Below are 576,716 nucleotides of genomic sequence, written 5' to 3' on the forward strand. Positions count from 1 at the left end.
CATGAAACCACGATTTGTTTTTTTTTATTACATCCGTTGTTGGCCTCTACGTGTGGGTACATCGCACTGTAGAATATCATTACAGATGCATCATGAAATGAGGAGACAGGGTGCACATCAAACGTGGGGGGCCGAGGGTGGGGGGGGAGGGGGAGGGGGTGTTAGAGAGACGCTGTGGAGACATCCTGCGTAGGTTCGTCGGTACTGGGAGAACTGAGAAAGCGTGCTGTGTGCCGCCAGAATCAGATATCACAAGTCAAGGACTGTATGTGGACCATTATAAAAGAGGTACTACGTTTATACCTGCAGAATCATGACAGCAACTTAAAAAAAAAAAAAAAGAAAAAAGAAAAACTCGAACACTGGAACGAAACGCTTCTTCTGTGACATTATTCGAAAGGATCTTTCAAGAGGCCAAAACACCACGAAGATGACGTACTACAGACGCGAAATTTATCCTACAGGAAGAAGATGCTGTGATCCGCAAATTATTAGCTTTTCAGAGCATTCACACAACGTTAGCCCCGGTGCCGACACCTATAACGAGCTGACATGAGGAAAGTTTCCAACCGATTTCTCATACACAAACAGCAGTTGACCGGCGTTGCCTGGTGAAACGTTGTTGTTATGCATCGTGTAAGGAGGAGAAATGCGTACCATCGCGTTTCAAACTTTGATGAAGGTCGGATTCTAGCCTAACGCGATTGCGGTTTATCGTATCGCGACATTGCTGCTCGCGTTGGTCGAGATCCAATGAGTGTTGGCAGAATATGGAATCGGTGGGTTCAGGAGGGTAATACGGAACGCCGTTCTGGATCCCAACAGCCTCGTATCACTAGCAGTGTAGATGACAGGCATCTTATCTGCTTGGCTGTAACGGATCGTGCAGCCACGTCTCGATCCCTGAGTCAACAGATGGGGGCGTATGCAAGACAACAACCATCTGCACGAACAGTTCGACGACGTTTGCAGCAGCATCGACTATCAGCTCGGAGACCGTTGCTGCGGTTACCCTTGACGCTGCATCACAGACAGGAGCGCCTGCGGTGGTGTACTCAACGACGAACCTGGGTGCACGAATGGCAAAACGTCATTTTTTTCGGATGAATCCAGGTTCTGTTTACAGCATCATCAAGACAACATCGCGGTGAACGCACATTAGAAGCGTGTATTCGACATCGCCATAATGCCGTATCACTCAGCGTGATGGTATGGGGTGCCATTGGTTACACGTCTCGGTCACCTCTTGTTCGCATTGACGGCACTTTGAACAGTGGACGTTGTATTTCAGATGTGTTACGACCCGTGGCTCTACCCTTCATTCGATCCCTGCGAAACCCTACATTTCAGCAAGATAAAGCACGACCGCGTGTTGCAGGTCCTGTACGGGCCTTTCTGGATACAGAAAATGTTCGACTGCTGCCCTGGCCATCACATTCTCCAGATCTCTCACCAATTGAAAACGTCTGATCAATGGGGGCCGAGCAACTGGTTCGTCACAATACGCCAGTCGCTACTCTTGATGAACTGTGGTATCGTGTTGAAGCTGCATGGGCAGTTGTAACTGTACACGCCATCCAAGCTCTGTTTCACTGAACGCCCAGGCGAATCAAGGCCGTTATTATGGCCAGAGGTGGTTGTTCTGGGTACTGATTTCTCAGGATCTATGCACCCAAATTGCGGGAAAATGTAATCACATGTCAGTTCTTGTTAATATATTTGTCCAATGAATACCCGTTTATCATCTGCATTTCTTCTTGATGTAGCAATTTTAATGGCCAGTAGTGTATAAAGCTCATCCTCGAAACCATATAAGTGTGTGGTGTTTCACAAGAATGTAGTGAAAAGTGTGGGGTAACAGAAGAACTCCAGGGTACCCGTCGTTGCTAGGCACCCAGGTAACAGCCTACGACGTGTTGGATGAGGAGCCAAACGTCCCGTTTCAGGGCACACGTAAGACGATTCTCGTCGGCGTCGTCGAGATGGTAATCAGAGCCGGTCTTATATGATAAAGTCGACGATTAACTGTTGACGACACTTATCGGAGAGCAGATACATTTGCTGGTAAAAAGGGTGCGTGGATTCACCCGCAAACCGTCCCAAAGTTAACGTACGGGTGTTGTACCTCCATGAGGTTGCGAGGAGTGGTCAATGTAAACAATGTATAGAATTCCTTCTCATGGGGAGGGCGGGTAATAGGGAAATCGTTCCGATCGTAGCTACGGTCGACAACATAAGTTACGATATGGCACAAAAACGGGGAGACGTGTGCTATATCTATCAGTGGTTGATGACAAGCTGGTCTGAGGATATCCAAGAGACTTGTAACGCCGGAAATGCATATCCTCCTATTTCCATCTATTGTACTATAAATTTGTTTTCCTTATTTTTGTTACCTGAATATATGACATTTCTGTGTCTTTACATATTGTAATTGTTTTACTATTTGTATATATATATATATATATATATATATATATATTTATGCATTTATGTCGATGTATAATTGGTTCGTTTCGTAAATATTATTTGTATTTTTACGCTGGGTCTTGCCTAGGGAAAACTGCTATCGAACGATTACATCGATAGGTCGTGTGAAGAATCGAAGTGTGTAGGATCTTTGGTAGTGTTAACTCTGCCGCGTGGAGCGCGGGCAGAGCAGTCGGGGTCTGGCTGGAGTAGCGAGTGGAGCAGGTGTGTTGTGTGACGCTCCCGCGAGTTGCCGCGCTTTCGGGGTTTGGCAGCATGTAATTGCGCTCGACTCGCGATGATAGTTTCTGACATGGTGTCGCGGACGGGAAGCATTAGCTGGCGCACATCAAGAGCCCGTTTCGCCTGGTGTCCGTGTCGAGAAGAAGGCGCGCCAACATCCAGCTTCTGCAACAGCGACGACCGACAATGAGTGACCTCCTGGATCGACGGCTTCAAACCTTCAATCAACCAACAAGGAAGACTAAAAGCACGTAAAGTATCAGAACCGTATGGCAGACCTCAGCTTTTCAAATTGTTCCATTTGCCTCGCAAAATTACAGCAACTTAGCATGAACCTTTGTTGCTCATTGTCCCAATTGCATTGCCAAGCAGGGTCCCTTCCTTTTCCGAAATGAACCCGAGTGTCGTTGAAATTCAAACGCCAGCATAATTCCATTTCACTGCTTTAATTTCAAAGTTCACTTTAAGTATTCATAGCTGGCTACAATAGTTAGATTACACAAGCACAAATTAAGAGTGCGAGTTTTGTTACCGTATTTTAGCTTACCTGTGACTGCAGCTCAGCTTGGTATGTACTAAATTTTACTATTGTTAATTGTTCAGAATCGTTTAATTCAAGTTCAAAGTTAAATCTCTTATTTCTAAATTGCGTAGATTCAAGTAGCTTTAGAAATGATTGTTGAGGTAGTCCAAGACTAACTGTATTTCGATGTGCTTCAGAAAGAAAGCTCACTATTAACTTCAGTCACTAAATTAACTTTCGATTTTCCGGTTTCATTAATTCTTTTGCTAAATTAAGTGCAGCGAAATTTATTACTTCTGACAAACTTTCAGTTTTCACACTACACGTGTCAACCTTCAGTTGCCACGCTTCTAGTGCTAATTATATGTGTAATAACCTTTCTTTTTCAGTTATTATAGTAATTGTCCATAGGACTGGCGACCATAATTTCCCCCAAATCTCAAATATCTAATTACCGCTAGTTGATTGTTAACGTAACGGCCGCACATTTACTTTCTTTATTAATTTTATCCCTATTTCAAAACTAATTTCCACCAGTTTCACTTGCATTTTTCCTTTCATTTAGATGTAACCCTTTCCTCCCTCTTTACCGACAGGTTAACTTCGGTGACGATTGCTTTTCCAAAATTCCCATTAGGTACACGCGGTTTCATTTTTCACTGTCATTAAGGTCGATAAGTGAGGGGGAGGTTACAGACTGCGTGTTAAAGACGGGGAAGATACGCGCCAGTGCTGCAGCACGGTATACACAAAGAGTGTGGAGGATTGCGCTCACACGTTGGAGAATCCGATGCCACCTTTCATAAGGGGGCCGTGTTAGTGTTCTAACGGGCCTTCAAAAGGAGTCTTGCAGACACTAAGTATCCGAGGGACGACTAAAGTTAGCGACCAAGGCGTCACAGCATCGGGAAGAGCTGGGCAACATATAACTGTTTAGGCCCCACACACGTATTGACACAGCAGACATGTTGTAGTTGTTTCAAGCTACAGTAGACGTAGTGGGGATCATGTGTGGTTCGTCTAGATACAGGCTGGGGTAGGAAAAGAATCACGTGTAGGTGTGGGTCCACAATTCTTCCATCATTTGCCCTCTGAATGATCAAATTTATTTATAACGCAAATGATAACACGAAAAATACAATGATCACCAAATATCTCTCAACATAAGAGGCTGTTAAATGGTAATAAGCCTCTTTTAAGATTTTAATCACAGATTGACATAACAAAACTTTCAGTTCTTGCTACCCCAAGAAATCAGAACCAGCAACAAATAAAACATAAATCATAATAAAACCTCTCTTAAACAATAAACAAGTCAAAAATAACTCTTGCACAATCTTCTAAAAAGTCTTCTTAAAAATCTAAATTTTCTTACATTCATGGAGCGGATACAATGACAAATTAAGCTCAAGCAAAGAACACCGTGTTATAATTATAATAACAGAAATCTAAGGATATGGCAGTCAGGACGGAAATTACATTAAAATTTTCTTCAGCACACCAAGTACATGCACAAATATTTGAGTAGGTAAAGGAACTACCTTAAAATTTAATTACAGCATCGGTCACATAAAGGCCCTTAGGCAGAATATTTAGAAGTTAAGGCAAGTAAGTCAGAGACTTAAGAAGGAAAAGGCGAAACTTGACTTAAAGAAGGCAAGCCGCCAAGGTGAACAGTTGCACAACAGCATCGCGGAATTCAGCGGGAATGCATATGCACGGGTGCAGCAGCTAACCGCCTCCCGCCCGGCAGTCAGCTCACGCATTACAAGGCTAAGAGGCGCTGCTAACACACACGACATAGGTGAGATATAGGCTACACAAAAACAAATTACACGAACAACAATCGCCATCTTCTTGAGGGATCACGCCTATAAGATGCAAAACTCAATCACAAAATACGGTAGCAAATATTACTCCCAAAAAAATTGCCTAAAGGAGAGAGATATTAAATCACTGGTAAGGGAGCATAAAATACAGTATAATACGTAGGTTGGAACTCAAATAGTGGCAACACTGCTGTGGAGGCTGAACCGTGGTATTACGCAATTCTTTAGAAAATAAAATATTACAATCTCACCACAGTTATTTAAAGTAAATAGGAAGCCGGGGATCACTGGTGATGGACAAGCTTGTGATTGTTTTACAATTTTAATTTGAGTCAAAACAGACTTTACTATAAACTTCAATTCGGACATTTGCCCGCTTACTGATGCAAACTACAAACCTTCACTTTAATTTAATTACACAAAGACGAATAAGAATCATATTTTGCGTTTGCAACCAAAACCATAGATAGCAGGCACGGTGAATAATCAATCATAAACAACTATTCTTGTTTAACCATATATCAAAAGACTAGTAACTCTATACACTTCCAACCCAAAATTACACAGCCACATAATACCACAACTTCATTAAAAAAACAAAGATCATAAAGCTTAATAAAACCGAACTGCCCACCTAAAGGTCCACAGTGAAACATGCTTATACTAAAAATGCAAAGTGCGCCAACCAAGGTCGCAAAACTGGCACACAGAAAAAATAACAAGTTGCACTTTCATTAAAGATACACAAATGATTAACATAAGTGTTAAATAAGAACGGCTAGTAATAACTCAACCAGTAGAATAACTTACAGAAACGCTAATATTAAGAAAGTGGCCTCACTTAACTTTAGAGAACAGCGTTAAGGCCCACAGCAGTATCTGGAAGCAATGACGCTACGGCCGGCAGGCAATACGAGCGTTCACTCCCCACGTCTTGTGCACAGGTTCAGAAGCAGACGGTATATATTTATATATAGCCCGACCGGCCTCACAATGAGTGGCCCTGACAAGAATCCTTAACCGACCGACGCCAGGAAACAAGCAGACTTAACAAATGGCCTGCAGCACAAATAGATTACAATGAAAACAAATTCAAATCACAGCAACACTGGAATATATAATAAGCACGCCCCCAAATTCTTATGGAGCAATACTCTAACATTAACCGTCTCCCAGTAAATTAGCGGGAAACTTAGAGATCACTTCTAGTTGCCTTAAGGCACTTTCAACATTAAATAAACATACCAAATCCTGCTGTGACAAATGATTAAACCATTAACTCTACGGCTGCCTGGCGCGTACACTACGGCAACCAGTCCCCAGGCGGTCAATATGTCCTAAAACAAGTTACAACTTGCATGAAAACCACTTAAAACACACACTCCACAGATGGTGAGAAACGAAACGAGGAACATCAGAACCATCTCCGGCAGCTACCCATGCCACAATAAATTTCGACAATATTCTTAGTTAAACACAGAATAAGAGTCATATGTAACTTGGAGCTTGCAAATTACGAGCTGGGAAGCTGTTCAGCGTGAGACGACGAACCCACCGCACTTTTGCACGTCAAGGTGCCCAATGATCGGAACCGTACATCCGGCTCGATAAAAGACAAGGGCGGCGAGCACGGCGAGGCCCATGCACCACGGTTAGGGACGCCAGCTTGTTTTCATCACAAGTTGGCTCGTTGAACGCCGACCGGAGACTCTCCCGTCACACGTTCGCCAGGAAAATCGCCGGGGGGAGTAGTCAAAGATAGAGCAAGACAGCCGAATATCGATATCAGCGATGCAAATAGAACACCCTGGCGCCAGCCGCCACGGCTAAGAGACACTATGCAATGGAATCTACTATTGTCGCGGATAGCACATATTGTTGACATACCTACCTTACCTCCGACCAAATGGACTCGCCAGTCCCACGTCACCGGCGTGCGCACAATCAAGGGAAACGCAGTCACTTGTGAGCGAGCGGTCTGACGTATCGGTGTCACTATGTTTTCGAAATAGGAACAACGGCGTTGGATCAAGATTGAATGTGCCAGAGGTCGTGCAGCACGACAGTGTCATCGAGGTCTTCAAGAGGCGTGCGAGGAATCGGCATTGTCGTACAGAACAGTGGCACGTTGGGTAAAAGCCTTCAACGAAGGTCGGCAAACTGTGGCAGACATGCGTCGGGCAGGTGATCGTAGCGTCTCTGAAGAAGAAGTGCATGCTGTTGCCGCGTCAGTGGACAGTGATCGACACTAAGAGTCCTGCATGACCGAGTAAAAGCGAGCACAAAGTACGAGATGGGGCGAGCACACCCTAACTGGATAGGCTGCCCGCACTAGTTCTTGTGACCGAGCACAGAAGCCGTGACCGAATACGTAGCACGCAACTTCAAACACATTACACGTGTCATTATCCGTGTGAGACTGCAGCCAGTACGGGCTTCTCATTTGTGGTCTCTCTCTCTCTCTCTCTCTCTCTCTCTCTCTCTCTCTGCAATCATGCAGTGCGAGGAAACCAGTGCAGTAAGACGTAGGATTGAAATCAATGTTTACACGTTGAAGAGACGGGAAGGTCTAAAAAGCCAAGTACGAAGCATATTTTTGGTGGTTGTAGACGAAAACAGTGCGTCTACTGGGTACGTATCGTGCATAAACTGCTCCACATTACTGTGTTTCGAATCGCGAACAACTCTTTTAAAGAAACACAGTTGCAAGAAACCTCACAAAGATACAGCTCCTTCAGGAATACCGGCAGTAATAAAAAATAGTATTACAGCAAAGTGTGTTGCAATGTGTGCTAAAGATATGAGACCTTTTAATGCTGTTTGCGGTGAAGGTTTCAGAGAAGTAGGGCAAGAATTAATACATCTAGGTGCGCATTATGGAAAAGTTAACGTGGCAGATGCCATGCCACATCCCTCTACTATAAGCAGACATGTCAAAGAACAAGCTGATGCAATACGAAACAGTATAATGCCTTCTGTTATTGCGGAAGTTATTAATAAAACATGTGCTGCGGCAGTTGATATGTGGACTGATTCGCATAATCAGGTGCACTATTTGACGCTTACATTTCATTACATTAACACAGATTGGTCTCTTGTGATCAATGTTTTATTTACAACAAAATTCCTGGACGTTAGGAAGACGGGAGTAAATATTATAAAAGAAAGTGCTCTATGAATTTAGCTGTGTAACGTACCCGTTATTGGAAACGTTACTTTTGTATTAAAAGAGAGAGAGAGGCGCTTGGTTTGTACAGTACAGTGCAGCGAGCCGGGGCGAGGCGAGGTGAGACGTCAGCGGTGACCGGTCGTGCTCGGTTATCCGCGTGTCCGGAATCCGGACATCAGACATGGGGCGAGTACGTGGCCGAGCCGAGTCATATGGGGCCGGACACGAGCTGCTCGGTCCCCCCGTCAACAGGCGAGCCGTGACCGGTCAAACATGGAGCGTTGCAGCACTCTAATCGACACCATACGATTCGTGAGCTCGCCCACGAAACCGGATTAGCGCATAGACTGTGCTTCGCATCCTGAAGGAACGCCTGAGCATGCGAAAAACTACATCACCATGGGATCCGCATGACTTGACGGAAATGTAGAAATGGATACGTTACGACGCTACTCAGACGCCCTTTGAGCGCTATGAGCGTGAAGGAGGGGCTTTCTTACGCCGTATCGTAACACTGGATGAGAAATGGGCCACATCGTAGGAGCCAAAACTGAAACGCCAATCCAACGAATGGCGTCATTATGGGACGCAGCGAACGTCGAAAGTGCGTCAGAGCCCCAGTATGGTGAAAGTTATGGGGATTCTCGCGTACGACTCTGATGGTGTTATCCTAACGATTTTGTTCCTCCACGGCAGACAGTCGATGCACAGTATTACTGTTCGTTTTTGGAGCATCGCCTGCGACCAGCAATGCGAAAGAAGCGGTGGCACTTTCTGCGCAGCCCACCCATCATTTTTCACGACAATGTGCGGGCGCATACAGCGTAAGCTGTGGCTGCTCCGTTCGGTCGATGGGACTGGGAAGTACATCTACATCTACATCCATACTCCGCAAGCCACCTGATGGTGTGTGGCGGAGGGTACCCTGAGTACCTCTATCGGTTCTCCCTTCTATTCCAGTCCCGTATCGTTCGTGGAAAGAAGGATTGTCGGTATGCTTCTCTGTGGGCTCTAATCTCTCTGATTTTATCCTCATGGTCTCTTCGCGAGCTATACGTAGGAGGGAGCAATATACTGCTTGACTCTTCGGTGAAGGTATGTTATCGAAACTTTAACAAAAGCCCGTGGATAAACAAAGAAGAAATTAAATAAATACATTGTTTATCCAGACGTACATTAACGCACGAGCGAGTCCAGTGCCACGCTCGAAAGTCGTCCACTTCCTTCAACGTAAACACATGGATGCATCAATAGTGACAGTGAAGTGGATAGCATATACTGAAAGATATGATCTTCTGTACCAGGAAACAGGCACTAGTTTAGCGCCACACTTATTAACACAAGTAGATTTAAATCATTTAGTGCGTGACGCACAACTAAGAAAGTGAGAGGCAAAACTGCTTCGTTCGAGATTACTGTATCTTCTCCACCATCGTGCTAACATAAGCGAATTTTGAGAGAGAGAACGTATTTTTACTTCCTACTTCGCAATCGAGAGGGCACTGACGTTTTGCAACGATGTTGCAGGCTTAACGAAACCATTCGACTTCAAATACAATCCACAGGAGTGGTGACTATAGATGGTTCGAAAATAAGTTCCAAGAGTTTTTTGTACCTCAGTGCAAATAAAATGCCCTCTGTCCCAATCGCGTATTCAGTTTGTTCAAGCAGTATTCAAGCAGTGGGCGAACAAGTGTACTGTGACCTACTTCCTTTGTTTTCGGATTGCATTTCCTTAGGATTCTTCCAATGAATCTCTGTCTGGCATCTGCTTTACCGACGATTAATTTTATATGGTCATTCCATTTTAAATCACTCCTAATGCCTACTCCCAGATAATTTATGGAATTAACTGCTTCCAGTTGCTGACCTGCTATATTGTAGCTAAATGATAAAGGATCTTTCTTTGTATGTATTCGCAGTACATTACACTTGTCTACATTGAGATTCCATTGCCATTCCCTGCACCAAGCGTCAATTCGTTGCAGGTCCTCCTGCATTTCAGTACAATTTTCCATTGTTACAACCTCTCGATACGCCATAGCATCATCTGCAAAAAGCCTCAGTGAACTTCCGATGTCATCCACAAGGTCATTTATGTATATTGTGAATAGAAACGGTCCTATGACACTACCCTGCGGCACACCTGAAATCACTCTTACTTCGGAAGACTTTTCTCCATTGAGAATGACATGCTGCGTTCTGTTATCTAGGAACTCTTCAATCCAATCACACAATTGGTCTGATAGTCCATATGCTCTTACTTTGTTCATTAAATGACTGTGGGGAACTGTACCGAACGCCTTGCGGAAGTCAAGAAACACAGCATCTACCTGTGAACCCGTGTCAATGGCCCTCTGAGTCTCGTGGACGAATAGCGCGAGCTGGGTTTCGCACGACCGTATTTTTCGAAACCCACGCTGATTCCTACAGAGTAGATTTCTAGTCTCCAGAAAAGTCATTATACTCGGACATAATACGTGTTCCAAAATTCTGGCCGGCCGCGGTGGTCTCGCGGTTCTAGGCGCGCAGTCCGGAACCGTGCGACTGCTACGGTCGCAGGTTCGAATCCTGCCTCGGGCATGGATGTGTGTGATGTCCTTAGGTTAGTTAGGTTTAAGTAGTTCTAAGTTCTAGGGGACTTATGACCACAGCAGTTGAGTCCCATAGTGCTCAGAGCCATTTGAACCATTTTTGAACCAAAATTCTGCAACTGATCGACGTTAGAGATATAGGTCTATAGTTCTGCACATCTGTTCGACTTCCCTTCTTGAAAACGGGGATGACCTGTGCCCTTTTCCAATCCTTTGGAACGCTACGCTCTTCTAGAGACCTACGGTACACCGCTGCAAGAAGGGGGGCAAGTACTGTACCACCCACCATACTCACCGGACTTACGTCCTTGTGACTTTGATTTGATTCCGAAGATGAAGGAACCACTACGTTGCAATCGCTTTAAAAGTCTTCCAGAGATAGTACAGGCAGTAGACCGCTCCTTTCGCACCATCAACAGAACAGGTTCTGCTAACGGTATACTACGCCGTCCATGTCGGTGGCAACGGGTTCTGCATGTTTGCACAGTAACAGGTGTAAACATGTAACTCTTGTATCGGTTGTGAATAAATAGTTGGTTCTGCATGTTTGCACAGTAACAGGTGTAAACACGTAACTCTTGTATCGGTTGTGAATAAATAGTTGCCACTCTTTAAGTTCCAACCATTGTAATTGACATCTCCCCAAACAATTTAAATTAACTTTACATCAAAATTGCACGACCAGACGTCTATTTGAATCAAACAGATAGAACAGGTAAATGATTAAGCTTTTCCCTCCAAGGGAGTCCGCAGCTCGTGGTCTAGTGGCTAGGGTGCTTCTGATTCATGGGGTCCCTGGTTCGATTCTCAGCCGGATCGGGGACTTTTTTCCGCCTGGGTACCGGGTGTTTGTGTTGTCCTCATAATCTTATCATAATCTCATGATCATTCGAGACATGGCGAGACTGGAAATGGAAAGATTTGGAACGTGTACGGACGCTGATGTCCACGATGTTGAGCCCCCCAGAAACCATCATCATCATCATCCCCTCTAAGGGAATACTTAGTGACTAGGCATTAGAGACACTGTTGCCTTGTATCAGTCCTTAGGTTTGATGGTGCAAATGGCTCTGAGCACTATGGGACGTAACTCCTGAGGTCATCAGTCCCCTAGAACTTAGAACTACTTAAACCTAACTAACCTAAGGACATCACACACATCCATGCCCGAGGCAGGATTCGAACCTGCGACCATAGCGGTTGCACGGTTCCAGACTGTAGTGCCTAGAACCGCTCGGCCACAGCGGCCGGCTTCTTAGGTTTGACAGCCATCCGGAACCTAGCTTCAAAACACACATATTAGTACAGGGAATTACCCTTAAAATAATTGAAAGGTAAAATTACATACCTTGCAAAACGTAGAAAATTCTCAAACTCGGTGAACAGGAATTATGTTACACGGGTCATGACCAAGTTAATAAAACTGAGTAAAGAACATTACACACTATAGCTATATCGCCATACACATGAGGCGAAAGTTAAGTTTCACAAGTAAACTACTGAATTTGAAAGTGCTGCATGGCTCACGGCCTTGGTAGTCCACAGCAAGTAAGGGTCTCAGTGGTACACTTTATCGCCAGCGCAGGGACAGTCACCAATTTACACTCAAAATTTCCACCAATGACAGAAATGGAAACGTACAACAAGGTTGCAGCCACGATTAATCACAATAAAATTAAATATCCCAGTGATCCATAAGGTAACAACGGCACAGGCACAGATATTAGATCGCGAGCAATACTGACTGCAAAATTTTCCATTAACGGTCTTCGCACAGAAGGAAACGATGAGGGCAATACTGCAAGCGACAATTTCTGTTCATTATGGATAAAAAGGGAAGTGCAACTCCACTGAAGGCCGTATGAGGACACCGTTGATATGGCGCTGTGATTGCCACCACACAACGGAGCTACGAGTCGAACTCGGCACAAACCGAACTAACGGCCGAAAGAACCGTTGCGCGCAGAGACCTAAGTGTGACACCCTTACACAGTGCCCCTCCCGCCTGATCTCGTTTAACAACCAACTATCGTCCTATTTCAAATTCTGTAAGTCATCGGTCATCTACGAAAACTGCAAGTTAAATTCGAGCCACCTATTGGGGCACCAGTGAAAGAAGGCCACCTTGACTCGGCGTTGACTGTAAAACCCGGCGGTAAGCCAGTTCTACGATGCGGTGTGTGGCGCCCGTAAAGTCAATCCCTACGTTACGAAGATCGGTACCGAAGGGGAGCGAGACGCGCGGAGTGGCCGCACGGTTAGAGGCATCATGTTCCCCCTCCCCCCCTCCCCTCCCCCCGCCCCCGCCGGAGATTCGAGTCCTCCCTCGGGCATGGGTGGTGTTCTTAGCATAAGTTAGTTTAAGTAGCGTGTAAGTCTAGGAACCGATGACCTCAGCAGTTTGGTCCCTTAGGGATTCTACACATTTGAACATTTGAAGGGGAGCGAGGGTGGTGTCCACGCCCAATATGAATCATTATCGGCTTGCGGACGTTTATGATGATGCTACCCAAAATATGTACGACCTGCCGGATCCAGTGGATGGACCACTCAGCTATGGAGACGGACTTTTGTTACGAAGATTGACAGTTATCTGTGAGGAATAAGCGGTACATCCGTTTTGTTGGTACCATAATGGTTGCCTCATATCCAGTGAGATTTCTTGCAATAACTGCGGCAGCATTCCTGGTACGACCTGTAGCTACTTCTGGTTGTTAGATTGTTATCAATTGAATAGCGACAAATGCTATTCTTGAAAGGCCCGCAACAAACGTTGATGAAACAGGATCGTCAACTCCTCTCAGTCAGCGTCGATCCACCGAATTAGCTTACAACGCGAATATTTATTCTCTCATTATTTGAAAACCATTATTCATCTGCAGCTTTGCAGTTTTCGGAGACTTCACTGAGAGAACTGAAACGTGTCCCGAACGTCACTACCATGAAAGTGATAATGGAGTAATACACTACCGGCCATTAAAATTGCTACACCACGAAGATGACGTGCTACAGGCGCGAAATTTAACCGACAGGAAGAAGATGCTGTGATATGCAAATGATTGGCTTTACAGAGCATTCACACAAGGTTGGCGCCATTGGCGACACCTACAACGTGCTGACATGAGGAAAGTTTACAACCCATTTCTCATACACAAACAACAGTTTCACCGGCGTTCCCTGGTGAAACGTTGTTGTGATGCCTCGTGTAACGAGGAGAAATGCGTAGCATCACGTTTCCGATTTTGATAAAGGTCGGATTCTAGCCTATCGCGATTGCGGTTTATCATATCGCGAATTTTGCTGCTCGCGTTGGTCGAGATCCAATGACTGTTAGCACAATATGGAATCAGTGGGTTCAGGAGGGTAATACGGAACGCCGTGCTGGATCCCAACGGCCTCGTATCACTAGCAGTCGAGATGACATTATTTGCATGGCTGTAACGGGTCGTGCAGCCACGTCTCGATCCCTGAGTCAACAGATGGGGACGTTTGCAAGTCAACAACCATCTGCACGAATAGTTCGACGACGTTTGCAGCAGCATGGACTATCATCTCGGAGACCATGGCTGCGGTTACCCTTGACGCTGCATCACAGACAGGAGCGCCTGTGATGGTGTACTCAACGACGAACCTGGATGCACGAATGGCAAAACGTCATTTTTTAGGATGAATCCAGTTTCTGTTTACAGCATCATGATGGTCGCATCCGTGTTTGGCGACATCGCACATTGGAAGCGTGTATTCGTCATCGGAATACTGGTGTATCACCAGCTGTGATGGTATGGGGTGCCATACGTCTCGGTCACCTCTTGTTCGCATTGACGGCAATTTGAACAGTGGACGTTACATTTCAGATGTGTTACGACCCGTGGCTCTACCCTTCATGCCGGCCGGAGTGGCCGTGCGGTTCTAGGCGCTACAGTCTGGAACCGAGCGACCGCTACGGTCACAGGTTGGAATCCTGCCTCGGGCATGGATGTGTGTGTTGTCCTTAGGCTAGTTAGGTTTAGTTAGTTCTAAGTTCTAGGCGACTGATAAGCGACTTGGAAGCGTGTATTCGTCATTCCCATACTGGCGTATCACCCGGCGTGATGGTATGGGGTGCCATTGGTTACACGTCTCGGCCACCTCTTGTTCGCATTGACGGCACTTTGAACAGTGGACGTTACACTTCAGATGTGTAACGGCCCGTGGCTCTACCCTTCATTCGATCCCTGCGAATCAGCTGGAAAATGTACAACCGCATGTTGCAGGTCCTGTACAGGCCATTCTAGATACAGAAAATGTTCGACTGCTGCCCTGGTCAGCACATTCTCCAGATTTCTCACCAATTGAAAACGTCTGGTCAATGGTTGCTGAGCAGCTGGCTCGTCACAATACCCCAGTCACTACTCTTGATGAACTGTGGTATCGTGTTGAAGCTGCATGGGCAGCTGTACCTGTACACGCCATCCAAGCTCTGTTTGACTCAATGCCCAGGCGTACCAAGGCCGTTATTACGGCCAGAGGTGGTAGTTCTGGGTACTGATTTATCACGATCTATGCACCCAAATTACGTGAAAATGTAACCACATGTCAGTTCTAGTATAATATATTTGTCCAATGAATACCCGTTTATCATCTGCGTTCCTTCTTGGTGTAGCAATTTTAATGGTCAGTAGTGTATGTGGAAAGGATTAAATGCGTTAGAATCTAGCATTCGTAGAATACTCCTTCAGCTGATACCTCTCGCTCATTCACGCTGACTTTCAGTGGTATGTGGGGTATGTACTACCGCTACTAAAATGTTAGATTTTTTTCGTTGGCTTCTCTTAATTTTATAATAACATATGCAAATAAAGGTCGTGATTCATCTGCGCTATCAGCATACTTTCCACCAGATGTTCAGGATATGATATTGCAGTAACTGTGTTATTCTGATTACGATACAAAGTTCCTTGGTACATGCATGCATTTTTCTAAGAAAAAAGTGCGTCTTATATAGTCCCTAAAATACTGTAAGTACTAGAGGCATGGAACAGTCACACGCCCGTCTAGTTTTAGACGTTCAGTGTCACGCGTCTCTTATAGCTCCTGAGACGCTTGAAAATCGCTATGACGGCGTTATTTCAGTGCTATACGAGTAAAATAGAGACGTGGAGCATTTATATCTAGACTAAGGGTAGCTTACTCACTTATCGTCACCTATCAGGAGAAAACTCCTGATATACGAGCGCAGTCGCATGTACCACCTAGTTTCAAATAAAACTACACATGGTATAGTCAACTTCTTGGTCTCTCTTTTTGCATACGAACTTCATGTCTGACATAGTAGTGCACCTAACTACAATGATCATAAGAAAGTGTTATCAAAGACGCTCTCGTGTGTTATTTTCCCCCACACAGAAGGTGCTGTATGATTACAGTTTTTCACTAACAAGGGAACCTCCCCATCGCACCCCCCTCATATTTGGTTATAAGTTGGCACAGTGGATAGGCTTTGAAAAACTGAACACAGATCAATCGAGAAAACAGGAAGAAGTTGTGTGGAACTATGAAAAAAATAAGCAAAATATACAAACTGAGTAGTCCATGTGCAAGATAGGCAACATCAAGGATAGTGTGAACTCAGGAGCGCCGTGGTCCCGTGGTTAGCGTGAGCAGCTGCGCAGTGGGAGGTCCATGGTTCAAGTCTTCCCTCGAGTGAAAAGTTTACTTTCTTTATCTTCGCAAAGTTATGATCTGTCCGTTCGTTCATTGACGTCTCTCTTCACTGTAATAAGTTTAGTGTCTGTGTTTTGCGACCGCACCGGAAACTTACAATTCGGAAAATATTCATCGACCTTGTTATTGAAGTGGCCAGCTATATTTGCTGGATTCCTATTGCCCACGGAATACATCTCACGTATTTAATGCACTCTCGTCTAAAGTAGCGAACAGTCAACTGCCAGCCAGGGAGCCTCGTTAGCAGGAATACTCTCTCTCCCGTGCGCTGTAGTCGACTGACGTCGTGTGTTTAGATGTTTGTTTAGGTGTAGCGTCTCCATACTACGGCGCAGTTACCTCGCATCGGACGGACGGACGGACAGATAATAATTGTCTGAAAATAAAAAATTAAACTTTTCACTCGAGGGAAGACTTGAACCTAGAACCTCTCGTTCCACAGCTGCTCACGCTAACCACGGGACCACGGCGCTCCTGAGCTCAAAAAATGGTTCAAATGGCTCTGGAACTTAACATCTATGGTCATCAGTCCCCTAGAACTTAGAACTACTTAAACCTAACTAGCCTAAGGACATCACACAACACCCAGTCATGACGAGGCAGAGAAAATCCCTGACCCCGCCAGGAATCGAACCCGGCAACACGGGCGCGGGAAGCGAGAACGCTACCGCATGACCTGAGCTCATATTATCCTTGATGTTGCTTATCTTGCACATGGACTACTCAGTTTGTATATTTTGCTTATTTTTTTCATAGTTCCACACAACTTCTTCCTGTTTTCTCGATTGATCTCTGTTCAGTTTTTTAAGGCCTATCCAGTGTGCCAACTTATAACTAAATCTGACGGGGTTGCGATGGGGAGGTTCCCTTGTGAGAAGCAAGTAGAATAAGTCTGAGAGAATTGAAACACCTTTCTTCTTCAAGACAAAATTTGTGTGTGTATGTGTATGTTTTTTAATTTCTGGCGGCATGTTCGTACAGAGTGTCATACAAACTTAAGTACAATATATTATTGTGCTGATACCACTTAAAGTACAAGAGATATGATAAGATGAAAGTAGGTACGTGGGTGAGATGGGCCAGTGCACTGGGAGAGATATACCGTATAGAAATGGCTATATGTGAAAATAAGAATAAATTAAAATTTGATATTTTTGTTTGGAATATGTTGTAACGAACACAGAACTATACTATTAAATATTTTAGTCTAAAACAATTTTATCAGTTTATTATAAAACTTGACTGAAGATTTGCTTTTCTAATGAGTTGTTGGTTTTGTTCTAGGATTTGTCTTTCTCTCATCACAGCAGTTAGTCTTAGTACCAAATGTTCACCATCGTGAACAAGCTACACACTGAATCCGATCGTAATTTTTCTCAGTTTCGTAACAGATTTCACCACAGCCAACACATTCGTCCCCATTTCATTCATCAAAGTTATTTTCGTTACTTTCTGCAATGTCTGTACCTGATGAACATTTTTATTATTGAGCCTATTCAGCCTGATCTCTCTTCACTACTATTTCCCTTTGGCGGCCCTTTGTGTCTTTCTTCCACTTCCTTTCTTTTCCTGTCCTTCTTTTTCTTTAGGGTTTCAATATTTTCAGAAGAGTTTAGCCTTTGGATACAGCTATTGCCTTCCTCATAAAACTCTTTTTTTCTTCTTCTTCTATTTTTACCGTAGAAGGAAGAAGTGAAGTTTTGTCTCTTTTGGCTTAGGAGTACACAGTTTTGAGATGGTAATCTTGAAAGTTTTAGTTTTAGTAGGTGTGGAGTCCGAAGTTGTATCAGTGAACGAATAGAGTTGTACTTTTCATGTGCTTGGGATAAGTAGGTCTTTCGATAAGCTTTGAACTGGTTGGTTGGCCTCTGTATAAGATTCTGCTCTTCCTTTTGTTGAGGCAGACATATATTCCGACAGACAAGTATAGTCTGAGACTGCAGCTATCTTCAGAGGATTATTGCACGCGCTTTGAAGCTAAATTTAATTGTGCTCCGTCTCCCTCACATTAAACAAGTGGCCCATCTCTCCCAAGTAGCAATGGCCACTCTCTCCCGATAGACTGGGACAGATGGGCCACACAGTCTTATGTTTCTAGGCTACGAACTCGGTGGCCATTTTAGGTTAGTTTCATGCCTACACATTTTTCAAGCTCTCAGTAACAAACACTGCATCTGTATCGTGCGAACTAAGAATTAATACTAAAATTATTTAACTATGCGAGAAAACTTTTTTGCTTAACAGAACGGAGAATGTGATTTTTCTCCAGAACTAACACGACTATGGCAGCAACATTTCTGCACCACGTTTGTTCACAAAAGAGCTACCTCGCAAATAGCGGGAGCTGCTTTGTGAAATATGCCATTGGTACACCTCACTCACTGGTCCAGCTCCCAACGGGACAAAATTAGCTAATAGCTAATTATGAAATGAAATGATTATTCCCAAAATAAAAGCAGCCTACGCATAAAAATGACTTCCGTCAAGAAACTTACAGCGGCTGTGCACCCATATATACAAAAGACTGCTAATTACATATAAAGTATGATGTGTTACTAAGCAATCAAAATCATGTCATTCACTGCGGCCCATAGGTGGTACACCGAAGGTCAGTAAGTGCGCCAGGCCATGCCTGGTGCGTCGATGCCGTCGAGCGCGAGTTGTGACGAAACAGGAAGGACTAAAGCCGTCGGCACACGGGCCGTGCTGTCGAACGTCAACGTTGACCGTGATAACTTCAACGTGCTGTTGAACGTTCAGAAATGATGCCACTTGTGCACACGGTACGTGGGCCCCAACGTGGTATACGCGATCACAACGCACTCCAGCGGCAGTTGCGGGATGTTTCTAGTTCGTAAATCACGCTGTTTACTTAACGGGTGCGCGTAAAATTCCCACGTTAGCTCTATTAAAACGCGCATTTCCTCCATCGCTCACGAAAAGGAAAGTACCATGTCCAATCAATAAGTACACAAGCTTATAAAAGTTCAATTACAAACCGTGCGATACAAATTTGCAGCGAGCGAGGTGGCGCAGTGTTTAGACACTGGACTCGCATTCGGGAGGACGACGGTTCAATCCCGCGTCCGGCCATCCTGATTTAGGTTTTCCGTGATTTCCCTAAATCACTCCAGGCAAATGCCGGGATGGTTACTCTGAAAGGGCACGGCCGACTTCATTCCCCATCCTAACCTAATCCGATGAGACCGATAACCACGCTGTCTGGTCTCCTTCCCCAAACCAACCAACCAACAAATTTGCAATACTTCTCCGCATAAGATTAACATTATTCCATCATTCCCACTTTTTAGTAAAACCCCAAGTTCAGCCTTACTTGATCACTGTTCCTACCCAGTAGCAGAATCTTCGCAACATATGAATTACAAAGCGTAAAAGAAAAAGGAGCAAAATATCTTTATACAAGTAGCGCAAGCTGTCCTGTAGATTAAGCCAATCGAACAAAGTCACCCCTTAAAAAAACGGGAACTTATATTTACATAACATCAAATATCATAATATATACCTATATTAAACTAATAATAAAGTATCAGAACCTAATAAAAATGCAAATGTTAGGAAAGAAATTTGAAAGTGTCGATTCGCGAACCACCGCCCAAACACGCTACTTCAGGCGGATCAGTGACACTACTCACTTCGCTAAACCAATAACAGACTACTGACACTCAATCATTGCATGTCAGCACTTGCTGAAAAACTTAATCGTAGTTATGTTACTAATTAAAATTTAATTATAACAAATTGTACCAAGAACAATGCGTTTTGGGTGGATCTTCAGTGTGCCACTGCCTTCAAATAGCATACTCTCATAATAATTCTTTTGCCACGAATATGATGTTTCTCATTATTTTATTGGGACGAATCACACAGTTATCAACAGGTTTTCCAGTGATTCTCAATTTGCTGGTGCCCAGAAACGGCATATTTACGTATAGGCTTGAAATGAATGCCAATATGGCGCCTCACAACTCTGTACTGAAGGGAGACGGCGTGCGTGTGACGTAGGTGGCGTTGTGCCATCTCATTGGTCAACGCTCAGATGTACGCTCAGAATATCTACATCTACATCTACATACATACTCCGAAATCCACCATAAGATGCTTGGCGGGGGGTACCTCGTACCACAACTAGCATCTTCTCTACCTGTTCCACTCCCAAGCAGAACGAGGGAAAAATGACTGCCTGCGTGCCTCTGTACGAGCCCTAATCTCTCTTATCTTATCTTTGTGGTCTTCCCGCGAAATATAAGTTGGCGCCAGTAAAATTGTACTGCAGTCAGCCTCAAATGCTGGTTCTCTAAATCTCCTCAGTAGCGATTCACCAAAAGAACGCCTCCTTTCCTCCAGAGACTCCCACCCGAGTTCCTGAAGCATTTCCGTAACACTCGCGTGATGATCAAACCTACCAGCAACAAATCTAGCAGCCCGCCTTTGAATTGCTTCTATGTCCTCCCTCAATCCGACCTGATAGGGATCCCAAACGCTCGAGCAGTACTCAAGAGTAGGTCGTATTAGTGTTTTATAAGCGACCTCCTTTACAGATGAACCACATCTTCCCAAAATTCTACCAATGTACCGAAGACGACTATCCGCCTTCCCCACAACTGCCATTACATGCTTGCCCCACGTCATATCGCTCTGCAATGTTACGCCCACAAATTTAATCGACTTGACTGTGTCAAGCGCTACACTACTAATGGAGTATTCAAACATTACGGGATTCTTTTTCTTATTCATCTGCATTAATTTACATTCATCTATATTTAGAGTTAGCTGCCATTCTTTACACGCATCACAAATACTGCATCTGACATGCCAGATATTGCTCTGCACGTTCGGAAAGACTCCCGAACGTGCTGTTCCACGCTATGACGTCAGAAACTCGGCACGCTCAACGCTCAACGTTCGGTTGCACGGTCCGTGTGCCGACGGCTTAACAGGCGCAGATCGTCACTCCCCTAAGTTCCTTGCGTGACGCAGCATTCCCGCCTGATCGCCGACGGTGCTGGATGGCGAGGCGAAAGCGCCGTGTTTCTGGACAGGGCGCACGCATCAGCTCGGAGAACCTGTGTGTCTGCAATGTCACTGGACGCGCTGCATACTGCTGTCAGCGAGGCTCGGATGGCGGGTGCGTGGCTTTGCGCCGTCTGCTGCAGCTTACCACAGCACGATGCACAGTGGCTGTGCTTCCGTCCTCCAGCGTAGACGCCGGTTCGTAGACGGCAGTTACTGTTAAGTCGCCAGATGCTCAGCCGTGCAGCACTAGGAAATTGCCTCTACCTAGTGATGGGAACAATTAAATGAAACCAACTGTTCCAGTCGTTTGTCGAAAAACGACCGACTCATTCGGTTGTAGTTTTATGTATCGTTTGAATTATTCATTCCTTCTTTTCAGTGAAACCAGTCTGTGGGAACACCGAATGAAAGAAATTATTTCAGTCGTTTCTAGCTTTACGTATCGACTGGACTGTTCATTCACTCTTTTCAATGAAACCAGTCTGTCTCAGAAAACGAATGAAAGAAGTCGACGCAGTCCTGCGCATTCAGTTCTGAGCGAAAACGTACAATCGTTTTGCCATAGCCAAATCAATATTGTTGGCTCTGCTCTGTTACCGTCTGTCGAGAGCGTTATTATCGTTCCGATATTTTCTTTTATACTGAGTGCCAATAAGTAACTTCTAGTTCAGGTTCAAACGTCCCCTTAGAAAAATTAAGAATGACAGTGCTGGTAAACCTCTTATGTTATTTGATTTCAAACAGCTGGGCAAAACTGAACGTACTCTGACCTTTCCCTCTTTACTTATTCTGATCAAAAGCAAACTGACATACAATATTTTGTTTTTAGCGCAACTCAATCTGACTTTCAATAATCCCTACAAAAGAATGGCCCTGACTAACCTATACCTCACAAAAATGTTCGTTACTCAAGCTACTGCAATACAGCGTGCGCCAATACTGCCAGCTAAATAAAAGATTCTAACTACTGAAGGCACTAGCTACTGATAGGCATATAGTTAGCAAATGAAAGATTTTGATAAGGAACAAACAATGTATTTGCCTTAATAGTGTTCAAAAGTCTTAATGTATATGTATAGTTTGTGACATCCAGTTTGGCAAATTTCCTTTTTCTGATGGATGCTGGTGGCTCACCTCCAACTCCGCAACGCTAAGCGCTGTTCACGTGCAACTGCCCAACACTACAATAGCAAATATTCCAACAATGCAAACCAGCCAGAGACTGCACACAGCACAGTCAGTGATTTTCATACAGAGCGCTACGTGGCGTTACCAACATAAAAACGTAAACAGCCTACTTACAAGGTTTTCGTTCATTTTTGTGAATAAGCGTTTTGTTAATAGTTAACTGCGTGAATGGATCAGCAAGTCGAAAGTGCCAGTGGTGTGGGAATGGATGAAACCATTTGACCCATTTGACTGTATAAGAAGTGCTTCTTGAGATCCGTCAAGTGACAGTATATGCTTAGAAAGCACGTAATAAAGTCACCAAACATTAAAACAAACATTGGAGGGACATTTCATAAATTGGGTGACTGAGAAAAAAGCACGTATTCTTGATTTTTTCGCTGCGTAGAAATGGACCCTGCAAGGGTCTGGGCTACTGGGACTGTTCCAGAGCACAAGTCGAACGTGAAGATTGAAACTTTACGCGGCAAAAACTCGACAGAAATCCACAGTGCGTCAAGTGAAGTTTCTGGTGAGTTCACAGTGCACTACAGGACAGTTTCACGTTGGGTTAATCGTTTTCGTGGTGGTCGTGCGAGCATAGACGATTATCCAAGACCCGGAAGGCCAAAAACGTCAACAGATGAACGACGTGTGAAACTTGTGGCAGATGCTCTAGAAGAAGATCGCATAGCAATGTGTGAGGAACTCTCTGAGGTTCGAGTCCTCCCTCGGGCATGGGTGTGTGTGTTTGTCATTAGGATAATTTAGGGTAAGTAGTGTGTAAGCTTAGGGACTGATGACCTTAGCAGTTAAGTCCCATAAGATTTCACACACATTTGAACATTTTTTTGAACTCTCTGATGCCACGGAAATTCCCCCAACATCAGTATTGCATATTTCAGTGTTCCATATTCTGAAAAACGATTTGAAGAATAGAAAACGCCTGGACATTGCAAACTTGTTCAAACAACGATTCGACCGTGAACGTCAAGGACTCCTCTGTCAAATTGTCGCAGCTAATTAAACGTGGATTAGAGACTTTGAACCGGAGTTGAAATCAGATTCCAGTCGGTAGAGAGCGTCAGATCCTCCAAGTCCAAAAATATTCCGACGCGCTCAACCAAAGCTAGACCGAGCGAGGTGGCGCAGTGGTTAGCATACTGGACTCTCATTCGGGAGGACGACGGTTCAAACCCGCGTCCAGCCATCCTGATTTAGGTTTTCCGTGATTTCCCTAAATCGCTTCAGCCAAATTCCGGGATGGTTCCTTTGAAAGGGCACGGTCGATTTCCCTCCCCATCCTTCCCTAATCCGAGCTTGTGCTCCGCCTCTAATGACCTCGTTGTCGACGGGGCGTTAACCACTGATCAACAGCTCAGTCTTTGCTTATGATCACCAAGGAATCGTCATGACAATTGCACTCCCATGTGGGACTAGTGCCACAGCAGTATGTTATCGTAACTTTATTTAAAACCTGCGCAGAAAAATTCATAGAACAGATCTCAGTTGTTCGAGGCTCAGTCGCTCATTCTCCACGCTCGCCCGCATATCGCCAATGTTGTAGTCCAAAAACTGCGCAAATACGAATGGGAAATGTTGCTGCATCCTCCCTACGGCCCGCACGTGAGTCCACCAGACATCGACTTGTTCCCGAAGTTGAAAAAACCTATGCGTGGAAGTCGTTATCTTTCTCTGGAAAGGCCTACTATCGCCATTACCCGAACAGTTCAATAGATAAGCGGAAGTGGTGTCCTGGATGGAATAATAACGCTTCCGAGACGTTAGGATTTTAGGATTCCGTCATAGATAAGCAAGGAGACTATACTGAAGGACTGTAAAGTGATATTGGAAAACAATTTTGAAAAAAAATCTTTTTAGAAATTTATTTTTTGTTCAGCTCTCCTCGAAATCACATACGCTATCTCTGTCTAAAAAGTTTGGCAACCTCTGGCATAGGTCATTTATAACCGAAGAGGCTGAAAAAGTATCTAAATGAAAACGCTGACTGAAAAAATTCATAACTGCCGTAACTGTCAAAGAATTGTATCAAGTTGTTGTCTCACATAAACTGAAACCACTCAAACCCGAAGTTGAGCGCAAATATACATATAGCTGACGTGGCCACAGAGACTAGTTTCTTTCGGCTGGTTCATTTGACTGAAAAAAAAAAGACTGAATGAAAAAAAAAACAATCTACTGGCCAATCGGTTGTTAAAACCAGTTGTAACTGTAGTTACGACAGTACTGGTGGGCAAAATGTTCCGTCTCAGCTTTCTCAGGGCTATGACGCTGTCAAAGATTTCTGTGATGACATCATACAGTTTGTTAAGGAGGAACTGCGGAAACAAAAGAAGGCTCCACGTGATTCCTAACTGGACCTTAGACACAAGATTTCAAAATGGGCAACGTTTCAAGCAAAATGGACAGGGCGAGTAGAGGAACTAAAACTGCGCTACTGACAGATGTAGATTCAGAATTCGAACAGTTCAGCTGCGCAATAGCGCATCTCAGTATTCGTAAGTGAAAATACCAAACTAAAGGCAGATCCCAGCACAAATGCTCATTCCTTTGTGCCGGTCTCTCTACAGACATACGGAAACCGAGCATGGCCGCTGAAGTTCAGAAAATGATGCTTAAGGACGTAAACGCTATCTGTGTTAAATGATATACAACAAAGGCGCTGAAATGAGTAAAAAGCGTCTAACAGATGCTTTTAATCTTAGGACAGACTTGGAACTATTTTTATAAGGACAGCGAACGTGTTGTCATAATATAATTCGAATCCCGAAAAGACTGGGAGTTCCTGCAAAACGAGGCAGTAAAATTCCACACATTAGGTGTGAACCTCCTCAAAAAGACACAGAACATGCCCAATGACGAGTCGCTAGACTATCCATCTGCAGAATTTGGTGAAGTACCTTGAATAGGTTGGTTCAAATGGCTCTGAGCACTATGGGACTCAACTGCTGAGGTCATTAGTCCCCTAGAACTTAGAACTAGTTAAACCTAACCAACCGAAGGACAGCACAAACAACCATGCCCGAGGCAGGATTCGAACCTGCGACCGCAGCGGTCTTGCGGTTTCAGACTGCAGCGCCTTTAACCGCACGGCCACTTCGGCCGGCTACCTTGAATAGGCAGACTTCCAAAAAGGTCACATTTCGCTTTAAAACTGGTCCTATATATAAGGCCGCTGTACATCATCTAATGGAGGCGTGTCCCCCAGTACACAATTTCTTATTAAGTAAACAAAAATTGTACATTGGCGTCAGGCTACTGAATGTTGTAGTTTTTAGTGGGGCGATAGGATAAGAAAGGGTGGCAACGACTGACTGAGTCAAAGCTACACTAACACATCAAAAATTCATAATTTTCTCACAGTTTTAACAAATCTGCAACCTGTGCTCTATACAACGATTTCTCTTAAAATGCACACAAAATTAAAATTATTAGCAAATTAATAAAGTTGAACTACGGTAATTATTCAATACAGGAAGCCAGAAGTAAGAAAACTTTCAACATTGCTCAGATAACTAAATCTGACACTTACTTTGGAACGTAGCAGATATGACGGAATTAAAATTTACTTAAATTACTTAAGGAGCACAAGAATTCAATATATACTCTCAGCAACACCACTACAAGTATAACAGTAAGTTGTACAAAGCTCTTCAGACTTACCTTACAAATAAACTTTCGAAATGGCTTAGCATAGGATCCACTAGTGAACTTAGATTAGAAGAAATATTTGGAACGATTCCTTCCCTTTTTGCGTAGTTTACTTAGATTCGAGTACGGAGAGTTGAAAAACAGAGAAAAAGAGAGAGGGTGTTATATACGTCTGTATGATAAACCCCTTCCCTCAAAAACATTTCTCTTCTTTATACCTCCTCTGCGTTACAACAGAAGACGTGTCACTGATCTCATTTGTACTGAGATTGCAGTACGCGCGAGGTTCCTATTTGCTTCCACCGCCCTGAGTGGAATGCGTAAGTTCTACTAGATGTATACCAACCTGCAATCTTCTATAGTTGTTCTCCCATGCTCAGAAAACAGGATGTAGGCCGTGAATCCGTAATCCTGAGGCTGTAAGAAACTCTTAACGAGGAGGTGCTGTTTTAGAAACGATAAAATTTCCAATCAGTTTGTATATACGGGCTGCCACTCGCTTTTTACTGGCAGAACACGAGAATCTGCACAATTACATTCCACTTCAGAGTCACAAAGATCTCTATTTTTCAACACATTAATGAACTGCGTTTTTTTACAAACATACCTTACTAATAAAGTCTTACCAACCCTGATTTACACACTAGCGTTGCTAACTAAGTAGCTAACGCCGCGGCGGACATGTCCTTCCTCGGAGACTGCCAAACCACTTCGCCCGCCATCCAAGTTAGGTGCTGTCCGAATATCACCGAAGTGCTTCGTCTGTCTTTCCGTTTTGGAGTTGTATATTATTTTGCTGGTTATTAATACTTGTAAAATAATGGAATGGCAGCTATTGAGAGATGTTTTAAATATGAAATACAAGTAAATACGCTGTTTACTTTGTCTAATATTAATAACGGAAAATTGTCATTGTGGCGTGCATCTTCCAAATGCAGCAGCCAACCGCTTAGAAGGGCCACAATTTAGACAGTCTTTCTCACGATACCCGTACCGAACAAACCATCTGTCATCGGTAACTCACACCGCATTACGTTATCTTGTCACAGCTGTCTTCTTAACGCCGGCCTCTGTGACCGAGCGGTTCTGGGCGCTTCCGTCCGGAACCGCGGGACTGCTACGGTCGCAAGTGCGAATACTGCGTCGGGCATGGATGTGTGTGGTGTTATTAGGTTACTTAGATTTAAGTAGTTCTAAGTTCTAGGGGACTGAAGACCTCAGATGTTAAGTCCCATAGTGCTCAGAGCCATTTGAACCATTTGAACGAGGTCTTCTTAACTGCTCTAAAAAGAGCTTCTCGTAACCGAATATGACGGCTGCACAGCCAAAAACAACCTTCAAGTTCCTTCATATGACAGTCAGATTATCTCATAGTGACACGAAACAGGCTAGTGTTCAAACAAGCACTACAGAGTTTTATTAACGCATGCCCCCCGCACAAGCTTGTAATGAACTAAGAAATAAGCAAGCATAAACTGCACACGTTTCAATGAAATATCTCTAATACTACACACAGAGGCGGAAACCACTCAGTATTTTAAATCAGGCAAATGAGTCTGTTATAAAGTGCGTACACGAAAGTGTTGAATCTCTACATCTCACGTAGCACATGAAATATACAGGGTGTTACAAAAAGGTACGGCCAAACTTTTAGGAAACATTCCTCACACACAAAGAAAGAAAATATGTTATGGGGACATGTGTCCGGAAACGCTTACTTTCCATGTGAGAGCTCATTTTATTACTTCTCTTCAAATCACATTAATCATGGAATGGAAACACACAGCAACAGAACGTAACAGCGTGACTTCAAACACTTTGTTACAGGAAATGTTCAAAATGTCCTCCGTTAGCGAGGATACACGCATCCACCCTCCGTCGCATGGAATGCCTGATGCGCTGATGCAGCCCTGGAGAATGGCGTATTGTATCACAGCCCTCCACAATACGAGCACGAAGAGTCTCTACATTTTGTACCGGGGTTGCGTAGACAAGAGCTTTCAAATGTCCCCATAAATGAAAGTCAAGAGGGTTGAGGTCAGGAGAGCGTGAAGGCCATGGAATTGGTCCGCGTCTACCAATCCATCGGTCACCGAATCTGTTGTTGAAAAGCGTACAAACACTTCGACTGAAATGTGCTGGAACTCCATCGTGCATGAACCACATGTTGTGTCGTACTTGTAAAGGCACATGTTCTAGCAGCACAGGTAGAGTATCCCGTATGAAATCATGATAACGTGCTCCATTGAGCGTAAGTGGAAGAACGAAACTAAAATTAGCTGTAACAAGGAAATTAAGCGTTTCCGGACACATGTCCACATAACATCTTTTCTTTCTTTGTGTGTGAGGAATGTTTCCTGAAAGTTTGGCCGTACCTTTTTGTAACACCCTGTATACGAACGATTTCGTGGGCAAATAACAGTGCACCATAAGAATGGAAAACCATGAAACAGCGACACAGGCATCTGTACACAGTACCTAAAGCAACTAACGTCCGATACAGTGTACACACGATTTCTGTGCGTCCGACTTATTCACATGTTATAATGCGCTGTGCGTTCGTACCAAGTTACACAATGATAGTTCTCTGTGTGACAAACTACGGTCCATTCTGATCAGGCGTTCCTTCACAGTCAGCAACCACGCTGCTTATTATCCATTCCAAATTGCGTTTCCGTAGCTCGTGATCTAGTGGCTAGCGATGCTGCCTGTGGATCACGGCGTCCCAGGTTCGATTCCCAGCCGGGTTGGGGATTTTCTCTGCCCGGGGACTGGGTGTTCGTGTTGTACTCACCATTTCATCATCATCATTCGTCACAGTGGCTAGATTGGCTTGCGTAAAAAAAATCGGACTTTGTAAAAATTGTGTCTTTGTACGGGCGCTAATGACTCCGCAGTTGAGCACCCCACAAACCAAACATCATCATCATTCCAACTCGCCATTGCTGCCACCACACTTTCGCGCTGCACTCGAGCAGGTAATCCCTTCCGTCTGTCAGAGTGGTCAAAATTAGCGTCGATAGGGAGTATGGCCAACCTACAATAACAGTTCGGGTGTTACCACCCTACACCATAGTTCCAAAGATGGAACAATGTGAGAGAAATTGTAGCGAAAACAACAGGTTTGTTCCCATTGTGGGGACAGTGGTCACTATCGAAAGTAAGATTACAGTAAACGTGGTGAAAACCCGAAGGGCATTGTATGCCTTATAAAACTAAAGAAAAAGCGCTTCTGAAGTGAAAAAAGACTCACTCACCATTTCCTCTTAAAAGAGCAATAGCTCGGATTAAGTATGGAAGTGTTTAGTAACCAACATATTTGAATGTGGCACGATTTACTTTCGAAATCTGTATAGAAGAAACAGATTTCAAACCGCGCGCACTCGGAAGACACGCAAAGTGAAATAAAGGTATGGGCATTATTAGCCGTCCCCGTCTACTTGTCCAAACAGCCTGCTGCAAATCTTTCTGTTTGATGCCACTTTGGCGACTATCGCTTCGATGAAGATGAGATGAAATGATTAGGACATAACAAACACCAAGTCTCCGAGTGAAGGAGGTCGCAGACTCCGCTGGGATTCGAAACCGGAACCCCGGCATTTAGAGGCAGCGTTGCAAACCACTGGACCACTAGCTGCCAGACACAGAAGTCATCTTCCACGAAGGCAAGAAACTGGCGCCGAGTAATTGCGCTGGGCGCGCAACTTGGTATCCTGCATCCTTGGGACACTCAATGTCTGACACATGATACCACCTGCTATAAACGTCGAATCAGTTGAAAACAATTGCAACAAAGTTATTGGGTACATCGACAGGCTGCTGGAACAACAAACACTAAAACAACAGACGGCTCTGGAGCTGAAGCAGGAAGTTCTGAGATGATAAATATTTCATTTGCAAAAACAGACATAATGTCTGCAGGCATACAGCAATCACTTTTTATACACTGTTACTTATAATCCGTCTATTGCAAAAATGTTTATTCACATGACCGGTTTCGGTTCCTCTAGAACCATCTTCAGGTCTGCACTTTCGGTTACAGGAGTAACCCGTCCACACGGTCTATCAGCATTAGAGAGCAATGACCTTGCCGCGGGGGATTATCCGAGCGGTCTAAGGCGCTGCAGCCCTGGACTGTGTGGCTGGTACCGGCGGAGGTTCGAGTACTCCGTCAGGCATGGGTGTGTGTGTGTGTTTCTGCTTAGGATAATTTAGGTTAAGTAGTGTGTAAGCTTAGGGACTGATGACCTTAGCAGTTAAGTCCCATAAGATTTCACACACATTTGAACACTTGAGCGAGATTTTGATGCACATGATAGACGAAATCTCCCACCACAAGACCCAGAAATATCTTCATCGCTCCAGCTTTGTACATCATAGTACCCTCAATGATTACAAGCCTACGAGGACAAAATACGGCACTGGCATGCAGATCAGTGACACGGTAACACCTGATTAATCTGAAACACCGGAATCGACACCGATTACACAGAACCCTGTTTCTGAAAACGTGTGGGCGGATGTCACGCTTGAAAAAAAAAATGTGTGTGAAAACTTAACTGCTGAGGTCATCAGTCCCTAAGCTTACACACTACTTAACCTAAATTATCCTAAGAACACACACACACACACACACACACACATGCCCGAGGGAGGACTCGAACCTCCTCCAGGACCAGTCGCATAGTCCATGACTGCAGCGCCCGAGACCGCTCGGCTAATCCCGCGCGGCTGTCACGCTTGCAGTTCTTTGGTTGTGGAGTCAACAGCCAGTAATCGGGTAATCGAATTGGAAGTACTGGATGCCTCCGGTGGCTGTAGCAACAAAGCCTCCAAACAAATGGAGAACACATTGGGGGTTCACGATAGATTAACCCTTGGCGTACAGCGAGAGATACCTCGTACAACGCATCTTTTTTTTGAACATGCAAAATCCTAACGAAACAGCCTGCACGATATCAGAGAAGGCGAACCAGCAACATGAGGCTGAGTAGGCTGCAGGATTCTGTAGGGTGGTCAGAGACAGTCTGAAAAGCTTGCAAGGGTGTTGCAGGGTAGGCTGTGCAGAGAAATACAAGTAACTGTTAAGAAAACATTCGATACATTGTACCGTTTTCTAGTTAGTTAGTACTTAAGTTAGCCAATCAGACCGTTGCGCTCGCAAATTCAAGCGGCCCGCCAGATACAATAATTAGTAGTGTTCGTTGCAGTCATATCGTAGTAGATAGCGCACGAGACTGCTCAGTCTTTGAATCGTATTCGATCCTCACTACCGTCGCATGTCCAATTTTTGTATCACTTTTGCGCTCACTTTTAGGAAAATAAACGAACAACACGTTTGGCCACACCGTCTCTCGTCGGCCGCTTCAGTTTGCGTGCTCAAATGCCTGACTGGCTAACTTCGGTGCTAATTAATTCACAAACGACGCAGTGTATCGAATTTTTTTTCTTGACAATTATTTCTCAGCCCTACCTACTCTGCAACACCCTTACAAGCTTTTCACACTGTTTCTGACCCCCCTGTTCGATTTTTCAAGCAGCCGTGGGATTTGTAAAAACTGTTACACAGCCAAAACTATACAAATTAATTTTCCAACGCTACAGGCAGCTGATAATATTTTGCAAGCACAATAACCTCCTTACAGTTATTAAAGACCCTGCAATTTACTCAGACCAGTCTTTACATGCCGGTACGAAAGTTATGGTTTTGTACAGGCGTGATAATATTTTGTGAGGGCTCACGGACGAATCTATTTCGAGCCATATTTCGTTAATGTTTTGTCAGTACAAGATACGTTTAGCAGTGTTAGATTACTTCAGATTAACACTATGCACTGCGCGTCGGTTATTAGTGAATATCAAAAGATTGTAGAGGAGCTTGGCGTCGACATCGAGCTAGTCCAGAAACCATACGTGGGGAACGGGAACTGGCACAGTGGTCGGACACTAGAATTCCAAAGCAACGATCTTCTTTCTCAACTGTAGACATCTTGTCACGAAATACACACTGTTACCCAATGAGCATGCTCTAACTGTAGAGATGTGTACTCCTCAGAGCATATATAAACAGGCTTAAAAGCTTTAAGAGTGTTGCAGCGTGGGTTGTCCTTACAAAAAGAAAAAAAATTCGATACGTTGCCAACCCGGTCGTTGTGCGCACTAACTCACAAGCCGCCCGCTGGTGTAGATGTCAGCAAATATGTTTTCCGCTTGGTTTCCTAAAGCCGAACAAGAGAGCAATATAAAAACTGGAAATGGGTGGGTAGTAATAATCGAAGCCGAGCCAAAGGCTGCGTAGTCTCGTACGCTGCCATCTTCGCTACCAGATCAGCTGACATTTATCTTATCCTGCGGGCAGCTTGAATTTGCTGGCGCAACGGCCTGATTGGCTAATTTCAATGCTAATTAACTTGGGAACGGCTCAACGTACAGAATTTTGTTCTTAAGAATTATTTCTCATCACTAGCTTAACTGCAACACCCTTACAAGCCTTTCAGACTGCCTCTGACCACCCTGTACATGCAGTACTCCCATATGAGTTATCTGCACCTTGAGAAGTTAAAAGCTCCAGCAATGTAAAGACGTGATGCTGTTCATATAATAGGGGCCAACGCGAAAGCCAAGTAAGTTCTCTGACGTAACGGAGCAACAGATGAGTGCTGTATGCCTTTTGTTTCTCACCTTTTACATCACTTCACACAAAGCTAAACTTAAAATTTAATTTTGTAAATTTAGTGTTACAAGACTTCATTCAAAAATTAGACCTAGCTGTGATAAGTAAAAAAGGAAAGCCTAGCACATTTCCAAATATTAGTGGTGCGGAGACCAATATAAACATTGCCCTGGCAAATCGGGCAGTGGCTCATAATTTTATGCGAGGGCTATTCGGACAGTCAGATCCGATCGGGCGCGAAATGTACGCCCAGTGAAAACCCGATAAAGCTTTGCAGAGATATGTTGGAAAGTGTCTCTAGTATGCCTGTCGATCATGTCACGTCGCTCTCTTCGTTCTGAGCGCACAGTGAGCACTTAAAGATGTCTAAAAGATAGTGTCTCCAGCAAATCCTGTAGTGAGATTACGCCTGATTTCATGCAGGCCACATAACGCAGTTGTCATGCATTTCCTTCTTCTCGACAATTCTCGGCAGCACATTGCAGGGGCAGACGGTCCTGCAGCGTTTCCAGTGGTAAGTCTTTGTTTGCCCACCATACAGCCCGGACGCGGCTCCCTCTGACTTTCATCTCTCCTCGCATGAGCCGCTGGCAATGAAGACAACGTTGACGCATGCAACGAACTGCAGACCAGCGCAGAGAGCTGGTGGAATGCACAGGTGGCTGCTTTCTACGACAAGGGTGCTGGAAAGTTGTCAGAATGCTGCGACAAATGTCGAAGTCGAACCAGCGACTACGTAGAGAAGTAGCTGGAACGTGTAGCAAATAAAACATTTCTTATTTCTACAGTGGTTTCCATCTCGTGGCAAATCGAACCTTATTTTCCGAATAGCCCTCGTAACATCGGTTGTTAAACAAAACATGACCACTAGCGACCATACAGTAATTTTCGATATCAGAACAGTAACTGACAAGAGGTAGTGAAGGTGATATGGCAGTGGAAGGCTGAGATTGAAGAGAGCAAATTGGAATACACTTACTGCCGAAGTAGCTTCCTTATATCTGAATATATAGCTGAATACGGGCGTTGATATGTCAACGGGGACAGTTGAAAATGTGTGCCTCGATCTGGGCTCGAACCTGGGATCTCATGCTTACATGCCAGAACTCTATCCATCTTTTTCTTTTTTTCAAAAAAAAATCTCACGTTGTTCTCTTTCGGTCGTTGCATCTGCTCGGGGACGTCGTAAGACACCAGTTTAAGTTCCTTGTTGATTGATTAACTCAGTTTCTTATTACACAGTGCAGCTAACCTTCTTTTTTTTATTAAACTTTTCACTTTTTTTTCAATGTCATTTAGTTCGCTTTTGTTCGTTGCATCTGCTCGGGGCGGACGTCGCAAGACACCCGTTTCAGTCCGTAGTTGATCCATTATCTCAGTTTTTTTTTTTTTATTATTACAGAGGGCAGCTAACCCTCTGACCGAACACGCTGAGCTACCCTGCCGGCATCTGAGCCACCGAGGACACGGAGGATAGTGCGACTGCAGAGACTTATCTCTGGCACGTCTCCCATAACACCCACATTCCCAACTTATTGTCCCGCATTATATTCCTAGTGCCCCTGCCCATTATACTCATTACTCGCGGCTTTTTGCCGATTCCCGTAAGAGTTTGGGCACTGTTTGTGCATCCACACAGAAGATGGACAAATGGCCGGTGAGCCTTACATATATAGACCTATGGCAGCGCCATCTAGCGGGTCAACCATAGCGCCATCTGGCTTCCCCCTTCAAGCTAGACAAGTTTCGTTCTTTGTAGTATATATATATATATATATATATATATATATATATATATATATATATATATATATATATACGACCAATGGTCCATTGTTCGTAATCGGGCCAAATATCTCACGAATTAAGCGTCAAACGAAAAAACTACAAAGAACGAAACTTGTCTAGCTTGAAGGGGGAAACCAGATGGCGCTTTGGTTGACCCGCTAGATGGCGCTGCCGTAGGTCAAACGGCTATCAACTGCGTTTTTTAAAATAGGAACCCCCATTTTTATTACATATTCAAATGGTTCAAATGGCTCTAAGCACTATGTGACTTAACATCTGAGGTCATCAGTCTCCTAGAACTTAGAACTACTTAAACCTAACTAACCTAAGGACATCACACACATCCATGCCCGAGGCAGGATTCGAACCTGCGACCGTAGCGGTCACGCGGTTCCAGACTGGAGCGCCTAGAACCGCACGGCCACATCGGCCGGCGTAACGCTTTCAAGTCGATCTCGTGGTGTAAATAATTCCCGATACTTTGCCACATTTAGTACTTGGTTCGTTTTTAGGGTTCCGTACCTCAGTTGGTAAAAACGGAATCCTTATAGGATCACTCTGATGTCCATCTGTCCATCTGTCTGTCTGTCCGTCTTTCTGTCCAATTGTTCAAAACCGTTTTTCTCAGAAACGGGGAGACGCGTCAACTTGAAATTGATGTCACATAGTAAGGTCTATGGTCCCTTGGCACTATCTACAACTACACAGATACCATACGGTGCGTGCCATTATTAGTCATTTCCTTTCCTGTTCCGCTAGCAAATAGAGTGAGGGTAGAACGGCTGTCTATGTGCCTCCGTATGAGCCCTAACTTCTCCAATCTTATCTTCGTGGTCATAGCGCGCAATGTGTGTTGGCAGCAGTAGAATCGTTCGGCAGTCAGCATCACATTCCGTGTAGTAACCAAAACCAACTGTGGGAATGCCTTAGGCTGTGGATCGGAGCCGCCAGGCGAGGAAGCCGCCGGCGGTGGAGCACGCACCACCAGGTAAACACAGGACGAGTCGGACTACAGACCAACGACAACTGACAACAACCGACCACGACCGACTATGAGCGACACAACGAGGAAGAGATAAACAACGGAGGCTTGTGGAAACCACAACACCAAACACCAACAGTAAATCCACTCGGAACCAGAGCCAGGCAGATGTCAACAACGAGCAACGACCAGAACGCAGTACCGCCGAGATAGAAACGAAATCCAGAGTGAGTACCAGACTGACCGGACTAGGTTTTTTTTTCTTTATTGTTATTTTAAAACCTGTACAACAGGCAGGCTGTCAGCAGCATTCTACGCTGCTCTTCAGCCATAGAATAGACAATGAGAAAACAACAGAAAGATTCAAAAAAAAAATGGTTCAAATGGCTCTGAGCACTATGGGACTCAACTGCTGAGGTCATTAGTCCCCTAGAACTTAGAACTAGTTAAACCTAACTAACCTAAGGACATCACAAACATCCATGCCCGAGGCAGGATTCGAACCTGCGACCGTAGCGGTCTTGCGGTTCCAGACTGCAGCGCCTTTAACCGCACGGCCACTTCGGCCGGCGAACAGAAAGAATACACATAAGTTACATAACGGTGGGTAATAAAACAGTAGACACATAAATACAAACACGGAGCCGTACACACTCGACGATAATCCACACTGCAAACTGTTGACACGACGCACTAACACTGAAGATGTCGATGGCACAGGTGAACAATGGAGTGCGGCGGTGAACACTGAACACTAAACACGACGGCACACACGAGACACTAATAGCGACGATCTCCGGCGCGCGAATGTCCACGTAGCGTGTGCGAGTCTGGGGACCTGCCAAGAGGGGAAGAAGGGTGAGGGGGGGGGGAGAGGGGAGAACAAAGATGCCAATGGCTGAGGAGCTAGGAGGAGGAGTAGAGGGACAGGGGAGGGGAAGCCTGGGGGAGGAGTGGGGAGAAATGGAGGAGGGAGGGAAGGGGGAGAAGGGAGGGAGGGTGCCCAAAGGAACAAACACAGGAAGAGGGAGGGAGGATCAAAGTTAGTAGGAGGGGTAGGTGGAGGGGAGGATGGCATCATCATGGAGGGTGAGCGGGCGGAAGCCACCTTGGGAGAGGGTAAGGATGGTGGAGAGATGGAGAGCAGGTGGGACATGGGAATACAGGCGCAGCAGTGGGCGGGGGTGGGAGATGATGGGGGAGACAAGCAGGTGAGGAGGATCGAGTTTATGGGAGGTGTAGAGGATCTGTATCCTTTCAAGGAAAAGGAGGAGGTGGGGGAACGGAATGAGGTCATACAGGATCCGCATGGGGGAGGGGAGACGTATGCGATAGGCGAGGTGGAGAGCATGGCGTTCAAGGATCTGAAGGGATTTGTAACAGGTGGGGGGGGGGGGGGCGGAGATCCAGGCAGGATGGGCGTAACAGAGGATAGGGCGGATGAGGGATTTATAGGTGTGGAGGATGGTGGAGGGGTTCAGACCCCACATATGTAACAGAGGATAGGGCAGATGAGGGATTTATAGGTGTGGAGGATGGTGGAGGGGTCCAGACCCCATGTACGGCCGGAAAGGAGCTTGAGGAGACGGAGTCAGGAGTGTGCGTTGGCTTGGATTGTCCAGAGATGGGGATCCAAGAGAGCCGACGGTCGAGGGTGACGGCAAGGTACTTAAGGTTGGGGGTGAGGGCGATAGGACGACCATAGATGGTTAGATAGAAATCAAGGAGGTGGAAGGAAGGGGTGGTTTTGCCTACAATGATCACCTGCATTTTGGAGGGATTGACTTTGAGCAACCACTGGTTGCACCAAGCGGTGAACCGGTCAAGATGGGATTGGAGAAGACTGGACTAGGGCAGAGCGGGTCCCTATGTACGAATCCGGAGGGAGCAGCTATTGGCCACTGTCTGCACGAGGCGTGGCGGTGGCACCCCCGCTGCGCGAGAGCCACTGCGCAGAATAGCCGCTGCGGAGGCAGAGCCCTCTCTGGGCTGACCACGTCCATTTGTTCTGGCGCGTGTTCGACTTCCGCGACGGAAGGTACTAGATGCCGATTCCCTAAATTTTCTCAATAGTGTTTCTCGAAAAGAAAGTCGCCTTCCCGTTTGAGCTCCCAAAGTATCTCCGTAACACTTACGTGTTGTTCGAACCTACTGGTAACAAATCCAGCAGCCCGCCTCTGAATTTCTTCGATGTCTTTCTTTAACCTGACGTGGTAAGGATCCCAAAGACTCTAGCAGTGCTTAAGAATAGGTCGCACCAGCGTCCTGTATGCGGTCTCCCTTACAAATGAACTACACTTTCCTAAAATTCTCCCAATAAACCGAAGTCGACGATTCGCCTTTCCTACCGCAGTTCTCATATACACGTTCCATTTCATATCGCTTTGCAGCATTACGCCCAAATGTTTGAACAACTTCACCGTGTCAAGCAGTAATACTGTAATCAAACATTACAGTTTTGTTCTATTCATTCTTATTAACTTACATTTTTCCAGATTTAGAGCTAGCTGCCATCCATCACACCCACTAGAAATGTTGCCTATGTCGTCTTGTACCTTCCTACACTCACTCAACGTCGACACCTTACCATACACCACAGCATCATCAGCAGACAACTACAGATTGCTGCCCACCCGGTCCACCAAATCATTTATGCATGTAGAGAACAACAGCATTCCTATCACACTTCCTTGGGGCACTCCTGACGATATTCTTGGCCGTCAAGGGCAACATACTGGGTTCTATTACTTAAGAAGTCATCGAGCCACTCACATATCTGTGAACATATTCCATATGCCCGTACCTTCGTTAACAGCCTGAAATGGCGCACCGTGTCAAATGCTTTCCTGAATTCCAGAAATATGGGATCTGCCAGTTTCCCTACATCCATAGTTCGCAGTATATCATGTGAGAAAAGGGCAAGCTGAGTTTCGCACGAGCGATGCTTTGGTCTGTAATTTTCTGGGCCCTTTCTTTTATCCTTCTTATATACTGGAGTCACCTGCGCTTTCTTCCAGTCACTTGGGGCTTTTGTGCTGGGCGAAGGATTCATGATAAATGCAAGCTAGGTAGAGTACTCTTTGTAAAACCGAATTGGGATTCCACACTGACCTGGTGATCAGCTCATTTTCAAATCTTCAAGCTGTTTCTCCAAGCCAGGGATGCTTATTCTATGCTGTCCTTACGAGAGTCTGTCCAGTGGTCAAATGACGATATGTTTATACGATTCTCCTGCGTGAACGATTTCTTGAACGTCAAATTTAAAACTTCGGCTTTCGTTTGCTATATTCAACTGCCACACCAGTTTGGTCAATAAGGACTGAATGGAAGCCTTAGACCTGCTTAGCGAATTTACATAGGGCTAGAATTTTCTCGGGTTCTCTGCCATATCTTCTGCTGAGGTATGACGTGGTAATTGTTGTATGGTTCGCGTTAGATCTTTTTACAGACGCACGAATCTCTACTAACTTTTTTTGCGTCATTTGTGCGCTCTCTTTTGAACCGAGGGCGTTACAGCCTCCGAATTTCCTTATTAAACCATGATTGGTCTTTTCCATCACGTGAGATGCGTGAGCGTTGCAGCGGTCTGAAGATAATGTAATGCTGCTGATAGCAGACTGTATATGTCAGAGGAGTGCTCGTGAAGTCCAAGAGAACCGCAGCAGGTGCTCCCATGAGGCGGGAATGGAGCGAATAAGCTTTGAACGTGGGTCACTCCAAAAGAAATGCACACTATTTTTGTACAAATACAGTTTTCATTCTGCATGTGTGAAGGTTTTACAGTGTGTAGATACATCCTTCCCGCTTGTTTTCAAACTTAGTTCAACCTGTTCCCGTGAGTGGCGCCGTCACAGCATGTCTTCAAGATGGCTGCTACACTTGACGTACGTGAGAAGCGACGTGCTGTCATAGAATTCCTGTGCTGTGAAACGAGACAGTGGGAGAGATCCACAAGAGTTTGAAAAAGGTGTATGGAGATGCTGCTGTCGATCGCAGTACAATTAGTCGGTGGGCAAGCAGGTTACGTGATGAAAGCGGGGACGACAATATTGAAGATTGTCCTCTCAACGGCAGGCCTCGTACTGCACAAACTCCAGACAATGTGCAGAGAGTTAACGAATTGGAGACTGCTGACAGACACATCACAGTGAACGAATTGTCACGCTACGTTGGGATAGGGGAAGGAAGAGTGTGCACAATACTGAAAGTGTTAGCGTTAAAAAAGGTTTGTGCCAGGTGGGTTCCCAGGATGCTGACAGTGGCTCACAGAGAAATAAGAAAAACGGTATGCAGCGAACTTTTGGAACAGTACGAGAATGGTGGAGATGAATTTCTTGGAAGAATTGTGACAGGTGGTGAAACATGGCTCCATCATTTTTCACCAGAGACGAAGAGGCAATCAATGGAGTGGCATCATGCAAATGCACCCAAGAAAAAAAAAATTCAAAATCACACCTTTTGCTGGAAAAGTTATGGCTACGGTGTTTTTCGATTCCGAAGGACTCTTGCTCGTGGACATCATGCCTAGTGGAACCACCATAAATTCTGATGCATATGTGACGACAATGAAGAAACTTCAAGCTCGACTGAGTCGTGTTCGACCACATCGGCAAAAGCAGGATGTTTTGCTGTTGCACGACAATGCACGGCCACATGTCAGTCAAACAACCATGGAAACGATCACAAAACTCGGATTGACAACACTGAAACACCCGCCTTACAGTGCTGACCTGGCTCCGTGTGACTATCATCTCTTTGGGAAACTGAAAGACTCTTTTGTGGAACAAGGTTTGAAGATGATGACTCCCTTGTGCAAGCTGCCAAGCAGTGGCTGCAACAGGTTGGTCCAGAATTTTACCGTGCGGGTATACAGGCGCTGGTTCCAAGATGGCGTAAGGCAGATGAGAGGGCTGGAAATTATGTGGAGAAATGAAAATATTGTTCCTAAAGGATGTATCTACACACTGTAAAACTTTCAAACATGTACAATGAAAGATGAATTAAAAAAATAGCGTGCATTTCTTTCGGAGTGACCCTCGTAGTTACTTTTATTGAAAAGTGACACCACAGTTTACATCTTTGAAACTTAGCAAGTACGATTTTGTGTCTATTATTATAATTGATTAAATTTTGGCAACTAAAATTAAGAATATGCTAAAGACTTGATTACTCTCGTCGTTCACGTTCATTGTAGCTGTAATTACATGGCTGATATATCACGGTTACTTTTTATGTAATAACCGAATAAATAAAAATCTTTTTCGCACGGTCGCGCTATCTGCCCTCTAACAGAGTTTATGGCATATTTTATCAAGAATTTTATGTGCCAGATTTTATGTATTGTATTTACATTTAATTAATCTTACTTTATTGACATCGTGTGGGCATACTGTAGTAAAGCTGTATATCCCGCATGAAGATATCGATGGTCGCCGTCTGGCGAGCGCAGAGCGCAATTGTAAGGAATCGTGGCTTACCTTCCGTGGTGTGTGTGTGTGTGTGTGTGTGTGTGTGTGTGTGTGTGTGTGTGTGTGTGTGCGTGTGTTCCGTCTTGCAGTATCGGTGCCGCGGATTCAGAAAAAGGATGGAAAAAAAAAACGATACTGGTACTTTAGCTCCGAATAACCGGTATTTCTCGGTATTTGTTTGGTCTGTGTTTTTTTGGTACAAACCGGGTAAAAAACAAAATATCAATTAGCCATAAAACAGAGCTAAAATATTTCGTTTCTAAATAAATCTTTCTTAAAACAGAAGTAATTTTTATACGTAAAATTTGCGCTATTTTGAAATATTCAGTTATTAGAGAAAATACCAAAGGCGATTAGTGCTATTTTAATAACAGTATCGACGGAAACGAGTAAAATCACAACCGAAGAATTAGCACAGCATTGGTGAGAGAATAATATGTCCCTGTTGCCGCGTGTCGTGGTTTAAGTACAGTGTGCAACACATGCACTCACCAAGTCTACATGATAGTTTCTCGCTGTCCTCTCTGGTTGTTTTGAAGAATGCTACCCACTCTAATCTTCAACTATTTTTTACGAAGAGGTGTAACAATGAATTAAAATGCGTGATTTTCTTTAGAAGATTAAAGATTTGTCTGGCATTTCTATGAAATAACAAAAGGGGAAGGGAATTATATAACAGTAATAAATTAAAAACTTAATGCTACACATTCATAAAGTACAATAAAAACATAAAGTAGATGATCTGCTAACGGTGTATACATAACATCTCTTTATCTGTTCGTAGCCCTTGAAAACTGAAAAATTAACACGGGAAGCAGGCTTCTTCAGCCTCCTTTTTCACCCTTTAGCACGGACTATTATTGCCCTAATTCTGATATCATCCCTGATTACAACGTGATTTTTAAGCAGAGTTCCAAATAATTGAACGGTTATTAACAAAAGGTTATAAGTCCATAAAACATGGTTTTGAGATATTCAAAGAAAACTGTTTTATGTTTCAATGGTAGGAGATATGAAGTACTTGGATTTTTATACTCTGGTGTACCTGTAAACCATTAAATCTACATCTTCGAATAATCAATTTTTATTTTCACATTCTTCAAATTATTTTTTTTATCTTTATGACTTTTTTGAACCAAATTAAAATAAGTAACAGTACAACTATAGAATTTTGAGAATTTATTAATAAACACAAATTACAAATAGTATTTTAACATAATCATCATTACAGATAAGCATTGTTGCAACATTTTCTGTAGGTTTCATACATTTTCATCTTCTTCAGCTGTTATAGGCAAAGTGAATAAATCAATATAAAAATTTTTGTGCTCCTCTGGGATGTACTGTACCAGATTTTTTATATCGTTTATCTTAATTTTGTTTATAGGATATTTCACTCCGTGTGCTAAGGTTGTTGGGAGTCTGATATTTGCTAGGGATTTTAAAAGTCTGAAAGAGTTTTGAGTCAGTCCAGCAATGGATGATCGGGCTACTGGGCTGTGGCTGTCATACTCAAACATACTGTACTGTAAAACACTGACGTTGACATTCACTGGACTGTCTTTTCCCATTGTTTCTAAACTCTGGGTATTGCATTTAAAAAGATCTGGCCCCCAGTCCTCATAGTTCTTAACAATGTTGTTATCCTCAAGTTAGTTGACAATGAATGAGTTCTTTTTATTGGCAGAACGAAGAATAAGTTCAATATACTCGATCAGTTCGTCGTAACTTTCTTCTTATACCCCCAAACATACTCGGTTCAAATGGCTCTGAGCGCTATGGGACTTAACATCTGAGGTCATCAGTCCCCTAGAACTTAGAACTACTTAAACCTAACTAACCTAAGGACATTACACACATCCATGCCCGAGGCAGGATTCGAACCTGCGACCGTAGCGGTCACGCGGTTCCAGACTGTAGCGCCTAGAACCGCTCGGCCACACAGGCCGGCCCCAAACACACTATCACAAGGTAGGAAAGAGAGCCCCCGGATAGGAAAGAAAGCATTGAAAAACTTTTTCAAACATACCAGTTGCAGGAATGTTTTATCCTTTGTAGTTAATGAACGCTTCTCCTCGTAATCTAGCCTTGTTTATTATGACGTGTTTGTATTTATCATAATGTCGTATGCCTGTCGTCTTGTTATGGCTGTTACCTTCTTCATCTGAGTCCATGCTCTCTTTTCTGATTAAATTGCCACTACCGATGAAAAATTAGACAACGACCACACAAGATTTGTCTTACAATGTGGAGCCAACAATAGATCATGAAATCGGTAATGGTAAAATTTGATTGTTGTTAATGTAAGGACATAAACCATAGGCTACTTCTAGTGATTTAAAAAATACTACATAAAAAAATGAGAAGATGTAGCATGAAAACGTCATGAGTCCTGGACTCATGACGTTTTCATACCAACTAAAAATTTTGGCAACGATTTTCTTGGTTTTAAAGGCAGAAACTCATGACGTTCTCAACAAAGATACATGCATCTACAGATGGCGAATGCAAAAGTACTGAAATCTGAATTTGTGAAAAGTTGGACTCATGACCTTTTCATAATAACTGATTCAGTTATAACCACTACGAGAATATCGGTAATTTTTTCTAGTACCCAACCACTTACCACTTTTCTTTGTTCGATTTCTACTTTTGATACAGCAAATAATTGGAACAAAAAACCGAAAATCGGTTAATTCATAAACTGGCTATTTTCAGCGGTTTTAAGAGTCAGGCTTAACTGGCGTGGAAAAAAAACCGGTTGTTCCAGCGATAACCGTCATCCCTAGCAGAACGCAATTCACGGTGCATTGCGAAGTGATTAATGTTCATGCCACCGAACTTGCGTATTTCATATCAGTGTTGACGGTTCGGCACTGATGATTTATTTGAACATCTCAATTGTGAAACCGTGTATCGTGTCGAGAGAACAACTATCAACCGCGTCGGGTCGGAACGGGACAATTAATGTGTACTGAACAATTATTCGCGTGGACATGTGAAGTGAGACACATATAATCGCTTTTACCAAATATCACTAGCGTAAATACTTTCCGTTCGGACATCGCACAGTTAAATCATCGAACACCAGATTCGCGATCGGTTGCTTGTACGCTCGTCAGAATAACTAATTACGCCGCTAGAACTAATTAATGCCGATTACACTCGTCTAAATTTAGAACAGCCTGTTTGAACGGTGGATTTCATGTGTTCGTTCTCCAGGCATTTGTACTGAGTTATTTACTTTCAACAACTGACTTCGTTACATTCCAGCGGACTACGTCGACGATTACGTCTATCACTCGTATGTTAGTTGTAAACACTGCAGCCCAAAACTAAGTTTTGATTATCAGAATATATTTGGATCTTGCCAGTTAAATTGCATCTCATTCTGTGGGTGTCTCCCCATCCTGCCACAAATAATTTACATTTCAGGACCAATCTTTGGCTAGAAGTGGAAGATGCAAAAAGACAACGCCTGGGGAACCAGGTACATAGCATTTAAGCACGTGGTCGTAAAATGTGTAACCTTCATCCCTGTGTTTGTGTAACATGGTGCCGCGTATTTGAATTGAGATGGACCGTATATTAGCTGTTTTATCCCGGCGTCATACAATCATCTACCTTATATGTGCTTTAATAAATCTCATACGTGCTTCGCAGATGTCACTGCAGCAGATATTCAAAAGTGAAACAATTTTAACGTGAATGTCTCCAGGTGCTAATGACCAGAGTGTAAATCTAGCCTTCCTTCTGGTTATGTTGTTCATCCGTTATTAGTTTTCTGCTTGCAGATTTATCGCTCAATTTGCAACTTTTCTATAAAAAATTATCTGTGTACAAAAATATTGAATTTTCTTTTTTTTTTTCAAAAACTTCCTCTTCGTGTAACGTGTGCTTTAGGTATCGTGTTAAGCTACTGGGCAAATTGAGTGTTCATTGGCCTTATACTGCGCATGTGAACGGTGTCGTATGACACTTTAATCTTAATTAAATACTGAATTAGAAATAATGAATCTAATTAAATGCCAACAGAAACTAACTACGTGCTTAGTGAAAACTGTTTAACTAAAACTCAATACTGATTCACATTATGAAAGTTGCGTAACATGCTGAGCAACGTCTGACTTGAAATATCCACAAAAATAAAATACTGCTCAACTCAGAAGAAAATAATTGTTTGAGACTGCTTACACTGTTCACAGTAAATTAATCTGCTTATTTAGCACAGCGCCTGAAAATTTTGACTACGTACTGCTTCCTCATAAGAATGCAAAGTGAGATCTGCCCTGAAATAAAAGTAACATGGTGCTGCGTATTTGAAGTGAGAAGGACCGGTATATTATCTGTTTTATCCCGGCGTTTTGTAACTGGTATACTGACTTTCTCGAAAGCTAACAGAAATCAGCATATGCAGCAGCTGAAGAAAAAACAAACTACTCACAACAAAAAAATTTTTCTGCTTGTCAGAAACCATCTGCGGCTTCGTGTGGCCTAAGGTGCAAAGCACACACGACAGAATATTCAGAACTTCGCTAAGAATGATGGAGGAGGGTTTTACGTCAAAGAAAGTCGTTCTTGAAAAATTATACTCTGATTATTGTCAAAAACATTATGCAACATAAGAACACACTAATAATTACGAAATTCTCTGACTACAAAAGTTACAGACATTGTAGTCAATTGTGTTATTTGTGACATAATGAAAACAAAGAGTTAGTGACTTATTAGTTATCTGAGGGGCAAAGATTTCCTTCAGTTAATAGTTCTGACAAACAAACATTTCATTTCTTCTGGTAAACCTTCCGGGATGTAAGGTCGTGGTCCATGAAACTCTTCAGCTCCTAACGTTTCGTCCAGAGCTGCGCTGGACGTCTTCAGAGGGGTGTTTCTCCTCCGGTGAGTCTTGCCGACAAGTCCGTAAAACGATGGAAGAATACAGTCTCTCTCCCTTTTATAAAGAAAGTAACGGATCAGATTGGAAAGATTTTAAGTAAACATGATATTATACCTGTTTTTAGACCAACGAAGAAAATTTGTCATGTTCTGCGGTCTGTAAAAGATAAACGCGCTCCTCTATCAGCCAGTGGCGTATATAAAATTCCGTGTACACGTGGTAAAGTTTATGTTGGAACAACAAAAAGAAGCGTAAATACACGGTTAAAAGAACGCAGAAGTCTTTGCCGATTAGGAAAAACAGATAAATCGGCTGTAGCAGAACACGCTTTTCAGCCAGGAAATCATCAAGTGAAGTTTTCCGAAACAAAAATTTTATCTACGACGACGAACTATTACCCACGGCTTTGTAGAGAAGCAATTGAAATATATAAACATAGGGATAATTTTAATCGGAAAGAAGAGACAATGAAACTTAGTGATATTTGGACAGTAGCACTACAGAATTGCTAGACAGTTTTATCCGTGACGAGATTACGATCGAGAGTTAAGTTTTATCTCTGACAAAGATTATCTCTGCATATCACGTGTAACTCTGGTCACGCCCACTTTCTACGATATATAAGTCGCTCTCAGACGTCCGACCCGTCAGTCGGCAAGACTCACCGGAGGAGAAACACCCCTCTGAAGATGTCCAACGCAGCTCTGGACGAAACGTTAGGAGCTGAAGAGTTTCATGGACCACGACCTTACATCCCGGAAGGTTTACCAGAAGATACGTCATCCGGTCGTGAAAGCTTTCATACTATGAAACATTTCATTCTTGCGCATGCATAGGTTACTTTGAAAAATTCCTCCAAAAAATCATCTTCATCAATAGAATCAATAACATCTGTTTACAAATGCGTTTTCATCTCCATAGTAAATTATTCCAGATAATTTCCCTCATATTCACAAATGTCAAATCTCCTTCTCTAATAGCTCAACTGCTCGCTACTATGCCTCAAATAACAATGCCCCAATGCTACAAAACTGGCAGCCGAGCAAGCAAACCACAGATAAACACAAGGTCAAGGATCTGATTCACTACTCGTGCAGCGCGCTTATTCATCTTTGTCCCAGTACAGTAAATAAAGGCGAATTATTTACAGTGGCAGAAAACATATGAAAACCTTATACACTGCAACGCGAGACCTGAAAAAAGCGCCCACGAAGCTATGTGAAATGTTTTAGAATAATGCTACGCTGGAGCGTTAACGCGCGCTATCTACAAGCGCTTCCCGCTTGCGTATAAATTCAGATACCTAAGCACCTAAGCCTACATACTTGTTTTCCTGCATCATTTTGCTTGCTTAGTGAGAGTCAACGCGCTCGTAATGCAAACTAATCCTTAATGGATATCACAGTCGTGCATCCTGGCTATCAGTGATACAACGAGTGAAAGCTGTTTGGCGATTATTAGCGCCAAAACCCAACACAGTGCTCGCAGGGTTGGCACGGTATGCTAGCTCTCTTGTGCTGTCTTCTGTTCCCTCCACTGAAAACGCTTGTTTAGAGGTACAAGCGAGTGGTAGGGAGCAGTGAACAAAAAAATGGTGCAAATGGCTCTAAGCACTCTGGGACTTAACTTCTGAGGTCATCAGTCCCCTAGAACATAGAACTACTTAAACCTAACTAACCTAAGGACATCACACACATCCGTGCCCGTGGCAGGATTCGAACCTGCGACCGTAGCGCCTAGAACCGCTCGGCCACCCCGGCTGGCAGCAGTGAACACCGGAAGATTGTCTGCGAATGCTCGTTCGCTTCCATTCGCTACGTTGTAGTGGCATTTTATAGAAATAATGCATAGCATACGATGCGTAACTTCGCAATGATAAGCAGATCTCTGGAAGCGTATGTCTGGAAGCCTTACTGTACTGTGAGGATAAAACTGTCGTAGAACACTTATTTGATGGCGGGAGGGGGAGGGGGGGGGAGGGGGGATGGCAATGCGGAAGCGCTTAAATGTACCGAATACGACCAATGGTAGTGTGAAATCTTCAGTTTTAAGGGTCTGAACTATATAGACTCTTCTATAGGAAACTGAAATCGAAGAGTTTTTTGTCACCCCATTTTTTTCTGAAACATGGTTCATCTTCCTATTACACATACAACAATAGGTGAATATAATTAGGAATAACGGCCACCCAAAATCTTCGGATATTATCTTCAACTTGCCTAGAAATGCCTCAGATATTATCTTCAATTAGTCGAGTGAGAGTGACTACAGGATTTTACTGCAATTTATTGCATCTGAGTGACAGTACCCTTCACAACTTCGATGGCGTAATCGCGGTGCCCAGTGCAAACACTTTGTCTCGAAAGTATACATCCTTGCTCTAACTGCATAATGTGAAGCAAGTATAAGAGTGGATTGGTTCTCCATAACAGAGTTGTCGATTCCGTGAAGTTCTCGTTAGTGTCCATCTCTACTTCACACTGTTAACTCAAAACAATGCCTGTCCTCCGTACGAGCCGTACTCCATTTCAAAAAGAACTAACGGTGAAAGAACGAGTACGCCGCTCCTCTGTAAGGTGAGCGATACGTTTACGTAGCATACTAAAAATAGTACAATCCTCCCCCACCTAAACATATCCAACATCACGTTATAGTGATGAGACAGCTAACAACACGTCAGTAATGTCTAAAGGGGCCCTCACACGCTCAGTATATGTTGCAGTATAAACTGACTGTCTGAGAGTGGTATTGACTGTTTGTGCAATATATGATGGAGACTGCGGAACTTTGAAAAGTCTTTACTCTCGCTCAGTATATTGCAGCGTGTGAGCTACTCGGCACACGTCAGTTCCTGCCGAGACTTCCTGATCTGCAAACGTGTAAACAACTGATACACTTGCACAGCGACGCCACATGAATATGAATACATTAGGAAATCCAGATGAAAGGAATCATCTGTTGAACTGCGTTCTGGTTGGTAGTTTGATTACGTATTTAATACTTATTCAGTTCAAAATGGTTCAAATGGCTCTGAGCACTATGGGACTTAACGTCTGAGGTTATCAGTCCCCTAGAACTTAGAACTACTTAAACCTAACTAACCTTAGGACATCACACACAGCCATGCTCGAGGCAGGAGTCGAACCTGCGACCGTAGCAGTCGCGCGGCTCCAGACTGTAGCGCCTAGAACCGCTCGGCCACTCCGACCGGCACTTATTCAGTAATTAGTCATAGAAACAGATATTTGTGTTTAAGTGTGTGGAAAAAGCGTTGCAACTGCTTATATGTTCATTTCTGAAGTTTAAATTATTTATTGCCCAAATACACAAAAGCGCTGTTCTCTACAATAGCGTCCTTTACAGGTTTATGGATCGCTTCCAGTATTGTGGAAAGTGAAATCTGACGAGTACATGAACAGTATTTTTTTCTGTGTGCAAGAAGTAAAGATGTTCACCATTTCGTTGAAAGATTCCTCGAATATTCTTAAGCTATTCAGATATTCCGATAGTCATCCGGCTGGGCTGCAAGTACTGGAATGTTAGTATAGCCGTGTGAAGGCCGACTGCAAGCCACTTTTTCACCCACCGCCGCCTCCTCTTGTTTTTCTTTTTGCAGCCTGTAGCGATTGTAATAATAATACACGAGAGCTCCGACATCTTCGCTGTGAAGACGAGTTCTAACTGCCGCGTTCTGGGCATAAATATTGCTCAATAATATTCTGCCGTTGTTGGCGTCGCACTTTCACGCACTATATTGACACAATATTATTGCGCCATAAGTACTGAGCATGGGGGCTTCTTAACAATTGCTATCTCACGTGAGTGAAAACAGAAAATATTAAAATATTAAGATTCGGTTTTCCGCTGTTTAGTTAAATCACTCACAATGAATAATGGAATGAATTCTCTGAAGTCCCGCTGATAAATGACTGATAGAATTCGTATTTGGATTCAAACCTATGTAGGCTAATTGCTTGCAAACATTTTCTTGTGGTAGTTTTTTGGTACTCCTCCTGTACTTTTCCACACTGCATTCTTCCGAATACAAACTTAAAGAGCGAGCTGGATGCTAGTTGACGATTCTTCTCACACGCGATCCGACACAATCTTCTGGAATTCTACTGTTTGAACATCTCTTCGACGCGAGACTTTGTCAGCTGTCTGTGCATCGAGCAACATAGTTTCTCGTTGGCTCCCGTCTGCGGCGGTAATTTTTTCCAGGTAGCATGACGCCTACTGTGATGAAACTTTTCTCTGAGCGTTAGTTCCATTTTCCGGACAGTAGTTCCTTGTAAATCATACGTTAAGTGCAAACTCCTGTCAAGAGAACTGCTTCGATTAGTTATCATGAACCGCAGACACGCCACAGTCGTCGAGAAGTTTTGTTCTATAAAATGAACTGCTGGCTGCAGCTGGTCTCTGTATCCTAGCGAACACTGTATAAGAAAATTTAAAAAACGTGTCTTGTAATTAATGAAACTTGTTTTGAAATGTTTTCCATGGGAACTGTAGGTTACTTTACTAAACAAATTACATGTTTGACTGACGCCAAGTGGGTTGTACACATCTTCCCAGTGTACTAGTGCAGTTCGTTTTCATTTGTTAGTTCCTTTTTCATTCATTAGTCTTATAGTCTCTGAAGGTATTTACACAGTTTGTCTTGCAATGTCGATGTACCTATAGAAATATTGTCAGAAGCAACACTGCTTGTTCAAAATTTTATGAAAGGCAGTTAGGTTATATGAAATGACGACGGACTTGAGTATAGCTGTATAACAGATTTCCCATAAACGCTTCACATTACAGTACGTCATTCTGTTTAGAGGTTAAAAACTTTTATAATGTGTATAGTTATTTCAAATGCTACTCAAAACCATCAGATGCACACAAGTGTGTAGTGATTATTATTATGAACGTCCCATCAATTCCAATTCTACAGCATGCTCTTCAAGGTGTTAATCATTGCAAAATCGGAGGGTAACAATGTTTTCATCTTCGTATTTCCTCTTAATACAAATAGCGACTCCTGTCTTTATTCACTTCTCAGAGTAGTTCGTGGTCCCTGAATAGCTATAAACTCGAACTTAAGGCTTTTGCTCAGTGAAAACGAAATGAAACAATACTACACAACCAGGCTTAATAGCTAGCCAAATGAGATCCAACCAAGCAGCCATATTACCACACATCGGATGCGACTCATCATATTGCGTGAGTATTCCAAACGGTCAGCGATCGATCGCTGAATTTCTACGATTTTCCTACACACTTGCGATCTGCGGACGGATTAGAATACCTTGCGACAGATGACAGGCAACTGTTTGCTTTGAAACAAAAGCAAGCGCGACAAACGCATTGCTGATTCAAGATCAGGTACCAGCTGAAATAGTCATTAACGACAACTGGTTCCCTACATCAAAGTACTCATTTTAGGAACCTCTACTGTGACCACCTACTCTTGAGACACGCTTTCATAGTTTCGTAATTCCTTCTCCCATTCTCCATCTCCCTCACGTTAAACAGACAGCTCACCATCCAATACAGTCTGTATTCGCACTGTATTGGAAATGAAGACGGAAAACATGTCACTGTTACCTTGTACGGACAACAGTCTGTAAGAACTTCAGGTGACCACGTTGGGTTCCGCAAGAGAATAATTAAGCTAAGCTGGCAATATAGTGAGCTGGATGTTTGGAAACTACATCCAAGCTCCCACCGAAATAATGGGTAGTCTATAGGAAATGAAATTACTGTGTTAGACGTCATCGATGTTGAGGTCATTAATGGCGTAGCACAAGCTCGGCTTGCCACAAATGGGGTCAGAAATGGATCAAGACTCCTGCAAATGCAAAACGAATTGAAACATAACGAAAGTGACATTCAGCAAATGTGAAATTGTCAATTAGGCTATACAAATTATTAGCATTTCAGTGCATCCACGCAATGTAGGTAGGTGAAACACCATTTAGATCGTATACACACGGAAAGATTACACAACAGATTTCTCACTCAGAAACCGCATTTGAATAGCCGTTGTTTGTAAGAAGTCTGTGTTATGCCTTATGTAAAGAAACGTCTACCAGCAGATCTCGGAATCAGTGACAGGATGGTGACCTGCTAAGAGAATAGTTTATAATTGAGCAGTTTATGATTCCACATTATCGTTGCTCGCGTGAGTCGGTATTCAGTGACTGCCACGCGAATTTGGAATCGATGGTTTCAAGAGGGCAGTACTCAAGGCCACGCAACATCTGAACGGTCCCACCTGACTAGCGCCAAAGAGGACAGACATACTATTAACTCTATCGTCCAGAATTGTACACATGTCATTTTTCTCCAGTCAGGAAATGAGTCTGTTTGCAGCAAAAAATGTATCTACATGGACAGTGGGACGACTGCTGAAGCAGGACCCGTTGTCAGCGTGGTGACTGTTGTGGGGCTTCCCTCACGTAGCAGCAGAGAGGCGCATGTCAGTGGCCCACCCATCCGAAACATTAGACATTGAAGAAGTACCGTGTTGTCTTCCCAGAAAAACCCCAGTTCAGCGTACAAACGTACGAATCTGTGCGGAGAGGCTCCCAGAAGAACAGACGTTGTCGGCTACGTTCACCATCGTCATATAGGCCAAGCACCTAGCGTGGTGGTGTACAGTACCACTGCATGTACAATTTGATCACTTCCGGTTCGCATAGCCCATCCTCACACGAGCCGAGAAAGTGGAAGTGGACGTGGACGCAGAAGGGAAATGCAACCTCACGAGACACAGCGTCCGTATGAAATGGGACGTGCTGGTTAACGTGATTTGCGAACGTGGCTCTCTCCAGCGGCAGCTATCGGCTGCAACAGGCTCCCAAATCACACAATTTACTTACGAAATATGTCTAAAATTCCTGTTAGCTGTTTTAAAACACACATTCCCTCACATGTCTCACATTGTTCTACTTCAATATGCATGAAAATGTTGTAAGACCAAACGGAAATTTCCACGTGCAGTCAGCAAGGACATCAGCTTAAAAAACTTTAAAAAATCAGACAAAGTCACTCCTGAAGTATAGCCCAATTATATGTACATAACATCGAATATTACAGAAAACATTTCTGTTAATTTTATAAGAAGGTCCCACAACCAACGCGAAGTTAAAAAAAAGCTATTATACAACAAGATGTGAACTCAGCCAAGTGTGCTACACTTAACTTCTACAGTAACCGACACTGCGTTTTGTCTTCCGATATGTCACTAACTGACAAACCCTACCAAGATGCGTTCTTGGTGAATCTTCAGTGTGCCGTTCTCTTAAAATGACGTATTTTCATAACGCACAAATTATAACACGAGAAGAACTAAATACGAAAAATTCTTTAACCACCAATATGACGTTTCCCGTCGTCTTATTACAACAAGTAGTACCAATAACGACACGTCTTCCAAAGATCTTCAGTGTGCTGGTGCCTAGAAACAGCATATTCACAGCGAATAAATACTAATATAAAACCCACCAAATGTGGACTTCAGTTGAAAACAACAGATGCAATATGGCGTCTTGCAAGTTCTGCTTGTGACACAGAGAGCGTTCTTGCTTCTTATCGGTACTACTTTAAGTGGCACGTTGTCGAAATATCACAGAACGCATTTTGTGTTTCACGTGACGAAATGCTCCGTCTAACTGAAATAGTAGGAAGTGACGTCACAAAGTTCGTATAGCTCCATGTAAAATTTAGCTCACTCGTTCCATGCGAGTTCAGCTGTAGCCGTTACTTTGAACGGCAGGCGTCACATTTCTGACGTGTTAAGACTGATGGCTGTGCTCTTTCTTCGAGATCCCCGCAACACTATTTTTCAACAAGATAACGCAAGACTCACGTACGTTGATACAGATGATACTCGACTGTTGCCCCGACCTGCCGTTCTTCAGATCTCTCAGCCACTGAGAACATCTGATCATTGATTACCGAGAGACTGGAATGCCATTACTCATTACCGGTTGGTTAACTCTGGTACTTATTGTACACTTCGGCTCGGTTTCCAGCCGGGTTAGAGCTGCCAGGGATGGTAGCTTTGTGCACTAAACTTCGCGGCCTGTATGTCTCCTCACCTGTGGCTACCATATCATAGAATGCAAAAAAGAGGACACTTCCTATATTTTAGAATAAAAAAATAGGGACTCTCCATATTTTGAAATTAAAAAAGAGGACACTTTATTCAGTAGCCATACAATGACTTTTATATCATTTGACAATGGAAAGAAGATAAAATGAGCACAATTTAGCACGGCAAATGTTTTTCACGTAATAAGCTGTAGAACTCCTTTCTGTACGGACATTCGATAACTGTAGTAATGTAGAAAAGAAGGAAAAAAACTGATAAACTACATAAAAACATGGTTTCTCCAAACAGATCCAGAATACTAAAGTAGCAATATTTGTATTGAGAACCATTGACTGTTCATCAGTTGTCGACCCATCAACATAACAATCTTATTTATGCAACAGAAAACAAACAGTGGCTATAACTGAGAAAAGATCTAGTTTCTTGGCAGTTACCAAAGGAGTACAACAGGGCTCCGTACTTGGACCTTTTCTTTTTTGTGGTCTACATAAATGATTTTCCTTCTTCATTACCTCGTGGCACAGCGCTGTATGCAGATGATTCAACGCTGATCACTTAAGGAAACAACTTGGATGAATTACAGAATAATCTAACAATTGCAATGGACAGAGGCACCAGCTGGTTTCAGGCAAATTCATTACACATAAGAAATAATAAGACAGAAGATATTGTATTTAATTTGAATGCCCCAAAACATGAAAACAAATCTGTAAAACTACTAGGGTTCCATATCGACCAAAATCTTTACTGGGAAACTCACACAGGTATGCTGTGCAAAAGACTTTCACGTGTAATCTTCTTGTTACACAAACTGAGAGGTTGTGTTAGTAGAACACTCCTGCTATATGCATACTTTGACTTCTTGCCATGTGTGATAGCCGTACGGTCTTGGGCGTCTTGTCACGGTTCGCGCGGCCTTCCCCCCCCCCCCCCCCCTTCGTCGGAGGTTCGAGCGAGTCCTCCATCGGGCACAAGCCTAATTTCAAACAGTGTTTAAATGGCAAAAAAGCAAAAAATGTGTTCAATGTGTGTGAAATCTTATGGGACTTAACTGCTAAGGTCATCAGTCCCTAAGCTTACCCACTACTTAACCCAAATTATCCTAAGGACAAACACACACATCCACGCCCGAGGGAGGACTCGAACCTCCGCCGGGATCAGACGCACAGTCCATGACTGCTGCGCCTTAGACCGCTCGGCTAATCCTGCACGGCACAAAAAAAGCAATCAGATGCCTTATAGGACTACCACCCAGGCAGCATTTTAAAGAATATAAAGACAGTCCCTGGCTTGTATATTTATAGTTGCCTGAGTATGCCAAAGAAAATTAAAATGACTTTGGCCTTAGGATGGCAATGCATTCACATAATACAAGAAATTGACATACAATTGACATCCCGTTTGCCAGACTACCAAAGTTTCACTGCAGTTATTAGTATCTAGCATCCACATTTTTTAACAAATTACCCAGAAGTGCACATTCTATGCCCATGGATAAATTTTAAGTAGAAGTAGCAAAATTGATAAAAAGTAAATTATTTTATACAGTTCAAGAATTTCAAGAGAGTGCAATTAAAGATATTGAATTTTGAAGGTACATTTTGTGAAAGGAATATATATTACAAAATTAGACATACGATATAATACAAGCAATTTGTCTTGTCAAGTATATGTGTATATAGATGTATACAATGTATCTGTAACTTTTATTATATGACACTGATTACGTGTAAAATGTTTAAAGGTGAATAAATATGAAATATGAAAAATATAGATGGGCTCAGGGAGCGGAGCAAGAAGCACTAGGCTGCCTTAGGAAGAGGAGAGGAACGATTGAATACTTCTCACATCGTGGTCAGTGGTACCGATGATTCTCCTGTGGTAGAAAAGACACGAGGAAGTAACAAGGTTTCCAAAAAGTTCATTATAGACATGTTCATCTTCAAATACTTCCTCATTCCATATGTCATAGAAAGTCTCAATTAACTTATCAACACATAATCTGTGTGACTACGTGCAGTAGCAAATGAAAGAGAAGGAAATATAGCATGAGAATGTTTTAGGCAAGGTGAAAAAGCGCCAGCACAGCTCCAGCGAAAATTTGGCCGATCAATTTGTTACGCGTGGGATGCAGAGGGTAAGTTATCTGGTTTTGCTTGGAGCGGGAATGTGAGAGGGGAAAATGCTGACGCCGGCGCCAGCAACGTGCGGTTTCGCTTGCCTCGTACAGTCGTACCAGCCGGCAGCTATCGAATTAATTTCACGCAGATGTAACATGCATTCTGGAAACCGAATTATAAAATCCTTCATCTTGACATGCGGTACTTACCTGTAGAAAAGAAAAAGAAATTAAATTGAGAGTATTGTAATGCAATGCATCACAACAAAAATAACACTGATGCTGGCAGTAATCCGAGAAAAAAAACATTCGACAAGAAGCAGTTCTTTGGGGTTTATATCAGTTCGCGCGGTGACTCGCCATTGTTAACCTGCAATCTGCTTGTTTTATGTAGCCAATCCGCCGACTGCGAAAAAGTGCAGTTGTAAATTTACGCAAGACTTGCAAATAGAGTTCTCATGTTTAAAGAAGTGTTCAGCACCTTCTGAAGCACGGTTTAATATATGCAAAGGGATGTTTTCCCCGTTGTTCACAGCAGCCAATACGGTATACAGTACAACGGCATTTAACATCTGATAAGCGTAAAAACGCGATGATCGTTGCAAGTACATCGTCATCACTGTCTGCTTACTTCTGTCAAGAAATATACGGCGATCAAGAACTTGCAAGAGCCTATATTATCCCTTCCTTTCTGTCGTTATTAATTATTATTATTAAGTGAAACGCAAGAAAGGGATAATATAAGAAATATATATGTATTGATTCGTAGGTGGCCAAAGATAAATATTAAATGATGTTTCAAATGAGCGCCAGGCTCTCTACAAATTATTTCAAATGCTTTCGGTGAAACGTAATGCAGGCTAAGTTCATTGACCTAGAATAAATCGTATCTTTGAAAGTATGCATTTTTTTGACGAAATAAAATTGGTGAAGCTTTGCATTTTAGTTAATTGAATAACTTGAAATGATTCTTTCTGCTCCGGCTGCGGTGATATGTCACACAAAAAACTAAATTTAAATACCCCGCGTAATGGCGGCGAATTGCTGCCAGTCAAAGATCACCGCTGCTCGCTTCGCAAAGACTGAAAAAATGCTAAATAACTTCTTGCAATTATTAATTCAGGAATAAGTGTTTGCATGGGTTCTTTAAGTAACACAATGCACTCACTTTTTGTAAATATATTTCCACTAAGCACAGAATACAAACTTGAATGATCTGCCTCGAAGTGATTTTAAATATCTTTTTTCTCTTATATTTAATGACAATGATAAGAATGTTAGTTTCGAGAACGTTATGCACTACGATCTCATCTAACATAAACAGTGTCTTTTTATTACATTGCAATCGATATAGTCTTTCTTTGAAGCTAATTTAATGCATTTTCATAATTAATTTGTCGTTATGTCCATATAATATTACTCAGAGTCCTTTTATTATTTACTTCAAATATATCGGCTTGAATATTTCAAAAGGGACACTATAAGCCGAAGAAAGTTTGAGGGACATCCACGCGGTGAGTCACAGAGTTTTAGAACCACGGAGTGCACTTCTAAATTAATTCAAAAAGTATTTGAAAAGAAGTTTCGCTGCAGGAAAACTAAGTGAGAGGTAACTGCAAAGGGTGTATTGCGCTGTATTCTTTAGACGGCCTGAAGGCAGAACTTAATGACATTCCGTTCACCTGCATATGCGCAGATGTTTCAAATCATAAAGACGTCAACATATTTTCAATGGTAGTATGGTATTTCCATCCTACAACTGGAATTAAAGCAAGAATATTAGATATCCTGAATTTACCATGTGAAACTGCAGTCGTTGTCCTTGGAAAGCACGATCTTAAAGAGAAAGTGACTGGGATTTGTTGTGCTGATAATACCAACACAAATTCTGGTGGAATTTAACGTGAAGGACAATGTAACGTTTTCTTCAAACTTCCAGAGGGCTTAGGATGAAAAATAGTTGGTGTGGAATGCACACAACGCCATACCTACATCAGCGGATTTGTAGCCAGTGGACGTCGAATATATTGTTACGACGCTGTATCCATACTTCTGTACATACCCACTGCGTGTAGACGCTCTCAGAGATTTTTGCGAAGAGGCAGAGATGCAGTACAAAGAAATTTTGGGATATAGTAAACACGATGGCCTGCAATTTTGAATGCAACTGACAGAATCTCGCAAATACATGTACCATTGAAAGCTTACTTTTATCGCAAGAAAAATGTCCATCTGTACTGAATGCTGTGGCTAAAATTCGCAGGTTCCACGAAAGTGACGGAAGGAGACAAAATTAGCTTTACGGCTTTTGTGGCTCTGAAAAGCAGTTGCGCAAGTTGCTTAGAAAACAACTGTATTCCTCAACAACAGTTAATGGTGCATATGCCTACGATGGCAACGCCGACAACAGCAGAAGGTAACTTATTCGACGAAGTCACCTACGTCTCAAATTACGTGAACCACGATGATCTGAAGAGATGGGAAGAGATGAAGAGCAGTACGGAGTAACGGTGGTTAGAGGTGCTCGAAAAACTTAATGAATGCGAAAACCTAACAAAAACTGTCTTACCATCGTCCAGTACCTACTCTGTTTACTTGGGACGACCGCATCTACCGAACGAGTATTTTTGTTGATGAACGTCATTTGGACATCGTAAAAATCGCGACTTAAAGTTGAAAAGCCACGTGCAATGCTGAATGTAAAATTTAATATGGAAGCTTGTGAAAATTTTTATGAAATTCTATATCAAAACCCAGTTAATAACAAAAACGAATTTAAAAATAAATGAACACATTAGTAACTTGCGTTTCGTTTCTAAATTCAGCACAACACAGATACTCAGTCACTTATCCTCAATCCCCTCTCACATCTACAAAATGTCCCGAATTGAGTTTTTGTAAAGTCGGCCGTTTTACTCCTACTACATCAATCAGTTTTGCTAACGTCGGAGGCTGCGCTGTAAATCGTCGAATTATTTATCTCTCAATTGCGGCAAATCAAAATTCCGAACATTTTAACAAATTTTAAAATTTCTTCTATCTATATCCGAATCCCGCTCCAGCTACTTCCGGGTCTGGGTGCTGACGAGTCCTCTCCATTTGGCTCGGTCCTCCCACCACTTTTCTTCCTCCACTTGCTACCAGGTCACACCTCTCCTTTCAACAGATATTCTCACTCCCATTTTCCACCGTGTTCTTGGGCGCCCTCTAGGTCTTTTCCCATCCATCTTTAGTTCTTCCATAATTCTGGGGAGTCTCTGCCCATGCATCCTCTTAACATGCCCATACCATCTTAATCTCTTTGTTTCAATTTCTTCTCTCATAATTTCTTGTTTGAGGTCCTTTCTAATTTCTACATTCCTTATTCTGTCCATTCTTGTTTTTCCCTTAACTGCTCTGAGAAATTTCATTTCCCCTGCTTGTAGTCTGCTCCAGTCCCTTTCTGTCATTGTCCATGTTTCTCCACCATAGGTGACAATAGGGATGTAATAATTCTTATACATAAGGAGTTTTGCTCTTTCTGAAACTTCATTATTCCAAATCAGATGTTTTATTGTTTGGTAGAAATTGCCGCCCTTCTGTAACCTCCTATTAATTTAGTTAGTTATTCTTCCTAGATATTTCACTCCCTAAATAAGTGAAACTCTCTACCACTTTGAGGGGTTCTCCATTCAAGGTAATATTTCCGTTGATTCCTTTCTCTCTTCCAAATACTATTACCTCACTCTTATCTTTATTTATTTTTAATCCATACCTTTTCATTATTTCCTTCCACGCATCAAGCTGTAACTGTACATCTACCTCTTTATCACCCCATATTACGATATCATCTGCAAAAATCATCTTTTTGTCTTTTTCTTTTACTATATCTTTAACTACCCTATTCATTCCCTCCATCACAACATTAAAAAGCGCAGGAGATAGAATACTTCCTTGCTTAAGTCCTTGTCTTATTTCGAAGTATTCAGAGTTCCCCAATGGTGTTTTAATTCTACAATTGTGGCCTCTGTACATTGTCTTTATAACATTAATGTATCCATCTTCTATATCTATCTTCTTCAGTTCTTCCCAGAGTCTTTCCCTGTCAACTGAGTCATATGCCTTTTCTATGTCTATAAAAACCATTATCACCCTTTTGTTATACTCCCAACATGTTTCCATCAGTTGACGGATAGAAAATATCAGGTCGATCGTGCTCCTTCCTTTCCTAAACCCATGCTGTTCTTCACTCAGCTTCTTTTCTATCTTTTCACTTATTCGATTTAGTAAAATTTCTTACTGACGCAAATTTCAGAGCTCAAAAAGAGAACACTTCCAGAACCATGTGGACGTACGGTATATAGCCCTATCATGATCACCTACAAATACAGTGTATTGTTTCTACTACGGTACATGGTTTACGAGCAATAAGTAAAATTTAGTTATTCATATCCTTCCCTTTGTTGAAGTTTTAATGACCAGTAGTGCAACTAATCCCATCATCGGCCACAAGTGATTTAGTGCGATCGTGGAAAACAGAATCTCGATAGCCAAGCAGAAATTTGAAACTGATCCTCCAGTGCCATAACCACTGTTTGCATACTGTCTCAATTTATAAAGTGGATCGAAAAGACGAACGAATCGCAGAAAGTTTACAAATACCAAACAAATTAACCTCACATAGTAGAGGAACATTAGAGAAACATTACGAAGTGCTCAACAAATTAACATTCATTTTCTGAACAGGGTTGCCTGTTGAGAATCCTTTATGACTGTGTATTGTGTCTAAACATGCATGCATATAAATAGTTTGTTCATTAACAACAATGAGTTTTCTGAAGTATGCTGGTGCGAATGGTTTTTTCCACGAAGTGTAAGTACAATACGTCAACAGTCATTAGCGTACAAATATTTGTCTCTAAATAATCAGTTGATGTATATAAACATATGGATCCAGTCATTTGTGTTTTCCCGGTCCACGATGCACTTAATTGGATTTTACCTATATTATCTTGTGAGATCCTCAAATTTAATGTATTGCAATTTCAAACACTGATATTTTCTGTATAATTGCGAGTAGTACATGTGAGACTTGTCTTCACGGAGGTCACATGCTATTTTTCAAAATCGTTCTCACATCATACGCATTAGTTTCTGTAAAACTCGACAGTGAAGAGGAACGTTGAACTGACGTTTAATTGGCGTATGCTTCGAGTGTTTAATAACTGCTAAAAGCTAGGCTGCAAAATAAATGTTCTATTACTTTAGTTGCATCCTCTGCCTTTGTGTTCGCTACTGTTGAAGTAACGATAAATATCTTCTTTTATTCCGTATATTATTTGCAGAAGTTCTTGCATGAAAACTTTTTCAGCGTTACGGTTCTTTTTTTTTTTTCAGAGTGTCATTACTTCTTTGTGACTTTGCACTGAAATAATCGGTCTCCGCCGTACGGAAGTCGATGTTCTGCCAGTGGGAGTGTGTAAATTCTACCAGTGGTGGAGGCTCTCGCGCGCCATCTCTCGGCAACGTACTGCAACTTACAATGTCCGCGCAGAGGTATTGTCTGCTTGTGCTGCCAGCTATTGGCAGAAGGGATAACCTCAACCTCGTGTAGATAATTTAAAGAGAAAGAGTTCGTGACTCGAATCATAGCCAACGACGAATTCCGTTCGTTGTCGGAAAGTAGTATCAATGGGACATAAATATATATTTGCAGCGGTACGCACGGTAGTTGTATTTTCCAGTGTGGGGGATAATCTGTTACTTACACATACATTCTATACATACACATTTTGTTACATACACATACATACACTCTGTTACTTACACACTCAGTCGGGAAAGCAGTACCAATGGGACATAAATATATATTTGCAGCGGTAACCTATCAGACTTGTGTTTTCCAATGTGGGGTCTTATCTGTTACTTACACATAAGACAATCATTCTGGCTACATCTCGATTCGCCACGATAACTTAACGCTGTCACTAGTGCTGCCAGAAGCGGAGAAAATCGGCAGTATCTGAAATATGGTCGTTTGCCTTCGAGCTCTGCCAACGTCAAGCTGCCTCTACACACATAGTATTACGAAAAGCTTGTGTCCTCTAGGAAGTAACTTCTCTAGCACTTGCTGAGATGTTTACATTAGAACAAAAATTTCTCAAGTTTACTTCTTCAAGTCACTGGAGCAAGTTTCTGTCAGAAACTTCCTCCAAGTACCTGTAGCAGAAGTGTAGTAATTCTTAAAAACCAGAGCAGTCGTCACTATTATTGCATTATGAATAAAAATCGCGACAAAACACAAAAAGAATTAACTAAAATCAGAGGACTTCACTTAGATTAAAAACTTTGAGGATGTTTAATGCAAATTTCGAACTTCTCTTGTCTATTGTAATATCAAATATTCGATAACAGGAAAAAATGCGGTGCGGTATCTCATCAAAAGGCTGCCATTTTAATTACTCTACGATTTTTGCAAGCAGTATTTATAATTTTTGTCACAAATGTAACGCATTTACGTACACGGCAAAATCAAAAAAAAAATCAGCTAAAATAGTTTAAAGATATCTGTACTGCCACTCTACTTTCCGTTTTGGTGAAACAAACTGATGGCAAGGTGCAAGAAATTAGAATGAATTTTCAGCGTGCAGCGTGGTGTGTGCTGATTTGAAACTTCTTGACAAATTAAAACTGTGTGTCGAATGTGGACTCGAAACTAGGAACACGGTCTGGGATACAGTTTGTCAGGGAGTCTTGTGCAAGAAATTTTTTCCACTAACTTGCACACTTCTTGAAGTCGACGAAACTAGAGGATGTCAACGGGAAGAGGAGGAGGGGGGAGGGGAGGGGTATGCAGATATGTTGGTGCCTAATATTCCACCCAATCCTGTGATTGTATGGATAATGCGCCATACCACAGCAGGAAGTTAGACAGAAAGCCTAATAAATGTGATTTGAGGATTACTATGTTAGTGGTTGCGAGTCATCAGTGAAGAAGGCTTAAACGTTATCTAAAATACAGGAAAACAAACCAGCAGTTAAAGCATACTTCGTGGATAGAAACGCATAGACCACAAGTAGTCGGTTCACAATTGCAGTCTAAACCCGACAGCATTGGCGTGAGCCAAAATAAAACAATTTCAAGGGGAAAAATATCATTAGTGACATACATAAAAAAAGTATTGCAGAATCTTGTTAATGCTACTTTCCTTCCAGTTGCAGCAAAGGACTGGCAAGAAAGTGCGACAGCTGGGGCAAGCGTATTGGACACAAGACAGAATAATGGAAATGGCCGTCGATGAATACCACAGCCCCAAGCGATGATGATGGTGATCTTTAATCGAACAAAATGACATTGGTCTATAGTGAACAATTCTTTCAGGCACAATTAATTACACTCTGTAAACATTACTGCTGTGCTGTGTTTAATAAACTCAATGTGTAAACAGATTCCAAAAATCAGTTTTTGACTTTGGAGTCGTAGTGTCATAAGTTGTACATTCATCATTCATTTTTCACTGTTTTCGATAAATAATACGTTAAGTTTTAGGTAAAATTCTCGAGCAAGAATGTATCAACAAATTATGTGATTTCCCAACCGACTGAAGTGTCACATAGCGTGCAATATTTGTGAGTGTCGCCACGGATTTCGTGTAAGCACAAAACGCGGGTAGTTGTGTCAGCAGCCGACGCTGCCTTCCCCTTGGGGAGGGGGGGGGGGGATAGGGAGAGGGCCCTTCCCGACAGAAACCGCGCCAATAACTAACTTATCATGGACAAACAGTACCAACAGAATTAGTTTTAATAATTTGGTACAAAAAGAGGAATGCATCTGGTGGTAATAAAAGCCAACTAAAGTAGTTGCCTGTAGGAGTATAGTTGTCATTTTCAAACCAACAGCGAAGAAATTAGAAAGAATTCGTGTCGTTGGAAGATGCTACTTTCGAAAAGATAAAAGTAAACTATAAACCTTGATATGTATTTGACAAATGAAAAAATAGCAATCAGCAGGAAATTAAAAGTATGAAAATTCACTAATTATTAATTCACTGTGTTCTGTCAATTGCATCTGTAAGGAAATCTTTCAGGGATATGGATCAATTCAGTTTATACACTAACCATCTCATACGATTTAATCAATGCACTGTATTAACATTTAGCTGTTACTATAGTAGTTAATAACATTTTTAATCTTGTAAATTTGAAAGAAATGTGTTATTAAAAACTGCTATACACTCAGTTTGCATTTGCAGTGTAATTTTTATTTGAGAAACTGAAATTCTTCGAAAAAGATAGTTACCCACACACATATTAGATGTTAGCTGCTATCTTATTTTAATATTTATCTGATTATAGTGATATTTTTAAATGGAAATAGATACCTACATCTTAAAAAAGAATGAACACAGTTGCTTCTCATGCAGCTAACACAAATATTCACCACTGAATCTTGTAATCAATAGAGCCCGGAATTTCATGCACTATTAGTTGGTAAAACATGCATGCATTCATGATCATACCATTAAAGTTGCACAATGAGGCGGCAAAACAATAAAAACATGTGGTATCAAAGTTCAGTTCTATATTCATTGTTATTTTCTACTAAAAGAGGACACAACAACCAATTTCTCCAAATTTTCTTCACTTGGGTTTATACATTTGTCAGACAGAACATTAATGTACATAGAAAATTACCTTTCCACGTCAGAAGAAGTGACAAGAACATATTTACGTGAAAAAATATCGGACAATTGCAGAACAAGTAGGAAGTTCTTTACAAAATATTTTTTGCCTTCATAAGCCTTAGATCAAGATTTGATCCGATAATTTTATTTATCTTATGTTGCAGCACCACGGGATGAGTGCAAAGATTTTTCAACCTCTTCAGTAACTGCCAAAAATTCCATCAGTTACCTTTGGTTTCCAACTTTGTTATTGGCGCAGGCAAACTCGCAGACTGTTATTATGTAAATCACGTCATGTTACAAATGTGTTTACTTGAATTTCACCATAGTCGGGTAAAAAATACGTAAAAATGAATTTCTTGATTCGTTTTAAACATGAATTTAAACACTTTTAATAAAACCACACAGCCGCGCGGGGTCGCCGCGTTGTCTGAGGGGTTTTGTTACGGTCCGTGCGGCTCCCCCGGTCGGAGGTTCGAGTCCTCCCTCGGGCATGGGGGTGTGTGAGTCACCCTTAACCTAAGTTAGTTTAAGTTACAATAAGTAGTGTGTAAGCGTAGGGACCGATGACCTCAGCAGTTTGGTCCCATAAGACCCTACCACAAATTTCCAAATTTTTACTTCCGCACACGGGGCCGGTTTAACCCTCACAATACCGAAGAGCGGGAGGGAGGGGCTGTGCTTCGCACCCAACTTGTGAAACTATTGTGATTTAGTCATTTAGTCAGGTACGCTATATTTTAAAAAATTTGAAAAAAAATTATTTTCTACAATTAATCCTTCTCCCTGATTCCATAGATGTTTTAAATTTTTCTGTTAGACTGAATCCAAAATTTTAAATTTAGGTAGTAGTTAATCGTCATACTATTTTCTGGTTCAGGATCTTACTTCCACTTTAGTATCTGAAATAAAAGTTTCCAGCTATGTCGTATGTTCTTTGTAGCATGGTTTGGAAACGGATACAGGCGTCAAGAAATAAAAAAGATCCTTCTCTATACAACTTATAACGGAGCTACAGCCATTCATTTCAATTATAAAACAAGTTGCGGACTTATTTCCCAACTGCAGCATGCCGCAAGTTCATACATCAGTATCTCTTTAATAAGTATGTTGTGAGTAAAAGTCAACAACGGTTAATGAAATTTGCATTTTTAAATTTTTGTCAGTGTGGGCATAAAGTACCCTCCTTAGTAGTGGGAGTTACTGAAAGTGTGTTTATTATGCTGCTAACATTGCGCTAAGAGATATTTTCATGTTCTGAATCCTAATAACGTAACAATACCTCTCTAAAAATATTGTTCTTAACATACGTCAACAACAATTAACGAATTTATTTTTTTATTGTGTTTTGAGTGGGCATAAACTACACCCTCCCCCGCCCCCTCCCCCCTTGGTATTCCATGTTATGAACAATGCGTCGGTATCGCTTGGGTTAATGCTACCGCAAAAACCGCGGTCGACAGGGCCTTTAGTCTGACTAGGTCCTGGAATGATCCCTGTCAAATTTTGACCTTATTTGACGAACAGTCTGTTTTATTGCTGAAAGAAAAAAGTTCTTCAAATTTTAGGAGTTAATTGGTTGCATTCACACAAGCCCCGTACGCGAGAGCACCATCATTGATGATTCTACTTTTCCTTGAATCGGAGGGTTTTGATGAATACAGCCGCAGTTCTTCAGGTGAACCTCGACAATACAGATTTCCTATTCTCTCCCAGTCAGCCGCCAGCTTGAAGACGTCCATTAATGACGTGAGTGGTCTTCTTTAAAATCTGGATCCTCCTCGATGAAATTTGGTAAGATGTGGTCGGAACCTGAGGTTTACCCCATAGTCGGTTAGAAATACGTAAAAATGAATTTCTTTATTCGTTTTAAACATGAATTTATACAGTTTTAATAAAACCATGTTTTATTTATAATGTGTACTAAACAGTGTTTCTAACACTTGACTGAAAATACTTTATTTTAAGCACGGCAGCCCTACGTGGTATTCAGATGGCCAAAACAGAGTCAGATGGCCAAAACAGAGACAAGCGGACAATAAGGCTTCAAAGAAATCGTATTAACGGATCCCTAAGAAATTGTTCTTTTACTTTTGTATTACAAGGAATGCCCAGAAATGTTGCGATAAATTTTGAAAGTTTGTAGAGGACATCTTGAGGAACACATCAAGGATAGGAACTCACGTCTGGAAACGTCATCCACCAACGTTACAGAGTATATACTTGTACGGATATGGTGTCTGCTCTTTCGGACATGTCCGAAAGAACAGACACCATTTATGACCTGCAGCCGTCTAGAACGAAATTAGAATTATATATTAATACGTTCAGATGCTGATGGGCTTTGATATACAGGGTGAGTTACCTAACGTTACCGCTGGATGTATTTCGTAAACCACATCAAATACTGACGAACCGATTCCACAGACCGAACGTGAGGAGAGGGGCTAGTGCAATTGTTTAATACAAACCATTCAAAAATGCACGGAAGTATGTTTTTTAACAGAAACCTACGTTTTTTTTAATGGAACCACGTTTTGTTAGCACATCTGAACATATAAACAAATACGTAATCAGTGCCGTTTGTTGCATTGTAAAATGTTAATTACATCCGGAGATATTGTAACCTAAAGTTGACCCCTGAACCTCCGACGTTCAGTTGCGTGTTGTAACAAACACGGGCCACGGTCGGCGAGCAGCATCTGCAGGGACATGTTTACGATGATGACCGTGTATATGAGTGTGGCTGTAGTGCACTGTTGTGGTTTGGTCTAGCTGTCGCAGTGTCCGCATGTAGCGCTTGCTACTATTGTTATTCTGCATTCGTCTCCTCACGCAGACCAACTGTAGTACACCGTGTTACCAGACGTCTGTGATAGTGTAGTGTTGCAGGAACTGTGACCACGGTGTATTCGAACTCTGAAAAGTCGGAGATGATACTCATCTATGGCGAGTGTCGATGAAATGCAGCTGAAGCCTGCAGGGTGTATGCAGAACGGTACCCGGACAGAGAGCATCCAACGTGCCGCACATTGCAAAACATCTACCGCCAACTGTATGCAACAGGTATGGTCGTAGCACGCAAACGGGTCCGTAACAGGCCCGTCACAAGGGGAAGCGGGTGCAGTTGGTGTGTTAGCTGCTGTTGCCATGAACCCACACATGAGTACACGGGACACTGCGAGAGCCGGTGGACTGAGTCAAAGTAGTGTCATGCGCATATTTCATCGTCACGGCTTTCACCCGTATCATGTGTCGCTACATCAGCAATTACATGGTGATGACTTTAATCATCGAGTGCAATTCTGTCAATGGGCATTAACAGAGAATGCGTTGCAGTTCTACCTGTTTACCGATGAAGCGGGTTTCACAAACCACGGGGCAGTAAATCTACGGAACATGCATTACTGGTCCGTGGACAATCCTCGCTGGCTCAGACAGGTAGAGCGACAGCGACCGTGGACTGTAAATGTGTGGTGCGGAATCATTGGCGACCACCTCATTGGTCCTCATTTCATTCAGGGGCCCAAACAGCTGCAACATACATCGCGTTTCTACAGAATGATCTGCCAACGTTGCTCTAAAATGTCCCACTGGAAACGCGTCGATATATGTGGTATCAGCATGATGGTGCACCTGCACATTCCGCAATTAACACTAGGATGACCCTTGACAGGATGTTCGACGGGCGTTTCATAGGACGTGAAGGACGCATAAATTGGCCAGCCCGTTCTCCTGATCTTACACCTCTGGACATCTTTCTGTAGGGTACGTTAAAGGAGAATGTGTACCGTGATGTGCCTACAACCCCAGAGGACATGAAACAACGTATTGTGGCAGCCTGCGGCGACATTACACCAGATGTACTGCGGCGTTTACGACATTCATTACGCCAGATATTGCAATTGTGTGCAGCAAATGATGGCCACCACATTGAACATCTATTGGCCTGACATGGGACACACTCTATTCCACTCCGTAATTGAAAACGGAAACCACGTGTGTACGTGTACCTCACCCCACATCGTAATGTACATGTGCGTCAGTGAAAAAGACCAATAAAAAGGTGTTAGTATGTGGACGTAATGTGCTGTTCCAGTCTCTTCTGTACCTAAGGTCCATCACCGTTCCCTTTGGATCCCTACGTAATTCGGTGTTCTCCGATACACACGATCGAACAGAGGAGGAGTGGTACTCAAGCGTCAACTTTAGGTTACAATATCTCCGGATGTAATTAACATTTTACAATGCAACAAACGGCACTGATTACGTATTTGGTTATATGTTCAGATGTGCTAACAAAACTAACGGGGTTCCATTTAAAAAAAACGTAGGTTTGTGTTAAAAAACATACTTCCGTGCATTTTTTTATGGTTTGTATTAACCAGTTACACTAGCCCCTCTCCTCACGTTCGGTCTGTGGAATCAATTCGTCAGTATTTGATGTGGTTTACTAAATATATACAGCGGTAATGTTAGGTGACTCACCCTGCATATCAACGGGGCAGATGAAACTGCGGTCCCCGACTGGGACTCGAACCCGGGATCTCCTGCTTACATGGCAGACGCTCTATCCAAATGAGCCACCGAGGGCACAGAGGATGGCGCGACTGCGGGGACTATCTTGCGCACGCCTCCCGCGAGGCCCACAGTCTTACCTTATATGTCCACACACTACATTCGTAGTGTCAATACCCAACACACTCATTACTCGTGGAAGACATTCTTACCAAGTCCCGTAAGAGTTCGGGTAAATTGTGTGCATCCGCACAGAAGAGGAAGGTCATGGCCGAAAGAACAGCCTCCATATAAGTATATACACTCCTGGAAATGGAAAAAAGAACACATTGACACCGGTGTGTCAGACCCACCATACTTGCTCCGGACACTGCGAGAGGGCTGTACAAGCAATGATCACACGCACGGCACAGCGGACACACCAGGAACCGCGGTGTTGGCCGTCGAATGGCGCTAGCTGCGCAGCATTTGTGCACCGCCGCCGTCAGTGTCAGTCAGTTTGCCGTGGCATACGGAGCTCCATCGCAGTCTTTAACACTGGTAGCATGCCGCGACAGCGTGGACGTGAACCGTACGTGCTGTTGACGGACTTTGAGCGAGGGCGTATAGTGGGCATGCGGGAGGCCGGGTGGACGTACCGCCGAATTGCTCAACACGTGGGGCGTGAGGTCTCCACAGTACATCGATGTTGTCGCCAGTGGTCGGCGGAAGGTGACGTCCCCATCGACCTGGGACCGGACCGCAGCGACGCACGGATGCACGCCAAGACCGTAGGATCCTACGCAGTGCCGTAGGGGATCGCACCGCCACTTCCCAGCAAATTAGGGACACTGTTGCTCCTGGGGTATCGGCGAGGACCATTCGCAACCGTCTCCATGAAGCTGGGCTACGGTCCCGCACACCGTTAGGCCGTCTTCCGCTCACGCCCCAACATCGTGCAGCCCGCCTCCAGTGGTGTCGCGACAGGCGTGAATGGAGGGACGAATGGAGACGTGTCGTCTTCAGCGATGAGAGTCGCTTCTGCCTTGGTGCCAATGATGGTCGTATGCGTGTTTGGCGCCGTGCAGGTGAGCGCCACAATCAGGACTGCATACGACCGAGGCACACAGGGCCAACACCCGGCATCATGGTGTGGGGAGCGATCTCCTACACTGGCCGTACACCACTGGTGATCGTCGAGGGGACACTGAATAGTGCACGGTACATCCAAACCGTCATCGAACCCATCGTTCTACCATTCCTAGACCGGCAAGGGAACTTGCTGTTCCAACAGGACAATGCACGTCCGCATGTATCCCGTGCCACTCAACATGCTCTAGAAGGTGTAAGTCAACTACCCTGGCCAGCAAGATCTCCGGATCTGTCCCCCATTGAGCATGTTTGGGACTGGATGAAGCGTCGTCTCACACGGTCTGCACGTCCAGCACGAACGCTGGTCCAACTGAGGCGCCAGGTGGAAATGGCATGGCAAGCCGTTCCACAGGACTACATCCAGCATCTCTACGATCGTCTCCATGGGAGAATAGCAGCCTGCATTGCTGCGAAAGATGGATATACACTTACTAGTGCCGACATTGTGCATGCTCTGTTGCCTGTGTCTATGTGCCTGTGGTTCTGTCAGTGTGATCATGTGATGTATCTGACCCCAGGAATGTGTCAATAAAGTTTCCCCTTCCTGGGACAATGAATTCACGGTGTTCTTATTTCAATTTCCAGGAGTGTAGTTCTGGCAATACCAGCCATGACCTTCCTCCTCTGTGCAGATGCATACATATTACCCGAACTCTTAAGGGACTTGGAAAGAATGTCTTCCACGAGTAATGAGTGTGTTTGGTAAGGACACTACGAATGTAGTGTGTGGACATATAAGGTAAGACTGTGGGTCTCGCGGGAGGCGTGCGCTAGATAGTCCCCGCAGTCGCGCCATCCTCTGTGACCTCGGTGGCTCATTTGGATAGAGCGTCTGCCATGTAAGCAGGAGATCCCGAGTTCGAGTCCCGGTCGGGGCACACATTTGTGTCCCCGTTGATATCTATCAACGCCCGTCAGCAGCTGCACGTATTAATACATACTTCTAATAACGTTACAGAGGGTCGAGGTTATAGGAGCCAGCGCCTGCCACTAGTCCATCCCTTTAGCAGCAAACGTAACTTCGTACTCTGGCGGACTGTAGACAGAACGTTTCTCAATGTTGTTTGTTATTCAGTGATTGCTACTGATTGCCACAATCGGCAGTGGATGTGATGGAGCTAGTTACTGCCTAGAAAGCCCTTGACTCCTATGAATGCGACGCTCTGTTGCCTATGTGGATGATAGTTTTGGACACTGGTTTATATCCGCAGTTTACTTTTGTACTAGAACCTTCTGAAATCTCAAGTGTTTTCGATATATAGGAGAAAACTTAACTGCAGATGGAGACCCGTGTCCACAATCGTCATCAATCAAGGTAACACAGTATCCCAGTCATAGGAGACAAGGCCTGTCTACACGCAGCAGGCTCCATCTTCTTCACCGCCGATCGTAACAATCAGTTGCAATCACTGAAGAACAAACAACACTGCGAGACGGATCTCCCACGGTCGGTCAGCATACCAAGTCAGGTTCGCTGCCAGTGGCCGGTGCTGGTGCCAATAACATCGACGCTCTGTAGCGACTTGATGTTTCGGAACAAGGGTTCCTATCCTCAATTTGTTTTTCAAAATAATCTCTACAACCTCTCGAAGTTTTATGTAAGTCTGCAGGCTTTCGTGGCCGTTGTCACTGAAGTTAAAATCTTCTGGGTTATTAGGCCGCGTCATATTTCTTCTAAAATGATCGACGTTTCGACCCCTCTACTGGGATCTTCCTCAGGATCTTCTGTTATCCACTACTGCTCGAACACTGTCAGAGACGAGTGTCGCGTCCTCTTGTAAAGGGGGTTTTCTCGTGTTCGTGCTCGAGAAGTAATAGTATTGGTCAAAATTCATATGGCTACAATTGGTGGGCTATAGTCGTAGGCTAATATTCCCGCTCTGATGCAGAGGAAGGGACGTTGTGGATACCATTGGCGTCCCATCGTCATTGGATAGAAAGGTACTTTTCCACACTTACGCTGGAGAGGGGTTATTGGTTGAAATTCCTGCTACTGCTATTGGTTGGTCATCATCATTGGCTAGATTCGAAACGGACAGAGCAAGGGGAATGTTTACCCAAAATATTATTGCCCGCCGAGGTGACTTGCAGCGCGTTGTTTATATCGCTCGCACACCGCGGCCACGTATATTACTTCTTTGATGGCTGGGAGCCACGATGCCGGAAGCCTATAGCCGTCCTCTCTATTGAAAATAGATACATTCTTGGAAATTTCAACCGCTTCTCGGACCTTTCTGCTATAAATGTTTGCTTCCTTAGCCAGTACACGTACTGGAAAGAACACATAGAAAATGTTGTGGAGAAGGCTAACCAAAGGCTGCGTTTTATTGCCAGGACACTTAGAAAATGGCCGGCCGGAGTAGCCGTGCGGTTCTAGGCGCTACAGTCTGGAGCCGAGCGACCGCTACGGTCGCAGGTTCGAATCCTGCCTCGGGCATGGATGTGTGTGATGTCCTTAGGTTAGTTAGGTTTAATTAGTTCTAAGTTCTAGGCGACTGATGACCTCAGAAGTTAAGTCGCATAGTGCTCAGAGCCATTTGAACTTAGAAAATGTAACAGACGTACTAAGGAGACTGCCTACACTACGCTTGTCCGTCCTCTTTTAGAATACTACTGCTCGGTGTGGGATCCTTACCAGGTAGGACTGACGGAATACATCGAAAAAGTTCAAAGAAAGGCAGCAAGTTTTGTATTACCGCGAAATATGGAAGAGAGCGTCACAGAAATGATACGGCATTTGGGCTGGATGTCATTAGAAGAAAGGCTTTTTTCGTTGCGACGAAATCTTCTCACGAAATTCCAATCGCCAACTTTCTCCTCCGAATGCGAAAATATTTTGTTGACACCGACTTACATAGGGAGGAACGATCACAAAGATAAAATAAGGGAAATCAGAGCTCGTACGGAAAGATATAGGTGTTCATTGTTCCCGCGCGCTATACGAGATTGGAATAATAGAGAATTGTGAAGGTGGTTCGATGAACCCTCTGCCAGGCACTTAAATGTGATTTGCAGAGTATCCGTGTAGATGTTATGAAAATCGATGTCAGAGCCACAGTTCTCACGATGTTCCGCTACTGCCCATTTTGCACTTTGTTTTAGCCGCATGTGTCGTTCGTGTTCGTGCTCTTGAAGTTTGTCGCAACATTTGGACGACACCCTGCGTAAATTAAATGTCGTGGAACCTTTACTTACTTTGCAGATGAAAGACAAGATAGTTTGTACCTTCTTGTGAACTGCCCGATTACACAGCTTTTCATTCTCTTCATTGTCACTACGAGAATTCTTGCTGGTGAACTGCAGCTTAGTTTCCTTCCACAAACGTTTAACTTATTAATACCTATTTTGCAAATAAGACTGTCTTTTCCTGCTGCTAGTTGCTTTATTTATCCCATACGCGTTTCGCCTACTACTAACAAAACTGTATCGGTATAGATACCACCGATGATGCCTTAGAACAGCAGAAGGCGAAACGCGTATGGGATAAATAAAGTAACTGGCAGCAGGAAAAGGCAGTTTCATTTGCAAAACAAGTATTTATATGCTTGCTGCGGAGGATGGCCACACAAACAAACTTGTTTAACTTCTTGTTCGCAAGGGTGTTTTGACTTGTCACCATGCCACTTAACATATACGTTGTAACAGTTTCGATATTAATTCATGTTGAACACAATAATATCCGCTCTATATGTGTTGCAGAATACCACGAGTGACTCGCTGAAACGCAGTGATTTCAACTGGCGTAGCAGAGAACTCGTCAAATGAAATCAACACTTGTGCGGCAATTGTTTCAAATCGGGAAATCCTGGACATACACAAGTGTAAAACATTCATTTCAGTTCAGAGACGACATAGTGACTGATGGGCACTTTAATACCGTCTATGTTCTGGATTAAGTATATGAAACAAAATGGTATCCGTATTAGTAATAACTATTCACTGAATTAAAAAGTTTACGTGAGATTATCATTACCCAACTTGCCTCCCCCATCTTGAGGTCATGCATTTAATGGATGTCCCCTTGTGCAGAAATACTAGAAATGTTTGGTGTTGCCTGCGAGCTAACATCCCAAAGATGTTCGGGCTCACATGCGATTCCTCTTTGTCGAAATGTCTTGGCTCAAACTCGTCTAAGGGTTGAACCGCACGTGTCGCATTACAAATTCTAAATTAGACACTTGTCACTCTTTGGTTAAATTGTCTGGCTGATGACAAGTTTGCGCCATTGTATGAAACATATAACATTAATATATGATATAACAACAGTAATAATAATATTGGGAGCTAAATTAACGACCCTTAAATTATGTAGGCAATACAGTTGCGATTTGGTTGGAGTAAAGTTTATTCAGAAAGCAAACTAATTGCGAAAGTAGTCGTATTTAGAATTACTATTACACTCGAGCGCATGTCCATTTGACACAGTTTGATCATTCACAATCTCTTCACGAATTACAAGTCCAATACTCCACCTCGATAACTAGGCGAAAAGTTAAGAGAGTTCATACCAGGCGCGCGGCTGCTCACCGCTCAGAGACTAAGTCCCACGATACCACACAACGCGACATTTTCTAAGTCTTGTCACTTCCTAGCTGCCTAAAGACCGACCGTCTGCTTTCGCATCTCCACCAGCACTCCCTCTGTCCATCCCCTGCCGCATTTCCTGCGCGCCGAACGTCCTCGCTCAACTGACTAGCGCACTTCCCTTTCCTGAAGCTGTCCATCTGATTGGCTACAGCTCATTCTACATTGTTTTACATTTTAACGTATTTAAATAATCAAAGCTTGACCACTTTTAGATTCCAAATTAAGTACCTGTAAAACCCATTACATAATAAACGTTAAATTCTTTTAAATAAAACCAATACAATTTCCTTCTCAGATTTGAGTGCCACGATCCGTAGCCTTTCATCAATGTGCTTCCTGATAAATATATAAAGAACAAAAGTACCTATTATGCACTAAACTTGACAACAAATATTCTATTACCTGATGATTCAGTAAGGTGTCATGCTGTCATCGTTCAATATGTTTTGTGTGGAGGAAATGATGATCTGATGCTTAACTGAAAATACTGATAATTTAAATTTATATATCTTTTAAGCAAATAAAGTTACAGAGTTTATATTTACAACATTTGTGATTTTAATTGTGCGCTCCTATATGAAATGTCGATCGCTAAGATCGACCGAAGCGTTCAGTTTTTAGCATTCAGGTCTTTGTTACAAAACTTGTTAATTTCATTTTAACAGTAAATGTTAAACTATTATAGATACGATGAATATTCAAGTTTTATTGGGATCACCATGAAAATTTATGAAGGATAGTAGATTAAAATTACTGTGGCTTCATTCCCTGAATTACGGCAGAATTAAATAGTTTACATAAATGTTTCCCTTTATGGCCGATCTTAGGTCCATATTTAACACTGCTACGTTTTCCTGGCCACAAACAGTTTCTACGGGGTTTCCTTATGATGTAGGCTCTCGCCTGTCTCACTCGCACAATACCGCACTTAGGCCTCATTCAGCACAATAGACTCCTGTGAATTTCCCCATCTCTTGGCGAAGCTGCACTCCTTTTGGCACACCGTCTTGGACGGCAGGATTCGTTTGTCAGTTCCTGAAGGCTGACTCTTTCGTCCTTATACTTAAATGAGAGCGAATTTCTCCTTATCTCACATGCCGACCTGCGCGGTATGCATTTTTCCTATTGTGTACAAGCAAAACAAACTGCGGTGTGTAGGCGGACAATGACAGGTAGCCCGCGTATTCGGATGAAGGGTTCTAATGTTTTCGATCTAACGGTGTTTCTGTGAGTGTAGAGTGTGATGTGCAAGAATGTAGTGTTACTAAAGCTTCATCAGTTGATAACACTGAAAAAATACTATTTTGCGAGCAGGCAAGAAGTATTGGCTGATGACACTGTCCCAGTGGCGGAAATAGCTCCTCATAGTGTTACTATAGAGGAAACCAGAGCAGGCCAACATTACCAAGAACAGAGGAAATCGTCCAATGAAGGTAACGGCCTTCACACTGTCGACAATCGTAACGATCGGGGAACCTGTCCTGACATCATAAATGATAATTTTAGGATAAGAGCAATTATGGAAGGTCCACAAGACGTTAGTGAAAAAAAATATAAAAGTTCCTGTAGGAAGAGAATGTATTTTACTGTTTTTCAATTACTTCTGTCATCTTTCAAACGACGAAAAGTTAAGCGAACGTCGCTCGTATATTCTCGTACAAAAGATGCTGGAAACTGCTTTCGTCACAAGTTGTTCAGTTCCACTGCTACCTCTTTCACAAAAAGTGGGTTAACAGACTGTCAAAGCTTCTCAAAAATTCTCCTTAACCATGAATTGTCCAGCAACCATATTACTGAAATGTGCAAGTGGAAAGAGCTTTCGCACAGAATTCAAAACTTGAAATTAATCGATCAGGCAACTCATGATCAAATTGGTCAGAAAGAAAAGAGGTGGACATCGGCTTTCTCAAGCTTATTTTGCATTTCACCTACATATCTAATTCGAGTGTATCTGTGACAGCTCTCCTGGAGAGGGTTATTTCGGGGATATTGTAATGAACGCTTCGGAAAATCCCTGTTAAAATTTTGACATTCGAAATGTGTTTACTTCGTCCGAGATCTGATTTCGTTCTCTGCGTATCGACTGGAAGGTGCAGATATCTATGCACGAACCAGAATGGCTGCAACAGTTTCGCTAATATACTATTTTGAAAAAATTTCCGTAATATACATTTTATATCTGCTTTGGTTGTGTGCGTGATTCTACTCTCATCTTGTATGTTACCCGTGAGACAACACCGCACTCTGGGCAATTCCAGGAAGATACGGTGAATAGACGGCATTATTTAGACCGAACCACAAGAGGTCGGGTACGAACCTCAAACATTCAGTATGAAATCCACAATCCTGGAGAGGGAATACATTCAAAACACAGTCTAGATTAAACAAACCACTTTAGGCAACAGAACAAACTTGCTGATTGTATTTAATAATGCTCGGAATGCAGTGTAACCATTCACTAAAGATTTCGCCTCCTTGTAGTTCAGCTTTACTTGTATAGTACTGAAAGGTATCGCAAGTAATTACATTTCCTACTCATCCGGATTCCAATAAAAGTTACCCCAAGCAAAGTTCTGCAAAAAAACTTGGCCGAGAGTCACACCACTGCTATGGCACTACGTGTGTGTGAAATGAATGACAGAAGCGTGTAACGGCAAGAAAAGCATAGAATACTTGTATTGCTGTCTTGTCGAAGACTGACATTCTGAGCCCGGGTTGTATACAAAATGCAGGTTGACACTTACAGAGACGGTAACAGCACTTTTTTTATAACGCTATTTATTTACTTACCACCGTTACCGATTTCGAACCGACAGGTTCATCTTATGACGGTTCGTTCACGTTTAGATATTTTAGAGATTTTACATTGCCTGTAGCTTTTTTTTCCCAAATGATGAAATTTTCTTGGGGTGCTAGTGACCTCAATCTAGATAAACCTGAGAAACCGCTAACGACGCTATTTAAATAAATAAATAAATAGCACTATAAAACAGTGGGTGGTTGCTGTTATCTTCTCTGCAAGAGTCAACCAACCTTTTTATTCTTCAATTTAAAGGAACCGTGCGTAGAAGGTGATACGGTGCATGGACTGTGTTTCGTTAGGCCAAATTAAATTTTACGAGCACGGTCAACATTACAAACAAGTCAGAACTTTTTTTTGTGAGTGCATAATAAGCGTTTTGCTGGTGTAAACTGAAGTTTTCAAAAAATATGCTCTTTCCCTCTCCAGATGTATCATATCAGTACGAATCCTTATTGTTAGAAAAGGACTTTTGTCTTTTACCAACGTATATCCAAATCAATTCTGAATTTGTCCCTGACTATTCAAGCTGTTTAGTGATCATCAAACCGTCGGCTGGAGTGGAGTACTAATGCATTAATTTTCAATTTAGTTTTGGTAATTTGAACTAGAAACGCCGCCATTTTCGCAAACATCTCAAATTAGCAACAGCATTAAACAGAGTTCTGGTGACAGTAAACGCTCTAGAGCTAGAGGTAGTAGAATCTAAGGAGCTCACCTTAGGTGTCGGTGACAAACATGTAATGCAGCTTTTTTATTGCCATAAGAACGTTATAATTCTCACTGAGGCAGTTTCACCTAGTAGGCTGAAACATTTTGAAGAAATAGGATAAACTGAATACCCAAAAGCAATTCAGTTAACTTAGATTGTAAAATATTAAGTACTTTAATAGTAACAAATACGCTCACATGTTGCAGTGCAGACTGTAGTGCAGTGGGATTGATACAAATTCATTGCAAATTATTTAGTCGACTTCAAGATATTGAACGTTGTTATTGGACGAATTTTGTTTTATACTTACTGCTGTGTACTATTACGACAGTAATAATTAATGTTTTGTTGTTTTGCCATCACGATAGTTTTCTGTTAAGCCAACTATTTAAAATGATGATAAAAATGAAAACACAGCAAGCTGAAACGAAAAACGGTCAAACTGACCTGAAGAACGAATTGAAGGCGCGTCGCAGAGAATTAGTAACGTGTCAAGACAAGCCATCAGTAGAAACGACTGAAATGCGAACAGACCAGATGAGAGAAGGAAATCGAAACCCACCAGACCACGCTGGAGAGTGCCGTAATGGAAGCAGAGGCGGGACTGGAGACAGAACTGAAAAACCTACAACAGAATTCAACGGAAAAACCGAAGCTGTGAATGAGAAGACAGAACAGACCATCGAGAAAAGGGTGCTTACGAGCTAACATCCTTGGGATGTTCGGACTCACATTCGGTTCCTCTTCGTCGAAATGTCTCGTATAGGCGTTGAACAGCACGTGTTGCATTACACACCCTAAATTAGACACTTGTGGCCCTTTGATTAAATTGTCTGGCTGATGGCAAATTTCCGACATTGTATGAAATATGCAACTTCAATATAACATATAACAACAGTAATAATAATATTGGGAACTAAATTAACAACTCATAAATAATGTAGGCCGCACAGTTGCGATTTGGTTAAAGTTTATTCAGAAAACAAGTTAATAGCGAAAGCGGTCGTATTTAGAATTACTATTGCACTCGAGCGCATATCGATTTGACACAGTTTGATCATTCACAACCTCATCACGAATTACAAGTCCAATACTCCACCTCGTTAAGTACGCGAAAAGTTAGAGAGTTCACACCAGGCTCGTGGCTGCTCACCGCTCAGAGACTAAGTCCCGCGATACCACACAACGCGACATTTTCTAAGTCGTTTCACTTCCTAGCTGCCTAAAGACCGACCGTCTGCTTTCGCGTCTCCACCAGCACTGTCCCTCTGCCCATCCCCTACCGCATTTCCTGCGCGCCGAACGTCCTCGCTCAACTGACTAGCGCACTTCCCTTTCCTGAAGCTGTCCATCTGATTGGCTACAGCTCATTCTACATTGTTTTACATTTTAACGTATTTAAATAATCAAAGCTTGACCACTTTTAGATTCTAAATTAAGTACCTGTAAAACCCATTACATAATAAACGTTAAATTCTTTTACACAAAACCAGGCATGATCTGATGCCTAACTGAAAATACTGATAAATTTAAACAAATCAAGTTACAGAGTTGATATTTACAACATTTGTCATTTTAACGATGCGTTTCTACAGGGTGTTTCAAAAATGACCGGTATATTTGAAACGGCAATAAAAACTAAACGAGCAGCGATAGAAATACACCGTTTGTTGCAATATGCTTGGGACAACAGTACATTTTCAGGCGGACAAACTTTCGAAATTACAGTAGTTACAATTTTCAACAACAGATGGCGCTGCAAGTGATGTGAAAGATATAGAAGACAACGCAGTCTGTGGGTGCGCCATTCTGTACGTCGTCTTTCTGCTGTAAGCGTGTGCTGTTCACAACGTGCAAGTGTGCTGTGGACAACATGGTTTATTCCTTAGAACAGAGGATTTTTCTGGTGTTGGAATTCCACCGCCTAGAACACAGTGTTGTTGCAACAAGACGAAGTTTTCAACGGAGGTTTAATGTAACCAAAGGACCGAAAAGCGATACAATAAAGGATCTGTTTGAAAAATTTCAACGGACTGGGAACGTGACGGATGAACGTGCTGGAAAGGTAGGGCGACCGCGTACGGCAACCACAGAGGGCAACGCGCAGCTAGTGCAGCAGGTGATCCAACAGCGGCCTCGGGTTTCCGTTCGCCGTGTTGCAGCTGCAGTCCAAATGACGCCAACGTCCACGTATCGTCTCATGCGCCAGAGTTTACACCTCTATCCATACAAAATTCAAACGCGGCAACCCCTCAGCGCCGCTACCATTGCTGCACGAGAGACATTCGCTAACGATATAGTGCACAGGATTGATGACGGCGATATGCATGTGGGCAGCATTTGGTTTACTGACGAAGCTTATTTTTACCTGGACGGCTTCGTCAATAAACAGAACTGGCGCATATGGGGAACCGAAAAGCCCCATGTTGCAGTCCCATCGTCCCTGCATCCTCAAAAAGTACTGGTCTGGGCCGCCATTTCTTCCAGAGGAATCATTGGCCCATTTTTCAGATCCGAAACGATTACTGCATCTCGCTATCTGGACATTCTTCGTGAATTTGTGGCGGTACAAACTGCCTTAGACGACACTGCGAACACCTCGTGGTTTATGCAAGATGGTGCCCGGCCACATCGCATGGCCGAAGTCTTTAATTTCCTGAATGAATATTTCGATGATCGTGTGATTGCTTTGGGCTATCCGAAACATACAGGAGGCGGCGTGGATTGGCCTCCCTATTCGCCAGACATGAACCCCTGTGACTTCTTTCTGTGGGGACACGTGAAAGACCAGGTGTACCGCCAGAATCCAGAAACAATTGAACAGCTGAAGCAGTACATCTCATCTGCATGTGAAGCCATTCCGCCAGACACGTTGTCAAAGGTTTCGGGTGTTTTCATTCAGAGACTACGCCATATTATTGCTACGCATGGTGGATATGTGGAAAATATCGTACTATAGAGTTTCCCAGACCGCAGCGCCATCTGTTGTTGAAAATTGTAACTACTGTAATTTCGAAAGTTTGTCTGCCTGAAAATGTAATGTTGTCCCAAGCATATTGCAACAAACGGTGTATTTCTATCGCTGCTCGTTTAGTTTGTATTGCCGTTTCAAATATACCGGTCATTTTTGAAACACCCTGTATATGAAATATCGATCGTTAAGATCGACCAAAGTGTTCAGTTTTTAGCATTCAGGTCTATGTTACAAAACTTGTTAATTTCCCTTTAACAGTAAATCCTAAACTATTACAGATATGATCAATATTCAAGTTTTATTGGGATCACCATGAAAATTTATGAAGGATCGTACATTAAAATTACTGTGGCTTGATTTCCTGCACTACCACAGAATTAAATAGTTTTCATAAGTGTTTCCCTTTATGGCCGATCTTAGGTCCGCCATATTTAACACTGTTACGTCTCACAAAAGCCTTCTACTGGGTTTCCCTATGACGTAGGTTCTCGTCTGTGTCACCCGCACACTACAGGGCTTAGGCCTCAATAGACAATAGACGCTTGTGGGTTTCCCCATCTCGTGGTGAACCTGAGACCTTTGTGCCATGCGATCCTGGACGACAGCGTTCGTTTCACAATTCCTGCAGGCTGACTTTTTCGGTCATATATTTAAATCAGAGCGCAATACTCGTTAACTCACATGCTAAATGTTGCAGATCAAGTACAAGCACAAGCAGTAGATCAATAAAAAGACAAGAAGGTCCAGCAATTGCAAGAAGGGTCAAGGAGTGGTGTCACGTGTGGAGGCCACACGAAAGCTTTGAGTGGCACTGTAAAAGACCAAAATTCAGTAATTTAGAATGCACGAAAAGAGGGGAGCTATACATCCCACGGATTTCTTGCGAGCATTATGAAGAAATATACACTACTGGCCATTAAAATTGCTACACCAAGAAGAAATGCAGATGATAAATGGGTATTCATTGGACAAATATATTATACTAGAACTGACATGTGATTACATTTTCACGCAGTTTGGGTCCATAGGTCCTGAGAAATCGGTACCCAGAACAACCACCTCTGGCCGTAATAACGGCCTTGATACGCCTGAGCATTGAGTCAAACAGAGCTTGGATGGCATGTACAGCTGCCCATGCAGCTTCAACACGATACCACTGTTCATCAAGGGTAGTGACTGGCGTATTGTGACGAGCCAGTTGCTAGGCCTCCATTGACCAGAGTTTTTCAGATTGGGGAGAGATATGGAGAATGTGCTGGTCAGGACAGCAGTCGAACATTTTCTGTATCCAGAAAGGCCCGTACGGGACCTGCAACATGCGGTCGTGCACTATCCTGTTGAAATGTAGGGTTTCGCAGGGATCGAATGAAGGGTAGAACCACGGGTCGTAACACATCTGAAATGTAACGTCCGCTGTTCAGAGTGCAGTCAATGCGAACAAGAGGTGACCGAGACGTGTAACCAATGGAACCCCATACCATCACGAAGGGTGATACGCCAGTATAGCGATGACGAATACACGCTTCCGATGTGCGTTCACCGCGATGTCGCCAAACACGGATGCGACCATCATCATGCCGTAAACAGAACCTGGATTCATCCGAAAAAATGACGTTTTGACATTCGTTCACCCAGGTTCGTCGTTGAGTACACCATCGCATTCGGTCCTGTCTGTGATGCAACGTCAAGGGTAACCGCAGCCATGGTCTCCGAGCTGATAGTCCATGCTGCTTCAAACGTCGTCGAACTGTTCGTGCAGATGGTTGTTGTCTTGCAAACGTCCCCATCTGTTGAATCAGCGATCGAGACGTGGCTGCACGATCCGTTACAGCCACGCGGATAAGATACCTGTCATCTCGACTGCTAGTGATTCGAGGCCGTTGGGATCCAGCACGGCGTTCCGTATTACCCTCCTGACCCCACCGATTCCATATTCTGCCTACAGTCATTGGATCTCGACCAACGCGAGCAGCAATATCGCGATACGATAAACCGCAATCGTGATAGGCTACAATCCGTCCTTTATCAAAGTCGGAAACGTGATGGTACGCATTTCTCCTCCTTAAACGAGGCATCAAAACAACGTTTCAACAGGCAACGCCGGTCAACTGCTGTTTGTGTATGAGAAATCGGTTGGAAACTCTCCACATGTCAGCAGGTTGCAGGTGTCACCACTGGCGCCAACCCTGTGTGAATGCTCTGAAAAGCTAATGATTTGCATATCACAGCATCTTCTTCCTGTCGGTTGATTTTCGCGTCTGTAGCACGTCATCTTCGTGGTGTAGCAATTTTAATGGCCAGTAGTGTCCCTACTCATTCGAATGAGTTGAAGCAAACAGAAACAGCTTGTGTTCTAATAAAGCAAGATATCCGGCAATTGGAGTACAAAGTACAAAATAAATGTCAAACATTCGAGGAGTTTGTCCAGAAGTTTAACAGAAGTATTCGTTTTTTAAAGTCTGTATCGCCATTAGACTGTTGTTTATGTACAGTGTTACATTTGCACTTACACTATCATGATTTCGGCTTCAAAGTGCCATTATCAAGTGTTTTCTGAAAGTAAGTTAGACAATAATAGTGAAATACGTAACAAGTGATATAACCGTATAACAATCCATATTTGTAATGCTTACTTACAAGTTTTATAAATTGCCTAAGATGGCATACTGTCGTATTAAAATACACTATTAGACACATTGTCTAAGAGTCGTTATTTCTGGCAGAGCCTACAGCTTTGTTTCATTACTGAGTACACCATCTTGACCGAATGACAGTTGGCTAAGTGTCAAATTGTCTTGGTCAAAGACATTCCTGTTACAAGCAGTTGACCTTTTTTAGTCTTTGGACTGAGTGTCCGGTAGGATAGGAAAGGTTAGAAGCAGTTTATTTTCCTTGGTCATTGTTACATCTTTGCAGTAGCTGTTTATCTTAGTATACAATGAAGTTGCCTGCTGATAAACAAACAGTAACAAACCTCTCCATAATATTCGCTGCATCCATAAATATAAAAGTCCAGCTAATCATTGATGTTGTTTAAAGTACCTTTTAGTAGGTACATACACAACTTTGTACGTGAAATTAACACACGGCCAACTCTAAGTTGTGTGATTTTCCTCAATTCAGAATTAATACAATGCAGTGCAGTTACCTATTCTTTTCACTCATTAATTAACCAGTGAGGTTTGAAGCGATATTTATGACGTATGTTTCATCAGGCTTGTAAATCCTGTTATATGTGTTGGAACATTACTTAGGAATAAGTGCAAATAACACAGATATATGAAACATGTCATGTACATAAAAGCATTTAAGCAAATAAAAGAATCAAAAGTTTCATGTTAAACAGCACATTTAAATTTAACATAATATAAAGAGTAGGGATATCCTAGTATTTGTTAGTGGTTGATGAGATACAATTACAAACTTTGATTTGACTGAAGCTACCAACCTCACTCTCAGTAGCTTGAGGAGTTGCAGTGTGTTTCGCAGCAGTAAGTTGTGGAGAGCTCTTCAGAGTAGGAGGAGGAGGCGATAAGAGCAAAGTACCAATCTTCTGGTGCAATAAAAGAAATGTTGAAAGTATGGGAATCGGTTGCATCGTACAATAAAAATCAACACCTCAATAAAACAGTGGCTACGCACGATAGAAATGCATTTGACGATAATGCTGTGTCACATTTTCGCCAAGTGTTGAAGCGTCAGCAGAAACAAATTACTATAAACATCTTCTTAGTTTAAAAATAATTAGTTACGCATCGTGAATAATAAAGTACATAATACTGTACGTATAATAACATGAATATGATAAAACTTCTAGTACTTTTTCTGCCTGGAACGCATTACCGTATTTAGAACTAATTCATATCGGATAATTTTTTTCGCTTGGCGAGTGTTTCGCACTACGAGTAAGATTCTGAAACAAATTATATTCGCTATGCGAGGTACCACTGTATATTGTGACAGAAGGTGGTAGGAGAGAAGACAGTAACAGTGCTATTGTGTTGGTTGTTATGAAAGTGGAGAAGTTAGTATGAAAAGTACAGAGGATCTTGTAGATGTAAGCACAGTGTAAGACGATATAAGTGAAAGGCGAAGCATGTAGAAGGGTATGGTTCCGAGGTAGAAGAAGATTTCAGTAAAGAAGAAGTAGAGAAGAAAGAAGACGAAGGGAAGGAAGAGGAGCAAGAAGACTAAATGGAAAAAGAGAAGAAACTATAGGAGGAGGAGGAGAAGCAATGGGGCACAATAAAGCAGGAGGTGCAGTTGCAAATTTACTCAGTGTGGGCGTACATCTGAAAAGGTAGCATTTTATGGAAGTACGACAGACTAAGACAATTTATACTTACGAACTGAGAGTGAAAAGGAGTCTTACTAGCAAGCACAAAAACTATTTTGTTAGCCTTGCTGGAAAAGAGAGAAGGTGAACGCATTACAAAATGGTTCAAATGGTTCTGAGCACTATGGGACTTAACATCTGAGGTCATCAGTCGCCTAGAACTTAGAACTACTTAAACCTAACTAACCTAAGGACAGCACACACATCCATGCCCGAGGCAGGATTCGAACCTGCGACCATAGCAGTCGCGCAAGAAAATGGTTCAAATGGCTCTGAGCACTATGGGACTTAACTTCTGAGGTCATCAGTCCCCTAGAACTTAGAACTACTTAAACCTAACTAACCTAAGGACATCACACACATCCATGCCCGAGGCAGGATTCGAACCTGCGACCGTAGCAGTCTCGCGGTTCCAGACTGTAGCGCAGTTCCGGAGTGAAGCGCCTAGAACCGCTCGGCCACCCCGGCCGGCTGAACGCATTACTGACAAGACAGAGAATCACTATACGAACCGCGATAACGAACTAAGAAGCCACAGGATTTTTTAAGAGAAGATGCTAAGGAGAAAGGAATTTACAGCAATATTTTATTTGTTTCTATTCCATATTTTCGTCTGCTGATTCATCGTATCAATGCTCAAATACGAGAAAGACGTGTCCAGTAGGATTGGAGCCTACTTTGCATTTACTATTGTCGACTCAGCGTTCCTCACTACCAATTGTTGAACGTGATAGTCCAGTGGTCGTCAAACTCTTCTGCTCAAGGGCCAAAACACACAATACGAGGTGGCACCTCGAGCCGCAGATTTCCATGTCTTTTTATAAACTGGCAAACCACGTAAATGGTGTGTTATGAACCTCCAACAGACTAGCTATAGTAAGGAAACGAGAGGTTTATGAATCACTTTCTAGCACTTATCGTTAATGTCGATACCATTCGGACCACTACGTGTAGAATGTTCTCTGTTTCAGATTGTTACCACCCTCAATGACCCATAAATTGTAGCACTGTAATTGCCCGACGAAATGTTGCTGCGTTGTCTTTGTGAACAGATGGTTAATAACAGCAAATTGACTTATACTTAAATGTATTATGTAACATGAGACACGATCACAACTGTTTTCTGCATGTTTTGAGACATTTTTCTTCAACTCACTTGACTGAAGTACAACAGCCTTAATTTTATTTCATACTGTATGAGGTACCTGGCATTGGTTATTCCAATCTTATGTTATTCTGTCTCTTCCTTTCCTTACTTTCTGTCGTCCATCTCGAATTTCCCCTCACTCACCACCTCGTCACCCCTTTATCTGTCCACTCCCCCTGTATGTATCCATGACCTTCTCCCTCCACATTGCTATCCCCCGCCCCAATAACATGTTGCCTTTGCTTACCCCACAATATTTCTTTACAGATTGAAAATAGTATGTGTACAAGTGTGGTTGAAATCGATCCGAGGGTTTAGGAGAAGTGGAGCATAAACACACATACACACACAAAAACACACACACACATTTTAAGAGCTAATGACAAATTATTTCTTTTAACAAATATGTACCACATATGACCGTCTCTATAATGCGTATTCATGAATCCAACGCATTTTCATTTAAGACTGATACAATAGCAGATAACTGGTACGAGGCATTTGTTGTCAGCACTGAGAAACAAACAGGACATTTCCATTATTACGTCCCCTCCCACCGCAACGACAAACCTATCTGCCCCTGTACCAAGTGGCACCTGTAAAGGTGATAGAACGACTTTACGCGCTGCTACTTACAATTCTTCCAGTATATTTTTATTTGACGAAGGAGACAAGTACAACCGACAGCTGCAAACCACTTATTCTTTACTGGATTTGGATATATATCATTTATCGTTCTTCAGAAAGTGTAAACATTAGCACCTGTTAAAATGAAATAGTACTTTCGGAAACAAACCACTCGCAACTGTTGGATGTATGTGACTCCTCCGCAAAATAACATTGCTGTGCTGTTGCTGACAACAATAAGCCATGTTTATGACACTGAAATTCTCCAATACAGGGAAAAAGATTTTTAAATATCCGTCCGCCGGTTTGACAACTGTTAGATAATAAGGGATACATACGAGTAGTTGTGTCACGTTGTCAACAATTACATTTTTAGTCAGTCTTCATTGGAGTCGAGTGTTGATACCGACTGGAATAATCGTTGTGATAGCAAGAGTCAATGATGACATGTGCCACTCACAGACTTTCACAGAATGACTGTCACCATGTTTACGAGTGCTGAAAACTGCATAAAATGCTGCTGATCAAATTTCAATAAACTGGAAAAAAGCATACAGTGCATCTGACTAATTCATTCCAGTTTAATTATCGCTGTGAAAATAAAATTCACATGACTTGCATAATCTTACAATATTCATGTAGCTAGGCAGCAGCATATGAAGGGTGAAGGGAAGGAACGGAATTTTGAGCCACTATCAAAAACAAATCTGGGATTAGTGTATCTTGTTGTTCCTGAAATTTATTTTAAAGTACTTTCATGCAAGATGAGATAGACGTATTATTAAAATATTATATTACATTATTCAAATGGCCACAAAAACTATATTATAACTGCATTAATCTCAAAATTTCAAAAAATTTAGAAATAAATAAGAAATTTTAAAAATAAGAAAAGGACAGATGCACTGCTCATGCAACAGGCTATATAAGAAAGTTACAGGTCTCTTATTGAATCTGGTTTTTATTAATTATAATTGCAAAACAAATATATATACAAATATATAATTTTCCATTAATGTGACTTGTGATGTTGAACTTTTCTTGGCTATGTCGTCTATATCTGCGTCGTTTGGGATGCATGCAATCTTCGTTGCGTCTTTTAAATGAGTGGACAACCGATTACGATATTTATTTTTCAGGTACTTCATTTTTGAAAATGAGGCTTCACAAAGGTAAGTTGAAGGAAATAGTGTTAAAATGGGCTGTGCACAATCTCGTAAATTTTTATAATTGTTAGGCTCACATTTCCAAAATTCACTGTACCGTTGTGTTTCACGATGTTCTATAAACAGAGCTTTAAGCTGTGTGTCATGCTGAAGTTCGATTATTTCATTTAGCAAATTAGTTTTAGGAAATCCTGATTGGCAGAATAATTTGAGATCATCATGTCCAACATACCAAGGATTCTCTACGGGAACGAAACAGCTTCGAATATTTATAACATCTGCAAATCTGTTTTTTTATTTCTTCCAAATAGGTTTCCAAATATTCTTTCATGTTTTGGTAAATAGTTTCGGCCTGATCGGAGCACAGCAACAGTTGGAAAATTAGACAGATCTTTTACTTTGAGTTCATTTGTATATAATTGCAATTTGGCTTCAAATGCAAATATTTTGTTAGTTATTTGCCCAATTATCTTGTTTGGTCCCTGTAATTCCAAGTTAAGTGTGTTGAATTTTTGTGTAATATCAGTCAAAATAACTGTAAGTGTCCACCATTCATCATCAAGTCCAGGATAATTTTTGCCTCTTTGTTGCAAGAATAAAATAATTTCAGATTTCAAATTGACAAACCGTTCCAGCACTTTTCCTTTGCTTAGCCATCTGACAGCAGTATCTAAGAGGATATTCCTGTAACAAGCTTGCAATTCCTGCAGAAGTTCTTTAAATTTTCGGTGATTAAGTTCACGGGCACGAATGAAATTTATAACGCTTATAACCGTTTGCATAACATTCTTCAATTTGGTATTTGAAATTTGACATGCCAAACTTTCTTGATACAGTAAGCAGTGAATGGAGAGTAAATTCGGCAAATTCCATTCCTTCTTAATCAGTGCCATCAAACCATTGTTGATGCCCGTTATTGACGGACAACCATCTGTACATACTGATATTAATTTGCTCATAGATAAGTCATTTTCTTTACAAATTCTTTAATTGCATGCAGAAAGTCACATCCTTTTCTGTGACCTTTCATGGTTATGATTGCTAAAAAATCTTCCTCTATTACCCCATCATTTGTGCAGTAAAGCACAAATAATGAAAACTGAGCCTTCGAAGCTGAATCTGTATTGGAATCACATGCAAGACTGAAGTATTTGCATAGTTTGACTTTATTAATTACTGCCTCAAACATATATTTTGAAATATCTTCTATACGACGTCGACAGGGAGATTCTGAAAGTGTGAGCTTGTTTATTTCAACTGATATTTGTTTACTGTTGGAGAAATTTTGAAACAAAGTTTCAGAAACAGTCATCATACATTGCTTCACTAATTCAGCATCAGTGAAAGCTTTCATATTTTTTGCCAGAATATTACAGCCTCACTTTGCTCAACTGTTGCTAACATAATGTTTTGTTGTCGACGAATGGTAGATTTTAGATGAGCAAAATGGTTCAAATGGCTCTGAGGACAATGGGACTTAACTTCTGAGGTCATCAGTCACCTAGAACTTAGAACGACTTAAACCTAACTAATCTAAGGACATCACACACATCCATGCCCGAGGCAGGATTCGAACCTGCGACCGTAGCAGTCGCGCGGTTCCAGACTGTAGCGCCTAGAACCGCTCGGCCACATCGGCCGGCTTAGATGAGCAATTTTTTTCCTTTCTTTCATACGAATTCAAAGGAAAAGCTACTGTAAATGAATTGTGCTTACTTGTGTAGTGGCGAAATAAATTGTATCTCTTCAGTCCGACAGCCAACAATCGTATCCCGGCATATTAAGCAAGTAGCAGTACCTTCTTTGTGTCCACTTATAAAGCAAAACTCTTCTTCTCATATTTCTTAGAAACTTCTTTTCTCTTCACATATCTTCCTCTTAGTCACTGTTCTTGTGGGTACATCAGACATTATTTATTCCACTATTAATTATATCACCAAATATGAGCACAAATACACTCAATACGCGACGAACGCTCAGGGGCACCGAAACTTAGTTCACAACTGACACACTGACAAGACAAAGCTAACAATGAGACGGCTGCGGGACAAGCCCGCCGCCGACAAATAGGCGACCGTGGGCACGCGGCGCGTTTGTTGCACGGCTCACATTGTTGGCTAGCAGGCCGCTCACGCCTTTAGCGCTGCGGAAGACCGGCGAGTGGCGCGTTAAATGAAAGTGGTGGATGGTTTTCAGTTACCTAATTACTTCCCTGACTTTAATCACAATTCCACGAAGTTTCCGTAAACAAAACACAGCTACGCTAGAAAAATAGATAACTAGTGCTACCCGTGCGAAGCCGAGGAGGGTCGCGGGCGCACGAAAACATGACCTGGGCCGCATGCTGCCCGCCGACCGCAGTTTGACGACCACTGTAATAGACAGTTATGTTGACTCAAATAATGGTGGTTTATCTGTTCGAATTGATGCTGTCATATGCAGCAACCGACTGTCATAGTATGAAAAAAGTGTGGCGAACTGATCTCGTGCTCCGCAGCGAGCAAACGTGTCAATTGAAGCTAGATCAACACAGAGTGTTTACAAACACGAGAAGTGGGCGACGAACCGACAGAGTGGGCAGAGCACTGCTTCCACACGACTGCCTGAATGAATGCAGTGTGAATTGGGATATGAACGAGGATTATCTCGTATTGCTTTAAATAATGATTAATGTAATTAACTTCTGTAACAGATAGAATTTTTCATTAAGGTACTTATTGTTAGACTTTATGAAAAGTTCAGGTGCATTTGTGACACATATTTTGGTCTTTTCTTTAAGTCATAAGTATTCTGACTGTTTTGATGCGGCCTCCTGTGCCAACCTTTTTATCTCAGAGTTGTAACTGCAAAATACGTCCTCAATTATTTGCTCGTTCTATTCCAGTCTCTGTCTTTCGCTACAGTTTTTTTCCCTCTACAGCTCCCTCTAGTTACTCCCTAATGTCTTAACAGATGTCCTAACATCTGTCTCCTCTTGTTAGTGTTTTCCATACATTCCTTTCCCCTCCGATTCTGCGAACCTCCTCATTCCATACCTTATCATTCCACCTAATTTTCAACATTCCTATGTGGCGCCACACCTCAAATGCTTCGATTCTCTTCTGTTCCAGTTTTCCCACACTCCTTGCATCAGTACCATACAATGTTGTGCCTCAGACACTCATTTTCAGAAATTTCTCCCTCAAATTGAGGCGTATGTCTGATTCTACTAGACTTCTCTTGGAAAAGTGCTAGTGTACTTTTATGTCCTCCTTGCTCCGTCCGTCATTGGTTATTTTATTGCCTAGGTAGCAGAATTCCTTAACTTCGTCTACTTTGTGATCCCCAGTTCCGATGTTAAGCTTCTCACTATTCTCATTTCACCTACCTCTCATTACTTTCTTCCTTCTTTGACTTACTCTCAAACATTATTCTGTTAATTCCATGTAGTAGAACATATAATTCTTCTTCACTTTCACAGGGAATGGCAATGTCATCAGCAAGTTCAATTATTGTCATCTTTTTACCTTGAATCTTAAAACCACTCTTGAACCTTTATTTTCGTCATTGCTTTTACGATGTGTAGATTGAACAGTAGGAATGAAAGAGTACATCCCTGTGTTACATCGTTTTTAATCCGAGCATTTTGTTCTTGGTCTTCCGGTCCGGTGTTCCCGCTTGGTTCTTAAACATATTGTTTATTATCCGTCTTTTCCTATAGGTCACTCCTATTTCTCTTAGAATTTCAAACATCTTGCACCGTTTGACATCGCCGTAAGCTCTTTCGAAGTCGATATATCCTCTTCAAGTATCTTGATTTTTCTTCGGTCTGGCTTCCATACTGCGAGATGAATTAGACAGATCACTGAAAGGCCTAAGTCGAAACAAGGCAGCAGTAGTAGACGAGATTCGGTTAGAATGATTGGTAGTCTTGGGAGAGCCAGCCATGACAAAACTCTTCCATTGGGTGTGCAAGATTATGAGACAGGCGAAATACCACCAGACTTCAAAAAGAAAATAAAAATTCCAATTATAGAAAAGGCAGGTGCTGACAGGAGTCAATATTACCGAACTATCAGTTTAATAAGCATTGACTGCAAAATATTAATACGAAATCAGTACAGAAGAATGGAAAAACTAGTAGAAGCCGACTTCGAAGAAGATCAATTTGGGTTCCGGAGAGATGTACGAATACAAGGCAATACTGACCCAACGACTTCGGTTAGAAGACAAGTTAAGGAAAGGAAAAGCTACGTTTATAGCATTTCTAGACTTAGAGGAAGCTTCTGACAGTCCTGACTGGAATACTCTGAAACTTTGAAGGTAGTGGTGGTAAAATACAGGGAGCGAAAGGCTGTTTACAATGTGTACAGAAACCAAACGGCAGTTATAAAAGTCGAGGGGCACGAAAGGCAAGCAATGGTTGAGAACGGAGTGAGGCATGGTTGTAGCCTGTCTCCGATATTATTCAATCTCTACGTTGACCAAGCAGTAAAGGAAACATAAAGAAAATTCGAAGTGGGAAGTAAAGTTCAGGAAGAAGAAATAAAACCTTTGAGGTTTTGCCGATGACAGTGTAATTCTGTCAGAGACAGCAAAGGACTTGGAAGAGCAGTTGAACAGAATGCATAGCATCTTGAAATGAGGATATAAGATGAACATCAACAAAAGCAAAACGAGGGTAATGGAATGTAGTAAAATTAAAACAGGTGATGCTGACGGAATTAAATTAAGAACCTGTTAAAAAAAGTTTGTGAGTATAGACGTAAACTAAAGGAAATTAAGAAACGATACACTTAAAGTAGTAGGTGAGTATTTGGGCAGCAAAATAACTGATGATGGCCGAAGTAGAGAGGTTAGAAAATAGAGACTGGCAATATGAAGAAAAGCGTGTCTGAAGAAGAGAAATTTGTTAATATCGAGTATAGATTTATGTTTCAGGAAATCTTTTCTGACGGTATTTGTTGGGACTGCACTCATGTATTCAAACTAAGCGTGGGCGATAAACGGTTTAGAAAAGAAAAGAGTAGAAGCTTTTGAAATGTGGTGCTACAGAAGAATGCTGAAGATTATCTGTGTATGGCACGTACTGAACATAACGGGGGAGAAAAGAAGTTTGTGCCACAACCTGGCTAGAAGACGGTATCGATTGATCAAGAGTTCACCAATTTAGTACAAGAGGGAAGTGCGGTGAGTCTTTGGACTGAAGACTACAACACCAAATTGCTTCCATTACCAACCACTGCCAATAGTAAAGTGAGAAGTGCCTCCCTGGTGCCTTTAACTTTCCTAAAGCCTAACTGATCATCCTCTAATAGGTCCTCAATTTTCTTCTCCATTCTTCTGTATACTGTTCTTGTCAGCAATTTGGATGCATGAGCTGTTTTGCTGATTGTACCATAATTCTCCTACTTGTCGGCTCTTGCTATCTAACGAATTGTGTGGATGATATTTTTCTGAACGTCAGATTGTATATCGATAGTTCCTACCTTCTAAGCACCAACGTGAACAGTCGTTTTGTTCCACTTCCCCACTGATTTTAGGAATTCCGATGGAATGTCATCTATCCATTCTGCCTTATTCGATCTTAATTCGTCCAAAACTCTTTTACATTCTAATATAGAGCCCCTATCTATTCACTCTCGACCTCTTTTTTCTTCTGCCATGTCAACGGAGTCCTCTCCCTCATAGAGGCGTTCAATATACTCTTTCCACCTGAACCCCCCCCCCTCTGAATTTGCACTACTGGCCATTGAAATTGCTACACCAAGAAGAAATGCAAATGATTATCGGGTATTCATTGAACAAATATATTATACTAGAACTGACATGTGATTACATTTTCACGCAATTTGGGTGCATAGATCCTGAGAAATTAGTACCCAGAACAACCACCTCTGGCCGTAATAACGGCCTTGATACGCCTGAGCATTGAGTGAAACAGAACTTGGATGGCGTGTACAGGTACAGCTGCCCATGCAGCTTCAACACGATACTACAGTTCATCAAGAGTAGTGACTGGCGTATTGTGACGAGCCAGTTGCTCGGCCACCATTAACCAGACGCTTTCAATTGGTGAGAGATCTGGAGAATGCGCTGGCCAGGGCAGCAGTTGAACATTTTCTGTATCCAGAAAGGCCCGTACAGGACATTCAACATGCGGTCGTGCATTACCCTGCTGAAATGTAGGGCTTGGCAGTGATCGAACGAAGGGTGGAGCCACGGGTCGTAAAACATCTGAAATGTAACGTCCACTGTTCAAAGTACCGTCAATGCGAACAAGAGGTGACCGAGACGTGTAACCAGTGGCACCCCATACCATCACGAAGGGTGATACGCCAGTATGGGGATGACGAATACACGCTTCCAATTTGCGTTCACCGCGATGTCGCCAAACACGGATGCGACCATTATGATCCTGGAAACAGAACCTAGATTCATCCGAAAAAATGACGTTTTGCCATTCGTGCACCCAGGTTCGTCATTGAGTACATCATCGCAGGCGCTCCTGTCTGTGATGCAGCGTCAATGGTAACCGCAGCCATGGTCTCCGAGCTGATAGTCCATGCTGCTCCAAACGTTATCGAACTGTTCGTACAGATGGTTGTTGTCTTGCAAACGTCCCTATCTGTTGACTCAGGGATCGAGACGTGGCTGCACGATCCATTACAGCCATGCAGATAAGATGCCTATCATGCCGACTCCTAGTGATACGAGGCCGTTGGGATCCAGCACGGCGTTCCGTATTACCCTCCTGAACCCGCCGATTCCATATTCTGCTAACAGCCATTGGATCTCGACCAACGCGAGCAGCAATGTCGCGATACGATAAACTGCAATCGCGATAGGCTACAATCCGACCTTTATCAAAGTCTGAAACGTGATGGTACGCATTTCTGCTCCTTACACGAGGCATCACAACAACGTTTCACCAGAAAACGCCGGTCAACTGCTGTTTGTGTATGAGAAATCGGTTGGAAACTTTCCTCATGCCAGCACGTTGTAGGTTTCGCCACCGGCGCCAACCTTGTGTGAATGCTCTGAAAAGCTAATCATTTGCATATCACAGCATCTTCTTCCTGTCGGTTAAATTTCGCGCCTGTAGCACGTCTTCTTCGTGGTGTAGCAGTTTTAATGGCCAGTAGTGTAACAGTGGAATCCCATTGCGTTCTTAATGATACCGCCTCTGCTTTTAATTTCATTGAAAGCTGTTTTGATTTTTCTATCTCTGAATAAGTCCTTCCGAAGATTATATGTTTTTCGACTTCATCACATTTTCCATGCAGCAAATTCACCTTACCGTCCCTGCACTTCCTATTTGTTTCATTCCTAAGTAACTTATATTTAAAAATTATTCCATTCTACTGTGGCAGGGTGCTGCAGTTTCGAATTTGTCGAGAATAATATCACCGTTGGTTGCGAAATTATTTAAGTTTAGTGATGCGTTTCAACCTTTTGAGATAGATTTTTCAGAGACGTTCATTCCTCTTCAGCTGAACTGCTTACTGAGATATTAATTATCGCAGTATCTGAAGCCTGAGAGAAGTTCAAGCGTATCTCTCCATTCCTTAGTACGTCCGTATCCCACTTATCTGCGCACTTATTCTTCCTGACTAGCGTCTTGAACTTCAGCCTACTCTGCATCAGCTCTAAATTGTCGTCTGTGTCTATACCTGCTCCTGGGTAAGCCTTACAATCCAGTACTTGATTTCGGAATCTGTGTCTGACCGTGATGTAATCTAACTGAAATCTCTAGCTGAAATTTATTGCAGAACTCAGTAACTTTTCTCCTCTCTCATTCCTTCTACCAAGTCCATATTCTTTTGTAACTCTTTCTTCTACTCCTTCCCCTACAAACGAGTTCCAATCCTTCATGACCATTAGTATTTCATCTGCATGTACGCATCGAATTATCTGTTCAGTGTCCTCATATATTTTATGTATCTCTTCATCTTCTGCTTGTGACGCTGACATATGTGCCTAAACTATTGCTGTATTTTAGATTAGATTCAGTTTTCGTTCTATATATCCAATAAATGAGTGATTCTCGTGGGTGAGGAACAAGGCAGCAAGTATAACATAAAAAACATAAAACATTTGAATATAATAATTACTTACCCTGATCATTTGTCAGAAGATAGTCGAAATAGGTTAATACAATGCAGTAAACTGGAACAGGTAATATATACAGAATTAACACACTGTCAGAATGAAACACTGCTATGCCAAATTAATAAATTTATCATACACAAAATACCTAACCTTGATGTTGTACCCAAGTGTTGTCAAAACTGAAATCTAACAGATAATTTTACTTAAGGTGGCTTAACTGTCTCTGTTAAGATATTCACCTATGGAGCAGAAGGAGTTGTCTATCAAAAAGTCTTTCAAACTCTGTTTAAACTGTGCTTTATCTGAAACCAAGTTTGTAATGCTTGCTGGCAGTTTATTGAAAACGTGTGTTCCTGAATATTGGACCCATTTCTGGACGAAGGTAAGTGTTTTTTTAAGTCTTTCTGTAGATTGTTCTTGTTCTTAGTATTGATACTATGTATTCAGATATTGGTTGGAAATAGAGATGTTTTACTTGCAACAAATTTCATTAAGGAATAAATATACTGAGAAGCAGTGGTTAGAATTCAAAGTTGCTTTGAACAGATTTCTACATGATGTTCTTGAATTTACGCCAGAAATGATTCTTATCGCATGCTTTTGCACCATGACAACTTTTCCTCGGCTTGATGAGTTACCCCAGAATATGATCGCTTATAACTTAATAGAATTAAAGTAGTGACAGTATGCAAGTTCTTTTATATTTATGTCTCCTACATCTGACATCGTCCTCACTCCAAATACAGACTTGTTTAGGCGCTTAAACAATTTTGTGGTATTCCATTCCCAACTGAATTTATTATCGAGTTGTAATTCCAGAAATTTAACACTGTCAACCTCTAGGACCTGCATGTCTTCATATTCTATACACATGCTGGAAGAAAATCTCTTACAGGTTCACAGCTGCATATATAGGGACTTTTCAAAGTTTAATGAGAGTGAATTAGCTTTAAGCCATTTGTTAATGTCAGTGAAAATTTGATTAGTAGCTATTTCTAAATCTGTACTTGACCTGTTCTTTATTGCATAGTTTGTATCACCTGCAAACAAAACAAAATTAGCATCTGACAATGTAACAGACGAAAGGTAATTAAGGTACAAAAGGAAAAGCAATGGACCCAAGATGGAACCTTGAGGAACACCACATGTAATTAATTCCCAATCAGATGAAGACTGACTGCTTACTACGCAGGTATTTCGTAACGACACCCTTTGTTTCCTGTTAGTTAGATAAGACTCAAACCATTTCACACTGCCGGTGACACCATAATATTCTAATTTACTTAAGAGAATGGGGCGGTTCACACAGTCAAAGGCTTGTGACAGGTCACAGAAAATGCCAGTAGTCTATTACTATGTAATGAATTAAGTACCTTCTCATTGTAAGTGTAAATAGCTTTCTCTATATCAGAACCTTAAGAAATGCAAACTGTGACTTGAACATTATATTATTTCAGTCAGATGCTTAAGGAAACACTTGAACACAGATTTGTCAAATATTTTTGAGAAAGCCGATTAGCTGTCGATTCTGATGACAACTCTGTCACTAAACTATTGACAGTAACTCATTCTCCGCCCACTTTGCTATACATAACGAATCCAACTCCCATTATATTTTTATGTGCTGCTCTTGATATTACCCTATACTCATCTGACGAGAATTCCTTGTCTTCTTTTCATTTCTCTTCACTAATCCCCCCCCCCCCCCATATCTAGATTGAGACTTAGCATTTCCATTTTCAGTTTTTACTTCTATACCACGTTCAGCCTTCTGACACTCCACGCCTCAACTCGCCCTTTTCGTTGATCACTCAATCCTTTTCGTTGATCACTCAATCTTTTTCTCATGGTCATCTCCCCTTGGCAGTCCCCTCCTGGAGATCCGAATGGGGGACTAGTCCAGACTCTTTTGCCAATGGAGAGGTCATCATAACACTTTTTCAGATGCAATTCACGTGTCGTGTGGATACACTTTATGTGTCTTTAATGCAGTGGTTTCCATTGCCTTCTGCATCCTCGCGCTGTTGATCTTCGCTGATTTTTCCCACGTTAGGGACAGTTTCCCACCCCAAAGACAAGCGACTGCCATCACTTTTGTCTCACGTAATTTCTATGTGTTAATTTGACAGTACTTTATATATTGGTGATTATCTATTTTGTTTCCTACGGAAAGTTATTGCACAGCCACTTATCGATTTTTGTTCAGACAAACATAAAATGTTAAGGAATGTATCTTTTATATGAAACATTATTTGTAAATATATTACTTTCTTGTAAATTTAAGGACTGTAAGCATTATTTATAAATATATTATTTTCTCGTAAATTTAAGCACCGTAAGCATTTTAATATAGATGTGTAGCCAAAAATTAGGCCCATTGGGTGAAAATTAATACCCGTATTTTGTAATCGATGTAACATTCAATTGACAATGAGAAGAGAGAAGTTCGTTAATTCGATTTATCGTGTAATGTGACAAAGAAGTATTTTGAAGGCATGGTTAGAATGTGACGGCGCGGGATTAGCCGAGCGGTCTAAGGCGCTGCAGACATGGGCTGTGCGGCTGATCCCGGCGGAGGTTCGAGTCCTCCCTCTGGCATGGGTGTGTCCTTACACATTTGAACTTTTTTTGAGACTGTGACGTGATGATAAGGTACGGGTGGAAATACTGTGACAGGATATTGTTTTGAGAACTTGTCAGTGTAACAGAGTGTTGTTGGGGACTGTAATGGCGTTCTGGTAGAAAGAGTTGGCGTACTTTTAATCTAATCATTACAATTATTCAGAATTCTTCTATCAAAATTATTCATTTTGCACCTATTCTACACAGAGAGCATGGTGTATAGATATTTCCGCGCCAGGCAGTCGATCACTAAGGGCTTAGTTGTCTTCGATAATCTCAGGAGGTGTATCTGAAGCGAAGCATGTTGGCAAGTTGTAGGGCTAACCAACAGGACGCAAATGTACCGCTTGTTTCTCTGTGTGCAGGCCTTTTGAGCGGCACAAAGACAGACGGTAATTTCCAAGAAGCGTTTTCTATCGAACGCACGGGCTGCGAATGACATATACTGATAAGCCGAAACATTATGACCACTGCCCTCTGCCCGCCAGCTTTCGATCCTAACGAGAAACTTACGGAAACCGCACGGGTTCCCGCAAAACCCTAATGAATCAACCTTGGTGGCAAGACAGTGGCGATGAAGGACGCGGAGATGAACCTACCCCAACTGATGACTGACGGCCGAACTGACGGTGCTGCAGTCCCCATGAACAGGTGGCGTTTCCTCATGAGGAGACAAACCTCTAAAACTGATAACATACGTCGGTTAATTTAATGTTCGTAACCAGTAATGGACAGCGTCGCTCTATCATTCAATCAGCCACATTCGTTTCCATTTTCTCATGACCCCTGAGGTACCACCTTCTGTAGGTGACCGCATATTGCCGAACATGATGACCTTGCAATCATACAAAGCTGGAACTTTAACCGTAATAAAGCTTGTACTTTCACGCGTTTAAGTCGCTTGCGAGATCTGTTAGCCTCCTATTAAAACGCAATCTATGCCAGATTATAAAACTGCGACTCTCAATATAAATAGCATCCAATCAACTTTCACAATCCAAGCGTTGCAAGATTATCTTTTTGCTGCAGAAATCAATATTATTTTACTCCAAGAAGTCAAAACCTGTAAAATAAACCAAATAGGAAATTTTGAGGTCGTTATTATTAATGAAGGTTCCTGCGGCACTGCAAATACACTCATATTCAGAAAAAAAACAGAACATCTTCATCGTCTTGAGATAGTATTTCATGTTCACACGACATGTGCATTAGTATGTTCTGCAGAAATGATTAGCATTTGAAACATGCGGGCCAGGTAGTTCAGGGTCAACATCGATATCGCGGCGTAACACCATCTAACTGTAAAATGTTCCTGCAGCTCTCGATATCGCTATAAACCAAAGGTAACGGATCAGTGTGACTTGAGCAGGCGTGCAGAATATCTCGCAGACGTATGCGTGAGCCGTACCGTCAAATCAGTGAGTTTGAAAGAGGGCGCATTGCTGGTTTGAAAGAATTCAATGCATTCATCCGGGAAATTGCTGCTCGTGTGGGACAAAGTGTTTCGGCAGTGCAACGGGTGTGTGTAGAATGGTTCACGGATGGCCTAAGAGCACGATGAGATTGGTCACATTGAACCACTCAGACCACCCCATCGGAAGATCGATACGTCATCCGAATGGCATTGCAGGACAGATCTACGTCCTTCTCGGCTCTGTTGCACCGGTGAAACAGTGTAACACATCGTAATGCGAGGCGACAGTTCGTCGTCTTTTATTACGGCATGGATTAGTTGCGTGTCGTCCATTTCTCTACCTACCTTTGACGGAGGCGCCAGTGGTGTATAGAACGACGTCACTGGAAACACGAATGCTGTGTTCTCGGGCGAATTCAGGTTCTTTTTGTTTGAAAATGATGACCGCATTTTGATTCGCCGCAGAGAGGGCAAGCAGCATCACAGTGACTGCACAAGACATATAGCACCAGCTCGATGCCTTATCGGCTGCGGTGCTATTGGATACAACCACAAACCACAGTTGGTGCGTGACCAGGGCTCTGCGAGCAGTGTGATCTGCGTGAATGACATCCTGCGGCCAGTAGCCATACCCTTTCTGCACAACATCCGAGCCGCCATTTTTCAGCAAGACAATGCACGAACACATGTTGCTGCACGAACATGTGCCTTTTTGTTGTCACAGGATGTCAGCCTTTAGCCCTTGCCCGCCAGATCACCAGACCTTTTCGCCAGTCGAAAATGTGTGGGGTACAGTGAAACGACGGGTGCAGTGCTGTGACTACCACAGATACACTTTGGCACCATGAGAATGCAGCGTGTATGGCTCTACCACGGGACTCTATTCGCACCTTGTACGAGTCGATGTCATCACACGTGGACCAAGTTATCAGGGCAGACTCTGTGCCTACTAGGCAACAGGACACATGCTGAACTGAGGTGACTGTAATGCAAATCTTCTGCAGAACAACCGAATGTACATGTCCTGTGAATATGAACGTCCTATCTCTACTACTTCAAGGTGTTCTGTTTTTTTCTGAACATTGCATGGGGGATTAATTAAAAATATTAATTAATAAATGCACTAATTTTAGTAGCTGTGTGACCGGTTACGAAGTCTCGTAACCGGTTGGCCCTGACTAATATTAGCACGCAATCTGACTGCATAAAATAAAAAGTAAAAAATGACAAGGAATTTCCATTAACACAACTGATTAATTAAGTCCCCTGCAACTATAAAAGCTACGAAAGAACAAAGCACAAGTGTAACTGTTCTCTGTGTTAGGTAGTGTGACTCAGCGTACATGTATCTGGCTCGGTTCTTTCTCAACACGACAAAATATTTTAAACACCATTTACAATGAACTAATTGAAAAACCAGAAATACTATAATTGCACATAGAAACCAGAATTACAAGTCTGATAAATGAACACGAGCCAGATGCCTTGTTGACTGTACCTGTGAGCAAGAGGCATTGTCATTAAAGAAAACTACAATACCTTTTTACCTCATTATATATTGACGAACATTTTCCATTACACCAGCATCATAAATCAAAAGCCCATCTCCTCAAATACACACTGACAATTGCAACTTCTTCCATCTATACATTACACCAACCGAACAGCATCTACTCTCTCGCCCAACAGAACAACAACTGCACTCAACATCCTCTCAACAAGCACTGCCCACGGCAACCTCTGAACTACTACTGCCAGTGGAGGCGGCGGAATAATAATCTTTGGCGCAATCTCTGGCGCTGTGACTCAGTGTAGCTACCTTTCAACATGAGTGTATATTGAAGGAAGGTATTCATTCAACGATAAAGTCGCTTCTGGACAATGAAAGGGGTGTAGGTATCCAGCTGTTACATGTCAGTGTTTGCGCGCCACAAGGAATAAATAACAGAGCGCACAGAAGTCATTTCTTTAATGCGAGCTACAATTAACGAAGATAAAGCAGGGACGATAGACAGATTTCAAAGGATCGATTTTGTCGACGTATACGTCATTAGCAATATAGATTGCTTAGCAGCTGTTTTACCCATACCACCTACAATTGCCCAGAAGTTCCACAGTCTGTTGTGTTTGTACGTTTGGCAAGGTAAGATTTTTAATACTTCATCTAACACGACTAGCTTAATCCGGATTGACGGAGGCTAAGGGGTCAAGTGCGTTATGGCACAAGCAACAGCTCTTTTTCTCGAGAAAACACGTAAAACGCTTCATAACTACAATGCCGTAACAAAATGCATATTTACGCAGTTAGAACCTGCTCCCAAGCTATCTGCAATCAATGTGAGACAGATAAATGCGGAACCTGTTCATGTTCACCGATATTTCAAGAACTTAGTTATTTATAAAAAGTGCCAAATCGACATACCATGAAACTCTTGTACGCCAAATTAACTGAACAACTACCACGGAACCCAACAGAATAAAAATACCATACCGTTAATGGCTGAAGATATGGAAGAACATCAGAAAGCCGGCTCTCCAGTCCCACGTCACGGCCGCTTGATATGATGTCATTAACTACGCCATTCCTGCTAGGAAAAATTACGTAAAATCAGTTTAATGCCAAGTCCCTTACGTCCGCAAAGCTAACTCGTTTACTTCCATCCACTCATGTTTGTGTACACAGAAAGTGGCAACTATCACTAGATTGGTTCAAATGGCTCTGAGCACTATGGGACTCAACTGCTGAGGTCATTAGTCCCCTAGAACTTAGAACTAGTTAAACCTAACTAACCTAAGGACATCACAAACATCCATGCCCGAGGCAGGATTCGAACCCGCGACCGTAGCGGTCTTGCGGTTCCAGACTGCATCGCCTTTAACCGCACGGCCACTTCGGCCGGCTAACTATCACTAGAACCACCTAATCGAAGGCAGATATAAATTATATTATAAAACCTGACTGATACTGGTATCCCAACGCAAAAACTAACAGCATCACATGGCTGTCGGGACAATATGTTTACTACACGGTATCAGAAGAAGATGTTACATTGATAGATTTTTTCCAGTTCTGCACTGCCGAGCACTTTCGTTTGTCATCATAAACTAAATACAAAGAGAGAATTCAAAACTATCTGAGAGGTTCATTACATATTTAGTAAATATCGAGCTCCACGAGAGACATAATTCCATTTCAATATCGGATTAATTATATCTGAGTCATACTTGTTTGTTATGTCCATGTTGTTATGTTAGCTTTAGAAGATAAATTTTATTTATTTGACTTGACAACTTTTATTATCTCTCCATGCAATGTGAATCTATGTAACTGTAACTTATTCAGGTGAAGTTACCCTTCGTCGGAATCGAAAGCAGGTCAATGCAAGAAAACTTGTGAATCGGCTGGCTATTTCTATCATTCATTAAAACTTGAATGCGCTCAACCAGGTTCAAGATTGTAAAAAAAAAAAGATAAAATGGAGACCTTCCCGTTTCATCCCGTAGGGTCAAATTATGAGGGCAGTATCATAAGGGCAAGCACCGTCAACCACTGTGACTCCAGAGAAATACCGCCTTTCAGTTCCATATTCGCTTTAGGAAAACAGAGTGATTTAGCCTTTTATTTCTTCCGTTGATTTGTATATAGCTAAAGGTTTCACACTGGCTTTAGAACTTACAATAAAGATGACACTTCCGTCTTTCAACATGAGATATGATGTGGTACAAAAACAGAAGAAATATGGATTTACAAGGCGTGTCCAATAAGAAAATGAACGCTACCTTCAGAAAGTAAAATATTTTCCTTTTCTATGGGGTGTAATATATGAACCTCTCTTAATTTCATTCCTACAAGGAAACTATGAACGGACGTTACCCAAAAGAACCTTTATTGTCCAGTTCTTGTCTCTTCTTTATCTCATTAACTATCAGCAGGAGAAAAGGACAAGATCCTTAGAAGACAGTTTCTCTCTTGTTTAAAACTGATAAACTGAAAGCTAAGAGCCGGCCGGAGTGGCCGTGCGGTTCTAGGCACTACAGTCTGGAACCGAGCGACCGCTACGGTCGCAGGTTCGAATCCTGCCGCCGGCCGCGGTGGTCTCGCGGTTCTAGGCGCGTAGTCCGGAACCGTGCGACTGCTACGGTCGCAGGTTCGAATCCTACCTTGGGCATGGATGTGTGTGATGTCCTTAGGTTAGTTAGGTTTAAGTAGTTCTAAGTTCTAGGGGACTGATGACCACAGCAGTTGAGTCCCATAGTACTCAGAGCCATTTTTTTCGAATCCTGCCTCGGGCATGGATGCGTGTGATGTACTTAGGTTAGTTGGGTTTAATTAGTTCTAAGTTCTAGGCGACTGATGACCTCAGCAGTTAAGTCGTATAGTGCTCAGAGCCATTTCTTGAAAGCTAAGAAACTCACCAAAATAGGCAAATTGGAGAGTACGAAAAAGAAAGTGGTCTGTTGGAATGGTTGAGATCCGAGTTCGATTCATACTTCAAGCAACCATATTTAACAAGCATGAACGGATTGCCTTCACCTTTGACAGCTCCAATTGAACCACGTAGATTTGTACCTTGGCTCCAAACCCACGCCGGCCTCTGGTGGCCGAGCGGTTCTGGCGCTACAGTCTGGAACCGCGCGACCACTACGGTCGCAGGTTCGAATCCTGCCTCGGGCATGGATGTGTGTGTTGTCCTTAGGTTAGTTATGTTTAAGTAGTTCTAAGTTCTAGGGGACTTATGACCTCAGTAGTTGAGTCCCATAGTGCTCAGAGCCATTTGAACCATTTCCAAACCCACATTAAACATGACGTCCCTTCGCTACCGACTAGAGGAGTAGATTGGACCAGATCTTCGCTTTCGAGGGATTTAACCCTGTTGGTACGCTACAGTTCAATCATTTAGCTGTCTTTCCAAGATTCAAAACACTTCGAGGTCTCCACGAGAGGCGCGTATCTGGGTTCGAATCCTACTGCAGCACAACAATTTTCATCATGTCACTTGAAGCTGTAGCATGTGCACACCAAATTGTAAGGGAAAAATAATTATGATTTTTGTCTCCGTGTGTTGTCGACATTAACGATAGCTGCTGGTAGCGAGTACCAAACATACACAGATTTTCCATCACACGATTTCAGGTTCAAATATGCCAGTCCTAGATACCGAGGAAAAAGAATTGTATAGCTAACGTCTCTTCGTGTGTAGTCAACAACAATGATTATGTGGGTCCGACTCCTATAGTTCAATTCTTTTATCTTGGCGGCTCGCGCATGCCCGCCCAGACGCGGGAGATTGCTGCGTTGCCAGTTGCACACGACGCACGCGCCAATAGAAGCAGCGCCATAGTATAGCATAGTTCGCAAGCTTACGTTTAGGGGGGAGCGCGCAGTTTATGAAGTAAAGCCACCACGGCCGCATTAACCCTTTCGCTGCTACAAAGACGTGCTCCCTGCATTCCGCGCTGTGCGCGATTTTGTCACTGCACTGCTCGCCTGTGCAGACACATCGTGTTCCGACTGCTTTGTCACTCTTATCAATCGATTCCACAAAAACTATTTGGCCCAAAAATTAATTTTTACACATCTTCTTGACTGATACCTTCCCCCCATAAATGACTTAATTTTGTTTCGATGTTCAACGCAGTTATTATGCAGCATTAAATATAGTAAACCACTGCACGAAATTTTGAAGAGTTTGCAGAGGTAAAAGTCCATAGAGTGTACTTTCCATATGGTCGATTTTGGTTGCCACAATGTTGAGAATGAAATGTGGACAAGATACCTAAATTTCATATAAAATTTACTGTATAACAATAGCTCATTTAAGTACCACATAGGTGTCATATGTAATATTGAGAAATACGAGGTGTGGCTAGAAAAAAACCGGACTAGTACTGGTGAAACAATAAAACGAATGCAATGAGGCTGAAAGTCGCGTGGCCTGTCACGTGACTCTCGCTCCGCCTACTGCTCGAGTTTCATCTGCCTCCTGCACTCAGTCTGCCCGTGGCGTCTGTTTTAAGTAGTTGACGTTTTGTCTGTGCGTCGGAAAATGTTGAGTGTACAGAAAGAACAGCGTGTTAACATCAAATTTTGTTTCAAACTAGGAAAATCTGCAAGTGAAACGTTTGTAATGTTACAACAAGTGTACGGCGATGATTGTTTATCGCGAACACAAGTGTTTGAGTGGTTTAAACGATTTAAAGATGGCCGCGAAGACACCAGTGATGACAGTCGCACTGGCAGACCATTGTCAGCAAAAACTGATGCAAACATTGAAAAAATCGGTAAGCGTGTTCGACAAGATCGCCGTTTAACAATCAGAGCAGTGTCTGAGTTAACAGGAGTTGACAAGGAAAGTGTTAGGCAGATTCTTCATGAAAGTTTCAACATGAACAAAGTGTGTTCAAAAATGGTTCCAAAGTGTCTCACAATTGAACGGAAGGAACGCCGAAGAATGATTTATTCTGACATCCTGGAAAACATTGAAAGTGATCCCACCTTCTTACAAAATGTTATTACTTGCGATGAATCGTGGTTTTTTTACTTACGATCCCGAAACTAAACGCCAATCGATGCATTGGAAAACTCCTGGTTCTCCACGACAAAAAAAGCACGAATGTCAAAATCGAAATTCAAGGCAATGATGATTTTTTTTGACATCAAAGGGATTGTGCACATTGATTGGGTACCAGAGGGACAAACAGTGAATCAGCATTACTACATTAGCGTCCTGGCTACCCTACGTGAGGGAGTACGGAGGAAACGGAACGATTTGTGGAGAAAAAAGTCATGGATCCTTCACCAAGACAATGCCCCAGCTCACAGTGCGTTGTCAGTGAAGACGTTTTTGGCAAAACACAACATTCCCATCTTAGATCATCCACCCTACACACCTGATTTGGCCCCCTGTGACTTTTTTCTTTTCCCTAAAGTCAAGTCAGCTTTGAAAGGAACTAGATTTGAGACTGTTGAAGCAGTAAAAGAAAAAGCGACGGAAGTAATGTATGGACTTACCGAAAATGATCTGCAGCATTGCTATGAACAGTGGAAAATTCGTATGGAGCGGTGTAGAGGCCGAGGAGGAGAGTACATTGAAGGAGATAACATGAAATTGTAAATAATTGTAAATAAATGTTTTTTCCAGCATCAGTCCGGTTTTTTTCTAGCCGCACCTCGTATTCCGTCTTTCGCGGCTGTAACTAAAGTTTTATTTACACTGAGCACGTTTGGCTTTATTTTAAAGCACTTCAATCAATCAAAAGGAAGTACACAAAATACATTAAACAAAACTGTGGACTTACAAAAACATTAGGACTTCAATATACCGTCTATCAGTGAAGTGCTCTCAGCTATGTCAAATATAATTTTTGTGTGTGGCACACACAAACATCATTTATGTGCTAAAACACTGATCTGCCAACACAAATGCTGAATATTGTGTTACCGCAGCACAAAACTACGAAAGGTGACTTGGCAATGGAGGAGACAAAATACTGTCCACTGAAGATGCTTCAAAAGAGAGAAACACGTCTGGTTTAAATAAGCCCCTTATTACAGTTGCAGAAGAGGAATATATTTCAGTACCATTGGTGAAACTGCGACTGTGGAACAAAAACAAGAAAGAGAACATGAGTACCATTGTGTATGTGCCATACCGTTCGTTGACTGAAGTGCTTTAAAATAAAGCCAAACGCGTCCGGTGTAAATAAAACTTTTATAACAGTCGCGAAAGACGGAATATTTCTCAATATTACATACGACACCTATGTGGTACTTAAATTAAATGAGATATTGCTATACAGTAAATTTTATATGAAATTTAGGTATCTTGTCCACATTTCATTCTCAACATTGTGGCAACTAAAATCAACCATACGGAAAGTATATGCTATGGACTTCTACCTCTGCAAACTCTTCAAAATTTCGTGCAATGGTTTACTACATTTAATGCTGCATAATAACTACGTTGAACATCGAAACAAAATTAAGTCATTTATGGGGGGAAGGTATCAGTCAAGAAGATGTGTAAAAATCTAATTTTTGGGCCAAATAGTTTATGCGAAATCGAATGATAAGTGTGTCAAAGCAGTGGGAACACCATGTGTCTGCACAGGCGAGCAGTGCAGTGATGACAAACTCGCGCACAGCGCCGAATGCGGCGAGCACGTGTCTGCAGCAGCGAAAGGGATAATGAAGAGACAAAGCACTAGAAATTTCAAAACATTGCATTCAAACGGATATAATTCGTGAAGTAATGCACTTCGATATTGTTTTTAAATAATGAAAATATTAATCACCGTCCAAGTTTTGAACTTGTAACTTTTTGCATAGCAGTCCGACACCTTAGCTGTTACACTAACGCACCTCGCCCGACTATCTGATGCCATGAGGACTATAAGACGCCACGCAAAATACTGACAAGCACTGTTGGTATGACTATGAATTACTCACGTTTCGTCGAAGTACAATAGGAAATAAACAATTACCGCTGTTCTTTATTGCAAAAAAGAGTTTCGTGAGAGTGATACAAACACCTTTCCTTGCTATCGCCTGAATTAGGAGTCTTATTGCTTGTCTGGTTTAATTAATTAATAGAATATGAAGCAATTGGTACAAAGAATGCTTTTTCCAAACTTTCTATAAAAGAATGTCTGCTATCAAGACATTGCTTTTGTTCTATTACTTTATTTATGACTGAACGTTTCTAAAACTGAAGACACTCGTCCATGCTCTGCACTGCAGTCGAGATGTGGCAACGTTGTTCTCTGTTCATTGGCTGACTGTGTTTTGTGACGTCAGATGCGCAGAACGAACCTAAACTCGGCCGCCAACATAAGTGACGAACACTTTAGTCAGCACAGAAACTTTTTTTTTTTTTTTCTTAAGCTCATCTCGCTGCTGGTGAAACGCACCGGTATTTAACTTCTGTTCGTGACTATAAAACAACAACGATAGATACCAAGCTTGAATCCTAGTAAGTCAAATCTTTTTCATATTATCATTACAGTTTCACTTATCTTGTTAAAGCTGAAAAGTTTCGATATCTAACATTTTATGGTGCTTGGTTAAAAATCGATTAGGTGCTGGGATAGAATCAACGTCCAATTCGAAGCCTTACGCCACATCATTTCAACTTTAAAAATGTGGACAATTCGTTATTTTTTGACTGAAAATATATTTAAGATCTTACGTGGTTAGTTAGCAGGGAGAATGGTTGCTGGATAGGAGAGCTGGTTACCGGTCCAGCACAAAAATTTTAGTCATGTAATTTCAAATTTACAGTTTCTTTTCGAAATATCATTTCTTGTACTTAATTTGAGTCTACAAGCGTTAACGACTGCGTTATCTCTAATAACGTGCTTACCGATGTTTTCATTATCGTGATATTACATGGTCCAGTCACATTAAAGGGAGCACCACCTACGTTCCATGTCAAAGTGAAATAACCAGTGACAGACGGTAAGTGACAGCACAGGCGTTGAAGGATGTACAAAACGCGTCTGGGACGCGGTAACAATGTAGTCGTTGTCGTAATAGGAAAACTGAGCGATTTATCTGACCATATCGGCATGATCATTGGCTTTCGGGCGAAGGGTGGAAGCATTTCCGAAATTCGTAAACTGTTCCTGTGCCGTCGTCGTTAAAGTATGGCAAAATCGAACTATCCAAAACCAGCGCCGAGGTAACAGTTGTGTACCACGCTGTAACCTCCCAACAGAAAAATAGTTATAATATTCGCATTTAGTATAACCTCCCAACAGAAAAATCTCGTTTAAGTTACCAATAGAAAATTTCTTTCCAATAATAAAATTTCAAGGTTTAATGTGACATTCCATTAAAGACTGACTGCATATCGAGATTAATAAGTTTTGACGTCAGCTGTGCTGCGTCATGACCCTGTGAAATCATCCTGAATAAACTGAAAAATTCTTACCTCACAATGATGTCGCCGGATAACGCTATCTATATATCTGCTCCTATAAGAAATTTTCGGCACAGCCCAGTGCAATGCTGGCCCCTAGATTTTCATTTGTGGGAAAACAACTGATTTTCTTTTGCTTAATCAACGTGAGTATGCACAGGAAAAATTCGTAAAAATCTGTAAACTGAGATAAATGACTGGCAAAAGTTTTCTTCAGAACAAAAGTTATTATTGAAGCATTTCTGCAAGGAATTACATGGGACTTAAACATTACAATTGTGGTTAAATCAGTTGCGGCAATTAATATATGCGCGCGGCAACGAAGAACACTAATATTTTTTTCTTTCGCTCAGGCACGGCAACGAAGAACACTAATATTTTTTTTTCTTTCGCTCAGGCACCGCCTGCACGACCGGCCCAACACAGGTCAACCGCTGCACTTCCCTGTCCGAACTCCATAGCCCAAGTGTTCTGTGCGAGCTACAAGAGACGACTGCTGTCTGCGAGCTGCTAAACTTCACTTAATGCCAACACTGCTATGACCTGCGATTCTATTGTAGCACAGATATTCCATATCGCAGGCAGCGCGTGAGCAATCCATCGAAATTACATCTGCTCAAGTGCGCTAGCGAATAGTAATGAACCCCTTACAACATGTCATTAAAGACATCTACATTTATACTCCGCAAGCCACCCAACGGTGCGTGGCGGAGGGCACTTTACGTGCCACTGTCATTACTTCCCTTTCCTGTTCCAGTCGCGTACGGTTCGCGGGAAGAACGACTGTCTGAAAGCCTCCGTGCGCGCTCTAATCTGTCTAATTTTCCTTCGTGATCTCCTCGGGAGGTATAAGTAGGGCGAAGCAATATATTCGATACCTCATCCAGAAACGCACCCTCTCGAAACCTGGACAGCAAGCTACACCGCGATGCAGAGCGCCTCTCTTGCAGAGTCTGCCACTTGAGTTTGCTAAACATCTCCGTAACGCTATCACGGTTACCAAATAATCCTTTTACGAAACGCGCCGCTCATCTTTGGAGCTTCTCTATCTCCTCCGTCAACCCGATCTGGTACGGATCCCACACTGATGAGCAATACTCAAGTATAGGTCGAACGAGTGTTTTGTAAGCCACCTCCATTGTTGATGGACTACATTTTCTAAGCACTCTCCCAATGAATCTCAACCTGGTACCCGCCTTACCAACAATTAATTTTATATGATCATTCCACTTCAAATCGTTCCGCACGCATACTCCCAGATATTTTACAGAAGTAACTGCTACCAGTGTTTGATTCACTATCATATAATCATACAATAAAGGATCCTTCTTTCTATGTATTCGCAATACATTACATTTGCCTATGTTAAGAGTCAGTTGCCACTACCTGCACCAAGTGCCTATCGGCTGCAGATCTTCCTTCATTTCGCTACAATTTTCTAATGCTGCAACTTCTCTGTATACTACAGCTTCATCCGCGAAAAGCCGCATAGCACTTCCGACACTATCTACTAGGTCATTTATATATATTGTGAAAAGCAATGGTCCTATAACACTCCCCTGTGGCACGCCAGAGGTTACTTTAACGTCTGTAGACGTCTCTCCATTGATAACAACATGCTGTGTTCTGTTTGCTAAAAACTCTTCAATCCAGCCACGCAGCTGGTCTGATATTCCGTAGGCTCTTACTTTGTTTATCAGGCGACAGTGCGGAACTGTATCAAACGCCTTCCGGAAGTCAAGGAAAATAGCATCTACCTGGGAGCCTGTGTCTAATATTTTATTGGTCTCATGAACAAATAAAGCGAATTGGGTCTCACACGATCGCTGTTTCCGGAATACATGTTGATTCCTACAGAGTAGATTCTGGGTTTCCAAAAACGACATGATACGCGAGCAAAAAACATGTTCTAAAATTCTACAACAGATCGCCGTCAGAGATATAGGTCTATAGTTTTGCGCATCTGCTCGACGACCCTTCTTGAAGACTGGGACTATCTGTGCTCTTTTCCAATCATTTGGAACCTTCCGTTCCTCTAGAGACTTGCGGTACACGGCTGTTAGAATGGGGGCAAGTTCTTTCGCGTACTCTGTGTAGAATCGAATAGGTATCCCGTCAGGTCCAGTGGACTTTCCTCTGTTGAGTGATTCCAGTTGCTTTTCTATTCCTTGGACACTTATTTCGATGTTAGCCATTTTTTCGTTTGTACAAGGATTTAGAGAAGGAACTGCAGTGCGGTCTTCCTCTGTGAAACAGCTTTGGAAAAAGGTGTTTAGTATTTCAGCTTTACGCGTGTCATCCTCTGTTTCAATGCCATCATCAACCCGGAGTGTCTGGATAGGCTGTTTCGAGCCACTTACTGATTTAACGTAAGACCAGAACTTCCTAGGATTTTCTGTCAAGTCGGTACATAAAATTTTACTTTCGAATTCACCGAACGCTTCACCCATAGCCCTCCTTACGCTAACTTTGACATCGTTTAGCTTCTGTTTGTCTGAGAGGTTTTGGCTGCGTTTACACTTGGAATGAAGCTCTCTTTGCTTTCGCAGTAGTTTCCTAACTTTGTTGTTGAACCACGGTGGGTTTTTCCCGTCCCTCACTGTTTTACTCGGCACGTACCTGTCTAAAACGCATTTTACGATTGCCTTGAACTTTTTCCATAAATACTCAACATTGTCAGTGTCGGAACAGAAATTTTCGTTTTGATCTGTTAGGTAGTCTGAAATCTGCCTTCTATTACTCTTGCTAAACAGATAAACCTTCCTCCCTTTTTTTATATTCCTATTAACTTCCATATTCAGGGATGCTGCAACGGCCTTATGATCACTGATTCCCTGTTCTGCACCTACAGAGTCGAAAAGTTCGGATCTGTTTGTTACCAGTAGGTCCAAGATGTTATCTCCACGAGTCGGTTCTCTGTTTAATTGCTCGAGGTAATTTTCGGACACTGGTGATCGACGACTGCGGAGGCGTGTGGGGGCGAACAGATGTGCAACTGTTGAGCAATTGACCGCCCAGATGAACCGAGGGCAACCAACAGTGCCTCCCCAACGGCCGTGCAGCGAGCGTTGCTGCGTATGGGCTTCCGCAACTGGAGCCTGGTTCATGGACCCTTGCTGAGTGCTGTCCATCGGCGACGAACGCTGGAATTTGCACGCCAGTTGCGTAACTCGACAGCCACTGAGCGGCGACAGATGGGCTTTTGGGATGAATCACGTTTTATGCTCCATCGGACAGACGGCCGTTGGCGTATAAGGAGTGAAATGTCTGAAAGCAAACACCGTGGAACAGTGATCACAATGGTCCAAGCCGGAGGTGGCAGCGATATAGTCTGGAGAATGTTTGCCACTCTGGAGGGCACAGTGGATCACCACAACTAGGCATCTCTCTTCGGGGACCATGTCCAACCTAAATGTAGTTTAAAACTTTGAACATAGCTGCTAAGGTTCAGTGACCGTGTCAGAATTATATTAGGACCAATAAGCCCTCGGTCACAAATATTAAGTCAAAATACGCCTAACATAGTGGACGATATCCTAAAAAAAGAAAACTGCAAGAACTACTACGCTCAACACCTCATGCATTGAAATTAATCCAAAAAAACGTTTTTCTGTTCCTTTCATAGGACCCATTTCCTATCAGATTCAGCGCATGCTTCGCAACCAATACAACTACAATGTTGCCTTCTCTACTAATAATAATCTGAAGAGAAACTTCATTCATTTGAAATCCATTCGCTCCCCTACAGAAAGTTCTGGCGTTTATAAGATAATCTGTCATACCTGCTCCTCCTATTATATAGGGCAAATGGACGTGCTTTCTCCATCACATATAAAGAACATCTTTTGAGAAAGAACGGCACCAGTCCCTTAAATTCATCCTTTGCCGATCATCTATTAATTACTGGACACGTACCTAAAGCCACAGGCGATAGCAATATTCTGCATACCCAAAAGAAGGGGCGTAGGTTAGATGTTTTAGAGGAATTGGATATTTTGAAACATCTCTCTCGTCATGATGGCCTCATTCTAAACGAACAGCTGCAGCTGCGAAATAAAATTTTTTTCGACTGTATAAAGCCATTGCTTGATCTTTGATTCAGATTTCCTCATGCAGTTTGGTTCAAATGGCTCTGAGCACTATGCGACTTAACTTCTGAGGTCATCAGTCGCCTCGAACTTAGAACTAATTAAACCTAACTAACCTAAGGACATCACACACATCCATGCCCGAGGCAGGATTCGAACCCGCGACAGTAGCGGTCGCGCGGGTCCAGACTGAAGCGCCTAGAACCGCTCGGCCACACCGGCCGGCCTCATGCAGTTTACCGAAATGTTGTTTTCCTGTTACATGTTTTTTCGTATGTCATAACTGACTTTTTTTTACGTTAAAATGTATCTCTGTTTAATGCAGATAAATATGTAACTTCATCCTATTATTATTAGTGCTTACGTTATGCCTGAATCAGCTGCATCACAAATTCCATGTGTCTAATTTTGAATGTACAGCAGCCTAGTTGTTTCTGCGGCTACTAGATGGCGCTCGTAGCAACACCATGTTTACTTGCCCACACTTTCTAACGTGGACACCCCAGTCTTGTTGCAACCCTTGTCCATTCAAGTACGAGCAGCCCTTAGCGGCTCGCCATCTTATTTACAACTATTTATGACATCGCCTTTCCGGGTTAGATTTTTTTTAAATGTGACTTGTTAGTACTTGCATCTCTTTCCAGTCAGTACAAACTTTAATTTTATTAATGTGTTATATACCTAATATGTTTTAGAACAGTTAGTTTAATTCTGAAGACGGCGCTCATAGTAGCGTCGAAACCTGGTCAATTTCGACTTAATATTTGTGCCCGAAGGCTTATTTGTTCTAATATAAATGTAGTTTGTTTTTCCCTGGCACGATGTCATCCACTGTCAACTTGCACACAGCTCGCAGTATAGATGGATGGTTCTAAGACCACCAGCATGAGTTTACCGTACTCCCCTGGCCGCCAAACTCTCTGGATTTAAACCCAATCAAGAATGTGTGGAGCCACTTCAATTCTCAACCGGGACACCTATAGCAGCTGGCCACGGCAGAGGAGTCAGCATGGCCCCACACCCCTTTCCGTACCTTCCAGAACGTCATTGGCTCTCCTCTTGCAGGTCGCGCAGCTGTCCTCTCTGCAAAAGTTGGTTATTCGGGCTTTTGACAGATGGTCACATTAATGTGACTGGACACTGTAATTTGCATCTGGACTCATTGTCATACACAGCAAAGTTACACTACTGGCCATTCATATTGCTACACCAAGAAGAAATGCAGATGATAAACGGGTATGCATTGGACAAATACATTACACTAGAACTGACATGTGATTACATTTTCACGCAATTTGGGTGAGAAATCAGTACCCAGAACAACCACCTCTGACCGTAATAACGGCCTTGATACGCTTGGGCATTGAGTCCAACAGAGCTTGGATGGCGTGTACAGGTACAGCTGCCCATGCAGCTTCAACACGATACCACAGTTCATCAAGAATACTGACAGGCGTATTGTGACGAGCCAGTTGTTCGGCCACCGTTGACCAGACGTTTTCAATTGGTGAGAGATCTGGAGAATGTGCTGGCCAGGGCAGCAGTCGAACATTTTCTGTATCCAGAAAGGCCCGTACAGGACCTGCAACATGCGGTCGTGCATTATCCTGCTGAAATCTAGGGTTTCGCCGGGATCGAATGAAGGGTAAAGCCACACATCTGAAATGTAACGCCCACTAGTGAAAGTGCCGTCAATGCGAACAAGAGGTGACAGAGACGTGTAACCAATGGCACCCCATACCATCACGCCGGGTGATACGCCAGTATGACAAATACACGCTTCCAAGGTGCGTTCACCGCGATGTCGCCAAACACGGATGCGACCATCATGATGCTGTAAACAGAACCTGGATTCATCCGAAAAAATGACGTTTTGCCATTCGTGCACCCAGGTTCGTCGTTGAGTACACCATCGCAGGCGCTCCTGTCTATGATGCAGCGTCAAGGGTAACCGCAGCCATGGTCTCCGAGCTGATAGTCCATGCTGCTGCAAACGTCGTCGAACTGTTCGTGCAGATGGTTGTTGTCTTGCAAACGTCCCCATATGTTGTCTCTGGGATCGAGACGTGGCTGCACGATCCGTTACAGTCATGCGGATAAGATGCCTATCATCTCGACTCCTAGTCATACGAGGCCGTTGGGATCCAGCACGGCGACCCGTATTACCCTCCTGAACCCACCGATTCCATATTCTGCTAACAGTCACTGGATCTCGAGCAACGCGAGCAGACATGTTGCGATACGATAAACCGCAATCGTGATACGCTACAATCCGACCTTTATCAAAGTCAGAAACGTAATGGTACGCGTTTCTCCTCCTTACACGAGGCATCACAACAACGTTTCACCAGGCAACGCCGGTCAACTGCTGTTTGTGTATGAGAAATCGGTTGGAAACTTTCCTCATGTCAGCACGTTGTAGGTGTCGCCACCGGCGCCAACCTTGTGTGAATGCTCTGAAAAGCTAATCGTTTGCATATCACAGCATCTTCTTCCTGCCGGTTAAATTTCACGTCTGTAGCACGTCATCTTAGTGGTGTAGCAATTTTAATGGCCAGTTGTGTATTTAGTGGTCTCTTGTAGTAAACATTTTGTATAGTCTAGCGACTGCTCCGAAAAGAGATTAGAGGACATGCAAGGCAGTTACGTTATGTGAGTTGCATACAACTCAAGCGAAATGCAGTTTAGGTCGTTCAGATTGTATGTAGGCTCTTTCGGTTTTTATGTTGGTAACGCCACGTAGGGCTCTGTATGAAAATCGCTGACTGCGCTGTGTGCAGTCTGTGGCTGGTTGGACTCGTTGAAATATTCGCTTGTGTAGTGTTGGGCAGTTGGATGTGAACAGCGAGCAGCGTTGGCCAGTTGGAGGTTAGCTGCCAGCAGTGGTGGGTGTGGGGAGAGAGATGCCAGAGTTTTGAGCGGACGATCTCGACGTATGTCCGAGAGAGAAAGGAAATTTGTTTAATTGTATGTCATATATATAAAAAATGTCTTTTGAACGCAATTAAGGTAAATACATTGATTGTTCTCTAGCAAAATCTTTCATTTGCTAACTAGGCCTATCAGCAGTTAGTGCCTTCAGTAGTTAGAATCTTTCATTTAGCTGGCAGTATTGGCGCTCGCTGTATTGCGGTACTTCGAGTAACGAAGATTATTGTGAGGTAAGTGATTCATGAAAGGTGTACGTTATTGTTAGTTAGAGCCATTCTTTTTTAGGGATTATTGAAAGTCAGATTGCGTTGCGCTAAAAAATATTGTGTGTCAGTTTAGTGATGATCAGATTACGTAAAGAGAAAACTGAGTACGATGAGTTTATCTCAGCTGTGTGAAAATCAAATAACGTAACAGTTTTTCCAGCACTGTCATTCATAATTTTTCAAAGGGGACGTTTCATATTTCTTAATTTTTCAAAGTGGACATTTCAGGATACTTTAGGGCATAATAGTACATTTGAAGTACAGCATTGCCATGTAGTGAATCGTAAACTGTGTGGAAAAGAAGAGAAAGGAAACGTTCGAGATGTGGTGCTATAGAAGGATGTTGAAAATTAGATGGACTAATAATATGAGGAACGAGGAGGTTGTCGAAGAAAGGAACAAAGGGAAAAAATGACAAGAAGAAGAGAGAGAATGATAGTGTATGTGTTAAGACATTAGGGAATAACCTCCATAGTACTAGAGGGAGCTGCAGACGGTAAAAACTGTAGGGGCAGACAGAAATGGACTACGTCCAATAAATAATTAAGGACGCAGGGCTGAAGTCCTACTCTGACTGATTAGAAGTTGTTCCGTAGACCACGAATGCAAAACTTCGTACTGATGTGGAACAAGTCAATTTAAATAAAGGTTGCTTTTCATGAGATAATATTGTTTTAATAACTGTAAAATTTCTAATGTATAACTAAAAATTCATCTTTTGAGTAGAAGGAGTTGTCATTGAGAAATTCTTTTAATTTGCTTTTGAATGCTGATTGACTATCCGTCAGAATTTTGATGCTATTTGGAAAGTGACCAAATACTTTTGTGGCAGCATAATTCAAATTCCAAGCCAAAGTTAGATTTAAACCAGAAAAGTGAAGATCAGTTTTCCTCCTTTTCTTGTAGCTATGTACATTGCTATTAGTTTTGAACTGGGATGAGTTATTAATAATAAGTTTCGTAAGTGAATGAATATATTGTGAAGCTTGAAGCTACTGTGAATATCCGTAGTTCCTTAAATAAATGTCTGAAATGTCTGCACAATGATCTTGAGTGGAGACGATCTTGGGTGAAGAGGTTCGCACAAGACAGGAATTCGCTACGGGTCGCAAAAGAGTACATAATAAATAAACTGGCGAACTACAATGGCGTCAATACGATACGCTCAAGCCCGCTTTTTCCATACTCTCCCCCCTTCCATTAATACACCCTAAACAAGTCGCCCACAACAAAATGGGCGCCTTTGTGGCTTAATATACATCAGCACTGTCTACCCACCAACGTTTGGGAGAAACGGTATGACGATGTCAGTGACAAAGTGGTAGCACGAGAGAAGCTGTTTCGGCGCTGAAAGGCACTGGACACATATTGCGTGAAGTGTACTCTAGATGACATCCTACAGCACCGTCTCGTGTCCGCTGAAAAAAGTAAGCCAAGTTCATGGGTCCGTAAAATGCAAGCCCACGTCACCTGCACGTCAGCTTCAGAAACACCACTAGAAGAAATATCACTGCCAGACTGGCACTTCTAACACACTCCAAAAGAGAACAGCTGTGCGTCGTATGTGGCTCAGTTCGTCCCTTACACCCGGACGGCTTCAACATCAGACACAGAGGGCTATAAAGACTATTTGGTTCAGTTTAATTCGTTATTAAAAATTAAGTTACAATAGGAATATGACGCTTTTTTACAGGTCAATTTCTCGTGAAGATAATTTTGTCTATCCTCGAGAAGAGTAAAATGGTTGTTTCAACTTAAGATTTGATTTTTCATGAGGTGTCTTTGATATTTTTTTCCAGGTATTTTAAAAGTTTTTCTGAGGAATAGTAGCATTTGCTTTGTTTTCCAAGAAGTGTTTTTAATTCCTTTTCTTCTAGAGGAGTACCGCACACATTCTTTCTCCACGAGAAGATATTCGTAAGTATTCCAAGAATAATTTTACTTATTGTTTCCAAGAAGTATTTATTTGAGTCGTTTCCGTTAAAATATCCTTTTTTCTTCATGAAGAAGTTCATTTTTCCCAAGTAGATCTTTTAATGTTCAGAAGTCTTGCTTAAGCCGTATGAGAAAGGCTACAGTACAATGTAGGTGTGAAAAAAACCCATTGACTAAGCCAATCTTTTCACGGCAAGTGTAAGATTGGGCTGAAGGAGTGGAAAGAGGCCAAAAGAAGATACATTCATGCGCGTATTGCAGATACACTGTACATTATTCAAATCAGGTATAACCAGTATGAATTCACAGTGATATGCTTATGAATGTATCGATAAATAAATGTTCATTTCATATCGATTCCTTATCATAACTCGATTGTACCTCTACAGTTACATCTAAATCAACATGACTGCTCTGCTGTTCACACTTTAGTGCCTGGCAGAGACTTCACAGAACCAATTTCACACTATTTCTCTACCGTTACAGCCCGCGGGAAAAACGAACACTTAAGTCTTTCCGTGAGAGCTCAAACCTCTATTGTTTTATTACAATGTTCATTTCTCTCTATGTAGGTTGGCGTCAACAAAAGAACTTCGCATTCTGATAAAAAAGTTGGTGTTCGAAATTTCGCGAAAAGATCTCGCACCAACGAATAACGCCATCTTCCCCATTTCATCGGCATTGGTACTGCCTCTCATGCTGCCGCTCAACCACCTTCCTGCTTGTGGCGCGGTTCTGCTATCCCCTTCATTTTAAAAATATTCTGTCGCTTTTAGCGGGCTGTATGTTTACAACATGACGTGAATGGTGGGGAGTGGCTCTAAGGCACTTACCTTTCGGTCATGACTTCTTGAAAAGAATCTTTATCACCTGAGGACGCAACTACAAATGAGGCGAAACCGGTCGCGACTCTTAATAAAAAGTATTCTTCAACGAGTGCAGATCATTTCTTTCAAAATGATGCCTTTGTTTCAATAATTGCCGCCACAACTCGCATATCATATCCATGACACTCTCTCCTCTATTACGTGATAATGTGAATCGAGCTGCCCTTCTTTGAATTTTTACGATGTCCTCCACCAACACTATCTGGCAAAGATCCCGTACTCTAAAGCAGTATTCCAGAAGAGGACGGAGAAGTGTAGTGTAGGCGGTCTCTTTAGTAGACCTGTATTATGTATGAAGTATTTTGCCTTCGCCACATTATCTAATTTAAATTGTTGGTAACTCTAATCCCTAGGTATTCAGCTCAATAGAAAGCCTTTAGAGTTACGTGATTTTCGTATAACCGCAGTTTAAAGCATTTCTTTTAGTAGTAATGTGGATGACCTCACTCTTTTTATAGTTTATGTTCAATTGCCACTTTTAGCGTCATGCTATATATCTTCCCTAAATCATTTTGCAATTGGCTTTGATCTCCTGATGACTTTACTAGAGGATAAATGACAGCATCATCTGCAAACAATTAAGAGAGCTGGTCAAATCATCTCCTAAATCGTTGATGTAGATTAGGAACAGCATAGAACTTTTAACACTTCCTTTGGCAGCGCCAGATATCACTTCTGGTACACAATTTGTTTAGAAACTGCTTGAGAGGATATGAAGAGCCTTCTGGAAATCTAGAAATATGGAACCAATTTGACATCCTCTGTCGATAGCAGTCATTACTTCACGAGAATAGGGAGCTAGTTATATTTCACAAGAACAGCATTTTATGAATCTCCACAGTTTATGTGTCAATAAATCATTTTATTCCAGGTAATCCATAATGTTAGAACACAATATATGTTCCAAAATTCTCTTGCAAATCATCAGTGATAAGATCTGTAATTCAGCAGATTATTTCTATTTACGTTACTGAGTAATGGTGTGACCTCTGCAAGTTTCCAATCTTTAGGTACGGATCTTTCGACAAACGAACGCTTGTATACTACTGGAAACTATGAAGCTATGACATCAGCAAACTCTAAATTAAACGTTATTTGTTCACAATCTTGACTGTGTAACGCCGGAAATGCATATCCTCCTATTTCCATCTATTGTACTGTAAGTTTCTTCCTTATTTTGTTACCTGAATATATGACCTTTCTGTGCCTTTATATATTGTAATTGTTTTACTATTTGTATATATATATATATATATATATATATATATATATATATATATATATATATTTATGCATTTATGTCGATGTATAATTGGTTTGTTTCGTAAATATTATTTGTATTTTTACGCTGGGTCTTGCCTAGGGAAAGCTGCTATCGAACGATTACATCGATAGGTCGTGTGAAGAATCAAAGTGTGTAGGATCTTTGGTAGGGTTAACTCTGCCGCGTGGAGCGCGGGCAGGGCAGTTGGGGGTCTGGCGGGAGTAGCGAGTGGAGCAGGTGGGTGGTGTGACGCTCCCGCGAGTTGCCGCGCTTTCGGGGTTTAGCAGCATGTAATTGCGCTCGACTTGCTATGTTAGTTTCTGGCACGGTGTCGCGGACGGGAAGCATTAGCCGGCGCACATCAAGAGCCCGTTTCGTTTGGTGACCGTGTCGAGAAGAAGGCGCGCCAACATCCAGCTTCTGCAACAGCGACGGCCGGCAATGAGTGACCGTCGCCACCTCCTCGATCGACGGCTTCAAACCTTCAATCAACTGACAAGGAAGACTAAAAGCACGTAAAGTTTCAGAACTGTATGGCAGACCTCAGCTTTTCAAATTGTTCCATTTGCCTCGCAAAATTACAGCAACTTAGCATGAACCTTTGTTGCTCATTGTCCCAATTGCATTACCAAGCAGGGTCCCTTCCTTTTCCGAAATGAAACCGAGTGTCGTTGAAATTCAGACGCCAGCATTAAAGTACTATCATTGCATTTCATTACTTTAGTTTCAAAGTGCAGTTAAAGCATAGCTGGCTACAATAGTTAGATTACACAAGCACAAATTAAGAGTGCGAGTTTTGTTAGCATATTTTAGCTTACCTGTGACTGCAGCTCAGCTTGGTACGTACTAAATTTTACTATTGTTAATTATTCAGAATCATTTAATTCAAGTTCAAGGTTAAATCTCTTGTTTCTAAATTGCGTAGAGTCAAGTTGCTTTTGAAATGATTGTTGAGGTAGTCCAAGGCTAACCGTATTCTGCTGGATTTCGATGTGCTTCAGAAAGAAAGCTCACTATTAACTTCAGTCACTAAATTAACTTTCGATATTCCGGATTTATTAATTCTTTTGCTAAATTAAGTCAGAGTGTAGCGAAATTTATTACTTCTGACAAACTTTCAGTTTTCACACTACACGTGTCAACCTTCAGTTGCCACGCTTCTAGTGCTAATTATATGTGTAATAACCTTTCTTTTTCAGTTACTATAGTAATTGTCCTTAGGACAGGCGACCGTGATTTCCGCCAAATCTCAAATATCTAATTACCGCTAGTTAATTGTTGACGTAACGGCCGCACATTTACTTTCTTTATTAACTTTACCCCTTTTCAAAATTAATTTCCACCAGTTTCATTTGCATTTTTCCTTTCATTTAGATGTAACCCTTTCCTCCCTCTTTACCGACAGATTAACTTCGGTGACGATTGCTTTTCCAAAATTCCCCTTAGGTACACGCGGTTTAATTTTTCACTGTCATTAAGGTCGATAAGTGAGGGGGAGGTTACACGTGGCGACCTGGTGACAGGACAATCTTCAAATTTGAGGTTGTTCTGGACACGAATTTTGCATTGTGCAAATCTCGTAACAAAGTACTGGTTACGAAATGGTCGATACGTCAGCGAGAATATTAGTCTGAGGAATCCTAATTAGATTTGAGATTTGTTATTTATATTGAAAATTATTAAAATGAGTGAATGCAACAATTACCAAAATTTGGTAGACTTGGGTACGGAACAATCGGTCGAACAGTGGGAAACACGTACCGCGGTACCCATTGTTCAGGGGCAGGCGGCTAGCATGAAAGACGCGATCGCCGAGACGCAACAAAGAGCAGAAATGGAATTCCAAACATTAGAAAATGTTTCGGAATCGGAAGTGAAAATCAAATCGGAATCCCTTGATGACGAATACGGGGGGACAATTAAAGAGGAAGCCGCTACGGAAGTAAAACCGGTAGTTTCCGGGAATATAACTGATTTATTGAATGTTTTGATTAACGAAATCAAGGCTCAGTCTAGCAAGATAGAAACTCAATCGGCAGAAATTAAAGCTCAGTCTAAAAAAATTGACAGGAAGCTAGACAATCAGAACAAAGCTATTAATGCTGTTAACAACAATGTTGGAATTGTTAACACAAAAGTTGATAAAATCAAAGAAGATATTGTTGTGATTAATACCGAAATCGGTAATCTTAAACAGGAAATGATAGGCGTTCAGGCGGAAATTGCGAGCATAAATACGCGTTTTAATTCCGAAATTAGCAGAATCGAGAAAAGTGTAGGAGACGCAGTTGCTCCGATCATCGAGAATAAGGTGACGGAACAAATTCAATTAGTGAGAAAAGACGATCAACAGAAGGTGGAAACTTTAAAGGTTTTAGTATCCGAAGTAGATACCAAAGAGAGGAAGCAGGCTAATACCTGCGAAGAGAAAAAGAGGGAAGTGGAAACGCTTGCGACAACCACTTGCCAAGTGATTACGAGAGTGTCGGAATTAGAAAAGAAACTTGAAGAAAAACAGAGCTATGTGCCAATCTGTGCACATAGTTCGGAATTGTTGACGAAAGAGGAGCGGTTCGACCCCTTGAAAAAAGGCGGTATACACGCGACGGATTTCATTAAAAACTGTGAAAGAGTTTTACCCAGATCATGGACTAATGAGAGAAAAATTAATGCGGTTATTGATGTGTTGGCTGGTGATGCCAAGCGTTGGGGCTTAAACCTCAACATTACGAACCTGACCTTTGACGAGTTTAAAAATTTGTTTCTGGCTGAATACTGGTCAGAGCAAAAACAGCAAAGTGTCTGGCGCGAATTTGTCGTATCGAGGCCTTTCGATGCGAATTCGCGCGGCTCGATGAAGGAGTTTTGTGAGGGCTGGATCCGCAAGTTGGAATATTTGCGTGATCGCCGCACGGAATCCGAAATAGTCTGGGAACTCTACAAGAAGCTTCCAGATGATACAAAACGCTACGTAGGAAGCAATTACAGGACAATCAATCATTTCCTGGAAAGAGTTGAGGACGAGGACAATTGGCGCAATAATCGCGATACTGGTAGAGGCCGTGGTAACAACAACGGGTACCACAGCAACCACAACAATCATAACTATGGGAATAATGCATACCGCAATCTTGGCAGCAATAACAATAGTGGTTCGGGCCGTAATGACAATCGATACACTGCAAATAATAACAGGAATGACGGAAACCAGTATCATGCTAGCGTGATACGGGCTTCGCAGAATAGTAATAACGCCAGAGTGTGTGATCAGCCGCCTCAGCAGCATCCGGGGAGCGTATCTGCTGGGACGAGACAGGGAAACCATTAGCCGCGCCGGTGAGGGGCCGACCGGGCGTGGAGAAATTTTGGCGGCCCAATAACAGTAGAAAACCCAGGTGTCGTCGTTATGAAAATTCCGTGTGGAATAATCAACGGCGGGAGAGTGTGCCAGTGTTAGGAGAAAGGAGTGCGCCCACAGGTAGTAAATCAGCTGTATACACGGCAGTAGGAAGTACATTCACTGTCAGTGAGAACAATTTAAGTAGTGTTCCGGAAATCGATTACAAAGTGGTAGCTGTAATACCCACAGCGGAACTGGAGATTGAGTTTAAGAATGATTCGCAAGTGTTGAGAGAAGATCAGATGTCGGATAAAACGTCCGTCATCGAGCGAGGGGATGCAGAGAGGGATGAGGTCTGGTTAAGGCAGTTCGGTCGCTTATACGACGAACTAAGAGATTATAGGGGTCTGTATGGGAGAAGCGTTTATGGGGAGCGCGGGCAGGATTTGCCGCGTTTCGTCCCACAGGAAGATAGTATTTGTGAAGTGATAGGAAGTTCTGGCCCTAACCGGCAGACTTTACTAGAAATAGTTGATGTTAATGGGGAGCACGAGCAAGATTCGTCGTGTTTCGTCCCGCAGGAGTTGGCTGTTGAAGTAGTAACGGAAAGTTCTGGCCCTAACAGGCAGACTTTACCGAAAGTTACAGTGGTAGAAGTAGCCGACCCATCCGACGCAAAACTCCAGTTTAAACATTGCGAAAGTATTGAGGAGAAAGATTACGAAAATTTTAGTGATAGCCGGACACGATTGGTAGGAAAGCATGTGGATTACAGCGTGTATGAGGTTAGAGCTGACATTATACGGTCAGACGATAGCAGTGTGGGTTGCGCAGATCTAGCGGAAGTAATTGCAGAGACTACTGGGCACATTCCTCCAGGTAGATTGGCGGATGATATCAATCTGGCCAAAGTGGAATCAACGAAGGTGACAATTAGTGAAATGATAGCAGGGCAACACTCACTAGTTGACGAGTTAGAGGAAAATGTTTCGGTATTGGAGGCGAAGCTACAGACTAAGCCTCAGGACAAACGTGTTGAAATTAAAACTGTATGTGAACAGAGGATGAAAAAGCCACCAGATAAACCGGATTTAGGATCAAAGCCAGATGGTTTTTTCTGGAATGACCTGGATATAGACGAGGATTTATTGTGGGAAAATAAAGAAACAGTCGAGGACAAGTGTAGACAGATAGTAGTGTCTGTTAATATGCACGACCTACAACTAAACGTGTTAATTGACACCGGTGCAGAATTGAGTGCTGTATCTGGGAAAATATTTGAGTTACTGAAAGACAGACCTGGTATCGTAGTTATGCCAGTAACAGGAGTGAAAATTATCGGTGCTACTGGGAAGGCCAGTAAACCGGTCACAAAACAGATTTTTGTCAACTTCGAGATATGTGGGGCACGATTTGAGCAAGAGTTTGTCGTCGTGCCAGACTTAACTACGGAAGTAATTATCGGGTTAGATTGGCTATTAAAGTACCGTGCAGTGATTAACTGCGAAAGCAAAACTTTGACATGTACGTCACAAGATAAAACAAAAGTAGTTAGTTTTGACGAGGCAGGAGACGGTGTGCATAGGCAATACCAGCCTATACACATTGCTAACTGGCCGGATGACATTGACGTAGGAATGAATTTGAACTGCCGTAACGTGAGGAATTTCGGCATTGACAAAAGTGTAGAAAGTGAATTGGAAGAGATAATCAAATTCCCTCCACGGATTGACATTAGCATTGGTGTGAAAAAAGATCGTTTGCGAGAAGTAATGAAGCTAAAAGCTGATGCTCGCATACGTCGTCATGACGCTAAAGCGCGTTTTGCTAAGTTTGCAATCGGAGTCTTAATTCTTGTAAAAGCTCATGAGAAATCGAGCGAGATAGACAATGAAATCTCTAAATTTAAGTTTGTTTATAATGGACCATATAAAGTCATTGGTATACCTCACACAAATGCTTATTGCTTAGAGTATCCAAGCTCTGGAAAACAATTAGGTATACGCAATATTGTAGACTTGAAATTGTACCAACCTAGGATTGATTAATACCACAGAATGGGAAATTTGTACAGTATGTAATATAGAGTGTAAGATTTAAGGATGTGCCATGTTGCGATGCTTTTGCCTGACCTAGAGGTCATTAAAGAACTTGTAATTAACAAGTAATTAATTTTTGATTAGACGTTTTAACCAATTGAAAAATCCAAGCTGCTAGTTTAAGTTTTCAGCTGAGTCACAGTAGATTAAGGAATGTAAATATGCTTTTGTAACTAGCTGTCAGATTTCATGAATGTGTGTTTTACTAGTCATTGCCGATGTACTTAGACGCTGTTTTAAGTTTCAGGCTAGTACATGCGTGTGATGATGGACAGTGTTGGGTTATCCACTGTGATAGTATTAAGGGACTCCTTGAGATTACTCGGGAGTGAGTTTTCCTAAAGAATTCAGTGAAACGGACGTTCTGGAAATGCCGCTACACAGGCGAGTGAGATCAAGCGTGCCGCACAGGCGGGCGCAACAATACTGGCAAGGTGGAGCCGCTGTCGGCTCTCGGGTCGCTGTCGGCTCTTGTGCCGCTGTCGGCATTCTTTGTACTTGCGAGTACGGAAGGCGGAGTTGTTTTTCTTCCCGGACAGCTGATATGAAAGAATTCTGTTGTCAACATTTATGTTTTTGTCGATCTGCTGTATATTATTTTCTTGTTTAGCGTCAAGTGCACACTCATGACGAGAATATTAATTATGAAAAGTTTATACAAAATACGTATTCTATGTAATTAATTATTAATTTGCGTATTTTGATATACCTGTTTTCTATGACCATGTAATCTGATTAATTTTGTAAATAGTATTCCATTTCTTGATACTGCTAGGAATTTAGATTTTTAGAATAGCTAAACCATTTTCTATGCTTTCTATGAATTTTAATATGTCGTCAACCTGTTTTATTTTGTGCAAGATGACAGAGTGGAATAAGATTAGGACTGTCTCCACTCAAATTTTATGGTCTAAAAAATTGATTTATGCTTAATTAGACGAATGCTAAATTTTGATGATGTTTTGAGCATATGCATTTCCGCTGTTTATTTTTTGGGACATTTTCTGAGTCTGTTTAGGTTACACGAACATCCTCAGACAATGTGGGGCACGTGTAACGCCGGAAATGCATATCCTCCTATTTCCATCTATTGTACTGTAAGTTTTTTCCTTATTTTGTTACCTGAATATATGACCTTTCTGTGCCTTTATATATTGTAATTGTTTTACTATTTGTATATATATATATATATATATATATATATATATATATATATATATATATATATATATATATATTTATGCATTTATGTCGATGTATAATTGGTTTGTTTCGTAAATATTATTTGTATTTTTACGCTGGGTCTTGCCTAGGGAAAGCTGCTATCGAACGATTACATCGATAGGTCGTGTGAAGAATCAAAGTGTGTAGGATCTTTGGTAGGGTTAACTCTGCCGCGTGGAGCGCGGGCAGGGCAGTTGGGGTCTGGCGGGAGTAGCGAGTGGAGCAGGTGGGTGGTGTGACGCTCCCGCGAGTTGCCGCGCTTTCGGGGTTTAGCAGCATGTAATTGCGCTCGACTTGCTATGTTAGTTTCTGGCACAGTGTCGCGGACGGGAAGCATTAGCCGGCGCACATCAAGAGCCCGTTTCGTTTGGTGACCGTGTCGAGAAGAAGGCGCGCCAACATCCAGCTTCTGCAACAGCGACGGCCGACAATGAGTGACCGTCGCCACCTCCTCGATCGACGGCTTCAAACCTTCAATCAACTAACAAGGAAGACTAAAAGCACGTAAAGTTTCAGAACTGTATGGCAGACCTCAGCTTTTCAAATTGTTCCATTTGCCTCGCAAAATTACAGCAACTTAGCATGAACCTTTGTTGCTCATTGTCCCAATTGCATTACCAAGCAGGGTCCCTTCCTTTTCCGAAATGAAACCGAGTGTCGTTGAAATTCAGACGCCAGCATTAAAGTACTATCATTGCATTTCATTACTTTAGTTTCAAAGTGCAGTTAAAGCATAGCTGGCTACAATAGTTAGATTACACAAGCACAAATTAAGAGTGCGAGTTTTGTTAGCATATTTTAGCTTACCTGTGACTGCAGCTCAGCTTGGTACGTACTAAATTTTACTATTGTTAATTATTCAGAATCATTTAATTCAAGTTCAAGGTTAAATCTCTTGTTTCTAAATTGCGTAGAGTCAAGTTGCTTTTGAAATGATTGTTGAGGTAGTCCAAGGCTAACCGTCTTCTGCTGGATTTCGATGTGCTTCAGAAAGAAAGCTCACTATTAACTTCAGTCACTAAATTATCTTTCGATTTTCCGGATTTATTAATTCTTTTGCTAAATTAAGTCAGAGTGTAGCGAAATTTATTACTTCTGACAAACTTTCAGTTTTCACACTACACGTGTCAACCTTCAGTTGCCATGCTTCTAGTGCTAATTCTATGTGTAATAACCTTTCTTTTTCAGTTACTATAGTAATTGTCCTTAGGACAGGCGACCGTGATTTCCGCCAAATCTCAAATATCTAATTACCGCTAGTTAATTGTTGACGTAACGGCCGCACATTTACTTTCTTTATTAACTTTACCCCTTTTCAAAATTAATTTCCACCAGTTTCATTTGCATTTTTCCTTTCATTTAGATGTAACCCTTTCCTCCCTCTTTACCGACAGATTAACTTCGGTGACGATTGCTTTTCCAAAATTCCCCTTAGGTACACGCGGTTTAATTTTTCACTGTCATTAAGGTCGATAAGTGAGGGGGAGGTTACAACTGGAAGAATTGTCTGTATCAGGCTGTTTGAACTGCTTCACGAGACCGAAGATATCTACTTCTAAGTTACTCACGTTGGCAGTGGTTCTTGGTTCGAAGTCTGGAATATATACTTCGTCGTTTTTGGAGGAAGAATGCCGGAAAACAGTATTTAGTAACTTCCGTTTAGTGACACTGTCATCGGTATCTTTAACATCGCTATCGCGCATTTAAAGTATTGATTGTGTCTTGCCGCTGGTGAACTTTACATACGACCAGAATGTAATTTCAAAAATTTAGATGAAAATAAATTTCAGTTAGTGAGTAAAGCAAACTAAAGACGTTACAATCCCAACATAGGTGGCAGATAATTTTCATAGTCACAACCTATAAGCAAGTGCATTTATTGGACAGAGTTGCAAAATGGTTCAAATGGCTCTATAAGTACTTCGGGACTTAACATCTGAGGTCATCAGTCCCCTAGACGTAGAACTACGTAAACCTAACTAACCTAAGGACATCACACACATCCACGCCCGAGGCAGGTTTCGAACCTGCGAACGTAGCAGCCACGTGGTTCCGGACTGAAGCGCCTAGAACCGTTCGACCCCAGCGGCCTGCGGGCTGTGTATTTGAGTAAAACAGCAGGTGTAGTAGTTTCCATTTACACGTTTGTGTGTGGTTAGAATTAATAATAAAGTTGTACATCGTAGTAAGAATCACATGCTTATATTAATAGAAGGAATGTTTGTTTTGAGTGACATTTCATGAGTTATTCGAGAATGGAGTTAAGCAGAATTATTCTTCAAAGTAGAATACTAACAATCACTACTGTAGTGACGATAAAAGCTGTTTTTGTCCCAGCAGCAAAAATAAGACTCCTTTTCTTGTTTCAAGTCATTTGTCTCTACTAAATTGATAATATAACACAAACTTAATTCCTGACAACCTAATGGTAGTAAAGGGTAACAAAATGTCCTTTTAGACTGCCGATCATTTTTTCGTAACATGTACTCACAGGTTGATTTGCACAAGGTAAGATGAAGGACATCCTGTCCTAGTTGTGTGTATTGTCACAGTAATTCTACCAAGAAAAATGTTTGACGGAAATACTGAGCAGGTAAGCGGTGATAAATTTGTGTCAAAGTGCTTCGATGACGGCCACATGATCTTGTGTTAGTGTATTCGGAATTCCTACCGCCTTACTTTTGTCAATAGTAATATTTATGACTTACAAGGGGAGGCCACGACGTTTGGAACGCGGATTTACTGCAGACTTCGTACACTCGTAGTACTCCACGAGGACAACAAAATGTGTAACCAGTAGCGCGTACTTCTCAAGCGTTACTGAGAAAATCGCAAGATAATTTCGGTCGTCGAATATACACTCCTGGAAACTGAAATAAGAACATCGTGAATTCATTGTCCCAGGAAGGGGAAACTTTATTGACACATTCCTGGGGTCAGATACATCACATGATCACACTGACAGAACCACAGGCACATAGACACAGGCAACAGAGCATACACAATGTCGGCACTAGTACAGTGTATATCCACCTTTCGCAGCAATGCAGGCTGCTATTCTCCCATGGAGACGATCGTAGAGATGCTGGATGTAGTCCTGTGGAACGGCTTGCCATGCCATTTCCACCTGGCGCCTCAGTTGGACCAGCGTTCGTGCTGGACGTGCAGACCGCGTGGGACGACGCTTCATCCAGTCCCAAACATGCTCAATGGGGGACAGATCCGGAGATCTTGCTGGCCAGGGTAGTTGACTTACACCTTCTAGAGCACGTTGGGTGGCACGGGATACATGCGGACGTGCATTGTCCTGTTGGAACAGCAAGTTCCCTTGCCGGTCTAGGAATGGTAGAACGATGGGTTCGATGACGGTTTGGATGTACCGTGCACTATTCAGTGTCCCCTCGACGATCACCTGTGGTGTACGGCCAGTGTACGAGATCGCTCCCCACACCATGATGCCGGGTGTTGGCCCTGTGTGCCTCGGTCGTATGCAGTCCTGATTGTGGCGCTCACCTGCACGGCGCCAAACACGCATACGACCATCATTGGCACCAAGGCAGAAGCGACTCTCATCGCTGAAGACGACACGTCTCCATTCGTCCCTCCATTCACGCCTGTCGCGACACCACTGGAGGCGGGCTGCACGATGTTGGGGCGTGAGCGGAAGACGGCCTAACGGTGTGCGGGACCGTAGCCCAGCTTCATGGAGACGGTTGCGAATGGTCCTCGCCGATACCCCAGGAGCAACAGTGTCCCTAATTTGCTGGGAAGTGGCGGTGCGGTCCCCTACGGCACTGCGTACGATCCTACGGTCTTGGCGTGCATCCGTGCGTCGCTGCGGTCCGGTCCCAGGTCGACGGGCACGTGCACCTTCCGCCGACCACTGGCGACAACATCGATGTACTGTGGAGACCTCACGCCCCACGTGTTGAGCAATTCGGCGGTACGTCCACCCGGCCTCCCGCATGCCCACTATACGCCCTCGCTCAAAGTCCGTCAACTGCACATACGGTTCACGTCCACGCTGTCGCGGCATGCTACCAGTCTTAAAGACTGCTATGGAGCTCCGTATGCCACGGCAAACTGGCTGACACTGACGGCGGCGGTGCACAAATGCTGCGCAGCTAGCGCCATTCGACGGCCAACACCGCGGTTCCTGCTGTGTCCGCTGTGCCGTGCGTGTGATCATTGCTTGTACAGCCCTCTCGCAGTGTCCGGAGCAAGTATGGTGGGTCTGACACACCGGTGTCAATGTGTTCTTTTTTCCATTTCCAGGAGTGTATATCTGTGCATGGCCATTTTAACGATAAAGCGGCTGCAGCCGAATGGTGCCGGCACGGTAGCTCAGATAGTTCCGTTTCAGCCGCGCTCGCGAGTGGCCGCTGTTAACTGTTGCGCTGCACTTCAGTGCTTACATCGCTGTACTTGTGCTCCGCCGAGTGCCGTCCGTCCGTTGATCTCCGTGTTCGTTCCTGTTCCTTGTGATCTGATCGCTCTTTCTGGTCTTGCTGCTGCTACTTGGAATTTCGGTTGTTTAACCGAAATTGCTTCGCTGGATTAACCATGGGTACAAACCTCAGGAAGAATACTCTGGTATTTGCTTTTGACAAGGAATCCCGTCCTGTTCAGCCGACATCCCTGGAAATAGATGACTGGATTACACGGGTAATTGGTCTAAATTCTGAAACCGTTCATACCTGGCAACTGGATCAGGAAAAATACTGTGTTTTTGTCAAGTTAATCAGTGCTTCGACTATTGATAAAGTGTTACGAAAGTGGGGCTATGAAGTAGGTTTTGTGCATAGAAATGGTTATAAAAGTAAGGTTTCCATCTATAGAGCGGACATTCATTACAAAACCGTTCGTGTCTTGAATCCTCCCATTGAAATTGAAAATGATAAGATTAAGGAAGCTCTTTCACACTACGGAGACGTTAAATCAATTGCAAATGAAAGATGGCCGCCTCGCTTTAAACTGCAGTGTTTTAACGGGGTCCGCTGTGTAGAGATGGACGTTAAGACGAATAGTCCGTCTCACATAACTGTTTGTGGGTGTAAGGTACAAATTGTTTATACAGGTCAGGAAGCAACATGTCATATATGTAACGAAACCGGTCACTTCAGACAGGAATGTCCGCGGCGAACTGTTGTTCTTAAAAGTAATTTGATACAGCGTCAGGAGCTTACCTTAAATGATCTGTTACCAAAGAATAGCCCGGAACAACTGGTTGAGGATGTTAACGCAGCGGGCCAAGCTGATGTCTCCCTTCACGATAACAGTCAATTTCCCCCGTTAACAACAAAAGGAAACCCTGTTGCCACTACTCGTGAAACTGAAACGCAACCGAAAAAACGACCTCTGGAGATAACTGATAGTTGTTCAGAGGACGAGCTGTCTTGTCCCACTCCCTCACTTCGCAAGCAAAAACAGTGCGATGAGGAGGCAGAGGAACCTGAAGGCAAAATTCGAATGGAAACTAATGAACAGAAAGATAATACACATACCGTACCAGAAAATGAAGGAGGTGTAAGCAGCATTAATTTGCAAGAAACATCGGGTGCAGTAGCCGATTGCAAAGATCAGAATCTATCTGTTAATAAACAAATTCAGGGAAAGGTTGCAAAACTGCAGTCTCCACTTGTTTCCCTCGATCAGAAAGTGAGTGAAATTAATAAAGAACGAGGAAGTGGTGGCCAAACTGAAATCACGGTCAACACCTCAGGGCAGGCGCCGGCAACCGAAATTGCTAAAGCGTCTGCTGCTGCTCCAGATAAGCCGCGAAGTAAAATACCGACGCAACCAAATGAGAATGTAGCTCGTAACCAAGGGAAGGGAAAATCCAGTAAGGGCGACCCAAGCCCAAAGAATGTTCAGTCCGAAACGGTCGTACACGAATCACTGGAGGAAAAATCAGAACGTTTACCAGGAAATCAGTCTGCTTGCGGTACAAGAGAAAACATCAGAAGTAGAAAAAAAAACGGGACAGTAACTAATAAACTGATTGAAGTGTTATTCTATGTTCAGCCTTCCGAGAAAACTGTTACAGCTTAACTGAACCCTGAACCACAGTAAACTAAATTAGTTCATCAAAACAAGTACATAGTGACAGCACAATGACGCAATCTTATTCTGTCACCACTATCTACATCTACATCTACATCTATACTCCGCGAGCCACCTTACGGTGTGTGGCGGAGGGTACTTATTGTACCACTATCTGATCCCCCCTTCCCTGTTCCATTCACGAATTGTGCGTGGGAAGAACGACTGCTTGTAAGTCTCCGTATTTGCTCTAATTTCTCGGATCTTTTCGTTGTGATCATTACGCGAGATATATGTGGGCGGTAGTAATATGTTGCCCATCTCTTCCCGGAATGTGCTCTCTCGTAATTTCGATAATAAACCTCTCCGTATTGCGTAACGCCTTTCTTGAAGTGTCCGCCACTGGAGCTTGTTCAGCATCTCCGTAACGCTCTCGCGCTGACTAAATGTCCCCATGACATAAATAAAATCACGACCGGTTTGAAATTATCGGCCCCTAAGGAATTTTTGTACGAATCCGCGACTGATATTGCCCTGTTACAAGAAGTTCTAATTTCGGATTTGGTAATTCCCGGTTTTGTCAGTTACATAAATGTGTCTCCCGAAACAAGTGTTGGAACCGCTATTTTGGTGAGGGAAGGGATCACAGTAAGCGAGGTGGAACGACTCGAATTCGGAAGGGGAATAGGACTAAATATCTATGATGTGACTATCATCAATTTGTACGCCCCTTCAGGAAGTTCTCATCGAGCTGACAGGGCACGTTTCTTCAAAGATGACTTGATATACTTGCTAAGGAAATCGCCAAGACAGTTATTACTTGGAGGTGATTTTAATTGTGTTTTAAATCGAAAAGATCAGTTACCTAATTTTAATTTCTCAAGTGAACTAAAACAATTAGTTACTGGTTTAGAATTAAAGGATATATGGGAAATCAAATACCCCTCCACTGTTGAGTTCACTTATGTCACGGCAACATCACGTAGCAGGATTGATAGACTATATATTTCTAAAAATCTTATAACTTCCGTGACAAAAGTAGAAACCATTCCTACGTACTTTTCAGACCACTCAAGTGTCTTAGCTTGCATAAATCTAACAAGACAGCCGGTTCGACGATTCAAGAATCAGTGGAATTTGAACACTTCCTTGTTAGTAAATCATGATTTAGAAGATCTGATTAAAGAAACATGGGCAATATGCCTGCTAGCCCGTAGTAGATATGCCACTGCTATTGACTGGTGGGTTAAAACGGCAAAGCCAAAGTTGAGGAAAGTTCTTATTCAATACAGTGCCCAGAGCGCAAGGGAAATGAAATGCACTATAGAATACTACTATTCCGTTTTGAGAGATCTATATGATCAAGTTGCAGCAGGTTCCTCACTTCGGATAGCAGACATCAAAAAAGTCAAAGCCAAGTTACTTAATATCAAGAGAAGTCAAATGGAAGGGTTGAAAATAAAATCGAAGACAAATTCGGTGTCAGAATATGAAACTACTTCCCTATATCATTTAGTGAAGCATACGAAAAACGGGAGAAGGACTTTTATTGAAGAAATTCGAACAAAACATGGTACGATTCTCAGAACCCATCAGGATATCATGGACGAGATTTATCGCTATTATTGGGAGCTATATTCTGTACATCAAAGTAGTGATGCTTCCTTGGAAGAATTCCTTGACATCCTAGCCCCACAGCTGACAGAAGATGACAACGAAAATTTTCTCGAGGTTGTCAGTGAAGAAGACGTGTATGAGACTCTGTGCGCCTCACCGCCAAAAAAATCCCCAGGACCGGATGGTCTACCAGCAGAGTTTTACATCCGTTACTGGCCAATAGTAGGTGCGAAAATCACGGACATTGTAAATGAGGTTATTCAGGGTAAAATGATTCCGGCTGAGTTTAAGGAGAGTAAAATTGTTCTGGTGCCAAAAAATAATGGAAACAAAGATTTAAATAATATTCGTCCAATTTCACTGCTGAATTCTGATTATAAATTAATAGCTAGAATAATAAACAAGAGAATTTCATGCCTTACAGATAAAATTATTAGTCAACATCAGAACTGTGCGCAAGGCAGAACCATTTTTCAAAATCTAGCGGAATTCAGGGATATCATTGCAATAACTTCTGTAACAAACATAAAGTGTGCTTTATTGTTTTTAGATTTTTATAAAGCGTTCGATGTAGTAAACCATGAATATCTTCTACAGACATTGAAGAAAATAGGTTTCAACGATAGGGTCATACAGTTGAATAAGAACATAGCAACTGGAATATATGCTAAAATAGCCGTGAATTGTCAACAATCCAGGCCGATGCAAATACAACGAGAAGTTGCTCAAGGAAGTCCTCTGTCCATGTCGCTCTTCGCCATTTCGCTGGAACCTTTCCTCCGACATGTCCATGCTACATTAAAAGGCTTAACATTATCAGGAAATAAAACAGCTATAAGAGCCTATGCTGACGATATAGGGGTCATTATAAGGAATAATGACGAGGTAACCACGCTAGCAACAGTGATTGATTCGTACTGTAGGGCATCTGGAGCCAATGCAAACGGAAAAAAAGTAAGATGTTAAATCTCAGGGGTTTTGATAATATCAACGTCGAGTGGGCAAAATTAGTCCGACAACATAAAACACTTGGGATCACCCTGACAGCATGTCCTATGAAAATGACGGCTTTAAATTGGAAAGTTGCAGCAGATAAAGTGCAAGGAGCCATTGTAGAGAATTTAACTCGATATATGAACCAAGTTCAAAGAACACAGTATATCAACTCATGCATCCTTGCTAAGGTTTATGATACTGCCCAGCTGTTTCCAATACCGAGAATGATAGCGAGGAGAATAATGTCCAAAATCACAAACTTTTTGTGGAGAGGTGAAGTTTTCAGAGTACCTGCTAAAGTAGCCACTTTAGATCCTAAAAATGGTGGCCTAGGATTAACTGATATAACGGATAAAGCCTCTGCTCTTTTTATCAAAAGGCAAGTTAATTTAATAAGAGACTCGCGAGAAAGCATAACCAGCCAACTTTTCGAGATCATTAAACCTCCAAGCCTGCTTCCCCCGATTGACGTGCAGAATATCAACAGTCGCTTACAGCACGTGAGGATTTTATATGTTGAGTTTAGTTATGTCAATGTCGAACTCAGGCAGTCCCGACACTTAACATCGAGAGCCATAATGCAGGAACGAAAGAAAAGCGAAGGAAGAAACAAAATAGAACGAAAGTTTCCAAACATTGAGTGGACTGAGATTTGGAAAAACATTAGTTCTAATGTGCTCACGTCTAACATAAAAACGGCATGGTACAAGACAGTTAACAACATAGTTAGCACTAATGAAAGACTGCACGCAATCGGACTCTGTGAAACAAATTTATGTCAACAATGCCATCTAGTTGACACGGTAATTCATAGATATAATTGCAGTGGCCACATGAATTGTTGGAAGTGGATCCGCGAGCAAATAGCTCTGATTACAAGAACATCCCCTGAGTATATATCGCTGTCATTGATACACAGGCCTGAAGCACGCTGTTTTCCAGAAGCAAAAAATAACGCTGTGTACTGATTGCTGGGAAATTTTGTTAACTACGTCCTTAACAAATTAGGATCCGATAGCATCATAGAGTTCAAGGTACACATGCTGTGTGAGTTCCACAAAATTAGAAGCTATTCGAATCACAAGAAAAAGTTCGGTAATATGCTAAAAATTGTATTTGAAAGAATGGGCATTGGTTAATATAAAAAAGAAGACTGTGTTGACAGTAATGTATTGTAGTTACCTTAAGGATACTATTTACGATTTTACAGTATATTTATGATGTGTGCTTTTTCTACTTCAGAGAGTAGTTTTTTGAAATTTATAAGCTAATGTACAGAACTTATGTGGCATTGAGATTGTGTGTCTAATAGTGCCAAACACAAAACATTAAAGGTGCATTATTGGCTTATACTAGAAATTTGAAAAAAGACGGTTTTTATAGAAGTGTCCTTATCGATTGGTTAAAATCATAAGATTCTATCTGATAAATGTAATATTCAATGGCTGGCACAGTGCCCTGTTCACTTTTGCAGTGAAAGACTGATTATATAGATCTGATCACTTCAGATACTTAGATTCAATTAATGTCCGGAAAGTGTAGTTGGAAGGCTAGTCAACTTTATTCTTTATCTCTTTTCCGCCATTCTCAAGTATTTCAGAAATTGTCTAATATGATTATTAAACTGCTTTATATTTAAAATTATCCCACGAACTTGATGATATCCATCATAAAGAACTAATTATGCTTCTGTAAAGATTGCAGCTCATAATTCGAAGTGCTGAATTTACTTCTTCAGGTTGAAGTTTGAATGTCTTTAAAATTGTTTTCTTGATGTTTAATTTAATTCTTTCTGGTAATTTAGTCAGTAACACAATCTTCTGTTGTCTTTCCTTAACGTCAGCGTAGTTGAAATGATCAAATCGTTTAGTTTAAATAACTTCATGTATGTATAACTTAGTATGTATTTGGAATGTGTAACATTGTTTTTTTTTAATAAAGGTTTTTATAAAAAAAGCGTGTTCGGGCAGAGCCTTAGTTACCCATTACACTAAAAAAACTGAGCGAAGGGATCATCGAACAAACTGAACGGGTGTCATCGGACGCCCGCCCTGAACAAACTCAACGAACAATGTAGAAAAAAAGGTTTTTTTTTTCTTTTTTCCAAGTGTTTGGCGGTCAAGCCGCTGGATCGCTTGATCGAGTTCCGTTCGCCAGTTTTTTTTTTCTCTATTTTCAACACAGTAATTTTCTTTACTGTTTATATTACAATTGATATAATGGGAAAAATACGTGTAATCGGATGAACTTTTATTAAATTTTCAATGTTATTTGGCAGTCTACTAATTTTTACTATCACAAATAACACGATATTCATAACTATCGACTAGTAAACGACCAAACGTATAAAGTGATACTGAAAATGTATGCTTGCCCGTGATTTGAGAAACCCTTATACCTGGAAGGAGCCCGAAACGACTTGTTACCTGCAAGTCTTGACCGGAACAGACGGCTTTCGAAAGATGTACAATTAATCGTCGCTTTCGACATTACGAGTACAAGTTGCAGGACGGTATTTTTCGTAAAAACATGGGAAACAAAGTTAAACGGCGCCAGCTATGTTTCCGCATACGCAAGGTCTTGTCAGGTTTTCCGCGGAGAAACAAACCTCGATAACATTTTCAAAAACCTCTCTTTCAGACGATAGTTTGGAAGCAAACCATGCATAACGCAATGTTTCCTTAAATATCGGCGCTGACAATTGGTCATGCAGTATCGAGTGTATTTTAATTGCGTCTTCCGAGAAGCAACTTCTCGTTCTCTTTCGATTAAATACGAACAGTTTTGAAGACACGGACAAGCATACATTTTCAGTATCACTTTATGCGTTTGGTCGTTTACTAGTTGATAGTTATGAATATTATATAATTTGTGATAATAAAAATTAGTAGACTGCCAAATAACATTGTAAATTTAATATAAGTTCATCTGATTACACGTATTTTTCCCATTATATCAACTGTAATATAAACAGTAAAGGAAATGACTGTGTTGAAAATAGAAAAAAGAAAAAAGAAACTGGCGAACAGAACTCGATCCAGCGATCCAGCGGCTTGACCGCCAAACACGTGGAAAAAAAAAAAAAAACATTTTGTTCTACATTGTTCGTTGAGTTTGTTCAGGGCGGACGTCCGATAACACCCGTTCAGTTTGCTCGATGATCCGTTCGCTCAGTTTTTTTATTATAAAGGGTAACTAACGCTCTGACCGAACACGCTTCTTTTTTTTTTTCTTTTTTCGTTGTTGATCGTTGGGTTTGGTCGTTGCGGACGTCACATGACATCCGTTGAAGCTCTTTTATTGATTTTTCCACTCAGTTTTTTATTACAGAGGTCTACCGGCTCTCTGGCCGAACACGCTGAGCTACCGTGCCGGCGGCAAGTGATCTACCAACTTCTTTTTTTTTTTGGCGGACGTCGTAAGACATCCGTTTAAGTTCGTTGTTGATCGATGAGCTCAGTTTTTTTATTACAGAGGGCAGCTAACCCTCTGACCGAACACGCTGAGCTACCGTGCCGGCACCACTCGGCTGTAGCCGCTTCATGGTTAAAATGGCCACTTACAGATATACACTCCTGGAAATTGAAATAAGAACACCGTGAATTCATTGTCCCAGGAAGGGGAAACTTTATTGACACATTCCTGGGGTCAGATACATCACATGATCACACTGACAGAACAACAGGCACATAGACACAGGCAACAGAGCATGCACAATGTCGGCACTAGTACAGTGTATATCCACCTTTCGCAGCAATGCAGGCTGCTATTCTCCCATGGAGACGATCGTAGAGATGCTGGATGTAGTCCTGTGGAACGGCTTGCCATGCCATGTCCACCTGGCGCCTCAGTTGGACCAGCGTTCGTGCTGGACGTGCAGACCGCGTGAGACGACGCTTCATCCAGTCCCAAACATGCTCAATGGGGGACAGATCCGGAGATCTTGCTGGCCAGGGTAGTTGACTTACACCTTCTAGAGCACGTTGGGTGGCACGGGATACATGCGGACGTGCATTGTCCTGTTGGAACAGCAAGTTCCCTTGCCGGTCTAGGAATGGTAGAACGATGGGTTCGATGACGGTTTGGATGTACCGTGCACTATTCAGTGTCCCCTCGACGATCACCAGTGGTGTACGGCCAGTGTAGGAGATCGCTCCCCACACCATGATGCCGGGTGTTGGCCCTGTGTGCCTCGGTCGTATGCAGTCCTGATTGTGGCGATCACCTGCACGGCGCCAAACACGCATACGACCATCATTGGCACCAAGGCAGAAGCGACTCTCATCGCTGAAGACGACACGTCTCCATTCGTCCCTCCATTCACGCCTGTCGCGACACCACTGGAGGCGGGCTGCACGATGTTGGGGCGTGAGCGGAAGACGGCCTAACGGTGTGCGGGACCGTAGCCCAGCTTCATGGAGACGGTTGCGAATGGTCCTCGCCGATACCCCAGGAGCAACAGTGTCCCTAATTTGCTGGGAAGTGGCGGTGCGGTCCCCTACGGCACTGCGTACGATCCTACGGTCTTGGCGTGCATCCGTGCGTCGCTGCGGTCCGGTCCCAGGTCGACGGGCACGTGCACCTTCCGCCGACCACTGGCGACAACATCGATGTACTGTGGAGACCTCACGCCCCACGTGTTGAGCAATTCGGCGGTACGTCCACCCGGCCTCCCGCATGCCCACTATACGCCCTCGCTCAAAGTCCGTCAACTGCACATACGGTTCACGTCCACGCTGTCGCGGCATGCTACCAGTGTTAAAGACTGCGATGGAGCTCCGTATGCCACGGCAAACTGGCTGACACTGACGGCGGCGGTGCACAAATGCTGCGCAGCTAGCGCCATTCGACGGGCAACACCGCGGTTCCTGGTGTGTCCGCTGTGCCGTGCGTGTGATCATTGCTTGTACAGCCCTCTCGCCGTGTCCGGAGCAAGTATGGTGGGTCTGACACACCGGTGTCAATGTGTTCTTTTTTCCATTTCCAGGAGTGTATATTCAACGACCGAAATTATCTTGCGATTTTCTCAGTAACGCTTGAGAAGTACGCGCTACTGGTTACACATTTTGTTGTCCTTGTGGAGTACTACGAGTGTACGAAGTTTGCAGTAAATCCGCGTTCCAAACGTCGTGGCCTCCCCTTGTTAGTTTGTCTCCAAATGTAATATCAGGTACATCCTCAGCCTCACTGACATCGTTGTTTCTTATGTTGCAGTATAATTTTTCCCTAGTCTTACGGATATTCATTTCTTTTGTCGGTTCAAAATTGACGCAATTTCCGTCACATGTTGGTCCTTTTACCCTCTCTGCAGCATGAAGTGTCCCGTTCACACTTTCCACAGTTAGCCGGTTTCTTATGTCTGTTTTTATCAAATTAACCTTACTGAAACCTCGCTCGCAGTCAGCATTGGTAAGAGGCACGGACAGTGCAGTAAGAGCAAACCAACTCAGAAGAATCTTGTTTTCAGTAAAAGATCCCAAAAGTTACTGGCTCACTAATTCCATTCAGTCTTTCAGGATACCGAGCTTGTGCGTTTGGCAGCCGTCTCCATTGATCGTCTATTATTTGTTTCTTTGCGTGATCATCTGGTGCAATTATAAGCGGAAATACTTCAATAAGAGGCAATAGTGTTGGCAAACGGTACCTGAAATTACGAGTGAGCGCTGATTCTGGTTTGAAAACTTGCAACTTTGAAGAGACTAGGTTCTCCATGCTGTATCGTATTTTTTATTTCTATTACAGCAACTTCGTAGAAATTTTGGCAACATGAGAAACATTGTTCAATATCTGCAGGATGTCTGACCACATCTGGATGTTTTAAGAGCTCGTACACTTTGACGCCAAGATACAGTTCAGTGTTATGGAATTGATGTCGCTGACTTTCAGGGTCTGTTTCACCTAGGTTTGGTCTCATGACATGTTTCCGTTTAAATAACGTAATAGGTTTTCTTGGTAGAGTTCACGTATTTCTTCAAGTAGATTGTGAATAACTACTTTTTCGCGTTGAAATTTAAGACTGAATTTATTAAATAAAGGGAGCGACCATTCAAGGAAACAAAAATAAAGTATGTAGAATGGGTTGCTGAGATTTTCAGAAATAAGTACTGCCCGATTCCGCACATCGGCCTTGGCTTTATGTGCCCTATTTGTAAGGAAATCGATAAAAAATAGAGATAGCTTCCCACTGCTCTGATATTCTTTTAGCCACGGCTGGCAATAAAATTCATCTTGTCTGAGACGGCTTAAGAATTACGTGGGGCTCCACTTCAACAAATGACTGGAAGTTACGAAAATCAAACTGGCGTTTATCACCGTGTTTAAAGAAATTAGCCGGCCGCTGTGGTCGAGCAGTTCTAGGCGCTTCAGTCCGGAACCGCGCTGCTGCTACGGTCGCAGGTTCGAATCCTGCCTCGGGCATGGTTGTGTGTGATGTCCTTATGTTAGTTAGGTTTAACTAGTTCTAAGTTCTAGGGGACCGATGGCCTCAGGTGTTAAGTCCCATAGTGCCTAGAGCCATTTGAACCATTTTTTTAAAGTTATAAATATCACGAGATAGTTGCTCTACACTTTCAGGTAACTGTTTACATGTTTCGCTGGCATACAGACGGGCTGTGTGAAACACATTTCACTATTTGATTCCTTTAAAATCACGTTGTAATCTAGTTTTTACGGAGTTCGTTTTCACCCATCATGACGTTACACCTATCTGAGCCAAAGTCTGTAACATTTTTCAGTGGGGCATTATAGCTGATGAAGAGATCTGTATAAAATCTCGGCACTGGCTATGGGAATATCATCAGCATTGGTTTTTTCCTTAAAAACTTTGTGCAACCCCCAAAATGTGCTACATATTGTTTGAGCTTTTTGATCAAAATAGCATACTCAATGCAAGCAGTTTTGACCGTTGAAATGTCGTTTGTCTCGTTCGTCATGACCGAAAAACTTTTTTGTAGTTATTGGGCTAATTCTGCTTTATGACCTTCTCTGAGAACATTCCTTACCACTACTGTCACTTCATTTCGCTGAAGCTCTGTTCCCTTAATTAAGAATCCGTCACAACTTCTTTTAATAAAGGTATTAAATGGTCAGCAACTGAAAATGCAATGTCATGCTCTGCGATAAAAAAAGCAGAAAGTTTAATTTGTGCGCATGCTTTTTCTTTATTTTGTGGAGTTACACTCTTTTGGAAACGAAGCGATGTTAATGTTTGCGTTTTTACACTAGAAACAGGTTTGTTATTTATATATTCGTTGGTAGTGGTGTGAGTTTTCAAATTAGATATTTCAGCTACCGTCGATGTACACTTAGCTTTATTTGAATCCTTGGTGCCGGCCGAAGTGGCCGTGCGGTTAAAGGCGCTGCAGTCTGGAACCGCAAGACCGCTACGGTCGCAGGTTCGAATCCTGCCTCGGGCATGGATGTTTGTGATGTCCTTAGGATAGTTAGGTTTAACTAGTTCTAAGTTCTAGGGGACTAATGACCTCAGAAGTTGAGTCCCATAGTGCTCAGAGCCATTTTGAATCCTTGGTGGCTGGCAAAAGCCAGTCCTTAAAAGCCGGATCTTTTAACCACTGATTTTGTAAGCGATGCTGCGATACCTTCGTTTATTCTTGTGCAACCCGAGTTTTTGGGTAGTTTTCTTCGTGGAGTAAGACGCTATACTACACGTACGGAACAGAGAAAAGTAGGCTCTTGTCAGTGCCGGAAACACACCTGTGCTGAACTATTGATGCACTGTAAGCTCAGAGCGCCGTAACGATCGCCTGATTTCGTTAAAGAGCGTTGCATACGTGTTCATGTTCAAAAGTGTGGCTACTTCATTATGAAATAGCTACTGAAATAATACCGCACAAAGCATTGACCGTCAGTGAGAGAGCACTTCGATTTCCTGCTGCTAATAAGGCGAGTACACCGTTCGCTTGTAGGGTAAACATAGTCATGTGTAGGGACTGTGGTTGTTGTGAGCGGACGCAAGGAGAATTGGCCACTCTTCGGGGGCAGGTGGAGGCTTTGTCTGTTAGGCTCATCGAGCTCGAGGCGCAGGCGTCGGCTCGTAGTGGCGTTGGGGCAACTGTGGTGAGACCTATGCCTACTTCGGTGGCCTTGGAATCGCATGGAACCCCTGATGTCGCTGCGTCTTCCGGCAGTGAGCATCTTACCGGTCAGCCATCACTCCAGGGTGAATGGCGGACAGTGGTGGGCTCGCGCGTGCCTGGCCGAAAGGCGAAGGTGGGAATCTGGCCGCGTGGCAGCTGCCTTACCCCTTTCCAACAGGTACGGGGTACTTCCTAGTGGTGATGACATCGTTTCCGAGCCACCACAGGATGCCTCGCCTGTTGGGCCAGTGGCCGATTCTCCGGCAAGGTCCCGACAGTCACAGAGGGCGGGCCTATTAGTTATAGGGAGCTCCAACGTTAGGCGGGTTATGGAGCCCCTTAGGAAAATAGCGGGTAGGTCGGGGAAGAATGCCAGTGTGCACTCGGTGTGCTTGCCGGGGGGTCTCGTCCGTAATGTGGAGGAGGCCCTTCCGGCAGCTATTGAACGCACTGGGTGTGACCGGCTGCAGATAGTAGCACATGTCGGAACGAATGACGCCTGCCGCTTGGGTTCTGAGGCCATCCTTGGTTCCTTCCGGCGACTGGCTGATTTGGTGAAGACAACCAGCATCGCACGCGGAGTGCAAGCTGAGCTTAATATCTGCAGCATAGTGCCCAGAGTCGATCGCGGTCCTCTGGTTTGGAGCCGTGTGGAGGGTCTAAACCAGAGGCTCAGACGACTCTGCGACTATAATGGTTGCAAATTCATCGACCTCCGTTATTGGGTGGAGAACTGTAGGGCCCCCCTAGACAGGTCAGGCGTGCACTACACACCGGAAGCAGCTACTAGGGTAGCAGAGTACGTGTGGCGTGCACACGGGGGTTTTTTAGGTTAGAGGGACCCCCCCTTGGGCGAAACGATAAAATACCTGACGGCTTACCAGAGAGGACATCATCATCGTTGATAAAGAACGTCCGTCCTCAGAGACCAAAAACAGGAAAAGTCAACGTAATATTGGTAAACTGCAGGAGTATCCAGGGCAAGGTTCCTGAATTAGTATCTCTTATTGAAGGAAATAGTGCGCATATAGTATTAGGAACGGAAAGTTGGTTAAAACCGGAAGTGAACAGTAACGAAATCCTAGACACAGAATGGAATATATACCGCAAGGATAGGATAAACGCCAATGGTGGAGGAGTATTTATAGCAGTAAAGAATTCAATAATATCCAGTGAAGTTATTAGCGAATGCGAATGTGAAATAATCTGGGTTAAGTATCAAAGGTGGGTCAGATATGATAGTCGGATGCTTCTATAGACCACCTGCATCAGCAACCGTAGTAGTTGAGCGCCTCAGAGAGAACCTGCAGAACGTCGTGAAGAAGTTTCGTGATCATACTATTGTAATAGGGGGAGACTTCAATCTACCAGGTATAGAATGGGATAGTCACACAATCAGAACTGGAGCCAGGGACAGAGACTCTTGTGACATTATCCTGACTGCCTTGTCCGAGAATTACTTCGAGCAGATAGTTAGAGAACCAACTCGTGAAGCTAACGTTTTAGACCTCATAGCAACAAATAGACCGGAACTTTTCGACTCCGTGAATGTAGAAGAGGGTATCAGTGATCATAAGTCAGTGGTTGCATCAATGACTACAAGTGTAATAAGAAATGCCAAGAAAGGAAGGAAAATATATTTGCTTAACAAGAGTGATAGGGCACAAATCGCAGAATATCTGAGTGACCACCATCAAACGTTCATTTCTGAGGAAGAGGATGTGGAACAAAAATGGAAAAAATTCAGAAACATCGTCCAGTACGCCTTAGATAAGTTCGTACCGACTAAGGTCCAAAGCGAGGGGAAAGATCCACCGTGGTATAACAATCATGTACGAAAGGTACTACGGAAACAAAGAAAGCTTCATCATAGGTTTAAGAGTAGTCGAATCATAGCTGATAAGGAAAAGCTGAACGAAGCGAAAAAGAGCGTAAAGAGAGCAATGAGAGAAGCATTCAACGAATTCGAACATAAAACATTGGCAAACAATCTAAACAAGAACCCTAAAAAGTTTTGGTCATATGTAAAATCGGTAAGCGGATCTAAATCCCCTATTCAGTCACTCGTTGACCACGATGGCACCGAAACAGAGGACGACCGAAGAAAGGCAGAAATACTGAATTCAGTGTTCCGAAACTGTTTCACTGCGGAAAATCGTAACACGGTCCCTGACTTCAGCCGTCGCACGGACGCCAAAATGGAAAATATTGAAATAAACGATATCGGAATTGAAAAACAACTGCTATCACTTAGTAGCGGAAAAGCATCCGGACCAGACGAGATACCCGTAAGATTCTACAGTGATTATGCTAAAGAACTTGCCCCCTTTCTATCAGCAATTTATCGTAGATCTCTGAAAGAACGTAAAGTACCTAGCGACTGGAAGAAAGCGCAGGTCGTTCCCATTTTCAAGAAGGGGCATAAATCAGATGCGAATAATTATAGGCCTATTTCGCTTACGTCAATCTGTTGTAGAATAATGGAACATGTTTTATGTTCTCGTATTATGACGTTCTTAGATAATACAAATCTCCTTCATCATAACCAACATGGATTCCGCAAACAGAGATCATGTGAAACTCAGCTCGCCCTATTTGTCCAAGAAATTCACAGTGCCGTAGACACTGGCGAGCAGATTGATGCCGTATTCCTGGACTTCAGGAAGGCATTTGATACGGTTCCGCACTTACGTTTAGTGAAAAAAATACGAGCTTACGGAATATCGGACCAGGTTTGTGATTGGATTCAGGATTTCCTAGAAGAAAGAACACAACATGTCATTCTTAACGGTTCAAAATCTGCAGATGTAGAGGTAATTTCGGGAGTACCGCAAGGAAGCGTGATAGGACCATTATTGTTTACAATATACATAAATGACTTAGTTGACAACATCGGTAGCTCCGTGAGGCTATTTGCAGATGACACGGTTGTCTACAAGAAAGTAGCAACATCAGAAGACTCGTACGTACTCCAGGAAGACCTGCAGAGGATTAATGAATGGTGCGACAGCTGGCAGCTTTCCCTAAACGTAGATAAATGTAATATAATGCGCATACATAGGGGCAGAAATCCATTCCAGTACGATTATGCCATAGGTGGTAAATCATTGGAAGCGGTAACGACCGTAAAATACTTAGGAGTTACTATCCGGAGCGATCTGAAGTGGAATGATCACATAAAACAAATAGTGGGAAAAGCAGGCGCCAGGTTGAGATTCATAGGAAGAATTCTAAGAAAATGTGACTCATCGACGAAAGAAGTAGCTTACAAAACGCTTGTTCGTCCGATTCTTGAGTATTGCTCATCAGTATGGGACCCTTACCAGGTTGGATTAATAGAAGAGATAGACATGATCCAGCGAAAAGCAGCGCGATTCGTCATGGGGACATTTAGTCAGCGCGAGAGCGTTACGGAGATGCTGAACAAGCTCCAATGGCGGACACTTCAAGAAAGGCGTTACGCAATACGGAGAGGTTTATTATCGAAATTACGAGAGAGCACATTCCGGGAAGAGATGGGCAACATATTACTACCGCCCACATATATCTCGCGTAATGATCACAACGAAAAGATCCGAGAAATTAGAGCAAATACGGAGACTTACAAGCAGTCGTTCTTCCCACGCACAATTCGTGAATGGAACAGGGAAGGGGGGATCAGATAGTGGTACAATAAGTACCCTCCGCCACACACCGTAAGGTGGCTCGCGGAGTATAGATGTAGATGTAGATGTTAGATTGCACATGTTGGCAGCGCTACGATTCAGTTCGGTAATTGTCGGTAAGCATTGGAGGAAGGGACCATCTATTCTTGGCTGAGTGAGTAGTACTTTAGCGTTTTTGATAGAGGCGACAAATACGAAGAACGGAATTCATGCCTCGCGGATTCCCGGCTAACTAACCATAGAGTAGACTGCTTTGTCTTTTAAATGATGACATGTTTATTTAGGGATAGCTTAGACTAGACTTTCAGTATACGATTGCAAGTGTTAAGTCAATTTTTGTGCGATTGAAGGCCACTGAAACGAGAATTAATATCAATGAGAAAAAAAAAATTATTTCAATTGGGCTTTCTCGTGCTCATTTTTCGAAACTTTGTTAAAATGAATTCCAGAGATAGGCTTTGTCAACTAAGTACTTTTTTCTGAATTGCAAATAAATAAAGATTGATTAATGTCATTATTACACTACAATATTTAATTTCTTTAGTAATAGGAAAGTCACAGGCATTTTGAGTTTAAGTAAAAATTTTAGAAGATTAAATTGTTACTAAAAAAATCAACTAACAAAAGCGCTAATTTTAGAGAACGTTGCGCCGTATTTAGGAAATGAAAGAGTGTAATTATTACCATGGAGAATATATCTATTCCAGAATGAGATTTTCACTCTGCAGCGGAGTGTGCGCTGATATGAAACTTCCTGGCAGATTAAAACTGTGTGCCCGACCGAGACTCGAACTCGGGACCTTTGCCTTTCGCAGGTAAGTGCTCTACCATCTGAGCTACCTAAGCACGACTCACGGCTGGTACTCACAGCCTTACTTCTGTCAGTATCCCTTCTCCTACCTTCCAAACTTTACAGAAGCTCTCCTGCGAACCTTGCAGACTAGCACTCCTGAAAGAAAGGATACTGCGGAGACATGGCTTAGCCACAGCCTTGGGGATGTTTCCAAAATGTTGCAGAACTAGCACTCCTGAAAGAAAGGATGCTGCGGAGACATGGCTTAGCCAGAGCCTTGGGGATGTTTCCAGAATTCTCATTCTGGAAACATCCCCAAGGCTGTGGCTAAGCCATGTCTCCGCAGTATCCTTTCTTTCAGGAGTACTAGTTCTGCAAGGTTCGCAGGAGAGCTTCTGTAAAGTTTGGAAGGTAGGAGACGAGGTACTGGCAGAAGTAAAGGTGTGAGTACCGGGCCTGAGTCGAGCTTTGGTAGCTCAGATGGTAGAACACTTGCCGCGAAAGGAAATGGTCCCGAGTTCGAGTCTCGGTCCAGCGCACATTTTTAATCTGCCAGGAAGTTTCAATAGATCTGTTGTTCTTGCGTATTACATTTAAGAATTTTTGAATTGCTGAGTAACAATCTGTTGCGCATGTGTTATTTCCATGCAGACTATAAGTATAAATTATGATACGCATGGGCATGGATCGCTATTCCTTGTAAAGATTTTCTAGGTGCCTGGGATGAGGGGGAAGCGCGGCAAGGACAGCGGAATGGCTTCTTCGCAGTATTGACAAAGGGCACGCAGTCCTCGCTTATTGTGGTGTAAACAGCACGAAAGTCAACATATTTGCTGAAAGAACGTATTTGTGCAAATTTATACTAAGTTACGGTACTTTCTTTATATCAATGAATATGAAATATAGAAAAAAGTAAATCATGATGAGACACAGTTATTCAGTGAGACGTGAATTACATTGAAAACCAAGTAAAAATGTATTTTAATACCCAGAACGGATATAATGATTAACAAGTCAGTCGCAGTCACTGCATTCTTCTAGACTCTAGATTTCAGTGTCACCATCATTATCATCATTATCATCATCATCACTATCATCATATTAACACTATCGCGTCCACTGCACACTGAACATTCCTGAATATGGGCAGCAGCCTTTTCAGTTTAGTTGCAGGGGCAACAGTCTGGATGATTGACTGATGTGGCCTTGTAACACTAACCAAAACGGCCTTGCTGTGCTGGTACTGCGAACGGCTGAAAGCAAGGGGAAACTACGGCCGTAATTTTTTCCGAGGCCATGCAGCATTACAGTATGGACAAATCATGATGGCGTCCTCTTGGGTAAAATATTCCGGAGGTAAAATAGTCCCCATTCGGATATCCGGGCGGGGACTACTCAAGAGGACGTCGTTATCAGGAAACAGAAAACTGGCGTTCTACGGATCGGAGCGTGGAATGTCAGATCCCTTAATCGGGCAGGTAGATTAGAAAATTTAAAAAGGGAAATGGATAGGTTAAAGTTAGATATAGTGGGAATTAGCGAAGTTCGGTGGCAGGAGGAACAAGACTTTTGGTCAGGTGAATACAGGGTTATAAATACAAAATCAAATAGGGGTAATGCAGGAATAGGTTTAATAATGAATTAAAAAATATGAGTTCGGGTAAGGTACTACAAACAACATAGTGAACGCATTATTGTGGCCAAGATAGACACGAAGCCCCGATGTTATTCAATCTGTATATCGAGCAAGCAGTAAAGGAAACGAAAGTAAAGTTCGGAGTAGCTATTAAAATCTATGGAGAAGAAATAAAAACTTTGAGGTTCGCCGATGACATTGTAATTCTGTCAGAGACAGCAAAGGACTTGGAAAAGCAGTTGAACGGAATGGATAGTGTCTTGAAAGGAGGATATAAGATGAACATCAACAAAAGCAAAACGAGGATAATGGAATGTAGTAGAAATAAGTCGGGTGATGCTGAGGGAATTAGATTAATAAATGAGACACTTAATGTAGTAATGGAGTTTTGCTATTTGGGGAGCCAAATAACTGATGATGGTCGATGTAGAGAGGATATAAAATGTAGACTGGCAATGGCAAGGAAAGCGTTTCTGAAGAAGAAAAATTTGTTAACATCGAGTAAAGATTTAAGTGTCAGGAAGTCGTTTCTGAAAGTATTTGTTTGGGTTGTAGCCATGTATGGAAATGAAACATGGACGATAAATATTTTGGACAAGAAGAGAATAGAAGCTTTTGAAATGTGGTGCTACAGAAGAATGCTGAAGATTAGATGGGTAGATCACATAACTAATGAGGAGGTATTGAATAGGATTGGGGAGAAAAGGAGTTTGTGGCACAACTTGACAAGAAGAAGGGATCGGTTGGTAGGACATGTTCTGAGGCATCAAGGGATCACCAATTTAGTATTGGAGGGCAGCGTGGAGGGTAAAAATCGTAGAGGGAGACCAAGAGATGAATACACTAAGCAGATTCAGAAGGATGTAGGTTGCAGTAGGTACTGGTAGATGAAGGAGCTTGCACAGGAATGAGTAGCATGGAGAGCTGCATCAAACCAGTCTCAGGACTGAAGACCACAACAACCTCATCTTTAGTTATGCGACGTACTCACCTAATCTTCAACACTCTTCTATATCACCACAGTCGAAAGATCCTGTGATCTTCCTATCTGAATCACTTATACTCTATATTTCACTTCCATACAAGCCTACTGTCCAGACAAATGTCTTCAGAAAAGAATTTCTAACACTACATTTGCACTTGATTTCATCAAATCTCTCTCTTTCAGAAATGATTTTCGTGGCACTGCCATACTACATTTTATATCTTCTCTATTTAGGCCATCACCAGTTACTGTATTGCCCAATAAGCAAACCTCGTTAAACTTTTGGTGTCCCATTTCATAACCTAAATTCTCTCAGAATCGTCTGTTTCAGTTGTATTACATTCGATTACTCTTGTTTTCTCGAGCTCATCTCATATCTCCATTTCATTCCGTTCAGCTACACTCCCAAATCCTTTGATACTTTTCACAGAATTACGATTCTTCAGCAAACCACAAGCTTTTTTCTCCCCACCGAACTCCATTTCCCTTCCCTTGCTTTTCTTCACAGCTTGCTGAATGTGAAAATAGAATAATCCTGTCTCATTCCCTTCTCATCCTCTGCTTCCCTTTTCATGCCCTTCAACTCTTTTAACTGTCTTTCAGTTCCTATACAAGGTCTGAATAACGTTTTGCTCACTGTATTTTACCCCTGTCACCTTCAGAAATTTAGAGTGTGTATTCCAGGCAACATTTCTAAAGCTTCTCCAAAGCTACAAATGCTGTGAACATAGGTATGTCTTTCTTGACCTATTGTCTAAGATAAGTAGTAGGATCAGTATTGTCACTCCTGTTCCTGCGTTTCTCCGAAATCCAAACTGATCATTCCGAGGTCGGCTTCTACCAGTTTTTCTGTTCGTCTGTAAAGAGTTGGTGTTAATACTTTGCAACCATTACTTATGAAAGTGATAGTTGGTAATATTCAAGGCTATCAGCACTGCTTTCTTTGTAATTGGAATTATTACAGTCTTCTTGAAGTATTCCATTTGTCTCACACATCTAGAACACACAACTAAGTATTTGATACGCTGGAAGCAATAGCGGCAACAGTCGACTACGGGAATCTTTGAATTAAAATTCAACTATACACTGATTAAAATTTTTTTGTGATTGACAGATTGCAGTGGCACGGGGGAGGTGAGGTAGTTTTAATATTTCAAAGGGGTTTTAATATTTAAAATTGGTTATTAATGCTTCGATTGTAAACTGGTTGAGGCCTATTTAGTAGAAGGTAGGTTCGGGCCCCTCGTACTGAGGTATTCTTTATGAAATCAACTACAATTATCTGAGCTTCCGTATTTCACAAATAATCCAGCTAGCTCTTTCAAGATAATCTCACGGCTTGGAAAAACTCAGACTCAAACATTATTATTGTTAATAAACTTTCTTAATATGCCTCAAGCACTGTTGTAATTGAAGTTGTTTGCATGTTGCGTAAGCAAATGGGGTAGTCAGTCCAACTAAGAATAATTTACTGTTATGCACCTACTTGAGATACACTGCTTTCTGCCAGCGGTGTACTTTTGCTGAAATGAAATAAGTTAATGCAGCGGCGCTCCTCTACGACGTGATGTGTGAAAGAAAGCTGTAAATTGAAATGCGCGTGTTGCGGCTGTTAGCCACGGAAGCGCGTCGAGACAGTTTTTCTTCTGAGCCAAGCGCTGAAATCTTAAAGGCTTTGACACAGGGAGCTCTAATCTTACAAATGATGACATGTACTCTCATTTAACAATAATGACATTAACAATACTAATATATATTGTTAACAACGGACCTGAATACTGAGCTGTTCATCGAATGGCGGTCACAAAAGAAGGGCGGGAGAATACTATCTCTCTTATCTTTATACCAAAAGGACAAATTTTATACTCTAGGTTAGGACATCATGTATATTCTTTGTTTATGCATTATCCCTTTTTAACACAAATTTTTTATTTATTTATTAATTTATTTATTTTATGGCCTTCATTGGACCACTCTAGTCAAAAATACAAAGTTGTAAACAAGTTGTTACACAGGGATACAATTTGGCTCAACAATAACTTAATTTGATATTTAGGTAATGTAATTATTGGTCTATTCTTATATGAAAGGTGTTTTGCTCTTCTGTCTGCCCAGTATTTTTTAATTTTTTCAGATATTTTCTTTCTTTCTTCATCTGAGACCACTCTTCCTGTACTCCTTTTATTGATTTTCATTTGTAGTCTGGTTTGCGGGTCTTGCAGTATTCTGGTTTTCTCTGTCTTGTTTTTTAGTTCATTTACTGTAAATTGGAATTCTTTTAATCTTCCTTAATTTCTGTGATCCATTTAATGTCGCTATTGCTATTCCACAATTTTTGTATTATTTTTTTACTAATTCTGTTTTCTGGAGTCCTCATCAGATGTCCAAAGAATGAGAAGCGTTTCTTCCTGATCGTGCTCATGACTGGTTCTATTTTCTTGTATACTGTTTCATTTGATGCTATTCTCCAATGTCCATTTATTTTATACTGTTTATTTATACATGTCCTAATTATTCTTCTTTCTGTTTTTAGTGTTCTGTCAATTTCTGCTGTATTAGTTGTTTTGAAGATAGTTTCAGCTGCATACGTTATTTCTGGTTGTGTAACTGTTTCATAGTGTTTTAATTTTGCATCTATAGATAAGCTTTTATTGTTGTATGTAGTTTTGGTAATGTAATTTGCGTAGTTCGGTTTTTTTATTCTATTCCGCCATGATGGCTTCTCATTTAGATTGTATGTTATTATTTCGCCTAAATATTTAAAGGCTGGCCGGAGTGGCCGTGCGGTTCTAGGCGCTACAGTCTGGACCCGGGCGACAGCTACGGTCGCAGGTTCGAATCCTGCCTCGGGCATGGATGTGTGTGATGTCCTTAGGTTAGATAGGTTTAATTAGTTCTAAGTTCTAGGCGACTGATGTCCTCAGAAGATAAGTCGCATAGTGCTTAGAGCCATTTGAACCATTTGAAATATTTAAATTTATCAACAATTTTGATTTCCTGTTCTCCTATTGTAATTTTGTTTGCAAGTAATGGATCAGTTAGCATAATCTCGGTTTTTTCAAATGATATTCTAAGATAGATATGATATTCTAAGATAGATACAGCCTACAGGAAAATTAAAGAGACCTTCAGAGAAAAGAGAACCACTTGTATGAATATCAAAAGCTCAGATGGAAACCCAGTTCTAAGCAAAGAAGGGAAAGCAGAAAGGTGGAAGGAGTATATAGAGGGTCTATACAAGGGCGATGTACTTGAGGACAATATTATGGAAATGGAAGAGGATGTAGATAAAGATGAAATGTGAGATATAATACTGCGTGAAGAGTTTGACAGAGCACTGAAAGACCTGAGTCGAAACAAGGCCCCGGGAGTAGACAACATTCCATTAGAACTACTGACAGCCAGTCCTGACGAAACTCTACCATCTGATGAGCAAGATGTATGAAACAGGTGAAATACCCTCAGACTTCAAGAAGTATATAATAATTCCAATCCCAAAGAAAGCAGGTGTTGACAAATGTGAAAATTACCGAACTATCAGTTTAATAAGTCACGGCTGCAAAGTACTAACGCGGATTCTTTACAAAAAAAAAAAAAAAAATGGCTCTGAGCACTATGGGACTCAACTGCTGAGGTCATCAGTCCCCTATAACTCAAACTAGTTAAACTTAACTAACCTGAGGACATCACATACATCCATGCCCGAGGCAGGATTCGAACCTGCGACCGTAGCGGTCTCGCGGTTCCAGACTGCAGCGCCTAGAACCGCACGGCCACTTCGGCCGGCTGGATTCTTTACAGACGAATGGAAAAACTAGTAGAAGCCTACCTCGGGGAAGATCAGTTTGGATTCCGTAGAAATGCTGGAACACGTGAGGCAATACTGACCCTACGACTTATCATAGAAAACAGATTAAGGAAAGGCAAATCTACGTTTCTAGCATTTGTAGACTTAGAGAAAGCTTTTGACAATGTTGACTGGAATACGCTCTTTCAAATTCTGAAGGGGGCAGGGGTAAAATACAGGGAGCGAAAGGCTATTTACAATTTGTACAGAAACCAGATGGCAGTTATAAGAGTCGAGGGGCATGAAAAGGAAGCAGTGGTTGGGAAGGGAGTGAGACAGGGTTGTAACCTCTCCCCGATGTTATTCAATCTGTATATTGAGCAAGCAGTAAAGGAAACGAAAGTAAAGTTCGGAGTTGCTATTAAAATCCATGGAGAAGAAATAAAAACTTTGAGGTTCGCCGATGACATTGTAATTCTGTCAGAGACAGCAAAGGACTTGGAAAAGCAGTTGAACGGAATGGACAGTGTCTTGAAAGGAGGATATAAGATGAACATCAACAAAAGCAAAACGAGGATAATGGAATGTAGTCGAATTAAGTCGGGTGATGCGGAGGGAATTAGATTAGTAAATGAGACACTTAAAGTAGTAAAGGAATTCTGCTATTTGGGGAGCAAAATAACTGATGATGCTCGAAGTAGAGAGGATATAAAATGTAGACTGGCAATGGCAAGGAAAGCGTTTCTGAAGAAGAGAAATTTGTTAACATCGAGTATAGATTTAAGTGTCAGGAAGTCGTTTCTGAAAGTATTTGCATGGAGTGTAGCCATGTACGGAAGTGAAACATGGACGATAAATAGTTTGGACAAGAAGAGAATAGAAGCTTTTGAAATGTGGTGCTACAGAAGAATGCTGAAGATTAGATGGGTAGATCACATAACTAATGAGGAGGTATTGAATAGGATTGGGGAGAAAAGGAGTTTGTGGCACAACTTGACAAGAAGAAGGGATCGGTTGGTAGGACATGTTCTGAGGCATCAAGGGATCACCAATTTAGTATTGGAGGGCAGCGTGGAGGGTAAAAATCGTAGAGGGAGACCAAGAGATGAATACACTAAGCAGATTCAGAAGGATGTAGGTTGCAGTAGGTACTGGTAGATGAAGGAGCTTGCACAGGAATGAGTAGCATGGAGAGCTGCATCAAACCAGTCTCAGGACTGAAGACCACAACAACAACAACAACATTGTAAGGCCTACTTTCTATTTCTTGTAGTGATTTCACTTCTTGCCTGGCTTCTTGAACGGTGTTGGCTAGGAGAGCAAGATCATCAGCGAATCCCAAGCAGTTTAAGCTATTATCATCTTTTTCACTTCCAATTCCTATCATCTTTGGATTGTCCTTGTACCATTCTCTCATTATGTATTCCGGTGCACAGTTGAACAGTAATGGTGATAGGCACAAATAAGCAATTAAATAAATAATTTTCTGATTGCCTTATGGGAAAACATCACATAATGTTGCCGGCGTGCGGGCACCCGTGCTTGACAGGGACGTACACGTGCCTACAAAGCAGGCAGCACAGCCGACTGCGTGGCATTCGATGTTAGTCCGCGCGCCGGTCAGCGCACCGCAGTAGTTTTCTTCCGCGTCGCGGTATTTCGTGTTGTGTAGCGTCCATTACTACTTCACCTCGTGGCGCACTGTTACCGCCGAGCGACACTTAGAGTAATATTCCAAGCCGAACGCGTTCAACCACACGATTATGAAACTGAACAATTCATTCGCGAAGAGCTACTACGTCTGGACCCCGAGTAAGTGACTGTTATTCACTTCTCTATCACTGGTAGTATTGTCCATATTAAAATGACGATGGAAGAAGCATGTGCCGAGGTAGTTCGACAACACGCAACACAGACTCCTTTTTTAAGCATTCTGAAAGGCATATTGGGAGGTAACGGTGGATCACGCTGGTTTCGGCCTTCGAACAATTCGGGTCTTTGAGCTCCCTTTCCAACTGCCACAAGCTTTCCGACCTTACGGCAATGTTGTGGGTCACATCGCGGAAAAATAGCAGACGTTCACGACATACCACGTGTTGAAAGGTGGCCGCCAAATCAAGATCGAACTCTCCAAACATGTACCATCCTATCTGCTGATGGGTGGCGTGCGAGCCATCGTTATGTACAATGGCCAGCCGCGGACGTGTGCCCGTTGCGGACAAGAGGGCGATGTTCGGTCAGACTGCCTCCCTCGGCCGGCCGAAGTGGCCGTGCGGTTAAAGGCGCTGCAGTCTGGAACCGCAAGACCGCTACGGTCGCAGGTTCGAATCCTGCCTCGGGCATGGATGTTTGTGATGTCCTTAGGTTAGTTAGGTTTAACTAGTTCTAAGTTCTAGGGGACTAATAACCTCAGCAGTTGAGTCCCATAGTGCTCAGAGCCATTTGAACCATTTTTGAGCCTCCCTCGACGTTTTGTGGCGTCGCAACTAGTGCGCGATCGCCCATTTGTCTATTAAAATCTTTACTTCAAAGTTGCACATGTGGAAGCAGTGGAGTAGCGCTGGCAGGCCACTTACATTACATGAAACTAAAAATATTAATAACTAATAAAGGAATCACCTGAGGAACGTCATATTTGATTTACATCCTTCTGTAGTGAAAACAAACAATATGTCAGAGTCTGAGATCAAAAATAGTTATATTTTGGAAGTTAGTAAAATTCCATAAAAAAAGAACTTCCTTTCCGACAGTCAAGAATTTAAATAAATACAGTGATGTAATAGTTCACCTTCAGTGACTATGTATGATGACCTGATAACACTTTCAGTGTTCATATATAAATTTGGAAAGTTTTTAGTTTCAGAAAACCTCTGTGACTTTTCTATAATAATAATTTCAAGAATTCTAAGTAAATATGTGTATTGTGTGTTAGGGTGCGTGTGAATGAGAATCCGTGCGTGAGAGTATGTGGGACGTTCGGCATTATTAAAAATCGTTCATGTAATTCTCCACAGGAACTGGCGAGTGTTCCAACTCTGTAACGTGGGAACGAATCCAGTAGTGGTTCCCCTACTAATGAATGTCGGATGTCCAAGTATGTATGCTTATGTATAAGACAGCCAGAACATTCGCGACTACAAAATAAATTTCCAGATATAGAGTAAAGCTTGTAGTTCATTTTGTTTTGTTTATTTAATTAGAGAGTTTTGTGTTACTTAATTTGATGACGTCAATGAGCCTAGAGAAGTGGTTGGTGTTTGCTAGATTTTGACGCGAGCCGCGCCCTAGAAGTGAGTTCTCATTGGTCGTAAGTGCTGACAGCCAATGAGAAGCGAGACGGTTGGCCGCCTAGCGAGGAGATACAGTTTTGAGGGTGGGAGAGTGAGAAGGGAGTCGCGAGCTAGGTTTGATTGGAGGCAGTTATGCTGGATGTGACTTTTCGCACTGTGTGTAAGATGAAGTCTTGGGATGACTTCCGCGTTATGGTCCAGTGTTAATGGTATCTGGTAGTGACCAGAAACTGTTTATGAAAACTTTAGAGTGTTGTGATAATTCGTTCCGACGAAAATCGCGAGTGAACTTTGAATTATATAGCGTGGCGGTACCGGGTATATTCTTACTGAGTATTTTATGGCGAGCATAAACTTTAACTAATGACAACCACTGAATATCGTGTGCAGAAGTAATTGGCCGATCATTGACTGTGTTACAAGTAATTGGTTTCGGAATTTGTGAAGGTAAAAGTTACGGCTGTTTTAGGTATGGTGATAACTGTGAGCTGAAACTTTAGTAATTTTCGTAAATGTGGGCTGATGATCTTGCTTAATGGCAATAAAGATCTATTGAAGGTTTAAATTTGAACTTCATGTTTAAAGTACGATTGAAATTCCCTTCCGAATCATTTCTTTAAAGTACATAGACCATTTTCAGCAAAATTTTACTTATAGCGGCCTCCGGCGTGTAGCTATGAGGTTACAGTTTCCTCAACACTGCTTTCTGTGATCTCGTTAGTAGCTGCAGTCAGGAGTTTACGTGCAAAGATCTACTGCTGTAAAGAAGTAGGTGAACAAAAATTATAAAAGAAATTGCATTGCAGCAGCAACGTATAATCCGTCGCAATTGGTGCAACGCACGCACGCACGTAAAAAAAAAAAAAAAATCAGTCGCAGTTTGCTCCAGGTCCCAACCAGTGACACAACTCCCAAAGCTGACAGACCAGACAGCTACGCCCGAGCCATACGCAGCCCCGATGCGTCACTTCAAGAAGCGCCTGCCCCCCCCCCCCCCTACCCCCCTCCCTGGCACTCCCCACCGGCCCCATCTCCTCCGACGGCTACGGGACCACCAACTCTCCAGAGCTGCGATGGGCATCTATGCGGGTGCGGTGCCTACCTCTGCTTTTCTTCAGAAGAGCGCGACATCAGACTTTGAACGTCCACATTCTGACACAGAACAGCACCTCCGAAAGAAGCGGTCGCCTCGTAAACGGAAGAAGTCAAACGCAATCCGACAACACACTTCTTCATGTGGCATCACAGGCAGTGGAGTGGATACAAGACGGTGATCTCCCTTCGATCGCCCTGACGACACGAGTGACCACTCCTGATGTTCCATCTGAGGAACGATCTCACCTGACAATGACAGATCCAATGGACGAAGATTCCCTGGATCCCGCTACAGCAGCATCACCATACCTCACCCTTGATGAGTGCGACAGTTGCTTGCCACCTGTTTCAGTCTCCTGTCGACGATGGAGCAGATCGTGATGGTGACTCTCCCTTCAGTCAGTGTCCTTTGGAGGTGCCTGACCCACCTTTCACCCAATGATTGCAGCTACAGTGACTCCGTCGGATGTTACATGCCGTCCGGGCATCTGTGTCCATGGTGGGAGCATGCCCACAACACTACGGTATCGCGACGATGAATCTGGCCACCATTCCGGCTTCACACAAAGTGGCAATGTTCTGAGAGACCATTAATGCTGCTGATGTTGACATTGCCCTCTTCCAAGAAGTGATCGTCGCTGATTTCTATGCCCCCACTGGCTACACAGCACACATCTCCCATGCTTCTGACAATGGTAGTGGAGTCGCCATCCTCTTCTGCTCTGGACTCCCTGCTGAAGATGTAGTGCACCTTCCTCATGCTAGATGTCTGGCCCTCACGCGGTTCGGCGTCCGCATCCCAAATGTAAAAAATGGGTTCAAATGGTTCTGAGCACTATGGGACTCAACTTCTGAGGTCATTAGTCCCCTAGAACTTAGAACTAGTTAAACCTAACTAACCTAAGGACATCACAAACATCCATGCCCGAGGCAGGATTTGAACCTGCGACCGTAGCGGTCTTGCAGTTCCAGACTGCAGCGCCTTTAACCGCATGGCCACTTCGGCCGGCATCCCAAATGTATATGCGCCGTCCGGCTCCAGTCGATGTCGTGACCAACACACGTTCTTTGCTGACAAGTTAACGCCGCTTTTTGAGGGTCCCCTGCATGAAATGGTCCTCGGCGGTGATTTCACTGCACACACAAGGGCCTGATGACCAATTTCCACATCATTCCCCATGTGCGGTCCTCTCCATCATCATCGACAGACACATGGGCAAAGGTTCATGGCACCTGCGTAGGTTTCACATAGTATACGGCTCATTCCTCCAGTCGCCTCGACCGTATATACCTCACACATTCCCTTGCTGCCAACTCTTGACATCCCGAAGTATGGCCTCTGGCTTTCTCTGACCACGACGCCTGCATCTGCAACGATTTCCTCGCCTGTCAGCAGGTATGGCACAGTCGCGGTCTGTGGAAATTAAACGTTTCCCACCTGATTGTTCCTAATTGCCGACGGATTGTTGAGGATGCGCGGGCCCTCTGTCGTCGACGTCGCCCCGCACGAGATAAGGTGGATACCTTATCCTGGTGGCTATCCCGGGCAAAACCAGCTCTACGCAGGATATCGCAGAGATTTCAAAGCTTGGAAAGCGAGCACCATGGACTTTTACTATTCGGTACTTCATGACTTCACTTCAGTGACATTCTCTCCTGTCCATTAGGCGATAGTGCATCATTCTAAAGTGCAGATCACCTCACTCATGTGACTACACTTGGAAGGAAACCTTGTCAGGTCCTGCACCCGTGACCATATGCCTCACGAAAAGCTATCAATGTACCACCTCCTCACAGAACGTCGACTTCGTCGTTGAGCTCTCATCCACGACCTCACCGATGCGGGACGGACTAGAAACACTACGCAATGCGCCATTGGTCACGCTTTCTATTCTCATTTCCGCCGGCTGTACGCTGCCTTCCCACATCCCCCAACCTTAATTGAGGAGGTAACAGCACTGACTGTCAACACTGTGCCAAAGCATGTGGCTCAAGAACTTCAGGAAAAAGTGACACCCGATGAAGTCCTAGATGATATCAAGGTGGGAGCTGTGAACAAGTCCCCTGGACCTGATGGCCTTCCCCTCGAATTTTACAAGTGTTTTGGCTATCTTTTGGTACCTGCTTGGACGTCCATCTGTCGTGAACTGATGTCACCCACAACGACGATCCCAGCCACCTTCATTGATGGGGGTCATCATCCTGGTTCCTAAGCCACATGGGCGATCATGGATCTGCGATTACCCGCCCATCACTCTCCTCAATAGTGACATCAAAATTTTCATCCGTTTGTTGGCCTCACGACTCAAGAAGGCAGCCAGATACGTCACCTCCCTTGATCAGACTTCAGTGGGCAGTGACAACATCCATACAGCCCTTTGCCGTTACAGGGACATGATTGCACTCACGCGGTCGCAACGTTTACTTGGCACATTAGCATCGCTTGACTTCAGTCAGGCATTCGTATGTATCGACCATACCTTTCTGAAACCTGTCCTCTAACACATGGGTTTTCCGGCTGGTATAGTAACAGTGGTAATACGGCTACTGAGCGGTTCGACTTCAAGAATACTTTGCAATGGTCGCCTCACCGCGCCTCTAGCGATCGAGCGCTCTGTCCAACAGAGTTGCCCTCTTTCCATGATACTGTATGCTTTGGCATTAGAGCCCCTATTCCTGGGGAAATCGCCAACGGCTGGTGGGCCTCACATTGCATGGGCACCACTTCTGCTGTACAACCTATGCTGACGGTATAGTCCTCTACCTCCGCAATGAAGACGATGTTCGCACGGGCTCTGAGTTGGGTGGCGACATATGGGGAGGCATTGGGTAGTTCTCTTAACATTTCCAAATCGAAGGTTCTGCTCATTGGTGAGGGTCTGCCTGAGAGATACGCTGTTGGGCATTGATTTTATGAGTGACCTCCGTCGTTCAGCGGCAACCAACAGTAGACGTCTCCTCCAAACGATCAGGGCTGGCCTTGTGGACCACCGGCTTAGATCCCTCAACATTGTACTGCGTGTGCAATACGTGAATGTTTACCATGCCTCAGGCGTCCCCCATGCGGCACGTGTTCCCGATTCCTATTACCCTTGCACGTCGTATGTTGATGGCGGTGGGATCCTTTGCTGTACTGGGACGTTATTTAGATTCCGCTGTTGGGCATTGATTTTATGAGTGACCTCCGACGGGAGCTGGTGGAGTGGGCTTATTCCATGTGCCAGACGGAGTAACTTTTTGTCAGCTCCCAACTGAAAGCCTGGCGTCGCTGCCTGACGTGCCTCACCGGACTGCTTTTGCAAGAGTATGCACCAGTCTCCATGTCAGCTCCAGTCATGTTATCAGGCATTACACCGCCCTTTTATCACTTTCGGCACTTCTCTCTTGAATTAAGTTACATCCTCCACTCCTTACCCGTTCCGCGTAGACAAAAACTGTTCACGACACATTACAAATGTGTCGAACCCCCAAGCCCATTGAACAAAAGTTTCCCCAGATCACATGACGTGGTGTGTGGAAAGCGGTGCATGCTGGTTATCTCAACACAGGCATCCAGTCCACATGGCATATCACCGTCAATGGCAGACAGGTCAACCAGTTTCGTTTGCTCCGCATCCGCCTCGCTGACACGACAGAGACGCTCATTGATTCTCATGTGGTCCGTCGTCTGGCTTTTGGAGGCTCGCGCAGCGTATCTTGGCTTTTCTTACCCGACAGACATCTGCTCAGTTCACCTTCCTGATCCTTTTATTTCCGGATGTGATTCATTACCCCGCAACAAAAACTAATGCTGTGAATTGGATACGCGGTCATACGGTCCGCTACCTTTTTGGCCCCGACGAGAAATCAGAACTAGGTTATTGGACGCACCTTAACGATCGACACTGTGCACTTGTTCGCAATCCCAGATACAAGCAGTTCTTTTCCAGTTTTCTATGGAGCGCCTTTGATGACTCGCCTTCCAGCTGGAACGTCCAAGCTGGTGCTTTTTTACTGACATGATGTTCTGAACGCACTACAAACGGAATCTCCATTACAAGATCGCGAAGACACGTTTCGATGTTCAGCCAATTGGAAGGCGTTAGCGACTCCTGGAATTCTGATACATAGAATACTTTAATAAAAAAAGTTAAAAAAAATAAAAAGATAAAAAATAAAAATATACATAAAAAAATAAAAAGAAGAAACAAAATAAACTAAAAACAACCAAAGCCCATACACAACTACTTTCGTTTACATCTCTACTGTCTATGCTCTTCCACCCTACTTTCTTCCCTTCCTACACTCTTATAGTAACAGGTTAGTTGTTTTGGGATAGGCGTAGATAGACGCCAACGCCTAAAGAGGTGAATTTTTTTTTTTTTTTGGTTAGGACACAAGTGGCGGTGGCAAGTAGATTTTTTTGTAGTTTCCCTCTCCTGTCCAGCGCGGTCAATTTATTTAAAAAAAAAAGCAAGCAGGGGATCCTTGGTTCAGCGTCTGGCACACATTTTACTGTTCGCCGCTGATATGACGTCACTAGCTCGCTTTTGTCGACATCTTGCTGTTCAAAGCGTCGCAGGACGCCACGCACCTTTGAGGCAAATTTCAATCTTGTATGTCGCAATGGGAAATAATTACGGGGTTTCGAGAAAGTGATCCTTTAATTCCGTTACGCAGTATATCACGCACAGAAAATGGTAGTTAAAGTACTGTGACACGGATACACAGTGACTATACGAAACATTCAAGGCTTTCAACCAGTTTTCCAAATGAAGGAAAGTTGCTTGGTTTATAAATAATGAATTAGACGCTGATTTGGCACTCACCGAAGATGCCTTATTAAAAAGGCGAAATTCGTCTTTGTGCGCAAATAAAATACAAAAATAACTAACGTGCAGCACGCAAAAGGCTTCAGCTCGAAACAGGATTTATCAGTGGACACAATTCTTCTCCAACCAATAAGATTCCAAGCCGAGTACATGTCTCGAGTGTCGTAGTAAATACAAAGATAAAGCATTGTAAATACTACCAGCGCTTAAAGAAAAAGTTTCTTAAGACAAAGATAACATAACATCACCTTCAAAAAGTAGTCAGATAGAGAATATTGAAGATCAAGTAAAAGATAAGTTCGCAGAGACTCCTACTACTGACTCCTCGAAATGGGCGGAATTTAAGGAATTACTGTTACAGTATGTAAGTATACTTGGACACAAACCTGGCGTAATTGACATGTAGCGATATCAAATGTAAATATGCCCCAATGCATACAGTGTCAGAAAACATACTCCATCCCATGGAAAAAGAGGGCAGCAGTCATTAATAAAATAAAGCCAATGCCCAGCTGGAGAGTAATAGACCCCTCGATACCACTTTGTTGCAGCCCTTGTTAGCTCTTACAAGCGCAGTGGAAATGTTCACTTAGCTTTATATACAAGAGCATTAACAAAGTCATTATACCCGTAAGAAACAGACCCAAGAATTTGTATTAACAGTTTCAGAAGTTCCATGGTGTTATGTACCTTACAAGCATTGATTTGAGGTGTTCATACTAGCAGGTTAGCCTGTCCATAGATTCCAGGAAATACACTGCTTTCAGCTTCGCAGGAAGGAGTTGCCGATGTTGTGTACTGCCCTTCAGACTAATTGTTGATTTGGGTGTGCTCTTTACAGCCTTCGATACGGCCTTAGGGCATGAATTAATAGATAAAATCACTTTATATTTTGATGATCTATTAATCTTCACCCCTACATGGGAGGAGCACGTAGATTTGTAACAGAGAACACCACACAAATTTACAGATACAGGGGTTACAGCATACTTACAGAAAAAACAGCTTGAGACACTTTTTGGGTCATGTTTATTTTTCGGACCATTCGTACCAAATCAGTTCATAAATACCACAGTTTTATTAAGGTTCAAATGGCTCTGAGCACTATGGGACTCAACATCTGTGGTCATAAGTCCCCTAGAACTTAGAACTACTTAAACCTAACTAACCTAAGGACATCACACACACCCATGCCCGAGGCAGGATTCGAACCTGCGACCGCAGCGGTCGCGCGGTTCCGGACTGAGCGCCTAGAACCGCTAGACCACCGCGGCCGGCTTTTTTTTTTAAGGTTATTAAAGAAGCATGTACCTTAGGTGTGGACAAGCGACTGCAAGAAAGATTTTGTAGCAATAGAGGATGCTTTAGGTAATTCTAATACTTTACATCGTCGATGTAGGACCAATTATTTTTGCTTAGTGACTGATGCTTTATTCTACGATCTGGGAACATGTCTGTTTGAAGTTAGTGATACGAATGGGAAGCAAGATATTTGTATTACAGGTTTTGCGAGCCACCCATTCTCAGAACATGATCGAGCCTACTCTTCTACCGATTTAGCAGTACTCTGGGAAAAAACATCAAGGTCTTCTGTGAACATCAGGCATTAAACTTTCTTATGTTGTGCGAACTACTCCATGCACACTTAGCGTGTTGGTCACTATTATTCAGGAGTACAGTTTTGAGGTCATACACATCTCAGAAAAAATAATATAGTGACAGGCGTAGTGTTGCACCTACCACAAGGTTTACAAAAATTCACTGAACTTATAAAACAAACCAATGATACTATATATTACTAACGAAATACAGTAATTACTGATAATATTATTTAGATATGTGCAGAAAAATGACTGATTTACGCACTGGCGTAAAGTTAAAAGACTACTCTCACAAGAGCCTACAGAAAATTAAAACGTTACAGAATACGTAATTGGTTCTGCTCTTCATATATGATACTCAATCTGATAGTTGGAATGTTGCATTCCAGCCATGTATGACGATACTTTACTTTGGTACACATACGCAAGGGAACATTATGTTGCTTCTAAGTATATAAGAAAAATCAGTCTGCAGTGCTATTTTCAGATTATGAGAAGATGAGTACAACAGCTCCTTAACCCAAGTCTTATGTGTCAGAAAGCAAGATCCAAAAACAAATGCTGTCATACCGAATTACAGCCTATCGTTCCACAAAACTGCTACAAATCGTTGCAACTGATATTGCAGGGAGGTTGTCCTCAGCTAGAGGTGGAGTTAAGTATGTAGTGGCACTGTATGATATCTTCTCAAACTATGTTAAACCATATACTATTAAAAATTCTACTGCAGCAAGTACAATTATTAAAAGTATAGAAAACGATTATATACGGCAGTAAGTACAATCATTAAAAGGATAGTAAAAGATTATATATCAATAGTTGTCAAGCCTACTATCTTGCTGTCAGACAACGCATCAAATTTCATTTGTCAAGCGTGAAAAACATTACTACCTTGTATATGAAATTAAACAGAAAGTAATGTCACGATTTCGCCCAGACAAAATCCCACAGTACGTATTTTTCATGAATTTAACTGGTTCATCTTAACATATATACACAGTCGTCATGTGTCTGTTATTCGAACAGATCATAAACTGTTTGAGACTGTACACCACACAATTCACTCCAAATGAACTAATTTCAAAACAAAGGTGAAGAATGAATGGACAGATCTGTTTCAACATCTTCAGATACAAGAAAGTTCCTGGAAAGAAAAGTAAGACAAGCCCTAGTCGCACTCACCGAGCAGGCACACGTGAAAAAAATCTATGATAAAAGTTTACCACAAATGCAAAGATATCAGGTAGGAGAAAGTATTATGTTGAAAACTCACCTGAAATATTCTCTTTTTTTCAGATGAAGATACGTTAACTCATGAACTGAGCAAGTAGTTTCACTTCTTTTGGTCGCGTGATGAAGGTGAAATGACTATATTCCAATGAAGATTAGCAAATCTGCATTTGGTGAAGAAAGGAAAATATGTATATATCTATACGAGTTGACTCTTTCCCGTGCGAACAGTCTGTTATGATGTTTCTAGTACCAATTATTTAGTTGTAAGGATGTTTACATTGCATCAAGAATCAAGATTGCAGTGTGTATGAGGTTTATCTGAAGTCATTAAAAGAGAATGTTTTGCTCCAGAGACGAGTAGCTCCACTTAATAGCTTGTTGTGAATGGATTTTGTACGTTATGCGTAAACTCCGCAACAAACGAGGTGGCGCTATGGTTAGCACACTGGATTCATATTCTCGACGAAAACTTCCGTCCGGCGATCAAGATTTAGGACTCCTATGGTAGCCCTAAATCGGGAAAGGGAAACGACAGTGTGGTTACTTTGGAAAGTACGCGGTAGATTTCCTTCCCCATCCTTGCCCCCATCCGAGGTTGTACTACAAGCGTAATCTGCTTTCCATTTATAATTCCATAACATATGAAGGTTTCATGTCAGAAGTGATTAGGTCTATAAATGCTCAGCTTCAGCAGAACTGGTCGGTTTTTAAGTATTTTTATGAAAAAAAGGCTGATATACTAACAGCGTAGGCAAAACATTTCCTTGACCTTTGTTCGGATCAACTGACACCAGATATCTTTCTACGCAGTTCCCCCCTGCGATAGTAAGCAATCCAGCTATAACTGGTAAATACCAGAGCGCGTGTGGGCTTATCTCTCAAGTTCTGGCAACAGAAATGCAACAATTCGCCTATCTCCCTGCAGTAATCCGTGTTACTTTTCAGGCATATCTGTGAAAGAAATAAACCACTTGGTGGCTACTATATTGGTACTGCAATTTAAGTTTAACTGTTGGACGCTACAGTAGCACACTACGTTATAGTTCTGGCATAGCAAGCACACTAAGGTTGTGTTTGCTGTTCTCCTCTGCACTAGCTGCATCTTTTTCCCTACATGCTTCATTGTTACTTTTCTGTAACTACTATGTTTCTTCGGAACAGGCTATTATAAATATAATTTCCTATAGTTTGCAAGAAAAAGGCTTTTTGCGTGCTGCATATTAGTTTTTTTAATTTTATTTACGCACCAAGACGAATTTTGCCTTTTTTAATAAGGCATCATCGGCGAGTGTCAGATCAGCGTCTAATTCAATATTTATAAACCAAACAACTGTCTTTCATTTGGAAAACTGGTTGAAAGCCATGAATATTTCAAGCAGTCACTTCGTTTCCGTATCATAGGAAAACCCGTAGTTAGTTGTGTGATCCATTCCAATAAAATCATGAGAAACATCATATTCGTGGCAAAAGAATTATTATAACTTGCGTATTGTGAGGGTAGGCTAATTGAAGGCAGTGACACACTGAAGATCCACCCAATACACATTGTTCTTGGTACAATTTGTTATAATTAAATTTCAATTAGTAACATAATTATCTATTATTAAAATTTTTAGTGAGGGGTAAGATAATATGATTAAGCACAGGGAACATGTTGGTTTAGCCCTGCCGGCACGGTAGCTCAGCGTGTTCGGTCAGAGGGATAACTAACCTCTGTAATAAAAAAACTGAGTTAATGGGTCAACAACGAACTGAAACGGGTGTCTTTCGACGTCTGCACAGAGCAGATACAACGAACGAAAACGAACAAAATGAGATTTTTTTTTAAAAAAAAAGCTTAATGGGTGGTGTCCCTGACTGATAATGAGTTTTTGTTGAGGCAGTGGTTCGCGTCTTAACACTTGCAATTTTTTTTTCCTAATATTCGCGTTTTTATTAGGTTCTGATACTTTATTATTAGTTTAATATAAGTATATGCTGTAATATTTGATGTTATGTAAATATAAGTTCACCTTTTTTTTGAGGGGTGACTTTGTTCGACTTAATCTACAGGACAGCTTGCGCTACTTGTATAAAGATATTTTGCTCCGTTTTGTTTTACGCTTCGTAATTACACATGTTGCAAAGTTTCTGCTACTGGCTAGGAACACTGATCAAGTAAGACTGACCTTAGGGTTATACTAAAATGTGGGAATGATGAAATAATGTTTATCTTATACGGAGAAGTATTCCAAATTTGTACCGCACTGTTTGTAATGAAACTTTTATAAGCCTGTGTCCTTATTGATTGGACATGGTACTTTCGTTTTCGTGAACCATGGAGGAAATGTGCGTTTTAATAGAGCTAACGTGGTAATTTTCGCGCTCCCATTGAGTAAACAGTGTCTGTAATGAAACTTTTATAAGCCTGTGTCCTTATTGATTGGACATGGTACTTTCCTTTCCGTGGACGATGGAGGAAATGTGCGTTTTAATAGAGCTAACGTGGTAATTTTCGCGCGCCCATTGAGTAAACAGTGTGATTTACGAACTAGAAACATCCCTGAAACTGCCGCTGGAGTGCGTTGCGATCGCGTATACCACGTTGGGGCTCACGTACCGTATGCACAAGTCGCATCGTTCCTCAGCATTCAGCAGCACGTTGAACTTGGCACGCTCAACGTTAACGTTCGACAGCACGGTCCGTGTGCCGACGGCTTTAGAGTAGGTTTCAATCGTCCCTCCTAGGCCATCCATTAGATAACCGCGTGACTGGAGCGCTGGGGGTCACGGTGCTGACCTGCATCGCAGAGGCGTGAAAAAAGGGGCGAAATGTGTTGAAAGAGGGGATGTGACAACCTTCCTATCGTGCGACACGTTCACGGTGGCGTTGGGCAGAACTGTGGTGAACCTTGGTGCCAATGTTACATCATTAACCTATCGCGAATTTCTGAGCCCTGGCCATTTTTTTTTCAATGGTGCCGATACCTTGCTGTTTCAAGCGTCGAGGATGAAGTCGTGGTGCGCCACGCTTTGGCACCGTTACAGTGGTAGTTTGTTGCACCTTGAGGCAAATTTAAAACTTACGCATCATAATGGGAGAGAATTACACAGTTTCGAAAAGTGGTACTTTAATTGTGTTGCGCAGTGTAGATACTTTATCAACACGTATTAATGAGTGAGTTTGCGAGTACCAAAACGTGTGACATGAATGGCCGTATCTTTTGACTGCATTGTCTTATAAGCTTAAAGTTTGTACACTGACGAGGAAGCGTAGACCTTAGGACTTGACATACATTTCAGCTTGATATCTCTACCCGTTCCCGAGAAAAAGGAGTCTTAACAGACGGCCGTATCTTTTGATTGCATTGACCTTTTTTTTTTTTTTTTTTTTTGTCATCAGTGTACTGACTGGTTTGATGCGGCCCGCCACGAATTCCTTTCCTGTGCTAACCTCTTCATCTCAGAGTAGCACTTGCAACCTACGTCCTCAATTATTTGCTTGACGTATTCCAATCTCTGTCTTCCTCTACAGTTTCTGCCCTCTACAGCTCCCTCTAGTACCATGGAAGTCATTCCCTCATGTCTTAGCAGATGACCTATCATCCTGTCCCTTCTCTTTATCAGTGTTTTCCACATATTCCTTTCCTCTCCGATTCTGTGTCGAACCTCCTCATTCCTTACCTTATCAGTCCACCTAATTTTCAACATTCGTCTATAGCACCACATCTCAAATGCTTCGATTCTCTTCTGTTCCGGTTTTCCCACAGTCCATGTTTCACTACCATACAATGCTGTACTCCAGACGTACATCCTCAGAAATTTCTTCCTCAAATTAAGGCCGGTATTTGATATTAGTAGACTTCTCTTGGCCAGAAATGCCTTTTTTGCCATAGCGAGTCTGCTTTTGATGTCCCCCTTCCTCCGTCCGTCATTGGTTATTTTACTGCCTAGGTAGCAGAATTCCTTAACTTCATTGACTTCGTGACCATCAATCCTGATGTTAAGTTTCTCGCTGTTCTCATTTCTACTACTTCTCATTACCCTCGTCTTTCTCCGATTTACTCTCAAACCATACTGTGTACTCATTAGACTCTTCATTCCGTTCAGCAGATCATTTAATTCTTCTTCACTTTCACTCAGGATAGCAATGTCATCAGCAAATCGTATCATTGATATCCTTTCACCTTGTATTTTAATTCCACTCCTGAACCTTTCTTTTATTTCCATCATTGCTTCCTCGATGTACAGATTGAAGAGTAGGGGCGAAAGGCTACAGCCTTGTCTTACACCCTTCTTAATACGAGCACTTCGTACTTGATCGTCCACTCTTATTATTCCCTCTTCGTTGTTGTACATATTGTATATGACCCGTCTCTCCCTATAGCTTACCCCTACTTTTTTCAGAATCTCGAACAGCTTGCACCATTTTATATTGTCGAACGCTTTTTCCAGGTCGACAAATCCTATGAAAGTGTCTTGATTTTTCTTTAGCCTTGCTTCCATTATTAGCCGTAACGTCAGAATTGCCTCTCTCGTCCCTTTACTTTTCCTAAAGCCAAACTGATCGTCACCTAGCGCATTCTCAATTTTCTTTTCCATTCTTCTGTATATTATTCTTGTAAGCAGCTTCGATGCATGAGCTCTTAAGCTGATTGTGCGATAATTCTCGCACTTGTCATTTCTTGCCGTCTTCGGAATTGTGTGGATGATGCTTTTCCGAAAGTCAGATGGTATGTCGCCAGACTCATATATTCTACACACCAACGTGAATAGACGTTTTGTTGCCACTTCCGCCAATGATTTTAGAAATTCTGATGGAATGTTATCTATCCCTTCTGCCTTATTTGACCAAAAATGGTTCAAATGGCTCTGAGCACTATGGGACTCAACTGCTGAGGTCATTAGTCCCCTAGAACTTAGAACTAGTTAAACCTAACTAACCTAAGGACATCACAAACATCCATGCCCGAGGCAGGATTCGAACCTGCGACCGTAGCGGTCTTCCAGTTCCAGACTGCAGCGCCTTTAACCGCACGGCCACTTCGGCCGGCTTTATTTGACCGTAAGTCCTCCAAAGCTGTTTCAAATTCCGATTCTAATACTGGATACCCTATCTCTTCTAAATCGACTCCCGTTTCTTCTTCTATCACATAAGACAAATCTTCACACTCATACAGGCTTTCAATGTATTCTTTCCACCTATCTGCTCTCTCCTCTGCATTTAACAGTGGAATTCCCGTTGCACTCTTAATGTTACCACCAGTGCTTTTAATGTCACCAAAGGTTGTTTTGACTTTCCTGTATGCTGAGTCTGTCCTTCCGACAATCATATCTTTTTCGATGTCTTCACATTTATCCTGCAGCCATTTCGTCTTAGCTTCCCTGCACTTCCTATTTATTTCATTCCTCAGCGACTTGTATTTCTGTATTCCTGATTTTCCCGGAACATGTTTGTACTTCCTCCTTTCATCAATCAACTGAAGTATTTCTTCTGTTACCCATGGTTTCTTCGCAGCTACCTTCTTTATACCTATGTTTTCCTTCCCAACTTCTGTGATGCCCCTTTTTAGAAATGTCCATTCCTCTTCAACTGTAATGCCTACTGCGCTATTCCTTATTGCTGTATCTATAGCGTTAGAGAACTTCAAACGTATCTCGTCATTCCTTAGTACTTCCGTATCCCACTTCTTTGCGTATTGATTCTTCCTGACTAATGTCTTGAACTTCAGCCTACTCTTCATCACAACTATATTGTGATCTGAGTCTATATCTGCTCCTGGGTACGCCTTACAATCCAGTATCTGATTTCGGAATCTCTGTCTGACCATGATGTAATCTAATTGAAATCTTCCCGTATCTCCCGGCCTTTTCCAAGTATACCTCCTCCTCTTGTGATTCTTGAACAGGGTATTCGCTATTACTAGCTGAAACTTGTTACAGAACTCAATTAGTCTTTCTCCTCTTTCATTCCTTGTCCCAAGCCCATATTCTCCTGTAACCTTTTCTTCTACTCCTTCCCCTACAACTGCATTCCAGTCGCCCATGACTATTAGATTTTCGTCGCCCTTTACATACTGCATTACCCGTTCAATGTCCTCATACACTTTCTCTATGTGTTCATCTTCAGCTTGCGACGTCGGCATGTATACCTGAACTATCGTTGTCGGTGTTGGTCTGCTGTCGAGTCTGATTAGAACAACCCCGTCACTGAACTGTTCACAGTAACACACCCTCTGCCCTACCTTCCTATTCATAACGAATCCTACACCTGTTATACCATTTTCTGCTGCTGTTGATATTACCCGATACTCATCTGACCAGAAATCCTTGTCTTCCTTCCACTTCACTTCACTGACCCCTACTATATCTAGATTGAGCCTTTGCATTTCCCTTTTCAGATTTTCTAGTTTCCCTACCACGTTCAAGCTTCTGACATTCCACGCCCCGACTCGTAGAACGTTATCCTTTCGTTGATTGTTCAATCTTTTTCTCATGGTAACCTCCCCCTCGGCAGTCCCCTCCCGGAGATCCGAATGGGGGACTATTCCGGAATCTTTTGCCAATGGAGAGATCATCATGACACTTCTTCAATTACAGGCCACATGTCCTGTGGATACACGCTACGTGTCTTTAATGCAGTGGTTTCCATTGCCTTCTGCATCCTCATGTCGTTGATCATTGCTGATTCTTCCGCCTTTAGGGGCAATTTCCCACCCCTAGGACAAGAGAGTGCCCTGAACCTCTATCCGCTCCTCCGCCCTGTTTGACAAGGCCGTTGGCAGAATGAGGCTGACTTCTTATGCCGGAAGTCTTCGGCCGCCAATGCTGATTATTTATCAAAAATTACGCAGTGGCGAGGATCGAACCCGGAACCGAAGACGTTTTGATTATGAATCAAAGACTCTCGCCCTAGACCACGGCATTGACTTAGAAGCTTAAATGTTTTACCGCGCCAAGGGACCGTTGACCTTAGTATTTGACGTAAATTTCATCTTCATATCTCCACCCGTTCCTGAGAAAAATGGGCGTTAACAGACGGACATCAAAAGGCAAAAAATTTATTTTTAATGTGATGTAATTACAAATTAAAGATTTTCGGATTTTTCTGTATTTGTACTATTTTTCTTTGTTTGTACTGTGGAACCTTGCTTGTTGCCGAATTTCATGATTGTAGGTCAAGGGGGAGTACCTTGGTGTTGTTGTGGTCTTCAGTCCAAAGACTGGTTTGATGCAGCTCTCCATGCTACTCTGTCCTGGGCAAGCCTCTTCATCTCCTAGTAACTACTGCAGCCTACATCCTTCTGAATCTGCGTAGTGTATTCGTCTCTTGGTCCCACTCTACGACTTTTACCCTCCACGCTTTCCTCCAGTGATCCCCTGATGCCCCAGAACGTGTCCTACCAACCGATCCCTTCTTCTAGTCAAGCTGTTCCATAAATTCCTCTTCTCCTCAGTTCTGTTCGGTACCTCCTCATTAGTTGCGTGACCTACCCATCTAATCTTCAACATTCTTCTGTAGCAGCACATTTCAAAAGCTTCTATTCTCTTCTTGTCTAAACTGTTCATCGTCCATGTTTCACACCCATACATGAGTACTCTCCATAAATACTTTCAAAAAATGCTTCCTTACACTTAAATCTATACTCGATGTTAACATATTTCTCTTCTTCAGAAACGCTTTCCTTGCCAGAGCCAGTCTACATTTTATATCCTCTCTACTTCGACCGTCCTCAGCTTTTTTGCTGCCCAAATAGCAAAACTCATCTCATTTCCTAATCTAATTCCCTCAGCATCACCTGATTTAATTCGACTATCTTCCATTATCCTCGGTTTTTTTCTGGTGTTCATCTTAGATCCTCCTTTCAAGACACAGTCCATTCCGTTCCACTGTTCTTCCGAGTCCTTTGCTGTCTCTGACAGAGTTACAATGTCGTCGGCAAACCTCAAGGTTTTTATTTCTTCTCCTTCGATTTTAATTACTTCTCCAAAACTTTGTTTGGTTTCCTTTATTGCTTGTTCGATGTACATATTGAATAACGTCGGGTATAGGGTACAACCTTGTCTCACTTCTTTCTCAACCATTGGTTCCCTATTAACCGCTGTCTGTTTTTTGTACAAATTGTAAATAGCCTGTCGCTCCCTGTCTTTCACCCCTGCACCTTCAGAATTGGAAAGAGGGTATTCCAGTCAACATTGTCAAAAGCTTTCTCTAAGTCTCCAAATGCTAGAAATTTGTCTTTCCTTAACCTAGCTTCTAAGATGAGTCGTCGGGTCAGTACTGCCTCGCGTGTTCCTACATTTCTACGGAATCCAAAGTGATATTCCCTAAGGTCGGCTTCTGCCAATTTTTCCATTCGTCTATAAAGAATTCTGGTTTGTATTTTGCAACCGTGACTTATTAAACTGATAGTTCGGTAATTTTCACATCTCTCAGCACCTGTTTCCTTTGGAATTGGTATTATTATACTATTAAATTATTCTTGAAGTCTGAGGGTATTTCGCCTGCCTTATATTTCTTGCACACCAGATGGAAGCGTTTTGACCTGGCTCGTTCTCCCAAGGCTATCAGTAGTTCTAACGGAATGTTGTCTACGCCAAGGGCCTTTTTTCTACTTAGGTCTTTCAGTGCTCTATCTAATTCTTCACGCAGTATCATATCTCCCACCTCATCTTCATGCTCTCCCATTTCCATAATATTGCCCTCAAGTATCTCGGCCTTGTATAGACCCTCTATATACTCCTTCCATCTTTCGGCTTTAGCTACTTTGCTTAGGACTTGTTTACCATCTGAGCTATTGGTATTCATACAGGAAGTACCTTATAGGTTTCGATGGGTGAGTGTATGTATATAAATGGTGGTATCTTTTCATTCCATAGACTTCGAGGGTTAAATCTTTTACAGCGTCAACGGTCTCTAGACCTCAGCATTTGACATAAATTTCTACTTGATATCTCTGAACGTTCCTGAGAAAACGGGGTTTCAGCTGATAGACGGGCAGACAGACAGACGGACGCTAAAGATATCCTATAATGGTTCCGTTTTTAACCGACTCAGGTACGGGAGCCAGTAAACGAAACCTATCCTGAGTCATATATTATTATCTGAGTTAGAGAAAGCATTTGACAATGGTGACTTGAATACTCTCTTTCAAATTCTGAAGGTGGCAGGGGTAAACTACAGGGAGCGAAAGGCTATTTACAATTTGTACAGAAACAAGATGGCAGTTGTAAGAGTCGAGGGACATGAAAGGGAAGCAGTAGTTGGGAAGGGAGTGAGACAGGGTTGTAGCCTTTCCCCGATGTTATTCAATCTTTATATTGAGCAAGCAGGGAAGGAAACAAAAGAAAAATTCGGAGTACGTATTAAAATCCATAGAAAAGTAATAAAAACTTTGAGGTTTGCCGATGACATTGTAATTCTGTCAGAGACAGCAAAGGACTTGGAAGAGCAGTTGAACGGAATGGACAGTGTCTTCAAAGGAGGGTATAAGATGAACATCAACAAAAGCAAAACGAGGATAACGGAATGTAGTCGAATTAAGTCGGTTGATGCTGAGGGAATTAGATTAGGAAATGAGACACTTAAAGTAGTAAAGGAGTTTTGCTATTTGGGGAGCAAAATAACTGATGATGGTCGAAGTAGAGAGGATATAAAATGTAGACTGTACAAGGTAACGTTGACCACGTCACTGTATGGAGAGCGCTACGGGAGAACCAGTTGTTTCCGTACCATGTACAGCGTGTGCAGGCACTATCAGCAGCTGATTGGCCTCCACGGGTACACTTCTGCGAGTGGTTCATCCAACAATGTGTCAATCCTCATTTCAGTGCAAAAGTTATCTTTACAGATGAGGCTTCATTCCAACGTGATCAAGTTGTAATTTTCACAATCAACATCTGTGGGCTGGCGAGAATCCGCACGCAATTGTGCAATCACATCATCAACACAGATTTTCTGTGAACGTTTAGGCAGGCATTGTTGGTGATGTCTTGATTGGGCCCCATGTTCTTCCACCTACGCTCAATTGAGCACGTTATCATGATTTCAAACGGGATACCCTACCTGTGCCTTTACAACTACGACACAACATGTGGTTCATGCACGATGGAGTTCCTGCACATTTCAGTCGAAGTGTTCGTACGCTTCTCAACAACAGATTCAGTGACCGATGGATTGGTAGAGGCGGACCAATTCCATGGCCTCCACGCTCTCCTGACCTCAACCCTCTTGACTTTCATTTTTGGGGGCATTTGAAAGCTCTTGTCTACGCAACCCCGGTACAACGTGTAGAGACTCTTCGTGCTCGTATTGTGGACGGCTGTGATACAATACGCCATTCTCCAGGGCTGCATCAGCGCATCAGGGATTCCATGCGATGGAGGGTGGATGCATGTATCCTCGCTAACGGAGGACATTTTGAACATTTCCTGTAACAAAGTGTTTGAAGACACGGTGGTACGTTCTGTTGCTGTGTGTTTCCATTCCATGATTAATGTGATTTGGAGAGAAGTAATAAAACGAGCTCTAACATGGAACGTAAGCGTTTACGGACACATAACATACTTTCTTTCTTTGTGTGTGAGGAATGTTTCCTGAAAGTTTGGCCGTACCTTTTTGTAACACCCTGTAGATTGATGCAATTCCATAAATGTTTTTATAATAGACTGGTTATACATTCCCAATACATCTAGTTTCATTTCACCTGAAAACTGAGTAGTAACAATGCATAACGACATAATTATAGTAAGACAGAAAATATTAACCTAGTGTGGGTATTTGCTATGACTAATGACAATTCTTGTTATCTACTCCACAATATCATATGACGTAAACACAGGTGAACATAAAAATGATTTTACGTATCGAATTGCGGGCTTTCAGACAGTATGATATGAGGTGGCCATCAACTACCTACCTTCCGACTCAGACTTGAAATATTAAAAGTTTCGCCAGGTTTCGTTGTCTAGGGGCTGGGATACGTACTTACCGGATTACAGGCCTAATACTGCTGAATATACAGTATACAGTAACAATCCACACACGAATCGAATTGTCGAAGGTTTCTATCACTCGGCAATTTCGAATTATGAATGTAAGGTATAAATTTATAAATGAAAGATTGCAATTAAATTAAATTTGCAGGTACTATCTTATCGACTTTAAATGATGAGTGCGATAGTAGAATTACTTTTTGAGAATGAAGTATATTTCCGATGGTCCAGCAATTAAATAAAATATAAGTTGAATGACAGGGAAACAATAGATTCCCTCTTCACGTAATTTGTTATGAACAACAACATAGTTCGCGAGATATTCACTTCTGAACGCATACTCCGACTTCACTGCAGAAGCCAAGGAAATCACACAAGAGCGCACAGGTCGGCACTCCGAAATATTTCTATCCTCCGTGACCACGCGCAAACTGCTCCACTGTCCAAGTCTTCCGCCGATTCGCATCCGTTGCGCCGTCGCGTCCAGCACTTCCCGTGTCCTTGTGCCGTACTGTCCAGAACTGCTGCACTGCCAGAACTGCCCCCGTGTCCTCTCTCGAAACGACCCTCCTCCCCCACTTCCATACAGTCTCACGATTAACGAGCGCTGTGATTGGCTAGAGCGCTTCCTTCATGTCTCCAAGCCAACGTACAATCACAAACATAGTTAAACACATACGAAATACTTGATTTACATTTAAATACTTTAAATTAAATAAATATTCCTACGGATGGAGCATAAACACGCTCTAACACACATTATTAAATGTTGTTGTTGTTGTGGTCTTCAGTCCTGAGACTGGTTTGATGCAGCTCTCCATGCTACTCTATCCTGTGCAACCTTCTTTATCTCCCAGTACCTACTGCAGCCTACATCCTTCTGAATCTGCTTAGTGTATTCATCTCTTGGTCTCCCTCTACGATTTTTACCCTCCACGCTGCCCTCCAATGCTAAATTAGTGATCCCTTGATGTCTCAGAACATGTCTTACCAACCGATACCTTCTTCTAGTCAAGTTGTGCCACAAACTCCTCTTCTCCCCAATCCTATTCAATACTTCCTCATTAGTTACGTGATCTACCCATCTAATCTTCAGCATTCTTCTGTAGCACCACGTTTCGAAAGCTTGTATTCTCTCCTTGTCCAAACTATTTATCGTCCATATTTCACTTCCATACATGGCTATACTCCATACAAATACTTTCAGAAACGACTTCCTGACACTTAAATCTATACTCGATGTTAACAAATTTCTCTTCTTCAGAAATATTTTCCTTGCCATTGCCAGTCTACATTTTATATCCTCTCTACTTCGACCATCATCAGTTATTTTGCTCCCTAAATAGCAAAACTCCTTTACTACTTTAAGTGTCTCATTTCCTAATCTAATTCCCTCAGCATCACGCGACTTAATTCGACTACATTCCGTTATCTTCGTTTTGCTTTTGTTGATGTTCATCTTATACCATCCTTTCAAGACACTGTCCATTCCGTTCAGCTGCTCTTCCAAGTCCTTTGCTGTCTCTGACAGAATTACAATGTCATCGGCGAACCTCAAAGTTTTTATTTTTTCTCCATGTTTTTTAATACCTACTCCGAACTTTTCATTTGTTTCCTTTATTGCTTGCTCAATATACATATTGAATAACATCGGGGAGAGGCTACAACCCTGTCTCACTCCCTTCCCAACCACTGCTTCCATTTCATGCCCCTCGACTCTTATAACTGCCATCTGGTTTCTGTACAAATTGTAAATAGCCTTTCGCTGCCTGTATTTTACCCCTGCCACCTTCAGAATTTGAAAGAGAGTATTCCAGTTAACATTGTCAAAAGCTTTCTCTAAGTCTACAAATGCTAGAAACGTAGGTTTGCCTTTTCTTAATCTTTCTTCTAAGATACGTCGTAAGGTTAGTATTGCCTCACGTGTTCCAACATTTCTACGGAATCCAAACTGATCTTCCCCGAGGTTCGCTTCTACCAGTTTTTCCATTCGTCTGTAAAGAATTCGCGTTAGTATTTTGCGGCTGTGACTTATTAAACTGATAGTTCGGTAATTTTCACATCTGTCAACACCTGCTTTCTTTGGGATTGGAATTCTTCTTGACGTCTGTGGGTATTTCGCCTGTCTCATACATCTTGCTCACCAGATGGTAGAGTTTTGTCACGACTGGCTCTCCCAAGGCTATCAGTAGTTCTAATTGAATGTTGTCTACTCCCGGGGCCTTGTTTCGACTCAGGTCTTTCAGTGCTCTGTCAAACTCTTCACGCAGTATCTTATCTCCCATTTCATCTTCATTTACATCCTCTTCCATTTCCATAATATTGTCCTCAAGTACATCGCCCTTGTATAAACCCTCTATATACTCCTTCCACCTTTCGGCCTTCCCTTCTTTGCTTAGAACTGGGTTGCCATCTGAGCTCTTGATATTTATGCAAGTGGTTCTCCTTTCTCCAATGGTCTCTTTAATTTTCCTCTAGGCAGTATCTATCTTACCCCTAGTGAGATAAGCCTCTATATCCTTACATTTATCCTCCAGCCATCCCTGCTTAGCCATTTTGCACTTCCTGTCGATCTCATTTTTGAGACGTTTGTATTGCTTTTTGCCTGTTTCATTTACTGCACTTTTATATTTTCTCCTTTCATCAATTAAATTCAATATTTCTTCTGTTACCCAAAGGTTTCTACTAGCCCTCGTCTTTTTACCTATTTGATCCTCTGCTGCCTTCACTATTTCATCCCTCAAATCTACCCATTCTTCTTCTACTGTATTTCTTTCCTCAGTTCCTGTCAATTGTTCCCTTATGCTCTCTCTGAGACTCTGTACAACCTCTGGTTCTTTCATTATTACATACGTAAACCAATAAAATAAAAATATATCAAAGGAATAGCAACAAAAGGTAGACCAGTCGCCTAATTTCTCTGTGCTTTCTAAAACACAGTAAATATTTAACCAATTTCTTCATGAATGGTATATATCGGATTTAAACAAAAACATATATGAATAAATATATTTATAAGCATGCTGCTATAGTTTTTTCGTGTAACTGTGGAGTACTTACAGCCTGATGCGATCGACAGTAATTGGCCACTTTGACATCCAATAACTCATGTACTGTTCAAGTTACATTCCTGTAATTTATACCAATTTAGCTTTCTAAAGACACGGCGATCGAAAAAATCGGATGAAGCGTTTATATTTTGGAAATTCGTTGCTGGGTGTTACTTCTATAATTTACCGTCAGATACTAATCTTTAAACTAGTAAAGATACTGAAAATCTGATTACACCATCAGAATTGTTGTGCAAATAATAGTAATGTACATGCTTCTTTTTGAGGTATCATGATTCATGTGGCTACTATTAATTTCTATAGGAACTGTGAAATATCTGCCATTAAGGTTTCGCAAAGTCCGCCATCTTTGGCCCTCCCGGCGCGCAGCGTCACCAAGGAATTCCCAGCCACGTGTTCGATGGACCACGTGCTCCGGCCGTTGTAAGGCACCATGCAGATGCTGACGAGCTTGGCCCGAGCGGTGGCCACCAACTCTGAACTTAGAGTATTTTCAGGGCGCCGCAACTCGTCTGTTACCTCACACGCCTCCACTTATTAACATTCTGGCAAGCAAGAATGTTCAGAAGTAGCACCCTTCAGGTCATACAAGTACATATAAACCACATTTCAAATAACATAATTTTATGATTAAACGCCAGGCCAATGGTGTTTACCAAATTTTTGTAGTGGTGTGGGAGCAGCATGAATTTCGAAATAATCCCAAACTAACACAAATTATGAAAGAAACGACATATTAAATAAATGCCTGCATGCAATTTTTGTTTGGACAAGATATAAAATTTTTAAATGCACTTTCATTTATGTGGGATTTTGAAGCACTTCTTGTGGCACTCACTCAGCGCTAAGGCGCCTTCTTGCACTAATTTTTTTCTGTCGCACTACACACGCTCACACGGAGTTTCGCACGAAGTATTGATCAACTCACATCAGTCTTTTGACCAGGTGCCTCACAGAAATCGTGTCTGCCTCTGACTTTCGAGCTCCACCGTTTATCGTGACTAATCTGTCTACAACGAACCAAAAGTAGAAACCCCACAACAAATCACTTCCCAAACCAACCAGGACCCTCGCTAAAGATTCCCTCCAGTGCCACAATAAACTAACCAATTACTAATGAATTCCCAAATAAACATATAAATTATCCCTCCAAAATTACTACCACTAATTACAGATAAGAACAGCTGTTCACTTCTGCCCTTTCTCTATATACGCTCTGTAATTTTAAACTTCTCTCTTTTCCTCATATGCGGCAGTAACGACCGTAACGTTCTACCACACCAACGCCAATCAGTCACACTAAAATCACACTCTTCCTTCATATACCAATTTGTACGAAATTCACCACAGAAGCTATCACCATCTACACTATTTACTCCAGCCCTCTCTCAAAATTTTCTGTTAGTTCTTCCACACATTTCGCCGATTGACTACCCACAGCATGCACAACTTTACAGTTTTTCCCCTCCAAAATATCGACACTTGAAACTTTAACAAAGTAACACATCAATTCACTGTTAAACACTTTATCTTCCTGAAATAAATATTCATCTCAGCAACCTTATCTGCTGCTACACCATTTAAATCACCACAAAAATTCATATCAGAAACCTCACTTTCCTCTGTCGACAAATTAACTTTACGTGAATCATACACAACTTTATCCTCTTCCGCTACATTACACAAATTGCTGCTGCCTTGTCGTACAATTTTGGGACTTCCAGACTTGCTACATTCCACTGTGATCCGACAAAATCAGCACACACTGCTATTTCTACACACCTTTCATCCAGCTTAACCCCCGATCCTATTTTACATACATTCTCACTTTCACACTCTGACAAACGTTTTAGATTCACACATTCATCAATACGTTTCGTTTCGCCTTCATTCGTGACTAGAAACTCGCAAATGCTTCCTCCGAAGTATCAATACCAGTAGGTTCTACATCATTACATAAATTACCATTACCTTTAAACACAAATAATCTACCTCCGCAGATACATTTTTGACTTCAACTGCTGGCGAGACGAATACTAACCCTCCCTTAGTAACATTGACGCTTTCCCCCGAAACACAATCACCCTCACTTGCAGCTGGCGAGACCAAAACTACGCCGCCTTCACTAACATCGACGCTTTTTGCCAACTCACTAATACTTGCTGCTAGGACACCTTCGTGACTGCAATTGCTACTCTTTGTTAATACCTCTTCAGAACTCTCCACACAATTTGTTTTCACTAAATTCATCTCCTCTTTAACTTCTTTTTGAATCACTGAATCTTTCCATTCGTCACCAGCCACACACTCATTCATTACACATTCACAACTTATGTTATTCCCCGCAAATTTATTCCCATTACTTTTACTGAAATCTCTCACAAATCTATACTTCCGCTGTTCACGTCTGCTTTTTTTGAAAGAGCCACCTATATAGCCTTTGTCTTCAACATACTCCACATTATATATTTGTTGCTTTTTTCCAAACCTATCAACATTTCTACCATTACCATTATCTCCAGTCCTTTCATCATCTGTTCAGATCGCAAACCCCGGACCTGAGACGTGGTGAACATCAGTTTCCCGACCGGTTGATACACGATTGCACTTCGCACGACTCTCCACTATCAAATCTGCGTTCTTTACTTGGATCTCGTTGACGGAAGTTATCAGTCCAGTTCGTTCTCCGACCAAGGTAATACTACCTTGGGGAGCGCCAGAAATCACTTCTGTTTTACTCGATGACTTCCCGTCAATTACTATGAACTGTAGGAACAATTTAGTACAGAAACTTCAAATTAAACTTTAATATTGTTGTGTGTAGGATTATTTCACATTTTGATGTTGGCGAGATGCGTTATCCTGGCAACTGTTATTAGGTTGTCAAATTGAAAACTGTTTAAAAGCGTGTATTTTTTTTCTTAAAATTGCGACATTAAACATGTCATTTCACCTTACCCAGTTGTTCTCAATCCTAGAATAAGTAACCACGTTAAAACAGGATGGCATCAGGTAGTGTTTTCGGACGAATTCAGGTTCTGTTTCCAGAATGAGATTTTTACTCTGCAGCGGAGTGTGCGCAGAAGTAGACTGTGAGGACCGGGCGTGAGTCGTGCTTCGGTAGCTCAGATGGTAGAGCCAAGGTCCCGAGTTCGATTCTCGGTCGGGCACACAGTTTTGATCTGCCAGGATTTTCAGGTTCTGTTTGTTCGAAAATTATGGCCGCACTTTGTTTCTTTGTAGACAGAGGGAGCGACATCGCAGTGACTGCATTGGCAGAAGACATACAGCGCCAACTCAACGCCTTATGAAGTGGGGTGCTGTTTGGTACAACGACAAATCTCAGCTGGTGCGTGTCCAGGGCACCGTGACCTTTTATGCACAACAACCCAGACGCCAATTTTCAGCAAAACAATGCACGACCATATGTTACTGCATGAACGCGTGTCTTCTTGGTGTCGCAGGATGTCAGCCTTTTGCCGTGGCCCGTCAGATCACCAGACTTTTCGTCAGCCGAAAGTGTGTGGGATATGGTGAAGAGACGGGTGCAGCGCTGAACCAATGCCAACCACCACAGTTGCACTTTGGAACCAGGTGAGTGCAGCATCGACGGCTATACCACAGAACGCCATCCACCTCGTATACGCGTTGGTGTCATCACGCATGGTACAAGTTACCAGTACCCATGGCGGAACCTCGTACAAACACAGAGAACTGTTGGACCAGAATGATCACAGTATTAATATTTTGCAATATTTATTTCTATATACGTGCAATATTAAACACACCGGTAATGTCTTTTAGGTTAAATACCTCAGGAGTTTGTATCTTCGTTTCATAATTTTTGTATGAGGGATTTCCACTGGGATTCATTTTATCGTTAATACAATTATAATAAAGAATATGTTGTAGACCTGAATAGAAGTAAGACAGTCACAGTTTTATTCACGAATGTGGCTTTAGACTGTGTGTGATAGCACGTTTACGATCGGTATGAAAGATGTATGCACTCAAAACGGAAAGAAACATCACTGTAAAAGTGTTTTGAAATGGTGTGCGAAGAAATCAGAAAGTTTATAGATAGCACCGAATTTATCACTAAATTAGAGTGTGGTAGTATGTTTATGGTCAGTTTGCAGAATGGATAACTGGAATACGGGCCAGTGCTCAAAGCATGTATTTCTTGTACTAATGATTATGCGAATATTATGAAGTGAGTGATCAAAGTGTGTGAAAACTTGGATGAAATGGAAATATCTGCTCTTGACTTTAAAAAGTTTTTTGACCAGTGCTTCGACTACCATTTCTTGTAATTGCAACTATGTCAAACTCGTATAAAGTACAGTTGTCTTCTTTATAAGCGCAATTTTTCATGACTATCTTTCCCTCAAATATGACATAAGAGAGAAGTAGTTTAGGTGTTTCACTAAATTCTTGTATAATTTTTCTTTCACACAGTCTAGTAGAATTGTTTCAGCTTTGCCAGTGTACATTAACTAAAGATTCTAAATCAACAGCTTCAGTTTCTTGATCATCTTGTGATCCACATTTGATTCACATTAATATTGATAAGAATCACCACAGCTGTATTAAAGGTTCAGGGGTTGGACAAAGAGATGGGGAAACACAGAGAGCTATGTAAGGTTGAACACAAATGCAGACGCTAGAAAAGGCTGCAGGTTCAGCTGTTGCATTTTACCGTTATATTTCCTGTGACAGAAGTATATTCCTGTCCCAAATCTCTTCGTGTATTCCGATTACTTGCTTTTCGCGGCTTAATACTTTTTTGTGTGAAAATTTCTTTTCTAGTCCTATTGCAGGAGACTTTTCTTAATTAGTACTGAAATATTTTAAATTGTCATACCCTATGTTTCGTTATCAGCCGTCTTTGGTTCGGATTGTCGTTATTCCGAGAGATTATAATACTCAAATCGCATTTACGGTCAATATTTGTAAGTAGGCTGTTTATGTTTTCTTATTGGTAACGCCACATAGCGCTCTGTATGAAAATCACTGGCTGTGCTGTGTGCAGTCTGTGGCTAGTTTGTATTGTTGTCTGCCATTGTAGTGTTGGGCAGCTGGATGTGAACAGCGCGTAGCGTTGCGCAGTTGGAGGTGAGAAGCCAGCAGTGGTGGACGTGGGGAGAGAAATGGCGGAGTTTTGATATTTGTAAGAATCGATGTTATGAACTCCTATATATATTATGACTTTTGATGACTATTAAGGTAAATACATTGTTTGTTCCCTATCAAAATCTTTCATTTGCTAACTATGCCTATCAGCAGTTAGTGCCTTCCGTAGTTTGAAACTTTTATTTAGCTGGCAGTAGTGGCGCTCGCTGTATTGCAGTATTTCGAGTAACGAAGATTTTTGTGAGGTAAGTGATTTGTGAAATCACTGACGACGCCTTTGGCATAATTATTTTATTATTCTCCATGGCATGATGTAATTTTAGAAGTTTTACTTCTGATGAAGGTATATTTATATGTACCGAAACCGTGGTCAAGAATTTTAATAAAAAAATTCTATCCTGCAACTGTTTCTGGCTGTCATCCTTTATTGTGAAGAATTTTAACAGTTGCTGCTGCAGCCATGTTTAAAATCTTGATTTGTGAAAGGTATAGGTTAATGTTATAGTCAGGGCCATTCTTTTGTAGGGATTATGGCAGACAACAATGCAAACTAGCCACAGACTGCACACAGCACAGCCAGTGATTTTCATACAGAGCGCTATGTGGCGTTACCAATAAGAAAACATAAACAGCCTACTTATATATTCTTACAAAATATCTCTTGTTTTTATGTAATTAAAATCATTAAATATTAATGTTTGGACACCTGAACGAAAACGCTCTGTTATATGCTGACGCTCTGGTGACGTAACAGGCTAGGAATAGGACGAAGCTACACGTAGTTACAGGCGTGTTTGCCGAAGCTACTAGATTTCTACACACTTTTTCTGCAAATAGTTTGGCTATTTCAAGATGCAGAACACAGTTACAGCTTTGAAGTATCTACAGAAAGTAATTTCGTGAACGCTGATAGTGGAAACCTTACGAAAATGGATGCGTTTATGTTCCACCTATTTAGAACGGCGATGTGTGCAAGGACGGAAAGTCTTTTCCCTGCTCCCTTCTGCATCATTAAACCCGCTCAAACCTAAGCAATTGTGGAATTTTTGCAACTGGATCCCTATCTTGTATCTAGGTTGTCGACGATCAGCGATGAAATACGATCAAAATAAATTTAATTTTGGCAAATCTTAGTGCTGATTTACGCTGTACAAGATAGTCAGAAGAGAGCGCTCTGTTGCACAACGGATAGCGCATGTGACTGCGGGTGAAATAACCACCAGCTCGAATCCTGGGAGGTTTATAAATTTTTAAAGCTTTACACGAAATATGGAAATAGCGTTAGCAAGATTTTATTGTAGCGGTGAATATATAACCACACTCCCAAAGTACAACGAGGTATAGACGACGAGGTTTTGTCTGGGGAGAGGTATAAGGCACGTGCAACATGCAGGTAACACAAACGTAAGGGTTGCGTTGTTTGTGAGTGTGAACTAACGACAGTGTCTGAAGCAGACTTAACTTCATCTTACGTAAGATAATGAAATTTTAAAAGCTGAAACAATAAAGATGCTAGCTCGACAGTACGAAAATACAAAAAGGATTGGTCCTAATAAGGTAAAAAGTCTGTGGTCACGTTAACTAAACAATAGTTGTTTGAATGCGAAGAGTGTGAACAGCCGCTGCAAATGTAAGTGCATGTAAACGCCAAGGAAAACACAATAATACTCTGTTTTTATCTGTGCGGTGAAGGTTTCTAATTGTGATTTGGTTTTAATATGAAAGGACTGTCGACTGGTTTTATAAATAAGTTAAAATACCGTTGCAGACTATATTCGAACCATCGACCTATGTATATTATCATATTCGGCATTTCCCCGCTCCACCAATCGAGCTCCAATGATGTGCAAGGTAGCGCGTGTAACGATAACTTTTGCTAAGACTTTAATTCCGTCGACTGACGCCATCATGGGAAAGCGTATCACGGGGGTAAATTTACATTAACTTCAGAGTGCAAGACACTTTTAGTTCAGTAAGGGAATTTGGGCATCGACGTGATGGCATTTTGCCAGTACAATGTTACCAACTAATTGTGTATCTCTCTTAAGTTTTATTCAATTTTTCCTGCGTTCCTTTCGTATACTATTGCAACTCGGTTCTTATTCTGTGCATAGTTTTCTTTATGTTGAACATCCCCTGTTCCATATTTGTAATTTATGTTGTATGGCAACTAACTTTTGTTTCTGTGTTCTTTTCCATTTGTTGTACTATCCCTATCGTAGTATTTAAATATGGGATGTCATCGTTATCTGCTGTCCCTAATACCGTTTTAATGACTTCCTAGTATCATCTAACCACCCTCTTTCCTTTTGTACTAGCATTTCTGGAATTATTCCTGTTATGTGCTGCAATTTTGCCTGAAGTTTCCCATAAGAAAACTGCAATTCTTGGTATTTGTTAGCATTTCCCCTTTTTCTGCTTCCAGCAGATATATTTATAAATGTACTCTGTAAACGTCGGATTTCATTTCTTACCTCCCAGTTGTCAAATGCGACCTGTAACAACTACTTTTGGGTCGTGAGAAGCCTGTCTGGTTGTTGTGAGAACACGATTCCATTCTTTTCTGCAGTAGACTAATTCTGCTCAGCCTTATTTAGCTGTTGCGACACATGAGCTACCAGATGTTCTTGTCCATCTACAGTTAGACTTAAAGTGATATACAAAGTTGAACTGCTTGCATCACATGATAATATCAATTCGTCAGTAAAATCATGGAAAACGAAGGTGAAGTAGATGCTGCTATAGTAGAAGAGATGGAGCGGGAAGTAAACAGAGAAGAGGAATACGAGGAAACTGCCGAGGAACCTATATTTGAAGAAGTTAAAGCTAGTACGAAGATTCTTGAAAACAATAAATCTGCAGGAGAAGATGATATTACAGCAGAAACGATAAAATATGGTGGAGAAAAACAAATAAGGGTTTTGCATGAGATCATAGTGGAAATATGGCGGAAAGAAAATATGCCGGAACAGCACAATACAGCTATACTCTGCCCTACACACAAGAAACATGGCAAAGCTGACTCTGCGAATTACAGATGAATTGCACTGCTCTGTATAGTATCTAAAGTATTAGGAAAAATCATGGTGGGGCGACTCGGTATATATGAAGAAGAGTATCAGTGTGGTTTCAGAACTAATAGATCCACTGCAGATCGGATTTTTACTATCAGACAGATCCTTGAAAAATGTTATGACATCGATGTCCACTAGCTGTTCATTGGTTTCAAACAAGCTTATGATAGTATCAAAAGGGATAAATTCTGGAAAGTAATACAAGATCAGGAGTAGCGAACAAACTAATAATACTGGCTTAAAGAACTTTGAGAAGAACAGTATGTAAAGTAAATGTTGATGGCACTTTACCAAAGGCACTTGAAGTCAACCAAGGATTGCGACAGGGTGATGTGCTCCCCACTATTCTGTTTACTGTCGCCTTGGAGAGAGTAATGCGAAAGACACAAAGCGGCAACTCTAGGGGAATACTGTTTAATAGAGTGATGCAGGATCTTGGATATGCAGAGGATACTGATTTGTTATCCAGGAAGAAACAGGAACTAGAAAAAAAGCTTGGAAAATTTGAAAGATATGGAGCGGAGATTGGGCTGACAATCATCAGTCAAAGACCAAGTATATCTTAACATCTAGGGAAAGGTATAGTGAAGGAGAAAGGGAAAGAATTTGAACTCTGTGAGAGCTTTAAATATCTTAGGTCACTAGTAACTGAGAATAATGATATGGAAGAAGAAATACATGGAAGGATTACAGATGGTCATAAGAGTTGCTTTGCACTGAATAAAGTATTTAAAGCAAGAAGCCTTAGTAAGAATCTAAAACTGACAATGTATCATACAGTAGTGAGACCTGTGGTGATGTATGATTCAGAGACTTAGAAAATGACTAAAAATGGTAAGGAGTTGTTGCAGAGCTGGGAAACAAAGATACTTATAAAAATCTTTGAGCCACTGAATGATATATAGGGTGTTACAAAAAGGTACGGCCAACTTTCAGGAAACATTCCTCACACACAAAGAAAGAAAATATGTTATGTGGACATCTGTCCGGAAACCCTTACTTTCCATGTTAGAGCTCATTTCATTACTTCTCTCCAAATCACATTAATCATGGAATGGAAACACACAGCAACAGAACGTACCAGCGTGACTTCAAACACTTTGTTACAGGAAATGTTCAAAATGTCCTCCGTTATCGAAGATACATGCATCCACTCTCCATCGCATGGACTCCCTGATGCGCTGATGCAGCCCTGGAGAATGGCGTATTGTATCACAGCTGTCCACAATACGAGCACGAAGAGTCTCTACGTTTGGTACCGGGGTTGCGTAGACAAGAGCTTTCAAATGCCCCCATAAATGAAAGTCAAGAGGGTTGAGGTCAGGAGAGCGTGGAGGCCATGGAATTGGTCCGCCTCTACCAACCCATCGGTCACCGAATCTGTTGTTGAGAAGCGTACGAACCACTTCGACTGAAATGTGCAGGAGCTCCATCGTGCATGAACCACATGTTGTGTCGTACTTGTAAAGGCACATGTTCTAGCAGCACAGGTAGAGTATCCTGTATGAAATCATGATAACGTGCTCCATTGACCGTAGGTGGAAGAACATGGGGCCCAATAGAGACATCACCAATAATGCCTGCCCAAACGTTCACAGAAACTCTGTGTTGATGACGTGATTGCACAATTACGGACGGATTCTCGTCTGCCCACACATGTTGATTGTGAAAATTTACAATTTGATCACGTTGGAATGAAGCCTCATCCGTAAAGAGAACATTTGCACTGAAATGAGGATTGACACATTGTTGGATGAACCATTCGCAGAAGTATACCCGTGGAGGCCAATCAGCTGCTGATAATGCCTGCACACGCTGTACGTGGTACGTAAACAACTGGTTCTTCCGTAGCATCTCCATACAGTGACGTGGTCAACGTTACCTTGTACAGCAGCAACTTCTCTGACGCTGACATTAGGGTTACCGTCAACTGCACGAAAAATTGCCTCGTCCATTGCAGGTGTCCTCGTCGTTCTAGGTCTTCCCCAGTCGCGAGTCATAGGTTGGAATGTTCCGTACTCGCTAAGGCGCCGATCAATTGATTCGAACGTCTTCCTGTCGGGGCACCTTCGTTCTGGAAATCTGTCTCGATACAAACGTACCGCGCCACGGCTATTGCCCCGTGCTAATCCATACATCAAATGGGCATCTGCCAACTCCGCATTTGTAAACATTGCACTGACTGCAAAACTACGTTCGTGATGAACACTAACCTGTTGGTGCTACTTACTGATGTGCTTGATGCTAGTACTGTAGAGCAATGAGTCTCATTTCCACAGAAGCACCGAAGTCAACATTACCTTCCTTCAATTGGGCCAACTGGCGGTGAATCGAGGAAGTAAGTACATACTGATGAAACTGAAATGAGCTGTAACATGGAAATTAACCGTTTCCGGACGCATGTCCACATAACATCTTTTCTTTATTTGTGTGTGAGGAATGTTTCCTGAAAGTTTGGCCGTACCTTTTTGTAACACCCTGTAGAGGGTTTTGGTGAATCAGAAACAATGAGATCATATAACTGCACAACAAACCAGATACCGTCACAGAAATAAAGAGTAATAGACTACATTGGTTGGGACATGTAGAAAGAATGGTGGAGACCAGCACAAGCAGGAAAGTTTTCAAAGGAAAACCACCTAGACAGCGTAGAGGGGCAGACCAAGGACCAGATCTCTTGACAACGTAGAGGAGGACTTGAGAAGAAGAAAAGTTAGAAGATGGAGAGGCAAGGCAGCCAGCAGAGAAGAGTGGGCGGAGATTGTCCAGAAGGACAAGGCCCCAAACGGGCTGCAGTGCCAAGGAGTAAGTAAGTAAGTAGTAAGATCAGGAAAAATTAATAGAGGATCTGAAGTCAATACTTTTTCAAATTTTGAAATGCTGCTTGACATTGTGATGTACACTGAAACATGGCCCATTTCTTCAATAATCTAATAAACTGTTGTGCAAATTCTGCAAAACATTTGATAAATTTTCGGTAATAATTTGCGAATACAAGACATGATTGTAATTATTTAAGTGTGGGTGGAACTGAAAAATCACACAGTTGAAGTAAGGTTTGGATCTGTCCTGAATCCATCTCTGCTGATAATATGTTGAAGGTAAGAACTTGCGATTGGGCAAAATGACATTTGTCAGTGCTTAATGTGAGACGAGCTATTTTGCGTCTAGCAAATGCTTTACTTAAGCACTATGAGTGTTCATCTAGGTATTTTGAAAAAAACTTATGATATCTTCCAAATAGATCATGCAGTTTTTGGTTTTAACACTCGAAGGACTGATCCAGGAAGCGCTGAAATGTTTCAGATGAATTTTATAACCCGAAAGGCATTTTGCGATACTGTTAGTGACTAGATGATATTGTAAATGCTGGGTTCGACCTACTTCTGGACTCACTTAAATCTGGTGACACCCACTCCTGAAATCTATCGCAGAAGAAAGTTTTACACTCTCAGGTTATCCATAGTTTCAGTTTTATTTGGAATTGGATATGCAACACTTACTGCACATTTCTTTAAAATTCTATAACAACAACAGAATCTATATTTTCTTGTTCTGTCTTTGGCAAACTGTCTTTGGCAAATTACTGTACTTGATGACCAAAATTTTTCACTGTGATGTATTACGCCTTATTTAACCTGTTGATATATGAACTGTTCTATTATGGCTAGATATGTTTTAGTAACCTATACCGCTTAAATGCACTAGTACATGACTACCTGTTGGAATACAATGGTGTGTTATGGGAGTGGCTAGTAAAGGACCTTCCGAATCAAACAAATCTTTGTACCAAACTGACAGTGACTCCATGACCGATGAGTCATTACCCTTTTAAGTGACTAACATTCTTATGTAACATAGATGAGCCGACGGTTTCCTTCACATTGTGCCGGCCAGTGTGGCCGTGCGGTTCTAGGCGCTTCAGTCTGGAACCGCGTGACCGCTACGGTCGCAGGTTCGAATGCTGCCTCGGGCATGGATGTGTGTGTGTGATGTCCTTAGGTTAGTTAGGTTTCATTAGTTCTAAGTTCTAGGCGACTGATGACCTTAGAAGTTAAGTCGCATAGTGCTCAGAGCCATTTGAACCATTTGAACCTTGACAATGTGCTCTATCTTTGACCACCGTTGTTTCTTCACTGTGCACCTTTAATGTAGCTGTCAATCCCTTTCGAAGACTTACGTCCTTCACTTCGAAATTATCCAACCTTACCAGGACCATCACGTGTCTATTTCGCTAGCGTGTGCTATACTTCTTCATATAGAACAATGCTGTTCACTCAACGTCATTAGGTTTAATTAGTTCTAAGTTCTAGGCGACTGATGACTTCAGAAGTTAAGTCACATAGTGCTCAGAGTCATTTGAACCATATTCCTACCTCACAGTTGGTAACACTTCCGTTTGCTCCTGAAACCATGTATTTCCTACCCTAAACTTGATCTGTGTTGTCCCCACTGAGTCTATTTCGTTATTCTCTATTGTACGAAATCTGTATCACAGCATTTTCAGTCTCATCTTGTCCAAGATGTCCAGACTCACAACCGATTAATGTGCCCCAGTATCTGCTAAAAACTTATGGCTCCTTTCATTTATCCAAGTACTCAAGCAATTGCCCATGTTTCCTCACGTTTCTGCAGCACTGAGATTTTCTGGGAATGCTTCCTGACTGAAGGAGCATTCCTGCTGGCGTTTAACTGTTTCGTTTGTACTTCGCCTGTTTCATAAATTCACGGTCCCAACTCTTACGCCTGAGCTGTTGGCATTTATAGTATTGCGGATGGCGATACTGCGCCTTTAAATATCTATGTTGACTACCAAGGTAACGTTCTTTGCCAGATCTGAATACCATCCATTTGGTACGAATCCTGGTTGCACTATCCACTTTTTGTGTAAATGCATACCAACGTGAAGTGCTGTGGCTACATTCTCAGCATTTTAAATACGTACCTGTTGTCAAAACTCTCTGTGGCTCCCTCAATAAAACACGTCCAACGCTCTATTTTCCACTTCTCTGAGCAAGACTCTGTCCGCACCTGGCTTGTACATCAGTTCATAAGTCTGTGCATGTAATTTGCTTATTCTCTGGAAAATGATTACGCTGTTTTATTCGCCTCTGTGTGAACCTATTGAGTTTCTCCCTAAAAAGCCTTGTTATTGAAGGGAAACAGCATACTCACGTCTTATAAAATTCACATCAGTCTTTCCATTGTGTGCCAGCCAATCTGCTGTAACTAGCTCCGACGTCATAAATGTTGCGCAATACTTTAAAAATCATGTAAATAACCTGAAAGGTTTCTAGCATGTCAGGAGTAATACAAAATCAATATTTGTTGCATATCAGTTCAATAACTTTAACCATTTTCGAAATTTGAACGTTTTTCTGTAAAAATCATTGGCGTAACAGAAAAGAGCTAGAAACTTAAAAATTTATATTTAGATTCCTTTTGCATAATAATTTAGTAGAAACAGTATTCTGGATCTCACAAATTAAAATTCTAGTTGAAATTCATGATTTTCTGGTTTTTGTCTTAGAAATTAAGGAAGCAAGATAGATTAAGTAGGCGAATAAATAAAGCTAGGATGTTTAAATTTAAGTAGAAGGGAGATCCGTTATAATTATAAAGATGTGAGAAGTTTCAACTGAATAACTATAAAACTATAGCGATAGCGTATCTCCAAAGGCCAAGTTCAGAGCTCGTCTACTGCGTGTAGTGTATTTAAATTAATTATCTCGCCCAAAATATTTAACTTAGCCACGTCAGACTTTTATTATGATTACTTACCTGTGTGCTGATTGCACATTTAAATTGAGAGCTTCATCAGCCACCAGCAAAGGAAGCAATGATTTATTCGATAACTTAAAGTGGTGCATTACTAGCCCAGCGGCTAGTCGGGAGAGCAGATTTGATCAGGCGTTCCCTTAGCCGTCCGCACCGTGGCTTTATATATAAGAACGCTGCGCGAGGAATCAAGGCCCCAGTTCTCTCCAAGACGCTGAATACCACTCCACCTGTGCCGGGAGTCGCGTCGCGTCGGTATCGTTGATATAAACAGCCTCGGATGCAGTAATAAGCTACTCGGGATACGCGTAACCATGAAATCGTTTTCGAGTGAAGTGTTAATTTTGGGATGAAGTTAACGATCTATCTTTAGTTTGCGTATGTCGTATTTTCACGTGCCGCCGCAGGACAGACATTCTACCATTATTAGCGTGGCGTTTGATGAACATTATCATCAAATTATGGCGAGCATTCATTTAAACTTTTAACTTGTAAAATTATAGTGGCATCAGCGCATTAGACTCGGAACTGCTCTGGTAGTTGGATTGTGTGGATTGTTTTTGGTCTGTGACTTTCAGAATATAGTGACCATTTTAGAGAGAATGGTTTTTGATTTTGAAATCCCAGACAATCTCCTAATTCCTCAGAGCTATAAGCTGTAGCTATAAATGTATTTCTCAGATGAAGTGGGCACTAGGAATTCTAATTACAGGCTTCACGTTTTGCTAATCACTTTCTGGTTGCCAATATTGTAGTTAGAGAGCCAGTGTTGAGAACAGCAAACAGCATAAATACAAAACATTTATTCTATTATTCCACCCGCCGCCCCACATTATGTTCTGTTTTATACATATCTAATGCAAATCTCTCCAAACTCACTGGATCTGGATACATTATTAAGCACTTCATGAGACGAGATATAGTGTTTTTTTTCCTCTCCCATGATACGTAACTTGGCCATCCGCAAATATGTTTCAACTGACCAGCTACTTAACAAATAGGTGGCGAATGCATAGTCTACAAACATGGAAACGTCCTGTGTTGTTTCCCCGGAGAAGAGGGTTATCAGATCAGCCCTAAACCTGATTGTGTCTGCTGTTCCGCCAGTAAAACTTTTAACTGCTGTCTTAGCTGTCCATTAAGAGCTTTCTGTTGCTCATTTTTCTCTGACAATTTGGAAACTTGCTGCGTGAGAGCTTCCCTATCGCTGTGTTTATATCCACTAACCATGTCTGTACCATTTCTGAGCAATTTACCTTTTTCTATTTTACACAAATGAAACTAGTATACTTCTGACAACAACTCAATAGTCACAGTTGCAAAAATAGAACAATTACATATAATTCCTAAGCCTAATAATTAACCAACGACACCATGAACAATCATCTGCCATGTGACCATACTTTCTGTACATAGTACATATTGCCAGTACAAATTATCACATGGTGCACTATATTCCAGTAAATTAGAAATTTTACGTTACCCTTGAAATGCGATACCCACTATGTGATAAAAACTATCCGGAAACCCCCAAAACATACGTCTTTCATATTAGGTCCATTGTGCTGCCACCTACTGCCAGGTACTCCACACCAGCGACGTCGTTAGACATCGTGAGAGAGCAGAATGGGACGCTCCGCGGAACTCAGGACTTCGCAAATGATCAGGTGATTGGACGTCATACGTCTGTACGCGAGATTTCCAAACTCCTAAACATCCTCAAGTCCACTGTTTCCGATGTGGCACAGGCCGACCTCGTCTGTTGTTGACTGACAGAGGCCGCCGACAGTTGAAGAGGGTCATAATGTGTGATAGGCAGACATCTATCCAAACCATCACACAGGAATTCTAGACTCCATCAGGATCCACTGCGAGTACTATGACAGACAGGTGGAAGGTGATAAAAGTTGGATTCTATGGTCGAGCGACTGCTCATAAGCCACACATCACGCCGGTAAATGCCAATCGACGCCGCGTTTGGTATAAGGAGCATAAACATTGGACAATTGAACAGTGGAAAAACGTTGTGTGGAGTGACGAATCACGGTACGCAATGTGGTGACGTGATGGCAGGGTGTGGGTATGGCGAATGCTCCGTGAACGTCATCTGCCAGCGTGTCCAGTAAAATTCGGAGGCGGTGGTGTCATGCTGCGGTCGTGTTTTCCATGAAAGGGGTTTGCATCCCTTGTTGTTTTGCGTGGCACTATCACACCACAGGCCTACATTGATGTCTGAAGCACCTTCCTGCTTCCCACTGTTGAAGAGCAATACGGGGATGGCGATTGCATCTTTCAACACGATCGAGCACCTGTTCATAATGCACGGACTGTGGCGGAGTGGTTACATGACAGTAAAATCCCTGTAATGGACTGGCCTGCACAGAGTCCTGACCTGAATCCTATAGAATACCCTCTGGGATGTTTTGGAACGGCGACATCGTGCCAGGCCTCGTCGACCGACATCGATACCTCTCCTCAGTGCAGCACTCTGTGAAGAATGGGCTGCCATTGCACAAGAAACCTTCCAGCACCTGATTGAACGTATGCCTGCGAGAGTGGAAGCTTTGATCAAGGCTAAGGGTGGGCCAGCACCATATTGAATTCCAACATTACCGATGGAGGGCGCCCCGAACTTGTAAGTCATTTTCAGCCAGGTGTCCGATACTTTTGAACCCATAGTGTATCGGCCAGTTCTCTCTGTGTATAGAAGGTAACTTAAAAGTCTTTAAGTCTTAATCTTGACATACAACGAATACAATTTTTCTTTTGAGAACAAATAAGAATGTCTTCTGCTCTGCTCACTCTCTGAGACCGTTGCTGATGGTGCTGTGGCGGATCATTGTATTTCAACTCTTATTGGCGATGGGCGGAAACTTTTCTGACCACCAGTTTCTAGGGGTCGCCCACTGGCGAGCTGCAAACCCCTACTGTTTTGTCAAGCATGATGCAGACTGAGGACCTGTGTGATATTATTTTCAATAAAATAGTAATCAATATTTTTCCATTTATTGCTCAGAACATAAGTCGTTGCCACGTCTTCTGCGACTGATGGTGGCTACGCATTCTGGAGAGGAATTCGCTGAATCCAACAGCGGACTCAAGGCTGTCGAGGACTCTGCATCAGCTCGGAGTGGAAGTCGGTGACAAACTGGTGCGGTTGTTTTGCCGGTCGCTGACAATGTAGCCACAGTCCATCCTTAGCCCTGCTTGGACCTTGGTGACCACGCTGTGTGTGTTTGGTTGACACACTGTTTCAGCGAGTACGACAGGCTGCAACACTTCTTCTTTCCGATACCGATACGTCTGCTGTTCTCGAGGTCGTATAGAATTGCATGCACGTAAATGATTGGTCTTGAAAACCAGGACGCAAGCAGGTAATGAGAGACATGCATAGCCACCAAACAGTACAGACAATTGTGCAAGGTATTGCTGGAAAAGCTTGCTGGAGGGTAACCAGAGGATTACGGCCTATATTTTGGCGGTTATATCCTTTGCCATTGTCAAGAGATGAAATGAAAGTGATGAAGTGTGGCAATACCCATACGTAAATTTCATCACAAAATTATTTCCTTCTGAAAGTTTACTGTGATGACCGCTAACTAATTAATATCACTTAAGTCATTAAAAGGGCAATCGTCCTGAAACACTTGACTATTTAATATCCTGAGGAAGTCGGACAACCTTTTATAAAGCCGGAAATAATGCCGTCCATTAAATTTTGTGTCTTCAGTGCGGTATCTGTCGTCAACATGACTGAACGCTATACTTCAAGTAAGGAATGGTACACAATCTGCTGAATCAGTGGGTATTAGAAAGTGGAGGTGGCTGCCACTGACATAAGTTGTGAGAACTTTAATACCGTTTTTGTTTTCTGAAGACCATCGCCAAACATTACATCTACATCTACATCTACATCCATACTCCGCAAGCCACCTGACGGTGTGTGGCGGAGGGTAGCTTGAGTACCTCTATCGGTTCTCCCTTCTATTCCAGTCTCGTATTGTTCGTGGAAAGAAGGATTGTCGGTATGCCTCTCTGTGGGCTCTAATCTCTCTGATTTTATCCTCATGGTCTCCTCGCGACATATAAGTAGGAGGGAGCAATATACTGCTTGACTCCTCGGTGAAGGTATGTTCTCGAAACTTTAACAAAAGCCCGTACCGAGCTACTGAGCGTCTCTCCTGCAGAGTCTTCAACTGGAGTTTATCTGTCATCTCCGTAACGCTTTCGCGATTACTAAATGATCCTGTAACGAAGCGCGCTGCTCTCCGTTGGATCTTCTCTATCTCTTCCATCAACCCTATCTGGTACGGATCCCACACTGCTGAGCAGTATTCAAGCAGTGGGCGAACAAGCGTACTGTAACCTACTTCCTTTGTTTTCGGATTGCATTTCCTTAGGATTCTTCCAATGAATCTCAGTCTGGCATCTGCTTTACCGACGATCATTCCATTTTAAATCACTCCTAATGCGTACTCCCAGATAATTTATGGAATTAACTGCTTCCAGTTGGTGGCCTGCTATATTGTAGCTAAATGATAAGGGATCTTTCTTTCTATGTATTCGCAGCACATTACACTTGTCTACATTGAGATTCAATTGCCATTCCCTGCACCATGCGTCAATTCGCTGCAGATCCTCCTGCATTTCAGTACAATTTTCCATTGTTACAACCTCTCGATATAGCACAGCATCATCCGCAAAGAGCCTCGGTGAACTTCCGATGTCATCCACAAGGTCATTTATGTTAGTATAAGAAGAACCTTAGAAGTCGTCGATTTAAGGCATTCACCGTCGAATGGTCCAGCACTAATGCCAACGTGACTATCATTCATGTCATCATCGCCATCATCCCGGATTAAGCCACTGCTCTTTTTCTCTGCCCTCAAACGTCTTGTTCGCTCACATGGAGATTTTTTTCCTTGAGACTATGAACCATCAAATCTAATTTGGCATCACAGCAGAGTGAACTGTAAATAACCAAATTTGGGATCTGCGTGGTTCGACAAAAAGGAAAATTTGGGCAGTTTTGGTTACTGAAGGTGGCCATATTCCATAGTACGAGGTGCATTCAAGTTCTAAGGCCTCCGATTTTTTTTGCAATTAACTACTCACCCGAAATCGATGAAACTGTCGTTACTTCGCGACGTAATCGCCCTGCAGACGTACACATTTTTCACAACGCTGACGCCATGATTCCATGGCAGCGGCGAAGGCTTCTTTAGGAGTCTGTTTTGACCACTGGAAAATCGCTGAGGCAATAGCAGCACGGCTGGTGAATGTGCGGCCACGGAGGGTGTCTTTCATTGTTGGAAAAAGCCAAAAGTCACTAGGAGCCAGGTCAGGTGAGAAGGGAGCATGAGGAATCACTTCAAAGTTGTTATCACGAAGAAACTGTTGCGTAACGTTAGCTCGACGTGCGGGTGCGTTGTCTTGGTGAAACAGCACACGCGCAGCCCTTCCCGGACGTTTTTGTTGCAGTGCAGGAATGAATTTGTTCTTCAAAATATTTTCGTGGGATGCACTTATTACCGTAGTGCCCTTTGGAACGCAATGGGTAAGGATTACGCCCTCGCTGTCCCAGAACATGGACACCATCATTTTTTCAGCACTGGCGGTTATCCGAAATTTTTTTGGTGGCGGTGAATCTGTGTGCTTCCATTGAGCTGACTGGCGCATTGTTTCTGGATTGAAAAATGGCATCCACGTCTCATCCATTGTCACAACCGACGAAAAGAAAGTCCCAGTCATGCTGTCGTTGCGCGTCAACATTGCTTGGCAACATGCCACACGGGCAGCCATGTGGTCGTCCGTCAGCATTCGTGGCACCCACCTGGATGACACTTTTCGCATTTTCAGGTCGTCATGCAGGATTGTGTGCACAGAACCCACAGAAATGCCAACTCTGGAGGCGATCTGTTCAACAGTCATTCGGCGATCCCCCAAAACAATTCTCTCCACTTTCTCGATCATGTCGTCAGACCGGCTTGTGCGAGCCCGAGGTTGTTTCGGTTTGTTGTTACACGATGTTCTGCCTTCATTAAACTGTCGCACCCACGAATGCACTTTCGACACATCCATAACTCCATCACCACATGTCTCCTTCAACTGTCGATGAATTTCAATTGGTTTCACACCACGCAAATTCAGAAAACGAATGATTGCACACTGTTCAAGTAAGGAAAGCGTCGCTATTTTAAGTGTTTAAAACAGTTCTCATTCTCGCCGCTGGCGGTAAAATTCCATCTGCCGTACGGTGCTACCATCTCTGGGATGTATTGACAATGAACGCGGCCTCATTTTAAAACAATACGCATGTTTCTGTCTCTTTCCAGTCCGGAGAAAAAAAATCGGAGACCTTAGAACTTGAATGCACCTCGTATACTGTGAGTCACATCTGAAGCTGGTGGGGTTTTGAACAGTTCGTCTCCTCCGCCTCCAATAATTGCTGGCAACCAAAGAGATCTAATTGGGCTGTGATAACTGTTCTCCTCCAGTCTGGAGCGTGGCCGTCCTGCATTGGTGGCTGTAGTGCTTACGGTTTGTAAGTATTGTCAGCTTGGAAGGGGTCTCCTTCCTCTGCAACACTTCTCCCTGTCTGCCTGTCTCTCTCTCTCTGTCCTTGCTCATTTTTTGCGAGGTGATCATATTACACTGCCTGATAAAAAATGAAGTGCCCAGAATGGGAGGTGGGAAATAAATAAAACTTTTTTGGTTGAGAGGGTATGTGATGTTACTATTGTGATTACAGATTCAAATCAATTTATCAGTTATTCAAGATCTTGGAATTATCAGCCCAGCACACTGCAAGCGCTGATTCTGTTGGGACGGGTGATATGAAGCCGTTGATCCTCTCCAGAAGTCAGCTGGCCACAACTTTTGTACATCGTCCTTGATATTCTGGATACTGGAAGTTGGACAGAGTTGGCATCCGAACTGGTGTCATACATGTTCTGTCGAAGACATTTCTGGGGATCTCGCTGGCCACGAGGGTACCACAAAATCTTGCAGAGAGTGCATAGAGACACGTGACATCTGAGGACGAGCTTTGTCCAGTTGAAAAATGGTACCGTGATACTGTCACATGAGAGGTAACACATGAAAACGCAGGACGACGGTGACCTACCGTTCTCTCGTCAGAGTTCCCTCAATCGCTACCAGCCGTAACATCGAGTCATACTTATGACTTCCAACACCATGATGTCAGGAGTAACACGGTATTGTCTCTCCAAAACATTGAAAATGTGACCTCTGCCAAGCTTCCACCGCAGGCGCAGATGCGAAGGACAATGCGATGAGGTTCCGTTGTAGTGGTTAAACATAGTTGATGGGAACGGTGATGACGAGCATCCCTCCCATCACGTTCCCATGCAGCGCAACATCTGGTCACTGTCGCATGAGGGTGCCCCACAAGTCTAGATACTACATAATTCGATGAGCCGACCAAACGGAGACCCACAGTGCAGCAGCTTTCAGATTCAGTTAGATGCTGATAACGCTGTCTCACACGGGTGTCTTTCATAGTGATGACTACATCTCTGTTCACACCCATCGTTTATCCTAGCTGACCTGGTAACGACACTATTCGTCCACGAGACTCAGAGGGCCATAGACACGGGTTCACAGGTAGATACCGTGTTTCTTGACTTCCGCAAGGCGTTCGATACAGTTCCTCACAGTCGTTTAATGAACAAAGTAAGAGCATATGGACTATCAGGCCAATTGTGTGATTGGATTGAAGAGTTCCTAGATAACAGAACGCAGCATGTCATTCTCAATGGAGAGAAGTCTTCCGAAGTAAGAGTGATTTCAGGTGTGCCGCAGGGGAGTGTCGTAGGACTGCTGCTACTTACAATATACATAAATGACCTTGTGGATGACATCGGAAGTCTACTGAGGCTTTTTGCGGATGAAGCTGTGGTATATCGAGAGATTGTACCATTGGAAAATTGTACTGAAATGCAGGAGGATCTGCAGCGAATTGACGCATGGTGCAGGGAATGGCAATTGAATCTCAATGTAGACAAGTGTAACGTGCTGCGAATACATAGAAAGAAAGATGCCTTATCATTTAGCTACAATATAGCAGGTCAGCAACTGGAAGCAGTTAATTCCGTAAAGTGTAACGTGCTGCGAATACATAGAAAGAAAGATGCCTTATCATTTAGCTACAATATAGCAGGTCAGCAACTGGAAGCAGTTAATTCCGTAAATTATCTGGGAGTACGCATTAGGAGTGATTTAAAATGGAATGATCATATAAAGTTGATCGTCGGTAAAGCAGATGCCAGACTGACATTCATTGGAAGAATCCTAAGGAAATGCAATCCGAAAACAGTACGCTTGTTCGCCCGCTGCTTGAATACTGCTCAGCAGTGTGGGATCCGTACCAGATAGGGTTGATAGAAGAAATAAAGAAGATCCAACGGAGAGCAGCGCGCTTCGTTACAGGATCATTTAGCAATCGAGAAAACGTTACGGAGATGATAAACTCCAGTGGAAGACTCTGCAGGAGAGACGCTGAGTAGCTCGGTACGGGCTTTTGTTAAAGTTTCGAGAACATACCTTCACCGATGAGTCAAGCAGTATATTGCTCCCTCCTACGTATATCTCGGGAAGAGACCAAGAGGATAAAATCAAAGAGATTAGAGCCCACACAGAGGCATACCGACAATCCTTCTTCCCACGAACAATACGAGACTGGAATAGAAGGGAGAACCGATAGAGGTACTCAAGGTACCCTGCGCCACACACTGTCAGGTGCTTTGCGGAGTATGGATGTAGATGTAGATGTAGACACTGAACAGGAACAACACCAACGCACTCTGGTAACCGCTCTACCTGTCACAGAAGATTACGACTAATCATTTGCGTATCCGATGGTGATGTGTATATTTACGACGTAACATTGGCGCCCGACTATGACTTCTGAATGCTTCACCTTTTTAACAGGTAGTGTTTTTGTCCAATTATTGTTCCGTGGTTGGCCAGATAAAATAAAACACTTGTGTTTAGTTTTGTACTCAAATTTTACTTGAGGTAGAAGTATACAATGAGGCAGTGTTAGGTCTTGCTGCTGAGCGGCCGTGCCGTGGGCTGAGGAACAGGTGGCCGCTGGTGCCACGGTGAAGCAGTCCCGCCTCGGGGATGCAGGGGAGGCGCCTGCCTGGCCGCTCGTCAGGGCAGGAACCTGGCCAGCACGATGACGTAGGCCACCACCGAGACGGCGAGGACGCAGACGTCGACGGCGCCCGTCCAGCGCAGCCAGAAGTCCGCCGCGGGTGTGCCGGGCGGCGACGGCGACTCCGACACCTGCAGAAGCAGTGGCGGTCGTTACATTCCGAACAATTCTACAGGTGAAACTTCCTGGCAGATTAAAACTGTGTGCCGGACCGAGACTCGAACTCGGGACCTTTGCCTTTCACGAGCAAGTGCTCTACCAACTGAGCTACCCAAGCACGACTCACGCCCCGTCCTCACTGCTTCACTTCTGCCAGTATCTCGTCTCCTACCTTCCAAACTTAACAGATCTTCTGCGAAACCTGCAGCTTCTGTAAAGGACCCGAGTCCGAGTCTCGGTCCGGCACACAGTTTTAATCTGCCAGGAAGTTTCATATCAGCGCACACTCCGCTGCAGAGTGAAAATCTCATTCTGGAAACATCCCCCAGGCTGTGGCTAAGCCATGTCTCCGCAATATCCTTTCTTTCAGGAGTGCTAGTTCTCCAAGGTTCGCAGGAGAGCTTCTGTAAAGTTTGGAAGGTAGGAGACGAGGTACTGGCATAAGTAAAGCTGTTAGGACGGGGCGTGAGTCGTGCTTGGGTAGCTCAGTTGGTAGAGCACTTGCCCGCGAAAGGCAAAGGTCCCGAGTTCGATTCTCGGTCCAGCACACAGTTTTAATCTGCCAGGAAGTTTCAATTCTAAAGCTAATCCAGCTGGACAGTCTCCCAGGTGTGGGAGTCACACTCACACTCATGAGCAACCAGCACAGTGTCAACAATATTTATTTTATTTATTTACACATCAAGTTCCGTAGGACCAAATTGAGGAGCAAATCTCCAAGGTCACGGAACGTGTCAGTACGTGAAATTACGACATAAAAGTAATAACAGATAAAAATAAATGTTTATGAACCCGAAAAAAGTCAGTCCATAAGTTTAAGCAATCAACAATACAACACGAATCAGCTTAATTTTTCAAGGAACTCTTCGACTGAATAGAAGGAGTGACCCACGAGGAAACTCTTCAGTTTCGATTGGAAAGCGCGTGGATTACTGCTAAGGTTTTTGAATTCTAGTGGTAGTTTATTGAAAATGGATGCAGCAGTATACTACACACCTTTCCGCACAAGAGTCAAGGAAGTCCGATCCAAATGCAGGTTTGATTTCCGCCAAGTATTAGCCGAGTGAAAGCCGCTTATTCTTGGGAATAAGCTAATATTGTTAACAAGAAATGACAGTAAGGAATATATATATATATATATATATATATATATATATATATATACTCCTGGAAATTGAAAAAAGAATACATTGACACCGGTGTGTCAGACCCACCATACTTGCTCCGGACACTGCGAGAGGGCTGTACAAGCAATGATCACACGCACGGCACAGCGGACACACCAGGAACCGCGGTGTTGGCCGTCGAATGGCGCTAGCTGCGCAGCATTTGTGCACCGCCGCCGTCAGTGTCAGCCAGTTTGCCGTGGCATACGGAGCTCCATCGCAGTCTTTAACACTGGTAGCATGCCGCGACAGCGTCGACCTGAACCGTATGTGCAGTTGACGGACTTTGAGCGAGGGCGTATAGTGGGCATGCGGGAGGCCGGGTGGACGTACCGCCGAATTGCTCAACACGTGGGGCGTGAGGTCTCCACAGTACATCGATGTTGTCGCCAGTGGTCGGCGGAAGGTGCACGTGCCCGTCGACCTGGGACCGGACCGCAGCGACGCACGGATGCACGCCAAGACCGTAGGATCCTACGCAGTGCCGTAGGGGACCGCACCGCCACTTCCCAGCAAATTAGGGACACTGTTGCTCCTGGGGTATCGGCGAGGACCATTCGCAACCGTCTCCATGAAGCTGGGCTACGGTCCCCCACACCGTTACGCCGTCTTCCGCTCACGCCCCAACATCGTGCAGCCCGCCTCCAGTGGTGTCGCGACAGGCGTGAATGGAGGGACGAATGGAGACGTGTCGTCTTCAGCGATGAGAGTCGCTTCTGCCTTGGTGCCAATGATGGTCGTATGCGTGTTTGGCGCCGTGCAGGTGAGCGCCACAATCAGGACTGCATACGACCGAGGCACACAGGGCCAACACCCGGCATCATGGTGTGGGGAGCGATCTCCTACACTGGCCGTACACCACTGGTGATCGTCGAGGGGACACTGAATAGTGCACGGTACATCCAAACCGTCATCGAACCCATCGTTCTACCATTCCTAGACCGGCAAGGGAACTTGCTGTTCCAACAGGACAATGCACGTCCGCATGTATCCCGTGCCACCCAACGTGCTCTAGAAGGTGTAAGTCAACTACCCTGGCCAGCAAGATATCCGGATCTGTCCCCCATTGAGCATGTTTGGGACTGGATGAAGCGTCGTCTCACGCGGTCTGCACGTCCAGCACGAACGCTGGTCCAACTGAGGCGCGAGGTGGAAATGGCATGGCAAGCCGTTCCACAGGACTACATCCAGCATCTCTACGATCGTCTCCATGGGAGAATAGCAGCCTGCATTGCTGCGAAAGGTGGATATACACTGTACTAGTGCCGACATTGTGCATGCTCTGTTGCCTGTGTCTATGTGCCTGTGGTTCTGTCAGTGTGATCATGTGATGTATCTGACCCCAGGAATGTGTCAATAAAGTTTCCCCTTCCTGGGACAATGAATTCACGGTGTTCTTATTTCAATTTCCAGGAGTGTATATATACTGGGTGATCAAAAAGTCAGTATAAATTTGAAAACTGAATAAATCACGGAATAATGCAGATGGAGAGGTACAAATTGACACACATGCTTGGAAAGACGTGGGGATTTCTTAGAACCAAAAAAAATACAAACGTTCAAAAAATGTCCGACAGGTGGTGCTTCATCTGATCAGAATAGCAATGATTAGCATAACAAACTAAGGCAAAGCAAAGATGATGTTCTTTACAGGTAATGCTCAATATGTCCACCATCATTCCTCAAAAATAGCTGCAGTCCAGGAATAATGTTGTGAACAGCACTGTAAAGTATGTCCGGAGTTATGGTGAGGCATTGGCGTCGGATGTTGTATTTCAGCATCCCTAGAGATGTCAGTCGATCTCGATACACTTGGGACTTCAGGTAACCCCAAAGCCAATAATCGCACGGACTGAGATCTGGGGACCTGGTAGGCCAAGCATGACGAAAGTGGCGGCTGAGCACACGATCATCATCAAACGACGCGCGCAAGAGATCTTTCACGCGTCTAGCAATATGCGGTGTTTTTTTTTTTTTTTTGTTCTAATAAAACCCCATGTCATTTCAAGCATGTGTGTCAATTTTTACCTCTGTATGTACATTATTCCGTGGTTTATTAAGTTTTCAAATTTATACTGACTTTTTGATCACCGTGTGTATACAGGGTGAGTCACCTAACGTTACCGCTGGATATATTTCGTAAACCACATCAAATACTGACGAACCGATTCCACAGACCGAACGTGAGGAGAGGGGCTAGTGTAATTCTTTAATACAAACCATAAAAAAATGCACGGAAGTATGTTTTTTAACACAAACGTACGTTTTTTTAAAATGGAACCACGTTAGTTTTGTTAGCACATCTGAACATATAAACAAATACGTAATCAGTGCCGTTTGTTACATTGTAAAATGTTAAGTTGACGCTTGAAACCTCCGACGTTCAGTTGCGTGTTGTAACAAACACGGGCCACGGTCGGCGAGCAGCTTCTGCAGGGACATGTTTACGATGACGACCGTGTTTACGAGTGTGGCTGTAGTGCACTGTTGTGGTTTGATCTAGCTGTCGCAGTGACCGCATGTAGCGCTTGCTGCTGTGTTATTCTGCATTCGTCTCCGCACGCAGACCAACTGTAGCACACCGTGTTACCAGACGTCTGTGATAGTGTAGTGTTGTAGGAACTGTGACCTTGGTGTATTCGAACTCTGAAAAGGCGGAGATGATACTCATCTATGGCGAGTGTCGACGAAATGCAGCTGAAGCCTGCAGGGTGTATGCAGAACGGTACCCGGACAGAGAGCATCCAACGTGCCGCACATTGCAAAACATCTACCGCCAACTGTATGCAACAGGTATGGTCGTAGCAAGCAAACGGGTCCGTAACAGGCCCGTCACAGGAGAAGCGGATGCAGTTGGTGTGTTAGCTGCTGTTTGTCATGAACCCACACATGAGTACACGGGACATTGCGAGAGCCGGTGGACTGAGTCAAAGTAGTGTCATGCGCATACTGCATCGTCACCGCTTTCACCCGTTTCATGTGTCACTACATCAGCAATGACATGGTGATGACTTTAATCATCGAGTGCAATTCTGTCAATGGGCATTAACAGAGAATGCGTTGCAGTTCTACCTGTTTACCGATGAAGCGGATTTCACAAACCACGGGGCAGTGAATCTACGGAACATGCATTATTGGTCCGTGGACAATCCTCGCTGGCTCAGACAGGTAGAGCGACAGCGACCGTGGACTGTAAACGTATGGTGCGGAATCATTGGCGACCACCTCATTGGTCCTCACTTCATTGCAGGGGCCCAAACAGCTGCAACATACATCGCGTTTCTACAGAATGATCTGCCAACGTTGGTCGAAAATGTCCCACTGGAAACGCGTCGACGTATGTGGTATCAGCCTGATGGTGCACCTGCACATTCCCCAATTAACACTAGGCTGACAATTGACAGGATGTTCGACGGGCGTTTCATAGGACGTGGAGGACGCACGAATTGGCCAGCCCGTTCTCCTGATCTTACACCTCTGGACTTCTTTCTGTGGGGTACGTTAAAGGAGAATGTGTACCGTGATGTGCCTACAACCCCAGAGGATATGAAACAACGTATTGTGGCAGCCTGCGGGGACATTACACCAGATGTACTGCGGCGTGTACGACATTCATTACGCCAGAGATTGCAATTGTGTGCAGCAAATGATGGCCACCACACTGAACATCTATTGGCCTGACATGTCGGGACACACTCTATTCCACTCCGTAATTGAAAACGGAAACCACGTGTGTACGTGTACCTCACCCCTCATGGTAATGTACATGTGCGTCAGTGAAAAAGACCAATAAAAAGGTGTTAGCATGTGGACGTAATGTGCTGTTCCAGTCTCTTCTGTCCCTAAGGTCCATCACCGTTCCCTTTGGATCCCTACGTAATTCGGTGCTCTCCGATACACACGATCGAACGGCGGAGGAGTGGTACTCAAGCGTCAACTTTAGGTTACAATATATCCGGATGTAATTAACATTTTACAATGCAACAAACGGCACTGATTACGTATTTGTTTATATGTTCAGATGTGCTAACAAGACTAACGGGGTTCCATTTAAAAAACGTAGGTTTGTGTTAAAAAACATACTTCCGTGCATTTTTTTATGGTTTATATTAACCAATTATGCTAGTCCCTCTCCTCACGATCGGTCTGTGGAATCGATTCGTCAGTATTTGATGTGGTTTACGAAATATATCCAGCGGTAATGTTAGGTGACTCACCCTATATATATATATATATATATATATATATATATATATATATATGATGCGACTTACCAAACGAAAGCGCTGGCAGGTTGATAGACACACAAACATACACACAAAATTCAAGCTTTCGCAACCAACGGTTGCTTCATCAGGAAAGAGGGAAGGAGAGGGAAAGACGAAAGGATGTGGGTTTTAAGGGAGAGGGTAAGGAGTCATTCCAATCCCGGGAGCGGAAAGACTTACCTTAGGGGGAAAAAAAGACAGGTATACACTCGCATACACACACACATCCATCCGCACATACACAGTCACAAGCAGACATTTGTAAACGCAAAGAGTTTGGGCAGAGATGTCAGTCGAGGCGGAAGTACAGAGGCAAAGAAGTTGTTGAATGACAGGTGAGGTATGAACGGCGGCAAACTGAAATTAGCGGAGGTTGAGGCCTGGCGGATAACGAGAAGAGAGGATATACTGAAGGGCAAGTTCCCATCGCTGGAGTTCTGACAGGTTGGTGTTAGTGGGAAGTATCCAGATAACCCGGACAGTGTAACACTGTGCCAAGATGTGCCGGCCGTGCACCAAGGCATGTGTAGCCACAGGGTGATCCTCATTACCAACAAACGCTGTCTGCCTGTGTCCATTCATGCGAATGGACAGTTTGTTGCTGGTCATTCCCACATAGAAAGCTTCACAGTGTAGGCAGGTCAGTTGGTAAATCACGTGGGTGCTTTCACACGTGGCTCTGCCGTTGATCGTGTACACCTTCCGGGTTACAAGACTGGAGTAGGTGGTGGTGGGAGGGTGCATGGGACAGGTTTTACACCGGGGACGGTTACAGGGGTAGGAGCCAGAGGGTAGGGAAAGTGGTTTGGGGATTTCATAGGGATGAACTAAGAGGTTACGAAGGTTAGGTGGACGGCGGAAAGACACTCTTGGTGGAGTGGGGAGGATTTCATGACGGATGGATCTCATTTCAGGGCAGGATTTGAGGAAGTCGTATCCCTCCTGGAGAGCCACATTCAGAGTCTGATCCAGTCCCGGAAAGTATCCTGTCACAAGTAGAGCACTTTTGGGGTTCTTCTGTGGGAGGTTCTGGGTTTGAGGGGATGAGGAAGTGGCTCTGGTTATTTGCTTCTGTACCAGGTCGGGAGGGTAGTTGCGGGATGTGAAAGCTGTTTTCAGGTTGTTGGTGTAATGGTTCAGGGATTCCGGACTGGAGCAGATTCGTTTGCCAGGCTGAGAGCTGGGACATTTGGGTGGACAAGTCTTCGGCACCCTTCTTTCACTTCCTAGTTAGCACTCTTTGGCTACCATTGTTCAGCTTCTGTGAAAGAAAGGCAATGAGGCCAGGAGCATGCGGGTGCTGTCCTCTGTTTACGTTCAACACGAGAATGAAAAGTCATATCTCGAAATAGCGCAATATCGGCCTAATTTGGTTTCCAGATAAAACATTTGTATACGTACTTAAAAATTATAATAAAATTCTAAATAGAAATAGAACTTGAGCACCCGTCTAATCTTACATAAAAAATAGAGGCAGGAAAAGGCGTATAGCTCTCACAATCCGGTTACAGCCATGGTTAGAATTAAACAGGGGTGCTGACATGGTCTTTATGAATTTAGTAAGTTATTTGACATCATTATCTGGAAGAAACTCTTTACGAGCCTGGAAAATACACATACAGATTTGAAAGATAGAAGAACAATATCCAAAAATACAAAATTTGAAGGGTGAGAAAACGATTAACGGAGGACAACGTAAATCTAAAATGAGAAATGTAGCAGTACTACTTTGCTCATTGTCGTTATATCTGCTTAAAAATTTCGTGAAAAAGATATGATGATCACAAAGTCAAAACATCTACAGTTAAGGTGAACTGAACTCTCACTCACTGCATTATGTTTGCAGACAATGTTGCTATAGTAGGTGATGGTGAAAACTGTATGCAGAATAAGGTTTCTATATTTGCAACTACCGTATTTTGAAAATTTTTGAATTTCAGATAATAGTAAAAATCCACAATTATGACAGTCTGAAAAGAACACATACTATTAAAACACAAAGCAACAGGAAAGATCATAAACTGTATTATTTAGACACCTTAATTACAGAAACAGCAACTGTTATTTCAAAGTCAGAAAAGAAAATACAGCACGAAGTACACTATCAAAAACTAAAGAAATTATTAATGAAGAAATGATTTCGAGTAGAACAGAAAGAAACACAGTTTGTTAAGAAATCCACCGGGAGTGTACTCCCGTGTGACTGAGAAGTCTGGAAACATGGCTTTGGAGGAGGCTAAAAAAGGTCTGTCAGGACAGAAAGCAAACCCAATTAAAATGTTTTGAAAGTTAGAATGAGGAATAAACCTCATAAAAATATTTAAAAAAGGAAAGAGAAACATCTGGAAATTTATTTAGATACGACAAGTTGGGAAAGAAAAACAAGATGTCAACAAAGAAAATAGTTGAAGATGTACTTAACGGAACGAAATGTAAAAACTATCAAGAAATTAAGACAACAGCACAAAATAAAGAAGGATGGTATCATTCGCCCAGACACTATACGTGGTTGAATGATGTATCCTAGTCCATTGCGGAAATAGACATGTTAACTATGGTGATTTGGTATGCCAGATTATGTGTCCTTTTTAAGTGAACACGGTACTCCGACATTTTTCGCTTTAATTTCATTTTCCGCAAAGTTGCGCTACTGAATAATTCTCCTCAGGTACCATTGTCGAATCATGGCCACGGAATTAAATGCCTGACTGGAAAGGAAATTGCTTTATTGTCAGTATGCAGCTTAATTTCTACGCCTTGGTGTTTAGGAACGTCGTTCATTTATTTTATCAGTTGCCTTGGCATGTCGCAGAAGATGTACTTTTACAGTCTATCACTGTAATACGGAGAGTAGAGGATCCAGCGCCGAATATTTTGAGATCAGGAACCAATGGTATGATTTTCATCGGATATGATGTTTTGAACGAGCAGTGCGTCTGAGACATATGCTTGCAGACTACATGTGTATCACGACAAGCAACTGCCTGCCACATGAAAACAATTGTATGAGTGTCCATGGTAAGGACAACCACGATAATTCATAATTGGCGGCCCAAGATGGAGCATTGTTCTTTGCAGAAATTTGCAGACGTGGATTTAATGCATGCTGCAGCAGGATGTAGTACCGAACGGATGCCCGGTAATTAGTTTTGGAAACGTGTCATCCTCTTGAGAACAAATTTATTACCACTGGATTTTCCAAGGTACGTTGAGTATTTCGCTGAATAATTGTTGGCGCAGTATAATTTAAGGGTTTTATTTGGGTTGTGTAGGAGACGATTCTTTAATAGTTGTTCAAGAGTAGCAGCTACACTCCTATCATACGCGATATTGGCCAAATGATGTCACAGAGTTCCCTTATACAAATAATTACGTTTTTAAGTACATGTCTAGACTGACAGTCGCCAGTTTGAAGAATTGCGATGTGTTCTTATACCAATAAACAAGTAAATATTCATTTTTGATCATTAGTTCCTCATCGGAAAAAATCAGTTTGACTTTCTCTACGACGTGCATGATTTCGAGCCTAAAATTTATGGGCACTCTGTACACTACCTGATCGAAAGTATCCGGACACCCTTAAGTAATGCGGTGTTGACCACTAGATGAAGTGAAGTGATATCAGGTGTTCCCCAGGGGAGCGTCCTGGGACCTCTGCTGTTCCTGATCTACACTCCTGGAAATGCAAAAAAGAACACATTGACACCGGTGTGTCAGACCCACCATACTTGCTCCGGACACTGCGAGAGGGCTGTACAAGCAATGATCACACGCACGGCACAGCGGACACACCAGGAACCGCGGTGTTGGCCGTCGAATGGCGCTAGCTGCGCAGCATTTGTGCACCGCCGCCGTCAGTGTCAGCCAGTTTGCCGTGGCACACGGAGCTCCATCGCAGTCTTTAACACTGGTAGCATGCCGCGACAGCGTCGACCTGAACCGTATGTGCAGTTGACGGACTTTGAGCGAGGGCGTATAGTGGGCATGCGGGAGGCCGGGTGGACGTACCGCCGAATTGCTCAACACGTGGGGCGTGAGGTCTCCACAGTACATCGATGTTGTCGCCAGTGGTCGGCGGAAGGTGCACGTGCCCGTCGACCTGGGACCGGACCGCAGCGACGCACGGATACACGCCAAGACCGTAGGATCCTACGCAGTGCCGTAGGGGACCGCACCGCCACTTCCCAGCAAATTAGGGACACTGTTGCTCCTGGGGTATCGGCGAGGACCATTCGCAACCGTCTCCATGAAGCTGGGCTACGGTCCCCCACACCGTTACGCCGTCTTCCGCTCACGCCCCAACATCGTGCAGCCCGCCTCCAGTGGTGTCGCGACAGGCGTGAATGGAGGGACGAATGGAGACGTGTCGTCTTCAGCGATGAGAGTCGCTTCTGCCTTGGTGCCAATGATGGTCGTATGCGTGTTTGGCGCCGTGCAGGTGAGCGCCACAATCAGGACTGCATACGACCGAGGCACACAGGGCCAACACCCGGCATCATGGTGTGGGGAGCGATCTCCTACACTGGCCGTACACCACTGGTGATCGTCGAGGGCACACTGAATAGTGCACGGTACATCCAAACCGTCATCGAACCCATCGTTCTACCATTCCTAGACCGGCAAGGGAACTTGCTGTTCCAACAGGACAATGCACGTCCGCATGTATCCCGTGCCACCCAACGTGCTCTAGAAGGTGTAAGTCAACTACCCTGGCCAGCAAGATCTCCGGATCTGTCCCCCATTGAGCATGTTTGGGACTGGATGAAGCGTCGTCTCACGCGGTCTGCACGTCCAGCACGAACGCTGGTCCAACTGAGGCGCGAGGTGGAAATGGCATGGCAAGCCGTTCCACAGGACTACATCCAGCATCTCTGCGATCGTCTCCATGGGAGAATAGCAGCCTGCATTGCTGCGAAAGGTGGATATACACTGTACTAGTGCCGACATTGTGCATGCTCTGTTGCCTGTGTCTATGTGCCTGTGGTTCTGTCGGTGTGATCATGTATCTGACCCCAGGAATGTGTCAATAGTTTCCCCTTCCTGGGACAATGAATTCACGGTGTTCTTATTTCAATTTCCAGGAGTGTAATAAGATGAGCCAGCTACCCTAAAACACATTAAAATCTCCACCCAGTTAAATTAGGCAGGATTCTTGACCACCATATAAAATGTCAACAAATTACTTGCTATTGTTTCGCATAAGATTGAGGATAAGTCCCTCAGCAGACCAAAGGCCTCCCTCTAACCTGCATACAAAACAGACGGAGTTAAAACGTGATGCACCATGGCTGGTACCTTATAAGCACTGCATTCTGGTGGAGTCCATGCTACATTAGCAAGCATCATTGGGCAGTGTCCAATACGAAGGCGACTGGGGACCATTTCGTTCCTTCTCGCAGATCGAAAGGAATTGCGCCTCAAAAGTTAATTTGATCGACTGCAGCCTGTTGTTGTCACTTTCAGCCATTATCTTTTCCACTCAGCCAACACTCTGTCACCCACACGTCTATATTGTCCCCTTGCTTCGAATCATCAGTAAAAATCATCACGTGCCCGTGATAGTCCGATAAAACGCCTTTAAAAATCGTTTTTAAAACTGTAGGTGGAGCTGTGATCTTGTTATACTTCAGCATGTACACGTTAAGAGTGAGCCTGTGAATCATCCAAGGAGGATATTTGTTTTAACCCTACTTAATTATTGGTGGGTTTAGTACATCAAGTTGCTCGAGATAGTCCTCTGCACGGACAGAGAATGGCTTAGTTGCTCGGTGGCTGATGAAACTTCAGTGTACGGGTTGTTCAGCCCCAGTTGCGACAAAAATATGTCCATATATGGTCCTCACTTTGCATACATGTCGCTACAAGAGGAGTTCTCTCCGGATGGTAAGCGGGAGCTCGCCAGCCTCTGCACAGTGGCTAGGAAAGGTTCGGTAAGTTCCTGTAGCCAGTCTGATGCCTGTGTGGTGGACAGCATCGAACATCTTTAAATAGGAAGGTCTAGATGAGGCATACACTATTCTGCCATAGTCAAGACATGTGCAGACAAAGGTTCTGTAGAATGTGAGAAAACGACCTACTGCTAAGGCATTTTAATATATTTAGTGTCTTCGGACATCGACATTTTCCATCATGCAGGTGAGTCAGCCATGTTAACCACTTGTCAAAAGGATGAGGCCAAATAATCGCATTGAGGTTTTAAAATCCAAGATGGTCCCTCTCAGCCAGAGCCCTAAGTAAGGAAAGGGCCCACATAAACGATTAAATACACACAGAAACAGTTCATCCTGTACAGAAATTAAAGTAAGTTTCTTCAGCCCAATCTCCCAACCTCTTTAGGGTCGGCTCTAGTTGATGTCTGTTATTGATGAGATTGGAGGGAGAGCACTCTACAGCAAAATTTTCCATTAATAATGAATGTCTGACGGGATACCTTACTGTTAAAGAGATACAGCAATAATAAAGATGCTGACTCTCAGAAAGCTACCCTGAGGAACATAATTCTGTTGAGGGAATTGGTCGGAGTATACAGCATAGTATGTCGTCTAAAAAATGAGATCGACAGGAAGTGCAAAATGGCTAAGCAGGGATGGCTAGAGGACAAATGTGAGGATGTAGAGGCTTATCTCACTAGGGACAAGATAGATACTGCCTACACGAAAATTAAAGAGACCTTTGGAGAAAAGAGAACCACTTGTATGAATATCAAGAGCTCAGATAGAAACCCAGTTCTAAGCAAAGAAGGGAAAGCAGAAAGGTGGAAGGAGTATATAGAGGGTCTATACAAGGGCGATGTGCTTGAGGACAATATTATGGAAATGGAAGAGGAGGTAGATGAAGATGAAATGGAAGATACGATACTGCGTGAAGAGTTTGACAGAGCACTCAAAGACCTGAGTCGAAACAAGGCCCCAGAGGTAGACAACATTCCATTAGAACTACTGATGGCCTTGGGAGAGCCAGTCATGACCAAACTCTACCATCTGGTGAGCAAGATGTATGAGACAGGCGAAATACCCTCAGACTTCAAGAAGAATATAATTCCAATCCCAAAGAAAGCAGGTGTTGACAGATGTGAAAATCATTTTAATAAGTCACAGCTGCAAAATACTAACGCGAATTCTTTACAGACGAATGGAAAAGCTAGTAGAAGCCGACCTCGGGGAAGATCAGTTTGGATTCCGTAGAAATATTGGAACACGTGAGGCAATACTGACCCTACGACTTCTCTTAGAAGAAAGATTAAGGAAAGGGAAACCGACGTTTCTAGCATTTGTAGACTTAGAGAAAGCTTTTGAAAATGTTGACTGGAATACTCGCTTTCAAATTGTAAAGGTGGCAGGGGTAAAATACAGGGAGCGAAAGGCTATTTACAATTTGTACAGAAACCAGATGGCAGTTATAAGAGTCGAGGGGCATGAAAGGGAAGCAGTCGTTGGGAAGGGAGTGAGACAGGGTTGTAGTCTGTCCCCGGTGTTATTCAATCTGTATATTGAGCAAGCAGTAAAGGACACAAAAGAAAAATTCGGAGTAGGTATTAAAGTCCATGGAGAAGAAATAAAAACTTTGAGGTTCGCCGATGACATTGTAATTCTATCAGAGACAGCAAAGGAGAGTGTCTTGAAAGGAGGATATAAGATGAACATCAACAAAATCAAAACGAGGATAATGGAATGTAGTTGAATTAAGTCGGATGATGCTGAGGGAATTAGATTAGGAAATGAGACACTTAAAGTAGTAAAGGAGTTTTGCTATTTGGGGAGCAAAATAACTGATGATGCTCGAAGTAGAGAAGATATAAAATGTAGACTAGCAATGGCAAGGAAAGCGTTTCTGAAGAAGAGAAATTTGTTAACATCGAGTATAGATGTGTCAGGAAGTCGTTTCTGAAAGTATTTGTATGGAGTGTAGCCATGTATGGAAGTGAAACATGGACGATAAATAGTTTGGACAAGAAGAGAATAGAAGCTTTCGAAATGTGGTGCTACAGAAGAATGCTGAAGATTAGATGGGTAGATCACATAGCTAATCATGAAGTATTGAATAGAATTGGGGAGAAGAGGAGTATGTGGCACAACTTGACAAAAAGAAGTGACCTGTTAGTAGGACATGTTCTGAGGCATCAAGGGATCACAAATTTAGCATTGCAGGGCAGCGTGGAGGGTAAAAATCATAGAGGGAGACCAAGAGATGAATACACTAAGCAGATTCAGAAGGATATAGGCTGCAGTAGGTAGTGGGAGATGAAGAAGCTTGCACAGGATAGGGTAGCATGGAGAGCTGCATCAAACCAGTCTGAGGACTGAAGACCACAACAACAACAACATACAGCATAGAACTGATACCAGAAATATCGTCCAGCAAGGAAGGACAGCAGCAAGATGGGAGATGCCCACAAAATCCCCATTGATGCAGTTGACAGACGTTGTGCCCCCATGTGGTATCCCATGCTTTCTCGAGATGCCAATACGAATATATTGCTGCATAGGAATGAGTCGAGCCACAACCTCTGATTGGAGGAAATATGCAAGTGTGGAGGTACTTCCGAAACTCATACTGGAAACAGCTGAGCAATCTCGAGGTTTCGAGAGACCACACCATGCGTCTGTTCACCATCAGCTAAAGAGTCGCTTCTACCTAGCTAGGGAGCGCAGCGCTCCTGTCTGGAGACAACTTGTCCTTCCCTGTGGTATCAGAATAGCCTTCCACCATGGATCCGGATACTAGCCTTCAGCTCATATTTTGTTGAAGAGCCGTAGGAGGACTTCTTCTGTCTCCATGTGTAGTTGCATGCCATATCGACTCCTATCAGTCCTGGCGTAGTGTCACGTGCAGTGGTTAGCGCAGGCTGGAGTTTACACATGAATTGTTCGACGAAAAGTCTACGCTCTGTCTCTCCATGTGTCCCATATGCTAGTGGAATCGATGATTAACGTAATAGGCGGAGGTCAAATCAGAAAAGTGTTTCACCATCGTCTGCACTAATTCTGCAGGTCCTACATGGAGGAGAAGATGGTTAAATGTCACCGGTTTCGAGCCTGGAGTTTTAGTCATGATATCTTCCGAATGGACTCCGACAGTTTCGTTACTGGTGTGAAATGGTTAAGGGATGTTAACACTTCTCTCCTAGCACTCTCTTTTCGTTCCCTGATGTTACTTACCGTTTTAGTCCTCGCTTGCCGAAAGGCTACGAGATTGTCTTCACTTGGTGTACTCCTAAACCAATGTAAAGCAGTGTAAAGCAGTTCGCCTGTCCTGAATTGCCAATCGACGTTCCTCGTTCAGCAATTGACGGCTTTTCGTCTGGGCTGGCTGGAAGATGTAGGAAAGGGGGAATCAGCAGCATGGAGCATCACATCTGTGATGTGATCCACCAACTCTGAGTACTGTCAAATTGTTGGAATACAGACAGTGCCCAATTCGATTTGCTCAACATCCACTTAGGATGCTCCCGTTCAGGCGTTGTAGCGGCGGCTAGGTGAAGGTGGATGGGAAAGTAGTCACTTGAGTATCAGTCGGTTACCGCTTTCCACGCAATGGCATCGGCGATGACAGGAGAAGATAGGGACAGATGTAGGGCAGACAACAGCCCAGTGGCCATGTAGAATTGCGTCATTGCCCCGGTATTAAGGATGCAGATATCCTCTGACAACTACACTACTGGCCATTAAAATTGCTACACCACGAAGATGACGTGCTACAGACGCGAAATTTAACAGACAGGAAGAAGATGCTGTGATATGCAAATGATTAGTTTTTCAGAGCATTCACACAAGGTTGGCGCCTCTGGCGACACCTACAACGTGCTGACACGATGAAAGTTTCGAACCGATTTCTCATACACAGACAGCAGTTGACCGGCGTTGCCTGGTGAAACGTTGTTGTGATGCCTCGCGTAAGGAGGAGAAATGCGTACCATCACGTTCCCGACTTTGATAAAGGTCGGATTGTAGCCTATCGCGATTGCGGTTTATCGTATCGCGACATTGCTGCTCGCGTTGGTCGAGATCCAATGACTGTTAGCAGAATATGGAATCGGTGGTTCCAGGAGGGTAATACGGAACGCCGTGCTGGATCCCAACGGCCTCGTACCACTAGCAGTCGAGATGACAGCCATGTTATTCGCATGGCTGTAACGGTTCGTGCAGCCATGTCTCGATCCCTGAGTCAACAGATAGGGACGTTTGCAAGACAACAACCATCTGCACGAACAGTCTGACGACTTTTGCAGCAGCATGGACTGTCATCTCGGAGACCATGGTTGCGGTTACCCTTGACGCTGCATCACAGACAGGAGCGCCTGCGATGGTGTACTCAACGACGAACCTGGGTGCACGAATGGCAAAACGTCATATTTTCGAATGAATCCAGGTTCTGTTTACAGCATCATGATGGTCGCATCCATGTTTGGCGACATCGCGGTGAACGCACATTGGAAGCGTGTATTCGTCATCGCTATACTGGCGTATCACCCGGCGTGATGGTATGGGGTGCCATTGGTTACATGTCTCGGTCACCTCTTGTTCGCATTGAAGGCACTTTGAACAGTGGACGTTACATTTTAGATGTGTTACGACCCGTGGTTCTACCCTTCGTTCGATCACTGCCAAGCCCTACATTTCAGCAGGGTAATGCACGACCGCATGTTGAATGTCCTGTACGGGCCTTTCTGGATACAGAAAATGTTCAACTGCTGCCCTGGCCAGCACATTCTCCAGATCTCTCACCAATTGAAAACGTCTGGTCAATGGTGGCCGAGCAACTGGCTCGTCACAATACGCCAGTCTCTACTCTTGATGAACAGTGGTACCGTGTTGAAGCTGCATGGGCAGCTGTACCTGTACACGCCATCCAAGCTCTGTTTGACTCAATCCTCAGGCGTATCAAGGCCGTTATTACGGCCAGAGGTGGTTGTTCTGGGTACTGATTTCTCATGATCTGTGCGCCCAAATTGCGTGAAAATGTTATCACATGTCAGTTCTAGTATAATATATTTGTCCCATGAATACCCGTTTATCATCTGCATATCTCCTTGGTGTAGCAGTTTTAATGGCCAGTAGTGTATCAGCCAATTACGCTACACCTGGGCAGACAGTAGAAGAGCACCACACCACATGATATGTATTGATGTCTCCAGGAATGAGCAGGGGATTTGTCGCACGAGATCAGTAAGTGCTGTGCCAGCAAGGGTTTCATTTATACAGGGCACACCATAGGGCGATATGGCTACTGCTACTGCAGCTGCTCATAGGTCAGTGGTGAGGGTAAATAAAAAGTAAATGAAAGTCACCAAAATGTCAGTCAACTGAAAGACTTGCACCAGGCCATGCTATCAGAAGACATTTATTTTATTTAATGTTGAGAATGATGGGCGGATAGTGGTGTGCTTCGTTGATGAGCATGGCTGCACTACCCTTGGCTCACTGACCACTTAGGTCACTGTTTCTGTGAAGATTAAATCCTGGCATCACAGGAGAATCTGTGGCCTTGAAGTGCGTCTCCTGAAGGCATATTGAATAGGCTTCTCTTGTACAAGCAGTTTCGATGTGTTCTATAACCATTCACATTCTACTGAAGGATGGGAGGCATTTTAACCACTGATTTTAACTATTGGTAAGTCCTGTAGTCTTGGAAGGAATTTAAAATGGTTTAGAGGAGGAGCAGATGGGCTACATGATAGACCAAGCATAATTCCATTTCCATTTGACAGTCTTCCCCATCAGACGTTTCTGAAGCAGTACGGTTAGAGATCCTGACGTCGTGCTTTTTAGATCTGATCTTTCTGCCTATTGGTTCACCTTTCTTTGTCACTGAGAGCAATTCGCTGGATTGAGGACATATGGATAGGCTCTAAGATATAAGAAACCAAAGCTGACGTATTCAGAAAACGTGGGTAAACTAAAAGTGAGTAGAAAGGTGGGTGTTTATTCTAACTGACCATCCACCTGTTTCAACAAGTTTTTCACCTCTTATACCTTCGTTTTGGCATTCCACTGAAAGTTCATTGGGGTCCAGATGCATGAGGGAACTACTTGATACGAGAATTCTGCTGTAATTGACAGTGGTGTGCATGGCAACAACTATAGAATATTCCCCAAGATGTTTGCTTTGCATTTCAGCTTGACTGGACACCATTGTCTCTGTTAGCAGAATGCCATTTGAAACCTTTTAATTGACTTAGGAACTCCAACAACTCCTGCCGCTCCCTTCTGTACGTGGAATGTGGATGTTCTCTCGAATGTACGCTCTTCTTAACATGGAATATATACTATTGCGTATTGGTATTGTTGTTGTTGTTATTGTGGTCTTCAGTCATGAAACTGGTTTGATGCAGCTCTCCATGCTACCCTATCCAGTGCAAGCTTCTTCATCTCCCACTACCTACTGCAGCCTACATCCTTCTGAACCTGCTTAGTGTATTCATCTCTTGGTCTCCCTCTACGATTTTTACCCTCCACGATGCCCTCCAATACTAAATTGGTGATCCCACGATATCTCAGAACATTTCCTACCAACCGATCCCTTCTTCTAGTCAAGTTGTGCCACAAGCTCCTCTTCTCCCCAATTCTATTCAATACCTCCTCATTAGTTATGTTATCTACCCATCTAATCTTCAGCATTCTTCTGTAGCACCACATTTCGAAAGCTTCTACTATCTTCTTGTCTAAACTATTTATCGTCCACGTTTCACTTCCATACATGGCTACACTCCATACAAATACTTTCAGAAACGACTTCCTGACACATCTACACTCGATGTTAACAAATTTGTCTTCTTCAGAAACGCTTTCTTTGCCATTGCCAGTCTACATTTTATATCCTCTCTACTTCGGCCATCATCAGTTATTTTACTCCCCAAATAGCAAAACTCCTTTACTACTTTAAGTATCTCATTTTCTAATCTAATTCCCTCAGCATCACCCGACTTAATTCCACTACATTCCATTATTCTCGTTTTGCTTTTGTTGATGTTCATCTTATACCCTCTTTTCAAGACACTCTCCATTCCGTTCAACTGCTCTTTCAAGTCCTTTGCTGTCTCTGACAGAATTACAATGTCATCGGCGGACCTCAAAGTTTTTATTTCTTCTCCATGGATTTTAATACCTACTCCGAACTTTTCTTTTGTTTCCTTTATTACTTGCTCAATATACAGATTGAATAACATCGGGGATAGGCTACAACCCTATCTCACTCCCTTCCCAACGACTACTTCCCTTCCATACCCCTCGACTCTTATAACTGCCATCTGGTTTCTGTACAAATTGTAAATAGCCTTTTGCTGCCTGTATTTTGGTATTGTTATATTACTGTTATTCACCATTGAAATACAAGTGTCAGGTGGGCTGTCCACCCGACTTCTCTTTGTGGAGTGGGCAGGTAAATACTCCAGTGGCGCAAGCGTTTCATTGGGAGTTTGGATTTTGCGAGCCATTTTGGGCCGAAGGAAATCGATCGTCCAACCAGACAGAGCTCCGAACGCCTAGGTAAGACATTTACAACTTGAGGTGTAATTTCGCTAATTACTATTCTTCCTCCACAGCCATGCATCTTATTGGCTCGCAGTACACCTTAAGACTGATGTTCTTTTATAGGGGTTTGTTCTGTGCTAGCGAACCAGGCATTTTAGCCAAGATCCCTGTTCCTTGGACGTACAACGATCCACCACTAAGCCATGCAGTGATTGCTGACACATGCCCAGACCTCACAGCTACAGATGACAGGTGGCGCTTAACGACCCCCAGTTAAGGAAACCTGGGGTCGCCAAGCCCGTATTCAGTTACAAAGACTGAACTTCCTGAGGTGCGTGACATTTGAAACGAGCTGGCAGGCACGTGTGGCTTATCGAATGCCATGGAAACAGCGAGCGTCACCAGCCAGTAAGGAAATCTCGCTGACTTCGAACGTGGACTAGTCATTGTATGTGAACTGAGTACATCAGGGACATGTGAACCCTTCTAAAGCTCCACAAGTAGACTGTTGGTGATGTGACTGTGAAATGGAAACGTGAAGAAACAACTACAGCTAAAGCAAGACCAGACAGACCTCATGTAGTGACTGACAGAGAGTGGCTGTAAAACATCGCATGAAATCAGCAGGAGCTCCAAAGAGCTACAAGAAATCCAGCTAGTACAATGACCGTACATAGGGAGGTCAAAAGAATGGAGGTACCAGTTATTCGTAAGCCACACATTTCTGTACAAGGTACTGAGTGATGCTTGAGGTGGTGTTAAGAGCGACGCTACTGGCAGTGGATGACTGCAAACGAGTGATTCTGAGTGATGAATCACATTATAACCTGTGGCAATTGGATAGATGGATTCTGGTTTGAGAACGTTACCTGCCATCAGATGTGTTACTAACAGTCAAGTACAGAGAAGGTGGTGTTGTGGTGTGGGGTGTTTTCCGAGCTTAGGATGTGATCCTCCTATTTCCATTCAGAAAACGCTGAATATGAAAAGATATAAACAAATTTCATAGCATTGCATACTGTGCACGGCAGAGGACAGTGCACCCTAGTATAAAGCAGCATTTGTGGGGCAGTGGTTTATGAACAACAACATCCCTGAAATTGACTAGCATGGTCAGAGTCCCGACCTCAACACCGTGGAATGAAGATGGATTAGAATATCAACCTCCCTGTGAAACCTAGCGTCCAACACCACTTTCTTCCCCAGTTTCGGCTTTTGAGAAAGAATGGGTCTCCATGCCTCCACAAACGGTCAGACATCTCAGTTAAATTGTCTCAGGCAGCGTTCAATCGGTCATAACGGAGAAGGGTGGATGCACCTCATATTAATGTTCACTAATAGGCGTCTGGATACTTTCGATCAGATAGTGAAAATCAGAAGAAATTCTGGTCGTACGTAAAGTACACAAGCGGCAAGACGCAGTCAATACGTTCGCTGCGCAGTGCCGATGGTACTGTTACCGACGACTGTGCCGCTAAAGCAGAGTTATCAAATGCAGTTTTCCGAAATTCCTTCACTAGGGAAGACGAATGGAATATTCCAGACTTTGAAACACGAACAGCTGCTAGCATGAGTATCATAGAAGTAGATACCTTAGGGATTGCGAAGCAACTCAAATCGCTTGATACAGGCAAGTCTTCAGGTCCACATTGTATACCGATTAGGTTCCTTTAGGATTACGCTGATACAATAGCTCCCTACTTAGGAATCATATACAACCGCTCGCTCACCTATAGATCTGTACCTACTGAAACACGTATGTTGTGTGGCAGCGATGATGAGGCATTGTAGAATCTCTGACCAGAGCAGTTGCGCTCGAAGCGCAGTGCAGTACAGTAGTCTGTCGGCAGTTGTAGCCGAGTAGAGTTGCGGTCTAGTTGCCAGAGAGTTCAGTAGTGGTAGCCCAGAGCAGTCGGCGGGCGTCGGCACCGCAATGGTCGAGATACAGGATAAGGTATATTGTTAATTAGCATCGCGCTCAGCTAGTAATGTAAATTAACTGTTGTGTTAAAAAATCGCCCCCAATAATAATTTTGATTTAAAAGCAATTTTTAACAAAGAATCATTTGATTTCCTTCCATTTCCTTTAAACAAAAGAATTTCAATTAACTTCAAAAAAGAATTTAGTTATTGCGATGCATATGCTGCAAGCTATGGCGCGGAATAAGAGCAGATATTTCTCATGCAGTCATATTAAGGTAAGAAATTAATTTTGATTTTTTGCACAGGGCCAAAGACCAACATTTCGGTTAAATTAAGTTTGATTATCACTGTAGTTTCATTGTCATGGGGTCATCTTACATTTTGTGTCGAGAACTTATTCTTGGGTCAGATTGCTAATTTTTGCTTAATTGTCTTTGTCATTAACATTTTTGCGGGAAGGTTATATTTGGCTCCATTTCTATTAAGTATTGTCATTCGAATATTTTTGTGGGGAGGTTACACTTGGCGACACCCAGTCCAGGATCGTATTTCGTGAGAATCTTTTGAAAAACAGTCAGATATCTGCTCTTATTTGCTTAAATATAATTATAATTTGGCGCAACGCTTTTACTAATTTGTGACTTTCTTTCCCTAGATCATCGGCAATTCGTTGCTCTGTTGTATTTGTGTGTTGCTTTTGCATTGTGCTTATTTCTTTTGTGAATATTTGTGTCTATTGTGAAAATGCCGCAAAAGACTGTGAATAGTGTATCGCGAGGCATTATGAACGAAATTACCGACTTAAACAACGTGACCAATAGTACTAGTGACACGCAGTGTAATGATGACAATGCTGTGTTCACTAACAGTCAGTGCGTTCCAATCGCGAATGACGACTTTTACCTTAATGATGAACAAGAGAACTCAATTGTCTCCTCTGTCAATTTGACGACAATTGATGACGCGGGGCGTTCTGTTGGAATGAGCGCTGCCCAGCATAACACACCCGGTTTGGAAAATTCAAGTAACGAACAGACAAATTTGTCTAATGAAAATGGACAGGATACTGAAAGTACGACGGATTTATTTAGTTCCGAAATAGTATCTGACAGTGCACATCCGATTGATAAACGTTTTTGTAAATTACAGAATGACCAAATGGTCACACAAAATGCGACAATTCCAGATCCACCATTAAACAACACAGTGAATGGAGTAGATAATGTTACATTGGGTCAAATTATGGCAATATTGCTACAAAATAAGGAAGAGTCCAAACAACAGAGTGAAAATCTCAAACAACACTTAAATAAAAAATTAGACAACAATGATGTAAATCTCAAACAACAACTTAGTGAACAGAACGAACAGTTAAATGAAAAATTAGATAACAATTCCAGACAGTTAAGTGAACAAATTAGAGCCGTTGCCGCGCAGTGCCATGACACTAAGGAACAGTTACGCGTGGAAATTGAGGCTTGTTCGCGAAAAAGTAGCGAAGAAATTAAGTCTGTTGCTCAGGAATTAAGGGAATTGCAAACAGCTGCAACAGAGACACTCAGAGACGAAATTAGCGGAGTCGCTAAACAATGCTCTGAAAAAGCTACACAATTACGCGACGAATTTAAAGCAATGACAGCAGAACTTTCGCGCACAATGGATGAAAAGATTGACGCGAAATTCCAACAACAGAACACTCAAATTAACGAACGTCTTAGTCTTCACATACAGAACAGTGATACACGTTTCCGCAAATTTATTGATGATCAAAATAAAGTAAAACGTCAAGTAATGGAAACAATCACTGCTCAGAGACAGGAAGACAAACGTAAGATGTTTGCGAAAGCAAAAACATACGTGGACAACAATATTGCTACAGTGTCCGACAAAATTAATACCATCGAACAGTCAAACACAGAATTACGTGACGAAATTTCTGATCTGAAATCGAAAACAGACACATACATAACAGATTTTCAAACAGTGACCGACAGACTCGAACAATTAGAACTAACACAGGATTCCGATGTCGTCAAAGCTGACGTTAGAAAACTGAACGAAACTACACGAAAATTGCAAAACCAGATTAATGCCACTGACACTAAAACCGATGATCAGGTAAAAATACTGACTGAAAAATGTGATGAATTGGCCAGTCGTATTGACGTTATCGAAACTACTAATGACAATAAATCAGACGATACTTCCCCGGTTGCATTTAATCAAACACAGGAATTTCAAAATCTACAGCAGACAATTAATGAGATAGATTCATCTAATAACACCTTGCGTAGAAAATTGTCAAGTTTACAGCAGGAGATAACACAGATAAAAAGTATTTCGGTTAATAACACATCACAGCAGACGCCACTTTGCGAACATTTGTCAGATTCGCGCAACGCGTGTAGTTTGGGTAATCTACAAAGAGCACACGACTTTGATTCCGAACAACCATAGTTCAATAGATTCTCTTACAATCCTGAACCTGTTCCATCACATAGAGACGATAATTTCGATTACAAACATTTTCTGTCAGTGAGAAAGTTTAAAGTGTTTAAAAACGACAGGACACAGATTCACCCGCTAGATTGGATACAACAATTTAGCTTTGCTTTTCCACCGACTTGGCCTGTAACGCATAAACTTGAATTTATTTGCAGCTTTTTGGAAGGCGAACCGGCAACTCGTATGAGGCCGATCGCGAGGCAATGTTATTCAGTGGAAGAGTTTCAGAATGCGTTTCTGTCAGCGTACTGGTCGAAGACGACACAGCGCGGAATTAAAGATCAGTTAATTAGCTTACCAAATTATGAGAACTCCAATTTTCCCAGTGTCACTCAATTCTTTGAACACATGGTGCAACAAAATCAGTATTTAAGTGAACCCTATAGTGAATCTGCACTCATTCAATTATGTATCTCTAAATTGCCACGATCATTAAGAGTGTCACTTTTAACAGGTCAACAAAAAGAAAATATTTCGGCATTCAGGGATCTGCTGCAGCTTTTAGAAGTGCAGCAATCAGATTATTCTTTCGTAAACAAAAATTTTTCATATAACAACCAAGGCCAACAGACGTACAGCAATTATGATCAGACACGTAATTTTAATAGGAAAAGTAACAGACGTTTTAGGAATGAAAACCACCAAAGCTTTAATAACAGACAAAATTCTAATTATCAATATCGTCAAAATTTTGAGCAACAGGAATCACATTTTGGTAACAATAGACGTTTTCCACCACAACAGCATGAAAGTCAACCGGTTAACATGCCTAACCAACAATGGAATGCACAAGGTCAACCAGGCTTTAATGTTTCGCCGCATGCACGTATAGTCCCTGATACAACAAATAGTAACGCACGGCAGCAAGGAAATAACTACGTACAGAGAAGACAGTATTTCAATTCCTATCGCAATGCACCGTATAGGAATGAGTATCACGACAGACGTAAAAATGATGAGCACAATTATCAGCGTACGTTTAACAACAGTCGGTCATATCAACAACAAAATCATCCGCAAGAACATATTCTCATGAATGAACCCGACAGTAGGTATCATCCAGAGCGTAATACGTCTGGAAGAAGTAATAGAACTGTTCAAATTGTAGAAATACCACAAAATCCTCCTGATAATAATAACACGTCAGATAGAATCTGACTAGATACTGTACAGGACGCATCTTCCAATAACACAAGCACTAGTTTTGACACGCTAAATGTTGTTCACGAGAATGTAATTACGTTTGACGACATCAGAGACACTCTTTTGCAGGAAAAACCAGTTATTCAGAAAATCATTTCACATCCTGTTATCGAAATTAAAATTGGTTCATCGAAATTTTCAGCAGTAATTGATTCCGGATCACCTATGTCAGTTATAAATGAGGAAACTTTTAACGAGTGCAACAAAGAGAATATCTATCCCACATTACCTTTAGGCAAAACCAAAGTGAAAGGAGCGGTATCGAGTAAAGGAGTGGATGTAAAATTACAGACGCATTTGTCATTTTGTATTGGAGGTCATACTTTTCATTCAAATTTTTGGATTGTTCCCTTGTTGACAACAGACGTTATTCTAGGCATGAACTTTCTGGTACAACACGACGCAGTGGTCGATTTTCAGAATTCCTATTTAATGTTGAAGGACGAAAATGTACAATTAGCTTTAGAGTTTCAGCACTCACTATCAGCAGAAGAACAAACAATTAACCGCACAGAGGTCATTTCAGTATCGCGTAACATAGACTGTAATCCCAAATTGTTCACGGATACGTACGTACATAACTATAACATTCCAGACGAAACCGACTACGACGTAATGCAGATGATTTCTGACAAAGTTGAACAAAGCAGTGCAAATACAGACGACGAACGAACGCAATTACACAAAATTCTTTTACAGCAAGCTCCAGTTTTCGACAACATTCCTGGTACTATGTCCGGATTTATGTATGAATTTCAAGTCAAGCAGCACGACACATTTAAAGCTAAGCATTACCCCATTCCGTATATTCATAGAGAACAAGTTAAAAAAGAGTTGCAGGATATGCTCGATCAAGGAATTATAGAACCAGCAGTTAGTCCGTACATAAACCCGCTACATATTGTTAAGAAAAAAGATGGCTCACTTCGGCTTGTACTTGATTCACGTCACATTAATGACATTATTATTAATGAAACAGATCGACCACAGACATTAGAGGAACTTCTACAGAAATTTCACGGTACAGCTATTTATTCTACACTAGATTTGAAATCGGGATTTTGGCAAATTCAACTTCATCCAAATTGCAGAAAATATACAGCTTTTCTCTGTTTTGGTGACTGTTATCAGTTTTGTAAATTACCATTCGGCTTAACTATTTCTTCTGCAGCTTTTATTCGCGGTTTGAACACAATACTTCCGACAGAACTTAAAGACAGAATTACGACGTACGTAGATGACATTCTTATTGCAGAAGCTAACTGGACTGAACACAATCTGATTTTAGAACAACTGTTGCAAACCTTTCATGCACAAGGACTTACAATTAATCTCAGTAAATCGCATTTTGGCAAAACTTCTATAAAATTTCTTGGACACGTAATTTCAGCAGAAGGCATCGCGCCTGATCCAGAAAAACTTCAAGCTCTACGTGACATTACTGTTCCTACAACGAAGAAACAATTACGCAGTTTTTTGGGCTTAATTAACTTTTTTCGTAAATTTATTCATCACTCTGCTTTAGACACGCCTAGATTATGCCAATTAACAGGTAAAAACACTATTTGGTCATGGGATAAGCAAGCACACTCTGAATTCGTGAACCTGAAACATGCTTTGTTGAATGCTCCACTTTTATCGCACCCAGATCTTACCAGAAATTTTTCTATTGCCACCGACAGTTCCAACACAGCTTTAGGCGTACATATTTTTCAGGAAATTGAAGAAGATGGCTCAACAGTAATTAAGAACATCGCATTTGCAAGCCGCATTTTGTCACCTGCTGAGCGAAATTATTCCGTTACTGAACTTGAAACATTATGTGTTGTATGGGCTTTTACGAGATTTAGGCACTTTCTTTATGGAAGACACACGACCGTTTACACAGATCACAGAGCTATACAATTTTTACTTTCAGCTAAATTCACTCACGACAGGTTAAGTAGATGGAAACTATATTTACAGGAATTTAATTTTACGATTGTTTACATTCCCGGCACACAAAATGTAATAGCAGACGCATTATCCCGTTCTCTCAGCAACAATCAGCAAGACGTAGCAACCAACTTCTGCAAAGCAAATTTCAGTGTTAAGTACATTCAGCAAGTAGCATTTGAAAATTTTATTTCATCGTCATTACAGAACATAGCACGAGAGCAAAATAAAGACAATGTGTGGAAAGAAATTAAACACCTTTGGCAAGATAAGAATAATGTTACGATTAGGAACCACTACACTGTACGCAATGACATTCTGTTTCGCCGCTCTCATCCTGACAGCAACAATTGGCTATTATGCATTCCTGACGAACTTGTTAACAAATTAATATGGTACACGCATTTAAGCTACGCACATTACGGAGCAAGAAAATGTTTTCTTATATTGAGACAGAACTGTTATTTTTCAAACATGGAAAAACGTATACGACGAGTTTTAGCGTCATGTAAAATTTGCCAGAAAGCTAAGTCTGACACCACTTCACATATTCCTCCATTATATCCCATTATACCTGTTAAATTAAGACATATGGCCGCAGTAGACATTTTTGGTCCAATTCCGAGAACTAACAGAGGTTTTTGCTACATCTTTGTCGATATTGAACTCACTTCAAAATTTGTTTCCTTCACTTCGTTACGTAATGCTACTGCCAAAACTGTTTCGAAAGCATTTGTAAAACATTTTCTATTTCATGTAGGGCATGTGATGAGAGTAATTTCAGATAATGGATCACAATTTCGTTCTGCTATATGGACACGCATGTTACGAGCTAGAAACATTTCTCCGATTTATATATCCAAGTACCACGCTTCTTCGAACCCTTGTGAACGATTAATGAAAGAAATTGGTAAACTGTGTAGAATATACTGCCACAAAAGACATGTTAATTGGGACACACACATACACTCATTCCAAGATGTAATTAATTCCATTCCAAATGAATCCACTATGCTATCTCCGTCTGTAATATTGAAAAACGTTGAACCACCAAACAAAATCAAAGAGTTAGTAAATTTTCCTAGATCACGTCGACTAAGACACCACGAAATAATTGACATTGCGCTGAACAACATCAAACATGCCGCAGAGCGCCGGAGAAGACAGCAAAAACAGGTTTGTAGACGCCGAGACTTTCACATTGGACAGAAGATATTAGTACGTACACACTATTTATCCAGCAAATTAAAAGATAAGTGCAGTAAATTTGAACTTCTATACGCAGGTCCATATCGGATTCGCAGCATTCCTCACCCCAATGTTGTACACGTCGAAACTTTGAGAACCAGAAAATCGAAAGGCAATCACCATATCTCCAATGTTAAACCGTTTATTGAATGAACATACTTTATGATTTATCACACTGTAATACATTTTCCAGATATTTATGTGAACAATTATTGATGATTATCGTATTTTTTCTTGGCAAGTGCCCGGCAAGGTAAGGTTAGCAGGTCGCTCTTCTTGTCGTTACACATCAGACCGTGCATATTTTCCAGATGAACTTACACATTTTTATGACCACTTATGCACTTATATTTATGTGACTACTTATTGATGATTATCGTATGTTTTCTTGGCAAGTGCCCGGCAAGGTAAGGTTAGCAGGTCGCTCTTCTTGTCGTTACACACTAGACCGTGCATATTTTTCCAGATGAACTTACGCATTTTATGAATAATTATGCAATTCTCTGTAGTGACGCATTAATTTTATCAAATTCTCTCTCCATTAAAGTCTTTAATTATCGCCTCTATTAACTACACTACATACAAGCTGAACACAACGAACGTCACATTTTGTCTTTCTTGTGTGTATAATTGTTTTCCTGTTTTGTTTGTATACATTATGAAACTAGTTAAGGTATAACGCACACCAGTTGACTTTGACATTTTTTTTTGCCCTATGATATCTCAACATCGTGACTGTTTTACATTTTCCTTTTTTTTTGCAGCTGCATTGTAATATTTTCTGTACATTTTCGCCTTTGAACACTGTCTATGCTTTTGACATATTACGTTTGCTGTCATGTTATGCTGTATGCTTAATTGTGTCACCATTAACCAGTCATTATTTAATGGGTATATGATTTAAATGCAAGACATTAATCTTTGTTCATCAGTTACAGAAAGAAATGATGCGTAAAGGAAATAAATTAAACAGAAATGGGAATTTCACCCACGGAATAAACGAAAGAAGATGCAATAACTTTATGAAGAAGAGTAAATGGATTAGGATTAACAAGAATATACTATACACATCGCAGAATAGTAGTCTTAACTAATTTTTTCTTTCAGAATACGAAGCGATTGATGCAAGCTGTCAGACAGAACTACACATCTTAGTTTTAAGTGATATAATATGCTAGAGATAAAGAATAGTTATGTGATGAATAATGAAGTGATTTTTGCAGATGATAATGAATGCTGATGAAGAATAATGATGAAGAATATGCTACTATGAATAATGAAGTTTTTTCTTTACAGGTGACGATGATAATGATGGAGTTATGATGATATGAATAATGAAGTTTTTTCTTTACAGATGAGGATAATGTTGAAGTTATGTATTTATGCTATGTAGTTATTTAAGTATTTGTTGCAGTTTGCTTTGACAGCAGGTGTTATATTGCATAGTAGGATGACTGAAGATTTTGGAAAGGACAGCTATGGAACACATTTTTTATACACATTTCACTACTTGTTAATTCGAAGTTCACTACTTTTCAGCATAGTCTACGTTTCTTCTTTCAGCTTAATAATCCGTTTTGTATTTTCCAGCAGAAGCTTTTCATGATACGTACCAAACCTGTTACTTATTATACCGTTCTAATACTTGCATTTTTATTTTTACCCATTTGTGTCTATAATTTATAAATGTGATCACATATACTGCCTTGTTTCATAACCTTGCTACAGCTGACTCATGACGAATGACGTTACCTATCCTCATTTGCAGCAATAGGTCAAAAGCAAATATTGTTATGCCTGAGCAATTAATTATCGATCCCAACGCAATGCATTGCTAACAAAAATGTATTATCAGTCCCAAATAATGATAGCAGTTTAAGAGAATTCTGTGTAATGCTGATCAGCTATGAATAATGTCACCTGAAAAAAGAATGCTACTGATTACTGTATTAAAATGACCAATGATTAATAATGCTTTGTATTTAGAAAATGAATGCTATTCATTGTTTTGTAAATAGGAAATGAATGCTACTGATTATGTTTTGTAATGCTACTAATTACGCTTTGTAACAAGGAATTGAATGCTACTAATTATGCTTTGTAACTGGGAAAAGAATGCTAGTGATTACTGTATTGAGATGATTACTGTATTTAAATGACCAATGATTAATTACTAATGCTTTGTAACTAGGAAATTAATGCTACTAATTACGCTTTGTAACAAGGAATTGAATGCTATTGATTATGCTTTGTAATTTGGAAAAGAATGCTAGTGATTACTGTATTGAGGTGATTACTGTATTTAAATGACCAATGATTAATTACTAATGCTTTGTAATTAGGAAATTAATGCTACTAATTACGCTTTGTAACAAAGAATTGAATGCTATTGATTATGCTTTGTAATTTGGAAAAGAATGCTACCGATTACTGTATTGAAATGACCAATGATTAATTAATAATGATTTGTAATTAGGAAATGAATGCTACTGATTACGGTATTGAAATGAGCAATGACAATGTTGTCTGTAAAACAATTAATGAACATTTTTGTGTAATACTACATAAATGGTACAGAAATGTTCAATAACTAGGCTATGGATACCGCAAACTACTAATGTAATCAAAACTAGTCTGTGATATAATGTCCTTCACCTTCTGACCTAACTACCTGGAATTATTGTAACATCCATTTGTCTTGTCCATCCTCATTATCATGGAGCACTATATTTGGTTTTTGCACTAATTCTACGTTGGTGTGCCTCTTAAGAGCGTGGTGTTGACACGACATGCTGTCCACCACCGTAAGCGACGAAGACGTTATTATGGTCCCACTGTTTGGTGTACCTGGCATACTGCCAAATGATAGCATGGAATATTACTACGACGTTTCAGTGTCTTGATACGCTGATAAATACTTCTGGGAACGGAACTGCAGATTGTATCACTTAGTGTTGTGATTCTGTGGAAAGATATGGACTTTCAGTGCAGCTGTGTGCAAACTAAAGTGCTACAACCATGATGCAATCCTTTCCTTTCCTATCCTAATAGTGAAAATCATTTTAGCTAACATCATTTATGTTCATGGCCTATACATTTTTTTCGATTTGTTGAACTCCAGTGCGAGTACACTTGTGTCACTTGTCGACATGATTTTCTGCCATTCTTTATTTGTTGTGAAAATACTAAAGACATTTTCGATTTGTTCTGAAGTGCAGTATGTGTGCACTCTTGTCATCTATATTGTATATACTTTTTGTGATTTGATGATTTTTCTACCCTTGCGTTTATTTGTTATGAAAATGTTCAAAAGTTTTCAGTACATGTGCACTTATGTGTTTTCTACTGAATTTCAGTGCCTGTGCACTTTTCTCATTTTTCAATATGATTTGTGCTTATTCTGTATACCTTTTATGATTTCGTGATATGTTTTATGTCATTTGTTATTCATTGTATATACATTTCGTCTTTTGCTGATATATTCTCCACTGCAGTGCATGTGCACTCATATCCTTTGTCAACATGATTTTGTTCTGAAAATGCTACAGAATCTTACAGTGCGTGTGCACTTTGTTATTTGTCAAATAATTTGTATATACATTTTTCTGATTTTCTGATACGCTCTCTACTCATTGTACTTATATTTTGTCTTGTCTGTAATGTTTTGTAATCAGTGCATGCGCACAACATTTAATTCATGTATTACATCCAAATATTTTGTAAATGTTAATTAATTTAAAGAAAAATTTGTTACGATGGCAAGTCCAAATGACTCACCATCGCTGCCAAATTTTTGCCCCCCCAGTGGAGGGTTATGAAACACGTATGTTGTGTGGCAGCGATGATGAGGCATTGTAGAATCTCTGACCAGAGCAGTTGCGCTCGAAGCGCAGTGCAGTACAGTAGTCTGTCGGCAGTTGTAGCCGAGTAGAGTTGCGGTCTAGTTGCCAGAGAGTTCAGTAGTGGTAGCCCAGAGCAGTCGGCGGGCGTCGGCACCGCAATGGTCGAGATACAGGATAAGGTATATTGTTAATTAGCATCGCGCTCAGCTAGTAACGTAAATTAACTGTTGTGTTAAAAAATCGCCCCCAATAATAATTTTGATTTAAAAGCAATTTTTAACAAAGAATCATTTGATTTCCTTCCATTTCCTTTAAACAAAAGAATTTCAATTAACTTCAAAAAAGAATTTAGTTATTGCGATGCATATGCTGCAAGCTATGGCGCGGAATAAGAGCAGATATTTCTCATGCAGTCATATTAAGGTAAGAAATTAATTTTGATTTTTTGCACAGGGCCAAAGACCAACATTTCGGTTAAATTAAGTTTGATTATCACTGTAGTTTCATTGTCATGGGGTCATCTTACATTTTGTGTTGAGAACTTATTCTTGGGTCAGATTGCTAATTTTTGCTTAATTGTCTTTGTCATTAACATTTTTGCGGGAAGGTTATATTTGGCTCCATTTCTATTAAGTATTGTCATTCGAATATTTTTGTGGGGAGGTTACACTACAGATTGGAAAATTGCGCAGGTCCCACCAGTGTTTAAGAAGGGTAGTAGGAGTAATCCATCGAACTACAGACCTATATCATTGACGTCGGTTTGCAGTAGGGTTTTGGAGCATATACTGTATTCAAACATTATGAATCACCTCGAAGGGAACGATCAATTGATACGTAATCAGCATGGTTTCAGAAAACATCGTTCTTGTGCAACGCAGCTAGCTCTTTATTCGCACGAAGTAATGGCCGCTATCGAAAGAGGATTTCAACTTGATTCCGTATTTCTAGATTTCCGGAAAGCTTTTGACACCGTTCCTCACAAGCGACTTCTAATCAAGCTGCGGGCCTATGGGGTATCGTCTCAGTTGTGCGACTGGATTCGTGATTTCCTATCAGGAAGGTCGCAGTTCGTAGTAATAGACGGCAAATCATCGAGTAAAACTGAAGTGATATCAGGTGTTCCCCAGGGAAGCGTCCTGGGACCTCTGCTGTTTCTGATCCATATAAATGACCTGGGTGACAATCTGAGCAGTTCTCTTAGGTTGTTCGCAGATGATGCTGTAATTTACCGTCTAGTAAGGTCATCCGTAGACCAGTATCAGTTGCAAAGCTATTTAGAAAAGATTGCTGTATGGTGTGGCAGGTGGCAGTTGACACTAAGTAACGAAAAGTGTGAGGTGATCCACATGAGTTCCAGAAGAAATCCGTTGCAATTCGATTACCCGATAAATAGTACAATTCTCAAGGCTGTCAATTCAACTAAGTACCTGGGTGTTAAAATTAACGAACAACTTCAGTTGGAAAGACCACGTAGATAGTATTGTGGGGAAGGCAAGCCAAAGGTTGCGTTTCATTGGCAGGACACTTAGAAGATGGAACAAGTCCACTAAAGAGGCAGCTTAACACTACACTCGTTCGTCCTCTGTTAGAATATTGCTGCGCGGTGTGGAATCCTTACCAGGTGGGATTGACGGAGGACATCGAAAGGGTGCAAAAAAGGGCAGCTCGTTTTGTATTATCACGTAATAGGGGAGAGAGTGTAGCAGATATGATACGCGAGTTGGGACGGAAGTCATTAAAGCAAAGACGTTTTCCGTCGTGGCGAGATCTATTTACGAAATTTCAGTCACCAACTTTCTCTTCTGAATGCGAAAATATTTTGTTGAGCCCAACCTACATAGGTAGGAATGATCATCAAAATAAAATAAGAGAAATCAGATCTCGAACAGAAAGGTTTAGGTGTTCGTTTTTCCCGCGCGCTGTTCGGGAGTGGAATGGTAGAGAGATAGTATGATTGCGGTTCGATGAGCCCTCTGCCAAGCAGTTAAATGTGAATTGGAGAGTAATCATGTAGATGTAGTGTTTATAAACCAGATAGGGGATATATGCTCGAGTGGTTTCTCTTCCATATCAGCAATGCGGTCCTTAGCCATCCCCTTGCAAATTCAGCTGTAGCCCAGGATCGGGTAGCCAGTCTGACAGTTACCTGCAAGCGGACGAAGGAGAGGCTGGCGGCCCAGAGGTCGAGCAGTCTGGTGGAGGACGCCCTGAGGATGGCCGGCGGCTCCGGGCAGGTGGCGACCAGCCAGCGGTGCGCCACTGACGTCACCAGCGTCAGCGTGCACAGGCCCAGCGAGTCGCGGACCAGCAGCACTGCAAGAGACGTGGCGCCCACGGTGTACAGTGTCCCTCTGGACAAGGAAACTGTATCTATGCATAGTTAGGGTCGCAGAAGCATCATGTCGGTGCCTCTCTCCGTGAACAGCATCTAGCCCTTTAACTGCTCTGGATGTGTTACCCACGCGCCGTTGTACCTGTCCCTGTCTGCTCTGAACGTCTTTATACGCGCCACCAGCCCTTCTACCTGGCACTCTGAACGAATCTACAGGGACAGGTACAAAGGCGCGCGGGTTAACACGTCCAGAGCAGTTGTTGTTGCAGTCTTCAGTCCTGAGACTGGTTTGATGCAGCTCTCCATGCTACTCTATCCTGTGCAACCTTCTTCATCTCCCAGTACCTACTGCAACCTACATCCTTCTGAATCTGTTTAATGTATTCGTCTCTTGGTCTCCCTCTACAATTTTTACCCTCCACGCTGCCTTCCAATACTAAATTGGAGATCCCTTGATGCCTCAAAACATGTCCTACCAACCGATCCCTTCTTCTAGTCAAGTTGTGCCGCAAACTCCTCTTCTCCCCAATCCTATTCAGTACCTCCTCATTAGTTATATGATCTTCCCATCTAATCTTCAGCATTCTTCTGTACCACCACATTTCGAAAGCTTCTATTCTCTTCTTGTCTAAACTTGTTATCGTCCATGTTTCACTTCCATACATGGCTACACTCCACACAAAGACTTTCAGAAACGACTTCCTGACTCTTAAATCTATACTGGATGTTAACAAATTTCTCTTCTTCAGAAACGCTTTCCTTTCCATTGCCAGTCTACATTTTATATCCTCTCTACTTCGACCATCATCAGTTATTTTGCTCCCCAAATAGCAAAAGTTCTTTACTACTTTAAGTGTTATCCCTCCTGCCTTACTGTGACTCTCATTCGATCACAAACAGAACCTGTATAACTTTTAGGTTTCTTCAAAAATAAACTGAACTTAGTACTAAATAAATTTCTGCAATACTATTCTATAACAGGATTAACTTTTTCCTTGCGTAGCTTATTATGAAGTTCATCCATTTTGCTCATTGATAGGTCTTGTGATAAATGCTGGCTCTTATCATTATCTACAGTATTGTAATGACTTGTCTCGGTCGGAAAAATTTAAATACGTTCCACATTAAATTCGATGGCGCTATCAGATACTCATGTTTCCCACATTCATCCTGCAGAACAACTGACGAAACAGAACTCAGTTGCTTCAATAGAATTCGTGATAACCTCTCATTACCAACAACATGAAAGTTGAGGAATTTGGTTTTGCATACTTTAACGTTACTATAAGGAAAAAATGCCACCACAACTAAATAATATACAGCTAATACCATTTAATATAATAACAAATTAATTAAGACTGTAAACCAGTGCCCAGCTTGTTAAATTCAATGAGATGGTATACACCTTAAATTTGATGAAATAAATATGTGATTGTTTTTATGACTGTCTTGTGAATTAGTATTTCCACGACGTTTCTTGATATTCATTACATGAACCATTCCTGAAATATGTACATTTTGCTGGTCGAAATCACTAATGGACCACGACGTGTCATGGTCATATGCTCCATCATTTGTATCGCCCAAACGTTCGAAACATCACATGCCACATTTACAATATTTGTATTGTAAACCACATTTACAGTATTTGTATCACAAGCCACATTTACAATATTTTTATCTCTTCGCAGATACAGATTTCCCACTTGAATTAACATACACTTGACACACATTTCTTTTCCTTTTTCCAGTGTTTTTCATTCACTGATCACAATTTCGCACACGTTTCCTTGTTTTTCTAATTATTTCACTATTTCCTTGCGTTATGTCACCCATCTTGAATGTTTACATCACATGGTACGAGCTATTTGTTCCGATTGGCTCCTTGGATATGGCCCTCTATGGCTCTTAAGGGAACTGTGATTTCATAGAGAGCGTTTTTCTCTTTATTATTATATCGCAGTATGAGGGATTTGGACCAAACGATCCATTTAGTGAAGCACTTCAATCAGCATACAATCCACAGATGACATCAGCTACAAAAACATGAAAACTGGTTTGAACCACTCTATCAGCCCTTCAACTATTGCCTCTGAAATAAAGTGTCATTTCTGTTTGCCTCACTGCATATTTGTTTCAGTTACCTTATTTACTATACTGCAGCAGTTCTTTCTATGTACAGTCCACGTTTCGTTGAGCTATGACAGCCACATATGCGAAAGCCACTTTCGTCCTTAAGTTTTGTTCACCAATGTACTTTCAGAATATACTTTTATGAAAGGTGATAACCATTAGTGAACAGTAATCATTAGTGAACAAACCATTTAATACAGGAAACAGACAGTATATACATGGTGAGTCAGGATCAAAGGTTGTTATTTATTTTCTGTACTATGAAACATTGTCATGTTTACAATGTACCACAGTAGTGTAGAGCCAGTTGAGACGAACGGTTTGATGCGATACCCTTGTGGTCTGTCAAGTCGGGAAACTACCAAAACTACATGAACTACAGCGCACGCGCGTCGAGCGAGTTTCTCAACATTCTCGCGCTCTCTTCGCACAAATCATTAGTTCTAGAGAAAAGAATGAATAGGGCCTTTTTTGTAGGAAATTAAACATAGTTTAATTTTCTACTGCGACCTGTTTTAGCTGGAGGCTGTAGTTTTCACGTTATTCAAGAAAAGTAATATTAAATGTGTTGTATCTCGGAAACCATTCGGAATATGGCATATGTCCATATGAAGTTTTTTGCCCAGAATCACTAAAACTATCACCCCTCAAAGCATGTACCTTTCCTCCTGACTCACCCTTTATATATATATATATATATATATATATATATATATATATATATATATATATATATATATATATATAAAATATATTAGAACGTGTTTAACACGTTCTAACACGGAAATTAATTACAGTATGAGGACCAAACTTGGTAGCATTAATGTCAAGGACATGGGGAAGAGAAATAATGCAGAATGTATTTAATTGGAACACTTTTAATGTCCTGCTACGGTAAATCATACCAGTACTGCTACAGAAGGGGCTTAATATGGCGTCCATGAGTGTTCAGAAGAGTCTGAAAGCGCAGGATTGTATTCTGCACAGTAGGACGAAGCATGTCTAAGGGTATGCTGACAACCTCTCTTGATATGCTGCTCTTCAGATCAGCCGATCATCAAGTTCCCCTGGTAAACCCTGCCCTTTAGGTAGCCCCACAGCCACAAACCACAGGGAGAGATATCAGGTGATCTTGCCAACCAAGCCATTGGAAACGACCGGCTGATAATTCGATCGTCTCCAAATGTGTTTCGGAGAAGCAGGTGAACTTCACGAACGATGTGGGGTGGGACCCCATCTTGCGTGAAAACTGTTTAATTCAATGCGACTCTATCCTGTACGGTGCGTATGACATGCTAGAGAAGCGTATCGCAGTAACGCTGGCCAGTCACACTGCATGTCTTTGCTCCCTAAGTGAAAAAACCTGCTCAAAAAAGAATGGGCCAGTGATGAACGTAACCGTGAAGTCACACCACACGGGAAACTACATGCACAATGACTGGAGGTGCAGATCCCCTCACTCGGCAATTCTGAGTGTTCACCTCACGCATCACAGAAAAATGAGCTTCGTCTGTCCATAGGATGGCTCAGGGCCAGCCCTCGTCAACTTCAGTCCTTGCGAGAAGTGGAGAGCGAAGTCAACACGCCGTTGGGCGTCCCGTGGTGCAAGCCTTTCAGCTGGCGATATTCGCGAAGTGCAGCTGCAGCATTACTGTTGTTTTGATAATAGAGCTTCAACAGTAATGCCCTGCTCCTTTTGTCCAAGCGCGAAAGGCAAAGGTCCCGAGTTCGAGTCTCGGTCGGGCGCACAGTTTTAATCTGCCAGGAAGTTTCATATCAGCGCACACTCCGCTGCAGAGTGAAAATCTCATTCTGGAAACATCCCCCAGGCTGTGGCTAAGCCATGTCTCCGCAGTATCCTTTCTTTCAAGAGTGTTAGTTCTGCAAGGTTCGCAGGAGAGCTTCTGTAAAGTTTGGAAGGTAGGAGACGAGGTACTGGCAGAAGTAAAGCTGTGAGCACCGGGCGTGAGTCGTGCTTCGGTAGCTCAGTTGGTAGAGCACTTGCCCGCGAAAGGCAAAGGTCCCGAGTTCGAGTCTCGGTCGGGCACACAGTTTTAATCTGCCAGGAACTTTCAATTAGTTTCCGTGTTATAACGTGTAAATAGGGAAGTTTAATTATAATCACCCCGTATATACACTACTGGCGATTAAAACTGCTACACCACGAAGATCACGTGCTACAGACGCGAAATTTAACCGACAGGAAGAAGATGCTATGACGTGCAAATGATTGGCTTTTCAGAGCATTCACACAAGGTTGGCGCCGGTGGCGACACCTACAACGTGCTGACATGAGGAAAGTTTCCAACCGATTTCCCATACACAAACTGCAGTTGACCGGCGTTGCCTGGTGAAACGTTGTTGTAATGCCTCCTGTAAGGAGGAGAAATGCGTACCATCACGCTTCCGACTTTGATAAAGGTCGGATTGTAGCCGACATTGCTGCTCGCGTTGGTCGAGATCCAATGACTGTTAGCAGAATATGGAATCGGTGGGTTCACGAGGGTAATGCGGAACGCCGCGCTGGATCCCAACGGCCTCGTATCGCTAGCAGTCGAGATGACAGGCATATTATCCGCATGCAGCCACGTCTCGATCCCTGAGTAAACAGATGGGGACGTTTGCAAGACGACAACCATCTGCACGAACAGTTCGACGACGTTTGCAGCCGCATGGACTATCAGCTCGGAGACCGTGGTTGCGGTTACCCATGACGCTGCACCACAGACAGGAGTGCCTGCGATGGTGTACTCAACGACGAACCTGGGTGCACGAATGGCAAGACGTCATTTTTTCGGATGAGTCCACGTTCTGTTTACAGCATCATGATGGTCGCATCCGTGTTTGGCGACAACGCGGTGAACGCACATTGGAAGCGTGTATTCGTCATCGCCATACTGGCGTATCACCCGGCGTGATGGTATGGGGTGCCATTGGTTACACGTCTCGGTCACCTCTTGTTCGCATTGACGGCACTTTGAACAGTGCACGTTACATTTCAGATGTGTTGCGACCCGTGGCTCTAACTTAATTCGATCCCTGCGAAACCCTACATTTCAGTAGGATAATGCACGATCGCATGTTGCAGGTCCTGTACGGGCCTTTCTCGATACAGAAAATGTTCGTCTACTGCCCTGGCCAACACATTCTCTAGATCCTTCACCAACTGAACACGTCTGGTCAATGGTGGACGAGCAACTGGCTCGTCACAATACGCCAGTCGCTACTCTTGATGATCTGTGCTATCGTGTTGTAGCTGCATGGGCAGCTGTACCTGTACACGCCATCCAAGCTCTGTGTGACTCAATGCCCAGGCATATCAAGGCTGTTATTACAACAGAGGTGGTTGTTCTGGGTACTGATTTCTCATGACCTGTGCACCCAAACTCTGTGAAAAGGTAATCACATTTCAGTTCTAGTATAATATATTTGTCCAATGAATACGCGTTTAACATCTGCATTCCTTCCTGGTGTAGCAATTTTAATGGCCAGTAGTGTATAAAGCGTGTGAATCTGTGGGTCGGTGGACGTTTTGACGTCAGAAATTGCGAAGCAGTGAAACACTCACCGATAGGCGGCACAGAGATGCCAGCTGGACCATAGATGGCGCTGGCGATGACTTGCAGGATAAACAGGTGTGCCAACACTCCGGCGGCCGCCAGCAAGGGACGCTGCGGCGTGGATGGCGGCAGAAAGTATGGCAGCAGTGTCAGTAGCGCCAACCCTGCAGAACAGCACCGAACAGCACACTCATCACATTCTGCGCCAAGACTAAGGAAGCACAGCATAGTAAATGAAATGATACGTAAGCCAGGTCGGCGCGTGCACTTGAAGCTGGTACTGTTCGCCAGATATCACACGTCTTACACGAGGAAGCTGTGGCGGCAATCATACAGCTCGTTGATACCTCCACAGCAGAATTTGATGTACTGGTAACTGCAGTGATGAAGAGATATACTAATAGTGCTTAAACAATTAGGCCAGGAAATGTGTAGCTTTGTTTTGAAAACTGAATCAATCTTAAGTATGCATTAGCAACAGGCTAACTGATATGTTTACTCACGAGAAAAAGAACGATGGAGATAACAACAGCGTAGAAGGGTAACTCGTAGACAATCCGATATCTGATTTCAGTACCACGGTCTTTTCCTAGGCATTGTCCTACCTGAGGCAGCTTACTCTGAGTTCCTCCGATTTTTAAACTTACTTAACCAATTATTTGTAGGGGATTTACTGTTTAGCCTCGATTCTGAGTAATGATGAAACTTGGCATTGCTGCTCAAAAAAACATTTTTAACCAGTTGTATATTTGAAAACGAGTCCGGAATTACATTCGAGGGGAGCAGGGAATGAAAGAATAAGCCTTATGAAACTTAAGTATTTACTGTGAAATAAAAACAAAAAAGAATCAAAATAAAGGAAGTCTGCTCGAAAGTGTACCTCTATACACGTCTGTGAAATCAAAATCTGCTTCTGGGTAATGTTCAGTACCATTTGTTCCACTCCATGTATTATGAAGCACTTCGATTCTCCTTGGCCATCCAGATGATGGTCAAAACATTGCTGCTGATGCCTGTTCGAAACTGGCCCTCCTGGAGTCATCTTGTGTGGGAGGTGGGTTCCTGGGTACGACGACGTACTATAAGTGTTGACTGGTATTAGTCATGCTAGATTGGGTTCATGTCATCATATACTGCAGATCATTGCATTCGGTTTGTAACACCACAGCTCTTATGCTGTATGGATTTATTTATTTATTTTTTTTTGCTTTATTTGATGTTACATTGTTGATCGTCTGTAAATGTGTTTGAATAGATAACACAAAATTGTATACTCTTTTCTTTGTTAAAACTTTGATGTCGTAGTTTGTTTCAATGCAAAGTAGTGTATCTGTACTGTAAATACTTTGTCCCATTTGGAGGGAACAAAACTTACTGTATATAATTGTAATCCTGTGTAAATAATTTTTTGTAGAAGTGTCAATATGTGAAAATGTTCTGTTTTATTTACTGTGTTTGTTTGCTGTTATGTAAGCTGCTGACCTTCACTTAGGGCTCTTAGTTATTCTGTATGTAAAAGGTGTAGTGGTTCCCCTCGGGAACGGAACTGTGTAGCGCGCGCAAATTGTGGTTGCCCTAAGTGGAAAAGGCGGAACTGATAGTCAGTCGGGAACGAGCCAGCAGTCAGAGATGAGCTACGAGTCCGTGCACTGCTGTGTAATAGTTGCATAGTGCTGGTTTCGAGAGAGGCTTTTCTGTTATTTTCCAATGCCTCGGATGGATGGATAAATAGCTGGGCTATTCTGTAATTTGTATCTATCATCGCCACCAAGAAATGACAGAGTCCAGCAATTCTGCCTGCAGTTCCACCTACCAATATGCAGTTGCCACCACATTGCGCAATCATTGCAACGTAACACGGTTCCTCTCCGTTTGACCTGAAGTGATATCCGAGTGTCCTTACTAAAAGAAGTTAAAGCCTAGAGTTTTGCTAATCAATGTCTCTTGAACTTAGTAAAAAGAAAGTTAAAGTTAATGTGGCAATAGAGTGAGTTAAAGTAAATATTATTTGCTCAAAATAACTTTCCTATTAAAACCGCTATTTAAAGTGCTGTTGCTAACTTCAATATTAAAAGTTCTTAAGACTGAGACTTATAAGGCAAATGATTACATTATCGTCTGTAATAAATCCTAAAAGGTGAGTCAGTTCTTGCAATTTGGTCAGTATTGTGTTTCGCTGTAGTAAAAGTGAGAAAGCTGCAGTTGTGAAACTCTATATATTCATGTTTGCTAAGTGTTTGTGTATTAGAAGTGCATGTTAATAGTAATATTATAAAGACCATTCACTTTATGTAAGCCTGAAAGTAATAGGGTGTTTCGGTATCTCTTATAATTTAGCAAATAGTTTGTGCTGCTCCAGTTGTTAGCTTCAATCTTAAAACATATGTGTGTCAGAGTTCATTGCACTCGCGTGTGGCCAAGTCTAGGTTGTGTTTGTCCGTTATAATTACTTATACCTACTTTCTTAAACGAGAATGTTAATCATTCTCTTGCCTAGTTAGGCTGGCGGCCGTTTTCTGTATCCGTTGAACAGTGCAGATAGGCAAAATTTTGTTTGGTACTGTTCAAATATTTACGTAATTCTGATTTTCATTTCCGGTAAGCCATTTCCGTTAGGTACAACACGGTCAATTTAACAAAAATCCTCCCAGAGGGTAACACTGCTCTGTTACTTAATACCATAATTGCTATAACAAAATAGTTTTATTTAAAAGCCTGTTTCCAGCTTTAAGGTTATGGTACAATAGTAGCAGACAGGAGTGTTATAGGTTGAATTTTGCCTTCTGGAGGAATATGTTCACCAGGTGGGCGCAATGTGTGCATACATTTTCGTCTTGAACGACTACTCATAGTTGGTGTATTGACTGTAGCGATGGACAATAACAGTCTAGAACCGCGCAACCGCTACGGTCGCAGGTCGAATCCTGCCTCGGGCATGGATGTCTGTGATGTCCTTAGGTTAGTTAGGTTTAAGGAGTTCTAAGTTCTAGGGTACTGATGACCTCAGAAGTTAAGTCCCATAGTGCTCAGAGCCATTTGAACCATTTGATGGACAATAGGTTGGGAGATCCTCTTACAGTATTACACAGCCGTCTACAGTGAGGGGTGTCTGACATGAGTCCTTGGTAGTTGCCCAAAACATGATTGAGAGTTCTCCCTTCTGAACCCATAGGATTGTATGTCTGAGCTGTGCACTGGTATCTGACGTAAATACTTGATACTAGCCCAAACCCTGGTTGAGATTCCTCCCTTCTGAAAGCATAGGACTACGTGTTTGAGTTGCTTATTTCGCCCCAGCTAAATATTTGATAGTAGCCGAAAACATGGTTAGTTTCCTCCATTCTCAACCAAAAGGACTGCATGATTGTGCTGTGCCTTGACGTCCGACATAGATAGCTGACACTATCCCAAAAGATAGTTGTGATTCCTTCCTTCTGAATCCATCGAATTGCGTATCTGAGCTACGCATTTTCGTCTGACATAAGTACTTGATATTATCCCAAAACATGGTTGAGATTTCCCCCTTCTGAACCCATAGGACTGCGTGTCTGAGCTGTGCATTGGTACCTCTTTACCTGTTAATCAGACCTCAGATAAATCTCACATTGATTGGTGTTGTTGTGGCATCAGCTGCCGGCAGGCCAACATGAACAGCCATGGTGTATGTGGGCCAGCAACCACGTAGTCATGCAGCTGGGCATTGCGATATGCTACCATAGTAGTGCTCTGCAGTACGGCTTTCTAACACTACCAGTTGATGAGACTGCTACACGCTGTGCCAACAAGCAGAAGCTCCACTGCCGACTACACGAAAGGAACCAAGCTCCTCTTACACTACTATAACACCCTCGGCCACAGCGAATGTTTATGCTTCCAGCCCAGCTACACCAGTATTCCATGAAGTCTGTGCATACAAGTCTCCTCTCCAGTCCTTGGTTGGATGTGCAGCCGAGGAGCTACATCCATATCGAGTAGCATCAACTACGCGAAACCGCTGCTCTACAAGCCGTCAGCGAGCTCTGATGGTTCCGAGTCTCGAATTGGATCTGCCGAGGCGACGCCGCCCAGTTGGTGCCATCGCCTGACACGCCAGCTAGTCCCTGAGGCTCCTCGGTTGAACTCTATACGCTCGATCCAGCCGCTGTTACGCTGCCACAGTATTCCACTGCCTCAGACTTCTCACTTGCTGCTCGCCTGCTGCGATCAACTCCTAGGCTGCAGCCATTGATGTCGTGCGTGGAAGCATCGAGTAGTAAAGAATGTTGGCGTTGCGCAGGAATTCTTGACTCTACGCTCGCCCCTGGAAATCCCATCCCCCAGCTTCCAACGAAAGTCACTTTGGAGTCTGAAGTTGAAAGATGGCTTTCACTTGTGACATTCATTTCGCAGATTATTCTGCATATTTGGACTAAATAAACCCATATAATGGTTAATTAGTCTTATTAGGTGGATTAGAAGTAGAGATACGTGATGATTAGACACATGTCTGAAATAATACGGGCCTTGGTAATGATAATATTTAGTTGCATGCTGTAGGTGTAAGCAAAGTGGATTTGCCAGTGGCGGCGGGGAGGCGAAAGCCGGTGAGCGCCGGAAGAGCATTGTGCAGGGGCCGGGGGTCCCAGCGGATGCGGCCAATGACCTGCAAGCATCAAAAGGAACGCCGTCGAGTGCCAGGTGAGAGAGAGAGGGGAACTGTCGAGCAGACAGAGAGCGCCCAACGTACGCGCTGGCGCCGCCCGGTCGCGCGCTGTTTTAGCTGCAAATGGGCTGAGCTCTGGTTGGGCAGTTCATAAGAAAGTGTGGGAAACGCTGAGGGTCAACGCCCGCTGTTTGGACAGAGAACTTTTTAGATAGGTGGAGAAATTGTATCACTCCGCGAGGGAGATGTGGGAGGCCTTTGCTGATTAGAGTTTCGGGGCAAGATTGTCGCAAGAGCATCGTGCAGAGAGCGACAGGTCAGAGACCGTCTTGTGCCGTGAAAGCGGACAGTCGCGAAGTTCGGTAGCTCTGAGGTAGGGACTTAGATTCTGAATACTGCGCTGTGTATGATCTAGAGTCTGCAGCTACAGTAGGACATCAGCGTCAACGATAGGCATTGCATTGACTACTAGTATAATTGCAGTTGATTCCGCCTTATAGGCTGGCAGTCACCATTGAACGTAGTCAGCCAGTGCACAGAGCTACCATACTGGTATTGCACGTTAGTACAAGACACACTAGGCTGCACCAGTCTTGAAAGCGTTGTATACCATTTAGAGGAAGTATAGGGCTTGTGGTATTAGCAGTTTCTGAGTAGTTTATTCTGCTCAAGATATTTGAGAGACTTATCCTAATTCAGCGACTTCACAGCTGCAGTCGTCGCCCCAGCAGTATCAACGGAGCCAGCACGCTGGTAGACGGTATGGTAAAACTTGCAGCAGCGGCAGTAAAGTTCAGAAATAGTTATTGGATCGTGTTCTTGCCATCCACTGAGCATCCGTGCAGTTTTGCTTACGATTTGTTATTGGTAATTTGTCTTTTTGCATGTTGTTTGGTTTGTTTCTTGGTGGTGGTGTCCGAAGTGCGTATTATTTCAGACACAAAAGAGTTTATAGGAACGCAGTCAGATCGCATTTACCATTTGCTGATCCAGGGGCATAATTACGAGGCCGGTTCAGAAAGTAACCTCCGATTGGTCATAGTGCGGGTTGTGGGGGAAGTAGCGACGCCATCTGTGCGTTCACGCACTCAACAGGTCAGTCGGCATCAAGCCGTGGTCGAGTGAACGTCGTACCTGCGCTAGTTTAGTTTTTGTGGCAGTTTGAAATGTGTGCTGCAATAGAAAACCCCGCCAAATGTGAAGTGCGTGCTGTCATAAGGTTTTTTACAGCCAAAGGATATTCTGCAGCAGCTATTCATCGTGAGCTTTGTGCCGTGTACGGACCAAGACTTATGAGTGAAGGAGTTGTCCGTGAATGGGTACGTTTATTTAAAAGTGGACGAGAAAACGTTCATGATGAAGAGAGGAGTGGTAGACCATCATTGGTGACTGACGAACTCGTTCAGACAGTTGATGCAAAAGTTCGTGAAAATCGACGTTTCTCAGTGTCGGAGTTGTCTACTGGTTTTCCACAGATTTCTAAGACTCTCTTGTACGAGATAGTGACAGCAAGATTGGGTTACCGTAAGTTCTGTGCACGATGGGTGCCCAAAATTCTTACCGACCACCACAAAACTCAAAGAATGGCCTCTGCATTAGACTTTCTGTCTCGTTATGAGGACGAAGGAGAACCATTGTTAAACAGAATCGTGACCGGTGACGAAACCTGGATTAAGTACGTGAACCCTGAGACAAAAGAACAATCAAAGATGTGGGCACATTCAAATTCGCCTACCAAACCAAGAAAAGCCTCGCAAGATTTTTCTGCCAGAAAACTGATGGCAACGGTGTTTTGGGATGCCAAAGGGGTGTTGTTGGTTGAATTCATGGAACGTGGTACGACCATTAATCAAGACGTGTACTGTGAAACAATAAAAAAGTTACGACGGGCTATACAGAACAAACGCCGTGGTATGCTGACTTCCGGTATCGTTTTTAGGCACGATAACGCCCGTCCTCACTCTGCTCGCAGAACAACGGCCCTTCTTGAGTCCTTCAAGTGGGACGTTATCAACCATCCACCTTACAGCCCAGACCTGGCGCCAAGTGATTATCACCTCTTCATGCATTTGAAGAAATGGCTCGGGTCACAGCGGTTTGATGACGACGAAGAGCTCAAAGATGCAGTCACAGGCTGGCTCCAGGCACAAGCGGGTGATTTTTATGCAGAAGGAATTTCAAAGCTTGTGAAGAGATACGATAAGTGCCTCAATCGCTATGGAGACTATGTAGAAAAATAGTGCAAAGATGTAGTTGTAAGATGTATATATTAAAATATTTTTATTTAACTTCGTGTATTTTTTTAAATCAACCGGAGGTTACTTTCTGAACGGCCCTCGTAAATCTAACGTCGCATCAACTTAACATTAAGAGGTGAGAGCCGATCTTACCAGTGTAGTATATCTAAGAACAGTGTACAATTTGTTTAATTTGTTTTCATTCATGATTTGTTCAAGATGATCTAATTTCTATGGCGAGATAATTTACAATAAATACAAGTTATTTACAAAATCGCTTTTGATTCACTAGTTGGTGGTAGTTAGCCGTCACTGTCACGGTAATATATTTTATTCATGTTTAATATCTGCCACTACCCCAATAAGAACCTCTACAAAGTCGCCATCCCGCAACTCTGTCGGTCTGTGCAGTGCGACAGTTTGGAGAAGCCGACGCCATTGATCCAGTTTCTGTTCCAGGTACTCCCTTGCCCACTCTCTTTGCACACAATGGTACTGGATGATTTGGATTATTATTCATTAGGGAAGACTGGAACGCAAATTGGTCATGTGGAGACCATTCTGTACTGTGTGTGTCAACATAACACTCCCAATCGCCTCCAACAGTTCAGTGCTCAGTTGTGTTGGTCATTCTCGGATTACCTGCAAGACCATAACATGTATGGATCAATCATGATCTTGTGCCGTTGACTGCAGCCAACCATTACAGGGAAGACCTACAATTTGCGGCTTGTGATAATGAATTTGCGTCAAATGACTCACATGTGATGTAAGCCACTGTTGGGCAGCTTACCACGATGACGAGTGTTCTTGGTATAAAGAGATAATGTGGGCACAGTTCTCTGCGTCATATTGCGACCATAAGCCAGATCGTCGTGTTCACGACTGGAGACACAGGGCACTCTCCTGAAGTGCAGTGGCAATGCACATTTATTTTTACCTCTGTTACACAGGTGCCTTGAGCGGCTTTTGAGGTCACAAGAGTCTTGAGGAAGGGAGCCGTAACCGGTAAGTAAACAAATACTATTTCGATCTCTACTGTTGATTTTAACTTTTCATGAGTGAGTTTTCGAGTATCTGAATAGGTAACATAAATGGCCGTATCTTTTGATTGAAATGATTCAGAAGCTTTAAATGGTTCTACCTCGAACACATCATGGATCTTAATATGTGACAGAAACTTGAGCTCGGTGTGTCTACCAGTTCCTGAGAAAAAGGGTTCTTAATAGTCGGACGGACATACAGAAAAACTGGCTGACTAGCTGCCAACAGACGCCATGAGGGTTCCGTTTTTACAGATTGAGGCACAGTACCCTAAAACACTTTTACCATTCATCATGGTGATGCTTTTGTGGTGAAATGCCTGTGACTCAGCGCATTTGAACGCGAAGAAGCTTATTAACGAATTAGTACCAGAGATGGAAGAAGCGTTTACTGAGAGAAAAAAAAAACAATTTAAGACCAGGTAGTAAAATCCAGGCCATTGAATCAGGCACTTACCTACCGGACCACTGCACAGCCTCGTATAATAATAGCATGGGCCTATGCAAGAGGGCTCGACACCTGTTGGGTTGGGGGGGTTGGGTTGTTTCTGGGAGGAGACCAAACAGCGAGGTCATCGGTCTCATCGGATTAGGGAAGGAACCATCCCTGCATTTGCGTGGAGCGATTTAGGGAAATCACGAAAAACCTAAATCAGGATGGCCGGACGGGGGGTTGAACCGTAGCCCTCCCGAATGCGAGTCCAGTGTGCTAACCACTGCGCCACCTCGCTCGGTCGACATCTGTAAAGAGGATCCAATGCAGCAGCGTGCTGGCACACCATTGTGCCATCGCACCAGCTGGGCGTCACTGCAGCCTGGCTAGTTACTGAAATCAGGGACACTTCTCTACACGGCTTTGCTAACCCCTCCAGTAGACATCGAGATGGATGTAGTGGAGCTGGCAGACGTAGTGCTGCAGAATAGTGCAGTGCCACTGGGCCAAATGTTTACCTACTGGTAGCGATGGGCGTGGTCGGGACGTTCCAATTCTGATTTCAACAGCTGCTCACCAAACCTTAGCCTCATGCAGCGTCAAGCTGATCGCGTCTTGTGTTTACCTTCGTGCTCGTCATCTACGCCACTGTAGATTAATTCACTGGTTGAGATTCGTTACCTATTCTAGTGCTGAGCTCCCCGGCTTGTACTCCAGACACCATAAGCTAGCATGGTTACGTTCCTGCTGGCAGTGACGATTCTATGGTGTTGTCACGCCCGGGGCGATACTAAAGCGGCATGTGTGACATTTTCATCAGCAGCAACACTGCACATGTAAATACTGACTGCCCAGAAAGGCAGGTCATCGAACTGGTGAGTCATCAGTCGGGCATGTTCCACAGAGAAGCATCCACTATGAAGTCTCTCCACTCCATCGTCATTTTGACATAGGGTCCAATAGCCGCCTGATGAGCCGGGGGTCGAACTGAGGCCCTCGTAGCCTCCGAGCCACTGGGGCGCCTGCCTGTGTCATCCAGCTGTCTCGTACTCGACAAGTCAGACTGTCACATCAGCCCTAACGTAGCTTGGCCACTAGTGCAACACCACGACTAAATGAGTAACGAAAGTTAATGTTTATTGATACGAGGACAAATCAGAAAATCTTTGCCCCTACTCTTTCAGCCAAATTACTGCCGTAAACGCGAAGTCAACATATCCATTCCGAGCGTTGCACCTTTCTTAATTCGTGCAAATTCACGCCACACCTGGGCACTCTGATCATGGCAGTTGCCAGTGCCCTACTATAGCACTTTGATGCTGGGCCCTTGGGTCAAGGCCCACCATCCAGCCCCCCATACGCCGGCCTGACTCTGTAACACGAAATATTGGCGTAACAATAGGATTGTACTGCCTTCAAACGGCCACTGACTCACCCCAACCCATCCTACAGTAGAGCACACCCACAACCGCTACAAAACAGCTACAACTAGTGCGGCACCACGACTAAATGAGTAACGAAAGTTAATGTTTATTGATACGAGGGCAAAGCAGAAAATATTTCCCCCTACTCTTTTAGCCAAATTGCGGCAGTAAATGCAAAGTCATTTATTACCAGCGTTGGACCTTTCTTGGTTGGCGCCGGCCTTATCTCCCGGTCGCCCCGCCGCACAGCTCTGCTGTCAGTTGTTATTTGAAGTTGGTGATTGTGGTGTGCGTACTGTAAGACCTTCAGTACACACACCATCAGATTATTTGACTTGTCGCTCTAACGAAGTAGGCGAGTGTCAGCAATATGTCTCGTGGTCTTATCGTGGCGTGTTTGTCTTCTGCCGTTAGGTCAGACGATAGAAATGCCACTTGCACGCTTAGAGTAGTTTGACGGTGACCAACTTTAAACAGAACTTGATTAATTTTCACACACATTTATTAAGATAATAATAAGCATAAACATTACGTAACTTGATTCTGGATGCTGTTTCCAATTGACAATCTGAAGTTCCTTTGGTCTTGGTTCGTTAATCTTATTCTCACATATCTCTAATACTTGACAAAGTATCTATACATTTCTCATCATGGCTATGTACAGGAATATGATAATCTTATTAGGCGCTGTTGTACTTAGCTGGGCGCGCTCTAGTGGGAAAGTTGTGTACGCGCTGACTATGCGGAACTATGTACAGAACAGCGATTTTGCTTCAAACCTTAGAACAGCGAAGTTTCATTCGTTTTAAATGGAGCAAGGGACGAACACCCATCGAGATCTACAGGGAAATGCAGCTCACATATGGGGAAAACTGTTTCGCTTTGAGAACAGTGAGATGGTGGTAGTGGTGATTTGAGTTCGACAAAGGCCGTGAAGCCTTGCACGACAAAGAGCGGTCGGGGAGGCCGCCTTCTTCGTTGACTGACGACAACATTTCCTAAGTATGTGCAAAGGTGAAAACAGGTTGGTCTGTGCACATCACGACCATTTCCCGGGAGCTCGACATATCGTGTGGGAGTGCAGCGATTCATAAATAACAATGAAGTCGAGACAGTAGTTCAACTATGGTTCCATATAATCAGCTGGACGAATTCTACTGCAGGGTCATCTGAAATTTAGTGCTGCCATGGGACAAATGTGTGAACTGGTGTGAGTACTAAGAGGAAAAATTGTGTAAGGTTGTAGAATAGAATGTATGTACCTTATTTTGCGTAATAAAAATTAGGGGCAAAGTCTTTCTGATTGCCCTCGTGCATTATGCTCAACATAACTATTCACGGTTTTATTTGTGAAAAACTATTTCATCGACGTAAACCAATGGCTGTTTGAAATGTGATGCTTCAATTGTTCTTAAAAATCTCCTAGGGTGAGCAAATGCGATTCGTCGTTCACGCAAGACCGTTCGTTTAACAAGACACTCTTTTTAATCAACGACGTACATAGAAATATTTTCCTGCGTTGTTCTGTGTTCACATTTAACTACAGTTTTGCACAGCATAAGAAATCACTTTTAACATAGCATTTCTTTGTGTTCTCCTTACTGTCAGAAGGATTTTCAGCCTACAGTAAAATACATGTGTATCAGTCAATCTGGTGCTTGCTTTAAGTAACTCATTGCTTCTTCTTTCAGTAAAATCCCTGTACTTTGAATCGTGTTCCTTCCTCCTTTATGTACACACTATCAGCGCCTCACCTTTCCCTCGTGAAAGCAAGTTACGACGCTTTCTCCATTAATTGTCTCTTCTTTCCTTTTTCACATGAAAATGTTAAATTAAGTAACCTCCTTACTATTTAATTGCTTGAAAAACAGCCGACATTTGCAGAGACGTTTAGTTCTCATTCCGGATGGATGTGCTGGTCAGATAAAAATTTAGTCTTGCTGTACTTTTATACATACGTATACTGGACCACAACCTGAAAATAACTTATGTCTTCCACATGAGAGGTCTTTATTTTTTGCACAACGATCATAATTTTGCTTTTTTTGTGAAAAATGGCCTCAAATCACTGAATTTTTTTGGTGGCAGGGACGTCATTACTTCTTGTCAACAGCTTCCTGCATCTTTCAGCGTCTGCAAGACGTACCAGACATTGGTATTCAACACGGAAGAAGGTAGTGATCGCTACTTCAAATCAACTGCAAAGAAAACTGTTAAACTGAAAGCACCAGGAGTGTATAAACTATAGAGTCATCCAAGAGCTAAGTTCTTGTGCGGGACAGTTATTCCAGGCCTTGACATGCAACTGCAATTACCAGTTCATCATCGTCCGCCCAAACCACTAAGGATAGAAACTTGAAATTTGCAGAGGGTTTTTATCTTATACTGTAGGCGTCGTTCAAGAAGTGATTTTTTGAAATTACATCTCTAAGAGGGCGAAATAGGGGATGAAAGGTTTTTGAAAATATATCGCTATTGTAAAAATTTTGAAGCTATACCTACGAAAACTGGTATTTGGTTCCTCAGTCAGGAATAAATAAATATGTGTTTCATTATTTTTGGAAATGTGACCCGTGTGAGACTGAATTAGTGGATGAAAATATTTTTGAAAATAAATCATTATTAAAGAACTGCTAAAGTATTTTTAAAGCTACACCTTTGAAAATTGATATTTCACTTCTCGGCTAGAAATGAAAAACACTTGCTACAATTTTTCTTTTTTGAAATTAAACCCCTAAGGGGGTGAAATAAGGAATGAAATGTTTTATGATAATAGTTGATTATGAAAGCATTTTTGAAGTTAAATCTATTAATATCTGAATTTGGCTTCTCGATTAGAAGTAAAAATTACGTGTTTAACTGTTTTTGGAAATGCAACACCTATGGGGGTGAAGTAGGGGATCACTGTTTTTATAGAAATATTTCATTATGCAAACATTTTTGAAGCTAAAGCTATAAAAATTTGTGTCTGGAAAGTGTATTAGAAATAAAACCATACATGATTCATTGTTTTTGGAAATTCGACTCCTAAGGGGGTGGAATAGGCGAGACTGATTCACTGACTCACCATTGCCTACCCCAGACCGCTAAGGATAGAAGCTTGAAATTTGGAGAGGATGTTGATGTCATACTGCAGGCATCGTTTAAGAAGGGTCAGTGCTAAAATCCACTCCCAAAGGGGTGAAGAAGGGGACGAAAGTCTTTTTGAAAATATATTGCTGGTAAGGTGATAACGAAAATAATAACGAATATTGATATTTGGATTCTCAGTCAGAAATTAAAATTTCTAGTTTCAACGTTTTTAGTAATTCAACCACTAAGAGGGTGATATAGTGGATGAAAGTTTTTTGACCAGAAATCCTCATTAAAGAACTACTAAGGAATTTTTGAAGCTACCGGTATGGAAATTGGTATTTGAATCCTCAGTGAGAAATAAAAAGAAAGGTCTTTCAGTGTTTTCGGAAATGCTGCACCCTAAGGAAGTGAAACAGGGGGTACAAATTTCATAAAATTTCATTGTGAAAGCCTTTTCAAAGCTAAATCTATGAAAACTGATGTTTGGTATGTCTATTACAAATTAATGAAATACCTTCTTCACTCTTTTCGGAAATTCAGCCCGCAAGGAGGTGAAATAGGGGATGAAAACCTTTAAGAAAATATTTCGTTATTTAAAAAAAAGTCTAAATCCACTAAAACTGGCATTTCACTTCTTGGTTAGGTGTAAGGAAATGTTTTAGGGGATGAAAGTTTCTGTGGAAATATCACTACAATAACGCAAAGAGCGTGCTTAACGTAAACCTCCGGCTCCAGCTACCACAGTCGCTTTTTGGTCAGAAGTGCACCCGAAAAGACCATGGTTTAGAAGCCTTGATTAGCGTGAAAAGTTTAGAAAGTTCTGCAGTTCTTGAACTAAATCAAATAAAACTTTTTAACAGTCACCGCGACGAACTGACTTTGTCAGAATTGCGTAGAAATAGAAACGACTTTTTAATACATTAATTTTTCAGTAGGCCTAATATATGCTCATCAAATTATTTTTGATGTAATTACTACGCAAACGTGAGCGGAGGAGCGGGCACTAAGTTAGTTCTAAATGACGTAAAGATTCTGGGTGAGTTGATTTTCACTCACATATACAAAGATGTAATCAAGATTAAAAAGTTAAAAGCTCAAGACGTCAAGCCTCTGTTTCAGTTTGACGAGTCAAAACATTTTTAACACACTGATTGACGGAGGAAACGAAGATGACAGACCGAACTTGATCAAATCTGACAACAGTAGCACTGAGCACCTTTGATGGTTTTATTTGTTCAGCTCCACACATTTTTAATGTAAATCACTCTTTTTAACTTCGATGTATTAATGTACCATGCGGTTAATAAATATAAGCAGTGCAGCTATTGTGTCATTCCTTCCTGCTCCGAGCAAAAAGTTTTGGCAAAACAGCTTATGTCAGTTATGTCAGTGAGAACCATAACCTGAAAAAAAAGATTCACTATAGCTAGGTTGATATATTATAGAATATAGAATAGAATACCAAGAGCTCAGATGGAAACCCAGTTCTAAGCAAAGAAGGGAAAACAGAAAGGTGGAAGGAGTATATAGAGGGTCTATACAAGGGCAATGTACTTGAGGACAATATTATGGAAATGCAAGAGGATGTAGAAGAAGATGAAATGGGAGATACGATACTGCGTGAAGAATTTGACAGAGCACTGAAAGACCTGAGTCGAAACAAGGCCCCGGGAGTAGACAACATTCCATTAGAACTACTGACGGCCTTGGGAGAGCCAGTCCTGACAAAACTCTACCATATGGTGAGCAAGATGTATGAGACAGGCGAAATACCCTCAGACTTCAAGAAGAATATAATAATTGCAATCCCAAAGAAAGATGTAAAAATTACCGAACTATCAGTTCAATAAGTCACAGCTGCAAAATACTAATGCGAATTCTTTACAAACGAATCGAAAAACTGGTAGAAGCCGACCTCGGCGAAGATCAGTTTGGATTCCGCAGAAATGATGGAACGCGTGAGGCAATACTTACCCTACGACTTATCTTAGAAAATAGACTAAGGAAAGGCAAACCTACATTTCCAGCATTTGCAGACTTAGAGAAAGGTTTTGACAATGTTGACTGGAATACTCCCTTTCAAATTCTAAAGGTGGCAGGGATAAAATACAGGGAGCGAAAGGCTATTTACAATTTGTAGAGAAACCAGATGGCAGTTATAAGAGTCGAGGGGCATGAAAGGGAAGCAGTGGTTGGGAAGGGAGTCAGACAGAGTTGTAGCCTGTCCCCAATGTTATTCCATCTGTATATTGAGTAAGCAGTAAAGGAAACAAAAGAAAAATTCGGAGTAGGTATTAAAATCCACGGAGAAGAAATAAAAACGTTGAGGTTCGCCGATGACATTGTAATTCTGTCAGAGATAGCAAAGGACTTGGAAGAGCTGTTGAACGGAATGGACAGTGTCTTGAAAGGAGGATATAAGATTAACATCAACAAAAGCAAAACGAGGATAGTGGAATGTAGTCGAATTATGTCGGGTAATTCTGAGGGAATTAGATTAGGAAACGAGACACTTAAAGTAGTAAAGGAGTTTTGCTATTTGGGGAGCAAAATAACTGATGATGGTCGAAGTAGAGAGGATATAAAATGTAGACTGGCAATGGCAAGGAAAGCGTTTCTGAAGAAGATAAATTTGTTAACATCGAGTATAGATTTAAGTGTCAGGAAGTCGTTTCTGAAAGTATCTGTATGGAGTGTAGCCATGTATGGAAGTGAAACATGGACGATAAATAGTTTGGACAAGAAGAGAATAGAAGCTTTCGAAATGTGGTGCTACAAAAGAATGCTGAAGATTAGATGGGTAGATCACATAACTAATGAGGAGGTATTGAATAGAATTGGGGAGAAGAGGAGTTTGTGGCCCAACTTGACAAGAAGAAGGGACCGGTTGGTTGGACATGTTCTGAGGCATCAAGGGGTCACAAATTTAGCATTGGAGGGCAGCGTAGAGGGTAAAAATCACAGAGGGAGACCAATAGATGAATACACTAAGCAGATTCAGAAGGATGTAGGTTGCAGTAAGTACGGGGAGATGAAGAAGCTTGCACAAGATAGAGTAGCATGGAGAGCTGCATCAAACCAGTCTCAGGACAACAACAACAACAACAGGTTGATAAGTAAGTTAGCACATTGTCACAGGAATGTTTAACGTATCACTGGGAAACGGTATAAAAAAGAAAATTGACCACAAGACTATATCCAACTTTTGAGATATCTTATAGCTCTTCTGAAAAATTTAAGTTATTGACAACTGCCGATTTCGTAGGCGCCGCGCGGGGTAGCCGCTCGGTCCAGGGCGTTTTGCAACGGTCCGGGCGGCTGCCCCAGTCGGAGGTTCGAGTCCTCCGTCGGGCATGGGTGTGTGTGTCGTCCTTAGCATAAGTCAGTTCAAGTTAGGTTAAGTAGTGTGTAGGCTTAGGGACCGATGACCTAAGGAGTTTCGTCCCTTAAGAATTCTCACACATTTGAACATTTGAACATTTTGTAGCCAGCTCTTGTTAGTGATGGACGCTAAGCAAGCCAAGCAGATGTGCTGCGTACTTGCTGTGTAACCTTGTTTCAGCAGAAGTACAAATACATACTGTCTGAAGAAAACGTGAAGCACCAGAAGGGGGCAGAGGGGATGAAACGAAATTTCACAGGTTGAAAAAGTATTTAATTTTATTTAAGTGAATACAAAACCGAGTAAAATTCACGTAGAACTTCATACGATGAAGGTTTTCACTACTGGATGTCAAAGCTGCGGATGAGTCTTCCGGGTTGTATGGCCGTGGCCGAAGAGTCGGCAAGACTCAGCGTCGCCAGGAGCACTTCCGAAGACGTCCAGCGCAGCTCTGGCCGAAACGTCAGGAATCGAAAAGCTTCTTCGATCACAGGCATACAACCGGAAGACACATGAGCAACTTGGAACTATGAGGAAACTTTTCAGCGTACCGTTGCTTCCCTGTGGCCTGGAGACACGCACGAATTTTATTGAGAAGGGTGTCTTAAATCAGTTTTATCCTCTTCTGAGGCAATCGGGAGCCCAATTCTTGCAGCTGGTCCTTGATATCAAGGATAATGGCACTGGAATGGACTTTCGATCCTATCTGGTCCAAAACAAGTGGTTTCAGCACAGACCTCGGGATCTAGCTGGCTGAGCGAGTACCTCAATAACGAGCAGAAGTTCACAGAGACATGTCCCAAGCGTGGACGAGCATTGTTCTGTTGAAAACTGTGGCACCAAGATAATGTCGCATGAAAGATAAAACATGAGAAAGCAGTATTTCTATGAAGTATCACTGTGCTGTAAGAGCTCCCTCAACCACTACCAGCTGTGACCTGAAATCAAATCCGATCATTTCCCACACGATAACGCCTGGAGTAACACAACTCTCCAAATCACTGGAAGTATTGCCACGGCTATCAGATTTTAGTAATGCAAGAAGATGCACGAAACATGTAACATGCGGTTGCCGGAAAACAGAGCTGGCCGCAACAGCGTCAACGCCCAGAGGCGAAAGTTTTATTTTTATTTTTTCATTCGGCCTTTGAGTGTGTACTCAATTTAGCCATCGGCAACACATAGTGACAATGTACACATGACTGAATAAACAAATACAGAAATGCATATTTACAAGAACAAAAAGCTTCACTGTTACAGGTTTGTACATAATGATTTTAAAAACTGAATTGAATTGAATTGGAAAATAATTAAAAGTGCCTTGGCTTACAATTCACACCAATTCTGAAATATCTTCATCAGCAAGACATATTTATAATTTACGTACACCATTAAAACCTACAGATTGTGACCAGTACTCTTGATGAAGTTAACTATCACTTTATACAGACGAACGTCTTTAGTACACAAAAGAGAAGAATCTGATTGAGGAAGATGGTAGCCCATACTCAGAAATGTCTTCAGAAAGACCAACCGTTCACGGTCAAATTTGGGGCACATAAATAAGATGTGGTTGACATCAGCTTCCGACTCAGGATCACACTCACATGCTGGTGAACTGTAAACGTTGATCCGATGTAGATGTTGTGGGAAAGAGGCATGATTGAAGCGGAGTATTATGATGGTAGAAATCGTGAATCGGTCCAGATGTGTCCTCATGAACCACGGCTGTGAAGGAATCCGAGGTTGTAGCACTGCGTAATAACCGCCTTTTGTCTGTTGAGAAACGTTCCACATTTCCTGCCATTGTTGTCTTGCGTGATCCTTCACTTCACGTAAGTAGTCTGTATAAGGAAGGTGCAGATCCAGGACAGTGCCTAAGGTTGCCGCTTGTTTGGCTAATGCATCGACTTCATCATTATAGACGATACCAGAGTGGGAAGGTACCCACAACAAATGGTTCAAATGGCTCTGAGCACTATGGGACTCAACTGCTGAGGTCATCAGTCCCCTAGAACTTAGAACTACTTAAACCTAACTAACCTAAGGACAACACACACATCCATGCCCGAGGCAGGATTCGAACCTGCGACCGTAGCGGTCGCGCGGTTCCAGACTGTAGCGCCAGAACCGCTCGGCCACCATCGGCCGGCGGTACCCACAACAAATGAATCGTCCGGCCCGTGCGTGTTTTGCGAATATCTTCAGATATCACATCCAAGATATAACTGTTTTTGTTTTGTTCCATCGACTGTACTGAATGTTTTTAAGAACGCTTTGCGAGTCAGATACTATCAATATCTTGGGGAAGTAAGTGCTAGAGAAAACTGCCACTGTCTCCGCCGTAAAAATAGAAGTGCTCGTAGGCAGTTTGAAGGTTTTGCGGTTCTGAATCTGAGGGCAGAAAAAAGCGCATCCTGTACGCTCTTCTTGCGGAATTTTGGAGCCATCGGTATATACGCAGAGAAAACCCGGCCATTGTGCTTGAACGAGACGATTGAAGCCGTTGTGCGCTCACACAGCGACGGTCACAACCAGACAATAACAGTCTTAAATGAACACACCGCCATTTGACTGCATTGTTGTTTATTGAATTGCGACTGAAGTTTCGGCCCTTTATGCCATTTTTTAGGTGACTGAGCTTATGTCACCGACATATACTGCAGGGCATCAAATTCAAAATTGGCCTTAAATTAAGAAAAATATTCGCTCCCCACGAAATCCCAGATGTAAAATCATGTTTTAAAAATATCAGTAAATAATAGTAGGAGCACGTCATACTTAATAAAAGTAGGTTTCCTATGCTATGTGAAAGGCGAACAACCAAAGTAAACCTGCCGAAACTCTCCGCCATTGAGAATGTTTGGAGCATTATGGGCAGGGTCCTCCAGTTAGCTCGACATTTTGGCGATATATCTCGCTGAGCCGTGCCGACTAGTATCGATTGATCGATCGGGTCGGCATGGTGTGATCTTCGGGCTCGGCCGTTTGACGTGGCTTTTGGCCGCGACGGGCGTGGGGGCTGGAAAGGGGACAGCCGGAGAGCCGCGCAGCGCTGGAGAATCGGAGGCGATCGTGGTTCAGCAGGTCGGGGCACGACGCAGAGGTTGTGGTGTGCCTGACACGTTTGCAAGACCGAACCTAGCTTGTAGTGTGGGAACTGGACTCGGCCACATTACCCGAATCCAGTCGTACGGCCCTGATTTGGATCTAGATTAGATTAGATTAGATTAGTTTTTCGTTCCATAAATCCGTGTTGAGGAGATCCTCGTGGATGTGGAACATGTCACTTTTTTTAAAAAAGCTGAAATAACAATACTAATACTATGAATATATGCAATACACCATTTGTTTCTATTAAAAAATTCGTCAATGGAGTAGAAGGAGTAAGTCTTTCAGGCTCCTTTTAAATTGATCTTTATTTGTAACTAAATTTTTTATGTTTACTGCCAAATTATTGAAGATGAGTGTTCCTGAGTAGTGGACCCCTTTTTGAACTAAATTAAGTGCTTTTAAGTCCTTGTGCAGATCATTTTTGTTCCTGGTATTGCATGTATGAACTGAACTGTTTGTTGGAAAAAGAGATATATTATTTAGGACAAATTTCATTAAGGAGTAAATATACTGAGAGGCAGTAGTTGGTATACCCAGTTCTTTGAAGAGGTTTCTACAGGACGTCCGTGAATTTACTCCACAAATAATACGTATTACACGCTTTTGGACTTTGAAAACTTTTGTTTGACTTGAAAAGTTATCCCAAAATATTATACCATATGACATTATGGAATGAAAGTAGGCAAAGTATGCAACCTGTTTCACTTTTATGTCGCCAATGTCTGCCAACACTCGAATTGCAAATATAGATTTGTTAAGGCGTTTATGCAGTTCTGTGGTGTGCTCCTCCCAACTGAATTTATTATCAAGTTGTAATCCCAGGAATTTAAGACTGTCAACCTCTTCTATCAGCTCTTCTTCGTACTTTATGCATATGGTGGGTGGAAACCTCTTACAGGTTCTGAATTGCATATAGTGAGTCGTTTCGATGTTTAATGTCATTGAGTTGGCTTTAAACCATTTATTAATATCCATGAAAATATAATTAGCAGATCTTTCTAGAACTACACTCGACATACTATTTATTGCAATACTTGTCTCATCTGCAAACAAAACGAACTCTGCTTCTGGCAGTGTAACTGATGAAAGATCATTAATGTACACAAGAAAAAGCAATGGCCATAAGATGGATCCTTGTGGGACACCACATGTAATTACTTCCCATTCTGATGATGACTCATGACTTAATTCACTAGTACCTTGCATTGACACCCTTTGTTTCCTGTTAGCGAGGTATGACTTGAACCATTTTGCAGCACTACCCGTGACACCATAGAATGCTAATTTATTTAAAAGGATGTTGTGGTTTACACAATCGAATGAATTTGACAAATCACAGAAAATACCTGCTGCTTGTAACTTGTTATTTAATGAATTAAGTACATTTTCACTGTAGGTGTAAATAGCCCTTTCGATATCAGAACCCTTCAGAAATCCAAACTGTGTTCTTGATAATATGCTATTTCTGGTCAGACGGTTGAGAAGCTGCCTGTACATTACTTTTTTAAAAAAAATTTGAGAATGCTGGCAAAAGGCTTTTATAAACGATTTGGTGAGAATTACTTGTCATGTTTTTGGTGCACATATTATACTGATCCTTGCTTCACAAGTATCGGCACCATGACCGGAAACTGTTGTCTTGCCAACCAAAAGGTCCCCTCTATTTAGTGCTGTTAAAATAAACACGTGTTATTGTGTTTGATTAAAGGTTGATCTGGATTTTGTGATGTGATACAGTCCGAGTAAGCGAGGTGTATTAATTGGTACTATTGCTGTGACGGACGGTATAAGCCAGTATGGTGAAACTGTAATTTTTTTCCTGGTACAGTGAGCCGTGTGGACGTTGTTATAGTTGGTTCAAAGCACAGGCTTAACATTGAATCTGCACGTTCTGTGTTATCTAATTGCAGTACTTGTTCACTCGTAAACAGTGAAATGGAAGCCTTACTTGACTATTTAAATTTACCAAAATCCTGTTAAGGGGTAATTTAAATGAGCTCCCCAGTTTCAGTGAGCATATGTAAACCTACTAGTGTAGTTTAAATTTCTAAGCTGGCTTGGTATTACGCTATTCGCTCTCGTCCTTTAAGGTTATGTCAAGGGCATTAGTTATTGGTTCACCCTTGACTATTATATTCCAATGTTCGTGGAATAGGCTGTTATTTCATACATCGTAGTTATTTTACGTTTGAGGAATTAATGTTTGCCGTTTTCTCGCCCTCCCCCACCCCCTTCTCTGACATTGTATAGTAGCACGGGCTCTAAGACCTTTTTCCAGAATTTGAAACACGAACAGCTGCTAGCATGAGTTTCTTAGAAGTAGATACCTTAGGGGTTGCGAAGAAACTCAAATCGCGTGATACGGGCAAGTCTTCAGGTCCAGATTCTATACCGATTAGGTTCCTTTCAGATTACGCTCATACTACTTAGCAATCATATACAACCGCTCGCTCACCTACAGATCTGTACCTACAGATTGGAAAATTGCGCAGGTCACACCAGTGTTTAAGAAGGGTAGTAGGAGTAATCCATCGAACTACAGACCTATATTATTGACGTCGGTTTGCAGTAGGGTTTTGCAGCATATACTGTATTCAAACATTATGAATCACCTCAAAGGGAACGATCTATTGATACGCAATCAGCATGGTTTCAGAAAACATCGTTCTTGTGCAACGCAGCTAGCTCTTTATTCGCACGAAGTAATGGCCGCTATCGAAAGAGGATCTCAAGTTGATTCCGTATTTCTAGATTTCCGGAAAGCTTTCGACACCGTTCCTCACAAGCGACTTCTAATCAAGCTGCGGGCCTATGGGGTATCGTCTCAGTTGTGCGACTGGATTCGTGATTTCCTGTCAGGAAGGTTGCAGATCGTAGTAATAGAAGGCAAATCATCGAGTAAAACTGAAGTGATATCAGGTGTTCCCCAGGGACGCGTCCTGGGACCTCTGCTGTTCCTGATCTATATAAATGGCCTGGGTGACAATCTGAGCAGTTCTCTTAGGTTGTTCGCAGATGATGCTGTAATTTACCGTCTAGTAAGGTCATCCGAGGACCAGTATCAGTTGCAAAGCGATTTAGAAAATATTGCTGTATGGTGTGGCAGGTGGCACTTGACGCTAAATAACGAAAAGTGTGAGGTGATCCACATGAGTTCCAAAAGAAATCCGTTGGAATTCGATTACTCGATAAATAGTACAATCCTCAAGGCTGTCAATTCAACTAAGTACCTGGGTGTTAAAATTACAAACAACTTCAGTTGGAAAGACCACATAGATAATATTGTGGGGAAGGCGAGCCAAAGGTTGCGTTTCATTGGCAGGACACTTAGAAGATGCAACAAGTCCAATAAATAGGCAACTTACACTACTCTCGTTCGTCCTCTGTTAGAATATTGCTGCGCGGTGTGGGATCCTTACCAGGTGGGATTGACGGAGGACATCGAAAGGGTGCAAAAAAAGGGCAGCTCGTTTTGTATTATCACGTAATAGGGGAGAGAGTGTGGCAGATATGATACGCAAGTTGGGATGGAAGTCATTAAAGCAAAGACGTTTTTCGTCGCGGCGAGATCCATTTACGAAATTTTAGTCACTAACTTTCTCTTCCGAATGCTAAAATATTTTGTTGAGCCCAACCTACATAGGTAGTAATGATCATCAAAATAAAATAAGAGAAACCAGAGCGCGAACAGGAAGGTTTAGGTGTTCGTTTTTCCCGCGCGCTGTTCGGGAGTGGAATGGTAGGGAGATAGTATGACTGTGGTTCGATGAACCCTCTGCCAAGCACTTAAATGTGAATGGCAGAGTAATCATGTAGATGTAGATGTAGTGTGTTACAGTGTAGTGTGTGCGGCACCCTATCCAGCTCGCCCGCTTGCTGTGTGGGTTCTGGGTCCAGCCGCCTCTGGTCTGGGTCCCGTGAGCCCCTCTTCTGCTACTTGAATTTGCCCGTACTTATGTGACGTCACCAGTTTTGAAAATGTGTCAGGAAGGAGCGTATCTGTTGGTATTTTCTTTTGAGTTAAAAAAATTTTTTTTGTGATATTCATCATTGGTTAAACTTTATCTCATTATTGCAGTCTCCTTTTGGGATCTTTACTGTGTATAGAATTTAATTAACTTGCAAGTCACTTAATGCTTGGTTAAAGATCAATGTTGTTGTTTGAATAGGGCGCTTGCCCGTGCTTGTAAGGATTTTGTATTTTAAAGATAAAATTTTATTTGTCCAAAGAAAAGTTAATAAAAATGTTATTGTTATAATGTGTGAATGTTGCTTATGTGGCCCGGCCCTCCCGCTCAACAGCAACTGCCTGATTAGGGTGGTCTGACCGCCACACTCGCCAACTGGACAGAAAGTGGAACGCTATTCCTCAGGACTATCAATCAATGTCAACCCAAATAACCGCTTGTACAACAGCCAGACGTGGACCAACGCATTATTAATTTGCTCAGTTTGTAAAGTCCTTTGTCTTGAATATTTTTTTAAAAATTGAAATAATTTATTTGCTTGTACATGTACATCGCATCTACCCATTTCCATCCCATACGGATAATTCTTCGTGCTATGTCGTTCTTTTTTCTCTCAGAGTGAACTCAACACCTCTTTTAATACTGTTGTGTACATAGTTCCGCGTAGTCAGCGCGTACACACCTTTCCCACTAGAGCGCACCCCACTAAGCACAACAGCGCAGGCGCAGTGCTCGTCCGTCTCCGCACTACGAGATGGCGCTGCCTTAGAGACGGACCAAATTCTGCTTCCGCCGATCCACGTATTAATATGTAACGCAGCCAGTGAGATTGCTGCTAAAGTAGAACCTTTTCTCCTCGCAGATCACACTCGTGCAGTGATACCTGAATGCACGAGGTATTATAACGAGTGTACAGACCTCCGATTGGTTAGTCTGCATTAGTCTGTATGAGACTGCATTTACCTGCACCTGTCTGTACCAGTCTGCGTTTGTCTGTACCAGTCTATAGTCAAGTTTCAGTCTGCGCCTAATAAGATCACCATATTCCTGTACATAGCCATGAAGATCAATGAATAGACACTTTGTCAAGTATCAGAGATATGTGAGAATAAGATTAACGTACCAAGACCAAAGGAACTTCAGATTGTCAGTTGTAAACAGCATCCAGAATCAAGTTACGTAATGTCTATTCTTTTCATTATTTTAATAAATGTGTGTGAAAAATAATCAAGTTCTGTTTAAAGTTGGTCACCGTCAATCTGCTACTCTAAGCGTGCAAGTGGCATTTCTATCGTCTGACCTAACGGCAGAAGACAAACACGCCACGATAATTCCACAAGACCTATTGCTGACACTCGCCTACTTCGTTAGAGCGACAAGTCAAATAATCTGATGGTGTGTGTACCGAAGGTCTTACAGTACGCACACCACAAATACCCTTTATAAATGATTTGCATCGCATGACCAAGAAGCGGAAAAAGCTCTTTTTTGTCGAATTAAGTATTATAATCATGCCTAATGGGAAAATATCAACACCTGAAAATATAAAAAAAAAAATCTTTTCATATTATTGTGTGGTACTATGGACACACACTGTGTCACTGAACTTCGACGGAATACAATAGATGCTTGCTATTCTCTACCACAGAACACCTGACCATAATGTTAAAGATAATGTGTAGGAGAAGTATCTACAAAGGAAACAGAAAATTCTAAAATATTTGGCGTTTATATTGATAAGGGCCTGTACAGGAAATCACATTATATATTAATTTACGAAGTAATTAACTGCGGGTTGTACGAAAGTCTGGAGATGAAAATTGCAAAAAGTTGATTTATTGTTCCTTTTATCGGTCATATTACTCATCACATTCGGGTGCAAATTTTGAGGAAGATAATGTTCGCTGTTTGGAAACATGTGACTCAGGATGTGCTGAAAGCGGTAGGTTAATTTGAGAGCATCTGTCGTTAGATTGTATCCTATGAATCAGTCAGTTATGGTATTTTATCATTTTTGTATGCCATCTTTATCATATTATACTCGGACCAGTGCGTATAGAAAGTGATCCGTGGAGTATGTGTTTTATTCAGTCCGAAGTCTCCCTTTCTGATCAGTAGCCTCTGTTTGTGAATACTTCCTCTCTTGCATGAAATCCATTCTGTTAGTTTGGCTGTGGGCTAAGGCCAATTTTATGATCTCTTTGAGTTTAAGAACGGAGGGCTGAACCATTGGAATGCACACGACAATAACAGATGGGATAGTCGAAGGAGAGAGAAATAGTGACAGAGATCCCAAGCATTCTCTACATTTACATCTACATCCATACTCCGCAAGCCACCTGACGGTGTGTGGCAGAGGGTACCTTGAGTACCTCTATCGGTTCTCCCTTCTATTCCAGTCTCGTATTGTTCGTGGAAACAAGGATTGTCGGTATGCTTCTGTGTGGGCTCTAATCTCTCTGATTTTATCCTCATGGTCTCTTCGCGAGATATACGTAGGAGGGAGCAATATACTGATTGACTCTTCGGTGAAGGCATGTTCTCGAAACTTCAACAAAAGCCCGTACCGAGCTACTGAGCGTCTCTCCTGCAGAGTCTTCCACTGGAGTTTACCTATCATCTCCGTAACGCTTTCGCGATTACTAAATGATCCTGTAACGAAGCGCGCTGCTCTCCGTTGGATCTTCTCTATCTCATCTATCGACCCTATCTGGTACGGATCCCACACCGCTGAGCAGTATTCAAGCAGTGGGAGAACAAGCGTACTGTAACCTACTTCCTTTGCTTTCAGATTGCATTTCCTTAGGATTCTTCCAACGAATCTCAGTCTGGCATCTGATTTACCGACGATCAACTTTATATGAGCATTACATTTTAAATCACTCCTAATGCGCACTCCCAGGTAATTTATGGAATTAACTGCTTCCAGTTGCTGACCTGCTATATTGTAGCCAAATGATAAGGGATGTTTCTTTCTATGTATTCGCAGCACATTACACTTGTCTACATTGAGATTCAATTGCCATTCCCTGCATCATGCGTCAATTCGCTGCAGATCCTCCTGCATCTCAGTACAATTTTCCAATGTTACAACCTCTCGATATACCACAGCATCATCCGCAAAAAGCCTCAGTGAACTTCCGATGTCATCCACAAGGTCATTTATGTATATTGTGAATAGCAACGGTCCTACAGCATTCCCCTGCGGCAGACCTGAAATCACTCTTACTTCGGAAGACTTCTCTCCACTGAGAATGACATGCTGCGTTCTGTTATCTAGGAACTCTTCAATCCAATCACACAATTGGTCTAATAGTCCATATGCTCTTACTTTGAGGTACCTGACTTTGAGCGCGCAGTAGAACGGTCTTTCCCACCGAACTCGTGGGTGAGTGTTTCCGTTGGTTGCTGGAAGTTCGCGGTAGAAGCTGCGAGATGTTTCGAAAAAATCTGTCAGTTGAAACGAGCGGACAGGGTATCCGTAGGGGGGCATTTTTGACGCGAGTAATGAGGGCCGTCGTGTTGCGTTAAGAGACGCAGGCAGTTGGGAAGCAGTTGAGGACGGAACGAGCTTCAGTTTGTACGTGTTGGAAGTGCTGTTGGCCGGTTGGAGCAAGCTGCGTTCATCGGAGACAAGGGTAACGTCAGGAATGCCCCAGGGAAGACTGACATGACCGGTGTTCTGATCTGTATACATAAATCATTTGGCAGACAGGATGGGCAGCAATGTTCGGCTGTTTGCTGATGATGCCGTGGTGCACGATAAGGTATCGAAGCTGAGCGACTGTAGGAAGATACGAAACGACTGAGACAATATTTACAGTTGGTGTGATGTATGGTTGAAATGGCTCTCAGCACTATGGGACTTAACATCTGTGGTCATCAGTCCCCTAGAGCTTAGAACTACTTAAACCTAACTAACCTAAGTACATCAAACACATCCATGCCCGAGGCAGGATTCGAACCTGCGACCGTAGCGGTCGCGCGGTTCCGGACTGAGCGCCTAGAACCGCGAGACCACCGCGGGCGGCGGTGTGATGTATGTCAGGTAGCGCCAAATGTGGAAAATGTAAGTTAATGTAGATGAGTAGGAAGAACAAACCCGTAATGTTCGGATACAGTATTACTAGTGTCTTGCTTGACACAGTCAAGTCTTTAAATATCTGGGCGTCACGTTGCAAAGCGATATTAGGTGGAATGAGCATGTGGGAACTGTGGTAGCGGAGGCAAACGGTCGACTTCGGTTTATTGGGAGAATTTTAGGAAAGCGTGATTCACCAGATAATGGAGACCGCATATGGGATGCTGGTGCGACCTACACTGGAGTGCCGCTTCTAACAACCCTACCACAACAAAGGTCTAAATTTAATAATGATTGTGGTGTTGCTCACGCTGCTAAATACTGCATTTTCGGGCAACAACAAGGTTATTATGTGGCAGGTGTCATTAGAGCACAGTTAATAAAGTCATTTCATGTAATAATAAATAAACTAGGCACTCATCTTTTCGTGTTTCCCACGCTGGTCTCGTTGTAAAATCATGGCTCAATCTAGGTGGTGATGATTCCAAGCTCGGATGCAAAGAGGCCTAGGTTTTATTCTGCTATATTCAAACGTTTTGTAGATGCGCTTCACAAACCATTCTTGAAGATTAAACCTTTCAAAGTTAGCACAATGGTGATGTAAAAAAGGTAATCAGCACTCCGAATTTAAGTTACACTTCTTTTTTATTGCATTTGTTGCAATATCTCGTAACACAGAAAACATCACTTCACAATACAAAACATACTTGAAAACATCTTCCTCACTGTTAAAGTTCACATTTTATAAGCTGACTACATTATGCGTCTTTCCAACATGACGTCCAAGACTTGACTTTCTCAAGGTCCGACTCTCTAACAACTAACTAATAATCGCTTACAGGCCCAAAAATCAGAGTTACAAAAACGTCAAAGATCGTAGTGACAAAAGAAAGAATACACATAAGAATAATATCATTTCAATATAAACATATCGATGTATCAAAGTACCTCTACATTAATGAAATCAAATCTGAATGTTGTCTCAAAAATATGTCAACTACTTTACAGAAACACAGTAGTATTGCTGGTATCGAGAGGTTCAGGTGAGGTGCCGTAATGGTTACGTAATTCAAGTACCATTACACGCTCTAGTGTTTGGGATACGTACCAGGTCGGATTGAAGGAGGTCATTGAAGCAATTCAGAGGCGCGCTGCTAGATTTGTTACCGGTAGGTACGAATAACGCGCAAGTGCTACGGAGATGCTTCGGGAAGTCAGATGTGAATCCATCGAGGGAAGGTGGCGTTCTTTTCGGGAAACACTGCCGAACGATTCTACTGCCGCCAACATACATTTCGCGTAGGAAATACGAAGATAAGGTACGTGAAATTATGGTTCATGCGGAGGCGTACAGACAGTTTGAAACGTCACAGGTTTATGCTTCATTTAACTAACTGATTAATTTCTACATGTTTAATAACTCATTTTACGCCGATAGCGTCCTTTCAATGTTTCGCCTAGTTAACTAACCTCTGGATTCAAGAATGCTTCCGTGTATATTTATCACACCTCATGTAGATGGATAAACGTAATTATGCACGGAATATATAATAATCTGGGTTAGTCAAAGGTGGTAGCAGTAGGGTAGTTTAGCACCAACATAACAACGTGAGCAGATTCGGCAGAGAGTTCGTGATTCCAAAGATAGTGGGGATGAGCAGGCCAGAGTTTGTGAGGTTGGTTCTCACTGAGGTCCTACCCCCACCACCAGTTTTTTTGAACGATTGGCGGTTGGTCCTGGAACGCGCCATGAGAGGGACACACTGGGGCCGCCGATTGAACGAGACGGACGCAGGGGTGCGGCGCTCGTCATGGATGGTGAGAAAAGTTATTCATAATGTAGGGTAACATTGATTATGAAACATGTTCAAGTGTGAATTAATACCGGGAAACGTTCAGCGATATTGTATTTTTGTAGACATTTTTCAGATTAATGTGTTTCAACTAGCGGACTTAGGCGCGAGGTGACTGAGGGCATGAACCAACGGTTCTTGTTCTTAGGTCAATAGCAGATAGGTTCATTAATGTTTCATTTGTTGCATAGTTTAGTTCCAGATACAAGCAATATAAATTTTCCATGATTCAACGATTTATTTTATTCGTTTCTTTGTTGTCGAACTTGGCCACGTGTTGCCAGCATTCATAACGGCAGTCACTAGATTTGCCTTTCGTTAATAATGGCATGAATAATGTGGAGTCATGAAGCCTGGGCTGGTTTGCTCACGTTGCATTGCGGTTGCATAATACGCGGTTTCAACATGAACTTAACCGCGTGATACTGCATGTGAAGTAACACAAGTAATGTTTGAGATTGTGAAAGGTGGTATCCTTCGCTTCTCCGCGCGTTAAATAGGTGTGACATAACTAAATGGTGTTAAGAGGCCACCATTCAGTAACATTCATTTTTACCCATTTTAATCATTAGTGGATGTAATTGACAACGAAGTGTTGTCTATGTTTCCGGTATGACGAGATGCAAGAGATAGTGAGTGTTTCATGAAGGTTTTGTCACTGAGAGTGGTAGTTTTCTTAAATATAGTAGACTTCATGTATGTTTTGTCGCAGAGAGTAATAGTTTTATTAAATATTATCGAAACAAATCAGAATGATAATTGAAATTCTCTCTTAGCGTTATTTAGTATTCTTCATCCATACCACTGAGATAGTGACCATATTCAATGAATTTTCAATCCAGGCATATCCATTGTGTGCATTATGCACTTCATGCGACTAACTGAATTCATAGTATCGAAAAAAAGAAATTCTTACAGTCCCTAATGTGCACGTGTTGTTCCATGGGAATTCATCGTTGTTGCGTTATCTGTTGCTTCATTTTTAAATTAGAATACTATCTTTCCTAGCGGGTTTGATTACCCACATTTCAATTTATCGGGCCTAATTGAAAGAATTAGACACATAGCGGTAGAAATGGTAACCACGGAGCACTGCATCTGCTTGTATTAAAGGGAGATACTTCTCACATGAAAATTAATCAGCTTAACAAACGAGGGGTAAACTTTCAAGTTGTTTATCGGTCTATTTGCGAGAGGAACAAGAGGGGAAACGGTAAGTAGTGGTACAGTGGCGTGCAGAGTATCTATGTAGATGTGGATGCAGATGTAGATGTGCCGCTGTTCCACGAAACAGTGATGGCGAGACGCAATCCAAGTACTTGCTGGCGTACTGATAGTTAGGTCGCGATCGGAGCTTGTTCGTAGTCACAGTTCTTTGTTCCAAATTCTCCGAATTGCGGAAACCTTTACCACGAGCGTAGTCAACTAAATTTTTTACATGGCCCTCTTTAGGTTGATTAGTATGTTCATTCTCTTGCTTCAATAACTGTAGGTAATATCCATGTTCCTATCGCTCTGCTCTCGTCCCGCGCAAAGCGGTTAGCGAACTTGTAAGTTTATCTGCCCCTCGAATCTCTGTGAATGAGTAATAGCAACACTCTCTCTTGTTCTTTGGCCTCAGCAACGCTTATCTCTGTTACAGCATGTTAGATCGTACACAAGCTGTGATATTATTGGATTTCAGACATTTTGCATATGAGAAAAGGATAGCCACCGAGCTGTAGTTTGTAATAATACTAAGCATGACAACGCGAGAGTAAAGAAACGAAATCTGTTTATAACGTGCGCTTATACCAAGACGCGCGGCCAGCGTTTAAAAAGTACTTTTAAGCACTATGACTCGCTGGGCGCAGATATTTAAAATCATTGCCGCAGCGCTCGATAGCAAGAAGCTGCGAAACAGAAGAAAGAACAATTTATCATTTGTTAGGAAAATTCTAGAATCTTTATAGTTAGTTGTAGTTCTGGTCGCCGGTATGTTAACATGTACTGCATTACCTTTGATGTTTGGTCGCCGACTTGTTAAGACGTGTTGAGTAGCACCGCTACAAGTTATATTTATTTTAGTGTGAAAAACCACGTTATCATCAAGAAAGAAAACGCTTTTGTAAACCTTGTGACGATAAAAAATACTTATGCGCACGCCAGGACATTTAATTTTTACAAAATATCACACATACAAAAGCAGCGATTGTTGGACTGCTCCATGTATGAGAAAAACATAAAAATGTAAGTTTTGTATTCATTGTAAATTTGTTAATGTTTGTAGTTTAACGCCTTTGTTCTTTGAGAATATATTGATGCTTCACTGTACAGAAAATCTATGCTTATTCTTTTCTTTAAATTAACCACAAATAATGTTTATGTTTAAATGAACTTTGTTACAGGTTCGCTCTTTATCGCGGTGTCTCGATTGTATTTGGGAGACCATTAATGTGTTCAATTTCCGATCTGACAACTTTTTTTTACAAAATTTCACTGATTTGCATTTTTTTTATTATTCAAATAGGTCCCTTAGGTAATTTCATTGAAGAGTCTGATTGCGTGAAAGCAATCCGGGTTAAGAGGTCATTTGAGAAACTATTTTCGCGCAATCAATCTGTACGTCTCCTCAACACAATCGAGAACCGACGCATCAGCGATCATTCATTAATTTTTCTCTCTTTCCAAGTCGTACCAAAAAACGGGCAAGGAGAACTGCAGTGAGTACGCAATCTAGTGTTAAAGGTTGCATTCTTTATCTTGTCGGCAAACATTGCCATAAATTATCATCATCAATGTTATATTTGGTTAAATACGAAAAGCAAAAAACCTTTTAACGCTAGAAAGCTCATAAAATCCTTTCCTTTGTTCCCATAGAGGGATTCCCTCAAACTGGTATCTTTGTATGCTAATGTATTTTCAAGTCTTTATTTCGTAAGGAACAGTAACATTTAAGAACGTTCAAATTCCCTTCATGTAAAAATAACTGTTAATAAATGTAAAAGTTTGAATTCGATCTTTTACTTTAAGTCCCCCAGGTCATTCTCAGATGTAACAGGCAATAGAGTAAGAATTAAATGAGGTAGGGCTAAAGATTGTGTTTGTCTCCATAAGGCCATACTGTGCTGCTTAATTCCGTTGCGTTAGGTTAAAGAAACTGTTTTTTAGTTGTTATCAGGACAGGAATTCCTCCTACTTTAATGAAACACAGCGTGACATTGCACGTATTGGAGAACGACAGCATCAGTGGATATGTTAAAAGTCCAATAAGAATCAGTGATGGAGGATATTTCTCTCACATTTTTGCCTATTTTTAGCCAGAAATACAGATTAAGATCACTAATTTACTATCAGATCAATCCATGGTACCAAAGATACAAACGCAGCCGGCACCATATAATGTTATGTCCACGCTAGAACCTCTTGTTGACAACACTATGCAGATGAGCATACAACTAATACCTCAGAGTACATTTAGAAACTTATGTTCAACTATGATTTTAGAACAAAAGTCCCATTCATTGTACTTACAAAACTGGAGAAGGTTTTGCTTAGTTAGAAAGGATTGAGGTATTCAAAAAAAAATCTATCCGAACACGTACTCAGTGATGTGAAAAACTTAGCTTGACACACAATTTTGAAACTTTATATTTTCTTAATCAGTTCTTTTAATCCACAGACGAATTTGTGAATATGTAATAAAGATTATATCAAAAAGAATCATCCGATTTTAAAAAAGCCTAACTATTATGTTATTTGTGATATGTGTATGAACAACGTACTGCTGGAAAGAGCAAACTCTCGAGTTTTACATGGCGTGCAGCTCGTCAGCTCAACGTGCCCCCGATGTCCGTCTGGCGTGTGTTGCGTCGACGTTTACACACGAAACCGTACAAAATTCAGCTATTGCAAGCTCTTTGTGAAGGTGACAATCAACAACGTGTGTTCAGTAATTTCGTTCTTGGAAAGATGGAGGATAACAGTTTTCTTCTACACTTAGTGTTTAGTGACGAAGCAACTTTCCATTTAAATGGAGAGGGGAACCGTCGTAATGTGAGAATATGGGATACGGAACAACCACATGTAGCTGTACAGCATGACAAGGACTCTCCTAAATTTTATATGTTTTGTGCAATTTCACGGGAAAATGTGTATGGTCCATTTTTCTTTGCCGCGAACACTGTTACAGGAAGCACATATCTCGATGTACTTGCAATTTTCTTTTCCCACAGTTAGAGATTGATTCGAACAACTTCATTTACCAACAGGGTGGGGCACCGACACACTGCCATCTGGAAGTGTGGGAATTTTTAAAGCAACGGATTACTGAACGATGGATCGGTCTCACTGGACCAAATGATTCAGCCTTATATTACTCGCCTTCAAGGTCACCGGACCTGACTGTATGTGATTATTTCTTGTGGGTGTTTATAAAAGTCTATGTGTCTCCGTTACCAAGAACAGTGAATGAACTAAGACATAGCATAACAGCAGCTGTGGAAACTGTAACTCAAGACATGCTCGCTGCAGTGTGGGAACAATATGAATACCGCATTGACATATGCCGTGCCTCTCAAGGGGGCCATATTGAACACCTATGAAAAGGTATGAAAAAAGAATTTTTGAGTTTCCCGTTCATCAGAAAACAAAATTCGTTGTACATGTTTATTAGTTTCAGAAATATAGACTGCCAATTGGGATAATTCTTTTCGCTACATCCTGTATTATCACGAGTGTGTGTTTGTCGTAATTGTTACTGTTATTGTTTTTAGACCAACCACTGATTTTATACAGCTTTTCCCGCTAATCCATCGTGCAATGGCCTTTTGATCTCTTTGTAACTACAATATTTACCAGCCCCCGCACATCCCCCCCCCCCCCCAGGCTTCCCTCCATTGCCAAGTTCGTGATTCCTTGATGCCTTAGGGTATGCCCTATGAACCTCGCTCTTCTTTCGGTCAACTTGTGTCATAAAACTCTTTTCTCCACAAGTCTATTCGGTACCTGTTCAATAGTTGTCAGATCTGTTCACCTAATCTTCAGCACTCTTCTGTAGTACAACATTTCAAAAGCTGCTACTTTCTTTTTACCTGAACTGTTTATCATCGATGCTTCGCTTCTGCGAAAGGCTATACAGTAAGCACCTGCAGGAAAGACAAACTAATACTTTTTATTTGTATTCGATGCGAATAAACTTCTCTCTCTCGGAAACACTTTTCTTGCTGTTGCCAGTCGGAATTTTGTGTCATCTCTACTTTGACCACTGTCACAAATTTATTTTGCTCAAATAGCAAAATTTATTTAACAATTCTACTACATTCATTCTACTACATTCCATCATCCTTGTTTCACTTTCGTTGATATTCATCTAAAACGTGTATGTCACCATATAAGAATCAGTAAATTAAGGATTAATTGAGGGTAGCTTACCATGAATGTAAAACATAATCATATGCACTCGAAGAAAGAAAGAAAAAAGACTCACTACTAAGAATTATCTGAATGGACGGATATTGTAAGTGGGGTGTTTAGGTTTTTATATCGGTAACGCCACGTAGCCGCCAGCAGTGGTGGATGTAGGGAGAGAAATGGCGGAGTTTTGAGAGCGGATGATGATCTGGACGTGTGTCCATCAGAGACAGTAAATTTGTAAGACTGGATGTCATGAACTGCTATATATATATTATGACTTTTGAACACTATTAAGGTAAATACATTGTTTGTTCTCTATCAAAATCTTTCATTTGATAACTATGCCTTTCAGTAGTTAGTGCCTTCAGTAGTTAGAATCTTTTATTATGGTGGCAGTAGTGGCGCTCGCTGTATTGCAGTAGTTCGAGTAACGAAGATTTTTGTGAGGTAAGTGATTCGTGAAAAGTATAGATTATTGTTAGTCATGGCCATTCTTTTGTAGGGATTTTTGAAAGTCAGATTGCGTTGCGCTAAAAATATTGTGTGTCAGTTTAGTGTTGATCAGAATAGGCAAAGAGCGAAATGTCTGAATACGTTCAGTTCTGCTCAGCTGTTTGATAATCAAATAATGTAAGAGGTTTATCAGCACAGTAATTCATTAATTTTTCTATGGGGACGTTACTTAATATAGTTAGGTGTGATGTACATGAATAGACAAACAAAATAATTACAGTTTCAGAACAATTGGATGATTTACTCAAGAGAAAGAGCTTCACAAATTGAGCAAGTCAATAACGGATAGGTCCAACTTTGGTCCTTACTCAAGTAATTATTTAGCATAGCATTAAATGAAAGACTTCTTCAGTGTCATTCTGAGGGATATCGTTCCAGATTATGTCCATGCATTATATCATCAAAATACCGAGCTGATTGGAGGGCGCTGCCCATACATAATGCTCCAAATTTTCTCAGCTGGGGAGAAATCGGGCGACCTTCTACGTCTACATCTACATTTATACTCCGCAAGCCACCCAACGGTGTGTGGCGGAGGGCACTTTACGTGCCACTGTCATTACCTCCCATTCCGGTACCAGTCGCGTATGGTTCGCGGGAAGAACGACTGCCGGAAAGCAACCGTGCGCGCTCGTATCTCTCTAATTTTACATTCGTGATCTCCTCGGGAGGTATAAGTAGGGAGAAGCAATATATTCGATACCTCATCCAGAAACGCACCCTCTCGAAACCTGGACAGCAAGCTACACCGCGATGCAGAGCGCCTCTCTTGCAGAGCATGCCACTGGAGTTTGCTAAACATCTCCGTAACGCTATCACGCTTACCAAATCACCCTGTGACGAAACGCGCCGCTCTTCTTTGGATCTTCTCTATCTCCTCCGTCAACCCGACCTGGTACGGATCCCACACTGATGAGCAATACTCAAGTATAGGTCGAACGAGTATTTTGTAAGCCACCTCCTTTGTTGAAGGACTACATTTTCTAAGGACTCTCCCAATGAATCTCAACCTGGTACCCGCCTTACCAACAATTAATTTTATATGATCATTCCACTTCAAATCGCTCCGCACGCATACTCCCAGATATTTTACAGAAGTAACTGCTACCAGTGTTTGTTCCGCTATCATATAACCATACAATAAAGGATCCTTCTTTCTATGTATTCGCAATACGTTACATTTGTCTATGTTAAGGGTCAGTTGCCACTCCCTGCACCATGTGCCTATCCGCTGCAGATCTTCCTGCATTTCGCTACAATTTTCTAATGCTGCAACTTCTCTGTATACTACAGCATCATCCGCGAAAAGCCGCATGGAACTTCCGACACTATCTACTAGGTCATTTATATATATAGTGAAAAGCAATGGTCCCATAACACTCCCCTGTGGTACGCCAGAGGTTACTTTAACGTCTGTAGACGTCTCTCCATTGAGAACAACATGCTGTGTTCTGTTTGCTAAAAACTATTCAATCCAGCCACACAGCTGGTCTGATATTCCATAGGCTCTTACTTTGTTTATCAGGCGACAGTGCGGAACTGTATCGAACGCCTTCCGGAAGTCAACGAAAAATAGCATCTACCTGGGAGCCTGTATCTAATATTTTCTGGGTCTCATGAACAAATAAAGCGAGTTGGGTCTCACACGATCGTTGTTTCCGGAATCCATGTTGATTCCTACAGATTAGATTCTGGGTTTCCAGAAACGACATGATACGTGAGCAAAAAACATGTTCTAAAATTCTACAACAGATCGACGTCACAGATATAGGTCTATAGTTTTGCGCATCTGCTCGACGACCCTTCTTGAAAACTGGGACTACCTGTGCTCTTTTCCAAGCATTTGGAACCATCCGTTCCTCTAGAGACTTGCGGTACACGACTGTTAGAAAAGTGGCAAGTTCTTTCGCGTACTCTGCTGGAAAAGGTAGAGTCTGGCAATCACGAAGACAAGTAGTAGAAACTCTAGCCGCGAAAAGGCGGCAATACCCTTGCTGAAATGTGAGCCCCGCATGGCTTGCCACGAAGGGCACAAAACTGGAGGCAAAATATCGTCGTCGTACCATAGTGCTAAAGGGGTTCTACGGATGACAACCAAAGGGATCCTGCTATGAAAAGAAACGTCACCCAAAATAATCGTTGCTTGTTGGTGGGCCGTACAGCGAGCGAAAACGAAGTTCCTATCCCACCGCTGTCTGGGGCGTCTGCTGACACGTATTCATCTACATCTACATGATTACTCTGAAATTCACATTTAAGTGCTTGGCAGAGGGTTCATCGAACCACAATCATACTATCTATTTACCATTCCACTCCCGAACAGCGCGCGAGAAAAACGAACACCTAAACCTTTGTGTTCGAGCTCTGATTTCTCTTATTTTATTTTGATGATCATTCCTACCTATCTAAGTTGCGCTCAACAAAATATTTTCGCATTCGGAAGAGAAAGTTGGTGACTGAAATTTCGTAAATAGAACTCGCCGCGACGAAAAACGTCTTTGCTTTAATGACTTCCATCCCAACTCGCGTATCATATCTGCCACACTCTCTCCACTATTACGTGATAATACAAAACGAACTGCCCTTTTTTGCACCCTTTCGATGTCCTCCGTCAATCCCACCTGGTAAGGAACCCACACCGCGCAGCAATATTCTAACAGAGGGCGAACGAGTGTAGTGTAAGCTGTCTCTTTAGTGGACTTGTTGCATTTTCTAAGTGTCCTGCCAATGAAACGCAACCTTTGACTCGCCTTCCCCACAATATAATCTATGTGCTCTTTCCAACTGAAGTTGTTCGTAATTTTTACACCCAGGTACTTAGTAGAATTGACAGCCTTGAGAATTGTACTATTTATCGAGTAATCGAATTCCAACGGATTTCTTTTGGAACTCATGTGGATCACCTCACACTTTTCGTTATTTAGCGTCAACTGCCACCTGCCACACCATACAGCAAGCTTTTCTAAATCGCTTTGCAACTGATACTGGTCTGTGGATGATATTACTAGACGGTAAATTACAGCATCATCTGCGAACAACCTAAGAGAACTGCTCAGATTGTCACCCAGGTCATTTATATAGATCAGGAACAGCAGAGGTCCCAAGACGCGTCCCTGGGGAACACCTGATATCACTTCAATTTTACTCGATGCATTGCCGTCTATTAGTACGAACTGCGACCTTCCTGACAGGAAATCACGAATCCAGTCGCACAACAGAGACGATACCCCATAGGCCCGCAGCTTGATTAGAAGTCGCTTGTGAGGAACGGTGTCAAAAGCTTTCCGGAAATCTAGAAACACGGAATCAAGTTGAGATCCTCTTTCGATAGCGGCCATTACTTCGTGCGAATAAAGAGCTAGCTGCGTTGCACAAGAACGATGTTTTCTGAAACCATACTGATTACGTATCAACAGATCGTTCCCTTCGAGGTGATTCATAATGTTTGAATACAGTATATGCTCCAAAACCCTACTGGAAACCGACGTCAATGATGTAGGTCTGTAGTTCGATGGATTACTCCTACTACCCTTCTTAAACACTGGTGCGACCTGCGCAATTTTCCAATCTGTAATTACAGATCTATCGGTGAGCGAGCGGTTGTGTATGATTGCTAAACAGGGAGCTATTGTATCAGCGTAATCTGAAAGGAACCTAATCGGTATACAATCTGGACCTGAAGACTTGCCCGTATCAAGTGATTTGAGATGCTTCGCAACCCCTAAGGTATCTACTTCTAAGAAACTCATGCTAGCAGCTGTTCGTGTTTCACTGGTCATCGGGACAGAACTCGTTGGCCGCAGTGGAATTATCTCCAGTAATGAGTTCCGCTTTGGCAAAATGGCTCTGAGCACTATGGGACTTAACTTCTGAGGTCATCAGTCCCCTAGAACTTAGAACTACTTAAACCTAACTAACCTAAGGACATCACACGCATCAATGCCCGAGGCAGGATTCGAACCTGCGACCGCAGCGGTCGCGGTTCCAGACTGAAGCGCCTAGAACCGCTCGGTCACAGCGGCGGGCAGTTCCGCTTTGGACTGAGCCCCAGCGACCAGCGACGTCGTGGCTGGGGACGCTCCGACAGCAGTGGGATATCAACCAGACTGCAGCCCCCAACTCCCCCCCCCCCCCCCCCCCTTACAGCCTGATAACCAGAAGAGAGCCGGCCGAAGTGGCCGTGCGGTTAAAGGCGCTGCAGTCTGGAACCGCAAGACCGCTACGGTCGCAGGTTAGAATCCTGCCTCGGGCATGGATGTATGTGATGTCCTTAGGTTAGTTAGGTTTAACTAGTTCTAAGTTCTAGGGGACTAATGACCTCGGCAGTTGAATCCCATAGTGCTCAGAGCCATTTGAACCATAACCAGAAGAGATGGTCTAAGATGCCATTTATTTTCCACTTTGGTTGTGATACTGTAACGCCGGGAATGCATATCCTCCTATTTCCATCTATTGTACTACAAATTTTTTTCCTTATTTTGTTACCTGATATTATGACATTTCTGTGTCTTTATATATTGTAATTGTTCTACTATATATATATATATATATATATATATATATATATATATATATATATATATATATGTTGTTGTTGTGGTCTTCAGTCCTGAGACTTTTTTGATGCAGCTCTCCATGCTACTCTATCCTGTGCAAGCTTCTTCATCTCCCAGTACCTACTGCAACCTACATCCTTCTGAATCTGCTTAGTGTATTCATCTCTTGGTCTCCCTCTGCGATTTTTACCCTCCACGCTGCCCTCCAATACTAAATTGGTGATCCCTCGATGTCTAAGAACATGTCCTACCAACCGATCCCTTCTTCTAGTCAAGTTGTGCCACAAACTTCTGTTCTCCCCAATCCTATTCAATACTTCCTCATTACTTATGTGATCTACCCATCTAATCTTCAGCACTCTTCGGTAGCACCACATTTCGAAAGCTTCTATTCTCTTCTTGTCCAAACTATTTATCGTCCATGTTTCACTTCCGTTAACAAATTACTCTTCTTCAGAAACGCTTTCCTTGCCATTGCCAGTCTACATTTCATATCCTCTCTACTTCGACCATCATCAGTTATTTTGCTCCCCAAATAGCAAAACTCCTTTACTACTTTAAGTGTCTCATTTCCTAATCTAATTCCCTCAGCATCACCCGACTTAATTAGACTACATTCCATTATCCTTGTTTTGCTTTTGTTGATGTTCATCTTATATCCTCCTTTCAAGACACTGTCCATTCCATTCAACTGTCTTCCAAGTCCTTTGCTGCCTCTGACAGAATTACAATGTCATCGGCGAACCTCAAAGTTTTTATTTCTTCTCCATGGATTTTAATACCTACTCCGAATTTTTCTTTTGTTTCCTTTACTGCTTGCTCAATGTACAGATTGAATTACATCGGGGAGAGGCAACAAACCCGTCTCACTCCTTTCCCAACCACTGCTTCCCTTTCATGCCCCTCGACTCTTATAACTGCCATCTGGTTTCTGTACAAATTGTAAATAGCCTTTACCTCCCTGTATTTTACCCCTGCCACCTTCAGAATTTGAAAGAGAGTATTCCAGTCAACATTGTCAAAAGCTTTCTCTAAGTCTACAAATGCTAGAAACGTAGGTTTGCCTTTCCTTAATCTTTCTTCTAAGATAAGTCGTAAGGTCAGTATTGCCTCACGTGTTCCAGTGTTTCTACGGAATCCAAACTGATCTTCCCCGAGGTTGGCTTCTACTAGTTTTTCCATTCGTCTGTAAAGAATTCGTGTTAGTATTTTGCAGCTGTGACTTATTAAACTGATAGTTCGGTAATTTTCCCATCTGTCAACACCTGCTTTCTTTGGGATTGGAATTATTATATTCTTCTTGAAGTCTGAGGGTATTTCGCCTGTTTCATACATCTTGCTCACCAGATGGTAGAGTTTTGTCTTGACTGGTTCTCCCAAGGCCATCAGTAGTTCTAATGGTATGTTGTCTACTCCGGGGGCCTTGTTTCGACTCAGGTCTTTCAGTGCTCTGTCAAACTCTTCACGCAGTATCATATCTCCCATTTCATCTTCATCTACGTCCTCTTCCATTACCATCAAATTGTCCTCAAGTACATCGCCCTTGTATAGACCCTCTATATACTCCTTCCACCTTTCTGCTTTCCCTTCTTTGCTTAGAACTGGGTTTCCATCTGAGCTCTTGATATTCATACAAGTCGTTCTCTTATCTCCAAAGGTCTCTTTAATTTTCCTGTAGGCAGTATCTATCTTACCCCTAGTGAGATAGGCCTCTACATCCTTACATTTGTCCTCTAGCCATCCCTGCTTAGCCATTTTGCACTTCCTGTCGATCTCATTTAACAGACGTTTGTATTCCTTTTTGCCTGCTTCATTTACTGCATTTTTATATTTTCTCCTTTCATCAATTAAATTCAATACTTCTTCTGTTGCCCAAGGATTTCTACTAGCCCTCGTCTTTTTACCTACTTGATCCTCTGCTGCCTTCGCAACTTCATCCCTCAAAGTTACCCATTCCTCTTCTACTGTTGTTCTTTCCCCCATTCCTGTCAATTGTTCCCTTATGCTCTCCCTGAAACTCTGTACAACCTCTGGTTCTTTCAGTTTATCCAAGTCCCATCTCCTTAAATTCCCACCTTTTTGCAATTTCTTCAGTTTTAATCTACAGGTCATAACCAATAGATTGTGGTCAGAGCCCACATCTGCCCCTGGAAATGTCTTACAATTTAAAACCTGGTTCCTAAATCTCTGTCTTACCATTATATAATCTATCTGATACCTTTTAGTATCTCCAGGGTTCTTCCATGTATACAACCTTCTTTCATGATTCTTAAACCAAGTGTTAGCTATGATTATGTTGTGCTCTGTGCAAGATTCTACCAGGCGGCTTCCTCTTTCATTTCTTAGCCCCAATCCATATTCACCTACTATGTTTCCTTCTCTCCCTTTTCCTACTGACGAATTCCAGTCACCCATGACTATTAAATTTTCGTCTCCCTTCACAATCTGAATAATTTCTTTTATTTCATCATACATTTCTTCAATTTCTTCGTCATCTGCAGAGCTAGTTGGCATACAAATTTGTAATACTGTAGTAGGTGTGGGCTTCGTATCTATCTTGGCCACAATAATGCGTTCACTATGCTGTTTGTGGTAGCTTACCCGCATTCCTATTTTCCTATTCATTATTAAACCTACTCCTGCATTACCCCTATTTTATTTTGTGTTTATAACCCTGTAGTCACCCGACCAGAAGTCTTGTTCCTCCTGCCACCGAACTTCACTAATTCCCGCTATATCTAACTTCAACCTATCCATTTCCCTTTTTAAATTTTCTAACCTACCTGCCCGATTACGGGATCTGACATTCCACGCTCCGATCCGTAGAGCGCCAGTTTTCTCTCTCCTGATAACGACATCCTCTTGAGTAGTCCCCGCCCGGAGATCCGAATGGGGGACTATTTTACCTCCGGAATGTTTTACCCAAGAGGACGCCATCATCATTTAATCATACAGTAAAGCTGCATGCCCTCGGGAAAAATTACGGCTGTAGTTTCCCCTTGCTTTCAGCCGTTCGCAGTACCAGCACAGCATGGCCGTTTTGGTTAATGTTACAAGGCCAGATCAGTCGGTCATCCAGACTGTTGCCCCTGCAACTACTGAAATGGCTGCTGCCCCTCTTCAGGAACCACACGTTTGTCTGGCCTCTCAACAGATACCCCTCCGTTGTGGTTGCACCTACGGTACGGCTATCTGTATCGCTGAGGCACGCAAGCCTCCCCACCAACGGCAAGGTCCATGGTTCATGGAGGGGGATATATATATATATATATATATATATATATAATGCATTTATGTCGATGTATAATTGGTTGATTTCTAAATATTATTTGTATTTTTACGCTGAGTCTGGCCTAGGGAAAACTATGCTATCGAACGATTACATCGATAGGTCGTGTGGAGAACCAAAGTGTTTAGGATCTTTGGTAGAGTGAACTCTGCCCCGTGGAGCGCGGGCAGAGTAGGGTCTGGCTGGCGTAGGGCGGTGGAGCAGGTGTGTTGTGTGGCGCTCCCGCGAGTTGCCGCGCTTTCCGGGTTTGGCAGCATGTAATTGCGCTCGACTTGCTATGATAGTTTCTGACATGGTGTCGCGGACGGGAAGCATTAGCTGGCGCATATCATGAGCCCGTTTCGCCTGGTGACCGTGTCGAGAAGAAGGCGCACCTACATCCAGCTTCTTCAACTGCGACGGGCGACAATGAGTGACTGTCGCCACCTCCTCGATCGACGACTGCAAACCTTCAATCAACCAACAAGGAAGACTAAAAGCACGTAAAGTTTTAGAACTGTATGGTAGACCTCAACTTTTCAAACTGTTGCATCACAAAAATACAGCAACTTAACATGAACTTTTGTTGCTCATTGTCCCAATTGCATTACCTTTCTGGAATGAATTCGAGTGTCGTTGAAATTCATACGCCAGAATTTAAAGTAACATCATTCCATTTCACTGCTTTAATTTCAAAGTTCAGTTAAAGTATTCATAGCTGGCTACAATATTTAGATTACACAAGCAGGAATTAAAAGTGCGAGTCTTGTTACCATATTTTAGCTTACCTGTGACTGCAGCTCAGCTTGGTACGTACTAAATTTTACTATTGTTAATTGTTCAGAATCATATAATTCAATTTCAAAGTTAAATCTCTTATTTCTAAATTGCGTAGATTCAAGTAGCTTTTGAAATTTCGTAGAGCTTCAGAAACAAAGTTCACTATTAATTTCAGTCACTAAATTAACTTTCAATTTTCCGGTTTTACTTCTGACAAGCATTCATTTTTCACACAACACTTGCCAACCTTCAGTTGCCACGCTTTTAGTGCTAATTATATGTGCATTAATCTTTCATTTTCATTTATTATAGTAGTTGTCCAAAGGACTGGCGACAGTAATTTTCCCCAAATATCAAATACCTAATTAACGCCAATTAACTGTTTACGTAACGATCGCACATTTACTTTCTTTATTAATTTTACCCTTTTCTCAAAATTGATTTTGACCAATTTCACTTGCATTTTTCCTTTCATTAAGATGTAACCCTTTCCTCCCTCTTTACCAACAAATTAACTTCGGTGACGATTGCTTTTCCTAAATTTCCATTAGGTGAACGCGGTTTAATTTTGCACTGTCATTAACGTCGATAAGTGAGGGGGAGGTTACAATACGCAGAACCCTCACAGCACAGCGGTACGTCTACGATATTCTCCTCCCCGTTTTGTTGGCCTTCAAGGCAAGCCGTGGTGGGCTTTCATTTCAGCAAGATAATCCCCACCTCCACACATCGAGAGATTCTAATGCTTGGCTTCGTGCTTGCCAAACCCTACCTTCACCAGCAAGGTCGCCGGGTCTCTGCCCAGTTGAAAACGTTCCAAGAATTATGGGTAGGGCCCTTTGTTCAGCTCCGTATTTTGACGAACTAACGCGAATTCTTTACAGACGAATGGAAAAACTGGTAGAAGCCGACCTCGGGGAAGATCAGTTTGGATTCCGCAGAAATGTTGGAACACGTGAGGCAATACTGACCTTACAACTTATCTTAGAAGAAAGATTAAGGAAAGGCAAACCTACGTTTCTAGCATTTGTAGACTTAGAGAAAGCTTTTGACAATGTTGACTGGAATACTCTCTTTCAAATTCTGAAGGATGCAGGGGTAAAATACAGGGAGCGAAAGGCTATTTACAATTTGTACAGAAACCATATGGCAGTTATAAGAGTTGAGGGGCATGAAAAGGAAGCAGTGGTTGGGAAGGGAGTGAGACACGGTTGTAGCCTCTCCCCGATGTTATTCAATCTATATATTGAGCAAGCAGTAAAGGAAAGAAAAGAAAAATTTGGAGTAGTTATTAAAATCCAGGGAGAAGAAATAAAAACTTTGAGGTTCGCCGATGACATTGTAATTCTGCAGAGACAGCGAAGGACTTGGAAGAGCAGTTGAACGGAATGGACAGTGTCTTGAAAGGAGGGTATAAGATGAACATCAACAAAAGCAAAACGGGGATAATGGAATGAGTCGAATTAAGTCGGGTGATGCTGAGGGAATTAGATTAGGAAATGAGACACTTAAAGTAGTAAAGGAGTTTCGCTATTTAGGGGAGCAAAATAACTGATGATGGTGGAAGTAGTGAGGATATAAAATGTAGACTGGCAGCGGCAAGGAAAGCGTTTCTGATGAAGAGAAATTTGTTAATATCGAGTATAGATTTAAGTGTCAGGAAGTCGTTTCTGAAAGTATTTGTATGGAGTGTAGCCATCTATGGAAGTGAAACATGGACGATAAATAGTTTGGACAGGAACAGAATAGAAGCTTTTGAAATGTGGTGCTACATTAGAATGCTGAAGATTAGATGGGTAGATCGCATAACTAATGAGGAGGTAATGAATAGAAATGGGGAGAAGAGGAGTTTGTGGCACAACTTGATTAGAAGAAGGGATCGGTTGGTAGGACATGTTCTGAGGCATCAAGGGATCACAAATGTAGCATTGGAGGGCAGCGTGGAGGGTAAAAATCGTAGAGGGAGACCAAAAGATGAATACACTAAACAGACACAGAAGGATATAGGTTGCAGTAGGTACTGGGAGATGAAGGAGCTTTAACAGGATAGAGTACCATGGAGAGCTGCATCAAACATGTCTCAGGACTGAAGACCACAACAACAACAACAACAACAACAACGCGCCAACTCTACAGAATTTGGCACCTGAGGCCGCGGCTGCCAATTGTAAACTAACAGATACGCCGCGCCTCCGTGCGAGAGCAACACAGCGGACGCAGAGACTCGGGTGACCAGTGCAGGTGACTCACCGAACGCTGGTACGGTGACGGCGGCCAGGTAGAGGGCGGCGCGCCTGCGCAGAGCCACCCGGAAGTGGATGACCGGCGTGGTCTGCCCGGGCCCGCACAGCGGACACGGTATGCGCGCCGGCTCCACCCGCGACCACTCCACTGCCCACTCAGGGTTCTCCAGCATCCACATCGTCAGCGTCTGCGGCAGAACGGTACACCTCACTCTCACTGTGAAGGGCAGCTGGACTGGTTGGTGCCAGTGTTATCACTAATACAGTACAGGTAGCCTAACGAGAGGAGCAGCTGACGTGTGGGTTATTGATTTCGATCAAGTTTTGCAAGGACATTCTACAGGGTGGTCCACTGATCGTGACCGCGCCAAATATCTCACGAAATAAGCGTCAAACGAAAAAACTGCAAACAACGAAACTCTTCTAGCTTGAAGGGGGAAACCAGATAGTGCTAAGGTTGGCCCGCTAGATGGCGCTGCCATAGGTCAAAAGGATATCAACTGCGTTTGTTTTTAAATAGGAACCCCAATTTTTATTACATATTCGTGTAGTACGTATGTAAGTAGGCTGTTTAGGTTTTTATGTTGGTAACGCCACGTAGCGCTCTGTATGAAAATCACTGGCTGTCCTGTGTGCAGTCTGTGGCTGGTTGGCATTGTTGTTGGAATATTCGCCATTGTAGTATTGGGCAGTTGGCTGTTATCAGCACGTAGCGTTGCGCAGTTGGAGGTGAGCCGCCAGCAGTGGTGGATGTGGGGAGAGAGATGGCGGAGTTTTGAGAGCGGATGATCTAGACGTGTGTCCATCAGAGACAGTAAATTTGTAAGACTGGATGCCATGAACTGCTATATATATATATATATATATATTGACTTTTGAACACTATTAAGGTAAATACATTGTTTGTTCTCTATCAAAATCTTTCATTTGCTAACTATGCCTATCAGTAGTTAGCGCCTTCAGTAGTTAGAATCTTCTATTTACCTGGCGGTATTGGCGCTCGCTCTATTGCAGTAGTTCGAGTAACGAAGATTTTTGTGAGGTAAGTGATTCATGAAAGGTATAGGTTATTGTTGTCAGAGCCATTCTTTTGTCAATGCATTTGACAATACGTGTAACGACATTCCTCTCAACAACGAGTAGTTCGCCTTCCGTAATGTTCGCACATTCATTGACAGTGCGCTGACGCATGTTGTCAGGCGTTGTCGGTGGATCACGATAGCAAATATCCTTCAACTTTCCCCACAGAAAGAAATCCGGGGACGTCAGATCCGTTGAACGTGCGGGCCATGGTATGGTGCTTCGACGACCAACCCATCTGTCTTGAAATATGCTATTGAATACCGCTTCAACCGCACGCGAGCTATGTGCCCGACATGCATGATGTTGGAAGTACATCGCCATTCTGTCATGCAGTGAAACATCTTGTAGTACCATCGGTAGAACATTACGTAGCAAATCTGCATACATTGCACCATTTAGATTGCCATCGATGAAATGGGGGTCAATTATCCTTCCTCGCATAATGCCGCACCATACATTAACCCGCCAAGGTCGCTGATGTTCCACTTGTGGCACCCATCGCGGATTTTCTGTTGCCCAATAGAGCATATTACGCCGGTTTACGTTCATGAATGACGCTTCGTCGCTAAACAGAACGCGTGCAAAAAATCTGTCATCGTCCGGTAATTTCTCTTGTGCCCAGTCGCAGAACTCTACACGACGTTCAAAGTCGTCGCCATGCAATTCCTGGTGCTTAGAAATATGGTACGGGTGCAATCGATGTTGATCTAGCATTCTGAACACGGACGCTACTGAGATTCCCGATTCTCACGCAATTTGTCTGCTACTGATGTGCAGATTAGCCGCGACAGCAGCTAAAACACCTACTTTGGCATGATCATTTGTTGCAGGTCGTTGTTGACGTTTCACATGTGGCTGAACACTTCCTGTTTCCTCAAATAACGTAACTATCCGGCGAACGGTCCGGACACTTGATTGGTGTCGTCCAGGATACCGAGCAGCATACGTAGCACACGCCCGTTGGGCATTTTGATCACAATAGCCATACATCAACACGGTATCGACATTTTCCGCAATTGGTAAAAGGTCCATTTTAACACGGGTAATGTATCACGAAGCAAATACCGTCCGCACTGGCGGAATGTTACGTGATACCACGTGCGTACAGGTTTGTGACTATTACAGCGCCATCTATCACAAAGCGAAATAAGTGGCCCAACTAAAACATTCATATTTCTTTACGAATATGTAATAAAAAATGGCGGTTCCTACTTTTAAAAACGCAGTTGATATCCGTTTGACCTATGGCAGTGCCATCTAGCGGGCCAAGCATAGCGCCATCTGGTTTCCCCATTCAAGCTAGACGAGTTTCGTTCTTTGTAGTTTGTTCGTTTGATGCTTATTTCGTGAGATATTTCGCTCGGTCACTATGAATGGACCACCCTATATATTAAAAATAAATAGATACGTGTTTCGGCCTTTTTGCTAGACACGCCCTAGTTTTTCAATCAGTGAAGGTCAAAGATGATCAACGGAAATTGTATTTTCAATGCTGTACGTAGAAAGATGATAAAAAAAATTTCATTAAGATACGTGGAGTTGACAAAAGTCATGGGATGCCTCCTGACATCGTGTCTTCTGTTGCCTGGTGTAATGCAGCAACTCGGCTTGGCATCGACTCAACAAGTCGTTGGTAGTCCCGTGTAGAAATATTGAGCCATGCTGCTTCTATAGCCGTCCGTAATTGAGAAACTATTCCCAGTGCAGGATGTTGAGCACGAACAGACCTCTCGATTACGCCCCATAAATATTCGATGGGATTCATGTCGGGCGGTTTAGGTGGCCAAATCATTCTCTAGAATTGTCCAGAATATTATGACATGGTGCATTGTTATCCAAAATAATCCCACCGTTGCTTCGGAACATAAAGTCCATGAATGGTTTGAAATGGTGTCCAAACAGCCGAACATAACCATTTCCAGCCACTGATCGGATCAATTTTACCAGGTGACCCATTCCATTCAATGTAAATACAGCCCACGCCATTATGGAACCACCACCAGCTTGGAGGATGCCTTGTTGACAGCTTGGTTTCATGGCTTCGTGGGGTCTGCTCCCGAACTCGAACCCTACCACCAGCTCTTACCAATGCAAACGGGAGTCATCTGACCAACCCGCGGTTTCCCAGTTGTCTTGGTTAGTTAGTTAGTTCGTTGCATTTTCCATGGAACATTTTGCACGACAGATCGTAACGACGTGGAACGAATCATTTTACATTTAAAACGCAAATTAATTTGTACATGCGGTTACATTCTGAATATACTTTCTTTTTTTAAAAAAAAGAGAAGAGTCACTATTTCTTACCCACAGCCTTTTACACATTAGAGTACCTTAAGTACCTGGCAGAGGGAATAGAAGGGGATGTCTTGGGGACACTATCTCAGTTCGTGATTAAATGTTATTTTGCTGTCTGCCACACATTTTGTATCACTGGTTAAGTGATCAAAGATTTTTGTTGCAGCATTGTACACCCCTTTTTTGTGGTAAAGGCAACCTTAATGTCATTGTTCCTTCTGGTACCGTACGTCATTGTTCCTTTTGGAGTGTAATCGATTATTTAGAACAAACTTCATGTTGTTGTTGTTGTGGTCTTCAGTTCTGAGACTGGTTTGATGCAGCTCTCCATGCTACTCTATCCTGTGCAAGCTTCTTCATCTCCCAGTACCTACTGCAACCTACATCCTTCTGAATCTGCTTAGTGTATTGATCTCTTGGTCTCCCTCTAAGATTTTTACCCTCCACGCTGCCCTACAATGCTAAATTTGTGATCCCTTGATGCCTTAAAACATGTCATACCAACCGATCCCTTCTAGTCAAGTTGTGCCACAAACTTCTCTTCTCCCCAATCCTACTCAATACCTCCTCATTAGTTACGTGATCTACCCACCTTATCTTCACCATTCTTCTGTAGCACCACATTTCGAAAGCTTCGATTCTCTTCTTGTCCAAACTGGTAATCATCCATGTTTCACTTCCATACATGGCTACACTCCATACAAATACTTTCATAAACGACTTCCTGACACTTAAATCTATACTCGATGTTAACAAATTTCTCTTCTTCAGAAACGCTTTCCTTGCCATTGCCAGTCTACATTTTATATCCTCTCTACTTCGACCATCATCAGTTATTTTGCTCCCTAAATAGCAAAACTCCTTTACTACTTTAAGTGTCTCATTTCCTAATCTAATCCCTTCAGCATCACCCGATTTAATTTGACTACATTCCATTATCCTCGTTTTGCTTTTGTTGATGTTCATCTTATATCCTTCTTTCAAGACACTGTCCATTCTGTTCAACTGCTCTTCCAAGTCCTTTGCTGTCTCTGACAGAGTTACAATGTCATCGGCGAACCTCAAATTTTTTACTTCTTCTCCATGAATTTTAATACCTACTCCGAATTTTTCTTTTGTTTCCTTTACTGCTTGCTCAATATACAGATTGAATAACATCGGGGAGAGGCAACAACCCTGTCTTACTCCTTTCCCAACCACAGCTTCCCTTTCATGCCCCTCGACTCTTGTAACTGCCATCTGGTTTCTGTACAAATTGTAAATAGCCTTTCGCTCCCTGTATTTTACCCCTGCCACCTTCAGAATTTGAAAGAGAGTATTCCAGTTAACGTTGTCAAAAGCTTTCTCTAAGTCTACAAATGCCAGAAACGTAGGTTTGCCTTTTCTTAATCTTTCTTCTAAGATAAGTCGTAAGGTTAGTATTGCCTCACGTGTTCCAACATTTCTACGGAATCCAAACTGATCTTCCCCGAGGTCCGCTTCTACCAGTTTTTCCATTCGTCTGTAAAGAATTCGCGTTAGTATTTTGCAGCTGTGACTTATTAAACTGAGAGTTCGGTAATTTTCACATCTGTCAACACCAGCTTTCTTTGGGATTGGAATTATTATTATCTTCTTGAAGTCTGTGGGTATTTCGCCTGTCTCATACATCTTGCTCACCAGATGGTAGAGTTTCGTCATGACTGGCTCTCCCAAGGCCGTCAGTAGTTCTAATGGAATGTTGTCTACTCCCGGGGCCTTGTTTCGACTCAGGTCTTTCAGTGCTCTGTCAAACTCTTCACGCAGTATCTTATCTCCCATTTCATCTTCATCTACATCCTCTTCCATTTCCATAATATTGTCGTCAAGTACATCGCCCTTGTATAAACCCTCTATATACTCCTTCCACCTTTCTGCCTTCCCTTCTTTGCTTAGAACTGGGTTGCCATCTGAGCTCTTGATATTCATACAAGTGGTTCTCTTCTCTCCAAAGGTCTCTTTAATTTTCCTGTAGGCAGTATCTATCTTACCCCTAGTGAGACAAGCCTCTACATCCTTACATTTGTCCTCTAGCCATCCCTGCTTAGCCATTTTGCACTTCCTGTCGATCTCATTTTAGAGACGTTTGTATTCCTTTTTGCCTGCTTCATTTACTGCATTTTTATATTTTCTCCTTTCATCAATTAAATTCAATATTTCTTCTGTTACCCAAGGATTTCTATTAGCCCTCGTCTTTTTACCTACTTGATCCTCTGCTGCCTTCACTACTTCATCCCTCAGAGCTACCCATTCTTCTTCTACTGTATTTCTCTGCCTGAAACTCTCTACAACCTCTCGTTCTTTCAGTTTATCCAGATCCCATCTCCTTAAATTCCCACCTTTTTGCAGTTTCTTCAGATTCAATCTGCAGTTCATAACCAATAGATTGTGGTCAGAATCCACATCTGCCCCTGGAAATGTATTACAGTTTAAAACCTGGTTTCTAAATCTCTGTCTTACCATTATATAAATTATCTGATACCTTTTAGTATATCCAGGATTCTTCCAGGTATACAACCTTCTTTTATGATTCTTGAACCAAGTGTTAACTGTGATTATGTTATGCTCTGTGCAAAATTCTAAAAGGTTGCTTCCTCTTTCATTTCTTCCCCCCAATCCATATTCACCTACTATGTTTCCTTCTCTCCCTTTTCCTACTGACGAATTCCAGTCACCTATGACTATTAAATTTTCGTCTCCCTTCACTACCTGAATAATTTCTTTTATCTCGTTATACATTTCATCAATTTCTTCATTATCTGCAGAGCTAGTTGGCATATAAACTTGTACTACTGTAGTAGGCATGGGCTTTGTGTCTATCTTGGCCACAATAATGCGTTCACTATGCTGTTTGTAGTAGCTAACCCGCACTCCTATTTTTTTATTCATTATTAAACCTACTCCTGCATTACCCCTATTTGATTTTGTATTTATAACCCTGTAATCACCTGACCAAAAGTCTTGTTCCTCCTGCCACCGAACTTCACTAATTCCCACTATATCTAACTTTAACCTATCCATTTCCCTTTTTAAATTTTCTAACCTACCTGCCCGATTAAGGGATCTGAGATTCCACGCTCCGATCCGTAGAATGCCATTTTCTTTCTCCTGATAACGACGTCCTCTTGAGTAGTCCCCGCCCGGAGATCCGGAATATTTTACCCAAGAGGACGCCATCATCACTTAATCATACAGTAAAGCTGCATGTCCTGGGGAAAAATTAAAGCTGTAGTTTCCCCTTGCTTTCAGCTGTTCGCAGTACCAGCACAGCAAGGCCGTTTTGGTTAATGTTACAGGGCCAGATCAGTCAGTCATCCAGACTGTTGCCCCTGCAACTACTGAAATGGCTACTGCCCCTCTTCAGGAACCACATGTTTGTCTGGCCTCTCAACAGATACCCCTCCGTTGCGGTTGCACCTACGGTACGGCCAACTGTATCGCTGAGGCACGCAAGCCTCCCCACCAACGGCAAGGTCCATGGTTCATAGGGGGAAACTTCATGAGGGAATAAATATACAGTGAAGCAGTAGTCAGAATGTCCAGTTACTTAAACAGTTGTCTACAAGATGATCGTGGGTGAGTTCCATATATTGTTCTAACAGTACGTTTTTGCGCAATGAAGAGTTTCTTTCTTAAAAAATTAGTTATCCCAGAACATTATTCCATATGACATTATTGAATGAAAATATGTAAAATATGTCAACTTACTGTTTGTCCCTCCACACGTTTTACAATGTTTCTAACCGCAAATGTGGCTGAACTAAGTTGTTTTAGGAATTCCAAAATGTATTTTTTCCAATTTAAATTCTCGTCAATATGGACCCTTAAGAATTCTGAAGTTTCCACCCTATTTATAATTTCCTCGGCATGTGCTACACTTATCATTGCAGTAGTACATCTAGATATGCAGAACTGACTATGTTGTGTCTTTTTAAAATCGAAATGAGACCTTTCGCAGAAAACCAATCAACGATAGTTATAAGAACTCTGCTTCCGTTTCTTCAGTTTCTGTACGTATGCTTGGATTTATTACAATACTAAAAAAGAATACATTCTGATTTTTGTTTACAATTCGGAAGATCGTTTGCATGTAGAAGGAACAGTAGCGGTCCTAAGGTTGAATCCATGGTATAACGAAGTACAACGTTTTGCATTCCTTTGGTTAGGTACGACATTATCCATTGGTTGGCTATATCATCAACCCTATAAAACCTCAGTTTTTCTAGGAGAATACTGTGGTTCAGAATCAAAGCGGCCAATGTTTTACTTAGATAAAACATGGATTCACGGATTTCAAATGTGCAGCAGAGCGCGCACAATTTGACAGTTACCAGGGTTGCTACTTGTCTCTCAAACTGTTTATTATTTCAGTTATTATTGGTTTCTCCGTGATTATTATTTGGATGAAATGATTTTTTCTGGAGTGAAGGGAAAAAGGTATTGTGCTGACCGTGACGTCTTTTTCCACGTATCTGAGGAGAATCACATTCTACCTTTCTTTGACAAAGGAAGATATACAAATGCTCAACTATTTGATGAATTAACAAAACTAAACTAATCGGTAACAACCGTAGGAGACTAATTTGTGATTATTATATCCACTCTCGCTTACTGAAGAACGTTCTCGTCCATCATCTTGTGCGGGTGACAGATCATTCGAAAAGTTAATAGGATGATTAAAATGATGTTACAAATTATTAGAAATAAAATAAATACAGTTAATAGCTTAAAAATAATGGTTAAAGTCATTTTGATAAAGATTTAAAAATAATAACTTCTAAGGGGCGCTTTGCCGCCAGTGTCTACAATACTACTAATTTTAAGGGTCAAGGCACGAAACAAAATTCTTTTTCAGCCATTACTCCCAGTGTCTTTATCCATTCGGAATATTTACAGCCATTTTTAAGTGTTCAAAATGTTTGATCACAATAATGTTCGACCAGTGACCAATTCGCAATATTTTCAGTAATGTGTGTGTTCTGGTGGAAGTAATAAAGTCTCCCAGGCTTACATTTTTAAAAATCTCTTCTTGAACAATCTCCTCCCTTTATTAAAAAAAAAGGAAAAGAAAACATTCGCCTCCGCAGATTGTGTCGCGTGTAAACGTGGTTACAGAAGGGCAGCGTGTGACAGTGCTCCACTTGTAAGGTTACTGGTGTGTACGCCAGTACTGCTTCCCCCTCCCTGTTTTCCGGGCATAAACATGCCAACGCTGCCCCCATGTTGAAGTTACTACTTCGCCGTGCCGAGTAATATGTAAATGTAGCGGCCTGGATAACACGCCTGCAGCAGCAGGTGAATTTTCCCGTCACTTCGAAAAAAACTCGTTCGCGAGTGGCCAAACGAGGAATCTGCCAGAGTATGTTCCAAGCCTGGTGTCATAAAAGGTTTGCAGAGAAGAGGGAGACGTACGCCAGTCCTAGAAACAAACAGTTCCGAGGCAATCAGTCGGTTGTTCGACGCGTCACCTCATCCATACTTCATGGCTTAATACTGATACTTATACAGTAGAATAACTAAGAAAAGATGTCAAAAAACCACGAAATGCTGATATGAAAATAATTACTATGATTTTAGACTAATTTCAATTTTAAATCAAAATTCAAAGCCATTTTTCCGCTGTACAGTAGGCACTCCTATCATGTTAACCAGAAATCAACAAACTGAACTATACTGATAAAGTCATGATGGTTGATACATTCACTTCTTGTATTCGACCTGTTCTTTTGATATCTGCGGACTTTACCCACTTGCTATGGTGGCAACATTTGTCAGCCTGATAATTTAATATCGAAACTAGTTGCAAATGTAAAAAAACACTGAGGACATTAGAGCCATCAGATCTCTTACATCTAACCCAGTAGCCTACACACACTGATGGAAAAAAAATTCGCAGCACCAAAAAGGAGATGTGCGACATTAACAAAAGTTGGTAGTCGTGTTTCTACGTCCGCAAGATGATGTCTATTCAAATTTCGCGCCAGTCGCATAAGATGTCGCTCCTGGCGTCCCTAGGAAGATGTAAATCAGATTTGCTTTAAATAAACGTTGTAACTGTAGTGAGCGTTAGTGAAGTGAATTTAGTAAGTAAGTAAGTCACAGCTGCTAAATACTAACACGAATTCTTTACAGACGAATGGAAAAACTGATAGAAGCCGACCTCGGGGAAGATCAGTTTGGATTCCGTAGAAATGTTGGAACACGTGAGGCAATACTGACCCTACGACTTATCTTAGAAGAAAGATTAAGGAAAGGCAAACCTACGTTTCTAGCATTTGTAGACTTAGAGAAAGGTTTTGTCAATGTTGACTGCAATACTCTCTTTCAAATTCTGAAGGTGGCAGGGGTAAAATACAGGGAGCGAAAGGCTATTTACAAATTGTACAGTAACCAGATGGCAGTTATAAGAGTCTAGGGACATGAAAGGGAAGCAGCGGTTGGGAAGGGAGTGAGACACGGTTGTAGCCTCTCCCTGATGTTATTGAATCTGTATATTGAGCAAGCAGTAAAGGAAACAAAAGAAAAATTCGGACTAGGTTTTAGAATCCATGGAGAAGAAATACAAAATTTGAGGTTCGCCGATGACATTGTAATTCTGTCAGAGACAGCAAAGGACTTGGAAGAGCAGTTGAACGGAATGGACAGTGTCTTGAAAGGAGGGTATAAGATGAACATCAACAAAAGCAAAACGGGGATAATGGAATGAGTCGAATTAAGTCGGGTGATGCTGAGGGAATTAGATTAGGAAATGAGACACTTAAAGTTGTAAATGAGTTTTGCTATTTGAGGAGCAAAATAACTGATGATGGTCGAAGTAGAGAGGATATAAAATGTAGACTGGCAATGGCAAGGAAAGCGTTTCTGAAGAAGAGAAATTTGTTAACATCGAGTGTAGATTTAAATGCCGGGAATTCGTTTCTGAAGGTATTTGTATGGAGTGTAGCCATGTATGGAGGTGAAACATAGACAATAAATAGTTTGGACAAGAAGAGAATAGAAGCTTTCGAAATGTGGTGCTACAGAAGAATGGTGAAGATAAGGTGGGTAGATCACGTAACTAATGAGGAGGTATTGAATAGGATTGGGGAGAAGAGAAGTTTGTGGCACAACTTGACTAGAAGAAGGCATCGGTTAGTAGGACATGTCCTGGGGCATCAAGGGATCACAAATGTAGCATTGGAGGGCGGCGTGGAGGGTAAAAATCGTAGAGGGAGACCAAGAGATGAATACACTAAGCAGATTCAGAAGGATGTAGGCTGCAGTAGGTACTGGGAGATGAAGAAGCTTGCACAGGATAGAGTAGCATGGAGAGCTGCATCAAACCAGTCTCAGGACTGAAGACCACAACAACAACAACGACATGCCTTTAAGGCGACAAAGACGCCATTACCAACACCTTACTGAGTTCGAACGAGGTCGTGTTATAGGGATACGAGAAACTGGATGTTCCTTTTGCGATATTGCAGAAAGACAAGGCAGGAATGTAGCCAGTGTAGATGGAAATAGAAATGCCGTGTGGCTAGGGCCTCCCGTCGGGTAGGCTGTTCGCCTGGTGCAATTATTTCGAGTTGACGCCACTTCGGCGACTTGCGTGTCGATAGGGATGAAATGATGATGATATGGACAACACAACACCCAGTCCCTGAGCGGAGAAAATCTCCGTCCCAGGCGGGAATCGAACCCGGGCCGTTAGGCACGGGATTCCGTCGCGCTGACCACTCAGAGTTTAGGCATTACTTTCGCTTTGCCTCAGGTTACAGTAGGAAGTAATTATGTTTTCTATATCGAGATATAAGTTTTTCTTTGATTTCTAGCAGCTTCAATACCTCGCTGGGTGAAAGGAATATTTGACGTATTTGTTTATTTCTTTTCATCATTTCACAAAGAGGTCACACGCCGTTTGTATGTATACTCCTTGTTCCATCCTGTATGAGTGTGCATGGGTATGAATGGAAGTCAAATGTAGCGGGAGCATGAACCAAAGGGAACAGTTTAAGGGAATAGCAGTCATTGCCAACATTGCCAGAATAACGGCAGGTAGGCCAGAGCAGCAAGCAAAGATGAAAACAGGCACGAGGGTAGGTTACAAAGTTGGTGCGGGGGTGAGGTGAGTCTCCCCACCAAAGCGTCTGAGTAGCAACGTTGGTCGGATTTCGGCGCGTGGAGAGCACTGTGGGGCCAGCCATGAGACGGACCGGACGCGGGAGCACAGCAGCTCGCAGATTAGGTGAGACAGAAATGAGGTAATATGGCTAAAAATCCACGACAGGGTATGCTCATAGCACGCATTCAACATACCTTCATCGGTACAGGTTACGGTTTTAATTTATTTGCAATAGTTTTCTCTGAAATGTGTTTGTGAAATTTTGTTTTGTGGTAGTGAGCATTCAACAGGAACCATCAGTTCATGTAGCTATTTCCCGAGTTATAAGCTTCACTTTTAGCACAATGAGTGCAGGTCGCGTATCGGATGGTAGATCGAGAAATTTCTGTCGCGAAATTTAATTATTTTTGGTACTTTCTTTGTGAGTTCAGTTCGCACTTCATTTTGGCGCCAATAGTACATCACTTTTGCCCAGAATCTTTTCTCTGATGGAGGTTATCTACCTTCAGCAGTGGCCTACCTTAAATTTCTAGTGGTGTAATTCATGCATGACGAAAAGTGAGTCTTAAAGAATGAATGACGATTTTCCCGCTAAAGACTTATGTATTTTTTGTGTTATTACGAAATTATGTGTCATATATTTTTTGTGTTATTATGAAATTATGTGTCATATATGAAATTATTCGTGTGGTGTTTTCGTTTTGTCATTGTCCTACCCATGAGAGGTAACGCTGATTCAGACATAAGTTCTCTAACTAAAGAAAAATTGTAATGTGTCGGCTTCTAAAGTTTTCATCAAAGTAGAAAATAAATCTATTAAATGAGAGTCAGCATTTCAGTTAAGAAATATTCCCCCGGTCACCTGACACATGAAATGGGTAGGACGTATCTTATTCCGTTCGATTTTCTTAAGTTAATGAAAGACAGAAATAATCTCCAATGTGAATTTAGATAGGCTACCAGCTGCTAAGGTGACGGCTTTAAGTTCAACCACCCCAGAACGTGTTATCTTAGAGAAACTCGCACCAGTTTCCGTTGCGCACATTTCTAAAATAATTAATTTGTTTACCAAATTAATCAATTAAGGGTCAAAATATAGATGCCATTCCTTGTGGGCCTGGTATATTAGCAGCCAGGACGCAAAGTCGAGTATAATTGTCTAAGGTAACGCGAGGAGATGGTCACACAGGTTCAATATAAATTAAAAATGTATAAAGCACAAGCATACAGCCAACGAGCAGTCATATAGCACAGTGTAGATGATTACTGGCATCGGCGGTCAAGAGAATGTACGGTCGTAAGAACACTGGGCTCCGGAACGCCAAGTGGCACTATAGAGATGGCTGAAAATCATTTTTGGCGAATGGCTCTGATGCATCGTACTGCGTCTACACGAGCAGTACGAGGGGCAGTTGGCACCACAGCAACACAAAGAACTGTTCCAAATCTATTACTTCAAGGATATACACTCCTGGAAATTGAAATAAGAACACCGTGAATTCATTGTCCCATGAAGGGGAAACTTTATTGACACATTCCTGGGGCCAGGTACATCACATGATCACACTGACAGAACCACAGGTACATAGACACAGGCAACAGAGCATGCACAATGTCGGCACTAGTACAGTGTATATCCACCTTTCGCAGCAATGCAGGCTGCTATTCTCCCATGGAGACGATCGTAGAGATGCTGGATGTAGTCCTGTGGAACGGCTTGCCATGCCATTTCCACCTGGCGCCTCAGTTGGACCAGCGTTCGTGCTGGACGTGCAGACCGCGTGAGACGACGCTTCATCCAGTCCCAAACATGCTCAATGGGGGACAGATCCGGAGATCTTGCTGGCCAGGGTAGTTGACTTACACCTTCTAGAGCACGTTGGGTGGCACGGGATACATGCGGACGTGCATTGTCCTGTTGGAACAGCAAGTTCCCTTGCCGGTCTAGGAATGGTAGAACGATGGGTTCGATGACGGTTTGGATGTACCGTGCACTATTCAGTGTCCCCTCGACGATCACCAGTGGTGTACGGCCAGTGTAGGAGATCGCTCCCCACACCATGATGCCGGGTGTTGGCCCTGTGTGCCTCGGTCGTATGCAGTCCTGATTGTGGCGCTCACCTGCACGGCGCCAAACACGCATACGACCATCATTGGCACCAAGGCAGAAGCGACTCTCATCGCTGAAGACGACACGTCTCCATTCGTCCCTCCATTCACGCCTGTCGCGACACCACTGGAGGCGGGCTGCACGATGTTGGGGCGTGAGCGGAAGACGGCCTAACGGTGTGCGGGACCGTAACCCAGCTTCATGGAGACGGTTGCGAATGGTCCTCGCCGATACCCCAGGAGCAACAGTGTCCCTAATTTGCTGGGAAGTGGCGGTGCGGTCCCCTACGGCACTGCGTAGGATCCTACGGTCTTGGCGTGCATCCGTGCGTCGCTGCGGTCCGGTCCCAGGTCGACGGGCACGTGCACCTTCCGCCGACCACTGGCGACAACATCGATGTACTGTGGAGACCTCACGCCCCACGTGTTGAGCAATTCGGCGGTACGTCAACCCGGCCTCCCGCATGCCCACTATACGCCCTCGCTCAAAGTCCGTCAACTGCACATACGGTTCACGTCCACGCTGTCGCGGCATGCTACCAGTGTTAAAGACTGCGATGGAGCTCCGTATGCCACGGCAAACTGGCTGACACTGACGGCGGCGGTGCACAGATGCTGCGCAGCTAGCGCCATTCGACGGCCAACACCGCGGTTCCTGGTGTGTCCGCTGTGCCGTGCGTGTGATCATTGCTTGTACAGCCCTCTCGCAGTGTCCGGAGCAAGTATGGTGGGTCTGACACACCGGTGTCAATGTGTTCTTTTTTCCATTTCCAGGAGTGTATCTGAGCCAGACGCCATACACCGTGCATTCCACTGACCCCAAACCACGGTCACTTGCTACTTCAGCAGAGCTCATTGGAGGGCAGAATGGAGGTCTGTTGTGTTCCCTGATGAAAGCTGCCTCTGCCTCGATGCCAGTGATGGCCAGCCAGTTGAGAGCCTGCAACCACTATGTTTTCATGCTAGACACACTCGACCAAAACCTGGTGTGTGGTAGAGGGTGCTATTTCGTATGAGAGCAGGTGCACTCTTACCGTTGTCCCACGCACGCTGACTGCACATTTGTACGCCACTCTGGTGATTCGACCTGTCATGCTACCATTCATGAACAGCACTGCAGTGGGTGTTTTCCGACAGGATAACGTGCGCCCACACACCGCTGTTGTAACCTGAAGTGCTCTACATAGCGTCGACATGTTGCCCTGACCTGCTCGATCATCAAAGCTGTCTCCAGTCGAGTACATACAGGACATCATCGGACGACAACTCCAGCGTCGTCTACAACCACCATTAAGCGTCTACATCTACATCTACATCTACATCCATACTCCGCAAGCCACCTGACGGTGTGTGGCGGAGGATACCTTGAGTACCTCTATCGGTTCTCCCTTCTACTCCAGTCTCGTATTGTTCGTGGAAAGAACGATTGTCGGTATGCCTGTGTGTGGGCTCTAATCTCTCTGATTTTATCATCATGGTCTCTTCGCGAGTTACACGTAGGAGGGAGCAATATACTGCTTGAGTCCTCGGTGAAGGTATGTTCTCGAAACTTCAAAAAAGCCAGTACCGAGCTACTGAGCGTCTCTCCTGCAGAGTCTTCCACTGGAGGTTATCTATCATCTCCGTAACGCTTTCGCGATTACTAAATGATCCTGTAACGAAGCGCGCTGCTCTCCGTTGGATCTTCTCTATCTCTTCTATCAACCCTATCTGGTACGGATCCCACACTGCTGAGCAGTATTCAAGCAGTGGGCGAACAAGCGTACTGTAACCTACTTCCTTTGTTTTCGGAATGCATTTCCTTAGGATTCTTTCAATGAATCTCAGTCTGGCATCTGATTTACCGACGATCAACTTTATTCGATCATTCCATTTTAAAACACTCCTAATGCGTACTCCCAGATAATTTATGGAATTAACTGCTTCCAGTTGCTGACCTGCTATGTTGTTGTTGTTGTTGTTGTTGTGGTCTTCAGTCCTGAGACTGGTTTGATGCAGCTCTCCATGCTACTCTATCCTATGCAAGCTTCTTCATCTCCCAGTACCTACTGCAACCTACGTCGTTCTGAATCTCCTTAGTGTATTCATCTCTTGGTCTCCCTCTTTGATTTTTACCCTCCACGCTGCCCTCCAATACTAAATTGGTGATCCCTTGATGCCAACATGTCCTACCAACCGATCCCTTCTTATAGTCAAGTTGTGTCACCTGCTATATTGTAGCTAAACGATAAGGGATCTTTCTTTCTATGTATTCGCAGCAAATTACACTTGTCTACATTGAGATTCAATTGCCATTCCGTGCACCATGCATCAATTCGCTGCAGATCCTCCTGCATTTCTGTACAAATTTCCAATGTTACAACCTCTCGATATACCACAGCATCATGTGCAAAAAGCCGCAGTGAACTTCCGATGTCATCCACAAGGTCACTAATGTATATTGCGAACAGCAACGGTCCCACGACACTCCCCTGCGGCACACCCGAAATCACTCTTACTTCGGAAAACTTCTCCCCATTGAGAATGACATGCTGCGTTCTGTTATCTAGGAACTCTTCAATCCAATCACACAATTGGTCCGACAGTCCATATGCTCTCACTTCGTTCATTAAACGACTGTGGGGAACTGTATCCATCGCCTTGCGGAAGTCAATAAACACGGCATTTACCAGTGAACCCGTGTCTGTGGCCCTCTGAGTCTCGTCGGCGAATAGCGCGAGCTGGGTTTCACACGACCGTCTTTTTCGAAACCCATGCTGATTCCTACAGAGTAGATTTCTAGTGTCCAGAAAAGTCATTATACTCGAACATAATACGTGCTCCAAAATTCTACAACTGATAGACGTTAGAGATATAGGTCTATAGTTCTGCACATCTGTTCGACGTCCCTTCTTGAAAACGAGGATGACCTGTGCCCTTTTCCAATCCTTTGGAACGCTACGCTCTTCTAGAGACCTACGGTATACCGCTGCAAGAAGGGGGGCAAGTTCCTTTGCGTACTCTGCGTAAAATCGAACTGATATCCCATCTGGTCCAGCGGCCTTTCCTCTTTTGAGCGATTTTAATTATTTCTGTATCCCTCTGTCGTCTATTTCGATATCTACCACTTTCTCATCTGTGCGACAATCTAGAGAAGGAACTACAGTGCAGTCTTCCTCTGTGATACAGCTTTGGAAGAAGACATTTAGTATTTCGGCCTTTAGTCTGACATCCTCCGTGTTAGTACCATTTTAGTCCCAGAGTGTCTGGACATTTTGTTTTGATCCACCTATCGCTTTGACATAAGACCAAAATTTGTTAGGATTTTCTGCCAAGTCAGTACATAGAATTCATTGAACGCCTCTCGCATAGCCCTCCTCGCACTACATTTCGCTTCGCGTAATTTTTGTTTCTCTGCAAGGCTTTGGCTATGTTTATGTTTGCTGTGAAGTTCCCTTTGCTTCCGCAGCAGTTTTCTAACTCGTTTGTTGTAGCACGGTGGCTCTTTTCCATCTCTTACGATCTTGCTTGGCACATACTCATCTAACACATATTGTACGAATGTTTTGAACTTTGTCCACTGATCCTCAACACTATCTGTACTTGAGACCAAACTTTTGTGTACTCTGAAATCTGCTTTTTGTCACTTTTGCTAAACAGACCCTGTATTGACCAATTTATATCTACATCTACATCTACATGGTTACTCTACAATTCACACTTAACTGCTTCTCTACCATTCCATTCTCGAACAGCGCGTGGGAAAAAGGAACACCTAAATCTTTCCGTTCGACCCCTTATTTCTCTTATTTTATTATGATGATCATATCTCCCTACGTAGGCGGGTGTCAACAAAATATTTACTCAATCATAAGAGAAAGTTGGTGATTGAAATTTCGTAAATAGATCTTGCCGCAAAGAAAAACGCCTTTGTTTCAGTGACTGCCACCCCAACTCGCGTATCATATCAGTGACACTCTCACCCCTATTGCGCAATAACACGAAACGAGTTGCCCTTCTTTGCACATTTTCGATGTCCTTCGTCAATCCTACTAGGTAAGGATCCCATACCGCGCAGTAATATTTCAGCAGAGGACGGACAAGTGTAATGTAGGCTGTCTCTTTAGTGGGTTTGTCGCATCTTCTAAGTGTTCTGCCAACAAAGCGCAGTCTTTGTTTCGCCTTCCCCACAATATTACCTATGAGGTATTTCCAATTGAAGTTGCTCGTAATTGTAATTCCTTGGTATATAGTCGAATTGACAGCCCTTACATTTGTGCGATTTATCGTATACCCAAAAATTATCGGATTTCTGTTAGTACCCATGTGGATGGCATCGCATTTTTTTAGTCGCACCATACAGAAATTCTCTCTAGATCATTTTGTAATTGGATGTGATCGTCTGACGATTTTACTAGACAGTAAATTACAGTGTCATCTGCAAACGATCCAAGGGGATGCTCAGATTGTCACCTAGATTATTTATATAAATCAGAAACAGCAGAGGGCCTATGACACTACCTTGCGGAACGCCAGATATCACTTCTGTTCTACTCGATGATTTACCGTCTATCACTATGAACTGTGACCTATCTGAGAGGAAATCACGAATGCAGTCACACAACTTAGACGATACTCCATAAGCACGCAATTTGATTAATAGTGGCTTGCGAGGAACGGTACCAAAAAGCTTCTCGAAATCTAGGAATACGGAATCGATCTGAGATCCCTTGTCGACAGCACTCATTACTTCATGGGAATAAAGAAGAGACAGCTGTGGCGATAGAGCAGGTCAAGCCAACATGTCGACACTCTGTAGAGCACGTCAGGTTACAACAACGGTATGTGGGCGCACGTTATCCTATCGGAAAACACCCCCTGGAGTGCTGTTCATGAATGGTAGCACGACAGGTCGGATCACCAGACTGACGTGCAAATGTGCACAAGAACGATATTTTCTGAATTCGTGTTGGTTATGTATCAATAAGTCATTTTCTTCAAGGTGATTCATAATGTTCCAGGACAGTATAAGCTCCAAAATACTACTGCAAATTGAGTTCAGTGATATGGGTCTCTAATTCAAAATACTAACGCGAATTATTTACAAACGAATGGAAAAACTGGTAGAAGCCGACCTCGGGGAACATCAGTTTGGCTTCCGTAGAAATGTTGGAACACGTGAGGCAATACTGACCTTACGACTTATCGTAGAACAAAGATTAAGGAAAGGCAAACCTACGTTTCTAGCATTTGTAGACTTAGAGAAAGCTTTTGACAATGTCGACTGGAATACTCTCTTTCAAATTCTAAAGGTGGCAGGGGTAAAATACAGGGAGCGAAAGGCTATTTACAATTTGTACAGAAACCAGATGGCAGTTATAAGAGTCTAGGGACATGAAAGGGAAGCAGCGGTTGGGAAGGGAGTGAGACAGGGTCGTAGCCTCTCCCCGATGTTATTCAATATGTATATTGAGCAAGCAGTAAAGGAAACAAAAGAAAAATTTGGAGTAGGTATTAAAATCCATGGAGAAGAAATAAAAACTTTGAGGTTCGCCGATGACATTGTAATTCTGTCAGAGACAGCAAAGGACTTGGAAGAGCAGTTGAACGGAATGGACAGTGTCTTGAAAGGAGGATATAAGATGAACATCAACAAAAGTAAAACGAGGATAATGGAATGTAGTCGAATTAAGTCGGGTGATGCTCAGGGAATTAGATTAGGAAACAAATCACTTAAAGTAGTAAAGGAGTTTCGCTATTTCGGGAGCAAAATAACTGATGATGGTCGAAGTAGAGAGGATATAAAATGTAGATTGGCAATGGCAAGGAAAACGTTTCTGAAGAAGAGAAGTTTGTTAACATCGAGTATAGATTTGTCAGGAAGTCGTTTCTGAAAGTATTTGTATGGAGTGTAGCCATGCATGGAAGTGAAACATGGACAATAAATAGTTTGGACAAGAAGAGAATAGAAGCTTTCGAAATGTGGTGCTACAGAAGAATGCTGAAGATAAGGTGGGTAGATCACGTAACTAATGAGGAGGTATTGAATAGGATTGGGGAGAAGAGAAGTTTGTGGCACAACTTGACTAGAAGAAGGGATCGGTTGGTAGGACATGTCCTGAGGCATCAAGGGATCACAAATGTAGCATTGGAGGGCAGCGTGGAGGGTAAAAATCGTAGAGGGAGACCAAGAGATGCATACACTAAGCAGATTCAGAAGGATGTAGGTTGCAGTAGGTACTGGGAGATGAAGGAGCTTGCACAGGATAGATTAGCATGGAGAGCTGCATCAAACCAGTCTCAGGACTGAAGACCACAACAACAACAACAACACTCGTATTTCCCTTCTTGAATATTGGTGTGACCTGTACTACTTTCCCCTCTTTAGGAACAGGCCTTTCGTCAAGTGAGCGGTTGTATATGATTGCTAAGAAAGGCGCTATTATGTCTGCATACTCCGAGAGGAACCTGATTGGTATACCATCTGGACCGGAAGACTTGCCTTTCTTAAGTGATTTGAGTTGTTTCGCAACACCTAAGGTATCTACTTTTATGTCACTAATGCTGACAGCTGTTCTGGTTTCGAATTTTAGAATATTTACTGCATCTTCTTTCGTGAAGGAATTGCGGAAAACTGTATTTAGTAACTCCGCTTTAGCGGCACCATCATCGGTAACATTTCCATCGCTATCGCGCAGTGACGGTATTGGCTGTTTTTGCCACTAGTGTACTTTACATACGACCAGAATCTCTTTGGGTTTCCTCCTGCACCAGACATGGAATTCCATCTCACAAACTGACATCTGGTACCTGTACAAAACCATGCACGTACGTCTGCATGCTTGCATTCGACATTCCGGCAGTTGCACCGGTTATTAATGTATCAGCATTTCACATTTGCAATGACTTATACCGCGCTTACATTAACCTCTGATCTTACAATACTTATCACTTAAATAAGTTGCCTACACAAATGTATTCCCGAAATTTCATTACTCTAATTATTTTTTGGTGTTGCGATTTGTTTTCGGTGGTTTATTTTGGACTACATTCCTTACGATAAGTTATGTCTGACATGTCCGCCCCGATTACTGAGTGGTCAGCGCGGCGCTCTGTCACCTCAAGAACCCTTGAAGTTCATCTAGAAGGAAAGAAGAGTCGAACCATTGATTCAAACAAAGGCTTACCACAAGGTTCTGTATTGGCACCGTTACTTTTCAATGTGTACATAAGCGACATACCAACAACAAATGCGCGGAAGTTCTGTTACGCAGATGACATGGCCCTGGCTGTGCAACATGTAAGTTTGAACAGTGTGAAAACTCCCTTAACCAAGACCTCGGAGTAATGGGTAAATATTTCAGACCTTGGAGATTAATTCCTAACCCAATAAAGTCAGAAGTTACAGTGTTTCATTTAAACAACCAACAGGCAACTGGATCCCTTGACGTTACCTTTGCTGGTAGAAAGTTAAAGCATAACCCAAACCCAAAATACCTAGGTATTAAATTGGATAGATCGCTTACATTCAAACCAAACCTAATAGATACTACTGCTAAGATACGTACAAGAAATAATATTATTCAAAAGCTCGCCAATACTAGCTGGGCAGCTGTTGTACATACTCTGAAGATTTCTTCTGTAGCGCTGGTATACTCTGTTGCGGAATATTGCAGCCCTGTTTGGCTTAACAGCAGCCACACGTCTAAAGTGGATAGTCAACTAAACGATACCATGAGAACCATAACTGGGGCCATTAAATCCACCCCACTACCTTGGCTTCCTGTTCTCTGCAGTATAGCTCCGCCACATATAAGGCGGCAAACCGCCTTAGTTAATGAATGGCGTAAAATCTCCTCCAATACCAACCTTCCAATCCATCAGGACATTGCCCCAAATCATTCTCGACTAAGATCTAGAAGACCACCATGGAGAACAGCTCAAAACCTTATGGCTACGTCTTACGATGCTATGGATTCATGGAAAAATGAATGGTGTCAGACTGGACTATCCAAGAACTGCAATGAAATATCACCTAGTGGAAACCTACCTGGTACAGACTTGCCAAGAAGAACTTGGGTTATATTCGATAGACTCAGAACTGGTCATGGCAGAAGTGGCGAGATGCTCTGTAGATGGGGCATACGAGATTCACCACAGTGCGATTGTGGACATCCAGAGCAAACGATCCAGCACATCATTCAGGAATGCCCTAAACGTGCGTTTAAAGAATCCATTCGAGAACTTTATGCAGCCTCCCCTGCAGCCGTCGAGTGGATGGAAAACCTAGACATAGAACTTTAAAGAGACTCTATAGATTCCATATATGTGATTGCTGAATGACCTTATAGCAACAATTTCTATATGATAATTTTATCTTATCTATGACAAGATACCTTATTGTAACAACCTGTGTATGCCTACTTTATCCTTAATTGAATGTCCATAAGACGAGACATTATTTATGTGTTATAATGTATGTTGATTTTATCTTTATCTGTCTGTATGAATTAAAAATGAAACCATTTGCACTTGAAAACCACATACGCTAAATAAATAAGGGGCCCGGGTTCGATTCCCGGCTGGGTCGGAGATTTTATAAGCTCAGGGACTGGGTGTTGTGTCGTCCTCATTATCATTTCATCGTCACCAATGGAACGCAACGGGAACCCACCACTGGAATCACTTCCCTAGACGCTCATGGGTGGACTTCTCTGACGAGGCTTCCCCATGACAAGACCTGCCGTAAGGCTGAACACAAAGTTTATGTCTGACATACAAAGAGAAATAACGCAGTCTGCTTTCGTTCATGAGTACAAGAGACCATTTAGAGGGAAGTAGTTGTAGCAATGGACATAAAAGAAGAGAAAAAGAGGAACATGTTAAAACAGTTTATTAACATAGAAAAAAACGAAAGGACTGATTGAGAAATAAAAAGAGCAAGAAACGTGAAAGGGAGGGTGAGAGCTAAGTCATCCGTGGCTAGCTTGTAGCAAATCGTTTTTGCGATGGTTCGACTAAGCCTTGTGATATTCGCTATTTTTGACTTCATTAAAGCAGCAAATAGTTAATACTTTCAGCCAGAAGGCAAATACATGTTTATAAAGAATGATTAATGTATAATAAGGCGTCGCATAGTGACGGTGGAATTTCCTAAGTAATGTAATTCGTCGTCTTTGGGCGGCAACATAAACAGAAGAATTCGGATAGATATGCGATCCTTCACTATTTTTTTCGCTGGAGAACAAATGAAGCCTTCAGCGCTTAAGACTTGTACTGTTTTTCTTAAGTAAGACGGACGCAGATTTGTGGCAGTCTGACCTCACTTTTACTAAATGTATAAAAACGTCTTACGTCTAAGTTTGAGTGAAGTGTAAAAAATGGTTCAATGGCTCTGAGCACTATGCGACTAAACTTCTGAGGTCATCAGTCGCCTAGAACTTAGAACCAATTAAACCTAACTAACCTAAGGACACCACACACATCCATGCCCGAGGCAGGATTCGAACCTGCGACCGTAGCAGTCGCTCGGTTCCAGACTGTAGCGCCTAGAACCGCACGGCCACTCCGGCCGGCCGAGTGAAGTGTAAAAAAAGAAGAACTGTTATAACTTACCGTGACGACCCACGGATGACTCAAGAGGACAATGGCTACGTAAAAGAGCGCTCAATGGCCGTGAAACGGACATAAAAATCTACTGTCATTGTAATACTAAGCTTGAGGTACGATATATGTGTTAGTTATAATAAATATTTGTTCTGGGAATAATGAATCATTTAGCAGTGCTCATTCCTATCACCTCCTAAGTATTATTTTCATTTTAATTATGCATTTTGCTAAGATTACAGACACCAAGATGAGCAGTCCAATGTGCGTGTTACATTGATTAAAAGAAAACTGTTTTATTGTCTTCTTGCATCAGCTTTAATATTGAATTTCCCTTTTGTGTGATGTTACAGTTGTTTTTGCGCCCGTGAGAACTTTCTGGTCCCTTATGAAGTTGTTTTGTCATAACAATAACTTAAAAACCGGGTATGATCGTACCTACGATCATGAAGTAATTAGAAAGACGATAATGCAATTTCTTAATCAAACTGCTTCAAGCCACGCGAAACTGCAAGTAAAAACTATTCACATTTCATAAAGCAATATTTTATGACAATGGTCAATCCGTGATTCTTACGCCAATTGTGATTGATAAAACAGTAAGCGAAATCTCAAATTCCAACTTTTCCATGGAATAACAACATCACTTTTATTTTGTTACATCACAGCCTTCTACCTCCTTTGTTGATCCGATTGTTCTCTCGAAACTTCCCGCCAGAGGGTTTCTTGTGCAGAGAGCGGGAGGTTATGTCGGCGCGCGCTCTTTCGCCGTTGGAGAGGCTTGGATTGCAGCGCCTGGTTTGTCTGGCGGCTCCAAGCGGGGTCCTTCGAGAAACGCGGAGAGTGGCAACAGGGGCCGGATAGGAGCGGTCCACTGTTGTGTGCCAAGCTCGGCTGTCACTTGGGTAATAGCGTCGACAGCTGTCGCGACTGCTAGAGGCAGGTGTGTCTCGAAGGGCTCTGTCAGCATCCTGAAGAACAAGTTAAGGTGCTGCGAGGTAATCCAGATTTCTGTGGCTTGGGCTCTTGTGGAACCCGCAGTGCGTTGGTAACAATGTGGCGTACTATTACGGGAGACTTGTCAGTTCTTCTTCAGTTGTCCGCAGCTCGTGGTCGTGCGGTAGCGTTCTCGCTTCCCCCGCACGGCCTCCAGAGTTCGATTCCCGGCGGGGTCAGGGATTTTCTCTGCCTCGGGCATGGATGTGTGTGATGTCCTTAGGTTAGCTAGGTTTAAGTAGTTCTAAGTTCTAGGGGACTGATGACCACAGATGTTAAGTCCCATAGTGCTCAGAGTCATTTGGACCATTTTCTTCTTCACTTGGTAGCCTGTGGCCACCATGCTATCTCTAGTTGGTCTTGAGAGCTAAGCTATGGTGTGGTGGCTCTCTTTTCCCGGGTTTTCCAAAAGCTGCGGAGAATTATTGTGCTTATTGTACCGATCCCGCGCTCTGGTTACACCTGAAGTTATACTAATGTGTTTACTTTCCTGTTAAGTTTTTAACAGTATGGTGACCTCAAGTTGGTCGCGTTTTGTTACTTTTTAGATCGGTAGCCATTGTGTGCAACAGATACCACCAAATCGACCCTTGTTTAGCGTACAAGTGCCTTCCCTTAAATGGTTCAAATGGCTCTGAGCACTATGCGACTTAACTTCTGAGGTCAACAGTCGCCTAGAACTTAGAACTAATTAAACCTAACTAACCTAAGGACGTCACACACATCCATAGCCGAGGCAGGATTCGAACCTGAGATCGTAGCGTTCGCCCGGCTCAAGACTGTAGCGCCTAGAACCGCACGGCCACTCCGGCCGGCCCTTCCCTTATGTTTTATGTGTATTGGTTGCGTGTGGCAACAAATTTATCTTTCAGATACTTCTAAGCAAATGTTCTGTTGTGCTTGATGCACTGTAAAAGCTACATTGATGACTTATGCTTTAAAAAACGCACGGAGTAGCCATTTGACAGTGAGGCTTGTACCTATATGTTACACTACTGGCCAATAAAACTGCTACACCACGAACATTACGTACTACAGACGCGACGTTTAACCGAAAGGAAGAAGATGCTGTGATATGCAAATGATTAGCTTTTCAGAGCATTCACGCAATGTTGGCGCTGGTGGCGACACCTACAACGTGCTGACATGAGGAAACTTTCCAACCGATTTCTCATACACAAACAGAAGTTGACCGGCGTTGCCTGGTGAAACGTTGTTGTGAAGCCTCGTGTAAGGAGGATAAATGCGTACCATCAAGTTTCCGACTTTAATAAAGGTCGGATTGTAGCCTATCGCGATTGCCGTTTATCGTATCGCGACATTGCTGCTTGCCTTGGTCGAGATCCAATGACTGTTAGCAGAATATGGAATCGATGGGTTCAGGAGGGTAATACGGAACGCCGTGCTGGATCCCAACAGCCTCGTATCGCTAGCAGTCGAGATGACAGGCATCTTATCTGCATGGCTCTAACGGATCGTGCAGCCACGTCTCGATCCCTGAGTCAAGACAACAACCATCTGCACGAACAGTTCGACGACGTTTGCAGCAGCATGGACTATCAGCTCGGAGACCACGGCTGCGGTTACCCTTGACGCTGTATCACAGACAGGAGCGCCTGCGATGATGTACTCAACGACGAACCTGGGTGCACGAATGGCAAAACGTCATTTTTTCGGATGAATCTAGGTTCTGTTTACAGCATCATGATGGTCGCATCGGTGTTTGGCGACATCGCGGTGAACGCTCAATGGAAGCGTGTATTCGTCATCGCCATACTGGCGTATCCACCGGCGTAATGGTATGGGGTGCAATTGGTTACACGTCTCGGTCACCTCTTGTTCGCATTGACGGCACTTTGAACAGCGGACGTTACATTTCATTTGTGTTACGACCCGTGGCTCTACCTTCATTCGATCCCTGCGAAACCCTACATTTCAGCAGGATAATGCACGAACGCGTGTTGCAGGTCCTGTACGGGCCTTTCTGGATACAGAAAATGTTCGACTGCTGCCCTGGCCAGCATATTTTCCTGATCACTCACCAGTTGAAAACGTCTGGTCAATGGTGGCCGAGCAACTGGCTCGTCACAATACGCCAGTCACTACTCTTGATGAACGGTGGTATCGTGTTGAAGCTGCATGGGCAGCTGTACCTGTACACGCCATCCAAGCTCTGTTTGACTCAGTGCCCAGGCGTATCAAGGCCGTTATTACGGCCAGAGGTGGTTGTTCTGGGTACTGATTTCTCAGGATCTATGCACCCAAATTGCGTGATAATGTAATCACATGTCAGTTCCAGTATAATATATTTGTCCAACGAATACCCGTTTATCATCTGCATTTCTTCTTGGTGTAGCAATTTTAATGGCCTGTAGTGTATTATTTAGAGCTAGGCTCTTAAGTAATCTCTTTCTTTCTTCTTTTAAAAAAATTGTCATCCTACTGTCAGTTAGTCAATTGCAACTATTACTTCACTATTCAAGTTCTGTGTACTGTGGGAACTGTTCGTTACAAAAATTTGCTATTTAGTCGCGAGCTACCGTTACTGGTTTTTTGAACTGCCTGATCTGAGTGCATTGTTGTCTCCTGGAGGTAGATACCATTTTGAAGAGGCTGTACGTCTGTTATTAATGTTATTTCGTATTTGTGTAAATTTTAAGAGTTGTTCACTAACTGACGTTATGTAATTACTACTTTTCTATAGTATATGTACCCCGCACTGAACTTTGACATAATACCATTCACAAAGTTCAATAATTTTATTAATTTTAATAATTTATATTATATTATATTATATTTAATAATTTATATTATATTGTACAAATTCATATTAGCTTAATCAAGGAGAAGTATTATAACTGGATTACTTCAAAATTTCGCAAGCACAGTTACGTTGCTCAACTATGTGTTTAACTAGTACGTCAAGTGCATCTGTCATTTTATAGTTTTATCTAAAGTCTTTGAAACTCATTTGAGTTTTGACACCTTCTCTTTTCATAAGATATAGTCAGCGCTATTGATCAAGCAGTAAAGGAAACAAAAGAAAAATTTGGCGTAGGAATTAAAATCCATGGAGAAGAAATAAAAACTTTGAGGTTTGCCGATGACATTGTAATTCTGTCAGAGACAGCAAAGGACCTAGAAGAGCAGTTGAACGGAATGGACCGTGTCTTGAAAGGCGGATATAAGATGAACATGAACAAAAGCAAAACGAGGATAATGGAATGTAGTCTAATTAAATCAGGTAATGCTAAGGGAATTAGATTAGGAAATCAGACACTTAAAGTAGTAGAGGAGTTTTGCTATTTGAGGAGCAAAATAAATGATGATTGTCGAAGAAGAAAGGATATAAAATGTATGCTAGCAATGGCAAGAAAAGAGTTTCTGAAGAAGAGAAATTTGTTGACATCGGGTATAGATTTAAGTGTCAGGAAGTCTTTTCTAAAGCTATTTGTATAGAGCGTAGCCAAGTATGGATGTAAAACATGGACGATTAATAGTGTAGACAAGAAGAATGCTGAAGATTAGATGTGTAGATCACGTAACTAATGAGGAGGTACTGAATAGAATCGAGGAGAAGCGGAATTTGTGGCACAACTTGACTAGAAGAAGGGATCGGTTAGTAGGACACGTTCTGCGGCATCAAGGGATCACCTGTTTAGTGACGGAGGGAAGCAAGGAGGGTAAAAATCGTAGAGGGAGACCATACACTAAGCAGATTCAGAAGGATGTAGGTTGTAATAGCTACTTTGAGATGAAGAAGCTTGCACAGAGTAGCATGGAGAGCTGCATCAAATCAGTCTCTGGACTGAAGACCACAACAACAACAGTCATTGTGTAAAATTTATGGTTACAACTTGATTTCACGTGTATCACCATCAGACTGTTAAACTGTTCTTCCTTTTAATACGACGTACAGAGCATGTATTATCCGTTTGGTGAAAGTTAAACAATGTTTTTAGGTTTTATTATTGAGGTTTCAATTTGTGTGTAATGAAATATTTTAAGCTAATTGCGTAATGTACTTTCGGCCCAGCACCTCACCAGCTCTTCTTTTCTTTTCTGGTTGACAGAGAGACAACTGGCCACACGTGTTAATTATTGAGGAAAGTTTATGAAGGGAAGAGGAGTGTCTCAGGTTTTCCTAAAAGCGACAGAGCGTTTAATTTTGCGCAGAGTGCAGGGTAGCTTGTTCCACAGGTGGACGTCAGCAAAAAAGAGACATTTTGGGAATGTTTTTGTTGTATGTATGGGCACAGCTAGGTCACTAGATAAGTGAGACCTTGGGTTTCGAGTGAGGTGCGATGACAGGTACTGCGATGAGACGAAGGAAAACGACAACCTGTGCTCTCATGCACTGAAGTGAGAAAAGTGAGTGTACCCCCAAATATTGCGTCGGACTTCCTTTTTCCCGCGGTAGTGCAGCAAATCGACGTGACATGGACTCAATAAGACATTCGAAGTTCCCTGCAGAAATATTCAGCCATGCATAGTCTACAGCCGTCCATAACTGCGAAAGTGTTACCGGTGCAGGATGGAAAATTGTACTGAAATGCAGGAGGATCTGCAACCAATTGACGCATGGTGCTGGGAATGGTAATTGAATCTCAATGTAGAAAACGCCAAACTTCGCTGCAGTGTTCTTACGGATGCGTTCGTCGTTCGTCCCACATTGATTACGGTCTTTTCACACATTGTTACTTGTGTGTTAGCGCTGACAACTCTACACAAATGCCGATGCTCTCGGTCGTTAAGTGAAGGCTGTTGGCCACAGTGTCCGTGGTGAGAGGTAACGCCTGAAATTTGGCACTCTTGGCACACTATTGACACTGTGGCTCGGGCATGTTGAATTCCCTAAAGATTTGCGAAATGGAATGTCCCATGGCTCTAGCCCTAACTACCACTCTGTGTTCAAATTCTGTTAATTTTCGCTGTGCGGCCACAATGACGTGGGAGACCTCTTCACATGAATCACGTGAGTACAAATGACTGCTCTGCTAGTGCACTGCCCTTTTATAACAGGTCTACACGATGCTACCGCCATCTGTATACAGGGTGTTACAAAAAGGTACGGCCAAACTTTCAGGAAACATTCCTCACACACAAATAAAGATGTTATGTGGACACGTGTCCGGAAACGCTTAATTTCCATGTTAGAGCTCATATTAGTTTCGTCAGTATATACTGTACTTCCTCGATTCACCGCCAGTTGGCCCAATTGAAGGAAGGTAATGTTGACTTCGGTGCTTGTGTTGACATGCGACTCATTGCTCTACGGTACTAGCATCAAGCACATCAGTACGTAGCATCAACAGGTTAGTGTTCATCACGAACGTGGTTTTGCAGTCAGTGCGATGTTTACAAATGCGGACTTGGCAGATGCTCATTTGCTGTATGGATTAGCACGAGGGAATAGCCGTGGCGCGATACGTTTGTATCGAGACAGATTTCCAGAACGAAGGTGTCCCGACAGGAAGACGTTCGAAGCAATTGATCGGCGTCTTAGGGAGCACGGAACATTCCAGCCTATGACTCGCGACTGGGGAAGACCTAGAACGACGAGGACATCTGCAATGGACGAGGCAATTCTTCGTGCAGTTGACGATAACCCTAATGTCAGCGTCAGAGACGTTGCTGCTGTACAAGGTAACGTTGACCACGTCACTGTATGGAGAGTGCTACGGAAGAACCAGTTGTTTCCGTACCGTGTACAGCGTGTGCAGGCACTATCAGCAGCTGATTGGCCTCCAAGGGTACGCTTCTGCCAATGGTTCATCCGACAATGTGTCAATCCTCATTTCAGTGCAAATGTTCTCTTTACGGATGAGGCTTCATTCCAACGTGATCAAATTGTAAATTTTCACAATCAACATGTGTGGGCTGACGAGAATCCGCACGCAATTGTGCAATCACGTCATCAACACAGATTTTCTGTGAACGTTTGGGCAGGCATTGTTGGTGATGTCTTGACTGGGTCCCATGTTCCTCCACCTACGCTCAATGGAGCACGTTATCATTATTTCATGCTGGATACTCTACCTGTGCTGCTAGAACATGTGCCTTTACAAGTACGACACATGTGGTTCATGCATGATGGAGCTCCTGCACATTTCAGTCGAAGTGTTCGTACGCTTCTCAACAACAAATGGTTCAAATGGCTCTGAGCACTATGGGACTCAACTACTGAGGTCATTAGTCCCCTAGAACTTAGAACTAGTTAAACCTAACTAACCTAAGGACATCACAAACATCCATGGCCGAGGCAGGATTCGAACCTGCGACCGTAGCGGTCTTGCGGTTCCAGACTGCAGCGCCTTTAACCGCACGGCCACTTCGGCCGGCCTCTCAACAACAGATTCGGTGACCGATGGAATGGTAGAGGCAGACCAATTCCATGGCCTCCACGCTCTCCTGACCTCAACCCTCATGACTTTCATTTATGGGGGCATTTGAAAGCTCTTGTCTACGTGAGCCCGGTACCAAATGTAGAGAGACTCTTCGTGCTCGTATTCTGGACGGCTGTGATACAATACGCCATTCTCCAGGGCTGCATCAGCGGATCAGGGATTCCATGCGACGGTGGGTGGATGCATGTATCCTCGCTAACGGAGGACATTTTGAACATTTCCTGTAACAAAGTGTTTGAAGTCACGCTGGTACGTTCTGTTGCTGTGTGTTTCCATTCCATGATAAATGTGATTTGAAGAGAAGTAATAAAATGAGCTCCAACATGGAAAGTAAGCGTTTCCGGACACATGTCCACATAACATATTTTCTTTGTTTGTGTGTGAGGAATGTTTCCTGAAAGTTTGGTCGTAGCTTTTTGTAACACTCTGTATGTGCGTGCTGCTATCCAGTGACTTTTGTCATCACAGTAATGTTTTTTGTTACTGGACACGCATTCCAGAGATGTCGACATTTTGTTAGAAATTGAAACATAATAAGAAACAGGAAATAACTCTGATGATTCCACGAATTGTGGCTCAAGCAATGGCTGTTGCGCTAATTAAAGTCCAGAACGAAAACGGCGTACCTTCCAAACCCAAAGAAACAGGCGTAATGATAGCTTTCACGTTTGGTTAAACGAAGAAAGGAGGAAACGGTTAAACTTAAGCACACCCCTAAGCCGCTTTCGCTTCACAAAATCTGAACACGAAATGTTTAAATAGAAGAAAAATTTACAATAAGTACGAAATGTACGCCAAAATGAAACCCACAAAAGTGTGAAAGGAAAACTATTCGAAAGATTTAGAGCTGCTCGTGAGAGTCAAAGCACTGTTATCGAGGTCGATCTCGAAGACTGGGCGCTCTGCATTGCGAGTGAGATGAACACTTGGAAGCAGTTCTATGAGCCCTTCGCCAGGCACTTACTTGTGAATTGCAGAATAATCAAACAGATGTAGATGAATGTTCCAAATGATTTAATGTTCCCACTTCGCTGACATACAGTATGTGGAAAATGAAATGAAACGATCATGTGGCATTGTCGGCCGGGGAAGTTCGGCCGCCGTTTTGCGAGTCTCATTTCAGGTGATGCCACACTGGGAGACTTGCGCGTCGGCGATGATGAGATGAGGATGAGGACAACGCAACACTCAGTCCACGATCGGAGCAAATCTCCAACCGGGTCGGGAATCGAACCCGGGTCCGCTGCATGGAATCCAAACATGTTACCACTCAGATAAACTGTGGTGTCACAGCCAGACACCACACGTCCTAGGTGGTTGCTTAAATCGGCCGCGGTCCTGTAGTACATGTCGGACCCGCGTGTCGCCACTGTGTGATCGCAAACCTAGCGCCACCACAAGGCCGGTCTCGAGAGACTGACTCGAACTCAGCCCAGTTGCATGGACGACAGAGCTAGCGACTAGACGTACTAAGCCTTTCTCTCTCATTAGCCGAGAGACAGAATAGCCTTCAGCTAAGTTAATGGCTACGAACTAGCAAGGCGCCATTAGCCTTACAGTGATTGTAATTAGAGTCTCACTTGTGTTCACCATAGAGATGTACAAGAAGACATTAAAGATAAGTATATGAGAAGCTCCGTTCTTTTCTTCATAGCATTAATTACGTATCCTGTTCCAGTACTTCACGCCCGTCTGCGTTAGTCTAGCGTGCTTTCTAAGCCACCTCTATCTACAAGGTGTTGGCCCAGCTGCCGACACATCACATGGCGACGAGGATGGGATACGAACCCACGCGTGCAAAGCACATTGGATTAGGTTTTCAGGCGTTTCCTAGCTCCCCTCGGACCGAATGGCCGGGTGCGGGTGGCACAGCCTCGCCTGTTGTTAGGCTCCCCACCTCATCGCATACGTCAACATGGGGTCCTCCCCACGGCGGGCGGAAGCCTTATCTCACGACCGTTCGCCGATTTGCGTGGGAGGAATGTGGTGTCACAGCCAGACACCACACGTCCTAGGTGGTAGCTTAAATCGGCCGCGGTCCTGTAGTACATGTCGGACCCGCGTGTCGCCACTGTGTGATCGCAAACCTAGCGCCACCACAAGGCCGGTCTCGAGAGACTGACTCGAACTCAGCCCAGTTGCATGGACGACAGAGCTAGCGACTAGACGTACTAAGCCTTTCTCTCTCATTAGCCGAGAGACAGAATAGCCTTCAGCTAAGTTAATGGCTACGAACTAGCAAGGCGCCATTAGCCTTACAGTGATTGTAATTAGAGTCTCACTTGTGTTCACCATAGAGATGTACAAGAAGACATTAAAGATAAGTATATGAGAAGCTCCGTTCTTTTCTTCATAGCATTAATTACGTATCCTGTTCCAGTACTTCACGCCCGTCTGCGTTAGTCTAGCGTGCTTTCTAAGCCACCTCTATCTACAAGGTGTTGGCCCAGCTGCCGACACATCATAAACAGGCGGACACAATATGTGAAATAATACCAAATCCTTGACAGCACGACGGTACTTCAGATACATGTATTACCTCTTATGTGACAGTATCGAGGTGCCATTTTTTAACATCACAATGTTCATTCACACATGGCACGCGTGTCAATGAAATGTCTGCTTGATGTTGAAGAACGCCCCTGGTCAAGAAGCTCGCCAGATCTGTCCACAATAGAACGTGTGTGTGACCAGCTCGGACATAAGTTCTGTCCCAGTGCCAGAGTTTAGGATGTCACGGACGTGTTACAATAGCTGTGGTTTAGCTTGCTGGAGGAGATGAAACAATGACTTTATGACACCCTCACCAATCGGATGACCTTATGCATCCAGGCTAGAGGGGGTATAACGTAACGTCGTACTGATGAAACGGTTCATAGAGCCAAGTTCTTTGTAACTTTGATTGGACTTTGGAATCACGAAAATGACATGACATACTCTTGACCCGTGAAGTTTCGTTTCGTTTTGTCCTCCCCTTCTGAGTGACTCACTTTTTTAAAATTAATTTATTTATTTTTATTATCTTTTTTTTATTTTTGTCAAGACGTAAAGGAACACAGAGTCATTTGTTTACAGATCACCAGGTCACGTCCCAGCGAGACGACGCCTCGCAATGTGGAAGTAGTACTCACACGGCCACTTTTGAATGTTTTGATGACCGCAGTACATAACTACAACGAGAAGCTATGTACCGCTCCAAGCCGAGCCGTGGTAAAAATTACTGTTTTGAAGGGCGCGCCGCAATGTGTAGTGCGAAGCAGTCGCCCTCCGTTTCTGGCGGTGGCGCCGCTGTGGCAGTCGCAGCTTTGGTGTCTCCCTCTGGTGGGAAAGGGGAAAGGTTGCCTGTTCACGTGCATTTAAGGGGCGCTATGAATTCGCCAGAGGGTCAGTCTGGGTCAGTCTCTCGTCCCCAGCTTGCTAGTCTGTCACTCGTCTGCATTAGGCAGTTAGTGTCTGTCTGTTGTTCGGAGTGCTAGTATGTCTGTCGTTCGGATCAACCTTTAAAGCCGGCAAAATGAGAGTCTTTCCACAACGCCAGTAAGAGAACTCAGCGAGTGGTCGCCCGGTCGGGGCTTAGTTCCTGCATCTGAGTCTGTGCGTTAGGCCGCCAGTCTGCTCAGGCAGTGGTCATTAGCGATTGGTTCGATCGGTTGGTCGGTCGCACACTGAGACACAAGATGACTTGTCCACCTTGAGCGTCGGCTGATGTGAGGTCGCCACGTGAGTCCAGTGGGCCGCGGCATATAGCGAGGGGTAGTGGCTTCGCGGTCGACACGAGAGCAACAGGAGTCGACCCACGACATCAGTCTGGCCGGTGCGAGCTGCGACGCCCGGAGACGGGAGATCGGCGCGCCTTCCTGCGTCCGTTGAAGCGGCTGGCAGCGGACAGTTCGGGAGAGCGATTTGGGGGTGCTGCGCCAAGTCTTCTCGAGACATCGCAGTTTATTAGAAAAGTGATTGGTGATAAGTTGTTCGATTCACTCTTGTTAAATTCTACTTGTTTTCTTGGTGAGGTCACCAGCCGTCTTGCTTTGGGGTCGTCCCACCATTCTTCTCCGTTTGCCCACCCGCGGGAAGGTGGTTGTTTATAAATTGGGTGGTCCGTTTTTCCCTTGTGGAGTAGGGGCGGGTTAGAGCAACCTGCGGTTCGGGTTGTTCGGTAATCTCCCTATCAATCTACCGTGTGTTATTAGTAGCTGCCTCTGTCATGTTTGTCGGATTTGTTGTGTTAACGAATTTATTTCTTGGAGTGTAACGGCCTAATACCTGAAATATGTTTTGATCTTTTGAAATTTTCATATTACTGCCTATGATCTAGAGAGGCGGTATCTGTGTACTGTAGAGCATCTTAACTATTGTTTGGCCAACCTTGTAGAATTTTATATAAGATTGCATTTCATGGGCTTTTATTTAAATTATCATTTTAGTATATAAAGTTGCCACCCTTTCACCGTAAGACTTTTCTTAGAAGTTAAAAACAAGTTGCACCTTCGTTGGCAAGGTTAATATTTTAATTGTTAGTGTTTTGTACCATTTCCATCCCTCCTACGGGGGGTGCATAGCTTGTGTGCTTGTGTAAATTGTTAAAACTCTTAGTTTAAAGTAAACTGGTGTGTTGCAGATTTGCACCAGTGTAGTCTTTCAGAGGCTGTTGTGAGCAGTCGTAACAACGGCCGTGTCAAAAGGGTGCGGCAAGGTTCTCTGTCCGAAAGCTCATACAGTCAACCTTGTTTCTTACTGCCTCTGAGTAAATTGTAACTTTGATATTTAGGGGGTGCTTTCTGATTATAATTTCAAATCTGTTTCTTTTAAAAAATGCTTTTAGGCACTATTAAAGTGAATAAAATTCCCATTTGTTAAAAGGAATTTGGTTATGATTTCATCAGTTACTGCCTGGCAACTACTTCCATCCTTACATAGTGTGATTAAATGTGTTAATGTTCTTGATGAATCGCTAGTAAATAAAATAAATTATTAAGAATATGGAATGGACAGATGAATGGAAAAACTGGTAGAAGCCGACCTCGGGGAAGATCAGTTTGGATTCCGTAAAAATTTTGGAACACGTGAGGCAATACTGACCCTACGACTTATCTTAGAAGCTAGATTAAGGAAAGGCAAACCTAGCATTTGTAGAATTAGAGAAAGCTTTGGACAATGTTGACTGGAATACTCTCTTTCAAATTCTGAAGGTGGCATGGGTAAAATACAGGGAGCGAAAGGCTATTTACAATGTGTACAGACACCAGATGGCAGTTATAAGAGTCGAGGGACATGAAAGGGAAGCAGTGGTTGGGAAGGGACTGAGACACGGTTGTAGCTTCTCCCCGATATTATTGAATCTGTATATTGAGCAAGCAGTGAAGGAAACAAAAGAAAGATTTGGAGTAGGTATTAAAATCCATGGAGAAGAAATAAAAACTTTGAAGTTAGCGGATGACATTGTAATTCTGTCAGAGGCAGCAAAGGACTTGGAAGAGCAACTGAACGGAATGGACAGTTTTTCAACTTTTATAGTCCTGTCTGCCTCAGTTGCGTGTAATATTACGGTATATTGATAATTTTTACTTATGGACCGTCTGACAGCAACTGAATAAAACACAATTTTAGTGCCATACGCGTTTCGCCTTTATTTTCTGCAAGGCATCATCAGTGGCCTGGAATATGTACATATGTTAGCTATTTTATTTACATTTTTGTCATTGTGCCTATAGGTTATAAACAGTTCTGGTGGTTGGTATTTCCTATTAAGTAGTAATGTTTTGAACTGTACTTACAGGTTGCGTGGACAATTTCATACATATTACGCTCCTGTTGCATTTTTGGTATTGTTCTTCTTCTTATGAACGCCAATTTGCGTTTTTTTCCACATTCCACAGCACTATGCACTGAACGCTTGTTTTAATGCAATGTTTTGGTTTGTGTTGCCAACAGTCAAATGTTTTTGCCAAAGATCGAATGTTATTGCCAAATTTATGAGTGTAACTATTGGAGTATCTGTGGTCTGTTCGTGTATGCATTTGTGTGTGCGTTTGTGTGTGTGTGTGTGTGTGTATTTTGGTGTTATATAATTTTTTTTTGGCTGTGTATGTGTGTGTGTGTGTGTGTGTGTGTGTGTGTGTGAGTGTGTGTGTCTCCAGATGGAGTGGGGAAGAGCTTTTTTTTTTTGTTTTACGTTATCATTTCCTTTATTACGTGTAGTAGGGAGCCTGTGCTGATGTGTGTTTGTTCATTTATCACATGTTTGTTTTCTGCTATGGCTTTCTGGATGTGGAAGTTTTCTTGCATTTGTATAAGATGTTTGTCATGGTTGCTTATTCTCATTATTTTCATTTCTTGTTCCATATTTGTAGGTTGATGGTTGTAGTGTTTTAAATGCTCTGCAAATGTGGAATGGTTTGTCTTGAAAGGAGGGTATAAGATGAACATCAACAAAAGTAAAACGAGGATAATGGAATGTAGTCGAATTAAGTCGGGTGATGCTGAGGGAATTAGATTAGGAAATGAGACACTTAAAGTAGTAAAGGAGTTTTGCTATTTGGGGAGCAAAATAACTGATGATGGTCGAAGTACAGAGGATATAAAATGTAGACTGGCAATGGCAAGGAAAGCGTTTCTGAAGAGGAGAAATTTGTTAACATCGAGTATAGATTTAAATATCAGGAAGTAGTTTCTGAAAGTATTTGTATGGAGTGTAGCCATGTATGGAAGTGAAACATGGACGATAAATAGTTTGGACAAGAAGAGAATAGAAGCTTTCGAAATGTGGTGCTACAGAAGAATGCTGAAGATTAGATGGGTAGTTGATATAACTAATGAGGAGGTATTTAATAGGATTGAGGAGAAGAGAAGTTTGTGGCACAACTTGACAAGAAGAAGGGACGGGTTGGTAGGACATGTTCTGAGGCATCAAGGTATCACCAATTTGGTATTGGAGGGCAACGTGGAGGGTAAATATCGTAGAGGGAGACCAAGAGATGAATACACTAAACAGATACAGAAGGATGTAGGTTGCAGCAGGTACTGGGAGATGAAAAAGCTTGCACAGGATAGAGTAGCATGGAGAGCTGCATCAAACCAGTCTCAGGACTGAAGACCACAATAACAACAACAACAATTAAGAATATTCTTTGAAAATAAATGACGGTTCACAAGCAAGAGGCAAATCGATGTCAGAAACTCGCCTGATTGTTGACGTGCAGCGTCATCCTGCTGGAGTTGTCACTGATGGAGATGAGCGAGAACTCGCAGAGCTGCGAGTCGAAGGGCCAGAGGGCGTACTCGAGCTGGCAGGCGAGGCTGAACGAGGCGGGCCACATGCACTCCACCTCGCCCGCGTGGGTGGCGATGCACTCCTCCGTCGGCCGCTGCGCCTGCAGCGAGGCCCCCTGCCACCTGCGCACCACACACCACAACTCTGATGCCTCTCCGTCAGTCTGGCGTACCCGCAGGAATCTCGTTTCATTGACTCTGAAACATAATCTCCTAACCTGACATTCTAGGGTAAGATTTTGGCCCGTTGCAGCCTATGGTACATTGTTACCTGTAATCCGTCTTCTAATCAAGATGCGGGCCTATGGGATATCGTCTCAGTTGTGCGACTGGATTCGTGAATTCCTGTCAGGAAGGTCGCAGTTCGTAGTAATAGACGGCAAATCATCGAGTAAAACCGAAGTGATATCAGATGTTCCCCAGGGAAGCGTCCTGGGACCTCTGCTGTTCCTGATCTATATAAATGACCTGGTGGACAATCTGAGTAGTTCTCTTACGTTGTTCGCAGATGATGCTGTAATTTACCGTCTAGTAAGGTCATCCGAAGACCAGTGTCAGTAGCAAAGCGATTTAGAAATGATTGCTGTGGCAGGTGGCAGTTGACGCCAAATAACAAAAAGTGTGAGGTGATCCACATGAGTTCCAAAAGAAATCCGTTGTAATTCGATTACTCGAAAATAGTACAATTCTCAAGTCTGTCAATTCAACTAAGTGCCTGGGTGTTAAAATTACGAATAACTGTAGTTGGAAAGGCCACATAGATAATATTGTGGGGAAGGCGAGTCAAAGGTTGCGTTTCATTGGCAGGACACTTAGAAGATGCAACAAGTCAACTAAAGAGACAGCTTACACTATACTCGTTCGTCCTCTGTTAGAATATTGCTGCGCGGTGTGGGATCCTTACCAGGTGGGATTGACAGAGGACATCGAAAGATTGCAAAAAAGGGCAGCTCGTTTTGTATTATCACGTAATAGCGGAGAGAGTGTGGCAGATATGATACGCGAGTTAGGATGGAAGTCATTAAAGCAAAGGCGTTTTTCGTCGCGGCAAGATCTACACTCCTGGAAATGGAAAAAAGAACACATTGACACCGGTGTGCCAGACCCACCATACTTGCTCCGGACACTGCGAGAGGGCTGTACAAGCAATGATCACACGCGCGGCACAGCGGACACACCAGGAACCGCGGTGTTGGCCGTCGAATGGCGCTAGCTGCGCAGCATTTGTGCACCGCCGCCGTCAGTGTCAGCCAGTTTGCCGTGGCATACGGAGCTCCATCGCAGTCTTTAACACTGGTAGCATGCCGCGACAGCGTGGACGTGAACCGTATGTGCAGTTGACGGACTTTGAGCGAGGGCGTATAGTGGGCATGCGGGAGGCCGGGTTGACGTACCGCCGAATTGCTCAACACGTGGGGCGTGAGGTCTCCACAGTACATCGATGTTGTCGCCAGTGGTCGACGGAAGGTGCACGTGCCCGTCGACCTGGGACCGGACCGCAGCGACGCACGGATGCACGCCAAGACCGTAGGATCCTACGCAGTGCCGTAGGGGACCGCACCGCCACTTCCCAGCAAATTAGGGACACTGTTGCTCCTGGGGTATCGGCGAGGACCATTCGCAACCGTCTCCATGAAGCTGGGCTACGGTCCCGCACACCGCTAGGCCGTCTTCCGCTCACGCCCCAACATCGTGCAGCCCGCCTCCAGTGGTGTCGCGACAGGCGTGAATGGAGGGACGAATGGAGACGTGTCGTCTTCAGCGATGAGAGTCGCTTCTGCCTTGGTGCCAATGATGGTCGTATGCGTGTTTGGCGCCGTGCAGGTGAGCGCCACAATCAGGACTGCATACGACCGAGGCACACAGGGCCAACACTGGCATCATGGTGTGGGGAGCGATCTCCTACACTGGCCGTACACCACTGGTGATCGTCGAGGGGACACTGAATAGTGCACGGTACATCCAAATCGTCATCGAACCCATCGTTCTACCATTCCTAGACCGGCAAGGGAACTTGCTGTTCCAACAGGACAATGCACGTCCGCATGTATCCCGTGCCACCCAACGTGCTCTAGAAGGTGTAAGTCAACTACCCTGGCCAGCAAGATCTCCGGATGTGTCCCCCATTGAGCATGTTTGGGACTGGATGAAGCGTCGTCTCACGCGGTCTGCACGTCCAGCACGAACGCTGGTCCAACTGAGGCGCCAGGTGGAAATGGCATGGCAAGCCGTTCCACAGGACTACATCCAGCATCTCTACGATCGTCTCCATGGGAGAATAGCAGCCTGCATTGCTGCGAAAGGTGGATATACACTGTACTAGTGCCGACATTGTGCATGCTCTGTTGCCTGTGTCTATGTGCCTGTGGTTCTGTCAGTGTGATCATGTGATGTATCTGACCCCAGGAATGTGTCAATAAAGTTTCCCCTTCCTGGGACATAGAATTCACGGTGTTCTTATTTCAATTTCCAGGAGTGTATTTACGATATTTCAGTCACCAACTTTCTCTTCCGAATGCGAAAATATTTTGTTGAGCGCAATCTACATAAGTAGGAATGATCATCAAAATAATATAAGAGAAATCAGAGCTGGAACAGAAAGGTTTAAGTGTTCGTTTTTCCCGCGCGCTGATCGGGAGTGGAATGGTAGAGAGATAGTATGATTGTCGTTCGACGAACCCTCTGCCAAGCACTTAAATGTGAATTTCAGAGTAATCATGTAGATGTAGATGTACAGGTAGATTGCAAAATTTTTATTCATATGACCGGTTTCGATTCATCTAGAACCATCTCCAGATCTGCAACAATAATGGTACTAATTTACTATTATCACGAATGGAAATCTTTTTCATCCTATCTAATCAGCATCAAATGTACAAGAACGTACCTGATATTTCGCTTACAGGAGTAACCCGTCGAAATACAGCAACTTTCACATGCTGCGCCGGATAAAATTGGTTGGCAGAGTGCACGTCATTTATATTAATTATAGCACTATTACCGATAGGTGGCGTCTGGTACATTTGTTACGTTATATATGCACATACTGTATTCAGCAGATTTTTGTGACTTTTATCTCCAAAAATAATTAATTAAAATCTGTAGACGTCAACGTTGAAATCTGTACTTATCAAAATTAAAAAACACAGTAAAATTATATTTTTATACGATCTAAAAACATAGGGCGATTTCTATATCTATGGCGCTGGTGCAGAATTGTTTTCCTCCACGGTCTGCTACCGTGGATCCCGCCATTTCGGTGTAGTGCCGCGATCCGCTCAGTCGTCTGACGTCCATCGCCGTGGGCAAGAGGGCCGCGAAGGAAGGCCCCGTCAAAGGCGCCAGGCGCTGCACGCGTCTTCCAGCTTCTCTGTCACGCACCATCTCTCACCCTCCAATCACAACGCCTATTTTAGTATTTATGACGACTTACTAAGATGACAACTGTTGCGTGTGAAGGTCCAGGCCGAGGGATGAGAGATGGTGCATGATGGAGAAGCTGGAAGGCGCGTGCAGCGCCTGGCGTCGTTGACGGGGCCCTCCTTCGCGGCCCTCTTGCCCACGGCGATGGACATCAGACGACTGAGCGGATCGCGGCACAACACCGAAATGGCGGGATCCACGGTAGCAGACCGTGGAGGAAAACAATTCATATTTTCGGATGAATCCAGGTTGTGTTTACAGTTTCATGATGGTCGCATCCGTGTTTGGTGACATCGCGGTGAACGCACATTGGAAGCGTGTATTCATCATCGTCATACTGGCGTATCGCTCGGCGTGGTGGTATCGGGTGCCATTGGTTACACGTCTCGGTCACCTCTTCATCGCATTGACGGCACTTAGAACAGAGGACGTTACATTTCAGATGTGTAACGACCCGTGGCTCTACCCTTCATTCGATCCCTGCGAAACCCTACATTTCAGCAGGATAATGCGCGACCGCATGTTGCAGGTCCTGTACGGGCCTTTCTGGATATAGAAAATGTTCGACTGCTGCCCTGGCCAGCACATTCTCCAGATCTCTCACCAATTGAAAACGTCTGGTCAATGCTGGCCGAGCAACTGGCTCGTCACAATACGCCAGTCACTACTCTTGATGAACTGTGGTATCGTGCTGAAGCTGCATGGGCAGCTGTACCTGTACACGCCATCCAAGCTCTGTTTGACTCAATGCACAGGCGTATCAAGGCCGTTATTACGGCCAGAGGTGGTTGTTCTGGGTACTGATTTCTCAGAATCTATGCACCCAAATTGCGTGAAAATGTAATCACATGTCAGTTTTAGTATAATATATTTGTCCAGTGAATACCCTTTTTATCATCTGCATTTCTTCTTGGTGTAGCAATTTTAATGGCCAGTAGTGTAATTCCACTACTAAACCTTTTTTCCTCGACGTACAGACTGAACACTAGGGGCGAAAGGCTACATCCTTGTCTTACACCCTTTTTAATACGAGCGCTTTGTTCTAGATCGTCCACTCTTATTATGCCCTCTTGGCTGTTGTACGCCGCGCGGGATTAGCCGAGCGGTCTTAGGCGCTGCAATCATGGACTGTGCGGTTCCTCCCTCGGGCATCGGTGTGTGTGTTTGTCCTTAGGATAATTTAGGTTAATTAGTGTGTAAGCTTAGGGACTGATGACCTTAGCAGTTAAGTCGCATAAGATTTCACACACATATGAACATTTTTTTTTTCTGTTGTACATATTGTATATGACCCGTCTCTCCCTATAGCTTACCCCTACTTGTTTCAGAATTTCGAACATCTTGCACCATTTTACATTGTCGAACGCTTTTTACAGGTCGACAAATCCTATGAACGTGTATTGATTATCAACCGCATTGTTAAAATTACCTCCCTGGTGCCTTTACCTTTCCTAAAGGCAAACTGATCGTCACCTAGCGCATCCTCAACTTTCTTTTCCATTCTTCTATTATTCTTGTAAGCAACTTGTATGCATGAGCTGTTAAGCTGATTGTGCGGTAATTCTCGCGCTTGTCAGCTCTTGCAGTCTTCGGAATTGTGTGGAGTGGATGATGCTTTTCCGAAAGTCAGATGGTATGTCGCCAGACTCATACATTCTACACACCAACGTGAATAGCCGTTTTGTTGCCACTTCCCCCAATGATAGTAGAAATTCTGATGGAATGTTATCTATCCCTTCTGCCTTATTTGATCTTAAGACCTCCGAAGCTCTTTCAAATTCCAATACTGGTTCCCAATCTCCTCTAAATCGACTCCTGTTCTTCTTATATCCCCCTCATCGAGGCTTTCAGTGTTGACTCTTAATGTTAGCACCCTTGCTTTTAAAGTAGTTAAATTAAAACATCGTGCCTGATGCTGAAGTTTTACTGCATGAACGGTGGAAATGTAGCAATCGATGAATTTTTTTCCTGTCATTATTTTGTAAGCTTTGTCAGCAATAAAGGGTTTCCAGAATGTTTGAAATTATTTGTAGAGTCTATTGGAAGTCGCTAAGTGCTCTCTTTTCAAATACTGGATGAATATATTCCGCATGATTTGCGCACCTTGAACTTCACTGTCTGAAATACAAACAGTCTCTAACAGTTGCATACCAATGGATGGGGTCAGTAACTGACCCCAACGCAGTTTTTAGGCTAAAGCTCCTGTCATGTTCAGTAGTTTATTTAATAAATACATGACATTTATCGTAATTATAACTGCTACAATCGACAGTAAGAACAGCTTTTGGTTTACACTCATCGTTGAGTTATAGCGATTGTTACAACTGAAGGTGTAGCAGGTCAACAATCACCACTCGCAATCAACCGGTGAACAGTGCGGTGAGTGGAAGGTAATATCTTTGTGGCATTTGACAGAATGACAAGAAGATGAAATTGACAGATGACGAAATCAGAAATTTGCTTGAAAGTTCAGACAATGAAATTAGTGGTGAACTATCCGAAAGCTCAAAGAGTTCTGGAAGAAAGAAGTACCTGAAAGATCTTGCTCGTGAACTTTGTGACCTCAATATGAAAAGACGCGCTCAAAATGCCGTAGGCATCAAAATACACTACAGCGTTATCAACTTTTGGGAATGAGTGTAATCAAAATCAAGACGCTGTGGGCAGAGGAAACAACGTTACGGAGCCACGACGGAAAGTAACACGTGCAGCTGTGCGTAAAGAAAGGACGCTCTTACTTATGTGCCAGAAACAAAGATCGTAAGTACATGAAGGCTCGCACTTATTGCAGGAAGTATATCTGCCCTGCACACACCAAGAAAGAAGAAGTAGTTCGTATTGTGAAGTGTTCTGAATGTGAATCTGAGTAACCCTTGTAATTGTGAAATTAATACAAATAAATGTAAAAAAATCTATTTATCTTTTGCTAAAAATGTCGCAGAAACCCATTCCCAGTAATAATAATCAACATTTTAATCTTCTAATCTGCCAAAATTATGGAAATACATAAGTAATGTGATTTATCCTAGATAGAGAAATGTGTGATGGTTGTGGGGTCAGACGCTGACCCCTGCCATTGGCGTTGGCCAGTGCAACATACAGCATTGGTATGCAACTGTTAATACTTATTATTTTAAAAGTTTAACATAAGGATATGGCTCTTAATGAATATATTACGACAACATTTTAAATTTTTGAATTTGATGTATAAAATGTGCAACTGGGACTGGGTGAACGCGTAATCATATTAATCGTTGGTTAATATGGATGTGTTTTTTAATGTATCAGTAGATGTAGAAATGATCAGCAGCAGTGGCGGCGTATTTTTTACTTGCAGATCTCATAACTGGCAGAAGCGATAACGCGTTGGTGTTGATCTAACTAGGTAGTCGAATGTCAGCAAAACTATTCTGGAAGTGTATTAGACGACAAATGTATTGAATAAATTAACGTGAAATTAAAACTGAATGAAACATTTTATTAACTCAACCAGCAACCTGAGGAGTATGCAGCTGCATAATCTATGCTGTTGCGGTGTGTTCAACATAAATGACACTATCAATATCATTTCTGAAAACAGGAAGAAGAATGCGATAATTCAGATCATTCATATTAAAACCAACAGAAGATAGTTTTGTAGACATTATCTTTTGATTTACATTGATAGCAGTCAGTAGAACTGTGTAATGACGTAACTCACTGGTCAGTCACAATGAAGGACGGTGTCCATATTTCCTCGGGCCTCGGCCTCACATCCTGGATGCCATCATACACGTTAGGATCCCACGGAAGGTAATCATCATTCCAGTCCTGTAAAAGACGACAGATTGTGATAGATTCTGTTCCACTGTCGTAATACGTCAGTAAGTGATAATGTATGCATATTATACCTTCTTTCCACGAAATATTTTATATGGTGGACGCCCGCAACTTTATAGGGAAAGGCCTCAGATGTAGCCGACAGATTCGACTTACACGTTGGGGGATCGCTTGCATATAACCTAAAGTGAAAGATTAGGATATTTTGGGTCAATCACCCCAGTTTTTTGTGAAAACCAACCCAAAAATTGCCAGGTTTTATTGGTAATTGAAAACTGAGCATTCTTCCTCGCGGTATATGGGGTCCACAAACGCATATTGTCGTCGAAATTGAGGAAAGAAATTTTTACGACTTCTGCTTATATGTAAGGTTGTAGAGGCTTATCTCACTAGGAGTAAGATAGATAATGCCTACAGGAAAATTAAAGAGACCTTTGGAGAAAAGAGAACCACTTGTATGAATATCAAGAGCTCAGATGGAAACCCAGTTCTAAGCAAAGAAGGGAAAGCAGAAAGGTGGTAGGAGTATATAGAGGGTCTATAAAAGGGCGATGTACTTCAGGACAATATTATGGAAATGGAAGAGGATGTAGATGAAGATGAAATGGGAGATATGATACTGCGTGAAGAGTTTGACAGAGCACTGGAAGAGCTGAGTCGAAACAAGGCCCTGGGAGTAGACAACATTCCATTAGAACTACTGACGGCCTTGGGAGAGCCAGTCCTGACGAAAGAGTACCATCTGGTGAGCAAGATGTATGAGACATAACTAATGAGGAGGTACTGAATATGACTGGGGAGAAGAGACGTTTGTGGCACAACTTGACTAGAAGAAGGGATCGGTTGGTAGGGCATATTCTGAGGCATCAAGGGATCACGAATTTCGTATTGGAGGGCAGCGTGCAAGGTAAAAATCGTAGAGGGAGACCAAGAGATGAATACACTAAGCAGATTCAAAAGAATGTAGGCTGCAATAGGTACTGGGAGATGAAGAAGCTTGCACAGGATAGAATAGCATGGAGAGCTGCATCAAACCAGTCTCAGGACTGAAGACCACAACAACAACTGCTTATACGTATAAATGTAAAGCAACCGCTGTTTGATGAAAGTGCTGGTGTCGTGATCAAAGCATCTGGCAGCACAGCAGAGAAACGTGTTCGATTCCAGAATACGTTCTGCAGATTCTTCATTTGTATTTTTTCCGTTTCGGAATTGGCGGAAATAAGAGGCTTGATAAGGTTAGGAGGCTTAATAAGGTAAGTGAATCAATAAAGGATAATAATAAAGAGTGCAAATAAATTTAATCCTCCAGAATGAAATTTTCACTCTGCTGCGGAGCGTGCACTGATATGAATCTTCCTGGCAGATTAAACCTGTTTGCTGGACAGAGACTCGAACTCGGGACCTTTGCCTTTGGTAGGCAAGTGTTCTATCGACTGAGCTGCCCAAGCACGTCTGACCAGGCGTCCTCACAGCTGTACTTCCAACAGTACCTCGTCTCCTACCTTCCAAACTTCACAGAATCTCTCCTGCGAAACATGTGCTCCTGGAAGAAGTTTAATTAAGTAAATATATGCTGTGGAATTAAAAGAATCGAAATTGGAAATCACACAAAGATCGTAAAGCACAAACGGTCAACACTCGTTAAAAATATCCTCATAGCTAAGAGGGCAATGCGATCTTCTAGTTGGCTGATCTGTTCAGAGAAGGTATATCGGCCCATCAGCTTTGTTACGCTTTATGCGGACTAATCGTACGGTGATTATGAAAAGGGGTGAACGAAGCCTTCAGTTTAACCACAACAGAAGCCCTATGTATAATCCTAGATGTTTGCCCAGCTAATAATACCATAATTTGATAACCGAATCTTACTGGTTAACGGTAGACAGTATCGAGAGAATACGTGCAGTTAACATCTACATCTACTCCATACCCCGCAAGCCACCTGACGGTGTGTGAAGGAGGGTACTTTCAGTCCCTCTATCGGTTCTCCCTTCTATTCCAGTCTCGTATTGTTCGTGGAAAGAAAGATTGTCGGTATGCTTCTGTGTGGGCTCTAATCTCTCTGATTTTATCCTCATGGTCTCTTCGCGAGATATACGTAGGAGGGAGCAATATACTGCTTGACTCCTCGGTGAAGGTATGTTCCCAAAACTTCAACAAAAGCCCGTACCGAGCTACTGAGCGTCTCTCCTGCAGAGTCTTCCACTGCAGTTTATCTATCATCTCCGTAACGCTTTCGCGATTACTAAATGATCCTGTAACGAAGCGCGCTGCTCTCCGTTGGATCTTCTCTATCTTTTCTATCAACCCTATCTGGTACGGATACCACACTGGTGAGCAAAATTCAAGCAGTGGGCGAACAAGCGTACTGTAACCTACTTCCTTTGTTTTCGGATTGCATTTCCTTAGGATTCTTCCAATGAATCTCAGTCTGGCATCTGGTTTACCGACGATCAACTTTATATGATCACTCCATTTTAAATCACTCCTAATGCCTACTCCCAGATAATTTATGGAATTAACTGCTTCCAGTTGCTGACCCGTTATATTGCAGCTAAATTATAAAGGATGTTTCCTTCTATGTACTCGCAGCACATTCCATATGAGATTCAATTGCCATTCCCTTAACCATGCGTCAATTCGTTGCAGATCCTCCTGCATCTCAGTACAATTTTCCATTGTTACAACTTCTCGATATACCACAGCATCATCCGCAAAAAGCCTCAGTGAACTTCCGATGTCATCCACAAGGTCATTTATGTATATTGTGAATAGCAACGGTCCTACGACACTCCCCTGCGGCACACCTGAAATCACTCTTACTTCGGAAGACTTCTCTCCATTGAGAATGACATGCTGCGATCTGTTATCTAGGAACTCTTCAATCTGTTCGAAATCTGATTTCTCTTATTTTATTTTGATGATCATTCCTACCTATCTAGGTTGGGCTCAATAAAATATTTTCGCATTCGGAAGAGAAAGTTGGTGACTGAAATTTCGTAAATAGATCTCGCCGCGACGAAAAACGTCTTTGCTTTAATGACTTCCATCCCAACTCGCGTATCATATCTGCCACACTCTCTCCCCTATTACGTGGTAATACAAAACGGGCTGCCCTTTTTTGCACCCTTTCTATGTCCTCCGTCAATCCCACCTGGTAAGGATCCCACACCGCGCAGCAGTATTCTAACAGATGACGGACGAGTGTAGTGTAAGCCGTCTCTTTAGTGGACTTGTTGCACCTTCTAAGTGTCCTGTCAATCAAACGCAACCTTTGGCTCGCCTTCCCCACAATATTATCTATGTGGTCTTTCCAACTGAAGTTGTTCCAAATTTTAACACCCAGGTACTTAGTTAAATTGACAGCCTTGAGAATTATACTATTTATCGAGTAATCGAATTCCCACGGATTTCTTTTGGAACTCATGTGGATCACCTCACACTTTTCATTATTTAGCGTCAACTGCCACCTGCCACACCATACATCAATCTTTTCTAAATCGCTTCGGATGACCTTACTAGACCGTAAATTACAGCATCATCTGCGAACAACCTAAGAGAACTGCTCAGATTGTCACCCAGGTCATTTATATAGATTATGAACAGCAGAGGTCCCAGGACGCTTCCCGGGGGAACACCTGATATCACTTCAGTTTTACTCGATGATTTGCCGTCTATCGCTACGAACTGCGACCTTCCTGACAGGAAATCACGAATCCAGTCGCACAACTGAGACGACACCTCATAGGCTCGCAGCTTCATTAGAAGTCGCTTGTGAGGAACGGTGTCAAAAGCTTTCCAGAAATCTAGAAATACGGAATCAACTTGAGCTTCATTAGAAGTCGCTTGTGAGGAACGGTGTCAAAAGCTTTCCAGAAATCTAGAAATACGGAATCAACTTGAGATCCCCCTTCGTGCGAATAAAGAGCTAGCTGCGTTGCACAAGAACGATGTTTTCTGAAACCATGCTGATTACGTATCAATAGATCGTTCCCTTCGAGCTGATTCATAATGTTTGAATACAGTATATGCTCCAAAAACCTACTGAAAACCGACGTCAATGAAATAGGTCTGTAGTTCGATTGATTACTCCTACTACCCTTCTTAAACACTGGTGCGACCTGCGCAATTTTCCAATCTGTAGGTACAGATCTATCGGTGAGCGAGCGGTTGTATATGATTGCTAAGTAGGGAGCTATTGTATCAGCGTAATCAGAAAGGAACCTAATCGGTATACAATCTGGACTTGAAGACTTGCCCGTATCAAGCGATTTGAGTTGCTTCGCAACTCCTAAGGTATCTACTTCTAAGAAACTCATGCTAGCAGCCGCTAGTGTTTCAAATTCTGGAATATTCAATTCGTCTTCCCTGGTGAAGGAATTTCGGAAAACTGCGTTCAATAACTCCACTTTCGCGGCACAGTCGTCGGTAACAGTACCATCGGCACTGCGCAGCGAAGGTATTGACTGCGTCTTGCCGCTTGTGTACTTTACATACGACCAGAATTTCTTCGGATTTTCTACCAAATTTCGAGACAATGTTTCGTTGTGGAACCTATTAAATGCATCTCGCATTGAAGTCCGTGTCAAATTTCGCGCGTCTGTAAATTTTAGCCAATCTTCGGGATTTCGCGTTCTCCTTATTTGGCGACGAATCACTACCTCCACCACAGTTAGATGACTTTAGTGTGTTATTAATCATTATAGCTGTCATAGTGAAAGTCAGAACGCTTGAAAAGTTTAGTATTGGGTTTAATAGCTTTATCAAAATTTTCATCCGTCCACATAAATTCAGTTTATGAGATTATGATTGTAGACAAAAGCTGTCATAGATGTTCTTTCACTTCAGATGTCGCCTGCATGGACGTAAAGCGTTTTGGTAATTCGTAATAACGTACTCTAGCGTCAAGCTGTGGTGCTGAGTGTCTACTGGCTTACCTTAACCTACATAACACTTTCACGACCTTCGGTACACTACTTTCTAGACGGCTGGTGTCGTCAAATACCAGAGAGACGCCTGTACTATGTTTGGGCAGCTCAGTGAAGTCTCGGGGCTAACTTATCGGAAAAACAGGACCGCACTGTAAGACTGGCCTCCTATTCTGTGATAGCGAACGACAGTATCAGAAGTAACCAGCGTTACCACAATGCAAAATGTCGCGTTCTGGTATGTAATTGCAAAGCATTACTTTCTTAATCATCTGTAAATAATATAGAAAGTTTCATTAAATTTTCGTGAAGATGTACGAGGGGACTTCGAAATTAAGTTACACATTATTATAATAGACCAAGTAGCTCTAACTGAATGCAGCACTACACTTCAAAGGGACACGGATACATGACCTGCAGAATGTAGATGCCAAATATAGACCCAGTGAATAGTCATTTAGCAACCCATATAAGAACACAGGGGTTTATTCAGTTTCCCGTAATGACTGTACTAAGAAGTACATTGGGCAAACTGGTAGAGATTTCGACACTACTTTTAAAGACCATCTCAATTTGAATAGTTCGAAATTTTTACGTGGCAATCAAAATTCCATTACAGATCTCCACAGTAGCTTGGAGATACTACACAAAGAGTCCAAGCGTGGCGTTTTAAATAAGCCTGAGGATATATATATGTAATAAAGTTCATAAGACAGTCCCCTCGTAATACTTTCAACAAGCAAGAGAGTTGGCCAATTTTGACTATTTTGAATTTTTAAGTATGGAGTCTCAACATAGTTGGACAGCTTATTACACGTGTTTACTTTACAAGTTTTATTCTTGTGGAGAAGATAACAGCAACCATCCACCAGTGACTTCTCTGTATTTTACACACAGCCACTGGCCCAAAATGTCATTTTCGACAAAACAGCATTTTCATTTTATGTTAATATACAGGTTTACTCCCACTGCCGATCCACACGTAGGTCATTCTGAGTCATTTAGTGTGTACTCTGTTCTAATGTTACAGAAATATTTAGTAAAATTTAAATTTTTTCACCTTAGTAACCTTATAATATTTTTTTCACCCACGTTTTGTTCTTAAGTGACACAGTGCGCGTGGCGACCACAGTTGCTCATCTTCCGTGTTGCCTGTGTTCAATTTGCTTAGCCATCTTAGTGCCCGGACGGCAGTCGCTGCACACGCCCCGGCAACATCATGTGGACCGCTCGTAGCTTGTGTTGTCAGCCGTTACGACTGCTATTGTGCTGGTGACACACACACATAACCCTGTCGTCTTCAGGTAAACCTGCGTCTCAGCATAATCTTCCTTTGCTTCATTGATGGTCCCCAAAAGGTTTTAATAATACACTACTGGCCATTGAAATTGCTACACCAAGAAGAAATGCAGATGATAAACGGGTATTCATTGGACAAATATATTATACTAGAACTGACATGTGATTACATTTTCACGCAATTTGGGTGCATAGATCCTGAGAAATCAGTGCCCAGAACAACCACCTCTGGCCGTAATAAAGGCCTTGATACGCCTGGGCATTGAGTCAAACAGAGCTCGGATGGCGTGTACAGGTACAGCTGCCCATGCAGCTTCAACACGATACCACAGTTCATCAAGAGTAGTGACTGGCGCATTGTCAAGAGCCAGTTGCTCGTCCACCATTGACCAGACGTTTTCAGTTGCTGAGACATCTGGAGAATGTGCTGGCCAGGGCAGCAGTCGAACATTTTCTGTATCCAGAAAGTCCGTGCAGGACCTGCAACATGCGGTCGTGCATTATTCTGCTGAAATGTAGGGTTTCGGAGGGATCGAATGAAGGGTGGAGCCACGGGTGGTAACACATCTGAAATGTAACGTCCACTGTTCAAAGTGCCATCAATGCGAACAAGAGGTGACGGAGACGTGTAACCATTGGCACCCCATACCATCACGCCGGCTGATACGCCAGTATGGCGATAACGAATACATGCTTCCAATGTGCGTTCACCACGATGTCGCCAAACACTGATGCGACCATCATGATGCTGTAAACAAAACCTGGATTCATCCGAAAAAATGACGTTTTGCCATTCGTGCACCCAGGTTCGTCGTTGAGTACACCATCCCAGGCGCTCCTGTCTGTGATGCAGCGTCAAGGGTAACCGCAGCCATGGTCTCCGAGCTGATAGTCCATGTAGCTGCCAACGTCGTCGAACTGTTCGTGCAGATGGTTGTTGTCTTGCAAACGTCCCAACCTCTTGACTCAGGGATCGAGACGTGGCTGCACGATCCGTTACACCCAAGCGGATAAGATGCCTGTCATATCGACTGCTAGTGATACGAGGCCGTTGGAATCCAGCACGGCGTTCCGTATTACCCTCCTGAACCCACCGATTCCATATTCTGCTAACAGTCATTGGATCTCGACCAACGCGAGCAGCAATGTCGCGATACGATAAACCGCAATCGTGATAGGCTACCATCCGACCTTTATCAAAGTCGGAGACGTGATGGTACGCATTTCTCCTCCTTACACGAGGCATCACAACAACGTTTCACCAGGCAACGCCGGTCAACTGCTGTTTGTGTATGAGAAATCGGTTGGAAACTTTCCTCATGTCAGCACGTTGTAGGTGTCGCCACCGGCGCCAACCTTGTGTGAATGCTCTGAAAAGCTAATCATTTGCATATCACAGCATCTTCTTCCTGTCGGTTAAATTTCGCGTCTGTAGTAAGTCATTTTCGTTGTGTAGCAATCTTAATGGCTAGTAGTGTAATTTTGTTCAGTGTATTTTCATATATTAATTTGGTTAGTTTCCATCATGAACTTTACCTATTTTTTATTCTTCAATCACTCCAGACCCAACATTTTCCCGGATAACATTTACGAGGCACCCCGTCCGTTGTCTGACATAAGCCCTCAGCATGGTGTGTAATCGGTCAAGCGATGACAGCTCATCGTCATTTTAACACAGGTCAGTTCCGTTTTCGTCAGTTGTTTGACGTTGCAGTGGAATGGCCCCATCTCCTTTTTGTTTTAGTTACTACACTGTTTTTAGCCACCATCAGTTTCTCTTTACCAATTTCATTCCTGCGTTTTTATAGACTGTACATTTATCATTGATGACGAAGAAGGATGAGAACTTTTCCTAGCTACACCAACAGTTATTCTGTAATAGCTCGCTATAGCAAACGACATAGCATTGTAAGTAACGATCTTCCAGCATGAAATCACAGATCTTATTGTATACGAACAGGCCCCTTCCTTATTGGGGCCATGTGATCCACAGCTAGTTTCCTAATCAGATGCATAATACTGTCTTCCTTATTTAAATCTGTTCACTCAGCAGTTTGAAAATATCTCAGATAACTTCATTTCGCCATTGTCACAGCATTAATTTATAAAAAATTTTGCACAGACGTACAGCAGAAGATACTACTTAAAAGTTGCGAAACCGGTTGTGTGTGCCTCTAATTGACTTCAGTAAATGCAGCTATTGCGACTTGTTGTGCTTTTAATTCAGTTTTGTGTTTTAAAACTTATGACACCTGTCCGTAAAATTCTGTGTTATACTATATGAATGATCAGTCAGTTATGTATAATTACGGTAGTTGTGGTTGCCCTAGTTTTAAAATTATCTGGTACCTGTTTAGTCAAATAAGTGCCAATGAAATACCTTGCCTTTTGATGATATCTGACTAACTGTAAGCTGCCAACTGCCTATTCTCGCGAACTCATCACATTATCACGACCCAATTCTGTTCATAAGTGTGCTACAGTCCTGGGCTGCTTCAGTAGAGTCCAATAAACTGCCAATACTTCTCATAGTTGAGAGAAAAAATGCTGCGGAAGATCTTCGGTCCAGTGTTCGACGCAATCAGTATGAATGGAGAATCAGACACAACTATGAACTAGAGTAACTGTACCGAGATGCCAGTATACAGAAGTCATAAGATGCAAGTGACTAGAGTGGCCTGGACATGTGGCTCGGATGGAAAGAGACAATTGGCCACGGAATCTCCTGGATTTCATCCCCACACGCAGGAGAATCCCAGGAAGACCAAGGAAAAGGTAGCGGGATGGCCTGCATAAATACCTGCCACTGATGTGGACGGTTGGCGGGTGGTAGCGATGTGTAGAAGACAATGCAGAAAGAAACTTGTAGCAGCGACCGGTGTGTTGGGCTTGATCACGTAAAAATAAAACTAAACTAAATACTGACAGAATTTTAAGGTTAATCTATGTGCAATTTAGACGTTTATCCCAAAAGAATCGTACTCCCCACATACACTCCTGGAAATGGAAAAAAGAACACATTGACACCGGTGTGTCAGACCCACCATACTTGCTCCGGACACTGCGAGAGGGCTGTACAAGCAATGATCACACGCACGGCACAGCGGACACACCAGGAACCGCGGTGTTGGCCGTCGAATGGCGCTAGCTGCGCAGCATTTGTGCACCGCCGCCGTCAGTGTCAGCCAGTTTGCCGTGGCATACGGAGCTCCATCGCAGTCTTTAACACTGGTAGCATGCCGCGACAGCGTGGACGTGAACCGTATGTGCAGTTGACGGACTTTGAGCGAGGGCGTATAGTGGGCATGCGGGAGGCCGGGTGGACGTACCGCCGAATTGCTCAACACGTGGGGCGTGAGGTCTCCACAGTACATCGATGTTGTCGCCAGTGGTCGGCGGAAGGTGCACGTGCCCGTCGACCTGGGACCGGACCGGACCGCAGCGACGCACGGATGCACGCCAAGACCGTAGGATCCTACGCAGTGCCGTAGGGGACCGCACCGCCACTTCCCAGCAAATTAGGGACACTGTTGCTCCTGGGGTATCGGCGAGGACCATTCGCAACCGTCTCCATGAAGCCGGGCTACGGTCCCGCACACCGTTAGGCCGTCTTCCGCTCACGCCCCAACATCGTGCAGCCCGCCTCCAGTGGTGTCGCGACAGGCGTGAATGGAGGGACGAATGGAGACGTGTCGTCTTCAGCGATGAGAGTCGCTTCTGCCTTGGTGCCAATGATGGTCGTATGCGTGTTTGGCGCCGTGCAGGTGAGCGCCACTATCAGGACTGCATACGACCGAGGCACACAGGGCCAACACCCGGCATCATGGTATGGGGAGCGATCTCCTACACTGGCCGTACACCACTGGTGATCGTCGAGGGGACACTGAATAGTGCACGGTACATCCAAACCGTCATCGAACCCATCGTTCTACCATTCCTAGACCGGCAAGGGAACTTGCTGTTCCAACAGGACAATGCACGTCCGCATGTATCCCGTGCCACCCAACGTGCTCTAGAAGGTGTAAGTCAACTACCCTGGCCAGCAAGATCTCCGGATCTGTCCCCCATTGAGCATGTTTGGGACTGGATGAAGCGTCGTCTCACGCGGTCTGCACGTCCAGCACGAACGCTGGTCCAGCTGAGGCGCCAGGTGGAAATGGCATGGCAAGCCGTTCCACAGGACTACATCCAGCATCTCTACGATCGTCTCCATGGGAGAATAGCAGCCTGCATTGCTGCGAAAGGTGGATATACACTGTACTAGTGCCGACATTGTGCATGCTCTGTTGCCTGTGTCTATGTGCCTGTGCTTCTGTCAGTGTGATCATGTGATGTATCTGACCCCAGGAATGTGTCAATAAAGTTTCCCCTTCCTGGGACAATGAATTCACGGTGTTCTTATTTCAATTTCCAGGAGTGTACTTCAACTTTGACGTACGTTTCCAGTTGCTGCACCATTTCACTCCAAAACAGTGGTGCATCTGTTACCCGTACCACAGTAGAACTGTGACAGCGTGAAACACAGAACATGTACTCGTTTCTGACACTCTCGTCATGCAGTGGTCTTCTTGAAGTCCCTTCGGAATACTGAATTTCGTCAACTTAAACTTGTAGGCATAACACTATGGTACACTTACCATCAGTATCCAAGTATTCACTTGCAACGATTCGTGGTAATACTCGTTCTGTAAAAAATAAAAGTATTAATTAAAATATAGCATTTAAGTACATACATGACAATATTTAATTTCACGTTTTAGGCATGCGGTCACAGGTGGATGAGTAATTTTTTAGGTTAGGTTGGCAACACATACAAATGTCTGGAGCGTCTCATCGCTGTCGAGGGTAATTTGAGGGCTGCGCAGAACAGTTACAGGGACCACCAACCTACAGTCGTCACTTCGGCGATGTGTTCGCCTTCCAAGACGATAACGCACAGACTCGTCGTGCCCAGTTCGTGGAACCGGGAATCAACTACGAGGAACTTCAATAAGTAACGCAACACAATCTTTTTTTTCTCGGTCATTTTCGGTGGAATTTATGGTGGGACATCGTGCGATATTCCCGCTTCAGCCTCTGTAGTTCCGGCAGGAGACGGTGCTATACGCCTCCGCCAAAATGGGTTCTGTAACGGAGGTGCCTTCCAAGCAGAGAGCTGTCACTGAGTTCCTGTTGGCGGAACACCAGAGCATCGCAGATATTCAAAGGCGCTTGCAGAATGTCTACGGAGATCTGCCGGTGAACAAAAGCACGGTGAGTCGCTGGGCGAGGCGTCTACATCTACACATCTACATGATTAGTCTGCAATTCACATTTAAGTGCTTGGCAGAGGCTTCATCGAACCACAATCATACTATCTCTCTACCATTCCACTCCCGATCAGCACGCGGGAAAAACGAACACCGGAACCTTTCTGTTCGAGCTCTGCTTTCTCTTATTTTATTTTGATCATCATTCCTACCTATGTAGGTTGGGCTCAATAAAATATTTTCGCATTCGGAAGATAAAGTTGGTGACTGAAATTTCGTAAATAGATCTCGCCGCGACGAAAAACGTCTTTACTTTAATGACTTCCATCCCAACTCGCGTATCATATGTGCCACACTCTCTCCCCTATTACGTGATAATACAAAACGAGCTGCCCTTTTTTGCACCCTTTCGATGTCCTCCGTCATTCCCACCTGGTAAGGATCCCACACCGCGCAGTAATATTCTAACAGAGGACGAAGGAGTGTAGTGTAAGCTGTCTATTTAGTCGACTTGTTGCATCTTCTAAGTGTCCTGCCAATGAAACGCCTTCCCCACAATATTATCTATGTGGTCTTTCCAACTGAAGTTGTTCCTAATTTTAACACCCAGGTACTTAGTTGAACTGACAGCCTTGAGAATTGTACTATTAATCGAGTAATCGAATTCCAACGGATTTCTTTTGGAACTCGTGTGGATCACCTCACACTTTTCGTTATTTAGCGTCAACTGCCACCTGCCACACCATACATCAATCTTTTCTAAATCGCTTTGCAACTGATACTGGTCTTCGGATGACTCTACTAGACGGTAAATTACAGCATAATCTGCGAACAACCTTAGAGAACTGCTCAGATTGTCACCCAGGTCATTTATATAGATCAGGAACAGCAGATGTCCCAGGACACTTCTCTGGGGAACACCTGATATCACTTCAGTTTTACTCGATGATTTGCCGTCTATTACTGCGAACTGCAACCTTCCCGACAGGAAATCACGAATCCAGTCGCACAACTGAGACGATACCCCATAGGCCCGCAGCTTGATTAGAAGTCGCTTGTGAGGAACGGTGTCAAAAGCTTTCCGGAAATCTAGAAATACGGAATGAACTTGAGATCCCCTGTCGATAACGCCCATTACTTCGTGCGAATAAAGAGCTAGCTGCGTTGCACAAGACCGATGTTTTCTGAAACCATACTGATTACATATCAATAGATCGATCGCTTCGAGGTGATTCATAATGTTTGAATACAGTATATGCTCCAAAACCCTACTGGAAAACGACGTCAATGATATAGGTCTGTAGTTCGATGGATTACTCCTACTACCCTTCTTAAACACTGGTGCGACCTGCGCAATTTTCCAATCTGTAGGTACAGATCTATCGGTGAGCGAGCGGTTGTATATGATTGCTAAGTAGGGAGCTATTGTATCAGCGTGATCAGAAAGGAACCTAATCGGTATACAATCTGGACCTGAAGACTTGCCCGTATCAAGCGATTTGAGTTGCTTCGCATCCCCTAAGGTATCTACTTCTAAGAAACTCATGCTAGCAGCCGTTCGTGTTTCAAATTCTGGAATATTCCATTCGTCTTCCCTGGTGAAGGAATTTCGGAAAACTGCGTTCAGTACCTCCGCTTTAGCGGCACAGTCGTCGGTAACACTACCATCGGCACTGCGCAGTTTGGCAGTTTGTTCATCATCGTCATAACGTCGCGCAAACGTGTCCGATCCTCCGCGAGTCGGCCGGCCACTCAAAGTTGTGACTCCAGCAATGTTGGAGCATGTAGACACACTCAATCGAGGTGATCGACGGATCACAATCAATCATCTTGCTGCACAACTGGACGTTTCTGTTGGTAGTGCTGACACTTTCGTCCATCAGCTGGAGTGCTCAATAGTGTGGACCCGCTAGGTTCCACACCGCCTTACAGAAGACTATAAACATCAGTGAAGGACCATCTGTGTGGAGTTGCTTGCGCGTTACCAGGCTAATTGTGACAAATTTTTGTCGGACACTGTCACAGGCCATAAAACATGGGTTCATCACTCCGAATCGGAAACAAAGCAGCAGTCCATTGAGTGGCGCCACACCACCTCTACTCCGGAGAGAAAGTTCAGAGCCGCACCTTCAGTCGCTAAAGCCGTCGGCACACGGGCCGTGCTGTCGAACGTTAACGTTGAGCGAGCCAAGTTCAACGTGCTGCTGAACGATCAGGAACGGTGCGACTTGTGCACACGGTACGTGGGCCCCAACGTGGTATATGCGATCGCAACGCACTCCAGCGGCAGTTGAGGGATGTTTCTAGTTCGTAAACCACACTGTTTACTCAACGGGCGCGCGTAAAATTCCCAAGTTATCTCTATTAAAACGCATATTTGCTCCATCGTCCACGAAAGGGAAAGTATCACGTCCAATCAGTAATGACAGAGACATATAATAGTTGCATTACAAACAGTGCGGTACAAATTTGAATACTTCTCCGCATAAGATGAACATTACTTCATCATTCCTACATTTTAGTGAAACCCCAAGGTCAGTCTTACTTGATCACTGTTCCTACCCAGTAGCAGAATCTTTGCAACGCGTGAATTACGAAGCGTAAAAGAAAAAGGAGCAAAATAGCTTTACACAAGTAGCGCAAGGTGACCTGTAGATCAAGTCAATCGAACAAAGTCACCCCTCAAAAAAAGGTGAACTTGTATTTACGTAACAACAAATATTATAGTCTATACTTATATTAATCTAATAATAAAGTATCAGAACCTAATAAAAACGCGAATGTTAGGAAAAAAAAAACTTAATTGTGACAGGACGCGAACCACCGCCCCCACAGAAAAACTCTATACCAGACAGTGACTCTACTCATTACGCTAAACCAACTTCACACAATTTCGTTGCAAATCATAGTATCTTACCACTTGCTAAAAACCGTAATCGTAGATATGTTACTAACTGAAATTTAATTATAACAAATTGTGCCAAGAACAATGCATTTGGGTGGATCTTCACTGTGTTGCTGCCTTTAGACAGCCTACTCTCATTATACGCAAGTTACAATAATTCTTTTGACACGAATATGATGTTTCTCATTATTTTATTAGAACGAATCACACAGTTAACAACGGGTTTTGCAGAGATTCTCAATTTTCTGGTGCTCGGAACGGTATATATACATACAGGCTTGAAATGAATGCCAATATGGCGCCTCACAACTCTGTACTGAAGGGAGACGGCGTGCGTGTGACGTAGGTGGCGTTGTGCCGTCTCATTGGTCAACGCTCAGACGCACGCTCAGAATATCTGACATGCCAGATATTGCTCTGCACGTTTGGAAAGACTCCAGAACGTGCTATTCCACGCCATGACGTCAGAAACTCGGCACGCTCAACGTTCGGATGCACGGTCCGTGTGCCGACGGCTTAAGGCCATGAGACAGTGTTTTGGACTCTATTTGATGTCCGCCCTCATGGTCCAACGGTCAACTCTAAAGTGTGTTGTGCTACCCTTTGGAAATTGAAGAAACGACTTCAGCCTGTTCGCCGCCACAAGAATGCAAACGAACTTTTCTGTGACAAAGCAATACCTCACACAAGCCTGCGCATCCGATATCTCACAAAACTTCACTGGACTGTTATTCCTCATCCACCCTGCAGGCCGGATCTGGCACCTTCCTACAGCCAACTAATGAAATATGCACTCTCCTGAAGGCAGTACATGGATGATGGGATGGTTATAGATGTAGCAAGGCGTTAGCTCTGACGTTGACCAGTGGAGTGGTACCATGCGGGCATGAACGTTCGTCCAGTAAGGTGGCGTAAGAAGAGCGTTACATTGAATTTCAGTTATTGAATCGTCGTTCGAACCGCAATTCACGGAATCGACAGAGTTATTTCCCGTTTCTTCTAACGTTTCCACAATTTCTAACGATGTATTGATTTGATTGGAATGAATGTCCAAGAAAATAACTAATAAGATCGAGCCGTGTGGATCAGCGATATTCCCGCCGCCGGTATGCGTTATCTTTCCGCTGGTGTGAGCACAGCGCGCTTAGCGCCACCTACCGGGCCGATCGGGCAGCGAGGGGTAAGCTCTAGCACGTATCGAGGATTTGGGCTTTGCGACGCCTAAAGTGCGCGTCATTTACGACGGCGGCTGAGTTTAGGTTCGTTCTGCGCATCTGACGTCACAAAACACAGTCAGCCAAGGAACAGAGAACGACGTTGCCAGAGCTCAACTGCAGTGCAGAGCACGGACGAGTGTCTTCAGTTTTAGAAACGTTCAGTCACAAATAAAGTAATTGAACAAAAGTACTGTCTTGATAGCAGACTTTGTTTTATAGAAAGTTTGGAAAAAGCATTCTTTATACCAATTGCTTCATATTCTATTAATTAATTAAACCAAACAAGCAATAAGCCGCCTAATTCAGGCGATAGCAAGGAAAGGTGTTTGTATAATTCTCGCTAACCGCTTTTTCGCAATAAAGAACAACGCTAATCGTTTATTTCCTATTGTACTTCGACGAAACGTGAGTAATTCATAGTCATACCAACAGTGTTTGTTGGTATTTTGCGTGACATCTTAAAGCCCTCTGGGAGTTCTACTGAATGAGGAGCTACGTTAGTGTAATGGTTAAAGTATGTGGCTGCTAACAAGGGAACCTCCCCATCGCACCCCCCTCAGATTTAGTTGTAAGTTGACACAGTGGATAGGCCTTGAAAAACTGTACATAGATCAATCGAGAAAACAGGAAGAAGTTGTGTGGAACTATGAAAAAAATAAGCAAAATATACAGACTGAGTAGTCCATGTGCAAGATATGCAACGTCAAGGATAATATGAACCTAGGAGCGCCGTGGTCCCGTGGTTAGCGTGCGCAACTGTGGAATGAGAGGTCCTTGGTTCAATTTTTCCCTCAAGTGAAAGTTTTATTTATTTTCGCAAAGTTATGATCTATCCGTTCGTTCATTGACGTCTCTGTTCACTATAATAAGTTTAGTGTCTGTGTTTTGCGACCGCACCGCAAAACCCTGCGATTAGTACACGAAACGACGTGCCTCTCCAATGGGAACTGAAAACATTTGATCGCAAGATCATAGGTCAACCGATTCCTCCACAGGAAAATACGTCTGATATATTCTATACGACACTGGTGACGGCATGTGCGTCACACGTCAGGAGTATGTTGTCAACCCACCTAACTTATTCACTTGGCGAATGAGTAAAAAGATTCTTCTACCTCGCCCGATTTATGTTTTCTTGTGGATGTGATAATCACTCCCAAAAAAGTGGTGAAAACATAAGAGTTTGTCACATGAACTGAAAATAAAAAATTAAACTTTTCACTCGAAGGAAGACTTGAACCAAGGACCCCACATTGCGCACCTGCTCACGCTAACCATGAGGCCATGGCGCTCCTGACCTAATGCTATCCTTGATGTTGCATATCTTGCACATGGACTACTCAGTTAGTATATTTTGCTTATTTTTTTCATAGTTCCACACAACTTCTTCCTGTTTTCTCGATTGATCTGGCGTGAATGGAGGGACGAATGGAGATGTGTCGTCTTCAGCGATGAGAGTCGCTTCTGCCTTGGTGCCAATCATGGTCGTATGCGTGTTTGGCGCCGTGCAGGTGAGCGCCACAATCAGGACTGCATACGACCGAGGCACACAGGGCCAACACCCGGCATCATGGTGTGGGGAGCGATCTCCTACACTGGCCGTACACCACTGGTGATCGTCGAGCGGACACTGAATAGTGCACGGTACATCCAAACCGTCATCGAACCCATCGTTCTACCATTCCTAGACCGGCAAGGGAACTTGCTGTTCCAACAGGACAATGCACGTCCGCATGTATCCCGTGCCACCCAACGTGCTCTAGAAGGTGTAAGTCAACTACCCTGGCCAGCAAGATCTCCGTATCTGTCCCCCATTGAGCATGTTTGGGACTGGATGAAGCGTCGTCTCACGCGGTCTGCACGTCCAGCACGAACGCTGGTCCAACTGAGGCGCCAGGTGGAAATGGCATGGCAAGCCGTTCCACAGGACTACATCCAGCATCTCTACGATCGTCTCCATGGGAGAATAGCAGCCTGCATTGCTGCGAAAGGTGGATATACACTGTACTAGTGCCGACATTGTGCATGCTCTGTTGCCTGTGTCTATGTGCCTGTGGTTCTGTCAGTGTGATCATGTGATGTATCTGACCCCAGGAATGCGTCAATAAAGTTTCCCCTTCCTGGGACAATGAATTCACGGTGTTCTTATTTCAATTTCCAGGAGTGTAGTTTTTGTGAAATCGAATGATAAAGTGTGACAAAGCAGTCGAAACACAATATGTCTGCACAGGCGAGCAGTGCAATGATGGCAAAATAGTGCACAGCGCGGAATGCGGGGAGCACGTCTCTGTAGCAGCGAAAGGGTTAATGCGGCCGTGGTGGCTTTACTTCATAAACTGCACGCTTCCCCCTAAACGTAAGTTTGCGAACTATACTATACTATGGCGCTGTTTCTCTTGGCGCGTACAACTGGCAACGCAGCAATCTCCCGCGTCTGGGCGGGCATACGCGAGCCGCCAACGTAAAAGAATTGAACTATAGCAGTAATGTCGTTTGGGAAGTCTGGCGGACAGTACAGGTGCCGTGCGAGGCAGCAGGAACACATCTAAAAGGGTCTGTTTACCCGGGTGATGGCGCCGTAGCAAATATCACCGGAGTGGAAGCAGCCACGTTACTGGGAAGCAGTTGGTGTATTTCACTTCCTGCATGTCTCCTGACACCGGGATCTGCGGCGGCTGGCTTCGTCGAACAAGCAAGAGGGTAAGGGCCTGGCTCGTGCTGTAAATTGTGGCCGGAATCGATTACTGGGTGCAGTGCTGTTGACTTCATTTTATTGGCCGGCCGTTGCTGCTCCTACTGAGTCTGTCCTCGAATGTGTTAATTTCAATTTGCTTAGTACGCAAGAAGAGCGACAGAAGCGTCTCTGGTAACTTCCAGGGAATATCTCTACTCTCTGTCACTGGCAAAATGTTTGCAAGAATCCTTTTAAATCGCCTCCAGACACTTTCAGAGACTATACTACCTGAGTCTCAATGCGAGTTTCGACCTTCAAGAGGGATAATTGGCATGATTTTCTGTGCAGGACAACTACAGGAGAAGTGCAGAGAACAGTAAAAGCATTTAATACTTGTTTTCTACGATCTAGAAAAGGCCTTTGATACAGTTCTCAGAGAAGCCATGTGGATGGTCTTAAAATGCTTCGGCTGCCCTGAACATTTTGTTGACTTTATTGAAGCTCTCCACGATGATATGACTGGACAGGTCCTCTGCCAGAATGAATTCCCAATAACAAGTGGGCTTAAACAAGGATGTGTTCTGGCACCAACATTATTTGCGTTGTATCGGGCAGCTATACTTTACGAGACGTCTGTAAACAATGCAGGAATAGAACTAAAGTACAGGTTCGATGGAGGATTATTCAACCAGTCCAGACTCCATTCAAAAAGGTTCACCAGCACCACTCGTGTGACAGAGCTGCAGTACGCTGATGACAATGCTTCTCCAGCTCATTCACCTGCAGAGTTGCAGCTGTCAGTTGATTCCTTCAGCAGGGCGTACGAACGATTTGGTCTCTCCATCAATATTCCAAAGACAAAGGTGATGGCGCAGCCAACTCCTGGCTCCTCCGTTCCTGATTTCAGCATATCCATTTATGATACACCCTTGGAACAAGTGGACCATTTCCTCTACCTAGGAAGTATACTGTCATCTAAGTGCCCATCTGGAAAAGATGTGGAGAATAGATTACATGCTGTCCATGTACCATTTGGACGTCTTAAAAAGCGTGTCTTCCTGATAAAGATCTAACACTGTACACCAAACTGATGGTGTACAAAGCTGTAGTCATTTCCACCCTGCTATATGGTTGCGAAACCTGGACGTTATATTGCTGTGGTCTGAAGAAACTAGAACGCTTCAACCAACAGAAGCTAAGATATATCATGAACCTGAAATGGGATGAGTTCATATCCAACACGGCTGTTCTTGAGAAAACAAAAATGTATAGCATGGAAGCTTTTATCATTGGGCATCAACTCAGATGGGTCGGACATGTCCACCGGATGAAAAATGACAGACTTCCGCGGCAAATGCTGTACAGCGAAGTGAACACAGGTAAAAGGCCACGAGGTGCCCCTCTCAAACGTTATAAGGATCAGTAGAAGAAAAATCTGAAAAACTTGAACGTCGTTCCGAGTAACTGGTCCACAATAGCAGAAGACCGAATTCGCTGGCGCTCAGTTACCTCAAATGCTCTTCAAAACTTTGAGCTGGAACGCCGAAGAATGGAGAATGACAAACGCCGGAGACGTGAACTCCTCCAGGCTCAGCCAAGTCCTGCACCTTCTATCAGCTGTAATGCCTGTGGCCACCTGTGCCACGCTAGTATTGGATTGCTAAGTCATCAACGACACTTCCACGCCTGAACCGTGACAAAGGAAATCTCAGGAGAGAAATGAAAACTCGGATACGAGCATCAGCCGACGACGACGAGTACGCAAGGTTCTAGTGAGAGCTGTATGTGATGTGATGATTAACATTTACTAGGGCCTGGAGTGCTGATACATTCTGTTTGTAGATTGCTACTGTCAGTGTTAATCGCCATTGAAAACAGTTTGGCTGGTCCTTCTCTAAGTGCCGCCTGCTTTTTGTATTTATATCACACGAGGGAGTTAAGCTGGCCAATTGCTATAGATGTACATGTATAAAATTTTCCATGGATATATTTTGCAGCGAATTGTAACAACATTACTGTTACGTTTCTATCTGAAGTGGTAGTGTGTCTGAGAGTTTCATAAATTCTTACAAATTACTGAGAGGCCAGTTGTTATTGTGTGTTTAAATACACTCCTGGAAATTGAAATAAGAACACCGTGAATTCATTGTCCCAGGAAGGGGAAACTTTATTGACACATTCCTGGGGTCAGATACATCACATGATCACACTGACAGAACCACAGGCACATAGACACAGGCAACAGAGCATGCACAATGTCGGCACTAGTACAGTGTATATCCACCTTTCGCAGCAATGCAGGCTGCTATTCTCCCATGGAGACGATCGTAGAGATGCTGGATGTAGTCCTGTGGAACGGCTTGGCCATGCCATTTCAACCTGGCGCCTCAGTTGGACCAGCGTTCGTGCTGGACGTGCAGACCGTGTGAGACGACGTTTCATCCAGTCCCAAACATGCTCAATGGGGGACAGATCCGGAGATCTTGCTGGCCAGGGTAGTTGACTTACACCTTCTAGAGCACGTTAGGTGCCACGGGATACATGCGGACGTGCATTGTCCTGTTGGAACAGCAAGTTCCCTTGCCGGTCTAGGAATGGTAGAACGATGGGTTCGATGACGGTTTGGATGTACCGTGCACTATTCAGTGTCCCCTCGACGATCACCAGTGGTGTACGGCCAGTGTAGGAGATCGCTCCCCACACCATGATGCCGGGTGTTGGCCCTGTGTGCCTCGGTCGTATGCAGTCCTGATTGTGGCGCTCACCTGCACGGCGCCAAACACGCATACGACCATCATTGGCACCAAGGCAGAAGCGACTCTCATCGCTGAAGACGACACGTCTCCATTCGTCCCTCCATTCGCGCCTGTCGCGACACCACTGGAGGCGGGCTGCACGATGTTGGGGCGTGAGCGGAAGACGGCCTAACGGTGTGCGGGATCGTAGCCCAGCTTCATGGAGACGGTTGCGAATGGTCGTCGCCGATACCCCAGGAGCAACAGTGTCCCTAATTTGCTGGGAAGTGGCGGTGCGGTCCCCTACGGCACTGCGTAGGATCCTACGGTCTTGGCGTGCATCCGTACGTCGCTGCGGTCCGGTCCCAGGTCGACGGGCACGTTCACCTTCCGCCGACCACTGGCGACAACATCGATGTACTGTGGAGACCTCACGCCCCACGTGTTGAGCAATTCGGCGGTACGTCCACCCGGCCTCCCGCATGCCCACTATACGCCCTCGCTCAAAGTCCGTCAACTGCACATACGATTCACGTCCACGCTGTCGCGGCATGCTACCAGTGTTAAAGACTGCGATGGAGCTCCGTATGCCACGGAAAACTGGCTGACACTGACGGTGGCGGTGCACAAATGCTGCGCAGCTAGCGCCATTCGACGGCCAACACCGCGGTTCCTGGTATGTCCGCTGTGCCGTGCGTGTGATCATTGCTTGTACAGCCCTCTCGCAGTGTCCGGAGCAAGTATGGTGGGTCTGACAGACCGGTGTCAATGTGTTCTTTTTTCCATTTCCAGGAGTGTAGTTTGAAATTGCTTCTGTCAATGAAAGTACAAGAATTTCTTTCAATGACAGTATGTGGATATGGTAATTAATTGTGATTTAATCACAGATTTAAGCGTGGCTATTTGCTGTAAGTCGCCTTGTGTTTTGCGTCGTGGGGGGGGGGGGGGGGAAGGGGGGGCGGTCTCGACCGATATACCGTTAGACTGCACGCTAGTTACTTGCATTTGATTTCGTTTTATCGGGACTTCTGCTGTTTGTTTTGGTAGTGGGTGCGGGGTCCTGGGTTGCGTCCTACTTGTCTATTTTCCGCCCCCTCTGCCCGCGCCTGCCGGCTGGTCGTGTGTCTAGTTCGCTCGCGGCTTAATGTATAAGTAGCCTTACACGCATAAGATAATAGATTTGTACTGCTTAGCTGATGTCCATTAATAGGCTGATTAATTCTAGAGGTGATGTGCTGTAATGAATTATTGTGTTTTTTTACTTACGGCAGATGTTAGTCTGTTGTAATACCCACTAGTTCTGGGATTTTCCGTGCCTATTTGTGACCGTTGCTGCTCCCGTTTGGGCGTCCACGCCGAGCCTGTATTGGAAACAGCTGAGTGGGCTGGCGTCCGCTTCTTGGCGTAGTTTGTTGAATCCCACGAGGTTGCTTGGTCACATGAAATTGTATATTTTATGTCCTAGATTGTAGGGTGCCTGCCATTTAAGTAACGTGGTTGTATGCCATGGTATCTCATTTGTTGTTGCCTGTACTCTGCATTACTTTGGTAATAGCAATCACAGCAGTAACGAAAGACTACATTTCCTCATTAAATTTTAGTAAATTGTTCTTCAGGTTGATCATAGTTTTTGAGTAAATAATTTTTAACTCATTTCACTAAATATGTAATAGGCCATAAGTGCCGTAGTTTATGAATATTTAAATTTTTTAGTTACTTGTTCTCTCCTAACTGGTAATTTTAAAAATGTGTTGTTTTTTTATTCGTTATTTGTCTTGTTTAAATGTGTCAAATAAATGTTCAATGTAACTGTCAATGGTGAATGCCTGATGCGTCACTTGTTCCATTCCTACAACCCCACAGCCTACTGTGATGAGCTTGTGTCGTTGTGTAAAAGTTGAATTCCATGCTGTGCTGACACATCAGAGATGTTCAGGAGAATTTGTTGATTTCGATTTCACGTCGGTAACACGCTCTTCACATTTCATCTTTGCCAGGTTGAAAACATTAATTAGATTCCACATTACTGTGGAATTATGAAATTTGCTCAAAGACAGATGGCATTAGCAAGTGTATACCAAGGAATCACAAAGAAAATCAATTCAGTTTTATCTCCATTATTGCTTAGTGACACCACAAAGCCAACTGCTAATTATTATGGATATTAAATGACTTGCAAATTCGATCGAATGGTAGCCTAACTGTGACCAATTGTCAGAGAAATTATCACAGGAAACTGAAATTCGGTGTACAAACTACAAACGCGTAATACGTGTTTACCAATGTGCCGTCAACCAAGGACATGTGCCCGCGTGTTGCACACGCACTGTCTGCTACAACTACGATTGAGGTGTAAATTTCTCGAGCCGCCTGGCGAGCTAAAATTCGGCAAACTACAACGTTTAAAAAAAAAATACATGCAGTCTGTCGTAGCACCTACAATTTCGACATTGTGTTTCTTGCGGTGAATTCTTCCCGTACAGAAATAAAATTAAGGGCAGGTTTCGATATCCCGGATTGGACTGCTCCCTTGTGAGTAGTGATTCCGAACGAACCTTGATATGGCGAGAGGTGGGTACCCATGATACTCCCAGAAACTTTGTCGAAAATGATCGTTTATGAGGTCCAGGTGTTGGGGTGTGGGAAGGCATGATGATGCATGGGCATATCGACTTCCACATCTTTGAATGCGGCGCACTCGGCATTTAACGTTGTTGTTAAAACTGTCCTCCTTTCAAATGTACATCTTTTCAGGGGTGCATTTGCCTCTTCATTTTTATAGAATAACTCGCGATAGCGTCGACCAACGCTGGTGAAGGAACTCTTGGAATGCAAGGATATTTGGCGAACTGACTGGCCTTCCCGTTCCCTCGACTCATATCCCATCGAGTACATGTCGGATGCGTTGGAGGGACGCATTGCAGCACATCCACATCCACCAACGACCATTCACCAGCTGTCAACAGCGATGGTCGTAGAAAGGAACGTCCTGCCACAAGCACTCCTTACCAATCTTATAGCGAGCATTGGAGCGCGTTACATAGCATGCATTACTGTCCGTGGTGATCACACTGAAACGCGTATGTATTCAGTACCAGCGATGGCGAGGCATGACAGAATCTCTGACCAGAGAGTTATTTATCGTTGCTAGTCTGCGCTTGACCGCGCGAGAGTACAGTAGTGTGTGTGCAGTCGGCAGAGCAAGTAGTGAGTTGCGAGTTGCACTCTGTCGGTAGTAGTTGTAGCGAGTGGACGGTTGTACTGAGCGGGCGTCGGCATGCGTCGGCGGCGTGCTCTCCTTGCATCTCTGGTCACGATTCAGGAATATAATTGCATAAATGGTCATAAAATGTGTAAGTTCATCTGGAAAAATGTGCACGGTCTGATGTGTAACGACAAGAAAGGCGACCTGCTAACCTTACCTTGCCGGGCACTTGCCAAGAAAAAATACGACAATCATCAGTAGGTGTTCATGTGAATATAATTCAATAAGTGGTCAAAAAAAAATTAGGAAATGGCATTACAGTATGATAAATCATAAAGTATCTTCATTCAATAAAAGGTTTGACGTTCGACACGTGATGGTTTCCTTTCGATAGAAGTTCAAATTTGTCCTTCACCTTTTGGCCTAACTACCCTGAATTACTGCAATATCCGTTTGTCCTGTGTATCCTCATGATCATGGAGCACTATCCTTGGTTTTTGCACTAATTCGACGTTGGTCTACTTTACAAGAACGTGGTGTTGACACGACATGCTGTCCACCACCATGAGCGATGAAGATGTTATTATGGTCCCACTGTTTGGTGTACCTAATGTACTGCCAAAATGATAACATGGAATATTACTACGACATTTCAGTGTCTTGGCTACGCTGATAAATACTTCTGGGAAAAGAACTTCAGATTGTTTCACTTGGTGTTGTGCTCCAGTAGAAAGATATGGACTTTCAGTGCAGCTGCGTGCAAGCTAAAGTGCTACAACCATGATGCAATCCTTCCCTTTCCTATCCTAATTCTTGTAACATAGTGAAAATCATTTATCTTATCAGCAGCAAGAACATCCGCCACAACAAATAATCATGAATGTACCAGACAGTAGGTATCATCCAGAACGTAAGACGTCAGGACGAAATAACAGAACAGTACAAATAGTCGAAATGCCACAGCATCCTCCCGAAAATAATAACACGTCAGAAAGAATTTGATTAAATACAGTACAGGTTGCATATTGCAGTAACGCAAGCAATACTTTTGACACGCAGAATCTTGTTCACGAAAACATTTTTTGAAACGTGCCTTGTTGAATGCACCACTTATATCGCACCCAGATCTTACTAAAATTTTTTCCATTGCCACCGACAGTTCTAACACAGCTTTAGGCGCACATATTTTTCAGGAAATTGAAGAAGATGGTTCTACAGTAATTAAAAACATAGCCTTTGCGAGTCGCATTCTGTCACCTGCTGAACGCAATTATTCTGTTACTGAACTTGAAACATTATGTGTTGTTTGGGCTTTTACAAGATTTCGGCATTTTCTTTATGGAAGACACACTACCGTCTACACAGACCATAGAGCGATACAATTTTTACTTTCGGCTAAGTTCACACCGACAGATTAAGCAGATGGAAACTTTACTTGCAGGAATTTAATTTTACAGTAGTTCACATTCCCGGCACACAAAATGTTGTAGCAGACGCACTATCTCGTTCTCTCAGCAACAATCAGCAAGACATCGCAACCAATTTCTGCAAAGCAAATTTCAGCGTCATGTACATTCAACAAGTTGCATTTGAAAATTTTATTTCGTCGTCATTACAGGACATAGCACAAGAGCAGAATAAAGACAACGTATGGAAAGAGATTAAACACCTCTGGCAAGATAGGAATAATGTTACGATTAGAAACCATTACACTGTACGCAATGACATTCTGTTTCGCCGCTCTCATCCTGACAGCAACGACTGGTTATTATGCATTCCTGACGAACTGGTTAACAAATTAATTTGGTATACTCATTTAAGTTACACACTTTACAGAGCCAGAAAATGTTTTCTTATACTGAGACAGAACTGTTATTTTACTAACATGGAGAAACGTATACGACGAGTTTTAGCGTCATGTAAAATCTGCCAGAAAGCTAAGTCAGACACAACTTCACATATTCCTCCATTATATCCCATTGTACCTGTTAAATTAAGACACATGGCCGCTGTAGACATTTTTGGTCCGATTCCCAGAACTAATAGAGGTTTTTGCTACATCTTTGTCGCTGTTGAACTCACTTCAAAATTTGTTACCTTCACTCCGTTACGCAAAGCTACTGCTAAAACTGTTTCGAAAGCATTTGTAAAACATTTTCTATTTCATGTAGGGCATGTGATGAAAGTAATTTCCGACAATGGATCACAATTTCGATCTGCTATATGGACACGTATGTTACGAGCTAGAAACATTTCTCCGATCTATATATACAGGTACCATGCTTCTTCGAACCCTTGTGAACGATTAATGAAAGAAATTGGTAAACTGTGTAGAATTTACTGCCATAAAAGACATATTGATTGGGACACACACATACACTCATTCCAGGATGTAATTAATTCCGTACCAAATGAATCCACTATGCTATCTCCGTCTGTTATACTGAAAAATGTTGAACCACATAACAAAATTAAAGAATTAGTAAACTTTCCTACATCTCGTCGACTACGACACCATGAAATAATTGACATTGCGCTGAACAACATCAAACGTGCCGCAGAGCGCCGGAGAAGATAACAAAAACAGGTTTGTACACGCCGTGACTTTGTAAGTAGGCTCTTTATGTTTTCTTATTGGCAACGTTACGTAGCGCTCTGTATGAAAATCACTGGCTGTGCTGTGTGCAGTCTGTGGTTAGTTTGCATTGTTGTCTGCCATTGTAGTGTTGGGCAGCGGCAGCTGGATGTGAACAGCGCGTAGCGTTGCGCAGTTGGAGGTGAGCCACCAGCAATGGTGGATGTGGGGAGAGAAATGGCGGAGTTTTGATATTTGTAAGAATGGATGTTATGAACTCCTATATATATTATGACTTTTGATGACTATTAAGGTAAATACATTGTTTGTTCTCTATCAAAATCTTTCATTTGCTAACTTTGCCTATCAGTAATTAGTGCCTTCCATAGTTTGAATCTTTTATTTAGCTGGTAGTAGTGGCGCTTGTTGTATTGCAGTAGTTCGAGTAACCAAGATTTTTGTGAGGTAAGTGATTTGTGAAACGTATAGGTTAATGTTAGTCAGGGCCATTCTTTTGTAGGGATTTTTGAAAGTCAGATTGCGTTGCGCTAAAAATATTGTGTGTCAGGTTAAGCACAGTCCTGTATAATTGTTCAAAGGGGACGTTTCAACTTTCACGTTGGACAGAAGATATTAGTACGTACACACTATTTATCCAACAAAATAAAAGGGAGGTGCAGTAAATTTGAGCTTCTATACGCAGGTCCATATCGAATTCGCAGCATTCCTCACCCTAATGTTGTACACGTCGAAACTTTGAGAACCAGAAAATCGAAAGGAAACCACCACTGGTCAAACATCAAACCTTTTATTAAATGAAGATACTTTATGATTTAACATGCTATAATGCCATTTGCTAATTTTATGATCACTTATGCAATTATATTCACATGATTACTTACTGATGATTATCGTATTTTTTTCTTGGCAAGTGCCCGGCAAGGTAAGGTTAGCTGGTCGCTTTTCTTGTCGGTACACATTAGACAGTGCACATTTTCCAGATAAAATTACGTATGTTACGAATAATTACGTAATTCTATCTAGTGATATATTAATTTTATCAAATTTTTTCTCTATTAAAGTCTTCAATTCTCGCCTCTATTAACTACACAACATACAAGCTGAACACAAAGAAGGTCACATTTCTTGTCATCATTTGTTTTATGTTTGTACGATTGTTTTCATATTTTGTTTGTATTCACTATGAAATAGTTAAGATATAGCAAACACCAGTTGACTTTGACATTTTGCCTTATGATATCTCAACATCGTGACTACTTTACTGCTACATTGTGATACACTGGGTACATTTTTGCCTCTGAACACTATCTATTTTTTTCACATATTACGTTTTCTGTCGCGTTATGCTGTATGCTTAATTATGTTACCATAAACCAGTCATTATTTAGTGAGTATATGATGTAAATGCAAGACATTAATCTTTGTTCATCAATTTCAGAAAGAAATGATGCGTGAAAGAAATAAATTAAACAGAAATGGGAATTTCACCTTCGGAATGATCGAAAGAAGATGCAAACCACGTGAGGAAGAGTAAATGGATCAGAATTAACAAGCATTAACAAGAATATACTATACACATCGTAGAATAGCAGTCTTAACTAATTTTTTCTTTCAGAATACGAAGCGATTGATGCAGGCTGTCAGACAGAACTACACATCTTAGTTTTAGTGAGGAAATATGCTAGAAATAAAGAATAGTTGTGTAATGAATAATGAAGTGATTTTTTTTTTGCAGATGATAATGAATGCTGATGAACAAGAATATACTATACACATCGTAGAATAGCAGTCAACTAATTTTTTCTTTCAGAATACGAAGCGATTGATGCAGGCTGTCAGACAGAACTACACATCTTAGTTTTAGTGAGGAAATATGCTAGAAATAAAGAATAGTTGTGTAATGAATAATGAAGTGATTTTTTTTGCAGATGATAATGAATGCTGATGAATAATGATGAAGAATATGCTACTATGGATAATGAAGTTTTTCTTTATAGGTGTTGATAATAATGGAGTTATGATAATATGGATAATGAAGTGATGGATAATGAAGTTTTTTCTTTACAGATGAGGATGATGTTGAAGTTTATGTATTTATGCTATGTAGTTATTTAAGTATTTGTTGCAGTTCGTTTTGACAGTATGTGTTATATTGCATAGTAGGATGACTGAAGGTTTTGGAAAGGACAGCTAGGGAACACACACATTTTTATACACATTTCACTACCTGTTAATTCGAAGTTCACTACTTTTCAGCATAAAATGCGTTTCTTCTTTCAGCTTAATAATCCATTTTTGTATATTTTTGCAGGAGAAATTATTTATGAAATTAATGTGCTATAAGCAGTTGTTCATTAAATCTATGTCATTTATGAATGTGATTACGTATACTCTACTTGTTTCATAATCTTGCTACACCTGACTCATGATGAATGACGTTACACATTTTCATTTACAGCAACAACCCAAAAGCAATTTTTTTCTTTCCCCTGTAATTACCCAACGCAATGCATTGCTAAAAAAAGGTATTACCAGTCCCAAATAATGATATATGATACCAGTTTAAGAAAGTTCTGAGTAATACTGATCACCTCTGAATAGTATGTCACCTGAATAATGGATTTTGAGTAATACTGAATGATGTTTTCCAACCACAGACTTTGAGTAATGGTTACAGTATAATAATAATGCTTTGTAACTGGGAAATGAATGCTACGGATTACAGTATTGAAATGACCAATGATTAATTATGTACATTATTCTGTAGTACTATGTTATTGACTACCTCCTGTTTTAAGTAATGACTTCTGATGATTTGTTATTAGGGAATGAATGACAATGTTCTCTGTAAAACACCACATGAATATAATTATGTAATGACTTCTGATGATTTGTAATTAGGAAATGAATGCCAATGTTCTCTGTAAAACACCACATGAATATAATTATGTAATGACTTCTGATGATTTGTATTTAGGAAATGAATGCCAATGTTCTCTGTAAAACACCACATGAATATAATTATGTAATGACTTCTGATGATTTGTAATTAGGGAATGAGTGCCAATGTTCTCTATAAAACGCCAATCTATGAACATTATTCTGTAATACTACATACATGGTACAGAAATGTTCAATAACTGGGCAATGAATGACGCAAACTACTAATGTAATTCTCAGTGAAGACTAGTATGTGACTTAATGTCCTTCACCTTTTGGCCTAACTACCCTGAATTACTGCAATATCCGTTTGTCCTGTGTATCCTCATGATCATGGAGCACTATCCTTGGTTTTTGCACTAATTCGACGTTGGTCTACTTTACAAGAATGTGGTGTTGACACGACATGCTGTCCACCACCATGAGCGATGAAGATGTTATTATGGTCCCACTGTTTGGTGTACCTAATGTACTGCCAAAATGATAACATGGAATATTACTACGACATTTCAGTGTCTTGGCTACGCTGATAAATACTTCTGGGAAAAGAACTTCAGATTTTTTCACTTGGTGTTGTGCGCCAGTAGAAAGATATGGACTTTCAGTGCACGTGCGTGCAAGCTAAAGTGCTACAACCATGATGCAATCCTTCCCTTTCCTATCCTAATTCTTGTAACATAGTGAAAATCATTTTTTTGCTAATATGATTTGTATTCATGACCAATACATTTTTTTTTTTTTGATTTGCTGATATATTCTGAATTACAGTGCATGTGCACTTTTGTAATTTGTAAACATGATTTCTACTCATTGCATATGCATTTTTGTGATTTGCTCTCAACTACAGTGCATGTGCACTTTTTCCATTTGTGAATATGTTCTGTACTCATTGTATATACATTTTGTCTTTACTTAATATGTTCTGAACTACAGTGTGTGTGCACTTCTACCATTTGTTAATATGTTTTGTACTGAACTTCAGTGAGTGTGCACTTTTGTCATTTCTCAATATGATTTGTACTCGTTGCCTATACATTCGTGATTTCCTGATATGTTCACAACTTCAGTGTGTGTGCACTTCTGGCATTTCTCAATATGATTTGTACTCATTGCCTATACATTTGTGATTTCCTGATATGTTCACTACTTCAGTGAGTGTGCACTTTTGTCATTTCTCAATATGATTTGTACTCGTTGCCTACACATTTGTGATTTGTTGATATGTTCACTACTTCAGTACATGTGCACTTATGTCATTTGTCAATGAGATTTGTACTCATTATGTCTATTTGTTGTGAAAACTTTGAAGAATTTTTCAGTGCATGTGCACTTATCTCATTTGTTAATATGTTTTGTACTCACATTGTGTTATTGTCTAATATGTTTTGTACTCGGTGCATGTGCACCATATTTACTTCATGTTCTACATCTGTATATTCTCTGTTTGTAAAATCAATTAGTTAAGAAAAATTTGTTGCTCATGGCAAGTCCAACTGACTCACCATCGCTGCTAAATTTTTGCCCCCCCAGTGGAGGATTATGAAACTCGTATGTATTCAGTACCAGCGATGGCGAGGCATGACAGAATCTCTGACCAGAGAGTTATTTATCGTTGCTAGTCTGCGCTTGACCGCGCGAGAGTACAGTAGTGTGTGTGCAGTCGGCAGAGCAAGTAGTGAGTTGCGAGTTGCACTCTGTCGGTAGTAGTTGTAGCGAGTGGATGGTTGTACTGATCGGGCGTCGGCATGCGTCGGCGGCGTGCTCTCCTTGCATCTCTGGTCACGATTCAGGACGAGGTATATTGTTATCGAAGGTAATGAAGCAGCATTGCACTCAGCTGATAAGATATGTTAATTGTAATTAATTTGTTCAAGAATTGCCCCAATAATAATTTTCTTTTAAAGTTACTGTTTTAAACAAAAAGATTCATCTCAAGTTAAATAATATTTCCTATGCATTCCCTCCAAGAATCAAAATTAAACATGGGCCAGCATTGCACGGAGCTGTGCCGAAAAATAAGAGCAGATATGGATGCAGTTTTACTGAGGTAAGAATTTTGGTTTCTCTATTCAGGTTTAATTATTTCACAGGGCCGAAGGTTTTACGCTTGACTCATTTTTATTATTCACTTTTGTGGGAAGACAACATTTCACTTAACATTGACTTTTATATTTTTGCTGGGAGGTTACAATTCCACTATTATTGACTTTTATATTATTTTTGTGGGGAGGTTACAACACACCCTATTAAGAACCACAACCCCCCTTTGTAATGTCCAGGGGACCATCATAAATTACGGTGATTTCACTGTAATCATTGTGTTTTAATGAAAGATGTCATTTCTGTTCGTCTCATTGAGTCTTTCAATTACCTTCTATAATGTACAGTATAATACTGTACATACTATTCTAGTAGTAGTAGTAGCATCTTTATTCATCTGTAGATCTCTGTGTACAAGGATATAAGACATGTCAAAATATTTACAAGTTCAGACCAATGTAAAGTAAGCTAATTCGTATTCACATACACTTACAGACTTATAGTTACAGACAATTATTAGCTTTACTTTTACTTTTTTTACAAATAACTTATTACGTAATGTAATGCCACACTGTTCACTCATATCTCACTAACAGTCACTGCACACACTATACACACATTGTTTCACAACACTTCCCTCAATACACACACACACACACACACACACACACACACTGGTGATCTCTGGGCCATTTTCTGTACCGCAGCTTCCCATTTGCTATCCTTAAAAACTGAGTCAGCTTTCCTCTATAATGAGTGAGATGTTGATCTCAGAAAGAGAAAGAGGTGTATACATAGCTTGGGGCTAAGTTTTTCTAGAAAAGGAAAAAATGAGGGAAAAACATAGTGTAAAGGTGTTATGTGGAATGCTGGATGTCTCATAATCATTATTATTATTTATTTGTAGAACTTTTTTTAACCAGACCCCTACTCTGTTTTGTCTAAGTAATCCTTCAATATATAAAATGTATTGTATAACAGGTACTTTTTAGCTGCCTTTTTAAATAAGTGTATTTTTACAATTTCTTTAATGACTTTTGATAATTTTTTGTACAGTTTTATTCCTCAGTAGAAAATGCTGTTTTGAGTTTTATGTTTCTTGGTAAATGTAAGCTGAGTCTTGCTCTTGTTCCATTGTCATGGACAGAGCTGTTGATGTGTACAACTGATTGGTAAATGTATTCACACGGGCAGTTAAAATCCCCAGTGTTTTGAACAGATCTTTACAATGAGCTCGACTACTATTTCTGGTTATTATTATCATGGCTCTTTTCTGGAGTTTGAAAATTGTGTTCATATTCTGTGCATTTGTTGCCCAAAAAACAATGCCATAGCTAAGAATTGAGTTTACATATGAATAGTATGTAACTAAAAGACACTGCATGTTACAAACTAATGATAGGATTCTAAGGGCATAACATGCTGATGACATTCTGTTGGCAAGTACCTTTGTGTGTTCACCCACTTCAACTGGGAATCAATATTCATTCCTAGAAATGTTGCATTTGTTACACAGACTACAGAGGTACCATCTACATTTAATTTAACATTGTAATTTTCCCTCTTCACACTGAAATTCATGGCATTACTTTTCTTTATGTTCAATGTCACTTTATTGCTTATTGACCAATCGTTAACTTCCTTGAGAGTTTCATTTGCTTTCTCTGCAAGGAGTTCTCTTGTTTTCTCAGTGACTATAATATAGCTGTCATCAGCGAAGAGAATTTTTACCATGAGTAACATTACTGGGAAAGTCATTTATGTGTATCAGGAATAGTATTGGGCTTAATGTGCTACCTTGTGGAACCCCTTATATTGATGTATTTTGGTTCTGATAAGTGTTTTACTAAATGATTAGATCCACTTGAAGTATGTGTTATCTCTACTTTTGTACGCTATCTGCTAAGTATGATCGAAACCAGTCATTAGCTACCCCTCTTTTTCCTAATGCTCCTAATTTATTTAAAGAATCTTCTTGTCGACTGTATCAAAGGCCTTAGAAAGATCCATAAATATGCCTGTGACACACTCATCTTTATCAAGAGCATCAAGTACAACTTTTGTGAATTCTGCTATGGCTGACTCCGTATTTTTGCCACTTCAGAAACCAAACTGTGAATCGCTTAGGAGATTGTATTTATTCAGGTAATTCATTAATCTGTCTTTCATAATTGCTTCTATTATTTTTGAGAATGGTGACAGCAGAGAAACAGGCTGGAAATTTTCTATGTCTTCTGCATTACCTTTCTTAAGCACAGGTACAGCTCTTGCCTGTTTTAGCTGCTCTGGAAATGTCCCTGATGTGAAGGATTCGTTTATTATATTTGTTAAAGGGCCTTGTATAATGTCTATGCATTGTTTCAGTACACACATTTGGACTTCATCTAAGCCTACTGACTTTTCTCGTTTTAGTTTTTGAACAGTTTTACAGACTTCATTCTCTGTGGTTGGAAGTAACATCATTGTATTTAGTGCAAGATTGTTTACAGGTGTTATATTTGCTTTGTGGAATTTTTGCTGTAACTTCTCTGCAGCAGTTGAAAAATGCTCGTTTACATAGTCTGCTAAGTGTTTGTGGATCATTTATTGCTTTATCCCCTTCACTTGGCAGTATGTTATGCTGTGTTTGTTTGCTTCTCCCCATTTCCTTTTTTATAACATCCTATACTGCTTTGCTTTTATTCTCTGCATTGTATATTATTTTGCCATTAAATGACATTTTTGCAGCAGTCAGCACCTTCCTATAGATCTTTTTGTATCTGTGATAGAAATTTAAGGATTCTTGATCATAGCGACTCTTTTTCATGGAACTGAGGTATATTAAGTGTTTGGGAGGACTTCTTAATGCCTGGTGTTATCCATCTGTTTTTGTGAGATGTTGATACAGACATGCATACTTTTGGAAATGCCTTTTCAAGGTTCAGTTTAAGCAATGTGGAGAATTTAGAGAATTTCATATTCACATTCGTTTCCTTATACGCTTCATCCCAGCTTTGTTTTGCTAGTTCTTTTGAAAAATGTTTTATTTTCATTTCTGATAGATGTTGTTTGTAGGCTTGTAGTTTAAGGAATCATTCGATGCCTGATTTTACTGTTATTTGACAGAGATGGTCTGATAGTCCGAGATTTTTCAGCTACATCACATTTTTCCCTTTCAATATTTGTGGCCACATGGTTAATTACTGATGCAGTGATTGTAGTAATCCTTGTTGCACTATTGACCAATAGGGTCATTTCAAAACATTGAACGATATTTATGAGGGTGCTCCTGGATTCATTTATGATATTAGTCTTGATGTTAAAGTCCCAATATAGAATAATGTTGACCTTTGTACTTGAGACTTTAGCTAGAACTTCTGTTAATTTATTGAAAAAAGTGTCCACACTTTTTTGGTGATATCAAGTCCCATTAATAAAATAGACGATATTTCAATGTATTTGTCTTCACTTAATGTACAAGGTCATGTCTTGATTTGAACTGTGTTCCATTTCCGATATAAATGCATGATCCTCCACCTCTTGAAGCAGTTCTGCAGCAAGAGTTTGCCATTTCATACAATGGTAATTCTACAGGTTGAATTTCTGTGTCTCTACACCAGTGCTCAGTAACACAAACTACTGTGCAGTTCAAAGATTTGGTCTCAAATTTCAATATTTCAATAGTTGTTTTATTTTTTATTGATTGCATGTTTTGATGGAGGATTGTTAAGTCTGTGAAATGCCCCATGTTACCCTTTCCAATTGTTCGTTTTTCTTTGTGACATCTGGTATGTGTGATATTAGGAGTGTTAAAATCGGGCTTGTGAGTGATTGTTTTAGTATTTTTTAAACTGCTGGAGATACTTTTTACGCAAGGGAACTTGTTGTCTCGATTTATCCTACAAAAGACTTACTTTTCCTACCAATGACAACAGGTATTTGAACATGTGTGGCCTGAGACCCACCCTGTACCAATCTTCCCTTCCCAGTCCTGTTTAGGTGTAGGCCATGTCTAGTGAAACCCCATCTGTTGACCGAGCGAGGTGGCGCAGTGGTTAGCACACTGGACTCGCATTCGGGAGGACGACGGTTCAATCCCGTCTCTGGCCAACCTGATTTAGGTTTTCCGTGATTTCCCTAAATCGTTTCAGGCAAATGCTGGGATGATTCCTTTGAAAGGGCACGGCCGATTTCCTTCCCAATCCTTCCCTAACCCGAGCTTGCGCTCTGTCTCTAATGACCTCGTTGTCGACGGGACGTTAAACACTAACCACCACCACCACCCATCTGTTGATAGTCCCGGCGGGCACCAGAGAAATATGATCAAAGTTGGCTGTGCTCAGAGCCATCCCTAACCCCACATTGATTCGCCTCTCAGCTCCATCAAGGTTTGGTCGATCCCGGAACAGCTCAACAAAGTGTACGTTGGTGCCATGAGTCAGGGAAGCTATCTTGTCCAGGTCACCACCTATGTCATAAGCCCCATCCCTGTCCAAATTGTTTCCTGCCCCACTCACTATCACTACATGGTCCTCTTTTGTAAAGTCCTTACATAAAGACCCTAGATCCTCTATCACATGACTTATCCTGCATTTGGCTTGAAGATACCGGTCACCTGTTACGCTGCCCCTAAACTTTCCTGTAACTGAGGGCCTACACCTCGCCCATGGCTAGTACCTAGCAGCAGCACTTTCTTCTTCATAACACTTTGTACATTCCTAGGCTTCTTTGCCTCAGTTGAAGTGTGCTGCACATTTCCTCCTCGTTCCACCTGAGGCTCTTCTCCACTTAACTCTGGCAGTTGTAGATACCTGTTTTTGGTGTTGATGTTAAAACTGTCAGATCGCGTTCTCTTTCTTCCTATCCTCCTACTAGCTGCCAGTTCCCAACCACCCTCTCCCCCCCCCCCCCCCTGTCTCACTTGATCGTTATGAGTTCCTTCCTTGCTTCCTCCAATTGAGCCTGAAGGGCACATATTTTCCTTTCCTGTTCCCCAATCAAACTGTTCCTACTGCATACTCTGCAGTTCCAGGAGAGAGCCTCTTCTCCCAATATTCTCCCCGTTGCATCTTCCACAGTGAAAATATTTCCAATACTGCCCCCCCCCCCCCAGGGGCTCAGCATTCATTTGCTGAGTACGGGCTTGGCGACCCCGGGGTCCTGAGCTGGGGACTGGTCAGCGCCGCCAGTCTCCTGTCACCGTAAACCCCGGACATGCTTCAGCGACCACCGCATGGCGCGGTGGTGGAACGTTGTGTGCTGCGGGGAATGGTAATCTTGGCTTGACCGCCTGGATTGCGAGGAAGGTAAACCTCTATAAAAACCCCTCAATCTTACGGTGTGCTGCGCGCCTATAAGATGCATGGCTGTTGGGGTGGAACAGTCGCAAGCGGGCAACCTCTTGGGCACCTGCTGCGCCCCAGTTGTATAAGGCTTACCTAGGCACGCGGGGCTCTGTCTAGGTGGACTTCTAGTTCCCTAGCTGCTCGTGGGACCGAGATGGAACCCTCGAACTTTTATTCTTCTCCTGCCAGCGGAAAGGGTGGACCGCTGGTGGGTTCTAACACCCAATCCAACAAGAGTGCTCGTGTAGCCAGTCCTCCTGATTCAGGTAGTAGTAACAGAACGCATGCTGCTTCGCAGAATGTGTTTTTCATAATTAAAAGAAAAGATGGGAGTTTTGAAAAAGGTTCGCCATTTTATATACAGAAGGGCTTAGAAGGTATTGCTGGCACATTAAAATCTGTAAAGCGCTTGCGAAATGGCACCTTGTTGGTTGAAACATCTAGCTTCCAGCAAGTCCAGAACCTTCAGAAGGCACAATTTCTTGGGGAGTTTGCGATAGAGACTGAATTTCACAACACCTTGAACTACAGCAAGGGTGTTGTGACTTGCAGAGATCTCGTTGACATTCCCCAAGACGAACTGAAGGCTGAATGGTCCCGGGAAGGAATTGTCGACGTGCAACACATTATGAAACGGGTGGATGGTGCTCTCATAAAGACTGACTCATTTATCCTTACATTTAACACCACCAAATTGCCAGAGCATGTGAAGGCAGGTTTCCTACGTCTCAGTGTACGGCCTTATTACCCCAACCCCATGCGGCGTTTTAAATGCCAACACTTTGGACACACTACTCTCGGCTGTAGAGGGGAAGCCACTTGCGGGAATTGTGGTAAAGCCGCCCATGAGAGAGTTGGTTGCTCCTCTCCTCCCAAGTGTGTCAACTGCTCTGGGGATCACCCTGTGTGGAGTAGGGAATGCAGAGTTTTCCTTGAGGAACGGAAGGTCCAGGAACTAAAAACTACAAAACGCATCCCGTATGGTGAGGCGAAGAAAATCTACAAGTCCATGCAGCCGCCCACGCTCGCTGCTTCCTTTTCTTCCGTTCTCAAACAACCACTCTTGAAAACCGATGCCGCTACACAAACGGAGGTTGCTACTGTCAGCACTAGCACCTGCGCTTGTCAATGTACGTGTGCTGCTGCCGTTCCTGTGAAGCCTGCTGCTCCCCCCCCCCCCCCCCCCGGCCTTCTGACCAGGCCGTGGTAGCTGACATCATGGAACTTCCTGCCCCTTCCTGGGTCCAGTCTTGTGCACTGCCCAGCACTGCTACACCCCCTACTGCTTCTGAGGTTTTGGCTCCGATGCCACCTCAGGCCAGAACATCGAAGCCAAAGACAAAGGTGAAGACTCGCTCACTAAAGGAGACTGCAGTTATACAGTCTCCTGATGTGGATGTCATTCTCTCTGACGTCTCTCTCGACTCCTCTTCTGAGGCGATGGAGGTTGATGTCAGACTGGGGCAATCGTCTCGCCCCAAAACTGAGCCTCCACCTGTTGTGGGCTCTCCTCCCCAACAGAAAGTGAGAATCAAGGTACTCCCACCCTGATAGATGGCTCCCATTATACAGTGGAACATGAATGGATTCCGGGCACATGTGGAGGAACTGAACCTCCTAGCACGGCAACGCCCCCTGTGCTTGTGTTTACAGGAAACGCATTTAAAACCATCTGATGCTCCTGTACTAAGGGGCTATACGTCATATCGCAAAGATGACCTGACTGGAGAAAGGGCCAAAGGCGGAGTCGCTGTATTTGTCAATAATGACCACCACTCCTCTGCCCTCCCCCTGGATACTGACCTGCAAGCAGTTGCAGTTGAAATTCATTCACCTCGGAGGCTTACCGTTTGCTCCCTTTATTTACCCCCTCTGGATGCAATGACCTTAGACGCTCTCACAGATCTTATCGACCAACTCCCCCGCCCATTTCTTCTCCTGGGAGACTTCAATGCCCATCATGTCCTGTGGGGCTCCACTTCTCTTTGCGCTCGAGGTCGAATTTTGGAGAGCCTCCTAACATGTCAAGTGTTGTGCATCCTCAACACAGGTACTCCGACTCATTTCTCTACTGCTACAGGGTCATTCTCAGCCATTGACCTATCTTTCTTCTCTCCAACCCTCACCGACTCTGTTCACTGGGAGGTCATTGACGACCTTCATTCCAGCGATCACTTCCCTATCCGCATTCATCTCCTGGATGGTGTACTGCTGGAGCCGCGGCCACCATCGTGGATGATTGGCAGGGCTAACTGGCCACTGTTCACTCGGTTGGCTGTCTTTGACCGCCACAATAACGTACAGGAATGGGTGGATCACATCACGCTTGTGGTCCATCATGCTGCTGACCTGTCCATACCACAGTCTTCTGGCCCTGCTAAGCGGCGCCTTGTGCCTTGGTGGACGGAAGAGTGCCGTTTAGCCATCCGGGACAGGCGTGCGGCTCTTCGCCGATTTAAATGCCGCCCAACAGCGGTCAATCTTACCGCCTTTCGAATCGCGAGAGCCAGGGCACGCCGTGTAATTAAAGAGAGCAAGAAAAGGTCATGGCAGGAGTTCCTGGACTCCATCAACCGTTCCACTTGTTCCACAAGAGTATGGGAAGCCATCCGGAGGATTTCCGGTAAACATAGCCGTTTACCAATAGCTGCTGTCCTGAACCAGGGATACCTCCAAACGACACCCAGAGCCATTGCTCAGACGCTGTCAGAGCATTTTTCACAAAGTACTGCCACTGCAAATCAGGATCCAGCGTTTCGTCGCTACCGTGCGACTGTCGAAAGAGCGACCTTGGACTTTCGGTCGAACAGTTCTGAGGCCTACAATTCCCCTTTCTCCATGTGGGAACTTGAATCGGCACTTACTGAAACTTCTGACACTGCACCAGGTTACGACCGCATGCGGTACTCCATGCTTCGACATCTGCCAGCGGCGTCAAAGGAAATCCTCCTCGAATGTTTTAATTTGATATGGCAGACAGGAGTGTTCCCCACCTCGTGGAGGGAGGCAATCCTCATCCCTCTCCTCAAACCAGGAAAGGATCGCACATGTCCTAGTAGTTATCGTAGTATCGCCTTGACAAGCTGTGTCGGAAAGACCCTGGAACGGATGGTTAACCGTCGTCTGGTCTGGCTGCTAGAGACCAGACAGCTCCTTAGCCGCTTTCAGTGTGGATTCCGAAAATTTCGGTCCACGGTCGACAACCTGACCCTCCTAGAGGCGGCTATTCAGCAGGATTTTCTCCGTCAGCATCACTGTATCGGTATCTTCTTTGATATCAGTAAGGCATATGATACTACTTGGAGACACTGTATTCTTGCACAAATGCACCAATGAGGCTTTCGTGGCCGCCTCCCGATTTTCATTCGGTCTTTCCTGTCTCAGCGGTTTTTTCGGACCCGCGTTGGTAACACACTGTCTGATCGCTTTGAGCAAGAGAACGGTGTCCCCCAGGGCAGTGTTTTAAGCGTTACCCTCTTTGCCATAGCCATCAACGGTATAACGTCTACAGTGAGGAGTCCAGTACAGTGCTCCTTATTTGTGGACGACTTTGCTGTTTTCTGTTCCTCCTCCAGTGTTGCAACCGTGAGCCGTCAGTTGCAGCTAACAGTGCGGCGGTTAGAGGAGTGGGCTGCAAAGACGGGTTTTCGGTTTTCTGCCGAAAAGTGTGTTTGTGTTCATTTTAATCGTTCTCGTCATCTTTTTACTTTGCCTGCCTTGCATATGGGGGATACTGTACTACATTTTAGAGACACAGTGCGGTTTCTGGACCTAATTTTTTACTCCAGGTTGTCATGGCTGCCACACCTATGTGACTTGAAAGCCAGAACGCTGAAGGCACTGAACATCCTCAAGTGCCTCAGCCACAGGTCTTGGGGCGCGGACAGGGCGCGTCTCCTACAGTTTTATGGAGCTTTTGTGCGTTCACGGCTGGACTATGGGTGCACAGTATATGGGTCAGCGAGGCCATCTTATTTGCGGATCCTTGACGCTGTTCACCATGCTGGGATCCGACTGGCAACGGGTGCTTATCGGACCAGTCCCGTACCCAGCCTCTGTGCTGAGTCTGGCGAACCGCCACTTACCATTCGCCGACAGCTCCTGCTGGTGCGCCAGGCTTGTAAGTTTCTTGCAGCTCCCAGATCGCCTGCTCACCATCTTGTTGCCCATCCACCTCTGGACCGCCTTTTTTCCCGCCGTCCCCGGGCTACGTTGCCGTTGGGGATCCGTGTGCAACGTGTACTAGAGTCCCTCGGTGTGGAGTCTGTACAACCCCAAATCCAAGGTTTTAACCGCCTGCCACCCTGGTTACTGAAGAGGCCCGGAGTGATTTTAGATTTATTGCAGTACAAGAGAGATTGCACTCCTGCCACCGTTTTTAATGCAGCATTTTCTGCCATTTTATCTGAGCACCACGACTATGTAGCTGTTTTTACGGATGGGTCGAAACAAGGGGATTCTGTTGGTTGCTCAGTTGTTTTTCCATATCGTGTCCTCAAGGTCCGACTGCCTCAGACTTTTACTGTCTTTGATGCAGAATTGTTTGCGATCTTGCGGGCACTGGAGCACATGAGACATTCTTCCTCTCCTAAATTTCTTGTCTGTTCCGATTCACTCAGTGCCCTTCACTCATTGCAACGTTTGTATCCGGCAGACAAAATTGTCCAGACCATCCAGGATGCCCTCCTCCGACTACAGCGACTGGGGAAGGTTGTAGCTTTCTGCTGGGTTCCGGGGAATGTTGGCATTGCTGGGAATGAAAGGGCAGATCTCGCAGCCACGGAGGCGTGTCTCGCCCCACAAGTATCTCAGTGTGCTATCCCCTTGCACGCACTCACCTCGCTGTTGAGCTCACGGGTCATGCGTCGGTGGGAGGATGAGTGGCTGGAAGTGACTGACAATAAGCTCCGTATAGTCAAGCCCACAACGCGTGTGTGGTGTACTTCCTTTCAGCCCCGTCGACGGGACGAGGTTCTCCTCACTCGGCTTCGAATAGGCCACAGCCCTATGACGCATGGCTTCCTGCTCCGGCGAGAGGACCCTCCAATGTGTGGTGCTTGCGGCGTCCAGGTCACTGTGCGCCACGTTTTATTGGATTGCGTTTTATTTTCTGACCAGCGGGCCGCGGCTGACTTGCCAGCGGACCTGCCATCTCTTTTAGGCAACACTCGGACGAATGTGGATCAAGTTTTAAAGTTCTGTGCCATGTCAAATGTTTTTACAAAGATTTTAGGGAGAGGATTTTAATTTGCTCACTGTGTGACAAGCTCGCCCATATTTTATGTAAGTAGCCAGCCAATAACAATTTCCTGTGACATTCTTGTTGCTATGTTTCCCCTTTCCTTAGGTTTTACTTTCTTATGTAGCATTTTCCTTCTTTTCCTGCTTTCTTTGAGTGTGTGCTTTAGTTTTCTTAGGTCTGTCCACATTCGTTCCTTTTAATGTGTGTCAGGGCGCTGATGACCTCGATGTTGAGCGCCCATAAGCCCCAACACACCACCACCACCAAGACTGGCAACCAATCCCTCTACTCACTATCCTATAACAGCTCCCACATTTCTCACTCATGGTCAGTTTCTAAAGAATAATTAAGTTTAAATGATGTTTTAAATTTGTCAAGGACGCGAAATTGGCTGTATGTAAACAAAAAACGACACAAGGGTCTTATGTGTGGTTGTTGTTCGTTTTGTACTGATTTAGAGATACAATGACAGAAGAATGAAGTAGTAATTACTTTGCTTTTAGAAAATTTACGCTATAAAGCGTGTTTGGCCAATTTTTAAACGTTTATAGGTCGGAAAATTTAGGCCTTGATCGCATCTATCTAACTAGTAAACAGTACGGAATGTGTTAGTTAAATACGATTTAGAAACTTTTAATTATACTTTTATTGCGACAATAGACACTGATGAAACTAGTAGCTGTCTTTTTTTAACGAATTTCACGCTATCAAGAAAACTTGAAGAGAATTTTTTGTGTTTGTCACGCAAAATTTCGGGTTATGTCGCGATTATCGGGACTTCAGATAACACGAAGTTTTTTCAAGAACAAGTTCTGCTGGGACGCTAATATTTAGTGTATGACAAGAACAGACACTACAGCAAGTATACGCAACAAGGAAAATTTAAATTTGACATTATTTCCTCTTAAGTAAGTTCTTTTGTCAAACAAAGAAAATACCTGCGATCTCACTCGGCGGCCATCTTGTATGCAAACACCAAGTAGCAGTTCTTTCTATTTTCGGTCGAAGTTTCAACGAGCTATGTTACGTGGTAGTGTCACATCATGCGAAAGTTACTTTGTCCTTAAAGGGAAGTACCGGTGAAATTTCAAGCCGATCATAAAAGAATCACAGGGGGCTGAAAATTTGTTTAATAATATATCTTGGCGTCCTGAATTAAGTGGGTAAATCCAATTTGCTAAACAAATTTTTTTCACACTTTTGGATTTTACAGTTATGAAACAAAATTATTTTTTCACACTCTTGGTTATTCTCAAGATAGTTTGAGCCAAAAATGTTTAAACTTGACGAAGGAGTAGTATTTTTTCGTTTCAGCCATTTTGATTTTTTCTAAGAAATTGAAGTATTGTGACATTTTTAACATTACATACAAATGAAAAGTGTAGATAAAGTATAAAAATTTGGATTTTATAATACCTGAGAGGAATTTAGCTACAACAGAATTACTACGTAGTTATACAATGCCTGGCCCAGTATGAAGGAAAAATAAGTAAAAGACGATTTGATACGTTTGGTGGCAAGTGTCATGGACAACTGAAGGACACTATGAAAAAAAATGCCAGGGTATTTTTTAAAAGAAGCAATATATAGATATAAAGGTGATATAAAGGTACGTACAAACATACTTTTCGATATGATTGACATTTTACAGGTGCAATAGTGTCAGATTATTATTTACAGAATACGGAAGATGGAATATATCATTGCGCTTCTGCTGACTAATATCCTCAGCATTCACACGGCACAAAAGAACAGTCAACATAGTGTTTTTATCAGTCAGTATTGGCAAAAGAAATTGAGTATGGATCTCATGCTTCTAATATAAAAACACCAAAAAATCAACTTTGTTTAGACAAAATACTATCGCTTTATACGTGTTTAACTGACGATTCACTATTAACACGATATGCTGGATGTCTAACTCAAAATGTTAATGAGAGTAGGCATGTCAAAGAGACCTGTGTTTTTGCAGTGAGAGTAAAAGTAGCGGCTTCTTTCAGTTTTGTGAATATAGTGTTGGATCTCACAGAGTTCTTTCAGAAATAATGACAAAATTTGGACTTAAATACGCTTATGGAGCAGCACAAGCATCAGAAAGAAGGCACAAAGTAACATCGCAGCAAGATGAAGTGAAATATTCGAAAAAATAAAAAAAAATTCGTCGACAAATTAATTTTGCCAAACATCAAAGAGAAGAAGCTGTATCCGAATGTGATGCTGTAACCTACAGGGCCGCATTGTTGTGATGCAATGGCGTGTTGTTCACTAATATACGGTGCAAATGCCATGTGATATATAAACTGAAAATAAAGAAAACCATTTTCAAACTATCGAGTCGCCTTTTTTTTAATTTTTCCTTCATACTGGGTCAAACATTGTATAATGTCGTAGTAATTCCATTTTACGCTAAATTCTTATCATGTATCATAAAAAGAAAGTTTTGTAATTTATCTACACTTTTCGTTTATATATAGTGTTAAAAAGGTCACAATACTTCAATTTCTTACAAAAAAATCAAAATGCCGAAACAAAACATTTTACTGCTCCGTCACTTCTACACAATTTTGGTTCAAATCCTTATTGTAAATGCAATCAGTGATAACCAACCACTTCACGTACGGGACTGAAAAAAAAAAATAATGATTTTTTCAACACTCAAAAATCCAAAAATATGAAAAAAGTTTTGTTTAGCAAATTACATTTATTCAGTATGCCAAGATATGTTATGAAACAAATTTTCAGCCCCCTGTGATTTTTTTTACTATCGGTCGAAATTTCACCGGTACCTCCCTTTAAGTCTTTCGTGCCAATATGTGTCGTACTCATTGTTTAAATAATCCCACGTGCAGATAGTTAACATTACAGGATTAACTTTGCTTGGCTGTGGCAGCTGTAGGAGAACAAGCGTCGGGGGAAACAAAGTACGGGCGATTTAGGCTCACGGTCATAAAGTATGCGATCGGCGCGCCCCTGTGTTACGTGACATTGTGTGCAGCAACAGTGAATTTTTATCCGTTTGAAGCCCCGGGCAGCTTACACGCTTTCCGACATTCTGCCTATATTTCGATTATTGTTTTCTGTTTTATTTCACAGTAAAGCTAATTTTTCAGTAGGCTTATTGTTTCATTCCCTGAAACGCTGCAGCCTATGCACACACGTGAGATGTGCCGGCGATACAAAGCTCTTTTTTTAGCAGCTTGTTGGCCATGGAGAATACATTACCGGAATTAATTTAGCAATTAAGTATCATCCGATTACCTTCCTCGATCCTTACTCAATTAACACTGAGCTCAAATGCTACATCGGCGACCCAGAAACCGTCTTCTTGGTATGATGAGGTATCAGGTGGCAGTAGAACTCAAATTTTGTTGAGGGTGCGCCGGGCAGATGGCAGGAGGTTCTACGACATTTGTGTCACGGAAAAGTGGGTCAAAAGTGGGTATGAGTTTGATCTGGAAGAAATGGATGATAGACACAGAAAACATAAACATGGGAGACAATTTTATTTTCAGTCACAATCGTTGGCAATTTGCTATTGCGATTGAAAACAAAATTGTTTTACAATAACTAACAAACACGAATTCGCTACCTTAAATAACTAATATAAACACAAAGGGGCACAGTTAGATAGAGCAGTGAATAACGTCAGCAGGAATCAATAATTGGAGCTACAAAAATCACTAGGAGGTGTCTATGACGTGGATAACTGACTACAACATTTAGTGAAATGTGTGTCACGCTGGTAACGAAGGCAAGATTGAAAAAAATGTAAAGAAATGAACAAATAATGTAACACCTCACACTGATTAGAGTAGTGTTGGAGAGGATGAAAGGAAATCTCAAGAGGTACTTAAGGAGAGCCAGATTGCGTTTTAAAACAAGGTGAAGCTCCCAGAGACACTGTTATACTATACCCATCCCTCTACGAATTTCTCGATATGTGTGTGTGAAGCTTTGCTACGCGGCCGAGCTCGGCCAGTGATGATACAGAAGTGACTGCAGTGTGTGTTAGCTATGTACTCTCTGGTAGCTATGGACGCTTATTCCATGGGATATCAATATGGGCAACGCTCGTTTCACATTAATTCCCGCAAACGTGACGTCATTTGGATTCACACGCAATATCGACGACCGCATGATCGGATATCGACTTCGTGACAAAGAATATGAATGTTATTGCTCCGCGATTCACACGCAGCAGTTTAAGCTTTCGCCTTTGGTTCCTGCCTAACCACACATTCGGAAATCACTAAATATTAATTTCAACCTTCATTCTCAAATCAGACGGATCGTAAATAACACCGAATATTCCAAAACAAACACAATGTGATCAAAAGTATCCGGACATCCCCGAAAACACGTTTTTATATTAGGTGCATTGTGCTGCCACCTACTGCCAGGTACTCCATATCGTTCCAGTGATTTTGGATGAGCTTTCTACTCTTGGCTTTGTCTGCGTACTCACATATGCTTAACATATTTCGCATGTCATGTTTAAAACCTCTGGTAACAGGCCGAGGTCGATATATAAAACTTTCTCGTAACGTTCCATCTCCGACTGCAGGAGACATTTTCAGAGCTAAAGCGGCGAACAGCAACCACAATTCGCGAGATCCCAAATATATGGACAAAGTAGAAGGCCCTACTCTCCATCACGTGATGTCGGCTACGAATTTAGCTTCAGTAATGCCAACATTCTCGACTGAAAGTAATCGATCGTCACTCTTATGTTGCAACGCTAACATCCAAATTTTATCTAACTTAACACGTTCCTCTTTTCTTTTCAAACTGTTGGGTATTTATAAATTTCAATAGCCTCTCTATACATACGAGCATGATAATGCGATGTTTGCGATATGACGCTCGTCTCACTGAACTGTATTTCATGATCACTCTGTTGGTAAACATGTTCCGCTACGACAGATTTATCTCTACGTCCCAGGCGGCAATTCTTCCTGTGTTCAACCAGACTGGTGTTCACACTCTTTTCCTGGTACCAATATAAACCAGTCCACAACTAAAAGGAATTTTATATACACCCGTGTAGCCAAAAGATGTAGTATATCTTCCGCCAATCTTAAACATTCTTTTATCTTCCTTGTAAGTCTGGAGGTAGTTTCCACACCTACTTGTTCAACAATTTACCAATGCGATCTGTAGTCCTACTGATGAATGGAAGGAAAGCTTTCCCCTTGGGCAGCCTTTGTTACTCGTCGATCCTGATGCTCTTCCCAGAGCGAAGTGCTCCACCTATCTTCTTGTAGAACAACCATTCTTCTTGAACGTCCACCGTAGATGTTCAGCCTCTCACAAATTTTGTACGCTCTGTCTACCAAGGTTTTAATGACGCCCCTTTTTTGTTGGGAGTGGTGGTTAGACTCTTTACGAAGGTAACGATCAGTAAGAGTGACTTTTCTATATATGGCGCAAAGTTCCGACTCCTCGCTTGATAACAGACACATTCAAAAAAAATTCAGCTGGCCGTTATTCTCCCTCTCCATCGTAAACAGTACTTTCGGATTGATACTATTGATATGTCTCAGGAGGGTAGTCAACTCCGCTGCATCATGTGTCCATACTACGAAGGTATCATAGACATAGCGGTTCCACCTAGCCGGCGGTCTGCAATGTCCATGGCCGGCCAGTGTGGCCGTGCGGTTAAAGGCGCTTCAGTCTGGAACCGCGTGACCGCAACGGTCGCAGGTTCGAATCCTGCCTCGGGCTTGGATGTTTGTGATGTCCTTAGGTTAGTTAGGTTTAACTAGTTCTAAGTTCTAGGGGACTAATAACCTCAGCAGTTGAGTCCCATAGTGCTCAGAGCCATTTGAACCATTTTTTTGCAATGTCCATGACCTCAAAAATGCGTGTGAATTCCTAACGGACCAAACTGCTGAGGTCATCGGTCCCTATCAAAGACCTCCATAAGCAAATTGGCCACAGCCGGAATAAGAGGACTGCCCCTATTCACCCTGTCAGTCTGTTCATAACGATCATTAATGTCCTGAAAATACACTGCTGGCCACCGTAAATGCAACACCCTGAAGGAAGCATCCGAATCAAGTGAAATTTACACCATGAGTTTGCAGTGATGAGATATGCAACTGATTAGAATTTCAGCGCAGACGCACATCACGCGCGCCTGTGGCGCCACCTCATAGCGCCATTTAAGGCTTGGCGATTTCGACGCGTGTACGTTCGGCACGTGTGTTTACCTTGTGGTTGTTTCACAAGACGATCAGTTATGCCTCGTAGACAACAGCGAACATCTTTTGATCAAGTATCCGAGTTCGACAGAGGAAGGATAGTGGCTTACCGAGATTGTGGATTATCATACAGAGAAATCGCTAGTCGTGTTGGACGAAACCAAACAACTGTAATGCGGATATGTGACCGTTGGATGCAGGAGGGTACGACGGACCGACGTGGTCGATCGCATTCACCTCGGTGCACCACTGCACGTGCTGATAGGCAAATTGTGCGCATGGCAGTGACGGATCGCTCAGTGACATCCCGAACCATAGCACAGCACATTGCGTCTGTAACGCATCATCCAGTGTCTGCGCGTACCATTCGACGCCGTTTACAGCAGAGTGGTCTGTCCGCAAGACGTCCATTGCTTCGTCTACCATTGACGCAGAACCACAGATGTCTCCGTCGCCAGTGGTGTGATGACAGACGGCTGTGGACGGCAGAATGGAATGACGTTGTCTTTACTGACGAGGCACGCTTCTGTCTGCAGCACCACGATGGTCGGATTCGAGTGTGGAGACACCGTGGAGAGAGGATGCTGGACAGCTGCATTATGCACCGCCACACTGGTCTTGCACCGGGTATTATGGTGTGGGGCGGCATTGGATATTACTCTCGCACGCCTCTAGTACGCATTGCCGGTACTTTAAATAGCCGGCGCTACATATCCGAGGTGCTGGAGCCAGTTGTCCTTCCTTACCTCGAGGGCTCGGCCACAGCCATATTTCAACAGGATAATGCGCGACCACACGTGGCACGCATTGTCCAAAGGTTCTTCGTCAATAACCAGATTGAATTGCTTCCCTGGCCGGCTCGCTCTCCGGATCTTTCGCCGATAGAAAACATGTGGTCCATGGTTGCTCAACGAGTGACCCAGATTACATCCCCAGCTGCCACACCAGATGATCTTTGGCAACGTGTGGAAGCTGCTTGGGCTGCTGTACCCCAGGAACACATCCAACGTCTCTTTGACTCAATGCCGAGACGTGTGGCAGCGGTGATCTCCAACAATGGCGGCTACTCTGGCTACTGATTCTGGCAGGAACCACATGTCACAGACGTCTGTAAACGTAATCATTTGATACTTGGTCAACATGTTATCTACAAAATAAATCTTGTTGTGCTACCTCTTGTCTTTCTTGGTGTTGCATTTACGGTGGCCAGCAGTGTAGATTGTGACGAGGCAGTGTCTGAATAACTCCACAATATCTGCTGGAAAAATATCCGCTATACATGAGCAGTTTCATTCATCGGAATCATGGTAAATAATAACACAACATCAAAACTAACAAGAGTATCACCTGGACCCACGTGCATTTCTTTTAATTTTTCGACGAAATGATATGAAATGACAGTTCGATCAACATAAAAGGTTGCAGCAACGAGGCAACGTGCTTAGCTAATTCGAGAGTGGGAGACCGTATAGCACTCACAATAGCCCGGAATCTTTAAGTGGTGTCAATAGCGGCCGTGAAAACTTAGATTGTACGATTTTTCACAATTGTTTGTACTCATATTTCACCTGTATCTCAAGCGAATTTCGCCCTGCAGTTACATTTTCGCACGGCTCAAAGCTTATGACGACGCTTCTCCTGAACTATGTGCTGTAAAATAATCTAATTTTGCAGATACATCCAGTGATATATAAAAGGTTACTGTCAGCGAAATGTGTTATAAATAGAGGTGTTAGTAACGAAAAAATAAATTAAAACGTCATGTTTCGTGCCGCCGTTTTACAGCACGAACACCGAAAATGTAGTAATTTCTCCTTTCATAATTATGTGAGGACCTTCAAAGAGGATCAGTTTCGTAAAGGCTTTGAAATTATGTGTAAAGTTTGTTGTAAGTTTCTAAGCGCTCTCATTCTTTAACAGTGGATGACTAAAGCACGGATATTCTACAATGCTTTTCACCCTCACCCATTTCTAGATAGGTCGTTCTTACCCCCACAGCGATGATTTCCAGACAGTAAGTGATATGTGCACCAAGCCTGAATCTATTCGGTCCAGTGATTTAAGAGAAAATGTGGAATATATACACATACATGCTTATACAGTGTGGTCCATTAAAACGTTTCAGCGCACACAATGAAATTTAATGAAAAGGGTTCGCTCGTTCGTGCTTTACTGATCCTTACTACAATACAAACTAGACACTACGGTAACGAAAAACCTGATATCACCGACCAGGTAAACATAATTCGTGACTGGCCAAGCATCCAACAGAAGGGTAAACGGTAGTTGTATGCAGTTGAGTGACTGGATATCTCTATTGTTTCCATTCCACGTAATAACAGTGTAAACAGCAATAAGTATAGCGTTCGTTGCATTATAGGTCAATCACATCGCGTCTACGAGCAATGTGAGGTTCATGCTTGTATCTCTGGAAGTGCAATAGCGGCGCGTTTCTTTTATTTCAAGCGTGAACTCGCTTTGCAATTTCTCGTGATATAACTGACGTATTGCGATGCAACCAACGCGATTCGTATTGTGATTTTTTGATTGTGTAACGAATAATACGGGCAGTTCATAAAAATACATAAGTTTGCATTGAAAATGTTTACGTTTTAGAATGTTTCACAGTATTTACTTTCATGATCCCCTGCCTTATTTTCATACCTGTGAAAGTCGGTTTTCGCTGTCTATTGTTGTTCCAGAGATAATGGCATTGAAACGTTTAAGTGGGCCATCCTGTATACGTACACCCATATTTAGAATGCTTATGGATATCATTCTTACCTTCAGCGCCGGCCGGTGTGGCCAAGCGGTTCTAGGCGCTACAGTCTGGAACCGCGCGACCGCTACGGACGCAGGTTCGAATCCTGCCTCGGGCATGGGTGTGTGTGATGTCCTTAGGTTAGTTAGGTTTAAGTAGTTCTAAGTTGTAGGGGACTGATGACCTGATAAGTTAAGTCCCATAGTGATCAGAGCCATTTGAACCATCTTACCTTCAGAGAACAGGGGCCCAGCAGTGAATGAAATGGCTGTTAGGTAAGGTCACTACATAATCTGGGGCTCAGCGTCATCTTCACAAACCGTGTAAGTAGGCTGTTTAGGTTTTTATATTGGTAACACCACATAGCGCTCTGTATGAAGATCACTGGCTGTGCTGTGTGCAGTCTGTGGCTGGTGGGAATTGTTGAAATAGTCGCTATTGTAGTGTTGGGCAGTTGGCTGTAAATAGTCGCTATTGTAGTGTTGGGCAGTTGGCTGTTAACAGCACGTAGCGTTGCGCAGTTGGAGGTGAGCCGCCAGCAGTGGTGGATGTGGGGAGAGAGATGGCGGAGTTTTGAGAGTGGTTGATATGGACGTGTGTCCATCAGAGACAGTAAATTTATAAGACTGGATGTCATGAACTGATATATATATATATATATATATATATATATATATATATATATATATATATATTATGACTTTTGAAGACTATTAAGGTAAATACATTGTTTAACAAAGAGATAGAGGGGCTGGCCAGTACTTATCTCAGCTCAGTACAGCCGATAGATACACATAAAACAGAATTGAAAATTTAAGTTCCTAGCTTTCGGAACAAATGTTCCTTCATCTGGGAGGAGAGAGGGGAAAGAAAGGGAAGAAGGGAAAGGAGATTCAGTTACTCACAACCCAGGTTGACCTAGGAACCTGCTACACCGTACGTGCCATTTGGCTTCTCCCACCCAACACCAGTCCCTCTGAACTGCGGAGATGGGAATTTGCACTCCAACACATCCTTTCATCCCGCCATCCCCCTGGACTGAACCTACGTTAAACAACCTCACTCCCATTCACTCTTCAGTCTTCTCCTCTTTCCCTTTCCTCTTTAACCATTCACGCATCTTTTCATCCTACATAGTTGTGTTTATCTTTATACTATATATCTATTTACTTCTGTATGCATCCTCTTTGGTTTGAAGCTGGCACAGTACTTACAGTAGAATATCTTTGGCTTCCCTCTGACAACCATGCCTCCATCCTTGCTACCCTCCCTATTTTCCTTTCCCTGTTGCTTCATAACCTGGGTTGTGAGTAACTGAATCTCCTTTCCCTTCTTCCCTTACCTTCCCCTCTCTCCTCCCCGATGAAGGAACATTTGTTCCGAAAGCTAGGAACTTAAATTTTCAGTTCTGTTTTATGTGTATCTATCGGCTGTACTGAGCTGAGGTAAGTACTGGCCAGCCCCTCTATCTCTTTGTTAGTATTTGTTTCACATCTTTATATGAGATTTTCCATTAATCATTTAAATACATTGTTTGTTCTTTATCGAAATCTTTCATTTGCTAACTATGCCTATCAGTAGTTAGTGACTTCAGTAGTTCGAATCTTTCATTTAGCTGGCAGTATTGGCGCTCGCTGTATTGCAGTAGTTCGAGTAACGAAGATTTTTGTGAGATATGTGATTCATGAAAGGTATAGGTTATTGTTAGTCAGGGCCATTCTTTTGTAGGGATTATTAAAAGTCAGACTGCGTTGTGCTAAAAATATTGTGTGTCAGTTTAAGCACAGTCATTTATAATTTTTCTAAGGGGACGTTTCAACCGCTATACAGTATTCACTGAGGTGAAAACGTCAAGGGACAGCTATATGCACACATAAAGATGGCGATAGTAACGCGTACACAAAATATAAAAGGGCAGTGTATTAGCGGAGCTGTCATTTGTACTCAAATAATTCATGTAAAAGGGCGTCCGACATGAATATGGTCGCACAACATCAATTAATAAAATTTGAATGCGGAATGGTAGTTGGAGCTAGATACATGAAACATTCAGTTCCGGGAATCGTTACAGAATTCGGTATTCCGGGATCGACAGTGTCAAGACTGTGCCGAGACATCAGACGTTATCTCTCACCACGGACAAGGCAGTGGCTGACGGGCTTCACTTAACGGCCGAGGTCAGCGTCGTTTACGCAGGGTTGTCAGTGATAACAGGCAAGCAAGACCGCGTGAAATAAACGCGGACATCAATGTGGGTCTTACGATGAACGCTTTCTGTAGGACAGTGCGCCAAAAGTGGGCGTTACTGGGATACGGTAGCAGACGACCGACACGAGAGCCTTTGTCACCAGCCTGACGTCACCCGCAGCGCCTCTTCTGAACTCGTGACTATATCGGTTGGACGCTAGGCGACTTGAAAAGTGTGGATCGGACAAGTGAGTTCCGCTTACAATTGGTAAGAGCTGATGGTAGGGTTCGAGGTTGGCGCAGGCCCCACGAAACCATGGACACAAATTGTCAATAAGGCTGGTGGTGGATCGTCAACACTATGGATTGTGTTTAGATTGAATGGATTGTGTCCTCTGGTCCAGCTGAGCAGGTCATTGACTGGAAATGGTTATATTCGGCTACCTGGAGACCATGGACTTCGAGTTCCCAAACACCTACGAAATTGTCACTGGGACACAATTGTTCACGACTGGGTTGATGAACATTCTCGACAGGTCGAGTGAATGATTTGGCTGATCAGATCGCCCGACATCGAGCATTTATGGGAGTCAATCGAGGGATCAGTTCGTGCACAAAATCCTGCACTGGTAACGCCTTCGCAATTATGGACACTTTTTTTTCCACTAGCTAAATATTTTTTATGACCCACCGTCTAATTTCTTATGGTGGGTCGTATGTTGCCACTTAGCCGCTGTGACTGGGTCCGGGGTCTGGAGTGACTGAAAGTAACACCACATCGGCTCCCGTCCCCATTCACACTGTCGCCCGTGTCCCGCCACGTGGAGGCGGGCTCTATTTGTTTGGATCCATTTGATATCTTTTATTTGTGCAGCATTAGAAAAACTTATAACTAATAAAAAATCAAGTGAGATATTAATAAACAAAACGGAATTAAATATTTAGAAAGAAGGAAGGAAGATAATTGAATAGAAAAGAGATAGGTATAATATTGCACGTCACCTGGTTGTGGGCGGCGGCCGGGGTCTTGGAATGACCCTCAAGACGCTGGCCATCGCTCACCATGCTTTTAACATCTACTATCCTAAAAACTAACTTAACTAGAAGACATTAGGGTACGTTGAAGCTAGAAACTAAGACTAAGACCTCCATGTCCAGCGTGCTAAACTATTTACGATGTACAATAGAGAGGTATCTTATTTCGTGCTTGCTAATGAAAGGGTTCTTGTGGTAATAGTAATAAAGGTAATGACGCTAACGGTTTGTGTTGAGCCTACAAGGCTCCTAGTAGAGTATATCAGGCGCAAGCACCTCACGGCCCCGCCGACAACACGACCTGAACGGTGGTTTTTCCCGATCTACCATAGGTATCCGTCGGGTTGGGCTCAAAAGAGAGGAACCACAATTAAGATCCTTCCATCCAGACTGTGCGCTGCCTCTTAACGGAAAGCGTAGGTCCCTTGAAGAGGTGCCTAACTTTAAGCTTCAGATCAGAAGTTATTAGTGTAGTGGAGGTTGAGGTATAGGCTGTGTAGGTCGGTTGTAAAAACCTTCCGGTCCCGCCAGCAACACAGCCTGAACGGTGGTTTTCCCCGATCTACCATAGATATCCGTCGGGTTGGGCTCAAAAGAGAGGGACCACAATTAAGATCCTTCCATCCAGACTGTGCGCTGCCTCTTAACGGAAGGCGTAGGTCCCTTGAAGAGGTACCAAGCTTTAGGCTCTTATTAGACATGGAGGTGCTGTTAACTATACATATAAGGTGCAATCTGTTTTTAGAATTGTGTGTGACTTGTGCACCTCTTGTCAGTTGTTACAGACTGTTCTTTGAAGTGGACGCATTCTGGACAGGTGTAGAGGCAGTGCGGCTCAGTATTTCTGCAACGACTTGTCGGGTCCACGCCACGTAGAGTTACTGCACTACGCCAGGAACAAGGAAGTCCATCACGACAATAGGAGGTATCCCATGACTTTTGTCACCTCAGTGCATACGCGACAGTCCATGTTTATAATATGTTTGGACATGACTGTTAGCTTACCTTCTGCGACCTGGAGCCCAGCAGTCACTGAAATGGCTGGTGGGGTAAAAGGGTCAATACATTATTCGGGCCTCAGTGACATGTCCTCAAAGTGCTGTATAATCCCTTTCCCAGCAAAGTACGAAGTGCTAGAGTGGTGAGTAGTTATATGTGGGCAGTATACGTACGATATCGATGCTGTGCAGCCAGACGTTGATGGAGACCTCTATGTTCTTGTTGATGTCGGCGATGGGCAGCACGGCCGTCTCGTAGCCGCAGAAGAGGTCATGGTGCAGACGCTGCGCTGCATTGCGCCCGCCGGGTCCGGGAGCTGCTGGACACGAGGGCTGCTGGCCACCTGCCGAGGGAAGGAAGGTCAGGGGTCATAGGTCAGCCAACAGGCGGGAGATGTAGGCGGAAGAAAGTCCCGGAGCCCAGGGCCTCCTTCTCAATATCTCTCCATAAACTTTGACCTTAGGAGTCAAAATAGAAAAGGATCAAACACTTTTTCTTCTTTCACACTTTTTCGACGCATTATTCGAATACCTCATTTGCATATTTTTTCCCTTCCCGTAGATTATCAAAGACCAGAATGTTGTTGTTGTTGTTGTTATGGTCTTCAGTCCTGAGACTGTTTTGATGCAGCTCTCCATGCTACTCTATCCTGTGCAAGCTTCTTCATCTCCCAGTACCTACTACAGCCTACATCCTTCTGAATCTCCTTAGTGTATTCATCTCTTGGTCTCCCTCCGCGATTTTTACCCTCCACGCTGCCCTCCAGTACCAAATTGATGATCCCTTGATGCCTCAGAACATGTCCTACCAACCGATACCTTCTTCTAGTCAAACTCTTCTTCTAGTCAAACTCTTCTTCTCCCCAATTCTATTAAATACCTCCTCATTAGATATGTGATCTACCCGTCTAATCTTCAGCATTCTTCTGTAGTACCACATTTCAAAAGCTTTCTCTTCTTTTCCAAACTATTTATCGTCCATGTTTCACTTCCATACATGGCTACACTCCATACAAATACTTTGAGAAACGACTTCCTGACACTTAAATCAATACTCGATGTTAACAAGTTTCTCTTCTTCAGAAACGCTTTCCTTGCCATTGCCAGTCTACATTTTATATCCTCTCTACTTCGACCATCATCAGTTATTTTGCTCCCCAAATATCAAAACTCCTTTACTACTTTAAGTGTCTCATTTCCTAATCTAATTCCCTCAGCATCATCCGATTTAATTCGACTACATTCCATTATCCTCGTTTTGCTTTTGTTGATGTTCATCTTATATCCTCCTTTCAAGACACCGTCCATTCCGTTCAACTGCTCTTCCAAGTCCATTGCTGTCTCTGACAGAATTACGATGTCATCGGCGAACCTCAAAGTTTTTATTTCTTCTCCATGGATTTTAATACCTACTCCAAACTTTTCTTTTGTTTCCTTTACTGCTTGCTCAATATACAGATTGAATAGCATCGGGGAGAGGCTTCAACACTGTCTCACTCCCTTCCCAACCATTGCTTCACTTTCATGCCCCTCGATTCTTATAACTGCCATCTGGTTTCTGTAGAAATTGTAAATACCCTTTCGATCCCTGTATTTTACCCCTGCCACCTTCAGAATTTGAAAGAGAGTATTCCAGTCAACATTTTCAAAAGCTTTCTCTAAGTCTACAAATGCTAGAAACGTTCTTTTGCGTTTCCTTAATCTTTCTTCTGAGATAAGTCGTAGGGTCAGTATTGCCTCACGTGTTCCAACATTTCTACGGAATCCACAACGAAGAAGCAATATACTTCAAATATAAGGCTTGTCCAGAAAGTAAGTTCCGATCAGTCGCGAAATGGAAACTACATTGAAAATCAGGAATGTTTTATTTGCGACAGTTGGCTCCACCTTCCAGCTACTTCTCTACATAGTCACCGCTCCAGCTAAGACATCTGTCGCACAGTTATACCAACTTTCCAATAACCTCGTCATAGAAGATAGCCGCCTGTGCTTCCCGCCAATTCTTTGCGGTCGTCTGTAGCTCGTTGTCTGTGCGAAAATGTTGTCTTCGTAGCCAGTAGTTGATGTGAGCAGAGATGAAACACAGAGGGAGCCAATTACCGGCTGTAGTGCAGGTGATCAAACACTGAGGCGAAGCGCCTTCGCATCGCTCCTGTCGCTTGTTAGGACGATATCGTTATAGGCATGACTCATGGACAGATGTCACCAGCTGACATGGACCTGAGTTACAGAGCTGCACGTAGTTGTACTAGTAGGCGGCAGAGGTCAGCAGTTGACGGACAGTGCTAGCAGTCGTAGTCAAAACAATGTTGTAAAGTTATGTTTGACTAATATTTAATGTATTTGCATAATTATAATTGTTTTATATGTGTAGTAATTAGCAGTGTGAGTGTTGTATGAGTGAAGAAGAACAGAAGTAAATGAATATTGTTTTGTTTATTCACGAAGTACCAGTTAAACTATACAGGGGATTTACTATAATTAAATGTGCAGTCAGTTTATGGTACTAATAAATCATGAGTAAAACACAAATTAATCGGTAATTTCGGAAGGAGTAATTTTATATTTGATACTTTTCTAAATTTATTTATTTAGCAATTGCCATAGAAAGAAATGTTTTACTATGATTGGTCATTGAAGTAAAGCGCGGGTTAGCGCGGGATAATACTGCAACCTGATTTGCTGTTCGTGATATCAGCCAATCAGAAAAATGCAGGCTCGCGCCAATCTATGCTGGGAACAAAGCCTTTGGTGTGATCTAGAGGAGTAGGGGCTGAGGGTTCGAACTAGTAACATCTCATTGAAAGCAGCTCCGACGAAAGTACTGTAAAATCGCGGAAAAATGCTAATTACGAGTTCGCGAAGTAGTACAAAGTGTATTTAAGTGAACGGTATAGTGAAAGTCGTGTGGAATTTCGGACAGAACATCAAAATTATTGCTTTTGACTGTTAGTTAAAACCGCGTGGCGTGTTGTGTGATCTAAGACTGGAACAGGTATTACGTGTAGAGCAGAGCGCACAACATTTGAGCGAGCATTTTCATAACTAAACGTCCGGTGAACTCTATTAGCTTCGGTAACGGGTGTAAATACCATAAACTGGCTACGTGTGTGATTGTGGTGTGCGTGTGAACTTTACATCGTGTTGCCACTTATTACGGACTTCGCAGTATTAACTGTGATCTTTATCGTAAAAATACAGGTGAAAATTTACATTGCCAAGTTAAAACTTTTATTTCAGTAGCTAGCCACATCCCGTTTACCAGACAATTCTATGTATGTTGCGACCTGCAATAGACAGTAGTGGTCTAGTGTTTTCTACTACAGCTTTTAGCTAGACAAGTGAAAATTGCTGGACACTGACAGGACGGTAAAAAGTAACGTGCCGCGCCGCAACACTTCCCATCGAAAACTCTGCAGGAGCATTTTCACTGCCCCTGCAGATTGCGACCGAGAATTGTCACGAAGTAGGAACCGTACGACAGTTCAGTAATGTGAGCTGCATAACATCAGGCGAAATTCCTCACCAGGATCTCATACTTGGCGGCAGACACTATTTTCTCCGCATCTTTATGTGATCACCATGCACTCAGAACTGAAAAGAGCGAAGTGATGCAACCGACAGGGATACTAGAGACACTGTCGAACACGTATGTGCAAAGTTTCATTAGATTCCCACAGTGGTTTCCATTTCTTGATTGACCAGAACTTACTTTTCGAATATCCCTCGTATACAGCATCTATTGGACCTGATCGCAATCACTAAGCATGTCGTCATCCTTCCGATCCACGTTGGTAGACTGGTCTTCACGGTCACTGTACTTGCTCGCAGCCAACTGAGCGTTCTTCACGTCTTTAATGGAAGTTTAAAAGGACAGGACCCTCACTCCTTCCAAATAGGTACCAGCTTGGAGGTTTTATGGTGAACTGTTACATGAGAGCCCTCCTTAAATTTAGTTATGCCCTTCTTAGCTCCAAACGAGACACGCTTTTAATGAAAGGTCTGCTTGAATTATATATGACGGTAGTATCTGTTCCCGAAAGAACAGTCACCGTGGATGACCATACAGCTTTGCTAGAAATGAAATGATAATTAAATGGACACCCTAGCTGCAAACAGGCGTTCATGTACTTCATTGGGGACATGTTGAAAATGTGTGCCCCGACCGGGACTCGAACCCAGATCTCCTGCTTACATGGCAGACGCTCTATCCATCTGAGCCACCGCGGGCACAGAGGATAGTGCGTCTGCAGGGACTTATCCGTTGCACGCTCCCCGTGAGATCCACATTCTCAACATGTCCACACCACTACATTCGTAGTGCGCCTAATAGATGTTTTGCCCATCATACTCATTACTCGTGGCAGATTAATCTACCAAGTCCCGTACGAGTTCGGGCATACCATGTGCGTTCGTACAAGAAGGTCAAAGGCCGGGAAGCCATATTTTAACTATATATGACGGTAGTATCTGTTCCCGAAAGAACAGTTACCGTGGATGACCATATAGTTATGATATAGTTAAAATATGGCTTCCCGGACTTTGACCTTCTTGTGCGAACGCACATGGTATGCCCGAACTCGTACGGGACTTGGTAGATTAATCTGCCACGAGTAATGACTATGATGGGCAAAACATCTATTAGGCGCACTACGAATGTAGTGGTGTGGACATGTTGAGAATGTGGATCTCACGGGGAGCGTGCAAGGGATAAGTCCCTGCAGACGCACGATCCTCTGTGCCCGCGGTGGCTCAGATGGATAGAGCGTCTGCCATGTAAGCAGGAGATCCCGGGTTCGAGTCCCGGTCGGAGCACGCATTTTCAACATGTCCCCAATGAAGTACATGAACGCCTGTTTGCAGCTAGGGTGTCTATTTAACTATCATTTCATTTCTGCTTGAATTTCTCATTGTTTTCTCGAACTCAATGTCGCCCGCTGCCTTGTAGAGATTGTCCAAGGTAGGACCTTCATGCAACAATTATTATGCGACATGTTTTGTTAAAGACGACATCCAGTATCCTTCTGAGCAAATCTGTTCACGTTTGCCAGACATATTTGGATACAGGAAACACAAGCCAGTGAATGCTCGTTTGAGAAAAAGATTGCTTAGGTCCCATTTGCTAAACAACATTACTCTACAGGCACTGTTGCTTGTTGCGACTATCTTAATAGTATACTCACAAAGTTACTTTCGTGGTAGAGATCGTTTAAGGTAACGCCATTATGTGGAAAAGTACGTTTTAGCAACTCGTTACGTTATCGTCATGCCGATATCGAACGCTCACACACACTTCACTACTTAAGGGATTTAGTCTCACCGTCAGTGTATAGTTTCTGTAATGTGTAAATATTCAACCTATTGAAATGTACAATGTCGTAAACAGAGTGAAAGATAATCGGCATGAAGAAAATGTCTGGCATAGTTGGCAATTTGCTGATTATTTGCATACATCTTGAACATTCTTTGCTGATCCTGGTATTTTATCCTGTCACATACAGTTCTTCTGATTTCTTCATTGGCTTTTTCTGTCATCAAATCAAATATTGCATCGTCTGTTAGAAAGCACCGTATGAATAAGGTGAATCAAACGGTAATCTATGAAAGTTCTGTACGGGTTTCGAAGTAACGTTTTGTGGTTTATAGTATGGTATTCGGCCGACTGGTTTACAAGTGTAGCACTAACAATTAGATTATTCTAGAAGCCTACGTCGTGTGTTGCCTAAGCTCAAGACTTTGACGTATAGAACTGGAACTCGGGAGTAAATACTTTGTATTTCGTTTATATAATCAACTCAAACGATATAGCAGCAACTTAAGTCCACGGCAGCTGTTCAAAATGACGACCGTCCTCCACGCTTTGAGATATTCCTGATTTATTTATTTAATCGTATGGCTAGGGCCGCCATCGGGCAAGCCGTTCGGCAGGTGCCGGTCTTTCAATTTAACGCCACTTCGGCGACCTGCAGTCGATGAGGATGATAGGATGATGATGATGATGATTATGACAGCACAACAACCAGTCCCTGGGCGGAGAAAATTCCCCGATTCCGCCGGGAATCAAACCCGGGCTGAGAGGATTGACAATCCGTCACGCTGACCATTCAGCTACCGGAGGCTGACAGATGTTCCTGATGTACGAGTATGATGTACAGTGAGACACACAGCTGCGATCCAGCCACTCAGCACCTCATCACTCCGTGATATTTCTGGTCACGTCACACATACTTCAGTTTCTTGTGGGATAAGAGGCGGACGTTTTTCAGTAAAGGAGCACCCCACCAGAAATTTTTCTTGTAAACAGTTACAGAAAGACTATGATGATAAATTAAGAGGACAAGAGGAAAGTTATCACTTGTCGGTACTTATGTACCCGCATTGGAATCGCACTGGGTTGCATATACGCTGTAGCAACGCTGTCAAACGGAAAGTTTTTGATAGCTCATTATATGTAAAACAATTATATAAACATTTAAATTTTCGAAACAACTGGCATTGCTACCAGGAGTCCGCCGAACATTTCCGATCATTTACGAGGGAGAAACCTTGCCGTTTTTGAAGCTAACCTGTGCACAGTTCAGTCAGAGTTGAGTCGGCACCCGGGTGTGTTACCGCCGCGCTAGGTTAGAATTGCGTCTCCAAGCTCCGATTCATGTACTTTCCCTATGAACTGATTCATCGATAACGCGTGTAGCGGCACGGGCTGCACACAATGTGCACTATTTGTAGTCGTATCCGCAAAGAGTCGCACGTTATTGAGGTTAGTGAGACCTGAAATGGCATCTCTGATCTTTAATTTCGTTAATAGGTTAGATCCGCTGTAGAGCTACCAGCCATACATTCCTGTGTCGTTTTCCAGTCGTGATTCCAGTTGTACGGGCGAGAAGAAAGAATATCGTATATTTCTATTTGGATTTCCTACATTTGTAGAAATGAGATGCGGAGACAATGCTGATTATGGGACATGACCTCCACTTCAAATAGAACGATAATGATATCTGATGTGCAGCTGCGCAATGAAGTTAATGTGGAAGTGGCGTAGTGCACGGACTTGGTTTAAATGGCTCTGAGCACTATGGGACTCAACTTCTGAGGTCATCAGTCCCCTAGACTTACAACTACTTAAACCTAACTAACCTAAGGACATCACACACATCCATGCCCGAGGCAGGATTCGAACCTGCGACCGTAGCGGTCGCGCGGTTCCAGACTGTTAACGCCTAGAACCGCTCGGCCACTCCGGACGGCACACGGACGTGTTGGAACCACATACTCCCGCAGACGACAAGATGTACAGCCTTCAACCAATCTAACAACACACGTGACTGAGCACTTAGTAACATGTGCTGTACGAACGGTTTTGCAGCAAGTTACATCATACTAGCTGATGTGGTACAATTCTAACTAACTGTTTGAAAATCGTTGCTGCTGATGTGATACGAGCGTGATATAAGAAATCTAAACACTCCATACGCGACTACTGCGGCAATTGAAAACACCTCTATTGTTGAGGGAGACACCATAAGTCCCGGCCGGTGTGGCTGTGCGGTTCTAGGCGCTTCAGTCTGGAACCGCGTGACCGCTACGGTCGCAGGTTCGAATCCTGCCTCGGGCATGGATGTGTGTGATGTCCTTAGGTTAGTTAGGTTTAAGTCGTTCAAGTTCTAGGGGACTGATGACCACAGATGTTAAGTCCCATAGTGCTCAGAATCAAGACACCATAAGTAAATAATATAAACGGTAGGAAGTTCAGTACTGGGCGGGAGCTGATTTGTGGGTTAAAAACCATTAACCTCATTTATTTCATTCGTCATTTAGTATAGGAGTGTCATGGTTGTCGCCTGCGTCGTCTCCATACCGTATACTTCGAAGTGTGCGTTTCAAGGGCCCCTTGGCGTGCACATAATGATGAATATTCTTCAAAACAGTCAAACACCTCCGCCTCATATTCCACTGCATGTACAGCTTTTTTATACAGAATCTTAACCACCTCAACGTTGGTTTCTTGTATGTTTCTATCCCCTGCGATAAATTGCTTTCAATTAGGATGAAACCTGTCGTGAAACTTAGATCCGTTCAGCTCTGGGCACTACGGTACACCCTGTAACAGTGGAGCTTAGACTCCTGTCTGCAATGTAACGAAAAGTGCTCCACCTGTTGCCGCTATCGGTAAACTCCACCGTGGCCACACCCCAGTAGATTGCGTATTGGTTTTCAAAGCAGTGCCACCGATAGGACGTTATTTGTAATGAAATATAAGCCGTCTGGAAACAACAGTGTGACACACTCAGTTCATTCAAGATACAGTTAAGTCCTTACATGTACAACTCCAATCATTTTTTCCTCATCTCAAAATACTCAGATTAGTACCCTGTAGTGGACAGTGATGTGCTATCGAACACATTTTAGGCTTTCCCTTCTAGCCAATTCTGTAACAGAAGTTTAATCATTTTCTAATCCATTCTTAAATTGCAACATTCTCTTTCTGTGCGCTTTAGTCTTTTTCTGGAGTTACAAATGTTACTATGGAAAGAAAATTTTTTCCAAATGTGAAAAAATGGTCATATAGGGCAGAAAACGTGTTCTATTGTAATTGAAAAGTGTTGCAGTCGAGAAAAAACTGTCAACACTGTATTTAGCAGACTATTTATTGCATTATTACTCTACAATAGGCTAATATTCAGTAAGTGAAACCATATTAAGTAGAAACATTAGCTAAAAATCAGATTTAAAAACATTTTGAAACAACAGCTACTGGATACCAACACAAATTTCCATTTTCAAGAAAGGTTAAATCGTTCAAACATTAAAGAAACTCAGTTCATTTGCAAATATCACGTGTTCCATGTTAGAATACTTTTCTTCTGTTTCAAGATACAAGATGGCGCACAAGCGACGAAGTAGGGCTTAACCGTCAACAAGTTTTACAGCTAGTTTTAAAAATTAACAGTGTCTGCCAAATAGCTTCAGTATATTGTACAACACTTGTATGGGCTGAATTCAAAATATTTCCAAATACTGCGCTAAACATATCACGAAGACACAAAAAACGAAACGAAATTAAGGGTAGCGTCTTTTTAACCAAGCCATTGCTTAAGTTTTGAGTAAAGGTCTTCAGCAAGTCGGCTATGGTGCCCGAAGACTTCCGGCATAGGAAGTCACCTTCGTTCTGCCAGTGCCCTTGTTGGGCAGGAAAGAGGAAAAGACCGAGGTTCAGGACATTCGCTTGGACTTGGTGTGGCAAACCACCTGTTAAAGGCCGAAGAATCAGCAGTGACCAACGGCATGAAGATGCAAAAGGCAATGGAAAACTGCACTAAAGACACACAATGTGTGTCCGCAGCACACGTAATTGAAAAAGTATCATGATGATGTCCCCTTTGCCAACAGATTACAGACTAGTCACCCACTCGGATCTTCGGCACGAGACTGCCAAGGGGGAGGTGAGAGCAAGATCGCACAACCAACGACAGTGTAACTCGGAGCTCTGAATGTCAGAAGTTTGAACGTAGTAGGATAGTATGAAAATCCGAAAAACGAATGCAACGGATCAATGTAGATATAGTGGTGGTCGGTGGAGTGAAATGGAAAGACGAGTAAAGGGTGATATTAACAGCTACAGAAAACAATATAACGGATCTAACATTCGATGTTGTTGTTGTTGTGGTCTTCAGTCCTGAGACTGGTTTGATGCAGCTCTCCATGCTACTCTATCCTGTGCAAGCTTCTTCATCTCCCAGTACCTACTGCAACCTACATCCTTCTGAATCTGCTTAGTGTATTCATCTCTTGCTCTCCCTCTACGATTTTTACCCTCCACGCTGCCCTCCAATGCTACATTTGTGATCCCCAGATGCCTCAGAACATGTCCTACCAACCGATCCCTTCTTCTAGTCAAGTTGTGCCACAAACTTCTCTTCTCCCCAAACCTATTCAATACTTCCTCATTAGTTATGTGGTCTACCCACCCATCTAGTCTTCAGCATTCTTCTGTCGCACCACATTTCGAAAGCTTCTATTCTCTTCTTGTCCAAACTATTTACCGTCCATGTTTCACTTCCATACATGGCTACACTCCATACAAATACTTTCAGAAATGACTTCCTGACACTTAAATCTATACTCGATGTTAACAAATTACTCTTCTTCAGAAACGCTTTCCTTGCCATTGCCAGTCTACATTTTATATCCTCTCTACTTCGCCCATCATCAGTTATTTTGCTCCCCAAACAGCAAAACTCCTTTACTACTTTGTCTCATTTCCTAATCTAATACCCTCAACATCACCCGACTTAATTCGACTACATTCCATTATGCTCGTTTTGGTTTTGTTGATGTTCATCTTATATCCTCCCTTCAAGACACCATCCATTCCGTTCAACTGCTCTTCCAAGTCCTTTGCTGTCTCTGACAGAATTACAATGTCATCGGCGAACCTCAACGTTTTTATTTCTTCTCCATGGATTTTAATACCTACTCCGAATTTTTCTTTTGTTTCCTTTACTGCTTGCTCAATACACAGATTTAATAACATCGGGGAGAGGCTACGCTGTCTTACTCCCTTCGCAACCACTGCTTCCCTTTCATGTCCCTCGACTCTTATAACTGCCATCTGGTTTCTGTACAAATTGTAAATAGCCTTTCGCTCCCTGTATTTTACCCCTGCCACCTTTAGAATTTGAAATAGAGTATTCCAGTCAACATTGTCAAAAGCTTTCTCTAAGTCTACAAATGCTAGAAACGTAGGTTTGCCTTTCCTTAATCTATCTTCTAAGATAATTCGTAGGGTCAGTATTGCCTCACGTGTTCCAACATTTCTACGGAATCCAAACTGATCTTCCCCGAGGTCGGCTTCTACAAGTTTTTCCATTCGTCTGTAAAGAATTCGTGTTAGTATTTTGCAGCTGTGGCTTATTAAACTGATTGTTCGGTAATTTTCACATCTGTCAACACCTGCTTTCTTTGGGATTGGAATTATTATATTCTTCTTGAAGTCTGAGGGTATTTCGCCTGCTTCATACATCTTGCTCACCAGATGGTAGAGTTTTGTCAGGACTGGCTCTCCCAAGGCCGTCAGTAGTTCCAATGGAATGTTGTCTACCCCGGGGGCCTTGTTTCGACTCAGGTCTTTCAGTGCTCTGTCAAACTCTTCACGCAGTATGTATCTCCCATTTCATCTTCATCTACATCCTCTTCCATTTCCATAATATCGTCCTCAAGTACATCGCCCTTGTATAGACCCGCTATATACTCCTTCCACCTTTCTGCTTTCCCGTCTTTGCTTAGAACTGGGTTTCCATCTGAGCTCTAGATGTTCATACAAGTGGTTCTCTTATCTCCAAAGGCCTCTTTAATTTTCCTGTAGGCAGTGTCTATCTTACCCCTAGTGAGATAAGCCTCTACATCCTTACATTTGTCCTCTAGCCATCCCTGCTTAGCCTTTTTTTTATATTTTCTCCTTTCATCAGTTAAATTCAATATTTCTTCTGTTACCCAAGGATTTCTACTAGCCCTCGTCTTTTTACCTACTTGATCCTCTGCTGCCTTCACTACTTCATCCCTCAAAGCTACCCATTCTTCTTCTACTGTATTTCTTTCCCCCATTCCTGTCAATTGTTCCCTTATGCTCTCCCTGAAACTCTGTACAACCTCTGGTTCTTTCAGTTTATCGAGGTCCCATCTCCTTAAATTCCCACCTTTTTGCAGTTTCTTCAGTTTTAATCTACAGGTCATAACCAATAGATTGTGGTCAGAGTCCACATCTGCCCCTGGAATTGTCTTACAATTTAAAACCTTTTTTCCTAAATCTCTGTCTTACCATTATATAATCTATCTGATACCTTTTAGTATCTCCAGGGTTCTTCCATGTATACAACCTTCTATCATGATTCTTAAACCAAGTGTTAGCTATGATTAAGTTGTGCTCTGTGCAAAATTCTACCAGGCAGCTTCCTCTTTCATTTCTTAGCCCCAATCCATATTCACCTACTACGTTTCCTTCTCTCCCTTTTCCTACACTCGAATTCCAATCACCCATTACTATTAAATTTTCGTCTCCCTTCACTATCTGAATAATTTCTTTTATTTCATCATACATTTCTTCAATTTCTTCGTCATCTGCAGAGCTAGTTGGCATATAAACTTGTACTACTGTAGTAGGTGTGGGCTTCGTATCTATCTTGGCCACAATAATGCGTTCACTATGCTGTTTGTAGTAGCTTACCCACACTCCTATTTTTTTGTTCATGATTAAACCTACACCTGCATTACCCCTATTTGCTTTTGTATTTATAACCCTGTAATCACCTGACCAAAAGTCTTGTTCCTCCTGCCACCGAACTTCACTAATTCCCACTATATCTAACTTTAACCTATCCATTTCCCTTTTAAAATTTTCTAACCTACCTGCCCGATTAAGGGATCTGACATTCCACGCTCCGATCCGTAGAATGCCAGTTTTCTTTCTCCTGATAACGACATCCTCTTGAGTAGTCCCCGCCCGGAGATCCGAATGGGGGACTATTTTACCTCCGGAATATTTTACCCAAGAGGACGCCATCATCATTTAATCATACAGTAAAGCTGCATGCCCTCGGGAAAAATTACGGCTGTAGTTTCCCCTTGCTTTCAGCCGTTCACAGTAGCAGCACAGCAAGGCCGTTTTGGTTATTGTTACAAGGCCAGATCAGTCAACCATCCAGACTGTTGCCCTTGCAACTACTGAAAAGGCTGCTGCCTGTCTTCAGGAACCACACGTTTGTCTGGCCTCTCAACAGATACCCCTCCGTTGTGGTTGTACCTACGGTACGGCTATCTGTATCGCTGAGGAACGCAAGCCTCCCACCAACGGCAAGGTCCATGGTTCATGTGGTTCGATATGAATAGGAATTGGGATGGAGGTGACCTACCGTGAACAGTTCAGTGATAGGGTTGTCTCATCACATTCGACAGCAATCCAAACGATAGATCAAGAATATATGCCACCGTCATATGCAGAATTTGAGGCGACAGAGAAAATATATGAGGATATTGATCTAGTGGTTCAGTATGTTAAGAGAGGTGACAACCTAATAATCATGGGGATTCGTACACAGTTGTAACGGAAGGAATAGAAGAAAGGGTGACGGGCGAATATGGTATTGGCAGTAGGAACAATGGAGAAGAAAGACTGATAGAGTTCTGCAATAAATTTCAGACGGTAATAAATACTCTGTTCAAGAAACAAAAGAGGAGGAAATTTACTTGGAAAAGACACGGAGACGCTGGAAGATTCCAGCTGGACTACGTCATGGTAAGACAGAGATTCGAAAATCTGATATTTGATTGTGAGGCATACCCAGGAGCACGTATAGACTCAGTTCACAATTTAATAGTGATAAAGAGTAGTCTGAAACTTAAGAGAAGCGTCCAGTAAAATAGTGTCGAAAGAAGTGAAATACCGAGGAACGATGAGACACGCTTGAACTTCGCTAGCAAGGAGACGGCACGACCGTGGGGTCCGGGATTTGTCCGAAATTCTGTGTGGTGAAAGAGGACCCCTAACACCTCACGTGGTTAAAATATTAGGACGCACTACTCGGAAAATCCCGAGAAAAATCGATCCAGAGTTTCTTAGGTGCCTTATGAGTATAAAATGTTAGTCCATTACCGAGCCGCCCTCTGGCCTATATGGTTAGCGGTCGGACCCTTACGCCAGAGGTCTCGGGTTCGATTCCTCCTCCGGCACTTTTTTTTCCTGCTGTTGCTTGCAAAATTGCAGCGCATTGTTACAGGAGAATCGTCAAATTAATTCCCGGGAAGACTGTATAAAAATTCATTCTATTATTCACCATTAGTTATCGTCACCAATATTCCAAGACATGATTCAATATGCCTGGTTTGCCTCAAAATTATCAGAAACTCAAAACATTTTCGTAAATGTTAATGAGGCAGATTTATTGCAAACGCCCTGTGATTGTAGAAAATCAGCTTTTATATGTTGTGCAAGATGTCGCAAAAACTATTGCTTTGTTTGTTTTCACGGTAATTACCACTGCGGTTCTTGTTTATTATTATTATATGTATAAAGACTGAATGTTTCCCAATCAGAATTTGTTATTCTGATTAAAAACCCAGTGATTCTCTGTATATACTTTACAATGAAAAATGGAAAACCCACCGCCATGAATTGTGTTGTTGGACAAAACGAAAATAATTTTTATTCAATAATGTAACTAATTTGTTAAAGATAATGTAGATTTGGCAAACTTTCTGAATAATTGGTGGAATAACAACAGAAAATGAAACAGAAGAAGAAAGTGCCAGAGGAGGAATGGAACCCGAGACCTCTGGGGTAATAATCCAAGCCCTAAACATCTAGGCCAGACAGTGGCTCGGCAATGGACTATCATTTTATACTCATAAGACACCTAAGAAACTTTGGATCGATTTTTCCCGGAATTTTCCACGTGAGGTGTTAGGGGTCCTCTTTCATCACACAAAATTTCGGACAAATCCCGGACCCCAAGCTCGTCCCGTCTCCTTGTAAGTATGTGAATGTTGCGATAAGGAAAACCAGACTAGGTAATTCAGTTGAAGTGGAGTAGACATCCCTAAAAGAGCAATCACAGATGTTGGATAGTCAAACGTAAGCGCAAGAAAGTTAACTGAAAACTTTCGGTAGCAGAGAAATACTTCAGTTGCTCGAGGAAAGAAGGAGATGTAAAAAACGTTCTGGGTAAGACAGGAATATAGCAATACAATTCCCTTAGGAGTGAAATAAACAGGAAGTGCATCCCAGTCAAGGCGAAAAAGCTGCAGGAAAAATGTGAAGGAATCGGAAAGAAACGACAGTCGGGAGGACTGACTCAGAATGTAGAAAGTCAAGACAAACGTCACTGAAATTAAAAGTAAGAGTGATAACATTAAGAGCGCAATGGGAATTCCACTGTTAAGCGCAGAGTAGAGCGCGGATGGGCGGAAAGAGTCTACGACGAGGAGGACTTGTCCATTGACGTCATAGAGGAAGAAATTGGAGTCGATATACAGGGTGTTACAAAAAGGTGCGGCCAAACTTTCGGGAAACACTCCTCACACACAAAGAAAGAAAATATGTTACGCAGACATGTGTCCGGAAACGCGTACTTTCCATGTTAGAGCTCATTTTATTACTTCTCTTCAAATCACATTAATTATGGAATGGAAACACACAGCAACAGAACGTACCGGCGTGACTTCAAACACTTTGTTACAGGAAATGTTCAAAATGTCCTCCGTTAGCGAGGATACATGCATCCACCCTCCGTCGCAAGGAATCCCTGATGCGCTGATGCAGCCCTGGAGAATGGCGTATTGTATCACAGCCGTCCAAAATACGAGTACGAAGAGTCTCTACATTTGGTACCGGGGTTGCGTAGACAAGAGCTTTAAAATGCCCCCATAAATGAAAGTGAAGAGGGTTGATGCCAGGAGAGCGTGGAGGCCATGGAATTGGTCCGCCTCTACCAATCCATCGGTCACCGAATCTGTTGCTGAGAAGCGTTCGAACTCTTCGACTGAAATGTGCAGGAGCTCCATCGTGCATGAACCACATGTTGTGTCGTACTTGTAAAGGCACATGTTCTAGCAGCACAGGTAGAGCATCCCGTATGAAATCATGATAACGTGTTCCATTCAGCGTAGGTAGAAGAACATGGGGCCCAATCAAGACATCACCAACAATGCCTGCCCAAACGTTCACAGAAAATCTGTGTTGATGACGTGATTGCACAATTGCGTGCGGATTCTCGTCAGCCCACACATGTTGATTGTGAAAATTTACAATTTGATCACGTTGGAATGAAGCTTCATCTGTAAAGAGAACATTTGCACTGAAATGAGGATTGACACATTTTTGGATGAACCATTCGCAGAAGTGTACCCCTGGAGGCCAGTCAGCTGCTGATAGTGCCTTCACACGCTGTACATGATCCGGAAACAACTGGTTCTGTCGTAGCACACTCCATACAGTGACGTGGTCAACGTTACCTTGTGCAGCAGGAACTTCTCCGACTCTGACATTAGGGTTATCGCCGACTGCACGAAGAATTGCCTCGTCCATTGCAAATGTCCTCGTCGTTCTAGGTCTTCCTCAGTCGCGAGTCATAGGCTGGAATGTTCCGTACTCCCTAAGACGCCGATCAATTGCTTCGAACGTCTTCCTGTCGGGACACCTTCGTTCTGGAAATCTGTCTCGATACAAACGTACCGCGCCACGGCTATTGCCCCGTGCTAAGCCATACATCAAATGGGCATCTGCCAACTCCGCATTTGTAAACATTACACTGACTGCTAAACCACGTTCGTGATGTACACTAACCTGTTGATGCTACGTACTGATGTGCTTGATGCTAGTACTGTAGAGCAAAGAGTCGCATGTCAACACAAGCACCGAAGTCAACATTACGTTCCTTCAATTGGGCCAACTGGCGGTGAATCGAAGAAGTACAGTACATACTGACGAAACTAAAATGAGCTCTAACATGGAAATTAAGCGTTTCTGGACACATGTCCACATAACATCTTTTCTTTATTTGTGTGTGAGGAATGTTTCCTGAAAGTTTGGCCGTACCTCTTTGTAACACCCTGTATAATAAATAGGGGATCCAGTATTAGAGTCAGTATTTAAAAGTGCTCTGGAAGATCTGGGACGAATAAGGCTGAAAGGATAGACAACCATCCATTAGAATTTCTATACTCTTTGAGAGAAGTGGTAACCAAATGACTATTCAAGTTGGCGTGTAGAGTCTACGAGACTGGTGTCGTACCGTCAGACTTTCAGAAAAAGATCATCCACACAATTTCGTAAATAGCAAAGCGTGCTTCTAAAAAGGTTCAAATGGCTCTAAGCACTATGGGACTTAACATCTGAGGTCATCAGTCCCCTAGAGCTTAGAACTTCTTAAACCTAACTAACCTAAGGACATCACACACATCCATGCCCGAGATAGGATTCGAACCTGCGACCGTAGCAGCAGCGCGGTTCCGAACTGAAGCGCCTAGAACCGCTAGGCCACATCGGCCGCCTTTTGTTTGTCCTTTTTGTTGATGAATGTTTTCCTTCACTGGGGACTTTTATTTCTTGCTTACAATCGTTCACTTACGTCGAATTGACGGCGCTGAAATCTCAAATAAAAGAGTCAAAACAAAGCAAAGTAACTAATAAGAAATTTGGTTTGAAGGAGATTACCCTTCAACGACCTATTTCATGAAACCAAGACAAAAAATTGCTTACAAATTATAACTTGAGTAAGTCCGAACAAATAAAACAAAGATATTCATTATTCGATGGTTGGCAAAAATTGCGATAAAATTGACCGAAGAGTTTAATTATATTACGTCTAACTATTACTAAAGGAGATTAACTAAGAAGCACTGATTCATATATTCTTTTTAAACCATTAATACTACAAACTAACCGCCTACAGCAAAGACAGAAAAAGCAGAGGAAATCAGATTTACTTTCATAAAAACAAATATTTAAAAAAAATCATATGGCTCTGAGCACTATGGGACTTAACATCAGAAGTCATCAGTCGCCTATACTTAGAACTACTTAAACCTAACTAACCTAAAGACATCACACACATCCATGCCCGAGGCAGGATTCGAACCTGCGACCGTAGCAGCAGCGCGGTTCCGGACTGAGGCGCCTAGAACCACTCAGCCACAACGGCCGGCAAATATTAAAAGAAAAACGTTATAGGTAGCAAGTTATATCACTGACTTGGCCTGTAGCTTAATCTCTGAAAAGATGGAAAGGTTACAGGAATTCGTTTTTCGCACTACTGCATTTAATGGAGGTCATCAAAATTTTCATCGACTTCTGCTAAAATGTACTGTTTGTAGTACCTGTTAATATCGTATGGAAACATTTACCTGATTACTGACACATTTTTAGCATTTGCAAGGAAGAATGCACTAATCACCAAGAATACAAAGCATACTCATTTACATCTAAATTCATATTCAGTAAAACACCGAGAAATGCATGACACTCTGTGGCAAGAAGTAACACATTCAAAGCGCAGTTACATACTCAATTCTTGCAAAATGTAATAAACTTGAATACCATTACTTTCAAAACCTGCGAACATGGAGTTCTCCATTAAATGCGAGAAAGTATGGAAAACAGATGCAAACAAAATAAAGCAGAATAAAAGCTATATACTTTGCATGCACTTAAATCGGGCAGTTGACACAGAGATTCGAAGGCAATAACTAATACACAGAATATCATATGATGAAACCAGCTTCTGTTTTGTGTGAAACAAAACCGAAGATTAAATCAATTAACCTACCCAATATTAACAGATGCGAGTAGAATCAATCAGAATACGAGTAACATATTTACAACGCAATTCAAAGAGTGCAGTACACATGAGAAGTCGTAATAAGAAGCCCAATACGGTGAAACGAGTTTCCGTTAACTACGAAACGAAAACAAACATGGAAGACTAATAATCAGCCAACAAGAAAGTGAGAAGGTGGACTGATAAACTTGCAGCACTCCAAATGGTCTGGCAGCCGCGGAAGTCCCTTTTTGAGTTTCACCCCTGTGTTGCCTGGACTCCTGCCACACTGTGAGCTATTGTTGGTCTCACACCGCTGTTTGTAGCTGAGTTCGACTACCGACTTCCACGGCTCCCATTGATGCTCTTTTGTTTTGCAGAACACGCACTGATTCCTACAGAAACATGGAATCCAGTATAGTTCAGTCCCTTCAGCTAAGATAAAAAGTTTTCTTTGTGTCCTAAATCTCCGAAAGCCAAGGCATATTTTACGTTGAGCAGATTATCAGAACAGGCGAGGAGAGATGCAAGAAACATCAGTAACATACCAGACTAAAACTACCAAGCAAATCAGCTGCCGCTGAGCTTATAATCACGAAATGAAATAAGATGAGACCAGCATTGCGGTGCAAACGCCAAGTTTCAAATCAAATGGCTCTGAGCACTATGGGACTCAACTGCTGTGGTCATCAGTCCCCTAGAACTTAGAACTACTTAAACCTAACTAACCTAAGGACATCACACACATCCATGCCCGAGGCAGGATTCGAACCTGCGACCGTAGCAGTCGCACGGTTCCGGACTGCGCGCCTAGAACCGCGAGACCACAAACGCCAAGTTTCTGTGACAGTATAATGAAGGAGCCTATCGACATGAAAATGTCAGCAAGCCTAATAAATAGGAATGGAAGTTTCAATTTAAATAACGCTTGGAGTCCGGCACTCAATTTATTAAAATCTCGCCGACCATGACATCCATCAGAGTTGGAAAACGCTGAGAGAATTTGCGTTTCACAGAGTACCGCTGCGTGCTCTGTAAAACAGAAGAGCATCAAAGGGCGCAGTGTACGTCGGAAATTGAACTCGGCTATAAGCAGTGGTGTGAGACCAACGACAGCTCACAGTCCATGCAGTGAGTACACTTAATAGCAAAACTCACAACTGCTGAAGAAGTTGGCTGTCGAAATATTGTGCCGGAAATGGAAACAATTCAGCTGAACACTTGGGAGCTCACTGTTAATTAACCACGCCGAGAAAACCTGGAAACAGTTTTGTTATACAGATAATTCAGTTCGAACGCCGTTTCTAAACCCAATATTTAATTGTGATAACTTTCGAGTACTAGTACTCCTTTAAGAACTAGGTAATCTTTATGGTAGTACAGAAAGTCAAATGCGTTAACAATAAATAATGCTTACAAGTATAACAACACTGTGCTGTAGACTCTATATTCATTTACATAAACGTTCACCATACAGTGACAATCAAACTGAACGTACATAGCTGTACAGGGTTATTCAAATAAGTTATAAATCGCACTTTATTATTAAAGTGACACAGTACACAAGCATTCCTCGCAAAAAGATATCTATTCGCATAAAATACAGCTCTTAATTTGACAATAAAATTTGTGAGGATGTACTTTTGGAAAAAAAAACGTTGAATAGAATTGAGCTATAGCCTAATGGAAAACAGTAAAACGAAAGACTCAAAGCGTTTGAGTTGTGATGTTACAACAGGAGCTGAAAATTAAGTAACCTGGTAACATATGAAATTAGGAGGTGCTCCACAAAATCACCAAGGAAGTGAGTACGTGGAAACACTAACAAGAAGAAGGGATAGAATGAAAGGGACTGAGTTCGAAGAATAGCTTCCATGGTACTAGAGGGAACCGTCGAGGGAAAACGCTGTAAGGGGATACAGAGATGTCGTATACATAAGAGGACTATTATAAAGTAGTCTCTATAAGGCTATAAAGAAATTACTCACAAAATTATTTTCGTGGCCATGAAGACGTGGAAATCACTTGGAGCCAATCCTGGGCTGTAGAAAAGATGTTCAAAAACGACTGATCTGAACTGCCGAAACAAGTTTAGTGTTCACCAGGCAGGGTATGGACGAGCACTGTCGTGCAAAAACACGACGCCTGCAATCAAGAAACTACGTCGCTTGTTTAGAATGGCTCTCCACAGTTTTATTTATGTCTCACGGTAGACTTCACAAAGTTTGGCGGGCTTTTTCGTGTTGTTTTTCGCGAGACAGTTCCCTTTGATCCTATCCCTTGTTCTTGCCAGTGTTTCCACGTACTTACTCCATTGATTGTGCTTTTGTCTCCACGTTAAACCCACGTCTCGTCAGCGGTTATTATTCTGTCTACATTTAGATCCACATCAACACTGAGGTGACAGAAGTCATCGGATAGCGATGTGCACATCTTAAGGTGGCAGTAGTGTTGCACGCACGAAGTATAAAAGGGCTGAGCACTGGCGGAGCTGTCTGATAATCAAGAAAATTTGAATGGGGAATCGTAGTTGGAGCTACACGCATTGGACATTCCATGTCGGAAATCGTTAGAGAATTGCATATTCTGAGATCTACATTTGGCCGAGAATACAAAATTTCAGGTATTCCCTCTCACCAGGGATAAAGCAGCGGCCGACGGCCTCCACGTAACTATCAAGAACAGTGGCGTTTGCGTAGCGTTGTCAGTGCTAACAGACGAGCTGCACTGTGTGAAATAACCGCAGAAATCAATATGGGACGTACAACCTGTGGCGTCGCAACTAGTGCGCGATCGCCCATTTGTCTATTAAAAGCTTTACTTCAGAACGTATGTGGGCTGCAATTAGTGATGGGGAGTTCGTGAATGAGTCGTTCAAATGAACGCTTCACTCTAGTGAAGTGTGAACTAACCACTCAATTTCAATGAACTGGTACTTCAAACTCTTCACAGACAGCATACTCCACACTTTTTTCTAGTTCTTTCACTCACTCTCTTCCCCTCTCCCTCTCCCACTACATCGACGCTACGTCACTCATTCTCCCTTCACTTCAGTCCTCCCTCTACTGCGTGTCGACGAATCGCGCGATGTTTGTGGGGAACGATAGGTTTAGGAGGGGTTGGAGTAGGTGAGGGGTGAGGGGAATGTAGCGTCAGCTGCTTCCTGCAGTGCGGACAACATTACCGGTGACTATTTGTGCAGTTAAACTTCGCATCTACGGGTAGCCTACCGTTGGCAGCGCTTGCAGACAAATGAATAATTAAGATACAAACGAAGAGGCTGGCTGTGTGAGCACGCACAACCAACATGAAAATAAGAGCTTTGTTAATAACACTGAAAGAGATATTTTACCTGAAATCGTACCAATGACTACAGGTGACAGTTTACGCTTTGAATCTGGAGGGTTATTATTCTCAGCACAAATAAAATCGACAGGAAAACTTCTGAATAATTACTTAACGTAGGTATATAGACTTTGTGACAGTGGTAAACATACTCATTCTATTTTGGATTAAATTTAATAGGAACATAAAATTGGACTGCATTTCGTTGGTAGCCCTAGTTTTCAGTCCATGAATATAACAAATAATGTTTAATTTGGCAGATAAAGATTTTTTTTTGGGCGCTTCATGAGAAAATGTCGAGCAACATTAAATGTAATACCTTCTTTTTATGTGCCAGGCTTCTCTGTTTATCTTTCCTTTGTCCCCTTCGACCGTGCTCTATCTAACTCAGACGCTGTAAGAGCGTAAAACGTTGCGTGCACGTTACTGCATAGTTCGGCCATCTGTTGGTAAAATTATGAAGTATTACGAAGCTTTATTGTACGAGCGCAGCCGCGGCTGAGCGGCGAACTGGGCAACTTCGCCAGGCTTCCGTACTTCATGAACGAACTACTTCATTTGAACGCTTCACGGCAAAGAGTGAAATGAATGAAGTAGTTCACGGGAATTAACGAGTTCGACCCATCTCTAGCTGCAATGTAAGCCGGTAGAGTGTTATACGGTCAGTAACGGACGAGTTGTGTCCTGCAGACTGACGTCACGACCACCTGTTGCAGCTGCGGGTGTGAAAGCAGTGGAGTAGCGCTGGCAGGCCACTTACATTATACGAAACTAAAAATATTAACAACTAATAAAGGAATAACCTGAGGAACGTCATATTTGATGTACAACCTTCTGTTGTGAAAACAAACAATATGTCAAAGTCTGAGATCAAAAATAGTTGTATTTTGGAAGTTAGTAAAATTCCATAAAAAAAAACGTAATTTTCCGACAGTCAAGAATTTAAATAAATACAGTGATGTAATACTTCACATTCAGTGACTATGTAGGATGATCTGATAACACTTTCAGTGTTCATATATAAATTTGGAAAGTTTTTAGTTTCAGAAAACCTCTGTGACTTTTCTATAATAATAATTTCAAGAATTCTAAGTAAATATGTGCATTGTGTGTTAGGGTGCGTGTGAATCAGAATGCGTGCGTGGGAGTATGTGGGACGCTCGGCATTATTAAAAATCATTCATGTAATTCTCTACAGGAACTGGCAAGTGTTCCAACTCTGTAACATGGGAACGAATCCACTAGTGGTTCCCCTACTAGTGAATGTCGGATGTCCAAGTATGTATGCTTATGTATAAGACAGCCAGAACATTCGCGGCTACATAATAAATTTCCAGATGTAGACCTCCCCCCATGAACCATGGACCTTGCCGTTAGTGGGGAGGCGTGCGTGCCTCAACGATACAGATAGCCGTGCCGTAGGTGCAACCACAACGGAGGGGTATCTGTTGAGAGGCTAGACAAACGTGTGGTTCCTGAAGAGGGGCAGAAGCCTTTTCAGTAGTTGCAGGGGCAACAGTCTGGATGATTGACTGATCTGGCCTTGCAACACTAACCAAAACGGCCTTGCTGTGCTGGTTCTGTGAACGGCTGAAAGTAAGGGGAAACTACAGCCGTAATTTTTCCCGAGGGCATGCAACTTTACTGTATGGTTAAATGATAATGGCGTCCTCTTGGGTAAATTATTTCGAAGGTAAAATAGTCCCCCATTCGGATCTCCGGGCGGGGGCTACTCAAGAGGACGTCGTTATCAGGAGAAAGAAAACTGGCGTTCTGCGGATCTGAGCGTGGAATGTCAGATCCCTTAATCGGGCAGGTATGTTAGAAAATTTAAAAAGGGAAATGGATAGGTTAAAGTTAGATATAGTGGGAATTAGTTAAGTTCGGTGGCAGGAGGAACAAGAATTTTGGTCAGGTGAATACAGAGTTATAAATACAAAAGCAAATAGGGGTAATGCAGATGTAGGTTTAATAATGAATAAAAAAATAGGAGTGTGGGGAAGCTACTACAAACAGCATAGTGAACGCATTATTGTGGCCAAAATAGACACGAAGCCCACGCCTACTACAGTAGTATAAGTTTATATGCCAACTAGCTCTGCAGATGATGAAGAAATTGATGAAATGTATGATGAGATAAAAACATTATTCAGGTAGTGAAGGGAGACGAAAATTTAATAGTCATGGGTGACTGGAATTCGTCAGTAGGAAAAGGGAGAGAAGGAAACATAGTAGGTGAATATGGATTGGGGCTAAGAAATGAAAGAGGAAGCCGTCTGGTAGAATTTTGCGCAGAGCATAACTTAATCATAGCTAACACCTGGTTCAAGAATCATGAAAGAAGGTTGTATACATGGAAGAACCCTGGAGATACTAAAAGGTATCAGATATATTATATAATGGTAAGACACAGACTTAGGAACCAGGTTTTAAATTGTAAGACATTTCCAGGGGCAGATGTGGACTCTGACCACAATCTATTGGTTATGAACTGTAAATTAAAACTGAAGAAACTGCAAAAAGGTGGGAATTTAAGGAGAAGGGACCTGGACAAAATGACTAAACCAGAGGTTGTACAGAGTTTCAGGGAGATCATAAGGGAACAATTGACAGGAATGGGGGAAAGAAATACAGTAGAAGAAGAATGGGTAGCATTGAGGGATGGAATAGTGAAGGCAGCAGAGTATCAAATAGGTAAAAACACGAGGGCTAGTAGAAACCCTTGGATAAGAGAAGAAATATTGAATTTAATTGATGAAAGGAGAAAATATAAAAATGCAGTAAATGAAGCAGGCAAAAAGAAATACAAACGTCTCAAAAATGAGATCGACAGGAAGTGCAAAATGGCTAAGCAGGCATGGCTAGAGGACAAATGTAAGGATGTAGAGGCTTATCTCACTAGGGGTAAAATAGATACTGCCTACAGGAAAATTAAAGAGACCTTTGGAGAAAGGGGAACCACTTGCATGAATATCAAGAGCTTTGATGGAAACCCAGTTCTAAGAAAAGAAGGGAAAGCAGAAAGGTGGAAGGAGTATATAGAGGGTCTATACAAGGGCGACGTACTTGAGGACAATATTATGGAAATGGAAGAGGATGTAGATGAAGATGAAATGGGAGATATGATACTGCGTGAAGAGTTTGACAGAGCACTGAAAGACCTGAGTCGAAACAAGGCCCCCGGAGTAGACAACATTCCATTAGAACTATTGACGGCCTTGGGAGAGCCAGTCCTGACAAAACTCTACCATCTGGTGAGCAAGATGTATGAGACAGGCGAAATACCCTCAGACTTCGAGAAGAATATAATAATTCCAATCCCAAAGAAAGCAGGTGTTGACAGATGAGAAAATTACCGAACTATCAGTTTAATAAGTCACAGCTGCAAAATACTAACACGAATTCTTTACAGACGAATGGAAAAACTGGTAGAAGTGGACCTCGGGGAATATCAGTTTGGATTCGGTAGAAATGTTGGAACACGTGAGGCAGTACTGACCCTACGAATTATCTTAGAAGATAGATTAAGGAAAGGCAAACCTACGTTTCTAGCATTTGTAGACTTAGAGGAAGCTTTTGACAATGTTGATTGGAAAACTCTCTTTCAAATTCTGAAGGTGGAAGGGGTAAAATACAGGGATCGAAAGGCTATTTACAATTTTTATAGAAACCAGATGGCAGTTATAAGAGTCGAGGGGCATGAAAGGGAAGCAGTGGTTGGGAAGGGAGTGAGACAGGGTTGTAGCCTATCCCCAATGTTATTCAATCTGTATATTGAGCAAGCAATAAAGGAAACAAAAGAAAAGTTCGGAGTAGGTATTAAAATCCATGGAGAAGAAATAAAAACTTTGAGGTTCGCCGATGACATTGTAATTCTGTCAGAGACAGCAACGGACTTAGAAGAGCAGCTGAACGGAATGGACAGTGTCTTGAAAGGAGGGTATAAGATGAACAACAAAAGCAAAACTAGGATAATGGCTCTGAGCACTATGGGACTTAACATCGATGGTCATCAGTCCCCTAGAACTTAGAACTACTTAAACCTAACTAACCTAAGGACAGCACACAACACCCAGTCATCACGAGACAGAGAAAATCCCTGACCCCACCGGGAATCGAACCCGGGGAGGATAATGGAATGTAGTCGAATTAAGTCGGGTGATGCTGAGGGAATTAGATTAGGAAATGAGACACTTAAAGTAGTAAAGGAGTTTAGTTATTTGGGGAGCAAAATAACTGACGATGGTCGAAGTAGAGAGGATATAAAATGTAGACTGGCAATGGCAAGGAAAGCGTTTCTGAAGAAGATAAATTTGTTAACATCGTGTGTAGATTTAAATGTCAGGAAGTCGTTTCTGAAAGTATTTGTATGGAGTGTAGCCATGTATGGAAGTGAATCGTGGACGATAAATAGTTTAGACAAGAAGAGAATAGAACCTTTCGAAATGTGGTGCTACACAATAATGCTGAAGATTAGATGGGTAGATCACATAACTAATGAGGAGGTATTGAATAGGATTGGGGAGAAGAGGAGTTTGTGGCACAACTTGACTAGAAGAAGGGATCGGTTGGTAGGACATGTTCTTAGACATCGAGGGATCACCAATTTAGTATTGGAGAGCAGCGTGGAGGGTAAAAATCGTAGAGGGAGACCAAGAGATGAATACACTAAGCAGATTCAGAAGGATGTAGGCTGCAGTAGGTACTGGGAGATGAAAAAACTTGCACAGGAATGAGTAGCATGGAGAGCTGCATCAAACCAGTCTCAGGACTGAAGACCACAACAACAACAATGTAGAGTAAAGCTTATAGTTCATTTTGTGGTTGGTGCTTGCTAGATTTTGGCGGGAGCCGCGCCCTAGAAGGGAGTTCTCATTGGTCGTAAGTGCTGACAGCCAATGAGAAGCGAGACGATTGGCCTCCTAGCGAGGAGATATAGTTTTGAGTGTGGGAGAGTGAGAGGAGAGTCGCGAGCTAGTTTTGATGGGAGGCGGCTATGTTGTATGTTACTTTTCGCATTATGTGTAAGATGAAGTCTTGGGATGACTTCCGCGTTATGGTCCAGTGTTAATAGTATCTGGTAGTGACCAGAAACTGTTACACTGACTTACCGCAGAAGTCAGCGTTGCGACTGTTTCCGTTCCCACCGAATTACTACAGCAAAGTATACCAACCCATCACTGTCCTAGCTGCGTGACTATGTAGTCACGCCCTCGAGATAAGCAGTCCAGACAGTGAAATAATACTCTAGAATCGGTTTCATTTGCGTTCTGTAGTCGATTTCCTTTACAGATGGACCGTACTGTACTTCCCCAGAAATCTTTCTGAGAAATCTAAGTCTTCCATCAGTCTTCCTTGATTCTGTTGCAATTTTATATCGTGTTTCGGTATAAAACTGAAATACACTCTAGGAAAATAAACAAATAAATAAATAATAACAAAATTACTCGCTTATCTAAGAATAATACCAGGGCATAAATTCTCTGTGAGCTTAACTCCGTGTACTCAGTTCGACAGTAACTGTGCCTCGCAGACTGTCAAGTGATCAATAAACGCAGATGTCATATATTTTGAGAAAGGACGTGTATATGGGGCCCAAAGAAGCTGGTTGGAGTAATCGGCGAATCGCTCGACATTTGAACTGGTGGGATACCATTATTCGACGATGTTGGCAGGAATGGGACACAAATTCAAGAAAGAAGCGGTTGACCTAGACAGAGATGAAGAACGAGAGGATCGAGAAATCACCAGAGAGGCACTGAGGGCCTCGGATTCTTCATTATGATATATCCGACGCCTTAACTGGTGACCACAAGGACCGTTAACAGGCTGCTCGCTCGCACCGGGAAATAGAAACAGAGGCGGCTCCGCAGCCAATTTACAGGGTGTTTCAAAAATGACCGGTATATTTGAAACGGCAATAAAAACTAAACGAGCAGCGATAGAAATACACCGTTTGTTGCAATATGCTTGGGACAACAGTACATTTTCAGGCAGACAAACTTTCGAAATTACAGTAGTTACAATTTTCAACAACAGATGGCGCTGCGGTCTGGGAAACTCTATAGTACGATATTTTCCACATATCCACCATGCGTAGCAATAATATGGCGTAGTCTCTGAATGAAATTACCCGAAACCTTTGACAACGTGTCTGGCGGAATGGCTTCACATGCAGATGAGATGTACTGCTTCAGCTGTTCAATTGTTTCTGGATTCTGGCGGTACACCTGGTCTTTCAAGTGTCCCCACAGAAAGAAGTCACAGGGGTTCATGTCTGGCGAATAGGGAGGCCAATACACGCCGCCTCCTGTATGTTTCGGATAGCCCAAAGCAATCACACGATCATCGAAATATTTATTCAGGAAATTAAAGACGTCGGCCGTGCGATGTGGCCGGGCACCATCTTGCATAAACCACGAGGTGTTCGCAGTGTCGTCTAAGGCAGTTTGTACCGCCACAAATTCACGAAGAATGTCCAGATAGCGTGATGCAGTAATCGTTTCGGATCTGAAAAATGGGCCAATGATTCCTTTGGAAGAAATGGCGGCCCAGACCAGTACTTTTTGAGGATGCAGGGACGATGGGACTGCAACATGGGGCTTTTCGGTTCCCCATATGCGCCAGTTCTGTTTATTGACGAAGCCGTCCAGGTAAAAATAAGCTTCGTCAGTAAACCAAATGCTGCCCACATGCATATCGCCGTCATCAATCCTGTGCACTATGTCGTTAGCGAATGTCTCTCGTGCAGCAATGGTAGCGGCGCTGAGGGGTTGCCGCGTTTGAATTTTGTATGGATAGAGGTGTAAACTCTGGCGCATGAGACGACACGTGGACGTTGGCGTCATTTGGACCGCAGCTGCAACACGGCGAACGGAAACCCGTAGCCGCTGTTGGATCACCTGCTGCACTAGCTGCGCGTTGCCCTCTGTGGTTGCCGTACGTGGTCGCCCTACCTTTCCAGCACGTTCATCCGTCACGTTCCCAGTCTGTTGAAATTTTTCAAACAGATCCTTTATTGTATCGCTTTTCGGTCCTTTGGTTACATTAAACCTCCGTTGAAAACTTCGTCTTGTTGCAACAACACTGTGTTCTAGGTGGTGGAATTCCAACGCCAGAAAAATCCTCTGTTCATGTTGTCTACAGCACACTTGCACGTTGTGAACAGCACACGCTTACAGCAGAAAGACGACGTACAGAATGGCTCACCCACAGACTGCGTTGTCTTCTATATCTTTCACATCACTTGCAGCGCCATCTGTTGTTGAAAATTGTAACTACTGTAATTTCGAAAGTTTGTCCGCCTGAAAATGTAATGTTGTCCCAAGCATATTGCAACAAACGGTGTATTTCTATCGCTGCTCGTTTAGTTTTTATTGCCGTTTGAAATATACCGGTCATTTTTGAAACACCCTGTATTACACGACGCCGCCGGCCGCGGGTCAACAGAACCCATGTGGACGGGTGGAAAGAAATGTGTCAGGCTTCATAGTATGTATTTATATGTGTCGTGTATTATGCATTTCTTGTACGTGAATGTGAATCTGCACATGAACTTTCCTAATCCTCCTCACACCTTTCCGTAAAGCGTGGCTAAATCTTTGTTGGGAAGTAGTTCTGTAGTATAGTAGTGCCAACCTTACTCCTGGCTAGGGGATCAGAGAGACAGCACAGGCAGGTAAAAGTCAAAGACGTTCCAGTGTCACAAGATTTGGGGTGGAGAGGTTAGTCACGGCCCAGTGGTTCGACCACCCCCTCCACCGGGGCCCAGGAAGACCTCCGGGTGCCCGCCATATTCTTGGAGTGTTACAGAAGACGGGTAAGTGAGCAGACGTGCCCTCAGTGCGTCTGTCTCAATGTTCAGGCATGGAAGAGAGGTATTTGAATATTTGTACTAATTCTTTTATTTCCAGCTTCGGATTGTGTAAGGAAATGAATGTGCTCGTTTAATTCCGGAAATTTTACCCCCTGTGTTAAAGTATCTGGTCCCCAGTTTGCCCGTTATCCTCCTCACATAGTGAATGTCCTATGTAAAATATTTGGAGACTTTGGTGGTATACATTTGGCCAACGCAATTCCGTCTCACCCGTAGAAATGTCCGTGCAGATTAGCATATAATATACCCGAGCTATAAGTTGTAAAATTGTAATATCTGTAAACCGAAACAATTGCTGCAATCGCTGTAAAGTCGAGTGATAATGTTTAAAATAAATAGGTGATCAACTGTCATCAGTCTTTAAGATACCTTAAAAATCACAAAGAAGTCAAGTTAAAGGAATTTATTTAAAATAAAAGCTATAGAATGCAGGGACCCACACATCAGCGTGTGACCCCTCCTGCCCCTTGCCTAGTATCCTACAGAAAGGACACGCTCTGTAGGGAGCGCTCTCAACCTCCCCTCCCCAGTTATCCGTTGCGCAATTTTCATTCAGGGCTTGACGACATCAACTTTCATCTGGCGTCCCTAGGCAAGGAGGTTGGACGGTAAACTTCCAACTTCTACACAAAAAGCCCTTTGCAGTGGCGTCGAGCACTTTCGCCCTGGAATCTCACTGACTGGAGTACGTTTTGATGGTCTTCAGCGATGAACCCCGCTTGGAACTGAGCCCCGATTAACAGCAACGACTGGTCTGAAGATGACCCGGACATCAGGAGGGTACCAACCAGACTGTCTCACGCCATACGGCCTGACAACGGTGAGTAATGGTCTGGGATGTCATTTCATTTCATCTCAGGACCCCTTTGGTTGTCATCCGCAGCATCCTCACAGCAATACTCTACATTCCGTTTTCTTGCCCATCATGGCAAGCCATGCTGGGCTTACACTGCAAGAAGATAATGCCCAACCACACACTGTAAGAGTTTCTACTGCTCGTCTCCCCGCTTGACAAACTCTAACTTGGACAGCAAGGTCGTCGGATCTCTCCCCTTAACTGAGAACGTTTGGAGCGTTATGGGCAAGCCCCGTCTACCATCTACGGTATTTTATGATCTGACGCGTCAATTGGACACAATTTGGCTCGGTATCCCTCAGGAAAACTTCTAACAACTCTGTTAACCAACGACAAACAGAATAACTGCTTGCACTATGACAGAGGTGAACCAACGTGTTCTGGACAAGCTCTATTTAGTAAAGCTCCTTCTCTTTTTCTGAAATTGTAATCATTTGTTTGTCTCTACGTGTGCATCACTTCTACTGATTTCCGTCCCATTCGGATAATTCGTTCGCAGTGCATAGGTTTTTCTTTTGTTTGTGTGTGTCTATGCGAGTGCGTGTGTGTGTGTGTGTGTGTGTGTGTGTGTGTGTGTGTGTTGTAATCTTCTACAGTCAGGTTCATTGTATTTATTGGAGATATTTATCAACTTTCATTATGCAAGGTGATAACTTTTTCGTCCTTGGCTGTCGTTCAACAACGACAGTTTCTTGTAGGCAACACTGTACATAGTGCTGCTGATCCTACCCTATTCATATTTTTTTTATTTTGACAACATTAGGGGTTACATAACGATTCCATGGGGCAAATACTTTCGTTTCTACCGGTCATTTGTCGTCCAGTATAACGAACTGGGCAGATATTCACCGAGCCAATAGAGTAACTGTCAAGATGGATCTTGATTGGTAGTCTATGACGTGACACAATGGTGAACGTCTGACTGAAATCCAGGAAGACGCGATCTACCTGTCCACCTGTATCTTGTAAGATACCGTGTCCGCATAAAGCAGGCTGTGTCTCACCCAGGCGGATTTGGAAATTCGTGGTAAGGACTTATGGGACCAAACTGCTAACGTCATCGATTCCTAACGTAAACTAAACTAACTTAACGCTAAGGACAACACACACACCCATGCCCGAGGGAGGACTCAAACCTCCGAAGGGGGTAGACGCGCGGACCGTGACAAGATGCCTGAGACCGGCAAGGCGGATTTCCCTGAATCTATGCTGATTGAGAGTAGCTTGTTGACCTGCAAGAACGTGTGAATGTTTGATCATGCAACAGACGCACTTCAGCGATACTGTTATGTTATTCTGAGCATCCGATCTTTTATCGTTTTCGGAATAGGAATTAACTTGTGTTCCTTCCCAGTCACGTCGGAATATTCGCTGTGCAAGAGATTTTCGATAAATATTTGCTGGGGGAGGAGCTAAATCTGCAGCCTCTTTTTTCTGTAACATCATATCTGGACTGTGTCACTAACTCAGAACAGCTAATAACGCAACCCCAGTCTCTGCAGAATGATAATTGGATAACCTAATAGAGTGGTGGCTCAAATCTCGCTACGGTCATTTTTCTGTTTCATTATCTTTCGTTCAGTTCGAACACTTAAACATATCCAATCCTATTTTTTTATGGGAAATCTAGGGCTTCTTGATTGTAATTACATATCAGATGCAAAATTCTAGTTTTCGTTGCAAACATAAATTCTTAACTCGGTACTCTACAGTAGATTGTTAGTAAATTGTAACCTTTTAAATTTAAACCGTCTTTGTTAACAATCTCTTACAAAATATTGATGATTAAGAATTTATATTTACAATGCTTGAATGTGTAATTATAAACGAGATGCACATTTTTCATAAAAATAATGATTATATTTGTGTTAATTAAGATACATTTCATGAATTTTACATTTAAATGATGCAAGTACTCGAACTGAACGAAAAATACCAAAACAAGAAAGAAAGACGATAGTAAAATTCGAACTAGCGAGCCACTGATTACCAAATTACAACTCTCCGACACTACGGAGTAAGCTACGCAGTTTGTCGTGAAATACCACCTTAGCTTCAAGTTCCTCGGGAATCTTCAAAGTCGATTTTCTCGGGAAGTTTCGAGAGTTGTATAGAACTGCTGTGGGATAGTGTTTTTTGAGTTTTGAACGTCATGTACCCTAAATGAAAGAAATTACAAAAACCCGATGACCAAGTGGTCTCCTTGTAAGTCTTGTTGTTGTTGTTGTGGTCTTCAGTCCTGAGACTGGTTTGATGCAGCTCTCCATGCTACTCTATCCTGTGCAAGCTTCTTCATCTCCCAGTACCTACTGCAACCTACATCCTTCTGAATCTGCTTAGTGTATTCATCTCTTGGTCTCCCTCTACGATTTTTACCCTCCACGCTGCCCTCAAATGCTAAATTTGTGATTCCTTGATGCCTCAAAACATGTCCTACCAACCGATCCCTTCTTCTAGTCAAATTGTGCCACAAACTTCTCTTCTCCCCAATCCTATTCAATACCTCCTCGTTAGTTACGTGATCTACCCACCTTATCTTCAGCATTCTTCTGTAGCACCACATTTCGAAAGCTTCTATTCTTGTCCAAACTAGTTATCGTCCATGTTTCAGTTCCATACATGGCTACACTCCATACAAATACTTTCAGAAACGACTTCCTGACACTTAAATCTATACTCGATGTTAACAAATTTTTCTTCTTCAGAAACGATTTCCTTGCCATTGCCAGTCTTATGTTTTTAAAGACTCAATGACGATATAGAAAGCTATGCTTATAACGAAAAAAATTGTCCTAGCGATGCTAAAGTATTTCATTACGTAGAATAATCAGAAACAACTTTAACAGAGACCAGCTTTTACGCAGTGAGTACGGCATGGGGGCGGGCTATGGACATTGATCGCCAGCACGGACGTAGTTTTGACGACTGTAGGGAGGCGGTAGTGGCAACTTCAAGCTTGGCGGCGGCCCTCGCCCTATGAGACATCAGTTGGTCCCGAGGCGTAACAGAACTAGTAGCAGCTGCCGAATTTCCTGCCCTCTCTGGAAGATATCAGGTGCTGCCATTACATCTATATAAGCAAACAGAGTGTCAGCCTCAGCAGTCAGTAACTCCTGCTGACGATGCTGGAGACAGCGAACGGAAGCTCGAGTGCTTTACTCAAAGTGACTCTGCTTGTAAACTGAGAAGATTTTGTTGACGCATGAGGACATAGTTCAATTGTAAAGGCAAAAATACCAGTTAACTGTTCATGATAAAGACCGTCTTTGGTAGGAGAAACTCCCAATATTTTTCAGGTTGTTAATGAAATTTAAGACAATAGTAGTCAGATGTGTAATTTTCAGGTTGAGTGGATTTAGTTTCTCTCTTAATTTTGCTACGAGCAGAAAAGTAATGTCAGTGTGGATGGCTGGGATAGAACTGCAGAAACAAGAGCACCGCGATTTAAAATATTTTATTGTGAGCTCACTGTTATCAGCATCTACATCTACATCCATACTCCGCAAGCCACCTGACAGTGTGTGGCGGAGGATACCTTGAGTACCTTCAAAAATGGCTGTGAGCACTATGGGACTCAACTGCTGTGGTCATAAGTCCCCTAGAACTTAGAACTACTTAAACCTAACTAACCTAAGGACATCACACACATCCATGCCCGAGGCAGGATTCGAACCTGCGACCGGAGCAGTCGCACGGTTCCGGACTGCGCGCCTAGAACCGCGAGACCACCGCGGCCGGCACCTTGAGTACCTCTATCGGTTCTCCCTTCTATTCCAGTCTCGTATTGTTCGTGGAAAGAAGGATTGTCGGTATGCCTCTGTGTGGGCTCTAGTCTCTCTGATTTTATCCTCATGGTCTCTTCGCGAGGTACACGTAGTAGGGAGCAAGATACTGCTTGACTCCCCGGTTAAGGTATGTTCTCGAAACTTCAGCAAAAGCCCGTACCGAGCTACCGAGCGTCTCTCCTGCAGAGTCTTCCACTGGAGTTTATCTATCATCTCCGTAACGCTTTCGCGATTACTAAATGATCCTGTAACGAAGCGCGCTGCTCTCCGCTGGATCTTCTCTAACTCTTCTATCAACCCTATCTGGTACGGATCCCACACTGCTGAGCAGTATTCAAGCAGTGGGCGAACAAGCGTACTGTAACCTACTTCCTTTGTTTTCGGATTGCATTTCCTTAGGATTCTTCCAATGAATCTCAGTCTGGCATCTGCTTTACCGACGATCAACTTTATATGATCATTCCATTTTAAATCACTCCTAATGCGTACTCCCAGATAATTTATGGAATTAACTGCTTCCAGTTGCTGACCTGCTATATTGTAGCTGCTGTATTGTAGCAGACGCAATATTATCGTTGGTGCATGTAATATAATTGCACTCTCAAATTAAACGTACACCGCCGAGCAAAGAAAGAACCAAACAGTTAAAACTTGACCATTAATTATCCGTCTTGAGATATTTCTCTGATGTATACGTGAAATAACACAATGGCAGTACCCGCTTGCTATATCAAGCAGGTATTTACTGACGGGATTCACGAAGCTTAGCCCGTGTGGTGTGTTGGGTTTACGTTGCGCTAAATTAAAATTTAAAAAAAAAAACGTATAAAAGAGTACTCGGTAACAAACGTACTAAATTAGAGACTGGTACGTCACATTGTGTACCGTGATTCCTCACTCCATACAACGTTTTTCCACCGTTCAATCGTCCAATGTTCACGCTCCTTACACCAAGCGAGGCGTCGTTCGGAATTTTCCGGCGTGATGTGTGGCTTATGAGCAGCCGCTCGATCATGATATCCAAGTTTCCTCAACTCATGCCTAACTGTCAGAGTACTTGCAGTGGATACTGATGCAGTTTGGGATTCTTGTGTGATTGGGCTGGATAGATGTCTGCCTATTACACATTACGACCCTCTTCAACGGTCGGCGGTCTCCGTCAGTCAACAGACGAGGTCGGCCTGTATGCTTTTGTGCTGTACGTGTCCCATCACGTTTCCACTTCACCATCACATGGGAAACAGTGGACCTAGGGATGTTTAGGAGTGTGGAAATCTCGCGTACAGACGTATGACACAAGTGACACCCAATCACCTGACGACGTTCGAAGTCCGTGAGTTCCGCAGAACGCCCCATTCTGCTGCCTCACGATGTCTAATGACTACTGAGGTCACTGATATGGAGTACCTGACAGTAGGTGGTAGCACGCTGCACCTAATATGAAAAACGTATGTTTTGAGGGTGTATGGATACTTTTGATCACGGGTTCGTAAAATTTCGTGGTTGTGAAACACAACTGGATTTCTGCGTTTATACACTATAGGAAATACCGCAGCCAGCTACAAGTTTGCTCGAAACGATTTTATTATGCCATTACTAGTTTCAGACTATGACTTCTTCTACAATTGTATCAACCTGAAAATCCCTCCTTCACATGTTATAGGTCAGATAGGAAACTGAGTGGTGAGCTATAAATAAACAATCTGAGTAATAAGGAAAAGTTAGTTTGACCATTAATAAAATATTAACTTGCTTTTATGTATTTTGGGGTAATATGTACATCTACGCCATCTTAGGGCATTTGAATATGAAATGTACAGGGTGATTCAAAAAGAATACAACTTTAAAAATGTGTAATTAATGAAAGAAACATAATATAACCTTCTGTTATACATCATTACAAAGAGTATTTAAAAAGGTTTCTTTTCACTCAAAAACAAGTTCAGAGATGTTCAATATGGCCCCCTCCAGACACTCGAGCAATATCAACCCGATACTCCAACTCGTTCCACACTCTCTGTAGCATATCAGGCGTAACAGTTTGGATAGCTGCTGTTATTTCTCGTTTCAAATCATCAATGGTGGCTGGGAGAGGTGGCCGAAACACCATATCCTTAACATACCCCCATAAGAAAAAATCGCAGGGGGTAAGATCAGGGCTTCTTGGAGGCCAGGGATGAAGTGCTCTGTCACGGGCTGCCTGGCGGCCGATCCATCGCCTTGGGTAGTTGACGTTCAGGTAGTTACGGACAGATAAGTGCCAATGTGGTGGCGCTCCATCCTGCTGAAATATGAATTTGCAGCTCTCTGCTAGCTCTGCGAGTCGATTTTCCTGGGCTGCAAACAAATGCTTGCTGGATGCGTGCTACATTTTCATCACTCGTTCTCGGCCGTCCAGAACTTTTCCCTTTGCACAAACACCCATTCTCTGTAAACTGTTTATACCAACGTTTAATACACCACCTATCAGGAGGTTTAACACCATACTTCGTTCGAAATGCACGCTGAACAACTGTCGTCGATTCACTTCTGCCGTACTCAATAACACAAAAAGCTTTCTGTTGAGCGGTCGCCATTTTAGCATCAACTGACGCTGACGCCTAGTCAACAGCGCCTCAAGCGAACAAATGTACAACTAAATGAAACTTTATAGCTCCCTTAATTCGCCGACAGATAGTGCTTAGCTCTGCCTTTTGTCGTTGGAGAGTTTTAAATTCCTAAAGTTGTGGTATTCTTTTTGAATCACCCTGTATTTTGTTTTTTTTTAATAAAGACAGTGCTGAGACTTTTGTATTTCTTACTAATGTATCACCTGACCAGAAGCTTGCACTATTGGTTGATGTTTTATAGGGGCAGAGAAGAGATGCAGGACAGCAACAGTGGTGAACGTAAAGTGACTTTTGTTTCAATTTTTGCTACAAATAGAGTACTGATGATAAGTATTATTTGATTAATAATTTCAAGTGCTTCTACAGGTAAAAAAAGGTTTCAAGGCGTCCAATGAAGAAGACTAAGAGGGTTCTAATTGGTGCTGGAATTAGGAGGAAGTAGTCATATTAGTATTTTTGTGGTTCTGAAGTAACTGTGACTTAGTAACGAGACATTTGCTTAAAGGGTAGATCATCATATTATGGCTTCAGGAAATAAAATTTGTGACCTGAACCTTATTTATTGTTAAATGTGTCATTATACTGTGGCGCGATACATGAATCTTGTTTACTTCTGTTTTCTTTATGTGATGATTATCTCATAGCGTTGCTCACTTCGATTAACTGTGAAAGCCACGTAGCGAACCTTGTGTATGTTATTGTGAACTGCAAACCATTTATCTAGTAATAAAGGGGTAGAGTAGCCATTTTTGTATAATGTAGAGAGCCCACCTTGAGAGATAATGTGTGTAAATAATATACAAAGTTGGGAATACTTTCAGTTATTTATTGCACAAGAACCAAACATTGTACAGATATCATACATACGTCACTTTGAAGAGAAACCCTGAAAGATTTTTTTTTTTTTTTTCGTGTATACCGCCACGGCGTAGTCGTCTGCTAATTTGCCGATATTGCTAGTCGCAAACATGGAGCTGCCGCATCGATAGATCGACCGTGCTACAGAAGGGGGGCAGCTGTTTCTGTGGGGACACGTTAAAGATCTGGTGTATGTACCGCCTCTACCACGTGATGTAGCAGAGCTCCGGGAGAGAATACGGGAAGCGACTGCCACAGTCGACGATGCCATGCTGGGACAAACATGGTAAGATTTCGATTACCGGATTGACGCCTGCCGGGCCACTCATGGTACGCATATCAAATTATAGTTAAAAAAAAACATTCCGAGTTTCTCTTCAATATGCAATATGTATGACCTCTGTACAATGTATATTTCTTGTGCAATAAATAATTGAAAGTGTTTCCGCACTTTATGTACACCCTGTGTATACAGGGTGTTACAAAAAGGTACGGCCAAACTTTCAGGAAACATTCCTCACACACAACGAAAGAAAATATGTCATGTGGACATCTGTCCGGAAACGCTTACTTTCCATGTTAGAGCTCATTTTATTACTTCTCTTCAAATCACATTAATCATGGAATGGAAACACACAGCAACAGAACGTACCAGCGTGACTTCAAACACTTTGTTACAGGAAATGTTCAAAATGTCCTCCGTTAGCGACGATACATGCATCCACCCTCCGTCGCATGGAATCCCTGATGCGCTGATGTAGCCCTGGAGAATGGAGTATTGTATCACAGCCGTCCACAATACGAGCACGAAGAGTCTCTGCACTTGGTACCGGGGTTGCGTAGACAAGAGCTTTCAAATGCCCCCATAAATGAAAGTCAAGAGGATTGAGATCAGGAGAGCGTGGAGGCCATGGAAAAGGTCCGCCTCTACCAATCCATCGGTCACCGAATCTGTTGTTGAGAAGCGTACGAACACTTCGACTGAAATGTACAGGAGCTCCATCGTGCATGAACCACATGTTGTGTCGTACTTGTAAAGGCACATGTTCTAGCAGCACAGGTAGAGTATCCCATACGAAATCATGATAACGTGCTCCATTGAGCGTAGGTGGAAGAACATGGGGCCCAATCAAGACATCACCAACAATGCCTGCCCAAACGTTTACAGAAAATCTGTGTTGATGACGTGATTGCACAATTGCGTGCGGATTCTCGTCAGCCCACACATGTTGATTGTGAAAATTTACAATTTGATCACGTTGGAATGAAGCCTCATCCGTAAAGAGAACATTTCCACTGAAATGAGGATTGACATTGTTGGATGAACCATTCGCAGAAGTATACCCGTGGAGGCCAATCAGCTGCTGATAGTGCCTGCACACGCTGTACATGGTACGGAAACAACTGGTTCTCCCGTGACACTCTCCATACAGTGACGTGGTCAACGTTACCTTGTACAGCAGCAACTTCTCTGACGCTGACATTAGGGTTATCGTCAACTGCACGAAGAATTGCCTCGTCCATTGCAGGTGTCCTCGTCGTTCTAGGTCTTCTCCAGTCGCGAGTCATAGGCTGGAATGTTCCGTACTCCCTAAGACGCTCATCAATTGCTTCGAACGTCTTCCTGTCGGGACACCTTCGTTCTGGAAATCTGTCTCGATACAAACGTACCGCGCCACGGCTATTGCCCCTAGCTAATACATACATCAAAAGGGCATCTGCCAACTCCGCATTTGTAAACATTGCACTGACTGCAGAACCACGTTCTTGATTAACACTAACCTGTTGATGCTACGTACTGATGTGCTTGATGCTAGTACTGTAGAGCAATGAGTCGCATGTCAACACAAGCACTGACGTCAACATTACCTTCCTTCAATTGGACCAACTGGCGGTGAATCGAAAAAGTACAGTACATACTGACGAAACTAAAATGAGCTCTAACATGGAAATTAAGCGTTTCCGGACACATGTCCACATAACATCTTTTCTTTATTTGGGTGTGAGGAACGTTTCCTGAAAGTTTGGCCGTACCTTTTGGTAACACCCTGTATATATGCTGACGTGCCATATGAGGCCGTTAGACTAATTTTTTTTTTAACTTCCATGCCTCGACTTACATGCTAGATGGCAGGACACAGCAAGAGACATTACCACACACAGTTTGCCTGGACAGGTGTTGACTCAGGTCACAGGTGTGTCACTTTATTGAAAAGCACGGAAGAAAAAATGGCTCTGAGCACTATGGGACTCAACATCTTAGGTCATAAGTCCCCTAGAACTTAGAACTACTTAAACCTAACTAACCTAAGGACATCACACACACCCATGCCCGAGGCAGGATTCGAACCTGCGACCGTAGCAAAAGCACGGAAGACAATGAGTCTGACTGGCAGTATAGAATTCGGTACGTAACATGTGTCTGTGGCCCCTGATGAGGTTCTAACTGCGTTATTGACCTGAAACTATGAAGGATATTGTCCTGGAACCCTTCACAAGGAAAGCGCACCAAATCTGCAGTTCCCGGGGCATGTCAACTACTGTTTCACATACAGGGGTTGAACAAAAATATGGAAACTCGTGAGAAATGCATGCTTGAGCATAAATGCAGGTGATAACTAAGCCTGCAGGTGGCGCTGTTGTATTTGACCACGAACGCCCCGCGTGCAATGTCCTCAGTATGTACTGGGTGGTTATAATTAAACTTCCCCTATTCAACACGTTACAGCAAGGAAAATAATTACCGTACGTGACCGAAATTCATAATTCTAGATAAGGTCCGTTCCACTTAGGCTTATGTGCAAATTTCCCTTGCTCGACAAATCCGAGTGCTTTATATCGATAAACAGTCATCAATCTATTTCTTCCGGAATTATTTCGATCAAAATCACATCATTCATTGTTATTCAATTATTCAAAATGACAATCACAATCGCATTATTTATTTTGCCGCCAACCGGTTTCAACCCGCAATGGGGTGATCTTGAGGGCAATTTACACCATTTGGTCGATCGCTGGGGTCGTCACCCTGCCTGTGCACGGTTGGTAACTATTTTTGATTGTTGTTGCTGGATAATATAGTACCAGTCTTCATGCCGGCCTTCTTGTTGAGTACTGTGGTTTTGCCTCACGTCCATAAGTATTCTGGGGTATCCAAAACCACAGACTTAGTGGCAGTCACAAACTATTACTAATAAGTAACTTTCCTTTGGATGTTACGAGGTGTGGCTAGAAAAAAACCGGACTAGTACTGGTGAAACAATAAAACGAATGCAATAATGCTGAAAGTCGCGTGGCCTGTCACGTGACTCTCGCTCCGCCTACTGCTCGAGTTTCATCTGCCTCCTGCACTCAGTCTGCCCGTGGCGTCTGTTTTAAGTAGTTGACGTTTTGTCTGTGCGTCGGAAAATGTTGAGTGTACAGAAAGAACAGCGTGTTAACATCAAATTTTGTTTCAAACTAGGAAAATCTGCAAGTGAAACGTTTGTAATGTTAAAAGTGTACTGCGATGATTGTTTATCGCGAACACAAGTGTTTGAGTGGTTTAAACGATTGAAAGATGGCCGCGAAGACACCAGTGATGACACTCGCACTGGCAGACCATTGTCAGCAAAAACTGATGCAAACATTGAAAAAATCGGTAAACTTGTTCGACAAGATCGCCGTTTAACAATCAGAGCAGTGTCTGAGTTAACAGGAGTTGACAAGGAAAGTGTCGAACAAGTTTACCGATTTTTTCAATGTTTGCATCAGTTTTTGCTGACAATGGTCTGCCAGTGCGAGTGTCATCACTGGTGTCTTCGCGGCCATCTTTAAATCGTTTAAACCACTCAAACACTTGTGTTCGCGATAAACAATCATCGCCGTACACTTGTTGTAACATTACAAACGTTTCACTTGCAGATTTTCCTAGTTTGAAACAAAATTTGATGTTAACACGCTGTTCTTTCTGTACACTCAACATTTTCCGACGCACAGACAAAACGTCAACTACTTAAAACAGACGCCACGGGCAGACTGAGTGCAGGAGGCAGATGAAACTCGAGCAGTAGGCGGAGCGAGAGTCACGTGACAGGCCACGCGACTTTCAGCCTTATTGCATTCGTTTTATTGTTTCACCAGTACTAGTCCGGTTTTTTTCTAGCCACACCTCGTATAAGGTTTCAGTGCAGACAAGGTAGATCGACATGTGCTGTTTCGATGAATGTTGCTTGCTAGATACTGTGCAAAGTGATCTCGCATATTTCAGTGAGGTTAAATGAAGAAGATATTCACGAACTGTGCACCGAGGTTTTAATTATTCTTTGTATTTAAAGTCAGTGATTAGCAAACAGAGAAAGCATTCTCATTGTACAGATGAACGATACGAGCATAAAGCCAACACTTGCCCCCTTTTGGATCACCGTCTGCATGAATCGTTACTCACTGTAGTATTCAAATAGTTGCTATGCAAGCCCATTATTTCGGTTTGCTGAATCATGAAAGTGTACGTGTATGTAACAAACTTTACGGGCCAGACTGCATTTACAATTGTTACCTGGGGCACAGAATTAGTATCATTATTTTTTTCTTTTTGCATAGCCTGAAGGTTTCAGCCTTAACTATCACTAGTTATGGGAGCAGTCATTGCTTCTTAGCACAATACGTCTTTCACAGTTCAGACCACAAAACTCTCTTAACTCTTGCTGAAGCGTTCGCCGACGACTGTTAATGCGTTTCCGGCCTCATCTTCGAAGAAGTACGGATCAGTTGGGCTCTCAGCCCAAATTCCACACCATACTGTCACTGATTGTGGATGTAATAGCTTTCTCATACTTAATCGAGGGTATTATGTGTCTCAAAACCTGCCATTTTCTTTGTTCACGAAGCCATTCAACAGAAAGAGTGCTTCGCCAAGTAATTTTATTTTCGTGATGAAATTTTTGTCTACACTTCTTTTTACAAGTGCCCAAAGGGCACATGCTCGGCGCTTATCGTGATCGTTTGGTTTCAGTTCTTGTGTCATTTGAGTCTTACTGACCGAAACGTGCAGATATTCTTTCAAAATTCGATGTGTGATGGTTCTGGGAATATCCCATTTTTGAAAACGTCACCGATTAGATTTCTCCGGACTTACAATATTAACTCTCTAACTATAGCGATATTTTCCGCAGAACGATTAACACGAGAAAGCCTGAAGGGTTTATTGCCCACATCTGCTCCTGGTTTCTCCAATCTAGGAATTAGTCTCATCGTAGCCGACTTATTCGGTGCAGTACGTTGACGAACAAACATTCCACGGAGTTTGCCGACAGGCTCTGCGCAATATTCAAAGCATTTGTAAATAGTTTTCACTAAGACAACAGGCTGCTTCGTCGTGAAGCGCTCCATTATTAACCACAAAGAAAACAGACGAAATTCGTGAAACTTTCAGTGCTGCTAACTTATTAGAATACAAATGTTGTGCGTTTCAAAAGCTGCATCCTTCTTGGACAGCCTTAATATTCAAACTATTAGTTATTGTTTCTCAAGGCTTTTAGTCTTCCAGTAGGAAATTTGTCCCCAGTTCTTGTAGTCGATACTGGCCAGGTTAAAGTGTCGCCAACTATTACTACCGTATGTTCAGGCTATATCCGTGTTATCGAGTTTACGTTATCTTTGGGTGACTCTATAATCGATGTGTCTGCATTCGGTGGCCGGTAGAAACAACGATTATTAATCTATGACCTGAGACTGTTGACCATGTTGGTTCGTAGTCGGGTTTATTGTGAACTTCGCCAGATCTAAAGTTTCTTTTCTGTTAAATCTATCTTTTTGATAAGCTTTCCATGTATCACCAAAAACGTCATTGCTCTCCACTTCAAGTTTAAAACAATCCTTAGTTAATATTAGGACTTAGGGTATAAACGTTTTTGGTTTTGTAAAAGCCACCGATAGAATGAAACATTGCTGCCTTGTCGCGATGTTAAAAGAATATGAGCTTTCAAACACATACACGCGCCTCATAAATAGATCTGTCTAGGATTCGAGGACCAAACTGAAAATTAACAACGCATTCATCTCGTCTTCCGTGCGCTAGACTACTGTTACCGAGCTGGTTCTGCGTGAATTGCACGAATCTCTTAGAGGGACAAAGTTATTTGGCACTAAGGAGTCCATACACTTGTATGGGAATGACATCAGTATAGTACTGAGCAAAAAGGAGGACGTGGACTTGGTGGGAGATATCGTCAGTGAATATTAAAGGTATAGGGGAGGAATTTTATACAAGAAAAAGTCAGCTGCCATCAGAATGGGAAAACAACACTCTAAACTTCTTGACGCCCAGAGAGACACCACATACAGAACGATTTTGTCTTCTTAGCTTACTAGATCGCCGACAAACCATTACTTGCTGAGGGCAGCACAGAGTTACGTCGTCATTTTTACCAGAAACCAAAACAATAGGAACCACAATAATTACGAGAAGATGCCCCATGGTTACCAACAGTCAAAATTTATCAGACAACGACAAGCAATGCACCACGGTACCACACACAAATAAAATACACTCCTGGAAATTGAAATAAGAACACCGTGAATTCATTGTCCCAGGAAGGGGAAACTTTATTGACACATTCCTGGGGTCAGATACATCACATGATCACACTGACAGAACCACAGGCACATAGACACAGGCAACAGAGCATGCACAATGTCGGCACTAGTACAGTGTATATCCACCTTTCGCAGCAATGCAGGCTGCTATTCTCCCATGGAGACGATCGTAGAGATGCTGGATGTAGTCCTGTGGAACGGCTTGCCATGCCATTTCCACCTGGCGCCTCAGTTGGACCAGCGTTCGTGCTGGACGTGCGGACCGCGTGAGACGACGCTTCATCCAGTCCCAAACATGCTCAATGGGGACAGATCCGGAGATCTTGCTGGCCAGGGTAGTTGACTTACACCTTCTAGAGCACGTTGGGTGGCACGGGATACATGCGGACGTGCATTGTCCTGTTGGAACAGCAAGTTCCCTTGCCGGTCTAGGAATGGTAGAACGATGGGTTCGATGACGGTTTGGATGTACCGTGCACTATTCAGTGTCCCCTCGACGATCACCAGTGGTGTACGGCCAGTGTAGGAGATCGCTCCCCACACCATGATGCCGGGTGTTGGCCCTGTGTGCCTCGGTCGTATGCAGTCCTGATTGTGGCGCTCACCTGCACGGCGCCAAACACGCATACGACCATCATTGGCACCAAGGCAGAAGCGACTCTCATCGCTGAAGACGACACGTCTCCATTCGTCCCTCCATTCACGCCTGTCGCGACACCACTGGAGGCGGGCTGCACGATGTTGGGGCGTGAGCGGAAGACGGCCTAACGGTGTGCGGGACCGTAGCCCAGCTTCATGGAGACGGTTGCGAATGGTCCTCGCCGATACCCCAGGAGCAACAGTGTCCCTAATTTGCTGGGAAGTGGCGGTGTGGTCCCCTACGGCACTGCGTAGGATCCTACGGTCTTGGCGTGCATCCGTGCGTCGCTGCGGTCCGGTCCCAGGTCGACGGGTACGTGCACCTTCCGCCGACCACTGGCGACAACATCGATGTACTGTGGAGACCTCACGCCCCACGTGTTGAGCAATTCGGCGGTACGTCCACCCGGCCTCCCGCATGCCCACTATACTCCCTCGCTCAAAGTCCGTCAACTGCACATACGGTTCACGTCCACGCTGTCGCGGCATGCTACCAGTGTTAAAGACTGCGATGGAGCTCCGTATGCCACGGCAAACTGGCTGACTCTGACGGCGGCGGTGCACAAATGCTGCGCAGCTAGCGCCATTCGACGGCCAACACCGCGGGTCCTGGTGTGTCCGCTGTGCCGTGCGTGTGATCATTGCTTGTACAGCCCTCTCGCAGTGTCCGGAGCAAGTATGGTGGGTCTGACACACCGGTGTCAATGTGTTCTTTTTTCCATTTCCAGGAGTGTACATCAAAACGAATTGAGCACACGTTTTGAAACATTTTCAAAGGTCCATTTTGTCCATCAGTGTCAAATTCGTATGTTAAGATGTGTCCACAGAGACGTTTCATCACAAAGAATTTTAAGATTATCTACTCCAGAAACAATGAGTGAAGTAGCACGACGCCGAAAAACTAGCACAAACTCATATTTCAGAAATTTCTAAGAGTAGCCCCCTCAGCAGATGGGTAGACTGTTTATCAATATAAAGCCCTCGGACTTGTCAAGCAAGGGAAATTTACACATATGCCTAAGTGGAATGGACCTAATCTAGAATTATGAATGGTCAATTAACACAATTATTTTCAGTTGTGTAATTACGTGTGTTTCGGCCACCAACCCAGGAGTTGTACATAAAAACGAAAGGTAATTTAGGTAATATATAGCTAGGTTTCAAGAGGATTTTGGTTTTCATAGGGATATTTTATTTTCCAAGAATTTTTTTTAGCTTCCAAGAAGATACTTTTTAAGAGGATTCTTCATTCGATGATGATTTTTGCTTTCTAAGAGAAATGTTGGACTCCAAAATTTTTAATTTTCAACAATATTTTAAATTACTATGAGTATTTTTAGTTTCTGAGAGGACTTTTGTTTTCTGAGAGGATTTTCAATTTACGAAGAGGATTTTTTTTAAATGTTCCAGAAGATTTTTATTTTCTGGTCAGGATCTTTTAGTTTCTCAAAAGGATTTTAAATTTCTCAAGAAGATTTTTTTTAATACCACAGGAATATCATTTGCAGACCGAGTCAAATGTACCAAGCTATTACAATCCGCTAAAGTCTCCTCAACTGAATTATCTTTTAATTCTGACTTCTTTACATCTTCTTAATATTATTTTCGGTACTGACTGTATTCCATTGTTCATTGAGTGAGTTACCAATTTGAAGTCCACGCTAAATAACAGGAGCTAGCTGAAACTTACCGCAAACGTAATTCCAGATTTCTTGGGAATGAGTACCGTGAGCGGTTTTGTAAACTACACCGCCTCATTTGTACAGAAAGCAGATCGCAGTTATAAGAGTCGAGGAGCACGAAAGGGAAGCAGTGATTGGGAAGGGAGTGAGACAGGGTTGTAGCCTATCCCCAATGTTATTCAATCTGTATATTGAGCAAGCAATAAACGAAACAAAAGTAAAGTTTGGAGTAGGTATTAAAATCCATGGAGGAGAAATAAAAACTTTGAGGTTCGCCGATGATATTGTAATTCTGTCAGAGACAGCAAAGGACTTGGCAGAGCAGTTTAATGGAATGTACAGTGTCTTGAAAGGAGGGTATAAGATGAACATCAACAAAAGCAAAACGAGGATAATGGAATGTAGTCGAATTAAGTCGAGTGATGCTTAGGGAATTAGATTAGGAAATGAGAAACTTAGAGTAGTAAAGGAGTTTTGATATTTGGGGAGCAAAATAACTGATGATGGTCGAAGTAGAGAGGATATAAAATGTAGACTGGCAATGGCAAGGAAAGCGTTTCTGAAGAAGAGAAATTTGTTAACATCGAGTATAGATTTAAGTGTCAGGAAGTCATTTCTGAAAGTATTTGTATGGAGTGTAGCCATGTATGGAAGTGAAACGTGGACGATAAATAATTTAGACAAGAAGAGAATAGAAGCTTTCGAAATGTGGTGCTACAGAAGAATGCTGAAGATTAGATGGGTAGATTACATAACTAATGAGGAGGTATTGAATAGAATTGGGGAGAAGAGGAGCTTGTGGCACAACTTGACCAGAAGAAGGAATCGGTTGGTAGGACATGTTCTGAGACATCGAGGGATCACCAATTTAGTATTGGAGGGCAGCGTGGAGGATAAAAATCATAGAGGGAGACCAAGAGGTGAATACACTAAGCAGATTCAGAAGGATGTAGGCTGCAGTAGATACTGGGAGATGAAGAAGCTTGCACAGGATAGAGTAGCATGGAGAGTTGCATCAAACCAGTCTCAGGACTGAAGACCACAACAACAACAACAACCGCCTAATAAAAAAAAACTGAAGCACCCAGAAAAGGATGAAAAGACTGAATAACCGGTTGACAGAGTAGGTGATATCATTTCGGTGATTACAAAATCGAGTCAAATTCACAAAGAACTGGACGGTATGAGCCCACTTAACGTTGCACACGATCTGGCCTGTATGCTTGCACTGATTCGCTTGGGAGAGACGCTATAAGGCCGCTGTACCCTCTTCTGAGGCTAGATGGCTAACAACTGTTGTAAGTGGGTCCTCAATCCTGGACAATGGCTCTGGGACGGAATTGCGGTCGGCGCTGGTCCCAATTATGTCCTATCGGGGACAGATATGGGGATCTTGCTGCACACAGAAATATCTCAATAGCACGAAGCAGTTCATAAAGACAGGTACCAGGTACGGAAGGCCATTATTCTATTGCAAAATGCCACAACGATACTGTCGCAAGAGAGGTCATGTATGAGGACAGACAATGTCCAAGACGTACCGTTGTGGCCTCGGAGGTCCCTCAGTCACTATAGGCCGTGATCTGGAGTCATACCCGGTGGTTCCCCGCACCAAGACACCAGGAGTATCACCGCTATGTCTCTACAAAAATTGGAAGAACAGGCATTCTCTCCAGAACATCACCAAGCTCGTCGACGATGGTCACTCGTGAAAGTGTACAACCGTGATTCGTGACTGACGGCAATACGATGCTGTTGATCACCAGTGGATGTTTCTTGGACACGGCACCAGTCCAAACGCAGCCGTTTGTGTTGTGGTGCTACTGGAAGCCTGTGCCTAATGAAGCTGCTACTTGTCTCCGACCAATGGCGCGGGCTTACACAGAATGTCGGAGAGAGTCCATTACTTGCTCTCGGATGACAGGCGCATATACAGGATGTTACAAAAAGGTACGGCCAAACTTTCAGGAAACATTCCTCACACACAAATAAAGATGTTATGTGGACACGTGTCCGGAAACGCTTAATTTCCATGTTAGAGCTCATTTCAGTTTCGTCAGTATGTACTGTACTTCTTCGATTCACCGCCAGTTGGCCCAATTCAAGGAAGGTAATGTTGACTTCGGTGCTTGTGTTGACATACCACTCATTGCTCTACAGTACTAGCATCAAGCACATCAGTACGTAGCATCAACAGGTTAGTGTTCATCACGAACGTGGTTTTGCAGTCAGTGCAATGTTTACAAATGCGGAGTTGGTAGATGCCCATTTGATGTATGGATTAGCTAGGGGCAATAGCCGTGGCGCGGTACGTTTGTATCGAGACAGATTTCCAGAACGAAGGTGTCCCGACAGGAAGACGTTCGAAGCAATTGATCGGAGCCTTAGGGAGCACGGAACATTGCAGCCTATGACTCGCGACTGGGGAAGACCTAGAACGACGAGGACACCTGCAATGGACGAGGCAATTCTTCGTGCAGTTGACGATAACCCTAATGTCAGCGTCAGAGAAGTTGCTGCTGTACAAGGTAACGTTGACCACGTCACTGTATGGAGAGTGCTACGGGAGAACCAGTTGTTTCCGTACCATGTACAGCGTGTGCAGGCACTATCAGCAGCTGATTGGCCTCCACGGGTACACTTCTGCGAATGGTTCATCCAACAATGTGTCAATCCTCATTTCAGTGCAAATGATCTCTTCACGGATGAGGCTTCATTCCAACGTGATCAAATTGTAAATTTTCACAATCAACATGTGTGGGCTGACGAGAATCCGCACGCAATTGTGCAATCACGTCATCAACACAGATTTTCTGTAAACGTTTGGGCAGGCATTGTTGGTGATGTCTTGATTGGGCCCCATGTTCTTCCACCTACGTTCAATGGAGCACGTTATCATGATTTCATACGGGATACTCTACCTGTGCTGCTAGAACATGTGCCTTTACAAGTACGACACAACATGTGGTTCATGCACGATGGAGCTCCTGCACATTTCAGTCGAAGTGTTCGTACGCTTCTCAGCAACAGATTCTGTGACCGATGGATTGGTAGAGGCGGGACCAATTCCATGGCCTCCACGCTCTCCTGACCTCAACCCTCTTTCATTTATGGGAGCATTTGAAAGCCCTTATCTACGCAACCCCGGTACCATATGTAGAGACTCTTCGTGCTCGTACTGTTGACGGCTGTGATACAATACTCCATTCTCCAGGGCTGCATCAGCGCATCAAGGATTCCATGCGACGGAGGGTGGATGCATGTATCCTCGCTAACGGAGGATATTTTGAACATTTCCTGTAACAAAGTGTTTGAAGTCACGCTGGTACGTTCTGTTGCTGTGTGTTTCCATTCCATGATTAATGTGATTTGAAGAGAAGTAAAAAATGATCTCTAACATGGAAAGTAAGCGTTTCCGGACAGATGTCCACATAACATATTTTCTTTCTTTGTGTGTGAGGAATGTTTCCTGAAAGTTTGGCCGTACCTTTTTGTAACACCCTGTATGAGGCAACTCAGATCGTTAAGAAGCGAAATGAAATCGGGGGTCACAGCAATGCATCTGTAAATAAAATCGTAACGACGTGCTAATGCAACAAATGCTAGAGCACTGTTCCAGGGTCCTTACTGAGTGGGTATAACAAGTACGGTACGAATTCATAGACACACCCCTAGGATACTAAGAGATTGGCATAGTCCATACCTCAGATATTCGAGGAACTTAAAGCGGAAGAGGGGTGTGTTCTAGTGGAACTCCACTGGGTAAATTTGGGAAACACGTATTCGAGGAACACTGTGCAGCTCCGCCAGCGGTGGCCGAGCGGTTCTAGTTCGTTCAGTCCGGAACCGCGCGACTGCTACGGTCGCAGGTTCGAATCCTGCCTCGGGCATGGATGTGTGTGATGTCCTTAGGTCAGTTAGGTTTAAGTAGCTCTAAGTTCTAGGGACTGATGACCTCAGATGTTAAGTCCCATAGTGCTCAGAGCCATTTGAACCATTTGAACCCTGTGCAGCAATGTAGCTACCACCACTGCGTTTATCGGATACGCAGCATGAGCAGAAGATACATGAGACTAGCGCGTGGGCACAAACATATAGACATCAACTTTTCCCTCCCACAATACGAAAGGGATAGAACATCGTTAACATTTGCAGTAAACTTCGGCCGCGGAGTGTGCAGTGCCTTGCGTAGTATAAAGAGCGATATTGAAATCCGCCAATGGTAGTACGAAGGCTTTTCAGGGATGGTTTCTGAATATCTTGGTATAAGAGGCACTTGGTCTCTATTGGCTAACTACAGAGTAATAATGGCAAGGAAAGCGTTCCTGAAGAAATTTGTTAACATCGAGTATACTCGAAGACCTAAGTTTCAGGAAGTCATTTCTGAAAGTATTTGTATGGAATGTAGCGATATATGGAAGTGAAACATGGACTATAACTAGTTTAGACAAGGAAAGAATAGAAGCTTTCGAAATGTGGTGCTACAGCAGAATGCTGAAGATTAGATGGGTAGATCACGTAACTAGTGAGGAGGTCCTGAATAGAATTAGGGAGAAGAGGAATTTGTGGCGCAACTTGACTAGAAGAAGGGATAGGTTGGTAGGACATGTTCTGAGGCATCAAGAGATCACCAATTTAGTACTGGAGAGCAGTGTGGAGGGTAAAAATCATAGAGGGAGACCAAGAGATGAATACACTAAGCAGATTCAGAAGGATGTAGGTTGCAGTAGGTACTGGAAGATGAAGAAGCTTGCGCAGGACAGAGTAGCATGGAGGACTACATACAACCAGTCTCTAGACTGAAGACCAAAACAACAACAACAACAACAACAATGTACAGTCTCTGATCAAAAGTATCAGAACAATTATTAGAGGACATCAGTGTAGGTATGTCCACCCTTCGCCTGTATGACGAACTCTGTTGGGGACACTTTCAGAGAGGTGTCTGAATGTCTATGGAGGAACGGCAAACCATTGTTCCTGAAGAACTGAAACCTCAGAAGGTAGTGGTGCAGGACGCTGGGGTCTAGAGCGAAGTCGACATTCTAAATTCATCCCAGAGGTGTTCCATTGGATTCATGTTGGGCCTCTGGAAAGCCCAGCTCATTTCAGGGAATGTTAGTGGCCACAAACCATTGCCTCTCTCTGCTTTATTATAGGATGGACTGTCATGCTGATACAAACATCGTCTACGAACAAGTCCTCTACTGTACAGGGAAGACACAGTCCACAATGCTGTAAAATGTTTTCGTGTCTTTCCACGTTTAGCGCTTCCTTAAGCGCAATAAGGGCACCACAATCTCACCACGGAAAAAACATCCACACCGTAACACTGCTTTCTCCGTACTTCACTGTTGGCACTACACACGGTGTCAAGTTACGTCCTTCAGGCATTCGCCAAACCTAAACCCTTCCATCGGACTGACACAGGATAAAGCGAGATTCTTCAACCCAAACCACTTGCTTCCAGTCATCCACTATCGAATGGTGTAACAGTTTACACCACCACAACGTCCTTTAACTTGTCAAGAGCTGCTCGAGCCTTGTATTCCATTTATCTTTAAGTCCCTACGCACAGTCACTGTGCCAGATGGAATGGTAGTAACACTTTCGAAGTGAGTAGTGACACCTTGTACCTTCGCGTTTCCACTTCACGTCATCAACAGTCAATTTGGATAGCGTTAGAAGTGTTGAAGTGTCGTTAACGGATTTGTTAATCTGGTGACATCCAGTGACTAATCCACATTCGAAGCCACTGCGATTTCCTGATCGACCCATTGTGCTGCTCCTGTTTCTCTACTGACAATACAATGGTACCCGACTCCTTTAATACTGGCGGGTCCGCCTTTCGTGTCAACTAGTGATCAATTCCGCACTGCGCAGAGATGTCCGGATAGTTTTGAGCAGGTAGTGTATTTGTGATTTACTATATTCGGTTTGGTACCCCGTTTACGTTCTTCTCTGAAGATATGTTAGCAGCAGAATTACTGACTGAATTGTCTTCCGCGATCCGAAATTTTACTAAAGTAGCAGTGCAAGAAGAAGCGACATCGGTAAATGTCCCAGGTTTTATTAGCATCCTCAAAAGAGATAAACGCTACAAGCCTGCAATATACAGCACACAACACTGAATAATGCAACAACAATCAGACGGGTACGGCTGCTCCGTCAGGAAGCCTATCAATACTGTGTATTTTTAACTATATATGACGGTAGTATCTGTTCCCGAAAGAACAGTTACCGTCGATGACCATGCAGCTTTGCTCGAAATGAAATGATAATTAAATAGACACCCTAGCTGCAAGCAGGCGTTGATACACTTCATTGGGGACATGTTGAAAATGTGTGCCCCGACCGGGACTCAAACGCGGGATCTCCTGCTTACATGGCAGACGCTCTATCCATCTGAGCCACCGCGGGCACAGAGGATAGTGCGTCTGCAGGGACTTATCCCTTGCACGCTCCCCGTGAGACCCACATTCCCAACATGTCCACAACACTACATTCGTAGTGCACCTAATAGATGTTTGCCCATCATACTCATTACTCGTGGCAGATTAATCTACCAAGTCCCGTACGAGTTCGGGCATAGCGTGTGCGTTCGCACAAGAAGGTCAAAGGCCGGGAACCCATCCATATTTTTAACTATATATGACGGTAGTATCTGTTCCCGAAAGAACAGTTACCGTCGATGACCATGCAGCTTTGCTCGAAATGAAATGATAATTAAATAGACACCCTAGCTGCAAGCAGGCGTTGATACACTTCATTGGGGACATGTTGAAAATGTGTGCCCCGACCGGGACTCGAACGCGGGATCTCCTGCTTACATGGCAGACGCTCTATCTATCTGAGCCACCGCGGGCACAGAGGATAGTGCGTCTGCAGGGACTTATCCCTTGCACGCTCCCCGTGAGACCCACATTCCCAACATGTCCACAACACTACATTCGTAGTCCACCTAATAGATGTTTGCCCATCATACTCATTACTCGTGGCAGATTAATCTACCAAGTCCCGTACGAGTTCGGGCATAGCGTGTGCGTTCGCACAAGAAGGTCAAAGGCCGGGAACCCATCCATATTTTTAACTATATATGACGGTAGTATCTGTTCCCGAAAGAACAGTTACCGTCGATGACCATGCAGCTTTGCTCGAAATGAAATGATAATTAAATAGACACCCTAGCTGCAAGCAGGCGTTGATACACTTCATTGGGGACATGTTGAAAATGTGTGCCCCGACCGGGACTCGAACGCGGGATCTCCTGCTTACATGGCAGACGCTCTATCCATCTGAGCCACCGCGGGCACAGAGGATAGTGCGTCTGCAGGGACTTATCCCTTGCACGCTCCCCGTGAGACCCACATTCCCAACATGTCCACAACACTACATTCGTAGTGCACCTAATAGATGTTTGCCCATCATACTCATTACTCGTGGCAGATTAATCTACCAAGTCCCGTACGAGTTCGGGCATAGCGTGTGCGTTCGCACAAGAAGGTCAAAGGCCGGGAACCCATCCATATTTTTAACTATATATGACGGTAGTATCTGTTCCCGAAAGAACAGTTACCGTCGATGACCATGCAGCTTTGCTCGAAATGAAATGATAATTAAATAGACACCCTAGCTGCAAGCAGGCGTTGATACACTTCATTGGGGACATGTTGAAAATGTGTGCCCCGACCGGGACTCGAACGCGGGATCTCCTGCTTACATGGCAGACGCTCTATCCATCTGAGCCACCGCGGGCACAGAGGATAGTGCGTCTGCAGGGACTTATCCCTTGCAAATCTATTAGGCGCACTACGAATGTAGTGTTGTGGACATGTTGGGAATGTGGATCTCACGGGGAGCGTGCAAGGGATAAGTCCCTGCAGACGCACTATCCTCTGTGCCCGGGGTGGCTCAGATGGATAGAACGTCTGCCATGTAAGCAGGAGATCCCGGGTTCGAGTCCCGGTCGGAGCACACATTTTCAACATGTTTCCAATGAAGTGTATCAACGCCTGCTTGCAGCTAGGGTGTCTATTTAAATACTGTGTATATCACTGTTAAGGTACAACTGACACTGCTGGAAAAACTAACTCGAGATAGAACCGAGCAGTACCGAATGCGAGCTAGAGGGAGAAGAGCACGGTGGGATTACTGCTTTCATATCGCATTGCGGAGGAGTGGAACACGTCTCCTATCAGTAAACGACACACGGTGCATACCGTTGATGCTTGAGTCGTTGTGCCGATATTTTCACCGAAGTACTGGTACAGATAATGATTCCAATTTTAAAGACCGTAAGAGCTGACAGGTGTGAATATTACCGAGCTATCATTTTAATGACCCATGATTGCAAAATAATAATAATAAGAAGAAGAAGAATTTCTTGCAGAATAAATAAAAAATTGATAGAACTCGACCTCGGGGAAGACTGGTTTGTGTTCCGGAGAAATGTAGGAGCAAGCAAGGCAATACTGACCCTACAACATCTCTTAGAAAATGGGTTAAGGAAACGCAAACCTACGTTTATATCAGTTGTAGACTCACAGAAAGCTTTTGGCAATCTTGACTGGAGTACTCTCTTTGGCATTCTGAAAGTAGCAAGGATAAAATACAAGGAGCGAAAGGCTATTTACAATTTGTGCAGAAACAAGAAGGCAGTTGTAAGAGTCGAGGACCATCAAAGGGAATCAGTGGTTGAGAACAGAGTGAGACAGGGTTATAGCCCATCCACGACATTATTCAAGCTGTAAATACAGCACGTTGTGTAGGAAGGTAAAGAAAAATTTGGAGTAGAAATTAAAGTTCAAGGGGAAGCAATTAAAACTTGTAGATTTGCCAATGAGATTGTAAGTCTGTTAGAGACAGCAAAATAGTTCCAAGAGCAGTTGAATGGAATGGGGAGTGTCTTGAAAGGAGGATGTAAGATGAAAAGATGAACATCAACAAAAGCAAGAAATGATAATGGTATGTGGAATGGAATGTGAGTCATGGATAGGGAGGTTGATTAGGAAAAGAGCTGCTAAAAGTAGTAGATAAGTTTTTCTGTTTGGGCAGCAAAATAACTGATGATAGCCGACATAGAGAGGATATAAAATGAACAGTGGCAATGGCAAGAAAAGTGTTTCTGGTGAAGAGAAGTTTGTTAACATCAAATATACATTTAAGTGTAAGAGAACCTTTTCTGAAGGTATTGGTCTAGAGTGTAGCAATGTGTGGAAGTGAAACATTGACAACTAACATTTTACACAAGAAGAGAATACATGCTTTTTAAACACGGTGCTGCATAAGAATGCTGGAGATTAGATGGGTAGATCGCATAATCAATGGCGACGTACTGAATAGAAATAGTGAGAGAATAATTTTGTGGCACAACTTAACTAGAAGGAGGGATCGGTTGATATGATACATTCTGAGACATCAAGGTATCATGAGGTTAGTATTAGTGGGAAGTGGTAGTGGGGCAGTGGGAGTGAAAACCGAAGAGGGGAAAAAAGAGATAAACACAGAAAGCAGATTCAGAAGGATGTAGTTGCAGTAGTAATTTGAAGATGAAAATGCTTGCATAGGTTAGATGTTGTGTACATAGTTCCACGTAGTCAGCGCGTACACAACTTCCACACTAGAGCGTGCCCCGCTAAGCACAACAGCGCAGGCGCAGTGCTCGTCCATCTCCGCACGAGATGGCGCTGCCATAGAGACGGACCAAATTCTGCTTCCGCCGATCGGCGTATTAATATGTAACGCAGCCAATGAGATTGCTGCTAACGTAGAACCTTTTCTCCTCGCAGATCACACTCGCGCAGTGATACATGAAAGTGCAAGGTATTATAACGAGTGTACAGACCTCTGTCAGTCTGCATTTGTCTGCACCAGTCTGAACCAGTTTGCATTTGTCTGCACCAGTCTGTACCAGTCTGCATTTGTCTGCACCAGTCTATAGTCAAGTTTCAGTATGCGCCTAATAAGATTACCATATTCCTGTACATAGCCATGAAGATAAATGTATAGACCCTTTTGTCAAGTATCAGAGATATATATGAGAATAAGATTATTGTATCAATACCAAAGGAACTTCAGAGTGTCAATTGAAATAGCATCCAGAACCCAGTTAAGTAATTTTTATGCTTGTTATTATTTTAATAAACGTGTTTGAAAATTAAACAAGTTCTTTTTAAAGTTGGTCACCGTCAATCTGCTACTCTAAGCGTGCAAGTGGCATTTCTATCGCCTGACCTAACGGCAGAAGATAAACACGCCACGATAAGACCACGAGACATATTGCTGACACTCGCCCACTTCGTTAGAGCGACAAGTCAAATAATCTGATGGTGTGTGTACTGAAGGTCTTACAGTACGCACACCACAATAAAGTAGCATAGAGAGCTGCATCAAACCACTGAAGATCACAACAACACAATTGGTACAAACATAAATGAAGATAAAAATCAGGCGATTTGCAATTCATTTTTGACATCAACCAGAGACCACTGTCTCTCATACTAAAATAAATCTGAGCTTTTGCCGGTGAGGCTCGGGTTGATGCTGCAGGCAGTCATTATTCCCTCGTTCGGTACACGAGTGGAGTGAACAGAAAAACGATATTACTAGTACGAAGTATCCTACGCCAGACACATCGGCTTGTGCTGTGTACTCGTACACGAAGATGCAGATGCGGAGCAGTCACTGGGCTACAGACCTGGCTGGATGTTCGCTCTAGCCGAGGCTAACAGCAGCAAAGGCAGCAGCAGCAGCAGCATGAGGGCGTCCGCCGAAGCCATGGCCGCCGTCAGACTGTCTGCGGGGGCGGAGGCGGCGGCCGGCCACGAGATACGGCGCGGCGCCGCCCCCAGAGATCGCGCCACCGATTACCGCCGACTGCGCGCTGCCAGCGAGGGCTACCGTGTCCGACAGCACGGGAATTTCAGCGTGCAGGATCCCCAGATACGTCGCACCTGCAGCCTCCACTATCTGATCAAAATTTCCTGTCACCCTAATGTAGTGCGAAATCGACTATTAGATCTACTTCTGATTCCGTAAGGAACTGTCATGCACAGCGATCCTAGACTATAAGGAAGGAGAGGCACACAACAGTCTGTCGCAATCAGGTTAGCTTTTATTACTCTTGCGTATCTAGACTTCTGTCAGAGACAGCAAAGGACTTGGAAGAGCAGTTGTATGGAATGGACAGTGTCTTGAAAGGAGGATATAAGATGAACATCAACAAAAGCAAAACAAGGATAATGGAATGTAGTCTAATTAAGTCGGGTGATGCTGAGGGTATTAGATTAGGAAATGAGACACTTAAAGTAGTAAAGGAGTTTTGCTATTTGGGGAGCAAAATAACTGATGATGGTCGAAGTAGAGAGGATATAAAATGTAGACTGGCAATGGCAAGGAAAGCGTTTCTGAAGAAATTTGTTAACATCGAGTATAGATTTAAGTGTCAGGAGGTCATTTCTGAAAGTATTTGTATGGAGTGTAGCCATGTATGGAAGTGAAACATGGACGATAAATAGTTTGGACAAAAAGTGAATAGAAGCTTTCGAAATGTGGTGCTACAGAAGAATGCTGAAGATTAGATGGGTAGATCACATAACTAATGAGGAGGTATTGAATAGGATTGGGGAGAAGAGAAGTTTATGGCATAAATTGACCACAATAAGGGATCGGTTGGTAGGACATGTTCTGAGGCATCAAGGGATCACCAATTTAGTATTGGAGGGCAGCGTGGAGGGTAAAAATCGTAGAGGGAGACCAAGAGATGAATACACTAAGTAGATTCAGAAGGATGTAGGTTGCAGTAGGTACTGGGAGATGAAAAAGCTTGCACAGGATAGAGTAGCATGGAGAGCTGCATCAAACCAGTCTCAGGACTGAAGACCACAACAACAACAACATCTCGACTTCGGCTATAAATAGCCATCTTCACTGCTGATACACAAGGAAATTACAGAATCGGAATTGATTTATTTTATAGAACGATAAGTAAAACACGATATTAGCCAACAGGAACTACACATTCTGGTCGAAACACCATTTGAGATACAATCCAAGGAAGGCGCGGCAGCACACATGACAGAATGGTAGATATCGAAATAGACGACAGAGGGATAGAGAAACAATTAAAATTGCTCAAAAGACGAAAGACCGCTGGACCTGATGGGATATCAGTTCCATTTCACACAGAGCAAGCGAAGAACTTGCAGCCCTTCTTGCAGCGGTGTACCGTAGGTCTCTAGAAGAGCGTAGCGTTCCAAAGGATTGGAAAGGGGCACAGGTCATCCCCGTTTTCAAGAAGGGACGTCGAACAGATGTGCAGAACTATAGACCTATATCTCTAACGTCGATCAGTTGTAGAATTTTGGAACACGTATTATGTTCGAGAATAATGACTTTTCTGGAGACTAGAAATCTACTGTGTAGGAATCAGCATGGGTTTCGAGAAAGACGATCGTGTTAAACCCAGCTCGCGCTATTCGTCCACGAGACTCAAAGGGCCGTAGACACGGATTCAAAGGTAGATGCCGTGTTTCTTGACTTCCGCAAGGCGCTCGATACAGTTCCCCACAGTCGTTTAATGAACAAAGTAAGAGCATATGGCCTATCAGGCTAATTGTGTGATTGGATTGAAGAGTTCCTAGATAACAGAACGCAGCATGTCATTCTCAATGGAGAGAAGTCTTCCGAAGTAAGAGTGATTTCAGGTGTGCCGCAGGGGAGTGTCGTAGGACCGTTGCTACTTACAATATACATAAATGACCAGGTGGATGACATCGGAAGTCTACTGAGGCTTTTTGCGGATGAAGCTGTGGTATATCGAGAGATTGTACCATTGGAAAATTGTACTGAAATGCAGGAGGATCTGTAGCGAATTGACGCATGGTGCAGTGAATGGCAATTTAATCTCAGTGTAGACAAGTGTAATGTGCTGCGAATACATAGAAAGAAAGATACCTTATCATTTAGCTACAATATAGCAGGTCAGCAACTGGAAGCAGTTAATTCCATAAATTATCTGGGAGTACGCATTATGAGTGATTTAAAATGGAATGATCATATAAAGTTGATCGTCGGTAAAGCAGATGCCAGACTGAGATTCATTGGAAGAATCCTAAGGAAATGCAATCCGAAAACAAAGGAAGTAGGTTACAGCACGCTTGTTCGCCCACTGCTTGAATACTGCTCAGCATTGTGGGATCCATAACAGATAGGGTTGATAGAAGAGATAGAGAAGATCCAACGGAGAGCAGCGCGCTTCGTTACAGGATCATTTAGTAATCGCGAAAGCGTTACGGAGATGATAGATAAACTCCAGTGGAAGACTCTTCAGGAGAGACGCTCAGTAGCTCGGTACGGGCTTTTGTTGAAGTTTTGGGAACATACCTTCACCGAGGACTCAAGCAGTATATTGCTCCCTCCTACGTATATCTCGCGAAGAGACCATGAGGATAAAATCAGAGAAATTAGAGCCCACACAGAAGCAAACCGACAATCCTTTCCACGAACAATACGAGACTGGAATAGAAGGGAGAACCGATAGAGGTACTCAAGGTACCCTCCGCCACACACCGTCAGGTGGCTTGCGGAGTATGGATGTAGATGTAGATGTAGATGTACTTCACACCACACGATGCTATAGGTCTATAGGCAGAAGGAGCGGCAGAGTATGCCTGTCCTGTTTGGCATAATTCAGCTCGTGTCAAACAGGTGGATGTAGCTCTCAACGAAGCCTGCAGAATTTTAACGGTTTGCCTGAAATCCACTTCAGTCGAATGGCTTTACCACCTCGCAGGAATAGTTTTGTATCCCGCCTGGAAGGCTGCGCGTGGTCTGCTCCTGAAAACTGAAAGGTTGGCCGAATGAAGGAAGCGAGAAGGAGCAGGTGAAGTAAAAGTGGTTTACTGGTGCATGAATATACGAGGTGTGGCTAGACAAAAACCGGACTAGTACTGGTGAAACAATAAAACGAATCAATAAGGCTGAAAGTCGCGTGGCCTGTCACGTGACCTCCGCCTACTGCTCGAGTTTCATCTGCCTCCTGCACTCAGTCTGCCCGTGGCGTCTGTCTTAAGTAGTTGACGTTTTGTCTGTGCGTCGGAAAATGAGTGTACAGAAAGAACAGCGTGTTAACATTAAATTTTGTTTCAAACTAGGAAAATCTGCAAGTGAAACGTTTGTAATGTTACAACAAGTGTACGGCGATGATTGTTTATCGCGAACACAAGTGTTTGAGTGGTTTCAACGATTTAAAGATGGCCGCGAAGACACCAGTGATGACACTCGCACTGGCATACAATTGTCAGCAAAAACTGATGCAAACATTGAAAAAATCGGTAAACTTGTTCGACAAGATCGCCGTTTAACAATCAGAGCAGTGTCTGAGTTAACAGGAGTTGACAAGGAAAGTGTTAGGCAGATTCTTCATGAAAGTTTCAACATGAACAAAGTGTGTTCAAAAATGGTTCCAAAGTGTCTCACAATTGAACAGAAGGAACGCCGAAGAATGATTTGTTCTGACATCCTGCAAAACATTGAAAGTGATCCCACCTTCTTACAAAATGTTATTACTTGCGATGAATCGTGGTTTTTTACTTACGATCCCGAAACTAAACGCCAATCGATGCATTGGAAAACTCCTGGTTCTCCACGACAAAAAAAAAGCACGAATGTCAAAATCGAAATTCAAGGCAATGATGATTGTTTTTTTTTTTTTTTTTTTTTTTGGCATCAAAGGGATTTTGCACATTGATTGGGTACCAGAGGGACAAACAGTGAATCAGCATTACTACATTAGCGTCCTGGCTACCCTACGTGAGCGAGTACGGAGAAAACGGAACGATTTGTGGAGAAAAAAGTCATGGATCCTTCACCAAGACAATGCCCCAGCTCACAGTGCGTTGTCAGTGAAGACGTTTTTGGCAAAACACAACATTCCCATCTTAGATCATCCACCCTACTCACCTGATTTGGCCCCCTGTGACTTTTTTCTTTTCCCTAAAGTCAAGTCAGCTTTGAAAGGAACTAGATTTGAGACTGTTGAAGCAGTAAAAGAAAAAGCGACGGAAGTAATGTATGGACTTACCGAAAATGATCTGCAGCATTGCTATGAACAGTGGAAAATTCGTATGGAGAGGTGTAGAGACCGAGGAGGAGAGTACATTGAAGGAGATAACATGAAATTGTAAATAATTGTAAATAAATGTTTTTTCCAGCATCAGTCCGGTTTTTTTCTAGCCGCACCTCGTATACAGAGGCATACATAACTTAGTACAGTCGAGCACATAGGTGCGAAGAGAACAGTCCACCTAATTTTGTGCATTCTTCTGTAGCACGACACCTCAAATGACGATAATAGAGTGACTGTGTTGTTGAAAAGAACGATGCAATGTTCCTTCCGACATGCATCCAACTCCGAAGGGTCTCTGCGGCGACTACAGCCGTTATGAAACACATGAAATGTATTCGCAGTTGCGAATACGAACAACCATCAGCTGTATGTGGTAATGACGATAATGAAAATTTGTGCGGGAATGAGACACGAACCCAGATTTTCCCTTCATACCGCTTTCGAGTCCAGGTCCGGCACAAATTTGCAAGACTATCATTCCCTTGTACAACTTACGGCTCTTTGTATTCGCAACTGCAACTCCAAATGCGTTTCATGTGTTTCATAACAGCTCTAGTCGCTGCAGTGCATGTCCCGAAGGAACAACATAGGCGTTGCAGTAATGTATTTATCCGCCGATACCAGGCAACGACTTTAAACTAAAATGTCCTTCCCTGTACGTGAATGTCACAATGTGTGTACGAGTACAGGTTGTGACGTATAAAAATTTGAGTCTCGCCTTGAGCCGTACAGGGATAGCTAAAGTGGTTAAAGCGACCGCTCGCGTAATGCGGGAATTACAGGTTGGAGTTCCGGTCCGGCACAAATTTTCATTGTCGTCATTCCCTTATACAGCTGATTGTTGTTCGTGTTCGCAACTAAGAATACATATCATTTACTATCGTGCCCGAAAGTACCCGAACGACCTGAATTGCGTTTCGCCTAATTTGCATGCTGCCCACATATCGTAACTATCTTAGACGTTCTCTAATCTCTTTCTAGTACAGCCGTTGGACTATATAAAATGGATACCATGATGGATCACAAGAGAATACTGTTCTTTCGGGTAATCAGTCCAGATATGAATCAACACCACGAGCCGCAAATAGTAGGAAACGCTTCATTAGAGATGAGACATTCCGTAACGCTTATAAACACAATTTTTATTACAGCTAGTGACATTTCAAAATCACTACCGCACCCATTAGAATTTGAGTTAATTAACTCTGTCACGTAAGTCATTCCAGCGATATTTATGCAAAATTAAATATTTTTATGAAGAAGAGATTTAGAGACAATATCTGTATTCCTAAAGTACTATGAAAATTGGAAGTAGTTTTGCTCTTTCAAAGATTTCCCCACACCTGCGAAACTTCGTGCCTGATATGAGTTGTTTGTCATGCACTGGATGTTGGATTAATCAGTTAAAAGCAACTCGATTAACAACCGCAAGCGCTCTATGGAAACCTCAAAATTAACATTGTATCACCAGTAATTTCTCTTTATTGATGACCGAACAGTTATTGCGCTCATGTTTCAACTTTCAACGACATAATGAACTTTTTTGTTTTGTAGCTTGATTGTAACCAACCAGCTATAACCATTGTAACTCAGCTTTCGTGTGTGACCGAGACTCGATCACAGCAACATTCGTCACTGGTGACTGGGCATTAAGAATCGTGAAATACCGAGATTTTAACCCGTATCAGTTAGCGGACCTGAACTTCAAAATCGTAGTACTTTGCCTGAAATCCTGTCAAGTTCCTTATCTCCCTATTAACTAACCACGAAAAAGTCTAATACAATTTCAAGTAACAAAGTTTGCACATGTTTATAACGAGGTGGCATGACTTAGTTTTGTGTCGGGGGCTCGAAACCAGCACGTAATCAGACCGATAACTAAGTAAAATCGGATGTTAGATACCTATGTTTTTCATCAGCAGTGAGATGTTAGAAACCAAAATCAGGATACAATTTTTTTTTTGCCTGCCCGGGAAATTGTTTACATCGCATGAAAATACATTAGAAATGAAAATTATTCAATGGTTCAAATGGCTCTGAGCACTATGGGACTCAACAGCTGTGGTCATAAGTCCCCTAGAACTTAGAACTACTTAAACCTAACTAACCTAAGGACATCACACACATGCATGCCCGAGACAGGATTCGAACCTGCGACCGTAGCAGTCGCGCGGTTCCGGACTGCGCGCCTAGAACCGCGAGACCACCGCGGCCGGCAAAAAAAATTATTTACCACTAGTAATTCAGGGTGCATATGCTAGGGCTTGAAATGAAACCACGAATATTTTTGGGCTGGACCAGTATTCGAAACCACTTACGTGACTTTCGTGGAGACCTAGAGGAGTATGCGGTGTTCGGGAAAACATTGACGCGATCGAACTACATTAAAACTTGAATGAGATTTTCACTCTGCAGCGGAGTGTGCGCTGATATGAAACTTCCTGGCAGATTAAAACTGTGTGCCCGACCAAGACTCGAACTTGGGACCTTTGCCTTCGCGGGCAAGTGCTCTATCATCCTTTTTTTTTATCTCATTTTGTTCGCTTTTGATCGTTGCATCTGCTCAGGGCGGACGTCGTAAAACATCCATTGAAGTTCGTTGTTAAACGAGTAACTGAGTTTTTTTTATTACAGAGAGCACGTAACCCTCTGACCGAACACGCTGAGCTACCGTGCCGGCTGCCATCTGAGCTACCGAAGCACGACTCACGCCCCGTCCTCACAGCTTTACTTCTGCCAGTATCTCGTCTCCTACCTTCCAAACTTTACAGAAGCTCTCCTGCGAACCTTGCAGAACTAGCACTCCTGAAAGAAAGGAAACTGCGGAGAAATGGCTTAGCCACAGCCTGGGGGATGTTTCCAGAATGAGATTTTCACTCTGCAGCGGAGTGTGCGCTGATATGAAACTTTAGTTCTGCCAGAGGGTTAGCAGCCCTCTGTAATAAAAAAAAACTGAGTTAACCGATCAAACACGAACTCAAACGGATGTTTTACGACGTCCGCCCCGAGCAGATGCAACGAACAAAAGCGAACAAAATGAGATTTTAAAAAAAATATGGTAGAGCACTTGCCCGCGAAGGCAAAGGTCCCGAGTTCGAGTCTCGGTCGGGCACAGAGTTTTAATCTGCCAGGAAGTTTTACATTAAAACTTCGTTAACACGAATCCGAAGGGACCGAAAAATCAGGAGTTCGTGTTAAAAAAATTAAAGTGAAAAACACAGATTTTAATAGTATACATGTACAGCAGTACACTAACGTGTAATACACTACACTATCAATCAAGTTATTGTAGACTTATAACACTATAGAGTGATTCTAAAATCCAAGTACTCACAAATATTGTACTTTACGTTCTTGGAAAAAATTCGGTCATGGTTCGCTGACGTTCATGCGAACGATAATATTTTGTAATTTCACAACCAACTGTAATGACAGCGTCCGTAAACCCAGCAGTGAATTCGGATGTTGAAGCGAACCGTTCTAATGAGTCCAAGGCTGTAAACATCTCCTGACGGGGCTACGAAGGCTTTCCCGGCCGGAGTTCCGGCGAGTTCGTGCACCAGCACTCTCACCTGAAGATGACGGCCAGATGGACCGCGGAAATATTGCGTCACGAAGACGTTATGATCCGGCTGCATAACCGAGAAGAATATTATCATCTCCTGACGGGTAGGTGGAATGGTATCTGTATTCTCTTTCTCTTCACTTTCTTCTGATGGCCCTTCTTGTACCTCGTTCATAGCTTTTAGCACATCCGTTTCCATAGAAGCACATACGGCAACATCGTCGTCCACACTAATGAATTGTTCGAAACTAATCCCAGGGTTCGCAACGTCCTGCAGAACTGCCCATTCATCAGGTGAAGTGGCATCTTCTAACTCGTGGACATCTTCGGCGTTGCTGTGTCTCCAAGCTCTGTTAAAGCACTTCCCTATATGATGTGGCGATACTGAGTTCCGGGCTGCTGCGATGGCTTTTATTGCGTTAAGCAGATCCCAATTTGGGGTTGCACTGCTGTTTTCAGCAGCACGAATTTGCAGCACTTACAAGTCGCTTACGATAAGCTCTCTATATGAGAGAGATTATGCCTTCGTCCAAAGGCTGAAGGCAGCTTGTGGCATTGTGGCATTGGGTGAAAAAAACTGAACATTTATGTTGGATAGGTTCAGATCATGAACGTTATGGGCAGTACATCTGTCCAATGTCAGAACATTATTTTGAGCAACCATTCGACTGGTGAAACGAAGACGCCACTTGCGAAATGATGTGCCATCGATCCAAGCTTTCTTGTGGTGAGAGTAGATGCAAGGTAAAGTGTCCATATCTATGTTTTTAAAACAACGTGGTTTCTCGGATTCACTGATAACCCAGGGACGAAACTTCTCACTGCCGTCAGCATTACAGCACAGTACAACAGTCACACGTTTGCTTCATGCTCCACCGTGACACATCACCTTTTATCCCCAGAGTGTGATTTGGAAAAAGATTGTATAAAAATACAGTTTCATCCATGTTAAACACATGACACGAGGCATACTTTTCCCTCACTCGGTTGAATTCATGAAACCAGCTGTTCGCACTTTCTTCACCACAAATGTGTACAGATGAAATTGAATGTCGCTTTTGGAACCGGTGCAACCAACCAGCAGAACAACGGAAGTCTTCGATGCCCATATCTTTAGCAATATCATTTGCTTTTGACTGAATCGCAGGGCGAGTTAAACGTATGTTAGATGCACGCATATGATTGAACCATTCTAGCAGTAACGTCTCGATGTCTTCATACTTGGCGGTACGAAGTCGTTTAGATTTGTTTCCAGAACCTGATGCCGCAGCATTAATAATTTTTTCTCGATTCTTAATAATCGTAGATAAAGTAGATTTAGGTATTCCAAACTGCTCTGCTGTTGCTGTTTTCTTGGTACCACGGTCCACTTCATCTAGAATCTTAAGCTTCAACTGTACATTTAGAGCTGTCTGTTTCGTCTTTGCCACTTTCGCGTGCTACGGTACTGGTTTAACTGTAGTTTTTCTTCACTATTCTAACTCGACACGGCTACGACTAACAGAACACCTGTCAAATCTCGCACTGAGTACAATCCTAAATGCTGCTGCACACGTTATCGAATGTCTTACAATGTACAGCATACGCTGATTGTTGAGGTGATAATCGCGGATACCGACCTACAATCCGTTAAAAACGAGTTAACAATAAGTATAATTAGCTTTGTAGCTACATTTCCTACATTCATTTCGGAAAAAAATTACGCTTTAGAATACTCAGAGGTCGGAAGTTTGTGTTACAGTGAAATCTAATTACGCTAGGAACTGAAACAGAGTTCGTAATTCGCCTTAACCAAAATTCGTGTTAACCGATAAAACATACGATAGGAACTAATGTATTCCTGGCGGGACCAAATTTTTTTTTTCACGTTTACCGCGAGTTCGTCTTATGCGAGTTCACGCTAGCGAGGTTATACTGTATATCATTCCGCGTGGATCAGATACTACGAAAGATGAGTTCCGAATTTGGATCCCAGTCCAGCACAAAATTTTTTAACGTCTCTATTTCAAATAAAATAAGGGCCCGGTGACATTAAATGACCATTGGCTCATTAAATAAAATAAAGTTTCTAGTGTAAGGAAGCTCACTGGCGATAGAATTTATATTTGCCGCGACTTCTGTCTCTGCACCCTGATTCTGCACTACGGGGCTACCCGACGTTCTTCACTTAGCATTACTAAATGTGAAGAAGACTGTGATGGTGTCGTAAGGCACGATGCGCTTAGCTTACAAATTAGACACGGCGTAAAATATTACCAGCACGCTTCTGATGCGGAAATTAGGCTAGTCTCATGTCAGCGGGATGTAAAGACGCTTTTAGCCACCATACCCTGGATTTGAAGCCATTTAGAAATGTTCACTGTTTCAAACAATTTCTTTGCTCGAGAAATACCATTGCAGAGTATAAATTTAACAATTACGTCGATTATTACTGCCACTATTGCTATTAACTTCATTCTGCTGCTGCTGCATGCATGCCTCAAGGAAGCATTTAATGCTTCTTGGTAATTTTTAGAAGCAGTTGTCCAAAGACAGGTAAATATTTAGTTCGCAGCAAATGGTTGCGGCGTTCTGTCACAGTTGAAACGTAACAGTTATTATTCCATGTCTGGCGAACACTTTTCAAGTTAATATCGGACATCTCCAATCATTCATAGATTACATTGAAACTAAATAACTGATAAAGACGTTAGTTTATGACAGACATTGTGCTGCATTACTTCATTTACTTGCGTTTAGCAACGACGCTTGTAAAATGCTAAAACTGGTGGTGAATGCCACTTTCAAAACCAGAGGATGTTCATGTCTTTCGTTTAACGTCACGATCGTTCTCTCCAGATGACATGGTCGGCTTAACTATTTTAAGTAGTATGAGGAAGAAGATACTGCAGAAAATCAACTGATCTCACTCAAATATTGATTGAAAATAAGGTGGACGTTGATCTACTACAGGAAACCCACTGCTCAGACGAAACCCAACTTCATTCCAGGTGTAAGCTCCCTGGCTACACGTTAGCTGCTGCGACATACCATGCAAGTTACGGATCTGCAACATATATCAAGAATGATGTTGAAGAGGTAACAGATGTCCAAACAAAAACGGAAAATAACATCCATACCATCAGGCTGAAAGTCGCCAACACAGAGATTGTGAACATCTATAAGCCCCCAGCACAACCATGGGTAAATGAAGCTGCTCAAAATATTCCACATCCAGGAATAGTAATTGGAGACTTCAACAGCCATAACACACAATGGGGCTACAGAACCACGAATGAAGATGGTGAGAAAGTATCAGAATGGGCTGAAATGGAACGCCTTTTCTTACCATTTGACGGGAAGGACAAAGGGACATTCCGCTCAGCTAGATGGGCTCAGGACTACACTCCCGATCTCTGTTTCGTTACCACTAACAACAAAGGATTACCCCCGCAGAGCAGCGGGAAGGCGCTCAGTGATTTCCCTAGAAGCCAACACCGACCTGTACTGGTGAAAATTGGACTCGAAATCCCAGTTGTGAAGTCTATACCAAAGCCACGATGGAACTTCCAAAAAGCCAAATGGGAAAATTTCTCTGAAGAGGTTGATCATATTATTCAGTTTATTCCACCTAAAGTTAGGCGCTACGACCGCTTTGTTAGACTAATTCATTCCATTGCCAGAAAACATATTCCAAGAGGCTACAGGGAGAACTACATTCCTGGATGGAGCCCTAGATGTCAAGAATTGTATGACGAATTTAAAACGACTCGAGACAACACCAAGGTAGCAGATGAATTGATTTCGGCCCTAGATTCAGCTAGGCAAAAGAAATGGATGGAACTAACTGAAAACATGTCTTTCCAACACTCGAGTAAGAAAGCTTGGAATTTATTAAGAAAGCTTGGCAGTGTCACAAAAGTTAATATCTTATCAGACAAAATAAATCCTAACAAAATAGCAGCCAGGATTGTTAATATAACAAGAACACCAAGCAACAACAACAAACAGAAAGCCAAAGAAATAAAACATGAGCTAAAGTCTAAAATGTCTCAAGCACAGTCTTCCGAATTTGCACAGAAAATCTCTGCAGCCGAAGTTGTTTCAGCCCTAGATACTCTGAAATCTGGTAAAGCGGCTGGTTGTGATGGTATATACCCGGAGTTCCTTAAACATGCTGGCCAAGGTGCAGTGCAGTGGCTAACTGCACTGTTTAATGAAATTCTCGCAACAGGAAGACTGCCAAATCTTTTTAAGAAAACTAAAATAATTGCCATCCTGAAACCGTCAAAATCTGGTAACAATCCTGAAGACTATAGACCCATTGCACTTCTAAGTGTCTGCTATAAACTGCTGGAGAGAGTACTGTATAATAGAATTGCACCAACTATCCTGAAACACATTCCTGTAGAACAGGCTGGCTTCAGACGAGACCGCAGTTGTAGCGATCAAGTGCTAGCGTTGGCAACATACATAGAGAAGGGCTTCGAAGACCTGAAGAAAACAATGGCCGTGTTTATTGACCTAACATCAGCATATGATACAGTGTGGCGGAAAGGCATGCTTCTTAAGTTCTTAAGAATAATTCCATGTAAAAGAATTGCACAACTACTCAATAACATGCTGTCCAACAGGAAATTCCAAGTTCACCTAAAAGGTCAAGTAAGCAAGGTATACAATTTAAATGACGGACTACCACAAGGATCAGTATTGGCCCCCCTACTTTTCGATTTATATGTCGCTGACTTGCCAGAAACGAAAGCAAGAACATTTATCTATGCTGATGACATAGCCTTGGTGACGCAGGCTAACGATTTTACAACTTCAGAAATGACTCTCACTCAGGACCTGCGAATTCTAGATGAATTTTTTAATGGATGGCGACTCAAAGTAAACAGAAATGAAACTGAATCCTCCACCTTCCATCTGAGTAATAGGCATGCTCGCTATAAACCGCAAATTTCCTTTAGAAATCAGTTGCTGTTATATAACCGATTCCCAAAATATCTCGGCGTGACCTTGGATCGTTCGCTAACATACAGAAAACACCTAACTGAAACAGCTTTAAAAATGAGAACCAGAAACAATATATTACATAAACTCTCCGGAACAAGCTGGGGAGCTAAGGCATCAGTACTCAAAACAACTGCCCTCTCACTTGTATACTCTGTTGGGGAATATTGCAGCCCAGTATGGCTGAACAGCGCTCATACAGCCATGGTAGACACGCAGCTGAATGTAGCCATGAGAAGCGAATCCGGGACAATAAAATCCACACCCACAGAATGGCTACCTGTTCTGTCTAATATTGCACCACCGAAGTTACGACGTCAAGCAGCGTTGAAAAGGGAATGGGAGAAATGCTCCAAGAATCCCGAGTTACCGCTACACCAGGACTGTGATGCAACTCAAAGGCAACGTCTTAAGTCCAGGAAACCCTCCTGGAGACTTGGAAAAAGGCTTACTTCTGAAGGATTCCAACCAGAAACAGCTCGGCGGGAAGAATGGTTCGCAGCCAATCCCGATCCTGCAGGTCTCATTGCTGATCCTACACGAGTCCCTCCTGGATTCCACTTACCTAGGAGGTCGTGGACCACCCTAAATCGCATACGCACCAAGCACGGAAGATGCCAGGACTTGAAGCATAAGTGGGGAATCGCTGAAAGTGCCAAGTGTGACTGCGGACACCAACGACGAACAATACACCACATAGTCACAGAGTGTCCCCTACGGAAATATGCTGTAACTCTGACCAGCATACATGAGGTCTCTGAGGAAGCAATCTCCTGGCTGGATACTTTAGATATTAACCTATAGTTTTTATTACAACTCTAAGCTCTGTTTGTCAATATTACTGTTTATAAAAACCACATTTTCTCTTTTACATGTAACTCATCCTAGTGTTTTTATCCATATGTATATTATTGATTTATCGATCTAATCTAAGACTTCTACACTCCTGTAAATGGAAAAAAGAACACATTGACACCGGTGTGTCAGACCCACCATACTTGCTCCGGACACTGCGAGAGGGCTGTACAAGCAATGATCACACGCACGGCACAGCGGACACACCAGGAACCGCGGTGTTGGCCGTCGAATGGCGCTAGCTGCGCAGCATTTGTGCACCGCCGCCGTCAGTGTCAGCCAGTTTGCCGTGGCATACGGAGCTCCATCGCAGTCTTTAACACTGGTAGCATGCCGCGACAGCGTGGACGTGAACCGTATGTGCAGTTGACGGACTTTGAGCGAGGGCGTATAGTGGGCATGCGGGAGGCCGGGTGGACGTACCGCCGAATTGCTCAACACGTGGGGCGTGAGGTCTCCACAGTACATCGATGTTGTCGCCAGTGGTCGGCGGAAGGTGCACGTGCCCGTCGACCTGGGACCGGACCGCAGCGACGCACGGATGCACGCCAAGACCGTAGGATCCTACGCAGTGCCGTAGGGGACCGCACCGCCACTTCCCAGCAAATTAGGGACACTGTTGCTCCTGGGGTATCGGCGAGGACCATTCGCAACCGTCTCCATGAAGCTGGGCTACGGTCCCGCACACCGTTAGGCCGTCTTCCGCTCACGCCCCAACATCGTGCAGCCCGCCTCCAGTGGTGTCGCGACAGGCGTGAATGGAGGGACGAATGGAGACGTGTCGTCTTCAGCGATGAGAGTCGCTTCTGCCTTGGTGCCAATGATGGTCGTATGCGTGTTTGGCGCCGTGCAGGTGAGCGCCACAATCAGGACTGCATACGACCGAGGCACACAGGGCCAACACCCGGCATCATGGTGTGGGGAGCGATCTCCTACACTGGCCGTACACCACTGGTGAACGTCGAGGGGACACTGAATAGTGCACGGTACATCCAAACCGTCATCGAACCCATCGTTCTACCATTCCTAGACCGGCAAGGGAACTTGCTGTTCCAACAGGACAATGCACGTCCGCATGTATCCCGTGCCACCCAACGTGCTCTAGAAGGTGTAAGTCAACTACCCTGGCCAGCAAGATCTCCGGATCTGTCCCCCATTGAGCATGTTTGGGACTGGATGAAGCGTCGTCTCACGCGGTCTGCACGTCCAGCACGAACGCTGGTCCAACTGAGGCGCCAGGTGGAAATGGCATGGCAAGCCGTTCCACAGGACTACATCCAGCATCTCTACGATCGTCTCCATGGGAGAATAGCAGCCTGCATTGCTGCGAAAGGTGGATATACACTGTACTAGTGCCGACATTGTGCATGCTCTGTTGCCTGTGTCTATGTGCCTGTGGTTCTGTCAGTGTGATCATGTGATGTATCTGACTCCAGGAATGTGTCAATAAAGTTTCCCCTTCCTGGGACAATGAATTCACGGTGTTCTTATTTCAATTTCCAGGAGTGTATTACCATAAATGAATGTATCTATTTTATTTGTAGTATATGCATATTGTGTTACCAGTAACATCATTGAGAAACGATTTGCAGAATGACCTCCAAAGAACTGATGAATGGTGCAGGCTCTGCCAGTTGGCCCTGAAGGTAAATAAATGTAACATATTGCACATACTGTACATATAAAAAGAAATCCACTGCTGTATAACTACACTATTGGTGACAATTTGCTGGAAACAATATCTGCTGTAAAATATCTAGGAGTAACTGTCCAGAATGACCTTAAATGGAATGAGCACATATAACAAATAGTGGGAAAAGAAGATGCGAGACTCAGATTCATAGGAAGAATCTTAAGGAGATGGAAGATATCCACGAAGAAAGGCGCTTGTCCGACTGATTCTTGAGTACTGTCCATCTCTCTGGGATTCCTACCAGATAGGATTGATAGAAGATGTAGAAGCATCCAATGAAGAGCTGCACGTTTCGTCACGCAATATGTGGATCGTTTAGTCGGCACGACAGCGTTACGGAAATGCTCAACAAACTCCATTGGCAGACGCTACAGGATAGGCGTTGTGCATCACGAAGACATTTACTATCGAAATTTCGAGAGAGAACCCTTTCCGGGAAGAGTCGGACATGACCGTGACGAGAAAATTCGAGAAATTGGAGCCAATACAGAGCTTACCGACAATCATTCTTCCCACGCGCTCTTCGCGAGTGGAACAGGATCGGTGGACTCAGTGGTGCAAAAAGTAACTTCTGCCATGCACCATTAGGTGGCTTGCGGAATGTGATGTGGATGAGCTGAGTTCATCCTCAAACTGAGGTGTGTTATAATAGCGAAACCAGGGGAGACTGTCTGTCACTGCCTTCCTCCAACGAGCATTGGAAGCCAAATACACAAATGTTTACAATACTACAAGCACTTTGACAGCTATAATTGACATTGTCCTCCTAACATAACAATTCTTTGTTTACACCGAAGCGGCAGGATTCGAACCCGATAACAAGTGATTACAAACTCAATGCTTTATCAACTGCACTATACTACCATTTCTATTATGCACTGTTGAGGACTATTGTGGCGTAATATGTGAGATAACACAGTTGTCTAAAAAACGATAGACGGAGCAACATGACGTGCATCACAAAGTGCCTCTAAAATTTACCATTAATCTTTGAAAATGGTGCGATTATCATTATTGCATATGATGGTTGCAGACAAATTACATTTACACGCTTTTCTAACAAGGGAACCTCCCCATTGCACCCCCCTCAGATTTAGTTATAAATTGCCACGGTGGATAGACCCTGAAAAACTGAACACAGATCAATCGAGAAAACAGGAAGAAGTTGTGTGGAACTATGAAAAAATAAGCAAAATATACAAACTGAGTAGCCCATGCACAAGATAAGCAGTTTTAAGCATAAACAGATCTCGTAAGCGCCGTGGTCCCGTGGTTAGCGTGAGCAGCTGTGGAACGTGAGGTCCTTGGTTCAAGTCTTCCTTTGGGCAAAAATTTTAATTTTTTATTTTCAGACAATTATCAAAGTTCAGGCACTCACACATAATCAACTTCGCTCTCAAAAATTCCAGGACATGTTCAGATTTCCTTGGACATATGCAGGATTTGACGGTCTACACACGGAAAAATTTGAAAACGTTAAAAACATATGTTTTGACAGAGCACAAGGAAAACTGTGCGACTGTGAAACTGTTGCATTCATTTTTTGTAGTTTATGTGACAAACTCTTATGTTTTCATCACTTTTTTTGGGAGTGATTATCACATCCACAGGAAAACCTAAATCGGGCGAGGTAGAAGAATCAAGTGCACAAGTTAGGTGGGTCGACAACATATTTCTGTCATTTGACGCACATGCCGTCACCAGTGTCGTATAGAATATATCAGACATGTTTCCCTGTGGAGGAGTCGGTTGACCTATGACCTTGCGATCAAATGTTTTCGGTTCCCATTGGAGAGGCACGTCCTTTCGTCTACTAATCGCACGGTTTTGCTGTGCGGTCGCAAAACGCAGACACTAAACTTGTTACAGTGAACAGAGACGTCAATGAAAGAATGGACAGATCATAACTTTGTGAAAGTAACGAAAGTTAACTTTTCACTCGAGGAATGACTTGAACCAAGGACCTCTCGTTCCGCAGCTGCTCACGCTAACCACAGGACCACGGCGCTCCTGAGCTCACATTATCCTTGATGTTGCCTACCTTGCGCATGGACTACTCAGTTTGTATATTTTGCTTATTTTTTTGATAGTTCCACACAACTTCTTCCTGTGTTCTCGATTGATCTGTGTTCAGTTTTTCAAGGCGTATCCACTGTGCCAACTTATAACTAAATCTCAGGGGGGTGCGATGGGGAGGTTCCCTTGTAAGCAATACTCACAAGAAATTAACTTATCCAATCTTTTTTCAAAACATGTAATCGGTAATGAATGTGACTTCTGAGGCGACGGAAGTGCTCTCCCCCTTGTATAGCACTTCGTTTCCTCCTGCCTTGTCAGTGGTTCTTATTTGCGAAATGTCACAGCTCAAGGAACTTGATAAAGGTCGCATTATTGCGCTGTAGGAAGGTGGGTAGTATATCAGCGCCATATCCCGTGCCCTAGGATATACAGCAAATTTTAAGATACAGTTCTGGATGAAGAGGATGGCGGAGAATGGCCATGTCAAACGTCGCCATCGCCCTGGACGTTCACGGATTAACACAGAACATCAAGACAACTGTATGATCCACTACAGAGATGAAGACTCTTTCAGGACTAGCACAGAAATTACAAATATACTCCAGCTAAGTTGAAAGCAGGTCGACCAGTCGTTGTCGTGTCAACGAGAAAGAAAGGTACAGCGGAAACTGGGGGTTGATATGTTGAAGGATGTAATGCCACAACAAATCATAGCCAAGGCGCAGCAGTTGAATAAGTGAACGCTCATGCCATCTGTTGGATAGTTGCGCAAACAAAAGCACAGGTGCTTCCGCCTGGCGGCAGTCAAATGAAATAGCGCTACGAGTAAGACAGTATCTGAATAGTGCTGCGCTCGGACGACGAAATAAAAAAGCATTAAACTAGGATAATATTATTACATATAATAAAAATATTAATTTAATATTAGTTATATATATATAATGACTGTAATTGAATATGCTAATGTTATGGTATGTCCATTTGTAAATAGACAACTTGGCATATTGTAAATTATTGTTTAAATGTGAGGGAAATCCCCGAGAACGCAGACAATGCAGGTTGGCGCGTGAGTTTGGCAGTAGAGAGAGATATGTTCTGGAACTGTTCAGATGCAGAACAGAGATTACACGGCGTGAAAGTGACGGTTTAAGTACGGTACGGTAACGTTGCTTATAGACAGTTAAAAGTGAGCTTACAACAAACACGAACTGGATTTATGGTGTGTCAGCAAGTCAAATGGACAATAAGGATTGCAGGATGCAACATTTCGACGGAGACGGCTTGTGAGCGATACAGTTGCTGTTCCCGCTCAAAAAGCACATGGCACCCCTTGTGGAAGTCTGCATAATTTACGACGGACTGCAGCGACCAGCATCGAGGTATGAAGTGACCAGTGTCTGCAGCTAATGTTGCAATGTGATCTTACTACCATATGAGATCCAATGATGAGCTCACACTAGCACAAGCAACGAACTAGTAGTTATCGTACGACAGTGTTTTTATGAACAGTGCATTTTATACCGCCGCCATAACAAGTACATTTATCCGTAGCGAACCAGTTTATGTATTTATCAAGTCAAGTTCTCTACAGTGTAATGTTTGAGTGAAATAATAAGTTTGTGATTCAAAGTGCATTCCACGAGTGTCGTCAATTATTTACAGAAAACAGTTCATTATTATCCCAAATCCATCACTGTGTGTGCAGCAATACCAGTAAAAGGGCTATATTACGTGAGTATCGGCGTAGTAATGCAACAAGATGCATACGAGGTGTGGCTAGAAAAAAACCGGACTAGTACTGGTGAAACAATAGAACGAATGCAATAAGGCTGAAAGCCGCGTGGCCTGTCACGTGACTCTCGCTCCGCCTACTGCTCGAGTTTCGTCTGCCTCCTGCACTCAGTCTGCCCGTGGCGTCTGTTTTAAGTAGTTGACGTTTTGTCTGTGCGTCGGAAAATGTTGAGTGTACAGAAAGAACAGCGTGTTAACATCAAATTTTGTTTCAAACTAGGAAAATCTGCAAGTGAAACGTTTGTAATGTTACAACATGTGTACGGCGATGATTGTTTATCGCGAACACAAGTGTTTGAGTGGTTTAAACGATTTAAAGATGGCCGCGAAGACACCAGTGATGACACTCGCACTGGCAGACCATTGTCAGCAAAAACTGATGCAAACATTGAAAAAATCGGTAAACTTGTTCGACACTTTCCTTGTCAACTCCTGTTAACTCAGACACTGCTCTGATTGTTAAACGGCGATCTTGTCGAACAAGTTTACCGATTTTTTCAATGTTTGCATCAGTTTTTGCTGACAATGGTCTGCCAGTGCGAGTGTCATCACTGGTGTCTTCGCGGCCATCTTTAAATCGTTTAAACCACTCAAACACTTGTGTTCGCGATAAACAATCATCGCCGTACACTTGTTGTAACATTACAAACGTTTCACTTGCAGATTTTCCTAGTTTGAAACAAAATTTGATGTTAACACGCTGTTCTTTCTGTACACTCAACATTTTCCGACGCACAGACAAAACGTCAACTACTTAAAACAGACGCCACGGGCAGACTGAGTGCAGGAGGCAGATGAAACTCGAGCAATAGGCGGAGCGAGAGTCACGTCACAGGCCACGCGAGTTTCAGCCTTATTGCATTCGTTTTATTGTTTCACCAGTACTAGTCCGGTTTTTTTCTAGCCACACCTCGTATAATCGGAGTTAACGCCGAAAATTTCCAACAAACGCCGGATTATACAACTGACAGAAGACGCCAGGTACTGTGCCACATTAATTACAGTTCAACTAGATGAGGTGATTTTTCAGTACATTATCAACGTAAAAACTCATTCAGTTTCATTAGAACAAAATGATTCTAAAGTAATGTTTTTTAACATCTGTCGTAACCATCAGTTCTATAGTGTTCATTGATTATTCAATTAAAAAATTTATTGCCACCACAGTACTCATTGTACCTCCAGTACAATTCAAATTCAGTAACATTAAAATCATTACTGACAGTTGGTGTAGATCAATCTAACTTACAGCAAGTTCAAGTGTTTATCATATGTGTGTGTATATTGTGTTACGTAAATGTTGTTCGCCGGCTAGGCGTGATTAACGTACACCAGTTAGTGCATTCTGTTCAGTCACTTCAAAGAGGTTATTTTTGTTAATGAAAATCAGAATTCATTTAACATTCGATTTCTTGTACGCCATCGCCAATATTTATTCAGTAATTCCGTGTAGTAGTCTGAACTACATAGCAAAGCTATTCAGGCTTATTACACGCGATAGCCGCTTTCCAGACGTCCGATGCCGCATGGTCTAAAAATATTACAGTACATTCGGATAGTGGCATCGCAAGGAGCAACATAAGGCTACCAGATTAAACTTCGCAATGGCGTACAGAAGGAAACCGCTTACTTGCCGGGAGAAAGTTATGTTTACGGAGTGGAAGGTGTTTTATACTACACCAAATGCTTCAGTCCTTGTATATCGACCAACTGGAGCAAGATTCGATAGCACATGTGTCCATCAGAGGCGCAAAGGTGCGGACGAACTGCTGTCACAGTTTGCAGATGGATGTGAGGAAGTGGTTGCGGCGTTCAGTGGCAACTGGACCGTCATTACTACTGCGAAATGCTGGAGAACGCATTGGTTCCTTCTGTTCGTCAGAGGTGTGCGGGAGGCAGAATAATCTTCCAGCATGACCATCTCATGTGTAAAACATTGGTTTAAAATGAACGGAGAGTTGAGCTGGTGGACTGACCTCTGAAAGATGCTGAACGCCGTCCCATTGAAAGTGTATGGCCAGAGGTGGAGAAAATTATTAGGTATAAAAGACCAGCACCGACAACAAAGCCAGCTCTGTCCGAAGCAGTTCATGACGCCTGGGAAGAGTTGTCACAGAGTAACAGATTCTTCCGGAAACTTTTTGCCTATATTCACCGGTGGCAAAATGCAGTTGTGGAGGAGGACGGAAACAGGACACGGTACTGAATTATTGCGTCATTAGGAAGAAAATTTTGTTTATGATATTTGTTTGTGACAAATGAACGTTTTGTTTTCCCTCAAAGAAGAAAATAATTCGTTTCTTTCTTCCCGCTCTTCTTTTTAAAAAAAGAAGAGAGGAGAAACAGATTACACATAAAAGCGGAGGCTGGATATCTATTAAACCAGGGGTCTCCAAATGTTTTAGTCCGCGGGCCACATTGACTCCTCCACAAAGTCATAAGGGCCAAGATCTACCTAGAGGGATTAAAGCACTCCATGATCACCGTAATGTAAGACTAAAGGAAAGATGAAATCGCAAAAATCTAAGGTTGTGGGAATACTGAAACTGGGGAACTGAAACGAACTATGATTTTTATTTAATTACATAATTTTCATTGGTGGACGTACCTGACCGAAATTCTGGCGTAGTTTATTCTGGCGAATTTCACCGACAAAAAAGTATGTCACTGCACATTCTTCACGAAAGCGACCTGCAAAGTTAACGAAATCTCAAAATCATTGTTAGCAACACTATTACTGCAAGACGTAACAGAGGTAGAGTATGTCAACGCACTGTTATTTCAAGCGGCGCAACAATAAATTTAGTTATGTAGTCTTGTAGCGAGTAGCAGAGCCAATGTCGCGGTGTATTGGTCGCGATAGGCCTCGAAACTCAATTGTTGGCAGTATAGGTACCACCTCAAACATTTGGCGGGCCGGATACGGGGGATTTCCGGCCAGCTAACGCGAGCCGGTTTGCCGGCCCTCACGGGCCGATTTCGGCCCACGGGCCGTAGTTTGGAGACCCCTGTATTAAACGACCATTGATCAAGAAGATTGAGATTATTTGTCACATGGGGCATGACGTCAGTGCCGATGAAGGTATCAAAGAGAAAGCGTTTAGTTATTTTACGTTGAGAAAAAGCATCATATTAATTTGTGTTCTCTTTATTTACAGCTACAATCTAAGCTTATGTTTTCTCAATCTTGAGAACTTTATATTCTAGAGAAGTATACTAAACTTATGTTAACAACTCGCAAGCAGAACGCCTGCGAAAGGAGGAAGGAGATACCATTTATTTAAATGCGAAACAGAAATAAAGACACGTAAAGAGAAAAAGTGTTGCATGATAAGCGGTGCAGACGTAAAGTCAGATCTTTGGGTCCACTACATCCTCAGTTATGTACTGCAGAATACTTTAAAATAAAAAATATTCTACTTAATAGTTTTCGTTGTTCTCCTACGCAAATAATACTTAGTATGAATCAAAATTCACGAAAGTGCAGGCTTCAAACACCTTACCTGCAGATTTGAAAGTGGCCGTCTTAACCACTATGCCATTCTACCAATCGCATACGCAACACTTACAGAATGGTATGATATTCTGTGATGCTACAATTTTTCCGTGAAAAAGAAATGATGCACCGAGTGAAAGCGACACAGTGCGTCTTCGACGGAAATGCAGACAGTCCTTCTGACTTTGAATTCCATGAACGGAGCTATGAAAAACATAGGATAATTGAAAGTGACACATTAGGTATTCCGCGAGTTTTGTTCAGAGCTGCTTGTTTTGGAGATGCCGTGTGTGAGAGAGTGCGGGAACTTAATAGCTGCTAACATAACATTTCGATACAGTACGGCAAAGTTACTCATGTGTCAATTGCTCATGCAGAAAATGGCTTCAGAATCTTTGAAGCATATATTCTATCACTATGATTGAAATGTACCAGAAAACGCAGTTGAATTATACGCTTATCTTACGACGAAAATTTGATGTGATGAAAAAAGCTTATTTCAGTGACAGTTGTGAAATGATTCAAGTATATCACACACTAATCAAAATTTGTATTTATATGGAAAATGTGTCTCTTCTGATGCAAACGCTGTTCAGATATCAAGAAGCGTGCATTTCTGTTATTCCATAAGTTTTTCACCTCCAGATTTACTCCAGTATGTTCATTGCTTCCCTAACGTTTGGCTCTAGTGATGATTTCCCAAATGTCAAACAATACACAAATTACTACCATCAATGCCCTTGGGAACTTTTCCGAGCCTTTCTTGTGAAGTAACTCACTATTTCCAAACCAGATACTTCCGCTCACTCCTACAATGTACTGAAAGGAATTTGCGAGGTGTCTTATGATGCACCGTCTTGTTGTGCTTCGTGCGGGTCTGATGGTTTCTCTCCAGCACTGGTGATTCGCGAACTTTATTCCGGAGTTTACATTGTTTCCCCACATGCCTGCAGGTGCACAGTCTATATAACCCTTTTGTTGGCCGTTTTGGTGTTCGAATGATCGCCTTTCTGTACGCATATCCGTGTGTGGCACGCCTCTAAGCCCGGAGTGTTGTAAGTATTGTAGTGGGTATTTGAGACGTCAAGCCATTATTACTTTATATAGTTCATTCCATTTAACGGTGGTTGCCGCTCTTTTAATTGGGTACCTTTGTTCTTTTACGAAGGTCCTTCTCTGCGAGGGGCTTTCTGGCAGCCAGAGGATGGAAGAGGATATTCCGTGCATGCCATGTACCAGCGATGCACTGTTTTAACATATAGTAATATAAATTTTAACCTTAGTTATGCTTCCTTTGTGAACTCACATTTTAATGTACGTACAGGATTCATTTTTCCTAAGTATTTCCGGCGATTCTGTTTAGATTTGATTATCTTAACTGTGTGAACAGATGTCATTATTCCAGAATGAGATTTTCACTCTGCAGCGGAGTGTGCGCTGATGTGAAACTTCCTGGCAGATTAAAACTGTGTGCCGGACCGAGACTCGAACTCGGGACCTTTGCCTTCCGCGGGCAAGTGCTCTACCAGCGAAAGGCAAAGGTCCCGAGTTCGAGTCTCGATCCCGCACACAGTTTTAATCTGCCAGGAAGTTTCAGATGACATTATTGCTTTATAATTTTCCAGATGCACCTGGAGATTGGATACATCTCTTGAAACCGGTTTGTGCTCTCTTTTTAGAAGTAAATGATTTTTACAACTATAGGGGATTCTTAGAAACAAATAATTTTTAAAACTGCATCCTACTTCATCATTGATGAGTAAATAAAGGGGCTGATGAAATATTGGAAAGAAGATGGAAAGTTAACAGTTGTAGAATGTTATTGTAGAAGAGGGAACGCAAAATAGGTGAGCTGGGGGAATATGTGGGCTGATGGGAGGGGCGGGGGGGGGGGGGGGGAGTAGGAGGAATGGGAATGAAGAGAGGGTTCTAAGGTTCTGCTGTAAGTTACAACCTGCTGTAATTTACAACCTGCTGTAAGTTACAATCTCTTCCAAAATCATAAGAGAAGAAGGCATTGTTGGAAAAAATACAGGTTACAACCGAACTATTCGATTTCATGTGTCCTCAATTAGCCGTTTCTTGATGTAACAAATCACGCGTTACGTTACAAGGACACACATCAACTGAACTACATCGTAGTTAGGGTGTGGCTTAGAAAAGAATTTCTGGAGTGCAAATCATATCCAGCAGCCGACATAAGATCTAGTAGTAATGAACTGTTTGTTGAAATTCCAGAAGATAAAGAAAAGGTGGTATACAATGACAAAGAATACTGAGAACTTTGAACTGATATAGAAAGCCTCTGCTCCAGTAAAAAATTGCCAAACCAAAAGAAGCTAATAATTAAGGCAACGCAGGTCGATCTACATACAGCTAAAGCAGAGGTGAAGAAGCCATGTGTGAGTCAAGAAGTACACGTGTTTGTGACTGAAAGGAAAAAAATATAAGAAACTTAAGAATGAGGTAGAAAGGCAGCACCATAGACTGCTTTGGACTGAAATTAACAGAAAATATCAACGGGATAAATCATAAAGTATGAAACAAACAAATAAAGATACTGAGAACATACGATTGTAAGAAAAATCGATATGGCACAGCGAAATATTAAACGATGTCTAATGACTACTACGGTCGCTGGTATGAAGTACCTGGCAGTAGGTGGCAGCACAAAGCACCTAATATGAAACACGTATGTTTCTGAGGGTGTCCGGATACTTTTGATCACATAGTGTATTTTATCACGCTTGAACAATGATCATAAATTTCAGGCATACAAAATCCAAATAGTAACTGCGAGATATATATGAGAACTTCAAATGAGAAAATGACTTGTTGATAAAAACATTCACAGCTCCACATCATGTTCACCTGGTTGAAGGCGTCTGATATTGGTGCTGTGGGGGGAGAAGACTTCTCAAGGGTAATCAGTTCTAATGGCGCAGTCGCAAGCTGTTTGGCGGAAATATTTCTGGAACTTTTTGTTATTACAGGTGGATTAGAAAATGAAACTCATTATGCTTGAGCTTCCATCAGACTAATAACTTTGAGATATATCGGAAGCGCGATTTAAAGAAACTGGGAAAAACAGTGGACACTACGCGTGACTTTATGTCTCCAGACATGAACGTGTTTACCTCTAAACCACGAGCAGAAACGTTTCTGTAACAGCTCATGTAGAATGACAGTATTCCTCCATACACTTCCGCATCCTACAATGTTACAGATCATGTATGTGGCTGGACGTAAAATTCTGGCAGCAGCCAGGAATATTGGCCACCTTGAGTGAAAGTCTCGGATTTCGTCCCTGCAGCAGCTAGCTGGCGGCCAGGTTTTATGTCTACTACTGTAGCCTACTCTCTTGTCATCTCAGTGAAACATTTTGAATGACTACCATTTAAGTAGTGACACCGAGTAAGTAAAACTAGTTGCTGAACCTAGATTGGATGTTTAGCACCTAAACTACGACTGCTCTCTAATGTCACACACCGAGTAATTTACTACATTAGGAAGCAAGGACGTAATGAAAAAAAAGTTATACTGCAAAAGTGTCATGTCGGCTAAGGGATAACACGCTCTATTTCCAATGCGCTGGTTGATATACGAAGTCGGTTCCGATCTCACTGGAGAAAGAGTCCAGCTTTTTGGCCTTTTTTTGTTTTTCTTTAGTCGATCTGGAAACGATCAGGACGAAAGTGAGTGGCTAAATCACCCGTAACGTAAGCGAGCTGACTGCTCACACCATCTGACTGTCAAACAGTTCTAAGCAACCATTTGCAGTGGATGATAGTTTGTGGTTTATTAGAGTGAAATTGTGCTTCCTTAGAATGAAAGTTAACGTCTCTCATGTACCAGCAAGGTACTAGTTACAGATTACCGCAATTCAATGCAAACCAACCCATACGGTCAAACCAAAGCAAACTGTTGCAAGTCCTGTAGCATTACTCAGGAATTCATACACCACGCTTAGAAAGCATAGTCCCAGTCAGTGATTTGTACACGTACCAAGCTGTGGAATAACTAACGCAAATGGAAGCAAACAAATAAAACAGTAATAGCCTACGAGCAACTGCAGCAGAAGCAGCTACGTTAGAGCACTACTGATCCCATTAAAGACAGCAGCTACAATAAAAAGTACAATGAAAGATTTTTAGGGAACATTTCTAACAGCAGCACTGACCCATCACTAAAATCGAAAATAAAACCAAAATAATAAAAATTACAGATAACAATAAAATCTATAAAAGACGTAGTAGCCTCCAATAAGGAAGCCCGTAAACGTACTGCGATGCAGAGGCCGCATAGCCTGTCCCACTTTCCGCTAAGAACTACTAATTTCAAACTGTAGAACATAAAGTAACGGTAACGTTAGCATTAGGCTATAGCAAGCCATTGTGGCACCAACAGAGAGCCACGTCGTGAAGAATCACGACATAAGCTTCAGAGATGGAGAAGCTTGGCATAAACAAACAGAAAGAAATACTATATGGAACTGTAAACGTAAAATGTAAAGACCCCTATATCTGGAACATGCAGATCAATTTTGTACCGGGCTGTAACCCCCGGAAGTATTTGGTGTACTTATTAGGTATGCCCATGTGCTTTAATTCAGTTTGCTCATTAAGTGCGGCCGGCCGCGGTGGTCTAGCGGTTCTAGGCGCTCAGTCCGGAGCCGCGCGACTGCTACGGTCGCAGGTTCGAATCCTGCCTCGGGCATGGATGTGTGTGAAGTCCTTAGGTTAGTTAGGTTTAAGTAGTTCTAAGTTCTAGGGCACTGATGACCACAGATGTTAAGTCCCATAGTGCTCAGAGCCATTTGAACCATTAAGTGCCTCCTCAGGGTAATTAGTTTTACATTTCATAATCCCAATTTATTCTCTACTTACTCAACATCAGTCTGTGAGTAGTGCTTGTAGGTGGCGGCATATTTTCAACCCTCAGAAGAGTTATTTGGTCACTGGAACCTCACCCTGTTAGTTATCTTTCACGTTGTTAGTTATAAAAGTTGTATCTGGGCTTATACCTAGATCAGCCAGAAGATTATGACCACCCACCTACTATCGATATAAACCGGTCCAGAGGATCGCAGCGTCACCTGGCGAGGAGTAACTTCTAGTCAGACACATGCACGGTGCATTAGAGATGGGTAGTTCGCGAACGAACGGGTGCAAAGGAACGGTCCACCAAGATGAACGAAAGGACCGAGGAACGAATTCCAAGGAACGACCGGGTCATACACTCCTGGAAATGGAAAAAAGAACACATTGACACCGGTGTGTCAGACCCACCATACTTGCTCCGGACACTGCGAGAGGGCTGTACAAGCAATGATCACACGCACGGCACAGCGGACACACCAGGAACCGTGGTGTTGGCCGTCGAATGGCGCTAGCTGCGCAGCATTTGTGCACCGCCGCCGTCAGTGTCAGCCAGTTTGCCGTGGCATACGGAGCTCCATCGCAGTCTTTAACACTGGTAGCATGCCGCGACAGCGTGGACGTGAACCGTATGTGCAGTTGACGGACTTTGAGCGAGGGCGTATAGTGGGCATGCGGGAGGCCGGGTGGACGTACCGCCGAATTGCTCAACACTTGGGGCGTGAGGTCTCCACAGTACATCGATGTTGTCGCCAGTGGTCGGCGGAAGGTGCACGTGCCCGTCGACCTGGGACCGGACCGCAGCGACGCACGGATGCACGCCAAGACCGTAGGATCCTACGCAGTGCCGTAGGGGACCGCACCGCCACTTCCCAGCAAATTAGGGACACTGTTGCTCCTGGGGTATCGGCGAGGACCATTCGCAACCGTCTCCATGAAGCTGGGCTACGGTCCCGCACACCGTTAGGCCGTCTTCCGCTCACGCCCCAACATCGTGCAGCCCGCCTCCAGTGGTGTCGCGACAGGCGTGAATGGAGGGAGGGACGAATGGAGACGTGTCGTCTTCAGCGATGAGAGTCGCTTCTGCCTTGGTGCCAATGATGGTCGTATGCGTGTTTGGCGCCGTGCAGGTGAGCGCCACAATCAGGACTGCATACGACCGAGGCACACAGGGCCAACACCCGGCATCATGGTGTGGGGAGCTATCTCCTACACTGGCCGTACACCACTGGTGATCGTCGAGGGGACACTGAATAGTGCACGGTACATCGAAACCGTCATCGAACCCATCGTTCTACCATTCCTAGACCGGCAAGGGAACTTGCTGTTCCAACAGGACAATGCACGTCCGCATGTATTCCGTGCCACCCAACGTGCTCTAGAAGGTGTAAGTCAACTACCCTGGCCAGCAAGATCTCCGGATCTGTCCCCCATTGAGCATGTTTGGGACTGGATGAAGCGTCGTCTCACGCGGTCTGCACGTCCAGCACGAACGCTGGTCCAACTGAGGCGCCAGGTGGAAATGGCATGGAAGGCCGTTCCACAGGACTACATCCAGCATCTCTACGATCGTCTCCATGGGAGAATAGCAGCCTGCATTGCTGCGAAAGGTGGATATACACTGTACTAGTGCCGGCATTGTGCATGCTCTGTTGCCTGTGTCTATGTGCCTGTGGTTCTGTCAGTGTGATCATGTGATGTATCTGACCCCAGGAATGTGTCAATAAAGTTTCCCCTTCCTGGGACAATGTATTCACGGTGTTCTTATTTCAATTTCCAGGAGTGTAGTTCACTTCAGTCGCTGCGGTCTACTTATAGTTTCCGGGAACGAGGAACGATCGTTTCATAGTTCACTAGTAAACTTCGGTCGCGGAGGTCACTTCGGCAGTTCTCGTTCCAGCCTCGGTCGCGTGCTCGTCTCAGTCTCGGTCTCGCTCGGCCGCACTCGTCGTTCTTCGCATGACCACCTGTCTCAGTTCCCCTGCCGACTGCTCCTAGTTAGTTCAGTATCCAGTTGTTCGTTTCGTTCACTGCGCTCGCCTATTTTACATGTGTTCCGAACTGTTCTTGCACTTGGTTCTGGCTATTCAGCGTCCACGACCGGTAATCAAAATGTATTTTATAGTTGCGTAAATTACATAAAAATTACGTTGTATGTAATAGGTATGTCTTTTCAGGTAACAAAAGGGCGTATCAGCTCACTTCATTATATCGATGAACAGCAGAAGTCATACTTATAACAAGGCAAGTTTTTTTTGTTATTCATATATTTTTTGGTTTCATCGACCTGATTTAGCAGCTAACTTTGAATAATTTGCTCAATGTTTAGTGTAAGAAAATTCATATAAAACGATTTTCGTGTATTTTTCATATACAAAACATCACATTTAGGAAGGCTGTAATTATTTTTAAGTTTGCTTGTTTCCAATTTGCATTAGCTGCTATTTTGATTTCTTTGAAGGAAAAGTGGGTTGTGGGTCATTTTGGCTCAGTAGGATAAACGGTGCCTCTCCATTTGAAAAGACATAGATTGTCATAAAACCGTGTTTACTTATTATCTCAAAAACATTTGTTCAGAAGGGGCTTTCAAACCAAAAACTTTATTACTGCGAACTTCATTATTATTATTATTATTGCTGCATTAACTTTAATAATGCAAAATAAAAACCTAATTTTTACTAAGCGTGTGACGCAAGTATGAGAAAACTACATTTTATTTTATGCTTCCATAAAGCCCCTACTTCGCCTACGAACTCAGAGACAACGTGAAGTATATATAGGGTGTAAACGATTATTGTTTACAACGTAGCATACCTATGTAGTGGAAGTCGAAACGAAGAATTTTATACAAGACACTTGTGGTCTATTAACTTGGGAAACAGCTACCAACAGGTTTACAAGACTACATGAGCTATAGAACATGCACGTCGCGTGAGATTTTCATGTTCTCTTCTCCAGCTCTCTACACATAGTCATCGATTGTTTCGCAATTGTTGTTTGCATTAGCTTGTCATTTCTTCACTGAATAATTATTACATATTTGTCTGTTATATCTGCTCGTAATGGGCAACACATCGTCCGTAATTGACGAGCAGTCTGTACTCGGGGCCTGTTCTCCGTGCGCCATCCTATATTATTTCCCTGCGATCAGCCATACAAGGTTACGGTTGGCTAAACGAGAGGTTCTGCAGAATCACAGAAATTACTTCTAAAAGTGTGTAAGAATTCTGTAATGAATAAAACCTCTATATACCAGGGGGGGAGGGGGGGGGGAGGCAAGTGCCCCCTCTTGGTGCCCTCCATCCTTCAGTCACCTACACCACTGGTTTTCAGTTTTTCATAAGAACCATATACCAAGCACAAATGAACGGTGAACGAGTAAAAATGAACGGTTCCCAAACAAGAACGATCAGCAGTGAACCAGTTCCCAAGGACGAACGAGTTTGCCCATCTCTACGGTGCATGCAGAAGCAGTAAGCGTTTAGTCCGTGTGTAGTATGGGGAAGGCGCGTGATCAATCTGAGTTTGACCGTGTGCACATTTCGATTGCCCTGCGGCTCGGCACGAGCATTTCGGAAACTGCACGACTCGCCCGGTGTTGGAGGACTGCTTTGGTGAGTGTCTTCAGCACGTGGTGAAACCAAGATGAATCCACGTCCAGTCCTCTTGGGGTTGGGCGACCATCCCTCATTACAGATGTAGACTGGGCAGATCAGCGAATTGTGGCGGAACTAACATAACATTTTAATGCTAGGCAGAGTACAATTGTGTCTGAACACGCAATGCACCGAACATTCCTAGCGATGGACCTCCGCCGCCGACATCTACATCTACATCCATACTCCGCAAGCCACCTGACAGTGTGTGGCGGAGGGTACCTTGAGTACCTCTATCGGTTCTCCCTTCTATTCGTCTCGTATTGTTCGTGGAAAGAAAGATTGCCGGTATGCCTCTGTGTGGGCTCTAATCTCTCTCATTTTATCCTCATGGTCTCTTCGCGAGATACACGTAGGAGGGAGCAATATACTGCTTGACTCCTCGGTGGAGCTTTGTTCTCGAAACTTCAACAAAAGCCCGTACCGAGCTACTGAGCGTCTCTCCTGCAGAGTCTTCCACTGGAGTTTATCTATCATCTCCGTAACGCTTTCGCGATTACTAAATGATCCTGTAACGAAGCGCGCTGCTCTCCGTTGGATCTTCTCTATCTCTTCAATCAACCCTATCTGGTACGGATCCCACACCGGTGAGTAGTATTCAAGCAGTGGGTGAACAAGTGTACTGTAGCCTACTTCCTTTGTTTTCGGACTACATGTCCTTAGGATTCTTCTAGTGAGTCTGTCTGGCGTCTGCTTTACCGACGATTAATTTTATATGGTTATTCCATTTTAAAGCACTCGTAATGCGTACTCCCAGATAATTTATGGAATTAACTGCTTCCAGTTGCTGACCTGCTATATTGTACCTAAGTGATAAAGGATCTTTCTTTCTGTGTATTCGCAGCACATTACACTTGTCTACATTGAGATTCAATTGCGATTCCCTGCACCATGCGTCAATTCGTTGCAGATACTCCTGCATTTCAGTACAATTTTCCATTGTTACAACCTCTCGATATACTACAGCATCATCCGTAAAAAGTGTCAGTGAACTTCCGATGTTATTCACACGGTCATTTATATATACTGTAAATAGCAACGGTCGTACGACACTCCCCTGCGGCACAGCTGAAATCACTCTTACTTCGGAAGACTTCTCTCCATTGGGAATGACATGCTGCGTTCTGCCGGCCGCGGTGGTCTCGCGGTTCTAGGCGCGCAGTCCGGAACCGCGCGACTGCTACGGTCGCAGGTTCGAATCCTGCCTCGGGCATGGATGTGTGTGATGTCCTTAGGTTAGTTAGGTTTAAGTAGTTCTAAGTTCTAGGGGACTGATGACCACAGCTGTTAAGTCCCATGGTGCTCAGAGCCATTTGAACCATTTGCTGCGTTCTATTACCTAGGAACTCTTCAATCCAATCACACAATTGGTCTGATAGTCCATATGCTCTTACTTTGTTCATTAAACGACTGTGGGGAACTGTATCGAACGCCTTGCGGAAGTCAAGAAACACGGCATCTACCTGTGAACCCGTGTCTATGGCCCTCTGAGTCTCGTGCACGAATAGCGCGAGCTGGGTTTCACGCGATCGTCTTTTTCGAAACCCATGCTGATTCCTACAGAGTAAATTTCGAGTCTCCAGAAAAGTGATTATACTCGATCATAATACGTGTTGCAGAATTCTACAACTAATCGACGTTAGAAAATGGTTCAAATGCCTCTGAACACTATGGGACTTAACTGCTAAGGTCATCAGTCCCCTAGAACTTAGAACTACTTAAACCTAACTAACCTAAGGACATCACACACATTCATGCCCGAGGCAGGATTCGAACCTGCGACCGTAGCGGTTGCGCGATTCCAGACTATAGCGCCTAGAACCGCTCGGCCACCCTAGCTGGCAATCGACGTTAGAGATAGTGGTGTGCGTACTGTAAGACCTTCGGTACACACACCATGAGCTTATTTGACTCGTCGCTCTAACTAAGTAGGCGAGTGTCAGCAATGTGTCTCGTGGTCTTATCGTGGCGTGTTTATCTTCTGCCGTTAGGTCAGACGATAGAAATGCCACTTGCACGCTTAGAGTAGCAGATTGACGGTGACCAACTTTAAACAGAACTTGATTAATTTTCACACACATTTATTAAAATAATAACAATCATAAACCTTACTTAACTTGGTTGTGGATGCTATTTACAATTGACAATCTGAAGTTCCTCTGGTCTTGGTGCGTTAATCTTATTCTCACATATATATCTGATACTTGACAAAGTGGCTATTCATTTATCTTCATGGCTATGTACAAGAATATGGTAATCTTATTAGACGCAGACTGAAACTTGACTATAGACTGGTACAGACAAATGCAGACTAATGCAGACTGACTAATCGGAGGTCTGTACACTCGTTATAATACCTCGATCGTTCAGGTATCACTGCGCGAGTGTGATCCGCGAGGAGAAAAGGTTCTACGTTAGCAGCAATCTCATTGGCTGCGTGACATATTAATACGCGGATCGGCGGAAGCAGAATTTGGTCCGTCTCTAAGACAGCGCCATCTCTTAGTGCGGAGACGGACGAGCGCTGCGCCTGCGCTGTTGTGCTTAGTGGGGCGCGCTCTAGTGGGAAAGTTGTGTACACGCTGACTACGCGGAACTATGTACACAACAGAGATCTAGGTCTATATTTCTGCACATCTGTTCGACGTCCCTTCTTGTAAACGGGGATGACCTGTGCCCTTTTCCAATATTTTGGAACGCTACTCTCGTCTAGAGACCTACGGTGCACCGCTGCAAGAAGGGGGGCAAGTTCCATCGCGTACCCATGCGTGTCCCAACTTCAGCAGCAATTACGACTGATATGAGCACGTGGCCATCAGCACTGGACGTTGGCACAGTGGCAGAGCGTTTCACGGTCTCCCAATACCTTCTCCGTCATGCTGATGGAAGGGCGCGAATCCATTGTCTTCCAGGGGAACAGTTCGCTGACACATGTACTCCGGACGGAGACAAGTCGGCTGCGGTTCCATTATGCTCTTGGGAACGCTTACGTGGGCATCCATGGGTCCAGTACAGCTCGTGAAAGGTGCTATGACGGGCAAGGAGTAGTATGTCACAAGGCCCGGAGTGTGACGGAGTGGTTCGGGGAATACAGTAGCGAGCTACATTTGACGTGCTGGTCCTCCAGGTCGCCACATCGAACACATCTGCTGTGTGATTGAACGTGGCGTCAGAGCTCATCGCCTGCTTACCCAGAAGTTACAGGAATTAGATGCCAACTCCCTCTAGAGACCTACCAAGGCCTCACTGTTTCCACGTCGCGACGCGTCGCCGCTGTTACCCGTGCCAAAGGTAGATATACCGTCTACTAGGTAGGTTCTGAAGGTGGCACGGGTAAAATACAGGGAGCGAAATGCTATTTACAATTTGTACAGAAATCAGATGGCAGTTATAAGAGTCGAGAGGTATGAAAGGGAAGCAGTGGTTGGGAAGGGAGTGAGACAGGGTTGTAGCCTCTCCCCGATGCTATTCAATCGGTATATTGAGCAAGCAGTAAAGGAAACAAAAGAAAAATTCGGAGTAGGTATTAAAATCCATGGAGAAGAAATAAAAACTTTGAGGTTCGCCAATGACATTGTAATTCTGTCAGAGACAGCAAAGGACTTGGAAGAGCAGTTGAACGGAATGGACAGTGTCTTCAATGGAGGTTATAAGATGAACAAGATGAGAATAGAAGCTTTCGAATTGTGGTGCTACAGAAGAATGCTGAAGACTAGATGGGTAGTTCACATAACTAATGAGGAGGTATTGAATAGAATTGGGGAGAAGAGGAGCTTGTGGCACAACTTCACTAGAAGAAGGGATCGGTTGGTAGGACATGTTCTGAGACATCGAGGGATCACCAATTTTGTATTGGGGGGGGGGGGCAGCGTGGAGGGTAAAAATCGTAGAGGGAGACCAAGAGGGTAGGGGGTCATAATGTTCTGGCTGATAAGTGCATATTTTACTGTTATCGTCCTGTCAACTTAAGTCAAGTGAGAAGTCTCTAGTTTACTTCGCCTAATAGAAAAAAGTCTTTCTTGAAGGTAAATCTATTATTCTCATTCTCTAACGACGTGCATCGTCTTTCCGAACATTCGTTCAACATGCATCGCTTAAAGTGTTCTGGAAAGTAACACTGCTGCATGAACGACCCAACGAATTTACTAACGGAAGTATTTGAAAGTAATACACTCCTTTCGTACTCAATCTTTAGTTAACTAACAAGGGGAGGCCACGACGTTTGGAACGCGGATTTACTGTAAACATCGTACACTGGTAGTACTCCATGAGGACAACAAAATGTGTAAGCAGTAGCGCGTACTTCTCAAGCGTTACTGAGAAAATCGCAAGATAATTTCGGTCGTCGAATATATATCTGTGCATGGCCATTTTAACCATGAAGCGGCTGCAGCCGACTGGTGCCGGCACGGTAGCTCAGCGTGTGTTCGGTCAGAGCGTTAGTTACCCTTTATAATAAAAAAAAACTGAGAGAAAGGATCATCGAACAAATTGAACGGGTGTCATCGGACGTTTGCCCTGAACGAACTCAACGAACAATCTAGAACAATTTTTTTTTCAAGTGTTTGGCGGTCAAGCAGCTGGGTCGCTGGATCGAGTTCCGTTCGCCATTTTTTTTCTATTTTCAACACAGTCATTTTCTTTACTGTTTATATTACATTTGATATAATGGGGAAAATACGTGTAATCGGATGAACTTTTATTAAATTTACAATGTTATTTGGCAGTCTACTAATTTTTATTATCACAAATAATATAATATTCATAACTATCGACTAGTAAACGACCAAACGCTTAAAGTGATACTGAAAATGTATACAAAAAATTTCATAGTAGTTTGCAAATGTGGGTCAGATGGCGCCACAGTTGAGTGACCTGTGGCAGTGTCGTGGCCCAAGTCGCACCTCTAATGGCAGACCAGGAACGAAAAGCGCTTCAACGTCACCACACATTTGCCAAAGCAACGAAGAGGTTTTTCCCGCCAATGAGAGGGGAATACATTCCGGTCAGCTAACAACACAGTTAACTAAAGTGTCTTAAAGATGTCCAAATAATAATAATACATCATGAACCTGTGTAATTTTATAATGTAATAAATTATCATCTAATTGTTATATCTCGTGGTGAAATTATTTATTCCTGTGCATTCTCATTCAACCTGAATGTATAATGCGCTTTTGCGAATCGTCGTTACTTCCGAGAGTGAAATAAAGTTATATAATAGTTGTTAATCGATATTAAGCATTCACTCATTCCACAACGTCTCCCGCCTCGCCCCACCCCCGGTCCAAACAGCCGATACGAGTAAACTGGGGGTCTAGAAAATATGGCCACCGGAACATCTTATTTGTTTAATTCAAAGGTTTTAAATTAACAAATGCCTGCTAAATTCACACTCATTTAATATGTCTTATTTTTTGTTTTATAACATTTTAAATACTTGATAAATGTACGAGGTTTGAAGGCCAAAGTACGAGCTTTTTAGTTGTTTTTGTACGAGGTGGTTGGCAACCCTGCCCAGAGTAATACACAGATAAAATGGCCACTTTCACTGGGGCAGAGCGTGCTCGCTGCGTGTCTTGGGTTTCATGAAACGAAGTCTAGAACAACTTTCTAATTCCACATATCGCTGAAGATGACCGAGATGGGACGGTTTACTACCAACAAGACGGTGCACCACCACATTTCCTCATGGAAGTTCGAGGTTCACTCAACAAATCACTTTCGAGGTCGGTGGACTGGCCGTGAAGAACCAACCGCGTGGGCCACCCCGCTCCCCAGACTTGACGCGATTGGTTTTTTTTCTCTGAGGTATCATTATAGGCCGCGCGTATGTTCATTCCCTACCAAATAACACAGTCGACCTGAAAAATCGAATCAACGCTGCCGTTGCACAAGCTATGCCCAATTCGCTGCAACGAGTGTGGGAAGAAATTGATTGCCGATGGGATGTTTGCCGTATCACAAATGGTAATCACATCGAACCAAAATGACACTTCTTTATGAAACCTGAGGTACCGGCCGGGGTGGCCGAGCGGTTCTAGGCACTACAGTCTGGAACCGCGCGACCGCTACGGTCGCAGGTTCGAATCCTGCCGCGGGCGTGGATGTGTATGATGTCCTTAGGTTAGTTAGGTTTAAGTAGTTCTCAGTTCTAGGGGACTGATGACCTCAGCAGTTAAGTCCCATAGTGCTCAGAGCCATTTGAACCATTTTTTGAAACTTGAGGTTAATTGCTACGAAATGACAAATCTACCGATTTTGTATCTCAATAAATCTCTGTATCATTCCAGACTTGCAAAGTCCTTTCTGCACCACCCTGTATGTAGCAGAAGTGGATGTACGTCCTAGTCTCCTTCCCCGCCCCTTTTTGGCTCTCTCCTCCTGCCGCTTCTCTTTTGTAAATCTCCTCCTACTCTCCCCCTATCTGACTTCATCACACCATCCCCCCTCACTCTGGCCATCTGCTCCTCCCCTCCCCCCTCTCACTGTTTCCTCCTCCCTCCTTTCCGTGCATCAGCTCTTTCCCCCTCTTTGTGTCCATTTCCATCCCCGTACCCTCTGACCATCTCCTCTTCGGAGCAAGACTGAGAGCCTTGTTTATTGCCATTGCAAACAAAACATTGACTTGGAACTAAATTCGCTTAAAATGAGTGGGTAAATCGACTGGGATCATTGGTATACAGGATATGAGAAGACTCCCCAGCTACTGGACCTGTAGCTTGAATGACAGTATTTCGCATAGTTTTAATCTGCGGATGAATAGAAGTGCAAGATTTCGGAAAATTCAGGCGCCGATAAGCCATACATACAACTTTCCTGCTTTGTGTTAAATACGACTGCGGGGAAGAAAATAAAACAGCAGCTTGTTGGGTATACAATTTTTGTTTATAATTATATACAGACAGGAAAAATATGTACCGATGAAACAATTTGTTTAATGGTCTAAATTTCTTGGTATTGCAATTAAAAGGGACAGCGAGAAAGAAAACTAAATCGCAAATATTCACAACACAGCGCAGCACTTTCTTTCTCGCAGTCGGTTTTAACAAAGGCACTATACATTATGGTTTTCAAGTAAATCCGTGTATGAGGTGTCGAGTAGTCATTAACAACGTGTTCCCCATGAATATTTAGTACTTATTTATGCATTTACCTAAGCTGATCTTGGTCTGAATGTTTTTTAGAGGATAGCTTACGAAATAGTAATAGGTTGAAGATTAGGTACTTGTACAGGATGTTTGCTATCAATTTCTCTATCTTTGCACTACGAAGAAGTTAATGCAGGTTGTTGTAAACTGATATTCACATAGTTATCGACGGAAAATGTAAAATTGTAAACTTTGACGGCCGATGGATGAATGTGAAATGTTGCAGCGCAATTTCAAAGCGTAGATGGCATCTCGATATCAGGACATAAAAGCCTTCGCGAATTTCATTCCGTGTTCTCAGTTGGAATGTAATTATGCCTTGCAGACAATTTACGCAGATTTCAGTTTTTCAGAGAGCACAAGTGAATGTGAAATGCTGCAGCGCAATTTCAACGCGTAGATGGCATCTCGATATCAGGACATAAAAGCCTTCGCGAATTTCATTCCGTGTTCTCAGTTGGAATGTAATTATGCCTTGCAGACAATTTACGCAGATTTCAGTGTTTCAGAGAGCACAAGTAGTTGGACTCAAAGAAGGCAGGTGGAGTAATCGGCGAATTGCTCGACATTTGAATAGGAGCGCTGCCACTATTCGACGATGCCGACGGGAACGGGTGAATCACGGCCGAATACAGTGTCAACATGGAAGAGATCGTTAAAGACGCAATCAGAGCCCCGGATTCATCATTACCACTATCCGACGTGCAAATGGTACTATTATGACCGCAAGGACCATTAATAGGCGACTCACAGCAAGGGGGCTAAAACTCACTGCGTGCCTTGCACCTGTGTTCACCAATAAGACCGTTTTGCTGTGCCGTCGGGCACATTCAGCTAGGAATCTCACTGTCTGGAGTAAAATTCTCATAAGTGAGCGTCCCACTTCCAAATGAGCGTCAAAATCCAGCGAAGACGTGTCTGGAGGCGCCATGGACAGCGGTCGTATACCAACGTGGCAGTCGCCCTGACCCGACAACGGGGAGTGATGGTCTGGAGTGCCATTTGATTTGACAGCAGGACCCTCTGGTTGTCATCCGCAGCATACTTTCAGGACGGCAGTGCGTCGACCACATTCTATGCCCCGTTTTGTTGCCCTTCGTAGCAAGTCATCATGGGCTTAAATTTCAGCATGATAACGCCCGCCCACATACGCCAAGAGTTTCTACTGTATGGCTTCATGCCTGCCAAACTCTACCTTGCCCAGAAAGGTCGCCGGATCGCTCCCCAATGAGAACGTTTGAAGCGTTATCAGCAGCGCCGACCAACTAGCTCAGGATTTTGACAATCTAACACGCCAGATCGTTAGAATTTGGTACGATATTCCTCAGGAGTACATCCAACAAGTCCTGTCAATCCATGCCAGGTCAAATAACTGCTTGCATTTGGATAATTTCTGCGTGGTGCGTCGTTTTCTTCTGTATTAGAGTGAACATATATTAACGGGAAAAAATTACAAGATCAAAAAATAATTAACACAAACAGAGAAGAGAACATCACCAAAGAAGAAAGCAACAAACTTGTGCTTTTGCCTTTCTGTGGTGCAGTGTCGGGAAAGATTAGGCGGCTCCTGAAGAGATATAACATTTCATCGGTGTTCAGGCCTCCAGCAAAAATTCGACTGCTCATGAGGCCTGTGAAGGACGATCTAGGGCTTGGAACGCCTGGAGTGTACAAGATACCATGTCAGTGTGGCTGTTACTACGTCGGCCAAACAGTACGCACTGTGGAGCAACACCGAACGGAACACGAGAGGTGCTTATGCCTGCCGGCCGCGGTGGTCTAGCGGTTCAGGCGCTCAGTCCGGAACCGCGGGACTGCTACGGTCGCAGGTTCGAATCCTGCCTCGGGCATGGATGTGTGTGATGTCCTTAGGTTAGTTAGGTTTAAGTAGTTCTAAGTTCTAGGGGACTGATGACCACAGATGTTAAGTCCCATAGTGCTCAGAGCCATTTGAACCATTTTTTTGCTTATGCCTACGCTATCCAGAAAAATCAGCCGTGGCAGAACACACCTTAGAAAATGGACACCGAATTCTGTTCGACGAAACGTCTGTCGTTATGAGGACGAAGGGACTTTGGGATAGCATCATAAAAGAAGCTATTGAAATAAAAACCTCTGAAAACACCATCAACAAGGACGGCGGTTTGCAGCTCAGCACAGCCTGGGACACGACCATCGCGAGGTTAAAACGGTCGCGACGGACGCGGTATGAAAACATTACCACATAGGGCGAGGAAGAGAGCACTAGTGACATCACAGCCAGCAGTGCAGTCGTTACAGGCGCGGCCACGGCGACACAGCAGTCATTCTTACCAGTTGACAATGACAGGAGAGCTCGGTCGAAAGCTCGTGTGATTTTAGCCGCCTGACGCGGCTGGAAGCCCGAGAAAATTATATTAATTAACCCAGAGTAATGAAATTTCGAGAATACGTTTGTCTAGGTAACATATTTAAGAGTTAAATTGCAAGATCACTTGTTAATGTAAGCACGAGATAAGCCATTGAAAATGTGAGATGCTGGTACATTATTAACCGGTGTAACCATCAGCAAGCATGCAAACATGGATGCATTGTGTTGTACACGTGCTGGACATTAGTTTTTGGGATAGAGTTTCGTGCCTGTTGCTCTTGGTCGGTCAATACAGGGACGGTTAATGTTGTTTGTGGATGGCGCTGCAGTTGTCGTCCTATGACGTCTCGTATGTGCTCTATTGGAGCCAGATCGGCTGTTCGAGCAGGCCAAGGCGACATGTCGGCACTCCGTAGAGCATGGTGGGCTACAACAGCGGTACGTGGGCGAGCGTTATGCTATTGCGAAACACCCCCTGGGATGCTGTTCACGAATGGCAACAGGACAGGTCGAATCACCAGACTGACACAAACGGGCGGTCAGGGTGCGTGAGATAAACACGAGAGTGGATACGAAATCGCACCTCTGACCATTACTGCAGATGTACGTCCAGTGTGGTTAGCACCACATACGTTCGTCCTTCTAACCAACACATGGCCATAACTGAACCAAAGCACATCCAGTTTCCATCAGAAAACAACAGACTTCCACCTTGTCATCCAAAGAGCTCTCGCTTCACTCTACTGAAGTCAATGATTTGGGATCAGTGGAATGCACGCTATAGGGCGTCCGGTTCGGAGCTGTCCTTTAAGCGTCTGATTTCTAACTGTTCGTTGAGTCACCTTGATCTTGGTGCTAACCGCTGTTCTCATAGCTGCAATAAGATGCGACAGAGCCTTACGACGAATACGATGGTCTTCTCTCTCGATTGCGTCACGTAGCCGTCGCGAGCCTGGTCTTCTTGCGACCGTAAGTCCTCGCGACCACCGCTGCCAGTAGTCATTTACAGTTGCTACATTCCTGCCAAGTGTTCCTAAAATATGCACAAAGAACATCCAGCATCTCACAGCCGTGTTACACGATCTTGTTCAATCTCTGTGAGGGTTTGATAATGGCGTCTTTATCGCCTTAATGGCATTCTAGACTAACATAAAAGTTTAGTCCCAAAGATAACTAGCGCGTACGACCGTTACAGCCTGTATTTAAAGCAAACCTGATTTGCATCCTCACAGTAGCGTTACTATCGCCCTCTTATGTGGCTGTCCCGAAATCTGAGAAGCATCGTCTTTCAGATGTAGAAACACGTCTCTTAACTTTCGTATATCGGTCGCATAACTCCTCAATGTTGCGATTTCTTCCGTCAGTGTATGCATATTTGTACACTACGAAAGTATACAGTGTGCTCCATTGATCGTGACTCGGCCAAATGTCTCACGAAATAAGCGTCAAACGAAAAACTACAAAGAACGAAACTCGTCTAGCTTCAATGGGGAAACCAGATGGCGCTATGGTTGGCCCCGCTAGATGGCGCTGTCATAGGTCAAACGGATATCAACTGCGTTTTTTTTTTAAATAGGAACCCCCATTTTTTATTACATATTCGTGTAGTACGTAAAGAAATATGAATGTATCAGTTGGGCCACTTTTTTCGCTTTGTGATAGATGGCGCCGTAATAGTCACAAACAAATGGCTCATGATTTTAGATGAACAGTTGATCACAGGTAGGTTTTATAAATCAAAATACAGAACGTAGGTACGTTTGAACATTTTATTTCGGTTTGTTCCAATGTGATACATGTACCTTTGTGAACTTATCATTTCTGAGAACGCATGCTATTACAGCGTGATTACCTGTAAATACCACATTATGTAAGGTGTCAGGCAAATCCAACACCTTCCATGAAAACCCTGACATGATAAGCAAATCCAGCAGTATGTCACATGGCTCCAAATAAATCGTAATATTAAATTAACCAAAGTAATACGATCAACGAGTGAGCAAATGGAATGCCACAGACTAACACAAGAATGCCTAAATGCATGTCATACCTTCCCACCGTGAAACAGACGCAGTTCCGAGGGGAGAAACGAGAACACAAGCCAAGAGCAGAACCGCGTTAAGCTAGAAGGCCCTACGATAATGAACGGACACCCACGTCGCCAGCCAACCGCCAGGACCACCCCCCAGCCCATGTTAAAAGATAGAGCCCTCCAGAAGAACAGTATAGATCTTACGATAACACTAAAAGGGCCACACCAGCTGCAAGTTTTAGCGTGAGACTTTTTCGCGTCTCTGTTACGTTACAAACTTTAAAAACATTGCCCCACCACGAAAAGTATAACGTTTCTCATTGGATAGACAGAATTTTTGTAGGCGGAGCTTAAGGTTAACATTGAGACCCTGACTGGTCAGATGAAAACACAGCCAGATAGTTTTTTTTTAAACCAACTTCGGTAAATTGTAGTAAGGAGAAGTTAGGAGAGAGTTGCTTCCGAGACGACGAGCTGTATGCAGCTGCGCCGCCCCCTGACGCTGCCTAACCAACGACAGGGTAATTAACGCACGTGATGCTGCATAACAGCGCATAAAGCTTCACTCAGAACTGCATAAGTCTCATCTGTTACATCCCCTTTTTACGTAATACTAGTGTCGATCATCAATTAAATCTCATGGTGTTCACATTTGCTACTTGAAGTAAAAATCTGAAAGGTGATGATTTTCTGTTATATAATTATTGAGAAGCCACATCAGCCACTGTAATTTACAAGTTAGATAAGCAATTAAAGATAATTGAGGGTCACTGGGACCATTTTGATAGTTTTCTCTTTTGTGAAACTTAATTTAAACCTAGATTATAGATGTGATATGGCATAGGTCATCCTTCGATCCATTGTAGAACTTGGAAACCCATTCAGGGAATATTCGTTCACATTTTTGTTGAACGCAGTTGGTTTTATCATCCTGTATTAAAATATTTCCTTTTATCAATAGTGCAATTTATAAAGAATGTATTGTGAGTAGAATAAAATTACCAATGGTAAACTTAACTGCTTTTTCGACGTTATTTTACCAGCTAACTAAAAATAGGAAAGCCTTGAACCCCTTCCACGATATTTAGTTAGTATTAAGATTCTTTTACAGGGAGTGCAGTGGAGCTGACGCTGAAATCATTAAGTATTTGATTATATCATCGCTAGTCTCACTGAACTCTTCTGAACTCTTCATGTCATGTGTGGTCTGGCGTCTCCTTACCAGCAACAGGTCCCAGGTTCAAATTAGTCAATTCTCTAAAAAAAAACACGCTCAGAGCGTCGTTGCGCGAAAGTTGTAGGGAGTCACGACTTAGAACAATCAGACACCACGCAGAATGTTAAAGAATGGCGACCCTGCCAGGATGGTAAAGTACCATGATTGAAGGTCGACCGCATGCCCAACTTGGTCAGAAAAATATCCTGCTAAAAAAATTTCGTAATAAAAATTTTTTTAAGGGCATAAATAGTTGAAAACAGTAGCTGCAGCGATAGATAGTAAGAAAGTATTCAATAGAAAGTGAGACATTCTAGCAGAGACAATAACATAATTAAGTTATGAATTTTAATATTGTTAGAATGAAGTTTTCTCTCCAATGCAAGCGCACAGGTGGCGGATACATCGTTGACAAGTTGGTTCTGACCCAACAAGTTAGTGAATGGATTGTCAGTCTTGGGTATAATAAGTGTCAAGTCGTGTGAACATAAAGTTTATGAAACGCGTGAGATCGTATGAGCGCATGTTGACGCGAAGTAGGGCACGTGAATTGCTTTTAAAACAGAAAATAAGCGATTCAGAAAGATTAGCAATGGCAGATCGAGACATTGACCGAATTGAGGTAGAGACCCAGCATGAAGATGGACAGAGAATAGAGGACAGTACAACAGACGATGCAATATCGCAAGAAATAGGACAGATAACGCACCACAACGAGGATAATGTACGCCAAGGCATAGAAAACATAGGTCAGCATACGACAGAGGAGCAGGAAAGTATAGAGAGAGTCGATGAGGATTCTAACTTGCGTCTTGAATACGTAGAACCCATAGTACAAGTAATCAGAGCTCCCTCACCACAGAGTACAAGGAATGCGAGCAGAAACGTGTCACTGCACAGTTCAATGCAATCGGTTGTGAACCAACACTTGGGCGAAAACACAGAGCGTAGGACGTCGGAAGAAAACGCAATAGGACCCACCAATCTGGCAGAATTATTACAACAAATTACGGAAACCATGCCAAGGCAAAATAAAGAAATAGCGAACCAAATTCAAATTCAGAATGCAGAAACCACGAGACAAATGCGTGAGATTAAAGAACAAAACAAAAAAATTCAGTTACACCTAAGTCATATTGAAGACGAGGCAAAAGAATCTCGAGAAGTGATAGGAAACTTAGTAACAGGTCACAATCAATTGAGAACAGACATTGACAAGGTACAAGCGGACGTACAAACATTGCGTAATGACACTCAGGACGAGATCAAAACATTACGTAACAACACCCAGGGAGAAGTCAAGAAACTAGAGAAACAGATAAATATAATTACTAGACAAGCAGCAGGTACAGCGCGTGAAATTGTTGAAAACAGTGTGTTACACAAACGTATCACATAAGCAACGCTGAAATGACATGATAATTGCATAGTCAAAACAGAAGCGCAAACGAAGCAACAATTTCAGAAATTGCGAACAGAGTTGTTGAAAACCATTGAAGAGCGTAGTGAACAAGATCGAACAAGCACTGAGGCTGCAACCACATCCGTATCTGTAACAGCACCGGAAAAACAAGCAATTAACGAAGATATCATGCATTTTCGATTCCAATCACAGGCGGAAAGTAACATACGCGAAATCAGACAGCCTGCACCGCAACAAACACGTTTCGAAATTCTTGATGAACAAACGGCACCACAAACACATGCAGAACCACAAATGTATGTTTGAAGACAGTCTGGATCGCGCAATGAAGCGGCAAGTTTAGCCAGACAAGATACCGAACCAATACGTGACAATGGAAAGCCAGGTCGCGAAGAGTACAGTGCAATGCATTCAGCTACACGTTCACAACCGATGGAAGAAAATTATTGCGTACCACTTCAACGATATTACGCAAGGGTACGCGAAAGTTACAGTGGACAATATCCAATGGATCTACCACAACCGGAAAGAACGACGGGAGAAATGATCAGAAACAAAAGTGGCGAGGAATCGCGAATTTCATATGGAACTGTGGCGCAGTGCGACAACGATCATTTCCTCACAGCCAGAAAATTTCAACACTTTCGAGAAGGAAACTCATTACATCCACGAACTTTTATTGATCAATTCCGAGTAGGATTACCAGAACACTGGACGCTAGCACACAAATTAGACTTTATATGTGCACACATGTCAGGAACAGTCGCAGAAACCATGCAGAATGTTGCAGCGACATGCCGATCGTACGAAGATTTCAGAGAGAAGTTTCTCTCACGATATTGGTCCAGCGAAGCACAGAACAGAGTGAGGTACGAATTGTTTATTACAGAACCGATATTTTGAAAATTCAGGAGAGAAGAGTCCCGTGAAATTTTTCGAAGTAATGGCAAAGAAAAATCAATGCTTAGATGTAACATACAGTGACGGAGAGTTGATTAAATTATGCGCGATGAAGTTACCATTGAAATACCAGCAATCATTAGTAGGTCGCGGAGGCAATGACGTCGAAGCATTTAAAGGTATTCTAAGGGAACTAGAGTTCATATTTTCGGAAGATGCCGCAAGAAAAAGCGCACGTGCAAACGAAAGCAAAAAGCAGTGGAATCCACAAGACACAGTGCGAAGAAACAATAATTACGAACCACGTGATAACTTCGCACCAAGAAACGACAACAGATTTCAACAAAAAAACGGTTATGGATTTAGAAGAGAATAACTATAATTCACCAGGAACGGCAACAACTATTACAGAGGGAATAACGACAACAGCAACGGGTATTTGAGAACCAATAGACCCACAAATTATCAACAAAGAAACCAATATCAACAAGCGGAGCAAGAAAAGAGAATACAGATAGAAGAGGTGGAGGTAAGACCACCAATCCCTGATAAACGTTCGAATTGACAGCTAAGCCCCCATGCCAAAGAGAATGACGCAATTGCAGCACCTTGAACAGAGAAGTAAATACCTTATCACGAGAAGAGAAGAAGGAAGAAACAAATCCGCAGGGACCAGATGAAAACGAAGACAGGAAAATAACAATATCGTGTTGGGACGAAATTAATTGGGAGAATGCTGACGAGGAAGATGAATTACCAGAGCTATGCACAACGAATGTAGGAGGAAAGGACGAAGTAATGAGTATTGCAGAGCTATATGAGATGGAAACCAGGGAAAGCGAATTCAATGAGGATAATGCGCAGTCGACAGAAGTTGAAAATAAGTTACTAGAGGGCACACAACCCAACGTATATAATGAAGGAAGTTACGAAGCGATAATTAGAGCATTTAAATGCGATTATGTGGAAGTAGCAACGAAAAAGGAGAAGATAGACGAGGATGAGGAAAAAGTAGAGGATGTTGAAGAAAGCGTAAATGAAGGAAGAAATAGAGAAAAGGAAATAAAAGAAAGAGAAGTAGCAGTAGAAGCTTATCCTACAGAAAGTTCGAATTCACAAGGGAAATTCCTGAAAAGACTCATGTATGATTCAGCGGAGGATTCGTTGATGCAAGAAGAAGAAGAACAGAACCAACCCTTTCAAATTCAACCAATTGTGAAGGCCATGGTAAAGCGTATCCCACTCAATATTGTAATTGATAGCGGAAGTGAATTGACCGCGATCTCAGAAAATTTATTCATGCAGTGTAATGCCAATGAGGAATTGCCACTTCTGAAAACAAGTAAGATTTAAGTAAGAGGTCCTATTAGAAACAATGCTGCGGAAGTTACGAGACAAACAAGGTTAACTCTTTCGTGTCAAGGTCAAAAGATCGAAGCCAACTTCGTGATTATACCTAAACTAACTGTACATTTGATTATAGGTGCAGATTTTTTAAATGAGAGACGAGCGATAATAGATATGGGGAAAGGTAGCATAACATTCGGGAGTGTCACACTTCTCTTTGAGCAAAAGCTAAAATTAGAAGAAATACCAGTTATAAACAAACAATTAAGAATGATGCGAAAATAGAGGGCGAAGAATTAGAATGGTATGCACAAAAGGGGGAATCGCCTCAACTCATGTTAGAAGTCCATAAAGAAATCGGCGAAAAATTGCAAGAAGTTCAAGGTATTTCGGAACACAGTAAAAGAGAATTAGAGGGTATTTTACGAGATAAAGCAGAGGTATTTTTACCTAAGACTGGCAGTATTAAACACTTTCAGTACAAGTTTGAAGTAAAACAGCACAAATCATTTAGAGTGCCACCCTATACAATCCCATTAAGCTATAGGAGTAAAGTATTCCAGGAGATATCTAAAATGTTAGATGATGATATTATTGAACTAGCTACTTCCACATATAACAGCCCGCTCCATATTGTACAAAAACGAGATGGGAGCATCAGGTTAGTGCTTGATTCCAGACAGATCAACACAATCATAATCACTGAGACAGATTGCCCAGAAAAATTAGAGGAATTGATACAAAACTTCCACGGTGCTAAGATATTTTCATCAATTGATTTACGGAGTAGTTTCTGGCAAATAGAATTGGCGCCAGAATGTAGAAAATTTACAACATTTATCGTATTCGGTAGATGTTACCAATTTAAACGATTGCCATTTGGTTTAAACATATCATCAGCAGCGTTTATTAGGGGATTTAATACTATACTCAGTCCTGAAATTTTACAAAAAATTACTTGTTATGTTGATGATGTGATTATAGCAGAACCCTCTTGGGAACATCATGACGACACATTAAATCAGTTTTTACAGATCATGAAAGAGCATGGGGTCACAGTAAATATAACAAAATCCAAATTTGGAAGGTTAGAGGTCAAATTTCTAGGACACATACTTCCAGAGAAAGGGGTAATGCCTGACCCAGAAAAACTAACGGCAATCAAAGAATTCTGTACTCCATATAATAAGAAAACTCTCAGAGGATTTCTAGGTCTCACCGGATTCTATAAAAAATTTATTTGGATCGACTCTCTCGCAACACCACGCTTATGTGCATTGACTGGAAAAAACACGGCATGGGTATGGGATCAACAAGCCAATGAAGAATTTTTAAAAGTGAAAAACGCACTAACAACAGCACTGATTTTAGCACATCCTGATCTAACACAAAATTTTTGTATGGCCACTGATAGCGCGGAAACAGGTTTAGGAGTTGTTTTATTCCAAGAATACGAACAGGCAGGGCTAAGATCATATAGAACAATTGCATTTGCCAGTCGTGTACTCACAAAAAGCGAGAAAACTATTCAGTCACGGAGATGGAAGCATTGGCCATTGTATGGGGCTTCCAACGTTTTCGATACTTCATATACGGAAGAAAAACAAAAGTATACACTGACCACAAAGCATCAGAATTTCTGTTATCCACCAAACTAACTCATGGGAGGTTAGCCAGATGGATGTTAATACTACAAGTATTTGACTTCACTATTACACACATACCAGGACCAGCGAATGTATTAGCAGATGCTTTATCACAATGTCCACAAGGTGCATCCAATAACGTAGGTTTGGAAGCAGCAGAAGACCAGTTTACAATGTACTATATCAAACAAGTACCTTTCGAAAACTACATGACGAAAGCATTGAAAAACATAGGCAAAGACCAGGACAAGGATCCCGAAATACTAGGAATCAAACACAAGTGGAGAAGTAAGGATTTTCCAGACATTCGGCAGCACTATCTCGTAAAAAACAATGTTTTATTTTTTAGATGAAATGTTGCAACAAATGAATGGTTAATTTATATCCCAAATGAACTAATTAATAAGTACATATGGTATACACATTTAAGTAATGGCCACTTTGGACCAAAGAAATGCTTTTTAAAAATAAAACAAACAAGCCAATTTCCTAATATGGAAAGACGAATTAGAACAGTATTAGTCAAATGCAAAAAATGTATGAGGGCTAAACACGTCACTTTCCAAACCAAACCACCTATGTTTCCAATAATCCCTAAAAAATTAAAACAAATAGCTGCAACAGATTTGATGGGGCCCCTCCCACACACAAAAAATGGATATATTTTCATATTTGTCGTTTTGGAACTTACTTCTAAATATGTTACCTTGACACCATTAAAACGGGCAACAGGTCTTACTATAAGTAAAGCATTTAGACAAGATTTTCTCAGACAATGGAAGAACACGTTAAAACAACACAAAATAAAACCCATCTACGTATCTAAGTACAAACCTAGCGTAAATCCAGCAGAACGGTCTGTGAAGGACATTGGCACTTTATGCCGATTATATGCAGGCAAAAGACACAACACTTGGGATATATACCTTAAAGATTTTCAAAAAGTAATAAATGAAATGCCACATAGCACTACACTACTACCTCCAGTTACTGTACTTAAAAATATTGAACCTCAAACATAACCAGAGAAAATGTTAGATTTCCTATTGTACCACGCAGACAGCACAAACAAGTCATAGCAACAGCACTCTCCAACATCAGAAAGGCAGCCATTAAAAGAAAAGAAAGAGGAGATAGAACAGCAATTAAAAGAACACTCTCAGTGGGCCAGAAAGTATTTGTAAAAACACACCATCTCTCCAGCAAACAGAAACACAAAATACATAAGTTTTACGCTGCATACAAAGGACCTGTCTAATTAGCCGAATTGCTGATGATAATGCTGTGGAACTAATGAACCCAAAAACAGGCAGAACCTTAGGACTTCACTATGTGAGCCATATTAAAAAGTTTGAAGATTAATTTTATTATTGGTGAATAATCAGCATAATATTTCAAGTTTATGTTGCAGATATGATCGTCAGGAGAAAGAAGAATGAAGAAAGAGGAAGGTGGGAAAAAGAAAGTAGTTTCAATAAAAACAAAAACAAAAATACCACCAATAGTACCATAGATTAAGGTGAAGGGATAAAGGGTAGATAGTCTAACAGCATGAAATACTAAAATGCTATACACCACGACACTACACAAAAATAAAAAGTGAATTTGAGGATTCTTGTAGAAGTTAAGACTCAAAATATCTTAGAATTGTAACATGGAAAGGGCGCCGAAATTTGCAAAGCTTTTTAAGAAGGCGTAAAACAATGTAGGTACTAGACATATGTTAGATGATTATAAGTAAAACTTTTTTAAGAACCATTGTAAAAACTCCAGCAAGGACCAGATGCAACAACGCACAAGTTGCAATGCAAGAAGCATCAAGAAAGAAAAGGACATAATTAGCGAGACACGATTCCTACAAGGCAGAAGCGTTGAGAGAAGGGAAAGGACAGTGAGACCAACAGAGGGCCCTAGTAGCCGAAGTGGGCAGTAAATCTGCTGCTAAGTGGAACCACAGAGTGGCGGAACCCTGCTGGGACAGAACACGGAAGGCCAAGAGGGCCCCGGGGCCCCGGAACACCCCGACTCAGCGAAGCGAGCAAAAAACGGCTCGATGAGAAGACCGCTTGGGCAAGCCACCACTGGCAAAAAATATGTGTAAAAGTCACACTAGTGCTATTAAACAGCATGCTGATGCACGAAACTGAAGAAAACGTCCACAAAGTAGAAATGACATGTCCAAACAATTTATCAAACTGTTACTAAGAGGAGAACTTCAAAGCGACTAGTTATCAATAAATATTCCCATATCCTGCCCAGAGAAGAACCAAGAATCAAGTAAGAAGCAGGGAAAAAGCAGGAAGAACAGAAGCTGAAGATTCGTAAGATTGAGACCAAGAAAGAAGATAGGTGAAGAACAGACGACATACCTTCCCAAATCCCTATCCTATTGTAAACTAGTCGTCTGCAAAGTATTACAACGAAAAACGACCGCTTTCAGCGACACATAACGATGACTTTCACGCATACAAAGCCAGTAAACCACGAAAGTCTGCACTCACAGCTCCATCCCATTATGGGGCCTCCACAACAGCAACACACAGTTGCAAAACCAACAAGGAATGACGAACGAAGCTGTACATCAAATAATTGCTCACATCCATCTCGCTCAAGTCCATCACCTTCATGCAAAAACATTCGCCAACCTCATGCTTAAACATTCATAGGATTGTGTGAATGCGTGAAATCAAATTATGTGATGTAGGAATTGTGCAAAAGAAATGTGTGAAAAACTAAATAAGTTAAGCACACCAGACAGCTAATAAACTACAAAATAACAGTCATTGACTATGGACTTAAGTAAAAAAATAGACTATCGATAAAAATAAGTCATTAGTTCTGAAATGGACAGTATATAAAGAACAAAAGTAAGGCATAATAAACACTAAAACTATATGCCACTTATTTTCTCCTCATAAAAATAAAAGAATAACTATATTTTACTTATTTTCTCCTTATAAAAACAAAGAATAAAAAATTATTTGGATGTTTTCCCATTTTTTAACATTTGTGCCATTTGTTAGGATAATATCTCAATACTTGTGTATGTATATTTCTTTGTCAAAGCAAATCTTGGGAATAACTCTTATTTGTTAGTGTAACAATGTTGAAATGAGTGTCTAGAAACAAAAACATTTTACTTGTACATGATATTTAGAAAATGTGTTAGGAACAGATTTTACTTAATTACTACATTTATAAAAAAAAATATTTCTAAGAAAATCGATGTGAAAGACTCCTCACCTTCGATAACAGACTTCTTAAAAAACAAATTTCACACTTAAATAAAGAAAGAAAATAATCAAAAATTTATAATGATAATAGCATAAAAATATTCTTCTCTTGTCAATATAAACATATTTTTGAGAATAATTTGGAAGAATATAAAAATATAAATTAGTAATACAAATTAGCATAGAACTAGAATAATGGGGCTGACCAGTAGGAAACAAAATCTATATAAAGGAATAACTTTTGACTGGCTTAGACAACGATTCAAACATTGCCTAACTTCAGTACAAAAATTAAGTTCAAAGGGTGGTGATGTGTAAGGTGTCAGGCAAATCCAACACCTTCCATGAAAACCCTGACATGATAAGCAAATCAAGCAGTATGTCACATGGCTCCAAATAAATCGTAATATTAAATTAACCAAAGTAATACGATCAACGAGTGAGCAAATGGAATACCACAGACTAACACAAGAATGCCTAAATGCATGTCATACCTTCCCACCGTGAAACAGACGCAGTTCCGAGGGGAGAAACGAGAACACAAGCCGAGAGCAGAAACGTGTTAAGCTAGTAGGCCCTACGATAAGGGACGAACACCCACGTCGCCAGCCAACCGCCAGAACCACCCCCCCCAGCCCATGTTAAAAGATAGAGCCCTCCAGAAGAACAGTATAGATCTTACGATAGCACTAAAAGGGCCACACCAGCTGCAAGTTTTAGCGTGAGACTTTTTCGCGTCTCTGTTACGTTACAAACTTTAAAAACATTGCCCCACCACGAAAAGTATAACGTTTCTCATTGGAAAGACAGAATTTCTGTAGGCGGAGCTTAAGGTTAACATTGAGCCCTGATTGGTCAGATGAAAACACAGCCAGATAGTTTTTTTTTAAACCAACTTCGGTAAATTGTAGTAAGGAGAAGTTAGGAGAGAGTTGCTTCCGAGACGACGAGCTGTATGCAGCTGCGCCGCCCCCTGACGCTGCCTAACCAACGACAGGGTAATGAACGCACGTGATGCTGCATAACAGCGCATAAAGCTTCACTCAGAACTGCAGAAGTCTCATCTGTTACACCCCCTTTTTACGTAATACTAGTGTCGATCGTCAATTAAATCTCATGGTGTTCACATTTGCTACTTGAAGTAAAAATCTGAAACGCGATGATTTTTCTGTTACATAATTATTGAGAAGCCACATCAGCCACTGTAATTTACGACAAGTTAAGTAATTAAAGATAATTGAGGGTCACTGTAGACCATTTTGATAGTTTTCTCTTTTGTGAAACTTAATTTAAACCTAGATTATAGATGTGATATGGCATAGGTCATCCTTCGATCCATTGTAGAACTTGGAAACCCATTCAGGGAATATTCGTTCACATTTTTGTTGAACGCAGTTGGTTTTTATCATCCTGTATTAAAATATTTCCTTTTATCAATAGTGCAATTTATAAAGAATGTATTGTGAGTAGAATAAAATTTCCAATGGTAAACTTAACTGCTTTAACGACGTTATTTTACCAGCTAACTAAAACCAGGAAAGTCTTGAAACCCTTCCACGAAATTTAGTTAGTATTAAGATTCTTTTACAGGGAGTGCAGTGGAGCTGACGCTGAAATCATTAGGTATTTGATTATATCATCGCTAGTCTCACTGAACTCTTCTGAATTCTACATGTCATGTGTGGTCTGGCGTCTCCTTACCAGCAACAGATCCCAGGTTCAAACTAGTCAATTCCCTAAAAAAAAAAAAAAAAAAAAAAAAAAAAAAAAAAAAAAAAAAAAAAAAACGCTCAGAGCGTCGTTGCGCGAAAGTGGTAGGGAGACAAGACTTATAACAAACAGACACCACGCAGAATGTTAGAATTAATACAATAAATGCTCAAAATGATTCCCGTCAACCTCAATGCACTTGGCAATATGTGTAACATGTAACGACATTCCTCTCAACAGCGAGTAGTTCGCCTTCCATAATGTTCGCACATGCATTGACAATGCGCTGACGCATGTTGTCAGGCGTTGTCGGTGGATGACGATAGCAAACATCCTTCAACTTTCCCCACAGAAAGAAATCCGGGGACGTCAGATCCGGTGGACGTGCGGGCCATGGTATGGTGCATCGACGACCAATCCACCTGTCATGAAATATGTTATTCAATACCGCTTCAACCGCATGCGAGCTATGTGCCGGACATCCATCATGTTGGAAGTACATCGCCATTCTATCATGCAGTGAAACATCTTGTAGTAACCAGAATGAGATTTTCACTCTACAGTGGAGTGTGCGCTGATATGAAACTTCCTGGCAGATTAAAACTGTGTGCCCGACCGAGACTCGAACTCGGGACCTTTGCCTTTCGCGGGCAAGTGGTAGAGGACTTGCCCGCGAAAGGCAAAGGTCCCGAGTTCGAGTCTCGGTCGGGCACACAGTTTTAATCTGCCAGGAAGTTTCATCTTGTAGTAACATCGGTAGAACATTAAATAGGAAATCAGCATACATTGCACCACTTAGATTGCCATCGATAAAATGGGGGCCAATTATCCTTCCTCCCATAATACCGCTCGATACATTAACCTGCCAAGGTCGCTGATGTTCCACTTGTCGCAGCCATCGTGGATTTTCCGTTGCCCAATAGTGCATATTATGCCGGTTTACGTTACCGCTGTTGGTGAATGACGCTTCGTCGCTAAACAGAACGCGTGCAGAAAATCTGTCATCGTCCCGTAATTTCTCTTGTGCCCAGTGGCAGAACTTTACACGACGTTCAAAGTCGTCGCCATGCAATCCCTGGTGCATAGAAATATGGTACGGGTCCAATCGATGTTGATGTAGCATTCTCAACACCGACGTTTTTGAGGTTCCCGATTCTCGCGCAATTTGTCTGCTACTGATACCTTGAAAGTTACTATCACTTCATCATTGGAAGAGTTGTGTTTCAAAATAGCAAGGATTGAAGAAGTGCTCATGGCTCTTAGGAATGCGTTTTAGAGCACATGTCTACTGGACTTTTTTTCTTGTTTTGGTCCATACTATCACTTCCCAAAATATAGAAAGTGTGATGTCACCGCTAGACACCACACTTACTAGGTGGTAACTTAAATCGGCCGCGGTCCTGTAGTACATGTCGGACCCGCGTGTCGCCACTGTGGGATCGCAAACCTAGCGCCACCACAAGGCAGGTCTCGAGAGACTGAGGAGACCTCGCCCCAGTTGTACGGACAACATAGCTAGCGATTGGACGTGCTAAGCCTTGCTCTCATTTGCCGAGAGATAGACAGTAGAATAGCCCTCTGCTAAGTTAAATGGCGACCACCTAGCAAGGCGCCATTTGTATCAGTGCCTATAGCTTACTAATATTCAAGAGAGATGTATTCCAAGGACTAATTAAAAGTTAAGTAACAAGCATCTACGTACTTTTCTTCTTATTCATTTATAAGTTCTCATGTTCCAGACTTCACGCCCGTCTGCGTTAGCCTTGCGTGCCCTATCGGCTACAGCATTGTGTCTAGGCTGTATGGTCTAGACACAACAGAAAGCAAAGAACTTGCAGTAGAAGAGATTTGCTTCGCAGTATCGAAGCTGAAAAATTGCTCGTAGTTCTTAAGGTACGCATTTTCGACCCTATGTTTACTGAGACTTTTTTGCTTATAGTAAAGGTGTACTTTCAACTGTATGCGTTAACGCCATTAATTATATTACATACTGTATTTATATACCACACACGTTAAAAAATATGTTTCCTGTGTCCATTAGCATATTTGCGAGTGTATCGTGTCAAAATTTGACGCAAATCGGTCAAGAACTATGCAAAACTTTTGGTAACAATGTTTCCCCTTCAAATACAGTATACATATATTTATATTTTATATAAATCAAAAAATGTAGCGAATGTCCGTTATTAAATCAACGTGTAAAAATTTGAGGCAAGTCGTTCAAGAACTTATCGAGATAACGTTAAGCAACGTCTTCCTTTTATGTAGTCGTATAGATTCAAAAATTTAAAAAAAAATGGTTCAAATGGCTCTGAGCACTATGGGACTAACTGCTGAAGTCATCATTCCACTATAACTTAGAACTACTTAAACCTAACTTACCTAAGGACGTCACACACATCCATGCCCGAGGCAGGATTCGAACCTGCGATCGTAGCGGTCGCGCGGTTCCAGACTGTAGCGCCTAGAACCGATAGGCCAACCCCGGCCGGCCCAAAAATTAAAGAAAAAAGCAAAAGATACCGTCCGCATTAATTAGGGCTGTATATACGTGGTTCCACTGCACTGGTCCGATTAATTGCTCGCTTGGAATGCTTAGCTCATTTGTTGAAACGCCAGTCATTCACTCACCTTTTTTGAGTCCTTGCGCCACAAGCCCGTACTCTCCAAACCCACCTCAAACACCATCTCGCCAGCTGACCGGTGAATTGTCCTTCTAGCACATGAAAGATATGAGAGCTTTATCAGTGGTTGTTAAAAGCCACTACGGCCCAGACGTGCTGCAGTGGCACGGTCAGGAAAACGGTCGCGTTTCGCGTCGTACCGTTCAGTTACTGCCTGTTCTGCCGCAGCGCGACACGTCACACCAAGTCTCAGCCAACAGAGCAAACAACTTCGGTGAGTACGTCATTCGGTAGCAGCATCTGTATGTGTACAACGATTTCTTATCCACGTCACACGAGGCGAAATCGGTGCGTCTTCCAGGACTTTATTTATTTGTTTTCAAGTGCTCCTAGATTTACATTTCTAACTCTGCAATTGGCAGACGCTGAAAAGAAAAAAAATACTGTAAGTGCTATATTATATTCTTCTTACTTTTCATATTTACTCGGTACGTCGTCGGCTTTTGACTAAAATATTATTGCATAAACTGATGGTGGAGGAGGTGAAAGGAAAGAAAAGTGCAGGAATTATTGATGAGAGCTGCATCTTGACTTTATGCGGTGTCATCGTCGAGGAGTGAAAAACGTGTGCTGCTCCGGCGCTCGACCCCAGGATCCCCTGTTTACTAGACAGTTGCGTTAACTACTGTGCTATCCGAACAAAGTAGTGACAGCACTTGCGCGCCGTATCTCGGTGCGCCTTCTGGCTGACCCACATTCCCATCTGGCGCGACATTTCCACTGCTCTAGTCCATGTCCTACGTGCTCGCTGCTTTTACATTCCCGCGTGAGGTCGAACGAGGTTTTGCCACGGCACTGAAGGTGGCGGATTCATTGCCATCGGGGTGAATCAATCGCATCAATGAAAAAAAAAGAGTTAAAATAACCTTTTAAGATGTCTAAATTAAGAAGAACACTCCCGAAAGGTCATAGTAGCGGAACCATTTTTTTAAAAAAAAATGTCAAGCACTATCCTACACTATGTGGGCACCTTATCTCAGGGACTCGACTTCATAATTCCTGGTCGTCACCGAAGGCTTTGGGCCGGTAGTGTTTATTGTTTGGCCGACGCCAATCTTGGCCACGAACTAATGTGTACAACAGCATTGGGGTAGCGGCTGACGGTGAAACGTCCCCTTTGAAAAATTATGAATGACTGTGCTGGTAACTTATTCTGATCTTCACTAAACTGACGCACAGTATTTTTAGCGCAACGTAATCTGACTTTCAATAATTCCTACAAAAGAATGGCCCTGATTAACAATAACCTATACCTTTCATGAATCACTTACCTCACAAACATCTTCGTTACTCGAACTACTGCAATACAGCGAGCGCCAATACTGTCATCTAAATAAAAGATTCTAACTACTGAAGGCACTAAGATTCTAACTACTGAAAGCACTAACTACCGATAGGCATAGTTAGCAAATGAAAGGTTTTGATAGAGAACAAACAGCGTATTTACCTTAAGAGTGTTCAAAAGTCATCATATGTATATCTATCACTTCATGACATCAATCTTCACAAATTTCCTTTTTCTGGAGGACACACGTCCTGATCGTTTGCTTATAGCAACTTCTCAAAACTCTGGCATCTCTCTCTCCACATCCACCACTGCCGGCGGCTCACCTTCAACTGCGCAACGCTTATTAAGGTACATACATTGTTTGTTCTCTATCAAAATCTTTCATCTGCTAACTATACCTATCAGTAATTAGTGCCTTCAGTAGGTAGAATCTTTTATTTAGCTGGCAGTATTGGCGCTCGCTGTACTGCAGTAGTTCGAGTAATGAAGATTTTTGTGAGGTAAGTGATTCATGAAAGGTATAGGTTATTGTTAGCCAGGGCGTGTCAGTGTAGTGATGATCAGAATAAGTAAAGAGAAAACTATCTGAGTACGTTGAGTTTTACTCAGCGGCCTCTATATCAAAAAACGTAAGAGTTTTCCAACACTGTCATTCTTTAATTTTTCAAAGGGGACGTTTCATAAAGATTCTAACTACTGAAGGCACTAACTACTGACAGGCATAGTTATCAAATGAAAGATTTTGATAGAGATACATCCAGTTTAACAAATTTCCTTTTTCTGACGGACACACGTCCAGATCGTCCGCTCATATTAACATCTCAGAACTCCGCCATTTCTCTTGCCACATCCAGCACTGCCGGCGACTCACCTCCAACTGCGCAACACTTCGCGCTGTTCCCATCCAACTGCCCAACACTACAATAGCGAATATTCCAACAAAGCCAACCAGCAACAGACTGCACACAGCACAGTCAGTGATTTTCATACAGACCTTTAAGTGGTGTTACCAACATAAAAACCTAAATAGTTTACTTACAACGGCTTACTTTGGTTCACCGTTACCTAACTTGTAGGAACTAGTATTAGTGACCAAGTCACAATTAAACGTTACATTTATCTTATGAAAAAATGTGTCCGGCAAATACAGCAGTAATATCTAGTTACATTTCGACAAAACACTTCCCTAGTGCGAAGACTGGCAACTACAAGGGTTGGACAAAAATGTGCAAACACCGCGAGAAATGTACGCTCGAACATGAATGCAGATACTAGCCAAGCGTACAGGTTGCGCTGTTGTATCTGACCACGATCGGCACCTGCGGAATGTCCTAAAAAAAAAAAAAAAAAAAAAAAAAAAAAAGTTCAAATGGCTCTGAGCACTATGCGACTTAACTTCTGAGGTCACCAGTCGCCTAGAACTTAGAGCTACTTAAACCTAACTAACCTAAGGACATCACACACATCCATGCCCGAGGCAGGATTCGAACCCGCGATCGTAGCGGTCGCTCGGCTCCAGACTGTAGGGCCTAGAACCGCACGGCCACTCCGGCCGGCGAATGTCCTCAGTACGTTGCAAATATCAGATGAGTATTATGTCTAGTTCTGATTGCATTATGTCGCAGCTGAGGGAATTCGAAAGTGTGCAAATTGTTGGTGCTCGTATGACGGACGGTTCCTTAACCACGGTAGCTTAAGCATTCGTTCGTTCAAGAGGCACCGTATCGAAGATTTATATCACATACTGGTATAGTGGGAAAATACACATCAAAAAAAGGTTTACACCACCACATCACCTCGCTTCCGAGAGTTCCGGAACCCATACAGAAAAGTGGAACAGAGATTTTTATTGCTCATGTAAACCACACAGTGCATGTTGTACCAACATACAGCGAGAAGTTCAGAGGTGATGGTCCAGATTGCTACACACCGGTACCTCTAATACACAGTAGCACGTCCTCTTGCACTGATACCTGCCTGTATTAATCGTGGCATACTATCCACAAGTTCATCATGGCACTGATCGGCCAGAATGTCCCTCTGCTCAACGGCGATTCGGCATATCCCTCAGAGAGGATGGTGGGTCATGTCGTCTATAAACAGCGCTTTTCAATCTATACCAGGTATGTTCGACAGCGTTCATGTCAGAAGAACATGCTGGCCACTATAGCCGAGCGATGTCGTTATCCGGAAGGAAGTCATTCACAAGATGTCCACGATGGGGGCGCGAATTGTCGGGCATGAAGACGAATGCCTCGCCAATATGCTGCCGTTATGGTAGCACTATCGTTCGGAGGATGGCATTCACGTTTCGTACTGCCGTTATGGCGCCTTCCATGACCACCAGCGGTGTACGTCGGCCCCACATAATGGCACCGCAAAACAGCAGGGAACCTCCACCTTGCTGCACCCGCTGGGCAGTGTGTCTAAAGCGTTCAGCCTGACCGGGTTGCCTCCAAACACGTCTCCGACGATTGTCTGGTTGAAGACATCGGTGACGAGAACGTGATGGCAATCCTGAGCTGTCCATTCGGCATGTTCTTGGGCCCATCTGTACCGTACCGCATGGTGTCGTTGTTGCATAGCTGGACCTCGCCATGGACGTCGGGAGTGAAATTGTGCATCATGCAGCCTATTGCGCACAGTTTGACTCGTAACACGACGTCCTGTGGCTGCACAAAAAGCATTATTCAACATGGTTGCGTTGCTGCCAAGGTTCCTCCGAGCCATAATCAGTAGGTAGCGGTCATCCACTGCAGTAGCAGCCCTTGGGCGACCTGAGCGAGGCATGTCATCGACGTTTCCTGTCTCTCTGTATCTCCTCCATGCCCGAACAACATCGCTTTGGTTCAATCCGAGACGCCTGGACATTTTCCTTGTTGAAGGCCCTTTGTGTCACAAAGTAACAGTGCGGACGCGATCGAACCGCGGTTTTGACCATTTAGGCGTGGTTTAACTCCAGACAACACGAGCCGTGTAACTACTTCCTGCTGGAATGACTGGAAATGATCGGCTGCCAGAACCCCCTCCGTCTAAAAGGCGCTGCTCATGCATGGTTGTTTATATCTTTGGGCGGGTTTAGTGACATCTCTGAACAGTCAAAGGGACTGTGTCTGTGACACAATATCCACAGTCAACATCTAAGGGTTCTGGGAACTGGGGTGATGCAAAACTTTTTTTTATGTGTGTATCATTCGCTAAGTCACAACACGGACGAAATTGATAGTGATCGTGACAGTCGGTCACTGAAGAGAACAGTGACGAAAAATAAGAATACGACAGCTGCAAAATTCACTGCAGAACTGAATGTCGCAGTCGCGACCCATGCCAGCACCAAAACAAAGCGAAGGGAGCTCTATAAGCGAGGAACTGCAGGGCGAGCTGGCGTCCAAAACGACTCATCAGTGGTTCAAATGCCCGTAACAGGAGAACTTGGAGCCGAAGCCATAAAACCTGGACCATGGCGCAATGGAAGAAAGTCATTTGGACGGATGAATCTTGTTTCACACTTTCTGTCCGGGCTTACATCCCAAGAGTGAAATATGGTGGAGGTTCGGTGATGACTGGACTGCAATATTGTGATATTACGTGTGCTCCATGGTTACTCGCAAGATCATATTACTGCCAAGGTTTATGAGACCATTTTGGCATTGTCAGATCCATTCCTTTATACAATGTTTGTTCCCCTACAGTTATACTACACTACTGGCCATTAATATTGCTACATCACGAAGATGGCGTGCTACAGACGCGAAATTTAACCGATAGGAAGAACATGCTGTGATATACAAATGATTAGCTTTTCAGAGCATTCATACAAGGTTGGCGCCGGTGGCGACACCTACAACGTACTGACATGAGGAAAGTTTCCAACCGATTTCTCATACACAAACAGCAGTTGACCGGCGTTGCCTGGTGAAACGTTGTTGTGATGCCTCGTGTAAGGAGGAGAAATGCGTACCATCACGTTTCTCACCTTGATAAAGGTCGGAGTGTAGCCTATCGCGATTGCGGTTTGTCGTAACGCTACATTGATGCTCGCGTTGGTCGAGATCCAATGACTGTTAGCAGAATATGGAATCGGTGGGTTCAGGAGGGTAATACGGAACGCCCTGCTGGATCCCAACGGCCTCATATCACTAGCAGTCGAGATGACAGGCATCTTATCCGCATGGCTGTAACGGATCGTGCAGCAACGTCTCGATCCCTGAGTCAACAGATGGGGACGTTTGCAAGACAACAACCATCTGCACGAACAGTTCGACGACGTTTGCAGCAGCATGGAGTATCAGCTCAGAGACCATGGCTGCAGTTACCCTTGACGCTGCATCACAGATAGGAGCGCCTGCGATGGTAGACTGAATGACGAACCTAGTTGCACGAATGGCAAAACGTCATTTTTTCGGATGAATCCAGGTTCTGTTAACAGCATCATGATGGTCGCATCCGTGTTTGGCGACATCGCGGTGAACGCACATTGGAAGCGTGTATTCGTCATCGCCATACTCGCGTATCACCCGGCGTGATGGTATGAGGTGCTATTGGTTACACGTGTCGGTCACCTCTTGTTCGCATTGACGGCACTTTGAACAGTGGACGTTACATTTCAGATTTGTTACGACCCGTGGCTCTACCCTTCATTCGATCCCTGTGAAAAGCTATATTTCAGCAGGATAATGCACGACCGCCTGTTGCAGGTTCTGTACGGGCCTTTCTGTATACAGAAAATGTTGGACTGCTGCCCTGGCCAGCACATTCTCCAGTTGTCTCACCAATTGAAAAGTCTGGTCAATGGTGGCCGAGCAACTGGCTCGTCACAATACGCCAGTCACTACTCTTGATGAACTGTGGTATCGTGTTGAAGCTGCATGGGCAGCTGTACCTGTACACGCCATCCAAGCTCTGTCTGACAATGCCCAGGCGTATCAAGGCCGTTATTTTGGCCAGAGGTGGTTGTTCTGGGTACTGATTTCTCAGGATCTATGCACCCAAATTGTGTGAAAATGTAATCACATGTCAGTTCTAGTATTGTATATTTGTCCAATGAATACCCGTTTATCATCTGCATTTCTTCTTGGTGTAGCAATTTTAGTTGCCAGTAGTGTATGTTCCAAGACGACAGTGTCCCTCCCCACGCAGCTCGCATCGTTTTGTGAGCACGAGGATTATTTCACGTCTTCCCTGCCACCATGATCTCCAGATCTCAGTCTTATTAAGCCTTTGTGGACGACATTGGAGAGAGGAGTGAATGATCGGTATTCACCTCTATCATCGTACCTAATCTTGGCACAATTTTCCATGAATAATGGTACAATAACCTCTTGAAAATCACTCAGGTCCTGAATTCTCAGACGACTGGAAGCTGATTTGGGTGTAAGCTGCTTTTCTACACCGTATCAGGCATGGTAACGTGTTGGTGTTTCTGGTGCTTCCATATTATTGTCCACCCCTGCATATATACGAGGGCGGTTCAGAAAGTAACCTCCGATTGGTCACAGTGCGGGTTGTGGGGGGAGTAGCGACGCCATCTGTGCGTTCACGCACTCAACAGGTCAGTCGGCATCAAGCCGTGGTCGAGTGAACGTCGTACCTGCGCTAGTTTAGTTTTTGTGGCAGTTTGAAATGTGTGCTGCAATAGAAAACCCCGCCAAATGTGAAGTGCGTGCTGTCATAAGGTTTTTTACAGCCAAAGGATATTCATCGTGAGCTTTGTGCCGTGTACGGACCAAGAGTTATGAGTGAAGGAGTTGTCCGTGAATGGGTACGTTTATTTAAAAGTGGACGAGAAAACGTTCATGATGAAGAGAGGAGTGGTAGACCATCATTGGTGACTGACGAACTCGTTCAGACAGTTCATGCAAAAGTTCGTGAAAATCGACGTTTCTCAATGTCGGAGTTGTCTACTGGTTTTCCACAGATTTCTAAGATTCTCTTGTACGAGATAGTGACAGCAAGATTGGGTTACCGTAAGTTCTGTGCACGATGGGTGCCCAAAATTCTTACCGACCACCACAAAACTCAAAGAATGGCCTCTGCATTAGACTTTCTGTCGCGTTATGAGGACGAAGGAGAACCATTGTTAAACAGAATCGTGACCAGTGACGAAACCTGGATTAAGTACGTGAACCCTGAGACAAAAGAACAATCAAAGATGTGGGCACATTCAAATTCGCCTACCAAACCAAGAAAAGCCTCGCAAGATTTTTCTGCCAGAAAACTGATGGCAACGGTGTTTTGGGATGCCAAAGGGGTGTTGTTGGTTGAATTCATGGAACGTGGTACGACCATTAATCAAGGCGTGTACTGTGAAACAATAAAAAAGTTACGACGGGCTATACAGAACAAACGCCGTGGTATGCTGACTTCCGGTATCGTTTTTTTGCACGATAACGCCCGTCCTCACTCTGCTCGCAGAACAACGGCCCTTCTTGAGTCCTTCAAGTGGGACGTTATCAACCATCCACCTTACAGCCCAGACCTGGCGCCAAGTGATTATCACCTCTTCATGCATTTGAAGAAATGGCTCTGGTCACAGCGGTTTGATGACGACGAAGAGCTCAAAGATGCGGTCACAGGCTGGCTCCAGGCACAAGCGGGTGATTTTTATGCAGAAGGAATTTCAAAGCTTGTGAAGAGATACGATAAGTGCCTCAATCGCTATGGAGACTATGTAGAAAAATAGTGCAAAGATGTAGTTGTAAGATGTATATATTAAAATATTTTTATTTAACTTGGTGTATTTTTTTAAATCAACCGGAGGTTACTTTCTGAACGGCCCTCGTAGTTAAGGGGTGTATCATTGTAATATCGATTACATAAAACATTTCAGTATCTTTCAGCTCTACGTATCACTTGTACCCGTCGCACAACACAAAGCATAGATACGTTGTGAGCGCAGTGGACGCCACTGACCTCGTATGCGTGACCTTGGCCTTTGTAGGGGTGCACCATCTGGCAGCGCTCTGAGGTTGCAAAGTTGACGTCTCACAAGATCACTAAACAGTTGAAACAGTCACTCTGCTCCAGTTGCAGGTTGCCTATCTAACAATGTCCGGGGGCAACAAAAGTTTTATTTTCAGTACTTCGTATAATTTGTGACCGAATTTAAATATTTAAATTGCCGGCATAATCTGCGCGTTAGAGGTTGGACACAGTAAGTCAGGTATTAAAGTTAGAAACTGTGTATTTGTACTGAAGCAGATTAACTCATGGCTCAAAAAATTAACCGGGCTATGTTTACCGAGCGAGGTGGCTCAGCGGTTAGCACACTGGACTCGCATTCGGGAGGACGACGGTTCAATCCCGTCTCCGGCCATCCTGATTTAGGTTTTCCGTGATTTCCCTAAATCGTCTCAGGCAAATGCCGGGATGGTTCCTTTGAAAGGGCACGGCCGATTTTCTTCCCAATCCTTCCCTAACCCGAGCTTGCGCTCCGTCTCTAATGACCTCGTTGTCGACGGGACGTTAAACACTAACCACCACCACCACCGGGCTATGTTTGACCAGTACTTAACACCCACAAAATAATGAAAGTAAAAATGTTTATCGCTTATTAATTCATGTTTGTTTTTCACTTTTCCATTTGCCTCTGGGTGAAAAATCAGAAACTACAGAAAACAAAAGGATTTTCCGTCTTCAACCATAGAACTTTTACAAGCTTAACGTCAAATGTATACACACAGACTGAAGCAACGAACCATTAATTAAAGCACTTATGCCTTGGTTTCATGCAGGACCCTCACTTTCATTCGACGCTTAGGTACTATTCCATACAGATGGAGAGCCTCTGCAGTACTGTTCGAGTTTAGGGGGAAGACGTCGTGGGCCGAAGAGTGAATGGGAATTTGGATTGGGGAGCAGGCCGTGCTGGGGCACTCCTTCCATTTGTACACGGCCACTGTGCCAGGATGGCGTGGTGGTCAGCGCGTCTGCCTAGTGAGCAGGAGTCTTGGGTTCAAATCCTGGCCTCAATACAAATTTTCAGTCTACCGCCGGCAGTGCTGCGAGGCGGTCACGCGCCAGAGCGCTGCGGGCGAGGCGCGCACGGTGTGTTTGTGTTTACTTCGGCCGCTGTAAGTGCCGTTTTCCCTTCTAGACCACCATGGCGCACAACTATCGGAAGAAGACATTACGTTTCAACTTTTGTTCCGACTTCGCCCGACCCAAGGCCCTGGAGGTAGAACGATTTATACGCGATGACGTTAAGATACCACCAACGGATCTAATTGGTATCCACTTGTCCATAGTTAGCAGTACCGTCTACGTCAAAATGATCAACGATGCGGCGTGCGACAAGGTGCTTCACGAGGCAAAACGTGGACTGCGCTTCTGTCATTCCGACGGCAACGTCGGACCCGTTACCGTCGATCACGCAGGTCTCGGCACACGGACGATAAGGATCTTCGAACTGCCGTTCGAACTACCTGCAGACGTCGTCATCGAGGCGCTCCGTCCCTATGGCAACGTTCTGGAACATGTTGCCGAACGATGGGTACAATTTCAAACCTATCCCGTTTTAAACGAGCACCGTCTTACGTGCCCCCTGAAACAAAACGTATGGCTCCTCATCCAACGAATCGTGGGCTTTTACCTCCGTGCCCCGCCAACGACGGTAACCCCGGATTTCCTGTTGTTGCCCCAGACATTTCACTACCCTCTTGCTAAGCACCATGCCCTCATCTGGTTTCGAGGACAGGCTTTAGAATACCTCTTTCAGAGTGGTCCGCATACAGTCCTTGACTTCTGGTACAAAGTTGTGACCGCGCATAGCACCCTCACCCGAAAACCATCTTACCGACACACTTTTGCCTGTTATCTCCGCAGCGTCTTCCTTGACCTCCCTCAAAGTTGGGATGTACCATGCCTACCTGTCACATGATGCAACACCCTTATCCACGTTCTCATGCATCGACCAAAAAAAAAAGGAAGAAGACAGAATATGTTACATTTTGTTGTATTTCAAGTTTTTCTTTTTAATATTTTTTTGTTTAACTAACAGTCATTTGTATATGTTTAAATGGTACCTTGAAGAACTCTTGCATAGGGAATATATATGTACTAAAAAAAAAAATTGAGCAGGAGTCATGGGTTCAAATCCTGGCCTCGATACAAATTGTCATTCGCCACTACAGTCTGCATACATACACAATAGATGTTTGAGACTTGAAAATATCTCTGGTACCACATACTTTCAGTTGATAAACATTAAATATTTAACACAATAACTCATATGTAAAGTAATCAGACGTCTGGAGCTGTTTTATATTTGGGATTTCGATTCTTTACTGGCTGCTGACTAAAGGGTTAACCAGATTTTGAACGTAACAGAGCAATGTTCATTCAAATAAATCAGTGGTCTTGGATGCGAGTCGTCACAACAAAAGCAAAACAGTAGGTAAATGTTACATTGTACTGGTAAAACCAATAGTACATTCTTTCATCAGCAAGACATAGGACAATAGCACATCCACAAATCACCAAGACCAAGAAAAGGTGGATAATAGGTCAGGTTCAGAGGACCATTTCCAGAGGCGTTCATAGCTCAAACTTGGAGACAATCTGAGAGGCGAATGTGATAACGCGATCAGGGAAGTGCTATGAGAAATAAAAGGAATGGACGGAATACGACCGAGATGCAAGACGAAGCCCGCATCTCGTGGTCGTGCGGTAGCGTTCTCGCTTCCCACGCTCGGGTTCCCGGGTTCGATTCCCGGCGGGGTCAGGGATTTTCTCTGCCTCGTGATGGCTGGGTGTTGTGTGCTGTCCTTAGGTTAGTTAGGTTTAAGTAGTTCTAAGTTCTAGGGGACTGATGACCATAGATGTTAAGTCCCATAGTGCTCAGAGCCATTTGAACCATTTTTGCAAGACGAAAAGGAGACAGATTACCTGTTATTCCCTCCCAGTCGATGTTGTGATATTGGCGAAATCAGAAAAAGTGGCTAATCAAACCCAGCTCCAGGGACAAGGCGCTAAAGCAAGTTGTGGGGCAGGGGGTAAATAATGTAACTGGTCGTTACTTTGTTTCGTCGTTATGCAAAGGACTCTTAAATCGTCTTTGTGTGCTTTACAGCAACCTTCGCCGTTTACAGGTGTCTGAAAACTATTTCTGCGGAGAGTCAGGAAACGATGGAGAACCTACTGTCCATAATCTCCAGTCTGCGAGTCCACATTATTCATTGTGCTGACTAAAAGAATTATTAGCTCCTTACTCAGCAGGATCAGGAACAAGGACTACATTCACGAGCTGCGACATAGTCGCGAATACAAACAGTGATCCAGATACCGTCGAATGTTTTTTATTCCAGTTTTGGGTGACAATATAAAGTCGAAAGAATTTATTCCAGTCTTTGATCACAATATTAAGTCGAAGGACTTAATATTGTGATCAAAGACTGGAATAAAAAACATTTGACAATGACTATAAATAAAAGTTTTTAGTTTTAACTAATTGATATATCCAGTAAAAGTTCACATGCACAAAATACATTGATATTCCAAATAGTAATAATAATGTCCCCATCGGAAAAGTACTGTTAACAGGTCAGAGGCGACCTCTACAGGAAGTTCCAGGTAAAATGGTCTATCGCCCTAACGCCCAATCACCAGAAGTTAAGCTCACCTTACAAGTGGAGAATAATATCGCCACTTGCCTTGCGGTTTCGTCAACATTACAGGCGGTACTCAAACAGTTACTTCTTGAAATCCAAGCAGTTCAGGACGGTGAACAGTCGTCTCGAGTTCACTTGCTACTTTCACCGAAAACTCTTTTGGTAGGTGCCCAGTTCTGACGTCATCTTGGAACAGCGCAATCAGGCGTTTTACTGACGTGGATAGATTGATTTCGTGGAGCGAAGCATCTCTTCTCATTCTCTCTTGGACACGTATTAATTAATGTCTCTGTCATTTAATAATTTACAATCGTCTTCATTTTTATATGAATGGAGTTAAGTTAGATTTAGTCACTGGAAAAGTCTTAGGTTGACTGCATTTAAACGCTGTTGGCTATAATTTTTAGAATGGAACCAATAGTCGAACGTGACCTCTAATCTGGCTCTTCAAGATTCCTTATAATGATCGTTATTTCAATAAAGTCTTGAAACTTGATACAGCTTTATTATTTAGTGAATGTTATCAAGTGCTGTAATTAGAACGTTCTATTGCAAATTCAAGTGATACGTAGTCTGCCACAAATAATGATGTTGTCATTCCAAATTTGGTTTTTAGTAAGTAACTCGAAAACTAATAGAGATAAGCTGGCGAAGATGGTTCAAATGGCTCTGAGCAATATGGGACTTAACAGCTATGGTCATCAGTCCCCTAGAACTTAGAACTACTTAAACCTAACTAACCTAAGGACAACACACAACACCCAGCCATCACGAGGCAGAGAAAATCCCTGACCCCGCCGGGAATCGAACCCGGGAACCCGGGCGTGGGAAGCGAGAACGCTACCGCACGACCACGAGATGCGGGCTGCTGGCGAAGAGTTCTCGGGCTTCCAGCCGGGTGGCGGTGTCTTCAAACTGCGACGTTTCGACGAGTGACATACCCGTCATCTTCTGGCGAAGTGCCGAGACTTTGCGGATGCCGGGAAAGCACACATTCACATTTAATAGAGATAAGTTATTGGTGTCACAGATATAAGGTTTTTAGATCACACAGAGGCTACATGAGAATATTTAACGCCTTCGATTTTTCGTAAAAACGCCAGTTTTGACCAAAATATTGCTCTGATCAAGTTTAGTCTTATACCTTTTGATTGTGACATACATTGGCACATTCTGAACACTTTTTAGCTTCCTAGCTTCATTATTTAGCGCAACATATTTTTTCTTAAAATAATGTATTTATCGGAACATATTCATTTGATCATTCTGAGACTTCACAGTGTTAACATTAATATACTAAAGCATACACTGAGAAAGTTTGGAGAAGTTATTTTAACTTTTTAATTTCACTCTTAGGTTATGGTCGAATTCTTTGTATGTTGTACAGGCGCGTTATGGCGACATGGCACTGGTAGTAGTGAACTGGGGTAAACCCCGGCTCTTACAATGATACAGCGCTTGTTTCATCTCAAAGTTTATACACTGATGAACCAAAACATTACTACCACCTACATAAAAGTATGTTGGTCCACCTCTGGAAGACAATTCAGCAGTGATTCTGCGTGCCATTGATTCGACAAGTACTTAAAAGGTTTCCAAACATTTGCGGTTCCAGATACCTACGCACAGGCCACACACTTCCGGTAATTTACGGGCGGTTGGTTTGCGGGTGCGGATCTGGCGCCCGGTAGAGTCCCAGCTGGGTTTCATTGGACACAGATAAGCCAAATTTGATGGCTAAGACATCAACGTGAGTTCACTATCATGCCACTCAGACCGCTGCTGCTCGATTATGGCCTTGTGACAGGGACAGTTATCCTGCTGGAAGATGCCACCGCTGTTGGGGAAGCCGTCAAGCATAAGGGGTTACAGATGGTCCCTAATAGTGGTCACGTAGTCCACAGCTGTCGTAACTCCGTCCCAACAGGCCTTGGAAGGCCCAACGGTACTGACCAGCCGCCGTGTCATCCTCAGCCCATAGGCATCACTGGATGCGGATATGGAGGAGCATGTGGTCAGCACACTGCACTCCGGGTCGTATGTCAGTTTCCGAGACCGGAGCCGCTACTTATCAATCAAGTAGCTCCTCAGTTTGCCTCACAAGGGCTGAGTGCACCCCGCTTGCCAACAGCGCTGGGCAGAAAGGATGGTCACCCATCCAAGTGCTATCCCAGTCCGACAGCGCTTAACTTCGGTGATCTGACGGGGTGTTACCACTGCGGCAAGGCCGCTGGCCCACAGCTGTCATGACACCTTCGATTACTACCACAGGCCCCGTGGAAGCCCAGGCAAATGTCCCTCTTAACGTAATACTGCTCCCACAGTCCCCCTCCATGGTGGGAGTAGGCGTTCGCCTTTATCATGGCATACCTGGACACGACCCTCCATCTGGTTTAACAATGAATGGAATTCATCCGACCATGCGGCACGATTGCATTGATCAGCGGTTCAATCTCGATGATCCCGTGCCCTCTATAATCATAGTCTATCATGTTGTTGGATCAGCATGGGAACATGTAGGGGTCCTCTGCTGCGGAACACCATCTTCAGCACTGTGCGCTGAACTGCGTGCTTCCAAACATTTGTACCTGCGCCTGCACTGTACTCTGTTGCCAGATGTGCCACATATGGCCACCTGTTCTGCTTTAGAGAGCTGGCAAGCCTCCAATCCATGTTTTGTCAGAAGGTATGTACGTCCAACTTCTTGTCGTTTACTCGTGGTTTCAGCATCCTTCGACTACCTTTCATAGATCATCACGACAACAGCTGAAACGTCCCCTTAGAAAAATTTATGAATTACTGTGCTGATAAACCTCTTACATTATTTGATTTTCAAATAGCTGAGCAGAACTGAACGTACTCAGACATTTCGCTATTTACCTATTCTGATCAACACTAAACTGACACACAATATTTTTAACGCAATGCCAGCTGACTTTCAAAAATCCCTACAAAAGAATGGCCCTGACTAACAATAACCTATACCTTTCATGAATCACTTACCTCACAAAAATCTTCGTTACTCGAATTACTGCAATACAGCGAGCGCCACTAATGCCAGCTAAATAAAAGATTCTAACTACTGAAGGCACTAACTACTGATAGGCATAGTCAGCAAATGAAAGATTTTGATAGAGAATAAACAATGTTTTTACCTTAATAATGTTCCAAAGTCATCAGTTCATGACGTCCAATATTACAAAATTACTCTTTCTGGCGGACACACGTCCAGATCGTCCGCTCTTAAATTTCTGCCATCTCTCTCGCCACATCCACCACTGCTGGCGGCTCACCTCCAACTGCCCAACACTGTTGTTGTTGTTGTTGTGGTCTTCAGTCCTGAGACTGGTTTGATGCAGCTCTCCATGCTACTCTATCCTGTGCAAGCTTCTTCATCTCCCAGTACCTACTGCAACCTACATCCTTCTGAATCTGCTTAGTGTATTCATCTCTTGGTCTCTCTCTACGATTTTTACCCTCCACGCTGCCCTCCAATGCTAAATTTGTGATCCCTTGATGCCTCAAAACATGTCCTACCAACCGATCCCTTCTTCTAGTCAAGTTGTGACACAAACTTCTCTTCTCCCCAATCCTATTCAACACCTCCTCATTAGTTACGTGATCTACCCACCTTATCTTCAGCATTCTTCTGTAGCACCACATTTCGAAAGCTTCTATTCTCTTCTTGTCCAAACTGGTTATCGTCCATGTTTCACTTCCATACATGGCTACACTCCATACAAATACTTTCAGAAACGACTTCCTGACACTTAAATCTGTACGCGATGTTAACAAATTTCTCTTCTTCAGAAACGATTTCCTTGCCATTGCCAGTCTACATTTTATATCCTCTCTACTTCGACCATCATCAGTTATTTTACTCCCTAAATAGCAAAACTCCTTTACTACTTTAAGTGTCTCATTTCCTAATCTAATTCCCTCAGCATCACCCGATTTAATTTGACTACATTCCATTATCCTCGTTTTGCTTTTGTTGATGTTCATCTTATATCCTCCTTTCAAGACACTGTCCATTCCGTTCAACTGCTCTTCCAAGTCCTTTGCTGTCTCTGACAGAATTACAATGTCATCGGCGAACCTCAAAGTTTTTAATTCTTCTCCATGAATTTTAATACCTACTCCGAATTTTTCTTTTGTTTCCTTTACTACTTGCTCAATATACAGATTGAATAACATCGGGGAGAGGCTACAACCCTGTCTCACTCCTTTCCCAACCACTGCTTCCCTTTCATGCCCCTCGATTCTAGAATAGCAAATTCCAACAATGCAAACCAGCCACAGACTGCACACAGCACATCCAGTGATTTTCATACAGAGCGCTACGTGGCGTTACCAACATAAAAACCTAAACAGCCTATTTCCACAGCACACAAACAGCCGACCAGCTTCGCCGTTTCCTAGATGATCGCTCCTAGGCACTGGTCCATACCAATCTGGCTTTTGTCAAAGTCGCTTTAGTCGGCTAATTCTGCATTTGTGCCACTTATCGTCGCTACAATGATTCCCCATTCGCCGTTGCTCCGCTCATATATTTATTTTACCGCGTCACGTGCCCTCTACGCCAGCCGGCCTGGGTGACCGAGCGGTTCTAGGCGCTACAGTCTGGAACGGGGCGACCGCTACGGTCGCAGGTTCGAATCCTGCCTCGGGCATGGATGTGTGTGATGTCCTTAGGTTGGTTAGGTTTAAGTAGTTGTAAGTTCTAGGGGACTGATGACCTTAGAAGTTAAGTCCCATAGTGCTCAGAGCCATTTGATTTGAACCTCAACGCCACCAGGCACCACACAACCTCCTGGAGGGCAGTAGTCATAATCTTTTGGCTTATCAATGTAGATCTCGGTTGAGAAGAGAGAGCATCCGACGAAAATCAAATCGGTTCATAGACGGATGGCATCAGCAGGAGGTAAATTTCAAAAGCTAGAGTGATTTAAGTACTAAGGAGAATTGGTAGAAACTGGTCTGATAGAAACAGAAATTATGGGAACACGAATAAACAAAATGAATTTTTCGTACAAACACACTATTGCCTTCCGAAAAATAATAATAGTTTTCTCGGCAATGTAAAATTAAGACATTACCAGACTTTGATATACTCTGAAGCCTTGTACGCAACAAGAAATTTGCAATATTAATAAAACCGGGATGACGACCTAGGAGGGTGGTACTTCTGGAATGAGAGACTTTCATGAGACTATAGGGATCTCGAAGAACAGTTCAGAAGATGAGCAAATAAAGAATTTCAAACCCAGACAAATATTATCTCGAACTGTCAGGAAAAGAACAATCATGTTCTTCGGGCACATCTTTAGAATGGACTAGAGGAGGTTGACAAGACAAATAATAGAGTTCCTTGTGAATAAGAGAACAAAAATACGCAGGAGCTCAGAGGCACGAATGTATTTGGCGAAAAGGGGAAGAGAGGAAAGAGGAACGTACAACAGGGTGATTCTCAAACCAAACAATCAGGCTGGCGTAGTTAACCAGGACTGTATTAGACCCAGGACAAAAATATCATGGTGAGAGACTGAAGAAGGTTGATAACATGATAATGAAAGGAAATTAGAAAAGATCAGAAGAGATGAAGCTGGTCCGAATTAACCTGGTGCTAAGGTGATTGACAAAATCTAAAAGAAACGAGAAGAAAATGAATAAATGGAGAACACTTCCTGGCGCTGGTACTACAATGGATTGAACGTATGTTTACGGTAAATCCCAGTGATACTGAAGACTACTCTGTCAGTTCTTCAGCTTGCCCCAACATACCTGTCGTCGGAGCAAGTTCTCTGTTGGCTGATCAAACAATTCCGACTCGAACAAAGGTTGTTGTGTACGCCACTACTCAGGTTCAAGAGGTGAAGGTGAACTGAATTTCATCGAGTTATTTTCCTTTGCAAAAACAGACATAATGTTTGATGGGATAGTCGCAATCAGTGATTTTACAATGTTACTTATAATCCGTCTTGACTGCAAAATGTTTAATCATATGACCGGTTTCGGTTCCTCTAGAACCATCTTCAGATCTGATATTTCGGTTACAGGAGTAACCCGTCCAAACAGAGCAACTTTCACATGCTGCGACACATATTTTGCAATCAAGACGGATTATAAGTAACATTGAGTTATTTTCATCCTTTCTGGTTAGCCTTAAATGAAATAAATGCGAGAGGAAGCTGTACCTTCTGTTATTTTCCCTGTATTGGTCGAGAATGCAACAAAAGCAAGTAAGTTTCCGCATATTTTCGTGTATTCCACATTAATTTCTTTAACCACTCCTTCTACTTAAAATAAAAATATCTCTGTGTGTGTTTCTCTCTCTCCCTTCCTCTCTCTCTCGTTTCCTCTGTCTCTCTCTCTCTCTGCCTCCACATAACATGATATATCGGCAATATGATCAGCGGAACTTGAAAATAACTTCAAAAGCTGCGACATGGACGCGAATAGAACAATTTTTCAGAAAGCGTAGAAAAAACTTCTTTGTTTCTGTCTATCTTCACAAACTTCTTAGGTCCTAAGAGTGTCAGTTGGGGACAGCAATGACCATCTTCAGATCTGTTTTAAATACATGTCCTAATATAATGGAGCCATAGCGGTATCGTCAAAAGATTTTGTGTTTGTCTTTTGACGATGCCACTATGACTCCATTTTATTAAGATATGTTCTTAAAACAGATCTGAAAATGGTCATTGCTGACCGGAATCGGCTGTCTGAGGACCTAAGAAATTTGTTATCCTATATGGAAATAAAGAAATATAGTCTATGAAAATAACTTAATAACTACCACAGAAATTAAGAATAAGAAGACAGAACTGAAACACCTACTCCCGTAAAATGTAAGAGTATAATGCTGATTTACTACAAAAGGAGCCTGTAATATCCAATTTGTTTGTCACTTTCGTAACTACAAAATGATTCGTAATATAGTAACTACATTGAAAAGTAGTAAAAATGTGTAGTAACAGCGTTCAGGACTAAATTCCATTCCCGCCATCGATCATGTTAAGGGCGTGAGTAAAAGTAATGTCACATGTGTCGCTGGCTTTGAGAAATTCCCACTGGACCAGTTACTCTTCGTATTACTAGGAGTCGTGTCACGTGCAACATGTTTTCTTATTCATTTATTTCGATACTACACTCAAATTTGTATTTGTTCCCGAAACAAAGATGAAGACAGGTTATGGGCGGTAGCATTACGAGGGTTTCCTAAATTGTAGCTGCTACTGTTATCAGTGAAATATGAGGACATGAGCTATAAAACGCCTGCATAAGATGCGATCTTTGTTTCCTTGCTGCACGGTTAATCTGTAATCATCGTCCTCGCGAATTCATTGTAATCCCGGCTCTTTGTTCTGATAACAAAGATTTACGGTTGCTTCTCGCTCATTTAACTCCCAGTGCTGCGCGTTTACGACCTTTACAGTGTAGAAACAGCGAATACAATGCTGCTTGCTGCTGAGCGCACAATCATTTCGATTGTGATTTGTCTACCCGGTCTGTAAATGCGAAAGGACATTTTCAGTATTTTTCTCAGACTGTTTAACTATGATAACGGATGTGTTATTCTACGGATTCTGACTCGAATATACTGGGTGGTCCATTGATAGTGACCGGGCCAAATATCTCGCGAAATAAGCATCAAACGAAAAAAACTACAAAGAACGAAACTCGTCTAGCGTGAAGGGGGAAACCAGATGGCGCTATGGTTGGCCCGCTAGATGGCGCTGCCATAGGCCAAACGAATCTCAACTGCGTTTTTTTAAAAACAGGAACCCCCATTTTTATTACATATTCGTGTAGTACGTAAAGAAATATGAATGTTTTAGTTGTACCACTTTTTTCGCTTTGTGATAGATGGGGCTGTAATAGTCACAAACGTATAAGTACGTGGTATCACGTAACAATCCGCCAGTGCGGACGGTATTTGCTTCAAGATACATTACCCGTGTTAAAGTGGACCGTTTACCAATTGCGGAAAAGGTCGATATCGTGTTGATGTATGGCTGTAGTGATTAAAATGCCCGACGGGCGTGTGCTATGTATTCTGCTCGGTATCCTGGACGACATCATCCAAGTGTCCGGACTGTTCGCCGCATAGTTACGTTATTTAAGGAAAGAGGAAGTGTTCAGCCACATGTGAAACGTCAACCACGACCTGCAACAAATGATGATGCCAAAGTAGGTGTTTTAGCTGCTGTAGCGGCTAATCCGCACATCAGTAGCAGACAAACTGCGCGAGAATCGGGAATCTCAAAAACGTCGGTGTTGAGAATGCTACATCAACATCGATTGCACCTATACCATATTTCTATGCACCAGGAACTGCATGGCGAAGACTTTCAACATCGTGTACAGTTCTGCGACTTGGCACAAGAGAAATTACGGGACGATCACAGATTTTATGCACGCGTTCTATTTAGCGACGAAGCGTCATTCACCAACAGCGGTAACGTAAACCGGCATAATATGCACTATTTGGCAACGTATAATCCACGATGGCTGCGACAGGTGGGACATCAGCGACCGTGACGGGTTAATGTATGGTGCGGTATTATGGGAGGAAGGATAATTGGCCCCCATTTTATCGATGGCAATCTAAATGGTGCAATGTATGCTGATTTCCTACGTAATGTTCTACCGATGTTACTACAAGATGTTTCACTGCATGACAGAATGGCGATGTACTTCCAACATGATGGATGTCTGGCACATAGCTCGCGTGCGGTTGAAGTGGTATTGAATAGCATATTTCATGACAGGTGGATTGGACGTCGAAGCACCATACCATGGCCCGCACGTCTCCGGATTTCTTTCTGTGGGGAAAGGTGAAGGATATTTGCTATCGTGATCCACCGACAACGCCTGACAACATGCGTCAGCGCATTGTCGATGCATGTGCGAACATTACGGAATGCGAACTACTCGCTGTTGAGAGGAATGTCGTTTCACGTATTGCGAAATGCATTGAGGTTGACGGACATCATTTTGAGCATTTATTGCTTTAATGTGGTATGTACAGGTAATCACGCTGTAACAGCTTGCGCTCTCAGAAATGAGAAGTTCACAGAGGTGCATGTGTCACGTTGGAACAACCGAAATAAAATGTTCAAGCGTACCTACGTTGTGTATTTTAATTTAAAACACCTACCTGTAATCAACTGTTCGTCTAAAATTGTGAGAGGGTGGCTCTGAGCACTATGGGACTTAACTTCTGAGGTTATCAGTCTCCTAGAACTTAGAACTACTTAAACCTAACTAACCTAAGGACATCACACACACCCATGCCCGAGGCAGGTTTCCGAAGCTGCGACCGTAGCGGTCGCGCGGTTCCAGACCGTAGCGCCTAGAACCGCTCGGCCACCCTGGCCGGCGCGTCTAAAATTGTGAGCCATATGTTTGTGACTATTACAGCGCCGTCTCTCAAAAAGCGAAAAACGTGGTCCCTCTAAAACATTCATATTTCTTTACGTACTACACGAATATGTAATAAAAATGGGGGTTCCTATTTAAAAAAAAAATGCAGTTGATATCCGTTTGACCTATGGCAGCGCCATCTAGCGGGTCAACCATAGCGCCATCTGGTTTCCCCCTTCAAGGTAGACAAGTTTCATTCTTCGTAGTTTTTTCGTTTGACGCTTATTTCGTGAAATATTTGGCCCGGTCACGATCAATGGACCAGCCTGTACACTGACGAGAAAAAAATCACAACACCCAAAAATAAGTAATGTAGAGTAATGAAATTTCAGGAATAAATTTGTCTGCGAGATCACAGGTTAATCTAAGAATGAGGTAAACCATTGCAAATGTGAAACGCTGGTACATTGAAAAGCGGTGAAAGCGCCATAACGTTGAATGCAAGCATGAACGCGTGTATGAATTGTGTTGTACAGGTGCCAGATGTCACTTTGTGGCATGGAGCTCGGTGCCTGTTGCACTTGGTCGGCCAGTACAGGGACGATTAATGCTGTTTGTGGATGACGCTAGAGTTGTGTCCGATGAAGTCCCATATGTGCTTAACTGGAGACAGTCTGGTGATCGACCAGGCCAAGAAAACATGTCGACACTCTGTAGAGCATGTTGGGTTTCAGCAGCGGTAAGTGGGCGAGCGTTATCGTGTTGGAAAGTACTCGCTAGAGTGCTGTTAATGAATGGCAGCACAACAGGTCGAATCACTAGATTGACGTGTAGTTTTGCAGTCAGGGTGTGTGGGATAGTCATGAGAATGCTTCGGTTGTCATACGTAACCGTACCCGCACACCATATCTCCAGGTATAGGTACAGTGTGTCTAGCATGCAGAAAGGTTGGTTGCTGGCCCCCAACAGGCCTCCTAACCAACACAAGGCCATGACTGGTACCGAGGCAGAGCCATCTTCAGGAAACACAAAACCTACAACTAGACTACAGTGAGCTCGAGCTTGACACCACTGGAGTCGCAAATGGTTGTGGTGTGCGGTCACTGGAATGCACGGTATATGGCGTCTGGCTCAGAGCTGTCCTTGAAGTAACCGATTTGTAACAATTCGTTGTGTCATTGTGGTTTGAAACTTCCTGGCAGATTAAAACTGTGTGCCCGACCGAAACTCGAACTCGGGACCTTTGCCTTTCGCTGGCAAGTGCTGTACCAACTGAGCTACCGAAGCACGACTCACGCCCGGTACTCACAGCTTTACTTCTGCCAGTACCTCGTCTCCTACCTTCCAAACTTTACAGAAGCTCTCCTGCGAAACTAGCAGAACTAGTACTCCTGAAAGAAAGGATATTGCGGAGACTTGGCTTAGCCACAGCCTAGGGGATGTTTCCAGAATGAGATTTTCACTCTGCAGCGGAGTGTGCGCTGATATGAAACTTCCTGGCAGATTAAAACTGTGTGCCCGACCGAGACTCGAACTCGGGACCTTTGCCTCTCGCGGGCAAGTGCTCTACCAACTGAGCTACCGAAGCACGACTCAGGACCGGTACTCACAGCTTTACTTCCGCCAGTACCTCGTCTCCTACCTGCTAGGTTCGCAGGAGAGCTTCTGTAAAGTTTGGAAGGTAGGAGACGAGGTACTGGCAGAAGTAAAGCTGTGAGTACCGGGCGTGAGTCGTGCTTCGGTAGCTCAGTTGGTAGAGCACTTGCCCGCGAAAGGCAAAGGGACCCGAGTTCGAGTCTCGGTCGGGCACACAGTTTTAATCTGCCAGGAAGTTTCATATCAGCGCACACTCCGCTGCAGAGTGAAAATCTCATTCATTGTGGTTTGTTTGTTTTGTTTTGGGGCGCAAAAACAACTAGGGTCGTGTAAAACACGAAGATAAAGAGAGGAGTTAAAAACGACTACACGTTAATCCAGTCGACGGATGAGAAGACAGCTAAAAATAGGGACGTGGAGAAAGGTCTATAAAATACGGCATAGAGAAACGGGGGTCCTGAACGAAAAATTAAATCTTCTTTGCCATATTGCTACGACTAATCAAAAGTAAACCGCAGTCGACAGCCCGAGCGTCGTTCTCTGAAACGGCCGTTAACAGACGGCAAACACAAACGAAAAAGTTCAAATGGTTCAAATGGCTCTGGGCACTATGGGATTTAACGTCTGAGTTCATCAGTCCCCTAGAACTTAGAACTACTTAAATCTAACTAACCTAAGGACGTCACACACATCCATGCCCGAGGAAGGATCCGAACCTCTGACCGTAGCTGTCGCGCGGTTCCAGACTGAAGCGCTTAGAACCGCTCGGCCACTCCGGCCGGCAAACGAAAAAGTAAGTGGGTAACAAAAAAAGGGCATTCCGTCAGGGAGTGGCGGACCGTCAAAGGCTGAGGGCAATGAGACGATGGTTAAAAAGACAGTCCCCCCCCCCTGCTCAAACTAGCTAAAATGATCTGCTCACTGCGAGAGGGTCGAGAGGACGTCGTGTAAGCGGCTGGGAGAGAATTAATAACCCGGAGCTTATTCCCATGGAGGGAGGACCAATGGTGATGCCAAAGTGACACCATCTGCTGACAGATGGCAACACAGAGATCATCGAAGGTAATGGAAGAACTAGCGGGCTGAGATACGAGGACTTCAGCCTTGGCAGCAGCGTCACGGCTTCGTTTCCTCTCAGGCCGACGTGACCAGGAACCCACATAAACATCACAGTGGCTCCATCAAGAGTGAGCTCGTCCGGAAAGATATAGGTGTTCGTTCTTTCCACGTGCTATACGAGAATAATAGAGAATCGTGGAGGTGGTTAGATGAACCCTCTGCCAGGCACTTAAATGTCATTTGCAGAGTATCCATGTAGATGTAGAATATGGAGAGGTGGCCATGAAAGTCCAATTTATGGACGAGAATACTGCGTCTCCAACTAGTGTCGTAAGCCTTACTGATACAAAAGAATATACTGAGCCAGTGATGTTTACTTAGGAAAGCCTGCTGAATAGTCGCATCTAATATGAGTAGGTTGCCGACAGTGGACCGAAATCTCCTGAAACCACACTGAGACAAAGTTCAAAACCATCGTACAATATGCGTTAGATGAGTATGTGCCAAGCAAGATCGTAAGAGATGGAAAAGAGCCACCGTGATACAAAAACCGAGTTAGAAAACTGCTGCGGAAGCAAACGGAACTTCACAGCAAACATAAACATAGCCAGAGCCTTGCAGACAAACAAAAATTACGCGAAGCGAAATGTAATGTGAGGAGGGCTATGCGAGAGGCGTTCAATGAATTCGAAAGTAAAGTTCTATGTACTGACTTGGCAGAAAATCCTAAGAAATTTTGGTCTTATGTCAAAGCGGTAGGTGGATCAAAACAAAATGTCCAGACGCTCTGTGACCAAAATGGTACTGAAACAGAGGATGATAAACTAAAGGCCGAAATACACTCCTGGAAATTGAAATAAGAACACCGTGAATTCATTGTCCCAGGAGGGGGAAACTTTATTGACACATTCCTGGGGTCAGATACATCACATGATCACACTGACAGAACCACAGGCACATAGACACAGGCAACACAGCATGCACAATGTCGGCACTAGTACAGTGTATATCCACCTTTCGCAGCAATGCAGGCTGCTATTCTCCCATGGAGACGATCGTAGAGATGCTGGATGTAGTCCTGTGGAACGGCTTGCCATGCCATTTCCACCTGGCGCCTCAGTTGGACCAGCGTTCGTGCTGGACGTTCAGACCGCGTGAGACGACGCTTCATCCAGTCCCAAACATGCTCAATGGGGGACAGATCCGGAGATCTTGCTGGCCAGGGTAGTTGACTTACACCTTCTAGAGCACGTTGGGTGGCACGGGATACATGCGTACGTGCATTGTCCTGTTGGAACAGCAAGTTCCCTTGCCGGTCTAGGAATGGTAGAACGATGGGTTCGATGACGGTTTGGATGTACCGTGCACTATTCAGTGTCCCCTCGACGATCACCAGTGGTGTACGGCCAGTGTAGGAGATCGCTCCCCACACCATGATGCCGGGTGTTGGCCCTGTGTGCCTCGGTCGTATGCAGTCCTGATTGTGGCGCTCACCTGCACGGCGCCAAACACGCATACGACCATCATTGGCACCGAGGCAGAAGCGACTCTCATCGCTGAAGACGACACGTCTCCATTCGTCCCTCCATTCACGCCTGTCGCGACACCACTGGAGGCGGGCTGCACGATGTTGGGGCGTGAGCGGAAGACGGCCTAACGGTGTGCGGTACCGTAGCCCATCTTCATGGAGACGGTTGCGAATGGTCCTCGCCGATACCCCAGGAGCAACAGTGTCCCTAATTTGCTGGGAAGTGGCGGTGCGGTCCCCTACGGCACTGCGTAGGATCCTACGGTCTTGGCGTGCATCCGTGCGTCGCTGCGGTCCGGTCCCAGGTCGACGGGCACGTGCACCTTCCGCCGACCACTGGCGACAACATCGATGTACTGTGGAGACCTCACGCCCCACGTGTTGAGCAATTCGGCGGTACGTCCACCCGGCCTCCCGCATGCCCACTATACGCCCTCGCTCAAAGTCCGTCAACTGCACATACGGTTCATGTTCACGCTGTCGCGGCATGCTACCAGTGTTAAAGACTGCGATGGAGCTCCGTATGCCACGGCAAACTGGCTGACACTGACGGCGGCGGTGCACAAATGCTGCGCAGCTAACGCCATTCGATGGCCAACACCGCGGTTCCTGGTGTGTCCGCTGTGCCGTGCGTGTGATCATTGCTTGTACAGCCCTCTCGCAGTGTCCGGAGCAAGTATGGTGGGTCTGACACACCGGTGTCAATGTGTTCTTTTTTCCATTTCCAGGAGTGTACTAAATGTCTTTTTCCAAAGCTGTTTCACAGAGGAAGACTGCACTGTAGTTCCTTCTCTAGATTGTCGCACAGATGACAAAATGGTAGATATCGAAATAGACGACAGAGGTATAGAGAAACAATTAAAATGGCTCAAAAGAGGAAAGGCCGCTGGAGCTGACGGGATACCAGTTCGATTTTACACAAAGTACGCGAAGGAACTTGCCCCCCTTCTTGCAGCGGTGTACCGTAGGTCTCTAGAAGAGCGTAGCGTTCCAAAGGATTGGAAAAGGGCACAGGTCATCCCCGTTTTGAAGAAGGGACGTCGAACAGATGTGCAGAACTATAGATCTATATCTGTAACGTCGAGAATAATGACTTTTCTGGAGACTAGAAATCTACTCTAGGAATCAGCATGGGTTTCGAAAAAGACGGTCGTGTGAAACCCAGCTCGCGCTATTTGTCCACGAGACTCAGAGGGCCATAGACACGGGTTCACAGGTAGATGCCGTGTTTCTTCACTTCCGCAAGGCGTTCGATACGGTTCCCCACAGTCGTTTAATGAACAAAGTAAGAGCATATGGGCTATCAGACCAATTGTGTGATTGGATTGAAGAGTTCCTAGATAACAGAACGCAGCATCTCATTCTCAATGGAGAGAAGTCTTCCGAAGTAAGAGTGATTTCAGGTGTGCCGCAGGGGAATGTCGTAGGACCGTTGCTATTCACAATATACATAAATGACCTTGTGGACGACATCGGAAGTTCACTGAGGCTCTTTGCGGATGATGCTGTGGTATATCGAGACGTTGTAACATTGGAAAATTGTACTGAAATGCAGGAGGATCTGCAGCGAATTGACGCATGATGCAGGGAATGGTAATTGAATCTCAATGTAGACAAGTGTAATGTGCTGCGAATACATAGAAAGAAAGATCCCTTATCATTTAGCTACAATATAGCACGTCAGCAACTGGAAGCAGTTAATTCCATAAATTATCTGGGAGTACGCATTAGGAGTGATTTAAAATGGAATGATCATATAAAGTTGATCGTTGGTAAAGCAGATGGCAGATTGAGATTCGTTGGAAGAATGCTAAGGAAATGCAATCCGAAAACAAAGGATGTAGGATACAGTACGCTTGTTCGCCCACTGCTTGAATACTGCTCAGCAGTGTGGGATCTGTACCAGATAGGGTTGATAGAAGAGATAGAGAAGATCCAACGGAGAGCAGCGCGCTTCGTTAGAGGATCATTTAGTAATCGCGAAAGCGTTACGGAGATGATAGATAAACTCCAGTGGAAGACTCTGCAGGAGAGACGCTCAGTAGCTCGGTACGGACTTTTGTTGAAGTTTCGAGAACATACCTTCACCGAAGAGTCAAGCAGTATATTGCTCCCTCCTACAAATATCTCGCGAAGAGACCATGAGGATAAAATCAGAGAGATTAGAGCCCACACAGAAGCATACCGACAATCCTTCTTTCCACGAACAATACGAGACTGGAATAGAAGGGAGAACCGATAGAGGTACTCAAGGTACCCTCCACCACACACCGTCAGGTGGCTTGCGGAGTATGGATGTAGATGTAGATGTAGATGAGAGCAACGAAGGAGTTGCCTGGTCTGAAACAACCGTTCCAGACGATGGTTAACCATTCGGTCCGGGGTCTTTCCGAAACAGCTCATCAAGGCGATGTGCCGGTAACTCCAGGGACATGTGCGGTCCTCTGATGGTTTGAGGAGAGGTATCATAATTGCATTTCTCCACGAGTCGGGGAAGCGACCCGTCTGCCATATCAAGTTAAAACTTTCGAGGAGGATTTCCTTTGACACTGCTGGCAAACGTCGAAGCATGCTCTGCCGGATTTGGTCGTGACCAGTTGCAGTATCACGAGTCTCAGACAGTGCCGATTCGACCTCCCATCTACATCTACATCTACATTCGCAAGCCACCCAACGGTGTGTGGCGGAGGGCACTTTACGTGCCACTGTCATTACCTCCCTTTCCTGTTCCAGTCGCGTATGGTTCGCGGGAAGAACGACTGTCTGAAAGCCTCCGTGCGCGCTCTAATCTCTCTAATTTTACATTCGTGATCTCCTCGGGAGGTATAAGTAGGGGGAAGCAATATATTCGATACGTCATCCAGAAACGCACCCTCTCGAAACCTGGCGAGCAAGCTACACTGCGATGCAGAGCGCCTCTCTTGCAGAGTCTGCCACTTGAGTTTATTAAACATCTCCGTAACGCTATCACGGTTACCAAATAACCCTGTGACGAAACGCGCCGCTCTTCTTTGGATCTTCTCTACCTCCTCCGTCAACCCGATCTGGTACGGATCCCACACTGATGAGCAATACTCAAGTATAGGTCGAACGAGTGTTTTGTAAGCCACCTCCTTTGTTGATGGACTACATTTTCTAAGGACTCTCCCAATGAATCTCAACCTGGTACCCGCCCAACCAACAATTAATTTTATATGATCATTCCACTTCAAATCGTTCCGCACGCATACTCCCAGATATTTTACAGAAGTAACTGCTACCAGTGTTTGTTTCGCTATCATATAATCATACAATAAAGGATCCTTCTTTCTATGTGTTCGCAATACATTACATTTGTCTATGTTAAGGGACAGTTGCCACTCCCTGCACCAAGTGCCTATCCGCTGCAGATCTTCCTGCATTTCGCTACAATTTTCTAATGCTGCAACTTCTCTGTATACTACAGCATCATCCGCGAAAAGCCGCATGGAACTTCCGACACTATCTACTAGGTCATTTATATATATTGTGAAAAGCAATGGTCCCATAACACTCCCCTGTGGCACGCCAGAGGTTACTTTAACGTCTGTAGACGTCTCTCCATTGATAACAACATGCTGTGTTCTCTTTGCTAAAAACTCTTCAATCCAGCCACACAGCTGGTCTGATATTCCGTAGGCTCTTACTTTGTTTATCAGGCGACAGTGCGGAACTGTATCGAACGCCTTCCGGAAGTCAAGAAAAATAGCATCTACCTGGGAGCCTGTATCCAATATTTTCTAGGTCTCTTGAACAAATAAAGCGAGTTGGGTCTCACACGATCGCTGTTTCCGGAATCCATGTTGATTCCTACATAGTAGATCCTGGGTTTCCAAAAACGACATGATACTCGAGCAAAAAACATGTTCTAAAATTCTACAACAGATCGACGTCAGAGATATAGGTCTATAGTTTTGCGCATCTGCTTGACGACCCTTCTTGAAGACTGGGACTACCTGTGCTCTTTTCCAATCATTTGGAACCCTCCGTTCCTCTAGAGACTTGCGGTACACGACTGTTAGAAGGGGGGCAAGTTCTTTCGCGTACTCTGTGTAGAATCAAATTGGTATCCCGTCAGGTCCAGTGGACTTTCCTCTGTTGAGTGATTCCAGTTGCTTTTCTATTCCTTGGACATTTATTTCGATGTCAGCCATTTTTTCGTTTGTGCAAGCATTTAGAGAAGGAACTGCAGTGCGGTCTTCCTCTGTGAAACAGCTTTGGAAAAAGGTGTTTAGTATTTCAGCTTTACGCGTGTCATCCTCTGTTTCAATGCCATCATCATCCCGGAGTGTCTGGATATGCTGTTTCGAGCCACTTACTGATTTAACGTAAGACCAGAACTTCCTAGGATTTTCTGTCAAGTCGGTACATAGAATTTTACTTTCGAATTCACTGAACGCTTCACGCATGGCCCTCCTTACGCTAACTTTGACATCGTTTAGCTTCTGTTTGTCTGAGAGGTTTTGGCTGCGTTTAAACTTGGAGTGAAGCTCTCTTTGCTTTCGCAGTAGTTTCCTAACTTTGTTGTTGTACCACGGTGGGTTTTTCCCGTCCCTCACAGTTTTACTCGGCACGTACCTGTCTAAAACGCATTTTACGATTGCCTTGAACTTTTTCCATAAACACTCAACATTGTCAGTGTCGGAACAGAAATTTTCGTTTTGATCTGTTAGGTAGTCTGAAATCTGCCTTCTATTACTCTTGCTAAACAGATAAACCTTCCTCCCTTTTTTTATATTCCTATTAACTTCCATATTCAGGGATGCTGCAATGGCCTTATGATCACTGATTCCCTGTTCTGCACATACAGAGTCGAAAAGTTCGGGTCTGTTTGTTATCAGTAGGTCCAAGATGTTATCTCCACGAGTCGGTTCTCTGTTTAATTGCTCGAGGTAATTTTCGGATAGTGCACTCAGTATAATGTCACTCGATGCTCTGTCCCTACCACCCGTCCTAAACATCCGAGTGTCCCAGTCTATATCTGGTAAATTGAAATCTCCACCTAAGACTATAACATGCTGACAAAATTTATGTGCAATGTATTCCAAATGTTCTCTCAGTTGTTCTGCCACTAATGCTGCTGAGTCAGGAGGTCGGTAAAAGGAGCCAATTATTAACCTAGCTCGGTTGTTGAGTGTAACCTCCACCCATAACAATTCACAGGAACTATCCACTTCTACTTCACTACAGGATAAACTACTACTAACAGCGACGAACACTCCACCACCGGTTGCATGCAATCTATCCTTTCTAAACACTGTCTGTACCTTTGTAAAAATTTCGGCAGAATTTATCTCTGGCTTCAGCCAGCTTTCTGTACCTATAACGATTTCAGCTTCGGTGCTTTCTATCAGCGCTTGAAGTTCCGGTACTTTACCAACGCAGCTTCGACAGTTGACAATTACAATACCGATTGCTGCTTGGTCCCCGCATGTCCTGACTTTGCCCCGCACCCGTTGAGGCTGTTGCCCTTTCTGTACTTGCCCAAGGCCATCTAACCTAAAAAACCGCCCAGCCCACGCCACACAACCCCTGCTACCCGTGTAGCCGCTTGTTGCGTGTAGTGGACTCCTGACCTATCCAGCGGAACCCGAAACCCCACCACCCTATGGCGCAAGTCGAGGAATCTGCAGCCCACATGGTCGCAGAACCGTCTCAGCCTCTGATTCAGACCCTCCACTCGGCTCTGTACCAAACGTCCGCAGTCAATCCTGTCGACGATGCTGCAGATGGTGAGCTCTGCTTTCATCCCGCTAGCGAGACTGGCAGTCTTCACCAAATCAGATAGCCGCCGGAAGCCAGAGAGAATTTCCTCCGATCCATAGCGACACACATCATTGGTGCCGACATGAGCGACCACCTGCAGATGGGTGCACCCTGTACCCTTCATGGCATCCGGAAGGACACTTTCCACATCTGGAATGACTCCCCCCTGTATGCACACGGAGTGCACATTGGTTTTCTTCCCCTCTCTCGCTGCCATTTCCCTAAGGGGCCCCATTACGCGCCTGACGTTGGAGCTCCCAACTACCAGTAAGCCCACCCTCTGCGACCGCCCGGATCTTGCAGACTGAGGGGCAACCTCTGGAACAGGACAAGCAGCCATGTCAGGCCGAAGGTCAGTATCAGCCTGAGACAGAGCCTGAAACCGGTTCGTCAGACAAACTGGAGAGGCCTTCCATTCAGCCCTCCGGAATGTCTTTCGCCCCCTGCCACACCTTGAGACGACCTCCCACTGTACCACAGGTGAGGGATCAGCCTCAATGCGGGCAGTATCCCGGGCAACCACAGTCGTAGTCCGATCGGGGGATGCGTGGAACGAGCTGGCCGTCCCCGACAAACCCCCACCCGGACCCCCACAGTGATGCCCATTGGCAACAGCCTCAAGCTGTATGACCGAAGCCAACACTGCCTGAAGCTGGGAGCGAAGGGATGCCAACTCAGCCTGCATCCGAACACAGCAGTTGCAGTCCCTATCCATGCTAAAAACTGTTGTGCAAAGAACGTCTGAACTAATCTACAGAGAGCGCAAACAAATCGACAAAATTTAAATGGTACCCACGTAGGGTAATGGCAGTTGTAAGATTCAGAACTGTGAGAGATGAAATCCAACTTGTCCCTCTCTGCAGCTGCACGAAACGCTAGTATTGGCAGCAGTCGTTGCAAAATGCTTTGCAATAGTCTGAGCGATGTGTCTGGGAACTGTTTGGAGACATACCTGCTTCAGTACTGCTGCTATTGGTAAACGACTGCATTTACTGTCAATCCTTCTGAAGCAGGACATTTACTTGCTCTCCTTAACTACACGTCTCTCGTAACAGCTCGTTTTGATGCCAGCTGCTGCTCAAATCGCTGCTGCAGATGCAGTACGATGCACCACAGCCATACGCCAAACACGATGGTCTTCCCTCTCGTTAGTGCAACGTCACCGCCAGGATAGCCGTCTTCTTGCGACCGTACGTTCTCATGACCACCGCTTCCAGCAATCATGTTCAGTGGGTACATTTCTGCCAAGTCTTTCTGCAGTATCACGGAGAGAGCATCCAGCTACTTATTATACGACCTCGTTCAAACTCAGTGAGGTGTTGGTAATGGTGTCTTTGTCGCCTTAAAGGCATACTTGACTAACATCAACTCACCACGTCCAATCTCAGAAGTAACTAATGCGCACGATCTTTACGGCGTGTATTTAGAGCAAAGCTAATTTTCATCCTCATACTGGAGCTTATAATGACACTCTTATACGACAGACCACATAACTAATGAGGAGCTGTTGAATAGGATTGGGGAGAAGAGAAGTTTGTGGCACAACGTGACTAGAAGAAGGGATCGGATGGTAGGACATGTTCTGAGGCATCAAGGGATCACAAATTTAGCATTGGAGGGCAGCGTGGAGGGTAATAATCGTACAGGGATACCAAGAGATGAATACACCAAGCAGATTCAGAAGGATATAGGTTGCAGTAGGTACTGGGAGATGAAGAAGCTTGCACAGGATAGAGTAGCATGGAGAGCTGCATCAAACCAGTCTCAGGACTGAAGACCATAACAACAACATACGTCAGACGTCATATCTGAGATGTAGAAACACGCCTACCAAATTTCGTTTATGTCACACAACTCCTTCTTGATGTTGCAATTTTTTCAGTCAGTGCATTTACCCTGTATGAAATGGTGGCCATCGACATGGATGTGCTATGCTAGGGCTGTGTGCGCTAATAAAGTGAATGTAGTAACAATGTAATCTAGAAGTAACCATCAATGTGAGTAATTATCAATGTGAATAAATCAGCACTAGTCGTTCTTGAGTGTTAACATTAAGTACTTTTGAGAAGAAGCTTACAGTGACTGCTTCTGGCAAATGATGCACAATTTTACTCTTTCCTCGTCAATGAGGACACTCCTTCAGGTTTACAGAATACAACGTGTGAATGAAAGAATGATGGTAGTGAAAGAACTTTCATGGACTGAAGCGAGGACCTTTGAAGGGAACTTGTCCCCACCTGGTGCTTTGCTGAAGTCAAACGTAACGTTACTGGAAACATTCGAAATGCTGAGCGCTGTACACATATTCAGGAACTTTAATTTCCACGCTCATTAATTTGCTACTGTAAATAAAACTTCCCACAAAGTGGAACAGCTATTACGGAAAAGCCAAACAGAAACAGATAACCCTTAATGAAGTGCTTCTGGGTGTTTAGCCGAGTTGTTTCTATTTTACACACAATATTTCGACCGCGGATCACGTTATCTTCTTCAGGTGCTGCGAACTGGGGCTAGGTGATCGTTGCCACATGCAGTTTTGTTGTTACTATTGGTGGAAAGCGGTGAAAATGAAACGTGGCTCCCACAAAAGAGAGAACAGAGATGGTGGGGAGAGGGGATGGGGGAGGAAGGGAAAGAGAACTGCTTCTTATACGATGGCCATCTTCATATTATATACAATAACCAGAAATCTCCTGCTGTCATGGCTTTATACAGTAACACAGACATCACGGTACATACAAATATTTACCACAGAGGGAAATACACTAATGGCCATTAAAATTGCTACACCAAGAAGAAATGCATATGATAAACAGGTATTCATTGGACAAATATATTATACTATAACTGACATGTGACTACATTTTCACGCAATTTGGGAGCATAGATCCTGAGAAATCAGTACCCAGAGCTTCAACACTGTACCACAGTTCATCAAGAGTAGTGACTGGCGTATTGTGACGAGCCAGTTGCTAGGCCACCATTGACCAGACGTTTTCAATTGGTGAGAGATCTGGAGAATGCTCTGGCCAGGGCAGCTATCGAACATTTTGTGTATCCAGAAAGGCCCGTGCAGGACCTGCAACATGCGGTCGTGCATTATCCTGCTGAAATGTGGGGTTTCGCAGGGATCGAATGAAGGGTAGAGCCACGGGTCGTAACACATCTGAAATGTAACGTCCACTGTTCAAAGTGCCGGCAATGCGAACAAGAGGTGACCGAGACGTGTAACCAATGGCACCCCATACCATCACGCCGGGTGATACGCCAGTATGGCGATGACGAATACACGCTTCCAATGTGCGTTCACCGCGATGTCGCCAAACACGGATGCGACCATCATGATGCTGTAAACAGAACCTGGATTCATCCGAAAAAATTACGTTTTGCTATTCGTGCACCCAGGTTCGTCGTTGAGTACACCATCGCAGGCGCTCCCGCTGGTGATGCAGCGTCAAGGGTAACCGTAGCCATGGTCTCCTAGCTGATAGACCATGCTGCTGCAAACGTCGTCCAACCGTTCGTGCAGATGGTTGTTATCTTGCAGACGTCCCCATCTGTTGACTCAGGGATCGAGACGTGGCTGCACGATCCGTTACAGCCATGCGGATAAGATGCCTGTCATCTCGACTGCTAGCGATACGAGGCTGTTGGGATCCAGCACGGCGTTCCGTATTACCCTCCTGAACCCACCGATTCCATATTCTGCTAACAGTCATTGGATCTCGACCAACGCAAGCAGCAATGTCGCGATACGATAAACGGCAATCGCGATAGGCTACAATCCGACCTTTATTAAAGTCGGAAACGTGATGGTACGCATTTCTCCTCCTTACACGAGACATCATAACAACGTTTCACCAGGCAACGCCGGTCAGCTGCTGTTTGTGTATGAGAAATCGGTTGGAAACTTTCCTCATGTCAGCACGTTGTAGGTGTTGCCACCGGCGCCAACCTTGTGTGAATGCTCTGAAAAGCTTATCATTTGCATATCACAGCATCTTCTTCCTGTCGGTTAAATTTCGCGTCTGTAGCACGTCATCTTCGTGGTGTAGCAATTTTAATGGCCAGTAGTGTACATTGCCTAATCAAAAGTATCCGGGCACTACTAAGTAATACGGAACTTACCACAAGCTGTCACAAGAGGCAGATCTACCACTGTAAAAGTAGACGATTATTGTATTGGCAGTAAAGAAGCAGTGACAGCAGAGTGATTGGTTGTCACCTGAGTGACAGATCCATCAGGGACATTTCGACCCTTCTAAAGCTGCCCCAGTCAACACCTGTTGAGGTCCCTGTGGGGTGCAAACTCGAAGGAACACCCACAGCTAATCCAAGACTAAACTGAACTCAAGTACTGACGAATAAGGACTATCGGGCATTGCGGAGGTTGATTGTAAAAAATCGCCTGAAATCGACGGAAGAAATCATTCGTGAGTTCCAATGTGCTAACAGCAGTCGATCTAGCACAGTGACTGTGAGCAGGGAGTTAAATAGAATAGGGTATAATGATCGAGCAGCTCCCCGTGAGTCCTAAATTTCTGTAGTCAACGTTAAGCGACGTTTGATTTGGTGTAAACAACATCAGTCGACCGTGATTTGGAGCCATGAATCAAGCTATACTCTGTGGTGACCTCCAAAGGACGGCTAGGGTTTGGCGAACGCTTGGAAAACATTATCTGTCATCACGTGTAGTGCCAACACTGAAGTATGGAGGTTACGGTGTTATGGCACAGGGGTGTTTTTCGTCGTTAGGGTGTAGTCGCTTTAAGAAACCGGTAAATGCAGAAGGATATGAACACACAGCACTGTGTACTGATTACAGTATAGGACCAGTTCGGTAACACTGGTTGCTTGTATCAGCATGACAATGGACACTGTCATTAATCAGCATGTGTGAGGCAATGGTTTGTAGACAATAACATTCCCAAAATGGACTGGCCTCTCAAGAGTTCCGACATGAATCCAATCGAAAATTTGTGGGATGAGGTAGAATGTCGACTTTGCTCCAGTGTGCACTTGCCTCACGACTCCCAAATCAAAAATCTTTATCTCTAAGACGTTTAACTTCTAAATACGTTTTAAAATATACTGTGTGATCAAAAGTATCCGGACACCTGTCTGAAAATGACTTACAAGTTCGTGGCGCGTTCCATCGTTAATGCTGGAATCCAGTATGGTGTTGGCCCAGCCTTAGCCTTGATGACAGCTTCCACTTTCACAGATATACGATGAATCAGGTGCTGGAAGGTTTCTTGGGGAATGGCAGCCCATTCTTCTATAGGATCCAGGTCACGACTCTGTGCAGCACAGTCTATTACAGGGATTAACTACGCCACAGGCCGTGTATTATGAACAGGTGCTCGATCGTGTTGAAAGATGCAATCGTCATCCGCGAATTGCTCTTCAACGGTGGGAAGCAATAAAGTGCTTAAAAAATCAATGTAAGCCTGTGCTGTGATAGTGTCATGCAAAACAACAAGGGGTGCAAGCCCCCTCCATGAAAAACACGACCACACCGTAACACCACCGCCTCCAAATTTTACTGTTGGCAGAACACACGCTGGCAGATGACGTTCACCGGTCATTCGCCATACCCATACCCTGCCATTGGATCGCCGCATTGTGTGCCGTGATTGGTCACTCCACACAACGTTTTTTCACTATTCAATCGTCCAAAGTTTATGCTCCTTACGAGAAGCGAGGCGTCGTTTGGCATTTAACGGCGTGATGTGTGGCTTACGAGCAGCCGCTCGACCATGAAAACCAAGTTTTCTCACTTCCCCCCTGACTGTCACAGTACTTGCGGTGGATCCTGATGCAGTTTGGAATTCCTGTGTGATGGTCTGGATAGATGTCTGCCTATAACACATTACGACCCTCTTCAACTGTCAGCGGTCTCTGTCAGTCAACAGTTTAGGTCGGCCTGTACGCTTTTGTGCTGTACGAGTCCACGTTTCCATTTCATTATCATATCGGAAACATTGACCGGACGTTTAGGAGTGTGGAAATCTCGCGTACAGTCGTATGACACAAGTTACACCCAGTCACTTGACCACGTTCGAAGTCCGTGAGTTCCGCAGAACGCCCCATTCTGCTGTCTCACGATGTCTAATGACTACTGAGGTCGCTGATACTGAGTACCTGGCAGTAGGTGGCAGCAAAATGCACCTAATATGAAAAACGTATGTTTGGGGGGGTCTCCGGATACTTTTGATCACATAGTGCTATTGCTTCAGTGGTAATAACTAAGACTGTTTAAGCGTGTTTGACTAACCTGCTTTCGTTGTCAAATGTGACAGGGAAAGCCGAGAGAAAAAATGGCCATAACCGCGATTTGAAGGCGACTTTTATCCTGGCACACGAATACGAGCTGGAGTGGAAGACAGAAGACATCGCATAGTTTCATACTTCAAGGATGACCAACCTTCCCTCCCTTCCCCCCCCCCCCCCCCCTCTCAATCCCTCACTCTCCGCTATACAGGGTGAGTCACCTAACATTACCGCTGGATATATTTCGTAAACCACATCAAATACTGACGAATCGATTTCACAGACCGAACGTGAGGAGAGGGGCTAGTGTAGTTGGTTAATACAAACCATAATAAAATGCACGGAAGTATGTTTTTTAACACAAACCTAAGTTTTTTTTAAATGGAACCCCGTTAGTTTTGTTAGCACATCTGAACATATAAACAAATATGTAATCAGTGCCGTTTGTTGCATTGTAAAATGTTAATTACATCCGGAGATATTGTAACCTAAAGTTGACGCTTGAGTACCACTCCTCCGCTGTTCGATCGTGTGTATCGGAGAGCACCGAATTACGTAGGGATCCAAAGGGAACGGTGATGGACCTTAGGTACAGAAGAGACTGGAACAGCACATTACGTCCACATGCTAACACTGCATGGGGGCTTAATAAAAATATTAATGCAAATAATTTTAATTTTTTTTGCTTTAGTAGCTGTCTGTCCGATTACGAAGTCTCGTAACGGTTGGCCCTGACTATTATTATTACGCAATCTGACTGCTTAGAACAATAACAAAGAATGAAATGGAAATTTTCATTAACACAGTTAATTAATTAAGCCCCCAGCAACTATAAAACCAACGCAACAACAAGCACAAGAGTAACTGTTCTGTGTGTGGAAGTATGACTCAACGTACGCATCCGGCACGGTTCTTCTTCAATAACACAAGAATTTTTAAATAACATTTATACTGAATTAATTAAAGAAAATAGAAATACCATAATTACTCAAGAAAACCAGAATTACACTCTAATACAAGAACACAAGCCAGATGCTTTGTTGACTGAACCTGTAATGACACATTATTTAAAACATGGAAATAATGAAAAATAAATCAAGCCTCGTTACCTTCATATATTGACCAAAATCACTCTCATAATTACAATATATCTCCACACCGCCTCGCTATTACCACATCTGAACAAGAACCTTTCAGTATCACATCTCAGCAAGCACTCCCCACTAGCACATCCGAACACCAACTGACTACCACGAGTCCTGGACAAGCACTGCCCACTACGACATCTCAATAATCACAGCCCGTGGAGGCGGCGGAACAATGCTCTCTAGCGATCTCTGGCGCTGTGGCTCAGTGTAGCCACCTTTCATATGCCCTTCCTCCACGGCTAGAATTTGATGGTATTTTTGCCAGCATTGGTGGTGAAAATACCACCAAATTCGTCAAAAAATACAGACAAAAATAAAAGATAATATTAATACGTAAATATCATATAACTAGATAAAATTTTGGCTTTGCACTGACCTTTCAATAACCTAATATATAAAATACAGTAAGCAATACAAATTCTTTCATACATGTGACTTTACATAAGTTTACACAAGTATTATGTGGTTAAACAGTTCAATCAATAGCGTCAGCAATGACGAATATGTGCAGGTAAGAGTCTCATAGCTTTTCACAAACAGTAATACACAAAAAATCAGTTTATACAAATATTCACATAAACGCTTTCCATAGCCCAAGAATAAGCAGTTGACAGTTCCAGCAGTAGCACCCAGCAATGGTCAACAGGTGCAAATACCAATAAGTAACATTTTTTCAATAGAAGCAGTCCATCAGTGCACCCGCAATGTTGATCAGGTGCACACAGCAACAGGTGACTTCATTTCAGTAGAAGCAATCCATTAGTGGCACCCAGCAATGTTGAGTAGGTGCAGACACCAACAAGTAACACCATTTCAGTAGAAGCAGTCCATTAGTGGCACCAGCAATGTTGATCAGGTGCACACAGCAACAGGTGACTTCATTTCAGTAGAAGCAATCCATCAGTGGCACCCAGCAATGTTGAGCAGGTGCAGACACCAACAAGTAACACCATTTCAGTAGAAGCAGTCCATTAGTGGCACCAGCAATGTTGATCAGGTGCACACAGCAACAGGTGACTTCATTTCAGTAGAAGCAATCCATCAGTGGCACCCAGCAATGTTGAGCAGGTGCAGACATCAACAGGTGACATCTTTTCAGTAGAAACAGTCCATCAGTGGCACCCAGCAATGTTGAGTAGGTACACACAGCAACAAGTCACATTTCTCAGCAGAAGCAGTTCCATAAAATCTAGTATCACTGATCACACTGTTCATCAGAGTTTATAAGCAGAAATTAAACATGTCCTAGTGGCACCAATCATGTAGAGAAGGTACAAGTAACAGTCCATAATTTTTTTTTTACAATCACTGATCACACAGTTCATCAGCAGAAATTAAACATGCCTAAATGTCACACATCATGTTGAAAAGTGCAGCACCATCACTAACCAGACAGTTCAGGCATGAACAATAGTTTGAATACACATACAATGCTTTTACATTAAACATACAAATCATAACAAACACAGAAATGATATCAGATAATTGTCCTATTAACTATTACAATACACAAATACCAGTAAACCTATAACATTTATGGGTGTCAGTGCAAGCCACTACCAACAAATAAAATAATATTTAGGAGATAGGTGGGTAGGATTAGAAAAGGAAAACACACAAAACACATCCACTCATCTTTCATCCACATTAAGTACTACTGTGTAATTGAATAGTGTTAACTGTGTAAATGTAACTCTGTCCAAGATTTGATGTTCATCATGTGTACCAAGTACTAGTGGCAGCAATGTATAACAGTCAATAACAGTTAAGTCAACGTCATAGTCATCATGTCAAGACCAATGTTTGCCAAGCCAGATCAAAATGTACGGTTGCTGAACAACTGTCAGTGAGCCAAGATATGCCCATGCTTCCTCTCTCAAAAAAAAGTATATACTGCTTAGTGATTTAACAAGTGTGTGTATAGACAATCTTCCTTCCACTTTAGTGTTCTAGTCTGCCATCTTCATCCTCCTTGTTCCATATAAACCAACAAAAACAATATGCTCCTCATTTACTTTACCTCTTATCCACCAAAACTCCAATAATCATCAACTTCACCTAATCTCAATACCTCAATAATACCTCTTACGTCGTTACATATAAACCTCATTACCAATATCATTTCACTTCCAAAACAACTCTTTCCTCTAGTCAGTCTCCTCGAACAAGTACAGACAAAATCCTAGTGCAACTTCAATTCATCATCCCATACAATCCGAAGACACAGTGTCCACACACAACCTCTGTGTAATCCATCTGACCCAAATTTTCTACTCATTATAAATTATAAGATACATTTTGGTTCCTTGTCCATCATTAAATAAAAGAAATGCATACATGACCTCTAACAGACTTTAGTTCGAATAACTCTCAGTAGTTAAGTACGATTACGGAGTGTGAATGATCATAATATTTCACAGTGTGTACACCACTTCAAGAATCATAGCAGAAGCAAACATGTGGAGTATTTTTTGTGTCAAGTGTCACTTCCTATTTCAATTGCTCACGAAAAATGCAGTGTAATACTGTCAATGGTCTAAACCTAGTTTTGGTATGTCATGTCGTTAGCTTCCTTCCTGTTAGCATAAATTTATACAGCTTCCATAAAACCTCAGCTCATGTGACTTCTATGACTTTCTTGTACTAATGTCGTTCGTCGAATTATAGCAGTTCATTTTCTTATCTTAAAAATATCAGGCACTGAGCGTAAGCAAAACATGCAATAGCGAGTAAATATACCAGTAGACAACAGAATGTCAACAAGTGGATGCAGCACAATTCCTACAACGAGGCTCTGCCAAGCGAACAATCTATAATTAATACCACAGTGTAACCTAAACTCTATATTTGTACACAGTATATCAGCATTTCTATATACTAGATTGAAGAGTAGTTATGACAACAAAACAGAAATGTGTAAATATGCAATCCATACGCACAGCAGCAAACATGCCTTACACAATAAACAGGTCATTAGAATCACATCGCCATAAGCAAATAAATCTTCATATGTAATCTTAATAAGTAAACATGAAGGCGCAAGCAGATAAATCACAAAGTATAACTTACATATCTAACCACATCAGCACAATTAATCAGGTGACAATTATAATTTAAATAACTAAGCACAGCAGGCACATAATAAAAAAAATATGACGTCAGTGAAAAAGCATAGCAGCCAAGCGATGCATAATATACGCAAGTAATAACACTGTTCATTAATCAATAATTGTCAAAATCAGTAAATGTACACAAGCACGTCGCTTCACAAGTAATTTCATAGAACATAAAATTTAGCACAAAGTATGAGTCACGTAATCGCGAGCAGCAAATTACGTCTAAAGTACGTACCTAAGTGAAATTATGTTACCTGAAAAATAAACTCAATTAATAGTTACCCTTTTTAGTTTATTAGTTTCATCTTCGAAATGACCTTCTTCCTGAAAATTTTCTCCAAAGCAAGTCGTCTTAACGTCGGACACGCACAGAATTTACCTGAAGGTCTTAAATACTTTATACAACCGTATCCTGAAAAATACTGAACGTTAATAACATAATTTATGAAGTCCTTATAGCTTTATACAGAATTTAGTCGGAGAAATTAGACTGTGTATTTGTTTACGTCTGTCAGTGCATTCGCACTGAGCGCTCGATCAGCTGTAGGCGCGTGACGTAGGAAGGTAATTGTTTGCGGTCAACGACTGCCTTGTGCGGCGCGCAGACTGACTGTTGCTTTGAGTATGTGCCGCCGCCAAACACAGCGCGGTATCCTTGTACTCTCTCCATGTTTACGTAAACTGTTGGTTTCTCACAAGTATGTCATTCCACAAAAATTTTTACGTTAGATATGTGATGTATTCCCTTAGAGCGTCGAGATTTAAGAGTTTCTACTTCAACAGTGTTATCATGTATAATTTTGCGAACTCTATATGGACCGTTATAAAGCAGAAAAAATTTGCGACACAAGCCTTTTCCTTTATGAGACAAACGGTGGGACTTAATTAACACCTTCTGGCCAACTGACAAGATTTTTAAACGACCAGGACGTTTCGCTGATTTCTCTCTTCTAGCAGCCGCCGATGCAATATTTTGTAGAGCCAGGTTGACAACTTCAGAATGCCGCAGTTTCCGTGAAGGCGGAAAAGGAACGATTTCAGAAATGCGATTTGTCGGTGCTTTATTCTTTAATATCAGTGTAGGCGGTAAGGAAGTTGAATCATTAGGAAGTTCATTCAGAATGTTTTGAAAAAGATGAAGATACTGATCCCACGTTCTGTGATTCTGATGACAATAAAGACGACACAATTTATTGATTTCCTTCATCCATCTCTCTGAAGCATTAGATTGAGGGTGAAAAAGTGAAATGAAAATTGGTTTAATCTTCCGACGCCGTAGAGTACGAAGCCAAATTTTAGAGCGAAACTGTGATCCATTATCTGATATAACCTTATCAACATGACCAACTTCTTTAAGAAAATGTTTGACGAAAGCGTTAGATACTGAACGAGCTGTTGCTTTGCGTAAAGGTGTAAAACACACATATTTTGATGTCAATTCCACTGCTACGAAAATGTACGCAAAACCATTAGTAGAACGAACCACTGGACCGAACAAATCGACTGCAGCCATCTCCTTTAATTTCGCTGGAATGATAGGAAACAACGGTGCTCTGTGAGAAATCGTTGGCGGTTTAGCCTTTTGACATAATTTGCATTTGGCCAGAACGGATCGAATACGTTTTTCCATATTACTGAAGTAACAATTTTCTCGTAATTTATGAAAACATTTTCTGGGACCAAAGTGCGCATAACTAAAATGTGTGTACCAAATCAATTTATTGACCCACTCATCAGGAATACAAACTAACCAAACAGAGTTGTCGACCGATTTTCGTTTGAAAAGAATATCATTGCGAACTAAATAATGCTGTCTAATCGCTACGCTTTCCTTTCTCCTCCACTTCTCCTTAATGTCCTTCCAGATTGGATCCTTATTTTGCTCCTTAGCGATGTCCTGGAGCGAAGACGAAATAAAGTTCTCAAACGCAACACCATGAATGTACATCAAACAATAATGGTTTTCTTTGCCGTCCTCTTCGGCACTTTGTTTCAAACCCATAGGTGCACGTGATAAAGCATCAGCAACAATATTTGAAGATCCCTGTATGTAAACAATACTAAAATCAAATTCCTGTAGGTACAACGCCCATCGTGACAATCTGCCATGAGTTAATTTTGTCGACATAAGAAATTCCAGAGCTCGATGATCGGTGTAAACCTTAGTATGTCTGCCAAACAAAAATGTGCGAAATTTTGTGAAGGCCCATACAACAGCCAAAGCTTCAAGTTCCGTAATCGAATAATTCTTCTCTGATTTAGAGAGAACACGGCTTCCAAAGGCAACAGTTTTCTGTACTACAACGCCGTTTTCTTCTATCTCTTGAAATAAATGTGCACCTAGGCCTTTGTATGATGAGTCCGTCGCCAAACAAAAATCTTTAGATAAATCCGGATGTGAAAGAAGTGGGGCAGCAACTAAAGCATCACGAAGTTGTTCAAATTCTGACTGAGCTTCCTCATCCCAACACCAATTAGAATTTTTTCCAGATAATTCACATAAACGAGGTGTGGCCAAATTGTCCAATCTAACAAAGCGTCTAAGAAAATTACAGACACCAAGGAAACTACGAACATCACGTTTTGTGGTAGGAACAGCATAATTATGAATAGCGTCTAGTTTCTCTGGATCAGGGAGAATACCTTCTGTAGAAATAATGTGACCGAGAAATTTCACCTGAGAACGACCAAATTCAGATTTTTCCAAGTTCACTGTCATGCCAACTCGTGCAAAAATACGTAATAATGAATCCAAAATTTTGTTATGCTCACTCCAAGAACGTTTAGCAATAAGAATGTCGTCAACATAAGAAGTAATATTGTCACGAAGATAAACAGGTAAAATTTCATTTAAGCTACGAATGAATGCTGCTGAAGATACAGTAAGTCCAAACGGTAATTTCCGAAACTGGTAACAGTTAACAAAGGCTAAAAAAGCAGTATATTTTCTACAATCAGGGTGGAGTTCTATTTGCCAAAAACTTGCGCGCATATCAATCGTGGATAAAACTTTAATTCCATGGAAATGTTGAAGAAGTTCATCTAAATTTTGTGGACGGTCAGTTTCAGGAATAATAATATTATTTATCTGTCTGGAATCCAGAACCAAACGAATTGACCCATCCTTTTTAAGAACAACGTGTAGTGGGCTGGTATAAGGACTGACAGCTGGCTCAATAATGCCCTGATCTAACATGTATTGAAGTTCATTCTTAACCTTGTCTCTGTAAGCCAAAGGAATAGCGTACGTTTTCCCGCGAAATGGTATGTGTTCTTTTACCTTAAATAAATATTGTAAGCCTTGTATAGTTCCTGTGTGATGACTAAACACTGTAGCATGTGAAGTCAAAATATGGCGCAGCTCTTCTTTTGCAACGTCATCTGGCACTTCAGCTTTTTCAACCTTTTCATTAATTAATTCTTCGCTACTAATTATATCCTCCATCGCGTCCCTGTATCTATTGTCATTGTCATGAATAAACACACTGTCGTCATAATGCTCAACAAAAGCATCAGAAGTAAGAAACCTTAAACATTTTGTATCTGATTCAGATCTTGCTAAACACTCGAAAAATTTCAAACATTTCAGCATTCCGGCAACAGTCAAATTCACACTTCCTTCTTTAAAGTTCAAAATTGCCTTATGTGCGTTAAGAAACTCCATACCTAAAATAATCTGTGTACTGAGTAATGGAACAATAATAAAATTAGCAGAAAATTCGTATCCTTGACAAATGAAATTTAGGTTGGTCTGTTGTTTAACTTCCACACCTTTTCCAGAAATCGCTCCTCGAATTGTAGTTTTAGAAATAGGTAACACGGGACAGGCAATAGTTCTTTCACATATACGAAAAACTGATTCACTAATGACGTTCAATGGGCTCCCAGAATCTAAAACTGCAGTGAACTTATTCTTACCCACACATACTTCAATAACAGGATGTAAAAATGCGTCTACATTAGTTTCCTTTTCGTCTAACAAAATGTCTCTCATGTCTTCCAGTCGTACGTAGTGTAAAGTCGAAGTGTCATTACTTTCTGAACCGTCTATATTGCTGCCAGAAGCCGAAGCTGCTAGTCATTGTCGATTGTTTGCGTCACGTCTTTGATTATTCGCGTCATTTCGCGGATCAATTTCTACTAATTGCACTTGTCTCTCTGAAGTTCTGTCACGTGGAGGATGCCAATTAGGTCCTTCCTGTCTGTTAGATGCAAATTCTTGGTTGTGTCTGTTATTAAAATTTCTGTTTTCCTGTCTGTCTGCATAACTACTTCTTGTGCAATTTCGACTGTCACTTCTGAAATTATTGTTGTATCTACTACCCTGGTTATTTCTGTAGTAAGAATTTCTGTTACTGTATGAATAATTTCTATCTTGATGATACCGATTACTGTTTCCGTATGGTTGATCATTCCGGTAGGAATTACCGTTATTATAATTGTCTGTGTAATTTCTGTTAGAACGTCTGTTATTGTCATAAGGCTGGTATCTATTCTCCTGTCTGTTACGTCTGTCATTCTCAAAGTTACCCAAATAACGTCCGTTCCGATCACTATCCCTTTTCTCTGAAAATGTATTGTAATTACTGCTACTGAAAAAATTACAAGAAGTCCCGTCGTCGTTGTCATACTCAAGTTCTTGTAGCAAAGTTTTAAAAGTCTCAATGTCGTCTTTACATCTTCCGGCTAAAGCAATTTGTCTTATGGATTGTGGCAGCTTAGTTAAACAAATGCGAATTAATTCAGTCGGGCTGTAAGGGTTGGAAAGGAACTGATTCTTTCGAATCATGTCTTCAAAATATTCGGCTGGCGTGCGGAATTCAGACTGTTTGAAATTACGCTGCATAATAAGACTGTGTTTGACTCTGTCTTGCGTGTTTTCGGACCAATATGCCGATAGAAATGCATGATAAAAATCATTCAGATTATTACAATCTCTAATGAGTGCACGCATCCGCGTCGCCGGTTCGTTTTCTAAATATCCACACATAAATTCCAGTTTGTGACTTAGTGGCCAATTTGGTGGGAGTGCATACATAAATTGATCTAACCATGCACATGGATGTATGTCATTTTTAGAATTGCGGAAGATCTTAAATTTCCAAACAGTCAAAAAGTGTTTATAGTCAAAGTTTTCGCCTCGTGGCGACAAAGACCTACCGCGTCTGTCCCAGTTTGAATGTCGATTATTGTCAAGTTCGCGCGCCTGGCGCTCTCTTGTTGTGTCCCGTAAATGAAATAAATTACTTTCTTCAAACCCCTCTGCTATCTGTGATTCTAAATTTCTTTTGCTGTCTTTTCCTACGATTTCGCCTTCAATTTGTTTGACTTGCTTTCGTAATGCCTCAACTTCCCTTTTAACGCGTTCATTAAATTTTCCCTGATTTTCAACATGCTTATTTATGTTCTGGTACTCTTCGGTTTCTGCAAATGGTAATGGAGCTGTATCATCTGAATCTCTATCCCCATTTAAACTAAGACTTGTCAATTTATCTGAAATCTCCTCAACTCTTTCCGATAAATCACCTATTTGTTCTTTCTGTCTATTTACGTCTTCCGTAAGTGTCGCGACTCGGGTTTCAGTATTAACACATTTGGTAGTTAACTGTTCATATTGTTGTGTTAGTTTATTTATTCTGTCATTTGGTACGGATTCCTCGATTCTCTCAAATATTTCTTCCTTATCGTGTGCACGTTGTAAATTTAACTCTGAAAATTTCTGTACTATCACGCGATCTCTCTCCTCCTGTTCTCTATCCTGTTCCCTTTGTCTAATCTCTACTGCAATTAATCTATTATTGTGAGCATTCAAAATCGGTTGTACTTCTTCTCTGATTTCTTTCTTTAATTCATCTTTCATATTTTTGAAACATGTCCCTATTCGTGAATCTAACCGTGTTTCCATTGTTTCCATCTCTGTTTTAATTGTGCCTATTTGTGATCCCAACTGTGATCCCAGTGAGTCTAACCGTGTTTCCATTGTTCCCCTATCTGTTTTTAATTCAGATCGTAACTGTGATCCCAGTGAGTCTAACCGTGTTTCCATTGTTCCCATCTGTGTTTTAATTGTTGCTATTTGTGATCCCAAATTTAATATTGCACCCATCAACTGCTCCATATTAGCTTGTTCGCAATTCCTTTCGCCCCTAACATTTCCCGCAAAACCAGTTTCATTCGTCATAGCTGTAAAGCTATCTGTGTTTGATGCTATTCCAGAATTTTCTATCGTTAATCTCGTATTCTGTGAATTTTCTGATTGAGAAAAATTTTGAAATGGTTCCGGACTACTTTCCCGACTTATTAAATTGATTTCCACTTCATTATTCAACATACTGTTCTCCTGTGTTGGCGAGTTCGCCATGTCAACAATTTCGTCATTCTCACTATTCATCATTTTTGCCTTTTTCATTGATCGTGTAATCATTTACAAAATATACAAAACTCGTCACTATATGAAAATTACACACAATGACACTTTATCTCCAACAATACCATTCACACGAATTGTTTCCCTCAAACACGATTAATCGAACAATTGAAATAATTGCACTAATTGTCAAATCCGTAGACAAGACAACAAATCAAATTCAGAGAAAAAATATCATTATAAGAATGACAATTACCAAATCTACACATGCAATATAGACTACAATTACTAACTACAAATTACTACAACAATCCTACTGTCTACTATTTCTACAATCAGAAGAATTCCAAGGGACGATCCTGGCAGGGTCGCCACGTGCATGGGGGCTTAATAAAAATATTAATGCAAATAATTTTAATTTTTTTTGCTTTAGTAGCTGTCTGTCCGATTACGAAGTCTCGTAACGGTTGGCCCTGACTATTATTATTACGCAATCTGACTGCTTAGAACAATAACAAAGAATGAAATGGAAATTTTCATTAACACAGTTAATTAATCAAGCCCCCAGCAACTATAAAACCAACGCAACAACAAGCACAAGAGTAACTGTTCTGTGTGTGGAAGTATGACTCAACGTACGCATCCGGCACGGTTCTTCTTCAATAACACAAGAATTTTTAAATAACATTTATACTGAATTAATTAAAGAAAATAGAAATACCATAATTACTCAAGAAAACCAGAATTACACTCTAATACAAGAACACAAGCCAGATGCTTTGTTGACTGAACCTGTAATGACACATTATTTAAAACATGGAAATAATGAAAAATAAATCAAGCCTCGTTACCTTCATATATTGACCAAAATCACTCTCATAATTACAATATATCTCCACACCGCCTCGCTATTACCACATCTGAACAAGAACCTTTCAGTATCACATCTCAGCAAGCACTCCCCACTAGCACATCCGAACACCAACTGACTACCACGAGTCCTGGACAAGCACTGCCCACTACGACATCTCAATAATCACAGCCCGTGGAGGCGGCGGAACAATGCTCTCTAGCGATCTCTGGCGCTGTGGCTCAGTGTAACCACCTTTCAACACCTTTTTATTGACCGAGCGAGGTGGCGCAGTGGTTAGCACACTGGACTCGCATTCGGGAGGACGACGGTTCAATCCCGTCTCCGGCCATCCTGATTTAGGTTTTCCGTGATTTCCCTAAATCGTTTCAGGCAAATGCCGGGATGGTTCCTTTGAAAGGGCACGGCCGATTTCCTTCCCAATCCTTCCCTAACCCGAGCTTGCGCTCCGTCTCTAATGACCTCGTTGTCGACGGGACGTTAAACACTAACCACCACCACCTTTTTATTGGTCTTTTTCACTGACGCACAAGTACATTACCATGAGGGGTGAGGTACACGTACACACGTGGTTTCCGTTTTCAATTACGGAGTGGAATAGAGTGTGTCCCGACATATCAGGCCAATAGATGTTCATTGTGGTGGCCATCATTTACTGCACACAATTGCAATCTCTGGCGTAATGAATGTCGTACACGCCGCAGTACATCTGGTGTAACGTCGCCGCAGGCTGCCACAATACGTTGTTTCATGTCCTCTGGGGTTGTAGGCACATCACGGTACACATTCTCCTTTAACGTACCCCACAGAAAGAAGTACAGAGGTGTAAGATCAGGAGAACGGGCTGGCCAATTTATGCGTCCTCCACGTCCTATGAAACGCCCGTCGAACATCGTGTCAAGGGTCAGTTAATTGCGAAATGTGCAGGTGCTCCATCATGCTGATACCACATACGTCGACGCGTTTCCAGTGGGACATTTTCGAGCAACGTTGGCAGATCATTCTGTAGAAACGCGATGTATGTTGCAGCTGTAATGGATATATTTCGTAAACCATTGCCCCTGCAATGAAGTGAGGACCAATGAGGTGGTCGCCAATGATTCCGCACCATACATTTACAGTCCACGGTCGCTGTCGCTCTACTTGTCTGAGCCAGCGAGGATTGTCTACGGACCAGTAATGCATGTTCCGTAGATTCACTGCCCCGTGGTTTGTGAAACCCGCTTCATCGGTAAACAGGTAGAACTGCAACGCATTCTCTGTTAATGCCCATTGACAGAATTGCACTCGATGATTAAAGTCATCACCATGTAATTGCTGATGTAGCGACACATGAAACGGGTGAAAGCGGTGACGATGCAGTATGCGCATGACACTACTTTGACTCAGTCCACCGGCTCTCGCAATGTCCCGTGTACTCATGTGTGGGTTCTTGGCAACAGCAGCTAACACACCAACTGCACCCGCTTCTCCTGTGACGGGCCTGTTACGGACCCGTTTGCGTGCTACGACCATATCTGTTGCATACAGTTGGCGGTAGATGCTTTGCAATGTGCGGCACGTTGGATGCTCTCTGTCCGGGTACCGTTCTACATACACCCGGCAGGCTACAGCTGCATTTCGTCGACACTCGCCATAGATGAGTATCATCTCCGCCTTTTGAGAGTTCGAATACACCATGGTCACAGTTCCTACAACACTACACTATCACAGACGTCTGGTAACACGGTGTACTACAGTTGGTCTGCGTGCAGAGACGAATGCAGAATAACAATAGCAGCAAGCGCTACATGCGGACACTGCGACAGCTAGACCAAACCACAACAGTGCACTACAGCCACACTCGTAAACACGGTCGTCATCGTAAACATGTTCCTGCAGATGCTGCTCGCCGACCGTGGCCCGTGTTTGTTACAACACGCAACTGAACGTCGGAGGTTTCAAGCGTCAACTTTAGGTTACAATATCTCCGGGTGTAATTAACATTTTACAATGCAACAAACGGCACTGATTACGTATTTGTTTATATGTTCAGATATGCTAACAAGACTAACGTGGTTCCATTTAAAAAAACGTAGGTTTGTGTTAAAAAACATACTTCCGTGCATTTTTGTATGGTTTGTATTAAACAATTACACTAGCCCCTCTCCTCACGTTCGGTCTGTGGAGTCGATTCGTCACTATTTGATGTGGTTTACGAAATATATCTAGCGGTAACGTTAGGTGACTCACCCTGTATATGTATTGCTAGGGCTGTAATACATCACCTCCACTCGTGGCACATTTTGAACACGCATTTAATGCAGGTTAAAACTGAAATTAAAAATTTAAAACAACTCTGACAAAAAACTTCTAACAAATAAAAACATAGCATGTGTTATCTCTATAAGTTTAATATACGTAGTAATATTTTGACCCAACAGTCTTCGCGTCGGGGTAGCGCTAAGTAAATAAAAAAGAAAAAGTTAACATCATCTGCCAAGTGCGGCGACCCGAACGGACAGTCGCGTGAGGGCAGGCTTCGTTCACGATTGTGTCTATATTGCCAATTTTTTAGACCACATTACTTAAGACTTAGACTCAACGATTAGGTATTGTTGTTCTGACACTTACCTACGTTGTCTAGATAGCTTACTTGTAAGTAAATTTCATACTTTATCATATTTAGATGTATTCTGTTTTTATTTTATTAGCGGTCTCCGGCGATGCTTCGATCAAAATATTACTACTTATATTAAAGGGGCAATACATATTTTTTTTATTTTTGGAGTCTTTCGTGTCGGTGGTCGTTTTAAACTTTTAATTTAAGTTTTAATTCATGCTTTCTAAACTTTGTATTTACTAGTAGACACGGTATGATCGACGCTACACCCACACTCACAGAAATACTTTCCGGGACGTAACACAATTTTTTTTTGTTCTGGTTTGTATCGTATTACACCATCCATACTGTACTGTATTCAGTATTTTAAAATATTTTTATATTTACAATACTTTTCAATTAGTACTTGTAGCTACTCTTAGCAATTAAAATGCATTAAACACTCTCATTGTATTTTACCATGGTCACTTATGCGATTTACGTATTTCTTTTTTTAATTCACACATATGTTCATCGACTATATTCAGTATATATTTTTAGCTACTCTGGGTAACATAAGCATTAGCTGTGGCGATAATTCTAAATCAAATCGGAATAACGTGGGCTGCCATTGCGTTCTCTTGCAATAGTCTGCCTAAAATATTGGAGCCAAATCATTTGATTTAGTACTGAATTGTAGACACCAGGAAGAACTGAAAAATAGTCTGCGAGGACGTATGTTTATCTTTTACAGTTGAGTCAGAAAAGCCCTTTTTCTGTTTGTCAGATGCTGAAACAGGCGACTTCAAAACACAAAACATCATTGTTAGTCAACACTAGAAGATAGACATATGTTCTCCCGCATTTTTATTTAGATCTTTTTGAGTTCTACAAGCTGGTACTATGTAACTTGATTGGCTTTTATGTATTACGTAGCGTATAATAAGAGGGAGCGCTGGCGGAAAATATTTTTACATAATTTAGCTGATGAAATTTAAACGGCTGAACAGACATTCATTGACCATAGCTAAGAACCATTCCGATTAATCTGGCTTTCAAATTTAATTTAAAAAAAAAAACACTCCATTAAAATCGGATATCTCGCTTGGGAGCTAAACTTTCACAGACAGATACACAGACTAAACTTAAAAACAATTCCTCTGTTTGCTTCGGGGGTTAAAACTGGCTTGTAGTCGACGCCCCAGGATCGCACTGAGCAAGGCGTCGCAGCAATGTGGCACTGGGGCTGGAGGACCGAGCTTCAAATACCCGCCCAGTCATCCTGGTATAGGTTTATTGTGAGTCCTCTGAATCACTTAAGGTCAGAGTCGCGAAGGCTTTTGTGAAACGGAATGGTCGATTCCCGACGACGTCCTACCGCCATCTGAGCTTGTAGCTTCATATCTCATGACCATTCCAGCACTCGCATCAGATGGGGCAAGAGTGGAATACAGATGGAGCTCACGACACAGTAATCAGTCATTTTGTGTTCATGCTCCTTCCACAAATTGCTATCTGTAGTAACTTGCTACCTGAATGACTTGCAAAAAGATCCTTTTTTTCCCCCCTCACTCTTCTGATTGGTTTGATGCGGCGATTCACGAATTCCTCTCCTCTGCTAATGTCTTCATCTCAGAGTAGCTCCTGCAACCTACGTCCTCAATTACTTGCTGGATGTATTCTTACCTCGGTTTTGCTCTACAGTTTTTACCCTCTGCAGCTCCCTGCAGCACCATGGAAATTATTCCATGATGCTTTAGCAGATGTCGTATCATCCTGCCCCTTCTTCTTGTCAGTGTTTTCAATATATTCCTTTCTTCTCCGATTCTGCGCAAAACCTCCTCATTCCTTACATTACCAGTCCACCTTATTTTCAACATTTCGTCTGTAGCACCGCAACTCAAATGCTTCGATTCTCTTCTGTTCCCGTTTTCACTACCATACGATGCTGTGCTCCAAACGTACATTCTCAGAAATTTCTTCCTCAAATGAAAGCCAATGTTTGATACTGGTATACTTCTCTTGGCAAGAAATACCCTTTCTGCCAGTGATAGTCTACTTTTGATGTCCTCCTTGCTCCGTCCATCACTGGCTATTTTGTTGCCTGGGTAGGAGAATTCCATAACTTCATCTACTTCGTCCTCATCAATCCTGTTAAGTTTCTCGCTGTTCTCATTTCTGATACTTCTTGTTACTTTCGTCTTTCTTCGATTTACTCTCATTAGACTATTCATTCCATTCAGCAGATCTTGTATTTCTTCTTCACTTTCACTCAGAATCTCAATCTCATCAGCGAACTGTATCATTGATATACTTTCATCTTGAATTTTAGTTTCACTCCTGAACCTTTCATTTATTTACATCACTGCTTCTTCGATGTACCAATTGAACAGTAGGAGCGAAACACTACATCCCTGTCTTACACGCTTTTTAATCGGAACACTTCGTTCTTGGTCGTCCATTCTTATTATTCCCTTTTGATTTTTGCACATATTGTATATTACCCGTTCTCCCTTTAGCTTACCCCTATTTTTTCTCACAATTTCGAACATCTTACACCACTTTTCCATATCGGCAAATTCTATGAATGTGTCTTGATTTTTCTTTAGTCTTGCTTCCATTAAGAACAGCAAAGTCGGAATTGCGTCTCTGGTACCTTTGCCTTTCCTAAAGTCAAGCTGATCGTCATCTAGCACATCCTCGATTTTCTTTTCCGTTCTTCTGTATATATTCTTGTCAGCAACTGCATGAGCTGTTAAGCCGATTGTGCGATAATTCTCGCAAAAAGCACCGTACGTAACAGTTAGTAGTGGTGTGTGTCCTTGGAAAGACTTAGCTGCTTTAAGCTGCGTGCGAGGCAAGAAGAAATCTTACATCAGACAAAATGTGACTGCATAATGCTCAAGATAATGATTATTAGCCTTGGATATATGGTCTGCCATAAGCACAGCTGCCGGAATACTAACTACAGATGTATGCAAGAATGAAGAACATGCAAACGGTAGGTGAAATGTAGAATACGACGCAATCTGCAGTACGCCTCTACCTCACAGGAGTTTCCCTAACTTACTGCATATATTCTAAGATCTACAAGTTATCTGCCTAATCAGTGTGAGATCAGGCACTCTTTTTGACAAATACGACTGCATATTTCTCCTTATACAGTTTTTGTAGAAAAACAGGGAAGCAATAAATTTGCAATAGCCATAAACAATCGATCAATACGATACATGTTTTTATACAAATAAAAAGACACCTGAGAAAAGAAATATGAAGCTGTGTGCAAGTTGGCAGCGTAGTGACGTTGCAACCTGAGAGTGGCGTCGACACGCTGTAAAAGTAACGATGCACTACTTGTAGCTTCTCAGTGATGCAGAATCAGCAGTAGAGGCCTGAAGCTTACCAGAGGTTTGTAAAACGGTGAGCATGTTGTAATTTGATAAAAAAATTTCATTGTGTTGTAAACTCCATGGTGTTGTGCCAACAACAACGACAACAACAACCTCAACGTGTCTGGAAGAGTTCCTTCAATCCGTATGTGGCACACAACTGCAGATTTGAGAGAAGGACGGTAGTCGGTAGGTGGTACAAAGAAACAGAATTCACCTGGTGTAGATAAGTGAATTGCTGGAGGCATCACTTGACGGGTTAGTCATTGGTCGTTAGTTATTTATCGTACAACGTACGAATATAAGGAATGTTATCCACAGCTGTATGGTGAATAACTATAACGATTAGCTTCACAATCCCTACGTCCAATCCTTCAGATAGATAGTATACAAACGATTGGTACTAAGAAGGACTATATGCCTGATCGAAGGGATAAAACCGAATGAAAATTATTTTGATATGCGAGTATGTGCCTTTATTACTAAGCAACAGGATAATTTAGCTGCCTAAATCTGCATTTGTGTCAAATCAATGTTCGTAAGTTAACGAGACTTAAGACTACAGACACACATGTTGCCTAAATAGCTAATACTACTGCGTAACAGACAATCATCAGCAGATTCTCAACAGTCATGAACGTGATATTATTTAAAAAAAGGCTAAATATTTGCTTGAAATACTATATGGTAACACATACAGTACTTACAAAGCCATATTTCCCTAAGGTTCTCTGTTATCGTTTGTCCTTCTCTCAATCGTTATCAAAGTATACAATTTGGTTTGAATTAAGTGATTAAAACACAGAATAACAGCTCAGTAGGCATATTTTCCAAGGACAACACGTGCACATGCTACATAATTTTCAGTGTGTCCGCACCGCACTGGTGTGCTATCAAAAGCCACAGTGATAATATTACCCATGAGCTGTTACATTCCGCTATGTTTTAATCACTTCATTCAAATCAATAAGAATCTGCTAATGATGAAACAGATTTGCCTAATACGCATTTGATCGAGAATAGCGACATAAGAAGAATTGGTGTCTTGTGAAAACAGGTGGAAGACGTATAATATTTAAATTGCTAATATATCCAAATCTTTGCGTCAAACGTCTGGGGATGATAGATTATGTCTCGAGGAACAACTTTCATTAAGAGACAAAAATTGTTCACTGATACTTCCAGGTGATACGGGCGTCCGTTAGTATTGGTTATGCCCCTGAAAGATGACAGGGCGTAGGCACTCAGCAGCGCGCATATGCCTTGTGTGTTGCCTATAATACGAGGTGCATTCAAGTTCTAAGGCCTCCGATTTTTTTTCTCCGGACTGGAAAGAGATAGAAACATGCGCATTGTTTCAAAATGAGGCCGCGTTCATTGTCAATACATCCCAGAGATGGCAGCACCGTACGGCAAATGGAATTTTACCGCCAGCGGCGAGAATGCGAACTGTTTTAAATACTTAAAATGGCGACGTGTTCCGTACTTGAACAGCGTGCAATCATTCGTTTTCTGAATTTGCGTGGTGTGTCACCAATTGAAATTCATCGACAGTTGAAGGAGACATGTGGTGATGGAGTTATGCATGTGTCGAAAGTGCGTTCGTGGGTGCAGGCAGAACATCGTGTGACAACAAACCGAAACAACCTCGGGCTCGCACAAGCCGGTCTGACGACATGGTCGAGAAAGTGGAGAGAATTGTTTTGGGGGATCGCCGAATGACTGTTGAACAGATCGCCTCCAGAGTTGCATTTCTGTGGGTTCTGTGCACACAATCCTGCATGACGACCTGAAAATGCGAAAAGTGTCATCCAGGTGGGTGCCACGAATGCTGACGGACGACCACACGGCTGCCCTTGTGGCATGTTGCCGAGCAATGTTGACGCGCAACGACAGCATGAATGGGACTTTCTTTTCGTCGGTTGTGACAATGGATGAGACGTGGATGCCATTTTTCAATACAGAAACAAAGCGTCAGTCAGCTCAATGGAAGCACACAGATTCACCGCCACCAAAAAAATTCCGGGTAACCGCCAGTGCTGAAAAAATGATGGTATCCATTTTCTGGGACAGCGAGGGCGTAATCCTTACCCATTGCGTTCCAAAGGGCACTACGGTAACAGGTGCATCCTACGAAAATGTTTTGAAGAACAAATTCCTTCCTGCACTGCAACAAAAACGTCCGGGAAGGGCTACGCGTGTGCTGTTTCACCAAGATAACGCACCCGCACATCGAGCTAACGTTACGCTACAGTTTCTTCGTGATAACAACTTTGAAGTGATTCCTCATGCTCCCTACTCACCTGACCTGGCTCCTAGTGACTTTTGGCTTTTTCCAACAATGAAAGACAGTCTCCGTGGCCGCACATTCACCAGCCTTGCTGCTATTGCCTCAGCGATTTTCCAGTGGTCAAAACAGACTCCTAAAGAAGCCTTCGCCGCTGCCATGGAATCATGGCGTCAGCGTTGTGAAAAATGTGTACGGCTGCAGGGCGATTACGTCGAGAAGTAACGCCAGTTTCATCGATTTCGAGTGAGTAGTTAATTAGAAAAAAAATCGGAGGCCTTAGAACTTGAATGCACCTCGTATAATCATATGCGCCATATGGAAGGGGGTCGGTCCAGCAAAATTAAAGTTACCGATTCGCTTCCACAATATCTTTCTTCGCTTGGAGACAATTATTCTTTAGGCTTCCTTCTTGACAACCAGTCAGTTTACTGTGGTAGGCAGTATGCAGCACACCTAGTGAACATATCCTGCTGGTTCGATGTAATCTCATCGTCCCAGGACCGGCAAGTACAATAGGACGCGTTGCGTCGCTGAGAAACGTCAGCGGGCATTCTGACTTTAACAAAAGTTTATTCTAAGTGCATGGTCCGTCATTCCTACGCGTTTGATACAAAGACTTTGAAACGGCCTGTGTTGCGTTTCGGCAGCATCGCAATGACTTTTCTCGAGGCGTGTAAAGTTCACGCTTTATGTATGTAAATGTTCCTACACATTGCATGTCTAAATATTGGTGAATTTTTCGAATGGCCAGCTAACAAACGTCTCGATCTCAGCAAGAATTGTGGATGGCACTTAATGCCTTATACTCATAGTCTTCAAAAAGCTTCCACGATAACGGCGTAGCTGTATCAGTATCCTAACTGCCTGCACAAGACAATGAATTTTGCACAGCAAAAGGAAAGTAACACTGTAGTAGCAACTAGACTTGCAGGTCTTTAGGGCTCACACTGTCACACAAATTCACGTAAGCATTTTTGCCCGCCTGATTTTCAACGATCTTTTGCAGGACCACATCTCAAACATGTCGAATGTCTTCTGTTTCGGTTTTCTCACTCTCCAACACTCACTACCATACAAACCTGTGTTGCAAACGTACATTCTTAGAAGTTTCATCCTCAAATTAAGGCCCATGTTTGATACCAGTAGACTTTTCTTGGCCAGGAATGCCATTCTTACATGTACTAGTCCGCGTTTTATGTCTCCCTTCCTTCGTCCGTCCTGGCTTATTTTGTTTTCGAGGTAGTAGAACTCCTTAACTTCGTCTACTTTGTGATCAGAAATGATTACGTTAAGTTTCTCGCTTTTCTGATTCCAGCTACTTAGCATTACTTTTATCTTTCTCCTGTTTAATATCTATATTCTATACTCATCTACATCTACATCTACATCTACATCTATACTCCGCGAGCCACCTTACGGTGTGTGGCGGAGGGTACTTATTGTACCACTATCTGATCCCCCCTTCTCTGTTCCATTCACGAATTGTGCGTGGGAAGAACGACTGCTTGTAAGTCTCCGTATTTGCTCTAATTTCTCGGATCTTTTCGTTGTGATCATTACGCGAGATATATGTGGGCGGTAGTAATATGTTGCCCATCTCTTCCCGGAATGTGCTCTCTCGTAATTTCGATAATAAACCTCTCCGTATTGCGTAACGCCTTTCTTGAAGTGTCCGCCACTGGAGCTTGTTCAGCATCTCCGTAACGCTCTCGCGCTGACTAAATGTCCCCATGACGAATCGCGCTGCTTTTCGCTGGATCATGTCTATCTCTTCTATTAATCCAACCTGGTAAGGGTCCCATACTGATGAGCAATACTCAAGAATCGGACGAACAAGCGTTTTGTAAGCTACTTCTTTCGTCGATGAGTCACATTTTCTTAGAATTCTTCCTATGAATCTCAACCTGGCGCCTGCTTTTCCCACTATTTGTTTTATGTGATCATTCCACTTCAGATCGCTCCGGATAGTAACTCCTAAGTATTTTACTGTCGTTACCGCTTCCAATGATTTACCACCTATGGCATAATCGTACTGGAATGGATTTCTGCCCCTATGTATGCGCATTATATTACATTTATCTACGTTTAGGGAAAGCTGCCAGCTGTCGCACCATTCATTAATCCTCTGCAGGTCTTCCTGGAGTACGTACGAGTCTTCTGATGTTGCTACTTTCTTGTAGACAACCGTGTCATCTGCAAATAGCCTCACGGAGCTTCCGATGTTGTCAACTAAGTCATTTATGTATATTGTAAACAATAAAGGTCCTATCACGCTTCCTTGCGGTACTCCCGAAATTACCTCTACATCTGCAGATTTTGAACCGTTAAGAATGACATGTTGTGTTCTTTCTTCTAGGAAATCCTGAATCCAATCACAAACCTGGTCCGATATTCCGTAAGCTCGTATTTTTTTCACTAAACGTAAGTGCGGAACCGTATCAAATGCCTTCCTGAAGTCCAGGAATACGGCATCAATCTGCTCGCCAGTGTCTACGGCACTGTGAATTTCTTGGACAAATAGGGCGAGCTGAGTTTCACATGATCTCTGTTTGCGGAATCCATGTTGGTTATGATGAAGGAGATTTGTATTATCTAAGAACGTCATAATACGAGAACATAAAACATGTTCCATTATTCTACAACAGATTGACGTAAGCGAAATAGGCCTATAATTATTCGCATCTGATTTATGCCCCTTCTTGAAAATGGGAACGACCTGCGCTTTCTTCCAGTCGCTAGGTACTTTACATTCTTCCAGAGATCTACGATAAATTGCTGATAGAAAGGGGGCAAGTTCTTTAGCATAATCACTGTAGAATCTTACGGGTATCTCGTCTGGTCCGGATGCTTTTCCGCTACTAAGTGATAGCAGTTGTTTTTCAATTCCGATATCGTTTATTTCAATATTTTCCATTTTGGCGTCCGTGCGACGGCTGAAGTCAGGGACCGTGTTACGATTTTCCGCAGTGAAACAGTTTCGGAACACTGAATTCAGTATTTCTGCCTTTCTTCGATCGTCCTCTGTTTCGGTGCCATCGTGGTCAACGAGTGACTGAATAGGGGATTTAGATCCGCTTACCGATTTTACATATGACCAAAACTTTTTAGGGTTCTTGTTTAGATTGTTTGCCAATGTTTTATGTTCGAATTCGTTGAATGCTTCTCTCATTGCTGCATCACGCCGTTCATTCCATTCAACACACCCAGCAAGTCTCCTTCACTTTCACTGAGGTCAGCAATGCCGCGGTATTTTCACTTTTTCCCTGTGCTCTAATGGGCTATTACGTTGTTGGTTACAGAGTTATTTCTCGTTCGTCCCATAGTGTGTAGGACAGGCTTGTGAGTCAGCACCCCTTCTCTTTCGACGCTCCTAAGGCAGACGTGTTTAAGGTAACATTATGTAGGACTGAGATTCACGTGTTTTTTCGAAATATGTGTTTCTTCTTACATTAGTTTTCTTGCCCAAACTTTTTAGGAATATCTACGACATCATCGGTGGCTTCCTATTTCGCCAAAAATCTAAAAATTCAGGATATTTGGCGATAACAGTTGCGGCTGGAAAGTAGGCATAAACATTTTATCGTTTCTTCTGTGTTATTTCTTATCTTCTTTACTAGTCGTCTGTAGGGTCTCCATTAAGTGGTTTATAGCTTCTCATCTGCAGCAATCTATTTTCTTTTTTTTTACTGTAAAACTAACGAAGTAGTACTTTTCCGCAGAAACTGTTTTCACGAAAATATTCGCGGTTTTTTATAATCTGTTCCGATGATCTCATCACAGCGTATAAGTGGCATCCAGGAGCACAGAGACGCTAACTGCGGCACCTATTATTTTTGATGACATCATTCCAAGTTTTGTTAAACACAAAACTTTAATCACATTTTTATACTCGTACTTTTCCTGGTGATGTGTGGAACATTGCTTTTTAAGGCTTCAGAATATTTCTTTTTAAGTAATCTGCATGTCTGCAGAAGTAAACCGTTTGACAAGAATAACACGTCATATGATAAATGATTGGTTCGTCGCATTTATCAGCTGGTGTGTAGTATGTTCTGAGATTTTTCCTGTGTAGGGTTTTGTACCGAAAGTCCCTGTTTATTTAATATGTAGCCTATTTTGTGGGCTCTTTTTCTGTTGTAACAAAATATACTACTGTATTTTGTACACGGGAGAAGCTTAGTACGACTTCACGTGTTGTCAGTATACACAAGCGAGTCATCTGGTAGATTTCTCGCTGACTATACAGTTAACATCAAATACAGGGTTATTACAAATGATTGAAGCGACTTCACAGCTCTACAATAACTTTATTATTTGAGATATTTTCACAATGCTTTGCACACACATACAAAAACTCAAAAAGTTTTTTTAGGCATTCACAAATGTTCGATATGTGCCCCTTTAGTGATTCGGCAGACATCAAGCCGATAATCAAGTTCCTCCCACACTCGGCGCAGCATGTCCCCATCAATGAGTTCGAAAGCATCGTTGATGCGAGCTCGCAGTTCTGGCACGTTTCTTGGTAGAGGAGGTTTAAACACTGACTCTTTCACATAACCCCACAGAAAGAAATCACATGGGGTTAAGTCGGGAGAGCGTGGAGGCCATGACATGAATTGCTGATCATGGTCTCCACCACGACCGATCCATCGGTTTTCCAATCTCCTGTTTAAGAAATGCCGAACATCATGATGGAAGTGCGGTGGAGCACCATCCTGTTGAAAGATGAAGTCGGCGCTGTCGGTCTCCAGTTGTGGCATGAGCCAATTTTCTAGCATGTCCAGATACACGTGTCCTGTAACGTTTTTTTCGCAGGAGAAAAAGGGGCCGTAAACTTTAAACCGTGAGATTGCACAAAACACGTTAACTTTTGGTGAATTGTGAATTTGCTGCACGAATGCGTGAGGATTCTCTACCGCCCAGATTCACACATTGTGTCTGTTCACTTCACCATTAAGAAAAAATGTTGCTTCATCACTGAAAACAAGTTTCGCACTGAACGCATCCTCTTCCATGAGCTGTTGCAACCGCGCCGAAAATTCAAAGCGTTTGACTTTGTCATTGGGTGTCAGGGCTTGTAGCAATTGTAAACGGTAAGCTTTAGCGTTTTCCGTAAGATTTTCCAAACCGTCGGCTGTGGTACGTTTAGCTCCCTGCTTGCTTTATTCGTCGACTTCCGCGGGCTACGCGTGAAACTTGCCCGCACCGTTTCTTCGCTAACTGGAGGCCGACCCGTTGATTTTCCCTTACAGAGGCATCCAGAAGCTTTAAACTGCGCATACCATCGCCGAATGGAGTTAGCAGTTGGTGGATATTTGTTGAACTTCGTCCTGAAGTGTCGTTGCACTGTTATGACTGACTGATGTGAGTGCATTTCAAGCACGACATATGCTTTCTCGGCTCCTGTCGCCATTTTGTCTCACTGCGCTCTCGAGCGCTCTGGCGGCAGAAACCTGAAGTGCGGCTTCATCCGAACAAAACTTTATGAGTTTTTCTACGTATCTGTAGTGTGTCGTGACCATATGTCAATGAATGGAGCTACAGTGAATTTATGAAATCGCTTCAATCATTTGCAATAGCCCTGTACATGAAAGTGAAGCACCCAAAAAAGGACGAGGAAATGAAATGAAACTTCAAGGGGTTGAAGGGTATGTGATGTTATTTCAGTGATTTCAAAACCGAGTCAAATTAATAAAGAACTTCTCGCTATGAGCACACTTAATCAGTATGGCGGCATTGTTTCTTACACTCATTTAGTTTGGAAGGGAGTCATAAAGCCGTTGTATGCTCTCCTGAGGCAAGCTGGCTCACAACTGACATAAATGGTCAGTGATGTGCTGGCTTCTGGCCCTGGGACAGAGTTGATGTTGGGACTACTCCCTATCATACCCTGTCAGGGTCGTTTGAGATATCTTGCTGGCAATCGGAATCAGTAACATCACGCAGATAGTTCATAGAGACCCGTGCGACATGTGAAAGAGCATTCTTCTGTTGAAAGATGTAACTACTGTACTGCCGCATGAGAGATAACATTGTAACGTTGCTCTTGGGGGGCGAAAATAAAAAGAATTGTTTTTTTTTTTATGTCGAAAAAGTGAATATTTTGGTGGGCCACTTCGTTCAGAAGAAACATTATCATTTCTGTGCATTTTTATAGTCGCGATGTAGTCATACCCAGATCAACACTAAGTGACCAGAAGATTTATAGACTTTAAACGAAATGCAACACTACACAATTAAAAAAAGAGTTGGTTCATAAATAATAGGAAAACGATAATGTTCCTTCTGCCTCATGCTGCGTTCGTCCCATCAGCGTGATCGTAATTTCTGGTGATGAAGTAACACATAATAACTATCATTCAGGTAAATAAGGAGATGGAAATCATCAAGGTTAATTTACTAAAATAAGCACACTTATCTTTAAGACACGTTTTTTTTAATGCTACATACTTCTTCATATTAAATTACAATAGATGACCATTGTGGTTAAATACTTTATACATAACAGTCAAAATGTCCTCTTGATGCTGTCTGTTCGTAATCAATTACAAGAAACTACATATTTTCTGATTGAAAAAAATTACAATTAGCATATTCACTCAATATTTTCACATAAAATATAAAATACAGTTGCGGAACGCAGCAAGTCCGCGTCCGCGTTTCATAGAATACAAACAGTGAAAGGTGAGGCGCCCAAAAGCCTCATTTGTCTTGAAACAACAGAATTCTTTTTTATACCAATAATCGATACATGTACATAGAGATTTACGGGCACCGCGCAAGAACGGCAAAGATAAAGAATAATAGACTCTGTCGCTGCTATGCGATGGTTCATTTCTTTTACTTTACAATTGTTCGATAACTTTAGACCATCAGGCGTTTACTATTGAGCGTATATTAATGTTTGTGAGGCGAAAATTACTAATATTAGAAAATGGTTCAAATGGCTCTGAGCACTATGGGACTTAACATCTATGGTCATCAGTCCCCTAGAACTCAGAACTACTTAAACCTAACTAACCTAAGGACATCACACAACACCCAGTCATCACGAGGCAGCGAAAATCCCGCCGGGAATGGAAGCCAGGAACCCGGGCGTGGGAAGCGAGAAAGCTACTATGTTCTCACTGGATGTCCGTGAAGTAACGCTGTGGCGTGATGAGAGCTCCCTAAATCAACGCCAGCCGTGACCTTGGGTCATACCTGATGGTTCGTCACACCATGACACCAGGAATAACACCGCTGTGCCTCTCCAGAACGCTGGGAAGGGGTGGGGGGGTGGGGGGGAGCGGGGGGAGGATACAGAACGTCTCACTGCCATACTGGCCTACTATTGCTATTGTCTTCCTGGATAGAGAACAGAATCTCGATTCGTCGCTGAGCACAGTGCGACGCCATTTATCAGCAGTCCTGGCTTCATGACCACGATGCCACTCCAAATGCAGCCGTCTAAGTTGAGGTGTTAATTTGGCAGCCTACGAATGGGGCGGCTATTCCCTGGTTCGGCTGCCCAATGTTGCAGGATTACAGCGAATGTTGTAGGAAGTACAATACTCGTACTCGGATGACAGACGCAGCCCGCATCTCGTGGTCGTGCGGGAGCGTTCTCGCTTCCCACGCACGGGTTCCCGGGTTCGATTCCCGGCGGGGTCAGGGATTTTCTCTGCCTCGTGATGGCTGGGTGTTGTGTGATGTCCTTAGGTTAGTTAGGTTTCAGTAGTTCTAAGTTCTAGGGGACTTATGACCTAAGATGTTGAGTCCCATAGTGCTCAGAGCCATTTGAATTTGACAGACGCAGAGGTAAAGGGATTAAGATGTTCTTGGTGCACTGTATGGCGAACACGCTTGGGGGTGGTCAGATGTGGTCGACCGGAACAACCTAACCATCCAGCATCGGACCACAGTCACATCCGGATGCTCCACAAATCTGAACTTGCGGGATTCGAACAGCCCATCAAAGGAGGTCCACACTGGGCACCCTTTCAAACTCCAAACTATAATACCCGCCCTCAGATCGCAGTCAATTCTCTGAATGCCTTTGTTAAAGTCATATTTTTTGCAATGTTTTCTCCTCTCTGCGAGACAGTAGAAACTGTCAGGAAATCTGTACGTGAAATCAAAAACAGGGGTGGTAGCGTTAAGAGTGCAAAAGGAATTGGACTGTTAAGTGCAGAGAAAGGCAGAAGGGATAGATAACACTTCATCAGAATTTCTAAAATCATGGGGGAAGTGGCAACAAAAAAACTCTTCAGTGATGTGTAGAATGTACGAGGAGTCTGGCGACAAACAATCTGACTTCCGGAAAAATACGATCCACACAGTTAAGAAGACTACAAGAACTGACAAGTGCGAGAATCATCGCACAGTCGGCTTAACAGCTCATGCATCCAAGTTGCTAACAAAAATTGTATACAGAAGAACGGAAAAGAAAATCGAGGATGTGCTAGATGACGATCAGCTTGACTTTAGGAAAGGTAAAAGTACCACAGAGGCAATCCCGACGTTGCGGTTGTTGATAGAAGCAAGACTAAAGAAAAATCAAGACAAGTTCACAGGATTTGTCGATCTGGAAAAAGCGTTCGACAATATAAAATGGTCTAAGATGTTCGAAATTGTGAGAAAAAATAGGGGGAAGCTAAATGGAGAGACGGGTAATATACAATATGTGCAAGAATCAAAAGGGAATAATAAGAGTGGACGACCAAGAACGAAGTGCTCCGATTAAAAAGGGTGTAAGACAGGAGCATAGTGTTTCACTCCTACTGTTCAATCTGTACGTAGAAGAAGCAGTGATGTAAATAAAGGAAAGGTTCAGGAGTAAACTAAAATTCAAGATGAAAGTATATCAATGATACAGTACGTTGATGAGATTGTTATCCTGAGTGAAAGTGAAGAAGAAATACAACTGCTGAATGGGAAGAATACTCTAATGACAGTAAATCGAAGAAAGGCAAAAGTAACGAGAAATAGCAGAAATGAGAACAGCGAGAGGCTTAACATTAGGCTTGATGGTCACGAAGAAGATGAATAAATGGAATTCTACTACCCACGCAGCAAAACAGCCATTTATGGACGGAGCAAGTAGTACATCAAAAGTAGACTAGCACTGGTAAAAAGTGCATTTCTGGCCAAGAGAAGTATACTAATATCAAACATGGGCCTTAATTCGAGGAAGAAATTTCTGAGAATGTACTTTTGGAGCACAGTTTTGCATGACAGCGAAACATGAACTGCGAGAAAACCGTGACAGAAGAGAATCGAATCATTTGAGATGTGGTGCTTCAGACGAATGTTGAAAACTAGGTGGACTCATAAGGTAAGGAATGAGGAGGTTCAGCGCAGAATCGGAGAAGAAAGTAATGTATAGAAAACACTGACAAGGGGAAAGGACATGATGATAGGACGTTGCTTAAGACACCGGGGAATAACTTCCATGGTACTAGAGGGAGCTGTAGACGACAAAACCTGTAGAGGAAGACAGAGATTGGAATACATCCAGTAAATATTTGAGGACGTGGTTTGCAAATGGTACTCTGAGATGAAGAGGTTGACACAGGAGAAGAAAAAGAATAAATTTTACTGTGCACACATAGGTAAAGTCATGAGCTTATGTGCCTAGTTTGACGATCCTCGGTACAAACAGAATGTTTTTTGCATTATTTGTGTCTGTTTCCTTTCACAAAACATATCATCCTTTTTTTCAGTTTATTTTAATGTTATAAACCAGCAGAACGTGCTATGCAATTAACATCGATTTATGGTCATTTCCTTTTCAGTTTCTTACAAACACTTGTTCTTGTTATGGAAGGCTTTCAAAGCGCATCGACTTCAATTTAAAGCGCATCGACTTCAATTTATTATAGAAGCAGGGAAAGCAGAGAAATCCTTTTGCGCCAGCCATATTATATGCAACTCCTTATCCTGCCTGCACATATTTCCTGTCCAATATGCGGTGGAAAGCAAACTTAGTTCCCATCCAACCTTTACGAAAGCATTCCTGTCGGTGGTTGATTCCGTCACGCACCTTTAGCGAAATACGAGTATTAAGACTGACGAGTGACTACGTACAAGGCTACAAATCTTAATGACATCAACTCGATGATGTAGTTCTCGATGTATTTATTTTACTTTAGTAAATTTGTATTAGAATTGACAGTACCTCGTGGCGATTTTTTTCACAGGATTAGAAAATGCGAACCCCCAGGCAAATTTAGTCTTTTAAGATTTTTTGTTGTATTGAGATACTAATTTACCACATATTCAACAGAATATTTTATTTATTTATTTAACCCGACCTGATTAGTGTCATTCGGCCTTCTGTTACATTGGACCAGGGTTTCGCATATACAGTACTGTTTTTACATCATGGTTATCTTAGAAACAGTTCACTAAGAAATAACCATTTTAATATAACAATTAGTATTAAAATTATCTGAGTGTCTGAGATGGCAATGTGACTAAATAATACTGATTATGAATTAATAAAGTTAATACCGGTACCGGTACCAGAGCAGCTGTTTCCTGTATAGTAATAGTAACAATAATAATAATAATAATAATAATAATAGTAATAAGAAAGCTATAAATACTTATGCTATACCAATATTGACCTACTCATTTGGAGTAGTGAAATGGAGTAACACAGACCTAGAAGCACTCAATACACTTACACGATCACAATGCCACAAATATAGAATACATCACATACATTCAGCAACAGAAAGATTCACATTAAGCAGAAAGGAAGGAGGAAGGGGATTTATCGATATAAAAAACCTACATTATGGACAGGTAGACAATTTAAGAAAATTCTTTCTAGAACGGGCAGAAACCAGCAAAATGCACAAAGTAATCACTCATATAAATACATCGGCTACACCACTGCAATTTCATAACCACTTCTACAACCCTTTAGATCACATAACATCAACAGATATGAAGAAAGTAAACTGGAAAAAGAAAACAAGCACCCGTATCATCTAACACAGCCACACATCGATCACGACGCATCCAACACATGGCTAAGAAAAGGCAATATATACAGTGAGACGGAAGGATTCATGATTGCAATACAGGATCAAACAATGAACACCAGATATTACAGCAAGCATATTATTAAAGATCCCAATACCACAACAGATAAATGCAGACTTTGCAAACAACAAATAGAAACAGCAGATCACATCACAAGCGGATGTACAATACTAGCAAATACAGAATACCCCAGAAGACATGACAATGTAGCAAAAATAATACATCAACAGCTTGCCTTACAACATAAACTTATAAAACAACACGTTCCCACATAAAAGTATGCACCACAAAATGTACTGGAGAATGATGAATACAAATATACTGGAACAGAACCATTATAACAGATAAAACAACACCACATAACAAACCTGACATCATACTCACCAATAAAAGGAAGAAATTAACACAACTGATCGAAATATTCATACCCAATACAACAAATATACAAAAGAAAACAGGAGAAAAAATTGAAAAATACATCCAACTGGCTGAGGAAGTCAAGGACATGTGGCATCAGGATAAAGTTGACATTATACCAATTATACTATCAACTACAGGCGTCATACCACACAATATCCACCAGTACATCAATGCAATACAGCTACATCCAAACTTATATATACAACTACAGAAATCCGTAATTATTGATACATGTTCAATTACCTGAAAGTTCCTAAATGCAATATAACATGTACCGTACAGTTAAAAGGAAGTCACGCTTGATCAAGGTCCGCGTCACTTTCCATTTTTGACCAGACATAACGTCTGAGAAAAGAAAGAAATAATAATAATAAGATTAATATCAGTGGCAAATAAAAGAAGTATTCATAGGTGTACGAGATACATGTTTTCTGATAAAATGAGTTCTGGGGAAAGGAAATTTAAGGAGACTGCACCAGCTAAGCATCCTGGGAAATGAAGAAGATCTGGTTGCAAAAAAGTATATACAAGGGAAACGAGCGCGTACAGGGACAATGGTAACACTCGTTGTTGCTTCAGTACGTATGTTGTTAACCGTCTTCTGAAGCTGGAGATGTTGTTCAGTACTCTAACGTAATGTGGGTAATTATTCCAGAGCCGGTTTCCTGCCACCGACAGGGGAAACTCCTCAGATTTAGTGGTAAGAGGGCCCAGGGGACAGCCCGTCGAAAACTGAACACAGATCAAGCATGAAACAGGAAAAAGGTGTACTGAACTGTGAAAAAAAAGCAAAATAGAGCAATCTGAGAGTGCAGTGGCGTGATGGATAAGTGATCACAGTGTAGCACTGCCAAGCGGGCGAGCCACGTACAAACCTCCTTCGTGTCAACTTTGTTTTCTTGTTTCCGTCGCTCTTCGCTGAATTCAAGTTTTTGGTGAGTCGTCGTGTTACGTCCGTTTGGAACAGCGAGGTGCAAGGTAGCAACCTATATTTACAGTTGATTCTGCACAACTGCTCTAGTAACAGCCGAAAGGGAGTGGCTTTCGAATTGGAACCGCAAACGTTTGATCATAAGGCGACAAGTCAACCGAATCCTCCACTGGGAAACACGTCTAGTGTGTCATACACGGCATTTGTGACAGTATGAGTGTCAGATGATAGGAATCTCTTATCGATGCACCTAATCTGTACGACCGGTAAGTGAGTGAGATATGCCTCCTTGTCGCATATAGCCGCACTGGGTGGCCGCGTGGTCCTGGG

At 42.9% G+C, this 576,716-nt stretch overlaps 1 protein-coding gene across 1 annotated transcript; it reads right to left on the bottom strand.

The window, feature by feature from the left end:
• Nucleotides 1-205,881: 205,881 nt before the first annotated feature.
• On the bottom strand, nucleotides 205,882-449,759 carry LOC126262661 (neuronal acetylcholine receptor subunit alpha-10-like). The gene is made up of 9 exons (XM_049959431.1): nucleotides 449,669-449,759; nucleotides 392,613-392,782; nucleotides 347,765-347,812; nucleotides 336,779-336,888; nucleotides 329,568-329,778; nucleotides 291,794-291,974; nucleotides 245,789-245,944; nucleotides 239,902-240,068; nucleotides 205,882-206,165 (listed from the first exon to the last, which is right to left on the bottom strand). Exons 1-9 carry the CDS (start codon nucleotides 449,748-449,750, stop codon nucleotides 206,031-206,033), a joined length of 1,260 nt encoding a protein of 419 aa, XP_049815388.1. The 5' UTR covers nucleotides 449,751-449,759; the 3' UTR covers nucleotides 205,882-206,030.
• Nucleotides 449,760-576,716: the final 126,957 nt, after the last annotated feature.

Source organism: Schistocerca nitens, chromosome 6 (assembly GCF_023898315.1).
Source record: "Schistocerca nitens isolate TAMUIC-IGC-003100 chromosome 6, iqSchNite1.1, whole genome shotgun sequence".
In the NCBI taxonomy this organism is placed as follows: Eukaryota; Metazoa; Arthropoda; class Insecta; order Orthoptera; family Acrididae; genus Schistocerca; species Schistocerca nitens.

Coding starts and splice junctions, on each gene's coding strand:
- LOC126262661 (XM_049959431.1), bottom strand. CDS start 449,750: ATGGCTTCGGCGGACGCCCTCATGCTGCTGCTGCTGCTGCCTTTGCTG. Junction 291,975..329,567: donor CGCTGCACGTCAACAATCAG/GCGAGTTTCTGA, acceptor GTTCTGCCGCAG/ACGCTGACGATGTGGATGCT. Junction 240,069..245,788: donor CATCTCTGTGCCGCCTATCG/GTGAGTGTTTCA, acceptor CGTCTCTTGCAG/TGCTGCTGGTCCGCGACTCG.